Source organism: Eleutherodactylus coqui, chromosome 8, assembly GCF_035609145.1.
Source record: "Eleutherodactylus coqui strain aEleCoq1 chromosome 8, aEleCoq1.hap1, whole genome shotgun sequence".
NCBI classification, from domain to species: domain Eukaryota; kingdom Metazoa; phylum Chordata; class Amphibia; order Anura; family Eleutherodactylidae; genus Eleutherodactylus; species Eleutherodactylus coqui.
Genome location: NC_089844.1, coordinates 23,966,109 through 24,436,824, shown reverse-complemented (window position 1 = coordinate 24,436,824; position 470,716 = coordinate 23,966,109). Strand labels below are relative to the sequence as shown.

Below are 470,716 nucleotides of genomic sequence, written 5' to 3'. Positions count from 1 at the left end.
AGTGCTCGCACAAGCAAGAGGGACAAAACGGAGTCTGGGTGTTGGTTTTTAAGCTGTTTTCCAAGGAATGGGCAGTTCTCTAGGGGTTGGGTTTACAATAAGGGGCGGCTGCTGGTTTTTCTGCGAGTTTTTTTCCGTAACATATCCGCGCGTGATTTTTCACGCATCCGCACCTATCCGCAAGCACATTTAGGTACCATACGCGCGTGAAAATCCGCTAGCGAAATCCGGAACGCTCGTGTGCAGGCGGCCTAACGAGGAAAAACTATGTGTATCTGCATCGGGCAGCGCAGCCCTGTCTCATGAGCAGGGATACTTACTACTATACTATCGAGGACAAAGCCATATATCTGCATTGGGAAGCGCAGTCCAATCTCATTGACAGGGATACTTATCACTATACTAACGAGGCTAAAACTATTATGCATCCAGAAGCCTAGCCCAATCTCATTGGCAGGGATATTTGCCATTATAATAAGGATAAAACTTTGCATTAACCAGTATAGGAGAGTTTTTAGAAGTGTTTTTTTTTTTTTGTTTTGTTTGTTTTTGTACCCAGATAGCTTCCCATGTGGAAAATTGATATAAATATTATGTAAACAAAAGTATTGGGATAGCCAATTCTGTGCTGTCAGGCGAAGGGGATATGCAATATGGGTGTGTTTCTGTTAGTCAGGACTAAGGTCGTTGGTTATAGAGAAGTCCAGCCTCAACATCAATAGTTACATATATCCTAGACTGTGTTATCACCTACCCTGTGGCAATACCTGGGTACAGCGTGCTGTGTTGAGGCTTGGTTTGAGGAGCAGAATGTCTGCAAACTTCATTGCCAGCCTAAAGTCTGGATCTCCCATCAATCATCTTTGGATTACACAACATATCTGTGCGACCAACACACCCATCAGCCCCACATCACTATCTAAAGCTCTCTTCGAGGATTGGAGGCAAATCTCCCCACACATCTATGGGAATTTGGTGGAAAGTGGCTGAGGAAGGTTATTGTAGTCATTAAGGCCAAAGGTTAGCCCAACACTGGACTGAAAAATGTGAATAACATTGAATTTTATCACCTCCTATGTGCACTCAATACTTTTGTTAACGAAGTATACCTGTATAAACTGCAGAATGGATGATAGAAATTGATTAACCAGCCAGTAGCACTGTATGATAGTGAAGGTATCTGAAATGGAAACTGTTGGCACCCTTTGTGCATTGGAGATCATGAAGACAAGATGGGATTGCTGCGTGTAAGGCACTCAACTACCAAAAATAGCCTTTGATGTCCAGGATCCAGGGTCTCTGAACAGATGCACAAGGTACGTAGGTAATTGTGTGTGATAAGAGTTAAGTAACTTATTTTTTTACTTGTTCTTAAGTGTTTGTACAGGCAAGTGAAATGTGTACCTAACTTTCAGTTCATATCATTCCGGGGGGGCCTGCTAGTTCATCTAAATAGCTAAGCCAGCCCCTTTCACACTGATGGAGAGATAGAGGAGGGGGCTGGCTTAGTTATTAAAATGAGCCGAACAGCCAGGCCCTGCAAAATCATAATAGACCCAGAAGGGCAGATTTATGCCAGAAAACGCTTCTTCTTTGTTACATTTACTTTGTGGTGTTAGATGCTCTCAAAAACTTCAACTTTTCAAAAAAGGTTGTGTGATGAAAACTACCAAAAGTTTGCCAAAAGTTTTGGTGTAAACGAAGGCAACTAATGGGTTGTATAAACTTAGGTTGCTTCTATACAGGATGATTGGTGCAGAAGTGCTTGACAGTCGTCCAGCAATAATATCTCTCTGTGAATGAAGGTGGAGCACTCTGGAGATCCCCTCCTCCTGCCCCCTTCTGCAATAAACAGGCAGTCTTTCAAACATGAACAGCTTCCTCTTTACACAGGCTGATTTAGTCATTTGATATTTATGTCTGCAGAAACTGGACAAATGATCATTTGTCATTTAGTCACTGCAGGCATTTACATTGTTCAGATTCACGGGATTTTGCGAGAATCTGAACTATAAGTGTAAACAGGCCCTTTTAGAGGAGTCTTAAAATGTGATAAATTTAACATCCAACTGCAATGAATGTGTATTGTAACTCGTCTTATGACCCTTTTACATAAGACTACCTGTTGGGTGCAGATGCCCAACAGGTTGTCGGGGCGATTATTGTTCCTGTGCTTTTACATGGGAACGATCATCGCTGGTAAATGAAGGCAGAGGGACTACAGTAAGCAGGCAGTCATTCATAAATGAAGACTGTTTAAATGGGACGATCCATCGTTCAGTTTCTGCATGCAGAAACTGAACGATGAATGAAAAGTGGATGAGTTCTTGTTCGTTGTCCAGTTGGTGCATGCATTTACACTAAACAATAATCATTCAGATTCCCACTAGACTAGCTTGCACTGTCTAACTTTTAAACAGTATTAGTAAATGTGTGCAGAAGGTGCCGATACCGTGTGACTTGGTCTTCAAACCGGGTCAGAAGCTGAGGTTCAGATACTGCAAATTCAGGTAAGGATCTCTTCTGTGCACAATTCCTTTGAGTTTATATGGTTGCTTTTTTATATAGGTCTTTTGCCTATTTAATATGTTTCCCTCATCCCAAGCTAGGAGTTAATGCATTGAAAAAACTGGAATTGTATTCAGGGGAATGTGTATAGCCAACTGTCTTTGACACGAGGGATTTGGTAGCAGCAGACTTGGGTCACTGATGGACCTTTCACTTTTTCTCAGTAATACACATCTAAAGTCGCAGCTTAACCCCTTAGTAATGTCCCCATTGCTTTTTTACGTCCTAGCTAAGTGGGCTTTAATCCTCAGGGACGTAAAAACATGCTTCCTCTGAGGATTAAAGCCACGTCACACGATTGGCGCTGTCCGATAACGAAAAGTGGAAAATAAGTTTCAGCTCCCCCCATGAATTAGATCCACGAAGGCAGCTGAAACTACTTGCACGTCCTCCGCGATGTCCTGCGATGATCTGATCGGCAATGGACCTTCGGCCGTCTTCTGCACATGCGCGCTTAAGGAAAAATGGTGATGCATGCGCAGAAGACCAGATCTGCGTGTGGGAATTGAAATCTTGCTACTGAATATATTAAGGGGTGCAGTTTTTTTAAATGTATTAATTTGTGGGGGTCTCTATCATTCTGACACCTATTAGCACTTTACAATCTTGGCTTAGTGCAGGAAAACAAAGTGTTCCTCAAAATGTTAATAAGTAATGTTAAATTTGTACGCCTCCTAAATGGTAAAAAAAAACCTAAAGCTCTTTTCAAATGTGCATCCAGAATAAAGTAAACCGATGGAAATATAGATCTCATCAAAAATTCGTGCAGTATGTTTGGACATATTTGAGATATTGCAGTTGAAATGTGAAAAAATAATTTTTACAAAATGTTTCTAATTTGGGCGCTTTTAAGAAATATACACAATCTATTCTATCGGTCTATTTTTACTATCTAAATGAGGTACAATATGTAGTTAAAAAATATGCAAAACTTTTACGGAGTTATTCTATGTTAAAGTGACATGTCAGATTTCCAAAATTTGGCTCCATCACGAAGATGCAAACAGGCTTCACTCATTACAAAGGGGTTATCCAGGAAGGAGCCTCCGAGATGCACTGGGCTTGGAGCGGAAGTACCGCTCCAACCCCTGTGTAGCATATGACACTTAATTGCAAGTGGTGTCCGCTTCCTGGATAACCCCTTTAGTCTGCTGCTGTTGTGGTTTATGCTGCATATGATAGAAATATTTTGCTTGTGTGAAAGGTTCCTCAGTAGGTGATTGCACCCACCTCAATTGCTGATCTAGGGAATAAATCGTCAGCCTAACAGGACTTGGACATTTTCCAATCCCTCTGACCCAGTTTGAAACATTTAGAGACCCAATTTAACAAGCAAAAAGTGGGGCAAGGTGCCGCTGGCCAATTGAAATGGCTCACTTAAGCTACTGCTCCATGGCGCTGAGATTACTGCTGTGTGAACTGAATGTCTTTGTATGAAAAAGTGACCTTCAGAAATAAAAATCCTTGAAGTTATGGCCAATTGCAACTATCAACTGCAGAGAAAATTTCACAATCTTTGACTAGTTAGTATCGTCATAGAGCCACTGCCTTAGGGCTCATTCACACCATCTTGTGCAGTTTCAGCCCATGTTTTATATACGCAGCATTTTCACGTACCGAAACTGTGCATACTTCCTGCGTATTTGCACCTTTATTGCCTTTTTCACGCGTGCATAAAATACATTAAAGTGGAGGCGTGGCCTGGACCATGAGGAGCTGAGCCGCATGCCGCCGGAGCTCCGTCGTCCCTATTCCTAAAACCATCTAAAAAGCATCCAGACCCGAACACAACACAGCCCAAAGACCACAAATGGGCAAGAAGAAGAGGGGGACCAGCGTCCCAAGAAGCGGAGAAGATGATCTGGGCCCGCTGGACCGCTTCATCACGGCCGCGGGTGACCGCCGCAAGCTGCAGGAAGAGAAGACAGGGAAACGACCCCCCGCAGAACAGGCAGGAAAGAGAGGAGGGAGAAGACACCTGCCGGAGGACGGAGAAGACCCGGACCGGAGCGAATACTCGCCACCTGGACCGCCGGAGGGGGCGCCGCACACCAGCCCGCCGGCGGCCCGGCCGAACGAGATGGCGCCGGAAGAAAGCGCACGAGCGCGCCGACGATCCGGACCTCCAGACAGCACCAGCGGGAGAGCGGCAGCTAGTCCCGGCTCCCCACAGACGCAAGACAGCAGGTACTCACCGCAGCCGGGGAGCCGGAGACATCGGAGCAGCGGCGCAAGGAGGTCCCACCGGAAGTGCGGGTCCGTCCGCCATCTTGCCCGGCCGCAAAACCGGAAGTGAGGGGTAAACGGGACGCCGCATCGGAGGGAGCAGCGGGGAGAGGTGCCATAGCCGGGGAAGCGCCTGAAGAAGATCCAGGTACAGGAGGGGGGCATAATACACCCCCCCCATCCCCCAATATGAGCCAGCAGACACCCACTTCCATCAGGGGCACCGAGCCACCCATGAGGGGGTACGCAGAGGCCCTGAAACAGGCACATAAGCCCCAAGACTATCCACAAGATAGTGAAGAGGAGTGGGCAGCCTCCCCTGGACCCTCCCCTAGACCCCAGGGAAGCAGAGAGACAGAACATCCTAGAGACCCTGACTGGTGGACCCCCCCCACAGAGAACACATGAAGGGGCAATACCCAAAAGACAGGAGGGAAGAAAAGGAGTACCACAGCGCACATCCGCACCTCAATTGGGAGACAGCACCGTACGAGCAGGACACCACATAACCACGTCAACTAACTCTCCACAACAAGACAGGCTGAGAACAGAAAAACATCCCATAAGCAGAAACACACACCAACCCCAGGGCAAAACCGGCAATCAGACAAGATCAATGGAAGCTGACCCAGATGACTGGGACTGGAAAGAGCACCTCAGATCCATCCCAACCAAAGGTGACCTGGATAACATGTTTGCTCAGTTTGCCTCGTCCCAGAAATCTGCCCTAGAATCATTACAAAAAGAAATTCACCAGATGGGACAACGTCTTCTGGAAACGGAAGAGGCACAAGAACAAGTAGTCCAACGGATAGATGAACACCACGACATACTAAGTGAACACGCCAGCCAAATCGCTGAACTCGCGATGCAACTAGACGATATAGAGAATCGCCACAGGCGAAACAACTTGAGGATCAGGGGATTAGGAGAAGAAGTCGAGAACAAACATCTGGAGGCGTGGGCACAGGAATGCTTCGGCGACCTCCTGAACAGAACCCCGAACGATCCAATTGAAATAGATAGGATACATAGAGCGCTGGGCCCCAGATCAATAGACCCGGAAAGACCGAGAGACGTGATGTGTAGGATCCATTTCTATAAAGAAAAAGAAGAGATCTTACGCCAGATCAGATCCAAAGGCCCGATAAAATTCCAGGATAAAAACCTCCTGATACTGCCAGATCTCTCAAGAAGAACACTCCAACAACGTCGAGCATTAAAGCCTTTTACTGACAATACTAAAAGAAAAAGAAATCCCGTATAGATGGGGATACCCCTTTCAATTGATAGCGGGCACAGGGAACGAGACAGTCACATTTAGATCGCTGGGAGATCTACCCAAGTTCCTCACAGTGCTGAAACTCCCGATGGTCTCGCTACCGGAGTGGCAGAAAACAAGCGCCCCGACACCCACCCCCCCAAGGGGCCAATGGCAAGTAGTCAACCACAAGCGCAAACAGCCACATAAAGAAGACAGAACCCGTCCATCAAGAGAAAGCCCTAAATGAGATTGTCATGAATGGACAAGAGATTTCATCTAACCATGACTTCAGAGGGAAGACCCCAAAGAACTTACCAAACACAGACACAGACCTCAACAAGATTCCAGAGAACTTAACACAGAATCTTTGGACTGTAATGACAAACGAAAACCACTAAAGGAACTATTCAAATGGATACAAGAGGACTGGCTAATTACATATCCAAAAAGATATGCAGTCTCCTGGGAGGCTCATCCCAAGACCCCGGGCACTTAGGCCATCCTCTTGTACTCTATATCTCCCTATCATTTCTTGCATGTTCCACTCTCACCTAACAGTAGGCCTTCCAGGCTTCGCAGTCGAAGGACCCTATCTGTCTCCCTTTAACATAAGAAACTCCTTCTCCTTTCATTTATACTAATATGCATACATATACTTATTCACCCTTTTTAACTTGTCATATCCACTTACCCTTCTCAGCCCAATCTTAAACGGGTCTGGATGCCCATCATAATGTTTCATGATAAAAGTGGAGTGGGGAGGCGGGGCTCTTGGTCTCGGCCCACCCAGCCACCCCCCACTAGGGACCGCAGCATCACACTGCTGCATAGACGTTGTTCGTCTATAAGTGTTAGAATGTTCTCCACGACTACACGCAAAATTTATTGTAGTTTACTTATCACTGTTCACATGTGGATCCATGTTTTCCCCTTCCCCCCTCTCTACCCTCATGTGTTGTCCATACCCTCCCCAGCTCCAGGTTATGCCTTTAGGAATGATAAAGCACCAAGACACTCACCACACGCCAATGATACCCCCAACATGTCGCAATGGCCAACCTGACGATATGCTCCTTTAATGTAAAGGGCCTTAATTGCCCCAACAAACGCAACCAGGTACTATACAGGCTCCACAGGAAAGGGGTGATGATAGCGATGCTTCAAGAAACACACTTGCCACGAACTGGCATGCCGGACTGCAGCAGGAACAAATATTATTCTAAATGGTTCCACTCTACTCACCCTGAGAACAAAACCTGTGGGGCCTCTATAGCCTTCCATAAATCAATAGCCCCAGAGGTGCTGGCTCAAAAGTCGGACGAAGAAGGGCGGTACATATTCCTAAAAATACTCATGGCTAACAAAATTTTTACATTTGCCAATTTGTACTTTTCTAATCAGGGACAGGTGGGGTTCGCTTCCAGAGCTCTCCGGGAACTCGCAGAATTCGCAGAAGGAACACCGATCGTGCTAGGCGGTGATTTCAACATGTGCATGGAACCCCGACTAGACTCCTCCACGGGACGCTCAACGCTAACAAAAGCAGCTATTCGCAAGGTACAGAGGATACTTGTAAGTATGGACCTAATCGACCTATGGCGCATTCTCCACCCGGGTAAGCGTGACTACAGTTTTCACTCCATGGCACACAATTCATACAGCAGGATTGACTACGTATTTATATCACACGGTCTGCTCGACGGGGCCCCCAGGTGCTCCATGGACATATTCCTCTGGCCGGACCACTCCCCAGTATTTGCATCCTTGGGCCCGGGGGACACTGAGAGGGGGACCCATACCTGGAGGCTTAACGACAGTCTACTTAAAGACACGGCATGCGTACAGGATGTTAGAAAGACCATAGAAAATTTTAAAAAGGATCATGTATTTGACCCCACTAGCGCCCAAATTAAGTGGGAAACCCTAAAATGTGTGTTGAGAGGCGTTTTTATCTCACACAGCGCTAGGATTAAAAAAGACCACACCGCACGCCTCACTCAATTAATAAGGGAACTTAACGAAAAGGAAATCTCCAATAAAGCAGCCTCGTCCGCTGTCCTTCAAACAGAGATATCGGAACTCCGGAACAAAATCCTGGACATACTAGATAAAAGAGCCCTAAGCAATAGAGATAAATTGAAAGCCGGATATTATGAATACGGGGACAAGAGTGGTAGCTGGCTTGCCAGAGCATTACACCCAAAAACGGCCCACCCACACATACACTCCATTAACTCAGCGAGAGGAGGGAGGGTCCACGCTCCGCAAGAAATATTGGGAGAATTCAGATCATTTTACTCTAGACTATACAACATAAGCGAGGCGGGGGCGGGAACGGAGAGCCAACATACACGGGCGTTGTCAGAGTATCTGGACTCCCATGCCCCGGAGTCCCTCTCACAAGAGGAATCCGAGGGCATGGAAAAAGATTTCGAGCCAGAGGAACTCAAACGCGTACTCTCAGAAATTAAACCGGGGAAAAGCCCAGGCCCGGACGGGTACTCCCCGAGATTCTATAAGACTTGCGGAGACCTGATTTCAGATATGTTACTGAAAGCCTTCAACGAGGTCTCGGGGGGCTGCCCCTTCCCGTCCCAAGCCCTACAGGCACACATAGTCCTGATACCTAAGCCCGGGAAGGACCCCATGTCGTGCGGCAGTTACCGACCAATTTCTCTCATCAACTGTGACTTAAAAATCTTTTCAAAAATGATAGCAAACAGGCTAAACCCCGCAATTCCCCGAATTATCCACGGAGACCAGGTGGGCTTTGTCTTAGGGAGAGAAGCGAGAGACAACTCCATAAAGACCCTGGCCCTAATCGACCGGGCAAGAAAGAAAAGAACCCCTCTATGCCTCCTCTCCGTCGACGCTGAAAAAGCGTTCGACAGAATCAGTTGGCAATTTCTCGAAGCGACCCTCCGTAGGGTGGGACTCGGCACCAGAGCTTTAAATTAGATAATGGCCCTATATCATCGCCCCTCGGCACAGGTCAGGGTCAATGGTAAGTTGTCAACTCCATTCGAGGTTAGGAACGGCACACGACAGGGGTGTCCCCTGTCCCCCACATTATATATCATAGTTATGGAAGTACTAGCCAACGCAATTAGGAACAACCCGTCAATACGTGGAATACAGACTGGTAGAGAGGAACGCAAATTATCGCTTTACGCAGACGACCTCCTGTTATATGCCACTGAACCACACGTCAGCTTCCCCAATATTATGCAGGAGTTCGCTACGTTTGGCCAGTTCAGCAACTATAAGGTAAATGCTCAGAAGTCGGTAGTCCTAAATATTACCATCCCACAACAGGAAGTCAGCAATATGGCCGCAGCTTTCCCATTCCAATGGAGAAGCGATTCATTCAAGTATTTGGGAATTCATATCCCAACCGACCCAACCCAGCTGTTTGAGTTGAACTACAAACCGCTGCTACTGACCCTGAAAAAGGACATGGAGGGCTGGGCAAGAGGCTCGCTATCATGGTTTGGTAGGATGAGTGCGGTTAAGATGGATATCCTCCCTAGGATATTGTACATCTTTCAATCAGCACCGTGTAACCCCCCGAAAATCTTTTTCAACAGGCTAAGAAGTTTGATACTCCGATTCATATGGAAGGGAGGCTCCAAAAGACTCAGCCATAAAAGCCTATCCAAACCAAAAACAAAGGGAGGGGTGGGCCTACCTGACCTACATCTATACCACAAAGCCACGATCGGAACCCTAATACTAGACCTGCACCACCATGAATCAGATAAAATATGGGTACAAATCGAAAACGAGAATAATACCTTCTCACCAAAAGGAGCATTTTGGATCCCGAAGGGGGTCAATTGGGAGAGGGCAGAGGCATCGGGTCTGATGATCACCCTGCTGGGGGCATGGAAGGGGGGCTGCCAGACAACGGTTCCGGGTCCCCTAACCCCCTTAACTGGAAACCCACAAATTCCAGCAACAATGGGCACTCGTAGCCTGGGATTCCTGCCCAATGGAACGGAAGCTAGGATAGGGGAGATGGTGGACGCCCGGGGCATGCGAGACCTGGCGACTATACAGGGGACAGGAGGCATTCCCCCGGGCTCATGGATGCAATATTTGCAGGTTCGTAGCTATCTAGGAAAAGTGAGGCCGGAACGGGGGTGGAGCCTAAACCTTACCCCGTTTGAGGAACTATGCAGCAGAAGGGAGGCGCCCAAGCATACCGTGTCAATATTATATAGCCAGCTACTGGAGGAGAAGCTGGGTGGTCACACCCCCGGGTGGGTTGCCACATGGGAAGAGGTCCTGGGTAGATCCTTTCCCGGAGAGCTCTGGAGCAAAGCTTTCCAGCACACCCATAAGATGTCGGTGGCAAGTAGGCTGCAGGAGCTGAACTTTAAGATTTTGTCAAGATGGTACATGACACCAGAGAGGCTCCACGCCCTATTCCCATCGGCTTCAAATATGTGCTGGCGATGCCACAGAGAAGTGGGCTCGATGCTACATATATGGTGGGAGTGCCCCATGATCAGACCCATCTGGCGAGACATGAGAAAATTATACGAGAAAGTGTGCAGGGAATCACTGACCCTGACACCTGAGGTGGCACTTCTATCCTTCCCTCCACTAGGCGCCCACTCACTCAAAAAAGGCCTGCTGAAATATTTCATTATGGCCACGAGGCAAGTGATACCCAGATTCTGGAAAAAGGACACAGAAATCCCTAGATGCGCATGGGTTGGGGCCTTAGACGAGATCGAAAGATTAGAGAGAATAAGATCACAGGAAGACACAACCGGAGCCGAGAATTTCTACCGCACCTGGGCAGTCTGGATAGATGCACGTAACTCTCCTCTAATCACCAGGTGGCTACAAGACGGCAACTGTGAGTAGCCAACTCATACCTCGAGTAGTGGGACAACCAAAAGGCACTAACCTGGATCCCCCCCCTCGACACCCCCCCCTTCCCCGCCCACCCCGTATCTCATACCTCCCCTTGTCTGTCAACTATCAGAACATAACGCACATATTAACATATTGCTTTTCATAATGTTTTTCTTGTTTCTTCTTTATTAGTTGCAGCATTAAGCCGGTGATGTGTATATCACACCACTTTCATAATATGTTAAAGTAATGTTATATATGCAACATAAAACCAATAAAAATATGTTGGAAAAATACATTAAAGTCCCATTGATTTTCTCCTGCCTTCATGCAGAAATACGTGATGATTATGCATGCATCATGCATATTCACTGCATATTTATCATATCCCTTTGACTGGGCTCATCCGTACATGGTGTCTATGGAGCAGGAATAAAGGTTGATCATGCTCCATACAAGGCTGGATTCAGACTAACGTATATCGGCTGGGTTTTCACGCCCAGCCGATATACGTCGTCTCTCTCTGCAGGGGGGGGGAGCCTGGAAGAGCCAAAAGCAGTGCTCTGAGCTCCCGCCTCCTCTCTGCCTCCTCTCCGCCCCTCTGCACTAGTTGCAATGAAAAGAGGCGGAGCTAATTCTTGGCACTTAGCCCCGCCTCCTTTCAGTGCAACTAGTGCAGACGGGCGGAGAGGGGGTGGAGAGGAGGCAGTAAGGGGGCGGGAGCTTAGTTCCTGCTCCTGGCTCTTCCATCCCCCCACACAGATGAGGACACTGTATATCAGCTCAGCTTGAAAACCGAGCCGATATACGGTCGTCTGAATCCACCCTAAAGTTGATACTGGCTGGATTTGACAGCTGACACCTGACCACAACAGCTTTGATTCAAAACCCCAATGGGGACTAAAAGAAAATTGTAAAAATTAGTTAAAGGTTGAATTTTTTGAAAACTTTAAAATGGTAGTAAAAAAATTTGTAAAAAAATCCTTTTACCACAGTTATAATTAAAGAATCAAAACAAAATTTGGTATTACCCTCTGGTAACATATGGAGGTAAAAAAAATGCAGAATTGCACTTTTTTGGCTAGCCCATGTCATTGAAAAAGTGTAATAAAAAGCTATCAAAATAGTAACTTTAGAAACTGCAGGACATCTCTGGGGGAAAAAAAAGTCCTCAAACAACTATATTAGCTGAAAACAGTTATGGCAGTCAGAAAACGGCAACATAAAATAATTCAATTTCTTTTCCAAAGACATTTTACATTTTTAACCCCTTAAGGACCAGGTTGTTTTGTACCTTAAGGACCAGACACTTTTTAGGGATTTTACCCATGTGGCGATTTTACTGCTCCATTTTTTTTCCTTTAGCTACCAAAATTATTTTTGCTGCGTTTTTTTTCCCGTGACATATTGGACTATTTTTTTAATATCTTTTTCACTGACTTTTTTTTCCGTTTTTTAGTTTTATTGGGGGTAAAATGCTAAAAAAAATGATTTTTTTAACATTTATAGTTTTTTTAAAAATTATTTTTATATTTACACTAAAATAAAGTATGGAAATGGGTTCCTCTATTTATTTCGGACGTTTTGATATATAGTATGTATGGTTTTGGTTTACAGGGCGCATACGGCGACGGTTTTTGTTGGCGTCTGCTTTGTGTTATTCTCTTTCTTTTGTATGTATTGTTGTTTTATTCTGTTATTTTGTCTTACTGATGTATGTAATTGTGTTTTTTACTATCTGTGTCCCCCATGACGTCATATAAGACCTCTGGGGGACACTCACTTTTTTTTTTTTTTTTTAACTTTATTTGACATTTTCCCACTGTAGCTGGGCAGTCCATAGGACCCTCAGTTACAGGGGAAAGCAACCCCTGTGGTGACATTAGTCACCTGCAGAGCTGCCAGGGTCTAAGTCTGACCCTCCAGCTCTGCATAGCAGGGAATACCGGGAGGTCACATGACCCCCCCGAGGCTCCCGTAGTGAAAGAACTTCTTACTTTCACTTTGCCCCGACAGTGCTCATTGCACTGTCCATCGGGGAAGCAGAAGGCAGGAAGGGTTAAAAACCCCTCCTGCCTTCTGCTCCAGGGTATCAGCTGTCACTAACAGCTGATAACCGGTATCTGTCTCTGACTGATTGCAGAGCAGGAGACTTAGAGCACCGCCGTATTTTTACAATCGGTGGTCCTCAAAGCCCAGCACCAGCCGCCGTATATATACAGTGGCTGGTCCTTAATGGGTTAAAAAGTAGTACAGCAAAAAAATATATATATACATTTTGGTTTTATAGTAATTGTACAGACCTATAGAATAAAGATATGCAGTGTGTGTGGTAAAAACAACCTTCCCCCCTCCTTCCCCAAAGTTGGTGTTGCAGCCATTCTGAAGTCTTCACCTTGCTTTCAGGCCGGACCAGGCTTTAGCAGTGTCTCTACCTTTCTTGGAGCTGAGGGGTGTGGTGGTTGGATGAGTGATGTCAGTCCTCACCTGTTTCTGAGGGGCTCGGCTCCTATATAAGCCATGCTAGAAGTGACTTCAGTGCTGGTCAATTTTCAGTAGCTACCTGGACTGCCGCTGAGGAGCACAGCCTGCCACTGAGGAGCACAGCCTGCCACTGAGGAGCACAGCCTGCCACTGAGGAGCACAGCCTGCCACTGAGGAGCACAGCCTGCCACTGGAGCTCCTCCACTTTGCTGCTTCAGTTAAGTATCATTTGTGTTTATGGTGTTCTGTTCTCTTTTTTGTATCAGGGCTCCCTGGTAGGAAATTGTCAGTGGCCCAGGCATGAGTTGTGGGTCCACACGTGTCGGAAGCGATCGGCCCGCCGAGTAGGCAGGGCCCCCTCCCAGGATAGGGGTGGTCAGGGAAAGGATTTCCCTTACTTTGCACAGTTGTGCCTTTTCTTTTGTTTTTGAATATTGCACGTCCGATAAAGACGCAACAGATGTCATAATTCGTATTTGTTTTTTTTTCTATTTCACTCCACTTAGAAACTTTTAGAGGTTTTTCAGTACATTACATAGTCCCGTTTAAAAATATAACTCGTCCCACAAAAAAACAAGCCCTCAGATAGCAACGTCAATACATAAAAGGGAAACACAAAAATGGGGGGGGGGGGGGCGGGTTGTGTCATTTAGATGTTAATGGGTAATTGCAGTGCCTAATTTGGACCAAAATTAGACATGCTAACCCCTCCTCCCCTCTCACTCACAGAAAACATGGATGTCTGAATACTCCAATGCAAACCCAATGGGGTTTAACCACTTAATGGTGGCCAATCTGCCTATTTACTGATCTCACTACTAAGCTTTTAACCTGCATGTCTTTTTAAGGCAGTGGCTTAAAGGGGTTGTCCCGCCGCAAAATCAAAAACTTTTTTTCTACCTACCCCCACATTGTGCCCCGTTAAAAACAATCCCTTTGTTATTTAAAAAAAAAATCGCTTACCTGCATCCCCGTTCGGGCAGTTTCTTCTTTTCTTTTAAAGATGGCCACCGGTCCTTTCCCAATGATGCACCGCGGTTTTCTCCCATGGTGCACCGCAGGTCTTCTCACACGACCATAGGCATTTTACGTGCGTCCGCCAGTGCCGTAAAAAAGCCTGAATGGCGAAGGGCCCAGCGCATACACACAGACTGCAATGGGGCCTGGGAAGACATTCCCTCGCCGACTCAGCTCCTCTCCTTCCCTCTGGCAGTGGATGGAACTTAGCCCCCCCCCCCTCCAATTGCAAACAGCGGCAAGAGGCGGAGAGGAGAAAAGAAGGGAGGAGTTTAGCAGTAATGTTGCTAAACTCCCTCCCACCTCCCTTCTCTGGCAGCTAGCATAGGCCCCCATAGGAATCTATGTAGCTGGTGTGAAAGCACCCAGTTGGACGCTTCTACGCTGCGGAAATATGCCCCCTGTGGACTGATGCATTGTAAGCCAATGCATCAGAGGGGCAGTGTGTATCGGCCAGGCGTGTAAACCAAGCCGATATACGCCTGTGTGAATGAGCCCTTAGACTGTGGTGACGCAGAGGTAATTTTTCTTTAAACGTGTTTTTATTCTGCTAAAAATCTCTATAAACCTTGTATCAGTAATCGCGCTTATGCAGATAACGTTTTATGTAACTTTTACTGAATGGTGAACGCTGTAAAAACCATCAAAAATGGCAGAATTTCTATTGGCGTTTTCCATTGCAAGCAAAAAAAAATCCATACTATGTTATAAATGTGAAAGTAACTCCGTCTATTACCTTGTCATTGCTGAAGCGATTATGATGAAATTTGGCAGGGAGATGCTTGTATCTTGAGGAAGGACATAGGTGACGTTTTATCCCAAAAATGTATAGAGTTCTCTAGGCAGTGTGACGAGACAGACTTATTCGGTAATGCACAGGCGCTGAGGGGAGGGGGCTGCACATCATAAGCTATACCTACACAAGCGGGCAGACGGCATTGCCACACGTATGTAATTATTAAGCTAGCAGGGATACCCAGCATTTACCAGGATTAAAAATGGCAAGCATGGACGAATATTGTAGCAATGTAAGCTGTTCGTTTGGGACAAACAAACAATATCCCATAAAAGAGCAATCAAAGCACTAAATCGGACTGTGAAAGGTGTTGACGGCGGGCGATTATAGACGGACTCTACCTGTAATAAGTAGGGGCGCACCCATAGATGAAATAAATGCATGTTTAAAGGCGTCTACGTTATGGTAGCATGTAAAAAAAAGTCAGCCTAACTACAAATATGCGAGTCCAACTGCACAACGATACAGAATCCGGGCAATATGCAGCTGCTCTTTTGAAAATCGTCGAAGATCATATTGTTATGATTACTTTAAATAGTGAATTCTATAATGTTGTTCATAGTACAGAGGAACTGATTCGTCTTATTGTCAACTGCAACTTAGTATGGAGAATAAAGAATGGTCTTAAAGGACAATTTTGGCACCGACTAATGAAACTGTAGGACTGATGAATGAAAAAATTATTTCACAAGTCGAAGGAGAAATTGTAGTAGAGTATCTGTTGGGGGACAATGCTATGGACACTGAACAAGTCGCCTCGTACCCTAAAGACTAGAGTTCCTTAACTCTGGCATGTCAGGAGCGCCTTCCCATAAGCTGAGGATAAAGGTTGGTGTTCCAATCCTGTTAATACGTAATCTTGATGCAGCAAAGCTTTGCAACGGCACACAATTGCAAATTCCACACCTGGGGCAAAATATTGTTAGAGCCATTATTATGACTGGAATAGCAAAAGGAGAAAGGGTTTTTAATTCCACGCATTCCAATAATACCGACTGCTTTGCCTTTTCAATTCAAAAGGCTCCATTTCTCTCTTAGAAAAAAAAATTGCATTTGCGATGACGATCAATAAGGCTCAAGAGCAAACGCTTAAGGTAGCGGGTGTACGTTCAGAAAAAACATGTTTCTCATGGGCAACTGTATGTGGCAGCTCACCTGGTATACAGCCAACAAAACCTTTATATCCTAGCAAAAAATGACAAGATCAAAAACGTACAGACCGGTGCTGACAGCATATGGCTGTTATACTCCTTTCTCGATTTTTAACTTTTTACATTTCAATATGTACAGCAAAAACTTAGATTAGATTTTAAAAATATGCAAATTCCACGCGGACGAAGTTGCGGGTAACAAGCTGGTTGATAATAGAAGTTCTCCAACACATTATATGTACCCCAGACTGCTGCCATTAAAAAATACAACTTGTCCCCCAAAAAAGCCTGCATAAAGCTTTGTCAAGTTACAGTTCTTGGAATGCGACAATGTGTATGGCTTGTTCTTTAACCCCTTAAGGACATGGCCTTTTTTGGGCTTAAGGACGCAACGATTTTTGGCGGATTTCCATCTCCATTATTTAGAAGGCATAACCTTTTTGTTTCTGTAGTCGACGCGGACGTATAAGGGCGAACTGTAGTTTTTATTTGTGCCATTTGTTTGTATGATAGCAGGGAGAGAAGACACAAATTCTGCTATACATTTTATATATCATTAATTATGCAGCCTAAATTATACAATACATTTTTTTCCTGCGGGTCGGTATCTTGCATTCAAAGTTCTGTAATTTTTTTTTTCCGTGAATGTGGCTCTGTGAGGGCTTATTTTTTGCTAGACTAGCTGTAGTTTTTATTGGTACCATTAGCATTTTGTCTTTTTTTTTTTTTTTTTTTTTAATGCTTCTTGCCGTGCAGGATAAAAAGCATGTTCAATTTATTGTACACATTGTTATGGATATGATGATACCAAATATGTGGAGTTTTAATAAAAAAAAATGCTAATATGGGAAAAGGCACAAAAGAAGATTTGTTTAACTTTTTTTTTTTTTTTACTTTTTTCTCTTTACATTTTTGTCTTTTTGTGTCCCTGTAAGGGACTTGTACAATCACACCTATGAGCGCTATGATCATGCATTGCAGGACAGTCCTGCAATGCCTTATTGCTTGTTATAGTGACCATAGGCGATAGCAATGCAGGAAGCCTGTATCTGGCGTACTGTTGCCATGGCAACCCATCGGGCTTTCCGCAATTTCATTGTGAGAGTCTGATGACATCACAGAGGGAGTGCACTCCCTCTGTGAGCTCTTTACATGCTGCAATCTACATAGATCATGGCAGGGAAGTGGTTAACAGCGGGGCTTGCTGCTTCGATGCACCCCCACTGTTGCAGCAGGAGGTCGGCTATCAGTGACAGCCGGCTCCCACTGCCAGATAGCACAGGATCTTTCCTGATCTTGCGCTAGGCACAGAACATAAGTGTAGGTTCTGTTGCGTTAAGTACCCTTTTGCAGGACGTACATTTTATGTCCTGTGGCGGGAAGGGGTTAAAGCAAAAAAATAGACTAGTCACTAAGGAGTTAAGCTCTCCTTAATATACATGAAATACAGAGTTCAAATATGCTGTGTAAATGAGCCCTACACCAAGCCCAATTCCTTTGATTGGGCTTGGCGTATCTGCATCTGCTTAGTATTTCAAGCTTATGAGGTTTTTCAGGCAATCTTGGGATACACCGGGGTTGTACTCTGACCCCTGCATAGTGGCCAGCGTTCATAATTACAGGCGCAACTCTCATTGAAAAAAAATGGGAGCTCTGCTTATAATTGCAGACTGGGGTCCCACTGGTTTCAAAGAGAGCTGCCCCTATAATTACGAGCACAGGCCACTACACGGGTCAGAGCAGCAGCTTCCACTCCGATCCGCGATGCAGCCTAGCACTGGAACTGTTTGGGGCAGATTACTTGTAAAACCTTTTTCTCATGTGACTTGCCAAAAAGATGGAGCATGAGGTTCACCGTTGATTTCATTGATTAGACTTGCATCAGCTTGAGTCCCATAGAGATGAGTAATGTTAGGAATGTGTAGTATTGCAGTGTACTGTTCATTAGTGGCCTGATGGTTCCACAGAACAGCCTCTTCCTGTTTGACATCAGCAACACTTTTCTTTTTACCTGTAGATGAGAAGCGGCTCGTCACACGTTCTGTGCTTCAACTCTGCTCAAAATGGCAATTTGATGGTATTGAGCCGTAACTTAGAGAAGAACCTAATAGGCCAGAAAGCCTTTTAATTTAAAGTTGTAGATGTAATTTGATTTGCTTCTCCGAATTTTAGATGCATATTAAAAAGGAACTGCAGTACTTGTGATGGATGGCACACAGGGTTTTGTTGAGCTAGATTGTTAACCCTTAACTTGCATGCAGTATGATTCTTTTTTGATAGATTTTCTCTTAGAATGTGATTAACTTGGAAATTCCTGAGATTTATTTGACCAAGTTCCAATTTCCCAGATCATTGGGGTCTGTAAGTGCATGCTGCCTAAACCTCGTGGCAGCCAGTGGCCACAATCTCCAAAACAAGATCGTGCGGCTCTTGGCCCTCGTGGGTGGACGGGGTTGTGGTTGCGTTGCCCTTACTATAATGTTGGACTGCACCTTCAGGCTACATCCACATGGATGAATGCGATATCGGGCCGAGAAACTCAGCTTGCCAACATGCATTTTTCACATTGATGCAAGAGTTTTTCATTCATAAATGCCTCTTGTGGCTTCTGGGAAATTGCGATCCTCAGCTGCGTATTTCACACACATTAAGGCCTCATGTCCACGGGGAAAATCGGGCCCGCTACGGATTCTACATGGAGAATCTGCAGCGGGTCCCTCCTGCCCCGCGGACATGAGGGCTGCAAATAGGAATTTAAAAGAATTTACCCATCCGGAGCGGACCGGGAAGGTCTTCTCTTCCTCACGGCCGGATCTTCTTTTTTGGCCGGCTGATGAACTCGTCACGTCGCCGGCACGTCGCCGACGTGCTGCGCGCATGCGCCGGGCACATCCGCCGAGCCGAAGCAAGAAAGATCTGGCCGTGAGGAAGAGAAGACCTTCCCGGTCCGCTCCGGATGGGTAAATTATTTTAAATTCCTATTTTAGGTCTCCCGCGGATCCGGACGGCTTCCATAGGCTTCAATAGGAGCCCGCGGGAGACCCGCATGAAAATGGAGCATGGTCCAGATTTTTTCATGCTCCATTTTTTTTTAAATCCCTTTTATTGACCAATGGTGGTCAATGCATCCCTATGGGGTGCGGATCCGCGCGCGGGAGAAGAGTTAAAATCCGCTGCGGATTTTAATCCTTCTTTTGCCCGTGGACATGAGGCCTAAAGGATCGCAAGCGTTTCCTATTGACTTCAGTGGGAAACATCGTACAGTATGCAAGTGCTATGTGATGTATTTTAAGGTCCCGCTGGAAGCAAGGGAGGGAACACCGAAATACAGAACATGATCCGATTTTTCTTTTTTTTCCCCTCTTCTCACAGCATTGCTCATGCGAATAAGTCCATTCAAAAAAATGGAGTTTATATTCATGTCAGTTTTGCGCATCTCACAACACACACAATTTGAGCAAGAATCTTGCCTGTGTGAATGCAGCCTATGGCTAACTTCACACGCATGAATGCGGTATTGGACCATGCATCTTGTCCCATATCGCGCTCCCCACCATGTGAATTCCCCAAGGATACAAGGCATTTCATGCAAGAACAGCCTTGCATCACTTCACGGATGAAAGGAATCCGCCACCACAGTGGAGAATAACAGAGTTTCTCCCATTGAGAGACCTCGCATTGCTTGCACCTAGCGTGTGGTGCGATGATACTGCCTGCCCCATTGTAAACAATGGGCAGTGCGATGCCAGGGCTCACACAACATAGAACATGCAGTGATTTGTTTTCCACATAGCCTCACTGCAGTGCCATGGAGGAAAAACTTTGCTCATGTGTATGACCCCATTCAAAAGAAAGGGGATCATCTGTGCAAGATATGTGCGTATCAAAATGCACAAATCTTGTACGATCTTATCGCCCATGTGAAGCTGTCTGCGCAAGTTGATCTAAGGTCTACTTCAGTGAACATACTTTACTGCAGGTGTGCACTTATCAGTAGTAAAAACAGTACTCTAAGGGGCCACCCCAAAGAGTGTTTATTCATTGCTCAGATTGTCAGTTCTCACCAACTCAGATCTACGTGTATTTGGGGTTGTGGATTCATTTTCTAGTCAATTACCCCCCATCCCCCTGTCCCAAGCAGGAGGAATGGTACAACCTTAGATAATGCTTTACCAATGCATCATGGGATGGATTGAAAGTAAAAAAGCTCACTCTTGATGGTGGCTGATAAGTATCAGACAGGTGGCTGCACTGTAGGGAAGTGACAGGGGAGACCTACATAGTGTGATTGGCAATCAGGTGAAGGGGCGGGCATAGAAAAATTCTTTTGCTTGATTTAAAATCTATAATCTGGCTCTATAGTGGCTCACGGTCATCTGTACGGTATTACACTTAGAAAGTGCAGGACAGCCTATCCTGTAGAGGCCTTATCTAACACTAAGCAGGTAACCCAGGAGGGGTTAGTGTGCGAGTTGTTCATCCGCGTTTTGCAGCTGTGCCGCTCCCCATGTACTATTTTGCCTTCTTTATATGCTGTTGGGAATTGGGGTTTGTACCTTCCCTTGCACGCATCGGTGCAGCCTAGCAAATTACATTTGTGCGCATATCTGCATATCTTACTGTACTTTTTTGCTCGCAAGGCATGTTTTTTAAGACATGAGATACAACCACCCCCTCATTTAAAAGGCTATTTAGCCTAATAAGTTCAAGATGTGTTCTTTTTTCATTGTAATTGCGCATCTCTTTGCACATTTACGCCCCCCCCCCCCCCCCCAATAGGCTTCTATGCGCACAAAAGTAGAACATGTTTTTTTGAACACGCAAAAAAAGGAAATGTGAATTAACTCACTGAAATCAATGGATTATATTATTTGTGTATTGTGCTCTTATTCATGAGCGGCCGAGCTTACCCCTCCATCTCTCCTGACTTGTATCCCGTTACACAGGAAATTCAGAGAAGGGATGTCTTTAGCTCAGCAGCTGATCAATCAGCGTCACTCTGCTCAGCTGTACTGCATGCGGCGTGAGATAAATTTGGCAACTAATTGCGGAGGTAAAAGGGGTCATTAGGGAAAGAGAGGGCATTAGAAGTGATTGATTTTTCATACCTGAGGCTGATTGTCAGTTTGAGGCCACTTTCAGATGAGCGTTCTTTTTGCTCCTCATTAGGTCCGTGTTGAGGGGACCATAAAACGGAGCAAATCTAAATCTATGGGGTAATCACATGGCCATATTTTTTAGGCCATTTTTCAAAATTGCAGAAAGCTCTATTTTTTTTTTTTGTATAATTGCCTCCATGTTTGTATTCTTTTTGATTGAGCAAATGCCATCAGCCATTGTCCAATAGACAATAATAAAAACATGGAGGTGGATAAAAGTTATAAACTAATGGCACAGCTGTACTGGCTTTTGAAACACATCTAATACAAATTCCTATTATGGTCATGTTATCCTATATCTTTCTGGAGCTAGGCTTGAGGCTTCATTCATCCGGCCGGCCGGCTCACATGAAAATTGCGTGAACAAAAGGCAGCAGTGACCAAGTCACAGCTGCAACGCCACTTTTGTTGCCTGTTCAGATGGCCGAGGCTGTGGCGCATATACGCCGGCGTCTTGGGATACCGTCTTACAATGAGGGGGGTGGGTGGAAGCTTGGCAGAGCCAGTCTCTCCCTGTCTCCGCTCCAGCATATGGGAGCTGCCGGCAAGAGGATGGGACTTTAGCACACTAGCTTTCGTTCTGCCCACTCCAATTATAGACAGGATGCGAGGGGGAGAGAAGGGAGGGAGTTTTAGCAGTCACATTGCTAGATTCCCTACCTTCTCCGGCAGCTGCCATAGGCTCTTATAGGAGTCTATGGCAGCGGCTGCCATATTCCAGCCGAAGATGGTTCCAGAACTAGATTTTCTTGCTGACGTAAAAACATCAATCTGGATTGTGCACTGTATGTTCTATCTTTGCTGGACGGACATTTTAATGCATTGGGAATACGCCCATCTGAACTGATGCATTGGAATCCAATGCATCAGATGGGTAGTGTATATAAGTTGGCCGTGAAAACAGCAGCCGATATACGCTCTTGTGAAAGAACCCTAAGGCTGGTGTCACACGAGCGTAAGAGTATTTACACCACGTGTGTGCAATGGACATTGCATCTCCATACTTTATTGTACTTTTTTTGTGCGCAAAAAAACCCAGACCTCTCATTCACTATAGTGGGCAATTACATTGATTAGTTTGATATGTGCCTTTTCTATTTTCTTCTGCCGTTTCGAACGCACAGGAAAATAGAGTATGCTGCATATTTAATTGCGCAAACAAAACAATCGTTGGGTTCTATATACTCCAGATTGTCTGTACCAAATGCCGCGCAAATACAGTTGTGTGACCTGAGGCCTCTTTCACACGGGCGACAGCGATGTCGCAGCTGTGGTCCTGCGGTTTCTGTTCAATATCGTTGCATTTTCTCGCAGTGATATCACGACTTTGTAGCGCTCTTTTGCTGGGATTTTTGGAGGGGCTTGAAATATAATCCCTACCCCCGAAAATAGCCTGGCTGCATTTTAAAAAAACCTATCCATTACCTTACAGGCGCTGACTGCTTTGCAGCACTTCTCTGGCTTCAGGGAGCGCTGCATTGATTGGCTGAGCCACGGCACTTGAAAACCAATCAGAGCCAGTGCTTCCTGGAGGCGGGATTTATGAACCCCCTGATCAGGAAGCAGCGGCTAAAGGCGGCAAACAAGTGTGCCAGAGCCTTGGGAGAAGTGCAGCAGAATGAACAGGGTCTGTTAGGCAATTGATCTTGTTTTTGTTAAATGCATCTAGGGCTTCTTTTAGGGACAAACAGTAGGAATTCCGACTATAAAAGTTGCATCATACCGCATGAAAACTGCAAGTTTGTGTGATGCAACAGAAAAAAGGCTCTAGAAGGAAACCTGTGCTACAAAACATCGCAAATCACAGCAATATTCAGTATTCTGTGATTTTTTTATTTTTTTTTATTTTTTTATTTTTTTCTTCCTCACAATGTAGCAGCCTACAAAACATCACTCATGTAAAGGAACCCATTGAAAAGCAGGGGCTTCACATACATGCGATTTATAGTACTGTCGCATCACGAGAAAATCATGCGACTCTGTGAAAGAGCCCTAAGGGTGACATGTGGCGTGTTCCCTTTAAAAGATTACAAGTGCTCGTCCGTTCTGCACTTTCCTCCTTACTTGCACCTGTTTTCTAGTGCGCTTAATTTTGACAGATGGACGCCGGTGTACAGACATCAGTGCTCGGGTTTTCTACCCACTGGAAAACTTTACACATCAGATCTTGCATCAATTTCAATCAGACCCGGTAGCGATAGTGGGAGGAATATTTTAAAGCTATATTTACCTAGAAAAATTTGCAAGTTTCAGCACTTAATGCATTTGTAAAAACAAATCGTAACTTTATTCCATTTTATGCCAAGAATGGCAGTTTCTAAAAAAAGTAAACAAGACTTGGCAGGGCAGAGTGCGGCTCGGGTGGCACAGCGGATTCATATACTTTACATCAGTAAATGTGTATATGAAATCTACTCCAAATCAGAATTGGATTAGATTTCAGTTGCTGCTCCAGAGATGCCCCAGCTGCCCTGCTGTGGCCAAAAAAAAGTGGCACCTAAGACTCTACGCCTTCAATTACCCAATGTTGTCTACATGAGCAGCACTGACCATTCACAGCAGCACGGAGTGTCTAAGGCTAGTTTCACATGGGCGATCATAGGCAGAATCACATTTTCCTGTTTTTTTTTTTTTGTTTTTTTTTTATATTTTTTTTTTTTTGGAGTGTCAGCAATGCATTTTTTTTTAAGAATATCGTAATGCTGTAATTTTGCGTAATTTTTTTATTGCAAGAGTCAATAGGACTTTCTAGTGTTAAAATCCCATTGCATCGCAACAAAACGTTGTTATCCTGCGATGCGATAAAAAGGGGGTTCCTTTGGGAAACATGGGAGATTTTTTAAAAATTGCACAATGCAGAGAGATAGGACATGCTGTGATTTTTTTTTTTGTTCTCTCAACACTGTATCAGTGAAAACATCACAGATGGGAAGGGAACCATTGGAAAATGACGCGATTTTTATTGCCTGTGTGAAACCACCCCCAAGGATATCTTCACACAACAGTATTGTCCGTAGGATGCAATGTGCAGATTTTGTTGCCTTTTAGGGCTCCTACCCCCTTGCGTTTTTTTAACGCTGCGATATTGCTGCATTTTTTTTGTCAATAGGACTTTCTAATGTTAAAACCGCATCGTACAAAAATCACAAAGCACAAACTTTACTTGCGGTAGGTTTTTAACATTAGAAAGTCCCATTGACAATTGTGTAAAAGAAACGCAGCGATACTGCAGCGTTAAAAAAACGCGTGTGGGTGTGAGCCCTTAATCGGAAGACTGTTTTGTGGAATTTCTTGTATTTTTGTTCTGCAGACTTTAATTGCGGAATCACAACTCCTGTGTGTTAGAAATCCACAACAACAATCCCACAAGACGTCCTTAATTCTGCTGCATAAAGCTTTTCTGCTTCGGAATTTAACCTGTTACAGACCAAGCGCGGTAGAGGCTTTAATCCTGTCTCATAGCACATGTACGGTGCGGGAGTAAAGCTTCTGAACCTGCAATATAGCAGTTTGGGTCCTGGAGGAAAAGGCAGAAAGCATAAGTGTTACTTCCACTATTCGAACTAGCGATCACGTGACCGGGTGTCCCCTATCACAGCACCGCGGTAAGACTCTAGCAGACCCTGATCAGCTCTATTAGTGACTATTGTCACCATAGGGGATATTTTCTCTTATAGATGCACCAGCTACAGTGGGAAAGTGTTTTTTTTGTATTTCAATGTGAATGACCCCCAGAGGTCTTATATGATGTCATGGGGGACGTAGATGTAAAAAAATGGTTGCAAAAACAAGTTTAAAATTAGAGTAAAATTAAAAAGTGTGTGTGTATATATATATATATATGTGTGTGTGTGTGTGTGTGTGTGTGTGTGTATGTATATATGTATATATATTATTAATAATCTTTATTTGTATAGGACCAACATATTCCGCAGCGCTTAGATAGACGGGGAATACAGAAAGACAAAAGTACCAAAAATTACAGAACCACGGTTCCATAGTAATCAGTTGATGAAAACAATAGGAGTGAGGGTCCTGCTCCAACGAGCTTACATACTACAAGTAATGGGGGGATACAGAAGGTAAAGGGCTGGAGATGTGCACGGTATGGCGGGCTGGAGATGTGCACGGTATGGGGAGGGGGAGAGTGAGGGATGCTATACACATAGACAATGGTTAGACATTTAGCCGTGTGACGGCAGGATCAGTATGACTACAGGAGCGGTTTATGACGGCTAGCAGGGATTGCAGTCAGTAGGTCAGGGAGCATGTTATGCAGCATATAGAGGAGTTTGTTTAGAGAATGCGGTATGCCTCCCTGAAGAGGTGCATTTTTAGAGCACGCCTGAAGTTTTTCGAGTCCTGGATTGCCCGGGTATCATTTGGTAGTGCGTTCCAGAGGACCGGTGCTGCTCTGGAGAAGTCTTGGAAGCGGGAGTGAGAAGTTCGAATTAGAGGGGTGCGCAGTCTAGTTTTGCTTGCCGAGCGGAGGGCCCGGGCTGGTTGATGTATTGAGATGAGGGAGGCGATATAGGGGGGCGCTGCACTGTAGAGGGCTTTGTGGATTAAGGTAGTAAGTTTAAATTGAATTCTGTATTTAACGGGCAGCCAGTGCAGTGACCGGCACAGGGCAGAGGCGTCCGAGTAGCGGCTGGACAGGAAGATGAGCCTGGCTGCCGCATTCAGGATGGATTGGAGAGGGTAGAGTCTGGTGCAGGGGAGGCCGATCAGCAACGAGTTGCAATAATCGAGCCGTGAGTGGATGAGGGCAACAATAAGCGTGTTCAGCGTGTCTATGGTGAGAAAAGAGCGGATTCTTGCGATGTTCTTGAGGTGCAGCTGACATGTATGGGCGAGTGATTGGATGTAAGGGGTAAATGGGAGATCGGAGTCGAATATGACCCCAAGGCAGCGGGCATGCTGTTTGGGAGTTATGGTGGCGCCACACACTGAGATGGAGATGTCAGGATGAGGTTGGTTAGTGGAAGGAGAAAACACCAGTAGGTCAGTTTTAGAGAGGTTTAGTTTTAGGTAGAGAGAGGACATGGTGTTAGAGACAGCGGACAGACAGTCAGCGATGTTTTGAAGGAAAGGTGCAGAGATGTCACAGGAAAAGGTGTATAGCTGGGTGTCATCAGCGTACAGGTGGTATTGGAGGCCAAAACTCCTGATGGTTTGTCCAACGGGCTGTGTAGATAGAGAAAAGGAGGGGGCCAAGGACCGAGCCTTGGGGGACCCCAACAGCAAGGGGAAGAGAAGGAGACACTGAAAGAGCGGTCAGCTAGGTAGGAAGAGAACCTGGAGAGAGCAGTGTCCTTTAGGCCGATGGAGCGAAGCATACTGAGGGGGAGTTTGTGGTCAACAGTGTCAAATGCTGTGGAGAGATCGGGGAGGATCAGTAGGGAGTAATCGTCCCGCAACTTGGCTGTCAGTAGGTCGTTGGATACCCTTGTAAGGGCAGTTTCTGTCGAGTGTTGGGGTCGGAAGCCAGACTGTAGGGGGTCGAGGAGAGCGTTCTCTGATAGATAGCTTACAAGGCGGGAGTAAACTAGCCGTTCTAGTTGTTTGGATATGAAGGGGAGGTTTGAGATGGGTCGGTAATTGGCCACATCGGTCGCGTCAAGAGTCGGCTTTTCTAGCAGTGGGGATATGATGGTGTGTTTAAAAGAAGAGGGAAAGATGCCAGAGGTCAGAGAGAGGTTGAATATAGTGGTGAGATGGGGGATGACCACTGGGGAGAGGGATCGGAGGAGGTGTGAGGGGAGAGGGTCGCTAGCGCAGGTGTTGGGGGTGAGCAAAGAACAGCAATTTCGCGACTTCTTCCTCTGCTGTTGGTCTGAGTACAGACAGTGAGCAGGAGCTATATGCAGTGCTGACAAGACTAGGGTCAGGGCTAGTCTGGGATTGGGAAGTTATTTCTTGACGGATGTCATCAATTTTCTTTTTGAAGTAGGCAGCCAACTCAACAGCACTGAGATCTGTCACAGGGGGCTGCAGTTTAGGGCTGAGAAGGGAGTGAAAAGTATCCAAGAGCCGTTTAGGGTTGTGTGATAATGAGGAGACGAGAGAGGTGAAGTAGACTTGTTTGGCATGATGGAGGGCGAGGTTGTAGGTTAACATTTTATATATATATATATATATATATAATATAGTGTGTGTGTGTGTGTATATGGCCAACCACAACCGTCGCAGTATGCGCCCTGTAATCTAAGACTACAAATTATAAACTTATATATCAAAACGTCTAAAACAAAATGTGGAACCCATTCCTGTACTTCATTTTAGCATAAATATACTCCTTGTAAAAATAAACTAGTATAAATTTTAAAAAGCATTTTTTTTTGTTTTTTTTAGCCCCAATAAAACTAAAAAACAGAAAGTCCGTGTAAAAGATATAAAAAGTAAACCTGTATGTCACAAGAAAAAAAATGCAGCACAAATAATTTTGGTAGTTGAAGAACAAAAAACAGCAATAAAACCACCACATGGGTAAAATCCCTAAAAAAGAAAAAAAAAAAGTCTGGTCTTTTAGGATCAAAGCACCTTGATTCCTAAGGGGTTAATATTGCAGTTTTGAAATAATGAGGTGCAGATTTTAACAAGTACAGTATTCAAGCCTCATAGGGATAATATTGTGATGCAGAAATGTCCATGCGTCCCGTGTGAATGTCCCCGTAGACGACTAATGCGTACTAATACAGTGTGCAGCAGGTAGTCAGAAGTGGTGGCGCCATCCTTGTCCAGGTCACGGAATAGCGCGTAGTTTGAAGTGTAAAAAAAAAAGTTGTTACCTCATTCATGTGCAAGTAGGCTCCATAGTTGCGCATATGCCATGTGAATAGGCCTAAGTGATGGAATCTCCAGACAAAATCCCACAGCGTAGACACAATGCCGTGCAGGTTCTTCCTTCGGTACGTCCACAAGGGGTAGATTTACCATGGATTTTACATGTGGACCGTTCGCACAGAAAACCCACAGCATTTACAGTAGCAACAATGGGAATGAGATCTTCAAAATCTCCTTCTCACACTGCAAATCCGCCAAAAATCTGTGGAAATTGATGTGTGGAATTTAAATCCACAGCATGTCAATTAGATGCAGCAGATTTGTGGTGCCGATTCCACTATTTCAAATGAAGTGATAAGTTCCACATCAAGATCTGTATTCACCCCTTAGTGCCACATGGCTGGGAGGCGCTTAACGGAACAGGACATAAACATGTCCTGTGGATAAAGTGGGCTCACTTCTGACATCGATCCTCACTCTAAACCACTTACATGCTGGGATCAATGTACATCACGGCACATAAAGGCTTCACATAGGGAGTGTGCTCCCTCTGTGACATCATTGCCACTTTGGCATCTGGTTGCCATTACGTAGCAGACACATAGCAGTCCTTGCCTGCCATTGCATGATTGCTATTCTGAGTGATAATGCATTGCAGTACAGAAGTACTGCAATGCATTATTATAGTGCTCATAACTTTTATGGTTCAAGTCCCCTACAAGGACTTAAAAAATGGAAAAGCAAATACTTATATATGTACACATAAGTATGTGTGTGTATATATGTGTATATATATATATATATATATATATATATATATATGTATGTATATGTGTATGTATATATAATGTACTAGCTGATATACCTGGCTTCAACCGAGTTAATTTGGTACAGGTGTTTACCTGTTGTTCGCACTGAAAATTTTCATGAAGTCATGGTTACTTCACAGGAACCGAGGAATATATTATGTATACACATAGAGGAGCATTAGACTCTCCTCAGACTGCATGTACCGATGTCTCTGCAGAATGTGCCACCCTTCCCATCCTCACTTATTACCCTTAAAGGTAACACCACTTTTATTCAAATTTAACCCCAGACTGGAGGTTGCAGCCTCTTCCTTCTTAGCCTTAAAGGCTTTCTCCCTTACTGCAGTCCATGACCACTTCTTTATGTACTTTACAGTCTTTCAGTATATACACACAGAGGTCAGTTAGTGTTGTGCCAAATTTCATGCTTGTACAACACCAGAAAGTTATATAGGGGTGCACTTACTTTTACACTTAGCACTGAATAATCAAGTTGTGACCACTTCAATTTTCCTATTTAGGACCTAAAGAATGGTCGTGCCAAATCTCATGTTTGTACGACACCGGGAAGTGAGAGAATTAGTGGTCAGTCAGCCAGCCAGCCTCACAGAGCTCCAGCCACAGGAAATTAAAAAGGTTATAGGGTTTTGAGGGCAACAATGTTAAAAAAAAAATGCAAAAATAGGTATTTAATTTTGGTATTGTCGTAATTGTACCGATCCACTGAAAAAAAAAGTATCATGCTATTTATGCTGTATGATTACCACTGTAAAAAAAACAATGACAATAATCCTTATTTAAAGCGCTTACAATAGAGGAGGAACAGAAACAAAACCCCATTTACACGTAGTAATCAGCTGATGGAGACAGTAGGGATGAGGGTCCTGCTCTAACGAGCTTACATACTACAAGTAATGGGGTGATACAGAAGGTAAAGGGCTGGAGAGGTGCGCGGTATGGCGAGGTGGAGAGTGAGGCATGCTATACACATAGACAATGGTCAGACCGTATAGTGGCTGATCGGTATGACTGCAGGCGGCGGTTGATGGCAGGGATTGCAGGCTGTAGGGCATGAAGCATGTTATCAGGCGGAGTACAGAGGGTTTTGGTTTAGGGGATATGGTATGCCCCCCTGAAGAGGTGTGTTTTTACAGCAGGCCTGAAGTTGTGCGAGTCAGGGATTGCCTGGATAATTTTGGGTAGCGCATTCCAGAGGACCAGTGCTGCTCTGGAGAAGTCTTGGAGGGGGGAATGAGAGATTTGAATTAAAGGGGCGCTTTATCTGATTAAGTTGGCGGAGCGGAGGGTGCTGGCTGGGTGGTAGATTGAGATGAGGGAGGCAATGTTGGGCGGCGCAGTGGAGCGCTTTGTGGATGAGAGTAATGAGTTTGAATTGAATTCTGTATTTGATGGGACGCCAGTGCAGTTCAGGGTTGAGAAGGGAGTGATAAGTGTCAGTCATTTAGGGTTGTGAGATAGTCAGACTCAAAAAGCAAGCCCTCATATGGACAGAAATTTGAAAAGTTATAGCTTTTCAAAAGTCGAGATGAAAATTCCACAAAATTATTATGCCCTTTGGACCAAAATGGACCACATCACTGAGGGATTCAAATCCCCACCAAATAGTGCGGATCTGCTGTGGTCATCCTGTGCGTGGCCTTAATGTTTACATCTCGTGGAGCGCACGAGCCTCCAGATTATACAACACTAGTCAATTGGACATTAAGGACTGTGTTGAGTTGTTGATTTACTGCAGATACGGCATTAGAGACTTATTATGGCTGTGTCACCCCGGGGGTGCTTTATCTAAAAGTTCTCACCTAGCCACAGCATAGAGGATAACTTCCAGATTAATTGAGGGCAAACTGCTGTGCCCTCCACCAATTCCAAGAACATGCCTTCCACATGTCCTGAACGAAGGACTGCAGCAGTTGGACAGGCGCATGGTCTGCTCATTTCAATAGGACCGCTGGAGATGGAGTTCAAGGATTGTCCAGTGGTCCCATAGAAATGACTGGAGCAGCAGTACATATGTGTAATTGCTACTGCCTTCCATCAGGGCGCATTCACACGGGTGAGTGCGCAATTTTTCTGATAAACGTGGACCGATATTGCGCTTCTAAAATTGCGATTCTGGATGTGAGCATGATGCATTTTTGCTTTAAAACACATCACATCTATGTGCCTGCAATTTGTCCTTTTTACAATTTTTTTCACGCATGAATAGTCTCATGCAAATCAGACGGTATGCAAGAGCGATGCAACTTTTTGAATTTTTTGTAAACGATTACCTTGGAAATAATATGCGATTTTTCTCCCAAATCTCCCAAAAATAGGACATGCAGCGACTTTTCAATCTTGCCACACCGCTACGGAAGAAAAATCGCTTGTGAATAAACATATATTGAGAAAAATGTCATACTTCTCATACTGGCCAATCAAAGCTGCATACTGATACACATCAGTAGTCAGAGCAGCTGGTGTGGCCATATTTGTTTACCAGGCCCAGATGGACGCTTTAACTATGACATTATGCCCATGTACAGCTGTCGGTATGGCTGGAGCACTCAATGCGTCAGTCTTGCCACAATATGTTCCACGTGGATATTTTCCTGTTGCTTCCCTTTCAAAATAGTTCTTGCAGTTCTCACCCAGGCAGATGTTCAGAGTTCTCCAGCACTTTACTAGTCCTATTATCTCAGGTGGAGGCAAATCACTGCAGCTGCAGCAGCCGGGGGTTAATCCCGATTGTTTGGTCTTTCTATCTCCGTAATCAGAGAAACGGCTGGTAGCGAGTCTCAGGCAATTTCCCTGTAATTAGTGTTGAGACATCAGTGTTGGATGCAGCAATCAGCAGCCGTGCAGAGAACGGCGCCGCTCACCGTGCATGAAATCTCCCAATGTTTTCTTCCTGTCTTAGGATTAAACACCTTTTCTGCTTCACAAACAAAATGTCTCCAATCAAATCTGTCTAGTGTGCATCGGCTTCCGCTAGAAGTGTAAGGCCGTCTTCACACACACAGGATCTGCTGCGCAAGTTCCACGTTGTTTACAGTATAAGCCATGTGGAAATTTTTGAAAATCCCCTTCATCTGGTGCAGAGAATTTCATAGAATGCCAGGAGGAGGAGAACTCACCACCTCCCGTGGCAACCTGTTCCACACACTGATCCCCCTCACTGTCTAATATCTAATCTGTGCCTCCTCCATTTCAGTTTCATCCCATTGCTTCTAGTCTTTCCTTGTACAGATGAGAATAGGGCTGATCCCTCTGCACTTTGACAACCCTTCAGATATTTGTAGGCAGCTATTAAGTCTCCTCTCAGCCTTCTCTTCTGCAAGCTAAACATTCCCAGATCCTTTAACCGTTCCTCATAGGACATGGTTTGCAGACCACTCACCATCCTGGTAACTCTTCTCTGAACTTGCTCCAGTTTGTCTATGTCTTTTTAAAATTGGGGTGCCCAGAACTGGACACAGTATTCCAGATGAGGTCTGACTAAGGAAGAGTAGAGGGGATAATGACCTTACATAATCTAGACCAGGGGTCTCCAACTCCAGTCCTCAGGGACCACCAACAGGTCATTTTTTTCAAGATATCCTCTAGTAAGAACACCTATGGCAATGTTTGAGGCACCGACCATAATTACATCACCTGTGCAAGACTGAGGAAATCCTGAAAACATGACCTGTTGGCGGTCCCTGAGGACTGGAGTTGGGGAACACTGATCTAGACTCTATGCTTCTCTTAATACATCCCAGAATTGTGTTTGCCTTTTTGGCTGCTGCATCACATTGTTGACTCATGTTCAGTCTATGATCTATTAGTACACCTAAGTCTTTTTCAGATGTGCTGCTGCTTAGCCCAATTCCTCCCATTCTGTATGTGCTTTTTTTTCATTGTTATTGTCCAGAGGTAGGACCTTACATTTCTTTTTGGTAAATACCATTCTGTTAGTTGCTTCCCACTGTTCAATTTCCACAACACATTTACATCATTTGTATAAAACTCTGCAGATTTTGATTCCACAGCATGTCTATTTATGCTACTGCAGCCCTTGAGCAAGGATTGATTTCACTTGTAGAACAGCTGCAGAAAATGCAACCAAATCTATTTAGCTGCAGATCTTGTGGAATTACTGCAGGTTTTCCATTGCAGAATCCCCGCAGCTATTCCACGACGTGAGAAGGCGCCATACAGAGGTGACGGTGCAGCAGCAATGTGTGGAATAGGGTCAGTATTGTAAGGCTAGCTTCATTTGGACGATCACGTTTTTACTGCAAGAAAATCGTGTCTTTGTTCCCGTGAATTTTGAGCGTCGGTGATGCTTTTTCTTGAGACTAATCCCGCATCGCAGTTAAACGCATCACGTAAAACTCACAAGTTTTGTGTGTTGCAACAAAAAGGAGGCTCCATAGGGAAACATGGGCGATTTATAAATTGCAAAAATATAGAGCATGCCGCGATTTTTTTTAATGAGATTATCGCATGAGTGAAAACATCGCTAATGTGATGGAAACCATTGAAAATTATTGGTTTCATAATTCAGCTTTTTTACTCACTCACATTGCGTGAAAAGCGCACAATTTTTTTGCCCGTATGAAACCGGCCTAAGTATGGAAGATGAACTGTGCAGAATTGGAGATTTGTGTACGGATTTCTGTGAAGAACTGAGGATTGCATGTAAAGTCAGACCGTATTTATAGAATATGTACTATAATTTGTCCTACAGTCCCTCTTCTATGGGATCAGACCAGACAGGCAGCCCTAATTCCCCACGTACATCAGTGACACCCATGACTCGGTCACCGATTAGTCTGTCTCGAACCATTTTTGGCAGATACTAGGAGACGGGCAGCCAGAAAGATCGCCGTGACACTCTGCCTCCATTCAGTTAGCGATGATCGCTGGGACGGCTTTTCAGGGTTTAAGCACTCGACACTTGTTCTATGTAGAAGTACTGTTACTCTTGAGTTTTACCGCATAAGCCCATTTCCGTGGTAAATGTGCGAGGTTACGTTCACATGTGGAGGATTTGTCACGGAGATTTCGAAAACTTCTATACATGAGGATAAAGCTTTCTACAGAAGGTTGTGCAGTTTTACAAACCTATTTAAATGTATGGGGCAGTTTTTTGGGCACGTGCTCATTCCGTTTTTCAGGCACGCAAGAAGGTACCATTTATTTTTCATGCCTTTCTGTGCTGTAGAGTTCAGAACTTTTGGCGGTACACCTCTGGAGGTAGGTTATACTTGCAGATCAAGGCCTATTTCATGGCTTCATAGTTGCCATCCTTCTCTCTGGGGTGAGCTGTGAACACCACCAGGTATTACCCTCTGAGCAATGGGCTAGGTCCAGGGCTCAGAGGTAATCTGGTACTCCAGGTATTCCAGCTCTCCATCCTTCATCACAGGGAAGTGTTCTACTCGATCTAATTGGATAAATAGGCCAAAATAAGACATGCTGCTAATTTTCTCATGTGCGTAAAATGCAATGCAGATCAATGGGGTTTAAGCTCTCCGTAATCTGCTTGTAAAAACTGGCATGTGATGTACGCTTGTGTGAATGAGGCTGTATTGTCAAGGGTGGTTTTGTTGTGTTGTGAGATGCACAGAGATAGACCCCATTATTTGCCGTGGGTGTATTTATATGTGTGATTTTTCACAGTGATGCTGCAAGATGGAACAAGTTGCAGCATGCCCTTTTTAGGCAAAAGCCACATCCTACTTGCAGGGGTGATACTTTTTTTTTTACCATTGAGAGTAATAGAGCAACATGCAGTAGTCCTCCTCCTGGGTGTGATACTTGTATGTACAGCGATGTGATGTTTTTCTTGCACAACGCATTGCACTTGCAGAAAATATGTATGTTTGCATGTCTGATATCACGCTCACCCGTGTAACTGGAGCCTTATGCAAAAATACCCCACAGATTTCGAAAGGGCATTTCTATTTCAAAAATCTACTTTTTCCCGGCGTCATCCTGACGGCAGACATGGAGGTTGCACCTTGACCTCGTAGGGACAGGAAGCAAGAGACTTTAAAAGGCTCCTCCCGTCTCCCATTCACCAGTGCTTCCTGTCCCTACAGGGACATGCAAGAGGAGCTCCCTCCAGGGAGCTGCAGGATAACAACCGGGATTGACGGTCCACAGGGCCGCTTCCCCTCTCACCTTCCCAAGAGGAATCTTGCTGACAAGTGGGGATGACGGTCCACAGGGCTGCTTCCCCGTTTACCTCCCCTCCGGAGAGTCAGCGCAGTCCGGGAGCACGGCGGGCCACAGGTCTGACCGCCCGGGGTTCACCACCGCAGCGGTCGGAGCGGCGGACCAGAGGTCCTTGAGTCCCCTCCTTCCTCTTCCAGTTCGGAGTTGTTTTCAGCCGGGGAGAGCGGCGGGCCACAGGCTCAGATGCCTCTCTCCTCCAGGCATGCCGGCGCGGCGTCGGGGGGCGGAGCCAATGACGCGGCGTGACGCGGTGACGTCAGACGCCGTCAGCTGACCCGGAACAGCGGGATATTTGAAAATGGAGACCCCCCCGGCAAGCTTCCACTGACAGCACACCTTCAGAGAAGGATTCATCTGTCTAATCTGGTTCTGTCTGCGTTTCTGCATCATGACTACAAAGCAACCAGAGATGGAAGCCCTGCAAACTGTAAGTGTTACTTGTTGCAGGAATGTTATGCTCAGGGATTTACCATTGTGTGGGGGGTTTTTCCTTATGTGCATGCATGTATATTCTGCAGGACAGGGAATCCACTCGGTCTAAACAGGACCTAAAGGAAAAACACAGGAAAGGCGCTCTGTGTCTTTAAAAAAAAAAAAAAAAGCCGCTATGCCCCGATTGTACCTCCAAGATCCTTACAGATGAACAGGCCGCATTCAGGGAAGATATTAGATCCCTGGTTAGAGAGGAGGTCCGGGCATCAATTTCCAGTCTCCCCCCAGCTCAGCGGGAAGGAAGGGCCGCTAAAAGGGCGAGCCACATACCGCTAACGAGCTCAGAGTTTGAGCAATCCCTGCGCGACTTGTCAAATGGCGAACTCTTTGACCGTCCCCCTGACGCCAGGGATGAGAATAAAAAGTACTATTTCTCATCTGGGGACCTGGTTGACCCGATCAAAGCAGTCAGGGATACGATGAAGGTCGAGGATGTGGTTGAGCAAAGGTCCGTACAGGACGACATGTCCGGCGGGCTCAGACCAAGGAACCGCACAGTGTTTCCGGTTAATGATACCCTGAAGAAAGTAATCAGGGATGAGTGCGCTGTGCGGACAAACACCTCTATTTGTCCCGCGAATATAAAGAGGGACTCCGCTTTGCGGAGAAAGACGTGAGCATCTACGCGCGGTCCGGGAGCACGGCGGGCCACAGGTCTGACCGCCCAGGGTTCACCGTCGGAGCGGCGGACCAGAGGTCCTTGGGCCCCCTCCTTCCTCTGCCACAGCTCGGCGCAGTTGTTTTCAGCTGGGGAGAGCGGCGGGCCACAGGCTCAGATGCCTCTCTCCTCCAGGCATGCCGGCGCGGTCGCGCGCGGCATCGGGCACAGGTGGCCATAATGGCCAAAAAGACAGCCCTGCCATTCGAGGACTCCTCATCTTAAAGACCTGATGGACAGGGTTGACGCCTTGATGAAACGAGCCTGGCAAACAACGGCCTTTACGCTGAAGTCCAATATCGCAGCGACTTCTGTGGCGAGGTCGATGTTCCTCTGATTGGGGGAACTCGACGACCAGAGTAAACAGAAGGCCCCTAGAGATGCGTTACTGGAATGCATGCCTCTACTTAGATCAGCAACAGGCGGTCTGGCTGAAAACATGGAAAGCAGATATGGCTTCCAAAGGAAGGCCGTGTAACATCTCGGTTTCATGGCCAGCACATCTTTGGCGCGGACTTGGAGGAGATCCTAAAAAGAGCTACCGACAGGACCCACAGTTTCCCGGACCAAGCAAGAACGGGATTTCCCCACAAACCTCAGCCATCCTTCAAGCCATACCGAGTCAAAGGAAAGACGGGGTGCTGGTCCTACCCCAAAGGAGGCAGGAGTAAGACAAAAACAACCCCTTCCCCTGTAGGCAAGTACCAGATGGGGGGCAGACTATTGAGCTTTCCTGGCCCCCACGCAATCCCCCGCCCTGCAGGGTATCTTTAGAAATGAAATTTCTAAGGTGCTACAGATGGGGGCGGTAGTCCAGGTCCCCGCAGTAGAACAGGGCTTGGGGTTCTACCCACCCCTATTTCTGATCAAAAAAACCGAACAACAGTTTCAGATGATCCTTAATCTGAAGGGCCTGAACAGGTTGATTACCTACAAAAGGTTTAAGATGGAAACCATCAGGTCTGCAGTAACTCTGATCAAAAGAGGGGACTTTATGAGTACCGTCGATCTAAAGGACGCGTACTACCACGTCCCAGTCCTGTCGGAACATCACAAGTACCTGCGGTTTGCCATCAGGATGCGCAGCCGTGTACACCATTTTCAATTCCAGTGCCTACCCCTCGGAATTTCAACGGCACCCAGGATATTCTCTAAAATAGTGGCAGAGATGGTGGCGCATCTCCAGGTGGCAGGCATAAACATTGTCCCATACCTGGACGATTTCCTGGTAATGGCATCCGCGCCGAAGATCCTCAAAGAGGATACCAGCCGAATCATCTCCCTATGTCAGAGACTGGGGTGGATAGTTAACTTCCCTAAATCTAGTCTTCTCCCCGAGACGCGAAAGACCTTCTGGGGGTACAGATAGACTCAGCGTCTCAGATCTTGTCTTTGCCTCCACCCAGGCAGGAAAACCTCAGGCTGGCAGCACAGCAATGTGGCCAGAAGAAACAAAAAACGATTAGGGACGCAACGAGGCTCCTGGACCTCATGACCTCCTGTGTCGGCATTATTCCTTGGGCCCAGGCTCACCCAAGGACGCTACAGAGAGCCACCCTGGGCAACTGGGACGAGGCAACAACCTCTCTGGACCGCAGAATGCCCGTGTCATCAGCGGTCACAAGGTCCCTCCGCTGGTGGCGGTCAACTGGCAACCTAGAGGCCGAGTCCCCATGGGTGACAGAGCCCTTCATCTCCGTAGTCACCAACGCAAGCCAGCCTGGCTGGGGAGCGCAAGTGGGGCAGCGTTTGCTCCAGGGCAAATGGGGTCCGACATTGCGTGCCTAGACCTCACATTTCAGAGAGCTTAGGGCCATCTGGGAGCATGTTAAGATCTTCTCGAATAACGGGACCTCCGTTTCACTTATTCAGCACCAGGGAGGCACCAGAAACTTCCACCTGCTGAAATTAACAGCCTGGATTTTCCGATGGGCCGAGTCCACGGTACAGTCCCTGACAGCGGTCCATCTCAAAGGATCCCAGATCCTGACAGACGACTTTCTAAGTCAAAGAGGCCTAGACCCCAGGGAGTGGTCTCTGAATTGAGAGGAATTTCGTCTCATTACAGAAACCTGGGGCAGTCCACAGGTGGACCTGTTTGCGAGCAGCAAAAATTCAGAATGTCCCGCCTATTTTTCCCTAGATCCGAGGGACAAGTCCGAGGGGTTGGACGCCTTTTCCCATAGTTGGGATTTCAGTCTGGCGTACGCCTTCCCTCTTCCCCATACCCCTGATCCCGAGAGTTCTTCAGAAGGTCCAGCAGAGCAACATCACGCTGATCCTGATCACCCAACACTGGGGAAAAAGGGCATGGTTTCCGGTGCTCCTAAAGCTCGCCATCTCGGAGCCAATCCGCCTTCCATCCAGGAAGGACCTTCTAGCGCAGGGCCCAGTTCTGTGCCCCAACCTAGAGAGACTGAACCTCGCAGTGTGGATATTGAGGAACAGACGCTAAGACAAGGTCTGTCCTCCAGAGTTATCGCGACTCTACGCCAGTCCCGAAAACCTGTAACCTCAGCTACTTATAATAAGATCGGGAAAAAATTCTCCTCCTGGAGGGGGCTTGAGGTCTCCAATCCTGACACTTTGGTGGCGGAGATTTTGGACTTCCTCCAGATAAGAACCTGAGACCAGGAACCCTGGAAGTACAGGTAGCAGCGCTCTCAGCCATTCTAGACCAACCTTGGGCAGATCATAGACTGATCCGCAGGTTCATGAAAGCGGCAGAAAGAATGCGGTCAGTTAGCCGTAGTACAGTCCCGTCCCCCCCCCCCCCCCCATGGGACCTGAACCTAGTTCTCCAAAGCCTCTGCAAAGACCCCCTCAACCTATCGATCAGATTCCAATTAGGTTCCTCACGTTTAAAACTGTGTTCCTGGTAGCTATCACAGCAGCAAGGCACGGAAGCGAGCTCCAGGCCCTATCTTGTAAGATGTCTTACCTATTAAGCCAGGATGATAGGGTCATACAAAAAAAACAGACCCCCGTTTTTCTTCCAAAGGTAGCCTCAAAATTCCACAGACAGCAAGAAATTATTCTCCCATCCTTCTGTCAAAATCCCCAAAACGATAGGGAAAGAGACTACCATAGCCTGGATGGCCATTCTATGCTACCCAGAGCAGACATTATCCTTTTAGGAAGGCTGACTGTCTTTTGTTCAATTTCAGGGGCCAGGCAGAGGAAGAGCGGCTTCTAGGAGACCCATTAGCCACCGGATAAAATCCACCATCCAGCAGGCCTACTCGTCCTGCAACAGCGCTATCCCGGAAGGACTCAAGGCCCATTCTACCAGGGCAGTATCCTGCTCCTGGGCAGAGAGGGCTATGGCGACGCCGGACCAAATCTGTAAGGCAGCCACATGGTCCAACCTGCACACATTCGCAAAACATCACAGGCCGAATGCGGACCTCTCCTCTGATCTCTCTCTTTCGGGAGAAAGGTCCTGCAGGCAGTGGTCCCTCCCTAAAGAGTTAATCTGGTATACTCCATGTCTGCCGTCAGGATGACGCCGGGAAAAGGGAGTGAATTTCTTACCGAAAATTCCTTTTTCCCGAGTCATCCTGACGGCACGTATTTCCCTCCCAAAAGTTCACACGTTTATATTAACGTTTATGCGGGCACGAATCTGTAGCCCAGAGGCTCCTATGTTGGACATTTCCTTTTAGGTGGAAAATTTGTGCATATTATCTTGTGTTATGTCCGGGTAAGCTACCCTCTTATTGTTTATGTTCAAATAGAACTAACCATGTTATTTTTTTCGGAGCAAATAAATATCTTCCTTGGTTAACCACGACATGTCCATGTAAGTAAGTTAGAAGACACTGGTGAATGGGAGACGGGAGGAGCCTTTTAAAGTCTCTTGCTTCCTGTCCCTACGAGGTCAAGGTGCAACCTCCATGTCTGCCGTCAGGATGACTCGGGAAAAAGGAATTTTCGGTAAGAAATTCACTCCCTTTCCCTACCTTCTTCAGTGTGCCCAGTACTGTCTCTTCTTCAGGGAGCGCAAATTATTTTTGTCTTCTCTGTTGTCATTTTGGAGTATTTTGCAGCTTGGTTGTCGCCCCTGTGGGATCTGTAATGGAAGCCATATTGGTTCCCGTCTAGAATTGGAAAAGAAAACAATTGTCCCTTTCATAATGGGAATGCTTTTAAAACCATTATTGCGAAGCTGCTGGTCCATTACAGTTATGAAGAGTCCTGGAACGGCTGTTTTTACCGACTCTTCCGAATAATAATCCTCCGTCTCCTCAGACGGCGGCCCTGCTCTAAAAACACTTGTTAGTGGCTGTCTGAGCAGACAGAGGCTCTTCCCTGGTTAATGAGAGGTTTTTGACGTGGGTGCGCTGGGAGGCTTGGAGCGACGTACCGCTGCTCAGGTCTCCTGTACATGGTGTTCAGCTAGTATAATTACTGCGAGAGGCTCCCGGCGCTGTACGCATCGCAGAAGAATCGCCAATATCCTGTCCTCAAAAAACATCCCTGACTTTCCCTTCTCCCTCCTGATGTGATCTGACTCCCCCTTTGATATTTGATGTGTGGTAGAACAAGATCATCGGCCGTGATGAGAAAGGGGAATGAATAGTAATGACGATGTAACCTGTAATCATTAGTTGTAGATGCGGCGTAAAATTTTAAATGCTTTCTATAAAAATTAAAAAAAAAATTTTATAATTTTAATTTACATACACCAAAATAAATCAAGGCAAAAATGACATAGCGAGTCATACCATGGTTCGAGTAGCTGTAATTCGGCCTTCCATGTACCTTTGGGGTCATATGAAAACAGTTGTGGCATCTTTTGCTAGATTCTGTATGTAAGCGCTCCTGCACACTGGTGGGAGAGATATCAGTCTGTGATTCACGGCCCGATATCGTTCTCGCAATGCATATGGAACCCCTGGATGCGAGGAGTTTTCATGTGAAAACAGGCTCGCATTACTGTGGGGAATCCCTTCAACCCATTGCTTTCAATGGGGTGGCAGCAGCTGCGACCCCATTGAAAGCAATTGGAGAACATCATGATTTCCTGTCTTCGCTGTGACAACTGTGGTAGGGGATTTCTTCACCCCCATGGGGAGTCCCCTCATCACTGAACACCCTGCCGCTGCTCTCACAGTGTTCGGTGATGAGGAGACTCCCCACAGGGCTGAAGGAATCCCCTGCAACTGCTGTCACAGGAGAGACAGGAGATCGCAATGCTCTCCCATAGCTTCCAGAGGGGTCGGCGCTGCCTATTGACAGCAATGTGAAACCCCTGGATGAAGGAATCGCCTGCTGCAGCTGTCACAGTTGCAGCAGGGGATCGTGATCTTTTCCCATTGAAAACAATGGGTGATATCGCAGAAGTAAAGAGGCTGCGTTTTTTTTTCTTTTCTGTCTTTCCTTTCATGCAACATTGTAGATGTGAAAACATTGCAAATGAGAATGAAACCATTGAAATTCATTGGTTTCATAATCAAGCTTTTTCACTCACTATCGAAACACAAAAAATTTGCCCGGTTTTCTCGCCAGTGTGAAGCAGCTCTAAAGAGGTATTTTCCCTTCTCTAAGGGACCATTCAGATATGCAGCATTGGGCCGCAACAAAATCCATACGCTTCTGTCCGGTTTTTGATGTGGAATTGAAAATGGCTTAATTCTGCCAGCAATTCCACAACACAATCACACGGAGGGCTCCTTCACACTGCGAGCGCGATATTGCTGCAGTAAAATCGCCACGAAATGCATTTTCCAGAGAAATAATCTCGCATTGCTACCACCTACAATTTTCTCAGGCGATAGCCGGCACGAGGAGTTATTAATGTTAAAAACACATCGCAAGTTCAGGTGTGACAATGTGATAAGATGGAGGCTTCAAACGGAAGCATGGGTGAAAAAAAAAAAAAAAAAGCAACACAGAAATCTTGCAACATCGCAAATGGGAATGAAGCCATTAAAAAAGCCTTGGTTTCATAGTTTTGCGTTCTCGTACTCTCAAAAATCAGGTGATTTTTATCATAGGCCTTAGAGGTGTTTTGGTGCAGATTTCCGCAGCGCAGACTTTTTTGCATGTTGGAGCTAAATTTCAGCAGGTGTGAACAGTCCCTTATATAAGCCCCATGTGTGTCATAAAGCAATCTCTTGAAACGCATTACTGTCAAAGCTGAAAATGAGGACTTAAGAAAAAGTCTTGAAACATTTTAAGGAATCTTCAGGCTTTTAAAAATGCAGCCATTTTTAATTTTTCATTGAAACCTTCCAAAAGCCGTAACGTTATTTTTCCATCACTGTAGCCATACAAGGACTTAGTTTTTCAGCATGAGTTGTATCTAAATGGCAGCATCATCTGCACCGCATGTCCATTCCGCACGGATTCTCTCTGCACCGTGTGGATGAGATTTCGTTAAACCTGCTGCACATGGCTTGTTCCGTAAATGGAGTTTTTCTGAATCCATTCCCCTCTCATGCGGCTGCGCTCATAGGGTTTGTTCACACGGCAGATTTGCAGTAGAATTTTCTGCAGCAAATTCCACATTAAAAAACGGTGTCAAAATCCATACATTGACGATGCTGTAGTTTTTGGCACGGATCCGCACGCAGGTTTTGCCCTGGAACGGTCCATGTGCGAAATTCAGATGTCAAAACTCGCAGAAATCAAATTTTTTTGCTTCTGAATTCTGCATGCAGATTTTGCCCATTGCCAGTGTTAAATATTCGTCTGGCTCCGCACAAAATAAAAAACACGGCAGAAAGGAGCGGATTTTGACGCATATTTTTTTTTAGGCAGAATTTACTGTAGAAACTTCCACTGAGATTCCACTATCTGAACAGAACCGTAGGCGATGCCCGGACTGGGCGAATTTACTGCAGACGTTCCACAGCACAAAACTCGCATCAAAAACTCACATCTTAGATGCACAAACTGCAACTTTTGAAGGGGATGGAATGCGCTAAAAAAATCAGGCGCTATAATTGACTTGCTGCCGCTTTAAGTTCTGCAGCTTGAGAACGGGCTTCTCTCTGCTATTATAAATGCTGTGGGGTTTTCGTGCAGAGGGTCCACACAGGAAATGTGATACAAATCCGCCCCATGTGGACATACTCTACAGGCTCGGGAGTTGCATCCCTACAGCATTGCCAGGGCTATCACTTGTAGCAGGCTGAATGTCACCCGAGCGTGATGTTAACCAGTAGCAGTAGCAAGGAAAAGTCATCTTGTATAGAGCGCAAAATATTTCGGAATGTAGCGACACGAGCGACTTCTTTTCACATTTTTAATTGTGCAAAACTAATAAAACAAAAATATAGATTTTGTATCCATTAATGTAATTCTAGTGACCCCCATAATAATGTTATCATACTGCACAGTGAATGCTGCAAAAACAAAGCCCAAAAAATATTACTGTTGTGCTGTTTTGTTTTTTTTTCTTCATTTACCCCCAGCAAAAAAAAAAAAAAAGAAATTTAGAGGGAACCTCTCGCATCCCCACAGGGAAATGAAATCTGCAGCAATATTCACCAGCAAATTTTTAAAGGGTCACTCTGCAGCAATATTTTGTTTCTTTTTTGATTACGCTACAGCTTGCCTTTCAGTATATATAAATCACTAGTGTTACCTTGGTTAGTTGTTCCTTTCAATCCGGAGGTCCCCTCCTCAGTTGGTCATGTGGCCGGCTCAGATCTGCTTGGGGTTGTGTGTTCATTTTCTAGTCAGTTTCTCAGTTTGTGTGATGCTGTTACATGGAGCCTACCACAGAAATGGTTTAGAGGAGGACACAGGCACTCCTCTCACACACATGCTCACCTGTGAGAAATTAACCTATCGGGCGATGTTCCCATGGATGTTTTGTGCCCAAAACACCTCCCATCACTTCAGAGAAATAGCGCTCCTCCGGCGTGGCTTTTTTCAGTGGAAAACCTTGCGTCGCACCTCGCACACCGTGCAATGTCTTCCCGACCCCATCGAAAATAATGGACGAGACAGTACAAGCGAACACCCAAAGATAAGACATGCTGTGATTTCCCCGCACCCCCATGTATATGACCCCATTCAAAAGAATAGGATTCATATTCAAGCAATATTTGTGTGTGTCTCACAATACTTAAATCGCACGCGATTTTCTTGGCCATGTGAAAGCAGGCTTACTGATTAAGACACACAGGTATAATAGAGGAGATCATTGCTCATGATCCTCACTGTAGAATTATGCTTTGTAGCCTATTTATGTGAATATAGAATGTAATGATAGAGGCTGAAGCATTTCTGCCTGCTGGGAAACTAACTCACTCAGGTTGTGCTGATGTATCATGGGATTGACAGCACAAAGTAGTGAAAGTAACATCAAAATGGTGCCCAATAAACATCAAACATGGGGGCTGCATTGCTTGTAAGTGACTGCAATTTTCAGAGAAGACCTCCAGAATGTGACAGGCAATCAGGTGAGGGGGGCAGAGATGGAAAAATGTACTTTCACTGGAGTTGCCTTTTAAGCATACATGCATCTGCCGTAATAGTATGGTATAACATGGGAACTATGTGCGCCATACTATTGCATTAGGCAACCAGAACCCATTAGGGCCCCAAAATACCTTGCAAGTGATTTATGGGTCACAGATGTTTCACACTTCTCACAGCGGGCACTAGTAGCAGTACCTGTCAGACTGGATGGAATTGTCTACAGGACGCAATGCAGGTGCATATTTTGTCAAGCAGTGCGGATTGTGTTGTGTTTTTAACTGCAGAATACATTCTACGGAACGTCTTGTGTTCTTTTCTGCAGACTTTACTTGCATAATTGCATCTCCTGTATGTTAGAAATCTGCAAGAGCAATTGCGCAAGACGCCCTTAACCCTTTGCAATCCAATTTTGGATTCAGGGTTCCCTAGGAGGCTTTCTCTTTCTGCCATTATACAATTGCGCCATCTGCTGGCTAGAGCCAGTACTGCTGTATGGGACATGCTGGAGAGGCCCCCGATAAGAGTGGCTAGTAATATACCGCAAGAATACCCTGCTAGACGTTTTCAGAATGTCTTTAGACGTCAGACAGTGGATTGGAAAGGGTTAATCCTGCAGCAGAAGCTTTTCTGCAGTGGAATTGAATTTTGCGGTTTTGGAGTAAAGTCACATAACAAATGTGGAATATAAGCCCCATTGGGATAACATTGTGACGCAGGAAGGTATGCGCGGACTAATTCCGTCCCATGTGAAAGGTCCTTTAGTCATAGGCATAGCTCGGATTTTGGCAGAGCCATTTGTCCATCGCACCGGGCAGAAATCAGACATTGTTTCTACTCCAGATCTCTTCTTCAGCTGATAAATCACCACAATCTGTTCTCATCTTTTCTGTTCTGTTTTTTCTTAAACATTTCATTTATTTTTGAAGTCTCTTGTTTTTACATTGTACAATATATAAAAAATACAGAGTACCAAAAAAGGAATTCACAGTGTCTAAAGGCAGTGATTACAATCTGTCACATTATTCTAGAGTACCATGGCAAGTTCAATTGCATAGGAAGGTAATGAGCCTTCAGCACAGAGCCCACTAATTAACGGCAAGCTTTGCATAATGGGGCGAAGCCATCGGCATAGTAACGTCTGGGAGTAGAAAACCGCTTCCGATTTCCACTTTTTGTTCCCAAACTGCCCATTTCCCATCCAATCCTCGATGCAGATTCAGCTGCGGCGCAGACAATGGCCTGAAACTATGGCACAGTTTTTAAAAACATCAGCAACAAACCGTTCTATCCTTGCCCTGAAGAGCTCACAATCTAATCTGATTCAGGTTTTCAACAAAGAGAATGTTAAAGTGAACTTGAGCTGTAAGGCATCCAGGACCCGGCAGGCTGTGTAACAACTGTTGATGCTAATTGGGAGGTCGGTAGACCCGGCATCGCTCCGGCCTGGATCACGTTCATCTCTGGCGGACATGTACATCTTGGCTCAAAGGCCCAAATCCTAAGAACATGGCTACCCATGGCACACACTACAATTTATGCAAGTCTAATGAAGGGATTAAACCTGTGGAAGGTTGGATGCTGGAATCTTGGTTTGTATAAGGCATTTTCAGAGCTTATAACAAAAGTTACTTAATTTATCCACAAAAATGTAAAATTAGGTTTCTACAACTACAAATCTCAGCATGCCCCAGAATCCACAACTGCTGGAGAACAGACTACTTGTCTCTGGTGTAACAAACATGGCTAATGCGAATACAACATACAATGACTCTTCATTTTCAGGTTTGGCAGCCGATCACCGTCCTACTTGGTGCGATGGGAGAAATCTCCACCCCGGTCTAAAATTGAAATTTGTTGACATCAACTGCACCAAATGTAATAAGAGCTGCAGCCCTAATAAACCTGGTCTTACAGTCAATCAGATCTGTGGCTGTTAGGAGTTTTGCACCCTTTTCTGGCTTTAAACAACATGTTGGAGAAAGATGGGCGCGTGCCCACTCAAATTTTGACCCTTATCAAAACTGGCGACTGCACGAAGTTTTGCACAAACATGGCGGTTGCCGTAACTTTCCCTCTTCTTTAGGCTGTATTTACACAGGTGATTTTCAAGTGCGAGTTCTTTCGGATTACGAGATGGACAGAACTCGCCCGAGAAGAACCCATTACCTTCAGTGGGTTTATATACACAAGAGATTTTTCTCTCAGACTAAGATTTGGAGAAAAATAAAAATCGCTGCATGTCCTATTTTTTGGCGATTTTTTTTGTTCAAGCATCAACCTTTATGGCTGCAAAAAACCCAACGCATCACACTCACATGCCATGCAATTCACATGCAAGTGCGTTGGGTTTTCTTTTTTTGCCATTTTACCTATTGGAGCCACGTGATTTTTAAAAAAACTTTTTTTTCCCCACGTGCATGAAAAATGCATGTAGATTGATGCGAATCATGCATTTTAAGAGCCAAAATACATCGTATATTCAAGAGAATTGCAGAAAAAAAAGTGCAATTTAGGTCAGATTTTGCCTGATCTCCATGGCACTTGCCTGTGTAAATGCAGCCCTAGTAGTAAATAGTTTATATGAAGGATTGGATTCAGCACTGCAGATCCACAGCAAACTACGCTGCAATATAGTTGGATGCGGCTATGGAAACCCCCATCCCTAATATAGCGGAAATTCCAAAACGGATTGTTGTGGAAATACCTCAGGTTTCACATCTTTAATGGACATTGTGGAATCTGCAGCAAAACAGCCACGGATTTATGGGAAGATCGGCAGCGGATTGGGTGGTGACCTGCTGCTCGTGCGCCGCATGGATGAGAACAGCACGGCAAACAGTGTACATAGTTTATCAAATTGTTATGGTTTTAGCAATGTACTTTCCAGCAGCGTGGCAAATACAGGTGAAGCACGTAAAAACCATGTGCTTTATTTGTGCTTGATGTATGTGGAGAAGTGCATAGCTGTGAAATCTATGTCCGCTTTGTACTGCACCCCTCCTGGCGGCACATGGCAAACAGTTACAAGTATGGGCACTCAGAAATCATACAGATCCTATTTAGCGGGGTTCTCCAGAACTATGCTTGTGATGAAGTAAAAGAAACCTTTATTCTGTACAGCGCCCAGGGTGGGGATCCAACTATTCACATAGAAAAGCATCATTTTGGTATATATTTGTGAAATATTTGACCCAAACCTGAAAACTGCAAAAATGATGTCTAGACACCCTAGAAATGATATGCTGGTGCCCTATTCACCGGTGGTCATGCATGTGCCTTAGTTATAGGACTGTTATCTTGTATTAATTATAATCTGGAAAGCGCCTTTAGAAAGGGTTTCTTCCCACTTTTCCACTGATGAGCTGTCCTTTGGTAGTCCTCTGCTCGGGACCCTTGTCGATCAGCTGATCATCCGGCCCCGCTGTCCAGTGTGCAGGAGCAGAAGTCATCATCAGGGAAAGGTGACCAAGTGGGGCGCTAGAGGACAGCTCATAAGTTGAAAAAGGAGCAGAAAACCCCTTTAAGCCTTTAGTTGAGTCAGCTGAATAAACACGCATCACAGAATACCATTTTCCTCAGAACTTAGTGTTGAGGGATGTAAAAAAAAAAGAATCAAGCACAAATTAAGGAATTTATTTTTGGTTCATCCTTTTTATTTTAATAGATCTGGATCTTAAAGAGATTTCTTGAAATTTACTGTTGATGACCTGAGCTATCAGGAAACCATTAATAATTGATGGGTGGGGTCCACTGCTCAGGATCCCTGCTGATCATCTCATTCTTTGGTCCGCTCTCTGGCTCAGACCCCAATGCAGACTTCCGACTAAGTAAAATATCGCTGCCATTGATTTCAACCACAAATGGGATGTCTTGCTTGGCTACAGTGAGTCGGAGGATCAGACAATCAGCAGGGATCCTGATCACGGACTCCATGATCAACTACTGATGGCCTGTCTTGATAGGTCATCAATAGTAAATTCCTGGATACCCCTTTTAACATGATTTCATTACTAGTCAGTGATTTTAGTAACAGATGGGCTGTAAGAATCGATCCTTTCTATGAAGCTGGGGACTCTGAAAGGTAAATGCTGGATGTCTGTTCTAGAACTGCGTCGTTCATGTCCGTGTTAGATTAGGGTTTTGCATTCTTTTTTTAAGCTGAAATCAGGGGTAGAGGCAAAACAGAAAAGTTTTGGGGGGAGGAGAAAAGGATCGGGTAATGTAATGCAACATCCTGATCCTTCTTTTCCATGACCTCATCTGTCAAAAGTAAAGTTGAGCCGCTACCCTCCATATCAGAGTTGTCCGAACCTGCTGCTATTGGCAGGTTTAAATGACAAATCTAATGTGTATGCAGACCATAAGAATATGAGAGGAGGGCCATGTGGGATCAGTCCTGACCTAGCAGGATGGCGCAGTCCCCTCCTGCTTGCTGGTCTACCATATATGTATAGATTGTATTACTGTCAAAATATAATTCACTTTTGAGAGGTTTATTATGCAGCCATAGTGTAATATGGAGGGAGAGGAGATTAGAACAGCATGTTGGGTGGAGATGCCCAACAGGTCGTCCCAGTGATAATTGTTCCTCTGCTTTTGCACAGGAATGATCATCGCTAGTGAATGGAGGTGGAGCGGCCGGGGATCGTTCACAGTGAACAGGCAGTCGTTAAGTGATAACTGCTTGTTTACACAGCCGCTCCGTCATTCAGTTTTCTGCATGCAGAAACTGAATGAGAAGCGATCAAATTCTCATTCGTTGGGGCAGCATTTACACGAAATTATAAACATTCAGATTTTCCCTGGATGCAAGAATATGTTATGATTTATGTAAAAGTGCCCCATGTCCTGTTCTGAGCCGAGTACGATACAGACCGCCTAGTGGACGGCGCTGGTAATTCAGCATTACATCCTGGTCAGTGCGCTCCCACCACCTGGAAATTACGACCTGCGATAAGCGTGGAAAACCTTTTATATCCATTATTGAAGCTGTAAAATCTGCAAGAGGAAATTCTATTTATTTGATAGACATTTAACCCGATCTTCAGAAGTACAACGAGCCGCGGCTGATGTCCCCCCGATGCTCCTGTCTGCAGAAATTAAATTATCAGTCCCCTCCAAAAGGTTAGCAGCAATATTTGTGCTGCAGATTTAACGCTGGGTTATCTGTAACGGGCCGGTCGCCTCTCCATCGCGTCACACTGAGCTGTAAATATACAAAGTGACGGTTTGTTCACAGCTGGAAAATGTAATTTGTGTCTCTACAATTTCCTGAATTTAACCACATAAAATGGATTTGTCAAAGTCAGAAATTATTAGTATTCCGCAGGTCTAAGAGGAACGTATCGCTGTGCGGCTACAAGCCTCGCTGGGTGCAAAGCGTTCCCTAATATGGGGCTCTTTCACTGAACTCCAAGACTTTATTTTTATTTTTTACAAAGAAGTCTGTCATCTATTCTTTGCACTATAAGCCGAGTCTCCTGTATAATACTTGTGCGATGCCGAGTGGAATCCAAAGACACCTTTATTAGTACAGTGTGTGACTCCACCAACTAACCTGCCCCATATGTAAATTAGCGTTGGACCCTCTGATGGACGGTCCACCACTGACTTTGGTTCGGGCTCTCTCGCGCCCTAGTGTTTGACAAACTGCCCCTTTCCACCGTACTGGCCAAGAAGGATGCATAGCGCATGCGCCGTTGTCCGTGCCATGATGGTATACGGAACGTTTCTAGCTGGAGTCATTAAAGATGGAAAGGGCTATTTTTCAAATACCGGGGAGGTAAAGAGCTCGAACCAAAGACAGCAGCAGATCACCTATCCGAGGGTCCAATGCTAATTTCCATAAGGCACAGGATAACCAAAGGCTAATATCTGGACGGTGGAGATACGCTGGACAGGCATAAAGGTATATTAAATATCACACATTGTACAAAACATTGTTTATAGGCCCAAAAATAGGCGAGACACGTCCTTTACCACAAGTTAGTCTGCAAAATAAAAAAAAAGGTTTTCTAAGAATGCACAAAACAATTCAAAGATTAAAACTTTGCCTATTATGACCCAATAAGTAGGGGGGGGGTCTCCCCAGCCTCTATAAGGGGGGGGGGGTCTCCCCAGCCTCTATAAGGGGGGGGGGGTCTCCCCAGCCTCTATGGGGGGGGGGGGGGTCTCCCCAGCCTCTATAAGGGGGGGGGGGGTCTCCCCAGCCTCTATAAGGGGGGGGGGGTCTCCCCAGCCTCTATAAGGGGGGGGGTGTCTCCCCAGCCTCTATAAGGGGGGGGGTGTCTCCCCAGCCTCTATAAGGGGGGGGGTGTCTCCCCAGCCTCTATAAGGGGGGGGGGGTGTCTCCCCAGCCTCTATAAGGGGGGGGGGTGTCTCCCCAGCCTCTATAAGGGGGGGGGTGTCTCCCCAGCCTCTATAAGGGGGGGGGGTGTCTCCCCAGCCTCTATAAGGGGGGGGGGTGTCTCCCCAGCCTCTATAAGGAAGGGGGGGTGTCTCCCCAGCCTCTATAAGGGGGGGGGGGTCTCCCCAGCCTCTATAAGGGGGGGGGGTCTCCCCAGCCTCTATAAGGGGGGGGGTCTCCCCAGCCTCTATAAGGGGGGGGGGGGTCTCCCTATCTTTGATATTTATGGTATATATTGTTCATATGCATTAATGCCCAAAAGGCAGCAAAGCTCCTCCCTCCAATCAGATGCGCCAGCAGCTTCCAGTAAGGGCGCATTTTACATGGAACAATTCTGTTAAAGGAAATTCATTGGATTGTGCCAAACCGAACGATAATCTTTTAGTGTAAACTCTGCCGACAATGGAATGATAATTCGTTCATTCATTTTAAGCAGACATAAATATCACTGTTCAGTCATTCGGAATTCGTTACGTGTAAAGAGCGAGCAGTCGTTCACTGGCACAGTCCACTGAATGACCCACCATCGAGTGAACGAGCAAATGCTGAAAAAATGTAAACTATTATCTGTGTGTATAAACTGACTGCATTTTAACCCCCTAAGGACGCGGCACTTTTTTCGCTTTTCCAATTTTTGCTTTCTCCTCCCCACTTTCAAAACATTTTAACTTTTTTTCCCCCATTAATGTATCTGTGGGTTGTTTTTTGTGGGATGAGCTATATTTTTTCAATATTTAGGCTAAGGACATGGAATATCGTGCTCACCATCCATGTAAAATCTCCGAGGATGTAAGGTGTTTTCATGGCAAAACAGCTTCGGATCACTTTAGGGGTGCAGGGATATTGCGGGGTGATGGGAATCTTATGTGCTGAGGAGACGTTTCCATCATTGGTGACAGGCGCAGGTTATGGCGTTATGCGGTGCATCGGGCTACATTGTAAACACTGCTCATTACATAAGGTACATGACAAACCGTTCCATCGCTACTTCTTGCAGTCGACGGATGATGCGGGATTATTCTGATTAAGGAAAATTGGCTTTTACCTCATTCAGGCTTTTTTGCCTTCTTCTGGATCAACATTTGGGGGGGGGGTGGGGGTGGTGGATAGGCTGAACTGGATGGAGGTTGCTGCTTCAGCCTGTGTTACTATACTTATAGATGTGAGAATGCTGCATAAATAAGGTGAACCTGCAACCGGTCATCTTGTGTTTTCTATCGTGACGTTAAATACCATAAAAAGCAGAACAGGCACTGAATGGATTTGCATTGCAATCACTCTAAACTAAGGCGCAAACTAAACCGCACTTGAGCTACAGCCGCTCCGCTGCATTCTGTTATTTCCTTTCCACAAAACCTTCTAAACATCAATGCTGAAAAATAATATAAAAAGATCACTAAAATCTTCCCACGTACATCAGACAAATGCCGATACGACCCAACGGCAACTCTCCGAACTACTGGACAACTCTTCCAAAGGACATCGGTGCCCCCCATGTAAGCGGATGTAAGGTTTGCTATATCAATGCAGCATTACCAGCGGCCTTCATACTCGGATACTATGTGTAAAGCCGATATCTCATCAGTAACCCTTTTGCTGCCAGCCAGACTTCCAAAAACATCTGCTGGCAAGTGTCTGGCGTTTCCCATTTTCCGGATGGCGCGTACGTTGTGGAAGACCAGATGCTTTAGACATTCTTTGTCCGGTTATCTTTATATATAAAAAATCTAACAGTAAAAAAAAACAACATTCTCAATCCTAGAAACCGTGAAAAGAACAGAAGTTGGCTTAAACAAATCCATAGCGCTCAGCGAACAGTTTCTTTTTCTGTACATCAAAATGAGTTATTACATCCGAAAGTGCAGCCAACCAATCTGAGGGCTCCAACTGGTCCGGCGTTCACTTATTACTAAAACAGCCGCTTAGACTGGCCATCCGGTCTGCTCCCCCCGTCATCCACGCGACGGTTCCATGGGCATGAGAGGACCAAACCGAGGGAAACCAACCTACAATTCTGTTTGCTCTAATAAAACCCTGATTTAAAGGGGTTGTCTGCCCTTTTTTCCTCTGGATTGGTCATCAGTAGTTGATGGATGGGGGTCTACCATTTGGGACCCTCGTCCAGCAGCTGAACATCCAGGCCTGCTGTCCAGAGCAGTGGGCCAGGCATTACCACAAACAGACAGGGGAGGAAGTTCCATGGCTAGCTTCACTCCCGCTAAAAATCTATGGGAAAGCCGCGCTGCAACGGCAGTCCCTACTTCCATGCCGGTCATGACATCACATCCAGTCCCAACCGATAGAGAAGCAGGAACTGCTGTATCAGCACGTTTCTCCCATTGTTTTCATAGTGAAGTCAACACTTCCTTGCCTGTTCGCTGATGACGACATCTGGCCCACTACATTCGAGAGCAGGCCGGACAATCAGCTGATGGATGGGGGTCCTGATTGACGTACCCCTGTCCATCAACTACTGATGACCTATTCACTGGATAGGTCTGTGAAAAAATGGGCAGGCAACCCCTTTAAACTCTCTCTAGATCTACGTTACAAAGACATCAGAACAGAATAAAACCTGTCGTTGCACCTCTGCTTGTGAAAGCCTAAGTTCATAAACATCTCACAAAGCTTTTATAGGTCAGTTTAGGAATGGTCCGCTCTACAAGGACCTCATGGTGGACCGGGGAGCACCCGTAGACGTGATCAGCCTCGATGTTACTGGATCTATTATATAATCAACAAGAAAAATTCTGACACTTGTTAGAGGCTGTGAAGTCTATTAGGAAAGCGTTCCACTTCTAGTGACCTGAGAAGGTCATTTCGAAAAGTTCAGTTTTAATTAGCAGTGTGACTTTTGCAAAGGTTTGAGGCTGTTGCTACAATCCAGGAATTCTCGAAATACTGTCCAACAGGGATGGAGCAAGAGCCACGCCATGGTGATGTGCAGGAGTCGGGCATGCAAGCAACAAAGCCATTCAGTGTAACGTTATTTTCTTCGCTTATAGAAAAAAAAGAAGAAATCTCTCATAAGTGAACGTGTCAAACGCTTCCGCAAACCTCCGGGACATTTCCTTTTACAAAAAATATGTTCCAGGATCTCTACAGAAGCAACTTGTTCATCTTCAAGTAAACAGAAGCCTTGGACTTATACTCCTCTCCCGACCATGAAGATACAACTCTAGCCGTGTCCTAGGGGCGAACTCCGCTGCGACGTCCACAATGGTTCACAGAGAAGTATCAGTAGGTCCAGTCTGGAATTTACCCAACTCAAGTGATGAAAGAGAACGAGCTGAGCCAACGTTTATGGAGTAGGACAAGGGGGAAGGAGATGGAACCTCAGCGTGACGATGTGAATTCCATTCCGGGCCGGATCTCAGCTGTTGGTGAAAGTTCTGCCTGGAGAAGAATCTGGTCTGAAGTCGTATTTGCTTAGAGTACTCGGGTAGTACGTAGTTGTGTATACGTTTGTTTGCTGCAAAGGGTAAAAGTTGGTTCGGTCGTCCGGAAGCAAATTGTTCTTATTGAGTGTCTGCAAAATAAAAGGAGGACAAAAATTTAGAAACTGAAGTTGGACCTAAAAGTCCCCTCGTCGTCCTCCACCCCACGAGGGGCTTCTGCCCATTATCATGCATATAAATATCCTCTCTGCACCAAGTCTGAAATCTCATCTCATCGATGCAGAAGGAGGATGATAATGATGTAGCCTATCCTCCGCCAAGTCTGGAGGGAGCGGCGCACTCTCCGCAGGATTGTACCATCATGAGCGGCATAAACAGTAAGAATTAATAACTCAGTTGGGACCGTTTATCACATTCTGTCTGCTGTAAAACAATGCGCCGTTCATTAAACCTCCAAGAGGTCGGAGAGGCGGCTTCCTCCGATTCGTGGGTATTATTGTTCTATTCATCAATCTTGTGGATATTTGCTTTTTTTCAAAAAGCGTTTGAAAACAAATTTAATACGTAATTCGTCCGAATGTCGGTGAACTACATTCCCTTCTATAAATTGGCGCCATTCAGGGCAGCGAGAATGATCTGCACTTTCCATCTTGGGTTATTTTCTAGCTGGATGAAGGCGTTCTATGTTATTCGATTCGGGGTGTAATTTGATTGCCGCTTCAGATGCAGAAATGAAATTTTCCCTCGCACGAGATAAATTGGAAATTTCTATAATGTGTTCATTTTTCTATTTCGCTCCGTGCTCGCAGACCGGGCAGCGCAGGAGGCCGGCGCGGATGTGATGGGACATTATGTTTTATTTCAAGCTGATAACTAAGAAACTGCAGAATTCCAGAGAAAGATGAGTGGCGGGAGGCTGCGGACCCTCGTGCGGACCGGCTGCTGGGACAATGGCACATTTATTTGCGCTGCTGTTTTAATTGTTCGCTTTGGTTTCGGCATTCGTGAAGAGTCATCACAATTCAAAGGGGTTTCACCATGATTGAAAATTATCCACAGGATAAGGGATAATTTGCTGATTGCTGGGGTCTCAGAGCTGAGAGCCCCAGCAAACCTGCAGAAAGGGATTCCCGTGTCCAGTTCTGCCTACCCCTGTGGGGGTCAATTCTCCCCCTGCAGTGACGTTGGCATGACAGGAGCACTAGCCGATCACGCACGGTGAACGCTGCATTCATTTTAATGGGGCGGACAGAAACACCCAAATGTGCGCTGCTCAGCTATTTCCGCAGTTCCATTAAAAGTTAATGGAGCACTAATGTACTTGCGCAACCAGCACTCCATTCAGTCTCCTCACTGCAGGGGGTGCAGTAACCTCTCAGTGAGGAGGACGGGGGACACAGGACCCTCTTCTTGAAATTGGTGGTGGTCTCCTCAGTAAGACCCACACTGATCAACTAGTTACTTTGGAGAAGTTTCAGCTTAAAGCGTTGTACCACAATTGCAAGCAAAATATGTGGTGCCCAAAGATGGCGAAGAGAACTCAAAATGAACCAACCATCTGAGGGCTCACTGTGCCATGAAGACATAATACAGTGCACGGCAGCCATCATGGCCCAGAGTGCTGCTACTGTCCCCTCTGTGACAAACGTAATACTGACATGCCTAAAACCTAGTGAACGGATAGGCTGCGTTCTCAGTGATGTCACCGCTGCTCTCTATTGCATGGACAGGCTGCATTCTCAGTGATGTCACCCCTGCTCTCTAGTGCATGGACAGGCTGCATTCTCAGTGATGTCACCGCTGCTCTCTAGTGAATGGATAGGCTTCAGTCTCAGTTATTTCACCACTGCTCTCTAGTGAATGGATAGGCTTCAGTCTCAGTTATGTCACCGCTGCTCTCTAGTGAATGGATAGGCTTCAGTCTCAGTTATGTCACCGCTGCTCTCTAGTGAATGGATAGGCTTCAGTCTCAGTTATGTCACCGCTGCTCTCTAGTGAATGGATAGGCTTCAGTCTCAGTTATGTCACCGCTGCTCTCTAGTGAATGGATAGGCTTCAGTCTCAGTTATTTCACCACTGCTCTCTAGTGAATGGATAGGCTTCAGTCTCAGTTATGTCACCGCTGCTCTCTAGTGAATGGATAGGCTTCAGTCTCCGTTATGTCACCGCTGCTCTCTAGTGAATGGATAGGCTTCAGTCTCAGTTAGGTCACCGCTGCTCTCTAGTGAATGGATAGGCTGCATTCTCAGTGATGTCACTGCTGCTCTCTAGTGAATGGATAGGCTTCAGTCTCTGATGTCACCGCTGCTCTCTAGTGCATGGATAGGCTGCATTCTCAGTGATGTCACTGCTCTCTAGTGGATGGATAGGCTACAGTCTCCGTGATGTCACTGCTGCTCTTTAGTGAATGGTAAAGGCTGCCCTCTCAGGGATGTCATCGCTGCTCTTTAGTGAATGGTAAAGGCTGCCCTCTCAGGGATGTCATCGCTGCTCTCCAGTGAATGTAAAGGCTGCCCTCTCAGGGATGTCATCGCTGGTCTCTAGTGACACCCTGTGGTTATGTCAGTCTCCTGCACTATTGTCACCATAGTACAGCTACGGAAATCCATATATTATCTACTCAATGTTATCCAACAGGGAGGAAAAAAAGCATGTGGAAATCTTTTGGGGGTGGCATTTACCTGCTCTCCAGCTCCACTGGCACATCTCAAGGACTGGTGTCCCCGTTATTAGATGCGTCACCTCTGTCAGCTACAAGCAACAGTTCACAGTCACTGTACTGGCATTGAGTGCGCCGTGACATGAGAATGACACTTATGGGGGTGATGATGTGACAAGCGGGTTGCACAGTGAACTGCCAGGAACAAGCATGAAGATCCAGAGTAAAATCCAACAGTGCCCCCTACAGTGTTCACTTCAACACAGCTGACCAACTCCCTACCTCAAAGATGGGCGCCTGTAGCGGAGTGTGAACATGCGAGCAGTGACCGCAGCTGCACAGCCTCATACAAAGAGATCCTACTATAAGAGGATGGCTCACTATCACCCCAAGGCGAGTCACATGAACAATTTTTTTGCATGGACCATAAAAAAAAAAACAAAAAACGTCTGCATGTCGTATTCTCATCCGTTTTCGTCCGTGGAGATTGGACGCACTCGGTCGGGTGTCTTCGTGCTGTCTGATGAGAGCTGCGCCTACGCTTCCCAGGCGCATCTCACATAAGGTAGCGAACCCGACCTTAGCGGTCAGTGGGAAAACTTCAAGCTTGCGGGATATTTAAAAAAAATATAGATTGAGGCATCAAGATTTATAAAAATCACTAAAACGTCTTCGAAAAAATATTTTACATAAAAACTGATTAAACAATCGAACCTTTTCTGATGCCACATTCCCTTTAAAATGCCTGGATCCGTAAACGCCACAGAACCGCGACGCTTACATACCCGTCAATAATCCTCAATGCAATGTCACATTTACACGAGATCTCTGCGTATTATTACTGCCGAAGACTCATTTATTAACCTCCGGTCGCTGACTAGGGATGTCACAGCACTATAGTCTCACGCCGATTGGTCCTTTTCAGACCCTTTCATCATCCACCCTGCCAGGCCCGATACGGCAGCGTCCTCGCCCGGCCTGAATAGTCTGACCCCAAAAAACACACATTTCCAGGGATACAAATCTCGGGTGTCACAAGTAATAACCCCCATCAGGTTTTTAGGGATCAGTAGTCGCAGATGACACTGCGAATGACTTAGCAGTGTCGTGTGAACCTGGCAGTGCTCTGTGCTCTGAGGATCAGGATGTGCCATCATGGACATGCAAACAACGGACCCCAAGGTAACATGCAGCCATGCAAAATGTACAAATGCCAGGAAAGACATATAGGGCATGTTCATAGCCTGTCTAATACCCTGCTATGCCTCAGCATAGCACGGTATTAGATGAATAAAAAAGTATTATGCAAGTCCCCTAAGGGGACAAAAAATTTAAAAAAGTAAAAAAAAAAATTGTAAAAAAAACTAAGATAAACACCAAAACCTCACCCGTTCTCCCTTTACTTTGTAAAAAATAAAAAAATCAAATTACACCTGGTATCCCTGCATTCGTAATGACCCAGAGAAGGAAGATAGTACATTATTTAATCTGCAGGGTGCATGGCATTGGAAGAAAAATAATAATAAAACGTGGCAGAAATAGCTAATTAAGCCTACCTCAACATACAAAAAAACGGAATAGAACGCGATCAAAATGCTGCACGGATCAACAATTGGTACTGATAAAACGCACAAATCATTCTGCAAAATAAGAACCCCTACACAGCTCTGTTGCTAAAAAAAAATTAAGAAAAATAAAAATAAAAAACATGCCAGAATTACAGATTTTGTTAATCTTGCCCCTAGAAAAAATGGAATAAAAAGCGATCAAAATTTTACATGTTCCAAAAAATTAGATAAATGAAGACTGGAGTTCATCCCGCAATAAACACGGCCTTCTAGAACTCCGGCAATGGGAAATAACATTAATACGGCTTTTGGAATGTGGCGAAACCAAAGAAAACCTTTAAGAAAAAAAAATGTTTTAAATGTCCAAAAATAGCAAAACTTAGAAATACTGTATAAACTTGGTATCACCGGGATCGTGCGACTCATATAACGTTATCACACTATTTATTCTGCACGCTGAACGCCGTAAAATGAAATCCAAAAAACAAACGGCAGAATTTCTGTTTTCCCCCCCAATCTCCCGACAATTTTTTTTACAAAAGATATGCAATACATTATATATACCGTATTTTCCGGTGTATAAGACGACTCCTGGCTTTTTGTTTTATATGCCGTGAATACAGTGTGAAAAAAAAATAAATCAATACTTACCTCCGGCGGCGCTACTGCAGGCTGTCGCTCCCTCGTGCACACCAGGAGAGCATTGCTTTCTGCAAGCGAAGCTTGAATGCCCCGCCTCCAGAAAGCTAATGCTCTGATTGGCTAACTTAGTTTGGCGTTAGCTAATCAGAGCATTAGCTTTCTGGAGGCGGGGCACGCACAAGTGAGCGACAGCCTGCAGCTGCGCCGCGGGAGGTGAGTATTGATAATTTTTTTTTTGGGGGGGGGGGGGGGGGGGACAGCGCCTCATCTGTATACCCGGCGTACAAGACGACCCCTGACTGCAGAGCAGATTTTTCGGGGTTAAAAGGTAGTCGTATACGCCGGAAAAATATGGTACCCAAAAATGATGGCATTAAAAAATACAACTTGTCCTGCAAAAAACAAGCCCTCATACGGCCGTGTCAATGGAAAAACGAAAAAGTTCTGGCTCTTAGAACGCGACTGGAAAATTAGTTGAAATGAAATGATTGGGCCATTTAAAAAACAGAGAGGGAGAGGAAACCAGAGGCAGCAGAGATGATCTGTGATGCTCCCATATATCTCTCTGTCCCAGGGAAGGGGGTGACATGAAGTTTTGTTCATGCCATTAAACCCCACCAATCAGAAATCATATTTACTCTCTGATGGTCACATATGGGGTTTTCCGCAGAAAAGGAGTGAAAAGATGAAGACTTGCTCATTTAATCACTCCTCCATTGTTTAACCCAGCAGATGCCGCAGTCACTGCTGACCTTGGCATCTAAAATGTTTTTACAGAAAGAAAATGCAAAAACGTTTTCCCCATTACACATAAAATTTGGCTGATCCGTAACAACCCGTACTATAAAATATTACATTTATAAAGTATGAAAAATTCCATAAAAATAAAACTAAAAAGATGCCAAAATAGACAATTTCTGATCTTCTCACTTCTCCAAAAACAGGAATAAAATCTAATTAGAACGACTTCTGTACCTCGGCAGAGGTCGGGCAAGTATTGCTCTGTTTCCTATTTAACAGGTTGTACCAGGATTGCAAGTTATCGCCGTCCACAGGATAGCAGATAACTTGCTGACTGGAGACATCTCATCGCTGAGATGCCTGCTGATCTCTAGAATGGGACTCTCGTGACCCCTCTACCTGTTACTGCAGGGGTCGCTTCTTCCTCCACAGGGGCATCAGCATGAACGGAACATATGCGCGGTCAACGCTAAATTAATTTCAAGGGGGCTGGTAGAGACACCTGAGCGGGTGCCGTTTGGGTATCTCCACAGCCCCATTGAAAGTTAATGGAGTGGTGGTGATCTTACGCAACCGGCCTCCCATTCAGTCTCCTCCTCACTGTGGGGTGTGCAGTAATCTCAAGATTGGCGGGGGTCTCAGCAATCAGACCCTGGGGATAGGGGATAGCTTGCAATCTTGGGACAACCCCTTTAAAACAACTTGCTTCTTTCAGAATAGAAATCTCCGTTGGAGCAAAGAAACTTATTTCAAAAATCCACATCAGCCTCCGCCTGTGCGGTTCATTTTTCATCAGTAATTTGTGGTGAGGTTCAGATGTTGCCGCCATCTTGTTTCTGCCCGCTAGACTCCATTACTTCCAGCTCACTATGGATTAAGCTCCCTTCACCAGATTGAGAATAGCCAGTGCCGATAACAGCCTCCGAGGAGTTTAGCTTCACTGTCTAAAGAGGCTTCTTAAACAACAAGACTCCATAAAAATAAATCAAGGTGACCGAATCAATAGCTCTAACAGGAAGCGGCAGGGGTGATTTATTTCTGTGGCAGGTTAGCGAAACCAAACATTAATTCTTGTCATCTACTCCAGGAACGCAAGAGGAACTGGCATCTAAAGCCAAGTATCAACGGGATCTGAGTAAGGTTCCCCCTCCGACCTCATTCCCTCCGGCCAGACTAGAGCCCGAATTTCAGTTACACATGCTATAGTTATACTATATGGGAAGATGACGGGAAATGTAGGATATTCGAGCATTGTTAGATGCTTGAGGTGCGAGAGGCTTCACTGTTAAGTCCACAAGCAGCTAAAGGTACCTTTACACAAGAAGGCGAATGGCTCGAAAAATGAAATTTAAATAAATGTCATTCAGTGTAAACACGGCCTCCGACACGGCGACGAACCGTAAGTTGCTAGTTGTTTGTATCTGAACGACTTGTGAATGAATTTGCATGAAGATTCCCTCTATGAACAAGGTCTTGGCAAGCTAATGAACAGACATTGCTCTGCATAAAAGCACATGGTCAGTCACTCAAAAAAGTCGTTGAAGTCTTCGACTGACAATCTAAATGATAATGCTCCATGTAAAGGTATCTTACATGCAGATATGAAGTTATGACTTGATGTCCACAACATGCAGTTATTCGACATCTGTAGGATGCTTCAGCATGCTCCAACCACCTCTATGCACACATTCTCCAGGTCAACCCTTCCTTGAAGTCTCCATTCCCCAGCTCATCATACACCCGACTCATGCCCCATGACGTGCATCTCTCTTCTCCACCGAAGACTCCTACCTTGAACTCCATGGGAGTATATTTTTCATTTTTGGGAGTAGAGTTGCCCTTGTAGTGGAGATGGTTGGGGGTTGCAGGGTGAATTACGGTGGACTCCTGGGACTGTCGCTGGCACCGTTGGCAATAAACATAGATTACAAATGTAAGGAGGCTTGACCCAAAGAAACAAGACACACCCGTGGCTATCAGGTGGATAAGGCTGAAACCTGTCATGGGAAATACAAAGAAGTTGGTTAAAAAACTAACATGTAATCATTTGTTGGCTTGAAGGAGTGTTCCAGAAGGTTTATCTCTTGTACTATTGATGACCTGTCCTCAGGATAGCTCATTAATCCCTAAAGGACAGTTTTGTAGCTTAAGGACACTTTTTAGGGATTTTACCCATGTGGTGGTTTTACTACCCTATTTTTTTCCTTCAGCTGCCAAAACAATTTTTGCAGCGTTTTTTTTCTGTGACATATAGGCCTATTTTTTAATATCTTTTTCACTGACCTTTTTTCCATTTTTTAGTTTTATTGGGGGTAAAAAGCTAAAAAATGTTCTTTTGTAACATTTCTAGTTATTTTGTTTTATTTGTATATTTACACTAAAATAAAGTATGGGAACGGGTTCCTCATTTTGTTTTGATATATAAGTCACATGTTGACAGCTCCATCCTCATTGTGTTCAGAACTGGAAGTGTAATAGAAGGCGTAGTTGTCATTGAAATCAATGGTTGCTACGTCTTCTATTACACTTCCAACTCTGACATCATTGTGCACCAAACTGTCAACATCCGGCTCAAACCCAAAAAGTGTGAGGGCTGAAATCAGCTGATCGCCAATGGTCCTGAGCGACAGACCTCCGCCGATCAACTATTTATGATTTATCCTGAGGACACGTCATCAGTAATACAAGGGGTAACATTGCTGGAATACCTTTTCAATAATGTTCAGCAAATACCAAATCAACAGACAGTAAAACTTGATGCCGGCCCATCAGCCGTCATACCAAAGTTACAGAGGGTTTCTTACCTCCACACTCTTTGTTTTCGTCGATACTTGAAGCCGGAAGAATGACTGCAAATCAAAAGGAGAAACTGCTGTGAATGCACAAATACACAGTCTACAAGAAAGTGATGCCAAGGCAAATACACAGTCTACAAGAAAGTGATGCCAAGGCCAAGAGGATTATGGGGGGCATCAAAAGAGGTTATGGGGCACATGATGAGAACATTGTTCTTCCTCTTAACACGTCACTGGTCAGACCACACATGGAATATTGTGGACAGTTTTGGACATCGATACTCAAGGACATATCAGAGCTTGAGTGGTTACAAAGGCGGGCAACTAAAGTAATAAATGGAATGGGTGGACTACAATACCCAGAGAGGTGATCAACTGGGGTTATTTTGTTTAGACAAAAGCCTGCTGAGGGGCGACCTAATACCTATGTATAACATATCAAGGGTCAGAACAGAGATCTTTCCCATCATTAACTTATGCCCAGGACCGTAACAAGGGGGCGCTCTCTACGTCTAGAGAAAAGAAGGTTTCCACACACCACATAGAAGGGGGTTCTTTACTGTAAGAGCAGTGAGACTATGAAACTCTGCTTGAGGACGCGGTGATGGCAAACTCGATAAAAGAGTACAATAGGGGCCTGGTGTGTAATACTGCATGTTATATCACTGATTACTTCAGAGTGGTCAGTGATCCGGGGATTATTTCGATTGGCAGACTGGAGTCGGGAAGGAATTTTTCCCTTAAAATGAGGCAATTTGGGTTCTACCTCATTGAGGTTTTTTGCCTCCCTCTGGATCAAAATTGGGGGTTATTAGGCCAAACTGGGTGGACATTGTCTCTTTTCAGTCTGAGGCACTGTGACCCTATGAAGCATCAGGATGGCTGTTTCTTATATGATTAGTGATCAGAATGATACGGGGTCACCGGTGTCTTTAGTGCGAATACATTCAGTGATGGTGTCTGCGACATACCTGGAATTTCATTGTATATACAGTCTCTGAACTGCGTGCTATTCCCAATGCACTGTGTGGGTCCAGGATTGTGCATGTCGCAGTAACGGTTTCGATACTGTGTTCCATCTTCGTGGCACATGCTCCATTCTGACCACTCCGCCCAACCGCCTGCAGCAAGACAGCAACACATCATCAACTAACATGTGCAGTCACTTTGTATCTATCTGGACCTCGTAAAACAGATTATTTCCACTTACAATTATGTCCTCTCTACCTAGGAATCTCTAGCTATACAGCGGGACACAAATCTCTGCATGTGTTACTAAATACTAGAATATTCTGTAGCGATACAACTCAGGTTTTTCTTCTTTTACTTTGATCTGTCTCAGAGTAATGAGCCACCAGATCTGAGTCGACATTTGTTTAACATCTATTAAGTTACGCCTGTAATGTTTTGAGAGACATAAAATGTAACAGGATTCTGATTTTAGCCCTGGTGCCCCTCCTGCTCGATGTAGGGGGCATAGAAGCGCCAACATACATTGAATGACCCATTTATTAGAGCCCCTGCCCATTTCGCTATTGGAGCTTCCCTGTATGGGAATTATCTCTGTGCCCCATAAAATTAGGTGACAAGTTTTCCGCAGATCAGTCTCAGTGTGAATCCACATTAGATGGGAAAATCCAGCGATCTCAGCGACTTCCAATGAGGCCGGTCATCAGTGCTAGACTAGCCGGGGACGGGATTTCACTGCCAACCGCATGGGGTTTTCTCATGTAACTGTGTGGAGAATCAACGGAGAACGGCTCGATTCGAGAAAAAACATCCAAAGGGTGATTTTAAAGATGGAGTCAGACCTCATCTGGAATACTGTGTCCAGTTCGGGCACCCCACTTTAAAAAAGACATAGACAAACTAGAGCAAGTTCAAAGAAGAGTTACCAGGATGGTGAGCGGTCTGCAAATCATGTCCTATGAGGAACGATTAAAGGATCTGGGAATGTTTAGCTTGCAGGAAGAAGGCTGAGAGGAGACTTAATAGCTGAAGGACTGTCACAGTGCAGAGGGATCAGCCCTATTCTCATCAGCACAAGGAAAGACTAGAAACAATGGGATGAAACTGAGAGGGGGATCAATGAGTGGAACAGGTTGCCACGCGAGGTGGGGAGTTCTCCTTCAATGGAAGTCTTCAAACAATGCCTGCACAAATCTGTCTGAGATGATTTAGTGATCCTGCATTGAGCAGGTGGTTGGACCCGATGACCCTGGAGGTCCCTTCCAACTCTACCAGTCTAGGATTCTATGACAACTCACTGTTGAAAGGGGTCAGAGGAGGATGTCAGGAATCAATCAGATCAACAGGCACTGCAGAGTCAAGAGCAACTGGTGTTCCAACTAACATGTCCGATCTCATAATTCGTGGTCCTTTAGCACAGATGAGCTATAACAGAAGACGACCAGATCCAGCACCATTGTGTCTAAGAAAAACTGAAAGGCGAGACTCCAGGGGGCAAAAGGGCACAAAAATTGCACCACTGAGCAAAGTAAGAACATCACCTGCCAGATGGATTCCGATTTCTGTTACACTGTGCTGAGGGGAGGTCAGAATTTGGTACTGAAGACCAAAGGAGGTCCAGCATACTACTAGATGAGGGGGACACGGGACGGGGATGCAATAACGTTACCATTCCAAGTATCTACAGAGACTCCACCTGCTTCTCTGCAGACGCAAAGTAACTCAAATCCGAAAGAACGAACACGTAAGGGTTGGAGGCTGAGTAGTTTTGCAAGAAGGAAACCGTTCTCTGCATGGAAATGTCTCTTCCTTCCACTCGGAGTTCAGTTAGCACAGCGGGTCGTGCGGTGATCTCTGCCACATTAAGGTGCCTTTACACAAAGCAAGTATCGTTCAGTCACTCTGAAGAGTCTCTGAAGCCCACAAGTGACAATGATATGTTTGCCTTCACACAGAGCGCTGACTGTTCATTAGTAGTTTGCCGAGATGTCGCTCATACAGGGGATCTCCATGTAAATTTGTTCGCAAGTTGTTCAAATACGAACGGCTGAGACTCTACAGCAGACGAATTTTGATCAACCAAAACTATTTTTGGATAAGCTGAAAAAAAATGACTATTTATGGGTTTCCTTCAGCATCCATGAATGATTTAAAGGGAACCGGTTATGACCTTTGAGCCCCATGAACTAGTTAAACAGGCTCAGGACGCCCCTGCAGACCACTAGTCGAGAGGAGCATCTGATCGTCAAACAAGCAATAGCAGCTCAACCTGTTCCGTTGTCTGCCATCCAGAGACAGGGGGCGCCATCGTTACACCCCTGTGCCTGTCAGAACCATTTCCAGGCACTTGGCTGAAGGACATTTGGTCTCACGGCCTCGATTACATGTACGGCCCTCTGACACCCAATGTCACCTCCGTTCACAGTGATGTCGTGACTGAAGAAACTGGATGCTGTGGAGGGGAACTGGGTTGTCTTCAGAGATGAATCCAGGTTTAGTTTGGGTGCTGATGACGACGGCCATGTTCGTGTCTGGAGACCTCGGAGTGAGCGCCTCAATCCTGCCTTTGCTGTGGAGCGGCACACTGCTCCCTGCTGGTGTGATGGTCTAGGGGGCCTTCGCATACGACAGTCGGTGCCCCTAGTAGTGGTACGAGGGACAATGACAGCTCAGTGATATGTTCAGGACATCCTGAAGTCACGTGTGTTCCTCTCATGGTGGCTTCCAGCAGGATAATGCTCGGCCGCACACACAAGGGGGTCACAGGAGCCCCCACAACACTGTCACACTTCCATGGCCGCCCGGTCACCAGATTTATCACAAATAGAACATGTATGGGACCATCTGGGATGCCAACTGCCACAACCTACGAGTTTTCATGATCTAAAGGCTCAGTTACAGCAACTGTGGAGTGATATGCCACAGGATACCATACAGAACCTGTATGCCTCCATGCCCGCCCGTATCACATCTTGTATCCAAGCTAGAGGTGGTACAACAGGGTACTAGAGCCTCCATGCCCCCCATATCACATCTTGTATAAAAGCAAGAGGCGGTACAACAGGGTTCTAGAGCCTCCATGCCCCCCATATCACATCTTGTATCCAAGCTAGAGGAGGTACAACTGGGTACTAGAGCCTCCATGCCGACCTGTATCACATCTTGTATCCAAGCTAGAGGCGGTACAACAGGGTACTAGAGCCTCCATGCCTGCCTGTATCACATCTTGTATCCAAGCTAGAGGCAGTACAACAGGGTAGTAGAGCCCCCATTCCCGCCCATATCACATCTTGTATCCAAGCTAGAGGCAGTACAACAGGGTACTAGAGCCTCCATGCCTGCCCATATCACATCTTGTATAAAAGCAAGAGGCGGTACAACAGGGTTCTAGAGCCTCCATGCCCCCCATATCACATCTTGTATCCAAGCTAGAGGCAATACAACAGGGTACTAGAGCCTCCATGCCTGTCCATATCACATCTTGTATAAAAGCAAGAGGTGGTACAACAGGGTACTAGAGCCTCCATGCCCACCCGTATCACATCCTATTTCCAAGGTAGAGACGGTACAACAGGGTACTAGAGCCTCCATGCCACCCGTATTACATCTTATATCCAAGCTAGAGGTGGTACAACAGGGTACTAGAGCCTCCATGCCACCCGTATTACATCTTATATCCAAGCTAGAGGTGGTACAACAGGGTACTAGAGCCTCCCTACAAGGGGTCGGTTCTCCACAATAAATGACCCTTTTGCTCTGATATTACAATCACACACAGTTTCCTTTCTGACAACTTCTATGGGAGGGATGGGTTTTGACAATGAATGCATATAACAGAACAGCGCAGTAGACCCGCCATAAGTCTCTGCGCCCGCCAGACCTTTTGTGCCCTGGGAGCGGATTATAAAGTCACCTGACGCCGTCTCCTCAGATCCGTCAGGGTAGTCATTTATTCTCCCTCTCCGTGAGCTGCAGCTGAATCTGACTCAGATAAAATGTGACAGGAGCCCGGTCTGTTATTAGGCACTAATCAAACGCTGCAGTGTCGATCGGATGTGCCTTTCTGCACGAAGCTCAGGTTTACCTACACAACTTCACTCAACCCCCAGATACCGCATCAATTATTTATGGCGCAGCCGGCTGAGTTCCACACCGCTCCCATTGTGCTGCTCACAAATTATTTCACACAGCGGAGGATCAGCGAGGTCTTGATTCACTTCCAAACCAGCAGAATGTTTGCAAACCCAGTTCTCCTCGGTGGAGCAGCGTCCGTCCGTCCCGCAATATCCTGGCCGCGCTCCACGTTAAATAAATCCCTTTGTGTGTTTACTCAGCCCGTCTACGGAAATCAGCATCCAGGCAATTACCGCTGACATGAGCCGTATGCCGAGACGCATGTCGTCGGCGGTGACTCCGATTCCTGCACTTCCGCCGCCTCCCGCTCCTCATTAGAACTGGTTATATTCTTAGCTTCTTCCCAAAGAGGAATGCAAATGGATGCTAAATCCATCACTGCGGGGCCCTATGGTGGAGCGTAGAACGGGGGCCCACTGAAGAAATAACTGCAACTTACTGGATAGAGTTCTTAGTAATTAAATGCAAGAAGCGGAATGTGAGGTTCCAGGACCCCCGTGTTCATGAATGCCTTCCGGGGGTCGCCGCATTCTACTGCATGGCACCATAAAGTGCAATAAATCATCATTAGCGTTTACCTATTATTACGAGGCGTAATAAATGTCCCGTAATGTCTAACACGTGCGTCCGACTGTTCTCCCGTAATGACCGCTGGCCACAGAGTTTACAGTCTAAGGGCTGATTCACGCGGGAGTATGAAGTTTCGGTCCATGAAATACGTAGCATGAACCAAAAGTGCGCGCATTACTTTTTTGCGTGCGTCATTATTGAGTTTTTCATGCATGCAAGAAAACGCAATAGATTGCTCCTGGCTTCCGGCATGTATCAGATGTATTCGCTACATATTTACGCGATCCCATGGACCATAATGGGCAATTTCGGTCCACAAAGCGAACTAAAATAAGACATGCTGCGGTTTTTTTGCACGCACACGTCTCTATATCCCAATGCAAATCAACGAGTGTTAAGCTTTCCGTAACGCAGAGCGCAAATACGCCCATGTGAACGGGGCCTAAGGGCTCATTCACACGGGTGCATGCAGTTTCACAGACTGAGGCTGTGCATACCGTCTTTTTGGCGCACAAATTCATTCCTCGCAAAACGCAAAGCCCCATTGATTTCATGTGCTGCTACAATGAGGCCCAGAGCCTCACTCACACATGCGCAATACACAGAGCAGAAGTCCTATAGATTTGCATCGGGGTATTCAGAGGTGTTTTTTACGCACACACTTTATATATTATGACGTTTATGATTATCGCATACTGAAGAGTGTGATAACGGCACACGATAATCCGCTCTCCGTACCTTCACAGGGGTAAGTGTTACACAGTGCCTCTTCCGTGTGCAGACCGATGCAGATGTCGCCGCCGTTGGATGGGGCAGGGTTGGTGCAGGTACGTGTGCGCTGGTAATGGCCACCCCCACACGTGGCAGAACACTGCGTCCATGATGACCAGCAGGACCACGAACCCTTCACTGAAACATAACAAGGCAGCAAAGGTCAAAGCAGAGAATAAATAATCACCAGGTACTGCAGTAATTGCTCCGAGCAGAAAGTGAATCATCCAAAAAGCTGCCAAAAGAGAAAATGTAAACGTCAAACTCTGCACATAAAATGTACCGCGAGAAAGAAATATCACTGACAGATACAAGACTCTTCACCGTGTGGAAATGTCACCGTGTTATCAACCTGCTTATATAGTCTTACAGGCCAAGGAGAAGAGTACATTACTGTATATAAGAAACAGTATAACAGTTCTATTCTTGTACATAGGGGGCAGTATTATAGTAGTTCTATTCTTGTACATAGGGGCAGTATTATAGTAGTTCTATTCTTGTACATAGGGGCAGTATTATAGTAGTTCTATTCTTGTACATAGGGGGCAGTATTATAGTAGTTCTATTCTGGTACATAGGGGGCAGTATTATAGTAGTTCTATTCTTGTACATAGGGGCAGTATTATAGTAGTTCTATTCTTGTACATAGGGGCAGTATTATAGTAGTTCTATTCTTGTACATAGGGGGCAGTATTATAGTAGTTCTATTCTGGTACATAGGGGGCAGTATTATAGTAGTTCTATTCTTGTACATAGGGGCAGTATTATAGTAGTTCTATTCTTGTACATAGGGGGCAGTATTATAGTAGTTCTATTCTGGTACATAGGGGGCAGTATTATAGTAGTTCTATTCTGGTACATAGGGGGCAGTATTATAGTAGTTCTATTCTTGTACATAGGGGGCAGTATTATAGTAGTTCTATTCTTGTACATAGGGGGCAGTATTATAGTAGTTCTATTCTTGTACATAGGGGGCAGTATTATAGTAGTTCTATTCTTGTACATAGGGGGCAGTATTATAGTTATATTCTTGTACATAGGGGGCAGTATTATAGTTATATTCTTGTACACAGGGGGCAGTATTATAGTAGTTATATTCTTGTACACAGGGGGCAGTATTATAGTAGTTATATTCTTGTACACAGGGGGCAGTATTATAGTAGTTATATTCTTGTACACAGGGGGCAGTATTATAGTAGTTATATTCTTCTATATAGGGGGCAGTATTATAGTAGTTATATTCTTCTACATAGGGGGCAGTATTATAGTAGGTATGTTCTTGTACATAGGGGGTAGTATTATAGTAGTTATGTTCTTGTACATAGGAGCAGTATTATAGTAGTTATATTCTTGTACATAGAGGGCAGTATTATAGTAGTTCTATTCTTGTACATAGGGGGCAGTATTATAGTAGTTCTATTCTTGTACATAGGGGGCAGTATTATAGTAGTTATATTCTTGTACATAGGAGGCAGTATTGTAGTTATATTCTTGTACATAGGGAGCAGTATTATAGTAGTTATATTCTTGTACATAGGGGCAGTATTATAGTAGTTATATTCTTGTACATAGGGGGCAGTATTATAGTAGTTATATTCTTGTACATAGGGGGCAGTATTATAGTAGTTATATTCTTGTACATAGGGGGCAGTATTATAGTAGTTCTATTCTTGTACATAGGGATCAGTATTATAGTAGTATACTGTACAGTAACATAATATTAATCTTTATTTGTATAGCGCCAACATATTCCGCAGCGCTTACATAGACAGGGGGGAATACAGTAACACAAAAGTACAAAAATACCAGAACCACAGTTACAATAGTAATCAGTTGATGGAGACAGTAGGGGTGCGGGTCCTGCTCAAACGAGCTTACATACCACAAGTAATGGGGTGATACAGAAGGTAAAGGGGCTGGAGATGTGCGCGGTATGGCGAGGTGGAGAGTGAGGGATGCTATACACAGACAATGGTCAGACATTTAGCCGTGTGACTACAGGGGCGGTTTATGATGGCTAGCAGGTACTATTAGTCATTAGTACTTTTTGACACCGAAGTGATCACCTGATGACTTCATTTTTAGTGGTTGATTCAGAGAATATTGTGTCCGCTAGTAACCTTACGGTAGGTTCTTAAGGAGGAATTATCGGTGGAAATTTCAGTGTGAATTCCGCCTCTAAAAACCGTGTCACGTTTTCGCTGTGAATCCGCATGTCCAATTAGCCCAGTCGATTGGCAAAATCTGCACACAGAAAAGCTAATTTCGGTGAGTTTCTGCGTCAAAAAGAGATATAGGTCACTTCTTGATTTGGAAACACCATTTTTTGTGTCGAATTTCCACAGGCGCCTTCTGCTCAGGGCAAAATCCGTGTGCAGATCTGCTCCAAAAACCCGGGCAGAAAGCTGTGGATTTTGACTTGGTTTTAACAGGTGGAATTTGCTGTGGACCATCTGGCAGCGATCCCGCAGTGTGAACAGACCCGCCGTCCCTCCGACCAGAGGGTGATAATGGGGGCTCTGTGCGCGGTGCTGTAGATTATACCACGGCGCGCTTCACCGCTCGCTCATGCAGAGTTATTGAGATTTATAGAACATTATACACGTTTTATTTAACATAAACTATTTATAAACTTCTGTGTATAAAGAATTAACATAATCAAGTAACAGTGTTAATTAAATGCATCTCTCATGTCGGCCTGGTCATACATATTTAACAGGCGGCAGCCGCCACCACCGACGCAGCTAATGAACAAGCAGCAAAATGTCTTCTGCAAACAAACTTATGAACACAGTACTGAAGCAATCATATCGAAATTCCATACAAGTGTCCTCATGGACTCTGAAGCAGCCATCAGTTTGTTGGATTTGTTACAATGTATCAGTGCTGACAACTCTGCATCAGCTGAGCTCCGTTGTGTCATTTACGCTACTCTGATGGCTTTAAACCCTTGGCTGTGAGAAGTGGGAGGACAGGATAGGTTCAGTCTCTAGATATAGCCAAGGTGGTTCTTATTTGCTGACAGCAAGCAGAGATCATGAAAATGGCAAAGATTTGAAAGAGTCCCTTTAACTACTTCAGGACGGACAAACACATAAAAAATGTCCTGCGGTCACGAAGTGTGTATGGAGGCGAGTCACCTCCATGCCCAGTGGCTATCAGCTATTTCCGGACAGCCACCAGTAACTGTTTGGAACAGACTTGGCTCTGATCGCAACAGTTAACCGTTTACATGCTGCAGTAAAAGCTGACCACACTTCTCAACAGTCAGTGGGAATCCCCATCGGTACCCCCCTGCAGCACGATTCAATTGTGCTGATGGGCTAGCATGGCAGGCAATAGCCTACTGCGGGCTGCCGCACATACTGTAGATGCCTTTCAAGTCTGGAAAGGCAATTTTAAAAACCGCTATATACTGCAATACTCAAATACTGCAGTATACAGGAAAAAAATGGAAAGGGATCCAAAAGACCAAAAGATGTATACACGCCAAAATGGTATTAATAAAAACTACAGCTGACTCCGTAAAAAAAACAAAAAAAACAAAAAAAAAACACCACACACTCCAATTAATGGAAAAGGAAAAATAAGAGAATTTGCCGATGGAAAGCAAATTTTGTTTCAGTAAAAGCTTATTTACTTAAAATATAAAAACATAAAACTATATAAATTTGATTTCTATATTGTTCATATGTCATTTTACTACACCGTGAACGCTGAAAACTAAACTAAAATGGCCCTATTGTATTTTTTATTTCAATTTCTCCCCACTTTAAAAACTTTTAACAGTTTTTCCATACATTATCTAGTGTACAATAAATGGTACCATTAAAAAAACGTAACTCGTCCTGCACAACGCAAGCCCCCCTCCGCCATGGTCAATAGAGAACTTAAAGCATTATGGCTCTTGGATTGCAGGGATGAAAAAAAGAAAAAAAATCTCTGGCCCTTAAGTGGTTAATAAATGCTCCCCTCAGCTGATTGTGGACATGAACAAGATTTGTCCTTTTCCAGTATTTGCCGTGTTACCTCGTACAATTTGCGGTTGTGGATTTTTTGCAGATGGAGTGGGATTTATTGTAGGAAACACAATATTTTCGTAGCATGCAGGATTAGAGCGCCGTCCGCGAGCCGGCTGCCCTCGTATGCGATATATATTCTGGCCGCTGTGTAAATCCTCGGCCTCTGACCTCGCACCTCTCCTCTACAGACGTCTTGGTCCACGGCAGTGAAAACGCTGAGGCTGAATTACATCGGCATTAAATATCTCATCGCTGCGCTGATTTGTGGCTCATTTTTTAACAAAAAATAATAAAATCCGGAGATTTTGCGGCTTCGACAAGGTTTTCTAAGTGTTTGAAACTCTTCCAAAAGCCTGAAATGTGAGGCCGCGAATAAACACGTAAAAAAGCTTCTTTTCAGCAGGAAACATGGCCGTGATTTGGGGATTATAACAAACGACTGGGCGGAGCATAGGGACGGCAGCGAGAGACCCACCGCGCAGACAGTGTGACCCCAGGTGGAGCACGGTCTATGGATTAGAGGGAGAGACCAACACCCTGTGTCTACACAATACCATTCTACAATGCCCCCTTGTACCTTCACAATACCCCCCTACAATGCCCCCTTGTGCTTCCACAATGCTCCCTACAATGCCCCCCATGCTCCACTATGCCTCCCTACAATACCCTCCTGTGCCTCACCTCCACAATACCTCCCTACAATGTCCCCCTTTGCCTCCACAATACCCCCTACAATGCCCACCGTGCCTCCACAATACCCCCTTGTGCCTTCGCAATACTCCCTATAATGCCACCCTGTGCCTCCACAATACCCCCAACAATGCCCCCTATGCTCCACTACGCCTCCCTACCTCTGCCTCCACAATACCTCCCTACAATGCCCCCCTTTGCCTCCACAATACCCCTATAATACCCCTTATGCTCCACAATACCCTCCTACGCCTATACAATGCCTCCCCTACAATAGCATTCTACAATGCCCCTTTGTGCCTTCCCAATACCCCCTACAATGCCTCCCTTGCTCCACTATGCCTCCCTACAATACCCTCCTGTGCCTCCACAATACCTCTCTGCAATGCCCCCCTATGCCTTCACCATAACCCTACAATGCCGCCTATGCTCCACAATAACCCCCTACAATGCCCCCGTGTGCAAAAGAAATTTTTAAGAAAGCCCAAACATTGCCTCTTCTTTTTTTACCCATTGTCTCCTGCCATCCTGCGTAAAAACCGCAGCGCACCCGCATGTAACATCTGTGTACGATGCATTTACTTCTAATCCTCCCATAGACTTGCAGACAAAAATAGGAGACGACGAGATTATCTCTAAGTGACCACAAATTGACACAACAATTTCCTTTATTGGGTCTGAGTACTCTGCTGTCAGTCAGTGACAAATACGGAGGGCGCATGGACGGAAAAACACCTGTGCGAATGGGCCCTAAGAGTCCGAGAAAAGCTGAGCGAGAACCCCAGCAATAGCCGCAGTCGGCGAATGTGAGCAGTCACTGGTACTGGCGGACAGAAGAGGATGAAATGCAATGGCGGTTCAGTACCAAAGGGATAAAACTCCGTATATCAGCTCACCTAGAAAGTGCGCATAAGTACGTTTTACAAACTTTTGGTGCGGTTACACCTCCTGACCATCATAGAGGTTGGACGTTCTATTACAAATTGCACCTAACCTAAGTAAAGACTTTTCTTTCACCCTCTCCAGTAGGTGGCGCTCTTGCAATACCTCTATAATTGTCCGCAGCAATGTAGCAACATACGGAATAAAAATAGAAGCACCGTGCACATCCGATTGTGAGCTCTGCGGTCCAGGACTGTCCGCTCCTCGGCTTGAGGTCAGCGACATCCACAGTGTGACTGAAGACCGCGAGATGTGCGCAGTAAAAGTAAAGTAAACTTTAGCCCAAGCACCTGTATAAAGCCTCTTTATCGCCGGCGCTGGTGCCGTTTGTATCATTCATTACCGGACCCGGCGCAGTTTACGGGGGAATAAAGCCTAAGATTATGACGGCGAGAAAACAATTACCCAATAAAGCCGCCGCGCGCCGCAGAAAGCACCTTGTTGTTTTCAATTAAGACGTAATTGTGTTTTCCTCACGTGCGGTTCGAGTCTGACTCCTCGTAAAGATTATACTACCGGGACGATGGGAGGCGCCGCGACATAAAGCCGAGCCGGGAGAGTTTGTATCCACTAATGAGCAGAACGCAACCGCTGAGCGGCGACAGAGATCGATGTCATGTACAGAACGCTATTATGTCCCCGGAGATGGAGTTCAGCGAGCGCTTGTGTTACCACATCTGTCTGATACCTGACAGCGTCTTCGCATGCTGCTAAGTGATCCCAAGATTTGCAACGATTAACAGGGTTTTTCTTCCCCAGCTGCTTTCAAGGGGTTAAATGGGTTTTCCAGAATTCTGCTAAAAACAGCGCCACACATGTCCATAGGTTGTCCCTGGTACTGCAGCTCAGTCTTAAGGTGCTTTTACATGGGACGAGCAGTTAGGCGCAAGATGCCCAACAAGTCAATCTAGCGATAATCGCTCCTACGCTTCTAGACAGGACTGATTATCGCTAGTGAATGGCGGCAGAGTGGGTCGGGGATTGTTCCAGCCCACCCGCCTCCATTCTCGTTAATCAGGGCACAGTTCAGACTGCTTACACCGGCTGATTGGTCCGTGTATAAAGCACCTTAGTCACTTAACTGGAACTCGGCTGCAGTACCAGACAACCCATGGACATGTGTGAAGAGAGCAGCCATGTTTTTCAATTCTGGACAAACCCTTTAACATCAGGTGTAAAGTTAGAAGTTTACAAAAAATTAACAAACTATCTTGCAGGGGATGAAAAGCAGCGATTCGCTGTGCTGAAAGAACCCACACAAACGCACAACCCCATGACATGATACTTTAAAGGGGTAGGGACTATATTCAGGTGTAGAAATGTTCAAGGCTGTGTGAGAATACAAACACTGCCCCCGGTGGCCAAATGCAAAATAAACGATTGCTCCTCTGGCTCCTCACTGCAGTGTAATGGAGTGAAGGAGACGGACCAAGACTGACGATGCCAAGACTGACCAGCACCTTCCTCAGGACAGGTAGAGTATAGGGGTTCTCACCTGGGCAGGGCTGTGGGTTACAATCCTGGAACTCCGTGGCAGACCCCATGCAGGGTTGACCGCCGTTCCGAGGTTCTGGATTACTGCAAGTTCTTTTTCTAGAGCGAAATCCCATTTCACAGTCCCGGGAACAAGCAGACCACATTCCCCACGGAGTCCAGCCTCCGCTGATGATACGGGCCGGCGTCTTACCACTGCGCATCATGTCATCCACGAGAGCTGCGGGAAAATGCAACAAGGATGCCGATTATCATCATGGCAGCATTATATACTGTAATGCATCCTATTCTAGAACTACAACCCCCAGCAATCCTGGGCTTGGGACCTAAATCATCATATGTAAGAGGGGCTATTGATACAGATGAGGTTCAGAAGATACAACTGCTGCCTGTTTAAAGGGGTTTTCCAGGGACGTCAGGGCCAGAAGCATTATGGAAGGCATCAATAGGAGCGATGGCTTCCATTACACTTCTGGATCCGACACCATGTGGATATACGGCTCAGCGGCACTGACAGCGGATCAGCAGAGATCCTGAGCGGCGGACCCCCGTCCATTAAGTATTGAAGATCTATCCTGAGGATAAGTCATCAATAGTAATGAAAACTTCTACAGCTGAAATGTTATGTTTAATCTCTGCACCATTTTCAAGATCTCTGCTTGCTTGAATGTAATTTTTTTTTTTACATCCAGAAGCTGAAAACTTAAACATTTCTCACAGAGCTGACAGTTTGTTACAATGTATCCGTGTACAATCCTTTGTAAGGTAAACACATCAGCAGCACAAATCTGTCTCCTGCCCCAATAGTTTGTTACAAAGTATCAGTCTGGAGTCCGGGATGTTCAGCTAGACTGGCTACAATAGTAACAAACCCTCAGCTGCCCTGAGCAGGGGGTTGGACTATGATTCTATGAGCCGTGGAGGATAAGGCAAGGATGGGTATTTGTTGTATACAATGATTATTCCCATTCACGGATGAAAGCGGAAGTCTTGAAAATGGTGAGGAGCTTTATTTCCATCACACTGGATACGTTTTTTGTCTAGGCGCAGCTGACCCCCCTCCCCACGATAAATAACGTGTTGACACTTACAGTCTGTCTCACAGGCCGAGGAACCATCGTTGGGGCAGAATCGCGTCTCAGTTTTTTTCCTCCCGAATTGTAGCTCATGAGGGTCAGAGAGTTGAGCGCGACACGTGTAGCGGAACCTCTGCTCCTGCCGAGCGCCGCCTTGTGTGATATTAACAGTCATCCATGGCGTCCACGGAGTATTTCGGCGCACCTCAGGACACGGCTCCGAGTTACAGATCCTGAATTCCTGCAAAAAAAAATTTACATCTAGAGGATATTGGTGGGCACACTTCTTACCGACACCTTTACAGGGGCTCATGGAGAGCACGCTTCTTACCGACACCCATACTGGGGCTCACGGAGGGCACACTTCTTACTGACACCCATACTGGGGCTCACGGAGGGCACACTTCTTACTGACACCCATACCGGGGCTCACGGAGGGCACACTTCTTACTGACACCCATACTGGAAGCTCATGGAGGGCACGCTTCTTACTGACACCCATACCAGGGCTAATGGAGGGCACGTTTCTTACTGAAACCCATACCGGGGGTCATAGAGGGCACGTTTCTTTCTGACACCCATACCGGGCTCGTGGAGGGCACGTTTCTTTCTGACACCCATATCGGGCTCATAGGGGGCACACTTTTTACTGACACCCATATCGAGGATTCATGGTGGGCACGTGCTTCTTACCGACACCCATACCAGAGGCTCAAGGTGGGCACACTTCTTACCGACACCTATCCTAGGGCTCTTGGAGGGCATGCTTCTTACTGACACCTATAATGGAGCTCCTGGAGGGCATGCTTCTTACCGACACCTATACTGGGGCTCCTGGAGGGCATGCTTCTTACCGACACCTATACTGGGGCTCCTGGAGGGCATGCTTCTTACCGTCACCTATACTGGGGCTACTGAAGGGCATGCTTCTTACGGACACCTATACTGGGGTTCCTGGAGGGCATACTTCTTACTGACACCCATACCAGGGCTCATGGAGGGCACGTTTCTTTCTGACACCCATACCGGGTTCGTGGAGGGCACGTTTCTTTCTGACACCCATATCGGGCTCATAACGGGCACACTTTTTACTGACACCCATACCGAGGATTCATGGTGGGCACGTGCTTCTTACCGACACCCATACCGGGGGCTCACGGTGGGCACACTTCTTACTGACACCCAGACCGGGGCTCAAGGTGGACACACTTCTTACCGACAACTATCCCAGGGCTCTTGGAGGGCATGCTTCTTACTGACACCTATAATGGAGCTCCTGGAGGGCATGCTTCTTACCGACACCTATACTGGGGCTCCTGGAGGGCATGCTTCTTACGGACACCTATACTGGGGCTCCTGAAGGGCATGCTTCTTACGGACACCTATACTGGGGCTCCTGAAGGGCATACTTCTTACGGACACCTATACTGGGGCTCCTGAAGGGCATGCTTCTTACGGACACCTATACTGGGGCTCCTGAAGGGCATGCTTCTTACGGACACCTATACTGGGGCTCCTGGAGGGCATGCTTCTTACTGACACCTGTACCCAACAGTAATAAATTGATTCATTCCAATTTGCTATAATTTATTCTGCATGACTCTGTAGATCTACCAGATTTCATGAAATTCCACCAGTTACTTGTGGGTGGAGCACTTTCAGTTTCCACCAATGTATAATGAAAGTGTAAGTAGGATGAAGCGTGGAGCCGGGCGGTGTATTACCTGAGCACAGCCGGGGCACGTGTTCCCATTCTCACAGGTGCGCTGTCTGGAGTGAACACCCCCTCCACAGTCCGCGCTGCATTTGCTCCATGAGCCCCATGAAGACCAGAATATGGGGATTGGGCAGGGACTGTTCTCATTGCAGAACCTGAGAGAGGAGACAAGAAGGAGGTGAGACCAGAGACAGAGTATGCATCACAGCGCCAATCAGACGGAAAACTGCTGCATCACCTCTCAGCGCTAAACTGATGAAACACAAACCTGCTGCGTCACTGCACAGCGCGGAGTTAATGAAATCAAAAAAGTGCTGCATCACCCAGTACTAAACCGATCAGACAGAAACCTGGCGAATCACGGCACAGCGCTAAAGTAATCAGACGGAAAATTGCCACATCACAAGGCGCTAAACTAAACAGATGACAAACTGCCGAATCATCCCAAAGTGGTAAGCTAATCAGATGGAAAACCGCCGCATCATCCCAAAGTGGTAAGCTGATCAGATGGAAAACCGCCGCATCATCCCAAAGTGGTAAGCTAATCAGATGGAAAACTGCCACATCATCCCAGAGCGGTAAGCTGATCAGATGGAAAACTGCCACATCATCCCAGAGCAGTAAGCTGATCAGATGGAAAACTGCCACATCATCCCAGAGCGGTAAGCGGATGAGATGGAAAGCTGCCACATCATCCCAGAGCGGTAAGCTGATGAGATGGAAAACTGCCACATCATCCCAGAGCAGTAAGCTGATCAGATGGAAAACTGCCACATCATCCCAGAGCGGTAAGCGGATGAGATGGAAAACTGCCACATCATCCCAGAGCGGTAAGCGGATGAGATGGAAAGCTGCCACATCATCCCAGAGCGGTAAGCTGATCAGATGGAAAACTGCCACATCATCCCAGAGTGGTAAGCTGATCAGATGGAAAACTGCCACATCATCCCAGAGTGGTAAGCTGATCAGATGGAAAACTGACACATCATTGCAAAGCGCTAAAACGATCAGACAGAAAACTGCCGCATCAAAAAGCGCTAAACTAAAGAGATGAAACAGTTACATCACACCGCTAAACTAATACAACAGAAAATGGCTGCATCACCGCACAGCGCTAAGCCGATGTGAAAAAGTGCTGCATCACCCAGTGCTAAACTGATCGGACGAAAAACTCTCGCATCACTGCACAGCGCTAAACTGGTGAGATGGAAAACCGCACGGCGCAAAACTGATCAGAAGGAAAACTACCGCACAACGGATCATATGGAAATTTGTTGCATCACCGCACAGCTGGTCGAACGGAAAACTACCGCATCACCGCACCCCCTCCAACAGCAATATTATCACCACATTACAGTATGGCGCCCCTTGCAGGTGTAACAATATGTAACGGCCTGTTCTTAGCGAATCAGTAACCTCCATGGGCGCCAACAGGTAATCCAGACACCAATAAAAGCTTCATCATTACTCTGGGTTTCAATCCCTCACTGTTTTCAAGAACACTGCTTGCTGTTGGATGAGTACCATTATGTCTGCTTACAAAATACTAACCTGAGACCCCGGAACAGTTCTTGTTCAAATCGTTGAATTGTATAAAAAAGACAGTCGTTCTGTGTAAATAAGGCCAACGATTGAAGGATGAATGATAATTCATTGGCTTATCATTCGTTGTTCAGATTATACTGACATAAATCCCCGTTCGCCATTTGCCAGTCGTTCGGAGTAAAAGGCGGGCGGTCAGTCGTTTACAGACCATTCCCAGGTATTTCCAGACCCCCGACAGACCAACAATGGACTGAACCAGCGAGGACCAAAAATTAAATGGATTATCTGCGCGTGTGAATAGAAGACTATTAAAGCAAAGAACTTGTTCCAACAATCAACTGCGCGGTGGTAGAGGACCCCAATCCAGCTGTCACCATGTAGTAGAGTAGTCAGTCCCAGTCCTCACCGAAATACACAAAGTAGCACAGAAATCTGGTCCTGGCCGCCAGGATGACCCCCCAGCATGGGGACAAAGAAGGGGAGGAAATTGGCTGTTCTTCCCATTTCTCAGCCCGGTGTTGGCCGCCTTCAACCTCCATGACTGCAGTCCCCCTCCACGGCTGCTTTCCACCAAGTTCCCCTAGATGTGTGAGGGATTTGCCTCCGATTCTCGAGGAGCTTCAGATAGTGATGGGGGACGACGGGCGTGTTGGGCACACGGATACAGTGTTCTAGTTCGCCTGAAGACGCTCGATGGGATTGAGATCCGGACTTTGGGCGACAATGAAGTTTGCAGACGTTCTGCTCCTCACAAGCCTGAACCCTGCGTGCCGTATGACATGGCGCTCGGTGATGTTGTAGAGACACAGAGCTGTACCCAAGTATTGCCACAGGATAGGGGATGCCACATTGTCCGGATGTCTCTGTACCCATTGGTGGTGAGGGTGGTCTTTACTATAACCAGCGGTCCTCGTCCTTCTCAGCAGAACCCCCCACACCATAACAGAACCTCCTCCAAACCTCACTGCTGGGACGATGCAGCCGTGTAGTAACCGCCCTCCAGGTAACCGCCACACCCAAGTGCCGCCGTCCGATCGGAAGATGGTGTACCGTGATTCAGCTTCCACTCACTTACAGTCCGACGCTCCGAGCCCCATCGCAGGCGCTGCTGTGCAGTCACTGCTGTGATGTTGTGTGCAGCTACTCGTCCATGGTAACCCTTCACATGCTGTTCCCTATGGAGGGTTCTGGTACTAATGGATGTTACAATGACCTGTTAGACCCCCTGAGCGAGGGCAGACGATGTGTGTGGTGTCCTCACAGCTCCTACAGGGCTTCGTTGTCCCCGTTCTATCAGTTTACGAGGTTTCCCTTAACGTGGCGGCACCGCACACACCGAATGGTCTTCATCCCCCAATAACATGGCCAATAGTGCACTCTGGAAAGTCCAGAAGCTGCAATGTCCTGTACTGATTGGTTGGTAACATACCCCCCGCCAGACCCCATTGTCAGCTCTACACCTGGTGACATTCCCCACTGGACCCAGTTGTACACTCTATACCTGGTGACATCCCCCCACCAGACTTCGTTCTCAGCTCCACACCTGGTGACATTTCACCACCAGACTTCATTGTCAGCTCTACACGTAGTAAAATTCCACCCATCAGACCCTGTAATCATAAAATCCTAGAATGATAGAGTTGGAAGAGACTTCCAGGGTCATCGGGTCCAACCCCCTGCTCAATGCAGGATTTACTAAATCATCCCAGACAGATATTTGCCCAGCCTTTGTTTGAAGACTTCTATTGAAGGAGAACTCACCACCTCCCGTGGTAACCTGTTCCACTCATTGATCCCCCTCACTGTCTAATATCTAATCTGTGTCTCCTCCCTTTCACTTTCATCCCATTGCTTCTAGTCTTTCCTTGTACAGATGAGAATAGGGCTGATCCCTCTGCACTGCGACAGCCCTTCAGATATTTGTAGACAGCTATTAAGTCTCCTCTCAGCCTTCTCTTCTGCAAGCTAAACATCCCAGATCCTTTAACCGTTCCTCATAGAACATGATTTGCAGACCGCTCACCATCTTGGTAACTCTTCTCTGAACTTGTTCCAGTTTGTCTATGTCTTTTTTAAAGTGGGGTGTCCAGAACTGGCCACAGTATTCCAGATGAGGTCTGACTAAGGAAGAGTAGAGGGGGATAATGACCTCACGTGATGTAGACTCTATGCTTCTCCTAATACATCCCAGAATTGTTTTTGGCTTTTTGGCTGCTGCATCACATTGCTGACTCGTGTTCAGTCTATGATCTATTAGTACACCAAAGTCTTTTTGATATGGGCTGCTGCTTAGCCCAATTCCTCCCCTCCATTGCATTTTTCTTGCCCAGATGTAGGACTTTGCATTTTTCCTTGTTAAATACCATTCTGTTAGTTGCCGCCCACTGTTCAAGTTTATCTAGATCTTTTTGAATACTCTCGCTCTCTTCCCTAGTGTTCGCTTATCCCTCCTAGCTTTGTGTCGTGGGCAAATTTGATCAGTTTCCCATCAATTCCCTCCTCCAGATTCTTTATAAAAATGTTGACCAACACTGGGCCTAGAACAGAGCCTTGTGGTTCCCCACTTGATACCTTCTTCCACTTGGATGTGCAGCCATTTATGACCACTCTTTGAATATAATCACTCAGCCAGTTGTGAATCTACCCAACAGTTGCCTTGTCAATCCCAGATTCCGTCATTTTTTCAATAAGTATGGTATGAGATACTTTGTCAAATGCTGTACTTAAGTCAAGATATACTATATCCACTGCGTTTCCCTGATCAACCCAGTCGGTGATATGTCATAGGAGGAGATTAAATTTGTCTGACATGACTTGTTTAACCAGAGCCAGTATGGGTTTGTAACAATTACTCCATTCTCATCCAAGTACTTGCATACATGCTGTTTAATAATTTGTTCAAAGATCTTTCCCGGTATAGAAGTCAGGCTCACAGGCCTGTAGATTCCTGGATCCACCTTCTTCCCTTTTTTGAAGATAGGGACAACATTTGCCCTTTTCCAAAGTTGTGGGACTTCTCCTGTTCTCCAGGAATTTTCAAAGATTATGGCGCTGCTATCTTTAGTATCCTAGGATGTAATTCATCTGGACCTTGAGATTTTAATTCATTTAAGTCAGCTAAGTGTTCCCTCACCATCTCTCTGCTTATGGATAGCCTGCATTCTTTTATTCCTCCAATAGCACAGGGATGGTCAGTTTATGTTCCATCTACTTTCTGAGAGAAAACAGACAAAAAATAGGAATTTAAAAGTTCGACCTTCTCAACATCATGTTGTCAGCTTCACACCTGGTGACATCCCACTACCAGACCCAGTTGTCAGCTCTACACCTGGTGACATCCCCCAACCAGACCCAGTTGTCAGCTCTACACCTGGTGACATCCCACTACCAGACCCAGTTGTCAGCTTCACACCTGGTGACATCCCACCACCAGGCCCTGTTGCCAGCTCTACACCTGGTGACATCCCCCAACCAGATCCAGTTGTCAGCTCTACACTTGGTGACATCCCCCAACCAGACCCAGTTGTCAGCTCTACACCTGGTGACATCCCACTACCAGACCCAGTTGTCAGCTCTACACCTGGTGACATCCCACTACCAGACCCAGTTGTCAGCTCTACACCTGGTGACATCCCACTACCAGACCCAGTTGTCAGCTCTACACCTGGTGACATCCCACTACCAGACCCAGTTGTCAGCTTCACACCTGGTGACATCCCACCACCAGACCCCATTGTCAGCTTTACACCTGGTGACATCCCACCACCAGACCCTGTTGTCAGCTCTACACCTGGGGGCATTTGCTGGTTTCTGCATTGGGGTACGGTGTGCGATCCTTCCCTTTTTATACTTGATGCTGACACATCACTTGACAGCACAGGATTGGAGGGGAGCCAATACTTATGTACACTGAAACACCAACAAAACCATCACTTGAGTAGTCACGTCGGTAATTAAGCCGGAGGTAAGAAACTGCAAAATAAAGCCCAAGCTGGCCATTTAAGAAGCTCCTCTCCACCTGATGCTGGGGTGCATCCTCCCCTGACTACAGCAACATTCAGATCTGGGACCAGACCCCCTGTTATTCTCACCATTGCCCCCCCCCCCCCCCCTACAATGGGAAGGTGGGAATACTCTGCAGAAAATTATAAAAAAATGACAAATCCATCCATAAAAAGCGTTATTCACAGACGCGGCGGGAGTCGAGGACTGAACAACATTCAATTATCACCATCCAGATAACACTAACGCGGTGCGAGACGAAACCCGAAATAACTGAGTCATCAAGAAAGTAAAAAGTGCGGCCATTATCCGCTAATATAGAACGGCTCCAGGAGACGGTCTAATGAGAAAGGGCAGAGAGGAGGACGCCAGAGAGCAGCCAATTAGCACAATTAACAGAATATTGACGAACCCAACGCCCTTTCTGGTTTCTATATGAAATCCAGTAAAAGGTCAGACTGGCTGCGCCGCCCGCTCGGGGTTAAGCGCCCCGAAAATGTCTAATTAGGAGAATAGAATCAACAGCAGAAGCAAATTAATTGTGTCCATTACCAGATGTGAGGAGCCAGGAGCGGCGTTACAGCGTGACATTAGCATTTTATATCAATATTACATTACACCGCGCCAGCATCTTAATCACCGCCAGAGAGAGCGCGACACAAACCGCGTTACAGTGTCATAGTCACACACACCGATACATTGTAACAAAGGAGGAAGATAGGCCTGCAGGTTCATACATATCTGTAAGGATTCCACCAGCAGAATAGTGAGTGCAGCTCTGGAGTATAATACAGGATTTAACTCAGGATCAGTACAGGATAAGTAATGTATGTACACAGTGACTCCACCAGCAGAATAGTGAGTGCAGCTCTGGAGTATAATACAGGATGTAACTCGGGATCAGTACAGGATAAGTAATGTATGTACACAGTGACTCCACCAGCAGAATAGTGAGTGCAGCTCTGGAGTATAATACAGGATGTAACTCAGGATCAGTACAGGATAAGTAATGTATGTACACAGTGACTTCACCAGCAGAATAGTGAGTGCAGCTCTGGAGTATAACACAGGATGTAACTCAGGATCAGTACAGGATAAGTAATGTATGTACACAGTGACTCCACCAGCAGAATAGTGAATGCAGCTCTGGAGTATAATACAGGATGTAACTCGGGATCAGTACAGGATAAGTAATGTATGTACACAGTGACTTCACCAGCAGAATAGTGAGTGCAGCTCTGGAGTATAACACAGGATGTAACTCAGGATCAGTACAGGATAAGTAATGTATGTACACAGTGACTCCACCAGCAGAATAGTGAATGCAGCTCTGGAGTATAATACAGGATGTAACTCGGGATCAGTACAGGATAAGTAATGTATGTACACAGTGACTCCACCAGCAGAATAGTGAGTGCAGCTCTGGAGTATAATAAAGGATAAGTAATGTATGTACACATTGATTCCACCAACAGAATAGTGAGTGCAGCTCTGGAATATGATAAATATACACTAAAAGTTAAAAGGGAACTGGTGGCTCCCCAGAAATTAGCCCCGAAGGAGATTTCCTGCTCTTTTCCTGTACCACTGCTCCCGGACTGTTGATTAAATACTCTCCATCCATCGATCTGTTATTACAGGGGGATCATTAAAGAAATACAATATTAATGAAGTGCTTGTTTACTAAGATCCGAAGAGCAGATTTTATCTCGTTACAATAAGAAAACACAGTTAGATGGCGGTAATGATACAGTCTCTGCGCAGTTCGGAGAATACTGAATAATTAATGAGGCGGGCCGTTATCTGAATGGCTTCAGGAGCAACAAAGTGACAGACAATTATTTTAAATGTGCAGCTATCACTGGCATTAACCCTCCCGCTGCCAGAGTGGTGAGCTGGGGGTACAAGCTGCTTCAATATGAGGTTCTCACCGTTCCTCTCTGCTCTGTCCTACGCACACTCTCCCTCCAAACCGCGGAGCGGGGTTACTGCATGTCCGCTGCCGCACCTGGAAGCCGATCCCGCAGGTTGTGCTGCACTGCGCCCACGATGACCACGGAGTCCAACCGCCATTCCTGCAAGGAAAAAAAAAAACACTAAAATGTTAAAAAAAATGCTAAACAGGATACAGCTTCGGTTTCATGGTGACTCGGCTGTGATGATTCACGCGGCCAAAGATTGAAGATCTGTCATATTGCAATTTATTAGAACGCAATGTGGTTGATGCGCGACTCGCAAGGTGATGTAATTGCAACCTTCCGGTTGCAGAAAATCCAACCTTACTTGGCCCTTATCTAAAGCTTCAAATTAGTACAAATGGGAGCACGAGATCAATCACTTTGCCGCCATTGTGGCGTAGGCTATTTTAGCAGGTGGAGAAAATATTTTACTGGATTTTGGCCTCAGTTCTGTCATCTCAAGCTCACACATTATTCATGAGCAAGAGGGTCACATGATGGATCACAGAATCCGTAACACTAAAGCAGCGGTTCCCAAACTCTGCTCTGCGAGCGACAGTCAGGGGCTCCGACAGAGGGTCTCTGTGGAGGCGAACCTGTTGCACGCATGCCAACGGCTGCTCACCACTGTAGTGATAACTGGCAGGGTGTCGCAGCTCCCCTGCCGGTAACCATGCAGCGACGCTGGCCCCGCACACACTGACATCAGTGTGACCCCGTGATCCTCCTCCCCTGGGTTCTCTCTTCCTTAGTTCCGCAAGAGAGGACTCAGGGAGGAAATGTTCCAGGCTCACACACTTTTGTGTGCACCAGGATTAGCACCGAGAAGAGGAGGAGCAGTGCTGACTACAAGGAGGAGGTAAGTATATGGGTTGGGGAGGCTATTATTACTGTGGCTACTGTGGGGTTATTATTACAGCAGGGGTCGCCCATTACTATTGGGTCCGCAATAGAGGGTCTCCCATTACTACTGGGGCCACCGATATAGGGGTCACCCATTACTACTGGGGTCACCAATATAGGGGATGCTGTTACTACTGGGGCCACCCATATAGGGGGTCACTATTACTACTAGAGCCACCAATGACTAAAGTAAGGAGCGCCCAAGTGAAGCTCATGTATCGAGGGATTGACCAATACCTGTGCAGCTCACAAACTTTTCTCTAACTAGTTTTTCAAACTTTGCCAATCAGCAGAAGGAAGTCCTGCAGGATCTTTCATATGACACAGGAGTGGATAAATGCGCTGACCGCGCCAAATACAACGGACTCACTGAAACTTTTATCACTCCATGAATTATTTGTTACGAGGAGAAATCTTTCCTTCACTTTGAAAGTTTTATTTGGGAATTTTTATACAATTTTTCAGCTTTTTTCTGGAGTAACTTTAAGGATGTAGATGTGCTGTGGTGTGGGCGGAGCACAGGAGGCGAAGATGGGGGCGGAGCAAGGGAGGTGACGATTATAATGTGAGGGTATCCTAAAGAAATGCTCATAAATCAGGAGCTATAGTACAATAAACCTCAAGTATCAACTGTCCATAGGACAGAAGTGGCGCCAGTGCGTCAGATCTGTACATGGCTGTGTATATAAGGGGTACGGTCAGACCGGGACACGCATTGTGCCCTCAAAGAAAGTAAACCATATCTTTGAAGATGCCTCGTATGTGTCGCGTCCGGCGCTGCGCTCCTGAATAAAACGGAGATAATTTATTTATAAACGTGTGAATTTTTGTACAAGTATTAAAAAAAGGAAATGGCGCCATTAATGCAGCGGTAAAGTGATGGCGATGAAGACTGTCAGACAGCAGAGCTGCCGAGAGCCTCATTAACACTGAATTAGTATATTAGTGCAGAAAGCAAATGTGTAGATGTGACAGACCGCAAACAGCTCCGTGCAGAGAACAGGCGACGAGCGCTGCGCAGCGTTACATCGTAACAGACTCTGCGGCGGTTTATCGAAGTGGGCGGGCGGTGTCTCATCTGATGACCTCTGAACTGTTACAGGGTCAGATAGAAAACCAATAAGGTCATCAGTCGCGAACATTTATACGTTTTCCATCTGTTTCTAGTTAATACACAAGGAGTGGATGTAACACAGTAGGTTAGGCCAAAACCAGACACATGTCCCTTCAGTTCAGTCTACTGCACCCTAAATGTTGATCCAGAGGAAGGGGAAAAAAACAACGAGGTAGAAGACCATTTTTATCATTTAAAGGGAAAAAATTCCTTCCCGACTCCAATCAGAATACTCAGAAGGGTCAGTGATCCAGGAAATAATGAGTGATATAACATTTAATATTATTACACTCCACGCCCCTCTTGTACTCTTTTAGAGCGTTCGCCATCCCTACGTCCTCAGGAGAGAGTGCCATAGTCTCGCTGCTCTTACAGCAAAGATGTAGAGAGCGCCCCCTTGTTACAGTCCTGGGTATAAAAAAATGATGGGAGAGATCTCTGTACTGACCCCTGATCTATCTATACATAGTTATTAGAACACCCCCTTGTTACAGTCCTGGGTATAATAGATGATGGGAGAGATCTCTGTATAGTCCCCTGATATATTTATACATAGTTATTAGAGCGCCCCCTTGTTACAGTCCTGGGTATAATAGATGATGGGAGAGATCTCTGTATTGTCCCCAGATATATTATACATAGTTCTTAGAGCGCCCCCTTGTTACAGTCCTGGGTATAAATAGATGATGGGAGAGATCTCTGTACTGACCCCTGAAATATCTATACATAGTTATTAGAGCGCCCCCTTGTTACAGTCCTTGTATAATAGATGATGGCAGACATCTCTGTACTAACCCCTGATATATTATACATAGTTGTTAGGTCGCCCCTCAGCCAGCTTATTTTCTAAACTAAATAATCCCAATTCGATGACCTCTTTGGGTATTGTGGTCCATCCATTCCATTTATTACTTTGGTTACCCTCTTTGTCCCTCCTGATATGTCCTCCTTGAGTACCCGTGTCCAAAACGGTCCACAACATCCCATGTGTGGTCTGACCAGTGACTTGTAAAGAGGAAGAACAATGTTCACGTCATGTATCCCAAGACTTCTTGTGAGGCACCCCATGACGCTATTTGCCTTGGCAGCAGCTGCCTGACACTGGTTGCTCCAGTTAGGGCTCATGTCCACAGGCAGATCGGATTCCGCATACGGGAGCACGCGGCAGCACTAGAGCATGATGGAGGAGGGAGCGACCGCACTAGCGCATGGAGGGGGACAGCACTAGAGCATGGAGGAGAGGGGGGTCAGTACTAGAGCATGGAGGAGAGGGGGGTCAGTACTAGAGCATGGAGGAGAGGGGGGTCAGTACTAGAGCATGGAGGAGAGGGGGGTCAGTACTAGAGCATGGAGGAGAGGGGGGTCAGTACTAGAGCATGGAGGAGAGGGGGGTCAGTACTAGAGCATGGAGGAGAGGGGGGACAGTACTAGAGCATGGAGGAGAGGGGGGACAGTACTAGAGCATGGAGGAGAGGGGGGACAGTACTAGAGCATGGAGGAGAGGGGGGACAGTACTAGAGCATGGAGGAGAGGGGGGACAGTACTAGAGCATGGAGGAGAGGGGGGACAGTACTAGAGCATGGAGGAGAAGGGGGACAGTACTAGAGCATGGAGGAGAAGGGGGACAGTACTAGAGCATGGAGGAGAAGGGGGACAGTACTAGAGCATGGAGGAGAAGGGGGACAGTACTAGAGCATGGAGGAGAAGGGGGACAGTACTAGAGCATGGAGGAGAAGGGGGACAGTACTAGAGCATGGAGGAGAAGGGGGACAGTACTAGAGCATGGAGGAGAAGGGGGACAGTACTAGAGCATGGAGGAGGAGGGGGACAGTACTAGAGCATGGAGGAGGAGGGGGACAGTACTAGAGCATGGAGGAGGAGGGGGACAGTACTAGAGCATGGAGGAGGAGGGGGACAGTACTAGAGCATGGAGGAGGAGGGGGGCAGTACTAGAGCATGGAGGAGGAGGGGGGCAGTACTAGAGCATGGAGGAGGAGGGGGACAGTACTAGAGCATGGAGGAGGAGGGGGGCAGTACTAGAGCATGGAGGAGGAGGGGGACAGTACTAGAGCATGGAGGAGGAGGGGGACAGTACTAGAGCATGGAGGAGGAGGGGGACAGTACTAGAGCATGGAGGAGGAGGGGGACAGTACTAGAGCATGGAGGAGGAGGGGGACAGTACTAGAGCATGGAGGAGGAGGGGGACAGTACTAGAGCATGGAGGAGGAGGGGGACAGTACTAGAGCATGGAGGAGGAGGGGGACAGTACTAGAGCATGGAGGAGGAGGGGGACAGTACTAGAGCATGGAGGAGGAGGGGGACAGTACTAGAGCATGGAGGAGGAGGGGGACAGTACTAGAGCATGGAGGAGGAGGGGGACAGTACTAGAGCATGGAGGAGGAGGGGGACAGTACTAGAGCATGGAGGAGGAGGGGGACAGTACTAGAGCATGGAGGAGGAGGGGGACAGTACTAGAGCATGGAGGAGGAGGGGGACAGTACTAGAGCATGGAGGAGGAGGGGGACAGTACTAGAGCATGGAGGAGGAGGGGGACAGTACTAGAGCATGGAGGAGGAGGGGGACAGTACTAGAGCATGGAGGAGGAGGGGGACAGTACTAGAGCATGGAGGAGGAGGGGGACAGTACTAGAGCATGGAGGAGGAGGGGGCAGTACTAGAGCATGGAGGAGGGGGGGCAGTACTAGAGCATGGAGGAGGGGGGGGCAGTACTAGAGCATGGAGGGGGGGGCAGTACTAGAGCATGGAGGGGGGGGCAGTACTAGGGCATGGAGGAGGGGGGGGCAGTACTAGAGCATGGAGGAGGGGGGGGGAGGAGACAGTACTAGAGCATGGATGAGGGGGACAGCAACGGAGCATAGATGATGTGGAGTGCACAGAGTTATTCCAGTTATCAGGGTGCACATGTAACTCTCACCACTGCAGCTAGAGGGCGCACATTTCATATGAGAGAATATCCCAGAAAGCTGGCAGGCTTTAGATTAGTTTGTGCACATTTATCCTGCAGCCGTGCGGACGACGAGGGCGCAACATCCAGAGGAACATTGCATGTAGGTGGGAGGTGATCACCATCCCCCCAAGGCTGACACGAGTCTGGGGGTCCTTAGGTCTATTTATGTTGCTGCCAAGTTACATATGACCGCCGTTCGCCTCCTGCTGGGGGCAGATTTACCCCCCACCCCCCTTGGTATTACAAAGGGTCAAATCGACAGTTAAACCTGCGCAAGAAAGCTATGGACACCTGGGATCGCTCTGCAGCGCCGCCGCCCCGGCCGCGCAGTCTGTCCAGCACCAGGAATTTTAGTCGCTATAGACTAATTTGGCGCTATATAAGTAGTGCAATAGAAGGAATCCCGCATTATTCGCTCACGGACGGCTCTCAGCGCTCCTCTATGGACACGACTTAGATTGTAAGCTCATGTGCTCAAGTCAGATGTAGCATACGGAGATCACATGGCTCCGCACAGCTGTGGCTTGGAGTTGGGGTGCGGGGCATTCACCATGTCTCCTCTGAACCCCCAGCACCAGGTTCCTTGTCCGCAGCGGATTACAATTCGCCGTCTCCAGTAACGCGTCTGGCGCTCGCGGCTCGGAGGTGTCAGACGAGGCATGGAGAGAACCAGAAAAGAAAACCTCATTTCCTGAGCTGCAGCTTCTCCTAATCGGCTCCATATGGAAGTTCAGGTCGGTTTTTCTTGGCGGCGACTGATGTTTACATTCCAGCGCACTGCACCAGAACCTCAGCGGTGAGCAGTCAGGAGGTAGAAGTCACCACAACCACCGACCGCCCAAATATCTACAGACCTAACGGGGTCATGCCACGAGGAGACCCATTCAGGCTGGGTCAGGTGAGTACAGTCTACTGCTCCCTGTTATCAGCCACCACAGGCTGGGGAGAGGCAGCTGTAGGACAGGTGAGTACAGTCCACTGCTCCCTGTTATCAGCCATCACTGGTTAGGGAGAGTCAGCTGTAGGACAGGCGAGTACAGTCTACTGCTCCCTGTTATCAGCCATCACTGGTTAGGGAGAGTCAGCTGTAGGACAGGCGAGTACAGTCTACTGCTCCCTGTTATCAGCCCTCACAGGTTAGGGAGAGGCAGCTGTAGGACAGGTGAGTACAGTCTACTGCTCCCTGTTATCAGCCCTCACAGGTTAGGGAGAGGCAGCTGTAGGACAGGTGAGTACAGTCTACTGCTCCCTGTTATCAGCCCTCACAGGCTGAGGAGAGGCAGCTGTAAAACAGGTGAGTACAGTCTACTGCTCCCTGATATCAGCCATCACAGGTTAGGGAGAGGCAGCTGTAGGACAGGTAAGTACAGTCTACTGCTCCCTTTTATCAGCCATCATAGGTTAGAGAGAGGCAGCTGTAGGACAGGTGAGTACAGTCTACTGCTCTCTGTTATCAGCCATGACCGGTTAGGGAGAGGCGGCTATAGGACAGGTAAGTAAAGTATACTGCTGTTATCAGCCCTCACAGGTTAGGGAGAGATGGTGTAGGAGAATTAAATACAAGCTATTACTCCCTGGTACCAGCCATTCAATGCTGGGAGAGCTCAGCTACAGGGCAAGATTACAGTTTATTGCTCCCTGTTATCCGCCATCACAGGGCAGATGAATACAATGTACTGCTCTCGGTTATCAGCCATTGCAACATGGGAAAGGCCGACTGAAGGGCAGGCGAGTACAATCTATTGCTTTATGTTCTCAGCCATTGCGGTGAGGCTGACTGTAGGACAGGTAAATAGAAGCTATTACTCTCTTCAGTATCGGCCATTCTATGCTGGAAAGAGCCCAGCCATAGGGCAAATTATTACAGTCTATTGCTCCCTGTTATCAGTCATTCCAGGCTGAGAAGAGAAAATAAAGCATTCTATTGTTCTCTGTTATCAGCCATTTCAGCCTGCAGAGAGGATGCTCATAGAATAGGTGCCAACACACTCTATTGCTCACAGTTATCAGCCAATTCACAATGAGGAGAAGCTGAGAGTAATATTCTTGGATGTCATGAGTGACAGGAGATCTTTCAGAGACCCTCCAGTGTCATCTCCGTGGCGGTGTGTGATATCAGCCCCTCTCTTAGATGGGATGCGCAGCCCCCTGTGACTGGCGGGCAGCAGACACGCCATATACCCGGCAGGGGCTCCTCTCCGCTGGCTGTCTGTACAGATAGACGGTGTAAGCCGCGGCCCCGCGCCTGCTAATGAGAGGCTTATACTGAGCAAGGAATTCAACATGTCAAAGTCATCAGTAATCTCAGCTCCGGCGCCGCAGACGATCGGCCATCACTCCGCACAAATCCAATGCAAATAGAATAATGCCCTTCTCCAGAGTCACATCATGCCTGGAGAATGAATGCTGACACATCGCTTCTCGCCAGCCGCCAGCCTCATTCCTGATAGCAGCCTTTCAAAAGGCAAAGAAACGAGGCGAAAACAGAACGACTGCAAAACTTTAAAGCCGATAGACCCTCCGCCAAGACGACACGAAGCTGCTGGGCGCCGCATATAACGAGGGCTGCAATCAAGTCAAAGATGTGGGAGCGCAAAACTGAGTCCACCTCAGAGCAGTACTGAGCAGTCATGGTGTCTCCACCAGCAGAATAGTGAGTGCAGCTCTGGAGTATAATACAGGATGTAACTCAGGATCATACAGGATAAGTAATGTATGTACACAGTGACTCCACCAGCAGAATAGTGAGTGCAGCTCTGGAGTATAATACAGGATCAGTACAGGATAAGTAATGTATGTATACAGTGACTCCTCCAGCAGAATAGTGAGTGCAGCTCTGGAGTATAATACAGGATGTAACTCAGGATCAGTACAGGATAAGTAATGTATGTACACAGTGACTCCTCCAGCAGAATAGTGAGTGCAGCTCTGGAGTATAATACAGGATGTAACTCAGGATCATACAGGATAAGTAATGTATGTACACAGTGACTCCCCCAGCAGAGTAGTGAGTGCAGCTCTGGAGTATAATACAGGATCAGTACAGGATAAGTAATGTATGTACACAGTGACTCCACCAGCAGAATAGTGAGTGCAGCTCTGGAGTATAAAACATGTATAGTATCACTCAGGTGTTCATGCAGATTCATTCTATATGTATAATGGCGTTACGGGCGATGTCTATGCAGTAGTTTCCCGGAGATCATCCTGGGTATTCAGACAAATATTGTGGATGAACTATCTTGGTTCAAAATCCAATTAATGTGTGAAAAGCCTCCTTATGTATGAAGTCACGAATGTCTCTTCCACAGTATGGAACTATTCATTCACCAGAGCCCCGGACACTGGAGACTATTGCAGGAATACCTCGTCTTCATGATGAATGATCTCATCGTCTTGTACTTACCGAGAGCAGTTGGCTATCTCTATGCGGGACCCCTCACAGTCACGTCCCCCGCAGCGAGGAGCAGGATTATTACAGCTTCTGGAGCGGCACAGACATGTGGAGTCTCCATCGGAGTGCTGGCACGGTTGCCAGGCTGACCACGTTCCTAGTCCTCCATTAACAGTCAGATTGCGGACCTGGGAGATAGTAGTCAGAGTGTTAATAATCTAGCGGCTCTGGGAACCTGCAGGCGCGGCTGAATAGCACCCTAGAGCTGGACTGCAGACGCACGGCGCCGCGGTCCAGACCACATTGTATCAAGTGCGTCCCATACCGCGTGCTGCACCAGCATGAAAATAAGACACATAGAAATCCTCTCAGATGCTTCGTATATAAGCTCAACCTCCAGCTGGGAGCGTGAAAGCCGTGCTTTTTACACCAATAATCCCTTTTAACTTCAGTATTTCTCAGCAGCTACCTGCTGGCTGAACGTTATTAGCTGCACTTATGAACATTTTACACCGCAGCGCCTGAAGTGACTGCAGAACCACCTCGAAACGCGTCGTGATTAGGACGTTTGTCAAGCGGAATGTAAATGTAGAGACTTTATAGAGCAGATATATAATGGTCGGCTCAGTGACTCTACGCTGTCCCAGCCGTGTGGCTAAACACCCCGCCAGCCACAGAGGCTTGTCCCCATCAGGTAGGTAGTTCTTTTTGAGCGTTCGGGGGGAGGCTGTGCGAGATTCAAACACTTAAAGGGAAAAACAAGGCTGCTTACCTTCAGGAACTGCGCCACGCTTGTAGATTGGCTGAGTCTGGCATTCGAGGTCATAGAGCTGAGCTGCCATACCAGACCCATCCACTGACATGAGCGGCGCTGTGCCACGAAGACAGCAGCCTTTTTTAAATCTCATAGAACCCATTTAATATTATACGGCAATACTGGAAGACAGTCTTACGCGTTTCGAGTCACACAATGATACGTGTTGGAGCAGTTTTTAAGCAAATGCGTAAGAACGTGGTTTCTGATATCACTAATTAGTGAGGAAGGATCCCAGCTTGTACAGATGAGCGGTGGAGCGGATCTCTGGGCGACATTCACTTCTCTGATTGGACCGTATGGTTTCAATGTTCACCAATCAGAGAATAAGATTTCAGTTAGGCAACTCCCCTTTGGAGAACTGGGATGAAACATGTGACCTGTAGTCTCCGCCCCCCATTTGCTGCGCAGTAGGTGGCACTACCTCTGGAATAAAACATGTGACCTGCAGTTTCCGCCCCCCGCCACTGTGCAGTAGGTGGTGCTACCCCTGAAATGAAGTGTGTGACCTGTAATCTCCGCCCCCAGTCGCTACGCAGTAGGTGGCGCTACCTCTGGAATGAAGTGTGTGACCTGTAGTCCCCGCCCCCAGTCACTGTGCAGTAGGTGGCGCTGCCTCTTGAATGAAGCGTATGACCTGTAATCTTCGCCCCCCAGTCGCTGCGCAGTAGGTGGCGCTACCTCTGGAATGAAGCATGTGACCTGTAGTCTCCGCCCCAGTTGCTGCGCTGTGGGCAGTGCCCCCTCTACTCACCGGGCAGTCTGTGATGTTCTGGAACCACAGGCTCATGTTAGAGCTGTCCTCCAGGGTGGTGCAACGTTTCTTCTTACTATCCCAACCGCAGTAGGGATCTTTGGCGCCAAGACACGTCCTGAAGAGAGAGACATAAGACAGTGGAGTAACGGGTGGAGGGGTCGGGGATCTGTTTTATGATCATCACTTTTATTCTTCCTTCATTTTTTCTCTTATTCCCCACATTCTATTCTTATTCATTTCATTCATTTATGACTCTCACTCTTCAGTCATTAGCTCACATTTTTCATTCAGATTACTCTTTACTCATTCAGTAATTTTTTTCATAATCACAATGTTCATTCTTCGCTCTGTCACTATTACGCCTCATTCACATTACTTTCAATAGTCAAAGACTGAACAATTTACTCATTCATTTCCCCTGATTCATTGACTCCTGTTGCTTATTCTTCACACATTCACCCTCATTGATCATTCACTTATTCATACTCTGTTGTAGATCTTATTTACCATGTCATTCATTCCACCTTTTTTCATTCACTTATTCTGACCTCTTTCTCCTTGCATAATCTTACTGACTCATTCTTAACTCATTCATTTAATCTTATTTAATGTTCCCACACACTTCATTCACTTTCCTCCTCACTCTTTTTTACATTCGTTCTTCTGTCCTCATTCTTCTTCATTCATTCTCATTCATTTTCCATGCTTTATAGCAGAAGCTACAATCCTTAAGAATGAAAACAGAAAGGCAATAAAACGTGGATGAGACGAATCCATATGGGAAAGGGCGAGGAGAGGAGACAATGGTTCACTGTTTACACCATGTCTCACCTTCCTCCATCACTCGTGTGACCGGACACTCAATTAACGGCATGTCTAAAATATCAGCGCGAACTGGCGGGTGTCCTGAGCCCAAAGCAAAAGCCTTAACTAGAAGAACTACTACCCTCAGCCACCCATAGCTCTGGCGTCCTCATATATGGCCCCTCAGGCACCAGAGCCCGGGCGCACCCCTATAGTAAGACCCTCGACAGCATCTCCGGGTCCAGATCCAGTAAGATACAACCAGTATAAGGGTACGTTCACATGTAGCACAAATGGGGCGGAACTTCCACCATGGAAAAGCCGCACCAAAATAAGTAACTTTCTATGCCAAAAACCGCAGCAAAATCCGCAGAATTCACAGCTGAGCGGGTGCGATCTGCGGCGGGTCCGAGGCGAAAAACGTGAAAAAAAATCTGCATTAAATGAACGCTGCAGATTTTGATGCGGGATCTGCAACAGAAAGAGGCCACGTGTGAAGGGGAAAAGCCACAAGGCGGAATTCGCTGCGTAATCTTCTGCGTGAAGACCACCTCTGAAATCAGCTGCAACATTTGCATATTTCTGGTGTCTTTTTTGCCGCAGGTCTGCATGTGGATTTAGCGCGGTCAACGGACAAAACGCATATACGGAATTCTGATGTGGAAAATAGTGTTTCCGCGTCAAGAAGCGCCATGCCATGTCTCGATGCGAAGATGTATGCAGATTTTTCCCATGGAGTCTAAATCCACACTCGGATCTACGGCGAAAACCGCAGCAGAAAGACGCAGAATTTGTTGTGTTTTTTCACAGGCGCAATTCACACAGAAAATTCAGCTCTGAATTGCGCTGTGTGAACTTAACCTAAGAGTCATTTTCAGCGCTGCTACATGCAAACTGCCAGTACTATAGACGCGTAATTCACGGTTCCTTTGCGCCATTTTTTCCTCTATGGGGGGGAAGTGGTACGATGATTCTAAAACTAGAATATACACCGTGTCCTTATAACATCGTACATCTTCACGACGCAACGTGCACCATATTGGTCTTCATTCACGTCACTTATGGCGCCATTTTTACAAACGCCGCTCACATGTGACCATTTGTCCTCCGTTGACTGCACAGAGGGATCCAGCAGTGATTGCAGAAGACCCCTCTTCTTGGTCCACCCCTGACCTAACTGCTCAGTAATCCGCTGCGGTCACCATCACAATGGCGGCTTAATCAGCCGCGTATTAATAGATGCTAATTCTAGCGGGACGGGAGTCGCACGTTATCTCCCTCTCCAACGCCTCGAGCTCACGTTCAAAGGCAGCCTGACATTAAACACGGCCGTGAATACAAAGCGGTGACTCATCGGCGCACACTGCGTCGCTTGATGAGGATCTCCGAGGCCCGCACAACAAAGTGAGAAGACGAGACGCGAATAAACAGCCCCTGTAAATGGGGCATTATGGAGGCGCGCTCTCCGAAGCTCCGCCGCCCCAGAGATGCCCTTGGGCTTTCCGCTGTGAGTTTATCAGGCCAAATGTTACACAAAGCTTTCTCTGTTCGGGCGCCGCTGTCCGTCCGTCTGTCTACACAGTTTTCACAGGCAGCAGTAGACGGCGGCCGAGCTTGGACAGTGTTTTGTTAGAAAACTTCGAACAACGGCTCCTTTCAGAGCCGAAGTCCCCGAGCCCGGGCACAGAGGAAGCCGGGCAGGATATGATCCGGGCCCCTCGGGATCTGGGGCCATCTTACCTCCAAAAACGTGCGACCTGCGAAATTTCACCGATTCTACCCAACGTAAAAGCTTTAAAGTTCAGATGGAAAGATCGGTAGCAAAACCGCGGCCGCGCCACCCAGAATTAATCAGGGCCCAGAGGCTGAGCTGCGATGGCTGTAATTAGCATTAATGTCACCTATGGAACAAATGAGGTCAATTTAATGGCTGATTTGGGCCCCGGGGCACGGAAAGAGATAATGAGGTGTTTGATCTGAGCTGTCCAGGCACTGGAGGGGTTAATATCGCGTCTGCCGCAGACTTCTTGGCGGTAATAGGCCTGAATGGTGCCTAATCAGCGCAGTTTGAGTGGGGGCTTCGGGGGCCGTGGAGTGCGGCACTTTGCATCTACTTTGTCGTCCTGTTCTATCGTAATGTGATTTAGCTGAGTGCGGGGAAAAAAAATACTGCTGGTAAAGTGGCGCCATTTCTCAGGGTAAAGACTCTGCTTCAGATGTGATTGGGAAACGCACACAGAATGTCAAACACCGGAGGCCGGGAAAAACGAGCGCAAAGTGGCGCGTGAAGATGAGAGGAGCGGCGGCGGTGGCGCAGAGGAAAATAGGCAACTTCATTAAAAACAAAAAATTCCAGAGGCTTCTGCTGACAGAACGCGAGCGATGAATTATTAATCTACCGCAGAAAACACGGGCGGCCTGCAGGCCGCAGCAGGAGCAGCGCTTGTGGCCACTTTCTAGAGATTTAGACACTAAGATGACAGAGGGATGAGAACGAGACTGAAGAGATATGGATGAGACCCACGTGCCGCCGGTGCCATGAGGAGACGATACGTGGCGACAGGTGCTATATATGGGGGCAATTGGGGACTGGTATATAGAGGTTCAAGAGTGATGGAAGAGTAAGAGAGACTCGTCTATGGTGATGATATGAAGACTGGGATGGAATATAATGGCAGCCCGAAAGTGGGTGGTACCATAGTTGGTGGCGACTGGTATATGGTGGCACAAACTACGACTCATAGTGGATATGGCAGTATACGGTGACTAGTATATTGTGGTACAGTTTTGACTGGTACGGATATGGTGGTATACAGCAACTGGTATATGGTGGCTCAATAATGACAAATACTGGATATGGCGGTATACGGTGACTGGTGTCACACTTACTGTATGACTCATCTATGGGGGTATCATGAAGGGAGATACTCCAGATTGTGCTAGCCCAAAATAAGCTGGTATATGGTACACTGGTATTGTAGATAATGACCCAGTAGTAGTGGTATATAAATCGTCATTATGGTGGTATATGGAGTATGGTATCTAGTCTTACAGTTATGCCTGGTACTGCATATGGCGGCATTTGGAAACTAGTATCTAGTAGTACAGTTCTGACTGGTACTGCATATAGCAGTAAATGGAGCTGGTATATGGTGGTACAGTTATAACTGGTATTGGATATGGCGGTCTACAGTCACTGGTATGGGATATGGTGGCACAATTACTGTATGACTCAGCTACGCTGATGATCTGAAGACTGGTACTCTATATGGCACAATAGCAGCTGGTATATGGTACACTGGTATTGCAGGTGGTGCCCAGTAATGACTGGTATATAGCACTGATTATAGTGTAATATGGCGACTGGTATATGATTGTACAATTATGACTTGTCTATGGCGATATCATGAAGACTGGTAATATGTATGGCAGCCCAGTAGTGGCTGGTAGATGGTGCTCAGTAGACGGTTCGGTATGTGGTGGTCTGGTAGTGACTGGTATGTAGTACTAATTGGTAAAAGATATGGCAGCATATGACAACTGGTATATGGTTGTAGACTTATGTCTACTGTTTGCCGATACCATGAAGACTCGCACTGTATGTAATGCTGGCCCAATAGTGGCTGGTAGACTGGTAATGTACATAGTGACGCAATAGCAACTGGTACAAGATATAACTGGTATAGGTTGGCACAGCTATGTCTCGTGGTATCGTGAAGACTGGCACTATATAGTATGTCAGCTCAATAATGGCTGGTATATGGTGGTACACATACACTAGTACTGCATATGGTGGCCAGTAGTGACTGGTATATAGTAGTACTTGGTACTGGATATGGTGACTAGTATATGGCGGTACGTTAAGACTTGTTTATGGTGATATCATGAAGAACTGGCGCTGTAAATAATACTCGATAGACTGGTATTGTGGTGTCCCAGTAATGTCCAATACCAGAGATGGCCGAATGCAACGACTGATATATGGTGGTAGAGTTATGACTTGTCGATGGTGATATTATGGAGACTGGTACGGTATATAGCGGCTCAGTGGTAACTGGTGTATAACAATGGCTGGCATATGGCGATTCATAGCGGCAGTCCTGATTATTGGTATACACTGGTATGTTAAGGACAGATGGCATCACTGTGACTGGTACGGGACAACACTATGGCGACCTGTGCAGTATAAGGCGGCACCATAACATGCATAAAGAGGCGAACAGTATACACCAGAGAACTTTCGGTCACAGTCCGCGTTTGCCCTGTAACAGGTATTTAATAATAAAACTGAATTTTCGGAAGATGATGAAAGTATTAACCCCCCTCCTGTGGATCCAGGTGCTGCGGCCTCCTTGCCCCATCCAATAACGCACATAGATGTCGCCTGCAGCTGTACAGGAATTGTTGGCAGGCGGCAGGGAAGGAAATGTCTTCTACACCCTCACAGGTAATGTCGCCCCCGGCTCAGATGGAATTTCCAAAATTCCAGGGATGGTATGAAATCCATTTAAGGGCTTGAACATACGGAGCAAAAAATGGAGATCCGCACAGACAATGGGATTATTAAGCACTGCATGCTGGGAGCAATCGTTCCATTAGAGCTGGCACAGAGGCTGGCAAGGAGGCAGGTGAGCCAGGGGTGACGGGCATCACCATGCATTAGTACGACTATGGATACAGATATAAGGTAACAGTGCAGTAAATTAGCTATAACGATCCCCGTCCCTCCACTACAGGCCGATAACGAGTGCTGTAACCATAAATCATCCATGTAAACACCATAAATAATCAATGAACTTTTGGAACGTCCCTACATAAACAGTTCATGGTCCCAAAGTACTTGTAAATAGGAGAGCGGAACCGATAACATGCCCAACGAGACCCGCTCAGAGCGTTAATCAATAGGAAGCAAGCTTGGAAAATCCAACCCCGTAGATCTGCAGTTGCAAAACTATGGCTGCCGGCCAGAGACTGTCAGCATATGCTGAGGGTTGTAGTCTTGCAACAGTCGGAGAGAGCTGCAGGTTGAGGAGAAGGACCATAGATGTTCGATTAGATGAGGGCACGACTGCCAGGGTAGTGGCTGATACGAGCCTGAACACACCGGCCAATGCCACCCGGAAGAGAACTGTTGCTGGAAGATGAAAGGCACCGCAAGCAAGGGGTTAAAGGACAAGCGTGGCGGAGAAAAGGTCTGTGGTAAACGGAGATTATGGGGGAGAGGGGAGGAAAAGATCCAAGGATCAATGTAGGGGGCAATTACACTGAATGATCACTGCCTTAGGAACAACTGGCAGTGGCATCTTGTGATCAGTAACACGGTACCATGTGATGGCTGCGCCATGATCTGCTCCCAGATAATGCGCCAACCTCTTCTCTGCGCAGCAGAAGACAACATTTAGCGGTCATTGGTAAACATGGTGACTTGGACCACAGGCAGATTGTTGGTGCCAGTATTTCCTAAACAGTTCCACTTGTTGGCTGTTCCCAAACCGCGCTATCAAGAGTGTACCAAGACGGGTTAAACCAAGGTCAGATCACACAGTAGTAGGCCATGGTTGATCCTAGAGGACAGCCTTGGGTGGCACATCTGGTAAGTCAGCAATGACATGCTACGGTGGACCAACTGACCCAGTAGAACAACAGTGAACAACTTTCCACAATGACCATGCGGTGTACCTTGCGTCAACTGGGATTCAACAGCTGAAAACCAACAAGGATGCCCCTGATGACTGAGCCATCGCCAACAATGCCTTGTATGGGCCCAGGAAAGATGTCAATGGACCTTGGGCACGTGGCAGAAGGTTGTGGGGATTGACTATTCCCATTTCCTGCTGAACCATAAGGATACCTGGGTCCACACCTGGCACAAACAGCATGAAGCTGTATCCTATGGGTGCACCGTCCGGGTTTAGCAAGCCAGTGGTGGTGGGGTCATGCTCTGGGAAGATTCCTGGCATGGCCTAGGACTGTTAGTCATCATATTACAATCCTCGAATGGTGAACGTTACAGGGACCTATTAGCTGATCATCTGCACCCTTATCTTCAGGAAGCCTTCCCCGACCACAGTGCCATCTTCCAACAGGACAACGCTCTGTGTCATCGAGCTCAGGTCACTAGGGAGTGGTTGGAGGAACACGACCGTGAATTCACCACATTGGTCCCCAAACTCACCGGACTGTAACCCCATTGAGCACGTTTGCTGGAAAGGGCTGCGAAATCTGCTCCCAGTTGTCCACAAAATGTGCACCAACTGATGGAGCTGCTGCAGCGGGCATGGGGCGAGTGGAGTATGGAGGATGTTCGCCTCCTTACGGAATCTGAAGCCCAATATCTGAAAGCTACGATCACCCAAAAAGGTGGTCTGTTATTGAGCAGGTGTTCCTATAAAGCAGCGATCGTTCAGTGTATATTCAGGGGGCAAAGGCCCATTTAATGAAGGTTTTCAGACTGCTGCAGGGATAAGCGGCGCCGTTTCCAGTTTTAGCTATAGGTATGACTAACACTGGATCTAATGTGTGGGCGGCTGCACAGTGCTTCCAGGAGAAAACAAGGGGGTTCAGTCTTCACCGCTGACCCTGCCGGACTCTCGTAGGTCAGGATCCGTCTCGCTAGCAGGGTCACAGGTTACAGGGGAGGTCTTCACGGATGGAACATGAAGACCACTAGCGAGACCCGGTGATGTGACTGCACCCCGGAGGGCGGTGGTATAACACGGAGGGTCACACGGTGGCGACACAGAGGTGACAAGACTGCAGTCATGTTAATAAGAACAAATCTCCTCAAATGAGCCCAGGATGAATCTAGCAGCGAGGAGTCAGGGCAATCCTATTAGTGTCTAATCAGCTGCTAATTACCAGGCGCTCTCTCTGCACCACGAGCGCCGGGCTTCACCATTATACAACACTGTACACAGCCGGGGAGGGCAATGTCCAGGGATAATCCCATAACACCTCAAGGAGGGTCGGGGGCTCAGGATAAGGAGCTCACGTTGTAATAAAGGAACAGCAAAGAATGAGATTAATTAAAAGGAAACCGAAGCCGTCGCCAGAATTAAAGGGCCGGTAACCATAAAATAGTATGTCTAGATAGAAGGGGAGGGGTTGGCATCCGTCACGTTTCAGGGGTTTTCACCACTGGATTCCCTTAACGTTTTTGGTTTGCCAGCAGTAAGGCAATATTCACACAGTGTAGGTAAAATCAGGTTTTTGGTGCAATTATCACAAAACTGCAAGAAAATGCAATTTGGCCACATTGTGTGAATACACCCCAAGAATGAGGATAGCAAGCATTCCCTTGGTAAAATTAACCACAAATCACCCACTGAGAACACAAAGTCTATGACTGGCGGACACAGACTCGGGATCGGAGATCATAAATCGAAATATACACTATCCAACCAGAAGTAACCGGATGCCTGAGCAAGAATCAGATGTAGTATTTATTTGTATATCTGTTCTACTTAATAAGCCATGGAGAGTATCCGATGACATTGGGGCTAAAAGGAGTTCCACTTTCAACGACGGTGATACATTTCAGCTGGTATTTACCCCCATTCATCCTGCAAACGTCTGGCAAGTGCTCTCAAAGAAGATGATCAGCGCTGTTCATGTTTCCTAACCCGATGTTCCATTTCATCCCAGTGATGTTCAGTAGGTTCAGGTCGGGACTCTGTGCAGCCAGGCCGATCGTGGAACATACTAACAAATGTAAAAACAGCACTGGATTGTGACCAGGTGCGTTGCCTTGTGGGAAGTATGGCCGACCATTCCCAGAGTATTACCACATTGTCGTCTAGGTGCTCAAGGTCACCTCTGCGTTCATGGTTCTTGCCATTACAACCAACGGCAGAGACCATGCCAGGTAACACATCCCCAGACCATAACGGAACCTCCGCCATACATAACTGTTGGCACAACAGACTCAGGTGAAAGGCGTTCTCAGGATCCTCTACACCCGGGTACCTCCATCTGATGTGAAGTTTAAGTAGTGCGATTCGCCATTTTATAGAACGTTCTTCCATTACTGAGCTGTCCAATGACGACGCTCCTTGCACCATTGTAGACGGGCCGACGCATTATGCTTTGTGATAAACGGCTTGTTTGCAGCAGCATATCCAACAGTGTACAGTTCCCGTCTCCAACTATGGCTGACATCTCCAAGGGCCTCTTATGTGGCATGGATTAGGACACACAATATGCTAATAAGACACTACGCCTTTTACTGATGGGGGGGGGGGGTAGAAGTATGTTTGGTAGGATAGAGTAGCTACACTGATTTCTTGGCTAATGGAGGACTACAAGTGCCACCATTCTGCAGCCAGCACTTTCCCTAACCAGTAGGAATCTGGATTAGAGTTTCAGTAAAGGACCGTTTACACGCAAAGATAGTTTTTCAAAGGACTGAAAGTTTTTGCGATCCATTTACATAAAAAGTGTTAATGGCCATTAACTGAGAAATGCATGTGTTTGCTTATTCTCACAGTAGACGAATGATGGATTTTAAGGTGATCGCTCTTCTTGAGTAATTTGAACAAATTTTGAGCGATAATCGTTACGTGTAAATGGACCTTAAGGAAAGGGTCTTTCTGTAGTCACAATCCCCCGCAGGATCACAATGCTTTCTATTGTTGTGTCAAGCGTTTTTTTACTTCTTGCAGCGTATTTGGTGCGGATTTTGCTGCGTCCATAGAGGTCTATGAACAAAAAAGCGCCGTGGAAAAGACTGAAGAATGGACATGCTGCTTCGTCTAAAACCGCGCCGCAGTTGCATTTCCGCACTGCGGCTGTGTGGAAAGAAGATCCGTCCTGTGAGAACAGCTTTTTTCCAAAACTCATTTGCGCTGCATTGCACTGCAAAAGCAGCGGTTTTGCCGCAGTGCGGATATGCAACGGCAATCCGCGGCAAATCCGCACTGTGTGAACCCAGCCTAAGAGCAGACTGGTTGCTTTAAGAGGGGGATGTTGCTTGAAGTCATTGTCTTTTTCTGTTAACCACGGTTACCTCCAAGGAAACACGTGCCGTCAACATTGCTTTGCATCAAAAGACCTTCACAGGCAACGACATTGCTGCTTGTAATATTGCCCCTAAATCAACCATTTATTGTATCTTCAAGAACTTCCAGGAGTCGGGTTCAGTTGCTGTGAAGGCGGCTTCAGGGCACCCAGGAAAGTCCAGCAAGTGCCAAGAGGTCTCTAATCGGTTCAAGACCAGCGCAGCTCTCGCTTAGGAGTGGCAGCAGGCGGGCGTCTGTGCATCGGCAGGAAAAATGAGATGAAGGCTTTTGGATATGACCGGAGACGAGGAGGACAGAAAGCCAGCCACTTCTCTCCAAGAAAAACATCAGGGACAGACTGACAAACTGCAGGAAGTATGGGGATCGGACTACAGAGGACGGAGATGGATGGGTGGGGGGGATTTATCTTCTCTGATGAAGCCCCTTCAGAATGTTTGAGACATCTGGAAGAATAACTGTCCGAAGAAGAGAAGGTGAGCGCTGCTATCAGTCCTGTGTCATGCCAACAGTGAAGCATCCTGCGACCATTCATGGGTGAGGTTGCTTCTTATCCAAGGGAGTGGGTTCACTCGCAGCCTAAGACCACTGCCGCAAACAAAGAATGGGATCTAAACGTCCTTCAAGAGTCACTTCCCCCCAACCCATCCATCCCGGGGCCACTTCCCCCCCCAACCCATCCATCCCGGGGCCACTTCCCCCCCCCCCCCCCAACCCATCCATCCCGGGGCCACTTCCCCCCCCCCCCCAACCCATCCATCCCGGTGCCACTTCCCCCCCCCCAACCCATCCATCCCGGGGCCACTTCCCCCCCCCCCCCAACCCATCCATCCCGGTGCCACTTCCCCCCCCCCCCCAACCCATCCATCCCGGTGCCACTTCCCCCCCCCCAACCCATCCATCCCGGGGCCACTTCCCCCCCCCCAACCCATCCATCCCGGGGCCACTTCCCCCCCCCCCAACCCATCCATCCCGGGGCCACTTCCCCCCCCCCCCCCAACCCATCCATCCCGGGGCCACTTCCCCCCCCCCAACCCATCCATCCCGGGGCCACTTCCCCCCCCCCAACCCATCCATCCCGGGGCCACTTCCCCCCCCCCCCAACCCATCCATCCCGGGGCCACTTCCCCCCCCCCCAACCCATCCATCCCGGGGCCACTTCCCCCCCCCCCAACCCATCCATCCCGGGGCCACTTCCCCCCCCCCCCCAACCCATCCATCCCGGGGCCACTTCCCCCCCCCCCCAACCCATCCATCCCGGGGCCACTTCCCCCCCCCCCCAACCCATCCATCCCGGGGCCACTTCCCCCCCCCCAACCCATCCATCCCGGGGCCACTTCCCCCCCCCCCCCCAACCCATCCATCCCGGGGCCACTTCCCCCCCCCCAACCCATCCATCCCGGGGCCACTTCCCCCCCCCCCCCCAACCCATCCATCCCGGGGCCACTTCCCCCCCCCCCAACCCATCCATCCCGGGGCCACTTCCCCCCCCCCAACCCATCCATCCCGGGGCCACTTCCCCCCCCAACCCATCCATCCCGGGGCCACTTCCCCCCCCAACCCATCCATCCCGGGGCCACTTCCCCCCCCAACCCATCCATCCCGGGCCACTTCCCCCCAACCCATCCATCCCGGGGCCACTTCCCCCCAACCCATCCATCCCGGGGCCACTTCCCCCCAACCCATCCATCCCAGGGCCACTTCCCCCCAACCCATCCATCCATCCAGAGTCCACTTCCCCCAAGCATTCAGGAGCAATCTGGTGATGAACAAAGCTTTATCCAGAATGCTGGAGCATCAGGTCATGAGGCAAAAGTGATAACTAAGTGGCTTGGTGAACAAATCATCAGAATTTTGGGTCAATCACCAGGAAACTCCCCAGATCCTAATCCTATTGAGAATATGTAGTCAATCCTCAAAAAGCAGGCGGACAAACAAAAACAATGAAGTTGTGATAAATTTGTAGCACCAATTAGGATGAATGGGTTGTCATCAGCCAGGATTTGGCCCAGAAGCTGATATCCATCCTGCCGGGGCGAAGTGCAGAAGTCTTGGAAAAGAAGGATCAACACAGTAAATATGGAGTCTTTGCCTAAACTTTATGCATATCAATAAAGGTTTAAAAACTTCTGAAACGCTTATAATTGTACTTCAGTAACCATAGAAACATCTGACTAACAAACTGTGTGAAAAGCAAAATTTGTGTCAGTCTCAAAACTTTTGGTCATGACTGTATAATCGCCGATGGAGGTTTTTTTGTAGTAGTTGCCAAGACCCCCCCACAGGACCCTATAATTTACCTCGGCCCCTCTCCTGCCGCAGGTGGCTGATCCAGGACGACACAAACCCCCGGCACTGTCTGTGCCCATAAATACAGAGCGCAATCACCCAGCACAGCCCCAGCTCCGCAGCCCATTACCAGGGGTGACAAATAATGCAATCCAGGCGGAGGGGACGGCGTTCACTTAACCGGCCTGGTAATTGCTTTGTTCTCTGCTCAGCAGCACAAAGAGGAACATTACAGAGATATATAGAGCATTGGATTATATGGCGCCAGGTTCCACTGACTTCACATTCACCCTAAAATATTCCTAAGGCTGAGATATTAAATAGTCTCCGTGTTCCCAATTATCTCGCAGACCTGGATCGTCCTGGAACGAATTTCCTATTTTCATGACTAATTTGGGATTTGCAGCCAACGTTACATCATATGCGCTCAGTATAGCAGAGCCTTGGGTCAGGGAAAGAACGATGAACGTCCAGAAGATCCAACATGGCCTGACCTCTTGGTGTGTAATATAAAGATGTCATGTATATGGTCACCAGCAGAAAAATGTAAGGGACCCTTGGGGGAAGGGGATGGGATGGGGGGGGGGGGGGTTACAAACTTCTCAGAAGTCATGGTACGGCCACATCCATCAACGGCCTGGGATCCGGATCCCATTCCCACTCCCACGTACCCTACAATCACCTGGGGCTCAGGAATAGCTGCAAGCATTCAGGGCACGCCAAGACTTACAGACGGGCTGAAGAGCAAGGCTACGTTCACACAAGATCATCCACGTCAGATTTTTCCATATTGATTCCCCCTCAATATCTGCAGCTGAGCTGGGGATTTCTGATGCAGCTACGCACTTTTATGCTGGCGGATCTGCAAGTGGATTCAGCCCTTTTCAGCTGTTCACTCGTGCACGGAACTAATTTCTGAAGGAAGCAGACAGCTCCGTTCCCACTGCAGTGGTCAGGGTTGGTATTACGATCAAAATTCCTATTTCACATCAATGGTAACTTTGCCTGTAATACCAAGCCTGACCACTGCAGTGAAAACGGAGCTGTCTGCTTCCTGAAAAAAAAATCAGCTCAGTGCATGAGTGAAAACAATTCATGAAAGAGGGGTCTGTGCAGCTAATCTAATATTGCTGACCTATCCTGTGAATAATCTGTGTAAAAGAAAGAGAAAGCGACACAATATATCAAAAGGCGTACACCCAAAAAATGAAAAGAAAAAAAAGTACATAAATTTTATGAACAAACCACTCGAGTAAACACAAAAGCATTTAAAAACGGACGGACTCGTGCAATCAGGAAGGATATGACAAACCATCAACGATATGAATCCCCAAATATGAAACCGCAAATATCCGATAAACAAACAAATAGAAAAGGAATCAATATAATCTGATAAATAAAACCCAAAACACAATAAAATTAATATTTTAAGGAATGAAGTAGAAATGCCAACTAATAAAATAACTCATTAACAGAATCTGACATCCGATAATAACTAGAGCCAAAAATAAACCAAAAAGAAAAAACTGTACGGGGATCGAACCCCCAGAGGTATCGCTGCGCTCAGACCGCTTCCTCAGGGGTAACGGTAATATACAGTGTGCTAATGGCACTGACTGCCCTCAGCGGCATCTTGGTGGGCGGAAATGATGTAAGAAGCTAAAGAGACTCAGGAAGCCAATGTTTGGGGGAATTATTGTATGAAAATACGAATAATCAGAGGTCCGTGTAATAACGGCATTTACAATAGAATCCATATGTAACGATTGGTCGAAAGAAAAAGTGTGATTAAACCTATGCGCAGAAGGTTGTTTAATGCACCCCTACAGCAGTATGCAGTCCTAAGCTCTGAAGGGTTCAATCCCCGCTTGGTTCAGGTAGCCGGCTCAAGAATGACTCAGCAGCCTTCCATCCTCCTGAGGTCGGTAAAATGAGTACCCAGCTTGCTGGGGGGTAAAGATGACTAGGAAAGGCAATGGCAAACCACCCCGCAAAAACAGTCTGCCAAGAAAACATCACGATGTGACGTCACTCTAGGGGTCGGCCACGACTCGGTGCTTGCACCAGGGGACTTTACCTTACAGCACAAAACCCAAAGAAATATAACTGAGATATATGCAAAGGCAATATCTAAGAGAAGTACAAATGGTCAGGACATGTCTAAGATCTCCACCCAATCTATGAGAATCAAGGTCCAAAACCAAAGAGGAGAATGAAGATCGCCATATTTTGCTTGATGACATATGGGATATGTGGCGCACATCTTGGGTTCGACCAATCGTTACATGTGGATTCTACTGTAAATACCCTTATTACATGGAGACCCGTGTTCTATAGACCCCGTTGAATATTGGTATTTTCATGCGATATTGCTCATGTGACCTGAAATGTTTCTTGACATTTGCGTCTTTAGCTTCCCGGGACGGGGGTGAGGGCGCACTATATATTGGAGTGTTTGTATATTACGGCTACCCTGAGGAGGCCATCTGAGCGCAGCGATACCCGTGGGGACCCTATCCCTTCTATCATGTTTATTCTTGGCTCTCTGTATTATTACTTCTCCTCCCGGCAGCAGCCTGCGCCCTCATCACGGGGGCCGCTTCATTGGATGTTACCATTGGATATTCTGTTTCTAAACTCTTGTTATTCTTTCATTTGTACTTTATTCATTAAAATAGTAATTCTTGTATTTTGGGTTTATTATATGATTGTATTGCTTTTATTTACGGGATAGTTGCGGTTTTATATTTGGGGATTAGCCTTCATATTGTTCCGCTCTGTTGACAGCTTGCCATATTACTCCTGACCGCACCGCTCCGTCTGCCTGTATTGTGGGGGCACTTCTGGTTTTCTGTTCTTAAATGTTTTTAGGTTTGTGTTTTGTTCATAAAATGTATAACCGTTTTTTCATTTTTTGGGTGCGCCTTTTACTTATTGTGTCACTCTCTCTTTTCCGCAGATTGTCCCTCTGACAGAGTAGCACCGCCCCATTGTATATTGTGGCGTCCACTTTTTGTCAGTTTGGTTTACTATCTTGCCGATTGATCATCAATAGTTTACAGCTGGACAGCCCCTTTAAGGGAGTGTTCACATGGGCTAGACACACCAGATTTATCCAACATGGACAGTTTAACTCTTTCCAATCCACTGTCTGACGTCTGAAGACATTATGATTTAAGGCTGTACAGCTCCGATGTTGGAAGACGTCCGTCAGGGTTCTCTTACTGTATATTGCCAGCCTTTCTGCTGTCGGAGCCTATCCAACGTGTCACCTCATGCAGTACTGGCTTTAGCCAGCAGATAGCGTCGTTGTATAACAGCAGAAAAAGAGTAAGCCCCTTAGGAAAACCAGGATACGAATTTGGATTGTAAAGGGTTAAGCTGCGGCAGAACTCAATCTTGGAAGACCTGCGGTGGATTTTCATGCAGGTTCAGCCCCCGCCAATGAGGGAAATCCACGTGTAACTACCCAACGCTCGAACACACCAAGAGTTTACATGTCACATTTTTCACCCAACACAAAGTTTCAGAATCTGTATGTGGAACCATCGGCACCGCGTGAACTAGTCTGGATCTTCATAGCATTCAACAGAACGATAAAATGTTGCAGATTTCACTGTGAATTTGGGTGCGCAATTCGTGGCGAACTTCCATTGCGTCAAGACGCTTTCACACAGGCCGGAATTGGGCTGCAATACGCACGACAGCTGAATCTGCTTTGTAAAAATTTGCACCAAAACAATCATGTCTACATGTGGATTTTGATGCAGAATTGCAGGCATAATTGAAGGGGTTGTCCAGTTATAAAAGTATTGGTGGCCTATTACCACCCAGGCACCCCACTGATCAGCTGTTCGCCGGGCAGCGTGCTTGCACACTAAGCTGTTTTTTGTAGAAAGTAGATAGCTCCATTCCCACTGCAGTGGCCAGTGTTGGTAATACAATAAAAGTTTCCATTGCAGTCAAGGGCCTGCAATACCAAGCCTAGCCACTGCAGTGGGAACAGAGCCGTCTGCTTCCTGTATATTTTGTCACAGTGCATAAGCACACTGATCAGTGAACAGCTGATCAGTTCCACCTTTCTACTATTGCTGGCTTCTACTAAGGACAGGCCGACAATCGTTTACAACCGAACAGCCCCTTTAAGCAATTTTTTAATTCTGCATGGAGACATGTAGATTTTGGTGCAATATTTTCCATGTGTAGCAGCGAGCGTTGTGGCCAAATTCCGCCAGTGTGAAAGCGCCCTAATGGGGCGTGGATTTTATGGCGAGTCGAATCCGCGGCACCAAAAGACTGAAGACGGCTCAAGAAATTGCTCAAATGTGCGGTTCAAAAGGTCTGAAACGTGAAGGAGAAAACCGGGAGACATTTCTAACATTGTGTCGCGGTGTAAATGTCAGGAGTGTCGCGGGCTGGCGGTGATGTAGTAATAGCGGAGAATGGACACAGGCCGCTGATCAAGCGAGAACTCTTGTAAAGTGTGCGGCGGCGATCTGTAGTGGATCTTTATAATCCCGCTGAAGGCATAAAGGTGGTAATTTACAATCAGCTCTTATTTTTCTGTAATGAGTGTGCGGCGCTGGCGGGGAGGAGGGGAAGCGTTTTACGCAGATTCAGGTTTTAATTGCAGCATTTGAAGCACTCGCAGCAATTTTCATGTTCCTCTCAGCTCCAAATAAAATAATGACTTTAAAAGCTCCCAAGAGCCGAGTCGATCCGTAGTAACATACTCACTAGGGGGCGCTGCATGACTGAAGTACTAGGCAAAACTGAAGACCCCCGTGTCATCTGCACTATTAGGGTGTATTCGGATGGGGTGGTGAAGGTGCAGTTAAAACTGCATTAAGAATCCCCCCCAAATAAATAAATACCGCACTTGGCTTTGCAGCAGTGAAGACGCTACGGAGCCGCGCGTGATTACTCAGCTGCGGTCTTTGATGCGGTTTAAGGCGCAGATCGACCAATCCGAATACACCCAAAAAATAATCCAAGAAGAAGTGCATTTGGAACACTTTTTGCAATTTTTGCAGCTTTTACTTCAACGTGCGAGTTCCGCAATTGGTTGCAACTCGCGTGCAAAACTTGCAGCGTGAATGCACGCTTAAGGTAGAGACCGTGACCAGTGCCGTCACTGAACCTGGAATCCAATGATTTGGGAACACGCTAAGCATGTGTGTTATGTCTTCGTGTGTTCATGTATGTACAGTGGTGACATCCTAAGGCATTATCCGTTGCTCCGACACGCAGGTCATGGCATCCCCCCTCCGGTGACGTCTTAAGTGGCCCCCTTGTCCCCAGTGTGGCGGCCCATCCCGTTGGCGGTCGTACATTTCGGGCCGCGTTGCACCAACCAGACAGATTTCTCCTCTCCAAAAGATTGAAAGTATTCTAAGAATGAAGATGACGCTGCAGACTGTTCCCTGCAGGAGTTCAGCTCCGGGGTATAACAAGCCTGCCACGAGTGGGGTCTACATCGGCTCTGAAGAAGGAATCAAAGGAGACAAGGACCTGTAGACTCCAATTACTGCAATGAGTAGAGGAAAGGCCTCACCGGGGAGATGAGCGCTCTAATGAGAAGAGAACCCCGCTAGCAGAGGAGAGACGCTCTGTTCATGCCTCATTTATGCGCCTCCGTTCCCGTGTGTCAGTAGAAGGATCGGCACTATAGAGGGACAGGGAAAGTATTGGCGCCTTTTAACATTGCGGCCGGCTGTGAAGACTTCCGGAAGTGGGAATGAAAACAAGTGGGATCTCTAAGCAGATCAATTGGAGTATCTGACCTGAGCAAGGCCGGATGGGGGGCTATAGAGGCACTTGGAAAACACTCCGCAGGACCCTCCTCATTCATGGAATCGGGGAAACGGTGCAGAAAATATAGACGATTAATGCTGCCATACAGTGCAATACATAATGATACCATCATGAAATGCCGAAATAATGCTGCCATAAACGTAACACTGCCATACAATGCTATAGAGCCCAAATAACACTGTCATACAACGCAGTCAGAATACCATCAGCTACCAAATAACACCATACAATACCCATCACCAAACAGCTACTAAATGCTACCATCATACAGTGCCAGACATAATCCCACCATACAATGAAGATATACTACCGTACAGCCCCATATACTATCATACACATAATACTACTATACAGCTACTACTACCACCACCATAGTCTGCCAGACATAATACTGTCATACAGCGAAGATATGCTACTATACAGCTCCCATAAACTACCACTATACAGTTTAAACAGAATACCGCCATATAGCTCCAATATAATAACACACCACATATCATCACCAACATTGTGCTCAAACAATGGTGCCATACGCTGGAAATCAAACCGTGCCAGTGCCAGAATTATCAGGAGTCTACATGAGGTCATCTAGTTCCTCCCACGACTGGAGTTTGTGTCCTCTGGGCGCCGTCACGCACACCGAGCCGCGGCCTCCGCCGCAGCCGCGCACATATCACAACCACGTCACATAAAGAAAATTTTACGTAAAATAAAAATCATAAAACAGAAGTGCCCGACTGTCGATCTCCTCGGTTAGTCCCGCTGCTGCCGGGGACAATCACTTCCAGGAAGTTCTGGTTAAGACTCAGTGTATGAAACAGTTCCCCATGTATCCTCCTGACTGCAGCGACCAGAAGGGCCCCGGAGCCCTCATACATCTCACTGACAATGTAACAAGCTCTTGGATTCCATCACTGGGCTGCAGGTTACACTCAGGTCTCCCGCCGGGGGCTGGCGGCAGCGAGCTGGGTATCCGGGCTGGTATTTGTGGTCTGTGTACCTGGCACCCGCAGACTACCACACGCTCCCAGGCAGCGTTCACCATGGAAACAAAATCCCAACATTGTGGGTCGCAGCCAGAACCATTCTAGCACCGCTGCCAATGGCAGTTATTCAGCTCCAATGACGGGTAAATTACACTACAACATGTGCCAAGGGGCGAGGGCAGAAGTTCACGGGATGAGAGAGTCTTATGTACACACAGGAACACTGCAGCCGTGCCACACAGTACAAGATTACGCAGACGGGCACAACGTCCATACCCAGGGAGAGAGACAGTCTGCAAATAGACAGAGGGGGAGAGAGGAGCCGAGTGTCGACATACAGGCAGAGCGAGAGAGAGAGGGGCCGAGAGTCGACATACAGGCAGAGCTAGAGAGAGAGGGGCCGAGAGTCGACATACAGGCAGAGCGAGGGAGAGAGGGGCCGAGAGTCGACATACAGGCAGAGCTAGGGAGCGAGGGGCCGAGAATCGACATACAGGCAGAGCTAGGGAGCGAGGGGCCGAGAGTCGACATACAGGCAGAGCGCGAGAGAGAGGGGCCGAGAGTCGACATACAGGCAGAGCGCGAGAGAGAGGGGCCGAGAGTCGACATACAGGCAGAGCGCGAGAGAGAGGGGCCGAGAGTCGACATACAGGCAGAGCGAGAGAGAGGGGCCGAGAGTCGACATACAGGCAGAGCGAGAGAGAGAGGGGCCGAGAGTCGACATACAGGCAGAGCGAGAGAGAGAGGGGCCGAGAGTCGACATACAGGCAGAGCGAGAGAGAGAGGGGCCGAGAGTCGACATACAGGCAGAGCGAGAGAGAGAGGGGCCGAGAGTCGACATACAGGCAGAGCGAGAGAGAGAGGGGCCGAGAGTCGACATACAGGCAGAGCTAGAGAGAGAGGGGCCGAGAGTCGACATACAGGCAGAGCTAGGGAGAGAGGGGCCGAGAGTCGACATACAGGCAGAGCAAGAGAGAGCGAGGGGCCGAGAGTCGACATACAGGCAGAGCTAGAGAGAGAGGGGCCGAGAGTCGACATACAGGCAGAGCGAGAGACAGAGGGGCCGAGAGTCGACATACAGGCAGAGCTAGAGAGAGAGGGGCCGAGAGTCGACATACAGGCAGAGCTAGAGAGAGAGGGGCCGAGAGTCGACATACAGGCAGAGCTAGAGAGAGAGGGGCCGAGAGTCGACATACAGGCAGCGAGCGAGGGGCCGAGTGTCTACATACAGGCACTGAGAGAGAGGCCCCCTGCACACGAGTGTAAATTCCGCAGCGGGATTTCCCACAGAATTTCCGCCCGTGCCCGCTGCCATAGGATTGCATGCACACACGCAATCCTTTGCACACAGCCGCGATGTGTCAGCGTGAAAACACACGTAAAAAACAAATCGCGCCATATTCTATTTCGACCCGCACAGAAATGTCAGTAGTGACGGGCCGGCTCCACTCTGCGCATGCGCCGGCCGCCCCGGCAGCCGGCGCATAGCAGGAGACAGAAGATTCCGGGAGCGGGTGAGCCGCAGGCCTCTGCAGGGGTACGGGTCCGTCTGCAGGCGGCCAGAAGAGAGTCTACATAGAGGCAACATGATAATGTGTATTAGAGGGTAAACAGCAAATTAACTAAAGAGGATCGGGCGACACAGCTAATTAATTCTTACTTTGGGGTCTGGCAGTCAGAAAGTGGTAAAATGTCTCCAGAGCTGCATTCAGGATTCTGCTGGCTGCCAGCACTGACACACAACCCCTCTTAGCTATCGTATAATGTACAACGCAGAGAGTATTACACTACAAGTCCCACGATGCATCACAGCAGAGCATGTTCACTATGGCCAATTCACCAGAAGACCGGATGAACAAGATGAAAGTCATAATAGGATATGTGAGTGCAGCTCTGGATGTGACTAGAGTCGGCGTCTTTACTTCTGACTTTCGTGCCTCACTCACTTAAATCTACAGAAAGGAAATTGCTGCTTCAGAAAGAGGAATCATTTGTAGATGTGGAGCAGAAGACGTTGAGCGATGCTGTGAAGCCACTTAATGTCTGTTCCCCGTACGGCTGGATATTTAATAATACCCCATGCCCATTCACTGTGCCCTGACCGTGCCCTTGCCCTCTCACCCATGTCGGGCACTGGAAGAATCTCATTAATCAGAATTCCAACACTTGACAAAGATCGTTATCTGAGAACGGCGAGGTCTCAAGACGAGAAATGGATGTTCGCCTCTCAAAGTCATCATGGGCCATAATAACACGGTGGAGACACAAGAGGTGTCAAGCTGCAGCCAATCACAGCGCCTGCCGCTCGCCACCCGCCACTTATTACAACATCTAGGACCATTGCTCATCTGAGTATAAAACCATCAGAGACCGAAGATAAGAGAGACTTGAAAGAAAAGACGTGAAAAACCCCAGAAACCACATCTTTACCTAATGGCACAAAGAAGCAAATGATCGGATTTAACCTCTTCCATCCCTGACGGTAGAGAAAATCCAAAGACGAGGGGAAAACAAGACTCCTTATATGCAAGGACCATGTGCAGTCTCGCTTTCCAATGCAGGCTCAGCCTCCCGCGCAGTCACTGCCCTTGGGCGCAGGCTCAGCCTCCCGCGCAGTCACTGCCCTTGGGCGCAGGCTCAGCCTCCCGCGCAGTCACTGCCCTTGGGCGCAGGCTCAGCCTCCCGCGCAGTCACTGCCCTTGGGCGCAGGCTCAGCCTCCCGCGCAGTCACTGCCCTTGGGCGCAGGCTCAGCCTCCCGCGCAGTCACTGCCCTTGGGCGCAGGCTCAGCCTCCCGCGCAGTCACTGCCCCTGGGCGCAGGCTCAGCCTCCCGCGCAGTCACTGCCCCTGGGCGCAGGCTCAGCCTCCCGCGCAGTCACTGCCCCTGGGCGCAGGCTCAGCCTCCCGCGCAGTCACTGCCCCTGGGCGCAGGCTCAGCCTCCCGCGCAGTCACTGCCCCTGGGCGCAGGCTCAGCCTCCCGCGCAGTCACTGCCCCTGGGCGCAGGCTCAGCCTCCCGCGCAGTCACTGCCCCTGGGCGCAGGCTCAGCCTCCCGCGCAGTCACTGCCCCTGGGCGCAGGCTCAGCCTCCCGCGCAGTCACTGCCCCTGGGCGCAGGCTCAGCCTCCCGCGCAGTCACTGCCCCTGGGCGCAGGCTCAGCCTCCCGCGCAGTCATTGCCCCTGGGCGCAGGCTCAGCCTCCCGCGCAGTCACTGCCCCTGGGCGCAGGCTCAGCCTCCCGCGCAGTCACTGCCCCTGGGCGCAGGCTCAGCCTCCCGCGCAGTCACTGCCCCTGGGCGCAGGCTCAGCCTCCCGCGCAGTCACTGCCCCTGGGCGCAGGCTCAGCCTCCCGCGCAGTCACTGCCCCTGGGCGCAGGCTCAGCCTCCCGCGCAGTCACTGCCCCTGGGTGCAGGCTCAGCCTCCCGCGCAGTCACTGCCCCTGGGTGCAGGCTCAGCCTCCCGCGCAGTCACTGCCCCTGGGTCCAGTCGCCTCCTCCCGCGCAGTCACTGCCCCAGGGTCCAGTCGCCTCCTCCCGCGCAGTCACTGCCCCAGGGTCCAGTCGCCTCCTCCCGCGCAGTCACTGCCCCAGGGTCCAGTCGCCTCCTCCCGCGCAGTCACTGCCCCAGGGTCCAGTCGCCTCCTCCCGCGCAGTCACTGCCCCAGGGTCCAGTCGCCTCCTCCCGCGCAGTCACTGCCCCAGGGTCCAGTCGCCTCCTCCCGCGCAGTCACTGCCCCAGGGTCCAGTCGCCTCCTCCCGCGCAGTCACTGCCCCAGGGTCCAGTCGCCTCCTCCCGCGCAGTCACTGCCCCAGGGTCCAGTCGCCTCCTCCCGTGCAGTCACTGCCCCAGGGTCCAGTCGCCTCCTCCCGCGCAGTCACTGCCCCAGGGTCCAGTCACCCTCCTCCCGCGCAGTCACTGCCCCAGGGTCCAGTCGCCTCCTCCCGCGCAGTCACTGCCCCAGGGTCCAGTCGCCTCCTCCCGCGCAGTCACTGCCCCAGGGTCCAGTCGCCTCCTCCCGCGCAGTCACTGCCCCAGGGTCCAGTCGCCTCCTCCCGCGCAGTCACTGCCCCAGGGTCCAGTCGCCTCCTCCCGCGCAGTCACTGCCCCAGGGTCCAGTCGCCTCCTCCCGCGCAGTCACTGCCCCAGGGTCCAGTCGCCTCCTCCCGCGCAGTCACTGCCCCAGGGTCCAGTCGCCTCCTCCCGCGCAGTCACTGCCCCTGGGTCCAGTCGCCTCCTCCCGCGCAGTCACTGCCCCTGGGTCCAGTCGCCTCCTCCCGCGCAGTCACTGCCCCTGGGTCCAGTCGCCTCCTCCCGCGCAGTCACTGCCCCTGGGTCCAGTCGCCTCCTCCCGCGCAGTCACTGCCCCTGGGTCCAGTCGCCTCCTCCCGCGCAGTCACTGCCCCTGGGTCCAGTCGCCTCCTCCCGCGCAGTCACTGCCCCTGGGTCCAGTCGCCTCCTCCCGCGCAGTCACTGCCCCTGGGTCCAGTCGCCTCCTCCCGCGCAGTCACTGCCCCTGGGTCCAGTCGCCTCCTCCCGCGCAGTCACTGCCCCTGGGTCCAGTCGCCTCCTCCCGCGCAGTCACTGCCCCTGGGTCCAGTCGCCTCCTCCTGCGCAGTCACTGCCCCTGGGTGCAGTCGCCTCCTCCCGCGCAGTCACTGCCCCAGGGTCCAGTCGCCTCCTCCCGCGCAGTCACTGCCCCAGGGTCCAGTCGCCTCCTCCCGCGCAGTCACTGCCCCAGGGTCCAGTCGCCTCCTCCCGCGCAGTCACTGCCCCTGGGTGCAGTCACTGCCCCTGGGTCCAGTCTCCTCCTCCCGCGCAGTCACTGCCCCAGGGTCCAGTCGCCTCCTCCCGCGCAGTCACTGCCCCAGGGTCCAGTCGCCTCCTCCCGCGCAGTCACTGCCCCAGGGTCCAGTCGCCTCCTCCCGCGCAGTCACTGCCCCTGGGTGCAGTCTCATCCTCCCGCGCAGTCACTGCCCCTGGGTGCAGTCTCATCCTCCCGCGCAGTCACTGCCCTGGGTGCAGTCTCATCCTCCCGCGCAGTCACTGCCTTGGGTGCAGTCTCATCCTCCCGCGCAGTCACTGCCTTGGGTGCAGTCTCATCCTCCCGCGCAATCACTGCCCTTGGGTGCAGTCTCATCCTCCTGTTTAGTCTAGTCCCACCTACGTTGGGTTTTTGGGACAGGAAGCAGCAGTCAGTCAACAGTCTCCGCCACATTAACTCCTAAGGGGGTGTCACCCAGAAGCTCCTCCCCTGACCGTCAGCCACAGCGCCCCCCAATGCTTCATATAGTACTTGTGCCAATTCCTAGTAATCCAGTTCCCCAGTAGGGGGCAGTCCTGCACTACTTGCTGCCAGGACAAGCCAGGACTGGGCCCCTCTCTGCAAGGGCCCTACAGCAGCTGCCTGGTCTGCCTCTACGGTCCATTTGTTTTAGCTTCAGCATTTCCTATGGCAGTAATGGGTTAATCCTCCGGCACAATAAAGTAGACTGTAGTCACTCTCCAGCGCAGCATCGCTCGCCAGTCACAGCTATATAGCGGCGCCATCCTCTGCCAACTCCACCAGCGCCCCCTCCCCCCTGACAACTGCGCAGGTTGATAGACTGATGCGAAGAGCTTTGCATAAAGTGCTTCTCGTATAAGAGGCCATTTTATCACTTTAATGACACGAATGAAAACATCCAGAGACGGCGGGCACTCGACAAAACTGCGCCTATAAATCACGCCACGTCCGCTCCCTGCTGCTTGGGGACAAGTGCCAGGCCTGGCCAGGGATGGAAGCGCCAAAACCTCATAAAACAGGGCAGCGGTGGCTTTATATTCGCCATTAAACGTTTACAAGCGCGAGTCATGTACGTATAAATACAACGCGCGGCGCAAGGTCACCGGCGGCGGCTACCAGGACAATGGCCGACAAATCAGCACAACATTTACTAGGCGACACAATGACCCCCGTCACCCGGGCGAATACACCTGCAGGAAGAGTCCCCCGATACCCCCGTAATCTGTAACGACTCCCCACGGCGGTGATTTGTGCGTTCGCGCGTTTCGGAGAATCGTCAGATTTATGGAGGAAATTTACATATTTCTAAATGCAAAAAAAGAGAAACTTTTCACAGTAAATCTCCAGTGTCTGCGCCAAACTGCAACAGTCAGCAACACAGCGGCAGCACGGAGCGCCCGCCCCGGATAATGCAAGTTATTGTGCGCAGCGGGCATGAGTAATGACCACATGACAGGACTGGTCTGTGGCCGGTGTAATATAATACTGGGCATTCAGTGGGGGTCCTGACACTGTATGAGAGCACCAACCCATGATGCCTGTGGGTACACTGGGCACTGCCCACATATTACTTGGTCTCATTAGTGCCCAACTTCCTGCACATTACTCACCCCTATAAATTCATGTGTGGCCCATACACACCTTACAGGTTATATCAGTACTACAGCGTTATAAGAGGAGCTGCTGATATCAGTCACATGATATATGGGTTTCTGGAGGTCATATCAGTACTGGAGTGTTATAAGAGGAGCGGCTGATATCAGGTCTGTGGAGGATGCATCAGAGCTGGAGTGTTATAAGAGGAGCGGCTGATATCACATATATGATGTAACTGTCTCTGGAGGTTATATCAGTACTGGAGCGTTATAAAAGGAGCAGCAGATATCAGGTCTCCCCGGGGTATATATCAAAGCTACAGCATTTTAACAGGAGCTGCTGATATCACATATATGATGTAAATGTATTTGGAGGATATATCAGTACTGGAGTGTTATAAGAGGAGCAGCTGATATCAGTCACATATAGAAGGGTAGTAGCACCTGAAAAATGTGATATAAAGTGGTTGATAACAGGGAGCAGGAGATAGCATCCACCTGTCCTACAGCGAGCCTCTCCTCAGCCAGCTTATAACATGAGGGCACAATATGTAGGTAGCACATATGTTCGGCACATACATGGGGATGACGGTGTATATAATGCTGGGCAGAGGGATTGATTCATCCTGCCAGCACTCCCTCCAGTACCATGAGTGGGTAAAGCTGGCACTGAGCCTTACAGGGATTTGGCTGCTGACCCCTGCCTGCTCCTCCTGGCAGACCTCTCCACAGTCCTGTATATACAGAAACCGAGGACCAGGTGGGATGACGGAGCGCTCTTCAGAAATTGCTTCATCTTAATTGAAAATCAACCCTCAGGGGCAAAAACTAAAGCGGAGGATGCGCTCGGGTAATCTAACTCCGGGAAGCTTCAGCTCAGTCTGCAGCGATTAGAAACCCCTTTCTACTGAGTAAACATGTCAGCTCCGCCTGGCACAGGAGCCGCGCGTGGCGCAGCCAGGCAGATCTATCTCTTCCTCACTCCTGGCCGCTCTATATTTGGATTCCTTCACCGGTGATTATTAATAGAGACGTTCACTGACTTCTAGTTACCTGCGGCAGGAGGGGGGCACAACTAATGTTTGAGTGCGCCCCTGGTGGGTCTGATCTTCTCTTCTATGAAGGGGGGGGGGGGACAGGCCCAACGAGGTAGTAGTAGTGAGTACACGGGTAGTAATGTGATATGGAGGGATGATGGTGGGGTAGTAGTAGGGATAAGTGCAGAGTAGTGATGTGCAGCAGGATGATGGTGGGGTAGTAGTAGGGATAAGTGCAGAGTAGTGATGTGCAGCAGGATGATGGTGGGGTAGTAGTAGGGGTAAATGCAGAGTAGTGATGTGCAGCAGGATGATGGTGGGGTAGTAGTACTGATAAGTGCAGAGTAGTGATGTGCGGCAGGATGATGGTGGGGATAGTAGTACTGGTAAGTGCAGATTAGTTTTGTGCAGCAGGATGATGGTGGGGGTAGTAGTAGGGATAAGTGCAGAGTAGTGATGTGCAGCAGGATGATGGTGGGGTAGTAATAGGGATAAGTGCAGAGTAGTGATGTGCAGCAGGATGATGGTGGGGTAGTAGTAGGGGTAAGTGCAGAGTAGTGATGTGCGGCAGGATGATGGTGGGGTAGTAGTAGGGATAAGTGCAGAGTAGTGATGTGCAGCAGGATGATGGTGGGGTAGTAGTAGGGGTAAGTGCAGAGTAGTGATGTGCGGCAGGATGGTGGGGTAGTAGTAGGGGTAAGCACAGAGTAGTGATGTGCGGCAGGATGGTGGGGTAGTAGTAGGGGTAAGCGCAGAGTAGTGATGTGCGGCAGGATGGTGGGGTAGTAGTACTGGTAAGTGCAGAGTAGTGATGTGCAGCAGGATGATGGTGGGGTAGTAGTAGGGGTAAGCACAGAGTAGTGATGTGCAGCAGGATGATGGTGGGGTAGTAGTAGGGGTAAGCGCAGAGTAGTGATGTGCAGCAGAATGATGGTGGGGATAGTAGTACTGGTAAGTGCAGAGTAGTGATGTGCAGCAGGATGATGGTGGGGTAGTAGTATGGGTACGTGCAGAGTAGTGATGTGTAGCAGGATGATGGTGGGGTAGTAGTAGGGGTAAGTGCAGAGTAGTGATGTGCAGCAGGATGATGGTGGGGATAGTAGTACTGGTAAGCGCAGAGTAGTGATGTGCAGCAGAATGATGGTGGGGATAGTAGTACTGGTAAGTGCAGAGTAGTGATGTGCAGCAGGATGATGGTGGGATAGTAGTACTGGTAAGCGCAGAGTAGTGATGTGTAGCAGGATGATGGTGGGGTAGTAGTAGGGGTAAGTGCAGAGTAGTGATGTGTAGCAGGATGATGGTGGGGTAGTAGTAGGGGTAAGTGCAGAGTAGTGATGTGCAGCAGGATGATGGTGGGGATAGTAGTACTGGTAAGTGCAGAGTAGTGATGTGCAGCAGGATGATGGTGGGGATAGTAGTACTGGTAAGTGCAGAGTAGTGATGTGCAGCAGGATGATGGCGGGGTAGTAGTAGGGGTAAGCACAGAGTAGTGATGTGCAGCAGGATGATGGTGGGGATAGTAGTACTGGTAAGTGCAGAGTAGATGTGCAGCAGGATGATGGTGGGGTAGTAGTACTGGTAAGTGCAGAGTAGTGATGTGCAGCAGGATGATGGTGGGATAGTAGTACTGGTAAGCGCAGAGTAGTGATGTGCAGCAGGATGATGGTGGGGTAGTAGTAGGGGTAAGTGCAGAGTAGTGATGTGCAGCAGGATGATGGTGGGGTGGTAGTAGGGATAAGTGCTGAGTAGTGATGTGCAGCAGGATGATAATGGGGTAGTAGTAGGGGTACGTGCAGAGTAGTGATGTGCAGCAGGATGATGGTGGGGTAGTAGTAGGGATAAGTGCAGAGTAGTGATGTGCAGCAGGATGATGGTGGGGTATTAGTACGGGTACGTGCAGAGTAGTGATGTGCAGCAGGATGATGGTGGGGTAGTAGTAGGGATAAGTGCAGAGTAGTGATGTGCAGCAGGATGATGGTGGGGTAGTAGTACGGGTACGTGCAGAGTAGTGATGTGCAGCAGGATGATGGTGGGGTAGTAGTATGGGTACGTGCAGAGTAGTGATGTGCAGCAGGATGATGGTGGGGTAGTAGTAGGGGTAAGTGCAGAGTAGTGATGTGCAGCAGGATGATGGTGGGGTAGTAGTACGGGTACGTGCAGAGTAGTGATGTGCAGCAGGATGATGGTGGGGTAGTAGTAGGGATAAGTGCAGAGTAGTGATGTGCAGCAGGATGATGGTGGGGTAGTAGTACGGGTACGTGCAGAGTAGTGATGTGCAGCAGGATGATGGTGGGGTAGTAGTAGGGATAAGTGCAGAGTAGTGATGTGCAGCAGGATGATGGTGGGGTAGTAGTACGGGTACGTGCAGAGTAGTGATGTGCAGCAGGATGATGGGTAGTAGTAGTATGTTTAGGGCAGTGACATGAGGCTGTATCCCATTGCTTTATAAGCTCCCCAGGGCCCCCCTAGCTCGCGGTGTATAACCCACTCACACGGCTCTGCAGCCTCAGATTCGCGTATCGCAGCGTCCCGATTTCCCATGAATGGATTGCAGCCTCTCAGATGCAATAAATGATAATTTAAGCAGAATGTTCCTTTCATCTGCTGCGCGCCGCCTGCCAAGCACTGAGAAGTCTATTGTCTCGCTGACAGTCCAGCGTCTGGCCGAGGCGGCACGGTACTCTGCCCGCGCGGTTATATATTCCACTATAGAAATACCATGGCAGCTTGTCAGGAAGGCAAAATCAGAAGCTGCTCCGATCCCACAGCGCCCGTCAGTCAGAGAGGAGAGAATCCTGCACAATGTGCCAGTCATCATGAGGAGCGTCCGGCCCGCAGACCCTGAGCAGCGCTGTCATATAATAGAGATCAGCAGTAACAGGAGAGAATCCTGCACAATGTGCCAGTCATGGGGAGCATCCGGCCCGCAGACCCCTGAGTGCTGCCATATAACAGAGATCAGCGGTAAGAGGAGAGAATCCTGCACAATGTGCCAGTCATCATGAGGAACGTCCGGCCCGCAGACCCCTGAGCAGCACTGTCATATAACAGAGATCAGAAAGAGGAGAGAATCCTGCACAATGTACCAGTCATGAGAAGCGTCCGGCCCGCAGACCCCTGAGCAGCACTGTCATATAACCGAGATCAGTAGGGGGAGAGAATCCTGCACAATGTGCCAGTCATCATGAGGAACGTCCGGCCCGCAGACCCCTGAGCAGCGCTGTCATATAACAGAGATCAGCAGTAACAGGAGAGAATCCTGCACAATGTACCAGTCAATATGAGGAGCGTCCGGCCCGCAGACCCCTGAGCAGCGCTGTCATAACAGAGATCAGCGGTAAGAGGAGAGAATCCTGCACAATGTACCAGTCATGAGGTGCGTCCGTCCTGAAGACCCCTGAGCAGCGCTGCCATATAACTGAGATCAGTAAGAGGAGAGAATCCTGCACAATGTACCAATCATGAGGAGCGTCCGGCCCGCAGACCCCTGAGCATGACTGTCATATAACCGAGATCAGTAAGAGGAGAGAATCCTGCACAATGTACCAATCATGAGGAGCGTCCGGCCCGCAGACCCCTGAGCGCTGTCATATAACCGAGATCAGTAAGAGGAGAGAATCCTGCACAATGTACCAGTCATCATGAGGAGCGTCCGGCCCGCAGACCCCTGAGCAGGACTGTCATATAACAGAGATCAGTGGTAAGAGGAGAGAATCCTGCACAATGTACCAAACATGGGGAGCGTCCGGCCCGCAGACCCTGAGCAGTGCTGTCATATAACAGAGTTCAGTGGTCATTACCGGAGCGCAGTTTTCCAATGAGAAGTTCTGCATCTTCATAGAAGCCTTTCAACTCGTCACCGTTCTCAAGATCTCTGCTGGCTGTCAGTGAATGCTGGTAATGCTCAGAAGCTGTACGACTGACCTGAACGAATACGTCTCACCAGATTACATCAGCAGCAGCACAAATCTGCCTCCTGTTCTAATCATTTGTTACAATGTATCAGTGCAGATAATACTGTACTAAACCCTTAGCAAGAGGAGCGGGCAGAGGCAGACGGAGGGGGGTAAAGCTTCTGTGGACCCCCAGCAGCACCTCAATTCTCCACCATATTGTATTATATCACATGACGGGCAACCCCTCTGCATTACCCAACTACTGGGCATGTATCGGGCAGCTGGATACAATGATGTCCGCAGGCGACGGTGCATCCAGCGCTGACAGTGCAGGTATCAGACAGGCTGCCATACCCGCCGGCCCACCTGAGCCCGCCATCACACCTGCGCCCGTCAGCCCACCTGCGCCCGCAGTCCTATGCTGAATTAATAAGAAGCTTTTTTCCTGTGAAGTAGCTGAGAAATCCCGGCAGACAAAGTGTCTCCGCACAACGACCTGGCAGCGCCACAAACCGGCTCCGCAAATGGATTTTAGATTGCTGCAGAAAGGGCGATAAAATTCTGTGGAATGTGAGGAGACAAAGGAGGATTCATCAGCGGAGCCGCGCGGAGGTAAGCCACACCGCTAAGTGACAATTACCATGGTGACACTGATACTTTACTGGTGCTGAATGGATTCATCCCAGTGTGAGACTGATGTAGTATTAACCGCCGCGGCCCCCCGCATCACTGGATCACAGCATCGGTGACCTTATATCTAGATGTAGTGATATCATAGAACGGCGCCCTCCTGCAACCGGAGCAGAACTCCGATAAAGCAGCCAGTGCATCATCCGCATATCATAGACCGCAGTCACGACCTGATGCAGTCACGGCATTACTGTCACTCCTAACACCCCAGCCGTACTTAGTTGTGCCCAAGTGTAGAAGAACCGTCACAAAGCAGCCACACCGCCTCCTGTGGCAGGGAAACCATCAGCAATGGCCACACAGTAACAGGCTGACAGAGGAGAGATCTGCCAACATACAGAGATCACCACCGATACAAAACCCCTCAGAGCGCTTTCACCCCCGCCATCAGTCAGCTCACACTTACCCCTCGGTGCGGTACATGGTGCAGCGCTCCAGAGGAACCTTCAGGACGCCGGTGTTCAGTCCGACAAACAGAGAGCGGTTGCTGTGCAGGATCTGCAGGCTGAGGATCGGCTGCTGCTGGCCGCTTGGGAGAATGTGCATCTCTTCAAGGTAACAGCTTCGCAGGCTGCGGTTCGCCGTGGACAGCGCCTTGAGGATGGTGCCGCGTTCTGCAGAACCAACATGTGACACTCAGCACAGTGCGAGTCATGGGGGGGTCAGCAAGGAAACGGACCCATACATTTTAAAGCAGCCTGCAATCTGCAGGAATGCCGACGGCAGCCTGCAATCTGCAGGAATGCCGACGGCAGCCTGCAATCTGCAGGAATGCCGACGGCAGCCTGCAATCTGCAGGAATGCCGACGGCAGCCTGCAATCTGCAGGAATGCCGACGGCAGCCTGCAATCTGCAGGAATGCCGACGGCAGCCTGCAATCTGCAGGAATGCCGACGGCAGCCTGCAATCTGCAGGAATGCCGACGGCAGCCTGCAATCTGCAGGAATGCCGACGGCAGCCTGCAATCTGCAGGAATGCCGACGGCAGCCTGCAATCTGCAGGAATCCTGACGGCAGCCTGCAATCTGCAGGAATCCTGACGGCAGCCTGCAATCTGCAGGAATCCTGACGGCAGCCTGCAATCTGCAGGAATCCTGACGGCAGCCTGCAATCTGCAGGAATCCTGACGGCAGCCTGCAATCTGCAGGAATCCTGACGGCAGCCTGCAATCTGCAGGAATCCTGACGGCAGCCTGCAATCTGCAGGAATCCTGACCCATACCTTTGACAGCAGTCTGTGATCTGAATTTTCATTTAAAATGAGTCAGCGGTCACGTACCAGTCCCTATATACATGACGTGGTACAGCGTGTCCTTCCCCTGCACAATGTCCACCACCATCTTGGAGAAGCGCACGCTGTCCTGCGTCACCAGAGGATCCACGGACACCGGCTGCACTACGTCATTCATGAGGAAGAGGCGCTGAGCATCCTGCAGGCTCCGCTCCGTCAGGTTCTCGTTGGGGCTGTCGTCATTCAGAATACCGCACTACAAAAGATGGGATAGGCTTAGATACAGCAATCTAACAGACGGTGTCACACATCATAGGCTTAGATCAACAATGCAGCACAAGAGGCTCAACAGACAGTATCACACAAGACGGACTTAGATACAGCAGCTCGGCAGACAGTATCACACATGACAGACTTAGATACAGTGACTCAGCAGACCGTATCACACACGATAGGCTTAGATACAGCAGCTTGTCAGACAGTATCACGCATGATAGGCTTAGATATAGCAGCTTGGCAGACAGTATCACACACATGATAGGATTAGATACAGCGACTCAGCAGACCGTATCACACGATAGGATTAGATACAGCGACTCAGCAGACAGTATCACACATGATAGGATTAGATACATGCAGAATTGCCTAGTCTATTAAGTATCCAGAATTTATAATGGTATTAAGCTAAGCAGCAAGTCTCTTTGCTCCGCCCACTGCGCTCACCTGAAAGTTGGGGATGGGGTTGAGCGTTGGCAGCCAGGCGGACCTGGGATTCTCCTGGTATCGGAAGGGGCCGTTGAAGGCCTGAGTGATAGCGCTGAGGTTGAAGGCGCAGACCGCTGAGGCAGCAATGCTATTTCTGGAAGTAGAGAGATAATAAAATCCTAATCACGAGATATAATTCTGCTCCGTTATCAGTCATTGTGAAGCTGTGATGGCGAGCGCCACCCTGTAATAAGCAGCCGCTGCGCAGAAGCTGGCACACAGAGAACCAGTGCCTGGACCTGCAGACCACGCAATGAGCCCCGAAACATTCAAGGTCCTGAAAATACAGAACAAGACAAGCAGACATCTAATCCTGCCCCATCCTGCACACAGCTCAGAGCCTCACAGCAGCTCCTGCTGGTTCAGTGTCTGCACACGCCATGTAATGTAGCGCTTTATGGGAATTGCAGTGCACCATCGTGCAGAGTATGTCAACTACTCTGCAAGGCCTGATGGAGTAAGCGGCAGCCACAGGAATTCTGAGCGCAGCTCTGGATGTGACTGGAATATAAGACATGACGTAACTCAGCATCACCGCAAGAGGATTCTGAATATGCTGATATTGACTTTGCTTTACTTCTCTACAACCAGTAGAATTACGCGGCTTCGCACGGGTCTGTCATTTAACTGTTTGTTGTTTGCGTGCCGTTAAAAACTTAATCCGCTACGGATATGAAGCCAACATAAAAAACATAATAAAGTATGGTTCGCTCACGGCGAGTAACAGCAAACGACTGGGTTGTAATGTCCAGAAAATTGACGACTTGCCAGCGGTGTTCCGAAGAGATTGCAGTTAAAGGGGTCGTCCGGCTACTGGACCATCCCTCTTCAATAGGATCCCTCTATTAAAATATAGTGAACTTTAATTACCCCTCCGCGGTCGCCGGGATCCAGCGCTGCAGCCTCACTGTGGTCCCAGTGATTGATGTGACAGATGAGGTCACAGGAAATCAGGGGACCATTGCAGCCAATGAGAGGCTGCAACGTCACCGCATGATCTTGTGGCATTGGCTCTCATATCCTGCTGAGCCACATGCCGCAAGGCTTTCAGGAACATGACGCTACAGTTATCACCTGATTTCCTGTGACATCTGTCACAGCAATCACCGGGACCACAGCGGGGCTGCAGAGCGGAATCCTGGCGGTTGGAAGGAGCAACTATAGTTCACTATATTATTTTAACACAGGGGGTCTATTTTAACACAGGGGGTCTATTTTAACACAGGGGGTCCCATTGACGAGGGATGGCCCAGTAACCGGACGACCCCTTTAAAGTGACCCTCCAGTTTTAGCACAAAACTGTCTAAGGACAGAAGGAGTAGGGCGTATTTTACCTGCAGTTGCCCTTCACTGCCACCCCTCCGATCCACTAATTGTGGGACCTGTTAACAGCCATCCGAGATGGCTGCAGCAACTTTCTATCAACTGGACAGTTCTGATCACATGACCAACTCTGACCAATCACAGAGCAGATGTAGTGCCCAAGTAGTCTAACACTACCAATGCATTGTGGGTATTAGGTAGTCTGAACATTGTGTCAGCCGTCTAGGACAGCATAAAATGGAATCCAGAACTGGTAGATTGGATGGAAGGCAGAGAGTACAACTGATTTACGCAAGTCGAATTTGGCGCAGTTGTTGGCCGCCGATATTTCTTTGCGATTGGTCGAGCTGTTTGACAGTGCATGATGAACAGACAATGGAAGATATATATATATATATATATATTAAAAATATGACTGTGGGACGGACAGATGAGGAAGGACACGCGAGTCTGATGCCAGCAGCTTCTGCCCTGCACCCACCGACCTCGATATGTCACTGCAATTGGCACAAGTTAGATGCCAGCAGTAATGTTATGAGGCACAATGGTACCTGGCTCCTGAGCCGCGGCCAGCCTCCCGCCTCGGGATAAGTCAAGTGTTCCAAATCTGAACCTTGCAAAAAAAAAAAAAAACACCATCAAGATCCGCACAAGGGACCTGTCAGGAAACACTGCGGCGAAGTGTCGCGGTTCATGGCATTAGCACCGCAGGGACCGTCCGCCCGCAGTCACATGAGAAGCACAATTAGCTCCTGTTAAAACAGAGAACGCACAATTACTGCCGCCACGAGGATCCTTTATTCTCAAGCCTCGTGTCATTGGCTGGTAAAACCGCAACGGGGCAGCCGACCGTGCGGAACAAAGCTAATTGTAAAGACAAGTCACTTTATACAAAACTCAGGGAGGAGGATGACTGTCAGCTCTGAGGGGCTTCAGACCCACTCACAGAACCGTTAACACCTGCAACAACACCTAATGAAGTGTCACTCACCGCTAGACCATGTGACCGCGCCGCCGCTAGATGGAAACTGCATCAACGCAACACAAAAATACCAAGGATGAGCGGCTGATGTAGATGCAGACGGAGCGGCCGCCGCAGGCCTTGCGCACATGGTGGATTTAGCCACAGATCGGCCAATTCCTCATCAAATTTGCTAAATTGTCGCACTCATCTGCCGCGGTCTATTCCTCCTCGTTGCGAAATCTGCATCCTGTTTACAGTACAGATCAATCCCACTGAATGAGGCTAAAACCTGCGAGCGGATCAGTGGCAGCAGGGAGTCACAAATCCATTTGAGGCCACGTTCACACGGAGATCAGCGGCATTTTGCCATATTAATGAGAATTCGCGCCGCAGTTCATACGGCGCTTATTGGAAAAAGAAATGATACGTCTCGTTGTTTGGTCGCATGAAGATTTGCCCCTCTGGATGGCATTAAATCCACATGCAAATCTGCAGCAGAATAGAATATACCTAGTCGGAGAGGAAGCCGCTGCTCCAACCCATGCAGTGGCCGGCGCTTGTAACTGCAGGCTCTTATTAAAATTAATGTGACCCCAGCTAGCACTTACAAGCACAGCTACTATTGTGTTGGAACAGCGGCTTCGACCCCAGCGTATCCCAGGACTGACCGCCAGCGCATCCCAGCAATGACTGCCAGCGCTGCCTGCAAAACGCCTTTAAATCGCAGACTGAATCCCACAAAGTAGTGAAACTCTGGGAGAATGCTCCTTATAAGGGTGGTCCCAACAGACTCTCAGAGCTGCAGGTTGGTACAATGCACCAGGGCAGGTGATGCGCCGCGCCCACCGATGGAGCCATTTCTGTATGCTGCTGTTCATAGCCAACTCCCTACGCTGATGCAATGAAGCAAACCCTCAGCTGTGAGAAGCATTAGGCCTGGTTGGGTCTTGATGTAGCTCTTGGAAGCTGCAGATTCTTTTTGATAGAGAAATAAATATTTCAGTAGCCGACCTTGTCAGAGTGATCGTACAACCACTTCCACTGAGCTGGGCTACACCGCGACTTTGGATGTGTGACATCAAGTCTCCAAAAAGTCACATGACCCAAAGATGTACGTCATTGTTTTAGAACTGTGATTGGACTATTTAAAAAACACTCAAACCCAAATAGCAGAGAAGTCGCAGTCGCACGCACCTTGCATTACAGTCAGCAATCGCAACGCTGCATGTGGCTGCGACCAAAAGTTCAACAGTTTGGGATTTTTCGCAACTGTTGTGTCAGGGTGACGTTCGGGTGCAACCTGAGCCCACCGAAAATTACATGTAATTGCATTAACCCCTAATACTACAGAGCATAAGTCTGCCTCCAGTCTGGGGGAGCTGGGGGCACTTAATGCAACAGGATGTAAACTTACATCCTATGGATAGCATGGGCACAAAAGTGAGCCAGCGCCATCCCGTAGCAGAAGTCGGCTGTGACTGATGGCTGGCCTTCCGCTGTTAACCCCCAAAATGCCGCGATCAATGCACATCAGTAAAGGGGCCGGCCATGGCCTGTGATTGCTATTGCAAGCAATAATGCATTGCAGTATAAAAGTACTGCAGTGCATTATCATAGCAATTAAAGTTTTTCTAGTTTAAAATTTAAGGGGGAAAAAAAAAATAAAGGGTAAAAATATTTTTTAAAAACCACGCCTTTTTTGTGCACTATTTCTTGTTTGTATAAAATATACACAACATCCCACATATTTGGTATTATTGCATCCGTAACGACTTGTACAATAAATTGAACACTATTTATCCTGCACGGCAAAAAACATTAAAAAACCCTGAAAAAAGAAGATGCTTACGCTGTTCCGCCCGGAATTTCGCTGCGACAATTCTGCCTGCGGCCGCTAATCCCGTATTGAGCCGGCTATGTGGACGTGATTTGTCAAAAATCTTGTCCACACGGGACGGTCAATTCGTCGCGGCAAAGCCGGCAGAAGCCTGCGCTGCAGCACCGGCCTCAATGGAAAAGCGTGGGGTCTAGTAGCTCCGAAACCCGTGGCTAAGTGCCGCAGGTTTTAAAGCCGCGCTTTCTCGGCGGAAATCACACGGTTTTTCGCTGTGGCTAATCCGCGAGATTTCCGCCAGGAATACATCCCGTGTGACCCCAGCCTAAATGATACTACAGCTCGTCGAGCCCCCACAGAGCTCCGTCCATGGACAAACACATGAATGCGTCTGAAATTGTGTTTTGTTTCTCTGCTTTCCAAAAAATATATATATATATATATATATATTCTAAAGGTTTTACAATAACTACAAGCAACAAAACCGGCCGCAAAAGGTCAGGTCGGTGGAAAAATGGAAAAAAGTTACGGCTTTTAAAAAGTGGAGATGAAAATCCTAAAAAAAAAAAAATAAAAATAGCAGCGTGCTTTTGGTCAAAATAGGTCCTGTACTTAAAGGGTTAAGCAGCCATTCTCGGAAAGACCCCTTTAAGAGTTACACATAAAACAGAAGGAAACTGCTGTGATGATGTATGAGGTAACGGAGGTGCAGCCCCCCTATATATGCTCCGTCCCCCCCAGTCTACGGACGGACGCCGCTGTGTACCTACATGGCGTCGGGGCACGAAAACTATCACGGAGACTGTCTGTTGCCCATAGCAACCTATTACAGTGCAGGTTCATTTCTTTAAGGACTCTTGGAGAATGCGAGCTGCGCTGTGATCGGTTGCTATGGGCAACAGACAGTTGCTCTTGGAGACCGTCTCCAACAGGATTCTGCGGAAGCCATTAAAGATCAAGGAAAGTATTAATGCAACGCTCTGTTTCCCACAGCAACCAATCACAGCGTAGCTTTTATTTTCCAAGATCCCTATGAGAAATGAAAGCTGCGCTGTGATTGGTTGCTGTGGGCAGCAAAGACTGTTCCTCTAAGACGGTTTCATAAATCCGTCCCAGTATGTTTATTGGCTTGCGGGGGTTCCTATGACAACTGCCTCCGCTGCACTTTGTGTAAGCAGCAGCGGCCATATTTAAATCCCAGCGAGGCCAATTTCCAGCAGCGTAGACGTTCAGTACGAGACGCGCTGGTGGGGGCGCTACGTGCGGAGTTCTCAGTACTCACATTACTTTACCTTTTCGTTAAGATTCCCTCACATCAGCACTCGGCGCACGTCTCCATCTACAGCGGCCGACTCTCCCGACACATCCCATACTAATGTGCGGCATCTAATGAGCGCGCTGCTCCTCGTCGTAAACCTTAATACATCCATTACGGCCCCCAGCACAATCTGGAACACTTTCTAGTGCCGCTCAGAAAAAGTTTCCAGCTTCACAATCTCAGATTTACATTTAGATAACAGACAAGACGTTGGCGGGAGCAAAACCGCGCGAGGAGGGGGCTGAACGGCGAGAAACGGTCGGAAAAGAATCAGAGTCTTACCACCGACAGCCGGCGCGGGACCGCGTCCGCCGCATCACACCTGCTCAGTAATAAAGGACCGATCTCGGGGGGGCGGCAGTGGCGCAGATATCGCAAACGCTGCCATATGTGGCTGGACAACCGGATGGTATAAATTCCCTTTAGGACATCCTGGGACTTGTAGTCCCCCCAGCATTACTGATGTAACTCACACGTTGGTGGTGAAGACGCCGTAGATGAGGTCCTGCTCCTGGAGGAGGAAGGTGCTCTGCAGCTCGTTGTAGTAGAACGGGACCTCCCCGGAGCGCGAGCAGTTCAGTCTCGCCTTCATGAACGTCGTCCATGTATCTTCCAGTAAAAAGCGACCCCCAAAATCGTTCTTGCAGACTCTGGCCACACGCGAGTACACCGTCTTCCCGCAGTCGTGCTCCACTGCGTTTTCCCGAAAGAAGAAATACGTGAACAGACCGATGTCGTAGGCGGCGACAAAGTTGGGTTCTGCGTAAAAGGAAAGAAGAGGAATGATGAAGACGCAATGAGAGTCACTGACACACTGTAACGACTCGAATACAAAAACTATAGAACGTAAGCCCTCAACTTCACACATGTAGCAGAGCCAAGACTGTCGGATGAAGCCGAGTCCGCTGGATTAAGGCCCATTTACGTGGCGCAATTAATGGGCGTCCGAACGTCCCTCAGCCCGCTTATCAGGAGAGACACCGATCAGCCAACGAACAGGGGAACGCTCGCTTATCGGGGGATTGTCGGCTTTCATCGAGCACAAATGTTCACTAATCGACTGCCGATCTTCCAGAATGAACAAGCAGATGCCGGCCGTCGCAGGCGAACAATCACTCATCCACATAAGTTGATTCTCGCCCCGCGCAAAAGAAAATTAAATTAGCATTGATTGACATGTCGGCTGACGGTCGCTACATCGGGCCAAAAAGTCAGCCGATGTACAAGTACTTCTGTACATTCATGCTGTTACATAGGACTGCATGTGACATCTAATACATTATCTGTTCTCATGGAGTTATCACTATGTTATCTGTGGGGTTACATAGGACTGCAGGTGACACCTACTACATTATCTGTCTTCAGAGAGTTATCACTATATTGTCTCGGTGTTACATAGGACTGCTGGTGACATCTACTACATTATCTGTCTTCAGAGAGTTATCACTATATTGTCTGTGTTACATAGGACTGCTGGTGACACCTACTACATTATCTGTCCTCAGAGCGTTATCACTATGTTATCTGTGGGGTTACATAGGACTGCAGGTGACACCTACTACATTATCTGTCCTCAGAGTTATCACTATGTTATCTGTGGGGTTACATAGGACTGCAGGTGACACCTACTACATTATCTGTCTTCAGAGAGTTATCACTATATTGTCTCGGTGTTACATAGGACTGCTGGTGACATCTACTACATTATCTGTCCTCAGCATTCACTGTGTTATTCGTGGCGTTACATAGGATTGCATGTTACATCTTTTGTTTCCATACTGCATGGCTATACACTTCATCAAATATGTGTGTGTGTGTGCACTAAAGCTTATATGTCCAGTTGGATTATAACCACCAGAGGACTACAAGTCCCAGCATGCTTTAACCCCTTCAGTCCCTCCCAGGGACCACAGTCCTGTATCCAGTTGTGCAGGTCCTTACCATTCAGCCACTTGGAGTTGTACTGTGCGGTGCGGAGAGGCGGGATACTGCCCAGGCTGCGGTAGATGGCCGGGTCCCGACCGGAGAAGTCTATGACAGTGGCAGCGTACAGCTCGCCTCGGTCCGTGATGACGGCAGTGGAGTTGTGACGGGGATCATACGGGCAGCGGGCGACTCCATTTATCTTCTCAATTACTCTGCTGATGTTCCCAACCTGAAGTACAAAGTACAGAACTACAGAGACAACGAAGATGCAGCAAGGAAGGAGTTAAGCAGTTCTGAGGCGGCGCGGCCGTTTCTGACGAGCCTCCATGTTGGCTGTATTATCCCACTGAAGCAGATCTCTGATCATCAGTATATACCGCCTGTGAAGTCTTACATGAGAGCAGGCGCTGTGCATCCCCTTAAGGCCGGGGTGACCCTGTGATTAAAGGGGTTGTCTAGGCTTAGAAAAACATGGCTTTCTTCCAAACACAGCTCTACTCTAGGGTTCTGTGTGTACTGCAGCTCAGATCCATTGAGGCGAATGGGAGCCGAACTGCAATACCAGACTTAACCCACAGACAAGTGTGGCGCTATGTTTGGAGAAAAGCAGCCATGTTCTTCTAAAGCTGGACAAATGGCCTCTGGGGAGAGCGCTGCAGAATAAGCGGGTGCTATATAGATTGTGATTAAATATCTAGTACAAGTTGATGCAGATAAGATTCCAACAGGGGCGGCCATTGCGCCTGAGCTCCAATCAGTGGATTGCCACCAACAGAGGCAGATCGAGCCACTGCTTTGTGGCCCGGGGGCGAATGCTGCTCTTGTTCCACTTGCTCAAACTTTGTCCCCCGCTACATACATACTTGTACTGAGCACTCTGGCCAGCACCTATCATATGACTCCTCCCCCTTCTGCTGTCATAATGTAATGTGCAGGAGACTGGGGGAGGAGTCAGATGGTCCACTAAGCGCTCCGGCCAGCATCAGTGACTGAGTATGTGCTACAAGTCGTGGCTCGAAAAGTCTCCACGACAGCCTGGACCCAGATGGAGAACAGAAAGGAAAGTGGACCTTCCCAGAGACATCACCTGTTATCATTGGGAGGTAACTGCACTGTAATCACTATCACTGTGTAGAGCTAGAATCCGAATATCAAATGGTGACTGCGATATTTAGAAGTCTACTAGAGCTGAGCAGCAGCATTCAAGCCCGCTGTTTTATGAATGATGTCGAATATAACACATGTATATTTTTTTCTCTTTTAGGGAGGGCCAGGGGGCCAATCCTGAGTTTTGCTATGGAGCCCCTGCTCAGATTCACCCCCTTCCACCACTTCACCATCACTGCCGTCTTTGATTGACATGACATCCCTGGCTGCCCGCACATTGACCCGTTTGTGCCCCGGGGGTCAGCGCAGCGCGTTTGGGAAAACTATGAAAATAATCCAACATTTCCCCTCAGGACACGAAGGGTTTTAATTGGAATTATTAAGAGATTCTCTGTTCCATATAAAGAACTTGGGGGTCTCCGAGGGTCTCTCCTCCCTCCCTTATCACTCTGTTTATGGAACATGAAGCGTTGCTGAGACTCGCTGAGCAGCTAAATGGAAACACATGTGATGTATGAAATGCGCGGGCGCTCCATAGACTTTACCGGTCCCAGCGCAGAGGAGGCCTGACACGGCATACCCAGCAACGCCCCGATTGTGCTATGGCCGTCAGCACAGATAGTGTCACCCAGCTCTCCCAAACTTGTGAACGGCAAAGCCAAGGCGTGCTACCGTAGAAATCCACGTAGCAGCTGCTGCACGGCCAAGACGCAGCTGGGCTCCGACTCACGCAGCCAAAAGTTCTGCTGTCACGTAACTCGACGCGGCTAGTAAATGAATTGCACATGGGCTGATCATGGTTCACAATTAATGCAGTTATATTAGGGTGGGGCCCTGGGCTGCGCCGCCACTAATCGAGACCCTTCCCCGACAGAACTAGGAAGGGTCTGGGTGAGTCAGGTGACGTCACCTCACGAGGGCCGTAATGGGGCCACACTGGTAGTCACCCACCTTTCCAGATGCAACAAAGATCTCCCGATGACTCGTAGGTCGGGATGTGCGCAATATCTCCTCCAAACACATCACCTACCTGGCGGCTCGTGCACACCGGTGAGAAGGCGTTCGTCCCGCAGGTAAAGACCCTTTTCCCAGTCACGATCAGGACTCGAACGTAGTTCTGGCATTCCTCCTAAAAGAATGTGAGACGGGCGTGAAGACTAACGCAACAAGCGCAGTGCAACAGAACATCCGCGTCAGCGATCTCCTTGGTCACGGATCATCTGTTCCCACCCGATAGTCCGGAGTGTATAACTACATCATCCTGACCCGAGAAGCTCACAATCTAATCTCATACAAAGGTCAAACTCATTCTAAAGATTGTTACCTGTCCATTAGGCCGGGCTCACACGAATGATACGGAATCCAGCTGTGATCTCGGCCGCCGACCCCGCTATTTCTGTACTGCGGATGACCGCGGACGCTCGCCGTCAGTCATGTGCAGTACAGATTTTTTTCTAGATATCCATTTCCTGCGCAGTCACTAGGTGATGACACGGATACCTGCAGCCTATCCGCAATGTCAATTGCAGATGAGCTGCTGGTTGGACAGCCTCCGTTGACTTCAATGGAGGCTGTCCGCAGCAAAATAGAGTATGCTGCGATTTTTCCTCCGCTTGCGGAATACGCAATTCTTTTCGGCGAGCGAAGGAAAAATCAATTTCTACATACCTTTCAATGCATGCCATTTGCTGCGGATCCTCCGTGCAGTCGCCAACTGCAGATTCCGCAATACGAATCTGGTCTTGTGAGAACGGCCTTTGTTGTGGAGGTGAATACTATATATTGTTCTCTGTTATCAGCCATTTCAGTAAAGAGACTGACTAGTGTTTATCATTACAAGTGTATTAACCTCCCGGCCACCATTATCAATACTATCACAATGTGGAGAACTTCCTATACATGCTGCTGCTCTAGTTATAACGCTGCAGTACTGATATAACAGAAGCTTCTCTTATAATGCTCACACAATATGTTCCGCACTATAAAGGTTACTGGCCCTTTAAATCCTATTACACCCTTCTTCCTGGGAAATCACATTCTGTCACCATGTCTGTGCTGGCTATGGAGTAAGCTCCCTATAGACTTCATTACCACCTGCTACATGTGTGATTCATGATATGTAGTCATGTATGACCCCTTCCGCCCAAGTGTGTACTTGAGGATGGGTTGTAGCCTCCCCAATCCTCTGGTTTACAGACGTCTCAGGGATCGGTTTAGTGTCCCTGTAATTTCTCCGCTCGGGATCAGATGCGTTTACGCCTCGAGTAGCGCCGGGGACCATATATGGAGGAAGTGAGAGATGAAAGGACGACAGATACTACACAGGCCAGACGCAGTGAACCCCTATACACAGCTCCATCCTTGTGAAAACAATGTTCTGTAACATCTCTGTTTGCTGTCAGTGAACATTCTGAGGTTGGAAATCTGAACAAATCTCAGTCCTATCTTGGACTTCAGACAGATACATATCAACACCGATACGTTGTACCAATCTATCTGGATAGAAGAGAGATTTTTGCTGCTGACATCTTTACACTTAGAAGTGTGTGCATCTTTTGGTCTGATGTCAGGGGGGTCTGACAATACCACACCCATCTGACCGCTTCCATAATAATCAGCTACAGGCCAAAAGCCTGTAACTGATCCGTAGGATGACCAGGAAGTACTCACAGCACCGCCAGTAGCTCCGGCCTGACCGCCACTGGCTCTGACACTTCTCACTTTACATCCGTTGTGTGTATACAGGACCTGCAGTAACGCAAACGCAGTGGGGAGAGGTCAGAGCCTGTGATGGTCAGTGGCAGCCGGACCGGAGCTATGGAGGGAGGTAAAGTACTTCCTGCTGGAGTTGTTGCCTGGGGGCTGCTGTTACTACTGGGAGCCACTATAGCTTGTGATACAGCTGGGGGTCACTATTACTGGGACCAATGGGGCCACTATTAATGGTGGGACCACGGGGGGCCACTTTGACTACTGGGGATACAATTACCATAGGGGCCACTGAGAACAGACACGACTACTATTGTGTCCACTGTGGCTATCCAAGTCCACTTGAACTAAACCCTCCACGTCTTTAGCCAACCAGGGAAGTTTTATTTAGTATGAAGTATTTGTATCCTATTTTCTATTGTCTAAACCCGGCTGCCTCTTACAGTCCAAAAACTATGGGAGGTTTGGTTTGAATTCAGCCTCTGCATGTCAACAATAAATGTCATCATTAACTGACAGCAAGCAGAGATCTTAGGTAGAAACAAACACAAAGTCGCAGAGCTTCATACTAGATGAGCCCTTTAAATCTTTAAAGACGCAGGCGCAGAAGAGCCGGATTACAGATTGAAGGTTTTTCCTCATTAGGAGTCACATGACCGAGTTTTTGATACTATATCTCGGATTAGGGCTTCATTCCGAGAATGTTGGGGCGCAGTAAATTATGCCGATATCAGCTGCTTTCTCCCCATACGCTGTTCGGATTGGCGCGGGTGGGATTTATGTGGGGAAATGGCGCAGGTCCCACTCACCACATTAGCTTCTCGCTGCTGTTAAAGCCTCATTTAGAGCCAGTTATTCACGCTGACGATTCTTTACATTGCGCCCAGGAATAAACGCACGGCGTCCGCCTATAAAAGTCCTGAGACGCAGTTTGTTTCCCTCCCGGTAATTTTACTGTCACTGTGAGGAGCGTTACTCCGCCGCTCGCTTCCCTCTAATTCTTCTCAGTCTTTTTGTTTGCTTTCGGCTTTTTGCGCATGCAATGAAATATATTAAAAGGTCTTAAAATAGGCGGGAAGATCGGGCGCCGACACACCGGGCGAGGGGGGGAGGGGGTTATTAATATCGCTACTAAAAGCTTCTATTCACTCATCTCATATCATCTGTACACAGATCGTACCGTGCGCGGTAATGGATACGGATGACATCAGAGGACGCGGCAGAGACGAAGCGTGACTTCTTATAGCAGCAGGTACCATACGATCAATCTCTCTAGGGGGCGACACGCACAAATGTCCGGCGCCGCACTAATCAAGTTGTAAACGGCAGCTTTGGCGCGATGTAAATATCAGACAGGTCGCAGTCACGCAAACTTCAGTCCACTTTCATTGCAATGCGGATTAACTGCATCACCACCAGAGGGGGCAACCCAATGTGGGCAACGAAGTCGTACTCCGTGGGTATACCGCCATTTTGATTTACATATCGTGTTCGTGCTCCATATTTATATCATGATATGGAGCGCTTAAACCCAAATTCATTTGTTTTGGGGTAGTCGGACCAAAATAGAGCATTATAGTCAAGGATCGCGTAAATATGCAGAATTGTCAAAATATCTGCTTGCTTTCAGGGACTGGAAATGTTTTTGATTACATCCAGAAGCTGAACCTCTGATCTATTAGCTCTCACAGCTGAGGGTTTGTTACAATTATATACAGTGTACACAATATAAACAGCCTGCTCTCCAGACTGATACATTGTAACAACCAGGACAGGAGAGAGATGTGCTGAGGATGTCTTCACCTTAGAGGATTGTCTACTGGAACAAACCCCCAGCTGTGCGATTTAAACATGCTGGACTCCAGACAGATACGGGTCAACGGCACTGATACATTGTAACAAACTATAAAACCTGGAGAGAGATTTCTGCTGCTGCCTTATAGCTTCACGAGGTTTGTCTACACTGACACATTGTACACGTCTGAATGTTCCTATTAACTGACAGCAAGCAGAGATCTTGAAAACAGTAAGCAATTCAGATACAAGGGCCCACATTTACTAAACAGTTGGCATACATTGAACCAAAACAAGTCGCAAATCATAAAAAGTGCACCAAATTTGCAGAAAAAAAAAACCGCGGAGACTCTTCTCAACACTTACCAGTTTGAATTGCGTCAAGAAAAGTGGGCGTGGTCTTGAAGTATTAAAGGGACGCTGTTATGAGGCTCAGAGGTGAGGGAACAGGGAGTCAGGGAAGCGGTGTTTCCTACTTTCCGGGTTCCCCATTTGGGTGCTGTGTCCCGTTGAAATCAGTGTGCGCAGAGCGTGACTATAATCAGAAGGTTGTGCGTGCGCACGTTCACACCAATCTCCACGTAAGACCGCGTGCATAGAGGCTTCTGGAAACGGTCACGCTGTTCGCACGTGCTGATCTCTTGGGGGCACCATGCTGGAACAAAGGAGATGATGACTGACACACAGCTCCCAGGACACCCCTGTACCTTCACCTCTGAGCCCCAAAACTTACTTCATGGGGGTCCAGGATGATGACAGGTTTTATTTAGGAAAAAAAAGCCAGAAAATGGCGCATATTTTGGCACAAACGTAACTTCTTATTATCCGATTTCACTTAATTACTGATCATTCCACCTATTGTCCTGCTAAGGAGGGGCGACGACCACAAAACTACGTACTATACCATCAGCAGCCATATTGGCCGTCACCCTCACTAAATGCAGACACAACCCAGACATGGCTGAACCGAAAAGGTTTCGCCTTTTTACCGAGGAGGACGAGTCTATAGCTGGGATTAAGGCTGTAAGTACTTGTGCAAGATCAGTCCAAGAAACGCGGACCAATATCGCACATTAAACCGATGACTTCGCCTGCAAGTGCGAAAAGCCAATTACATCACAGTACATGCGACTTTTTAATGCACATTTTTTCGCATGCATGAAAAAAAAAAAAAAATCACACGTTGTTTCAATACGCAAATTTAAAAGTTGTGGCTCGCAACGCACAAAACTTGTGAGAATATTGGCTGAATACGACCATACTTGGATCGCTGGATCTGAATGTTGCGCTAAAGAAGCGGAATACAAGGATTGTGTCGTTACACGTTTTTTTTGCCTACCTAAAAATGCACTGAAAAGACAAAAGGGGCGTGGCTAAAAGACGATGGAAAATGGTCAGATCTGTAAAGTCATGCCTTACTGTTTGCAGCAGCACAGCGGTACAGAAGTCGGCCGCGAGGAAGAGAGACGCGTCTACCATGCCAAAGGACCTACAATAGTTTATCCTGGCACGTGCCTCAGCTCCATACATTTGCCCCAATTTGCGCCATTTTGCTGTCAGGTAAGATCATCGCCCCCGTTACCTGCAGGATTTTTCGCTCATCTTTACTTTCAACCACAGAGCAGAGAGAATTTATTTTTTATTGTATTCCTCGCCACATTCCTGAGAACGCGACAATTAAACGGTTCGCTGACGCCTAAACTGCAGTCAAGCAGAACAATTAATTAGCGCTCTGCCGCGCCATCTTCCACGATTCTAGACCTGTGGGTTTATAGATGGGAAGTAAGGCGGCTGTTTACAAGCCGATAGGAGGAGGAGATGAGCCGAGAGCAGATGGAAAGACGACCACCGCGAATCAGTGACGCACATGAACGTGACTCGGGCCGCGCAGAAAGGAACCATCATGACCCGAGGCGGATATACAGGGCATCCCCCAGAACATGACCGAAAACCTTAATTGTGCATCTGGTGTGATATCTTAGAATTGTACAAATGTAATGTGACCCCATCGTACCCCACTAGTAAAGCCCCCTAATACTGCTCCAGAGTACCCCACTAGTAATGACACCTCTAAAACTGCCCTGTGGTACCCCACTAGTAATGCCCCCCTAATACTGCCCTGTGGCACCCCACTAGTAATGCCCCCCTAATACTGTCCTGTGGTACCCCACTAGTAATGATAATGCTATTAAATACTAGCACCACTAGTAATGATGACTTTATACTGCTCTGGGGTAACCCATTAATAATGGGAACTCTTTAATACTGACCCCTCTGGTACCCCACTATTAACCCCTCTACTACTGACCCCTCTGGTACCCCACTATTAACCCCTCTACTACTGACCCCTCTGGTACCCCACTATTAACCCCTCTACTACTGACCCCTCTGGTACCCCACTATTAACCCCTCTACTACTGACCCCTCTGGTACCCCACTATTAACCCCTCTACTACTGACCCCTCTGGTACCCCACTATTAACCCCTCTACTACTGACCCCTCTGGTACCCCACTATTAACCCCTCTACTACTGACCCCTCTGGTACCCCACTATTAACCCCTCTACTACTGACCCCTCTGGTACCCCACTATTAACCCCTCTACTACTGACCCCTCTGGTACCCCACTATTAACCCCTCTACTACTGACCCCTCTGGTACCCCACTATTAACCCCTCTACTACTGACCCCTCTGGTACCCCACTATTAACCCCTCTACTACTGACCCCTCTGGTACCCCACTATTAACCCCTCTACTACTGACCCCTCTGGTACCCCACTATTAACCCCTCTACTACTGACCCCTCTGGTACCCCACTATTAACCCCTCTACTACTGACCCCTCTGGTACCCCACTATTACCCCTCTACTACTGACCCCTCTGGTACCCCACTATTAACCCCTCTACTACTGAAACCTCTGGTACCCACAAGACTTTAATCCTTCATTTGGAAGTGTGAATTCTGCACCAAAATCGGTTATATGTGAACATACCCTAAAAACTGACCCGACTAGTAACTCCTCTAATACGGACCACTGTGGTACCCCACCATAATCCGTTGTCTGATTCTGCACTGCTGGTGTGGATTTTGCCACAGATCTGCAGGAGACTTTAACCCTTCAGTCGAAAGCTGCTGTAGATCCACATAAATTTGGCGACATTCGCATCAAACTCCTTAATATGTGAATGTACCCTAAATACTGACCCCTGTGGTACCCATCCAGTAACCCCTCCAATACTGCCCCTGTAGTACCCATCCAGTAACCCCTCCAATACTGCCCCCTGTGGTACCCATCCAGTAACCCCTCCAATACTGCCCCTGTAGTACCCATCCAGTAACCCCTCCAATACTGCCCCCTGTGGTACCCATCCAGTAACCCCTCCAATACTTCCCCCTGTGGTCCCCATCCAGTAACCCCTCCAGTAATGACCCATGTTGTAGCTCACATACAACTCCTTTAATACTTCACTAGTAACTGTGCCCCCCAACAATACTGCCCCATGTGGTACCCCTCTAATAATGACCCCTGTGCTGTGGTACGCCACTAGAAGTTGTGATGAACCTCCAAGTGCTGCCCCTTGTGCTACCCAACTATTAACCCATTTAATTCTGCTCCTTGTGGTGCCCCACTAGTAACAGTGACCCCTCCTATACTGCCCCCTGTGGTAACCCAATTGCAGTAAGTACCATTAATAAACCCCTCTGCTTTCTATCCCAGAGCCCGTTACTTACCCACTTACACCCACTGACCTAGAGAGTTTCCTTTTGCCCCCCTTTTATAATATTGGCACCACATTTACTATTGACCACTAAACTACGTCTGTGGAATCCACAGGGCCATCCGGTATAGGAGCAGCACGTGTCGGGGTCACGAGACCCCCAACAGTTCATAACGCCCTCCATATAGACTAGAGTCAATGTATCCCGATGCATCAACTACAGATCACACACAGATAGAGCACGGTCACCGATTCAGGTTTAGGAAAGCTACATTCACCAATGTACTGTCCATCCTGATCCTCCTGGTTCACGAATATCATGACTATATCACAGTGCAGACTGACACAGAGGCGGAACAATGATGTTCTCTTGTACAATAATTAAGTCTCCAGCTACTTAGGCCCCAATGTGCAATTCTAACTCTCCCATCCCCTATTGCTCCCCCAAGACTGCTTATCCATCAGCAAAACTGCCACACTCAGGCGGAGAATCCACGTGGCGATGTTAGAGGACGCTGATTACATTGTATGCAGAAACGTGCAACCTGCTCCGCCTGGAGAATACCTGAGATCAACGATTTTACTGAGGAAAATGAGCGCTGTGATCGTCGCATACATAACTAGCGTCCGGAAATTAGTTACGTTTAACCCCTCCGCTGCTGGGGAAGCCATTCATTCTCCATTAGTTACCATTTTCAAAGTTGCAGACCCTCCAGAGAAATGGCGCAGCCTCCACCGCCTCCGGCTGTTTCTTTACTGCCTTATTTGCAGGTTGTAAGCATCCGGTATCCATCTTTGCCTGCTCAGAACGCTGCTCCCCCGGTGAACATACCGACCGCATTGTACAAATAAGATGTTAACAAGCGGAACCGCAGCTTTTACCTTCTTCTCCAATCAATTAGATTTCAGTTGCTCAACTGCTCTCAACAGCTGTCGCCATACCCCCCCCCCCCCCTCCATCCGCCATACGCAATGGGCCGTATGATCACAGCAGGAGGAGAACGTATGCTGTATGGCTATAAATTACCGCAAATACGCCCCATGTACAGAGAGGAGGCTTCCCCCTCCAGGGCTGCGCTCCGTGGCCTGGGGCAGACCCTCACGTCATGGCACTGATCTGAGAATACCATATCTACAGAGGCCATACACTCGGTACCAAAGCGCAAATGCAAATGACTATAAAAGTTCTACAACTTTATAATAGACTCTGCGTTTGAATTTGTCATCATTTTTAAAAGCTCTGCTTGCATTCTGGGAATTGGAACATTTATTATTTAGTGCAGCGCCACTACTGTCCACGGTCATGCCTGGTATTACCGCTCCGTTCCATACATCTGAATAGCTGACGCAGTACATGGCAAAGAATAAGGACCCATTCATACGGCTGTATATTAACCTTTTCCAATCCAATTTGTATCCTGGTTTTCCTAGGGGGCTTACTCTTTCTGCCATTATACAACAGCGCTATCTGCTGGCTAAAGCCAGTACTGCATGGGATGACACATTGTACAGGCCCCGACAGCAGAAAGGCTGGCAATATACAGTAAGAGAACCCCGACGGATGTCTTCCAACATTGAAGCTGTACAGCCTTAAATCATAATGTCTTCAGAGGTCAGACAGTGGATTGGAAAGGGTTAAGGGCATGTCCGCTCCATGCATTCCACGTACACAGCACGCACCCCTTACGACCAATCAATCGCTGCATGCCCCAATGTGTCCATTTTCCCGGATAAGAACAGCACATGTAGTGTGAAGCGCCATCAATATCAGCCGGTATGCGGACCGCGTCCTTGCGCAGTCCGATACGAGGTGCGCCACAGTTTCTCAGACAAAACTCGCAAACTGCTTTCTGAAGGCTTAATGCTGTACTGGAGGAAAAATATACATTTTTTCCTCCTGGTCCCTTTAAATAACGGCTCATCTGCTAAATTGTGGGAAAGATTAGGAGAAATGGTGCAGATTATAGGAATCATTGTGTCGCTCTCTGCGGCTAATCCATCACAATGCAGCGATAATCGCATCAAATACGGGAAATTTAGAACAGCACAATGCAGAATAAACGTTAACAAAGCATCACCGTGTAATTAAATGGCTGGCAGATCCGTCTCCCCTAACGCTGATCTATAGTACAGCATAGGGTGCAGGAGCTGCGATCAGGCACAAGGTGGCGCTCCAGAGCTCCTCCGACAGAAGGGGATCGATAGGTCAGCGCCCCCCACTCCTCCTCTCACTTCTCCTTTGTTTTAATCCAATAAAAGACCTGGTGGGAATCTGACAGAAGCCGAACGGCAGAAGATACCAACATAATACCGCTGATTTCTTAAAGGGGACGGACCTGTGTGAGTGGAGAGGAGGGACACATAACTACACCGGCTAACGGAATCCGAGAGCAGCAAGTGGACACTAAACAGGATGTCAGCCATGCGTCTGTCTGCACTGATACATTGTAGCAGACTGTCAGGACAGGAGAGAGATTTGTACTGATGCTATGTTCAGTTCATAGAAGATGGTTTGGCCTGATACAAAGTAACAAACACTCAGCTATGAGTCAAGTACACTATGTTGCCAAAATTATTGGCCCCCCAGCAGTCCTGTGCGGTAAGGTATAAAGGAGAGGATCACACATCGTATCCCAGAAACCATCAGATGTCCCCAGGTGTAGAGCTGAAAACGGGGTCTTGCGCTGGGATGTCACCAGGTGTAGAGCTGACAGCGGGGTCTGGCGGTGGGATGTCACCAGGTGTAGAGCTGACAACGGGGTCTGACAGGGAGGGGGGATGTCACCAGGTGTAGAGCTGACAACGGGGTCTGGCGGGGGGATGTCACCAGGTGTAGAGCTGACAACGGGGTCTGGCGGTGGGATGTCACCAGGTGTAAAGCTGACAACGGGGTCTGGCGGTGGGATGTCACCAGGTGTAGAGCTGACAACGGGGTCTGGTAGTGGGATGTCACCAGGTGTAGAGCTGACAACGGGGTCTGGCGGTGGGATGTCACCAGGTGTAGAGCTGACAACGGGGTCTGGCAGTGGGATGTCACCAGGTGTAGAGCTGACAACGGGGTCTGGCAGTGGGATGTCACCAGGTGTAGAGCTGACAACGGGGTCTGGCGGTGGGATGTCACCAGGTGTAGAGCTGACAATGGGGTCTGGCGGTGGGATGTCACCAGGTGTAGAGCTGACAACTGGATCTTGCGGGGGGATGTCACTATGTGTAGAGCTGACAACGGGGTCTGGCGGTGGGATGTCACCAGGTGTAGAGCTGACAACTGGATCTTGCGGGGGGATGTCACTATGTGTAGAGCTGACAATGAGGTCTGGTGGGGGGATGTCACCAGGTGTAGAGCTGACAATGAGGGTCTGCTGGTGGTGGGATGTCACCAACCAATAAGTAAGGGACATCACAGCTTCTGGACCTTCCAGAGCCCACTGTTAGCCATGTTATTGGGGGATGGATACCATCCGGTGTGTGCGGTGCCGCCACGTCCAGGGAGACCTCGTAAACTGACACAACGTGGACAATGAAGCCTTATAGGAGCTGTGAAGGCATTACACACCGTCTGCCCTCACTCAGGGGGTCTCACAGGCCATTGGGGCATCTATTAGTACCAGAACCCTCCATAAGGAACGGCATGTGAAGGGTTACCATGGATGAGCGGCGGCACATAACATCACAGCAGTGACTGCACAGCGGCGCCTGCGATGGGGCTCGGAGCGTCGGACTGTAAGTGAGTGGAAGCTGAATCACGGTACACCATCTTCTGATCGGACGGCGGCACTTGGGTGTGGCGGTGACCTGGAGGGAGGTTTCTACACGGCCGCATCGTCCCAGCAGTGAGGTTTGGAGGAGGTTCTGTTATGGTGTTGGGGGGGTTCTGCTGGGAAGGACGAGGACCATTGGTTATAGTGAAGACCACCCTCACCACCAACAGTAACAGAGACATCCGGCAATGTGGCATCCCCTACCCTGTGGCAATACTTGGGTACAGCTCTGTGTCTCTACAACGTCACCGAGCGCCATGTCATACGGCACGCAGGGTTCAGGCTTGTGAGGAGCAGAACGTCTGCAGACTTGATTGTCACTCAAAGTCCGGATCTCAATCCCATCGAGCGTCTACAGGCGAACTAGAAGGCCATATCTGTGCACCAAAACACGCCAGTCATCCCCCCATCACTATCTGAAGCTCCTCGAGGAATGACGAAAAATCCCTCACACATCTAGGGGAACTTTGTGGAAAGCGGCCGTGGAGGGGGACTGCAGTCATGGAGCCCGAAGGCGGCCAACACCGGGCTGAGAAATGGGAACATCCAATTTCCTCCCCTTCTATGTGCCCCGATGCGCCCGTCAGCACGGTGTGTGATTTCTGCAGAAGGGGGTAAATTACAATGCTTCCTGTCACTTGCAGCAAGCAGAGATCTTGAACATGCTGAGAAATTGAAACAAAGTAGAAAACAGGAAGACAGATGAATGAGACGAACAGTCAAAAGGCTGTATTGTTGCAGGACCTCAAGGTAGCAGCAGAGCTCATACACCGAGCCCCCCCCCCTCCCCCCTCCCCTGCCAGGAGCGTTCACCAGAGCAACGCCATTATTAAAGTGTTTTATGCAACAGTTGCTCTTGTCTGCAATTAAATCTCAGAACAAAGCCGAGGTGGCGGCTGTCCAGAAAGTGGCAGGAACAATGTCACACAGCCGAAAATTATATATCTCACCCAGCAGCTTCTGAGGACCCAAGTGATAAGCGGCGCTGAGGGGGTTGCACCTCCGAGCTGGAACGCATCCAAAACAGCTATAAACTCTTCTGCTGTTGCACAAAATGTAAATGCAATGCCCTGCAGACGCTGGGGTAATGCTCTGCAAGTTTAAGGTCAGTGCAACCTCCGATATCTGCAGCACTGTCACTGCTGACCTTGCTGCACAGTTGGGCGACGCAGTCTCTTATTCGGGCTGTTGCAATAAGTTAGTTAAACTGCAATGCGGGAGCATCAAGAGGGGCGACTGAAAAGACTGCCCCCTGGAAATAATCTTCACCTACCCACCGATATGCCAGACCCCATCGGGCACTGGTGAGTAGGTGCAGCTGCGGTCTCTGCCCTCCACAGTTATGCCCCATGGCAGCAGCTTGTGGCCACAATGTGCAGTTTAAAAGGGTTACCCAGCCTTGTAAAATTAATGGCTTATCCTCAGGACAGGCCATCAATATCTGATCAGCGGGGCTCCGGCGCTCAGGATCCCCGCCGATCAGCTGATTGAAGGGAGCCGCGGTGCTCATAGTGCCGAACACCTAATTATTAATACTGGCCGAGGAGTTCTGAGTATTACAGGCTCGTCCCATTGAAGTGAATTAGACAAGTGTGTAGGACGGCCGCCGCCAGTAATGCCGCGGTCTGCAATGTACGCACAAATCTGCTCAGATGTAGACAAAGAGGTCGCGGCGCTGCGCCTTTAATCAGTTGATCGGCGGGGATCACGAACGGCAGATCCCCACTGATCGCCTATCCTAAAGGATCAGTCAGCAATTTAACAAAGCTAGATAACCCCTTTCTGCCCCAGGGTACAAATGTACATCCTGGCTGGGAAGCAAGTCCCACGGGTGGGTGTAAACTTACGTCTTATGGAAGGTGCGAGCTCACAAACTGAACTCGCGCCATCTGCAGCGGGAGCTGGCTGTGACTGACAGCTGACCTCCATCTGCAACAGCGGGGATCAGCGAGGACACCGATTCCTGCTGTTAAAGGGCACTTGCACTTTTAGTCTACAGCGCTCGTGCTTAGTCAGCAGTTTTCTGTTTCTCCATCAGCAGCTGAAGACGGCCCCATAAAGCGCTATATAGGGCCTTCAGCTGCCGGAAAAAGGAGCATGAACGTGGCAGACTAAAAGTGCAGGTACTTTTTAACAGATCAATGTTGATCATGGCATGTAAATGGTTCACAGATGAAGGGCGCCCCCTCTGATTTCTTCGGCCATCTACCATGAAATCACGGAGGGCCAATCGGTTGCCATGGCAACCAGACGCCAGACAAAGGTGTTCAGGTCTGCCATGGCTTGTGATCGCTATGATTAGTGATAATGTATTGCAGAACAGAAGTAAATCAATGTATTGTCAGAGTGATCATAGCATCGCAGGTTCAAGTCCCCTACAGGGACATAAAAATGGACGTTAAAAAAGAATTATAGGAAAACTTTTTTTGCGCACTTTCCCCTCTTTTTCTTAAAAAAAAATAAAAATGAAAAAAAAATCCATGTTTGGTATCGCTGCATCTCTAACGACCCGTTTAATACACTGACCACACTTTTAATCCCACATGGCAAATGTTGTATATAAAAAAAAAAAAAAAGCTAAACAACCGAGGCAAATTGCTTTCACGGTTCATTTCGCAATGTAAGACGCAATACAAAAATGCCATATGAACCCCAAAATAACAAAAACTAGAGCTCATCATGTAAAAAACATTTGTTAACGGAAAAATAAAAAAAGTTATGGGACGTTAAACGCAGCAATGTTAAAAAAAAAAAAAAAACTTTCAAAAAGTTTTTTTTTAACACAAAAAACAAAAAGGATATTGTCGTAATCGTACCGACCCACAGAAATAATTTAACAGGTTATTCATGCTGCACGATTACTGCTATAATAGAACAAAAACACAAAAAACAGAATTCAGGTGTTTTTCTCCCTACAGAAAAAATAAAATAAAAACTTGCATGTACCATTAAAAACTACAGCCAGTCTCACAAAAAGCAAGCCTCCACACCTCCATGTCAACGGAAAACCAAAGTTATGGCTTTTGAAAAGTGCGGAAGAAAATCCCCCCAAAATTATGTCCATAGGTCCAAAATAGGGGGCGGAGCATGGCAAGGATTTAAGGAACACCATAGAGAAATCTGTCTATGAAGCTCCACCCCCTCTAAGCTCTCTAGAACTATGACACCATCTGTGGTGGACTGCTCCTTTAAGTGCAATATCTACAAAAATGCAATTTCCCAGTGCACTCTGGGAAAAAGGACAGCTATTGTCTGCTGCCTTTTTAGCATTATTCTCATTGTATAGTGAAACCAGAGGACAGTCACTGGGATGAAACTCCACCCACTGCGCTAGCGCTGTACACAGTACTACAAATGTATAGGGGGGCTCTTACCTCCGTCTTCCCTTTACTCTGACACGATCTGCGGGTGTCTTCATCAGAACTCCACTCTGCTGTCTGAAAGACACAAGTTACATAAGGAAGGGTTAGAATCTAATGGCCACCCTCCATTCTTTACACTGCAGGCTGCATCCATTGTACACAGCAGGATAGAAATACATTTTACATTATAATACATGACAATTAACAATATATCATTTATTCAAAGGATCATTTGATGTGCAAACATATCGTAGTGTAATACAGGAGCAGGTGATGATGGGAGGTGTAGTGCTAGGATTAGATACAGCAGACAATATCACACAACGAGATTAGATACAATGACAGCAGATTACATCATAGTAACATAGTATGATTGGCCGGAAAAAAAAAAAACATGCCTATCCAGTTCAGCCTATTACACCAACCCACCCTCCCCCGCCACCCCTTCCATGTTGATCCAGAGGAAGGCAAAAATAATAATAATAATAATAATAATAAGGGGGCAGAAACCAATTCCCCTCATTTAAAAAGGAAAAAAATCCTTTTCGACTCCAGTCAGGCAATCACAATAATCCCCAGATCACCAACCTTTCTGAAGTAATCAGTGATATAAAATAATATCGTAACACTCAAGAAAGGCGCCCATAATCCATCATCACCTCCTCAGACAGAGAGTTTGAGTCTCACTGCTCTTACAGTAAAGAAGCCCTTCAGAGATAATGGGATTAGATACAGCAGCTCAACACACAGCATCAATCCTGACACCATCCATGCTTCCTTTCTCCTATGGGGCGCTGCACTAGAACTGAACACTGGTCACTGGGTTCCCTCACATAATACATACGTTGTGACCCTCTACATCCAGCAGCCGTGACCACTCTGTGGGTAGTGACGTATTTGTGAAATACGCGACTATTTCTGTAACCGCTGTGGACCAGAGAAAGAAAACATCCGGGAGGCCTGGACCCCAACACTAGAATTTCACCCTGTAATGCTCATCCTTGGAAACGCTGCCCCACTCCGGCTGCGGCCGCAAGCCTTCGTTACTGACGGGGACTGAAACACGAAAATTAGTTGCATCCTACCAACTATACTAAATGATACGAGAGCGATAAAGAGAATAGAACTAGAGAGCGCGGGGCGTGCGGACAGCTCATCAATAGCTCATTGATTTTTTATTAGGCCACTCACACCCGCGGTTCGCCATCTTGGTGCGCATTAAGTGCGCATACATGCCAAGACACTGTATGGGGATTGGTGATATTGCATTATACCGCACTGAAGAGATGTGCATTCCGCAGGTAAACATGAGCCCGACCCAAGAATCACATCGCACTCACATATCAAGGTGATCGCAATGTGATTCTTTCTTCAATTTTGCTCATATAGGAAAGAACGGATGGTTCTTAAAGCAGAATCACCCAAAAAAGGACAATTTTTCTATCCCGCCGCATTGAGACGTCGCATGTAAACAGACGTATTTACTATAATGGGTTCCTTCCACTTGCAATTTTTTGTGTTTCTCACAATGTAAATCCATCTTAACAGTCAGGTCCTCAAACAATGTAACGGCATGCAGCTGAGATACATCAGGATCCTTGTTAGGGGGTGGATCCTCAGACCACGAACAGAAAAGAAAAGTTTCCAATGGTCACATGACATGCGAAGACGCCCTTCATTTCTACTTGAACGTAGCAACTCTTTCTGTCCAACTAATGGAGCCTATGACAAAACCCAATAGGATCAAAGATAAGTCGAAGGGGTCCGTAGGGCGCCAGTGGTATCCGGATCCAGCACAGGAAACTGTGAAGCAAGTTTTGACTCAAGCTGTAAGTTCTACATCTGCATGCTCTATATGAATATACATACCGCCCGGCCTAAGGCATGCCTACAAATCTGTCAGTGGCACTTTATATTAAATATGGTCCTTTCCCCTCCCTGGATTGTGACCCCTTGTTTGCGCTCTTCTAGACCGACTCTGCAGGTTAGGTCTTGCTCAGACAATCCATACAATCACCTGGCTACAGGGCGCTCTGACAGATGAGGGGCGGTGAGGGTCCGCAGGTAAGACGTGCTCCAGCCCGCCCGGGGACTGAAGACATTAGACGAGGTAATCTCATCACCCGACTGGTGACTCCTCAGCCAAAAACCACCTGCAGTCATCACAATTCTTACCAATACAAAAGAAAAAACGTACAATCATCATCTAGGAGGTAACAACAACTAATAGGATATGACTGTATGTGAAGAGTGATGTGGATCCAACCCGCACCTGGGAGTTATGTCCTACAAACAAGACAGAACATGAAGCACTCCAGGTGTGCCGAGACCCCAAACATCCCCCAACGACAGGAAGATACAAAGACTCAAATACTGCACAGTTAGCCAAATGAGCAAGAAAATAACCCCTATGCCAACACCCCCCCCCCCCATGTAGCAAAAAGACCCAAAACACTATTTAAATGCCTATGTATAATATAACCACTATAATATAGCTTCTATGTACAAAAACCCACCAGACTACCGTCCCCATGTACAAGAATACAACTACTAGACTACTGCCCCCTATGTTTAAACTAGAGACTGGGAGGTGGGGGGCAAAGAGAGTAATAGGGGGGAAGACGATGTAGACAGTAACCTGAAACCAAGTACTGGGAATGGGGGTCAAGCAAGGAGTGGGGTTAGTATAGTTAGAACTGACAGAACAGCTAATAGGACCATAAGTAGCATAATGAATATAAAGAACAACCACCGTATAAATTGTATGGCAACGAACGCAAGTAGTCTGATCAATAAAGTGGGTGAGCTTGAAGCAAGAATGTCTGATAAAAATTACAACATAGTAGGAATAACTGAAACATGGCTCGATGATCAGTGTAATTTGGCGTTGAATTTACAGGGTTACAACTAGAAACAGGGAGGGGCATGTCTGTATGATAAATCCTACTTAATGCTTAAAAACTTAGCCTAGCCAGAATATACAATGCTTTGTAACTATATCACCGTGTTATACCTGTAAAAAAAAATTGACTGCTATATTGTCTTATAGAATCAGAAAACTTTCAATAAAAACTATTAAAAAAAAATCCTACTTAATGCCGAGGCTATGAGAAGATATGTGTGCAGGAGATGAACAGGTGGAATCTCTGTGGGTAGAAATAGGGGGAGTGAAAAGTAGAAAAATCCTGGTAGGGGTTTTCTATAGGCCACCAAAGATAAAAGAAGAAAGTGAAAACTTAATAAAGCAAATAGAAGAGGCGTCAAACCGCAATGAAGTAACTATTATGGGAGGCTTTAATTAGCCAGACATAATATGGGAAGACTAAACCTGCCAATCTCACAAGGGTGATAAGTTCTTAAGAACAATTAAAGATAACTACCTTACAAAACTTGTGTGGGCGCCAACTAGAGGGAGGGCCACTCTGGACTTAATTACTAATAACTTTATTCATAATTATTATTGAATAACTAACAAACCGGACAGAATCATAGGGGTGCAGGTTGAGGGACACTTGGAAAATAGTTAAAATATAATTATTTTCTAGCGGTCATTCAATAGGAATTTATTAAAGCAAAATTTGATCAGCTTAGAACTAATTGGTGACATGAATTGGGACAACATCCTCAAAAATAATAGTACGGGCGACAAATGGGAGAAGTTTAAAAACATCCTAATTGCCTCATGTGTGCAGTTCATACCCTTTAAAAAGAAAATAACTACAAGTAGAAGGCAACCAATGTGGTTCAACAGGACTGTAGAGGGGGGGGGGGGCAATAAACGAAAAAAAAACACGTTTAAATTATTTAAACAAGAAGGCAGCGAAGTGCTAAAATCATAAAGGGAAAAAACAAATTGTGTACGTAAAAGATAACTACAAAGGAGAAGGTGCAGAGACTGCATAAACTATTTTTCAATTTAACAAATAATGCAGGAGAACCCTAGAAGACGATGAGGAGGTGTGTGTGTGGAGGGGGGGGGGGGGGGCGAAACTATAAGTAGTTTTTTCTCAAGTGTACTCACGAAGGAAAAAGAAATGTCACACAAGATGCAGGGGGAGAAAACAAACCCCCCACAAAATATCACCTGCCTAACACAGGAGGGAGTGTGGAGCTGGTTAAAAAAAGCCAGATCCCCGGACCCAGATGGAATACACTCAAGGATTCTAAAGGAACTGAGTGACGTGATTGACGGACCGCTATTTTTTTTATATGTAAGGACTATTAAGACCGGGGTTGTACCGCTGGATTGGCGTATTGCGGCTCCAATAGACAAAAAGGGGTCAAGAAGGGAACCTGGTAACTACAGGCCAGTAAGTCTCACTTCAGTAACTGGAAAAATATTCCAGGGGTTTCTGAGAGACGCCACCCTAGAATACCTCAAGGAAAACAACGGAATAACTCCTCACCAGCATGGGTTCATGAAGGGTTTATCATGTCAGACCAATCTGATCCGCTTCTACGATGAAGTAAGCTCTAAGCTGGACCTGGGAGAGTATATTGATCTCGTATATCAGGACTTCTCTAAAGCATTTGACACCGTGCCACATAATAGGCTGATATATAAAATGAGGCAGCTTGGTGTTTTAAAACACCAGAGCAATTATTACTATTTTTAATATATCTAAGATGTTCCTGTACCCGAGTTTTTAGGTTCCTACCAGTGCACCCGACATAGTAAAATGTTATATACATAATAGAATGTGTCAGGGGCAATATGAAATATGTCGGGTGCACTGGTAGGAACCTAAAAGTTTGGTTACAGGGTTAGATATATTAAAAATAGTAATAATCGCTCTGGTGTTGCAAAACACTTTATTGAAACACATAATCAGAAAACTGACACATTGATTTGTTATGGCACAGAGGTAGTTAAAAAAGGGAGAAAACTCAATGCAGATCATAACACACTAAGAGGGAAGCCCACTGGTGTTAAAATTGGGAACCAGATACCCTAAAGACCGTAATTTTAGTTCTAACTTGTTATATATTTACTAAGCAAATATAAAGACAAAAGTTTTGTTTTTTCCTATTGATTATGGAAATTAATTTTCTGAACTTCGTAAATATTATAACTATGTTGTACTATATATCTGAGTCAGGTTAGGGTGAACCCTCCCTCTTACACTATAGACTTACTGCAGTTGATATCATGTAAAGCCAATATCCGTATATTGCAGGTCTCAGATCCTTCAGCTGACACTTGTTTGTTTTAATGGTTTTTAACTCACTTGGATATTTCAGGAAGTGACGTGATTATCCAGATTAGGTGATCAAGACTCCAGACGGAGTTGAAACGCGTCCTGCTTCGTGTCTGTCTGTCTTCTATGCTGCACTTCGTCAAATAAAGGCTTCTGGATTTTATCCACTTTGACAATAGCAACGTCTTCAATTTACTTTATGGTGGTAATTAATGGTTCATACTCTGATTGGGCCACCGTCGCTAGTGGGGGCCACAGGGTTCAGTATTAGGCCCCATTCTGTTCAATATATTTATCAATGACCTGATAGAGGGGCTGCACAGTAGGATATCAATATCTGCAGACCATACGAAATTACAAGGTAATAATGTACAGCTGCAGAAGGACCGAGATAAGCTGGGGGCTTGGGGAGAAAAATGGCAAATGAAGGGCAATGTGGATAAATGGAAGGTTCTGCACATGGGCAGGAGAAACGGATGTCACCAATATACACTAAATGGGGTACTGCTAGGGAAAAGTGATATGGAAAAAGACCTAGGGGTACTAGTGGATTATAATTTAACTTGTCCTGCAGTTTCATCTCAGACAGCTATGTAGATGATGAGAGTTGTGGTGATTAGATGAACAGTTTTATCACCAGAGGCCCTATAAGTGGTTCCCCCCTTGGCCTATAAGAGGCCCTCGGAGGCTCCTTGTGTGTAGTGACCTCTTCTTTCGCTTGTAGAGCTTGTTGACCACTAGATGCCTCTACGACGCAAAGAGATTTCACCCCGTTACCAGAGTCTGAGAGGGGCGCATTATTGGGATGTGAGAAGCTAGATGGTTGTAATAATGAATTGTCCCCCACCAGGCCATTCCGACCAGACTGTTAGGAGGTGTTGGGACCAGTGGATGTGTGAGGGCACACTAGGTGACTGGGCTCAGGGCGCCCCCTACAGACCACCAGTAGAGAGGAGCGTCTGACCAGACTGTTAGGAGGTGTTGGGACCAGTGGATGTGTGAGGGCACACAAGGTGACCGGGCTCAGGACCCCCCGACAGACCACCAGTAGAGAGGAGCGTCTGACCAGACTGTTAGGGGTGTTGGGAGCGGTGGATGTGTGAGGGCACACAAGGTGACCGGGTTCGGGACACCCCCTACAGATCACCAGTAGACAGGTCTGTCTGATTTACAAGCAAGAGCACCTCCAAGTTTGTTGTCCACCATCGTTACACCCCAGTGTCTGTCATAATCATTTCCACGCTCTTGGCCGAAGGACATTTGGTCTCAAGGCGCCCATTACCTGTACGACACCCACCGTCATCTTAGTTTGCAGTGACGTCATGAACGACAAAGCTGGACGCTACAGAGTGGAAGCGGCATCTTCACCAGCCTATGAGTTTGCACGATCTAGAGGCTCAGTTACAGCAAATGTGGAGTTATATGCCGAAGGATACCATAAAGAAACTGTATGCCTCCATGGCCCCTGTATCACATCTTGTATCCAAGATAGAGGCGGTACAACAGGGTACTAGAGCCTCAATGCCCGCCTGTATCACATCTTGTATCCAAGCTAGAGGTGGTACAACGGGGTACTAGAGCCTCCATGCCCACCTGTATCACATCTTGTATCCAAGCTAGAAGCGGTACAGCAGGGTACTAGAGCCTCCATGCCTGCCCATATCACATCTTGTATCCAAGCTAGAGGCGGTACAACAGGGTACTAGAGCCTCCATGCCCACCTGTATCACATCTTGTATCCAAGCTAGAAGCGGTACAGCAGGGTACTAGAGCCTCCATGCCTGCCCATATCACATCTTGTATCCAAGCTAGAGGCGGTACAACAGGGTACTAGAGCCTCCCTACAAGGAGTCGGTTCTCCACAATATATCATCCTTTTGCTCTGATATTGTAATCTCTTGTATCAGCGTTATAATCACACAGAGGACGTTTCATTCCATCCAGCAACTTCTAGGGGAGGGATGGGTGCTGACAATGAGTATTATATACACAAACTCCTTCTAGGAGAGGGATTAGTTTTGGACAATGAGTGTAGAAGAACCTAACGACTATAATACTGCCGTCCTATATAACATCTCAGACAGGAGGGGATTACTCCCGGATCTGTATAATACGGTCGGGACGTGCAGGATGTGGCGGCGCAGCGCAGCGGTGACGAGTGGATGGTGATTTAGATAGAAAAAATCTGCGGATTTAATAAGGATTTGCAATCTGTATACATTATGGGACGTTCGAAGTAGAAGGCGCTCCTGTACTCAGTAGTTCGCCCCCCGTCGCCCCTGATCTGTGCTTCTACATTGACAGGGTCTGTGTGCACAGTATGGCGCTGAGGATTTGCTGTACTCCTCTGCGCTGCTCCGTCTGCACGTCAGGCCGCTGCTCTTCGGAGATCTATGGCGGACACGGCGGGGTCAGCGAGCACTTGAAACGCAAACTGAAGCCCTAGGATGAAACTGTAACAGTTGCAGCGAGTGTTGCATATGCGAGGGCCCCCGGGCCCGCCTGCACCCACAGCTGGCACTGCCCGTCAGCGCTCTTTGCCTTATTTCTGCCGTCTTTTCACTGACATCTTCGCTTTTGTGAATCATTTCAAAGGAGTCGCTAACAAAAGCACCAGTCAATTTATTGCGCTGCTCCCAGTATCTGTGGAGCGCGGCGAGCTCGCAGCATATTTATGAGACCGCCGTGCCGTCCCTTAATCTTCCTGGGCCAATTAGTAGCGGAGTCTATTATACAAACCCCCTCGGTGGCCTGTATGTTACGGATTATCCGGCGCTGCCACTTCTCTAAACACAGGAAAGCAGCTGGAAAATGAGTCGAGTAACAATCTGAGCACGCAGCGTCCAGCGCGGCGCATCCGCATCAAAGGATCCCACACAGGACGATCGATCACAACAACGGCGCGCATGGCCGCGAGCGCCAAGTCATTATCAGTGCATAAAGCTGCAGATATTGAAGCGGTCCTATGGCTTCATGCAAATGAAGTGTAATCACTGTATGATATAGATCTGCGGCGTTCCAATACACAATGGCGCATAGTTACTTAGACCGGCGTTTCAGATACCGATTAAGTAAGGTGAAGCGGCCATGAAGATTGCGCCAAAGCTGAAATCTGCTGGCGCAGGTTTCAGCTATAATATACTGCCATAGATTCTAATTAATTCGGACGGCCACCGCGCCACTACTCCCCCTTTTTGCCTAGCGTTAGCCATTTTTTTTGAAAATTAGCATAATTTGTGACCTTTGCACGGCAGAAACTTGGAACACTAATCTTATACGCATGTCCCTCTGTGTTTGAGTTTGTTACCATTTCCAAGATCTCTGCTTGCTCTCAGTGAATGCAGACCTGAGGCTGTATTTACATAGGCGCGTGTATGCCTGCAGGATACGATGTGAATGGAGTCAGGTAAAGTCAATGGATTCTTGCTGATCCCTGTATATATGCGTATGGACACTGCATGCTGATACACAAGGGGAAAAAAAAAAGTCGCAGCATGCTCTACTTTACCGCGTAATTATGTGCAAGCAGCCCCATTGATCTCTATGGGTGCGTGTGAATGCGCAGCGCTGACGCTGCCGGTTGCGCCGGCTGCTAGAAGACCTGCAATGAAGTGATAAAGAAGCATTGAGAACTTCTTGCGGATACGTGATCATACGCAGGGAAAAAGACTAAATACGCGAGGATTCATAGCGAATCACACGCAGCGTTTACGCACATGCCTGCGGGCATGAGGCCTTACATAGGCGATTTCCTCATGCGACTTCTGTCCGATGGCAATGTAGACGGAACCTGTACATAAAGCAGGGTTTATACAGACGAGCGATTTATTTCTTGGGCGGAGAGTCCAATAGAGAAAAATCACACCTCCTATTGGGCGATTGTGGATCAAGAATCGCCTATTGTTTCCTGTGGGTGCGTGAAAATAAAATCGCGTCAACAGCAACGCGTTTTTCTAGTAAAAAACATTGCAACCGCTTGTAAAATCATAGGTTTGAGAGTGCGATATCAGTGCGATTTTCGCGGGCCGATAGTCCCTCCCATATTTATACGAGGGGGGGGGGGATATCGGTATGAGAAAAATTGCTTCTTTGAATTTACCCAAATGAATGGGTTATTTTGCTGTGTGAATTCAGTTCGTCGCGGAATCGGACAGAACGCCTGGATGGGGCTGCGCACCGACGTCCGGAGAGCAACTGCAGTGAACGGCGGCGCACGGGATGCATCTGTGCAATCTGCGACATTGTAACGCAAATGTATTTTTTGCAATGCGCCCAAGTGTTACGCAGATTCACATGAACTAAAGGTTTAGTTTCGCAATAAAATGTAACTTTACAGATTCTCCAAAAACACATTTGTTTGCAAATAAGATAAGGTATGGGCGAATCATTAAGACGGAGGGGGAGGGGCGGGACGTACCTGCAGGAGGGAGACGTTGTAGAGACTGAGCCTGAAGAGGTGATTCCTGCAAGGGAAAGAAAAGAAGAACCTGATGAAGTACAAACATAAATACATTGTATCAGGATCATTTTGCAGTAAGGAGGACACTAATGTCACATGTGTTACACTCATGCCGTCACTTAAAAAAAATTAAAAAACCCACAATGTTGATCCAGAGGAAGGCAAGAATTCCTTCTCAACTCTAATCTGGCAATCGGAATAATCCCCCCCATCATCAACCCTTTAAAGTAATCATGTAATATTCTAATGCTCAAGACAGATGACAAGCAGGCCCCTCTTGAACTTTATCGAATTTGCCATCACCACATCCTCAGACAGAGTTCCATAGTCTCACTGCTCTTACAGTAAAGAACCCCCTTCTATGTTGGTGTAGAAATCTTCTTTACTCTAGATGTAGAGAGCGCCCCCTTGTTACATTCATGGATATAAACAGATCATGGCAGAGATCTCTGTATTGTCCCCTGATATATCTATACTTAGTTATTAGAGCGCCCCCTTGTTACAGTCCTGGGTATAAATAGTCTAGCAATTATTAGGACATTATAGTAGCAGTGTTTCTGGTGGCACATCACACTCATAGTAGCTCGATTACCACAAAAAACAAAACACAGCTTGGCTCCTCCCACATCTGGGACGTCACCACAGGTCATTTAGCCCACTGGATCTCTGTGGTGGTGGTGGGTCGGTGTCTTCTGCCAGGACTGCTGAATTTTGTCTTCTGATAATATAACGGCTTAGTTGTGTTATTTTTGGCCTTCCCTTCCAAGAGCCCTAACTGTGTTGTTCTTCTGTTGGTCAGACTGTGTTTTATATATGTTGTAGGACCTTCAATGGCGTCACCAGGGGGCGGAGCGATGACGTTACCAGGGGTGGAGCATCAGAAGCACTCACACACCTACAGAGAAGTGGTTGTTAGTAGTTTGATGATGGGAGAGATCTCTGTATTGTCCCCCCCGATATATCTATACATAGTCATTAGGTCGCTCCCGAGACGGCTTTTTTCTAAAGTGAATAACCCCAATTTTGATGACCTATCTGGGTATTGTAGTTCGCCCATTCCATTTATTACTTCAGTTGACAGACAGCCTTTGTCCCCACTGATATGTCCTCCTGTGCCCAAAACTGTCCAATATATTCCATGTGTTGTCTGACCAGTGACTTGTAAAGAGGGAGAACAATGTTCTTTCTCGTCATGTGCCCCTTGACCTCTTTTGATTCCCCCCTATAATCCTATTGGCCTTGGCAGCAGCTGCTTGACACTGGTTGCTCCGGTTAAGCTTACAGTCAACTAAAACCCACAAATCCTTTTCCATGTCGGTGTTCCCCGGTGGTTTCCCCTTTGGTGTGTAATGGTGACATGCATTCCCTCTGCCTGTGTGCATAGCCTTACATTTATAGGTGTTACACCTCATCTGCCACTTAAATGCCCCCAACTTATCCAGATCCACTTGTACCTGTAAATTGACATCTCATGTTAATTTCTTTACATAGTTTTGGGTCATCTGCAAATATTGATATTTTACTGTACAATCCTACCAGGACATTAATATATTAATAATAGGGCTCAAAACTGCCCGGTGGGACCCCACTAGTAACTGTGACCCTTCCAATACTGTGCCCGGTGGGACCCCACTAGTAACTGTGACCCTTCCAATACTGTGCCCTGTGGTACCCCACTAGTAACTGTGACCCTTCCAATACTGTGCCCTGTGGTACCCCACTAGTAACTGTGACCCTTCCAATACTGTGCCCTGTGGTACCCCACTAGTAACTGTGACCCTTCCAATACTGTGCCCTGTGGTACCCCACTAGTAACTGTGACCCTTCCAATACTGTGCCCTGTGGTACCCCACTAGTAACTGTGACCCTTCCAATACTGTGCCCTGTGGTACCCCACTAGTAACTGTGACCCTTCCAATACTGTGCCCTGTGGTACCCCACTAGTAACTGTGACCCTTCCACTACTGTGCCCTGTGGTACCCCACTAGTAACTGTGACCCTTCCAATACTGTGCCCTGTGGTACCCCACTAGTAACTGTGACCCTTCCAATACTGTGCCCTGTGGCACCCCACTAGTAACTGTGACCCTTCCAATACTGTGCCCTGTGGTACCCCACTAGTAACTGTGACCCTTCCAATACTGTGCCCTGTGGTACCCCACTAGTAACTGTGACCCTTCCAATACTGTGCCCTGTGGTACCCCACTAGTAACTGTGACCCTTCCAATACTGTGCCCTGTGGTACCCCACTAGTAACTGTGACTCCTCCAGTAGTGCCCCCTGTGGTACCCCACTAGTAGCAGTGATCCCTCCAGTACTGCCCCCTGTGGTACCTCACTAATAATGGCAACCCCTCCTATGCTGACCCCTGTGGTACCCCACTAGTAACTGTGACTCTTCCAATACTGTGCCCTGTGGTACCCCACTAGTAACAGTGACCACACCAGTACTGCCCCCTGTGGAACACCAGTAATAACAGCAACTTCTCCAATACTGCACCCTGTGTGGTACCCACTAGTAACAGTGACCCCTCCAGTACTGCCCCCTGTGGAACCCCACTAATTACGGCAACCCCTCCAATACTGCGCCCTGTGTGGTACCTACTAGTAACAGTGACTCCTCCAATACTGCCCCTTCTGGTACCCCACTAAAAAAAAAACAAAAAAACAGCAAGCCGTCCAATACTGCGCCCTGTAGTACCCACTACTAACAGTGACCCCCCCTCCAGTACTGCCCCCTCTGGTACCCAACTAACAGCAACCCATCCAATACTGCGCCCTGTGGTACCCACAAGTGACCCCTCCAGTACTGCCCCTTATGGTACCCCACTAATAACGGCAACCTCTCCAATACTGCCCCCTCTGGTACACTCAAGTAACAGTGACCACTCCAATAATGTTGCCTGTGATACCCCACTAATAATGGTGACCCCTTCAATACTGCCCCCTCTGGTACCCCACTAGTAACTGTGACCCCCCCCCCCCCCAATACTGTGCCCTGTGGTACCCCACTAATAATGGTGACCCTTCCAATACTAGTGTGTAGCACAGGGCACAGCAACAGCAACCCCTCCTGTACCGACTCCTGAGGTATCCCACTAGTAACAGTGACCCCTCCAATACTGCCCCCTGTGGTACCCCACTAGTAACCCAATCAGAGTATGTACCATTAATAACCCCCCACTTTCACACAGTCTCACAATGACCAAACGCTCTGAAACATTCAGGCCAGTGTCCTCATAATTAAATGATGTTGCTTGAATTTTTCAGACACATAAAACTATAAAAAATAAATAAAACCACAGAAGAAATAATAATAATCTTTATTTGTATAGCGCCAACGTATTCCGCAGCGCTTTAAAGCACGGGAGAACACAGACAATACAACAATTACAATGTGAGGTACAATCAGTTTGAAACAAATGTGGTGGAGGTGATACAGGAGGTGCAAGGGGGGGGGTGATACAGGAGGTGCAAGGGGGGGGTGATACAGGAGGTGCAAGGGGGGGGGGGGTGATACAGGAGGTGCAAGGGGGGGGGGGGGTATAGGGAACTCAGGCAGTAGACAGTAAAGTCGGCTGTGACATCCGTGACCACATTACTGTAACCATCACATATTACTTATACTATATTAGATCTCAAACTGCATATCAGACAACGGAAAAATAAATTATACACAGCGCCTTCCATAACTATTTACCCCCTCCCCCCCCCCCCCCCCGTGTTTTCCCGCGCTACAATTTGGAAAGGAAATGGATCGTAATTCAGACTTGATGTAACAGTCCGAGCGGTCACAGTGAAGTAGTGGGTGCATATGTATTCAGCCCCCTGGGTAGGAGGCCTTTAAATAAGGACAATCATTCATATAATCGTTTAAACAAAAGTGAACGCTAACCATTCAGTCTAAACGCGAGTCAACAACCGAACGACGAGCGATAACCATTCGCCTTTCAGTCATCGTTCATTCTAGGAGGCACGAAGATAATAGTTGGGGCGCTCTTGTCATTCGGCTAAACCAACGTCAGTCACTTATACAGCGAATGAGAAAGACTAAAGAGCAACAATATATCTAGCGGTCTAACCCGTCTGCGGAGCGAAGGACCGAACGGACGTCATTTACTCGTTCAAACGCTGAAGTGGCTCATCTGAAAAGGGCCCCAAACCTGGTCAAAGCAATTAAAGGGGTTTTCCAAGCAGCGCCCGCAGCCACTGTGCCAACCCCTGTGTAGTGGCCAACGCTCCTTATTGCAGGTTTCATTGCAATCAATGGGAACTGCGGTGCTCGTAATTGCAGACAGGGGGTCTATTGCTTTCAATGATTGCAGCACCTGCAATTACAAATGCCGGCCCCTCACTGGGATGAGGGCGGTGGCTTCCGCTCCAACCCTGATCCCAGCACTGAGCGCCCACGCTGCCTGGAAAGCCCCTTTAATATCTAAATTCACATTAGCTGAATGCAGTCCCACTTTGTGCAAAGTATCAGATGTAGCAGCACCATTCTAGGAGGAAGGTGACCAAATCTACAGCGCAGACTGTCGCCTGTAAGATGGGCTACGCTAAATGCGTAGTGCGGCCGCGGCCATTCTCTCTGAACAGCGGCCAAGCTACATGTGTTAGCGCTGCTATATCTGTGGATACACCTGTTCTGCAACATGAAAGCCAAGGAGCAAACTGGCCAGATACAAAGCTGCAAAAAAGTTAGGAACATCTAACAGAGCATCTATTATACAGACATGCCGAGGCGGAACGTGAAGCCTCTGGGCCCCTATACAAAACCTGTAACAGGGCCCCCAAATATAATGCTTTATTCATAGTACTGGGCTCACTATAAAGGAGAAAAGAGGCCTAATGGGCCCCCTAAGGCTCCTGGGCCCGGGTGCAACTGCATCCCCTATAGTTACGCCCCTGCCGACATGGAAGGAGAGGACGAGACACCATAACTCACAAACCGGGCAAGAAACAACAAGAACGCTGAAGGACCTCCAAAGATTAACAGTGGAGCCGAAAGGAACTGTATATAGGACACTATAAGCCGGACGCTATACAGAGGAGACGGAAGGTACTGTATATAGGACACTATAAGCCGGACACTATACAGAGGAGACGGAAGGTACTGTATAAAGGACACTATAGCCGTACGCTATACAGAGGAGACGGAAGGTACTGTATATAGGACACTAAGCCGTACGCTATACAGAGGAGACGGAAGGTACTGTATATAGGACACTATAAGCCGTACGCTATACAGAGGAGACGGAAGGTACTGTATATAGGACACTATAAGCCGGACGCTATACAGAGGAGACGGAAGGTACTGTATATAGGACACTATAAGCTGTACGCTATACAGAGGAGACGGAAGGTACTGTATATAGGACACTATAAGCCGTACGCTATACAGAGGAGACGGAAGGTACTGTATATAGGACACTATAAGCCGTACGCTATACAGAGGAGACGGAAGGTACTGTATATAGGACACTATAAGCCGTACGCTATACAGAGGAGACGGAAGGTACTCTATAAAGGACACTATAGCCGTACGCTATACAGAGGAGACGGAAGGTACTGTATATAGGACACTATAAGCCGTACGCTATACAGAGGAGACGGAAGGTACTGTATATAGGACTCTAAACCGTACGCTATACAGAGGAGACGGAAGGTACTGTATATAGGACTCTAAGCCGTACGCTATACAGAGGAGACGGAAGGTACTGTATATAGGACACTATAAGCCGTACGCTATACAGAGGAGACGGAAGGTACTGTATATAGGACACTATAAGCCGTACGCTATACAGAGGAGACGGAAGGTACTGTATATAGGACTCTAAGCCGTATGGTATACAGATGGGCCTTTTTGGAAGATTGGCAGAAAATAACCATTGCTTAAATAAAACACATTTAACTTTCGCATAACAGCAAGTGACCGACTTCGTGAATACATGGAAGGTTCTCTGTTCAGATGGGGATAGGGGTACTGCACTGCCAGTCAAACGTTTTAGGACAGCACAATTTTTCCAGTTTTTACTACTTCAGATGCCCCTCCAGCTAATATAACCACTTTACACAATTAAGTTATTCTTTCTACAACTGCATTCAGATATTAACCCAAACATTGTCGCAGAAGTTCCCACAAATGTGCTGCACTTGGAGGTCGCTTTCACTCTTCTCTCCAGTTCATCTCTAACAAGCTCAGTGGGGTTTGAGTCTGGAGACGGTGCCGGCCATTCCTTTCTTTGAAGCCTACAGGCTTCTTGTCTTCTTAATTGATTCTGACATAAGCTAGAGGTATCTTTTGGATCGTTGTCTGTAATACAAACCCCTGACCAACTAGGCAGAAAGAGTATTGCATGGTGTATCAAAGTGCTGTGGTAGCCCTTTTTTATGTGCCAGAGACCCTGTGCAAGTTGCCAACTCTGGATCCAGCAAACGAGCCCCGGACCATCACGCTTGACAGCCCATGTTTGACAGTTGGTGTCACACACTCCGGAACCAAGCTTTCACCTACTTAACGGCGTACAAAAACCCTGTGTGATCCACCCAAGATGTCACGCTTTGGTTCAGTCTATAAGACCTTCGTCCGCTCTTCAGTAGTCCACTGGCGTGCAGCTTGGCTTCGGCAAGTCTGTTTTTTATCCTGCACTCTTAGGCCGCCTGCAGACGGGCGGTTCAGATCTGGCTGCGAGGATTCTCGGCGTGGGACCCGACCCGAGCGCCTGCAGAGAGCGGCGCGTACTACCCGCACCCGTTTGCCAGGCAGCCTGCGCATGCGCAGACCGTAGCCGGCGGCCGGACAGTGACGTTTCTGTGCGGGGCTCTGCGAGCTCCGCACAGAAATACTGCATGCCGCGGTTTGTTTGCTGCGCGAGATTTCACGTGGACAGACCGCAGCCGTCTGCCTAGGATTGCGTTTGCTAACACAATCCTATGGCAGCTTCCGAGGGCGGAAATTCTGCGGGAAATCCCGCCGCGGAATTTCTGCCTGTCTGCAGGCGGCCTTAACAGTGGCTTTCTTACTGATCCTCCACCTGTCAGACTTTGCTTCACAGTTGAAACGGAAAATAATTTTTTGCTGTGCATGAAGATTTTTTGCTAGGAGGCGCCGATCACACAAACTGTTGACTCTCAAAAACTTGTCATCTGATTTTGTCCTGGCGTTTGGTCTGCCAGACCTCTTCCTGTCAGTTTCCTTCTTGGCTTTCATGTCAATTTCTCTGCAGGACAGACCTTCACTTCTAAGGGTTATAATTATTTGTCTTTGGTTAATTGTCTTTCTTCTCATTATGAAAGCAATCTGCTCTGTTCTGAAGAGCCCAGTCTGTTACAACACAAGTTATATAGAATCAGAGGGTTTGAAAGTAATCTACAAAAGTTAAGATACCCGTAAGAATAGTTGACATCCAATTTCAAACCATAAATTGCTTTCTGTGCTGTAGAGCAGCTGTCCTTGATGTGTTCCCTTAAAGCCCTTTGGTTGTAATGTCACAAAACAGACAGAACAAAGGGGTGACGGGGTGGAGACTTTCACAAGGCATTGTAAATAGGATGTTGCTATAAGCACAAGACAGCAGAAGTTCTGATCCGGTATCATTGTATTCCAGAACAATCTGTACTTTTGCGTCATTTGTGGCTTTATATCATATGTAAAATCAGTATATAAAGTGACTGTAACAGCATTGTGCCGTGACTATTGCTTCATGGCTTCAGTATACAGGGGAGATGATCGGACCACTGGGGTCCAGTAACATAATATCCCCATAGAAGGAACAAGATGAAGGACAACCCCACCCCGCCCTCACTGCCGCTACTGAGATGTATACAGACACCTATGATAAGTGAGGCCCAGTGTGCAACAGTAGGACCTGCCTCGTTACCCCTAGCAACCAATCACAGCGCAGCTTTCATTTGTTGCCATTGGCAACAAAGACAGTCTTCATGTATATATTATAATTGATTACATCATCTATGTATCTATCTATGCGAAAGCCCACACTGACTGACTCGCCACTAATTCTCCAAATACCCAGTGTCGTGCAAACGTGAAATTTGGCAAGAACATTCTTTAGGTCCTAAATAGGAAAAGCAAAGGGGTCAAAACTTGATTATTCAATGCTAAGTGCAAAAGTAAAGGCACCCCTATGTAATGTAACTTCTTAGTGTTGTACAAGTGTGAAATTTGGCACAACAATCTAACTGACCTCTGTGTGCATATACTGAAAGGATGTAAAGTACATAAGGAAGCAGCCATGGACTGCAGGGATAGAGCAAGTCTTTAAGGCGAAGAAAGGGCTGCAACCTCCAGTCTGGGGTTAAATTTGGATAAAAGGAGTTTAACCTTTAAGGGTAAAAAGTGAGGAGAGCAGGAGGGGTGGTACATTCTGCAGGAGGGACATCGGTACATGCAGCCTGATGAGAATCTAACACTCCTCTATGTGTATACATATTTTATTCCTTGGTTCCTCTGAAATAACCAGGACGTCATGCAAAAAAATACTCCGACTCCCAAAAGAAGTTGCCATTTTCTGCAAAACCCAGCATGCAGTTCCACCTCAGGCAGCTATACAAATGATAAGAGTGGTGATTAGATGAACGGTCTTGTCACCCGAGACCCTAAAAGTGGTTTCCCCCTTGGCCTCTAAGAGGCCCTCGGAGGCTCCTTCTGTGTAGTGACCTCTTCTTCCGCTTGTAGAGCTTGTTGGCCACTAGATGCCTCTACGACGCAGAGAAGAGATGTCACCCGCGTTACCAGAGTCTGAGAGGGGCGCATTATTGGGATGTGAGAAGCCGGATGGTCGTATCCATGAATTGTCCCCCACCGGCCGTTCTGACCAGACTGTTAGGAGGTGTTGGGACCAGTGGATGGGGGCACACAAGGCGACCGGGCTCAGGACCCCCTACAGACCACCAGTAGAGAGAAGCGTCTGACCAGACTGTTAGGAGGTGTTAGTACCAGTGGATGTGTGAGGACACACAAGGTGACCAGGCTCAGGATGCCCACTAAAGACCACCAGTAGAGAGGAGCGTCTGACCAGACTGTTGAAGAGGTGTTGGGACCAGTGGATGTGTGAGGGCACACAAGGTGACCGGGCTCAGGATGCCCCCTACAGACCACCAGTAGAGAGGAACGTCTGATGGTCCGACAAGCACAAGTAGCTCCAACTGTTTCATTGTCCACCATCCAGAGACAGGGGGCATCATCGTTACGCCCCGGTGTCTGTCAGAACCCTTTTAAGGCACTCAGCTAAAGGGTATTTGGTCTCACGGCCCCTATTACATATACGGTCTCTGACACCCACCGATGCCTCCATTTGCAGTGACCTTGTGAACAATGAAGCTGGACGCTGAAGAGGGGAACCGAGTTGTCTTTAACGAAGAATCCAGGTTTAGTTTGGGCGCTGACGACGGCCGTGTTCGTGCCTGAAGATCCCGGGGCGAGCGCTTCAAGCTGGCCTTTGCTGTGGAGGGGCACAATGCGCCCTGTTGGTGTGATGGTCTGTGGGGCGGGGGGGCATCGCATATGACAGTCACCCACACAGAGCAGCTAAACAAGTCATCCTCCTCTGCCAATATTGTAGATGACAGCAATAAACTGCTCCCAGGAGCCACCACCCAGCTTTCCTAGACTCCTGAGTAAATCTACCCTATTACAAAGTGATCTACCCCACCCCTGTACCTTCAACAATAAGTCAGTTCAGCCATTCAGGGCTCTGGGAGAGCTGGGTGACAGCCTGTGTGACGTGGTAACAGCGGCCATATTGGTCTCCACTCTGCTTTTCAGCTACAACCAAGATTGGAGGGTTTCGATATACTGAGCATCATTTCCTAATTTGGGGGAGGGAATGTAAATATCCACGCGGCTTCTAAGCTGAAGTTAGATCCCCTCCCCACCGTCAGGGCACTTGGGCGTCAAGAAGCGGAGCGGCTGCAGCCTGTTAACCGTGCGACTGATCATTCATTACGACGCAGCGTTTAACGCGATGTATAATAAAGCAGGAACAAGCCCCGTGGGACGAATATTTTACAGAGCAATTTCCAGGCTCTGATCTCCTCTCCTTGTGAGGTGCCGGCTTTTATCAGACTCGCGACTGAAGCCGCGACCGGGGAATCCGCTCAGTGCAAAAAAAGCTCAGCCCCGCGATCAATCATCGTAATTATCCGAGAGAGTATGAGGTCTAAAAGCGCGATTACATGTGGGGATTCTCGAATGCGTTTAGAACCCCAGTCAGCGGTCATCACTGATTTCTACGTGCGGTTTTTACAAATGCGTTTTTCCATCTTGCTGTGATGTCAGTGCGCCCCCTGCAGGGGGAGAGCTGCCGGCTGTCGTGGTTTGTGCTTCCTGTTCGGTCTCATATCTCGTATAGCTACGGAACACGTGAAGGCAGTCCAATTCATCCCAAACATCGAGAGCTGAAATTCTGGGTCGCAAAACGTTATGTGCGATTTGTGGTTCTGCGTTATCTCTACACAGTGAGCCGGCCCTCACCCGCTGCAGATTACCCCGCATCTCGTGAGGCGCAGCTCTCGGGTGTCTCTTGTGACTTGTCCTTAATCTCATAATCTTCACTTTGCTGAATCAGCTCAGTGTTCCCTGTGATATTGCATCCAGGCACAGAGAGGTACGAGCCGCGAGGTGCCCCCCGGCGCTGCTGCCATCTCAGGAACATGTTCTTCTCTGTTGCTTTGTCGATTTAAGGGATTTGGGGACCTTGTAATTAGCTCTGCTGTGAGAAAATACCCAATGGTGGCCTTGATTGTAGGCGGAGTCAAGTCTAAGATTAGCCGCGCCACTTTATTTTCGTATGCACTGTATACATAATGAGGGCGACACAAAGCAACCTCTAAAGGAGAATCTGGAGAGATGGAGATGTCTGTCAACTGCAGGCGCAATGGCTGTATTATCCGTGGCGGTACGTGGGACCCTAAACATATGTTCACAACGCGGATTCTGCATCTAAAACTGTGCGGAAATTGCAGCTAAACTGTGGATTGACCAGTCTGTTCTCTGCGGATCCACTCCCTATTAATGGCGTTCCCAATGTGCAATGCGCGTCACAATCTGACTTGCCGCTTCCTTAACATCCGGCTTGGAAGAAATTCACATAGTTTACGCTGCAGCGCAGATTCCCATTTCAAAGAGTGGGGCGCTTTACTAGCGTGGATTCCATGCAGAATCTGCGCAAGTTTCCTCCGTGTGAACATACCCTTAGGGCTCATTCACACGGACGGGAGCGCATTTCTGTCCATGAATATGCAGCGTATTCGCAGACCAAAAACCATCGATTAATTATTTCAGCCCTTCTGCAAGTTTTTTTGTGTAGGTAAATACACGGCATATCCACATGCACAAAGAAATATGGGGGAGGGCCCACTGATGCGCAAATGCACAGTGAATATACAGGTTTCCTGCATATTTGCGCCGGCCCATTCGCTTCTATGGCATATGTCGATGTATAATACACAACCAAAAATTACATGAAATATACGCACAATCAAAAAGTTCTATTCACGTGCATCACATGGGGTATATACGCCTGTATTTATGAGCCCCTAGGCTATAATGAGAGTGGGTGAGTCCAATTTTGGTTAGTGAATAACTGAAAGCTTTCCATGTTAGTGTATGCGAGTCTCACATCAGTTTTAGGACATACCCATGTGGCATACATTTTTCACGCTCATGAAGAAAAAAAAAAAAAAAAGTCAGGTGGCCCCATTGATGTACATTAAAATTCCCATATAAGTCAACGCGTACGTGAAAAACAGTACGTACTGCCATGTATACGCATTCAGTGTTCTTCAAGGGGTTGTCCGAGTTCTAGCTTATGAGTAAAACCCCTTCTAAATGCAGTAAGAATCTGAGTAATTGCCACTAAGCATAAAAAGCACCGACGGGACAACGAAAGAAAATTCATTGGCCGTTCAGTTTAGGCATACCTAAAAAACCGAATGACAAGTCAGCCCATGTAAAACATAAGTCGTTGATCTATTAACAACTGCCTGTTTACTACGAATGGAGGCGGCAAGAATGATCCGCGGCCGGCTCCGCGTCCATTCACTAAGCGATGATCGTTGCTGTATAAAAGCGAAGGTGCCATCATCGCTGGGACGACCTGCTGGGCATCTGGTCCCGACTGGTCATCACATGGAAAGGGGGCCTTAGATAACAAATTGGCATATACTCCTCTCCCCTCTCCAGGTCTCCCCTCTAACATCACACTTACAGGCGGCCCCAGCTGGGTTATGGGGCGACACAGACTCTACCGCCAACAGAGCTCAGCGCTGGATCGCTGAACTCTATTATTGGCTGCAGCGCCCGCGACGTCGCATAACCTGGGCAGGACTGCAGGCTGTTATTAAACAGACCAGCGGGCACCGGGGTGGGACACAGCAGGAGCGGGGAGAGGCCAGTATATGCAGATTTGTTGTGTTACTGCATGCAGAATAGGATTAACCAACAAGCTATAACTCAGACAACGGTTTTAGCGCACGCATTACTTAAATGGGTGAATTCAATATACTGCGATTATATTTTTTCGTGGACTGCAGGCGCACATTGGCCAAGTAGGTCCGATCTCCGCCTGAGTTGTGTCAGTTTCTAAGTCGGGCCGAACGCCGATATTAAAATCGTCCGTGTGAATAAGTGCTTATGGCACAGAACCCTTTCTATGACACACTCAGCTCTGCTTCATCTGTTCGCACACATGGACCGTTACCTGGCGCCTACGATGAGTTGGTTCCTGTTGACGTCAAGGGCGAGCTGGGAGAAATCCTGCACGTCACCGTAGGAGAAGTTGGACAACCAAGGCTTGAGCTCTAGAGGAAGAAAAGGAGGGAAATATGTAAATTTCAGCCATAATCCTACCTCCCCGGACGCACTAATTGTCACACAATGACGCCACTGATTATACGTTACTAATCCTGGGGAATAATTGATTTAACCCCATCAGTAGCGCCATGATATACGAGAAATAGTACATTATAACCAACCCCAAATATCATCATCACAGGCGGCTGATTAATAACGGAGCTGATCTCGAACATCTACAAGGGGTAAACACAAAACTGCTCACTGTTGAATGTTTGTTACAATGTATCCAGTCTGGGCAATACTCTGTGAGCTATACACAGCAGCAGAACAAATCTCCCTCCTGCCTTGATAGTTTGTTACAATGTATCAGAGCCGGTAACATCTAGGAGTCTGGAGCTCTGGCTGCTTAGATCACAGAGGATTGTCCAGCGTTGTAACAAACTCTCAGCTGTGAGAAGTACAATCAACCTAGTAGTTGTCGCTTTGCTGCAAAACTCGTCCTGCGGTTCCATCTCAGACAGATCTGTAAATGATGAGAGTTGTGGTGATTAGATGGACGGTCTTGTCACCCGAGACCCTAAAAGTAGTTCCCCCCTTGGCCTATAAGAGGCTCTCGGAGGCTCCTTGTGTGTAGTGGCCTCTCCTTCCGCTTGTAGAGCTTGTTGACCACTAGACGCCTCTACGACTCAGAAGAGATGTCACCCCGTTACCAGAGGGGGGCATATTATTGGGATGTGAGAACCCGGATGGTTGTATCCATGAATTGTCCCCACCGGCCGTTCTGACCAGACTGTTAGGAGGTGTTGGGACCAGTGGATGGGCGCACACAAGGTGACCAGGCTCAGGACGCCCCCTACAGACCACCAGTAGAGAGGAGTGTCTGACCAGACTGTTAGGGGATGTTGGGACCAGTGGATGGGCGCACACAAGGTGACCGGGCTCAGGACCCCCGACAGACCACCAGTAGAGAGGAGCATCTGATCATCCGACAAGCACCAGCAGCTCCAACTGTTTCATTGTCCGCCATCCAGAGACAGGGGGCGCCATCATTATACCCCGTGTCTGTCCGAACCATTTCCAGGTGCTTGGCTGATGGACATTTGGTCTCACCGCACCGATTGCTTGTATGGCTTCTGACACCCAAAGTCGCCCCCGTTTGCAGCGGTGGGTGTCAAAGGCCGTACACGTGAGACCATATGTCCTTCAGTTCCAACAGGCACAGGGGTCCCTAATGATGGTGCCACCTGGACTAGATGCTATAGAGCTAAATCAAGGTTTAGTTTGGGTGAGGACGTCGGCAGTGTTCGTGTCTGGAAACCTTTGCTGTGGAGTGACACACTGCCCCCTGCTGGTGTGATAGTCTGGGGGGCCATTGCATACAACAGTCGGTCAACTTTTACATGCAAGCCAGAGGCGGTAGAACAGGGTACTAGAGCCTCCATGACCACCCGTATAACATCATGTATCCAAGCTAGAGGCAGTACAACAGGGTACTAGAGCCTCCATGCTCGCCTGTATCACATCTTGTATCCAAGCTAGAGGCGGTAGAACAGGGTACTAGAGCCTCCATGACCACCCGTATAACATCATGTATCCAAGCTAGAGGCAGTACAACAGGGTACTAGAGCCTCCATGCCCGCCTGTATCACATCTTGTATCCAAGCTAGAGGCAATACAACAGGGTACTAGAGCCTCCATGCCCACCTGTATCACATCTTGTATCTAAGCTAGGGGCGGTACAGAGTACTTGAGCCTCCAAAGCCGCCCGGATGACATCTTGTATCCAATCTAGAGATGGTACAACAGGGTACTAGAGCCTCCATGCCCGCCTGTATCACATCTTGTAGCCAAACTAGAGGGAGCTATAATGTAATATATATTAGCAACTCCTGCTGCACGAGCCGTGATGTAATCTATCGGTAATCCCGCTGTAGGAGCTATAATGGTGCCTATATTGGCAATTACTCAGGTTTCTAAGAAATGGATGTAAGAGACAGAACTTCCAACATCATTGTATTGACGCCATATTTATTTATTTTTTATTTATTTAAAAAAAATTTTTTTTTGGGGGGGGGGGGGGTAGTGTTCAATAAAAAGTGGCACAGAGGGCGCTCCCTGACTGATCTTAACAGCCTTAATAACAGGAAAACAGCAGAACTCGGGTAAAGCATCTCTCCAGCTAGAGGGCGGCATGCTGGGACTTTTAGTGGCCAGGCTGCTATGGGGCCCTTGGCAGAGGTTCATCTCATCCTCATTGCTACAGAGCAGGACTGCCCTTCGCAGGGGAGCTACAGACCCTTCTGTCCTGGGACCATGAGGGTCCCTCTCTTGTGCAGTGCACTCTGGGTAATCTGGCCCCTGCCACTGGTGACGACAGGCCCAATCCCCGGTGTACGGCGCCGGCCTCTGTATGCCTGGATGATGAGCGGGCCGCACACATTGTGTATTCACAGCAGTCCGCTCGCTGCAGGAAGATGATCAGACGGAGGGGACAGCGCGCTCCGGCCGCCGGCTATTAAATGTAATATTTCTCAGGAATCACAGGAGTGGGAGCCGCAGTAAAGCGCCGGCTGGGAGAACCGGGCCGGAAAATCATCATCCTCTCCTGTTATACCAGCCGAGCGTTTAAAGGGACACACACCATAAAATACAGTGCATCACACAGGGGCGTACACAGAGGAGGGGACACACTGCAAAGATCCTAATGCTGCTCTCTACTACTTACCTCCCCATCCAGGGACCCCCAGCTGACCCTGAACAAGGCCTTTAAGCAGACTCCCCTCTTGTCTGCGTTACCGGAGTCCTGCAGGTTCTCGCCCTCCATATAGAGTGAAGGTGGGAACAACTCGGATTGGGCTCCAGGCGCCCCAAGGCATCTGCTAAGACTCTGCAGTGACACCAGTCTTGTGCTACAATTCTGTAAATATTCATATATATATATATATATATATATATATATATATATATATATATATATATATATATATATATATATATATATATATATATATATATATATATATATATACATACATACATACACACACACACACTAATCCTGCTGGTTGTTATCGGAAACAGTAAGCAAGCTGGTAGACCAACACATCGCCAATATGTCCTGTGCAGTCTGATGTAACAGCAATACCTCACAGAACGGAAACTGCCAGAGCAAACTCTGCAGAACAAGCAGAAAAGGCTGAGAGAGCTCAGCTCTGAAACAGCAGAATAGTGAGTGCAGCTCTGGAGTATAATACAGGATGTAAGTCAGGAGCAGTATAGGGTAAGTAATGTATGTACACAGTGACTACCAGCAGAATAGTGAGTGCTGCTCTGGAGTATAATACAGGATGTAACTCAGGATCAGTACAGGATAAGTAATGTAGGTACACAGTGACTCCACCAGCAGAATAGTGAGTGCAGCTCTGGAGTATAATACAGGATGTAACTCAGGATCAGTACAGGATAAGTAATGTATGTACACAGTGACTCCACCAGCAGAATAGTGAGTGCAGCTCTGGAGGATAATACAGGATGTAACTCAGGATAAGTAATGTATGTACACAGTGACTCCACCAGCAGAATAGTGAGTGCAGCTCTGCAGTATAATACAGGATGTAACTCTGCATCAGTACAGGATAAGTAATGTATGTACACAGTGACCTCACCAGCAGAATGGTGAGTGCAGCTCTGCAGTATAATACAGGATGTAACTCAGGATCAGTACAGGATAAGTAATGTATGTACACAGTGACTCCACCAGCAGAATAGTGAGTGCAGCTCTGGAGTATAATACATGATGTAACTCAGGATCAGTACAGGATAAGTAATGTATGTACACAGTGACTCCACCAGCAGAATAGTGAGTGCAGCTCTGCAGTATAATACAGGATGTAACTCAGGATTAGTACAGGATAAGTAATGTATGTACACAGTGACTCCACCAGCAGAATAGTGAGTGCAGCTCTGGAGTATAATACAGGATGTAACTCAGGATCAGTACAGGATAAGTAATGTATGTACACAGTGACTCCACCAGCAGAATAGTGAGTGCAGCTCTGGAGTATAATACAGGATGTACCTCCGGATCAGTACAGGATAAGTAATGTATGTACACAGCGACTCCACCAGCAGAATAGTGAGTGCAGCTCTGGAGTATAATACAGGATGTAACTCAGTACCAGCACTAGGCAGGTAATATAATGTTGAATTATGTTCATGAAATAGTGGCCACTAGGGAACTCCAAAGTCTACATGTGAAGCTTTCGCCTCAGGATAAGAGAACCATTCACTAGATCGCTCTTGGTTTGGAAACCGGGATCTGCGTTATCAAAGCTGAATTAGCGGGTACAACTGCACATTCAGGTGCCTAAACACGGACCCCCTTGCCCTCCAGGACTCTCTTCATGGAGTCTGGATTGCTTGGAGATGCATCATGTGACCTCTCAGCTCTACATCATGGTTCATCTTCCGGATAGATGTTAGATGTATTGAGAGATCATAGAAGGAAAACCTTCATGTGAATCCCTCCAAGTCCATTCTGGAGGTCTGAGCAGTCGGAGCGGTCAGGGAAATCACAAGACGCGATCCTCCATCTTGGAAGCAGTTTGTTAAATGTTTCATTGATGCAAAAGGCGGCGGAAGAATAATCAATGTTTAGATGCAGAAATCTCATTCCACTCAGTAACATCGCCAAAGGTGAAATCCCAGGCCGCCAATCCCTGCTAAGACGACCATAACCGCGGCCTCCATTGTGTCTGAGCCTCGCAGGCAGGGAGGCCCCAGCCGACCCATGATGGATGTGTAATATTTCACCAGTTCAAACCCGAGGAGCTGATGGGTGAAATGTCAAGAAAATAAATCATGAAGTATCACCAGGAGCCAGAAAACACATCAGCAGCCCTGTCAGCGGTTAACCCTTCGCCCGACGCTACAATAATGGAGCGACACAATATTTGCGGTTTGGGAGAAGATTGCACTAAACAGACACCTCACAATAGACAGTCGCCAAACTATCCTCAACCCAATATTTAGGACAAACTGGGGATGGCGACATCTGAGACGCCCCCGAAATCACAACAGCATCAAAATTCATAGAAAGTATCAATCACAGAGGAAACCAGCGAAAAACATTGGGAAATGGGTACAGCGCGAAAAATGACGGACTCAGCGATGGAAATGTGACGGAGCTGAAACCAGCACATTGTACAGCATTACCCTGCACCCCCAAGTGTGGGCATGTAAAACTCTGAGCCCCCCCAAGTGTCGGCATGTCAGACTCTGAGCCCCCCCAAGTGTCGGCATGTCAGACTCTGAGCCCCCCCAAGTGTCGGCATGTCAGACTCTGAGCCCCCCCAAGTGTCGGCATGTCAGACTCTGAGCCCCCCCAAGTGTCGGCATGTCAGACTCTGAGCCCCCCCAAGTGTCGGCATGTCAGACACTGAGCCCCCCCAAGTGTCGGCATGTCAGACTCTGAGCCCCCCCAAGTGTCGGCATGTCAGACTCTGAGCCCCCCCAAGTGTCGGCATCACACTGTCCTGAAAGTTCTGCAGCAAATCCGCCCCATGTGGCGATAGTGGTCCCCCCCCCCCCCCACTGCGGCCCCATGTCGCGGTAGTGGTCCCCCCCCCCCCACTGCGGCCCCATGTCGCGGTAGTAGTGGTCCCCCCCCCCACTGCGGCCCCATGTCGCGGTAGTAGTGCCCCCCCCCACTGCGGCCCCATGTCGCGGTAGTGGTGGTCCCCCCCCCCACTGCGGCCCCATGTCGCGGTAGTGGTGGTCCCCCCCCCACTGCGGCCCCATGTCGCGGTAGTGGTGGCCCCCCCCCCCCCACTGCGGCCCCATGTCGCGGTAGTGGTGGTCCCCCCCCCCCACTGCGGCCCCATGTCGCGGTAGTGGTGGTCCCCCCCCCCCACTGCGGCCCCATGTCGCGGTAGTGGTGGTCCCCCCCCCCACTGCGGCCCCATGTCGCGGTAGTGGTGGTCCCCCCCCCCTGCGGCCCCATGTCGCGGTAGTGGTGGTCCCCCCCCCCCCTGCGGCCCCATGTCGCGGTAGTGGTGGTCCCCCCCCCCCGCGGCCCCATGTCGCGGTAGTGGTGGTCCCCCCCCCCCCACTGCGGCCCCATGTCGCGGTAGTGGTGGTCCCCCCCCCCCCCCACTGCGGCCCCATGTCGCGGTAGTGGTGGTCCCCCCCCCCCCCACTGCGGCCCCATGTCGCGGTAGTGGTGGTCCCCCCCCCCCCCCACTGCGGCCCCATGTCGCGGTAGTGGTGGTCCCCCCCCCCCCCCACTGCGGCCCCATGTCGCGGTAGTGGTGGTCCCCCCTCCCCCCCACTGCGGCCCCATGTCGCGGTAGTGGTGGTCCCCCCCACTGCGGCCCCATGTCGCGGTAGTGGTGGTCCCCCCCACTGCGGCCCCATGTCGCGGTAGTGGTGGTCCCCCCCACTGCGGCCCCATGTCGCGGTAGTGGTGGTCCCCCCCACTGCGGCCCCATGTCGCGGTAGTGGTGGTCCCCCCCACTGCGGCCCCATGTCGCGGTAGTGGTGGTCCCCCCCACTGCGGCCCCATGTCGCGGTAGTGGTGGTCCCCCCCACTGCGGCCCCATGTCGCGGTAGTGGTGGTCCCCCCCACTGCGGCCCCATGTCGCGGTAGTGGTGGTCCCCCCCACTGCGGCCCCATGTCGCGGTAGTGGTGGTCCCCCCCACTGCGGCCCCATGTCGCGGTAGTGGTGGTCCCCCCCACTGCGGCCCCATGTCGCGGTAGTGGTGGTCCCCCCCACTGCGGCCCCATGTCGCGGTAGTGGTGGTCCCCCCCACTGCGGCCCCATGTCGCGGTAGTGGTGGTCCCCCCCACTGCGGCCCCATGTCGCGGTAGTGGTGGTCCCCCCCACTGCGGCCCCATGTCGCGGTAGTGGTGGTCCCCCCCACTGCGGCCCCATGTCGCGGTAGTGGTGGTCCCCCCCACTGCGGCCCCATGTCGCGGTAGTGGTGGTCCCCCCCACTGCGGCCCCATGTCGCGGTAGTGGTGGTCCCCCCCACTGCGGCCCCATGTCGCGGTAGTGGTGGTCCCCCCCACTGCGGCCCCATGTCGCGGTAGTGGTGGTCCCCCCCACTGCGGCCCCATGTCGCGGTAGTGGTGGTCCCCCCCACTGCGGCCCCATGTCGCGGTAGTGGTGGTCCCCCCCACTGCGGCCCCATGTCGCGGTAGTGGTGGTCCCCCCCACTGCGGCCCCATGTCGCGGTAGTGGTGGTCCCCCCCACTGCGGCCCCATGTCGCGGTAGTGGTGGTCCCCCCCACTGCGGCCCCATGTCGCGGTAGTGGTGGTCCCCCCCACTGCCGCTATGCTCTTCAGACGCAGGAATAGGTTTAGCAGTGCTGATTACAGTTGGGCTCCCTTGGAGTCTGGGGCCAGGGGCGATCACCCTCAGTATAAATCAGTCATTGGTCCACGCTCTACTCACTCCTGTAGCCGTGTCCAGACAGCCTGTAATGAGGAAATAAGCATGCAGGACCTATGGTCGGTATAGCAACGCAGATCACATGACTGGAGCTGGCGCATGTGATCCGCATTATAGGCTGTCCGGACACCGCTACAAGAGTGAGCACAGCGGGGGACCTAGACCCTCCGCCGGAGCTCAGGCCAATCACTCGGGGCTCCGCGGAGCACACTTTGGGAAACCCTGTTCTAATGAAAAGCATTTCAGACTTTATTATGTTGGTCGCTGAGGCCTCAGTCACGGGGCGCTGCTCATATGGGCCATTTCATTATTTTGGTGCAGTGATCTCTTTGCTTTACCTCTTGTACAGCAAAAATAGCGTAATACCGCGGAGGAAGATCCGTGTGATGACAAAAATTTCAGAGTCCGAAGGGGTCGCTCTTCTACTTCTGCATACAGAGATTTTCCCTAGAACTTAACTTCCCTCGTCATTATACTAGGTCAGATCATCTCCAGAGCTGCATTCACCATTCTGCAGTTACTTCATGTCTTAGGGCCCATTTAAACGACAGCTCTGAGCAATCATTTTGCATAAACTACTAAGTAGCTACTCAGCAGCTTATTTAAGTGCAAATGAAGCTTTATGCTGAATGCAGATAACAGCTGGAGGTCTGTTATCTGCATTCAGCTCCATTGTTCTCCAGCAGGATAGTAGCTGAAAGCATGTGATCAGCACTACCCACAGAGAACTCAGCGTGCGTCCTGATAAGCAGGAACCATGGTTTTTAAGCTGGCTTGAAGTCAGTGATGAACGAAAAGTGTGTGATGGGCGCACGTTTAGACGCAGCGATTAACGCTGAAAAGATGGCTTTAGAGCGAATTTTGAGTGATAATCCTTGAGTCTAAATGGGCCTTCAGTCTCCAATCACCTCCAGAGCTGCATGAACAGACATTGTTTATTTGCAGCAGCCAACATGTGACACCGAGCGAGGCGCTTTAATGGTGTCTGAATCTATTAGTCAGGCCTGTGCGACTATTACACGCCTGTAATCCTGAGACTTCGCTCCTGAGTGTCAGCCAATTAATCTGGTTTTAGTGTAATAAGAACGGAATAAGATTTAATTAAGGATAAGCCGCAAAAAACAAACTCAAACTGCTTCAGAATTACAAATCGTCCGCCCTACAAGAGCGGTGGGGGAGGGGAGAGGGGAGAGGGTGCAGAGCATCGCACCTCCCGGACTCCTCTATAGTCCAGTGCAGAGCGACGGAGGATGAGCGATGGTAGAGACTGTATGGTCTTCTGAGAGTGTATCACATGTATGAGGCTTAGATACACAGCTGAGCGGTCAGTATCACATATATGAGACAGATACAGCATTACACATGATAAGCTGCTGTATCTAAGACTATGTGTGATACAATCTGCTGTGCCATGTATCTAATCCTATCATGTGTGATACAGGCTGTTGAGCTGCTGTATCTAAGCGTAGCACTTGATAGGCTTAGATACAGTAGCTCAGCAGACATCATCACATATGATGGGATTTGATAAACTCAGCAGACAGTATCACACGAGAGGATTAGATACACAGCTAAAGCGGCAGTATCCCACATGAGAGGATTAGATACACCGCTCAGAAGACAATTTCACAGGACAGAGTGGCTTAGCAGACAGTATCACACAGGAGGGGCTTAGATACATTCATTCCACAATACACTTTTTGGGGGCAATGATGTAATGGTGTAAATTCCGTGCCCCTCCCCCTACAATGAAATGGTTAATGCCCCCTCCAGTATAGAGAGGACAAGTTTTGTAAATCCCTACAATCCAGAGGAGGACTTGTGATCCGCATCTCTCAGTTCTTCAGTGAAGTTCGGATACTTTGATCGGGACCTTTTATGTGGCGGCGCAGTCGTTACCGCGATCCGGGGGGCGATAAATCACTCGCACACTGAGAATAAGCAGAGCGGTATTTTAGGATGACTCAAAGTTCTTGGACACCTTCGGGCTAAAGCCGCTGATCTCTTGTGTTCAGCCTTACTGCGCCAGACTACAAAGTCCGCAGCGAGAAAACGACGAGATTAATATTCTGAGCGTCGGTCAGGCGGAAAAAAGGCCCGAAAATCTACCATCGAGAACGAGAGTCAGAGCGAACACAGGAGAGAAAAGAGCTGGAGAGGATGAGGGGTCACCGGGGTCTTAGAGTCAATCACCTAAGACCCCCCCCCCCAAATAAACACATACAGGGGTATAATACAGGTGGGATAGGCGATGACATCCCTCCGGGATAGCTGCTCTCCTCCCCGTCCCTTCTGCAGCCCGTACGGGGCAGCGGTACATGGTAATAGTGAGAAACCCGCCATACTGTGGCATCCAAAAGGGAGGCATCACCATTTATATAATGAGGCGCCATAGATGTCTTACAGCTCCGTACAGCTTGGAGGCCTTAGAGGTTTGTTACAAAGTATCCCCGATGGATAAACATCCTGGACCCCAGACTGATACATGTGAGGTCCCTTTAACACGGGACGAACTACTGGGCGCAAATGTCAAACAGGTCGTCCCAGCGATAAAAGCACAGGAAGGGTCATCGCTAGCGAATGGAGGCGGGAATCATTGTGGCCGCCCGCCTCCACTCACAGTAAACAGGCAGTCATAAACGATGACTTCCTCTTCACACAGCCGATCCGCCATTCAGCTTTTTGCATGCAGAAACTGGACGACAAACGAGAAGCACACGAATTCTTATTGGTCGTTCAGTCGCGGAAGGATTTATACTGAAGGCGAATCTGGACAATTCATCGGCCCGTGTAAAAGGACCCTTCCCAGTACTGACACACTGTAACAGACTGCCAGACGGCAGAGATCAGCGCTACTGACAAAAAGATGATGAACTGAAACACAAAAAGTTATCAAACTCTTTCCACCAGTTTTGTGGTATAAAAGTTGCACGTTTTAGTGGATGTAATATTTGGGACTTTCACCTTTTCTTGCCACTTTTTCAAAAGTGATGAGAAAACGGTGGAGCCTTCTGCCGCTCAGCCAATCTACGGAGTCACACCAGAAATTATAGTGGAAACCTACATCAGTTTGAGGCGCACGCCCGAGAATGGGAGGAGGCGTCTATATACGGGAGGGGTAAGGGGACGCAGCCGCAGATCCTGTTAGAGGAGCTCACAAAGCGCAATTCCTGCAGACCACACAGTACAATAAGAGCAGAAACAATTCACGGAGGAGAACAGCCATCCGCAGCGCTCTGTGCGTACAGCTGACAGATTCTCATCACGGATTTCATTCACTGCAAGGAGTGAAAAAGGCTCTGAAACCCTTAAAGTCCCATGTGGATTTACTCCGCAGTGCGAGATCCTACTCAGAGCGCGGATTTATACAGATGACCATTGGCCGAACAATCACTAGAAAGAGTGCATTCACGCAGTGGTCGATCAGTGTAAGCAAGGCCACCGGTGGGACGACCATCAATATTTCGTTTACTAGTCCTTTTGTGTCAGCTCACCCAAAAATAGTCACTGGTTTATCAGCAGTCGTGTAAAGTCACGGTCATTCATCTTTGAACCAATTTCTGTGCAGTTTCCCTACAAACGATCTGTTGGTAAACAACTAATGAACGCCAAGCGCTGCGTGAAAGCCGTCATTTGGGACTTTTCTGCGCTACTATTTTAACAATAGTTGCTCTGCAAAAAAGGTACCCAACGGGCGACTGCAGTATTAGTCACACTGGCAAACCTGCGTTTAAGCAAGAGTGCAGCATTTTGTGAGCAAAACTCCCTATAGATTTGAATACAATAAAAAAATTGCTTTGCTCCCAAAGAGAAAAATGGGTGATTCTTGGACAGAATTGCTCAAAAATTGGACCTGCTGCAATTTTTCTCTTGCATCACTTCATCTCGCAGCACTGAAGGAAAAAAAAAAAAATAAAAATTCGCACTGATGCGTTCGCCCATCTTATAGCAGGTTTGCACAGCCTGCATAGAAGGCCATATTATGTTATTTCTGGACAACCCTTGATATCAGAAAATTACCTATTATATAAATCACATTCTTGTATGAAACATTTTTTTAGAATCTTTGGGGATTTAGAAGTTTTCGGTCACAATCTATATTTTTTAAACAAATTCTAAAATCTTGCATTTTCCCACTGACCACAGAGCCTAAAGGTGCGTTTAGATGGAGCGGTAGCACTGTGCAACACGATGTATGTAACCGATAAGCAGATAGGCGGCTTACAGTAACTTCAGTGCTGAATTCATGTATGATCTCTTTTCTGCCACGTAAGGTTTTCCAATTATGGGGAATAATGTAATCCAGTTGCAGTTGTATTGTATTTTTTGGAAATCTGCCTCTACAATTAATCCCGTCGGCTCGCTGTTAACCTGCTTAATAAAAGTAACAAGTGATTGTGCAACTATTTCACATTCGCTGTTACACACCGCACTGACTGAACAGTATAAGGGTAGGTTTATGTAACATATAGGGTATGATTCCACGTGGTGGAAATGCTGCGGATCATCCACCAGTACGTTGTCATTAATGAACTGTGTATTACACGTCACTGGGTAGACTAAATTAAAGAATCAAACTCCTAAAACAAAAATACATGTTTAGTATCGCTGCGTTAATCTAGCAAAGTATTAGGTAAACGGGAATTTCTCATTAGGTGTAAAAGGAATATGTTGGTTCGTCACTTCCTGATCTCTAGATAAAGCTCAGCAGCAGTCGTCACACTGAAAGTCGTTTTCCAAGTGACTGGAGGAGAAGATCTTCCCGGCCGCACGCCTCCATTCACAGTAAACAGGAGTCGCTCATTGATTGGTCAGCTCCTGTTCACACTAGGCGAGAAGCCGCTCAGTCGTGGCCCTGAGCAGGAATAGAATGGCTAGCTACTTCTCGCAATAATCATTACTTCTCACTGTGATGGGCCATTTACAAAGAACACCTATATGTCGGTAACAGGATCCAGCGCTCACAGCTGGGACCATCTGCTCCCTCCTGCAGCGGTCACAGAGCACACCTAGAGCAGTCTCCTGTACAGGTCAGTGGACCCCCTCCTGCCCATTGTGTGAAGGCCCAAGGAGCTGCTGTAAGGCATGTCTTCTAAATGCTGTTAACTGTAGCCTACGATCCTGTACAGACAGAAGGAAAAAATCTACAGGCAGAAAATTGTTAAAATGTTTCTCTATCTGGCTTTAATTAGCAAAAAAAATGCTTGGTGATCCGGCCCTTTAAGACCGGGGGATGAAGGATCTGTCTTTTATAACGGCGCACAGTTTTGCAGGACACGTCGCTGTTATTTGCAAAAAAGGTATCAAAATGTTGCCCAATGCTGATAAATCTGCGGCACCTTTGAATCGGTCCAGAGATGTTTCTACAGTTTTTACCCCACTAGTATATAGGAAGCTTTGGGACCTTTCACACCGGACGGAACATTGCGCAGCAGCGTTGCAGAAGGTGCCCTCCTGCGAAATATCAGCACCAAATCCACACTGCTTTGGTGCGGAAGGGAAAATAGCCGTATTCTACATCAAAATCAGCAGTTAGCCACGCGGACTTCTGGGGCGGCATGCTACGCAACGCCATTGTGGAGTATTCCATCCCCTAAAGCCAGGTCCACATGGGGCTCATGTCCAGCGGAAAGTCCACAGAAAGCCAGCCTCCGAGCCTGCACCATTTGGCACGAGTTTTGAAGCAGGTTTTATCGTGAATTACTATGTGTATTTGACCCCCTCATTGAGAAGAGGTGAATCTGGCAGTGCAGTCCGCGATAAAACGGACATGCTCCAGAACGGAATTCTGCACCGCAGCCCATCTCCGCAGCTTGTGGATGAGATTTTCAAAATCTTGTCCACTTTGCTGCTAATGTAATCCGCCCGTGTGAGCGCCACCCTAAAGAGTCACATTTCATAATCTTCTGTCTGCGCAGCAAACCGCACCCTGCTTACTGCACTTGTGGGGCTCATTCACACGAGCGTATCTGTGCATCTTATACGCAGCAAACAAAACCCGTTGATTTGTGGGTTGGTTCACTTGAACGTATTTTTCACGCCATGTGCAGTTGCATGAAATAATATGCAGTATTTCACAAATCAATGTGTGTGCGTAAAGACACGCGAAATACGCAGGAAACCCATGTGCGTATTTATACATGAAATCAATTATGCATTCCTTTTTATGCAAGTAAAAAGAGCGGCGATAGGCAGAAAATACAAGATAGCGGCGTACTGCGGCCAGTGAACACGCTGTGCATGCATGGACCCAAACACACATACCCCGTGTGCATGCACCCTCATGTGATGCGCATGGCACTAATGGTGAGGATTTCTAGTGTTACTGGTTAAGGAGTAATTGCATTTTTTTCAAACTTTTAACAAGGCAGAACAACATACCAAAAGTTTTGATCAGTGGGGGTCGCACTGCGGAGACCCTCGCTGATCACTAGAGTGGGGGCTGCAGTGTTCGACTGTCTTTGTTGCTTGCTGGCCCTCACAGACACACCTATTTGTCCATCTTCAGGTGACAAGAGGAAAGGCAGCAGAGACCGCTAAAGGGGCACAGCACTTGGGTGGGCACTGCAGCCCCCCGGTTCTAGCGATCAGCTGAGGTTACAAAAAAAGTGCAAATGCATTGATAAGTGCGAGGAGAAGTTCATTACATAGTTGTTGCAGAACTTCTCATTACAGGAACGGATCCCATCCCCACATCACCATAAGCCAAAATGGTGCTGTGGGGACGTGACCGCTTCCCTTTAAACAGTGATTTAAAGGGGCTGTCCATGTAGTAGATAAGTTCCCCTTCAGGTTGTTCTGCTCCTGGACTGAAACAGATATCTTTTGGGACACCCGCCAGCAAATATGTAGCCCTCAGCAGCGCCACCACAGCAGAAGTCACGTATTACACCCTTGTAATTAAAATCAATGGTCCATACAAGTAATGCAAGGACGGGTCACGTCCTCCAGGGTCACAGATGCTCTCTGCAGTCTCTCAGTCCACTAACTCAGAAGAATTCATGTGCTTAAATATGGGTTTTCTACACCGGACCCTTAAAGGAGTGTTCGCATGGAATACATTTAATGGGATAGGGGATGCATTTTGAGTGCAGGCAGTCCGACCACTGGTCCCCCCTGGATCCAGAGAACAATGCACCCCGAATTCCCCATGTGAATGGCGCGGTGGTGCACATGCTCGACCTCTGCTCCATGCACTTCTATGGGACAGGTGGAGATTGATGGGCAAGGCCATGTCCCTCCATCCCACAGAAGTGCGTGGAGCCGCAGTCCAGCTTCGGCCCATCTGTGGTCTCCTACTCACCTGTACATGTCGGCCAGGTTCCTTTACCCTTTTTATCTTCATTTCTACATTGGTTTAGATCAATGTCTTGACACCTTCTAGTTGTTCCTATTCTCATTATCCTCCATAAACATTTGTATTTTATTATACATCATTTTTGCTTTGATTCCATGATAAGGTTTTAGATTAATAATTAAATTTAAACTCGGTTTCCCTCTTTTTTTCTAATTTTTATCAGCTTTTTCTTCTTCACTTTGAACCCTACCTTTCGCCATGAATTGCTTAGTCTGTATATTTTAACCAGACGGACTGATGAAGGGGGTTTTGCCCCGAAACGCATTTTTCCATGCTGCCACGCACGCTATTTAGTGAAGTTTAGCACTGCATCGCCTTCAATATTTTTTTCCACATTACCACCAGTTTTTAGTTTAATCCTCCCATTCAGTTCACAAAGGGCATTCCAAATGTGCCAGTCTCAGGACAGCCGGGGGTCCCAAAAGTTAGACCCCCAGTGATCTCAACACCACACATGTGGAGCAAATCGCTCCATAAACAATATTTTGTGGCTTTTTTTTCTAAGTAGACGGGCCCAGCATTAGGCCCACCCGCGGCCCATCAGATTTACTATCATTTAAACCAGAAACTGGCACAACTTCTAGTTGAGACATACATTGGCTCGTAGCTGGTGTTGGCTGCCCGATGCAACAACTGTACTAAGCGGCTTGCGCACATTAATACATTTATCGCACTTACGCCAGCACATAGATTAGTTAGAGCAGCGTATGAAATGCCGATCTAAGTAAATATGCCCCAATGTTTCTATTCACTGACAACATGCAGAGGTCTTAAAAACGATCAGGAATTGAAAAAGTCTTTTACAAAGTTGCAGGGCTTATAACACGGGAAGTTCAGGAGCCGGACCGACTTTTTTTTTTTTTCATTCTTACCCAAGTAGCCCACTATAACCTCGATAATATACCGATAATTACTGATATCATATAATAATTGTCCTGCCAATTATAGTAAAGCGCTGCTCAGTATACGGCTGACGTGGGAGCGTCCTGGTATAATGGATCCACTGCCGCAGCGGATGCAGGTTCTGCGGTTTTGGATTCATTTGCAACCAGATGTAAAGAGCAACCTGAAGATCATTTGTCATATTTCACACAGATCTGAATCGGGGGTCCGCAGACCCCATATAGTAAGTACAACATAGGCCAAGGTCTGCTCCAAAACCTCAGCTGCGAACAGCAAGCTAACAGCTCCGTCTGGAGTTCATGTGCTGCAGCAGAAGAACAAAGGATCCTGCAGCCTCCTGCGCAGCCACCAGTCACCGACCAGAAAGTCACAGGTCAGAAACACCATTGTCCTGATGTGGGGGGACACGGATGCACCCCGACAGGAAAGAACGTCCTCCTGTCCAGCAAACCTATCTGCTGCACAATCCAATTAATGTGAGTGCGATCCGCAGACGTTCCTCCTCTCCCCTGCTGTGCCCCTTAATATTAACAGCGTCGTCCATCTTCTCTAACTGCAGCCGCCGGCAGAGAACAAACCGCAATTGACGAATAATCTACACTGTTCACCCCGAGACTACAAAACAGCGAAGAGGAGACCAAGGACACCAACTCATGCAGAAGGGGGGTCCCGGACGCCAAAGCTAAGTCTGCAGCAAAGACCCCCCAACTATCACTTGTCATTTAATGACTGGTGTCTTATGTGGCAGAGGGGCGCAAAGTGGCATCAGGTCAGCATCCTGCACCCCAAGTGTTGCTAACATATACCCTAGGTGTCAATGGGACACTGCTAGGGGCCCCATCTCCCTCGAAATCCCTGGGACACTGCTGGCGGCCCCCATTCCCCCAGCCCCAACGTCCCTGGGGCACTGCTGGCGGCCCCCATTCCTCCCCCCCTCACCCCTCCCCCAGCTGAACGGAGAGCAAACCGGCACCATTAAAGCCAATGGGATCTGTTTGGCGCCGAAGCAGGAAAACTGAACACCCAAATACGAATGTGAACACAGCCCAACAACCCGTGATCCATCCTCTGAGCGCCCTGCGGGTCTCGATCCGGTCTCTGGTCGCTTTATGCTATTCAACCAGCCGTATAATCTTCTTATGGACTTTCCCGGCTGTAACGACATGACCGCGGTTCGCTGCGTGGGCGGCGACATTTTACTACAATATTTATTGTAATTGTACGTACGACTCTCAATGTGACTTCGTCCTCAGAACGCCGTCGTTAACTGCGTCGTTAGGGTTTGCAGTAAATAAAGATACATAGTTTCTATTTCCCATTAAGGCTTGATTGGCCTCAGTCGGGGCCGGAATATTAATGGCCACCGCTTCCCGTTTTGATGAATTCATTTGTAAATCGAGAGATCTCGGAGAACTCATCAAATTGATTAAATAAATTAGTTAGGCTAATAATCCGCATCGAAGCTTCATTTGCATAAATTCGGATCAGACAGCTCCATTTATTGTACTCGGCAGACATGCCGCCGTCATCTCCGACCGTATTAGAGAGTTAGGGGGATGAGATAATATGCGGAGTCTGCACAGGGGGGGACCATGGCGGGCGCCGACACCTCTGCGATTCCCTGACACATCCATTAACACTTCTACTAAACCCGACACAAACTCTGACTCCCTCCGAGCGCCGAGTCTCATTATCTTACCGGTTCAGTTTAGCTGTACTGCCTCACGTATATATTACATCCTACACTTCAATCACATCCAGAGCTGCATTCATTATACTGCTGGCTGCGGCTCGGTACTGGACAGACAAACAGTAACTGAGATGCCTCATTGCACATTCTGTACTATTCAGTGCTTGGTGGAAACTACATCTCCCACAATGCATCACAGTCAGATGGAGTTCGGTACAGACACAATCAGCAGGGAGCTGCAGGAAGATCTGAAAATATACAGAATTGTGGCTGCAGCTCTGGAGGTGAATAGAGTATATGGAATTATTTAACAGCAGAATTGTGATTGCAGCTCTTAAGGGACTGGAGTATAAAACGGGACGTTTAAAGATTGGTAAAAAGTAAAGCAAATTACGTGCAGAGACAATATGCACAAGTGTGTCTACGTCTACTAAGGGCACCGTTTGCCAAGAAACCCAACCACGTCCGGCGTTGGAAATGCCAAGCTTAGTAAATTTGCACGATTCGTTCTGTAATTGCTGGACTCACCCTGGAAGGAAAGGACGGGGTGCTCCCTCCGCAAGCACTGCTCGTCCATCTCTGGATAATCTGCGCGGACTTTGAGGGCTGTCAGGTGGAGCAGGAGAATAGAAACGGTTGGCAGCGGCAAGAGGAGCGCCCATAGCCTGGTCATGATGGTGGAACGCCACACGTCTATCGTCCAAGGGATACACCAGGGCGAGTCCTGGAAGAACAAGAGGAAACCACTGTAAGACAGAATTAGAAGAGGTAACAGTGTGACACCAAGCAATATACAGAACGTAACTGCAAGCGATACATGGACGCCGCAATGAGACACCCGCCAAGTGCCCAGACGGAGGGCGCAACGTCCCGCCAAGTGCCCAGACGGAGGGCGCAACGTCCCGCCAAGTGCCCAGACGGAGGGCGCAACGTCCCGCCAAGTGCCCAGACGGAGGGCGCAACGTCCCGCCAAGTGCCCAGACGGAGGGCGCAACGTCCCGCCAAGTGCCCAGACAGAGGGCGCAACGTCCCGCCAAGTGCCCAGACAAAGGGCGCAACGTCCCGCCAAGTGCCCAGACAGAGGGCGCAACGTCCCGCCAAGTGCCCAGACAGAGGGCGCAACGTCCCGCCAAGTGCCCAGACAGAGGGCGCAACGTCCCGCCAAGTGCCCAGACAGAGGGCGCAACGTCCCGCCAAGTGCCCAGACAGAGGGCGCAACGTCCCGCCAAGTGCCCATACAGAGGGCGCAACGTCCCGCCAAGTGCCCAGACGGAGGGCGCAACGTCCCGCCAAGTAATATACAAAACAAATATAACCTTAAGTAAAATACATAAACACGGTAACACCAAGCAACATAAGGAGCGAAACACACGGCACTAAATGCTACATTGAAGGCGCAGCGGCATACTGAGCAAATAATGTCCCATCAGGTAATATAAGGAGGAAATAAAACACCAAGCAATATACGGAGCTAAGAACCTGACGGCTAGGGATATACGGAGCAAACAACGCAACAGAGTCATAAGAAACGATGTAACAACCAGTGATATACGGAGCAAACAACGCAACAGGGTCATAAGAAACAATGTAACAACCAGTGATATACGGAGTAAACAGAACGCCGGGCAATATATGGAGCAAACACAATGTAAGACTTAGTGAGGATACAATGTAACACTTAGTGATATAGGGAGGATACAATGTAACGGACGTGCAGAGGGCGCCAATACTTTATCACAGAGAAGTACAAGAATTGGCAATGCAGAAGGATAAATACAAGTCAGTAATGTAGCGAGAGGACGGCGGGCTAACAATATATCACAAGCTTTAACAGCCTATCAGAAGTAACAAAGTAACACAGAGAAGATAGATGGAAAAGTGGAACTAAGATGCAACTAAGTAACAGCAAGGAAGAGGAGATAACGGAATGTGACAGACATGAGAGGTGAGAGAGTCACCTGGAGATGTGACAGACATGCTAATCCTCTGTATTAACCAGCTGCGACGAGAGATCTGGGACATCCACATCCAGAGCCGCCATTATGGTCAGGCCGCTGAGGGCTAAATACGGGTGCGGAAGCACCGTCCGCAGAGAAAAACAAACTACTAAAATAGAAAGTCTTCTAAACATAAAGAAACTGGGAATGTGAGGCGTTCCGCCCTGACTGCGGGAGCTGCGTGCGCCGGAGGTCACAACCTGATATTATCGTGCGGCCTGTTCCAGCAAGTCACAGGGGCCAATCAGAAGACACGAACAGACGGCCCTGCAATCTACTCCCATCTCTGGTGGGAATCTGTAACATTACATGACTACTACAGCAGGTATTGATCTGGGAAGTGACATCAGGGCCCAAAGAAGGGGTTACTGCGGGGCCAGGCTCCCCTGAGGGGTCAGAGTATTGTAGGGCAGTAACCACTCCAGCTCAGCCCCTGGGCCTCGCAGGAGTGATTGAACCGCCGCTCGGCGATCTGGATAACGGCAGGCGGGACTGAGCAACGCCAAGAGTTCATACAGCGGAATGTTACCGCAGTTGTAGGTGCGGATTTGGAATCTGCATCAAAACCCACAGCACAAAGTACACTTCAGATTTTGGTTTCACACCAAAATCTGCTACGTGTGAACGTACCCTTTAAGGGGATGTACCATGATGGTGGTCCCACATATGCTACGACTCCATATACTTCAAAGGGACTGCCGGAGATCGCACAAAGCCATTTACTGTGATCCGGCTGAAAAAGAACGGAGCGGTTTTGCACCCGCCGCTGCCCTTACATCAAGACACACCGGAGTCCTTCTTGATATTAGTGGGGATCCCAGCTGTTGGACTCCCCCCACCCCCCACAACATGAAAGTCATCCCCTATCCTGTGGGCAGTATACCTTTCCATCATGGTACAGCCCCTTTAACAGCTCGGTCTTCCAGGACATCCGAGTACTGGGGTTGATGTAGTAATTTTCGGGTGAGGGGGTAATTAGGATGCCACAGGTACGATTTGTAATCTCTTTACCTTTAAGGAAATCCGTGATTGGAAGTTAAGAGACTGAACTTCAGATAAGAGAATATAAATTGCTTCCGCTGGGCTCTTTATTTACCACTATATATCCGATCTCGCCGGCGGCCTCCTCGCTGGACCGCCGCCTGTTAGCGCCTCCTGCGCCGCAAATCAGATCTCTACGTTTTAAGGCCAATTAATCTGCTGTTCAGCTTCGAGCCTATCAATAAAGCCGCTGGCGGTAGAAATCCACCGAGTCCAATCCTGACCGGAATGTCGATGTGTTCCTCCGGACGCCGGCACTGCATAATATTGTATTCTGACCACACATACTGCTGGGCTGAGCTGCTGCAGCACATCGACCGCACATATTCCCAGGAAACCAAACTTCAAAGACTTTCTATGGTCAATTACAACTATGTAACCTGAAGGCACTCTCCAGGCCCGGGGGCCCAAAGGCAGAGGGAGGCCCGGGGGCCCAAAGGCAGAGGGAAAAAAATGAAAAGGGAGAAAGATGAATGAAAGACATATGAAACAAAGACAGAAGAGAAAGAAAGCAAAGAGCAAAAGCCAAAGGAAATAAAAAAAAAGGAGAAGAGAAAGGAAGTAAAACTGTAAAGAAGGAGGAGAAGGAAAAAGATGGGAAAAACTAAAAACGGAAGAGGACAAAAAGGATGAAGGCAGAAGAAAGACGAAAAAGGTGAAAGATAGAAAAGGATCTGAGCTTACGTCTTGTCTTATACTCCAGTCACATCCAAAGCTACATTCACATTTCAGCTAGCTGCTACACCTCCCACAATGCACCACAACATGGCGCATCTTTAGCAGATAAAGCAGCAATAGAGACGCAACGGAATATGAATAATAAGAAAAAGACCAGAAAGGAGGAAAAAAAACAGAACAGTGGCTGCGGCTCTGGTTGTGATCGAGTATAACGCGCCGCAACGCGCGATCATCTGAATGTGTGTAAAGTAACTCAACATTAGAAGATTGATAGCGGCTCACTGTAATGTGGCGCTCGGGCGCACTAAAAAGCAGGTGGCAGCGCTGCCCGCTGTTCCGTGCCTCTGACAGCAGGTCCCGCGTGGCAGCATCTGCTCTGCAGGGGACAATGAATTGTCTCAGGTGCCGCCACAGTCTCCAGATCACAGACCCGGCGTGCCGCTCTCCCAGGAGCCGCTGGGCGCACACCAGCTTTGTTGCAGAGGACATTTCTCACGTTAATAAGGACGAATTCCCAGCTCAGCACTAACATAATGTGGAGGGATCCCGGGGGGCTCAGGGGGCTCACATATCACCCACAATGCCGCAGGTCTGCCGCCATACAGCAACCATAAAACCGTGCCAGGGAGGAGCTGGCGATGACTGAGTGCCGCCATGGGTACAGGGTGTCAGGATGTCTGCATCATCATCATGGCTTAAGATAAAATGTATCTCTGTTTCACTAGAATCTATTCTGTAAAGGAGAAAACGCTGAAAGACGACTAGAGCGGAATACTACTACAGGAGGAAGAGTCCCCAACGCCGAGGAGCGCGATGGCGTAATCATTCGGCGCTCTGCCCAATAAGGGAAATATTGTTATATGCACAAGTATCCAGACCTGATCAATAACTTCAATCTAATCATAGAAAGCAGTCACTGTGCACATAAATTATTTATCCTGTATTATCCTCCAGAGCTGCACTCACTACTCTGCTGGTGGAGTCACTGTGGACATACATTACTTATCCTGTACTGATCCTGTGTTATACTCCAGAGCTGTACTCACTAATCTGCTGGTGGAGTCACTGTGTACATACATTCCTGTACTGCTCCTGAGTTACATCCTGTATTCTACTCCAGAGCTGCACTCACTATTCTGCAGGTAAAGTCACTGTGTACATACATTACTTATCCTGTACTGCTCCTGAGTTACATCCTGTATTATACTCCAGAGCTGCACTCACTATTCTGCTGGTGGAGTCACTGTGTACATACATTACTTATCCTGTACTGCTCCTGAGTTACATCCTGTATTATACTCCAGAGCTGTACTCACTATTCTGCTGGTGGAGTCACTGTGTACATACATTACTTATCCTGTACTGCTCCTGAGTTACATCCTGTATTATACTCCAGAGCTGCAGTCACTATTCCGCTGGTGGAGTCACTGTGTACATACATTACTTATCCTGTACTGACCCTGAGTTACATCCTGTATTATACTCCAGAGCTGCACTCACTATTCTGCTGGTGGAGTCACTGTGTACATACATTACTTATCCTGTACTGCCCCTGAGTTACATCCTGTATTATAATTATACCCCAGAGCTGCACTCACTATTCTGCTGGTTATTATTGGAAACAGTCAGTAAGCTTGTGGACAGACATCCCCCTAACAACTGAGTTGAGCTTCTATAACACAGGAGGATAGTCAGCTTTTCCTACATATGATGACTGTACGCTCCGCGGGGTAAACACTACATTTCCCGTGATGCACAACATTATGAATGCATGGGAAGATAGAAGCTTACTGATGTGATTCCGGGTCTCCACCGATACCGATAATGGAGATCACTGCTTATGGACACGGCTGTACAGGCGGCACCACACTATTACAAAAGCTAACTGAAAGAAAACCTGTGTTGCCCCTAGCAACCAATCACAGCGCAGCTTTCATTCCTTAGACCGCTGTGGTAAGATGAAAGCTGCGCTGTGATAGGTTGCTCGGGGCAACAAGGACGGTCTTCCTGTTAGTCAGCTCTGATAAGTGAGGCCCATTGTGGCATGTATAGACCTAAGCAGCCGCAGGGTGGGCTGTATGTGGCTGTCCGCCATGGTGTGTCCTCTGTGGTGATATAATCTAAGTGGTCCTCAGCTGTTATTCCTTGTACTGCTGAGGTAAAACCAACACTGCGCGATTATTGGTTGCTAGGGGCAACAGGGACAGATCCAGCTTCCATAAGACTGTGGCGCTGGCCTACTTCTCCATGGCCGCCTGATATCTTTCCGGAGAGTCCAGGTTGTGGCCAATATGGCCGCTATCATGGCTCCCACAAGGCTTATCACTCGGCTCTCCCGGACGTCTGAATGGCGATGAATGTGCTGAGGCAGCGACACATTCCCAACCAGCCCCTCATAACCGGACAGATTCCCGACTCAGGGGTCTGATAACCCCGGGGGCCACCGCTGTGACGGAGTCTATATAGGCTGTCATCCAACTTTCGATAAAATGAAAATAACACTCGTGCTGAAGGCGGCTCCACGCCGGACACTCCGTGGATTATTGCGCTTATTACTTTACGGGCAAAGTTGGCGAATGCCCTGCGAGGCGGTTAATACTGCGCAATCTCCTCAATGGCTACGAGGCTTTCATCTGTCGGAGACTCAGTAGAACACAGGTCACACCGTACGCGGCCCCGTAAACTCGCCGCGCGTCCTAAGAGCAGTCACGCACTTGTATTTAAATTCAGTGGCTTCAAGACCTCTGCTTGCTGTCATCGAGTGGGAACAAGGAGTTTTCTGGGACTATAGAATTGGTGGCCTATCTCCAGGATAGTTCATCAATAGTTGATCGGCCGGGGTCCGCCGCTCCGCATCCCTACTGATCATCTGACTGAAGCAGCTGCAGCGCTCGGACGACTAAAAACTATGTAGCAGTCTAAGCAAGAATGTTCCCATTCACTGTCAGCAAGCAGAGATAGAAACGTTCACAGTCTATTAGGAATCCATTGTAGCATTACTAATGTTCGTTTCCATTATACTTCCTGGACGTCTTACAGTTACATTTGTGTTGCTCCATATAGGAATTCCGGAGGACAATCGCAGCCAAGACGCCGCTCCCCCCGGCCGCCATTACCTCTTAACTGTGCAGTTTTTCACTTTTATTTCCCTGGAAGGCAAATGTCGATAAATGCGGATTTCTGCCTCTTTGTCTGACCGTCTCTATTAATCTATTCCTTCAATAAATACGAAGATGAAAGCGCCAGAAAATAGATAAATACCCGTCCGGCGCGATCTGAAGAGGCTCTAGATGATGCTAGACGTCAATATCTCTCTCGTCAAAGCGGCGAGGAGCGCAGCGCGCTGTGGGGTCTCAATAGAGGATCTATACTGAAGATAATTACCCAGAGTGACAGCTTCCAAATCAGAATAACCCTGACTGTCAGTCACCCGGCGGCAGCCATTCATGTGGAAGAACACGCCGCACCTGTACAGCGCAGGGAAAACATGCCCCACCGCAGAACAAAGACCCCAAGATGGAGTCAATTAGTGACAGCATAAAAAAAGGCAAACTCAGGTCTAAACAAGGATTTAATATCTTTTAAAGTACATTAATTGTCAGTGACGTCCCTCCCCTAGAAGTTACATACACTCACCGTCCGTGGACGTCCCTCCCCTAGAAGTTACATACACCCACCGTCCGTGGACGTCCCTCCCCTAGAAGTTACATACACCCACCGTCCGTGGACGTCCCTCCCCTGGAAGTTACATACACCCACCGTCCGTGGACGTCCCTCCCCTGGAAGTTACATACACCCACCGTCCGTGGACGTCCCTCCCCTGGAAGTTACATACACCCACCGTCCGTGGACGTCCCTCCCCTGGAAGTTACATACACTCACCGTCCGTGGACGTCCCTCCCCTGGAAGTTACATACACTCACCGTCCGTGGACGTCCCTCCCCTGGAAGTTACATACACTCACCGTCCGTGGACGTCCCTCCCCTGGAAGTTACATACACTCACCGTCCGTGGACGTCCCTCCCCTGGAAGTTACATACACTCACCGTCCGTGGACGTCCCTCCCCTGGAAGTTACATACACTCACCGTCCGTGGACGTCCCTCCCCTGGAAGTTACATACACTCACCGTCCGTGGACGTCCCTCCCCTGGAAGTTACATACACTCACCGTCCGTGGACGTCCCTCCCCTGGAAGTTACATACACTCACCGTCCGTGGACGTCCCTCCCCTGGAAGTTACATACACTCACCGTCCGTGGACGTCCCTCCCCTGGAAGTTACATACACTCACCGTCCGTGGACGTCCCTCCCCTGGAAGTTACATACACCCACCGTCCGTGGACGTCCCTCCCCTGGAAGTTACATACACCCACCGTCCGTGGACGTCCCTCCCCTGGAAGTTACATACACCCACCGTCCGTGGACGTCCCTCCCCTGGAAGTTACATACACCCACCGTCCGTGGACGTCCCTCCCCTGGAAGTTACATACACCCACCGTCCGTGGACGTCCCTCCCCTGGAAGTTACATACACTCACCGTCCGTGGACGTCCCTCCCCTAGAAGTGACATACACTCACCGTCCGTGGACGTCCCTCCCCTAGAAGTTTCATACACTCACCGTCCGTGATGTCCCTCCCCTAGAAGTTACATACACTCACCGTCCGTGATGTCCCTCCCCTAGAAGTTACATACACTCACCGTCCGTGATGTCCCTCCCCTAGAAGTTACATACACTCACCGTCCGTGATGTCCCTCCCCTAGAAGTTACATACACTCACCGTCCGTGATCTCCCTCCCCTAGAAGTTACATACACTCACCGTCCGTGATCTCCCTCCCCTAGAAGTTACATACACTCACCGTCCGTGATCTCCCTCCCCTAGAAGTTACATACACTCACCGTCCGTGATCTCCCTCCCCTAGAAGTTACATACACTCACCGTCCGTGATCTCCCTCCCCTAGAAGTTACATACACTCACCGTCCGTGATCTCCCTCCCCTAGAAGTTACATACACTCACCGTCCGTGATCTCCCTCCCCTAGAAGTTACATACACTCACCGTCCGTGATCTCCCTCCCCTAGAAGTTACATACACTCACTGTCCGTGATCTCCCTCCCCTAGAAGTTACATACACTCACTGTCCGTGATCTCCCTCCCCTAGAAGTTACATACACTCACTGTCCGTGATCTCCCTCCCCTAGAAGTTACATACACTCACTGTCCGTGATCTCCCTCCCCTAGAAGTTACATACACTCACTGTCCGTGATCTCCCTCCCCTAGAAGTTACATACACTCACTGTCCGTGATCTCCCTCCCCTAGAAGTTACATACACTCACTGTCCGTGATCTCCCTCCCCTAGAAGTTACATACACTCACTGTCCGTGATCTCCCTCCCCTAGAAGTTACATACACTCACTGTCCGTGATCTCCCTCCCCTAGAAGTTACATACACTCACTGTCCGTGATCTCCCTCCCCTAGAAGTTATACACTCACTGTCAGTGATCTCCCTCCCCTAGAAGTTACATACACTCACTGTCAGTGATCTCCCTCCCCTAGAAGTTACATACACTCACTGTCTGTGGACGTCCCTCCCCTAGAAGTTACATACACTCACTGTCCGTGATGTCCCTCCCCTAGAAGTTGTCAGATGGAAGGAAACTTTTTCTGTGCAATTGTGGCATTGTTATAAGTGATTACAGTATCAGAGCAAAAGGGTCATTTATAATGCAGAACGGACTTCTTGTAGGGAGGCTCTAGTACCCTGTTGTACCACCTCTAGCTTGGATACAATGTGTCATACAGGAGGCAGGGAGGCTCTAGTACCCTGTTGTACCACCTTTAGCTTGGATAAGAGATGTGATACAGGTGGGCATGGAGGCTCTAGTACCCTGTTGTACCGCCTCTAGCTTGGATACAAGATGTGATACAGGTGGCCATGGCGGCTCTAGTACCCTGTTGTACCACCTCTTGCTTTGATACAAGATGTGATACGGGTGGGCATTGAGGCTCTTGTACCCTGTTGTACTGCCTGTAGCTCGGATACAAGGTGTGATATGGGCAGGCATGGAGGCTCTAGTACCCTGTTGTACCGCCTCTAGCTTGGATACAAGATGTGATACAGGGGGGGCATGTTGGCTCTAGTACCCTGTTGTAATGCCTCTAGCTCAGATACAAGATGTGATACGGGGTTGGGGTGGGTGGGGGAATGGACGCTCTAGTACCCTGCTGGGCCGCCTCAAGCTTGGAAACAAGATGTGATACGGGGTGCATGGAGGCTATTGTACCATGTTGTAGCACCTCTAGCTTGGATACAAGATGAGATACAGGTGGGGATGGAGGCTCTAGTACCCTGTTGTACCGCCTCTAGCTTAGATACAAGATGTGATACGGGCAGGCATTGAGGCTCTAGTACCCTGTCGTACCCAATTTAGCTTGGATACAAGATCTGATACAGATGGGCACAGAGGCTCTAGTACCCTGTTGTACCACCTCTAGCTTGGATACAAAATGTGATACAGGTGGGCACGGAGGCTCTAGTACCCTGTTGTACCGCCTTGATGACTTTAAATTCTTTAAATTCACAGCTTGTCGGACTATGTTGAGAATTTTCACCCTTCAATGGGATTAATCCATGTGATTTTCCAACACGGAAGGCGCATAAATTTATTGTGAAAAACTGAACAACAGAAATGATGGCGCTCAGAGGATGGTGGCTGGAAATAGTTAGTTTTTTATGTTTTTATAACACTTTATTAGGTTTTTGAAATAGTACAAATTACAATAACCAAAAAGCAGACCTTTCCCAGCATATTGAAGGCGTGTGACGCTCAGTATCACTCTCGTACATCCTACCAGTCTCCATCATTGTATCACTGCATTAGACTACAGAGACTTGCAGGTGGATGCAGTTTCTATCAGGTCACTCCCGTTATGATCCCGTGCTGCCATGAAGTATTCATAAACGTAGACCAAGTAACCTTCTGGGCACCGAGGTCACCACCGGTCTGCCCTCCATATTATACATGAATATTCAGGTTTTAAATCAAAAATTTGCCTGTTATTGGTATGAAATTTGTATCCAGCCTCCATTAGCCCCCACTGCTCGTTCATTTTCTTCTCTCTTAGTCTACTCTCACCCCACTGGTTTGCGTCTTGTAGTTCGAGGTACCATGAGGCATCCTTTTAATGGCTTCATACATTCTACCATCTCTTGTGATGAAACATTTCTCAATGAACGCACATTGTCACTAAACCAACAGCCCCAGACCATGCCACGTAAAACATCCACGGACCATAACAGAACTGTTGGCATAACACGCTCAGGTGGAAGGCGTTCCCTATCATCCTCCACACCCAGAAGCAATGTGTCAATATGGAGTAGGGCGATTCGCCATTCTGTAGAACATTCTTCCATTACTCAACAGTCCAACGACTACATTCATGGCACCACTGTAGATGGGCTGATGCATGTTCCTTGAGAGAACACACCAGACGTTTGCAGGATGAATGGAGGGAAATACCAGTGCATCAGACGTTCGTAGAAGTATGCCACGGAGAATACCCGATGTCATTAGGGCCAAAGGAGCCCCACTAAGCATCATCATATATGATGTGAAATGATTACTACTTGATTCTTGCTCAGGGGTCCAGTTACTTTTATAAGAGTACGGGGAAGACTTTTGCAGGACAGATCCGTCTAGCTCCAAGGGTGCATTCATATGGATGAGCGCTTGTAAAATCACAACGTTCCCTGCGAGTGCGGCGCAATTGGCAAGAAAAGCGCATCACTAAACGTCCCTTTCACATCGTTTTTTTATGCATGGTAGGCATTTTCAATGGATGCTGCATGTGTAAATGGAAGGGGTGAAATCTGATGAGGTGTTGCGCATATCAGCAACGTGTAAACGCACCCCAACACCCGGTTACATATATGAGACCGCATCTAAACCGGTCTCCATTTACAGGGCCTGAATTATTGCACCAGCTTACTGCAATTCATTCTTTTATAGTTTTTTAACCCTCGCTCCTCTGGACTGGGGTAAGGGGTTTAGTGACGCTTCTTATAATCCCTTCGCTTTGTATGACTTGTTACACGGAAATCTAAAAATTACATTACTAACCATATAAACCGTGCCCATCATCCTTCTTCTGCACAGGGGTCGGTAGTGAATCAGTCCTGCAGGCGAGCGGATTGCATTAAGTGCGCCTGTCACCGGCACAGAGTAATGGCAGACAATCAATCCACAGCAAAGTATGAGCCGATCGATCCGCAGACTTGCCGGCCAATAGGAGGAAAAGGCTCAAATCCATTCAATAATTTCGTCAATTCCCCAGCAAATACATCAGATGTGTGTATCCAGTATAATCCAGAGCTGTGAGGGTCCCACTAATCAAGGATTGGCGAAACGTCAATATTAATTTGTGCAGCTTAATTAATTCATTACTACCTGTCCCCCATTAATATCACTACTCTGATGCAACTATGGCAAGATACTAAGTCAACATTGTAAATAGCCGTGATGGAAATCTTCTGTTTGCGGCTCCATGGATACAGACTACAAACAAATCCTGTGTAGTCTGTTACTCTTCATCCACCTCTAGATAGCAGGAAACACATGGCTACAAAATCACACTGTCTGTAACCATGGAGACGCATAGCTCTGCACAGGAGCGGAATAAATGTATCCTCCTTCTGTTTTGTGTAACACGCAATTTCTTAAGTGCACAAACACTGGAGCTTTGAGAAATAAGTGCAGAAATATACACCCCCTTTAACCGAAAAGCTTAGAACTCCAGATGATCACATTCACAAGCCTAAGCTCCACTAATTGGTGCATACAAAACAATTAGGATATCATACATAAAGTGTGTTACCCTACTACCCAAAATGCAAATCACCACTGCAGACACCGAACAAGAATGGAATGCTAGCAGATCGAAAGTCTGAGATTGCAGAATAGTGAGTGCAGCTCTGGAGTATAATACTGGATGTAACGCAGGATCAGTACAGGATGAGTAATGTATGTACACAGTGACTCCACCAGCAGAATAGTGAGTGCAGCTCTGGAGTATAATACAAGATATAACTCAGGATCAGTACAGGATAAGTAATGTATGTACACAGTGACTCCACCAGCAGAATAGTGAATACAGCTCTGGAGTATAATACAGGATGTAACTCAGAATCAGTACAGGATAAGTAATGTATGTACACAGTGACTCCACCAGCAGAATAGTGAGTGCAGCTCTGGAGTATAATACAGGATAAGTAATGTATGTACACAGTGACTCCACCGGCAGAATAGTGAGTGCAGCTCTGGAGTATAATACAGGATGTAACGCAGGATCAGTACAGGATGAGTAATGTATGTACACAGTGACTCCACCAGCAGAATAGTGAGTGCAGCTCTGGAGTATAATACAAGATATAACTCAGGATCAGTACAGGATAAGTAATGTATGTACACAGTGACTCCACCAGCAGAATAGTGAGTGCAGCTCTGGAGTATAATACAGGATGTAACGCAGGATCAGTACAGGATGAGTAATGTATGTACACAGTGACTCCACCAGCAGACTAGTGAGTGCAGCTCTGGAGTATAATACTGGATGTAACGCAGGATCAGTACAGGATAAGTAATGTATGTACACAGTGACTCCACCAGCAGAATAGTGAATACAGCTCTGGAGTATAATACAGGATGTAACTCAGAATCAGTACAGGATAAGTAATGTATGTACACAGTGACTCCACCAGCAGAATAGTGAGTGCAGCTCTGGAGTATAATACAGGATAAGTAATGTATGTACACAGTGACTCCACCAGCAGAATAGTGAGTGCAGCTCTGGAGTATAATGCAGGATGTAACTCAGGATCAGTACAGGATAAGTAATGTATGTACACAGTGACTCCACCAGCAGAATAGTGAGTGCAGCTCTGGAGTATAATACAAGATATAACTCTGGATCAGTACAGGATAAGTAATGTATGTACACAGTGACTCCACCAGCAGAATAGTGAGTGCAGCTCTGGAGTATAATACAGGTGTAACTCAGGATCAGTACAGGATAAGTAATGTATGTACACAGCGACTCCACCAGCAGAATAGTGAGTGCAGCTCTGGAGTATAATACAGGATAAGTAATTGTCAGGTTTCTGGAGACTTCAGCTGTGTGGATGGGGACACTCCCTTCCTTCCCCAATTATATTATTTGTCACTTTTCATTCCAGTTTATTGAGTAAAAGTAAAGAGGAAATTAATAAAATGTGATCGCAGTAAACAGTGAAATGCAAAAACAAACCAGTTCCAGTGAAGTGTTTCCAGCAGCCTCATCTGGTGAGCACTTGTCTGCGCTCCCCTCCCAGCATCCTCTGCGGCGGCGGTCTGGATTCTGCTCTATAAAACTCTCAAGCTTTTTTTTTAATGGATTCCATAAATTATAAAAGTTTGTGCCCCCCTCCCCCACCATCCTCTCCAGTGCAATATCCAATAAAGATCGAGCCAGAAAATCATTAGATAATGGGGAGATGATGGGGGGGGGGGGGGGGGGGGGCTTGTGGTTTAGAAGATAATTGTAATTAAATTCAAATCTTTCCACAAACACCTCCCCTCCCCCGACACCACCCACACTGCGATCCCGGGCCAGCGGATATGGAAAACGTACAGGAGGAACACGAGGAGGTTTTCATTAGTCTCTTTGGTGTGTATGATGCTTTTATTTATCTTATTGCTGCCTCATGTCATAAAAGCTTCTCTGTCTGCGTCCCCATGACAACTCTACCCGTATTTTGTCCAACCCAGCACCGTAGGAACCTGGCGAAAGGACATGCCTTATTCCATATATTTCCTTACAACAAAAAAAATGAAGAGCTAGATGCCAATTGGATGCTTTGAGTATCAAGGGTACCTTGACTTTCCAGGAAGTATTGTCATAGGGACAGGTCTACATTATTTCAACCTGATTAAAGGGGTTTATCCAGTTGTAATCTATTGAGGGCCTATTGGTGGGGTCTGTGCTAGGGATCCCACTTATCAACTGTACGCCAGGCTGGTAGGTTTTGTGCACTGAGCTGATTTCTGCAAGAAACAGCTCCGTTCCCAGTGCAGTGGTGAGGTTTGGTATTGCAGGCAACGTTTTCAATCACTTCAAAGACCGAAGTACTGTACAAAGCCTGGTCACTGCTTTAAGAACTACACTGGCCAGTCTTTGTGTTACAGGCAAAGTTCCTATTAAAGTGAAGGATCTGCAATACCAAGCCTGGCCACTGCAGTGGGAACAGAGCCGTCCGCTTCCTGTAGAAGTCAGCTTAGTGAACAGCTGATCAGTAGGAGTCCCCAGGAGCAAATCTCCACCGATCTATTGATGGCTTATCCTGAGGATAGCCCACCAATAGATTACCTACTTTGATACTACACTGACCATGGCATCTCATCAGTTACTGTGGGGAGGGCCCTTCCATTGTTCTCCCCACTCTCTTAACGTGACGGCAGGGTGATAATAGTTTGCCGTGGAGGCCCAGGGCTTTATGAAAGCTGCCGTGTATGGATGCCTAGTAAGCCCTGCATGCAATAAAGAAGTGATCATAAGATGGGATCCTTAAGATGGGTTTTCCACACGAATCGTATCGATGACCTATCCTCAATATAGGTCATCAATAGTTCATCATCTGGGGTCCGCTGTGCTTTTCAGCCGCTCGCCATCAGCGCCATACACGGGTTGTAGCGTTAGCAGATGGGTCCGACCCGTGTAGTGGCCGACACTTTTAATTGCAGGCGTAGCGCTCATTGATTTTAAGGACAGCTGCACCTGTAATTACAAGTGCCAGCCACTACACGGGTCAGCGCCATCTGCTTCCGCTCCAACCTTTGTATATTACGGTGCTGACAGCGGGCGACCATTTGGCTGATCAGTTGGGGTCCCAAGCAGTGGTAGGATAGATCATGAATAGTAATTGCGTGGAAAGTCCCTTTAAAGAGAAATAAACCCAAAAAATCTTAAATACAAACTTTTGTTAACTTAAGTTTTGGATTTAAAACTAAAAAAAAAAATCCCCATTTCCAATAAAAAAACCTAAATAATAAGAAGAATTAGTCTGGCCGTTTACGTAAAAGTCACTCCATCTCCCCAAAAAAAACTGAAAAAAAAAGTCCCCTCAGCTCCACTGACTGAAAAGTGAAAACTCTTGGAAGGTGGGGGCGAAAAAATGAAAATAGGTAAAAAAAAAACAACTGCTGTATAAAGGGTTAAATCCAGAGAGGACAACGCGAAATGCTATGATTTTTGGGGTCACGTTCGTTGCGATTTACATTTTGCGCCGATCAGCGGCGCCCTGTGACCCGGGAACGAGCGTCTCTTAAATAATGCAGAGCCGAAGATGCCAGGAAAAGCACTTTGTAAATAACAATAAATAAATGCGGTATGATGCCGGAGCGCGGCGTCCCCGTGCAGCGCCGCAGCATAAATCTTTCACCTCAATCTGCTTTCAACTACTTTTGCGCAGAACACAAATGCCGAGCGGTGGCGGTCATTCGCTGCACAGAAATGAATTATTCAGATCTGTAGTAGATTACCGTAATAATACGCCGAGAACGGACAGCGGACTGAACAACGGATCGCGGTGACCCGGACGCACATTTAAAGGCGCAGAACACAATAGGCCGGTCACGAGGCCTTGGCCCCTGCGTACAGAACCTGCCAGAGCGGGCATCGCAGAGTTAAATGGGTTGATTGACAGTTAATTGTGAAAATGTTAATTTTATGCGGCGTCATTCGTTTATCGGCAATACAATAAAATTACCGCCACATTAAAGCTGAAAACAACCCCAGGGTAAAACAAAGATAATTATGTTATTCATTACAAGCCAGACGAGAACGCCGGCGGCAGTGGAAGCGGCAGCGCGCCGTCTGATCTCATTCATCCTCAGCCAACAATTCATGAGCCTGTGTGAAAGCAAGGCCACATGTGATCCGGGCCCTTTAACGCCTCCTGACCCCGAGTCGCCCGGGGCGAGGGGAGGGGCTTATTGTACCTTTTACGTACGCAGCAATTATCATTCAGACGGGCTCAGAAAAGTCGTGGAAGCGAATGAACGACAGTCGTGGGTTTACTTTTACACGGCGCTGACTGTTCGTTAGTTTGGCGCAATGTCGCACCCGCAGGAGGATCTCCATGGAAATTGGTTCGCAAGTCGTTCAAATACCAATGAATGCGGCCATTTTTTTTTGTAAGCTGTAGAGTAACGACAGGCGACTTATCATTCGTCACCCTGTTGGCGGCCGCGTTTACACTGAACGCCCATCGTTTTCATTTTTAAATTCGCTCCATCGAGGGCTCATTCGGCCAATACTTGTACCGTGGTAAAGGGAATCTACAGCTTTTATTTCTCATAGTGCTCTTAAAATATGCAAGCTGCGCTGTGATTGGTTGAGCAACAGTTTCATAAATCCATCCCATTATCTAAAGTGGAACAATGAAGGTTTCTACTCAGCAAGCAGAGCTCTTGAAAAGTACAGGAAACTGATACAGAATAATGATTTACTGAAATCGGAATATTTACTTTTAGGATCACATCATTTTAAAATGCTCACCGCTCCGAGAGGTCCGAGGTCTGATGAATGAATCCTTAGGTCCAGCTCTATATTTTTTCTACCAAGATGCATCATTTCAAGCCGCCATCTTTTCTACCCCGGCGACAGCTTAGTTGTCACGACAGGTAGATGCAGGAGGACGGCGTCCGACACCGATGTACCACCCAACCTCTGCATAATGAGGAGTGACAACTCTTGTGTTACATACACAGCGCTGCAAGAGGTTGTTAGGATGGACCTTTTTTACCCCAAGCCACTCCGTGAACCGCCACAGTACCAAAACCCTCCATATGCCCCCCTCAGTCATAATATCCCCGCATGCCCCCCCCCTCAGTCATAATATCCCCGCATGCCCCCCCTCAGTCATAATATCCCCGCATGCCCCCCCCCCTCAGTCATAATATCCCCGCATGCCCCCCCCTCAGTCATAATATCCCCACATGCCCCCCCCTCAGTCATAATATCCCCACATGCCCCCCCCTCAGTCATAATATCCCCGCATGCCCGACCCCTCAGTCATAATATCCCCACATGCCCCCCCTCAATCATAATATCCCCGCATGCCCCCCCTCAGTCATAATATCCCCGCATGCCTCCCCTCAGTCATAATATCCCCGCATGCCTCCCCTCAGTCATAATATCCCCACATGCCCCCCCTCAGTCATAATATCCCCGCATGCCCCCCCCTCAGTCATAATATCCCCGCATGCCCCCCCCTCAGTCATAATATCCCCGCATGACCCCCCCTCAGTCATAATATCCCCGCATGACCCCCCCTCAGTCATAATATCCCCGCATGCCCCCCCCTCAGTCATAATATCCCCGCATGCCCCCCCCAGTCATAATATCCCCACATGCCCCCCCCCCTCAGTCATAATATCCCAGCATGCCCCCCCCTCAGTCATAATATCCCCGCACGCCCCCCTTCAGTCATAATGTCCCACCTCACTTATAATGCCACCGCATGCCTCCCCTTACATATAATGCCCCCTCACTAATAGTGCCCCACTCAAAGCCTCCCTCTTTGCAGTAAAATACACCGCCTATGCGCACCTTTCACTTCCTCGCGGCTCCCGTCGCCCGCTTACCTGGTAGTGCGTCACTGCTGCCGATCCCCAGCCTCAGCGTTGGTATAGCGAAGTCCAGTGATTGGTTGCAGCAATCATTAGCCAGATGGCACATGGCGGCACTGCCCAGAAGTAACCAGAAAGGTGGGAGAGCGCAAGAGAAGCTAACTTCCCCCTGCAAAACGCGTCTCCCGCCTTCTGGGACGCGGGACCGCCCCACTGAACCCAGGACGGTTGGTAGCCATGCAGGAAAATGCTTCATGGAGAGAAGAGCGACCGTATATTGGGGGGGGGGGGGGGGGGAGAATTTGGTTTGGAGTTTCGCTGTAAATACGAATCCAGATAAAAGTGGAACTAAGGACGGCTTACAGGACGCACAATGGCTTCCACCCCCCCACCCGCGGAATCATTGCCGAGGCGCCAGGAGACGAGCCCATAACTTCTACAACACTTTACGGCCAGGTTTATTCTCGCGCTCGCGAGGCCGTAAATTCTTATTAGATTTGATTTCTTTTTCATTTTTGCAAACACATTAAAGCAAATGATGCACAAAAAGCTGCGACTCAGTCCTCGCCGTACGGAGAGCCTCAAGATCAGGGAACTCAAGGAGCGGGCTGGACGGAAACAATAAGACGTTAGGAGAAAGAAAATACAGAACCTCTGAAGATTTGTCAGCGGCGGTGGGGTGGGGGTGGGGCATAATCTGAGATTACGGATCACACATGGCGTCGCTTCAAACCGATCTGCCAATATGAAACAGCCATCTGATGGAAGGCGCAGAGACTCCCAATATCCCATACCAGGCCGAGCGACTGCGGCCAACGGCAGAAGACCAATTGTACGTGACGTTACACCTGGAATCCGCTTCTCCTTAGCGCTCCATATGAATGGGATTGCTCCCTGTTATCTGCCATTTCAGGCTGGGGAGAGGCTGACAGTAGTGACCGGAAGTGTAGAATCTTCCCGGCCCCCAATAATCCTCACTTCATACCATATATCTCCAGGGCCTTGTATATGTGACTGATATCAGCCTCTCCTCTTATAACGCTCCAGTACTGATATAACCTCCAGAGACATTTACATCATATATGTGTAACGCTCCAGCACTGATCTCTTCCATAGAGCTTTACATCATACATGTGATATCAGCGGCTCATCTTATAGCACTCCAGTAATGATATATCCTCCAGAGACATTTATATAACGTGTGACTGATATCAGCCACTCTTATAACACTCCAGTACTGGTATACGGGTACTGTACGGTGCATGTGAAACCTCTACATCCTTCCGTGCGAGCAGACACCTACGTGAAGCTTCCGCCATTGGCGCAGTCTATACCAAGACCCCGGAACCATCATAAGACAACTATATGGGAGGATAACCCCCAGCGGGCACAGGAGGCCTCTCAGATATACACCAAGGCGGTTTCCCTTTAACTTGTTCATCCTTCTACCTGACAGCGGAGAACCATTTTCGGTGCGCGCAGAGCGCCGTTTCCACCGCAGCCCCATCCTGCAGGTAATGACATTTCCCTTGCAGAACCGGGTGACATTTAACCAAAACTCAAAGCTGAGGGAAAGTTCAGCCGCGGCTTCTGCCGAGAACGAGCGAAATCCAACAAGTAAATTCCACACACTAAGGTTCAGCGCTCGGCGCTCTAATCCCGTCCGGGTTTTAGAAGAGAACCCATGGAAAAAAAAATAAAAAGTTCGCACCCCCTGATGTGTGACGGGCAAACATTACGGTGACTGCAGCGGCGGCTCGGCGGGGGATTAAACGCATCCTTTCTGCAAACAACCAGATGCAAAGTTCAGCAAAGCTTTTACCTTCTGTACGCTGCGCCGCGCTCACCCAGCTCTGCTGCACGGCCCCGAGGGATCCAGTCCCTTGTGTAACCCCCGGAGAAGCCTCCATAATCTGCAGGGATCAGGACAAAAAGAATTCAAATTCCCAACGTCTGACAATCGCTTAACCCCCTAGATGCTGGGGCGCTCCGCAGAGCATTGTGAGAGACGCGTTTCGCTGGCCCGGAGGCGACCGCGGAGGGTTAAGAGCGGACAGGTCTCACAAGCCGCGGCCATTATTTTCAGTGTCATGTGTATTCACACACAAGAATGGGGCCAGCGGCCTTCATTAACTCACTCTGCATAATTTCCCTCACTGCCCGGACCGCTAATGCCTGGGATACTGGCAGCAGATTATGGGGGCACAAGGGAAGGGGCTGCGAGGGGGGCACAGACGCTATTTTGTGTGATGCCCCGGGGGGGACAGAGTAATTTGTAGAATTTTATTTATGCTCTATATAAATCACAGCAGATGAAGCCTCAGCCCAGCGGAGACCCCGACCGTTGTCCATCACCCTTGGGTGGTCAATCTAGAAGCGGGTGGCAATTAGATCAACCATGCTTTAATTTCATGGCCATCACCATCAATTACTCCTACAACAGGAAGACCTTTTACATGCCTGTACAAAGTGTGTATACAGGGAGCTCCCCCTAGTGGTGATGTATAAATATTTATACACGAAGCACCAGTCTTATTTGTCTACACAAGGAGCTGCCCCCTTGTGGCGGCTGTATATAAAGCTGTATACAAGGAGCTGCCCCCTTGTGGCGGCTGTATATAAAGCTGTATACAAGGAGCTCCCCCCTCGTGGCGGCTGTATATAAAGCTGTATACAAGGAGCTCCCCCCTTGTGGCGGCTGTATATAAAGCTGTATACAAGGAGCTGCCCCCTTATGGTGGCTGTATATAAAGCTGTATACAAGGAGCTGCCCCCTTATGGTGGCTGTATATAAAGCTGTATACAAGGAGCTGCCCCCTTATGGTGGCTGTATATAAAGCTGTATACAAGGAGCCCCCCCCCCCCAGTGGTGGCTGTATATAAAGCTGTATACAAGGAGCTGCCCCCTTATATTGACTGTATATAAAGCTGTATACAAGGTGCTGTATAAATCTGTATAGAGAGCTCCCTCTAGTGGTGGCTGATCAGATCAAGATTTTGAGATTTCTCTCTAGAGCTTTATGAAGGGAAATGGGATTTAATCAGGAAACCTTGAGACAATTTAACCCTCCAGTTCATACACACTGAGGGTTCGCTGTTCGGCTGTATTTTTGGCAAAAGCGCAAGTGCCGGATCCCATTGACTATAATGGGTTCCACCTGGCTGACGTTCTGCACTGGCATTTTCCCGGATGAAATGGCACAGCAAGCACAGCTAAGGAGCTGCCAGCACAGATGTGAACGCAGCCCTACTCCGAGTGGTATGGACAGCGACAAAGTCCCTGAAGCCTGAGCCGTCGCCCCACTCCAGCGCTGCGGTAGATGAGTGATGCTGTACTCCTCGGATGAGTCTGGCGCCGCGGCAGAAGAGCAGGATGCTGGAACGTTCCGTCCTCGGCTGAAGGAACTTTTTGTGGCAGTGAAGACACATCCGGCGACTCTGGGGAGTGAACGCCTCATGGAAGCGCAGGGAGGACAGATGCAATGCAGCGCCGTCCCATCAAACGCATCAATTTTCCCAGCTACAAAGCGCTGTGAGCGGAGCGCCGGCGCCTCCACACCTGACAGCTCCTCTCCGAGGCTTTGATGATTTGCCTTTATCTGTAGAAACATCTTCATAAGTCAAAACATGCGGAAAAAGAAGCCGCCTGAAAAGGTCTTCATGAACCTCCCGATCGATCCGCCACTCTCCTGGATCCATGTAAATAAGGCCTAATCAAGAATCATTGTACCTAATAAATGCTTCCAAGTCTTCTCCAGCTTTCAAGATCTCAGCTTACTGTCAGCATATGGAACCATTTTTGCTTATACCCAGTCTGAAAACCTGTGTTGATCTAATCCTGCTCACATGACCGGCCTTAACTGCATGTGACCCGTGCAGTCGCACAGGGGCCAGGCCACCAGCTTGTAGAGGGGGATGTAGACCGGGTGCGATCGCCCTCCTTATGTCCGCCTCAGCAGATGATACATTTCTTCGTTTAGCAGCGTTTTGTGGAGCTACATAAATCTTCCTTCGCCTGGCTCCTCCACTCTGCTGTTCTGAGGCACCGACATTAGCCCATTGGTGCCTGTACAACACAATCGCTTGGTGCTGGTGCTGTATTTCTGCACCAGCTTGGTGCTGGTGCTGTATTTCTGCACCAGCTTGGTGCTGGTGCTGTATTTCTCCATCAGCTTGGTGCTGGTGCTGTATTTCTCCATCAGCTTGGTGCTGGAGCTGTATTTCTCCATCAGCTTGGTGCTGGTGCGGTATTTCTCCATCAGCTTGGTGCTGTATTTCTCCATCAGCTTGGTGCTGGTGCTGTATTTCTCCATCAGCTTGGTGCTGGAGCTGTATTTCTCCATCAGCTTGGTGCTGGAGCTGTATTTCTCCATCAGCTTGGTGCTGGAGCTGTATTTCTCCATCAGCTTGGTGCTGGAGCTGTATTTCTCCATCAGCTTGGTGCTGGAGCTGTATTTCTCCATCAGCTTGGTGCTGGTGCTGTATTTCTCCATCAGCTTGGTGCTGGTGCTGTATTTCTCCATCAGCTTGGTGCTGGTGCTGTATTTATTCACTTGAGCCGTTTTAATGTGGATATGCTTTACGCACAAAAAGAATACAGTCAGACCAGATATCAATGCAATATCATTTTTTTTCTGATGGGAGCGCCAAACAAAAATTCTGCACAGGGTGCCATCTAACTTAGGACGGGCACTAATTGCTCGTACATAAGGGGAGGGCAGCGGCTTAGCTATAGGGTCCATAAAAACGCCCATTGGCAAGTGAGAACCCTAGAACAGATATTGCATTAGGTTCATGTTACACCGGTGAGGGTTTGTTAGTTAGTTTTCTATAGTCTACACAACCCTCTGAGGTAAACATCGTGGACTGATACAGGTTACCTGCACTGATACATTGTAACAAACTATCAGGACAGGAGAGAGATTTGCACTGTTGATGTGTTTACCTCAGTCTAGACAGGGCGCACGTTTAACAACCCCTCACCAAGAGTTAGTCTGCATGGGTTTAAAGATTCTGGATAGAAACAGAAATGTTTCATTGACTGACAGCAAGCAGAGATATTGAAGTAAAACTTTTCAAAGATTCCACTTCATTTATCATTTAATATCCCGGTAAGCCTCCATGGTCCATTGCTGGCTGCAGAGCTAATCAGCGGTTAAATAGAAGAGTTCATCGTTTGGCGCCCCGGAGCCGCCCGCGTCTGTTCCTGGGTTATAAAGCGCGCCTCTTAATGCTGGATTTGTCCATTGTCCTTTCCCCGAGGTTCCATCGAACCTGTAATGTGCTACTTCCAGAAGACAAATGAATCCCTGCACTGTGCCCAGGAGACGCATCCTTCTTCCACGCGACGCCCCATATGTCACCCCGAGCCGCTGCCCAGCGCTCCGCACAATATGCCCAGATTTTTTTTCTGCAAAAACTAGTGAAATTAGCCTTTATATCCTTCACGGCCAAAGAAAGGTCAGAGAAGCCATCATCATCCGGTGACAAGAAGCGGCCATTACCGCCGAGTAATGTACCATCATCCAGCCGGCTCAGTACACCGATAATATGTTCTCAGGACAAAGCCAAAATCTAAGCGCTCGGCTGTCCTCCATGTTGAATGCTACGACAGCAAGCACAGATATTAAGGAGTGAAATCAAAGTATTACAAATTTGCTGAACTTTCCATTATAAGAGGAGGACATTTACAGGCATTTGTGGCCAACGACATCCGAGCCTCATCAGTATCTCCTCTTTATACTGCATTACAGCAGAAGTGAACAGCAACCCCTGAGGCTCTCCTCCACTTCTACTGGAATCATGCCTGGCCTTAGCAACATGTTACCCGGCCACCAGCTTGTACTGAAGTTAGTACTCTTATATGCTAGCAGCTTGGCGCCGGGGCCGCCTTCATTCACAGAGCTTGGCGCCGGGGCCGCCTTCATTCACAGAGCTGTGGGTACGTGGCCGCCTTCATTCACAGAGCTGTGGGTACGTGACCGCCTTCATTCACAGAGCTGTGGGTACGTGGCCGCCTTCATTCACAGAGCTGTGGGTACGTGGCCGCCTTCATTCACAGAGCTGTGGGTACGTGGCCGCCTTCATTCACAGAGCTGTGGGTACGTGGCTGCCTTCATTCACAGAGCTGTGGGTACGTGGCTATCTTGCCACTTTCTGAGATGCAGAATACAGCCAGACTGCTTATTAGTGCAATACATTTTTTTTTCTTATGCTGGGGGAGAGATGCCAAAACATTTCCACTCAGGATGCCAACTAACCTAAGGCCAGCACTGATTCGAATGTGACTTTTTCGGGGACTCACCCAATCTGCTGTGGACTAACCTGGTGACATTTGAGTGCTGGGGACACACTAAGATGTACACATTCTGTAGACGGAGGCCACAAAGTTACAGTTCATCAGACTGTAAGATCAATGTCAGTCAGGTGCACTGCGAGCGGCTCTAAATTTTCTAAATTCGTTATAAAATATAAATTGATGTAGGAACTTGTGTTTTTCTGTATTTCTCCAGCAATAAAAGGGTTACTTTTCCTACAAAAAAAAGTTTGATCTATGAGGATCCAACTACTGGGAGCCCTTTGAATTGAGAAAATGGGGGCAGCTGAGCACACTCAGCTATTCCGGGGACTCAATTGTTGCACCCCAACAAATCATCCTTTTGTGGAACGTCTACCTCACGTAACCGCGTCATTAATGGGAAAGAACAGAGCACAGACACAAAGTGCACCCTTATAACGGACAGCAATGTAAGGGGGCGCTATTTCCCATGATTCAAGTGATGGAGAGAACTGTGAATATCTTTTTGCATTTGCCCATGTGCACAGGACCCAACAGGCCGTCGTGACAGTCATGGGAAGGGTCAGCGGCACTGTTCATTCTCAGTCTGTAGCTTGGGTGATATGCTGTATCCATCGCTTACTGTTGGGGAAGGGGGGGGGATGTTACAGTTTTGGGTAGTCCTGAGAGTCTGTACCTTGTGCGATGTATCCGCCATTCATCGGGTTGGAGTGTGGGGGATCTTATAATCAAGTTCCCAGGCTGTAGTTTGGCCAATGTATCCACCACTCGCCCAGTAGGGGGCATGTTATGGTTTTAGTTAGTCCCAAGAGTCGTTAGCTGGTGTGATGTATCAGTTGCTTGTCAGGTTGGGGGCATGTTACAGTTTGGGTTAGTCATCAGAGCCTGTATGGGGTGAAGTATCTATTGCTCGATGGGTTGGGGGGGGGGGGGGGGCATGTTACAGTTTGGGTTAGCCCTGTTTGAAGCTGGGGGGCGATATAAGTTGTTTGTGATCATTTCAGACTTTTAATATAGCGCAGTCTGGTCTCCGTTATTCCTACGGCCCTGATGATAATCCGTTGAGCGTCTGTCCTCTAAAGGCCTCGAGATTCACCATCTGCCACTCATCTTTCTATTCGCTCATTTCCAGAGACGTTCGCTCTGCTGTCAGGGCTGCGGCTGTAATAAGATCGTTATCATTCCGCACGTCGCTCATTCTCCCCTAAAACTTCAGGCCTTGACTTTACTTTCTGCTAATTAAAGATATCAAATGTCAGAGGAATCTCCCCAACGGAGGGATTCATCATCCCGGAGCACGAAAGAGGCGAAATCAGGACGCTACAATCAGAGGCGGGGAGTAGATGAGCCCCTTCCTCCCCTCCGGTGCGGACCTTCACCAATCACATAGCGCCCAGCTCCATTAGGCCTCATACAGATGTACAGCGGCGCGCAGAGTCCATAAGGCTGCGGATTATGCCATGTCGGCCCATAGATTTCAGCGTGCCTGAGGCTCACCGATTCTAACCACCTTCAGCAGGAAGCTCCTTCCTGTCCTCATAGCTGGTACAATGTATCAGTGCAGGAAACATGTACCAATCTGGAGGCCAAAATGTTCATCTCACAGAGGATTGGATACATTGTAACAAAAACCAGCTCTAACTTCTCAGATCCACTCTCACACATGCTTTGTACCGCTCTTTGACTGCTGCAGAAATCGCAGTCTAACGCTTCCACTGATCTCAATGGGGCCGCGTAGACGTGCCCTCAAATTCAGCACTTTCTAGCTACACGATTTTCGAGCGCTTTCTGCTCTATTTTGCCACAATTAATGCACCTCATCACCCATCAGAATGACGGGGTGCGTTAAAATCCACTGTCGAAGGCAGTAACCAAAAACGTGTGAGTGGCCCAAGGGTTTAACTGTCAGCAAGCAGAGATCTTGAAAAGGTTTAGAAATTACAGCACAAAAAGGGGGAAATATTTCATGACGGTGTGCTGCGATGCGCTAAAGCGAAAAACCTAATTTAATAAAACGCAACATTTCAGGACAATATTCTGCCTCGAGACCGGAGGATCGGGAGGGGGGGGGGGGGGGTTACCTGCAGCAGTCGTCCTGTGCCATCCCTCCGATTTGCCAGTTCCAAGCCCTGGTTTCAGCCGTCCAAAAAGGACCACTGCGTTCTCCAGACTTCCTAATCCCCAGGGTCCTTTAAGATGAGCCAATTCTCACTTGGACGAGCGAGTGACGTCACCGCTAACTCGTTCGCACTCATGCAGCCCGTTTATACAGGCAGATGCATCGTTGGCTCGTCCTAACGAGAATCGTTCAGTCGCTGTATAAGTGGCAGACGGACTGAACGAGCGCCGCAAAGACCAAGCGCTAAGGGAACGAGCCAACAATGGTTTTTATGCCTGTATACAATGAACAGCGAGCAAAAAGCGAACGATCCTCATTCGTCGTTCAGCCGTCGGCTCACCTTTAGACCAATCGATTACCGTTCACTTTCGCTTGTTTGAACACCTTTTGAACGATAATCGTGCCAACTACAAGCACCCCAAGATGATTAATGTCCCATTTAGACGGGATGAGTAGTCTCTGTATGAGCGCTGACGTCAGAGCGTTTAGACACAGACTTTGCCGCTGGCTCTCAGGCTTCTCAATCAACGTTTCCCATTCTATGTGAAGCGCTGAGCGGGGAGCGTTTACACGTAATGAGAAGCCCGCGATCCAGAGATGTCTTTTACGCTGAAAGTCAGCGCTAATGAGAAGTGAACAAATAGTAAACGATTATTTTCAGCATTTACACGGCCCGATTATCGCTCAATTTCGTTCGATCAAAAGAATTTTGAGTGATGATCATCTGTGTAAATGGTCCATAATGCACTACACTTGCTCTATGATTGGCCAGAGATGCTCATGTGATAACTAGTCGGAGAGCAGTGCGCAGTCTGCATTAGATAGGTGGAGAATTGTTGCAGCCATCTTGGATGTCCAAAAACAGGGCCCACATTGGGGGAGCGGCAGAGAAAAACAACTGCCAGTGATATACCCTTCTGCCCTGAGACAAAATTTGTCCCAAAACCGGAGGGCTGATCTAAGAGATGTGTGCCTTGTAAGAAATTAGGTGCACCTCTGGCAGCCCTGCACACCAGACAGACAATAAGGGGGCCCGTAGAATTTATTTTTCTCCATATGTTAATACTTAGTGGGGCTCCTTTGGCCGTAATGACATCAATACACTTCAGCTGGCATTTCCCTCCATTCATCCTGCAAATGTCTGAAATGTCTGGCAAGTTCTTTCAAAGATGAGCAGCGCTGTTCATATTTCCTGCCCAATATTTCATTTCATCCCAAAGATGTTCAGTGGGGTTCAGGTCGGACTCTGTGCAAACGGTCCAATCGTGGAACATCCATATCCTCAAGCCAAAGTAAAACCATGTTGGATGTGTGACGAGGCGCGTTGTCTTGTTGGAAGTATGGCCGACCATTCCTAGAAGCAAATTATAGTATAGAATGTCAGGGTCCCCTCTGTTTTCATGGTTCTTGCCACTACAACCAACGGACTAAGACCATGCCACGTAACACATCCCCAGACCATAACAGAACCTCCGCCATACAGAACTGTTGGCACAGTACACTCAGGTGAAAGGTGTTCCCTGGGCTCCTCCACACCCAGGTACCTCCATCTGATCTGAAGATGGAGCAGCGCGAGTCGTCACTCCATAGAACTTTCTTCCATTGCTCATCTGTCCAATGACGACGCTCCTTGCACCACTGTAGATGAACCAATGCATCTTCTCTGAGAGAACTCGCCACACATTTGCATGATGAATGGAGGGAAATACCAGCTGAAATGTATCAGACATTAGTAGAAAGTACACCATGGAGATTATCTGTTGTCATTAGGGCCAAAGGAGCCCCACAAAGTATTAACACATGGAAATGGTATTTTTCATTCTGGCGCAGGTGTCCCATTACTTTTGGTAGGATCGTGTAGCACCAGTCCTGTGCGCCCCCTGACGTCACCGTTACAATCCGATTTCTACAATGTAGCGACTTATCTATAAAACAACTATTTTCAGACTGTACTCTGCGATTTCACCATACAGGTGTCACATGACTACTAGACTCCGCCCTAGGTAACACAGGTGTAGAAAACAAATCCAATAAAATTAACTAATTAGGAAAAAAAACAATTAGCCAGGAATACGACGATCACAGCGAGAATTATCGTTCTGTTTTAATTTCCTGCAAAACGCTAAAAATAAAGTAAACTGCAAATAAACAATTGGAAGCGTAAATCACGGTTACCAAACGCCGCAAAGTAACGATTTATTTAGATGATTTCTGATCCGTGATCTGATAAGGCGGCGAGCGTCTCGGTAACACAAGGTGATGCCTACAAGCAGCAGCAGATTAGCCGTGCGCAGTCGTCCCGCCGCGTCCTCAGAGATAGATAGAGATCTCAGCAGACAGATGTGTCCCCCGGAGCCGATAGGAGCCCGGACAGGTGAGGCGGCTGCCGGCTGACTAATAGCCGAGCGTGTCTTACAGCAAACGACATTAATCCCCAGCTAGTGACAGATAACCTCGCTGCAAATCCATCAGCCCCGGGTCAGTGGCGAGGTTCTGCCGCGCTGCGCCGCGTAATTGAAACCTTAAAGCCACTTTCCAGCTGTGAAGTCGTCTCCGATACAGAGGCCGTCATTACTCTATGCGACACACGTCCCAAGTGTCTTCACACGGCGCTCGGAGGACACCGCCATACTGTAGGTGAGCGAGCGACCCCCTATGATCAGTCAAGACCGCTGCGCTTAACACCCGCTGGGATCAAACGCTAATCCGCAGGAAGGAGAAATCCAGTGTTAACATAGTAATCATCACACAACTATTACATAAAGCAGAACTCCTACCTGGCATCTGATAATCCAGAAAGTCTGCTGATTAGGCACAAAACAATCGAGAAAAGCTCAACCCGGTCCACAGCACTCCAGAAAATCTGCTAATCTGGCAGATAATGCTGAAAAGCTCTTAATTATCACGCGATAAATCCAAAAAGTCTGAGGATCTGACATTTAATAATCCAGAAACGTTTAATTTCCGGTAGTTGAAGACTAAACAGAAAGTGCAATGTGGTGGCAGCAGATTCAGTGGTCGCACTACACTTTGGGCTCTGTCACTTTTCGAGGACAGTTTCACAGTTCGATAATGCAAAATATTTGACAATCTGCTGCTCCTGGCCTGACACACCATAGCTAATACTGCTGGATACTATAGCGCCTGTAAGAATGTAAAGCCACAGGTGCCCTGTAGGTGGCAGCAGTGGTATGCTCCAGTTTGTACTATTCTAGGGCAGAATTGGTATATACTCTACTCCGTGTGATCGTAGTTAGACGTTTCTCTTCAGTAGTGACCAGCGACGAGTCCGTAAAAGTACGTCGTCTATGAATCTCTCACATTGTAACTTGAAGGGTTAATAATCCTCCTAGGATTCCATGTCCAATGCGTACTAACTTGGAATCGGCGTGTCCGACAAACGAAGAAGCTGACCATCCGCTGTTCCGTTTGTAGTCAGACATAAGAGGATTTATCCGGCCGCAGCGCACCTGCTATTGGCAATTAAAAAGAAGAATGTGACAGGAGTCGGCGGTTGGGCTGAACGCCGGCACGATGCGATAGACAATCACTCATGTACGGAAAAAAGGAAGAATCAAGAGATTAGAGAGGAAGAAAACATGGCAGACAGGACGGAGAAGTACAAAGAGGCCATTCGCTGCAGGGCTCTCTTTTAAGTAACAGGACAAACTTATTTCTGTACGTTTTTTTGCAGCAATTTTTGGAATCGCAACAAGATACCGGATTTTCGGAAAAAGCGCAGCAAAACGTCAAACAGGACTCGCGAAAATACACTCTAAGGGCTCCTAAAACTGCAGCATGCGCTAACAGACCAAAGTCGCCCATGAAATTCAATGGGAGCATGAAGAAAGCAGCAAACACGGAGTTACAGGGGAGTGCGCTTCATTGTTACACTTTTTGCGACAGGAACACGCAGAATAATAGGTCCGTTTTTTCATTGACCGAAATGGCATACGCCCGTGTGAAGAAGCCCTAAGAAGGTCATCTAAAATGCCGGACTCAGATCACATATGGCTGGTTCGCCCCCTTTACATCCGGATGGTGACCTAATACATTCAGCTCTATTTGGAACACATGAATGTCATCCGGCGCCCAGAACCTCGCAGTCGCCTGACATTTACGGCATATGTGCCTTCACAGCTGAGACGTTGGCAGCGCTGCGGACCTCAGTACGATGAGCTACGCTATAGACGAGACGGGCAGTTGTGGAATTTTTCAACTGTAGCTTTGAAGCGGCGCCAGGAGTTTTTCTCATCCATTTGCGCCAATTATCATATATTCAAAGGCAATTAAAGAGAGAACAATAACAAACAATCGATAAATGGGGAAGGGGTCATGTGAGAGGTGGGAGCACGCCGCGGAGACAGAACGCTGCCGCCAAACTGCAGTGCTTAAAACCCCAAGCCCAAAACCCAAATTACACAATAAGGCGACCTGCAGGTTCTGCTACTTTGTAGTACACCAAGGGTGGATTTACTGAGACCGGCTGGTCTTAACCCCTTAGTGACAGCCAATACGCCTTTTTATGGACCTCACTAAGAGGCTTTTAAATTGCACATACTTTTTTTTTTTTTTTTTTTTTTAAGACTACTGACAGCGAGGCTCCTGCTCTAATCTCCAGATGTGGAGAAACCTCAGATCCTGGCAGTTTAACCCCTTATCTGCCACAATCAATAGTAACTGCAGCATGTAAGCAAATGACAGGCGGAGGGGATCCTTCTGTCCCCCATCAGCACCCCAAAGTGTGATCACAACGTACCAATGGGTTACCATGGCAGCCGGAAGCCTGACAAAGGCCTCAGTGTCTGCCATGTGACTCCCCTGCCTCCGGAAGAGTCTAATAGGCTGCTGTAGAATGCACTACATAAGTAATGCAGTGTATTATACTAACGATCAAACTACCGCAAATTCAAGTCCCCTTAAGGGACTAAAATAACAAAACATTAAAAAAGTATTCAATAAAAAGTTTAATTTGAAGGGGAAAAAAAAGTAAAAAAAAACAAAACATTGTTTCCCACAAAACCCTTTTTTAAGCCACCTGCACATGAATGGGTTGGATTCCGCATGCAGGAACCTACAGCCTAATCAGACTCTGTGCCCGGCCGGCGTCCGCACTTACCCGTCACTTGTCTACTTTCTCTGTACTGCAGATCATCCGCACGCCTCACTGTTGGACATACGCAGTACAGTTTTTTGTTTTTTTTTTTGTTTTTTTTTTAACTCCTTGCTTTTCCTGCGCCGTCGATAGGTGATGACGCGGGTACGTGCGCCCTATCCGCAATGTCAATTGCTGAGCTGCAGGTGGAAGTCTTCCACTGACTTTTTCGTGCGAAATACGCACAAAAACAGAACATGCTGCAATTTTTTACTCCACGAGCAGAAATCGTAATTGATTTCCATTCATGTGCAGGAAGAATTGCTTTTCCATAGCATGGTACGAACAGTATTCGCTGCAGATCCGCGACACGGATGCCGACTGTGGATTCTGTAACAGCTACTACATCAGGACCAGTTAGATGCAACCATTCACTGGCAGCAAGCAAGGATACTGAAAACAGTGAGGAAACCAATAAACGCTGTCTATTTCCAAGTTGTAGAACTTCTCATTCAGCAGTGTTTACAGGCTACGGAGTAGTTTACTTACGAGGACGAGATTCCAAACACATGTCCAAGCACATGAAAATGGAACCTATTACTTTAAATGGGTTTATTTACAGATGCGATTTTTCTCACTGCGATGCCATGAGATGGAGAAATTGCAGTATATCCTATTTGTGAGTGTCATGCGACTACGCTGCGATTTTTAAATTCTTCCTGTTGAAACATAGAACTTTCAAGCATGTGTGGAAGGGGGGGGGGGGGGGGGGACGCATGTACCGCGCTGCAATGTGATTTTCTCACAAAAAAACATTGCACTTACAGGGAAAATCTCGGGTTTCAGAGTGTAGTATATGTCCAAGTTTCTCAGACTGATATCACAATCACCCATGTAAATGAAGCCTCACTTCTTAAAAAGTGTCTTTGTTAAAAACTTCCTGGTGTAGAGTCTGTGCAACAGCCTTCACATAGCTAGCTGCCCTGAATTACTACTCGTCCACGTTCTTCTCCCTTCTCTCAGTGTTTGAGATAGGGAAGAGGTTGTACATGGCAGCTCAATATGTGGAGATGAAGTAAAAACATCCAGGTCATCAGGATGGGCAGATCACACAGGTTGTAAAAAGGAATAAAAGTACAATGGGAAGAGCAAACAGAGTAATTTTAGTATAGAAAGAAGAACACAAAACAGGAGAATCACACACTCCTCAGCATAATATCATTGGCTGGAGAAGGAGAAATCAGTCCAGAAATGAAGTTGTACTGATACATCAGTGCGACTGATGGCAGCAGCATCCTGGGAGCAGTTTTTAGGGGGTCTGAGAACGAATAAAGGAATGAAGATTAAAGTCACCAAAAATATATGGAGAATCAATTCATTCCATTTCAGAGGTGTCTATAGACTTTAATTTACCGATCAGGTTTTAAAGGGCCAGTCCTATATTTAATTACTCATTGTTTTCACATCCAGGAGGCTGAAACACCATCCAAACGTAATCCTGTTCTCACAGCTGAGTGTTTGTTGCAATGTATTAGTGCAGGTAATCAGGAGAGAATTCAACAGGACTATTTTTTCTTCACTTCCCTCTGTGATATAAGGTCTGGGAAGGTTCTGGTCCTCATTGAGGAGATTCCACTGGCGCAATGCTCCCTGGGAAAACAGTTTGTCAGTGACCTAGGTCACGCATTTCTTTCGAGGACATTGGCTCACACTGCACTCCACTGTTCTCCTGCCACCTGTACTCAACTACACTTTCCCCGACACCTGCGGTACTCCTCTCTGCCACTCAAATCCGCAATACTCAGCTTTGCCCAGGCACCAAACTGTCCCGTACTCTGACCTGGACGCCGTTTTGCCCCATGCTCCAACCCATCCAGCGTAAAGCCCCGTACTACAATTTGCCCAGTATCAGTATTGCCCTGTACTTTGACCCAACTACTGTATTGTCCGATACTTGAATTGACCTGGTCACCATACTGCCCCAAACGCCAGCCCGGCTGCCGTATTGCAACTTAACCTCACCCAATGACTGTACTGCCCTTTGCCCGGCCACGGCATTGTCCTGTACACAAACTTCGCGCCTGTATTGCCCTGAACTCCACTCTGCCCAGTAGAAGTATTGCCCTATACCTTAACCCAACTACCGTACTGTGCCGTACTCCACTTCGTCTGACCACCATATTGCTCTGTACCCTGACCCAACAACTGTATTGCGCCATATTGCCCCGTACTTGGATCTGGCCACCATACTGCCCTTTACTCGGCCGTATTGTCCAGTTCTCCGACCCGGCTGCCATATCGCCGTGTACTCAGACCATGGCACCTGTATTTCCCCTTCTATGCCCTTCGTCCCGCAGCTCAGACCCCTCATGCCCTCTCGCAGGCATTTGTCTCCTGTCTGTAATAATTCCATCCGAATTCCTTTTGCCCCCAAACTAGAGATAAATCACGTTATGACAGAGCCGCTATTTTTAGGATAATTGCACATTCATCAAAACCCACACGAAGCATCAGCAGCGTTTTATAGCGATCTTAAAATGATGCCGTTAATGAGGAAAAATGTATTCTGGATGTGCAACTCTGCAGCTCGCAGAAACGATGAAAAACCGCTCCTGAGTGCCGCCGCCGCCTCCACCTGGGAATCAGCGCGACGGAAAATGTACAATAACCGAATAATCCACAGTCTACCTGAAGCTCCCCAGACATACGCGCCACGAATAGAGAAGCGAGCCCCAAATTAGTCTAGAAGTTACCTGGAACACTCTCACGTATCAGACGCCGCGCTCGCACTATCTATAGGGGCCGTCACCCAGCTTCCCACAGAGTGCCCTACACATCTGCAGTAAGAAAAGTTATTTTCTCCTCTATGACTATACATCCAGGAACCAGGCAGATCAGGATGATCTGAGATCCCAGACTCAAGGCAGATGGACCTGCGACCTAAAAGGCAAGGAACGTGAAGATAAAAACCTTATCTATTCGGCTTTTCACGCTGGATCTGCGACAGAGGCTCCGCGCACAGATGTGAATACGGCCTTAGATATCGAGGTAAGGTGATTTCACAATCTGCTGCAACACCAAGGAAGGGAAGAAATGTTAGCCTGGACATCCTGCCAGCCCTCCCGATAACATGGAGACATGAGATAAGAGCGCGGCCCACCCAACATCTCCAGAATATGACTCCTCCGCCTCTAATGCTCTGCATATCAAAAATCACATTTAAGCAGCAATTACTTGCAGGCAGAAGCAGGCGACGGGCACAGCGGGAGGCCGCTCTACAGGGGACGGCAGCCACACACCATACCCCTTCATCTGGAAATGAGTATCTGCAGGACTTCACAACCTGCTGCCACCCACAAGTCTCCATGTACAAGGCACCTGCTCCCGGCATGTGTCTGTCAGCCTAGAGTACATCGGGACATCTAGAAGGGGTTAAAATTCAATGTTGTTCCCATTTCTCAGCCCGGTGTTGGCCGCCTATGGTCTCAATGACAGGGCAGTTGTGTGTCCCCCCCCCCCCCCCCCCCGCCGCCCAAGGCCGCTTGCCATCAGATTCCGCTAGATGTGTGAGGGATTTGCCCGTTCCTCGAGGAGCTTCAGATAGTGATGGGGGGGGGAATGACGGGCGTGTTGGGCGCACGGATACGGCGTTCTAGTTCACCTGAAGACGCTCGATGGGATTGAGATCAGGACTTTGGGAGGCAATGAAGTCTGCAGACGTTCTGCTCCTCACAAGCCTGAACCTTGCGTGCCGTATGACATGGCGCTCGGTGATGTTGTAGAGACACGGAGCTGTACCCAAGTATTGCCACAGGGTAGGGGATGCCACATTGCCGGATGTCTCTGTACCTGTTGGTGGTGAGGGTAGTCTTCACTATAACCAATGGTCCTCGTCCTTCCCAGCAGAACCCCCCCAACACCATAACAGAACCTCCTCCAAACCTCACTGCTGGGACGATGCAGCCGCGTAGAAACTACCCTCCAGGTAACCACCACACCCAAGTGCCGCCATCTGATCGGAAGATGGTGTACCGTGATTCAGCTTCCACTCACTTACAGTCCAACATTCCGAGCCCCATCGCAGGCGCCGCTGTGCAGTCACTGCTGGGATGTTGTGTGCCGCCGCTCATCCATGGTAACCCTTCACATGCCGTTCCCTATGGAGGGTTCTGTTACTAATAGATGCCCCAATGACCTGTGAGACCCCCTGAGCGAGGGCAGATGATGTGTGTGATGTCTTCACAGCTCCTACAAGGCTTAGTTGTCCACATTCTGTCAGTTTACGAGGTCCCCCTGAACGTGGCGGCACCGCACACACCGGATGGCCTCCATCCCCCAATAACATGGCCAACAGTGGACTCTGGTCCAGAAGTTGTGATGTCCCTTACCGATTGGTTGGTGACATCCCCCCACCAGCAGACCCCCGCTGTCAGCTCTACACCTGGGGAAATCTGATGGTTTCTGGGATATGATGTGTGATCCTCTCCTTTATACCTAATGTTCACACATCACCTGACCACACAGGACTGCTGGGGGGGGGGGGGGGGGGGGCAATACTTCTGTCGGCATAGTGTCCATATGAACCAGAAGGATCAGGATGAGCAGAGCTCCCAGATAGTGTATGGCTGTGGAGCATGGGAGGATATTATCATTACAAATAAGCCATGACTGAGGGGGTTTCTGAGAGGGTCTTTCATTTGTGCAGCATTAACCTATGAACTCCAATACATACATTTACATGTTAACCGTTATTCTGGAAGATATCCGGATTGCAAAATGTCCAACAGTGATGGCAGGGACATAGGGCACTCTCAGGGGTGCACGGCCCCCAATATCCTCCAGCGCAGTCTATAGTGTATTATGCAGGAAGCCACCGCACACAATGTGCTGAGAACCTCAATTAAACCGCGCACGCCTTACTGAGCAGCCAATTATAATGGAAATAAAAAGGGAGAGCGCGGCAGAATGCTCAGGGTCGGCGCTGGCTAATATTTACATGCAATCACTCGGCTTTTATGAAGTTCTGCAGAACCAATTTGTCTCATTAACCTGCAAAATATAAACGAGAAGGCGAGAATCTGCCGCCGCGTAATTCTAAATCTGGAAGAACAGGACGTTTCTCGAGGAGCACAAAATAAGAGCGAGACTAAACAAAATCCATAATCCATGGGACAGGAAGAGGGGCTAATAAACAGAACCAACGTATTAATAAGAAAATGGGAAGTCGGCCGCTCCCACGCCGAGACCCAGGCGGCGCGGGTAGTCGGCCGCTCCCACGCCGAGACCCAGGCGGCGCGGGTAGTCGGCCGCTCCCACCCCGAGACCCAGGCGGCGCGGGTAGTCGGCCGCTCCCACCCCGAGACCCAGGCGGCGCGGGTAGTCGGCCGCTCCCACCCCGAGACCCAGGCGGCGCGGGTAGTCGGCCGCTCCCACCCCGAGACCCAGGCGGCGCGGGTAGTCGGCCGCTCACAATAATGGAAGCAGTAAGTCAGTCATGACTGCTGATTGAGAGAAGCAGGGAAGAACGTGGCTTCAGTTGCCAGAATCCTTGTCACCGGCAGATGACGGCGTCTTACTCACAGATGCGTCTTGAATTTAAAATCTTCAAAGCTTTAAAGGGTACCTCTTCCTGTAGCCCCCGCCTTGTCGATTATTGCTGTCAGATTAACCATTGCACTCCCACAGGACGACCATTACGCTCTGGATCTCTCAGGAGCAAATGAGCCTGGTATTTTTAGAAAAGCAATCTGAGCCAGAACCCTGAGAGGTGTCATTCCATCATCCGCTCCTGCCCCGCACGGAGTCAAGAGGCTCCAAATAGCCGCCTCACCGTCCTTATTAACCCTTCTCTAACTGCAGGTGTCAGTGAGATCTCAGAAGCCCCAAGTCTATGAATGGAAGTTCTTCCTTACCTTTCTGACTTATGAGATCTCCTGAAATAAGTGACGCAAGACAACCAGCTTGGGAGGAAAAATAAAACACTTGTGTCCCAACAGAATAATGCAAAATTTCCTTTTCAAAGCTGGTAATCTGGTGCCATTTATATTGAAATATCTTGAACCAGGCAGGAAGGTATGGAAGAACACATCTCTACTGATATTAATATCTGCTGCAGTCATTCCCCCAATGATATTATGTACAACAGACCTGCCGCCATCGCCCCCTCACCCTGCCCGAAAATACTTCTATCAATGGCCCCCATACAGTAATTGTCTGAGCCCAGGACGGTCTTGTAAAGTTAAATCACTGTAATATTAAAGCTCTGCAACTTTATAACAGGCCTTTATTTTTGCATTTTAGCCCTTGATTATTTCAACGTCTCTGCTTAAAGTTAGTGAATAGAACTATTAATTTCTTATAATTAACGCCTCCCAGCTAAGTATGTGTGACTGCACCATTAGCAGACACATATTTACATGACGAACAATACATACGTTATGTGTGATTGCGATGTGCACAGAACTCGAGCGCTGTACATTAAAAACAGGAGAATGCCAAGGTTATAGGGCCGTGGCTCGTGGGAGAAGGCTAAGGTTCTAGGTTAGGGTTGGGGTTCTAGGAGAATGTTAAGGTTGTAGGGCTGGGTTTGTAGGAGAAGGTTAAGGTTGTAGAATAGGGTTGGGGTTGTAGTAAAAGGTTAAAGTTAGGGTTCTAGGAGAAGGTTAAAGTTGTTGGTAAGGGTTGGGGTTCTAGGAGAAGGTTGTAGGGTTGGGTTGGGTTTGTAGGAGAAAGTTAAGGTTGTAGGATAGGGTTGGGGTTGTAGAAGAAGGTTAAGGTTGTAGGGTTGAGTTGGGGTTGTAGGAGAAGGTTATGGTTGTAGGGTAGGGGTGGGGTTTTAGGAGAAGGTTAAGGTTCTCGGAGAAGGTTGTAGGGTACGGGTTGGAGGAGAAGGTTAAGGCAGTAGGGTTGGGGTTCTGGGAGAAGGTTAATGCCCAAGGAGAAGGTAAAGTACGGGTTGTAGGAGACGGTTAAGGTTGTAGGGTAGGGTTGGGGTTCCAGGAGAAGTTTATGGTTGTAGGGTAGGAGTTCTAGGAGAAGGTCAAGGTAGTAGAAGGTTAAGGCTGTAGGGTAGGGTAGGGGTTCTAGGAGAAGGTTAAGGTTGTAGGGTAGGGGTTCTAGGAGAAGGTTAAGGTTGTAGGGTAGGGGTTCTAGGAGAAGGTTAAGGTTGTAGGGTAGGGGTTCTAGGAGAAGGTTAAGGTTGTAGGGTAGGGGTTCTAGGAGAAGGTTAAGGTTGTAGGGTAGGGGTTCTAGGAGAAGGTTAAGGTTGTAGGGTAGGGGTTCTAGGAGAAGGTTAAGGTTGTAGGGTAGGGGTTCTAGGAGAAGGTTAAGGTTGTAGGGTAGGGTTGGGGTTCTAGGGGAAGGTTATGGTTGTAGGTTAGAGTTGGGGTTCTGGGAGAAGGTTATGGTTGTAGGTTAGAGTTGGGGTTCTGGGAGAAGGTTATGGTTGTAGGGTAGGGTTTCTGGGAGAATGTTAAGGCTGTAAAGTACGGGTTGTAGGAGTAGGTCAAGGTTGTAGTTTAGGCTTCTAGGAGAGGGTAAAGGTTGCAGGAGAAGGTAAAGGTTGAAGGAGAAGGTTGTAGGGTACGGGTTGGAGGAGAAGGTTAAGGCAGTAGGGTTGGGGTTCTGGGAGCAGGTTAATGCCCAAGGAGAAGGTAAAGTACGGGTTGTAGGAGAAGGTTAAGGTTGTAGGGTAGGAGTTCTAGGAGAAGGTCAAGGTAGTAGAAGGTTAAGGCTGTAGGGTAGGGGTTCTAGGAGAAGGTTAAGGCTGTAGGGTAGCGGTTCTAGGAGAAGGTTAAGGCTGTAGGGTAGGGGTTCTAGGAGAAGGTTATGGTTGTAGGGTAGAGTTTCTGGGAGAATGTTAAGGCTGTAAAGTACGGGTTGGGGTTCTAGGAGAAGGTTAAGGCTGTAGGGTAGGGGTTCTAGGAGAAGGTTAAGGCTGTAGGGTAGGGGTTCTAGGAGAAGGTTAAGGCTGTAGGGTAGGGGTTCTAGGAGAAGGTTAAGGCTGTAGGGTAGGGGTTCTAGGAGAAGGTTAAGGCTGTAGGGTAGGGTTAGGGTTCTAGGGGAAGGTTAAGGTTGTAGGTTAGAGTTGGGGTTTTGGGAGAAGGTTATGGTTGTAGGGTAGGGTTTCTGGGAGAATGTTAAGGCTGTAAAGTACGGGTTGCAGGGGAAGGTTAAGGTTGCAGGGGAAGGTTAAGGTTGCAGGGTAGGGTTGTGGTTTGTAAAATTTGGGTTGCAGAAGACCGTTCTAGATTAGGATTAGAGTTGTAGAGTAAGGTGAGAGTTGCAGGTTGAGTTTTGAGCTAGCAATATGGTTGTAGAGAAGTTACAGTTGTAAGTTAGGGCTAAACAGGTTATTCTATCCATAGGAGAGATGATAAAAATATGATTAGTGGGGAGGTACCACCACTGTGACCCGACCAATTCTGAAAATGGGGATCCAGTGGTTCCCTCTTCTCATCACTGGGGCAAGGCTTGTCACGTTTTAAAGCCGCTGAACCCACCTGTAGCAATAATCATGCATGTGTGGTGTCACTCCATTCATTTTAATGGGACTGACAAAAAAAAAGGCACAAGACAAGCATTCGGCTATGCCAGTCAGTCCCACTGAAGATGATTGGAACAGCAGCACGTATGCACGACAGTTCTCACTGCGGGGGGTGCATTGAACCAATAGTGAGGAGGAAAGGGGCATATGGGACCTCCATCGAAGAGTTGTATGCTCAGGGTTGGCTGGTAAAGTAGGTTTAGGCTTGTGGAATATACCTCAAAGTATTGGAAACACACTCAACACAGATGATTGGTCTCAGATCTGGGAATCAACTAATAAATGCGACCGCAGTATACTGAGGTTAACCTCCTTTAAAAGCATTACTTTGCTGCTTCCTAGTTCCTACCAGAATAACCCATGCTGTATCAGGATACCCCTCAGATTGCTTTTGTGGCTGTCAAATCTCGAGTTGACATGATACACATTTGGTGGTCTTGTCCGAGTCAAATGAATCTGAAGAAGAGTTATTGCATAATTTAAAAAAAAACAAAAACAAAAAACACACAAATATCCCTCCAGAATCAAGAAGTTTGATCTTCCTTTTTCTTAGCAACTAAACAGACAATTGCCCAGTCTTGGAAGAAGGCCTCCTTGGACTTTTCAAGAACTTAAAAAGGCGATTAAGCTGCTATTTAATAAACGAAAAACTGACCTCAATAATTCCTTAAAAGTCACGAGGCATCTGAGGGCCCGGACACAATACCTACCCTTCACAAAACAGAATTAATTTCCCTGTAAACTGCTGCATTAGTAAAGCTGACACTCCTTTGTACATTGCGACTCCCCCCTCCTCCTCCACCTATCTCTCCTTATTAATTGAAGGTGCTTCTAAAGTAAAGTCAAGGTTGTAGGTTGAGTTGCACAACACAGTAAAGTTCTGGTTGTAGGCTAGAGGTAGGGCTGTAGGTTAGGGTTAATGTTGCAGAGTAAAGATAGGGTTGTATGCTCAGATGGTAAAGTAGGGTATGGGCTTGTGTAGCTTAGGGTTGTAGAATACAGTTATAGAGTTGAGTAATAGTTGTAGGGGAGGTAAGGGCAGTAGGTTGGGTTGCGGATTACAGCTGCAGTTGTAGGTTAGGATTAGTGTTGCATGGTAGGGTTAGGGTGGTCATGTAGGTTTAGGGTTGTGGAAGATACTTCTAGAGTAACATTAGGGTTGTAGGTTGGGGTGGTAGAATACTACACTTCTAGGAGTACAGTTAAGATTGTTAGCCGTAGGTTAGGGTTGTATGCTTGGGTAGTGAAGTAGGCTGCTTTTTCCCACAACTGGTCAGGCACGAATGCCTGACAGGACGGAGCAGAGATGATTGTTCCTGTGGATTTACACAGGAACAATCCTTGCTAGCCAATGGAGGTGGAGCTGGCTGGGGGATCATTCTGGCCTACCTGGCTCCATTGACAGTATACTGGCAGCAGCTCATAGTTGGACTGCCCGTTTACACGAGCCGATCCATCAATCGTTTATGTATGCAGAAACTGAACGATAATTTATCATTCGTCGTTTAGTCGTGCATGCACTTAGATTGAACGATAAACTTTCAGATTTTCGCTGATCGCGGGAATCGGAATGATTTTTCGGCCCGTGTAAAAGGGTTCTTAGAGTTATAAGGTACATATGGGGTTGTAGAATACACTTCTGGAGTCGGTTGGATTGGTTTATATGCTAGCATTATGGCTGTAGGGTTAGAACTGTAAGTTAGGGTTAGTCAGGTTAGGGCTGTAGAGTAAGGCTGTACATCAGGGTTCTAGGTTCGAGCCAAATGATCAACATTCAGTCCTCGTTCTAACCAGCACCTTGTGCACATAAAGTGAATATCACCGCCATATCACATATCGGAAGCCTCTGGCAGATTCTCGGACGTTATAAAAGACACAGGAAACATTTCATTTTTTAATGAACTTCATCATTTATTATAATGGGTTCCATCACCGCAGGCCAAAAGACAACTTCCAGAAATTGATTGGAAATTAATTTCCTTTGTGTACGATAGGAAATGTATTATTTTTACATTTATATCATCATAACGGCCACGTTACAAGACTGCCACGTAACGATATTTTTAGGTTTCATTTACAGGAAAGACACCAGGTGAGGGGAGAAAAAAAAAACTATAGAAACAAACTGTTAGATAAAGAGGGTGAAAGAGTCTTTAAAAAGTAACACAAAACAAAAATAAGGGGAGTCTCAAAAGTATGGAAACACCATTGAAAACTGCTCGGCAGGTGGTGAAGCAACTTTGCATACAAGCTCTGGGGAAAGGAGGAAACCTGCCAGGCCATGTCACCACATGTAGTGTCCTGCAGCGACTGAGACACGAGGCTCACGCTGAGGAGCTGGCAGGGTAGAGATGGCACTTGTCATGGTGGCCTCTACCAGACTCCTCCCCGGAGGGACGCACGCAACCTTGACCAAGGCAACGCTAGACCTCATCCAGGCAACGCTGGGACAGCGTTTACCTGTATATAGTGAGGTGTAGTGGACTGTAGAATTTGCCACTCGTGACGCCATGGTTCTTTCACACCATTGATTCTCCGGCAGTAGACATAATAGAGTCCACATACGGTTATGCTTAAATACCTCAAATCACTGGGAACGGGCAGTGACTGGAACTTTACACGCCAGTGCAGCAATGAGAGGCAAGGTCAGGGAGGAGACACAGGATGACACCGGACCTACAGGTAAGGCCCGTAATCTGTAAGGTTCTGCTCCTGGAAAGGGAACATTCTACTGACACTCACTTGTACTCTGTAGCGTGAACACTGCACAACGGACTCTTCTCTTCTCTCACTCCCTACAGATGGTTCCTGGAATTGGGGACCACAGGATACCTCTCTTCTGCTTCCATCCCTTCACCACATGAGGGTTAAAAGATACCCCTATGTGGTCTGCACTCCACTCACTACTGTTGAAGCAGACAGACCATCATACTTAACTCTCAGTCACTTATATTTATACCATTCAATCATCACGTGACAAGACACAATTGGTTACAATTTCCAGACATATCCCAGCCACTTTCAGACCTTAACCTCTTACATGCTGCAGCTGTGCAATACACAACTGAAGACAAGACACTTTGCACAGTGCAACCACAGTAAAAGACATGACAATTATGGAGGGGCGAGATTATGACTTCGGACCACTAAACCACATGATGGCCATTTTGAAAGTCATCATCTTGGATTTAACTAATTTTTCCAATGGGGAGGTAGGTGTGTCATATGTCAAACTAATAAACTTATGGAGAATTTCACCAGAACAGGGTGTTTTATGTTCACATCGCTTTATTTGTTATGTTAACACAATGATTTTTATTCATTATAGGCAATGTGAATAATGACGTTATTCAAAGAGAAGGTGTTGAGATTGGCCTTATGTCAGGTGAACAAAGCACACGTCACCACCGCCGATTTCAATCAACCTCACCCAACCAGACCTCCCATTACCCACAGTGTAGTTGCCAAACTTCTCTCCAAAGTCCAACAAACAGGCTCAGTCAGTGGTAAACCAAAATCTGGATGACCAAAAACACTTAGTGATGAAGCATCAACAACCGCTGTGCTGGCCTTATTCAGTGAGAGCCCACAACGCAGCAATCGTCATCAGTCTCAAGAATGTGAGGTTAACCGGCGCCTCCATACAGCGAATTCAGTCTACACACAAATGGCTTTGTTACAAATTGTAGATGCTGCAACACCTGATATAAGAATGACCTCAACACGCTCTGCTCTAGATAACACCATCAGCCACATGACCTATAATGAAGAAAATTACTGTGTTAACATTAGAACTAATAAAGTTATGTTAACATGAAACACGCTAGTATTTCATACCCATTAGAAAAATTTGAGTTGAATCCAATATGGCGGTATTCAAAATGGCCGTCATGTTGGTGACACAGCCTGACCGTTTTCCTACTTCCCCCAAAGCTTGTCTATAAAAAGATTGGATCGCTATTAACTAAAGCATTATTTTATTTTATATGAGCGTTTACACACTTTTAAAAACACCCAGTATAAAAATAAAAAAAAATAAAAAAAAAAGAATGTAAAAAAGAATATAGAAGAAAATGCAATAAAAAAAGAAAAAGAAAAAAAAAAAAAAGATATAAGGGTGTAAATAAAAAGATAGTCAGTTAATATGCAAATACAATAAAGGCATAAAATAAAGAAACTAAAAAAAATTCAAAATTCTATAAAAAATATACCTAAGAAATGCTAAAAGTCAAAACAAAAAATACAAAATTACATAAAAAGTAACAAAATACATTAACTTCCACCCGAGTTCACAATCTAAGAAGCGCTGCATCCTCTATGGCTACTTTAACCTGGAGCGACGCGTAATATTAGAAAACTGCGCAACCTTTCTTTCTTTACCTTTGTCCCATGTACCAAGAAGAGTCGAGGAGACCTGCTCCCGATCCCCGTTCTCACCCCCCCCCCCCCAAAGTGATGTCATCCTTCAGGAATCTTCGTGCAGCTGGTTGCTTCTGAAAAGAGCACATCACAGATCGAAAAGACCCGGCCTTGTACATTCAGCGCGCGTCTCCGCTCTGCACACAAACATTTATCTTCTGCCTAATTTCATTATTTTTTGTGTTTTTTCACCCTTTTTGTGTTTTTTTTTCTATTCTTACTGTGAGAACAAAACCCAAAGTGCAGCGACGAACAATCCTGAGAAGAAATGAAGCAAAACGGGAAAAAAATAAGAAAGGAACCCTTGGCGTTTACCAAGTTTTGTGTGCGCACCATGGGCCGGGGTGATATGGGAAGGGGGGAGGGGGTCCGGTATTTGCCCGCCACTGCTGCCCCACTTTCTCAGGCAGCCATATCAATGCACAAAAGCAGAAGAATGGAAGTGATTAGGAGGTTGTAACGAGTCTTCGCTCTGGTGCAGCTTTACTGCGGTTTATTATTTTGTCTCCAGAATCTTTAGAAGGGACCGAGACAAAGGATGTGGATATACAAACCATATGCCGCCCCCACCGCCTATAGATGAAAGCCCACACAATATCCTCACAAGTGATGATAATAAACTACAGTGCATTATACCTATATAATGGGCCGGTTCGGACAGCGTGGCCCTGATGGTAATACACTGCAGACTCCGCCGCTCGCTTTGATGTGTATGAAGCCTTCTTTAAGGTGTCACAGAAATCCTTGGTGACCTGTAATTTCCTTATGATTTCCAGAAGGTGATCCGTCGCTATTGATGTATTACACCGTCCCGGGAGCCGCCTGCGAGCAGCTGGTGTCGTTCTTATGTGATAAACGTCTTCTATATTGAATGCAACCTGCAAACCATACCCCGCCGCGTCTTTTGTTCAATCAGCATTCTCAGGATCGCTTCGCAATTGTCAGACATTATGAACGATCGGAAGTTTGGGCGGACCTCAAAAGATTTGCATCCCCATTTGTGGAACTCTTAAACCGGGTTGTGGCCAGTGGATCCCGAAAATCGCGCCATTAAAAAAAACAACAAAAAAAACATCGGACCGTGTGAGAGTGGCCTAATCGATACTAGTTCTACACAGTGATAGTGATTACAGTGCGGTTACCTCCAGTGATCACAGGTGACATCTTCTCTTACATCTCGTCAGTTTTTGTTTCCCTGGGCCAATAGTGTCATGAACCAGTCTTTCAGCTGCGATTCCTCCTTAACCTGCCAGTACCCCCCCATGAACGTTTCAGTACCCCCATAGTACTAGAACCTCATTATATGCCCCACAAAGTAAAAGTTCCCCCAAAATGCCCAAAACTAGGAAGCTTGGAGCTGAAGAGGTGAAAGATGAGAAACCCATCCGAGTGCAGAGAGCTCCACAGACAAGTCAAGTAGTTACACCTAGGGTGAAGTCAGATGGCGCATGAAGGTTCGTTTCATGAAGTGAGTGGAGTTTTTCATGCCCGGAATGGTGCGCATTTACTGCATATTTGGACCCGTATATTTTTTGGCACGCACATATTTACTTCTATTATTAAAGTATGTGAAAAAAAAGCCAGATTGTCGAATAGATTTCTCGTGCGCAAATATGATTGTGAAACTGGAGGGTCACATGACAGTGTAAGAAACTAAAAAATAAATACAAGATACCACCATTTTTAGGTGATTTCGTGCTTCCCGCAGTCAGAGGAGTAAAACCGACACAACAACTTTATTTCGTGGTTCAGTACGATTACAGCGACGCCAAACTTATAGATTTTTATTATGTTTTACCACACGGTACATCAAAGCGCTTCTTCTTGCTGCACTCCGACAGACGTGACGCTCCGATTTCTCCGGTGGCGCGGTTGTGTGCGGGCTCGCGTTCATCCCCAGAGCGAGCAGCAGCTTTTAATCATATTTTTTCTTGCGTAGGACTTTGTTCATTCGTTTTTAATAACTTTTTATTCATTTTCCAAATTAAGAAATAAAAACAAATCAAGTCGTCTTGAATCATCTATGATAAACTGGACATGATGGAAATGAGAAGGTTCGTCCGTTTACTGGATGCAGCCGTTTGTACAGTGTTTGTTGCGGGCTGATAAATCAGATTCTTGCATCCGGCGGGATGATTAGCGCTCGGTGTAATTACATGCAACGACTAAACGACCGAGGAGAATGCGTTCAATTCTCGTTCACCTTTCAGTTTTCTGCAGCCCGTGTAAACAGGCAGTCACTCATTTATGAGCAACTGCCTGTTTACTATGGATGGACGGGAACGATCCCAGAACTCTCCGCCTCCATTCACTGATTGATGCCAAATTAAATTCCAGGAACGATCGCTGGGACGACCCATCTGGCATCTGCGCCCCGCAGGATGTCCCGCGTGAAAGGGCCTTTGGGTAAAACAGACAGATACACCAAAAATATGAACACCAAATTTAAGCAAACCAAACAGTGAAGAGTAATGAGACTAAAACGCCCCAAAAATGAACAGAGGTGACAAAACCACTACAATTTTAGCACTGTGCATTTTTTTTCTTAGGGCATTCACCGTGCGGGATAAATATTTTATTACTTCAGGCTTTTTTTTTGACTGCAGGGATAGCGATTGTTTTAACTTTTTCTATTGTTTCGATTTTAAATGATAAAAAAAAGGGAAAAGGGCAGTTCATGAATTTTTGGTTTCCATACTTTAACTTGTTTTTACAGTTTGTTTTTTTTAGTCCCCAAGTAGGACTTGAACTTACAATGTTTTTGATCACTCCTATAATGCACTGCAGAACTTCTGTATTGTAGGGTATCGGTCGGGCACTTGCACAGTATATTGGAACTACCACCATGGCAGGCTTGGGAGCCTTCACTAGGCCTATGGATGCAACAGCCATGAGATGGTACCGGCGACTGCGCTTCGGGAGATCAAGGAGTCTCCATACTGTGTCAAACCATTTAAAATGTCGTGATGAGCGCTAATCTCCCATCCAGCCATCTCTGTAATCCCGGCCATTGCCGGTGGGTATCAACTGTTTTACAGAATATGTCGTGAGTAGAGATGGGAAGGCTTGGGAGGGGGGGGGGAAGGGGATGGAAAAATTGGAAGGGGGTTGCCACTCAGGAGGGTAACTGTGGCCATATTGGTGGTCACTCAGCTTTCCCAACGGCAGATATCACATCTTATACAAGTTTTCACCAAGTTATGGGGCGACAGGGTATTGTGGGCACAAGTTACGGAATAAGGGCGGTCTGCAGTCTTAAAAGTTTGTAAATGAAACGGAAGGAAACGGAAACACTTCTATTTTTTTTGAAAAGCCATTAAAAAAAAAAAATCCCTTTTATTACTTTAGGCTTTTTTGAGTGCGGCGATACCAACTGTGGTAACTTCTCTGTTCTACTTCCGTTTTTCTGCTCCAAAAACGGAAAAGGAGGAAAATCACCTACGCTGCTGTGAATGAGCCCTAATGGTCAGACCTGCAATCGGGGTACAGCTCATACGGAAATGTAAATCCGGCCACAGTGCCGGACACCCAGCTTTCCCAGGAGCGAATATAAGCAACATCTGCAGAACAGATGGGAGGACTAAATGTTGGACTAAGACAACAATGGAGCCTCCCGGCGGGCGCGGCGCCCTCAGACATGCCCTCTTTCATACACGGCTTTTACGTTTTTTTGTTTTTTTCCGGCAATGAAATCTGCTGCGAGCGCCGGACAGAGGCTTTCCCGAAAGACGCCATAAATCTCGCCGCTGCAGTCAGACTCTGAAAGGCAACAGCTTCAATTTATAACGTCAATTTGTTGCAAATGATATTTTATGGGTGTTCTCCACGTGCCGCCGAGAGTCGGAAACTAAATTAAAACGTATTACGGCGTCCAGCTATTGGCAAAACAATCCTGCCGGGCCGTGTAGCAGGTTTAATGCAGCTTGTAGAGCAATTTATCCGCTTCCCCCGCAACCCTCATGCCGAGTCCAAAACTTCCAACGTCTCAGATACAAAACAAGAAACACTTGTGCGGCGCCGGACGCGGCTAACGAGATTACTCTGCAGCAACGGATGGACGGGGGAGAAAATACAGAAAGCTACAGGATCCGAATATCCAGAACGGACAAAATATTACCGTTATTATACAGAATCCCCTCCCACCACACGATATCTAGGTTCACCGAGTTCTTATATACAGGCGGCCACAGAGAAGTAGCCGTCTGATAGAAAATCTGTGTTGCCCCTAGCAACCAATCACAGTGCAGCTTTCATTCCTTAGACTGCTGAGGTAAGATGAAAGCTGCGCTCTGATTGGTTGCTCGGGGCAACAAGGACGGTCTTCCTGTTAGTCAGCTCTGATAAGTGAGGCCCATTGTGGCATGTATAAGCCGTAGGGTGGGCTGTATCTGGCTGTCCGCCATTGCGTGCCCTCTGTGGTGATATAATGTAAGTAAGTGGTCCTCAGCTGTCACTCCTTGTACTGCTGAGGTAAGATGAGCGCTGTACTGTGATTGGTTGCTAGGGGCAATACAGCTTTTCTTTTAGACCGCTTCCATAAGTGTGTCGCCATTCTCAACCAATCACAGTTCAGCTTTCATTTTACCTCAGCAGTATAAGAAATAAGAGCTGCGCTGTGATTGGTTGCTAGGGGCAACAAGGACAGATTATCTTTTATTCTGCTTTCGTTGCCAGGATCAGAGGCGATCTATGCTGTAACCCACCCTGTAGTTCACCCATCAATCACAAGGCCTGCAGCCAAATCTGCACCCCTGACTCGTTTTATGTATGCAGCACGGATGTCGAGGGGGAGAGGTCAGTGGTCAGAGAATCAGAATAGACCACTGCTGCCGGTCAGGAGCTGCAGACGGGGCGAGTAGAATGGCCGGCCAGAGGCCAATAGAGGGGTCGCTATCACTACTGGGGCCACTATGGGATTAGGTCACAATTAATGAGGTCCCTATTACTACTGGGGTCACTTACTATACAGTCCAACAATTACAATCGGCCCTTTAAAGGCAACCCCAAGGCTGATGTGGCCCTCCATGAACATGAGTTGGGGACGGTTCCTCATCTACGGTCCTCAATGCCAAGTCTACCTGGGTGTACAAGGGGAACGCAGCATAACTAAGGCTCCTTTTACACGCAGCGATAAGTCGTTCGCACACGCCAAAAATGGCAGAGTTTGGTGTGCAGCCCGTTTATATAGGCAGATAAATCGTTAGCAAGTACATTCACTATAGCGTTCACACGTCGTTCAGATCTACTGTACCAGCGAAGGTGAAGGACTGAACCATCGCTGTTCACACACGAAGACAAGAAAACTGGCGATTTTTCTGCTTGTGTTAAGTCCACGTCGTTCAATCTCCGTCCATGTTTACAGTGGACAATTATCGGTCAGGTTCGTAAGACCCAACGATTTTTGACCAGGACAATCAGTCTGTGTAAAAGAGCCCCCAAAAAGATTTATCATTTTGAAATCTGGGAAAGCTGGGTGACAACCCGTGTAGGAACTGTAATGGAGGCATCATGGTTGTCAGCAGGCTTCTCGGGAGCAGACAGTGGCATCAATGCTATGCATTACACTGCAGCTTTCACACCAAGTGACATCACAGGCCTGCCAGGTGACATCACCTCAAGAGGACGACCCCTGCTTATGTGTACTATAGAAATACACTAAGCGGCCCCTATATAAAAGCCCTTGGCCCTCTCACAATCAGTGGCTATGTGTATGGTAATTCCCCCTGTGACCCCAAAGTGTGACATAAAGTCACGTGACAAGTTCTCAATGGATCAGCTTCTATGTGAATCCACATTAGATGGGAAAATCCAGTGATCTGAGTGGCTTCAAATGAGGCCGGGTCATCAGTGCTGGACTAGCCGGGGCCAGGATGTCACTGCCAACCCTGGGTGGTGGGGTTTCTTGTGCAGCGGTGTGGAGAATATACCAGGAATGGCGTGATCGAGGAAAAACATGGAGCTAAAGGGGATCCTGTGGATGGAAACAACTGGTCACCGAAAGGGGTCAGAGGAGGTGGTCAGGAAACGTTCTGGCCAACGGGCGCTGCACAGTCAGGAGCAAAACACTATTGTTCCAACTAACATTTCCTAACACACAACTCGCCATTCCTTAGCACTGACGGGCTATAACAGCAGACCACCAGCTCCAGCGCCATTGTGTCTAAGAAAACGAGGCGAGACTCCAGGGGGCAAAAGAGAGCAAAACTTGTATCCCTGAAAAGTGGAACAACATCCACTGGTCAGATGGATCCAAATCAAATGTCTGCTGTACCATGCCGATGGGAGGTCAGAATTTGGTGCAAGCTACATTAAATCGATGACCCCTTCCTGTCAGCTGGTCAGAACATGTCAGACCTCCATTTAATCTGTGGCAGTTACAAGAAGCTTCCTGTCCACAGGGGCCGCTATTCCTGCCGAAGGATTCCATTACCCAGTGGGATCTACGCCACGATGAGCTACTGCAGTTCTGAAGGCCAAAGAAGTCCAACGCGCTACCAGATGGGGTCTCTAATAAAGTGACCAGTGCATAGGGATGTCACAGTTGGGGGGGGACTAATACTTTTGAGCCTTCTCTGATAGCCAGAGCATTGCAATGACTCCTCTTGCACCGGTTGTGGAGGGTCCAGATTTAGAGAAGTGCTACCCAGATGTTTAATACGAGGCTCTTAGCCAATCTGCGGAGCCGCTAGGTTTATTGTAATCAGCTTCTATGGTTTAGGCTCCAAGTGCCATCATCACCGGCAGGGTTGGACATTATGCTACAAAGCTATAACTGGTGCTTTGTTACAGTCTGCTTAACAATGTAACACCAGAGATATGAAGTTTGCAGAAGCCTCCCACAGTCCTACTCAGCATATGCGGCCCCCCCAGACCGGCAATAACGAATAAAGCGTGGAGACAATTTACATGGCGATGCGGCTCTTCGCGGACATAGCGGGCGGTGAAGTGATGGCCGTCCTGCCCGCTCTCCCCGCATCAGCCGCTGCAATGTTAATTTTCCTAATATCATTTGTCTTATTTATTGCTTCAATTATAGAGATAATCCCAGAAATACAATTCCATGATAATCCGGCGCCATTTCCATAGTAATTGATCTTTTATTTATTACACAAGAGAAGCGTTCTGTGAGCAGCGCTATTATTTCAGATTGCTTCTTTAATAGCAGCATTAAGTAAAGCCCCCGGTATTACACATAATCAGAACGTCTTCGAGGTGCGGCAATGAAATCTGAGCCGCTAGCAGACCGCCGTGCAAAAAGAATAAAATTGGATTACATGAAGGACGCGGTAGGACAGGGCCAACCTAACCCCAGCCGAGGCAGCCTGGGAGGTCACCGGTACGCCATTCCTGCACTGTATGATAAGATATGGAAGAGCGAGCGCTGTACACCAATACTTGAGCTGCGACACATACAGATACAGGATCGAAGCAGCCATTTACTTATTTATAACGCCCCCTATAGGTCTTCTAACTCAATCCAATATGGCAGATTAAAGGGGAAATCCTCTTCCAGTTATTGTCAGACAGGTCATAAATAAGCAAATGAGAATCAAACGACCCCCCCCCTAGCCACAGAAGCTTACACTCCATCAGGCGGAGGCATGCATCACTGAGATATATCTGCCACCATACAGCACAGGGACAGAGCCCGCCAAAACAGGCGCCTCCACTAAAGAGTCAATATAAGTCTGCAATTTATTCATCAAGGCCGAAACATACCGACTCCACCCAAGTGGTGCCAGGAGCTGGTTTTACAAAAACTCAAACCCCATGGCCCAGCCCCATATGATACCCAACATCGCCAGCCATGTGGCCAGACCCATCATCCATTCTTTCCTAACACTCACCTATTACCTCCTTTAATACCCACTGTTGCCCTTCTTAGGGAGCACATGGATCACCTATTGCTCTCTGTTGGCATCTTTACCTCCTGGCCACACTTTACAGTTCATTAATTCAATAGGAACACTGCCAGTTTTGGCCAAACACAAAAAGCTATTGTAGCAAAGAACCCGAGTCCAAGAGGGCACAACGCCAGCGCCACCATCATTTTAACAGTTTAGTGTCTGACTTCTATACAGACAGATACCTGGGGATCTACCCAGCTATATCTATGTGCGACCCATCTGGACGCACAGGGTGCCAGTCCCCAGCTTGTAAGGGGGCACCAGGAAGATGTAAGATGGGGGCAATTGCTCCCCTTAGGTCTGCCCAGCTAGATTTTCTTCTTCCTCCTTGTGGAACTACATGAATCCTCCTCTCGGCTTGGTTTCCTCTCCTCTTATGTTCCAAGAGGACACTGAGCTGGATTCTGGGGTACAATTTTAGGTACAGAGGAGTTCGGTTCTGGTACTGTATTTAGGATATGAGCTTAGGGCTTTATTTATATATACGGAGCTTGGTTCTAGTCTTGTATTTCTATTGTGAGATTGCCTCTGGTGCTGCATTTAGGTTGTAAGCCTGGTACTGTATTTATGTAGCGAGATTGGTCTTCCACTGACTGTACTTATGAATTTGGTTCTGGTCCTAAATGTTATAAGCTTGGCTTTGGTACTGAACTTGTGTACTGAGCTTGCTTGGTTCTGTGGCTTTATTTATGTACTGAGCTTGGTTCAGGTACTGTATTTATGTTGTGAGCCTGGTTCTCATGCAATATGATATAAGCTTGGTTCTGGAGCCGTATTGATGTACAGAGATTGGTTCTGGCCCTGTATCTATGTATTGAGCTTGGTTCTGGTGCTGTATTTAACCACTGAGCTGTTCTGGTGTGGGCCTGCTGCCATCTTTGCTTTTATCATGTGCAGTGTGCCATTACATTTGAGGGACAGTGCCGGATATCCAGATCTATGGCCCCATAAGAAACCTTAGGAATGGAGACATTTAGCATTAGGTGGATCCGCCTCCTCATTCATCATTATCGTTCTTTGCATAAAGATGGATACACAAAAAACGAATCTCATTCCCCACCGCTAAAGTCTGTAGCACTTCCATAAACCACAGGACAGACAACGTGCTTCCTTACACGGATGCCTGCCAGCAAGGTCCAATCAGCCATTGCAGCCCCTTTGTTTGGGACCCCCTTACCCATGATGCACCGCAGAGATAGGTGACCCACCCCGTCCTTCAACGCTCCCCGTGTTTCACATGCCAAAGAATTGCCAATGAGGCCCCAATTTGCAGGACAATGGGCCACGTTGTTGCAGAGGATCCCTGGTCCCTAATGCACCATGCAGGGTCTATAGAGAAACTTCATAATGTGTCTCAGATAATTATTCCAAGCAGCAGTCACAGGGGGCGGTGAAGGAGCCGCTGCGCCCCGCTTCATTAACTCTTTCCCGCGTCGCTCTCTATTGTAATGTTTGTAAATATACATTAAAGTGTGTCAATTGCTGCATCGTTCCGAGTGGACGGAATGCAAATGAAAAAGATGGAAATGTGTCATTTACTTTCTGCCCGGACTATGAAGTGTCGCATGATGTTATTAGATTCACGCCATTAACTTATACTGTGCAGGGAGCCTATTCTAGGGATCGGAGGCGGGGGGTGGGGCAAAGTCATCTACAGTCACTGTCCAAAAAATCAAGGAGTTAGCGGAATGGAATGAAACTTTCTCTGTGTGATTGTAATGTTGGTATAAGTGATTACAATATCAGATCCTTTATGGTGGAGAACGGACCCTTGTAGGGAGGCTCCAGTACCCTGTTGTACCGCCTCTAGCTTGGATACAAGATGTGATGCGGCCAGGCATGGAGGCTCTAGTACCCTGTTGTACCGTCTCTAGCTTGGATACAAGATGTGATACAGGCGGGCATGGAGGCTCTAGTACCCTGTTGTACTGCCTCTAGCTTGGATACAAGATGTGATACGGCCGGGCATGGAGGCTCCAGTACCCTGTTGTATCCAAGCTACAGGCGGTACAAGATGTGATACAGGCGGGCATGGAGGCTCCAGTACCCTGTTGTACCGCCTCTAGCTTGGATACAAGATCCAATACAGGATGGGAGAGGGGCACATGGAGGCTCTAATACCCTGCAGACAATGGAGACTACAGTGGGTATTAAGGACAGTACACATAATTGATGCCATGAGACCAAATGCCCTTCAGCCAGGTGCCTGGAAATGGTTCTAACAGGCACAGGGGTGTAACGATGGCGCCCCCTGTCTCTGGATGGCAGACAACAAAACGTTTGGAGCTTCTGGTGCTTGTCAGACGATTAGTTGCTCCTCTCTACTGGTGGTCTGTCGGGGGTCCTGAGCCCGGTCACCTTGTGTGCCCTCACATATCCACTGGTCCCAACATCTCCTAACAGCCAGGTCAGACGCTCTTCTCTACTGGTGGTCTGTCTGCGTCCTGAGCCCGGTCACCTTGTGTGCCCCCATCCACTGGTCCCAACACCTCCTAACAGTCTGGTCAGAACGGCCGGTGGCGGACAATTCATGGATACGACCATCTGGCTTCTCACATCCCAATAATGCGCCCGTCTCAGACTCTGGTAACGGGGTGAAATCTCTTCTCTGCGTCGTAGAGGCATCTAGTGGCCAACAAGCTCTACAAGCGGAAGAGGTCACTACACACAAGGAGCCTCCGAGAGCCTCTTATAGGCCAAGGGGGGAACCACTATTAGGGCCTCCGGTGACAAGACCGTTCATCTAATCACCACAACTCTCATCATCTACAGATCTGTCTGAGATGGAACCGCAGGACGAGTTCTAAAGCAAAGTGTTTTTGACAAGGCGTGTACAGGATGCTGTACATAGCTGTAACCGCAAGCAATCGTTCATATAAATAAAGCTTTGTCATAATAAAAAGTTCTGCAGCTTTCTAATAAACTTTGTTTCAATACTTTGGATATAAACAAGTATGTTCTTCAATGACAGCAAACTGAGCTCTTGAAAATAACAAAGGCTGAAAACTCATCCTGACCCAACCCTGCATATCTAATGAACTTGTTACAATGTATCGGAGCAGAGAATCCTATCTGAGGTCTCCACACAGCGGTCCTGGCCTCCAGGCTGATGGCTCTTGGGGCTCGTTCACATCGGGGTTGGGGCTTTTTATCCCTGTTCCATTTTTGGAGCAGAGAAACGGAATTACAACTGAAATAGGTGTTTCAACTTTTTCCCATTGATTTCTATTAGGTTTCCAAAAAAAAAAAAAACAACACCCAGAAAGCTTTGTTTGCTTCTATTCTGTTTCCGCGTCTTTAATGGAATAGCGCAGTCCGCAGTGCCATTTGTTCCACATGGAACAGAAACATATTTAAAGTTTTCCGGTTATATTCCCTGCTGTGGTCCCTCCGATCCGCTGATTCTGGGCTCCGTTTTCAGGATGGACGCTGCAAGTCGTGTATTTGTAGTATTAAACTACCAACTTGTTGTACCTTCTCTCTGATTGGCCGTTGCTGCTCATATGATCAGCACTGTCTAATCAAGGACCCGAGTACAGCGTGCATTAGGTAGTTAGAAGATTTTGGCGGCTATATTATAATGGAGTCCAGAACTGGCAAACTAAGGGATCACCGCATAGAAAACCAACAGCAGGTAATATAACTGCCCCCCTCTGGTCCCAGGAACGGAGGGTCACTTTAAAAGGTTTGTGAAGAACTTTGGTTTTTTTTTCTATTAATGACCCGTCGGCTGGGTCTGCTGCTTGGGGGGTCGCTGCTGCCGCCATCACTGCTGATCTTAGCCCAGGTAGGTATTACATTGACTTTAAATGGGAGCTGTGTCTGCAGTACCAACCCAGGCCACTATGCTGTGGTCAGCTTGATCTGGTTCCTGTGCAGTCTGTAGTGACAGCAGCACCAGGAATCCGCTGACCTGTGGGGATCCGGAGAGGAGGACTCCACCAATCAGCTCTTGATGACATAAATAGCGGAAAAGAAAGTTCAACCTTTTTACGTTTTTCCAATTTCTACAGAGAAGTGCAACCTCATTACAATAGAGCCAACATGGCGATATGCGATAATCTGTAACACCCCCTCCACCTCCAATTCTATACCTGTGAACACGTGCCGACCACAGTGACATACAGCAGTCATGTATCCACATTATATCCTCGTAATGACTACGCACTGCAGCTTTAATATGTCCAACAGCAAAGCTATTGGGTGCCATATCATGGTCATGTGACTTGTGGCCACAATAGACACACACACACACACACACACACACACACACACACGGTTTTCCAGTCCTAAATTTGTTGATGGTCTATCCTTAGATTAGGTCTTCAATAGTACGGTAGATTGGTGGGGTCTATTGCCCAGGAGCTTCACAGATCAGCGTGCATGATTTCAGCTCCGTTCCCACTCCAGTGGCCAGGCTTGGTATTGCAGGCAAAGTTTCCATTTATTTTAATGGGAACATGGCATGCAAAACCAAGCCTGGCCACTACAGTAAAGAACGGAGCTGTCTTCTTTCTGCAGAATTCAGTTCAGTACATGAATGCAAACAACTTATTGGACAGACCCCAGCCAATCTACCATTGATGACCTATTCTGCAGATAGGTCATCAATAGTTTACAAACGGAAAACCCCTAAATGACTTCCCTAATTCTAATCTTTAGTTTTATCAGCTCCTTGGAAAGTTAAGGATCCAGTACCAGTAATCTGCAGCTAATCACCAACCCTATATGACCCTGCTGATAACCAAAGACATGCGACAACAGTAAGACAATCTCCTGCAGCAAGATCGGAGGTGGAATCACCCAAATGTCTATATACACCCAGTGCACAGATGTTAGCGCTCTGCAATGTAACGAGACCGACAGGCTGAAGAGATAATCAGAGGAGTTTCGATCTGCCCATCACAGGCACAAGTCTTCACACCCTCTACTTCCAGTCACCAAATGTATGATCAAGTCTATAAAACCTCCTAAAGCCACAGAGCTGACAATCACTTCACAATTCATCATCTGTCACAATGTAATACAATTACTATAAAAAGGTAGATAAGTAACAATGTAACAGAATACGGAGTGCAAAAGGAAGCGCAGAGTCAGCAACGTACCAGCACAGCATCACCGGGCGCTCATCCTCACTGCCAGGGCCGCCAGAAACCCACAGGAACCTGAGGAGACAGAAGAACAGAGTCATCAGATCTCAGCACAGACCCAGATTCATTATTAAATATCCCAGCCAGCGCACGAAGCCCCGATTATACCAGCTGCACACATGTACCCATATACAAGAAATGCCCAGGTTCTATCAGAATGGTCCACATCACTATATACTGGAGATATATAACTTATACCAGAGATAGATATAGATACACACACACACAAAATGCCCAGGTTATATCAGAATGGTCCATATCACTATATACTGGAGATGTATAACTTATTCCAGCAGTACATATATAATTATATACAGAAGATACCCAGGTTATACCAGCATGCTCCATATTACTATTGATATATAAGAGATGTATAACTTAAACCAGCAGTAAAAACACAATTATATACAGAAGATACCCAGGTTATATCAGAATGATCCATATCGCTATATACTGAAGATGTATAACTTATACCAGAGATAGGCACACACACAAATACCCAGATTATATCAGAATGATCCATATCACTATATACTGAAGATGTATAACTTATACCAGAGATATAGAGATATACACACACACAATGCCCAGGTTATATCAGAATGGTCCATATTACTATTTATATATAAGAGATGTATAACTTAAACCAGCAGTAAAACACAATTATATACAGAAGATACCCAGGTTTTATCAGAATGGTCCATATCACTATATACTGGAGATGTATAACTTATACCAGAGATAGGTGTGTACACACACACACACACACACACACACCCCAGGTTATACCAGCATGCTCCATATCACTGCATACAGGAGATACCCAGGCTATACCAGCATGCTCCATATCACTGCATATAGGAGATACCCAGGCTATACCAGCATGCTCCATATCACTGCATATAGGAGATACCCAGGTTATACCAGCATGCTCCATATTAGAGGAGATCCTGATGGAACGCGGTACATAACAGATGAACGTTCTCCCTTCACTACGTGAACACTCAGCACTGATTCTTGGATTTTCCGCTGGTTTCTTCCACGGATTAGTTCCCACGATCCCCGGCTGTTTACTTTGGGTCAGTCTGTCAGATTCTGGGAAGTTGACACTTTCAGTTGGACAATTCCCTATAGAGAACGCTCGTCCAACAATCCCACAGTTTGCTGCAGAGTTTAGAGGAGGTTAGCAGATCTGATTCAGGCGGTGTATACACGGTGAATTCCGCGTGCATGTATTGTGCGCTGCGAGACGCAAGGAAATACTCATTTCTAACTCTCTCGCAGTGATGCCCTGAGACCATAAAGACCGCAGCAGCTTCTATTTTCTGTTATTTTACACAAACCGTGTCCATAATTTATTACAGGCGAGTTAAGAATCGCATCATAGAAACGTCACAATTATACAAGTGCGATATTGGTCGGAGTTCCTCGCTCGCCTGTAAGTACAATAGTGATGAGCGAGCATGCTCAGTTAAGGAAATTACTCGAGCGAGCAGCGGCATTTTTGAGTAACTGCCTGCTCGTCCCTAAAGATTCCGGGGGGCGGCGGGAGATCTCCCTCTCCCACACACCGCTTCACCTCGCCGCCCCCCGAATCTTTACGGACAAGCAGGCAGTTACTCAAAAATGCCGATGCTCGCTCGAGTAATTTCCTAAACTGAGCATGCTCGCTCATCTCCAAAGTACAGCCATCAGTCAGGGCCGGGAATCATATACAAAGTATCAACTATGAAGTGTGACTCGAGTGGTCCTCTGTTCATCCTGAACTGCCTGGTTCATGACCTGATCTGCTGCTCTACAGGGAAGCCTAAATGAGGGGGATCTGGATGGAATTGTGTATTCAGGGTCTGTGGAAAGCTGAGGGACACCCCAATCTATACAGTAGAGCAACTCACTGGCCGCCGGCTCCGGTCTACGCATGCGCCAGCTGCCAGGCAGCCGGCACATGAAAGATCTGGAGCTGCGGGGCGCGGGTGAGTACGCGCTGCTCTCTGCAGGCGCTCGGGTCGGGTCCCGCGGCGAGAATTCTCGCTGCCTGATCCGACCCGGCCATCTGCAGGCGGCATAAGGAAGATGAAACAATATTTCTGCAGCGCCACCTACTGGATGGCAGCATTCCTTCAAATCAATAGAGGACTTAACCTAGTCTTAAAACAATGATTGGGAATAGCAGCCCTTCTGGGAGCTCTCCTTGGGGAGAGACGATGCCCACTCACCCCCCAGGTGCCTACACCCCCCGGGTGCTCATCTTGGCTGGTATTGGTTTAAGTGCAGAAGGACATTATAAGGCTGGGTTCACACACGGCGGATTTGCCGGGGAAATACTATCTGGAAATTCACTGCGGCAAATCCACCTGCAGCCGCTAATCCCGGGAGCTCAAGTCTCATCCACTCCGGACGGCGAATCCATCACGGCAAAGCCAGCGCAAATTCGCCGGACGCAGCAGGTCCACTTTTTTATTTCGCAGACGTGCTCTCCTCTTTGGGAGCGGGCAGGCCGCTTCAAAACCCGTGGCCAAGTGCTGCGGGTTTTGAAGCAGCGCTTTTGACCAGCGGAAAGCTCACGTTTTTTCGCTGCGGCCAAACCATGAGATTTCCGCCGGGATTCCAGCGTGTGAGAACCCAGCCTGAGGACTTGCTTCTCCGGAGTGCAAAGTGAAGCAACGGCAATAAATAGAGAAAGTATGTACTACAAGGCTCACTACCAGGAGCTGTGTGCAGTGACCCAAAGTCTGTCATTTTTGGGGGGGCTTATGGCTCCCCCTCCTGTCAAGCAGGGAGCAGGAGCCAGTGATACTATAAATGCAGAAACTTTAGATACCCTGCAGGACACTGGGGATCTCCCATGAGGTGATGTCATTGTGGATACAGTGATGTCATCGCTGGTTTGCACAATGGTCTCCAGCTGCATCTTCTAATTGTACAACATATTAATCTGAATGAATCGTCTTCTTAAAGTTAGTCTCCGCAGCAACATCACATCGGCTCCTGACCACAGAGCTGACAATCTAATCTCCCCATTCCTGATTGCTGATTACTGAGAAGTCATTCAACTAATGAGAATGCAAAAACGGAAAATCCGCGTCGCAGTGCCGGCTAATGCCAGCTTTGCTGTGACGGATTGGCTGTTCTGTGTGGATGCGATTTTTGACAAGTCGCATCCACATAGCTGGCTAATCCCGGGATTAGTGGCTGCAGGCGGATTTGCGTCAGCGAAATTCTGCACGGAAGTTCCGTGGCATATCTGCCCTGTGTGAATCCATGCTGCATCCGCACGGACTACAAAAAAAATCTCGCTACAAAACATCGCTCATGTGAAAGAACCCACGGGCTTCACATTGTAGCCTGTATGGATGCAGCCTTAAACCCGCAATGTTGTCTGCGAGTACAATGCCCATTACGAGAAAAACGCATCATTTCGCAGTCTACGCAATTTCCACTTTCACCTGTATGACTGTTGCATATGGCTTTAATAGGAAAGCTTTAAAACCGCACTCCTATAGAACTTACATTTCCATGTTCCACAGGAATCTCAGAAAACCAGAACATGCTGTAATCTCCGCATCCCACGGCATCACAGCCTGAACTAGCAAAAATGTCGCCATCCCAAGTACCAGCTTCCCGGCACCTGCCCGTCACAATGAGACACCAGGGCGATGCCCCTAACAGGTGGCCGCCATCACATGTCCACTTCTGACGAGATCATGGACTGGTGCTGCAGGGAGTATAACTCTCCTGGTTCATGAATGCAATGCTACCACTATAGTGAAGACTGACACACGAGGGGCAGCAGCGTACACGCATGTGGCTCCAGGATGACAAGCTGTCACACACATATCTGGCACCACTTATCTCCTGGGGTTACAAGAGGTTTGGGCAGGAGAAATCAGGATGCCATACCCCACAGATATGACTGTTGGCGGATCCAGGGGCAACTGAGTGGGTTATGATATAGAAGTCGCCATCGCTACGAATTCCCTTCCCCGTCACGAGACGTTACGCCAAAAAGAGCGGTACATAAGCGGAGATAAATCACAGCAGACGAAGGACGGCTGACCGCAGATGGTCATAATAATGAGACAGCAGGGAGCGGTAGAGTCACCCTGGAGGGGCTCATCCACCGATCTGCGCAGCGTCCTCCGGATATAGCAGTGACCTCAGCTCTAACTGCGCCATTTACTGCACGCACAATATGGCTGGTACTCGACCGGCGGTAACTTTTATCGGAGTGGTTTATAGGACGTCATTCGCACGCGTTATTTATGGTGACACACTGTTCATGTCCCCGATGAACGCACATCTGCTGCGCGCCGCGGCGACGCCGGGAGGAATAACGATCCCGGATAAATGCGGAACTTCTGATTAACAAGGTTTTTATGTTATCTGACGAAGCCTCGGGCAGAGAATTAGCGCAGAAAATCAAACTGTTTGTTTTCCTCAATACTCGGAGACGATTGATTTGAGAGCTGTCGAGGGTTAACTCTTCATGTGCTGCGCGGATACAGAAAACTCAGCCGCCCAGAAGAGGAGCCATTATGAAAGAAAGAAATACTCTGCAGGGCCGGGCGGTACATAGAGCTTAAGCAACCTCAGCAACTTACGATATATGATATAAAAGGTCTCTAGAGGTTATATCTGTACTGGAGCGTTATAAGAGGAGCGGCGGATATCACATATAACCTCCAGAGAGCTTTATATCATATACGTGATATCAGCCGCTCCTCTCATAATGCTCCAGGGATCTAACCTCTAGAGACATTTCTATCATATATCAGTACTGGAGCGTTATATGAGGAGCTGCTGATATCACGTATATGATATAAATGTCTCTGGGGGTTATATGTGATATCAGCTGCTCCTCTTGTAACGCTCCAGTACTGATATAACCTCCAGAGATACTTGCATCATATACGTGATATCAGCCACTCCCCTTATAACGCACCAGTACTGATATATGATATAAATGTCTCTAGGAGGTTATATCTGTACTGGAGCGTTATAAGAAGAGCAGCTGATATCACATATAACCTCCAGAGACATTTATATCATATACGTGATATCAGCCGCTCCTCATACCGCTCCAGTACTGATATAACCTCTAGAGACATTTATATCATATATCGGTACTGGAGCGTTATAAGAGGACCGGCTGATATCTGACATATACAGAAGGTTCTCAGCAAGGGAGATCTGATATCTAGTAGTGATCTTGGGGGGGGGGGGGGGTTACACTTTCTGCCAATCTTCAGACTGAATAGACATGGCTGATAATGGAGAGCAGTAGCTTGTATTCATATAGGGAAGCCACAGATGGCAGGTGCAGAGCTGCATTATAATTTCTGAGGTCCAGAAGGTGAGGTCGTCCTTTACCCTCGGCTAGTTTATAGGGAACACATTTTACTGTCCCATGAACCAGGGCGTACCGCGCCATCGCTCTCCGGCGGACGAGTCACACGTGGAAGCCTTGTGGGGACCGTAAAGATTTTACATCTCATGTACAATCCAAGTCCGTCCTAATTAGCAGCCGCCAACCCCAGGGAGAGATTATCCCATCACAAAGCTACGACCTTGTAAGACTAGAGAGGAGATCGGAGCCCCCCACAGCGCAGCGGGACCCCCATATTCAATCTGGATAGAAGTGGCTCGAGGCCTTAGTCACAGGACGATAGTCTCGGAAAACCAGCCGCCAGTAAGGGCACCATATTGTAAATGCCCCAAACTAACTATGGGGGGGGGGGGGGGGGGGGCAGAAGCTAAACATACTGCTGTCTTATTGGGTCCCTTTATAACATAAAAAGACAATAATAGGGGGGAGGGGGGGGGGAGGGGCTACAAACTTTGCACCGGGTCCAGAGCTCCGTGTGGTCTCTACGTCGCTTCCACTTCTTTAAATTATCGTAAGAGCATATGGCGGTCATGCCAGAGAAGAGCATGGATCACATGGCTTCTAATACCCATGTAGTTGGCACAGCTCTCCCGCTTACTATTGGCATAACGCATCTACAAAATCCAATGTCAGTAATTACCATAGAATACAATAAAAACCCAGCCAACCTCCGCAGCATGGCCAGCAGTGGCTAGGCAAGACCTTTGTGATCACGCAGAGTGCCAGCCAGCTGCTTGCAGGGGGGTAACCAGGCCGAGGTGGGCTGCAGGAGAAGACCCCCTTAGGTCCGCCGGCCAGATAATAGTCGTGTGACAGCATTTTGTGGAGGGACACGATTCCTCCTCCTCCTCCCCATTCTGATGTTTCAAGGAACCAATGTCAGCCCACCGATGCTCCTGTAAAACTATTTCTTGGGTCTGGTGCCGTATCCATGAACTGAGCTTGGGTCTGGTGCCGTATCCATGAACTGAGCTTGGGTCTGGTGCCGTATCCATGAACTGAGCTTGGGTCTGGTGCCGTATCCATGAACTGAGCTTGGGTCTGCTATGTTATCCACGTACTGATCTTTGTTGGTACTCTGAGTTATAAGCTTGGTTCTGGTATTGTATCCATGTATGGACAGTGCTTCTGATGCTGTATTTATGCCATCAGCTTGGTTCTAGTTCTATATTTCGTCACCAAGCTGATCTGGTGTGGGTATGTTGCCATCTTGGTGCTTATGCACAAGTTTAACATATGCAGACCGCCCATCAGCGCAAAATATATATCTTTTTTTTTTCTTATGACGGAAGGAATGGGGCAAAACACATTCCACTGAGGGTGCCATCTAACCGAGGATCGGCACCGCGGCCCATTATAGTACTCTGAAGGGGCAGCAGTTAAATCATTGAAGTTATAGAACCATACCCCCCTGTCCTCCCGACAGGCGACAGTCCCCAGAGCCATTCATGGCAGGTCCTGGAAGAATATGGGGATACTGCATTAAAAAAAAAAAAAAAAAAATCAACCTAACAATATTTAAAGGGGAACGCCACCCAAATATTCCTCCGTCTATTTCTCAGGTTTGGAGAAGGGAGGGGGGAGTTCTTTGTTCTTGCGCAGATTTCCCATATGTTGCAGATTCCTGTTGACTTCTCCCTGGAAGGGTTAAAGCTCTTGTTTTCTCTTCGTTTTCTTCTTCGCCTTCTCTTGTTTGCGCTGCCCAATAGACTGAGCAGTAACTACACGTGAGGTAAGTCCCCGGGAGAGGAAGGTTCAGATTTAAATTACTAAATTCACTGAAAGGAGAAATTACCTCGGTGCATTGGGAGCGCAGGCTTTGTTTTCTAAAAATATTACGAGAAGCCGGGGCGCGGATTAATTCTATAAAGACTGGAAGAATCTGATAGATCCGACCCCCCGGCCGTCAGAGGCCGCTCTTCATCCCCGCTCTTTGTAAAGATCAAACACCTGCGGGCGCAGCTCAGATTCTGTGCCGGAGGATGAAAGTCTCATCACTACATTGTGGAAAGCAGCAGCAACTCGTGCGCAGACAGCCCCCCCAACACAAGCCGTGCGGGCACGTCTGCGCCAAGATCCCGATCACAAGGGTTAAGTGCGAGCGTGAAGACGGACGCTGAACCAGAAGCACACGGAGGCCTGGCTCACATGGCGGAATTAGGCGTGGAGTCTGACATATTGGCATCCTATTCATTTGATTGGGCATCTGCAGGATAGTTTAATATGCACATACATTACTTATCCTGTATAATCCTCCAGAGCTGCACTCACTATTCTGCTGCTGGTGGGGTCACTGTGTACATACATTACTTATCCTGTACTGATCCCGAGTTATAATCTGTATTATACTGCAGAGCTGCACTCACTATTCTGCTGGTGGAGTCACTGTGTACATACATTACTTATCTTGTACTGATACTGTGTTATACTTCAGAGCTGCACTCACTGTTCTGCTGGTGGAGTCACTGTGTACATACATTACTTATCCTGTACTGATCCTGAGTTACATCCTGTATTATACTCCAGAGCTGCACTCACTATTCTGCTGGTGGAGTCACTGTGTACATACATTACTTATCCTGTACTGATCCTGAGTTACATCCTGTATTATACTCCAGAGCTGCACTCACTATTCTGCTGGTGGAGTCACTGTGTACATACATTACTTATCCTGTACTGATCCTGAGTTACATCCTGTATTATACCCCAGAGCTGCACTCACTATTCTGCTGGTGGAGTCACTGTGTACATACATTACTTATCCTGTACTGATCCTGAGTTATAATCTGTATTATACCCCAGAGCTGCACTCACTATTCTGCTGGTGGAGTCACTGTGTACATACATTACTTATCCTGTACTGATCCCGAGTTATAATCTGTATTATACCCCAGAGCTGCACTCACTATTCTGCTGGTGGAGTCACTGTGTACATACACTACTGATGTGTTACATACTGACCCTCTGGAAGTTGTGGGGTACCAGTGTAATAATGAGTTGAGGGTCCCTTTAAATCCAGTGTTTGCCATTCTTTGATTCTGGTTTTCTGAAGATTCTCCATAAATCACTTTTTAATTTCCTTCATTAACAATCAGCAGACGCGGCAGAACAGCGGTTATCGTGCGCTAATCGCGGTGGCTCGTCTCCGCTCATTGTTGAGGAGTCAGCGGGGGAGTCTTTGTTGCTGCGGCAGCTCCTCAAACACCTCTAGTAAGTTACCTGCTGTTCCTGCTGGATGACTTCCGGCAATCAAGACGTTCTGAACGACGGGACAAAAACAACAACAAAACTGATCAAGAAATCCGTCATCCTGATACTTGTGGGGGGGGGGGGGGGGGGGGGGCTCCGAGACACGACTAGATTCTAGGAGCGCTGTCAGACTTGTGGATCACTGCAGCAACAAGACAATCAGATGACCGCTACTAAACTGATCAGCTCCCGATTCAGCTCCCTGAATAGAATGCAAGAAGTGCAGTAAGGCGTGGCACACAAGGTTACAGCTTGCTGAGTGAATGTTGCTCTAACAGAACAGCGCCGCGTTCCTCTAGGCTCATCTACAAATAACTAGACAAGGGAAAAAAAGCAAATGGGTAAAATAAAACGCTTCAATGACTCCAACAAAAGCAAAAAGCTGCGCAATTTCCATCACCTCCGCTTCTTCTATAATAATTTTCCAGCGCGCCGCCAAGTGTTCTGTAATCAGACAATATTCCTCAGCGGGTCTCTTGTTCTGGCAGCGCGATTCATGTACACCGAGTCCAGAACAACTCACCCTGCAGCCACTTAAAGGGAAAGTCCACCGGCACGAGCCTCCTGCCAGGGCAGAGCTGGACTGTAGCAGCAGCAGCAGAAGGAGCCACTGCCACTCTGTTCCCATCATACACCGCGCACTTCACTGGTCATGGCAGCCCCATATAGCAGTTTTCAGTAGGGTATTACATGAGTATTGTGGGATGGCCATTGTCACAGTGTTTGGCAGTACTACGACGTTTGCATGGTGGCGCTCTCTACGCACCGTATGACGGAACTAGGAGTTTGGGATCACCAAGTACTGGAAGGCGTTCTTTTTTTGAATGCTTTCGTTGAAAGTATTTGGGCACCGGGTGGCAATATTATTTAAGTAGTTTGTACATTTTATATTTTATCTGCTCTATAGACCAGCATTACATGGGCACTATATAGGAGTATGATGGCTCCGTATAACAGTATTACAGTACAGCCACACCGTGCCATACGACTCCGTACAGCAGTATTTCATGGCACTGTGAGGTAGCGTTTCGACTCCATATAGCGGTATTCCATGCAACAGCATGACAACCTTACGACTTTCTATAGCAGTATTTCACGCGACAGCGTGGCAGCCTTACGACTCCATATAGCGGTATTTCATGCGACAGCGTGGCAGCCTTACGACTCCATATAGCGGTATTTCATGCGACAGCGTGGCAGCCTTACGACTCCATATAGCGGTATTTTATGCGACAGCGTGGCAGCCTTACGACTCCATATAGCGGTATTTCACGCGACAGCATTACAACTCCATATAGCAGCATTATATGACACAATAGCAGTATGATTGCTCCATACAGTGGTATTATATGGCACTACAAGGCAGTATGATGGCTCCATATAGCAGTTGCCACTGTAAGGTAGTATTATAACTCTATATAACTGCATTATATGGCAGTATTATGGCAGTGTATGGCGGTATTAGGCACAGTGTGGCAGTATTACTCAAACACTATTCTATAATACAGTAAGATGTAACACTCAGATCCAACAAGATGAAATCTAAATTCTGATTTCGGTCTTTTGATACAAGGTCTTTCCGGGTCATTAATCTTCATCGAGTAGTAACGATGTGTTAGCAATCGGACGAGTGGCGTGATGAATCTTCACCGGCTGCTCTCCTGAAGCGGCTCGTTATTGCAGTGCGTCAGTAGAGGATGAAGCACCCGAGCGCTCGGCCCGCTAACGATTCATCGCTTTGCGTTTTGAACCCTCCGTTCTTTGGGGACAGTTGGGTGCAGATTGTTACATTAATGGCCGAGCGATTCATATGAACAATCAGATCCGCAAGATCAGCGCCAGGAGCCGACCGCGCCATATTAACAGGATGCAGAACTGAGTGGCCGGGGAGGAGATATGATACACCATACAACATATGAGAACATCCTGCGCACACAGCGTACCGATACGATCCACGGCTCCAGGAACAGATGGGCGACCGTGGGACACTGCGACTCCTCCATACTCTGCCTGGCAAAGGACGCCAGTACAGCGCTACAAAACAAGTGATGGAAGCGCTGAATATTATTCTCCTATGAGGAAAATAACCTCTTAAAGGGCCAGAAACCACATTCTGGAGCCTGTACTAGAGAGCGTTATAAGAGGCGCGGCTGATACCAGTCACTGGAGGTTATATTAGTACTGGAGCATTCTAAGGAGAGCGGCTAATATCACATATATGATATAAAATATTTCCGGAGGTTATATATCAGTGCTGGAGCATTACACATATATGATGGAAATGTCTGTGGAGGATATACTAGAGCACTATACGAGGAGCGTATATAAAGGTTTAGATATATGTGACATGAAGTAGGGATTGTGGAGAGGGAGGTTTCTACACTTCCTTTCACTTATCCCACCGAGCTCAGGAATGCTATCTTTTTTCCTTAGGGAGAGTACCTAGTAGGTGAGTGAGGAGACTTATAAGGCCATTCATGCTCCTCTGGGTAATATGCAAATAAGGGAGAGGTTACAATTACTTACAGGAGCATGAACGGCCTTATAAGTCTCCTCAATCACTTTCTAGGTGCTCTGCCTAAGGAAAGATAGCGTTCCTGACCCACATCACAGGCCTCTCGCTAACCAACCCACAAACCTATGAAACATGAATGAGGTGCAAACACCCCGAAACAGCTGTCTGTACATGGAGTCTGGCTTTGCTTTCAATTCCCGGTCATTGTTACAAGGCTTGTATAAAGAGTCTAACATTGACTTGCAGGAATGCTGCCTTCCAATAGGTGGCGCTGCAGAGGTATTGTTCCATCTCCCTTATTTGTTTATCCCACTGATGAACACTACAGTCTGCCTCTCCCAGCCTGACATGGCTGATAACAGGGAGCAATAGATTGTATTCACTTGCACAGAAAATGCAGCTGCGGAGTCCCTTAGGAACATGTTGATCACTTGATCCTTTATAGATTTCTGGGTTCCCGATCATTTTGTCATTGATAGTATTTCTCGCCGTCTGTCGCGAACACGTTTGGGCTGCGGCCATTTAAAGTCGCCTCCATATTGGCCCAACTATTTTACTTTTAACTCTTTGGATGAACCCAACGACCGATCAGGCAACCGATTGGCTACAGGATTCCTGATCGCTTGTCATCCTTCCCGGATTGGGATTACGCATCGAGTTCCTGCATTCGTGATTCAATCGCAGCCGTGACGCGGTGTTCTTCACAGTGGACAGGGCACATGGTGCGGATCTGTTGCCCGCCTCTTACAGATAACGTGGCACAGACTTCGGCGAGACCATTGTGTTAACACTCCAGCCCGTCATTCACCAAACAATTGGAGATTGCTTTGTCGCCATCTTGTAACGATTTGGCCACACCCATGCTGTACCATTTCACTGATATGGCGAACATCATGGATTGTCTTCACCTGCCTGATGCCGCGGTACCTGCGGCACGATGTGGAGATGGGTGGAACCAGGGGGGGGGGGGGGGGTTGCGGGGGATTAGAGCCTCGTCTCTTGTATGAGTGACCATCATCCATCGGCACGCGGGACAATAACTCAACACCAGACAAAAAACACACACACAAATTCCAGGCAGTAAATGAAGAATGAGCCCAACATCCGCCGCGCCCGCTGTGACCCAATAAAACCGATTATCCCAGTCATTCTGGTCAACGCCATTATTAGCCGCTCCCCTGATTAGCTGCCATTGACCTTCTCCGTGCTGGAAGATGGTGCGTAATAATCCATGATGAGAGCATAATGAGACCCTGGCAGTGATACGCCGCCCAGCAAGGGTTAAATCAGTGATGAGGTCTGTCATCCATGCTGCGCCATTCATCTAAACCACATTCTTATTTACAGGGGCGGCCTGGCCCACTAACGGGCGGCGACCAGAGGCAAAGTAAAAAAAACAAAACACAAATCCACGAATCCCCAACACCGGTAATGACATCACAAGACCCGGTTACCGCCATTAGGGGGGGGGGGTCATCGCTTATCACGATATGGATGCAACGCACATACCTAAAGAGCCAAGAGACGGGGGAGAAAAAAATTCCCCCAAAAAGCGAAGTGTAGAAAAAAAAAAAAAAAAAAAAAGAAAAATGAAAAAGCCGAGACACGATCTGTATCAGTGCGTTCGCGACGATCAAAACAATGAAAATATGAAAATACGTTGAATGGCTTCCATTAACTTCAAGCTGTCCGTGCGCGAACCGCAGTCAAATGGCGTATGCTGCGATTTTTCATCCGCAAGCGGAAACCGCAGTTGGTTTCCGCTCGTGTGCCTCAAGTTCTTTTTCCTTAGCATGCTAAGGGGGAGAAAAAAAGAAAATTAAAATGTGTACCGCACGTGTGCGACAGCGAGCCGCCGGTCCGTTCACAGGACAGATCCTCCAGCGGCAGAACAAAAGTATTATAAAGGACGTTATATGGACCCCAGAGTGCAGCTCATGCGGCCGTCAGACTAACTGGCTCTTGTGATGCAACAACGCAAATCTCTTGGTTCTAAGGCACAAAATAGGCTGGTCACTGAAGGGTTAAGCCTTCTGTTTGCTGTCAGTGAATGAGAGGACTGTTCATAGCGGGTCCCAGTCCAGTCTAAGCAGACAACGCTCTGTGATACAATGTTACAAACTGCCAGCTGTACGCTGGACGCAACTGTAACAAACCCTCCGCAGGATCAGCTCTCTAGGGGCTCAATTCACATCAAGCACTTCTTCCCGTTCTCAGTCCAGAAAAGGGAAATAGTTCTGTCCGTGAAGAACCCCGTTGATTTCAGTGGAGGAGATCTCTTCCGTTCAGTGCAGTCTGCGTCAGTTCCATTATAGCCAGCAGCGCCATTTCTTCCATTAAAAAAAAAAAAAAAAAACCGAAAAAAATGACTTGTTTCATGCGCAGACAGATTAACGGATGCGGCAAACTGATGAGAAACGGAAGCAGAATATTAAAAAAGAAACACTTTGGATACATTTGCACTTGGGGAATTGATGTGGATTTTCGGCTGTGAAAAATCCACACATTTTGGGGAGGGTCCGCCGCAGACCGCGCTCCTTCAGGCCGCTCTCAGGCGCACTTTTCAGCCTGGACAACGCTCCCATTGATTTCAATGGGGCCTCGCAGACCTGCGCTTTAACGTGGCGTTTTTAGCGCCGCAATTTTCAAGTGCTGTCTGCTCTATTTTGTCCCGTTTTTGTGCTTTATAAACGCATGATGGGCGCGTTAAAAACCGCTGTCAGATGCATTAACTTGTGTCCGAAAACGGCAATAAAATCGTGACGTCTTGCCGTCATGTGGGAGTGGCCTCAGCTTAAAGGGCAAAATCTGCAGATCCACAGCAGGATCTGCAGCAAATGGACGGGCTCCACATGAAGGCGCCCCTGGGGCACGGAGATACGGGACGGATTTACTATGGGTGGTCTGAAAGAAGGCTTCAAACCCCCCAAACTGTGTTGTGTCGTCTCCCCCCTCCCCCACCATTAAGAGGAGATTCTGCAACGAATAAGTTACGAAATTTAACACGCTGAGGATTTAAATTCTGCACCGAATGTCGAGATTTTAAAAAAGTCATCTACCCCGCTGCTCCTGTAAGGCTGGGGTCACACGGGGCGGAAATCTCACGGAACTACCGCAGCGAAAAACCGCACGATTTTCGCAGGATAAGCGCAGCCGCGGGTTTTAAATGCTGTGAAGGGTCCGCAGATCGGCCCGTGTGGACATGACTTCATCACTTCTCATCTGTTTGCTTCTGGCTACATTCACAGGCGAGCGCAAGATCGGACCTGCTTGCTAATGTGCGACTCTCACAGAAAGAAAAAAAACGCATCTCATGAAAGGATAAAAAAAAAAAAATTTTAAAAGTGATTTTTTTGCCCCCAAGGTCCCCTAGGGAACAAGCGATCCCTCCCGCAGAAATGCCCAAAAATAAAAACAGGGGGAAAAATCCGTTGGGTGAAGAAATCTATTCAGAAGAATGCTGCAAAATCCGTATTACTTAACGAAATCTGCAACTCCCTTACATCTAACCAAAGCCCCCTCAGCCCTGCCAGTCTGGATCAGTCTAAACTGCAGATCCCGAATGTTATTCATGAAGCAGGAGGCTCAGGATGAACAATCCGCACCCCGCCAGAAAAGAAGAATAGTCGTCACCATTGGAGTGTCAGTAAAGTTCACCGAAGAGAGCGGAGGCATTGGACGCTTTGTAGTCTGTCCCACAATCTGAGGGTTTGTTACAATGTGTCGGTGTAGGAAAACTCTAAATCCAGGAAACTGAAAAGGTTGGTGCTGCAGCTCACCGGCTCACGGGGTTATTCACACGGCGCATCGGTTTTTGCCACAATTTTTCAAAATTGCAGCAAATTTTGCTGCATTCTCAAAAAAAAAAAATAGCAAAAAAACCATAAAGTAATGTGAATAAACCCGTACACTGCGACAGCACCACAGCTGAGAGAAGAGTTGGGCGATCTTCAGGCTGAATGTTAATTAATCCGCCATCACACGGGATTTGCTGCAGGAATTTTGGCGCATTTAAGCCACGATCACACGGGCAGATTTGTTGTGGATTCTCAGCGCAGACGAAGACCCTGCAGCGCTTACAGCGGCGCGGATGCGACATCTCATCCAGGCGCTGCAGGAATATTACGCGCAAAGCCCACCCCGCCCCCCCATCAACTTTGCAAATGAGAAAATCATTGGTTTCAGAATTCTGCGTTTTTACTCGCTCTCGCATAGCATGAAAATTGCGCTATTTTATGGCCCGTGTGACACCACCCTTAGGAACAGGTTTGGCCACAGCAGATTTCCAGCAGGTTTTCCGTGTATGAGGCCGCCCTTATTGTTAATGTTCACTGACAGCAAGCAGAGATCTTGAAAACAGCAATAGTTCCAGGTTTGATTTAGGACCAGAGGTACCGATTCTCACGAGTTCGGCGCTGACCTGTCGACCGCAGGAATGACGTGCAACCGCGGCCTCATTTACACGACCAAAATCAGCATCTGAAAAAACCAACGGTGATTTTAACGACAATCGGCGCGGTTGGTACGGATTTCTGATGTGAATCCTCATTTAATCACGCCACGAATCCGCGTGCGGACCGCCCTTCATCGATGCAAAAATTCCACGTCAAAAATACACGTGTTCATTTTTTCCCCTCGCGGCATGAAATGCAAGTCCACGCCACATGAGCCGCGGCACGGATTCCTATAGTATGCGAATTGCCATGTAACTCGCGCCACAAACGCTCCGTGTGAATGCGGCCTCAGTGCTCTCGCCCTCCTCTGTGCCCAGCCAGGCAGAGACGTCTTGGCGTCCATGAGACGAGGGCGCTGCCAACTGCAGATAAATCAGCGGCTTCTGCTTTTATTAACTCCTTGTGAAGTAACGCAGCGCCGGCGCCGCTGACTGGCACCGCGGCAAAGGGTTAAGAGGCTGGCGATGAACTTCGCCGGAGTTGTTTTTCGCCTTATTACTTAGTCTCCACATGACAGCCCTCACATTTCATCAGCTGTTAGTGCGTCGGTAAATCACGGTAATGGTTCTCGTCACGGACGTCCACCATCTCTCCGCCGCCGCCAGTAACGCAGGATGTTTGTGACGGGATGGAAGTGGTTTCAATGATTTGCGCACTTTCTATTTTCTATGTGACACATCCCTTCCTGCTGACGCCAGGAGATGGCTCTCATTTACTGACGCACGAAAGGTCCAGCTTAATTGACTTCTGACTTTGGCGCTGCAGATCATAAATATTTCATTTCTGTGTACACAGAGCAGGACGGAGATGACTGGTCCAGCGCCGCCGCCATACTGGGTGGCTCTGCGGTGCAGAGAGGTTCCGGGGCAGCATAAATATGCAGCAGCAGTGGGCACCACAGAGATCGCACGCCGGGAAGAACCGGCACGTTTAGGGTGGGGCTACACGGCGACTTTAGTCACATGACATGCGAATCCAGGCATCACATTACAATATCGTGTCTAATGACTGTTAATGGATCGCGTGGCGACAAAATATTACCCAAGTGACAGTCACAAGAAATGCAAAGCTGTGGGGAGTTTTGGACACAAGTTGCATGTGACTCATCCTAGACCGCAATGCGAGTCACAGCCGCTCCGTGCGAATGCCGTCATATTCAGGAGACAGAAGTCACACAGAAAAAAAAAAATTGCATAGTTTCCGTCACGCAAGCGAATTTTTTCTTCACTGGGCCCAATAGTCCGTATTTCTGGCCGTTTACTTGTTTTTCACTAGCGTGACAAAAAGCCACACATCTGATGCAAATTGCACGCTATCGCAAAAACGGATCAAACGCTTACGGCGCCTTCACACCGGCGAGAAAAATGGGCATTTTTTGAGCAATGCAAAAATGAGCGAAAATGTAGAATTACGAAACGAATGATTTTCTATGGTTTATTCCCATTTGCGATGCAGTGAGAAAAAAATATATATAATAAATGTCCAATATCCTGCGTTTTATCTCCCGCGGAGCCGCCTTTTTATCGCAGCACGAACGCGTGAGGAGTTTTTAACATAAAATGTTAAGCACGTTAATTCTCAGGGGAAAAGCATCGTTAATGCTCAAAAATAGCAGGGGGAAAAAAAAAAACAAAAAAAAACTGATTTTGCCGTGGTTTTTTTGTGGCTAGATCACGATCGCCAATGTGAGGGAGCCCTTGGGCCGGATTCACATGGGAGAGATTTGCGCACTGCGAAGCGCACGAATACGAACCGCATTCTTTAGAGTAGGGTCACACAGAGGAACGATTACTCCCCGCATCACATCGCGATGTACTATCTTCGGGCGCTCCCTCGCATTGCATATTGTCTGCAGTGGGGCTGGGGGCAGCACCGCGAGTGCGATGTGCTGTCTCCCCACTGAAAACAATGGCTGACACTCGTCAGTCCTCCGCCGCGGCTGACAGATACTTCCCCAAAGTGATGTTGGCGTGATATACAGCCCGATCTTGCACTTATACGAGTGCCAATCTTACGCATCGTGAGATGCACAAAACTCGCTGGAATACGAACTCCATTCTCGTGAATACAGTCACACGAGCCTTTTTTTTTTTTTACCGTCGATGCGAGGTAAAATTAAAAAAAAAATAATTTTTTTCTTCAATAGGAAAATGTAAAAAAGTCGCATCAGACTCGTGTTCGTGCCGCGTCTTACCCACAGCAAACAGGCGCAGTTTCTGTGATCTTGCAAAATAAAAAAAAGTGACACGCTGCAGTTTTTGCGGCTCGCGCTTGTAACTAGACCTATTGAAAACAACAGGTTCTATCTCCATACTTGTTTTGTGCGCCTCGCAATACACGCAACTCACACGGGGAAAATCACCGGGGAAATAAGCCGTAAAATCATTATTCAGACGGAGTGCGAGTCACACTCGAGATTTTCGGGTGCAACTTGCAACCGACGGCCCACAGACGTGCGCGGCGCCATCCCTGCAGCAGGGGACATTCAATGTCCGATTTTGGTCTGTGAATACGTTTTTTTCCCCAACGCAGCGGTATTTTTTTATTTAGGACAGCGGATTCGCTCATGCAACAAGCCTAAATGGCTATAATACGTGGACAGGAGAGTTGGCCGTCTGATTGGCCCCCCGGGAGTCCATAATACGGACCAAAATAAGATACGTTGCACTTTTTTCTACGCCGAGTACCCCAATACAAGTCAATGCAGCCCGACGCGTTCACACAGCAGACTTGTGGGGCTAAAAAAAAGATAATCTGCGGCAAAATCTGCTTGTATAAAACGGGTTGTTTTTTCTTCTTTTAGGCGCAGTTTTGCATTCAACACATTTTGATTTCCTATTGTTTTCTATGGCTAAAAGTGATGCGGAAAATGAACAAGCGAGCGACGCGTTATTTGTGTTTCGTCCCATGATTCGTATTTTAAATACCCAGGGGGAAAAAAAAAAAACACTGTTAAATCGGGGTCACCGTTCCCCATTACAAATTAATGGGATGCATATTGTAAAGCGAAATACACCATGTGAACATAAAACAGGAACGCGGCCGTCGCCAGCGCCCAAACTAGACCTGGAGTCATCGCTGAGACAACCCGGTTCCCCTCCGCAGCGTACAGTTTAATCGTTCACAACACCATTGCAAACGGAGGTGACGGTGGGTGTCAGAGGCCGTACATGTAGTGGGGGCCGTGAGACCAAATGACCTTCAGCCAAGTGCCTGGAAATGGCTCAGACAGACACAGGGGTGTAAGGATGGCGCCCCCAGTCTCTGGATGGTGGACAACAGAACAGTTGGAGCTGCTGGTGCTTGTCAGACGATCAGACGCTCCTCTCTACTGGTGGTCTGTAGGGGGCGTCCTGAGCCTGGTTACCTTGTGTGCCCCAATCCACTGGTCCCAACACCTCCTAACAGTCTGGTCAGATGCTCCTCTCTACTGGTGGTCTGTTGGGGGTCCTGAGCCCGGTCACCTTGTGTGCCCTCACACATCCACCGGTCCCAACACCTCCTCACAGTCTGGTCAGACGATCCTCTCTACTGGTGGTCTGTTGGGGGTCCTGAGCCCGGTCACCTTGTGTGCCCCCATCCACTGGTCCCAGCACCTCCTAACAGTCTGGTCAGACACTCCTCTCTACTGGTGGTCTGTAGGGGGCGTCCTGAGCCCGGTCACCTTGTGTGCCCTCATATATCCACTGGTCCCAACACCCCCTAACAGTCTGGTCAGACGCTCCTCTCTACTGGCGGTCTGTAGGGGGCGTCCTGAGCCTGGTCACCTTGTGTGCCCCCATCCACTGGTCCCAGCACCTCCTAACAGTCTGGTCAGACACTCCTCTCTACTGGTGGTCTGTAGGGGGCGTCCTGAGCCCGGTCACCTTGTGTGCCCTCATATATCCACTGGTCCCAACACCCCCTAACAGTCTGGTCAGACGCTCCTCTCTACTGGCGGTCTGTAGGGGGCGTCCTGAGCCTGGTCACCTTGTGTGCCCCCATCCACTGGTCCCAACACCCCCTAACAGTCTGGTCAGAACGGCCGGTGGGGGACAATTCATTATTACAACCATCCAGCTTCCCACATCCCAATAATGCGCCCCTCTCAGACTCTGGTAACGGGGTGAAATCTCTTCTCTGCGTCGTAGAGGCGTCTAGTGGTCAAAAAGCTCTACAAGTGGAAGAAGAGGTCACTACACACAAGGAGCCTCCGAGAGCCTCTTATAGGCCAAGGGGGGTGACCACTATTAGGGCCTCCGGTGACAAGACCGTCCATCTAATCACCACAACTCCCATCATCCACAGATCTGCCTGAGATGGAACCGCAGGACGGGTACGGCCCCAAGAAGGAGTTGGCGATGTTTCCTCACAGAGCAATTAGCAGGTCAGCGCGAGGAGTGCAGCTCTGATACTGAACGCAGCTTCTCAGAATCTTCTCCAGTTTATTACAAGGAGAGACAAAAGCTCCGGATTTATCAAAGGGAACTCCCTGCTGATCTCCATCGCACGTCTCCGCTCTGATATTGCGGCTCTCGCTTCGTGTTCCACATCTGCTGCACTCGTACAGAACAATGCATAATACATAAAAGGGCAGCAGCGTCCCCGACGAGTGCGCCGGGCGCTGTACGAACACGCTCATAGGAAACGCAGCCCAGCAGGTACGCTAGGCCACTCACACATGCCACTTTTTACTGCGATTGGCATGGCATCCAAGCGCCACGCTAACCGCAGTACAACGCTATTATTTGGGGCCTCGCAGACATGCCCTCAAACGTGGCATTAAAACCACCCTAACTTTCAAGCACCGTCTGTTCTATTTTTGCGCGTTCTGACGCCCCTCATCACAATGCATTCAGAAACGCTGCTCAAAATCACGGTAAAATTCCACAGTTTTGAGCCGCGTTTTCTGTGTGAGCAGCCCAACACCGATCTATAGGGTCACATGACTCAACAATTACTTATCGGATCCTATCGTAGCCCCCGTTACATGCACAATGGGGGGGAACGAGCAAATGAGAAAAGATATCCGACAGAACAGGAATCAAAGGTTTTAAGCTTTCAGACGTCACACTTGTCACAGCTGGGGGTTTGTAACAATGTATGCAGTGTGGACAATCCTGTGATGTCTGGAGTCCAGACCGATACATTGTAACAAACTATCAGGACAGGAGAGATTTGTGCTGCTGATCTATTTCCATCAGAGGATTGTCTGCACTGATACCTTGTAACAAACCCTCAGCTGTGAGCAAAAATAACGCGAATCTAAATAACTCGGGCGCCAATCAAATTAGGTTCATGCTGCCCGTATTACGCATGTTGTGTGGAACGATAATACGCCCGTGTGAACGAGTCCCAAGTTGCATCCCCTTCTGGAAGTTTAGTTAACCAATATGGCTGCCAGCGCAGCGCTCCGAGTTTTTACCTCTTTCTGCCGCAGCTGCAGTTACCCCAAGGGGTTATGTAAAGTTACCAAATGATATCCCCTCCACAGGAACCCTCGCCGATCCCGGGAGCGGGGGTCTGGCCAGTCGCCGAGTAAGCAGAAGTCGCGCAAGCGTGTCACCGCGCTATTCGCTTCAGCCACCGCTTCGGATATTACCAGATTCCAGCGCAGTGATCTATCGCATCCATCTTCGTATACTGCGGACGGTAACTAAAGACGCAGCACACTACGCTATTAATGTAGCGCGGCTATGCAATTTGCGAAGCCAATACGGCAGTGGCTGCGCATATTGTATAACTCCTTGAATGATCATTCAGGATGTTAATCAGATGCGGCGCGCGCCAAACTCTTTGGTACGCTGCATTGCATCCCTTGCAGGAGAATTCTAGAACTAACTTGCAACTTTGGCGAAAGTACGAAAGTTACAGCTTTTTGGGGATTAACAGGCATTTTCTTCTCAAAAAAGTGGGCAGGGCTTAGCATAAAGGGGCATGACTATTCCAACGCGCCAGACTTACGCCTGTACTTGGCGTACATTACAGCTGAAACCTTTACCGACTTGTAGCTGGTGTGGGTTTCACTCTGATATACGGAGGTGCCGCCAAATGCGACAAATATGTCTACAGGCTGGCACTACCCAATACGTCTGTAGCGCCTTTCTACCGGCACAAAGTTTGCCTAGAGTGGACTAGGATGCGCCAATCTTGGTAAATATACCCCTGGGAGTCGCGGTGACATCATTACGAAGACCGCGTTATACGAGCGCGGAGACCTATTGTACCTTTGTTCTACACAATGGTCGCATTATACAGCTGCGGCGACACATCACGTTTATCGTTCCGCGCTGCGGCCGTTTCCTAGCTGGATGCGATTAATGCGAGGTTAGTGGCTTATCACAGAACGTTTCCTTTTCTGGCACCGACACGTTGAGGACAATCACTCACGAATCATGGGTTTTGGCCGCAGCCGCAACGCTCGAATTGTTAACTCGCCGATGACTCGTGGAAGGGAAAAATATAATAGAAGGTGGATCCGCGGGAGAGGCGCGTTCATGGGAGTCACTCAGAATGGCGCTGTGCAGCTCTGGGTGATCGGAAATTCAGTATAAGAATGATGTAATGGCAGATTATGACTGCAGCTCTGGAGGTGACTGGAGTATAAAATTTGACCTAAACTTTGTGGATGCAGCTCTGGAGGTGACTGGAGTATAGAACTTGACCTAAACCTTGTGGATGCAGCTCTGGAGGCGACTGGAGCGTTCATGTGTTTAATTCATACAACAGCGTCAAAACCCACGTAATGCGCGATGATGCCGCCACAGCTCCCCGCTCATTTCCGGTCGTTCTGGCAGGTTTTCAATGACAAGGTCTGAACAAACGCAATTTTGGTCCATGCTTCTCGTAACAGCGGCGACATTTAAATCCGTGTTTTACGATTCTCCCCAAAATCCGCAGAGCTAGTAAATAAATAAATAACACGCCGTATATTTCGTTTCGATTTCCTGCGTCTCGCTAAAACGTATATATATTTTTGAAAGACTGCGGTAATGGGTGATAAATAAGATGGCAGCAGATAAATGGCGAATGTGTTTTCCCAGCTCCGGCAGCGCTCACCGCGCTGGAAATTAAGTGTCTTTTCAATAAATTGTACACAAGTCTGCGCAGCGCTGGTCCTATAACCACATCTGTACACAGAACGCACCCTTCACGTAACCTCTGCCGGCTGATTAATGGCTGCTGGCGAGCGCGCTGCAATCTGATGCCAGAACTACAGAATCCCAAGTTTTTCACAAGTCCCGGGGGCCAAAACATGCACATAAAAATGCCTCTCCGAAGCGGGGAGAGAAATATGCAAGCTTGCAAGCTACGCCGTATATTTTAGTTTTACACGTTCCTGAATTTCACTCGCCACGATTAACCGTTATGTTCTGCGAATGAGACGGAATCCGCTAATGAGCCATTATGGGACTGGCCGTGGACAGCGAGGGGTTAACGGGGTAGAGGAGGCCAAAGCCAAAATAGCAGGAAGCTTTTCGCAACACGTACGTCCCATGTTCTGGCCGCAGCACCGCAGAGGAGAAGAACAGGCGTGTGTGTGGTAACCCCCGGCAACCGTATTAACACGGGAATGACGGACGTGCGAATGGCGCAGAAGGTGAACTGCCGATGCAACATCTGAACGAGAAATGGAACAAATCACCGATCTGTAATCATATCTCCAGGGACAGCCGCCTGCCGAGCCCACGTATCTAATCCCGTCACGTGCGGTACTGCCTGGCGAGCGCGCGTATCTCATCCTGTCACGTGCGGTACTGCCTGGCGAGCGCGCGTATCTCATCCCGTCACGTGCGGTACTGCCTGGCGAGCCCGCCTATCTAATCCCGTCACGTGCGGTACTGCCTGGCGAGCCCGCCTATCTAATCCCGTCACGTGCGGTACTGCCTGGCGAGCCCGCCTATCTAATCCCGTCACGTGCGGTACTGCCTGGCGAGCCCGCCTATCTAATCCCGTCACGTGCGGTACTGCCTGGCGAGCCCGCGTATCTAATCCCGTCACGTGCGGTACTGCCTGGCGAGCCCGCGTATCTAATCCCGTCACGTGCGGTACTGCCTGGCGAGCCCGCCTATCTAATCCCGTCACGTGTGATACTGCCTGGCGAGCCCGCCTATCTAATCCCGTCACGTGCCGGACTGCCTGGCGAGCCCGCGTATCTAATCCCGTCACGTGCCAGGCTGCCTGGCGAGCCCGCGTATCTAATCCCGTCACGTGCGATACTGCCTGGCGAGCCCGCGTATCTAATCCAGTCACGTGCGATACTGCCTGGCGAGCCCGCGTATCTAATCCAGTCACGTGCGATACTGCCTGGCGAGCCCGCGTATCTAATCCAGTCATGTGCGATACTGCCTGGCGAGCCCGCGTATCTAATCCAGTCACGTGCGATACTGCCTGGCGAGCCCGCCTATCTAATCCCGCCACGTGCAATACTGCCTGGCGAGCCCGCGTATCTAATCCAGACATGTGCGATACCGCCTGCCGAGCCTGCGTATATAATCCATTCATGTGTGATACTGCCTGTGGAGGCTCTTTATCCATCATGTCCTGAGCACCTGTATCTAATCCGGTCGTGTGTGATACTACTTGTGGAGGCTCTTTATCCATCATGTCCTGAGCACCTGTATCTAATCCAGTCACGTGCGGTACTGCCTGGCGAGCCCGCGTATCTAATCCCGTCACGTGCGGTACTGCCTGGTGAGCCCGCGTATCTAATCCAGACATGTGCGATATCGCCTGCCGAGCCTGCATATATAATCCATTCATGTGTGATACTGCCTGTGGAGGCTCTTTATCCCATCATGTCCTGAGCACCTGTATCTAATCCGGTCATGTGTGATACTACTTGTGGAGGCTCTTTATCCATCATGTCCTGAGCACCTGTATCTAATCCGGTCATGTGTGATACTACTTGTGGAGGCTCTTTATCCATCATGTCCTGAGCGCCTGTATCTAATCCATCCATGTGTATCTAATCCATCCCCTGTGTGTTTCTGCCTGTGCATGTCTGACGACAGTCTGTGCGGTCCATCCTCTGTACAGATAACAGGACGCGCGGACGTCGGCTGCTCACAGGGTCGGATACCGCTACAGGCTCCAGAAAATGCAGCTTTCACAGCAGCTTTCCTTATTTTGTATGGCTTTTGAAAAATAAGAGGTCTCCTCCAGAGCTGCACTCTCAATTCTGCTGATTATTTAGACAATTCAGTCTTGTAACTTAAAGGGTCTGTCCGGGACTTTGGCCATTGATGGTCTATCCTCCGGAGAGGTTATCAATAGTTGATTGGCAGAGATTGGACAATCTGGATTCTCACTGACCAACTGATTCCCAGTCACGACTGGAACCAGGTAGCGCTGTCCATATTGCAGTGGCATGGCTTAGTACTGCAGGCACTGAATTCAGTGGGAGCTGTGCCTGTAGTACCAACCCAGCCCACTGCAATGTTGACAGCGCTTCCCGCTTCTGGCAGCCTTTGGTTTGGCGATCAGCTGACCGACCAGGATCCTGAACGCCTATCTGGTCCAATCCTACCAAAGAGTGACTATAGGACAAAGATCCAACTAGTGTTGTGTGCAGACCTGTGCAAACTAATATCAGTGCTGTGGCCCCTTCAGCTTCAGGCCCGGTGGGGGCCACAGAAGTCAAACCCAAAGCAATAGTATATTTGAGTGCCACGCCATTATGAGATCACTTTGGAAGAAATACTCAACCCTCTATATTATGGAGGGGGGGGGGGGGGTTGCGATAGTCTGGGAGAGGCAGAAGGTTCTAGTACTCGGACCTCGAGCGCTACATTGTGGCAGACATTTCCTGACTCTGCTTTATCTGCAGCCACCTGTCATTGAGCAGACAGATCAGCTGACCACTGTAACAGCGGCAGCCTTGGATTTGGCGTGTGAAGTGTGTAAAGGTGGCGTTCCCCTTTAAGGTTCAGCATGAAGAGCCTGCGGAGGCGGCCAGCAGAGCAGATGATCGGTCCGCAGGAGCTCGGATGGACATATGGATGCACTTGTTCTCGCCTACAAGCGGCGTCTCCTACATCGCAATTCTGCAGCTCGCGAGCCAGATTTACACATTAAGCTGACGGACGGCGCTCACAGCGCAAAACACCTTGTGGTCAAATCACCAGAAAGGTAACCTGAAGGATCGTTATCTCATCATCCGATGCAGACCAGGCAGAGGGCGACAAGACGTGACCGCCCTTACCAGCGCGCTCATCAGTGCCGCACACGTTCCTCCATATTACACAATACAGAACAAAGGAGGCGGAGCCAGAGGATTATATGTGCGATAGGGGAGCCACAGATCCAGAACGGGAGCGCAATCATCACTTTAATGGGACGAAGAGTCAATTCACTGACAGGGAGCGGGCGCCAATCACTGGATACGAAGCGTCAGTCAGTGTTAGCTTTTTTTTTTTTTTCCAGGAGAGACGATTATCGTTTGAGCGAGCGGATGATGTCACCGCTAGTTCGTTCGCACCCGGGCAGCCCGTTTAGACAGGCAGATACATCGTCAGCTCGTTCCAATGAGGAATCCTTCAGTCACTGTATGAGTTAATGAGAACGACTGAACGCGCGCCATTTAAACCGAGCGATGCGTTAACGAGCCAACGCGTAAAATGAACAAACGAAAAGTGAGCGATTATCGTTTGTCGCTGGATCGCATTTAGATTGAGCGATCATCATCCCGTCTGCGAGCTCCATAACTCGCACGCACGCCTTTCCTGCTGCAGTTTAGCCTGGCTGCGTGATCCACCCTCACTCCGGGGGGCGAGCGCCGCTCACAGGGGCCACTCTAGTGTCCATATTTTTGCAGACTGAATAAGGGCGGCTCACAGACCTGTAAATTAAGGGCTCATTCACACAAGGGCGAAGGCGGTCCGCGAAAAACGGACTGATAAGAGTGCGTGTATATGTTGCATCCATTTCTGTTGCGTTCCATTAACCCCTTGTTTCCAGTAGGTTCATTTACAGAGGCGATGTCCCACTTGCACCCATAGTGCGGGCAAAGGCTCATTTAGACAACCATTATCGCTCAAGATTCACTCAAAAGCCGTCTCTTGAGCGATAATCGTTGCGTGTAAACGTGCGCATTTTTCGTTATCTATTCTTTCATCATTGTCTTTTAGTCCATCATTCGGCAGTTCGCTTTTCGTTTGCGGGAGCGAACATTCAGCCAGCTAAAGACACAGCGATTGGCTGTTGGGAGGATAACGCTTTGATTGTAACACACCCACCTAGTGCTCACCCATCGGCCGTGTCGCTGTGACGCACCCTGAAAGCAGCAACCAAGACCATTGAGAAATCAATTCGCCATTTTAAACGCACGTGCGACGGTCTCAAAGATGATTTTTATTTAGGCTCGCGCAATGACAAGTGCCGTCGTTTGTATCACCTCGGGGTTTTTTTTCCATATAATTTTGCCAATTCCTTCACCTGTACGCAAACGCTACACCGCGGTAATCTAACCACTGAAACGCGCGGCCGCTACGGCCATTTTCCAAAGATTTTCATTTCCTATGTGCGTCACACACGCTCACTGCATATTCGCACCATAGACTTCAACGGGCAAAAAGTAGGAGGTGCGGAGATTTTTTTTTAATGCACGTGAAAAAAATAAATAAAATACGTCTTACACCAATGCAAATCAATGGGGTTTAAGCTCTCCGCATTACATATGGAACGCAAATCTACCCGAGTGCATGAGGCCTAAGAATGTGCCATCGGTCCAACCGGGATGCCGCATCTCAGCAGCACAGAGGAATAAGCAGAAAACTGCAACAGTGTAACAAAAAGTTACCAACATGACAGCCGGTTCCAACTCTACAGCGGGGGAGGGTTCAGGTTCGTCCTTTCAGCTTCATAATCCCAGTGATGTGAAATCACGCCATCGTGTCTGAGTTTTGCGCACTGCGACTCCTTTAGCAAACAGAACATATCTGAGGATTCCGACCATGTCCCCTGCAGAGAACACACGCCTCATGCGTGTCGGCCGTGCGCGTCGCCCCCTCTTCTCTGGCGCTACTTTTGCACTATTTATACACGTGTTTAACCATCGCCAAGTTCCACTGTCTAAAAATAGCGCTGACAAGAGCGAGGCGGCTCGGATTACAGCGTGACCCCGGCGAGCGGATGAATCCAGGGCGGTATCCAGATGTGTGTCAGCAAAACAGCACTGGGGCCCCTCTGTAGGGAGAGTGCGGCCCCCCGTGTTCTGTGGGCCCGGGGTCTCCGACACCCCTCTAATCTTTAGATGAAAGTATCTGGTTCTGGGAAGGCTGAGTGCCGCCGACAACCAGTATGTACAAGATTACTGCTCCATCCGGTTGTCACCCAGCCCTGCAGACCATATTCTGTAAGGGTACTCCAGAGTGGGCAGGAACCGCTGTGGGCAATGGCGATATTGGTTGTCAGAGACCATACTGGTTGTCAATAAATCAGATATCAAAGACTAATCTGTAGTCATGGACTTTACTTGATGGCCGAACTGGTTGTCAGGAAGTGTAATCCGCTGTCATGAACCATACCGGTTGTCAGGGATTGTAAGCGGCTTTCATGAACTTTACTAGTTGTGATGGATTATTCTGGTTGCCATATTTGTTGTCAGGAAGTGTATCGGTGGTCAGAGACCATAGTGGTTGTCAGGGCCCGTATCTGTAATCAGGAAACCTAGTGGTTGTCAGGGATGGTTTCAGTTGTGATGGACTACTGGTTGTTGGGGGCCACATTGGTCGTCATGGACCATGCTGGTTGTCGACAATTGGATCAGTTGCTATGGGCCATACTATCAGTTGGGGGCCATACTGGTTGTCAGGAATTGGATCAGTTGCTATGGGCCATACTATCAGTTGAGGGCCATACTGGTTGTCAGGAATTGGATCAGTTGCTATGGGGCCAAACTGGTTGCCAGGGACTATCGGTTGTCATGAGCCATATTGGTTGCTTGTGGCCAGATTAGCTGTCAGGAACGGCATCTGCTATCATGGACATTACCGGCTGTTGGGGCCATATTGGTTGTCAGAGGACTCTGGTTGTCATCCAGCTCTCCCAGAAACTGCTGAGCAGAACATGACAGAAGACGACGAGCGGATATTTAAGGGGACTTCAGCAGCTTTTCCTGGGTTCCCCCCGATGGTGGCTCCTCCGGGGGAGGTGGGGGGGGGGGGGCACGGTCCGAGCCCAGGGTCCTCCACTGGAGATGCTGGGAGTTCTGCTCCGTGAATGGCCGTCGGCTGTAATGTGTTGTGACAGCTCTCCTGGAACGGAGAAGGGCTGATTCAGAGCTGAATAAATAACTTCTCTCTGGCCGCGATTCTGCTGAGAGCTCGCCACATTCCAGCGCGCTGCCAAGAATACAGCGCCACCGCGCTCCCAGGCCGCTCAGGCCCTTTGTGCATGAGAAACAGGAAATTTCACTGGACTTTTTGTCCTGAAAAGGCCTTGAAATGCAGCGTGATTGGGCGCCCGGCGCTCCCCATGTACCCCGAGACCACGGGGGGCAGCGGCGCTGAATGGACAGAAACTTACAAAGGGAGTGCGAATGAGAGCGACCCAACATCTAGCACTCAGACGCTTAACAAGTGGTGGATAGCTACCCCATATATCCCCTAGGGGGCCGCAGCTCCAGACCGCGGCGCGCGCCCTCCACCAGCAGCGGCCGCCGCGGCGCGCGCCCTCCACCAGCAGCGGCCGCCGCGGCGCGAGTGTTTGTCAAACAAAACAAATCTCCAAAATTGATAGTCAATAATCCCAGCGTGGATAAGCTCCACCCACATGCCAACTTTTATTTCTTGAATTAAGAGTTTTGTAGATTCCGCCCTCGCCGCGCCATTAATATTCAGAGGCAGAATGAAGACGCAGATCAGTCTGCTGACAGATGACAATGTCCAGGAGAAGAGGTTTGAGCCGTGTCGCCGTCCTGTGAAGCCACGAGCGCTGAATGTTATCGCGGCCGCCTGCGCCTCCGATGAATAGAGCGGCTTCCTGCTTTTATCTCCTTGATTTCAGAGCAGAATCTCCCCCTCAAGTCTCTCCGCGCCGACGTCTCCGGAAAACGACAATCAGCTTCACTGACAACGCTGCTTCACCTGCCAGAGGACGATGGCACTGCGGACGGCTAGTACCCCTCTCCCTCCGCACCCACCTGGAGCACGGCGTACAGATTCCGTGCGGCGGCCGCGTCTAATTGATCCATTAAGAATAATCCATCACCAGCTTTATTCATTACAAAAAATCTGCCGCAACAGTAAACATAATATATTCAGCAGGAATTAAACGGGCGCCGCGGCGAACCGGCGACACTGAGTGCTCACGCATTTTACAGTTAATTTTTAAATTGCTTTACCAGTTAGGGAGGAAAAAAAAACACAACATGCGAGACGGGAAGATGGATGCCGCGCCGCCCCTACTTCATTACAGCTGCAGATTAAATGCAATTTAAAACAAGCTGGTAAATGGCAATAACGGGCCGGGGGAGCAGGTGAAGGCGATATGTCACAGACCGCGGAGCTGGCGCTCATCTGGAGGGGGGGGGGGGGGGAATAGGGTGATACGTCACAGGCCGCGGAGCTGCCGCTCATCCGGGAGGTGGGGGAGGCGATATGTCATAGGCCGCAGAGCTGGCGCTCATCTGAGAGGTGGGGGAGGCGATATGTCACAGGCCGCGGAGCTGGCGCTCATCTGGGAGGGGGCGAAGGCGATATGTCACAGACCGCAGAGCTGGCGCTCATCTGGGAGGGGGCGAAGGCGATATGTCACAGGCCGCGGAGCTGCCGCTCATCTGAGAGGTGGGGGAGGCGATATGTCACAGGCCGCGGAGCTGGCGCTCATCTGGGAGGGGTGAAGGCGATATGTCACAGACCGCAGAGCTGGCGCTCATCCGGGAGGTGGGGGAGGGGATATGTCATGGGCCGCAGAGCTGGCGCTCATCTAGGAGGGGTGAAGGCGATATGTCACAGACCGCAGAGCTGGCGCTCATCTGGGAGGGAGCGAAGGCGATATGTCACAGGCCGCGGAGCTGCCGCTCATCTGAGAGGTGGGGGAGGCGATATGTCACAGGCCGCGGAGCTGGCGCTCATCTGGGAGGGGTGAAGGCGATATGTCACAGACCGCAGAGCTGGCGCTCATCCGGGAGGTGGGGGAGGGGATATGTCATAGGCCGCAGAGCTGGCGCTCATCTAGGAGGGGTGAAGGCGATATGTCACAGGCTGCGGAGCTGGCGCTCATCTGGAGGGGGGGGGGGGGGGGAATAGGGTGATACGTCACAGGCCGCGGAGCTGCCGCTCATCCGGGAGGTGATATGTCATAGGCCGCAGAGCTGGCGCTCAACTGGGAGGGGTGAAGGCGATGTGTCACAGGCCGCGGAGCTGGCGCTCATCTGGGAGGGGGAGGAGATATGTCACAGGCCGCGGAGCTGGCGCTCATCTGGATGGGGGAGGCGACGCCTCACAGGCAGCGGAGCTGGCGCTCATCTGGGAGGGGGCAATGTGCCACAGGCCGCGGAGCAGGCGCTCATCTGGGAGGGGGCAATGTGCCACAGGCCGCGGAGCAGGCGCTCATCTGGGAGGGGGCGATATGTCACAGACCGCGGAGCAGCTGCTCATCTGGGAGGGGGCGATATGTCACAGACCGCGGAGCAGGATCTTACAGGAGGGGGCAAATTGCCACAGGCCATGGAGCAGGCACTCATAGCGAGGGGGCGGTATTTCACTGGCAGCAGAGATGGCACTTTGAGGGTGTAGGGGGGACAATATCACTGGTATCTTAGAGAGGTTGGAAGCACCAAATCCATGCCAGAGATATACAATAATATTCTACTGTCTGCAGCCACCACTAGAGGGAGCAGCCTACCTACAGATTTATTCAGCCTCCAATGGGCGAGCTCTCTTTATACAGCCATCACTAAGAAAAGCTCAAGGTACATAGAAATATAGAGCCACCACTAGGGGGCTATATACAGCCAACATTAGGTGAAACCCTCTGTCTACAACTATATGCAGCCACCCCTAGGGGGAGCTCCCCGTATCCAGATAGCTGCAGCCACCCCTAGGGGGAGCTCCCCGTATCCAGATAGCTGCAGCCACCTTTAGAGGGAGTTCGCAACTATTGAGGTCTATAAAAAGAGACTGCCGGAAGTCAAAATGTCATGGAGTAAAATTTCATCTCCGTGTCTGACAATGACTCTTCTCACTAAGCTGCTAGTCGTTCTTTGCGGCTCCTGCTGAATATCTTGTCTATCAATTTGCCCCGTCTCCCTAATTTGCACATCTGACTTCCTATATAATACGGACCCTCGCACTTCCTCCTTGCCAGAGTATAACATTTGCTGCCTCTAGTCTAGCTTGTTGCTTCTACACTGCTGCTGATCCGTGTACAGTTATGCTCTTCAGACACACTTACCTCCTGCTTTATAGCCATCGTTGGGGCAGTTGATACAAGTGGTTGAAAAGGATCAGCGGATTGCACTGCTCAGCCTCATTACAGTAAGGAGGGCCTGATTGGTTCGCCTCTCTATAAATAGTGTTTGTTTCTGCAGTGCAGTGTGGTTGATAGCTGTGACGACATTAAGATTTCTTACTACCTGCTCTAATTCAATCTTGCTTAGTCGTTCCAGTCAGTGTCCTCCTCCTTGGTCCTCTAGTCCAGCCTTGCCTAATTTCTCCAGTTAGTGTCTTAGAGCCCCTTTATACAGGCCGATAACTCATTTAGATTCTTGCATCCAGCTGAAATCTGAACTATTTGTTCAGTGTAAGTGCATGGCCCAAATAAACAACGAATGAGAATTCATTTGCTTTTCATTCGTCGTTCAGTTTCTGCAAGCAGAAAACCAAATGGATTGACCGATGTAAACAGGCAGTCGTTCCCTTATGGACTGCCTGTTTATTATAAATGGAGGTGGGTGGAACAGAACAATCCCCGCCCACTGCACCGCCATTCGCTGAGCAATGCTCGTTCATAGAAGGGTCCTGACTAATTTTTTTCTTTATTCTAGTCAGTGGTTTATCTAATCTTTGCTTGTTTGTTTCTACCTTCCTTGAGTCATTCCAGTATTTGCTTCTTTAGCTTCTTGTCTGGGTCTTCGTGCCATTCTGATCTCAGGGATTGTGTTTTAGACAGGGTCAAGTATAGAGATAACTTAGAGCTGTTTAGGGACAGTGGGATCTGAAGTTGAGGGACAGTGTCAGTAAGAGATTAGGAACAGCATTTATCTGTAATTTCTGTCTTCTACTATCTGCTCCCGTCTCTACTGCCAGGTTCATTATATTCATCAGTTAGCATCACCCTCTCCCTAGTTGTGTGTGTTTTCACCATGTTACGCGCTTTCTATCTACATTTCCTGCAAGGTCCACTTGTTACACTATTCAGGTCTACTCTAAGTTGAGTCACTGAGTATCCGTGACAGGTGACTGGTGAAGATATAGCAGAGTTCTGCTGTTTAGCATCCAGTCAGCGTGGTTACAGTTCTGTAACTGGACTGTTAACTACACCAGTTACCATTATCATCCAGTTCGTCCCAGCCCCTGGACTCGCCAAAAATCATAACGCACGAGAAGTGCATTGAAAAAGCGAAGAGCCATTTTCATCCATAGGCTTCTGTCTCTAGTGGTCATCTAACATCTCTGGGCCACTGCAGAGAAGCACTGAATGAACATTCCCCTTCACTGACAGCAAGCAGTCTACTAGAGCAGCAGAGAACTAGATTTTCTTCCCTGTACACCGGCCCTTTAAACTCCAAGAGTCAATTATAACCAAAATCTAAGCCGGATGAAATCTTATAATGTACAGGTGCCACTTCTACCCGACGCTCCCTTGAGGGCCCAGCGTAGAGGAGCAGGATGGGGCTCATTGTTCTTCTCTCGTCTTTCATGCCAGTCATGTCTGAACGTAGCGGAGCATGGCAGCACACAAGAGGTTCAACAAGGAGCCCCCTGGAATCCGGCGAGCTCGCTCTGCCCGCAGCTTAATGGCTTTCTGCGGCAGGAGACCCACCATAAGTGATTTCGCTGGCAGCTTAGCCCGTCTGTACGAGGCAGCAGCAGCTTGCCTGGCACAATGCGACTGGCGCAGCGCACAATCCCAGAGATGACAGATGAAGCCAGCAAATTACTAACTCCACCAACCTGTACCGTTATTACGCAGGCTGTGGAGCGCGCTGACTGTCAAGTCACCTCAATCATCCGGAAACTGGAGGCGACATTCATATAAAAAAAAACAGAGACTGGCGCTGAAGACTCACGACTCTTTCATAGTAAGCCAGGGACTCTTAACGGTCATAACGTGCTGCGATCACACGCGATACGTGAACAGTGTTTGTTCGTTGGCACTATGGGGGGGGGGGTAGGGGAGCAACCCCTGAGATACCATCCTTCATAATGACCCCCTATTTTAAAACACCCCGTACCACCAAGCTATTATATACAGGGACCCTGCGTTGGGTTCACATTGGGCCAATCAGGCGCAAAAATTACCATTAACCACCCCTACAGAATACACGGACATGTAGAAGATGCACGCAGGTCACTTCTTCACGGTTACGGTTTTTCCATTGATGCCAAGGGGAAAATAATCTTTACAAAAAGTGCCAGGGTAGGAAGAAACTGGGGCAAAAACAGGCAGCAAAATCATAAATACCAAGCGTCCTGGAAAACCAGCGCAATCCAGAGATGCCATGCTTCTAGCTCAGCAGGTATATGGCTAGCAGTGAGGACACCAACGTGGGCAATGTGACATACTGGGGCATCAAGCCTGGCACCATAGTTGATGGGAAGCTATATGGCAGACAATGGATCACTATAGATTAATGGAAAGCAGAATGGTGGATAATGCGGGCACTCTGTGGCTTGCACTGTAGTCTATGGGAAGCAATATGGCCAATGATGGAAGGATACTGAAGATGATGCTACTGGGTTACTGAAGCTTGCTGTAACTCAGAGGCAATATGGCTGGACAATGGGCCATTCTGATTGGCACTGGGGTACTGCAACTGGCACTGTAACTTATGGGGAGTATCAGTGCCGAAAGCGGAGGTATATTGACTAGCACCGAAATGCTGCCGCTGGCACTAACGTATGGGAGCAACATGGCTGAGGATAGGCATCCTGACTGGTACTGGAATACCACGGCTGGCACTAGCTTATCGAAAGCAACATGGCTGACAATGGGGCATTCTGACTGGCCCAGGGACTGGCAACGTAGCTTATAAGAAATATGGCTGACAATGGGTATACTGACTGGCACTGGGGTACTGTGGGTGGTACTAACTTATAGGAAGCAACAGTTGACAATGGGGCATTCTGACTGGCACTGGAAAAAAAAAATATATAAAACCAGCAGTGAGCGAGTTACAATATAACCAGCGCAGGAAAACGGCAAAGACAGTGCTTGCGCCAGCTGTGATGTCCGTGACAAGCTGTTGTTCTCCGTTATCAGCAGGAAACCTAGAAAATAAAAGGCGTCGAGAAACCAATCTGTACGAAGTGCTTCACCGCGCTTCCGATTCACCGAAGCCGCTGGCAAATCTATAATACAAAGACTTGTTCTGATTTTACGATATTTACTTCTCTTCGGCCGAAGAAATCATGGAGGCGGCGAAAACTGGTGGGCAGAAAATGACCGAGAAGAGCAGAGTAAACACGCTGCGCGCCATGTCCACACCGCCAGATGTACCTTTATTATTAGAGGACGTCTTATGTTATCTCTTATCTGCGCCGAAGCCACCAGCCGAGACATTCACCGTTTACTCAAGATTTCTGAACGTCGGCGCCATCTGTGCCCGGTGGCATGGAACAGATTTATACACGGACAAAGAGGAGGCGCCGCGCAAGCTAAACGACAGGAAGATTCTCAGCAGTTCCACACAATAGGAACCAGAGCTTACAACAATGGCGAGCGTGTAATCACATATCACCCGATATCAGCGATGGCCGCCATGACAGTGCCCACACAAAGGGCTGTCTGTATCGCCAGCCGCGGTAGAAGGGTCCGAGGGAGCTTTAGAATCTACAATACTTTATCCATTGCGGTCTATGGAGGTCGTTACATTTCGCTCCTCTGCCGTGTGTCAGTCTTCACTGTATTCCTGGCATTCCCTTCATGAACTAGGAAAGGAGAACTCCACCCAGATGGTCCACAAAATGACAAGATGCCACATCGAGAAGAATTGAGGGAAGAATGTTGGGGGGGGGGGGGGGGGAATTGGGGGTGGTATGGCTTTATTTTTCCAGGTTGAGCCCAGAATCATCCTGTTATTCGTTTTGGGTGGAGACGACCCCTCGGCCCTTTCAGTTTCCAGGACGGTAATACATTTTCCGTAAAGAATCCCTCCGAGTGGACAAAACAACGTGTTCTTTTTTGGAGGCCAAAAAAACAAGAGCGGGGTCAACGTGCAGAAGAGGAAACTGCCGTGACGCAGGACCCGGAGCCGTCACTTAAGTGCCAGGCTGCGTCATCAGCGCAGTGGGTGGAGTCTGATCAGGCAACATTCACCATCAGTACAAGTCTCCAGCCTGACATCTTACTGATGGTTTCCAGCTTGTCAGCACCTGGGATGTGACTCTACAAGAGGAAACGACCTCTGGGCTCAGGCAGCAAGCAGATGAGGGCAGCAACGCGCCAAATCCGATAATCTACCACCAGGGGGTCACTAATGCGGAAACGTCAGATCTACACGAGGACATCTGGAGTATTAACCCTGTACCTGCTGGGGCAGGCCTCATCACTAAGTTTAAAGCCCAACAGTTATATTCTAATAGAAGACTCTGGTACAGAATTTGCGCCAAATTCAACTCACAATACGCGTCCCAGGTCATTCGAGTGCAACACCGCACCGCAGTCTTCACAGGGTGAATTTTTCCACAGTGGAGTTCAAATCCATGCTACAGGACTTCCAGATGCGGTTTCCGCGTGGAATCTTAATCGTGAATTCGGCGTGCGGATTTCTGCCGTGGCTTTTAGAGGCGGAATCCATATAAAAAATTTTTTAAAAAGCCATGTTGAACCATCTGAACATACCGCTTTAAGGGATGATTTACAGGGATGATTTTCTCATGCGAGTTCCTTGTATTGCGGGACGCACGGAAAAAGAACGCATTTTAAATGAGTCTATTCACATGCGTGATTTTTGAGAGACGTGGACTGCGGCACGCCCTATTCTTCTACAGAAAGCTGAAAACTCGCCCACTGGGCAAGAAAAAAAAAAAAAGAAAGCTTGCATCGCACTTATTTCCACACGATCCGTGCGGGTGCGATTTTAATTTTTTTTCTCTATCGAAACCTTCACACATTGAGTGAAAACTCCCAAGTACCGCGATGCGATTTTCTCTCAGACCGCATCGCACTTGCAGTGGAAATCGCGGGTTTAAGAGTATGATATCAATCCGAGCTTCTCTGCACAAATGCGGCCTGACACGTTCCCCTTTACTCATCTTGTACTAACCTCGAACCACATCACGTCTAATCCTCTAGTCACATCCAGAGCTGCACACTAGACAATAAGCCAGCAGGTGACACGCGGTGCTGCAACTAGTTAGCAGAAAAGTAACAGAACACAGCTCCGGAGGTGACTGGAGTAGAACGCTGGCCACGCAGTCACATCCGTTAACTGTCATTCTTAAAAAATAGATACATTGTATCGAAAAGCCTGTGAATCCGGCAGCGCTGTGCAAGAATCTCCCGGCAGTGATTAACCCCTCCAGTGCCAGGCTGCGGTGAGTAGCGAGTTATTAGAGGTTTTGCGCCTGTGAGTTTTGGCGAATGTTACAACCACAAGGCGCTGGGAGTGAAGGGCTGGATCAGTCGGCAGGTCCCAGCTGAGCGGTTTCTGGAACGGCGGCGGCGCTGAGTGATTCTGGCAGCGCTCGCTCCTGCAGCTGCAAAATTACATTATCCGACTGAGATATTCAACAATTTGCTTCATTCCAAAGTTCATCTTCTCCTTCCACTCCCTCCTGAAAACATCGCGCCACGTGCTGCCAGATGACGAGGGCGAAAAGCACAACGCTAAATTATGGAAGTTTTTAAAAATATGGAAAAAAAAAAAAAAGATTAAAATGCAGTAATCCGACCGTGCGATCGCTCCGAAAATAATCCGCAACAGAAGTGAAATCACTGTATAGGAGATCGGAAGCGTTCAGGACCCGCCACAGATCACGGCCTCAGCATCAACCTTACAGGTACCCATCAGCTCTGTGAATAGAATGACAGAACTACAGTGAAGACTGACACATGGGCAAAGCAGAGATTTAATGTGACTATCCTAGCGCATACCACAATGGCGGTCGTTAACGGATAATGGATGATAACCGCCAATATAGCCTGGCATTTGCTTATTAAAAAAGGACTTCACGCAAGGTACGCCCGCATGAGAGATGCCCAATGCCAATGAAGCAGCTAATTACAGAATCTGCGCCACAAGCCAGGGGAAGGGTTTACGTGGCACTCAGTGCCCGATGCAGCGGCGCCCGCTCCCGTACACTCCGTTCATGGCCATGCATTATACAGCGCTCACCACCGGCTCTGAGCGTCACACAATTAATAACTCAGCCGACAGCGAGAGACAATTCCAATTTAGCAGCGTCCTGCGACGGCGGCGGCGGGCGTCACCATGCAGATCTCTGCCATTCAGCAATCTCGTTATGATTAAACCCTCTGGTCACCTCGTTTAATGTCCTCCTCTCCGCGGAGTCACCTTCAACCGAGTCGTGGAGAGATTTATAAAGTGAGCGCCGCGTCCGGAGAACTTCAAGATCTCTCCCAGATCGGGGAAGAACTCTGCAGAGAGAAGCGGCACGGAGGGAACGCCATGGGGGAAGCGGACAAGGAGCCCAGGTTGGACCCATCTCCCTTCTTGGTGTCCCAACGAGGGCAGCCGCATCCTTCTCTACATGTGACGAGTCCTTCGGGGCCGGAGGGGGTCCTCAGGAATCAGCACCTAGGGGGACCCCATTACTGTGATAGGACAATGGGGCCCCCAAATAGTCATTTATAGTCCTAATGACACTCAGCAAACCAAACACCGCAGGGGCATATGGCTTTAACAGCACTGCAGGGCCCCAAGGCGTGAAGGGGCCACAACGGAGATGAAGGATAAAACCCCCACTAGGGGGCGCTCCTCGTGTACGGTTCATACAGCTAGAACCAAGATCAGTGGAGCTGTATACAAGTACTGTGCCCCCCTCCATATACAGACCTCATAGAACAGCTGTTCTCCCTCATATACACACAGGTACCATATAGGAACTGTGCCCCCACCCCATATACAGGTACCATATAGCAACTACCCCCCCCCCCAATATATATTGGCAATGAACAACTATGCCCCCTGTGTATAGATAATATATCACAACTATGCTCCTGTATATAGGTACCATATAGAAACTAAGGCACATACACAAGTAACATATGGCAACGGTGCCTCTTCATATACAACTACAACATAGCAACTCGATTCCCTTATAGGGGGACCCTATAGTAACGGTGTCCCTCAAACAGCTACCATATAGATAAGGCAACAGCGAACTATGTCCCTCCCCCCACCCCCATATACTGGTACCATGTAACAACTACCCCCCACCATATACAGGCAATGAACAAGGACTGTACCCCCTGTATATAGGTACCACATAGCAACTGTGCTCCCCCGTACTGGTACTGTATAGCAATGGCGCTTCCTTTAACAGACGTGCCCTTTAGCGACTTGGATTCCATATACAGGTAACGTATAACTACTGTGTCTCCCATATACGAGTAACATATAGCAACAATTCCCCCCCATACACTGGACAAACGGGGAATTTACTGAGGATTTAGCGCTATTTTTGTCGCATGTCATATGTGAGTGGGGGTACAGTGGGGAGCGGGGTGGTCTTCAGCAGACCGACATGTTTACTAATTACTTATGCCAAAAATTGGTGCAAACCACACAAATCTACTCATCGCAACAATCAGTTGTAGTTTTTGGTGCACGGTCAGCCAAAAATGCGCCAAATTTATTATGAGGTGTGTAACAATAAATGTATCACAAAGAAGAAGGGATTTAGAGCGGAGTATCAAACGCCGGCGTTAATAAATCCCCCCGCAGGATTTGCTTCCCGGATGCCGCGGTGGAGCAGACGCGTTACATACGTGCAGCGCCGGGCTGAGATTTCTCATCTCTAAGAACAAAACAGACTTGAGAGTTTTAATTATACACCTGGAGAGAACACAGGCAATTACCGCGAGGACGAGATCCGCAAGCGCATCCGAATGAATCTCACACATCGGCTGCTTGGTCGCTCAATTCCCTGTAAAATCTCCACATTCTGCGCCGGGTCCATTACCATAACTCACAGCGAGCACAGCCGAGGCGGCGGCCGCCGTAACAGAGCAAGATGGGAGGGCAGCATGAGCCGGAGGGGGGCCGAGGACTGACAGAGCGAGGGGACAGGGACTGAGGAGAGTCGGGGGACTGATGACAGACGAAGGGGCCGCGGGAACAGGGGGGACCGAGGATGTTAACCAAAGGCACAGGAACCGAAGAGATTGGGGGGACAACAACTAGGAGAACTGAAGAACTGAGAACATGGGGACCAAGAAGACGGAAGCCCAAGGGTCCGAGGGGACAGAAAGTGAACAAATTAGATAAAAAGGGGCAATGGGAGCTAAAAAGGACTGAGGGGACGGGAATCAAACAAAGTAGGGAAACTGAGGGGACAGGGACTGAGAATGTGAACCAAAGTAACAATGACCAAGAAGACTAAAGACGAGCACCAAAAGGTGTCAAGTAATCTAGAGGAACTCAAGACACAAACCGAGGAGATGGGAACCAAAAAAATGAAGGGACTATGGTGAGAGGAACCAAGAGGGACTGAGGGGACGGGGACTAAGGAGGTCAACCAAAGATACATGAACTGGGACTGTGGGGATGGGGACTAAACAAACTATGGAAACTGAGGAGATAGAGGACGGGAATCAAGAAGACGGAAACCAAACGGACTAGAGGAACAGTTCCAAACAAACTAAGGGAACTGTGTGGACAGGAAGCAAAAGAGTAAGGGGACAGGGAACTAACAAAGTAGGAAACTGGGGGGGACGCAAACTGTGGGAACAGAGGACACGAACCAAAAAGACAGACTGAAGAAACTGAGGATGGAGACCGAAGGGACCACATAAACAAGAGGAATTGAAGAGACAGAGGAAAGGGGAACCAAACAAACTCGATCACATATACCAAACCCATCGGGCTGAATCCGGCCCGCCAACTTACTGTACATGGCCTGGCGGCCGTACAACAAACTCAACAGGCATTCTACTCACCCCACCAGCAGCTCCGGTCCAGTCCAGTGGTGGCAGTGTAGAGTTATAAGATCGCTGACTTACCTCCCCTACCCCAACATCTGCGTGCACCGTCCCATATGCAGCAGAGGTCCCAAGGTAAGAGGTCGGTGGTCACAATCCCAGCAGCGGCCACGGACGGCGTGAGTAGAGTGCCCGTAGGGATGCTGCCTGGCCAGAGGCTAATAGGGATGGGAGTGGGGGGAGCTGTTGCTATTACTACTGGGGCCACTATGGGGTCAACGGGATCTATTCACCGTAACACGCTGCACAAACACGCGTGTGAACGAGCCCTTAATATAGTCTTACAATTACAATTGGCCCTCTGAAGGCAACCGTAAGGCCGACGTGGCTCTCAGTGAAAGTTGGTTTAACACCCCCGAACGAGGGGACGGACACCGAGGAGGCAGGGACCGAACAAACTAGGGGGGCTGAAGGGATGGGGACCAAGCAGAGAGAGTGGGGACGGGGCCAAAACTGGACAGAACTAGGGAAATGAAGAGACCAAACAAGTTAGTGGAACTATGGGGGCAGGAACCAGAAGAGACAGACTGAGGGGATGGAACAAAGTGGAGTAACTGAAGGGAGTGAGGGGCTGAGGACGGGGAACTGCGGGGAGGGGACCAGGAAGACCGAGGAGACCTGTTATACATGGATCCAATGTAACGCCGAACTACACGAGAACACGTCACATTGTACAGCTACAGAAACCCCCCTCCCCGCGGCCCTTCTTGTAGACCCCCCACCCCGCCTGCAGACCCTTCTCACAGACAACCACCCCCCCCCCCAGTACCTCTCATACACCCCGACTCCCTCCCATACATCCCACTCTGCCTCCTTCTCAGACCCCCCCCCCAATCCCTCTCTCATACACCCTACCCTGCTTCCTCACACCCCCAACAATCCCCCTCATACACCCCCCCCCCTCCATCCCTCTCACATACCCCACCCTGCCTCCTCACAGCTCCACCACCCCGACTCCCTCCTATACATCCCACCCTGCCTCCTTCTCAGACCCCCAGATCCCTCTCATACACCCCACCCTGCCTTCTTTTTGCAGACACCCCTGTCTCACCCCCGACTCCCTCTCATACACCCCACCTTGCCTCCTTCTCACAGACTCCCCTTATCCCTCTTATACATCCCATCCTGCCTCCTCACAGCCCCCGACTCCATCCCATATATCCCACCTTGCCTCGTTCTCAGACCTGCACGATCCCTCATGCTCCCCACCCTGCCGCCTACTCACAGACCCCCCACCCCAATCCCACTCATACACCCCACCCTGCCTCCTCACAGCCCCACCATCCCTCTCATACACCCCACCTCCTTCACAGACCCCCTGCCTCCCTCTCCTACACCCCACCCTGCCTCCTCCTCACAGACCCCCGATTCCTCTCATACACCCCCTTGCCTCCTCACAGCCCCCCCATCCCCTTCTCACAGACCCCCCACCGACTTCCTCTCCTACCCCCCACCCTGCCTCCTTCTCACAGACCCCCCGTGGATGAGATTCGGCATCTGCTGCAGGACAACATTTCATCATCACAAAATTACACAAATCTAACGAGTAAACACAGGCGGCCGAGGAAGCAGATGTTCAGCTCTCCGCAGCGAGATTCGCAGCGCATCCGGGCCAAGCGCAGAAACATACTGGCGCCACAGTGTAGAGCGCAGCGCGGCTCCAGGATATCACAGGTTAAATCTCCAGATATACTCTTCTTGTACCGATCCAGAGTTTCCTCTTGTCTTATACTCCAGTCACATCCAGAGCTGCATTCAGTTTTGCTGTAACATAGCATCTTATACGGAAAAGTTCCGCAACTAATAGACTTTGCCTACTTTCACTCTCAAAATGTAACTCTCAAAAGGCCTCCGTTTGCTGTCAGTGAATGGCAACTTGTTTATATTTACAGACTGCAAACCCTGCCCAGACCCAATGCTGCTCACAGCTGAGGGTTTGTTACAGTGTATTAGTAGAGACAATCCTTTTAGCAACACAAATCTCTCTCCTGTCTTGGCTGAACTAAAGTAGGGCTAATCCACATGTAGATCCGCCGGCCAATCTGTGGCAGAAGTCCGACTCTCCGCTTTGGGTTTCTGCCGCGGCGTCACTCCTTCGGAGCGCCGCCTGCCGGGATTCTTGTACCTTAACCATTACCGTCCACACAACCCATAAAACCGAGAGACTAGGCAGACGTCCCCTCGCGGTACGAAGTCACAAATTCACCGCAGCTGGACAGAGATAACGATGTGGCATCAATCACTTCTTCTAATTAAGATATTATGGATTAGCAGACGGTATAGCACCGGACTCCATGGTCTTTGCTGTATACAGACATTCTGTCCATTTCGTATGGCAGACTCTTTTGCCTTTAAAGCACATACCATAAGCAGTTACCCTGTAGGACTACAACTCCCAGCAAGACCTGGCAGCCCATTACAGGAATACTTCATCCCTTACATGTCAGTCCTCTATATGCCATATAATAGCAGCTCTACAATTCTCATCTCCGTCCCGCTGACTGGTGCTGCCCCCTATTGTCCATCTGAACATCGAGACTTACAATCAAATACTTAAGACAAAGGCTCTTTGCAGGGCAGAAGACGGATCGTTCTATAGCGCCGGTTTACTCCATAGCGCCGTACAACCGGATGATGAATGCACAAAGTAAAAACAAATATTAACAACTACAGACAATGACATCAGGGAGGACCGAAGAGCTGACGATTTAAACCCTGATCACATGATCGAGCCGGATCCCTGAGACATGTATGTTTTATGTGGCAGATTAGGAGTCTCAAGACATAAACCTGCCATCCCAAGTCTGCAAGACACGGCTACGGTATATGCTGGCCCCATAGAGACCTACAAGAGGTGACAGTATACATCCTATATGTGTGGACAGATTAATCCCACTGGGGCTCCGCTGCAGGCGTTAGACCCCCCCAGGACCCCAACACGGTCCAGAATGAGCAGAGCCGTAAGTATACAGGAATGTCATTCCAATGTAAGGAACAACCACGTGTATCCAAGGAATAAACACACGAGCGGCTGCGCTGGATGACAAATCCCTTTCCCAGGTGGGCACAGCGAGCCCTTTGTTCTGTGTGCAGCTATTGATGGGACCACCTCAGTGCAGCCCGCTCTCCCTCCATCCCCCTGTATTGTGACTGAGGGCAGCCAGGAACAAAAGGCACCTACCTGGGATTAGAGTCTCCCCTCACTTCCACCCCGTGCAGAACCCTCCATCCCTGCCCGGCGCAACACAAGCAATGTTTACACATCAGTGCCCCCCAATGCAGCCCACACCAGCCGCTGGCAAACACAAAGACCAATACAGAACACAGAGAGCAGTCATAAAAGCGGTAACACAATGCACCAGCCAATAAGCCCTCCAACCCTTATAAGGAGCACACCGGCCAGAGGTATACAGGACACCGAATATCAGCAGCACCGGCCAATAACCCCTCCGGACCCTACAGGGAGCGCAGTCCAGGGGTGGGATACACAGGAATAAGGTGCTGAACACCGGCTGGAGGTACACAGCAGGTAAAAAGGACACTTATTAAAGGGGCGTCCTGCAGCATCAGCCTGGCACCCCAATACTTACCCCGCAGTGCAAGTTACATATAGACTGAAAGTGCAAATTCCGCACATTTATGCCCCATGTCTAGCAATCCGAGATGGGTATAGTGGTCTCAGATGGGTCCCAATCCCAAGAAGAACGCAGCCGCGGGCAGACTGCTCATCCAGAGCCCCCGGGCAATAACTGTGTGCATGAATGTCCCGGGCTGGAGGATAATTATATGTGTACGGATAGATCTATAAATGTGACACCTGGTATATCAGGTCATAGAATACAATGTATCACATAATATATACATATGATGTAAATAGTATACAATGTCATATAAACAACTACATAATATACAGATACACTGCTATATACATAAATACCTATAAATATGTGCATAACAAATAGAGCCAGCCAGATATGGAAATACCCAGAGATATACACACACCATATAATATACGCTACTATATAAATACCTATATAGACATAACATATAATACACATAATAGATACAGCTAGATATCTAAATCCACAGATATAATATATACAAGACTACTATAGAAACCTATAACATACACCGCTACAAATACCTATACACAACATATATATGCTTAACAGATAACTAGATACCCTGGATATATATACACACACACACACACACCACTACAGTATAAACATTAGTATACTCTAATATGTATACACCTATAAATACACATGATATACATAGCTAGATACCTAAATCCCCAGATATAATATGCACACAACTGCAATACCCTATAAACACATAATATACACTACTGTACCATATCCATAGCTGCCCGAATATAATATACATATAACGCGTCACATACAGGTATACAGATCTGCGATTCTATATGTCCTTGCTAAAACTTGTCCCATACAGAATTTAAATCCAACAAGCTCCAGGAGGGAAGAGGTTAATGCCCCCCTAATGTCCACCACCAGCCTCACAAGGCAGAAGACCCGACCCGGAGCAGCCCGGGGAGACTCCCAGCAGACACACCATCACTCCCATCTTCTCTAAGGCTCAAGTAACAAGTGATGAGTCTCCCCCAGTCCTGGCACTGAGGGGTTAAGCCCGGCTCTCTGGCAGGGCACCCCAAGAACACAGGGCACCCGGATTTGTTTAGGCAGAAGCAGCAGAAAGGTCACGGGGTTGTGAATTTTTTGGTGGTATCAGGAGCAATTAACCCCATCCTCCCTGGTGCCAACATAATCGCACTGATGGTGAATAACGCTCGGATCATCATGTGCGACTATTCCTGATCCTGGGCAGCCCCTTCGTATAATATATTGCGAGCTCCTGAGACCAGGGTGCTGCATTATTAACTCATCACAAAACTCCGGAGGAAATGGAGAAACTTTTTTTTGTAATTACATTTCAGGTGAAGTGGAGAAATTTGTTTCCCCGAGATGCTGAGGGTGATTGGGGGGCCGGGATGTGGGGGGCTCAGGGAGGGGGTGCGGGGTTTTTGTCCAGTCTCCTCCGTTTTCCCTTTTTGATGTTCAGGGAGACGTGATGTGAAGGTTAATGACACAACCCCCAATCACAAAGACACCAATTACCATGTGAAATAAACCCTCACATGCGCTGGATGCCAGGCCAGTTACCCAAACAGTGGGCACCAACCTGATCTCTGCCCAGCATATCTGCACCTACAGTACCTACCCTATAAACCTTGTGTCTGCCCTGCCCCTGCAAGTATCTCATGAACAACCATAAGACAGAGGGCACCTACCTCTGCCCTGGTTACCATGGCAGCAATTACCCTCCAAGTACCCACTGAGAAACATACAGAGGGCACCTGCCCAGCTCTACCCACAACCCATTAGAGTCTGCAACCTCACCAACCTGCCCAGCAATTCTGCACCGACCCTGTAAACGATGCAAGCGCCCGGCAAGTACCTAAGGAACCACCATAAAAGAAGGGTCTCCAACCGGACTGCTGCCAGCAAACATGCACCTACCTACCCCATAAACCCTGCCCCCTCAATGCCCTACAAGTATCTCATGAACAATTATAAAAGACGGGTCACAAACCTGTGCCCAGGGTTCCCTGGCAAAAATTACTCCCTAAATAGAGCTCTTCCCACCGCGCATCTCAGTCTGCACCCTAACCAACCTCTTCAGTGCCCACAAGTTAAAAGCTGCCCACAAGCAACAAGACATTTCATCAGAATATACAGATAAAGCAACAGCCCCGGGCATCACCTGTGCCCAGTACTAAAGCAGACAAGTACCCACCTCTGCCAGGATACAGTTCCACAGAGAGAAAGCACAGATACCTTACCCCTGGCATCAACTGTGCCAAGTGCCTACAACTAGCCCTCACCAAGAAGAAACCAATGCCCATCACAGGTGCCCACCTCCCACTAATTACATGATGGGCACAGTACACACACATGCAGGGCATTAACCCTTGGCTCATACAATAGGATGTTAAAGGTAAGAAGAAGCCCCCTGTTCTGCAGGTGCCACCTCTCTGCCACCAGTACCCCTCACCCTAAATATAACAATGCAGAGGAATTAGATGGCGAGTGAAGATGAGAGGATTACTGGGGGGCTTCCAGGGTGGATGATGGGGGTGATCACTGGGTGGGGCACACAGGGGGCATCAGATTAACCCAGGTAGATGTGAGAGAATGCACACAGTTGGAGGGGCTGTAGTGCAGCAGGGGACAATTAGCGGGTCATCATGGCACAGTGCAGACTGGTTTTCTAAGGAAGCACCGTGCATGTAGTCCTGCGCCCGGGCAGTGCCCAGCTGAGGGGCAGAGCTGGAGTTTGGGCAGAGCAGAGGAGATGCATCAAGCGGGGAGTGCGGTCTCTGCAGCGGGCAGGGGGCACTCACCGTGCAACGGGGGGCTGCAGCTGGCATCAGTCTGGGGTCCTGGGCAGTCCTCGGGGGGCGCAGCCTGGAGCCGGGGGCGCACGGTCCGCGCAGCATGGAGCTCACAGAGCACTGAGCGATGGGGGCGGGGTCTGCGCTGACGTCATCTAATGCATGCAGCAAGGGGCGGGGCAGGGGGCTCAGGATCGGGGCTCCGGCTGAAGCTTGTCACCAAGGGGTTAATGCACGCTAGTCAGAGGCGGGATGTTCTGCAGGTTTAAACTAAAGGGTTAATGTTCTGCACTGCACAAATGTGCTGCAGGCTGAATGCGAGATGCTCTGCAAGTCCTGCAGTTTGTCGTCTGGGCCGCATCCCGGCACTTCTGGGACTTCTCTCGTGTACTTGGGTGAGAGAAGCCGTGCAAACACCGGGAGCTCTGCAGCGGGTGAGATGATCTGCAGAATGTGCTGCAGCACGGGGACAAACAGTGGAAAAGATGAATGGAAGCTGCGCAATGTTCTGCAACTACGGAGCGGGCTTGCAACAAGCAGGGAGAATGCTCTGCGGTGGAAAAGTATAATGCTCTGCAATATAAAGGAACAGTGCTCTGCAATATGGAAGGTTGTAATGCAATATGCAGAGAGTCTGCAATGCAAAAAGATAATGCTCTGCAATGTAAAAAGATAATGCTCTGCAATGTAAAAGTAAAATGTTCTGCAATATAAAGGGTTAATGCTCTGCAATGCAAAAAGATAATGCTCTGCAATGCAAAAAGATAATGCTCTGCAATGTAAAAAGATAATGCTCTGCAATGTAAAAGTAAAATGTTCTGCAATATAAAGGGTTAATGCTCTGCAATGCAAAATGATTATGGTCTACGATGCAAAGGGTTAATGCTCTGCAATATGAAGGGTTCCTCTGCAGTGTAAAGAGATAAGGCCCTGTAATGTAGAGTCATAGACTGGTAGAGTTGGAAGGGACGTCCAGGGTCATCGGGTCCGACCCCCTGCTCAGTGCAGGATCACTAAATCATCCCAGATAGATGTCTGTCCAGCCTTTGTTTGTTGACTTCTATTGGAGGAGAACTCCCCACCTCCCGTGGTAACCTGTTCCACTCATTGATCCACTCACTGTCTAATATCTAATCTGTGTCTCCTCCCTTTCAGTTTCATCCCATTGCTTCTAGTCTTTCCTTGTGCAGATGAGAATAGGGCTGATCCCTCTGCACTGTGACCGCCCTTCAGATATTTGTGGACCGCTATTAAGTCTCATCTCAGCCTTCTCTTCTGCTAAACATTCCCAGATCCTTTAACCGTTCCTCATACGACATGATTTGCAGACCGATCACCATCTTGGTAACTCTTCTTTGAACTTTCTCCAGTTTGTCTATGTCTTTTTTAAAGTGGGGTGCCCAGAAATGGACCCAATATTCCAGATGAGGTCTGACTAAGAAAGAGCAGAGGGGGATAATGACCTAATGTGATCTAGACTCTATGCTTCTCTTAATACATCCCAGAATTGTGTTTGCCTTTTTAGCTGCTGCATCACACTGTTGACTCACGTTCAGTTTATGATCTATTACTATACCCAAGTCCTTTTCACATGTGCTGCTGCTTAGCTCAATTCCTCCCATTCTGTATGTGCTTTTTCATTTTTCTTGCCCAGATGTAGGACTTTGCATTTCTCCTTGTTAAATACCATTCTGTTAGTGGCCGCCCACTGTTCCAGCTTTTCTAGATCTTTTTGAATCCTCTCCCTCTCTTCCCTGTTGTTCGCTATCCCTCTTAGCTTTGTGTTGTCGGCAAATTTGATCAGTTTCCCATCAATTCCCTCCTCCAGATCATTTATAAAAATATTAACCAACACTGGGCCCAGGACAGAGCCTTGTGGTTCCCCACTTGATACATTCTTCCATTTGGATGTGCAGCCCTTTATGACCACTCTTTGAGTACGATCACTCAGCCAGTTGTGAATCCACCTAACAGCTGCCTTGCCAATCCCAGATTTGGTCATTTTTTCAATGTAATTGGATAATGCTGTATGTGATTGTTCTCAGTAAGAGAAGCCAAGTAATCGTATAGATATGATGCCTTTTAATGGCTAACAAAAATACATAGTGTTATAGCGAGTTTTCAAACCTACTTCTTCAGGCTTTATGCAATAGGTCCGAAGATCTATTTGGACTAATGCTCTATAATGTAAAAGCAACCAATCCCACCACAGCCTTTGCCATAAGCTGAAACCCACGGCTTGGTTCCCTTAAAAAGTAACTTTTATTGATATGTAATAAAATAGTAGCAATGAAGTAAAAGTATCAGAGTCCCAATGTAGTACGAGTGAATGTAACACAACAGACAAAACGGGTCTAAGAGAAACAATATCCTGCTTTGCTGATTATGCACAAATATCAGGATCCCGACTAACACTTGCTGTGAATGGTGCGCGCTACCATTCAGTAATACGCTGCTATGTGCTAAAGATTTGGCAAGTGATTAGATCCCTGCATGAACTGCCAGCATGTGTGAGAAATGCTGCCAGATAAACTAAGTCTGAGATGAGCTTCAGCAGGATAAACTACATGAGGCGCTCTGCTAAAGGGCTATAGCTCCTATACCCCTGATGACGCCAGCGTTCTGCTCAAACATGTTGGGGGAGCTGGTCTGTTAGCACAGATCCTCATGTAGTTTATCCTGCTGAGGCCGCCTGCACATGGCCAGATTTGCATTGCGGAATCCGGAGCGGGCGTCTGCCTCCAGATTCTGCAGCAAATACTTTCCATAGCACGCTATGGAAAAGCGTATTTTCCTGCCCACGAGCGGAAATCAATTGCGGGGGAAAAAATGGCAGCATGCTCTATTTGAAGGCGGATTCCATGTGGACGGCTTCCATTGAAGCAATGAAAGCTGTCCGACCCGCAGCCCTTCCACAATTATCATTGCGGAAAGGTCGCAGGATCCAAGTCATTGCCTAGCAACGGCGCAGCATAATCTGTACTGCGCATGTGCGATGGCCGGCACATGTGCAGTACAGATAAAGAAGACTGCAGACAGGTAAACGGGAGTCACCGGCCAGACATAGGGTCAGATTTAGCTGCGGGAACCCGCATGTGGAATCCAACCCGTCCATGTGCAGGCGGTCCAATGCCCACGGCCACATTTGCAATGCGGGATCCGGAGTGAGCGTTCGCCTACGGATTCCGCAGCAAATACTTCACATAGGACATGCAAGGAAAACAGTTTTCCATGGAGATGAGCGGAAATCAACTGCAATTTTCCGCTTGCGGGGGAAAATCGCAGCATGTCCTATTCTAGTGCGAGACTTGCGCAGGCTCACATGGACGGCTTCCATTGCAGTTAATGAATGTCGTCCCGCCAACGCGACTGTCTGCATTGCGCACGTGCGGCGGCGCGCCAGCCAGCACATCCGCAGGGCAGAGGTGAAGACAACTGACAGGTACGTGGGGGTCACTGCCGGGGCACAGGGTCTGATTCCGCTGCGAGATTTTGCAGAATCTGACCCGGCCGTGTGCAGGTGGCCTAAAGCTCTTCTCAGAGTTAGTTTATCTGGCAGTATTTATCACACATGCTGGCAGGTCATGCAGGGATCTAATCACTTGCCAAATCTTTAGTACATAGCAGTGTATTGCTGCATGGTAGTGCGCACCAGCTGCAGCAAGTGTTAGTCGGAATCCTGATATTTGTGCATAATCAGCGAGGCAGGATATTGTTTCTTGCATTACCGTCACTCGCACCACATTGAGACTCTGATATTTTTAATTCATTGCTACTATAATATATTTTTTTATTACATATCAATAAAAGTTACTTTTTAAGGGGACCTAACTGAGGGTTTCAGCTTATGGCAAAGGCTGTGGTGGGTTTGGTTACATTTTAACCCTAGTGGGCTCTTGAGCCTTCAAAGCTTTCATCCCCACTATAATGTAAAAGGACAATAATCTGCAACATAAAAGAATAATGCTCTGCAGAAGGAATGCTATGCAGGCTACTTCGCACTGCGTCCACAGGTGATGCCGGAAGCTCTGCACACTATAGCCTGATATGTTCTGCTCCAGGGCTCTGGGTGATCTGAGGTTGGGGGCTCAGGGGTCTGCAAACACTACAGAATGTACTGCCATGTAAGTGCTCTGGCCTCCCAGCACTGACAGCCTGACATCCCTTTTCTAAAGCCTCCCAGGGGTTCCATGGTATTAGTGTATCTTGACGCCACCAGAATTACAGGTGGAGCCAAGATGCAAGGACTTTGACAGGGGGTTGCCGCCCCCTGTTCATGATTGGCAGTCCTGCATTCTCCCCGTCCTCGCCCTCACAGGTCCTGTAGCCACCGCCGACCGCCCGGTGTTGAGGACGGTGAGAGACGGCGGTGGGGACTTATGAGCGCTGCTGCGCTGGGGACGACGCCGTCCCTTAGGAGTTGGTGGCGCTTCCATGCGAAGGAGAGGTGACCACTGGCTCTCACCAGTGGACTGCCGAAGTTGACAGTGCTACTGTGGGCCGGACCGCTGAACGCTGCTGTGAAGTTCACGGCACTGCTGTGGGGCGCAGCGGTGAGAGGCTCCGGTCTGAATTTCACAGCGATGCTATGCCGGTGGCCGGCGGCGGTTGTCACTTCCGAGCCACGGATCGTTGAGCGCTGCCAAGCGCCGGGGGCGGCTGTATGGGGGAGGGCCATGTATATTCTCCTTTGCACTTCCAGGATTCCCGCGGCTCCGCTATACTTACACCGTTGGCAGAAGCAGGAGGTCTCACGGCGAGGAAGGATCGGCAGGGACAGTCACAGCGCCCCGCTACAAGCCAGCGGAGGTGACAATGGTGCCAGCAGCAAAAGCTGTGAAGGCCAGCCAGAAAAAGGGGCGCCAGGGGCTGTGACAGCGGGGCTGCTAGGATGCCGAATACAGTCACTGCGGGACCAGAAGCAGGACCTGTGAGCCTGAGAAAAGGGGACAGTGCCATGCAGCCAATCACAACAGGGGGCGGCAACCCCAAGTCAAACACCTTGTATCTTGGCTCCACCTGTACTTCCGGTGGCATCAAGATACACTAATACCGGGTTCAATTCCCGCTGCTGTACTGTCGGTGTGTCAGTCCTCACTGCAGTTCTGTAAGGTCCGGTTCACATCTGCATCCATACTTACACTTTTCTGTGATAGGAACAGCCACTTAACGGACACCAAGGTGCCTGACGGAAGCCATTGACTATAAACCCCTTACGTCTCTGCAGCAGGTGTTTGTGGATGCGGCGTACAATATGGTCCGGCGTGCGACAGAGTGGCCTAGCTTTTCGGACATTGTGTAACCTTTGGCGCTCTGAAGGGACAGTTATTTCGGCGGCCCACGTTTGATCTATTATTAGTCCCTTTGAACATTCATGGTTGTCTGCAGGAACGGCGCACAATGCTGTCCATTGTCACCAACATCAACCAAGAGTCTGCGCCCGTCCGAGAATTCTCTGTAGGACGCGTCCAGGATTCCTGTGTGCATCCTTGGCATTCCACGTTTGCCCACACCGCTGAACCCCAGAATTTCCTCCGCCAGGATCCCTCCGTGCTATGACTTCTTATCTGACCTTATAGTTTACCCGCAGGTCACAACCAATGACAGCGATTGCACAAGTTGTCATTGTTTATTCCGTAATGATGTAGCTTACTGAAAATCTCTCCTGCTCACACAGCTGAGGGTTTGGCACAATGTGTCAGTGAATACAATTCTCTAAGACGTAAACAGCAGCACAAATCTCCGTCCACGATTCCTGACTGAAAGTTCTAACCTGCACTGATACATTGTAACGAGAGGAAACATTTCCATATGAACACAGGAAGAACAGACAAGCTCCAAGTAGAGGGTCCGGCGCTCGGAAATAGAGCGACGACCGTGAATCACAGTGGTGGTTGTTCTCCAGCGCCGCTGCGCGGACTCACTTCTTGTATTCTGGATGCTGTAAGGGATGATTGTCTCCCACCAGAATTCCTCTCATTCCAGTATCAGCACCTACGTAGTCCAACATTTCAGGGATCAGCAAAGTGCCGAATCCCCGAGGATGATGAGAGCTCTGCGGACTCCACAACAACGCCGATAATGCAGAATATTTCCACCACGGGGTCCGTCAGGAAACACGTTATTGGCAAATAATCCCCAAAGATATTCCGTAAAAGTGAGCGATGCCCGGAGGGGCCGGATCATACGGAAAACATCCAACATGTGCAGCGCCTTAAAGGAGCAGCCGCCTCATTCACCAACACCTCAGCTCATGAACGGCGAGGGTGGGAGAAGCGAACAGCCTGGTATGGGGTCAGCTCCAGATCCCCTGCTGTTCGCAGCCCCACAAGCTTCAACCTCAAACTACGGAACAAAAGAAATAATAAAGTCCAACAACAAAGTGCGAAACGAGACGAGAAAACGTTTGAGTCTCTTCAATGCATCTCAAGTTTATCGATCGGAACATGATTGATCCGTGGACACAGCAAGTAACCAGAATGCTGCTGGCTACGTGACCAATCAACCACCGAACGTTCCCCGCCGGTATGTGAAAGCCTAAATCCAGCCCAATATCATACTCGGAGGGTTCCAGGAAGCTCAGATACAAGGAGCTGTTTGTAGAGCTGCTGACCGTGATGGCGTCAGTCATTTCCTGTCCCCAGCAGCACAGGCGGTTACAGCACCCTCCTGTGAGGGATTTGGGGTGTCCACCTGAATTTTTTAGGGTTTTAGTGGAGGTTCACATTGTAGAGTAGTTCTGTCACATCATGTTAGGGTTCGTTCACTTCGCCATTTATGAATTCCGTTTTTTTGTTCCGTTATGGGAGTAGAAATCTGAATCCCTGGCAACAACGGATCCATGCTGTGATGGAACCAAATAGTGCCCAGCGCACCCCATTGACTTTAACCCTTTCCGATCCAATTTGTATTCTGGTTCTCCTAGGGGACTTACTCTTTTTCTGCTGTTATACAACAGCGCTATCTGCTGGCTAAAGCCAGTACTGCATGAGGTGACACATTGGCTAGGCTCCGTCAGCAGAGAGGCTGGCAATATACAGTAAGAGAAGCCCGACGGACGTCTTACAACATCGGAGCTGCACAGCCCTAAATCACAATGTCTTTAGACGTCAGACAGTGGATTGGAAAGGGTTAATAGGGTCCGCCTGGCTTCTGCTCGGCCCTCCAGCATTTTCTCGGATAAAATAGCGCAGAATATCCTGGATTTTGACGGAATTCAGCGACAGAGGCTCAGAATGGAACTTCAGACGCAGATGTGAATGAGCCCTAATAACCGCTCGTTACCATTCATGAAAGACTCATCACAGATTTACTTAGACTGGCATTTCATACTCCGGTCTAAATACGCGTGTGACCGTGTAAGTGCGCTAAATGTATCACAACATGTAATTTCATCTAGTGACTGGTGCTTGGAATTGCACGCGCAGCTCTCATTAAAGTCATCTCCGACCCGAGTGTTCCTCGAGACTAAAAGCAGGCGCTGCTTGGAAAACCCCTTTAAGAAGCAGTCGTAATGCCTTTTTGTCACATCTGGTGGCACCGCCGTGTGCCGGACTGAAGAGCTGACGGAGCGATCAGCTGTTCACAAAGCGGAATCCGACGTGCATTTTTCTGCATGAGTCCCGCCTCTAAAACCGCAGCAGACATCCACGGGTAAGCCGCATATTGCTGCTGTGGATCTGCACATGGATTTAGTCCTGTTAATGCGTATAATTAAAGTGCGCAATTTTCAATATGACTCAGCGCAGATCTGTGTGAAGAGCTCACATGTCACTTCTTCATGAGGAATTGCGTCAGAAATTCCGCGCACAGATTTTGCCCATTCCGTGCGCAAATCCACCATAAAATTCACAGCTTTTCTGTTTTTAGAGGCTGAAAAATATCCACTTTGGGTTCCGCCGTGTGAACGTACCCTAAGCCCCACCCAGTTCTTAGACAATGCTACAGCCCGACGCAAACCTTCAAAATGTCACAAATTTGGAATTTGCGCCGAAATTGCAACTTTTATACAAGCGCAAATAGGATGATCCCGATCTATCTAAAATGAAAAATATCCTGCAAAGACTTAAGGGACTTTCACATGAGACGAAATTACGCTGCACGGCGCAGCCAAATCCGCAACTGCGAAATTCCGCATGAAAATCCGCAGGTCTGATTGATGCCGAACTGCAGGCAGGTTTTCAGCCATTTTCAATTCCGCATCAAAATGTGCAGGTAGCATGCAGACCTTTATGGGGAACGTATCACGGCTCGCGGTGCGTCATGCGGCCTATTCTGCGCCTGTGTGAAAGGTCGCTGAGGCTGATTTGCAGCAGATTTCACCCCTTCAGTTTGAATTCAATTAAAATGCTGACATCTGCAGCGAATCAGCAGCATGTTAACGCACTCTTAAAACCGTTTTCTGTGTACAGCTGCTAGGCGGCGTTATGTGTCTCCATGGTAACCAACCCTTTGTTGGAATTCGGCATTTTTGTAGGGTAAAAATCGTTTCCTTCCTTCCCGCTAAGTGGATGAGAAACACAAAACCCGCATGTTCCCTGTGAAGTTCTAGCCGGTGACATCATCACGCTCACGGTGGCGCCGCCTGTTGCGTCGCTCGCATCCCAAGGACGCGGCACTGATAGTCATCCCCCAGGTGCTGCTGCTCTTCTGTGGACTTTGATATCAGCTCCGGGGAGATTAGATAATATTTGTTTACTTATGAGCGACTTCGCTGCCAAAACCGCCGTCTCCTCGCTCCGTGTTTAAACTATTTCTCCGCATTGACCCTGCTAATGGAAATGAGATCTTTAATTAATGAAAACACTAATTGCACGCTGATGCAAATTGTGCAGCAAACACGAGTGATGTGCTCTGCGGCGCTGACGGACGCTGAGCGATGGGAATGGCGCGTGTGCGTCTCTCTCCTATTAGAATATAGTAGAATTCAAAATCCGAATGTCGATTTTTACTTAGTAGAGGTTGTCCGGTGGTCGTAATGGTTGTGCCACAGACTGGCACAGGCATAAAATAGGAAACGGAGCTGGACTCACCCATTCTGTGCCCCCACCATTCCGGGTCAGGGCCGCTTTAGTTCCCTCCAGCCCGCACATATATCCAGGTAGGGGGGTCGCATTCCGTCTAAACTAGCTAAAACTGGGGCTGACCACTGGTGTCAAAGTTGGTACCAGGTGATTGGCAGCAGCTGGCACGAGCCTAGACGGAATAGGTGGGCTTCAATGGAACCTGAGTATCCGAAAGCATGGAGAAGCCGAAGACTGGAATGGTGGGGTCACGAACAGGAGATACCCGGAGTCATTGGGGTGGATGTAGCACCGCTGAGGAACGCATTGTACGCCGGCCTAAGTGAAGACTGCGCTGGAGTGAGCGGCACCCAGCTTACAAAGAGGCGTTCAGACTATCGGTTCGCGTTAAAGAAGTCAAGTCTGCACAGATCCATTGACAGCGATGCGTCCGCGTGCAGTCAGTTCCTAACACACATTAGCGAGTTTTCTCGCACGATTTTTCGCATGCGCTATTATTATCCGTTTTATAGACAAGACTCTCCCATTTAAGTCGATGGGGATAAATACCGGACGGCGCAGGATGCCATCTGCATGCAGTCTGCGCGCTGTCCGGTTTTTAATAGATTTTTTTTTTTAATATACAGAAAGAAGAATTGGGCTTGTTTCCGTTTTTCTGCAGATAATCGCGGCCGTATAACGGGACAAAACAAAACCACTAATTTCCATAGGAGTTCAGTGGATCAGGATTTCTCAGCCGTGAATACTACGGCCGCCATAAGGTAGTACCTACCCTTCTTCCCCGCACGTAGTGAATACATAGTGTGGGAAATATCGGGCAGCACTTATCTCCCTGCGGCTATTCTCAAACTCTGCGCCAGAGTCGGCGAAGAGGATAGAATTCCCCTAGTTCAGGTGCAGCTGCGCTCCATACCGCCGAGCGTAGTTGCGCCTACGGCAGTGTTTAAGCCCGGATATGAAAAATGGATGACATACTCAAGTAAAAAACGGACAGACAGCCGGGGGGCGGAGCTATGGTAGGATGAAAAAAACATCTGCATTTTTTGCGGAAGCAACACGAACAACTTTGTATCAACTTTGTATAGGGTTGTGTGCCTTTGCGGAAGATTCTCTTACTGCCTATAGTCCTGTCCATGGAGGCCGAGTGTGGGCCGACAATCCCACGTATGTCCCAGGGGTCTACTGTACAGCGGGACTGATCACAGGCAGATCCGCAATATATAGTAGCCGAATACTTCATTGATCCTCTCACCTGAAACGCTGCCTGATTGGTTGTTTGATTGGAGTTTCCGGGCCTTTTTTCTACGCGGTACGGAGTTGTCCGTAGGACGCCGCGCAGATGCAAATTTCATCAGTTAGTGCATTTTATTCCACAGACTTTAATTGCGGAGTTCCATCTCTTGTATGTTAGAAATCCGCTACAACAATCCGTAAGACGGCCTTAATTCTGCAGCAGAAAGCGTTCCCGTTGCGGAATTTAATCTGGTAATTGCGAAGTAAAGTCGCGCGGGTGTCATCAGATGCAGAATTCAAGCCTCGTAGGGATAACATTGTGACGCAGTAATGTCTGCCCCTCCTAATTCCGTCCCGTGTGAAAGGTCCCATTCTCTTCCAGAACATCTGTTTATCGTCTGCCTTTTCCATAAGCCTTGTGATGGCAGAGAGCGCCACCTAGTGGACCGAACAGTAATACTAGTAAAACCTACTATGTATCTTATGTCCAGTGCTATATAGTGTACACTGACCTGCCAAAAGTCATGGGAGAGGTCAGTCCCAAGTAATATCACGCAGGACAACTCTGGTCCAGAGAAGTGCAACAACTGGATGTGGTACAACTACACAAGTTGACGGAAGACGTCTGGAGGGATGCGGAGCCGTCTGGATGCCCCCCACAGCTCTGGGGTATTTGTAGCACATCTCATGGTCTGGGCTCATGTTGGCCGCACCATTCATAGGAACTCGCCAGAATGCTCCTTATGCCAATTCTTGACACCTTGGGTTGATGGCGCAGTGCATTATCACGGTGGAAGTGCTGGAGCGTTATAAGAGCAGCGGCACATATATCACATATGTGATGTAAATATCTCTGAAGGTTATATCAGTACTGGAGCGTTATAAGAGGAGTGGCTGCGGATATCACATATATGATGTTAATGTCTCTAAAGGTTATATCAGTACTGGAGCGTTATAAGAGGAGCTGCGGATATCACATATATGATGTAAATGTCTCTAAAGGTTATATCAGTACTGGAGCGTTATAAGAGGAGCTGTGGATATCAGTCACACATGATATAAATATCTCTGGAGATTATATCAGTACTGGAACGTTATAAGAGGAGCAGCTGATATCATATATAGGTTTTAAATGTCTGGATGTTACATCAATGCTGGAACATTACAAGAGGAGCTGATATCAGTCACATATGATGTTAATGTCTCTGGAGATTATATCAGTTCTGGAGCATTATAAGAGGGGCTGCTGATATCTCATATATGATGTAAATATGCTGAGCGCATATATGGTGTAAATGTCATTAAAAGAAGAGAGGCTGTTATCAGTCACATATGATATAAATGTTGGGCTTTGGGATATAAATGAAGGCTATATCAGTACTGGAGCATTATAAGAGGAGCCACTGCTATAATTCACATATATGATGTAAAGGCCTTTGGAAGATATATCAGTACTGGAGCGTTATAAGAGGAGCGGCTCATATTAGTCACATATGATGTAAATGTCGCTGTAGGATATAGCATTACTGGAGCATTATAAGAGAAGCCGCTGATATTAGTCATATATAGAAGGTTCTGAGCACTGGAGATATGTGATATAAAGTAGTGAACATGGGGTGCCAGGAGATTTCTACACTTCTTGTCACTCATCCCTTTGATAACCACTATGGTCCGCCTCTCTCCAGCCTGTGATGGCGGATAACAGGGAACAACAGCTAGACAGGGCAGACTGCAGGTGTAGTGTATTATTCGGGTGAGATCCTCGCGGGAGGTAATATAATATACCAGCGCTGCCCTCGGCCGCCTCAATCATCTGCACAGCGAAGACCTGAGAATTATTCTGAAGAGAATTCACAGTTTTTAATGCAGAAGGCGACAGAAATCCATTTTCGGAGGAGTCGGAGGAATCTGGGCTTTGGTTAATGGAGAATCCATTATCCCCGGAAAACTGTTTGCAGATCGGGGAATTTAGTTCTCGTCACGTTAAATCTTCTCCATTAATTATTGCAAAATTTCATAAGAAGAAATAAATTAACCCTTCGTGGCTGCAGATATTTCTCTGCTACAAGTTGATAACAAGCGTTACGGAGCCCCCATTGTGGTTAATAGGCAGAGATGAGCTGAGTGATCCCACACAATGGGGGATATCTACTTACACCGCCGTCTCACACTCCACTTGTAAAATGTGCGCCAGCGTAAGGACGACCAATGTATAACGAGGCGCAAACCTCTCAACATACTTACATATCTGGTGACACCACCGTGCGTCAGAGTGACATGTACACCAAATACATACATGCATCCAAGCTAGAGGGGGTACAACAGGGTACAAGAGCCTCCATGCCCCCCGTATTACATCTTGTATCCAAGCTAGAGGCGGTACAACAGGGTACTAGAGCCTCCATGACCATCTGTATCACATCTTGTATCCAAGCTAGAGGCGGTACAGCAGGGTACTAGAGCCTCCATGCCCCCCCGTATTACATCTTGTATCCAAGCTAGAGGCGGTACAACAGGGTACTAGAGCCTCCATGCCCCCCTGTATCACATCTTGTATCCAAGCTAGAGGCGGTACAACAGGGTACTAGAGCCTCCATGCCTGCCCGTATCACATCTTGTATCCAAGCTAGAGGCGGTACAACAGGGTACTAGAGCCTCCATGCCCGCCTGTATCACATCTTGTATCCAAGCTAGAGGTGGTACAACAGGGTACTAGAGCCTTCATGCCTGCCTGTATCACATCTTGTATCCAAGCTAGAGGCGGTACAACAGGGTACTAGAGCCTCCATGCCTGCCTGTATCACATCTTGGATCCAAGCTAGAGGCGGTACAACAGGGTACAAGAGCCTCCATGCCCCCCGTATCACATCTTGTATCCAAGCTAGAGGCGGTACAACAGGGTACTAGAGCCTCCATGCCTGCCCGTATCACATCTTGTATCCAAGCTAGAGGCGGTACAACAGGGTACTAGAGCCTCCATGCCCGCCTGTATCACATCTTGTATCCAAGCTAGAGGTGGTACAACAGGGTACTAGAGCCTTCATGCCTGCCTGTATCACATCTTGTATCCAAGCTAGAGGCGGTACAACAGGGTACTAGAGCCTCCATGCCTGCCTGTATCACATCTTGGATCCAAGCTAGAGACGGTACAACATGGTACTAGAGCCTCCATGCCCGCCTGTATCACATCTTGTATCCAAGCTAGAGGTGGTACAACAGGGTACTAGAGCCTCCATGCCCCCCTGTATCACATCTTGTATCCAAGCTAGAGGCAGTACAACAGGGTACTAGAGCCTCCATGCCTGCCCGTATCACATCTTGTATCCAAGCTAGAGGCGGTACAACAGGGTACTAGAGCCTCCATGCCCGCCTGTATCACATCTTGTATCCAAGCTAGAGGTGGTACAACAGGGTACAAGAGCCTCCATGCCCCCCGTATTACATCTTGTATCCAAGCTAGAGGCGGTACAACAGGGTACTAGAGCCTCCATGCCCCCCTGTATCACATCTTGTATCCAAGCTAGAGGCGGTACAACAGGGTACTAGAGTCTCCATACCCGCCCGTATCACATCTCGTATACAAGCTAGAGGCGGTACAACAGGGTGCTAGAGCCTCCATGCCTGCCTGTATCACATCTCGTATACAAGCTAGAGGTGGTACAACAGGGTACTAGAGCCTCCATGCCTGCCTGTATCACATCTCGTATACAAGCTAGAGGTGGTACAGCAGGGTACTAGAGTCTCCATGCCCGCCTGTATCACATCTCGTATACAAGCTAGAGGTGGTACAACAGGGTACGCTAATCGGCGGTACATCTCCCCCTGTGAAAACCGAGCTGTGTCGGCAGTCCAGGGTAAAGAACAATCATTATTACGATCGTTGATAAGCTGACTCTCAGGCCATGTAAAATGAACCGACTATCACCTGATATGTGCTTTGATTGGTGCTTGTTAGCTTGGACTGAAAACTCAGCCAATCTAAAAGGACCACGAGTCGTATTTTAAAGCCAATCTCCGCACAAATAGTTCTCAATTCATGAATGTTCCTGTTCCTTCATTCTGATCAGTAGTAATCTTGGTTGAACAGCAGTTTGTGCCCCAGAGCTGCTCTTCCTACTGTAATTAGGGACAGAAAGCTGCACCAATTGTCAGCCATTTGTGAGGCTATGGGCAACTTTCTTTGGTCATTTGAGGGAGTGCTGATAACTAATGTTGAGCAATTAATGCAATATTTGGGTTGGGAATACCCAATTTTCTAAAATTTTATGTGAACTGAATTGATTTAGTGAAATCCATGGGAGTACAAAGTCGACTTCACTAACGTGTGTGCCCTGTTTTCCATGAATCTGGCTCAGCTGCTAGCACTCTTGCCTTTCACTGTTGAGGTCCTGGGTTCAAATCTCATCGAGAATAACATCTGCATAGACTTTGGAAAACTCCATCCAAGTGTCGCCCGTAGTCAGAATTAAACCTACAACTACATATTTCTCTTCCTGTGTTTGGAGAATTGGAGCTCCTAACACAGGAAGAGAGATATGATGTCATAGGCATCACGGAAACTTGGTGGGATGATACACATGATTGGAATACAAGGCTTGAAGGATACAACGTATTTATAAGAAACAGACCTAATAAAAGGGGAGGAGGTGTTGTGTTGTATGTTAGGAAAACCTTTATCTCCACAGAGAGAACAACAGAAAGGACACCATTGTAGGCATTTACTATAGGCCGCCTGGACAAGCAGAAGATATGGAGGAACTCTTTCTACATCAGATGGCCAAGCTCTCCAAAAAGCATGACACTGTGATCGTAGGAGATTTTACCCATCCAGACATTCGTTGGGAATCTCTCAGGCAAAAGTAATGGATCCAACCAATTCTTATCCGCTCTTGCTGACAACTTTATCTTCCAAAAGGTAGAAGCGAAAACAAGGGGATCTGCTATTATGGACCTAATTCTTACCAACAGGGAGGGAATGGTTGAGGAAGTAAGGGTGGCTGGGACCTTAGGAGGCAGTGATCATGATATCATTGGATCTAGAATAAAAAGGGGAGGAAGACCTGAGAAGACTCAGACCTCAAGGTTGGATTTCAGGAAGGCAGATTTTAATGAACTCAGAAAGAGGAAGAATCCAATGGCGGGATGTTCATAAGGACAGAAATGTCCAAGAAGGTTGGGAAATATTGGGAAATGAGATTCTCAAAGCACAATTGTTAACAATCTCTAAAAGAAGGAAGAATGGGAAGCATTTAAAGAGACCAGGATGGATGAACAAAGAACTTACACACATGTTAAAAAGGAAGAAAAACATGTTTATCAAATGGAAAGAGGGGGTGTTACGTCTTCTCTGCGCACTAAAGTGCCATGCCTCCGTATAGATGCAGGATTGTGTCCATTTAAAACTGCAAACACTCAGCATTTGCACTGACAAATTACACCTCTCCAGGTAAGGGCTCACATCCACTTGCGTTTTTTAACGTTGCGATATCGCTGCCTTTTTTTTTTTTAAATGCGATTGTCAATGGGACTTTGTAGTGTTAAAAACTCATCACAAGTTGGTTCTTTACAATTTTTGTGCGATGCGTTTTTAACATTAGAAAGTCCCATTGACAATCGCGTGAAAAAAACGTGAAAGAAAAACGCAAGTGTGCAGGAGCCCTAAAGTTGGAAGGACCCCTGTCCCTTACGAATCAGAAAACGTGGGGCACCCCTGCCTAAAATCAGGGTAATTGTCCCGATAAGGGCAGCACCACTGTTTTCATCTGGTGACCTGGCTATCCCTGACTAGGAGCCTGGAGAGATGCACTAAACATACATGGTTGGACACAACACTGTTCACACACACTATACATAGAACAGGACAGTTCACCACTCATGTCCGGCAACCTGCACAAACAGAACATGGCGCTGTTCACACCAACACACATGGTTGTGCATACAACATATAACAGGAAACCCACCCAGAGGTCACATGCAAACAGATAGTAACCATAGCTAGTCTAAGTGTCCTCACTCCACGAGGAAAGAGAGTCAGCGACCGTGCTGAGATACAGGGAACAGTGCCAGGCATCTCCTACCTGACACACACATAAGACATCAGACGTCTGGAGGCCGCACCTGCCAGGGTACAAGGAGAAACCTGCGGGCTCATACACCCCAGAAACCACAAGGAGGGGAGGGACAGCAGGTGTCCAGACCGTCTTGAGGGAAGGAGAAAGACACACTACAAACAAGCATGCAAACACCAGCTCTGAGTGGAATAAACATGCTTACAGGATGAAAAATGGTGAATTGGTTAAGAATGATGTTGAGAAGTCCGAACTTTTGAATTCCTATTTTGTATCTTTTTTCTCTTAGAAAGTAGATGTAACATCAACTGATCTTCCCTGTGCTATTGGGGGAATAAAAGAATGCAGGCTATCTATAAGCAGAGAGATGGTGAGGGAACACATAGCTAACTTACATGAATTCAAGTCTCAAGGTCCAGATGAATTACATCCTAGGATACTAAAGGAAGCAGCGGAGATAATTGTTGAACCACTCGCCATAATCTTTGAAAATTCCTGGAGAACAGGAGAAGTCCCAGAAGATTGGAAAGGGGCAAATGTTGTCCCTATCTTCAAAAAAGGGAAGTTGGTGGATACAGGAAACTACCGGCCTGTGAGCCTGACTTCTATACTGGCAAAGATCTTTAAACAAATTATTAAACCGCATGTATGCAAGTACTTGGATAAAAATGGAGTAATTAACCAGAGACAGCATGGGTTTGTAACTAACAAGTCATGCCAGACTAATCTAATTTCCTTATATGACAGAATCACTAACTGGGTTGATCAGGGAAATGCAGTGGATATAGTTTATCTTGGTTTTAGTAAAGCATTTGACAAAAGATCACATACCATACTTATTGAAAAACTGAACAAATATGGGATTAACAAGGCAACTGTTAGGTGGATTCACAACTGGCTGAGTGATCGTACTCAAAGAGTGGTCATAAATGTCTGCACATTCAAATGGAAGGATGTATCAAGTGGGGAACCACAAGGCTCTGTCCTAGGCCCAGTGTTGTTCATCATTTTTATAAATGGAGGAGGGAATTGATGAGAATCTGATCAAATTTGCCAACTACACAAAGCTAAGAGGGATAGCGAACACTGAGGGCTCCAACCCACTTGCGTTTTTTTCACGCGTTATATTTTGTTTTTTTATGCTATATTGCTGCTTTTTTTTCACGCGATTGTCAATGGGACTTTCTAATGTTAAAAACGCACCAACTTGCAAAGCGTTTTTAACATTAGAAAGTCCCATTGACAATCACGTGAAAAAAAGGCAAGCTATAACGCGTGAAAAAAAGACAAGCTATAACGCGTGAAAAAAACGCAAGTGGGTTGGAGCCCTCAGGAAGAGAGGAAGAGTATTCAAAAAGATCTGGAAATCTTGCACCGTGGGCGGCAACTAACAGAATGGTATTTAACAAGGAGAAATGTAAAGTCCTCTATATGGGAAACAGAAGTGAAAAAAGCACATACAGAATGGGAGGAATTGTGCTAAACAGCAGCACATGTGAAAAAGACTTGGGTATAGTAATAGATCATAGACTGAACACGAGTCAACAATGTGATGCAGCAGTCAAAAAGGCAAACACAATTTTGGCTTGCAAAAAAGAAGGCTGAGATGAAACTTAATGGCTGCCTACAAATATCTGAAGGGCTGTCACTGTGCAGGGGGATCAGCCCTATTCTTATCTACACAAGGAAGGACTAGAAGCAATGGAATGAAACTGGAAGGGGGGGAGACACAGATTAGATATTAGACAGTGAGGGGGATCAATGAGTGGAAAAAGGTTACGACAGGAGGTGGTGAGTTTTCCTTCAATGAAAGTGTTCAAACAAAGACTGGACAAATATCTGTCTGGGATGATTGAATGAATCCTGCCCTGAGCAGGGGGTTGGACCCGGTGACCCTGGAGGTCCCTTTCAACTCTAGTCCCCTTTGATCCAAGCCATCGAGATAGAATTCCTTTGGTTAGGCGATAAACAAGGCATCAGCTGCTGCAACTGGATCAGAAATGGAGGTAAATTTGGTTCCTTTGAGGTGTTTCTGGATGCTGCGTCCTTTATACTAGGAGGAATCGAGGTGATTGCTGGATTTTGGATTCATTCCAGGAGGCTCTGCATCCTATTACTCTGTCTATATCGCTCAGTAACTATTTACCTACTGAATGTGTGCTGCTGTACAACTTTATTGAGGTGTTTCTTCAAATGAGAAAACAGATGATAGTCCGAGGTGCCAAATCAGGTGTTAGGGTTGTGCTTGCTGGGATCTGCTGTATCACATAGGTTTCTAGCAGCACAGTCCCACAGGTATGAAATGATTGGGCGGGCTGGGTGTGGTGTTCTCCTGCTAGCCAATCACCACTGGTCTGGTTGCAGTTATATATCCTCTGCTTGAAAAAGACTTAGATTAAGTCGAAACGTCGCCATTTTATGGAGCAATAAAACCCTTTTTTTACAATCTCTACACCGTTGATGCTGCCGCCTCCTTAGATATGCATTATGTTGGTATGCATTTGTTCCAGGTGGTGCTCAGAATGTGGTGTCTTTGCATGCAGTTGTTGGAACGAGTTCCCCCGTATTCCTTGAAGATAGTTTGGACACCTGCTGCTCCTCCCCTCCTGGCGTTCTGTGGTGGTGTATCCAGTAGTGTATGGTACGGTGACTGCACAGGTGCATTTCACTCGCAGGTTTCTCCCCTTGGCAGGTGCGGCCTCCAAACGTCCAATGTTCTTGTGCGTGTTGCAGGCTGGTGATGCCGGCCATGGTGTTCCTTGTATGCCAGATTGGTGATGCCTGGCATCCCTTCCCCTTGTACAGTGGGTGTGTGGTGGCTCCATACAGTTGTGGTTGTATTGGTAGCATGCATGACTTCTGAGTGGTGTTCATATAGTATGTTGGTATGTGGTGTTATGCATAATGTCATGGTTTATGTCTGTCCATGCTGTGGCGAGGTGCGCCCAGCAGATGTAATATAAGGACCAGTGTACTACTGTTTTGCACCAGACCGCTGTGATATGTACCGGTGTGTATTCCCTTTCCCTAGCTGACTAGGGAGAATTGCCATGTTTTCCCCTCTGGACTGGTGCACCTTTCCTTGCAGGCTACTGTGACTGAGGCCGGTTCTGTAAGGCGCAGTGGTGCTGTTTTCGGGTGCCCTATTTGTTACTCTCTCCCATTTTGCTATCATTGCCTTGGTGTCAGGACTTTTATAAATAAATCCTGTACACGTGTGCGGTTTGGAGGAGTTGCATAATTTTTAAGGGTAGGTACTATCAGGATTGTGCTGGCTGGGATCTGTTGTATCACATAGGTTTCTAGCAGCACAGCCCCACAGGTATGGAATGATTGGGCAGGCTGGGTGTGGTGTTATGCTAGCCAATCACCACCGGTCTGGTTGCAGTTAAATATCCGCCCTCTGCAAGAGGAAGCTGGTTTCTCGTCACTCTAGGGTTCGTGGTTTTGCATGCCTGTACATGTGTTCTGTGGATTGTGTGAACAGGGGCTAGTCCAGTGATTGTGCAGGTGGCTAGACATTAGTTGTGGATAGCCCTGTTTTGTGCATATGGTGTGAACAGTGTCATGTTCTGTATGTCTGTGCAGGTGGCTAGACATTAGGTGTGAACAGTCCTGTTCTATGTGGTTGTGTGTCTGGCATGCTAACCCAAGTGTCTTGCTGTGTGCCGGACTGTTCTAGTTCCGTGTATTAACCCTTGAGGGACAGTCAGGATTGAGGTTCCAGCACAGGGCCGCCTTTATCAAGGTGATCAGCCTTGCTTATTAGGTAGGGTCCTGCCATTCTCCCTGCAGCTTGGGGTCAGTTGTCTTGCTAGTGTAGGGACGCACAAAACAACAAGGAGCCTTGATCGCAGCTTGCGGGCTTAAGTATTTTGACTAATATACGAACCAATGCTCATACTTTTATAGCTATAGCATCTGCTTATGTGCACAGGTATGCATGGTGAGTCTGTGTCATCAGTCGGATCCTGTTTGTGTCCAGGGTCACATTCGTGTGGGCCCCAATGTTTGTTTGTCCACACGAACGTAACATCAGGCGAAAGAGGCTGATCCAACACCTTGAAGCCTCGGTCAGCCAGTTTACTCTGGGTGATCGTCATAGTGTGGGACGACGCATTTTTGTATAAGAACATGACACCTTGGATCAAAGTTAAGCACCTTTTACACTTTAGTTTATTTGATTTATTCAGACGTGTTGTGCAATACACAGTTGTGATCGTAGACCCCTTTGAAAGGTTGTCCATTAGCAGTATCCCATCTTTATCCCAGAAGACAGAGAGACACCTTGGATGAGAACTTTTGCCCTCTGTACTTCTTTGGACGCAGGGAACCACTGTGTCTCCATTCTTTTGATTGCTCTTGTTATTCCAGATCATATAAAATTCCACGTCTCATCGATCAACACAATTCAAGACAAGAAAGTATCAGAATCCTGGGGAATTCGGCAGAAAGCTAGCACTCAGGCACACTACTGATATTTTAGGACCCACGCGGTGGACGCCTTCATGTCCAGATGATCGTGAATTATGGACTCAATTCCTTTTCTGGAAATACACAGAGCTTTGACTATTGTCTACCAGAATCCTAAAGTCATACCCCTTGTCAGTGCTTGAACCTATGACCTCTTGCATTCCAGAAGATAGCCTTGTCCGCTAGGCTATCAGGACTTGGACAGTTCCCTTGCTGAAACCTAGCTTTGTTCTGTATTTCCCAGTTACCTAGTTTCTGCCTCCTGGTCCTGACCCCGCCTTTGTTCCTGATTGCACTTCCTATATAAGCCTAGCCCTGCCACTCCGTGATTATTGGGCTCCCAGCCTGTAATCGAGCTCCATTGCTGCCCCGTCCTCTGTACTACACCCGTGACCACCTGCTAACGACCTGGTTTCCTCCCGATTACTCTCCAGTCTGGCTCGGTTACTACACCTGGCGCTACAACTCTACAACATTCTGCCGCTTCCAACTCCTCTCAGTGCTCCTAACATACTAATAGTGCCTCCCTTTGCAATCCCCACATCGTTATAATACCTGCCTCTGCAATCCCCATACAATTATAGTACTTCTCTGTACAACCCCATACACCATTACGGTGTGCCAATCTGTGATCCACACAAAGTTACACCCCCCCACCCCCACAGTTACAATGCACCATTTCTTGTCCTCTGCAGTTATAGTGCGCCCCTCCATGCCCCCCACAGTTACAGTGCACCCCTCTGTGACTCCTGTGCAGTTACAGTGTTTTCAGTGCCCTGGCCCTTTCCGTAACTCACACTCCAGTCCCTATTTAAACTCAGTGACTCTACAGTGCTGCTGCGGCCTGAGGGGCCGACTCCTCCACCCAGTCTCCTATTCTCAGTGCAGGATAAGCTGGGAAGGAGTTGGCCACTCAGGCAGCAGCAGCGTGACTTTAAAAAAGTCACTCTGGGTTTAGATAGGGCCCGGAGTGCAAGTTGCATAGAAGGACTGGAGCAATGGGGTTTGAGGAGGGGTGGTATGTCAGTGATGACAGCTGTCACAGTGCCACGTGGGCTTTGGGCCTCCCTAGCTTTGGGGCCCGGTCGCAACTGCAACCCCTTTGACCCCTATAGATACACCGCTGTGCAAGCAGCAAATTATTTTGGATAGTGTCAACATCTTGGGGCATATTTACTTAGAACGGCGTTTCCTACACCGGTCTAAGTAAATTTTGCGCTGACATAAGTGCAACAAATTTATTAAGAGGTTCAAGCCTTAATACATTTGTCACAGCTGACAGCACCTCTGTGCGCCAGACTGAAACCTACGCCAGCTGCAAGCTGGCGTGGGTATTCAGCTATAACTTACGCCTATTTTTGACATCATTTATAATAAAGGTGAGGGGCCGAGAACACATGGCAGCATTAGGTATTACATAGAAGTGTTTGGGTTTGAACATTGGCATCTGCATTGCTCGTCGTCGCCTATTTTATATAACATGGACCTCGTATGTACAAGCAGCATTAAAATTTGTCAAATAGGGTTAAACTATGATGGTCGGGGGGTAATTACCACTAAAGCCCCTGACACAAGAAAAAGGGCAGATCTTAGGCAGTCAGTCCTGCAACGTCCATTAAAATGTGCAGGGAAAGAGTTAAGAATGCGAGGGGGACCAGACCCCGCCGCAACGGCAGCAAACTGCAGGTTTTATGGAGCAGAGTTTGAATCCAAATCCTGAATATGTAAATAATGTCGGCTTGTAAATCGTCCTCTCTTCCTTTGCAGTAAAATTAAACCCTGCCAGCATTTCATCACAGCAACGAAAATCATTCTAAATGGCAGATTTTTTTAAGTGTTTTCCATATTCATGATCTCACATCTCACTAAAATGTGGAGGAGTCATTTAAAAATATCAAAAAAGGACAAATTTGTTTGCATATCTGCTGGGGAGGCCTGAAATCCACATTTCAATGAGAAGACAAGGATCCAGGGTGTAAAGGGAAGGACCTGAGCAGCGATGGGGGGGATTAATCAGCGGGCAGCTTTTGATGCCACCTTTCAGATTTTTTTCCCATCTTCAGTTTACAGAGCGACAATTTTGTCAAATATTGCAAAAGATAAATTAGTGGCATCTTAAAATGCGAGATGTGGATTCACTTTGCACGCCATCCGGCTACTGGAGTCGGAGTGTGGCATTTCATGAATGAGTCTGAATCCTGGACAAACAGCAAGTCACACCCAGTTTTCTAGACATTTTTACAGAATGGAGGGAGGGGCGTTACATCTGTTCTTTTTGGTGCAAATCAACAGTAAATTGTTGAATGTCATTTCTGCAAAAAGAGGCGGAACTTACAGCAGAATTCTGCCACAACCCCAGTAATAAATGTGCCCTAATGTATATGACTGGAAGGCAATAGGATGGAAAGAAGCAGCTGGAGAAGACACTTGCGAGATATAGAAAAGAGATAAGACAGGAAAGCTATAGAACAGATAGGATAGGTGAGGAGCTGTATAGAATAGACGGGACAGGTGAGGAGCTGTATAGAATAGACAGGACAGGTGAGAAGCTGTATAGAACAGATAGGACAGGTAAGAAGCTGTATAGAAAACACAGGATAGGTGAAGAGATGTATGGGACAGACAGGACAGATGATAAGCTGTATAGAATAGACAGGACAGGTGAGGAGCTGTATAGAATAGACAGGACAGGTGAGGAGCTGAACAGAATAGATAGGACAGGTGAGGAGCTGTATAGAAAAGACAGGATAGGTGAGGAGCTGTATAGAATAGAAAGGACGTGTGGAGCTGAATTGAATAGAAAGGACATGTGAGGAGCTGTATTAAAATAGAATGGACAGGTTAGTTGCTGTATAAAATAGACAGGACATGTGTGGAGCTGTATAGAATAGACAGGACAGGTGAGGAGCTGTATAGAAAAGACAGGACAGGTAAGGAGCTGCATAGAATAGACAGGACAGGTAAGGAGCTGCATAGAATAGACAGGACAGGTGAGTTGCGGTATAGAATAGACAGCACAGGTGAGGAGCTGTATAGAATAAACAGCACAGGTGAGGAGCTGTATAGAATAGACAGGACAGGTGAGGGGCTGTATAAAATAGACAGGACAGGTGAGGAGTTGTATAGAATAGAAAGGACAGGTGAGAAGCTGTATAGAATAGAAAGGACAGGTGAGAAGCTGTATAGAATAGAAAGGACATGTGTGGAGCTGTATAGATTATAAAGGACATGTGAGGAGCTGTATAGAATAGACAGGACAGGTGAGTTGCTGTATAGAATAGATAGGACCGGTGAGTTGCTGTACAGCATTGACAGGACATGCGAGGAGCTGTATAGAATAGAAAGGACAGGTGAGTTGCGGTATAGAAAAGACAGGACAGGTGAGGAGCTGTATAGAATAGACAGGACAGGTGAGTTGCGGTATAGAATAGACAGGACAGGTGAGGAGCTGTATAGAATAGACAGGACAGGTGAGGGGCTGTATAGAATAGAAAGGACAGGTGAGAAGCTGTATAGAATAGAAAGGACATGTGAGGAGCTGTATAGAATAGACAGGACAGGTGAGGAGCTGTATAGAACAGACAGGACAGGTGAGGAGCTGTATAGAAAAGACAGGATAGATGAGGAGCTGTATAGAATAGAAAGGACAGGTGTGGAGCTGTATTGAATAGAAAGGACATGTGAGGAGCTGCATTAAAATAGAATGGACAGGTGAGTTGCTGTATAGAATAGACAGGACATGTGTGGAGCTGTATAGAATAGAAAGGACAGGTGAGTTGCTATATAGAATAGACAGGACAGGTAAGTTGCTGTATAGAATAGACAGGACAGGTGAGTTGCTGTATAGAATAGATAGGACCGGTGAGTTGCTGTACAGCATTGACAGGACATGCGAGGAGCTGTATAGAATAGACAGGACAGGTGAGGAGCTGTATAGAATAGACAGGACAGATGAGAAGCTGTACAGAATTGACCGGACAGGTGAGGAGCTGTATAGAATAGACAGGACAGGTGAGGAGCTGTATAGCATTGACAGGAGAGGTGAGAAGCTGTATAGGATAGACAGGAAAGGTGAGGAGCTGTATAGAATAGAAAGGACAGGTGAGTTGCTGTACAGCATTGACAGCACATGTGAGGAGCTGTATAGAATAGAAAGGACAGGTGAGTTGCTGTATAGAATAGACAGGACAGGTGAGTTGCTGTACAGCATTGACAGGACAGGTAAGGAGCTGTATAGAATAGAAAGGACATGTGAGGAGCTGTATAGAATAGAAAGGACAGGTGAGGAGCTGTATAGAATAGAAAGGACAGGTGAGGAGCTGTATAGAATAGACAGGACAGGTGAGGAGCTGTATAGAATAGACAGGACAGGTGAGGAGCTGAATAGAATAGACAAGACAGGTGAGGAGCTGTATAGAATAGAAAGGGCATGTGAGGAGCTGTATAGAATAGACAAGACAGGTGAGGAGCTGTATAGAATAGAAAGGACAGGTGAGGAGCTGTGTAGAATAGAAAGGACATGTGAGTTGCTATATAAAATAGACAGGACAGGTGAGTTGCTGTACAGCATTGAGAGGACAGGTAAGGAGCTGTATAGAATAGAAAGGACAGGTGAGTTGCTGTATAGAATAGACAGGACATTTGTGTTGCTGTACAGCATTTACAGGACACGTGTGTTGCTGTGCAGCATAGACAGGACAAGTGAGGAGCTGTATAGAATAGACAGGACAGGTGAGGAGCTGTATAGAAAAGATAGGGCAGGTGAGGAGCTGTGTAGAATAAACAGGACAGGTGAGGAGCTGTATAGAATAGAAAGGACAGGTGAGTTGCTGTATAGAATAGACAGGACAGGTAAGGAGCTGTTCAGAATAGACAGGACAGGTGAGGAGCTGTAAAGAATGAAAAGGACAGGTAAGGAGCTGTTCAGAAAAGAAAGGGCAGGTGAGGAGCTGTTCAGAAAAGAAAGGGCAGGTGAGGAGCTGTACAGAATAGACAGGACAGCTGAGGAGCTATACAAAATAAATAGGACAAGTAATGAGCTGTTCAGAAAAGAAAGGGCAGGTGAGGAGCTGTACAGAATAGAAAGGGCAGGTGAGGAGCTGTACAGAATAGACAGGACAGGAGCTGTACAAAATAAAAAGGAGCGGTGAGGAGCTGTTCAGAAAAGAAAGGGCAGGTGAGGAGCTGTACAGAATAGACAGGACAGGTGAGGAGCTGTACAGAATAGAAAGGACAGGTGAGGAGCTGTACAGAATAGAAAGGACAGGTGAGGAGCTGTGCAGAATAGACAGGACAGGAGCTGTACAAAATAAAAAGGACCGGTGAGGAGCTGTTCAGAAAAGAAAGGGCAGATGAGGAGCTGTACAGAATAGACAGGACAGGTGAGGAGCTGTACAGAATGAAAAGGACAGGTGAGGAGCTGTACAGAAAAGAAAGGGCAGGTGAGGAGCTGTTCTGAAAATAAAGGGCAGGTGAGGAGCTGTACAGAATAGACAGGACAGGTGAGGAGCTGTATAGAATAGACAGGACAGGTGAGGAGCTGTATAGAATAGATAGGGCAGGTGAGGAGCTGTGTAGAATAAACAGGACAGGTGAGGAGCTGTATAGAATAGATAGGGCAGGTGAGGAGCTGTGTAGAATAAACAGGACAGGTGAGGAGCTGTATAGAATAGAAAGGACAGGTGAGTTGCTGTATAGAATAGACAGGACAGGTTAGGAGCTGTTCAGAATAGACAGGACAGGTGAGGAGCTGTAAAGAATAAAAAGGACAGGTGAGGAGCTGTTCAGAAAAGAAAGGGCAGGTGAGGAGCTGTTCAGAAAAGAAAGGGCAGGTGAGGAGCTGTACAGAATAGAAAGGGCAGGTGAGGAGCTGTACAGAATAGAAAGGACAGGTGAGGAGCTGTACAGAATAGACAGGACAGGAGCTGTACAAAATAAAAAGGAGCGGTGAGGAGCTGTTCAGAAAAGAAAGGGCAGGTGAGGAGCTGTACAGAATAAAAAGGACAGGTGAGGAGCTGTACAGAATAAAAAGGGCAGGTGAGGAGCTGTACAGAATAGAAAGGACAGGTGAGGAGCTGTACAGAATAGAAAGGGCAGGTGAGGAGCTGTACAGAATAGAAAGGACAGGTGAGGAGCTGTACAGAATAGACAGGACAGGAGCTGTACAGAATAGACAGGACAGGAGCTGTACAAAATAAAAAGGAGCGGTGAGGAGCTGTTCAGAAAAGAAAGGGCAGGTGAGGAGCTGTACAGAATAGACAGGACAGGTGAGGAGCTGTACAAAATAAATAGGACAAGTAATGAGCTGTTCAGAAAAGAAAGGGCAGGTGAGGAGCTGCACAGAATAGAAAGGGCAGGTGAGGAGCTGTACAGAATAGAAAGGACAGGTGAGGAGCTGTACAGAATAGACAGGACAGGAGCTGTACAGAATAGACAGGACAGGAGCTGTACAAAATAAAAAGGAGCGGTGAGGAGCTGTTCAGAAAAGAAAGGGCAGGTGAGGAGCTGTACAGAATAGACAGGACAGGTGAGGAGCTGTACAGAATAAAAAGGACAGGTGAGGAGCTGTTCAGAAAAGAAAGGGCAGGTGAGGAGCTGTACAGAATAGAAAGGACAGGTGAGGAGCTGTACAGAATACAAAGGACAGGTGAGGAGCTGTACAGAATAGAAAGGACAGGTGAGGAGCTGTACAGAATAGACAGGACAGGAGCTGTACAAAATAAAAAGGACCGGTGAGGAGCTGTTCAGAAAAGAAAGGGCAGGTGAGGAGCTGTACAGAATAGACAGGACAGGTGAGGAGCTGTACAGAATGAAAAGGACAGGTGAGGAGCTGTTCAGAAAATAAAGGGCAGGTGAGGAGCTGTTCAGAAAATAAAGGGCAGGTGAGGAGCTGTTCAGAAAATAAAGGGCAGGTGAGGAGCTGTACAGAATAGACAGGACAGGTGAGGAGCTGTATAGAATAGACAGGACAGGTGAGGAGCTGTATAGAATAGATAGGGCAGGTGAGGAGCTGTGTAGAATAAACAGGAGAGGTGAGGAGCTGTATAGAATAGATAGGGCAGGTGAGGAGCTGTGTAGAATAAACAGGACAGGTGAGGAGCTGTATAGAATAGAAAGGACAGGTGAGTTGCTGTATAGAATAGACAGGACAGGTAAGGAGCTGTTCAGAATAGACAGGACAGGTGAGGAGCTGTAAAGAATAAAAAGGACAGGTGAGGAGCTGTTCAGAAAAGAAAGGGCAGGTGAGGAGCTGTACAGAATAGACAGGACACCTGAGGAGCTGTACAAAATAAATAGGACAAGTAATGAGCTGTTCAGAAAAGAAAGGGCAGGTGAGGAGCTGTACAGAATAGAAAGGACAGGTGAGGAGCTGTACAGAATAGAAAGGGCAGGTGAGGAGCTGTACAGAATAGAAAGGACAGGTGAGGAGCTGTACAGAATAGACAGGACAGGAGCTGTACAAAATAAAAAGGAGCGGTGAGGAGCTGTTCAGAAAAGAAAGGGCAGGTGAGGAGCTGTACAGAATAGAAAGGGCAGGTGAGGAGCTGTACAGAATAGAAAGGACAGGTGAGGAGCTATACAGAATAGACAGGACAGGAGCTGTACAAAATAAAAAGGAGCGGTGAGGAGCTGTTCAGAAAAGAAAGGGCAGGTGAGGAGCTGTACAGAATAGACAGGACAGGTGAGGAGCTGTACAGAATAAAAAGGACAGGTGAGGAGCTGTTCAGAAAAGAAAGGGCAGGTGAGGAGCTGTACAGAATAGAAAGGACAGGTGAGGAGCTGTACAGAATAGAAAGGACAGGTGAGGAGCTGTACAGAATAGAAAGGACAGGTGAGGAGCTGTACAGAATAGACAGGACAGGAGCTGTACAAAATAAAAAGGACCGGTGAGGAGCTGTTCAGAAAAGAAAGGGCAGGTGAGGAGCTGTACAGAATAGACAGGACAGGTGAGGAGCTGTACAGAATGAAAAGGACAGGTGAGGAGCTGTTCAGAAAATAAAGGGCAGGTGAGGAGCTGTTCAGAAAATAAAGGGCAGGTGAGGAGCTGTTCAGAAAATAAAGGGCAGGTGAGGAGCTGTACAGAATAGACAGGACAGGTGAGGAGCTGTATAGAATAGACAGGACAGGTGAGGAGCTGTATAGAATAGATAGGGCAGGTGAGGAGCTGTGTAGAATAAACAGGACAGGTGAGGAGCTGTATAGAATAGATAGGGCAGGTGAGGAGCTGTGTAGAATAAACAGGACAGGTGAGGAGCTGTATAGAATAGAAAGGACAGGTGAGTTGCTGTATAGAATAGACAGGACAGGTAAGGAGCTGTTCAGAATAGACAGGACAGGTGAGGAGCTGTAAAGAATAAAAAGGACAGGTGAGGAGCTGTTCAGAAAAGAAAGGGCAGGTGAGGAGCTGTACAGAATAGACAGGACACCTGAGGAGCTGTACAAAATAAATAGGACAAGTAATGAGCTGTTCAGAAAAGAAAGGGCAGGTGAGGAGCTGTACAGAATAGAAAGGACAGGTGAGGAGCTGTACAGAATAGAAAGGACAGGTGAGGAGCTGTACAGAATAGAAAGGGCAGGTGAGGAGCTGTACAGAATAGAAAGGACAGGTGAGGAGCTGTGTACAGAATAGACAGGACAGGAGCTGTACAAAATAAAAAGGAGCGGTGAGGAGCTGTTCAGAAAAGAAAGGGCAGGTGAGGAGCTGTACAGAATAGACAGGACAGGTGAGGAGCTGTACAGAATAGAAAGGACAAGTGAGGAGCTGTACAGAATAGACAGGACAGGAGCTGTACAAAATAAAAAGGACCGGTGAGGAGCTGTTCAGAAAAGAAAGGGCAGGTGAGGAGCTGTACAGAATAGACAGGAAAGGTGAGGAGCTGTACAGAATGAAAAAGACAGGTGAGGAGCTGTTCAGAAAAGAAAGGGCAGGTGAGGAGCTGTACAGAATAGACAGGACAGCTGAGGAGTTGTATAGAATAGACAGGATAGGTGAGGAGCTATATAGAATTGATAGGACAGGTGAGGAGCTGTATAGAATAGAAAGGACATGTGAGGATCTATAGGGGGCAATATGTCACGAGGAGCGGTGTCTCGGCCGTTGTGGTGGATATTACAGATAACACGCCCCCTCCTCTCATGCTATATTATCTGTTATCTTCTTTTTCTTTGACCCTCTTTCCTTAGTATAATTGAACTTACTAAGAAGACTCTACAGCTCTTATCTTCCATCTTCTGCTCCAGGATCGGAATACTAAATACAGAAATCAATATGTCATACTCAACAATAATAAAGAGCGCTAAGTGCGGCGTAATCCCCAAATATTAGTTGACCCCTCCATTTCTTCCCCTAGTGTGCTATCATCATGTCAGACTATCAGGAGATGAACAGAGAGAGTTATACAATTAATCACATCCCGCTGTTGCTGTGTGCGTTCACTGATCCCTTCTTTATTACAGAAAAAGTTTGCGCAACCGCGGAGACATCGGAAGATTCCAGTGTAGAGTGTGTTATATAAAGGAGCTGCCCAATCGTACATCATGGAGGCTTCATCAGCCTGCAGTGAAAAGGTCTACAACTTTCTAATAAACTGTTCACCATTTTCAAGATGTCTGCTTGCTGTCAGTGAATACAAACACTCTTGATCACCTAAAGGGTGATGTACCTGAATATTCCGAAACACACAGCGGAATATTCAGCCACTGAAATACGCACCAAAATCTGTGCGTCTAACGTGCAGATTTTGACATGGATTTGTGGCAGAATTTACCATTTTCAATTCTGCCCCAAAATCCGCACATCAGGCTTGTGGATTTTAGGGTTTCTTCAGATGACCGTGATTTTGTCCTTTTTGCTCCTATGACAATCACGGCTGCAAAATAGGATGTTTTTAATGGTTTTGTTTTCACTAGTGGGATTCTCGCACGTTAATACTGCGCACCAGAAAAGATGGGTCCTGCCTTATCTTTCTCGCACGTAGAAAAACTTGTTGCGAGAAAGAAAGGACAAGTCTAATCTTCCCACTTTAAAAAAAAATTTTTACATGCAATAGCACAGAGTCTGAATAGTCAACTAAAAAACACTGGTTCATGCGTTAATACACTCCGTAGCGGCAAGCGTATTAGCGCATGTACCCGTCTGTTTAGGCCCTCAGTGTGGATTTCTCAGTGCAGCTCATTCTGCTGCATGTTGTCGAATATTCCGGTACCTGTGAAAGCACAAGAAGCAAAAAAACAGTTTGGGGTAAATGTATCAGTCTAGACAATCCTCCATGAGCTACACACAGCAGCTACAATAGCTGGATGACAGAAATGTCCAAGAAGGTTGGGAAATATTGTGAAATGAGATTCTCAAAGCACAATCGTTACCAATCCATAAAAGAAGGAAGAATGGGAAGCATTTAAAGAGACCAGGATGGATGAACACAGAACTTGCAGACATGTTAAATAGAAAGAAAAATATGTTTATCATATGGAAGGGGGGGGGGGATATCTAATGAAGAATATAATGTGGTCTGCAGAAACTGTAGGGCAAATGTCAGAAAAGCTAAAGCTGATAATGAATTGAGGCTTGCAACAGAGGCCAAAAGCAATAAAAAGGATTTGGGGGTATGTCAAAAGCAAAAGAAAAGTCAAAGATGCTATTGGATCCTTACAAGATGAAAATGGTGAATTGGCTAAGAATGATGTTGAGAAGGCCGAACTTTTAAATTCCTATTTTGTATCTTTTTTCTCAGAAAGTAAATGTAACATCAGCTGATCTTCCCTGTGCTATTGGGGGAATAAAAGAATGCAGGCTATCTGTAAGCAGAGATGGTGAGAATGGAGAAGGGTAAATGTTGTCCCTATCTTCAAAAAGGTAAAGAAGGTGGACCCAGGAAACTACAGGCCTGTGAGCCTGACTTCTATACCGGGAAAGATCTGTGAACAAATTTAAACCGCATATATTCAAACCTTGAAACAGCTGTCTGCGTATAGATTCTGGCTTGGTTTTAAATTCCCAATCATTTCTCTACAGACCTGTATAAGCAAGCATTGATTTGAAGGAATGCTGCCATCCAATAGGTGGCACTGCAGAGGTATTGTTCCATCTGCCTTATTTGCACAGTACTTTGATGAGAATGAAGTAATTAACCAGAGCCAGCATGGGTTTGTAACAAACAAGTAATGCCAGATGAATCTAATTTCCTTCTGTGACAGAATCCCCGACCAGGTTGATCAGGGAAATGTAGTAGATATAGTGTATCTTTCTTATTGAAAAAATGACCAAATATGGGATTGACAAGGCAACTGTTAGGCCTTTCTCACACAAGCATTCAGAAATTGCAGCTCGAAATCGCAGCATTTTTACCACAATTTTGAGGTGCATTTTTGAACACATGGTACAGTGTTTGACATTGCTTTTTAACGCACTCCCTCATTGTGATGATTGATGAGATATGTTAAAAAGCGCTAAAATGCACAAAAATAAAACAACTCTCAAAAAGCACAATGTTAGAAACACCGTGTTCAAGCACGTCTGCCAGGCCCCATTGAAATCAATGGTGGCGTTGTACCACAGTTAGTACTGTGCTCGGGATGCCATGCTAATCATGGTAAAAAGTGGCGTGTGAGTAGCTTTAGATGGATTCACAACTGGCTGAGTGATTGTACTCCAAGAGTGGTCATAAATGTCTCAAGTGGGGTACCACAAGGCTCTGTCCTAGGCCCAGTGTTCAACATTTTTTATAAATGATCTAGATGAGGAAATTGAGGGGCAACTGATCAATTTTCCTGATGACACAAAGATAAGAGAGATAGCTAACAATAGAGAAGAGAGAGAGGATTCAAAAAGAGCTAGACAAACTTGGGAGGCGACTAACAATGGCATTTACCAAGGAGAAATGCCAAGTCCTACATCTGGGCAAAGAAAATGAAAAAAGTACATACAGAATGGGAGGAATTGGGCTAAGAAGCAGAACATATGAAAAACACTTGAATATACTAATAGTTTACAGACTGAACATGAGTCAACAATGTGATGCAGCAGCCAAAAAGGCAAATAGAATTCTGGGATGTATTAAGAGAAGCACAGAGTCTAGATCATGTGAGGTCATTATCCCCCTCTACTCTTCCCTAGTCAGACCTCATCTGTAATACTGTGTCCAGTTCTGGACACCCCACTTTAAAAAAGTCACAGACAAACTGGAGCAAGTTCAGAGAAGAGTTACCAAGATGGTGAGCGGTCTGCAAATCATGTCCTATGAGGAACGGTTAAAGGATCTGGGAATGTTTAGCTTGCAGAAGAGAAGGCTGAGAGGAGACTTAATAGCTGTCTACAAATATCTGAAGGGCTGTCACAGTGCAGAGGGATCAGCCCTATTCTCATTTACACAAAGAAAGACTAGAAGCAATGGGATGAAACTGAAAGAAAGGAGACACAAATTAGATATTAGACAATGAGGGTGATCAATGAGTGGAACAGGAGGTGGTGAGTTCTCCCCCAATGGAAGTTTTCAAACAAAGGCTGGACAAATATCTGTCTGGGATGATTTAGAACCCGATGACCCTGGAGGGCCTCTCATATCCATCTCTCTCTCTCAAGGGAACATTTACCCTACAATTCTATGACTTATTTTGATATATGTGATGTAATTTGCACCATTTTTTTCTAATTTCTTGCATCCTGTGGAACTACTGATAAATTGCAGGTGACGGGAACACAACCATAGACATGTATTAGGGAATGACAGCTCTGGGATACTTTTTTTTAAAGGAACGTTTATTGGGCATTGTATACATTACAATACAAAAAGAGCATAATGGGAGATTCAGCAGTAATATTTCACAGTGAGGAATATTTTTGTCAATCCCTTAAAGTTTATAAAACCCTCCTATTTTGATTAAAATTTAAAAATACAAAATTTAAAATACAAACTTTACCCGCACCACGATTGCCTGTTCAGCAGGCATTCAATCTTCATGCAAGTCTTAAAAAGTCAAGAAGAGAAGGAAAAAAAACCTTAACTTTCCCTAGAGGAATCATTCAGACACATCTGATGCAGTGCTCTGGCGTTCAATCCACCGTTCCCATAAATTTGGCAGGGCGACCTCTAACCATGTATGTCAATTTATATAGGGGGTATCAGGTTGTGCTCCTGGGATCTGCTGTTCTATAGGGTTCCAGAAGCACACCTTCACAGGTGAGGGATAATTGAGCTGGCTGGGTGTGGAGTTGCTCCTTCCAGCCTATCCCCACGGGTCTGCTGCACATATACACCAGCCCCTCTGCAAGAGGAAGCTGGTATGCCTTCATTATAGAGTTTGTGGTCCTGCATGCCTGTATATGTGTTAGGTGTGTCTTGCATGCTAGCCCTAGTGTTTTGGAGTGTGAACTGTGTCATGTGCTGCTGGATCATGTATCATCTCTAGGCTAGTGTGGCCCATAGGTTCCAGCGCAGGGCCGCCTTTATCGAGGCGATCGCTCTGCTCGAAGGCAGTGTTCTGGTTCATGTTGTCTTGTTAGAGTAGGGACCTTTGAAGCTGGGCTCGCGGCCTAAGTTATTGGCCAATGTACGAACTAATCGCTTGCTTTTATATTGAGCTTTACCATCTGCTTTAGTGTGCGAGGTTGAGTGGTAAGTGAGTTTGTCATTGGCATTGGCTTTTGTCTGTACTTGTCCTGGTTCCGTGTACCACCTATTCAGGGAGAGCCAAGGCCGAGGTTCCAGTGTGGGGCCGCCTTTATTGAGGCGATCACTCCACTTGTAGGTAGGGCCTAGTCATCTTCCCTGCAGCACAGGGTCAGTTTCCCTTAACCTGTGTCCTCGGGTCACGTACGTGTGGGCCCGGTGCTTAGTTGCCCACACGAACGTAACAGAGGGGTGACGCTATTTATCTCACGCAGCTAGGCAGCTCTAGTGGGGTATTTAGGGTGCTTCCAGTTGAGTATTAAAGGGGTTGTCCCGCGCCGAAACGGGTTTTTTTTTTTTCAACCCCCCCCCCCCCCCCCCCGTTCGGCGCGAGACAACCCCGATGCAGGGACGTACAGAAAGCTTACCGGAGCGCTTACCTTAATCCCCGCGCTCCGGTGACTTCTATACTTACCTGTGAAGATGGCCGCCGGAATCCTCTTCCTCCGTGGACCGCAGCTCTTCTGTGCGGTCCATTGCCGATTCCAGCCTCCTGATTGGCTGGAATCGGCACGTGACGGGGCGGAGCTACACGGAGCCTGCATTCTGCACGAGCGGCTCCATTGAAGAGAGCAGAAGACCAGGACTGCGCAAGCGCGGCTAATTTGGCCATCGGAGGGCGAAAATTAGTCGGCACCATGGAGACGAGGACGCCAGCAACGGAGCAGGTAAGTAAAAAACTTTTTATAACTTCTGTATGGCTCATAATTAATGCACAATGTATATTACAAAGTGCATTATTATGGTCATACAGAAGTGTATAGACCCACTTGCTGCCGCGGGACAACCCCTTTAATACTTCTTTACTGCATCAATTGGGATGTCCTCTATGAGGCCAAAGAAGCAGATTTTAGGGTGTAGGATATGCAGGCTTCCCAATTTTGTTTCCATAAATTTAAGAATCTCTCGCCAGTAAGTCTGTAAGACATGGCAATTCCAGAACATATGCATGACTGTACCCGCATCCATCAGGCATCTTGGGCAGACTGGGACACTTACTGCTACACTGCAGGTTAATTAGTTAATAAAGCAAACCCCAGATCCCAGCGGGCTATACAAAATCTGCAGTATTATAAGGCCCCCTCTACCATTGGCCACTTATAATACTTGGATGCTCTTGTGTGGCAGAGAGGTCTATGGGCCCCACATACACCAGGGCCCTGGTGTTACCCTGGCAGCCTTCTAGCTACACCTCTGCCTCTAGTAATAAAGTGGTTACCCAGAATCCTCTGTGCTCCTGTTATCTCCGACACGGAATATATAAAACGTCTCTCCACAAGAAGAGACTTTTGCGTCTTCTGTAGAAAAGGATTTTTTCTTAGTTTCTTCCAGACAGAGAACAACTTGATAAGAGATATCAGATGAAGGTTATCAGCGGCGAGCATTGTGGGCCGCGACCGAGGACGGAGCGAAACATTTTGTGTGTTCTGTTTATCTCTGTATTATGAGCGTCTGGAAGGAGATGAGACAAGAAACAACTGCAGATGTAATGATGTGCGGCAGGGAAGGCGGCCGTGTCCGGGAGCGGCGGGAGGAGGACAAGGACGTCATGTGCTAACAGGCCCTTATAATATACTAGGGAGCCAATATGCTGCAAAACCAAGGGGTGTAAGGCGAACACTAAGCAACTAATTCTATGGGCCCCTATTAGGTAGTAAACTAATGTTTCAAGGGGCCCCTATGGTCCATTAAGGATTTCTTCACACATTGCAGATTAGAAAATCTGCAGCGAATCTGCAGCCGCAAAACTGCATTAAATAGTGCAGTTTTCCGTGCATGTTCATCATGGATTTCACCCACTTAGGCCGCATGCACACGGACGTTTTTGCATTGTGGAATCCGGAGGGGGTTGCCGCATCCGGATTCCGCGGCAAATACCGCCCATAGTATGCTATGGAAAAGTGATTTTTCATGCACAGAAGCGGAAACCAATTGAGATTCCGCTCATTCAAGAGCAACTACGCTCCATGACGCTTTCTGTACGGGGATTAGGAAGTTTTGCAATAGGGACTCTGTGTTTCGGCTCCTGCAGATGAGCGTTTTTGCACACATTTTCGCGAAATCGCTTGTTCAAACCGCAGACACTAGAACCCATTTCATGGGTGTATGCGCAATTGTACAATGAAAGGCGTATTTTACAGTCCTTTTTGCTCCTATTAAGTCTAATGACTTCTTTTCTAGTGGAATTGCGCAACGCATTGAGCATCTCCTTGCGTATTGCGTGCATTTATGCATCAGCATAGACTTCTATGGGGATCTTTGGTACGTGTTTTGCATGAAATGCGCACGCAAAATGCGAGAATGTATACAGAAATGTTACGCACACAAATATGCCGATGTGAAGGAGGTCGTAAAACCCCATCCAGTAGAATCCTCGTAGTGTAAATGCTTTCCACCCCACGTGACCACAGCCTGAGGGCTCATTCACACGAGGGCCATTTTGACGCTGAGTAGATGTGTACAAAAAAAAAAATATCGCATCTAAAAGAGCGAATGGTTTCCTATGGGTCCTTTCAGATGAACGATTTTTTTTTGACGCACCTAAAAAAATCATGCGTTAAAAGATAGGACATAGGCGCGTTTTTTTGACGTCGAGATTTCAAAAGAATGGGTTTTGTATTCGTGCGATATTTGAGCATCTTGCAACGCACAAGTCTCACGCAATTTTCTTGCCAGTGTAAAGCCGGCCTAGGCTAGCATGATATCATGCTGTGAAACGCAGCCCAATATCGATGTGCGATTTACCAGCGGATGGGAGGCGTTTTTCTCTCTAATTTGCATCCCATCCCTGCAGTAAAATAGCGATCCTCCGGGATGGGAAATCTCGGATCGCACTCATGCGCACATCGCACACCGTGCAATCTGTTTTCCTATCCCATTGAAAACAATGCATTCCGATGAACACGAAAATATCGGACATGCCGCGAATATTCGCTCAGAATTCTTTTCAAATGAATGGGGGTCATATTCATGCGAAATTTTTTTTTTGCAAAGCCGTGTAAAGCGGCTTGAGGGCTTATTCAGACAACTGCATTTACGCAAGTATTTCGCTACGTAAAAAAATCATTCAGACGACCAGTTTTGGGTTTTTTTGCCTGACAAAAAGTTTGAAGGTCCAATAAGAAAACATTTCAAGGGTTCTCGATGGTCCAAATACAGGGGCCCCTAGGATGCACTGGAATAAGGTTTCAAGGGGCCCTATTCACACAAGCAAGTTTAACGTTGGAATTCTGTTGAAGGGCTCGTTCATTCAGCCGTATTTGCGTACGTTTTTTCGCATGTACAATTTGCCCACACAATACACAGAGAATAGAATCAATTGATTTCAACGGCTTCATTCTCAGGAACGACTTTTTTCTCTGCATTTTGTGCATGCGCAAAAAAATAGCACTGGCTCTATCTTTCTGCGTATTGCGCACAAGGTTAATATGCTGCGCAAAACCGTGGAGAGAAGAATACATCTGGCCCTCAGCCTAAATAGCCTTTTAAACAACAGAACGGGCATGTCGTGCGTGTGAACTGGTCCTGCATGCGCAAAAGTATAGTATTAGGGCTTTTTCACTGCTATGGAGCGCAGTTGTGCATGAACTGGGTCCATTTTTCCTTCAGACCATTCAAGCTGCGCTATTGGGGACGCAAGTTTAAAAAAAAAAACGGAAAGATTGGTCCTGCCCTATCTTTCGCGCACGTAGTATAAACTGCAAGAATACCAATAGTAAAAACAAAATCATTAAAATGGTTTTATTTCGTCCCGTTACGCGGCCCATCTGTTTACGCCCTTATACGCCGATACGCGTGCAAATCTACTTCATCCAACCCCGTTCACTGCACTGAAGTGCAATTGCGCATACAGTCTAGTGAAGCCACCCTAAGTTGGCAACTGACAGAACGCGGATGCAGTCATTTGCTCGCGCAATTTCATGGATCAGTGGTCCGTATTAAAAAAAATAAAAACATCGCAGCATGTCCTAGTTTGGTGCGTCTTCACCAAAATAGCACTAGAAAGTCAATGGGAGCATGAAAAAAACGGAATGCACTCTCATATCATGTGCGCTGCTTTTTTTGGACGCCCTCATCGACTTCAATGGACACTTTAAATGACATTTGGGACACTTTTTTTCCTTTTTCTTTTGGAGGCGCCTGAAAAACGGATGACACGCAGATGATATTAGCACATTAAAAAAACCGCAAAAAAACTATTTTTAAGGTATATTTACTTGTCATATTTTGATAGACTTTTAGCGCCTGCGGGACATGGTCATTTGCGCGCGGCGGACTATTACATCCCAGTTTAAATGGCTAATGAGTTCCAGATGTGTTTTCCCGCCAGCGGCATTGTGTAGTGTATTACACATCTTCGTGCGTATTGTGCACACATTTGCGCACTTCCCATAAACCTCTATGGGGACCCTTGGTGCGCACAAAAGTGGAGCACGATGCGCGCTTTTTTGCACACAGAAAATGCTCGCAAAAAATATGGAAATGTGTACGAATAGTGGCTTTTATTCTCTGCATATGTGTACATTTTGCGTGCACAAATACGCCCATGTGAATAAGCCCTAAAGAAAAACGCTCAACGGGCCCCTAAAGGAACGCAAGGCGAATGTTTTAGGGGCCCAGCATTAGATTCGCACGCACTTGGATGTCACCTTCTGCAGATTCTTGTTTTTCGTCTGCTCTCGGCTCAGACATTAATGTGATGATTCTGGATTTTCGTGGCGGCGCGTTGACCGGATAAATGTTCATTTCTGAGCACAATTAGCTGTTATGTTAATTTGCGTGAACTTGCAGGTTCCTTTACATCATCTTGCTGGATCAATCACAGACGCTTTTAGGTTTTAAGAGGCCCCAGGAGAAAACTGGTCAGCGCCCCCCTTCCCCCGCCGTATATTAATGCGTTGGCAATGTCAGCCTCGCCGCCGCGCGTAATGACCTGAAAATACTTTGTTTATCCTAAATAACACGGTCTTGTTTGCTGTCACTATTAACCTCGTAATCGCTGGAGTCTTGTAGCACCGCAAATCCGACCCATAATCCGCACTTGTACTGATAATTAGCGTTGCTATGGTGACAAAATAATGATTTACGACTGATGGAAATGGCTTGTAATTGGGGGGGGGGGGGGCGGACATTTTATTGGATATATTTCAAAATATCTTAGGGGTCATTATTAGGATTCTGACGTGATGGAAAATATCAGTCATGGATGTCGCTGTGAATCTACAGGGCAGCCATGGAGGAGTAGGCCGGCGCCACAGTTTTATGGAAACGGTGTGTAAGAAGATCTGTCCGTAGCAACCAATCACAGCGCAGCTTTCTTTTTACCTCAGTGAGGACCACAGAGGTCCATTTACGCAATATCGCCAGAGGACACAAAATGGCGGACAGCCACATACAGCCCACCCTGCGGCTCTTTAGGTCTATACATGCCACAATGGGCCTCACTTATCAGTGCTGACTAGCAGGAAGACTGTCCTTGTTGCCCCTAGCAACCAATCACAATGCAGCTTTCATCTTACCTAAGCAGTCTAAGGAATGAAAGCTGCGCTGTGATTAGTTGCTAGGGGCAACACAGGTTTTCTTTCAGACAGCTTTCATAAGGCCTCATGTCCACAGGCTGGTGGGATTCTGTGCGGGGAATCCCACACGGAATCCAGCTCTGCCTGCGGCCAGTGAGCCCTGCGTACCTGAGCTTTCCTGACGGCGGCACCCGCGCGGATCCCTTCACTTTCGGGTGCACTGCACACGGTCCTCACGGCTCGCCATCAGACATGCGCAGTACAGTTTTTTATTTTTAAATCTCCTGCTTTCCTGCGGATCTGCGGCATGTCAGCTGCGGGTGCGCCGCTGAGTGGAGGGCTTCCATTGACTTTAATGGAAGCCGTCCATGTGGGATCTGCAGCAAAATGGAGCATGCTGCGCTTTGTAACTTGGACCAAAAGGTCCGCAAAACAAATCTGCATGCTTTAATTAATTTGCAAATGCTAATGATTCCCTACGGGCAGCTGGATTTGCGGGTGCCCCATGCGGATTCCATGAATCAAACCCGCCCGTGGATATTTGGCCTCAGAGTGTGGTGCCAGCCTGACTTTCTGTGGCCGCCCTGTATATTACATGTGGTGAGTATATATGGACGGGAGATACATAGAGGCGAGAGCAGGGGCATAGCTATAGGGGGTGCAGGGGTAGCACTGGCTACCAGGCCCTAGACCCTTAGGGGGCCCAAAAGCCCCTCCATCACATAAGAAGACACCAGTATTATAAACAGCATATAGTAGGGTAGGGGGCTCTGATACAGATTTTGCACCAGGGCCCAAGAGCTTCTAGTTACGCCTCTGGACGAGGGGTATACAGGGACGGGAGATATATAGGAACTGGAAGTAGAAAGAGACAGAGGGTATATACGGACGGGAGATATAAAAAGACTGGGGGTATACATGGATAGGAGGTAGATAGAGATTTGGGGTATATATGGACGGGAGGTACATAGACACGAAGGGTATACAGGAACTGGGGGTATATATGGACGAGAGGTACATAGAGACAAGGGGTATACAGGAACTGGGGGTATATATGGACGGGAGGTCCATAGAGACAAGGGATATACAGGAACTGGGGGTACATAGAGACTTAGGATATATATGGATGGGAGGTACATAGAGACAAGGGGTATACAGGAACTGGGGGTATATATGGACGGGAGGTCCATAGAGACGAGGGGTATACAGGAACTGGGGGTATATGTGGACGAGAGGTACATAGAGACAAAGGGTATACAGGAACTGGGGGTATATATGGACAGAAGGTACATAGAGACGAGGGGTATACAGGAACTGGGGGTATATATGGATAAGAGGTACATAGAGACAAGGGGTATACAGGAACTGGGATATATATGGAAGGAAGATACAAAGAGAAGAGGGGTATACAGGAACTGGGGGTATATATGGACAAGAGGTACATAGAAAACGAGGAGTATACAGGAACTGGGGGTATATATGGACGAGAGGTACATAGAGACTTGGGGTATATATGGACAGGAGGTACATAGAGACGAGGGGTATACAGTAACTGGGGGTATATATGGACGGGAGGTACATAGAGACAAGGGGTATACAGGAACTGGGGGTATATATGGTAGGGAGGTACATAGAGACGAGGGGTATACAGGAACTGGAGATATATTAAGAAGGTAGGTTTCAAGAGACGCGAGGTATACAGAAACAAGAAGTATAGAGAGACAGGAGGTGTACAGAAACAAGAAGAATACAGAGACGGGAGGTATACAGAAACAAGAAGTATACAGAGATGGGAGGTATACAGAAACAAGAAGTATACAGAGATGGGAGGTATACAGAGACTGGAGGTATACAGAAACAAGAAGTATACAGAGATGGGAGGTATACAGAAACAAGAAGTATACAGAGATGGGAGGTATACAGAAACAAGAAGTATATAGAAACAGGAGGTATACAGAAACAAGAAGTATACAGAAGCAGGAGGTATACAGAAACAAGAAGTATACAGAAACAAGAGGTATACAGAAACAAGAGGTATACAGAAACAAGAGGTATACAGAAACAAGAGGTATACAGAAACAAGAAGTATACAGAAACAAGAAGTATGCAGAGACGGGAGGTATACAGAAACAAGAAGTATACAGAGACAGGAGGTATACAGAAACAAGAAGTATATAGAGACGGGAGGTATACAGAAACAAGAAGTATACAGAGACGGGAGGTATACAGAAACAAGAAGTATACAGAGACGGGACGTATACAGAAACAAGAAGTATACAGAGACGGGAGGTATAGAGAAACAAGAAGTATACAGAGACGGGAGGTATAGAGAAACAAGAAGTATACAGAGACGGGAGGTATACAGAGCGGGAGGAATACAGAAACAAGAAGTATACAGAGACGGGAGGTATACAGAAACAAGAAGTATACAGAGACGGGAGGTATACAGAAACAAGAAGTATACAGAGACGGGACGTATACAGAAACAAGAAGTATACAGAGACGGGAGGTATACAGAAACAAGAAGTATACAGAGACGGGAGGTATACAGAAACAAGACGTATATAGAGACAGGAGGTATACAGAAACAAGAAGTATATAGAGACAGGAGGTATACAGAAACAAGACGTATATAGAGACAGGAGGTATACAGAAACAAGAAGTATATAGAGACGGGAGGTATACAGAAACAAGAAGTATATAGAGACAGGAGGTATACAGAATATAGGAAAGATGCTACTCGTCCCTCTTTTTAATCCACTTCTAGTTTTGGCAACGAAAACTATATTAAAAAATGCATCAAAGCCCGAGCTGTAAAACCTCCATCACGATGAATCATAGACTGAAGTGTGAGTACATAAACACTCAGGGCGGGTCACGCTGGCGATCGCGTTTTTGGCGTGAGAAAATCACTGCAAATTCGTGTCTTTATTTCCCGCGATTTTAGAGCGTTAGCGCTGATTTATCTCGCAAAAACATTGCTGCTGCTTGCGATTTTCTCGCACGATTTTTTAGCGCCACAGTCCATACGACTTTCTAATGTTAAAAACACATCGCATGAAAATCGCAAGTTTGGGCTTTGTGATGCGATAAAACGGAGACTCCATAGGGAAACATGGGAGGTAGAAAAAGCAAAACGCAGAAACATGCAGCAGGCCGTGATTTTTTTTCACGCAACATCGCATGAGTGAAAACATCGCAAATGTGAAGGAAATCACTGAAAATCATTGGTTTCATAATTCTGCGTTTTCACTCACTCTCATTTCACTCCAAAAACGTATGATTGAGAAAGAGCCCTTGGGGCTTCTTCACATGACCGTATTTACACATGAATTTGCATACGTTAAATAAACATGGGCAACACGTAGAAGATAATCAATGGGTTCGTTCTCAAAAGCGTATCTTGCGTGCGCGTTTCGTCTAATCGAACACATCTGGACCTCATGAGACTAAATAACCTTCAAGGCCGCCTGCCTGTCGGTATATTTGCATTGCGGAATCATGAGCGGGCTTTTGCCTCTGGATTCTGCAGCAAATACCGCCCATAGCACGCTATAAAAAAGCGCTATTTCCTGAACACGAGCGGAAATCAATTGCAATTTTGTGCTTGCAGAGGAAAAATCGCAGCTTGCTCTATTTTAGGCCGGTTTCACATGGGCGACAAAAATCGCAAGACTTTCTCGCGATGCGACAGTACTACAAATCCCATGTATGTGAAGCCCCTGCTTTATTATGGGTTTCCTCACATTAGCGATGTTTTGTAAGCTGCTACATTGCCAGACAAAAAAATTGCGGGTGGCTAAATATTGCTGCGATTTGCAATGTTTTGTAGCCATGTTTGCCAATAGAGCCTTTCTTTCTGCATCGCATGAAAACGCGGTTTTCGTGCGGTGCGATGCAACTTTTACAGTAGGAAGTCCTCCTGTTTGTCCCTAAAATAAACCCTAGCTGCATTAAACAACACAATACTCCACCTACCAGCCGTTGTCTGCTCCACCGTACTTGTTTGAAGTCTTCTATCAGCGCTTCCTGGATTGGAGGTTCAAAAACCCCACCTCTAGTAAGCACTGGCTCTGATTGGTTCTCGAGCGCCACGGCTCGGCCAATCAGAGCCAGCGCTCAATGAACCAATCACCACTGTGATTACTTTGAGCGCTTGCTCTGATTGGCCGAGCCAAGGCGCTCGAGAACCAATCAGAGCCAGTGCTTCCTGGAGGCGGGGTTTTTCAAAGCTCGAGCAGGAATCGTTGCCTAAAGACTGGTGTGTTTCATGTGAACTGGCCCTGCGTGCGCATGAAGTACAGCACAAGACGCAGGTACACATTCAACCTCATCAAACCTGGTTCACTGTGCAAATACATTCAGCTAAGTTGTGCGCAAATATGCATGCAGTCGTCTGAACCCACCCTTAGGGCTTAAACAGACGACCGTGAATTTGTCCTGTTTTGTGGGTGAGATTTTCAAGGGGACGAAACCATTTATTTTAATGGTTTCGTTTTTGACTAGCGGGATTCTGCCGCGATAATGCTACGTGCGAGAAACAACAGGGCAAAACCTATCTTCCTTCTTTTTTTTTTTAACCGCGCGCAATAGCGCAAAATTTAAACTGTTAAAAACCAATAAGGATTTTGACTGGTTCGTGCACTAATATGCTGTATAGCGGCGAGCGTATTCGCGCATGCGTCTGTCTGTTTTAGCCCTACGCTCGCATCTATGGAGCATTCTGGCGCATGAACATTTTTTTGCATTTTTTTTCTGGGAGTATTTAAACTCCGCGCTATCTCGCGCAATTTTGAATAAAACAACGGGAAGATAGATCCTGCCGTATTTTTCCCGCTCAAAGTATTAACCACTTTCTTTTGTCACCCGTACTATTACCGGACGAGAATCTAATGAAAACGAAACCACTGAAATCAATCGTTTTGTTTCATCCCATTATGCAGGCGTGATAATCATGGCCGTAAAACGGGACCCCGTTGCCCCCCCAAAAAATTGGTTGTCTGAATGAACCCATTGAAATCCAATGCTTCACATGATCACGTTTTCTGTGCAATTTTTTTTTTATGTGGCAAAATTCCTGCGTAAATACAGTCGCCTGAATAAGCCTTTAGCCTGATTATTGCCCTCTTCAATCATTGTTCTTACGCAAATACGCTCCGTTGCATCTAGCGCTTTTGCTCACACGTTCTGTTGAAGCCCTAATAGTGCCACGTATAACGTAGGGTGCTTCCACGGTGATTGGACTACTTTACCTTTCTTTGTTCGACTTTTTGCAATAAAAATTCCTGTGAATGAGCCCCTTCCTTCAGGGCGACTTCAGACGGACGTATTTGCGCTTTTTTTTTGCAAGCCTTCCATGGGTTCATTCTCATTGCCTTCTTTGCAGGCGCATTTCTCACATACACCCGCCCACATGTATATACATTCACACACACACACACACACACAAGCACCAGCTCACATGTATATACTCGCACATATTCCGTCCTTGTTGGTGATGGATTACACTCCCCAGTCGATGTGTGTTGAACAGACATGACATTTCCTTGCTTGTATCCTCCAGGGTGCAGGGGGGGGGGGGGAAGGCGAAGGTTTCACAGCTTTCCAAGTTTATTTAATTGTGGCTCACACACTCCCCCAGGCTGCGCACAAGTATCTGCGATCATGGAGAGAGTCAGGCCATCAGTATACGCTCCGCTGCGCAGCTCTAATCATGGCTCCTACCTGCGAGTAGTCGGTCTGCACTAAACCATGCAGTGTACAAGTGACTGAGCACAGGAGCTTACAATTCACACAAGGTTACGCCACAAGAGCCGATCTTTCCCCATTAGGCTACATTCACACGGGGCAGTTCGGTTGCAAAACCATAAAGCAGGTCCTATTTTTTGGACGCGAACAAAACACATTAGTGAGAATTAACCCATTGACATCCATTGGTTCTATTCTCTGCGCGAGTTCCGCTTCCATGGAAGTCATCAGGCTGGACCAACATCTGTCTGGGATGATTTAGTGATCCTGCACTGAGCAGGGGGTTGGACCCGATGACCCTGGAGGTCCTTCCAACTCTACCAGTCTATGATTCTATGAAGTCTGAAATCTACATCAGCTAAGAGCCAGTTTAGATTTCTGCTATATTTTATGCAAGTTTGCTGTAAATTATAGTATATCTGATGGCCCAGCAAGGACCATCCCCTTTTTCTTAAGCCCGTCCACATGTAGAAAACTGATGAGCAAAGAAGGTCAAAAAGTCGTATACTATGCCGCAAATATGGCATGCCCTATTATTTGCGCCTTTTGTATGTTAGAAATCTGACAGAGTTAATAAATTCCCACCCTTGTGAGTGGTGTTTCATGCATTGGTTTAAGTATAATTTGCATTGGCGTGAAGCGCAAGAAGTGTATTGAGAGGCACAACCCTCTTAACAATACTAGTGTAGTATGTCTCCACTGGAAGTATGGATTGGCCAAACTCAGCTACAGGTCACGCCCAAAGCTGCCCAAAGCTCCCAATTGGCTCCAGCACACACACCTTTACAGATTTTCGAGGTCTGAGCTGAGCACTCGAACAAACAGCCACGTCAACCTTCGAGCTCCTGAGCGGCCACCATGCCCACTTTCTATGCTAGACGGTCGGGAGCTCATAGGTGGCCATGGTTGTAGCCTTGGGGCTGATCGCTCATCAGTTCAGCTCGGACCTCGGGAATCTGTGAAGGGGTGTGTGCGGGAGCCAAACAGGAGCTTTTGGCAGCTTTAAGCGTGACCCGGGCGTTACCTGTAGCTGAGCCCGGCTGACCCATACTTCCGGTGGAGATATACTGCACTAATACCACTCTTAACACTTTTGTCGCATTCTGGGGACTGACCACGCGTAAAATCTGAACTGTATGCCAATAACGAGTTGCCATAGAATTCAACTATAATTTATGCCAGCTTCTGGGATAAATCAAGGTAAGTGTGACAGGCTGTGAGCGCCTGACCCCTAACACTAAGTCCCGCCCACTTTAAAAATTTTCACGGATGGCCTGAACCTTCACTAAGTTGTAATTTTTGGCATTCGAATCAAAATTACAACTTTTCTACGCAACAATTCTGGACCTTTGTGTTTCAACTCCTGACCATTTTTAAGATCTCTGCTTGCTGCCAGTGGCAGATAACATACTAGTTTAAAGAGCTTGTACCAAGATTACAAGATAGCCCCTGTTTGCAGGATATCCACAGGGGGGATAACTTGCTTATCGGTGGGGGTCTCAGTGCTGAGACCCCTGCCGATGTCGAGAATCCAACTCCCGTGTCCCCCTCTGCCTGTCACTGTGTGGGTTGCTCCTTTCCCCGCAATGATATCATATTGAATGCAGGGCTAGCCAAGCACGCACAGTCAGCGCGCCATTCATTTCAATGGGTCTGACGGAAATACCCGAGCGGGTAGCACATGGCTATCTCCAAAGTCTCTTTGAAAGTGAATGGACTGTCAGTGAGCTTGCTCCACCAGCACTTCATTCAGTCTCCTCATCGCTGCGGGTGGTGCAGTAATCCCCAAAGTGAGGAAGATGGGGGGACACGGGACCCCTCTTTTTGAGATCGGTAGAGGAGTCTCACCGATGAGACCTATCCTGTATGTTAGAGATAACTGGAAATCTTACAACCCTTTTAAGCCCAGAGGATTACAATCCATACGGATATAGATACAACTGTAACAAACCCTCAGCTGTCAGTAATTGGTCTGTACAAGTTTTCAAACAAAAAATGCTACTAACAGCAAGCAGAGGTCTTGCAAACTGTAAAACTGAAACACAAAGGGATAGATGTATGGACATTGTAGCAGCCAGGATCTTGTAATAAAACTGATGCTGAGAATGGCGCAGACACCATGAGCCACAGAATATATCACAATGTAGCAAATGGTTAATATCTGTATCACATCACTTCCAGCGCCGCCTTTCTACGTGATTTTCATCTCCTCGCCTTGACCTTTTGCCTTGTCACGACTGGCAATAGATAATTTCCTTCATCCATCGTGGAAATATGGACGTGTTTATCCGGCTCCCTGATAATTGCACAAAGAGGATCCGCCTGGATGCCGCTGCTTGTACTGAGCTGGAAATCTGCATATCGCACCTGGAGAGGAAGAACTTCTCCCCTTCGCTGAGCCGCAGCTTTAAAGATCTTCAGACGAGTAATTAACATACGCTCAGCTCTGGAAGAGACAAAAGCCCTTCCTACAAAATCCAAAATATGCTCAAAGCCCCATCAAAGTGCTTCTAACCCAATGTCACCTGAAAGAGACAGCAATCAACCCAAAGTGACATGCCAGAATAGAGATATTAATTCAGAACGTCACCTCTGATCACATTACAGGTTATACATAGAGAGGGGCTCCATAAACACCAGAGTCACTGTGTACATACAATACTTATCCTGTATTATACTCCGGAGCTGTACTCACTATTCTGCTGGTGGAGTCACTGTGTACATACATTACTTATCCTATACTGATCCTGAGTTACATCCTATATTATACTCCAGAGCTGTACTCACTATTCTGCTGGTAGGATCACTGTGTACATACATTACTTATCCTATACTGATCCTGAGTTACATCCTGTATTATACTCCAGAGCTGCACTCACTATTCTGCTGGTGAAGTCACTGTGTACATACATTACTTATCCTGTACTGATCCTGAGTTACATCCTGTATTATACTCCAGAGCTGTACTCACTATTCTGCTGGTAGGATCACTGTGTACATACATTACTGATCCTGTATTATACTCCAGAGCTACACTCGCTAGTCTGTTGGTGGAGTCACTGTGTATATATATTTCTTATCATGTACTGATGCTGAGTTACATCCTGTAGATCTTTTATTATAAAAGTATAAAACATAACAATAAAAGCAAACTGTAACAATAGTAAATAATAATAATACAACCGTATACAGAGATAAGGCCCTTCACCCCGAGTCCATGGTCCACAAACAAAAGAAACCCCATGTCTGGACTCCCCTCCCCCCTGCCGCTCACTCGCACACACACTCAAAACAAAACACAATATACTTAAAAGAAGAGCATCCAGCTATCCAGAAGAGAAAACTAAAACTAAAACTACAGGTCCAGCCGTACCGCACTGAAACCCCATCATAAACAAAATTAGGCAATAACGTAAACATAACATATATATATATATATATATATATATATATATATATATATATATATATATATATATATATATATATATATACCAATAATTAACTAAATATGAAAATAAAGACCAAGCCAACCGGCATACAAAAATAACTAAAGAAATAGTTTTTCAAAAATTTTTTTTTTTTTTGGGTCCCCAGTGCAGCTCGGGGGCCATGCCTGCTCCATCAGTCCGTGCCCAGAGTTCTAAAGTTCAGGACGTGCCAAGCCACACCAGGGTTTTTGTTTTTTTTTAATATATATAAACTGTACAACACTCTGCCTGCCGCAGCCTGGGGGCCATGCCCGCTCCACCAGTCCGTGCCCAGAGTTCAATGTTCGGGACGTGCCAGGCTACGGCTCAAGGCGTGAAACCACTCCCCCCCAACCCCCCACCCAACCTAACTACCACCCAGAACGTGAATATATACATATAAAACATACAATAACCAATATACATGACATACACGATATATATTAACATAACCCGAAAGCCTAAGGTCGGCTCACCTGCAGCCCTACTTCACTCTATTTTGCCCAAATCAAAACAAAAAGCTTTATGGTGCACTCACAGCCCCCCACCGGGATTGGAGGTGATAAGTCGGGCACAGATATCTTAATGTACTATCCCTTGCATTTTCTCCCTATTCTTTCCCTAATTTGCCCTAGACTGTCCTTAGTCTGCCCCTCAGTCTGACCCTTCATGGAAACCTGTCCCTGCCCTATCCCTCCTCTCTCCCTATCCTGTCCCTATTCTCTCCCTACTCTGCCCCTAGAAAATTAAGAAAAACAAACTGTCCCTAACGAAATACAAGCCCTCTCCATAGGAGAGAAGCTTTAGATGTGCCCAGCCTCTCATACTCCAAAGAACGCACCTTCACCAGGTCACCCAGGATGTTCCTACATACCGTATCCACGGGGAGGACTTTCAGCTCCGTCGAGATTAAACACCGTGCACTCCAGATGTGGAACCTGACCACTAGGCTAACTAGAAATAAAGTGCAGCGGTCCCTGCCACCAAGGCCTCTGAACGCTCCATAAGCACACTCCGCATAGGAGAGGTGTGCCAGCTGACGCCAGCCTATGGAGACCCCTACCCGTTGGTATACCTCTGTATTAAAGGGGCACTGAAGCAGGAAATGCTCCATGCTTTCCAGCACGTCGCTGCACTCCTGACGGGGGCAACCCCTGTCAATCAGAGGCCTGCTCTTCAAGTTACCCCTTACATACAGTCTCCCGTGAAAGCAGCGCCAAGCCAAGTCCCAAAACTTCAAGGGGACCCGGGTTGAATTCAGTAAATGTAACCCTCCCTCCAGGTCCCGACTTGGGCAGTCCTTGAGCGCCAGGGGCTTCTGGAAATGGGTCAACAGGACTCTTTCGTCGAGGAGCCTCCTCGTCAGAGTCCTGATCTCCCACATCCCCAGACCCCACCGGCGTATCACCTTCAGAACCAAGGTAGCGTAAGCCGGGAGATGTCCGTGCTGCGTGCGAAGGTCCTTCACTCGCCCTCCTGTCTCCCATTCCTGGAAGAAGGGCCGAAACCATCCCCTGCAGGAGTAGACCCACGGAGGAGCCCTCTCTTGCCAGAGGTTGCCTATGTTGATCTTAAAAAAAGTGTTTACAAGAAACACCACGGGGTTGACCATAGACAACCCCCCTAGTCTCCTCGTGCGGTATGTAACATCTCTCCTGATCAGGTTTAACCTATTCCCCCACAACATTAGGAAGAACAGGTTGTAGACCCGAGTCCAGAGAGGTTCTGGCAAAATGCATACGCTGCCCAGGTAAATGAATAACGGGAGCAGGTATGTTTTGATCAGGCTAATTCTTTCCCGAAGGGTCAGAGACCAACCCTTCCACTGATTTACCTTGTGAGTTGCACCATCCAGCCTGTCCACCCAATTTTGCATGGGGTAATCCCCCTGGCCGAATTTGATGCCAAGTACTTTTGCTGAAGTTTGGGGCACCGGAAGGGTGTCCGGGAGAGCAAACGTAGGATCCCCCCTTCCTAACCAGAGACTTTCACACTTATCCCAGTTGACCATAGACCCGGAAGCTTCCGAGTAGCGGTCCACCTCCGACACCACAAACTCCGCCTCCTCTCTCGAGGACACGAAGAGCGTGACATCATCGGCGTATGCCACTGCCCTCAGGGTAGCCTCCGGCCCCGCCCGGTCCATCCCGACCCCTGCTATAGGTCCACAATCAACCCTCCTAAGGAAGGGATCTATCGCAAACGCATACAACAGGGGACTTAGAGGACAGCCCTGACGGACGCCGGACCCCACCTCAAAAGGGCGGCCGGGCCAACCGTTCACCAGCGGGAAAGTCTCAGCCCCTGCATACAATGTTCGCAGCCAATCAACAAACCCCACTGGCAGGCCATATCTCAGAAGGACGGACCAGAGGTACTCGTGATTAACCCGATCAAACGCTTTGGCCTGATCCAAGGACAGCAGGTACCCCTCCCAGTGACCAGCCCTACCCTGCTCCACTGCCTCCCGGACACCGAGAACAGCGCTAAAGGTGCTACGGCCTGGAACAGAGCAATGCTGCGCCCCCGAGAGGAGCCGGGGTGCAAACTTGACCAGCCGATTAAACAGCACTTTTGCCAGAACCTTCCTGTCCGTATTGAGAAGCGCTATGGGACGCCAGTTCTCAATACGGCTCGAGTCTTTACCTTTTGACAGAATGATCAAGGCCGACCTCCTCATTGACTTTGGCAGAGTGCCCGAGGAAAGACACTCATTTAATACCTCCGTCAAGAGGGGACTCAAGAGGTCCTTGAAGGTCTTATAATACTCAGATGTTAATCCATCCGGACCTGGCGACTTTTTGGGCCGGAGCCCATCAATCGCCAGTCTAACTTCCTCTTCTCTGATCTCTTCTGTCAAAACGCCAAGAGAGGTGTCTACCCCTGGCCCAGGGACAGTTTCAGCCAGGAAAGCCGACATCACTTCCGAATCTAGATCCCTCTTTCCCAAGAGTTGCGAGTAGTAGGATCTGACGACCTCCAGAATCCCTGATCTGGATCGATTCAGGGACCCCGTACTGTCAATCAGTCCAGTGACCACTTTACTATTCACTGACATCCTACAGTTTCTGTAAGGGTCGGGCGAGCGGTACTTCCCGAAATCCCTCTCAAAAACCAAGGATGCGTGTCTGTCATACTGGCACGTCTTGAGTAAAGATTTCACTCTGGAGATCTCCTCGCGGCTACCTCCAGTCGAAACGAGATGTTCGAGTTTCCTCATCAGGCCATTGTACAGGCGGTACCTGTCCAGGCATCTGAGGTTGGAGAGCTCACGGAAGAACCTCGCCGCCCTCCTCTTGAACATCTCCCACCACTCTGACTTACTGCTACAGAGATCCAGTAATGGTACCTGGCTCTGCAGAAAATCCTCAAAGGACTGTCTTATCTCTGCTTCCTCCAGGAGTGATGAATTCAGTCTCCACAAACCTCTACCCATCCGGGGGGTCTCTGCAACATTCAGAGAAAACAAAATCAGACAGTGGTCGGAGAATTCCACCTCAACAACGGACACTGGTGAAGAGATGGCTTCCTCCTTCAAATAAAACCTGTCTATTCTAGACCTGCTCTGACCTCTATAATAGGTGAACCCCTCGTGGCCTGGGGTGTGCCGGATGTGGACATCCACCAGACGAGCCTCGCTAGCTACACTATTAAGTGCGACGCCATCAAAAGTCAACCGCCTGTCTCCAGAGCCTCCCCTATCGCGGGCTCTTGTGACTGTATTAAAGTCACCTCCAAAGACAACTTGGCGGCTGGTAAAAAGGTAGGGCTTGATCCTCATAAAGAGACTCTTCCTGTCCTTTTTTGACTGGGGACCATAGATGTTTACAAGTCTCAATTCTTGTCCCTTCATGAGGACATCTAAGATCAGGCACCTTCCCATTTCTAATTCAATTACTCGTCGGCATTCGACCGCTGCGGTAAAAAGGACCGCCACTCCGCTATACGGCTCGGCCGCAAGAGACCAGTAGGAAGGGCCTGACCTCCACTCCCTTTTTGCCTTATGTATGGCTGCCAAATCAGACAGCCTGGTCTCCTGCAAAAATAAAATGTCGGCTTCAACGCGGCCGAGAAAATCAAAGGCCGCAAATCTAGCCGTATCTGACTTAATGCTGGCAACGTTAATTGATGCCAGAGTCAGCGGAGTGGGTGCCGCCATCATGAGTGATTAAATTAGATGGCTTTCTTCCTCACACCCGCTTCTTCGGGGTCAGAGGAAAGCCCCTTGCTTCTTTTTTTGGACACAGATGTGTCCATAGCAGGGGATCCCCCGACCCCATCGTCCTTGTTTCCAGGCTCCAGAGTAGCCCCCTCCCCGGAAGGAACTAGGCCTCCACGAGGAGGAGACTCAGTGCCCCCTGTTGACCCTTTCTTTGCCCCAGGCACCTTGCCCTTCGCTTCCCCCTCAGAGGAGGAAGAGATGTCTTGAAGGGCCCGGTACCTATTGGAGAGTCCAACTGGAGACGAGCAGGCTTCTCCTTCCAGTACTTGGCCAGGGGTGGGAGAAGATCTTGAATCCCCCTTCGCTTTCTCCTAGTGGCACCTAGCTTACGCCGTTTCTCTAACCACCTCTTTCCTTCCTCATCCACACTCTCATAGTGGGAGGAATCTGAAGAGTTGGTCTTTCCCTCCTCCCTCTGGATCCTCCTGTCCTCTTCATCCACTTCGCTGTCCCTCAAAGCCTCAGCCGCGAGATTTGCTTCAGGAACAGGGGCCACCATTGATCCACCTGCTGTGGGCGCTCCTGTCAGCTCCCTGCTCCGTCTGCGCTTGTCCTGACGCCTCTGCTCAGCAGGCGTCTTTTGCCGGTTCTTCCCTGGCTCCTGAGCTCCTCCACCTCTGCTAGTCCCCTCACCCCCAGAGGCCGCACCATGGCCCCCATCCGTAGGTGCTGAGACCGCATTGGCAAAGGAGCGTGGACAGCGACTGAATGGGTGACCAAGGTCACCACACAGGTTACACCTAATCTCTGCACAGGAGGCGGCTAGATCACCCACACCCCCACACAGAGCGCACTTCAAGGTCTTACAAGCGGCGCTCAAGTGTGAGGGGTCGCCGCACCTGTGGCAGAGCTTCGGCTGCCCCTGGTAAAAGGCCAAGATACGATCCCTGCCGAGGAAGGCTGCAGAAGGTATGTGTGCCACTGAGTTTCCTGAACGCTTCAGCTTGACCATGAATGTCCAGGCCCCGGACCAGATGCCGTGCTCATCCCGGTTCTTTCTGGGCATGTCTGTCACCTCTCCATATCGACCGAGCCACGTCATAATATCAAAACAAGAAAGTGACTCGTTACGAGTCAAAACGGTCACCTTCTTGACTTCGTTCTGGCGAGACACCACCTGGATGGCAAAGTCTCGCCAGCCGGGCTCGTTTTTCATCAGCTCGTAATTCCCCCAGAAGAGTTCTAGACCCTCTGGGCGAACGAAACTGATGTCAAACTCAGACGTGCCGAAGGGATGGATCAGGGCAAAGATGTCAACCGCCCTGAAGCCCATCTTCAGTAGAAGCTCCACTACCCTCGCCCTCGGGGGGCATGTATCATTGCCTCTCCAGCGAAGACGGACCACATTCCTACGACCTGCGTCCTGCCCGGGTGTTGGTAGGGACCATACGGTCTCCCCCCTTTGCTCTCGGAAGGCCCCTAAGCCGTGTCTCTCTGTCCAAAGAGATAGGTTCACCTCTCTTCCTCCAACTGTGATTGAACTCTCCCCCTTCCGTAGAGCCCCCAGAAGGCGCTGTTGCAATACGCCCTCTCTAGAGCCTGGAGACAAGGAGGACCCTTCCCCTCCAGCGGCGACACTGGCATAACTCCTACCAGCTGTCGTCGCCGCTGGAGGGGCGACTGGAACCTGTGATGTGCCCTGACCATCCCTAGAACCTGTGCCTATATTTACAGTAGGTGCCCCTGTGCCGGGAACAGTAGCTGCAGCCCGTGCCTCCGAGTGCGTCGGAGCATCAGACACACGGGCCGCACCAGACATATCCACACCTTTCATACCAAGACCTTTCATACCAAGACCCTCTGGACCAGACTTGGGGTTAGAAGCAGGGTTTGTTTTTGCCTTGGTAGACCTTGGGGGTGGCACTGCTGCCCCATCTTGCGTAGCTGCAACCACCGTAATGACCCCCCCCCCCCCCCCCATGGTCAGCACTCTGCATTCCGGCGCTTTTAGCTTTTTTATTTTTGCCTTTTTCTTTACTTTTGCCAGCAGCCTCCACATCACTGGGTGCCTGGGACCTAGACTGGGACCTAGACTGAGGGACCCCTGCAGACCGACCTGTCGCACGGGGGACCCCCGATCCCGACCCCGCAGCACCCTCCGCATCACTGGCCTTACTGGCGCTGGCAGTTCTACCACTGCCATAATCCTTTGCCACCTTGCCTTGTCCTGTGCTGGCCGCCCTGCTGGCTGTTTCTGTCACTGCACTAACTGAAACAGGGACAGAGGACCTGGCCAGTTTAACTCCTTTATCCCTGTTCCCATGTTCAAAACCCACTGCAGAGTCAGAAACCGGGGTTCTCAGGGTGGGGGTGCCCTGATCCGACTTTGCAGCCAAACCAGCGCCCCCCGTCACATACACAAATTTCTCCTGCACCAAATTCTTTTTTTTCCCTTTTTTTTGTCTTGATCTTGACATCCTCTTCTGGTAAATCATCACCAAACTTAAGGCCGCTCATATTGGGGGGGGGATTCCAACAGCCTTATCTGCTGCATTATTAAAGCGCCCCCATCGCTTTTATCTTCCTCTGGATCTGAATCCCCGGAGGTTAGAGGCAGCGCATCCTGCTCCGGCCGGAGGCTGCTGGTGGTTGTAGTGCCACTCTGGGTCTGCTCTCCTGAGCAGACAGGCTGCTCCCTCAGGCTATCCTCAAAGGCATCCTCGTCAGTACAGTCACCACCGCTGTCTCCATCGCTGGAGTGATCAGCCTTCTTGTGACCACTGTGTCCTGACGCCATTTTGGAAAATCTATCACCGTTAAGTAACTTTTCCCTAAAGGGACCACTTTGCTCTAGAATCCTGTCCCTCTCCTCCTTGCAGCTCTGTATGCAATCTTTACAGTCCTGTATAGTCTTGCTTATTACATCTTTCTTGCCTTTAGCAGCGGTCTGGTCCTTTAGCGACCTGGCCGACCGCAGCTTCTCCTTCTGCAGGAGGATTTCTCTCCCCGCACGCTCATAGTCCGCCATGCTGGTGGCCAGACGGGAGGCCAGCTCTACCACCGACTCCCCTTTCCTGCGATCACTCCACTGCGGCTTACCTCCTTTGCTGAGCGTTTGGCTGCGAGTTTGACTGCGGGTCATCATTTCGCTTCCGGCGCTGTCAGATGCGGCTGTACCAACCTGCTGGGCCATGTCACTCCGCCTGCGACCCGGACCCTCTCTGTTCGCAGCTTTACTAGCTGCTCCGGCTTTCCTGGTTGTTGCTGCTGAAACCACGTATGCCGCCAGCGCCGCTGATGGTGTTGTCGCTGCCTTCTCAGCATTCCCCCCCTCCGACCGAAGCCGGGGGGGGGGGGGGGGGGGGGAATTGCGTGACTCCATAGAACAAGAAGCCCAGATGAGTGCACGGATCCTGGGATCCAAAACAGGCTTCCAGCTGGGACTGCAGCCACACCCTGGTTCTCTGAGGAGCTCCAACAAACCACACCTTACTCCAGAGATGCACTCACTATTCTGCTGGTGGAGTCACTGTGTACATACATTACTTATCCTGTACTGATCCTGAGTTACATCTTGTATTATACTCCAGAGCTACGCTCACTATTCTGCTGGTGGAGTCACTGTGTACATACATTACTTATCCTGTACTGCTCCTGAGTTACATCCTGTATTATACTCCTGAGCTGCACTCACTATTCTGCTGGTGGAGTCACTGTGTACATACATTACTTATCCTGTACTGCTCCTGAGTTACATCCTGTATTATACTCCAGAGCTGCACTCACTATTCTGCTGGTGGAGTCACTGTATACATACATTACTTATCCTGTACTGATCCTGAGTTACATCCTGTATTATACTCCAGAGCTGCACCCACTATTCTGCTGGTGGAGTCACTGTATACATACATTACTTATCCTGTACTGAACCAGAATTACATCCTGTATTATACTCCAGAGCTGCACTCACCATTCTGCTGCTGGAGTCACTGTGTACATACATTACTTATCCTCTACTGATCCTGAGTTACATCCTGTATTATACTCCAGAGCCGCACTCACTATTCTGCTGGTGGAGTCACTGTGTACATACATTACTTATCCTGTACTGATCCTGAGTTACATCCTGTATTATACTCCAGAGCTGCACTCCCTATTCTGCTGCTGGAGTCACTGTGTACATACATTACTTATCCTCTACTGCTCCTGAGTTACATCCTGTATTATACTCCAGAGCTGCACTCACTATTCTGCTGGTGGAGTCACTGTGTACATACATTACTTATCCTGTACTGATCCTGAGTTACATCCTGTATTATACTGCAGAGCTGCACTCACTATTCTGCTGGAGGAGCCACTGTGTACATACATTACTTATCCTGTACTGATCCTGAGTTACATCCTGTATTATACTCCAGAGCTGCACTCACTATTCTGCTGGTGGAGTCACTGTGTACATACATTACTTCTCCTGAGTTGCATTCTGCATGTTGGCTCCTTCACACAGCATATGTGCAATCACGCCCACCTCAGCGCAACATATTGGTGCCGTGGACAACATTTTTGCGCACGTATCAGCTTATTTTACTTGACCAGGGTATGGCCGACTCACCCAGTATTAAATAAATCCATACCTCTTTTTTCGTTAATAAATCTCCGAACCACTTCTTAATTGGAATATTTTGGCCACAGCAGCCTTTATTAAACATACACAAAATAAACACCGTATCCATTAAACTATACGGGGAAGGAGGCCCTTGGAGTCCCATCCAATATAATAATAATAATAATAATAATAATACTAAGGGTCTGGCGTATAATAATCCATGAAACAAAACTGTACCTGGCTTCCAACCGTCACCCGGCTCGGATGCCCAAAAACCCCCTCTGGGAGGCAATCAACATATAAAATTGTAGGCCACCCGGGACCCCTTCCCTGGCCTGCTACCACCGCGCCAGACCCAACCAAAACCATTAGGGTGATAATCACTCCAGGTGAGGCCGTCCCCACCGTAACTCCTTCCACCCAATATAAACTGCCTCCAAGGACCCCCCCCCCCGCCTGCCACAGCCAGCTGCCATGACGTGGTAAATACCTATAAATTATATAATCAACAGCTTCACTCATATCTTCTCATAAATATACTACCCGCCTAAACCAGTTAATATATATTCACTTATTCAAAAGAAAAATATTTTTTTTTTTTTTTTTTTTTTTTTTATATATAAATATATTCTTCAACCTATCCACCAAAAATCGGGAGGGTGGGTGGGCTCTGAAACGTTCAAAAGATGGCGCTCCCGCCCAAAATGCCCCTTTTTATAACTAACCCCCCCCCCCCCCCCCTGCAATTTCCCCCCCCCCCCCCTCTTTTCTCACTAACCAATCCCTTTAAACTGCTTCCTAACAATCACTCCCCTCACCTTTACAGTTAACCCTATCCTAACTTTCTTGTTCCCGGCAAACCCTGTCATGCAGGGCCTACACGTATATGCCCCTCGCGGCACGTTCCGGCCCTTTTCTGTACTGCTTGTTCATCTGCGCAGGCAAACACACTGGCCATTTAGTCCAATGGGGTCCGGATGTTTTCTCTTTCCAGCGGACCTCTATGGGGATCCTTGGTACACCAATGCGCACAAAAGTGGAGCGGGCTGCGTTTTTTTCTGCACGACCGAAAAGTACAGTAAAAGTAGGCTTATGTAACAAACTCCTTGCAATCAATGCTTTCTATTCACTCCGCTGTGAAGGTGCCCGTATACTGCATCTCCCCCTGTCTCATCAGTCTTGGGGTCAGTACCATCGCTGATCCCCTTCTACACCCGCAGCTGCGTAGGACGGTCAGCAGAACTTCAGGCCGCACTTCCTCCTCATTCATTTGTCCTCTGTTCCTTAAGAACATAAATTAAAATGATCCTATAAATAAGCGACTTGTCTGGAAGGAGCAATTTATGGGCGAGTTGATAAGATCAGCGCGGTGCTGCCACTCCCGCCCGCAGATTCGCGTCCACATCTCATGAAGCAGCATTGACACCCAGTGGCAGCTCAGCAGAACAAACCATGTTAGAGCGAAGCTCCTCCGCACAGGCCGCATCACCGGCAATGCCCTAAGGCCAGTCGCAGACGACCGGATTTGAATTGCGGAATCCGCGATCGTCACCTGCGTGGACATTCCGCAGTATTCTGCACGCATTGAAAGAATAGAACATCCGCATGTCTGCTCATATGACGGGATAGTGATTGCGATGTCCGCGAGTGGATTTTAAATCGCAGCGTGTTCTAATTTTATGCGGAATTCCGACCCGCAGCCCATCCACGATGGACAGAGCAGGTACCCGCGTAATTGCCTAGGGACGGCGCGGGAAAAACGGATATTTAAAAAATAATCAGTTATCCCCATTCGCACGTTTTCATAGGTCGAACTTTGGTGGATACTAAGGGTCCTTTTACAGGGGGCGATCTTCAGCGATGACCACTCAATGAATGGAGGCGGAGCGGGACGGAGATCGCTTCCGCCTGCTTCTATTTACAGCGAACAGGCAGTGGTTCATAGATGAGTCGCTGCCTGTTTATGCGGACCGATCGTCGCTGGATCATTATGCCTGCAGAAACTGAACGAACGATAGGAGAACGGATTGTCGTTTGTCCGACATTAACACTGAGTGATTATCACTTAGATTCCCATGATCCGTGTAAAAGGGCCCTAAGGCCTCCCGCAGACGAGCGTAGGTGTATATACGCTCGCGAGTGTGTGACGGGATGGTGTCTTGGGTGTGCAAATGTACACAAAAATAGAGCATGTCGCATATATTTTCACACGCATTTGAGGGAAACCATTGAAATCAGTGGGTTCCATGGTCTGCGGTTTGCGTGAGCGATTTACTGCGTGTGAAAATGCGTGCACAAACGCTCGTCTGCAGGAGCCCTCAGCGACAAATCTGAACCGCAGTCCATTAATAAAAGGATGCCATTACGCACCCAAAGATCTACATAGAGCCAATAAGATGATCTGAACTGACTACTGCATCTTCGGCCGGCGGCACACCAATGGGTCGAATTCTGCATGCGGGAGCGCGCAGCAGAGTCTGACCCTGTGCCCGGCATACCTGTATTTATCTGTACTGCCATCGGACATCCGCGGTACAGATTTTTTCAAAAATTGCTTCTTTTCTCGCACCATTGCTAGGCGATGATGCGAAATATGCAACGTTTCCGCAATGTGAATTGCAGAAGGGCCGCGGGTCAATCGGCTTCCATTGACTTCAATAAAGAACGCCTTCCGCGTGGAATCCGCGCAAAAATAGAAGATGCTGCAAATGTTTTCCCACGAGCTGAAATCTTAATCGCTGTCTGCTTGTGTGAGTGGACAAGCGAATGTTCTAGTCTTGCTATTGGATGCGGAATGCCTCATATCGTCCACATGGGTGACGATCGTGGATTCCGCAGTCTAAATCCGCACGTGAGCAGTCGGCCTTACTGACTGTTTCCAGTTGGCAAAAAGGTTGTTATCGGAACACTTTGAAACGGAACAGAAAAATAATTGCAAAGTCCCAGAAAGGCAAGGAAGATACAAAGGACACGAAATGGAGCGCCGCTCTGAAGGAACGCATGATGACAAAATGGATTTTCCCACAGATTTCGGTTTATTCCGCGCCAAAATCCGCATCCACTTGTTTTCAATGGGTATCTGCTCTGCACTGTCGGTTGTACGGCGCTAATTTTTTCACCGCTGATTTTGAAATCTGCGTTGCGGAAAAAATGTGATTTGTCACTTATTCCACGGCAAATCCGTGTTTCAAAATAGTACATTTGCATAAAAAATCTGAAGTTAAACGTGCGGATTTCTGATGTTAGATTGTTTCTGACATAGATTTATACCACGCGAACATATAAACCGTATTGGTCCGCATCAGTGACCGCAGCACGGTTTTTCCTCCGTTCCTCCTATGAAGGCTTGTAGAATCCCCGTAGAATCTGGCGCGCCGGACGAGAAGCGCTTCCGCTGCAGATAAAACCACAAGCCGCCATCTTTCTCCCATATAGAGAGGAAAGTTGTTATTTAAAGGGGAATCCACACTAAACTGTCTCCTGTCAAAAGGCGTTATCAGTGGGGTCTGTGAGCGCGGACCCCTGCTGATTCCCAAACTGAAGGCGCCCTGCCGAGCGCGCCAAACCCCTCCGGCATTGTCAGAGATTCCAGTCACAATTCTCACGCTTCCGCTCTGTTGATCTCACTGTGACAAGTCTGAAGATGATTTTGTCTGTATTTTCCCTTTACAGGGCAACTGCGCCCCCCCCCCCCTAAAATAAAGCAGCAGTAAATACCGACCCCCGCGCCCCCGCGTCCTAGTCTGCTACATGGGCGCCAGGAGCTGGTGCCAACCACTAACGACTGACATCCAGCTTTCCTCGGGTCCTGTGTCACCTATAGCTCTACAATGTTATAAAGAAGAACATAATCCCTTCTGCTCATATGTCAGTCTTCACTACACTACTAGCATTCTATTCATCTTATCATTACCAGTGATAGAGCCCTGAGTGCATAGAATGTAGGGACTCACATCAGTCCCCAGGAGCTCAGTCACACACCAAGTCCAGTTACATAGGAACATAATTGGATCTTTCCACAACTTGTATGATGGGAAACCCGCGGAGCATGGAATGCTCTACACAGTCCCCACCGCGGAATACCTGAGCCAGATCTGTGAGCTCTTGGGGTCAGGGATGATGAAAATGATACATTGTGTGAGATGGGTAGATTGCATTTTGAGCTCTTTGGGTCAGGGATGATGGGAGTAATTAGATTGTGAGCTCCTGGGGTCAGGGATGATGGGAGTGATAGATTATGTGCTATAGGGAGATTAGACTGTGATCTCCTGGAATCAGCAATGATGCGAGTGATACATTGTGTGAGATAGGGAGATTGGATTGTGAGCTCCTGGGGTCAGGGATGATGGGAGTGATACACTGTGTGATAGATTGTGAGCTCCTGGGGTCAGGGATGATGGGAGTGATAGATTATGTGCTATAGGGAGATTAGACTGTGATCTCCTGGAATCAGCAATGATGCGAGTGATACATTGTGTGAGATAGGGAGATTGGATTGTGAGCTCCTGGGATCAGGGATGTTGGGAGTGATACATTGTGTGTGATAGGGAGATTGGATTGTGAGCTCTTGGGGACAGGAATGATGGGAGTGATACACTGTGTGAGATAGAGAGATAGATTGTGAGCTCCTGGGGTCAGGGATGATGGGAGTGATACATTGTGTGTTATAGGGAGATTAGACTGTGAGCTCCTGGAGTCAGGGATGATGGGAGTGATACATTGTGTGTTATAGGGAGATTAGATTGTGAGCTTCTGGGGTCAGGGATGATGAAAGTGATGCATTGTATGTGATAGGGAGATTAGATTGTGAGCTCCTGGGGTGTCAGGGATGATGGGAGGGATACATTGTGTGAGATAGGGAGATTGGATTGTGAGCTCCTGGGATCAGGGATGTTGGGAGTGATACATTGTGTGTGATAGGGAGATTGGATTGTGAGCTCTTGGGGACAGGAATGATGGGAGTGATACACTGTGTGAGATAGAGAGATAGATTGTGAGCTCCTGGGGTCAGGGATGATGGGAGTGATACATTGTGTGTTATAGGGAGATTAGACTGTGAGCTCCTGGAGTCAGGGATGTTGGGAGTGATACATTGTGTGTGATAGGGAGATTGGATTGTGAGCTCTTGGGGACAGGAATGATGGGAGTGATACACTGTGTGAGATAGAGAGATAGATTGTGAGCTCCTGGGGTCAGGGATGATGGGAGTGATACATTGTGTGTTATAGGGAGATTAGACTGTGAGCTCCTGGAGTCAGGGATGATGGGAGTGATACATTGTGTGTTATAGGGAGATTAGATTGTGAGCTTCTGGGGTCAGGGATGATGAAAGTGATGCATTGTATGTGATAGGGAGATTAGATTGTGAGCTCCTGGGGTGTCAGGGATGATGGGAGTGATACATTGTGTGATATGGAGATTAGATTGTGAGCTTCTGGGGTCAGGGATGATGAAAGTGATACATTGTATGTGATAGGGAGATTAGATTGTGAGCTCCTGGGGTGTCAGGGATGATGGGAGTGATACATTGTGTGATAGGGAGATTAGATTGTGAGCTCCTGGGGTCAGGGATGATGAAAGTGATGCATTGTATGTGATAGGGAGATTAGATTGTGAGCTCCTGGGGTGTCAGGGATGATGGGAGTGATACATTGTGTGTTATAGGGAGATTAGATTGTGAGCTCCTAGGGTCAGGGATGTTGGGAGTGATACATTGTGTGATAGGGAGATTGGATTGTGAGCTCTTGGGGCAGGGATGATGAAAGTGATGCATTGTATGTGATAGGGAGATTAGATTGTGAGCTCCTGGGGTGTCAGGGATGATGGGAGTGATACATTGTGTGATAGGGAGATTAGATTGTGAGCTTCTGGGGTCAGGGATGATGGGAGTGATACACTGTGTAAGATAGGGAGATTGTGTGTTAGGCTACCTACATACAGGCAAGTGACCCTCGGGCCGAGATTGCGCTCTTGAACGTGCGATTTACCCACAAATGCGGGGTAAACACCTCACATCTGTGAAATTCCTCCTGCAAAAGTTTCACGGTTGATAGAGGATCAGAAGTTTTTCCCATTAATTCAACAGAGATACAACATGCTGCGATATTTTCCCAGATTGTGATGCGACTCGCAATGCTCAAATCTCATGCAAGTTTCTCGGCCGTGTGAAACCGGCCTAATAGGGAGGTTATTGTGAGCTCCTGGCGTCAGGGATGATGGGAGTGATCCTCCCTACTATGTACCTACTATACAATGGTCTCCCACCCCAGGACGGCGCCCCTCACTGTCAGCTGTTGCACTGTAAATATTTGTAGTCGCACAGCAGTGTTCAGTATAGACCCTACATGTTATCCTCCCGGGTGCCCCCCCCCCCCCCCCCATATAATAGTCTCCTCTAGTAGGAAGGGGGTCCATGAGGAGGGGGCTGTTACTATGGGAACAACAGACAAAGTTGTGGGTGGAGGGGCAGTTCTGTGCTTCTTTATCTCCTCTCATGGGCCCCAAAATAACTAGAGGCGGGTGGTCCCAGGTGGTCCTGCTCCGCCAGATGTGAGGGCGTAAGAGGCTGCGGCATTAGAAGACATACGACATGGGGGAAGGGTCATGTTTGCAATTTGAATACGTTGGGGTTAAATATAAATATAAATAAGTATATATATATATATAATGGGGGGGTTGTACATTACATGTGTACTGAGGATCCCTCTTTTATATTGATGAGGAGGGAGGCCTATAAAATCAGGGCATATATATACATATATATTTGGGAGGGGGATATATAATACTAGCTGATATACCCGGCTTCGCCCGAGTTAATTTGGTACTGGTGTTCACACGGAAAATCTTATAACGTCATGGTTACTTTAGAGATACTGGAAAAACATATGTTCACCATTTTGCATAGTTCTCTGTGTTACCCAGAAAACACCACGTGGAGGTAACCATGCGACGTTTCCTTTATATAAAATGACATCAGGAAGTGAGAGAATTAGATTCCATACGTAAAATGTGGGCGCTAATTCTTTTGCGCTTAGAATTGAATAATGGAGTTGGGACCCATTAGCTTTTCCTATTTATGACATAATCAATGCTCGTGCCAAATTTCCCGTTTCTATGACACCGGAAAGTGAGAAAATTATATTCCGTACGTAAAATTTGGACGCTAATTCTTTTGCGCATAGAATTGAATAATCGAGTTGGGACCCATTAGCTTTTCCTATTTATGACATAATCAATGCTCGTGCCAAGTTTTAAGTTTCTATTACATTGGGAAGTGAGAGATTTAGATTATGTACGTTAAATTTCGACGCCAATTCTTTTGCACTAGAATTGAATAATCGAGTTGGGACCCAATTACTTTTCCTATTTTGGAGATAATCTATGCTCGTGCCAAAATTCATGTTTCTACGACATCGGGAAGTTGGAGAACTTTTGGCGAGTCAGTCAGTGAGTGAGTGAGTCAGTGAGGGCTTTCAGCTTTATACATATAGATAAGTAAAGGGTGTGGTACATTACACTTGTGGTGATTAGATGGACGGTCTTGTCACCGGAGGCCCTAATAGTGGTTCCCCCCTTTGGCCTATAAGAGGCTCTCGGAGGCTCCTTGTGTGTAGTGACCTCTTCTTCCACTTGTAGAGCTTGTTGGCCACTAGATGCCTCTACGACGCAGAGAAGAGATTTCATCCCGTTACCAGAGTCTGAGAGGGGCGCATTATTGGGATGTGAGAAGCCGGATGGTCGTATTGATGAATTATCCTCCACTGGTGGTTCTGACCAGACTGTTAGGGGGTGATGGGACCAGTGGATGGGGGCACACAAGGTGACCGGGCTCAGGACGTCCCCCTACAGACCACCAGTATAGAGGAGCGTCTGACCAGACTGTTAGGGGGTGTTGGGACCAGTGGATATGTGAGGGCACACAAGGCGACTGGGCTCAGGCCGCCCCCTACAGACCACCAGTAGAGAGGAGCGTCTGACCAGACTGTTAGCGGGTGTTGGGACCAGTGGATGGGGGCACACAAGGTGACCGGGCTCAGGACACCCCCTACAGACCACCAGTAGAGAGGAGCGTCTGACCAGACTGTTAGGGGGTGTTGGAACCAGTGGATGTGTGAGGGCACACAAGGTGACCGGGCTCAGGACGCCCCCTACAGACCACCAGTAGAGAGGAGCGTCTGACCAGAATGTTAGGGGTTGTTGGGACCAGTGGATGTGTGAGGGCACACAAGGTGACCGGGCTCAGGACGCCCCCTACAGACCACCAGTAGAGAGGAGCGTCTGACCAGACTGTTAGGGGGTGTTGGGACCAGTGGATGTGTGAGGGCACACAAGGTGACCGGGCTCAGGACGCCCCCTACAGACCACCAGTAGAGAGGAGCGTCTGACCAGACTGTTAGGGGGTGTTGGGACCAGTGGATGTGTGAGGGCACACAAGGTGACCGGGCTCAGGACGCCCCCTACAGACCACCAGTAGAGAGGAGCGTCTGACCAGACTGTTAGGGGGTGTTGGGACCAGTGGATGTGTGAGGGCACACAAGGTGACCGGGCTCAGGACCCCCGACAGACCACCAGTAGAGAGGAGCTTCTGCTCGTCTGACAAGCACCAGCAGCTCCAACTGTTACATAGTCCGCCATCCAGAGACTGGGGACGCCATCGTTACACCCCTGTGTCTGTCGGAATCATTTCCAGGAGCTGAAGGACATTTGGTCTCCCAGCCCCCACTACATGTACGGTCTCTGACCCCCACCGTCGCCTCTGTTTGCAGTGATGTCATGAACAATGAAACTGGACGCTACAGAAGAGAACTGCGTTATGTTCAGTAGTGAATCCAGGTTTAGTTTGGGCACTGACGACGGCCGGGTTCGTGTCTGGAGATCTCGGGGTGATCGTCTCAATCCTACCTTTGCTGTGGAGCGGCACACTGCCCCCTGCTGGTGTGATGGTTTGGGGGGCCATCGCATACGACAGTCGGCCCCACTAGTAGCGTTACGAGGGACAATGACAGCTCAGTGATATGTTCAGGACGTCCTGCAGCCACATGTGTTCCTCTCATGGTGGCTTCCAGCAGGATAATGCCCGGCCGCACACACAAGGGGCTCACAGGAGCCCCCACAGCATTGTCACACTTCTGTGGCCGCCCAGTCACCAGATGTATCACCAATAGAACATGTAGGGGAGCTTTAGTAGAAAGAAAGCCCGCCTTCATAGGTATGGAAAAAATCTTTAGCCTTTATTAATAATCAGTATCACAGCATAATAAAAACTTGGAACGCGTTTCGGTCAGCGTCCGACCTTGTTCACCCTGACCGAAACGTGTTCCAAGTTTTTATTATGCTGTGATACTGATTATTGATAAAGGCTAAAGTTTTTTTCCATACCTATGAAGGCGGGCTTTCTTTCTACTAAAATTCCTATTGGATATCGTGAAGGACTACAGGAACTGCCTAGGATGGATACATAGCCGAGCCACAGGGATCAGGTGTATGCAGGAAAGAGGGTGAGCGCTTGTTTGTTCCACGTATGGGAGCATCTGGATGCCAACTTCCACAGAATACGAGTTTACACGATCTAGAGGCTCATTTACAGCAAATGTGGAGTGATATGCTGCAGGATACCATATAGAACCGGTATGCCTCCATGCCCGCCCGTATCCCATCTTGTATCCAAGCTAGAGGCAGTACAACAGGGTACCAGAGCCTCCATGCCCCCCGTATCACATCTTGTATCTAAGATAGAGGCGGTACAACAGGGTAGTAGAGCCTCCATGCCCGCCTGTATCACATCTTGTATCAAAGCTACAGGTGGTACAACAGGGTACTGGAGCCTCCATGCTCCCGTATTACATCTTGTATCCAAGCTAGGGGTGGTACAACTGGGTACTAGAGCCTCCATGCCCCCCGTATCACATCTTGTATCTAAGATAGAGGTGGTAAAACAGGGTACTAGAGCCTCCATGCTCCCATATTACATCTTGTATCCAAGCTAGAGGTGGTACAACAGTGTACTAAAGCCTCCATGCCCTCCGTATCACATCTTGTATCCAAGCTAGAGGTGGTACAACAGGGTACTAGAGCCTCCATGTCCTCCGTATCACATCTTGTATCCAAGCTAGAGGCGGTACAACAGGGTACTAGAGCCACCATGCCCCTCGTATCACATCTTGTATCCAAGCTAGAGGCGGTACAACAGGGTACCACTGTCTTAATGCCCACCCATATCATATCTTGTATCCAAGCTAGAGGTGGTACAACAGGGTACTAGAGCCTCCATGACCACCTGTATCACATCTTTTATCCAAGCTAGAGGTGATACAACAGGGTACTAGAGCCTCCATGCCCACCTGTATCACATCGTGTATCCAAGCTAGAGGTGGTACAACAGGGTACTAGAGCCTCCATGCCCACCTGTATCACATCTTGTATCCAAGCTAGAGGTGGTACATCAGGGTACTAGAGCCTCCCTACAAGCGGTCGGTTCTCCACAATAAACGACCTTTTTGCTCTGATATGTAATCTCTTATATCAGCGTTATAATCACACAGAGGAAGTTTCATCCATCCGACAACTTCTAGGGGAGGGATGGGTGCTGACAAGGAGTGTATACATCTATATAATGAGCGGGTGGGTATATATATTGGTGGTCTATATATATATAGTTATTGAGGTATATATAAGTGGGTAGTTGCACATTACTCTTGCAGTTAGATCCCTCCATGATTCGGGGGGGGGCATTTATGAGGGAGGGGCTACATTAGAGCGAGGTGATTTGGCTCCATTACTGTGGGGTACTTAACCTTGAGTCCGAGCCCAAGGAGACTTCCACAAACACTTCGCCGCTTCTTTCATTTTTACACTTTGCTGATTTGGACAAAACAAGATTTTATGAAAACTAAAGGTATAATGGCAGCGCGAGATACGGGGGTTACCGGCGTGAGCGGAATATATTATCCCTCCGCAAGGTTTTATCTGCAAGATAGAGGAGGAAAGTGAAATTAATAATTGACACATGACAGATAGCGGGATGCGAGCGCTCGCTTACCTCGCACTACATTATCCACGTAGCCTGCGCTCATTAACCACTTGTCTGCCAGGCGTTATATACTGGAATGTGTATAACCATCCCATCATACAACATGGGATTAGATACACAGCTCAGACAGTATCACACAAAATGGGATTAGATACACAGCTCAGACAGTATCACACAAAATGGGATTAGATACACAGCTCAGACAGTATCACACAAAATGGGATTAGATACACAGCTCAGACAGTATCATACAAAATGGGATTAGATACACAGCTCAGACAGTATCACATAAAATGGAATTAGATACACAGCTCAGACAGTATCACACAAGATGGGATTAGATACACAGCTCAGACAGTATCACACAAAATGGGATTAGATACACAGCTCAAACAGTATCACACAAAATGGTATTAGATACACAGCTCAAACAGTTTCACACAAAATGGGATTAGATGCACAGCTCAGACATTATCACACAAAATGGGATTAGATACACAGCTCAGACAGTATCACACAAAATGGGATTAGATACACAGTTCAGACAGTTTCACACAAAATGGGATTAGATACACAACTCAGACAGTATCACACAAAATGGGATTAGATACACAGCTCAGACAGTTTCACACAAAATGGGATTAGATGCACAGCTCAGACATTATCACACAAAATGGGATTAGATACACAGCTCAGACAGTATCACACAAATGGGATTAGATACACAGCTCAGACAGTATCACACAAAATGGGATTAGATACACAGCTCAGACAGTATCACACAAAATGGGATTAGATACACAGCTCAGACAGTATCACACAAAATGGGATTAGATACACAGCTCAGACAGTATCATACAAAATGGGATTAGATACACAGCTCAGACAGTATCACATAAGATGGAATTAGATACACAGCTCAGACAGTATCACACAAGATGGGATTAGATACACAGCTCAGACAGTATCACACAAAATGGGATTAGATACACAGCTCAGACAGTATCACACAAAATGGTATTAGATACACAGCTCAAACAGTTTCACACAAAATGGGATTAGATACACAGCTCAGACAGTATCACACAAAATGGGATTAGATACACAGCTCAGACAGTTTCACACAAAATGGGATTAGATGCACAGCTCAGACATTATCACACAAAATGGGATTAGATACACAGCTCAGACAGTATCACACAAAATGGGATTAGATACACAGCTCAGACAGTATCACACAAGATGGGATTAGATACACAATCAGACAGTTTCACACAAAATAGGATTAGATGCATAGCCCAGACAGTTTCACACAAAATGGGATTAGATACACAGCTCAAACAGTATCACACAATATGGAATTAGATACAGAGCTCAGACAGTATCACACAAAATGGGATTAGATACACAGCTCAGACAGTATCACACAAAATGGGATTAGATACACAGCTCAGACAGTATCACACAAGATGGGATTAGATACACAGCTCAGACAGTATCACACAAAATGGGATTAGATACACAGCTCAGACAGTATCACACAAAATGGGATTAGATACACAGCTCAGACAGTATCACACAAGATGGGATTAGATACACAGCTCAGGCAGTATCACACATGATAGGCTTAGATACACAGCTCAGACAGTATCACACAAAATGGGATTAGATACACAGCTCAGGCAGTATCACACAAGATGGAATTAGATACACAGCTCAGACAGTATCACACAAGATGGGATTAGATACACAGCTCAGGCAGTATCACACAAAATGGGATTAGATACACAGCTCAGACAGTATCACACAAAATGGGATTAGATACACAGCTCAGACAGTATCACACAAGATAGGATTAGATACACAGATCAGACAGTATCACACAAAATGGGATTAGATACAGAGTTCAGACAGTATCACATATGGTAGGATTAGATACACAGTTTAGCAGACAGTATCACACATGATAGGATTAGATACACTCCCCAGACAGTATCACAGGTGGTAGAATTAGATACAGCAGCTCCTTGTGATGAGTCTGGAGAAACCGCTTGTATATCAGTTGTTGATCTGTATAACGGCCCCCCCACACTGGCCATTACTTTATCTTTGCGATGAAATTGAAACTTTTTTACCGCAATGTTTGAACATCAGCGCTGCTTTTTCTCGCAAAAACATGGCTGCCACTGTCGGTTTTTGAGCGCGTTTATTTGCTGCGATTTTTTTTTCTAGCGCTAAAGTCAATAGGACTTTCTAATGTTAAAACCGCAGGCTTCATGGGGAAACATGGGGGATAAAAAACGCGAAGCGCAGAAAAATAGGGCATGCCGCGATTTTTTTTTATCGCAACATCGCAAATGTGAAGGAAACCATTGAAAAACATTGGTTTCATGCTTCTGCATTTTCACTCTCACATTGCGTTAAAATTGCGCGATTTTATCGCCAGTGTGAAGGCGCCCCAACGTGTTCTTGTTTGATTGTTTTTGCAAACAGCTGGTTTATATATTTGGCCAATAGACCTAGTTTATGATGGGGGGGGGGGGGGGCATCCATTGCAACTGGATATACACTGATGTGATTGGTCACATGCGGGCACGCTCACGCAGGACGGGTTTGCTGCACAATGTCCGCAGCAGATACTCTGCAGCCGATCCACAGCTGACAGTCTGCATCCAACGCCGCACTATTTTATTCCCCCCTCATATACATTTACTATATGAAGCTAATCCCCGTATACGTGGTACTCCCTATAGGCGACAATAATCGCACCGTTCTTACTTTCTTGTTTGCTATGTCCGCCGCCCACGCGGTTTGTATATCGCTGTAGGACAGTCCAATGGGCGGTTCCATAGCTAAAGCCATCCGGTCTCTCTAAACCCTCCATACTTGCTAACACACTCCTACCCTGGTGGTTGACGTCTCCATGCATCTGTGCCAGTGCCGCACCTCTGGCTTCAGCGTATGTCTGTGATGTCATTGAGGTTATGTGGGGAGACGAGTGATGTCATTGTTCCTGCGCCAAAGATGGAAGTGCAGCACAGACGCCCATTGGAGGGATTCACAGCAAACTGGATCCCTTGTGGGAAGCAGCGACAGTCCAATTTTCGAGATTAAAAGCATGTAGGAAAGGAAGTTACGATCACTGTCATCCAGGGGTGTAACTATGTGGGGTGCAGAGGTAGCACTCGTTACGGGGCCCAGGAGTGTTAGGGGGCCCAAAGGCCCCCCTGTTACATATGAGGATACCGGCATTATAAATGGCACGTGGTAGAGAGGAAAAGCTGTTACAGATTTCGCATCAGGGCCCACGGGCTCCTAGTTACGCCTCTGCTGTCATCTGTAGTTAGTACAGCACATGCTGGGATTAGCTTCATATAGGAAATACAGGGGACAGGTTTCATTTAAAGGGATTGTCCAGTTGGAAACCATTGATGGCCTATACTTAGGATAGGTAGTTAATAGGAGATTGTCAAGGGTCCACTGCCTGGGACTCCAGGCGATCAGCTCTAATAGCGCCTTTGTGCTCATTCACTGAGCTGATTTTTGCATTAAGCAGACAGCTCTGCTTACACTACAGTGGCCAGGCTCGGTATTGCAGACCCTTTAATTTAATGAAAACATTTCTTGTAATACCAACACTGGCCACTGCAGTGAGAACGAAGCTGTCTGCTTCCCGCACAAATCAGCTCAGAGCATGAGCACAAAAGCCCAGCTTACAACTGATTAGTGGGGGGGGGGGGGTCCCAGGTAGCAGACCCTTGCTTATCTGCTATTGCTGACTATCCATAGTTTACAAGTGGACAAACCCTTGAAGCCTTTAGGGCACACAATGTAATAGGAATCCTCAGTATACTTTTCTCCAGAGTGATTACTTTCTAGTCTGCTCTTCATTCTCCTCAATCTCTTCTGATAGAAGCCATTTAATATCATATACTTTATGTCCCTTTTCCTGAACGGGCCGCACTCAGTCTCCTGTCTACCTTTATTCTCCTTTTCAATCTCATGTTTTTCTCTGTGCCAATGTCCTTGTGTTGGTTTATATGTGCTTCACTAGTTACACTGAGCTCAATCATAGATGTATATACAGCTAAATTCCTTGTGTTTGGCTGTACATCTCTGTATACATGGAGCTCCCTCTAGTAGTGATTGTATATATAGCTTTATACACAGAGTTCTCATTAGTGGTGGCTGTATACATATCTGTATACAGGAAGCTCCACCCAGTGGTGGCTGTATTTATTTGTATACAAGTAGTTCCCTCTAGTGGTGGCTGCATATATTTGTATACAAGGCACTCTCCCTAGTGGTGACTGTGTATACCTATATGTATGGAGCTCTCCTTAGTGGTGGCTGTATATATCTGAATACATGGAGCTCCCTCTAGTGGTGGCTGTATACAAATCTGTATATAGGAAGCTTCACCTAGAAGTGGCTGTATATATTTGTATACAAGTAGCTCTCCCTAGTGGTGGCTGTGTATATTTGTATACACGGAACTCCTCCTAGTGGTGGCTCTATATATTTGTATACAGGGAGCTCCCCCTAGTGGTTGCTGTGTATATCTATATGTAGGGAGCTCCCTCTAGGGGTGGCTGTATATATAGCTGTATACACAAAGTTCCCACTAGTGGTGGCTGTATACAAATCTGTATACAGGAAGCTCCACCTAGAAGTGTCTGTATAAATTGTATACAAGTAGCTCCCCCTTCTGATGGCTGTGTATATTTGTATACAGGGAACTCCCCCTAGTTGAGGCTGTATATATCTGTATGTAGGGAGCTCCCTCTAGTGGCGGCTGTACATCTCTGTATACATGGAGCTCCCTCTAGTAGTGGCTGTATATATAGCTGTATACACAAGGTTCCCACTAGTGGTGGCTGTATACATATCTGTATACAGGAAGCTCCACCTAGAGGTGGCTGTATACATTTTTGCATAAGTAGCTCCCTCTCGTGATGGCTGTGTATATCTGTATGTAGGGAGCTCCCTTTAGTGGTGGCTGTATATATTTGTATATATGGAGCTCCCCTTAGTGGTGGCTGTATATATTTTTACACAAGGAGCACCCCCTAGTGGTGGCTATATATATTTGTATACATGGAGCTCCTTCTAATGGTGGCTTTATATATTTATATACAAGGAGCTCCCCCTAGTGGTGACTGAATAAGCATCCTATTACACAGAACGATTTTCGTTAAAAAAACAAACATTGAACCATGTGAATTTGAGCAATAATTGTTCAATGTAAACAAACCCACAAATAATTAGTTTGAGGTTCATTTTATGCGGGCATGAAAATCAAAGTTCAGTCATTCACAAGTTGTTATGTGTAAAAAGCGATTGGCCAGCGGTCCCATTCACTGGTACAGTGTCCTGAATGAACGAATGATGAAAACATGTAAACAATTATCTACTTGTGTAAACTGACTGCATTCTATAGAAGCAAACGGCTCTCATCATTCAATTGTTCAAACAATTTCTTGCTCCATGTAAAAGGACCCTAAATCTGAACATAGAGATCTCTCTAGTGGTGACTGCTTAATCTGTACACAGAGAGCTCCCCCTATTGGTGGCTGTATAATCTGTACACAGAGAGTTTCCATAGTGGTGGCTGTATAATCTGTACACAGGGGGCTCCCCCTCGTGCTGGCTGTAATATCTGTACACAGAGAGCTCCCCCTAGTGGTGGCTGTATAATCCGTACACAGAGAGCTCCCTAAAGCGATGGCTGTATAATCTTTACACAGAGAGCTCCCCCTAGTGCTGGCTGTATAAATCTGTATGCAGTAAACTGGTGTTCTGACAGGGAGCCACCTAAAGCCGGGCTCACATGAGTGTGTGACATAACACTTTGTGTATAACGCAGCATTATACCACCATCTGAGCTGGCATATCGCCAAGTATGACAGCACTTCTTTACTGCCCTTGATAGCGAATCTCACATATGCCGTCATGCCTAGTCTGACTTTCTTTTTTTTAATTTCCTGCTCTGATGCTTAGCTACGCTGTATATAAATGCCGCACATATCATATGAAATGTAATTGTGTATGTACAGCATTTATTACGCCCCATAGAGAACAATAAGGCTCTATCACACATAATATGCGGTAAATAGAACATGCTGCGAACTTTATTACGTGTGTATTATACACAATGTATATACCCAAGTGTGAATTGATCAATGAAAATCAATGTACGTTCATCGACTCCATTCACCATGGATTACACTATAAAATTACGCTGGTGTGAGCCCGCCCTAAGACTGTCTTCACAATGGCGAAAATTTTGGGTGAGTTCTTTCCATGTCCAGAACGGGCGGAAGTCATTCATTTGAATAGGTTCATTAACAACGAGCAATTCTTCATTCGGACCGGTGGTCTGTGTTTGAGAAATCGCTGCGTCCTATTTTTTGCGAGTCTCGCGCGAGCATAGAACGTGTATTGTGTGCGGTCCTGCATATCGCTCAGCCCACGGACGGAGTTTCCATGTTCTCTGCGATGCAAGTTACGCTCGAGAAACTGGGCTGTGTGAATATGGCCAAACTCTGTCCAACTTCTTAGATGCTGCGGTTGCTATGAATGCGGCATCTAAGGGTTTCAAATGATCAGTGCTCGATGTTATGGGTCTCTGGTCAGTGCCCGATGCCGAAGGGTGAGGGTACGAGCCTAGGAATAGGGAGAGCAGTGATTTCAGCACTGCCATCCTCAGAAGAGGCCCCTTACATGGCTGCTATAAAAACGTGGAATAGCAGTCGGAAAATCTGATAAAATATGCATCTGTTTACAAAAACACTCCAGCGGTTTTACAAAGTGTTGCACTATGTGGTTCTCTGCTGCCACGTGTGAACCTGAATGTGGCTGCCAGACAGAAAGAGTCACTAATGCACCCCTCCGAAACAAAACTCTCCCTCCATAGGTGACCAGAAGCTGCAGCCGCCTCCTCCCTGTCCGCTACTTACCGTATTGATTTTTTGGGTGACAACTTCCAGAGATCATGGAGACCTGACACCGGCCATACACATTAGATAACGCTCGACCTCTTGTCATCTCTCTTCTGCCACCCCACATACACATGCCGAGCAAAGTAAGCTGCAGGTAGACATCTCAGGAGGTGGCTTATCTCCCTGACAACAGGATGATCGGACATGTTGAAATCTAACAGCCTGCCTATCTGCTTCTTCCACCAGCTAATTTGCATACATCACTGAACAAGCGCTGTGATTGGCTGACACTGTAGCTTTATGGTTAGTGTGGCACTACCCACAAGGAGCTTCATTATGGGCATCTCGATGTAGCCGTAGGTCCGGGTCTAGGGTAATAGCTCCAAATTGGCATTAGAACACAGTGCGGCCGGTGGTGCTGGAGCTGAACCCCAGGGGTGTAACAACTTACGGGGCCTGAAAACTGACAGCATTATCGGAAAGGAGCCGATGAAGCTCATCTGCCCAGTCCAGGACCCAAGGAATCCCAGAAGCCGATGTACACCAACCTGCTGCTGCTGGTGGACAACCTTCTATCACCGTCCATTCTACTGGTCACACTGGATCCCGGAGCGATGGGACGTACACAGTATGTATCCCATCCCTGCCAGAGCAATGATGTGTGCATCTATGGGAATCTAGAACAACGGCTGGAAAGAGGGATTCTCCATCACAGTGGGATCTTAAGACGTGGTTTGGTTCTGTTCACTCATTGCGGTGTTAACCCATATGTGTCAGGTTTTTATACGCTGTGTAGATGTGGTCAAGGTGGGATCTGAACCCACAAACCCAGCGCTGTGCTGACCCCTAAGCTAAACTGCCTGCCCCCAGCATTGCGGGCTGGGCATATATGTGCCGGGCCAGTGCCATCTAAACGGACGCACAAACGTTAGATGTGTGCCTGTTCACGTTTTTATGGCGCCGGTTGGCACACGTAAAAACGCCTACGGACGAGTGAAAGAGCCCTTAGAGAAATACTATTTCTAGCTTGAAAACCCATTGCTATGAAGTTAATGGCGGCGGAATCCCCCTCCCCATTACGTTGGATGGTTCACACAATCATCCCTTATGGACAAGTCCTATACCAGCAGAGGGGCTCTCCTAGTCAGTTCCAGAAAACACGGAGCTCTTGGCTGGATGCACATGCCACACCGCACACCAACTAACGGGTAACCACCCCTTGGGAGAACTTGACTCTTTTTCTTGATTTTTACATGCCAGTAAGTGTAAACTTACATTTACCGACTGCGACGGTAACAAGAGGGCATCCGCTACGTCTAGAGGCAAGCAGGTTTCATCGCCAACACAGAAAGGGGTTCTTTACTGTAAGAGCAGTGAGACTGTGGAACTCTCTGCCTGAGGACGTGGGGATGGCAAAATCCATAGAGGAGTTTAACAGGGACTATTACAGGACATAGACATTAAATAACTAGCGGGGTTGTGGATCCGGCTCTTGGAGTTGGGTAAGAAGTTTCCAAATGTTGATGCAGGGATTATTCTGAAGGAACGTTTCCCCCAGGATGGGGTAAATTGGCTTCTGCCTCACTGCCTTCCTCTCGATCAACAGGCTGAGGGCTTATTCACACGTCCGTACATCAGCCGGGTTTTCACGCCCGGCCGATATATGGTGTCCCTTTCTCCTCTACTTGCAATGAGAGTGGGCGGGATGAGGCAGGACTTAGCCCCACCCCCATCCCGCCCTCCCATGGCAAACAGTGCCGAGGGGCGGAGAGGGGGCGGGAGCTCAGTGCACTCCTCCCAGCCCAGCCTGCCTCCTCCACATGCAGAAAGGGACACCGTATATTGGCCGGGCGTGAAAACCCGGCCGATATACGGTTGTGTGAATAAGCCCCCAACTGGATGGAAATTAGTCTTTTTTCAACCTTGCATACTTTGTTATTATGACCTTTTCCCAAATCAGAACACGTCTCTCGCCGTGAAAAGTGTCGAAGCGCGTCAGGCGTCATTCCCACGGGCGTATTCAATTGTGGTCCATGAAAACGCACCGCTAAGTCTGTGTTGCCTCTGTATTCACTATGTTTTTTACTTGCGCAAAAGAAAAAAAATTCAAGACGTTCCACCTGATGTCCCTTCCCCGTCTCCAGCCTGCAGCGGTGTATCTGCTACGTTTTTACGCACGTGATCCCAAAGAATTTAATTTCCGCAGTGAGATAACGCCCCCCCAACTCTTTTTTTTTGTGCGCATCACATAAACCCGCAGAAAGGGCCGAAAAATGCTAAAAAATGCGCTTTTCAGTCATGTAAATATGCAGCATGATTACGCAAATGAAACCCACATGCGTCCGTGTGAATGAGCCCCTATACCCAATGCTCAGATCCCCTTCGCCTGACAGCACAGAACTGTGAAAAGGTAAATGTTATTTATGAAGGGGTTTCCAGGCAGCGCCGGGTTACTGCGGGGTTGGAGCGGAAGCCGCAGGTCAGCCCCGATGTAGCGGCCAGCGCTCGTCATCGCAGGTCTGCCCCCGTGTAGCGGACGGCGCTCGTCATCGCAGGTCTGCCCCTGTGTAGCGGCCGGAGCTCGTCATCGCAGGTCTGTCCCCGTGTAGCGGACGGCGCTCGTCATCGCAGGTCTGTCCCCCTGTAGCGGACGGCACTCGTCATCGCAGGTCTGCCCCCGTGTAGCGGACGGCGCTCGTCATCGCAGGTCTGCCCCGTGTAGCGGACGGCGCTTGTTATCGCAGGTCTGCCCCGTGTAGCGGACGGCGCTTGTTATCGCAGGTCTGCCCCGTGTAGCGGACGGCACTCGTAATCGCAGGTCTGCCCCCATGTAGCGGACGGCACTCGTCATCGCTGGTCTGCCCCCGTGTAGCGGCCGGCGCACGTCATCGCAGGTCTGCCCCCGTGTAGTGGATGGGGCTCGTCATCGCAGGTCTGCCCCCGTGTAGCGGACGGCACTCGTCATCGCAGGTCTGCCCCCGCGTAGTGGATGGGGCTCGTCATCGCAGGTCTGCCCCCGTGTAGCGGATGGCACTCGTCATCGCAGGTCTGCCCTGGTGTACTGGACGGCGCTCGTCATCGCAGGTCTGCCCCCACGTAGCGGACGGCGCTCGTCATCGCAGGTCAGCCCCCGTGTAGTGGACAGCGCTTGTCATCGCAGGTCTGCCCCCATGTAGCGGACGGCACTCGTCATCGCAGGTCTGCCCCGGTGTAGTGGACGGCGCTCGTCATCGCAGGTCAGCCCCCGTGTAGTGGACAGCGCTTGTCATCGCAGGTCTGCCCCCATGTAGCGGACGGCACTCGTCATCGCAGGTCTGCCCCGGTGTAGTGGACGGCGCTCGTCATCGCAGGTCAGCCCCCGTGTAGTGGACAGCGCTTGTCATCGCAGGTCTGCCCCCATGTAGCGGACGGCACTCGTCATCGCAGGTCTGCCCCGGTGTAGTGGACGGCGCTCGTCATCGTAGGTCTGCCCCGGTGTAGTGGACGGCGCTCGTCATCGCAGGTCTGCCCCGATGTAGTGGACGGCGCTCGTCATCGCAGGTGCAGCTCTCGTTTAAATTAATGGAACCCCAGCCTGTAATGGCGAAGCCCCCTTCACCATTCTTGCGGTCGGATGGTCCGTCTTACAATCAGAAGAATTCAAACTTTAAAACTTGATAATTTTTCAAAATTTTCAATCATTTTGTATTTTTTGATGGCGACCAAAATGTAACGTTATATAAAGTACAACATGTGATGAGCGGCGGCCTCAGACCCAGAGGAGGAGGGAAGGGATTCCGAGGTTTAACCTCATGAAGCGACATCAGGACTTAGGGCCATCAGGAAGGCGAAACCGGCGAGAAGGGGTTAAAACACGGCGACTCTTACCACATTATCGCGGTTTTGCATTAGCCCTTACACGCCCATCCTACATACTGCGGGCCGCCATTCGCCGCACTCGGGGGACGCACGTTGGATTCTATGCCGTGTGGTGTGTGGCGTTACGTGTGAAGCGATCTCGTTACATTTTAACCAACTCTTCCAAGACAGAATTGTGATATTAGGTGAGAAAATCCTATTCTGTGACACAACATGATGAGACGTCTGGGCGGCGGAACTACAAGTCCCAGAAAACCCCGCGAACCCCAGCAGGTGGAGCACACAGGGCCGGTAGCCGCACGCAGGGGAACACCCAGGGAAATGGTAGCTACACGCAGGGGGATCGGTAGCCGCACGAAGGGGGGGGGGAAATCGGTAGCCGCACGCAGGGGGGGGGGGGGGGAGATCAGTAGCCTCATTGGGGGGGGGGGGGGGAAATCGGTAGCCGCACGCAAAGGGGGGGGGGCGGTAGCCACACGCGGAGGGGGATCGGTGGCCGCACGCGGGGGGGGGGGGGGGGGGGGGGAAATCGGTGGCCGCACGCAGGGGGGGGGATTGGTAGCCGCACGCAGGAGGGGGGGGATCAGTAGCCGCACGCAGGGGGGGGGGTCGGTAGACGCACGCAGGGGGGATCGGTCACCGCACGCAGAGGGGGGTGGATCGGTCGCCGCACGCAGGGGGGGGGGGATCAGTAGCCGCACGCAGGGGGGGGTCGGTAGACGCACGCAGGGGGGATCGGTCGCCGCACGCAGAGGGGGAATCGGTCGCCGCACGCAGGGGGGGATCGGTCGCCGCACGCAGGGGGGGATCGGTCGCCGCACGCAGGGGGGGATCGGTCGCCGCACGCAGGGGGGATCGGTAGCCGCACGCAGGGGGGATCGGTAGCCGCACGCAGGGGGAGCGGTAGCCGCACGCAGGGGGGATCGGTAGCCGCACGCAGGGGGGATCGGTAGCCGCACGCAGGGGGGATCGGTCGCCGCACGCAGAGGGGGAATCGGTCGCCGCACGCAGGGGGGGATCGGTCGCCGCACGCAGGGGGGGATCGGTCGCCGCACGCAGGGGGGGATCGGTCGCCGCACGCAGGGGGGATCGGTCGCCGCACGCAGGGGGAGCGGTAGCCGCACGCAGGGGGGATCGGTAGCCGCACGCAGGGGGGATCGGTAGCCGCACGCAGGGGGGATCGGTAGCCGCACGCAGGGGGGATCGGTAGCCGCACGCAGGGGGGATCGGTAGCCGCACGCAGGGGGGATCGGTAGCCGCACGCAGGGGAACACACAGGGGAACGGTAGCCGCACGCAGGGATCTTGTAGCCGCAGCAGGGACCCATAGCCACATAAAGGGATCTTGCAGCCGCACACAGAGGTCTTGTAGCCGCAGGCAGGTGCCTCTTTATCACCTGTCATGGGAGCCATCAGCTGCTCGATAAACTACACTTCCCGGCATACCCCGCTCCCGCCTTGTGCGCCTGCGCGGCCAGACGTGGCAGCCGTGTGATGGCTCCTGCCGGGCTCTGCTGGGGGAAGAGGGGACCGAGGGGAAGAATAATGCTGCTGCACGTCCTGGTGAGTAACGGGGCCCCGGGGGCCACAGACACTGCGGGGACACTGCCTGTGCGACAGCAAAGAACCCGAAAACTTATGTACAAGGACTTCCCTATATACAGACTGGACCAAACTCTATACGGAGACCCCCTATATACAGACCGCACCCCCAACTCTAAACGGAGACCCCCTATATACAGACCGCTCCCCCAACTCCATACACAGACCCCCTATATACAGACCGCACTACTAACTCTATACAGAGACCCCCTATATACAGACCGCACTATAACTCCATACAGAGACCCCCTATATACAGACTGCACCCCCAACTCCATACATAGACCCCCTATATACAGACCGCACTACTAACTCCATACAGAGACCCCCTATATACAGACTGCACCCCCAACTCCATACATAGACCCCCTATATACAGACTGCACTCCCAACTCCATACACAGACCCCCTATATACAGACCGCACTACTAACTCTATACGGAAACCCCCTATATACAGACCGCACCCCCAACTCCATAGATAGACCCCCTATATACAGACTGCACCCCCAACTCCATAGATAGACCCCCTATATACAGACCGCACTCCCAACTCCATACATAGACCCCCTATATACAGACCGCACTACTAACTCTATACAGAGACCCCCTATATACAGACCGCACTACTAACTCTATACAGAGACCCCCTATATACAGACCGCACTACTAACTCTATACAGAGACCCCCTATATACAGACCGCACTACTAACTCCATACACAGACCCCCTATATACAGACCGCACTACTAACTCTATACATAGACCCCCTATATACAGACCGCACTACTAACTCTATACAGAGACCCCCTATATACAGACCGCACTACTAACTCTATACAGAGACCCCCTATATACAGACCGCACTACTAACTCCATACACAGACCCCCTATATACAGACCGCACTACTAACTCTATACAGACCGCACTCTCAACTCCATACATAGACCCCCTATATACAGACCGCACTACTAACTCTATACATAGACCCCCTATATACAGACCGCACTACTAACTCTATACATAGACCCCCTATATACAGACCGCACCCCAGCGCTATATAGTAACTTAATATTCCGAGCTGTTTTTGTGTGGTGCGGTCTCCAGTGTCAGGGTGATGGGTGCCCCCCGAAATAAGCTGTGACCTCCCTCAGAGATCCTCGCACAGTGGGGACAGCGTTGGGATCCCGTACGTTACTGAGGTCGTCACCCCTTTGTAGAGAGATGCACCCCGATGTACATGGTGCTGCCAGCGGTGTGTCCTCCTATCCCCTCTGCCACCAGCCTGACCCTGGTGTGTGCCCTGGGTATGTGGTGCCCTCTGCCACCAGCCTGACCCTGGTAAGTGCCCAGTGTGTGTGGTGCCCCCCCTGCAGTGCGCTTACTCCTATTCCTTCTGCCTGACCCTGGTATGTGCCCGGTGTGTGTGGTGCCCCCCCTGCAGTGCACTTCCTTCTATCCCCTATGCCACCAGCCTGACCCTGGTATATGCTCTGGGTATGTGGTGCCCCCTGCCATGTGCCTGACCCTAGAATGTGCCTGGAGCAGCTGGGGCAGATTTTCCTGTCTGCGGGCTGGGCACACCATGTGGTGGTTCATGTATGTCTTCCAGCACATGCCCTTCTTTATCACACAGGCACTGCTTGCCATATGTTACCTGCACCATCCGCAGAGCGGGTGCGATGGTCTGCAGACAGTTTCAACAATTGTTTTTGGTTTTTTTTATAATTGTGTGCAAACAACTGGCTGTCCACAGGCCCCGCCCACAACGCCATCGTACCCTCCTCCATGTCAAAAAGACCTTTACCTGAAGACACCCCCCCACCCCCACTGCCTCCGAATGCCGATCCCTTCACCCCTCAGAACCGCTCACGATTTCATCACCAAATTGGTCACCGTGCTCAGATCTGTCACTTCGAGGAGCGTCCGGCTCAGTGCCGCCATACTGCGAGACGTTCTGTGACTTCATAATAAATTTGCTTCAAGATCTCTGCTTGCTGTCAGTGAATGCTCTCACAGGCATCACTTATATTCCTTACGCAGTTGCGATCACATTAGAATGTCGGAATTGCGTAATACGCCAGCTAAAAAAAAGAAAGCAGCATGCCATATTTTGCCACATATATGTATGAGATGCCGCCCGCTGTTCTCAATGGGCACGTATAGACACAATTGCATTGCATTGTATATGGGCGGCGTGTATGCGCACTGTTGCTTCACGGGGGAAATAAGAGACCCCCGCCTATTAGATTCTGAATGTAAAAAGAGAGGATTAAAAAAGGGTCATTCACTGATGGCAAGCAGAGATCTTGGAACCCTTTTTTTCTCGCTCTTTCTACATTCATACCAGCAACAGCTGAAGGTTTGTTACAATTGTGTGCTCTCTAGACAATCCTCTGTGAGGTAAAGCAATGGCCTCACGTCCACGGGCGGTTCGGATACTGCATGCAGGAGCCCGCAGCGGAATCAGACGCTGCCCGCGGTTGAGTACCCTGCCTACCCGTCCGGGTCTTCTTTTTTTTCTGTACTGTGGATGAGTGTGGTAGCGTTGGCAGGGACGCCGGCGCACGGTAGAGGTTTTTTTCAAACTCCTGTTTTCCCACGGAATCCGCAGCCCATCCGCTATGTCAGTCGTGGACGGGCCGCGGATCGGACGGCTACCATTAACTTCAATGGAAGCCATCCATGCAGGAACCGCAGAGAAATGGAGCATGCCCCAGATTTCCGCACCCAAAGGTCCACAAAACAAATCCGCATGCTGTAATTCGGGTGCGGGCGCCCATGCTTACCTATGTGGATTCTGCAATTCAGATCCGCCCGTGGACATTGGGCCTATGAGGAGCACAGATCTCTCTTGGCCTAGTAGTTGTTACAATGTATCAGTGCAGATAACCCGTATCCGCCTGGAGTCCAATATGTTTACAGGCATCTGAGAGTTTGTTACAGATTGTAAACATGGTGGACTCCGAACCGATACATGTTATCTGCACTGATACACTGTAACAAACTGCCAGGGGAAAGCTGCACATCTGGGTGAGAATCTCGTGCGTCGCAGCACACGTTGTCAAGCGTGATATCAGGACGAGTTTCGCACCCCGATACCGCGCCTCGCCCGTGTGAATTTAGCCTGAGGGAGATTTGTGCTGCTGATGTGTTTATCTTGCACTCTGATACATTGTAACAAACCCTCAGCTGTCTGAGCTAAACACCCCGGGCCTCAGACTGACCCAATGTACAAAGTGCAGGTAGCTTGTATCAGTTGTTTAGTTCCGACATCTGGGGGTTTGTTACAATGTATCCAGTCCTTTGTGAAGTATGAGGTCAGACTGGCTTCCTAATCTCCGGATGTAAAGAAGATTGTTCCCTTTCACTGACAGCAAGCAGAGGTCTTGCATGTAGTGAGGAATTGAACATTTTATACCAGGGTAAAGCTTTATATGTGGAGGAGCGGCTGAGTCTTTTGCAAGGAGCTTCGCTGATCACTAGATTACACGTGCAGCGGACCCTCGTATATCTGTTTAGGCCTCATTCGCGCGTTCAGGATTTGCTTTGGCGCGGACTCTGCGTCCCATGCGGTGGGTCCGGAGTTGGCACGCACCTGATTTGCCTGGGATTTTCCACAGCTAAAAAGAAAATCTGCAATAACTCGGCGAGGTGTGAATGCGGACGGCGGGCGCTGCGAGGAGTTGTCTGTTATCACTTCGTTCTGATGGCTCTCCAGGAATTGCCAGTTTGGCGCCTTTCCTTTTCTTGGAGGTTATTCTTGGGTTTTCTCCGGATGACTCTTCCTGGCTGCAGGAAATGTCTCGCTTCCGCCCGCTCTCTCTGATGTCTTGTCGTACAGCTGACGCTTTATCGTAGACCAGAAGTCACAGCCAGTGGCACAGACCCCTCGGCCACCGCGGCGCAGTCAGGAAGTCCCAGGCTGCCTGTTGATGACTTGGAGGAAATTCTCCAGCATTTCTACGGGATCCTCGTGTTGTTTGCCAAGTCCAATACATAGTGCGGGTCACCTCCTGATAGAAGAAGCAAATAGCGTTCTGGTACTGATCTCTTGTACTCCAGTCACATCCAGAGCTGCAAGCACAATGCAGTTACTTTATGCTTTATTCTCCTTTCACACCCGGAGCTGCATGCCCATTTTTCCTATGTCATATACAAAAATCGCATCCAGAGCTGCTGGCAAAATATCATTACATCATGTCTTATACACCAGTCACATCCAGAGCTGCAGGCACAATGCTGTTGCATCGCACCACACGCACCAATTACACCTAGAGCTGCAGCTATGTGACTCATCATGTATCAGTCCGGACTAGTTAGTTCAGAGGATTGTCTGGGCTGGATGCAACTGTAACAAGCCATCAGTTGTGAGAAGTGTTGGGTCAAAACAGGTTTTCACACTTTGATTATAAACAGCCATGTTCTCCTTTTCTGACAGCAAGCAGAGCTATTGAAAAAGGTGAATTAAAACCTAAACTCTCGGACAAAGTTTTCATAACTTTTCCCTGTACTTTTTCCATAAATTTGGGGACGCTCCGATGGGCGCACAGAAGTGGTGAGTGTTCATCTCCTGGCAGCTGACACCGATGCCCGGGGCGCTGTAGGCTTTAGCGTCACTGTCTTATGGTTGGCAGCGGTGCCCGCTATTGTTATCAGTCCCCTTCACTGATGACTGGAGGATTCTAGATTGTGGAATGGATATATTGCATTTTGACCCGTGAAAAGGCATCTGCAGATAGCGGCCCGCACTGAGGCGCCATTGTCGCATCAGACGCTCCTCTGGTTACGCCATATCGAGTGATGACCAGGATTGTGTGGGACGGCTGCCAGAGCGCTGTGATGTAGGTTATTGGACAGATGGGTAGAGCCGGGGTCTACCATCTTGGGACAGGAGACTGCCTGGCACTCTGTATGCCCGCTGCCTGCTGGTATTATGCAGCAGTGGTGAATTGTTTTGTATTACTCATCTGGCAGAGGAGCTGGTGCCAGCCAAGGAAAATAGGTGGTTAATTCAGAGTTGCGGTGCCAGACTAGCCGGGGCCAGGATTTCACTGCCAACCGCGTGGGGTTTCTCGTGTAACGGTGTGCAGAGTATACCGAGAATGGCGTGATCGCGGAAAATATCCAACGGAAGGGGATCATGTGGATGGAAGCAACCCGTCACCGAGAGGGGTCAGAGGAGGATGTCAGGAATATTTTTGACCAGCAGTTGCTGTACAGTTACTGAATACAACGCTGGCGCGCTAACTAACTTGTCTGAACGCACAACTCGCCGTTCCTCCGCATGGATGGGCTATAACAGCAGAATACCAGTTCTAGCGCCATTGTGTCAAGCAGAAAGGCGAGACTACGGCGGGCAAAAGAGCGCAAAAATTGTATAATTGAGCAGCAGAAAAACATCTCCTGGTCAGATGGGTCCAGATTTCTGTTGCCCTGTGCTGATGGGAGTCAGAATCTGGTGCAAGCAGCATGAATCGATGACCCCTTCCTGTCAGCTGGTCAGAACATGTCAGCACCTCCAACTAATCTCAAGCAGCTTCCTGTCCGCAGGGGCCGATATTCCTGCAGAACGATGTCATCACCAGTGGAATCCACATCACGATGAACTGCTGCGGTTTTCAAGGCCAGTTCATCGTGGCCAAGGTCCAACATGCTACTAGATGGAGTCTCTAATAAAGTGGCCGGTCGCTGTATGCAGAGTGCAGCAGGGGAGCCCTGTGCCCCAGAGCTGACAATCCGCGACGGTCAGCGCGACCCAGCGCAGCGGCTGCAGGACGAGCGGGGACAATCTGATTTCTGGCTTCGCTGTGACTTTATCTCGCTGAGTAAACCGTCGTAAACAAATATTGATTTTGGATTCTACCTGGAACAGGAATTACAAAACCGCAACAGCGACAAACTCATGTTTGACGATCGGAGCGGCTCATTAAGATCCGGGATTACTTCCCTGGGCTGTCTATAGGTGGAAGCTGCGCCCTTTATGTGCTCAGTAGGCGGAGGTCTATAATGTCAGCCAAACCAAGTTATATTCTGATTAGATTGTGAGCTCTTGTGCCAGCAGCACGCAGGGTACTGCCACGTTTGTCCTGTGAGCTGCCACCTTTGTTACTGGTATGTCTTTTACAGCAAGCTCAGCCGTGGCCCCTTTGCAGCAATGTGTGGCCCCCTAGAGCACCCAATGAGCACAGTCTCATATACAATCTATAGGGAGCACCGACATGTTCTCATCTTGTATATAAAGCTTCATCATCCTGTAATGAAAAGTCCTGCAACTTTCTGATACTTTGTTTCAACTCTTCACTTTCTTCAATATCTCTGCTTGCTGTCAGAGAAATGAAAAGATTCTATGCGGGCAACCAAAGGCTAAGATCTCAACGCCTCACCCCGATCAGGTTGTGTTTTACACAAACTATTTCCTGACGCAAGTTCTTTCTGATTGGGATGGAATTTGCACTGGAAAGTAACCTATTGATTGCAAGGGGTTAATCTTTTATGAGCATTTTTGCTACTTTGGGTTTTTTCCTACTTGCACCAAGAGCATGAGATTGAAAAATTTCCGCATGTTCTAGTTTTGGCCTATTGCACTGCGGGAATCGCCCATAATTCCTATGGGGTCAAGAAGAAGGCGTTTCATTTGCACATGAGGTCACATTTACGCGGCCAATAGCGAGCTGCGCTCAACTCTTGGGTGCAGCTTGCGTTGCGCAGCTCATCGACATTCCGGACACGAGAGCGGATAAACGCCCCTGTAAATCAGCCATTGGAAACAGTTCATACATTTCACAAGTTCTCTGCGTTGCGCGAACGCGCACAGTTCGTGCGATTTTTATTTTTTTCCTCCTCCTGCGAGAGGGATGCGTTTTGGACTGCAGTTACGCAGACGAGTTTCACTGCGCTTTGCAGGATGAACAGGAATGGCACGAAAAAAGAACCCATTGTTTTTGGATTTGATTTGAATCAATTGCGCGAGATAGAAAGATCGCGGCGGGTCTTATTTTTCGGCGATTCTGTTCAAGAATCTTCCATTATCTCCTATAGGTGCTGAAAAAATGACGTTGCGCTCGCGTGCCGAATCATTTACATACAAGCGCGATGAGGTGTGTTTATTTTTTTAGCATTTGTAACTCTTGGACTAACATACGGGGTTTTTCCTTTGACACACGTGAAAATCGCTTTACACGGATGTTGCGTTTATTCTCGCAAAACACATCGCAATCACAAAAAAAATGCAAGCTTGCACTGCGATGCGGGGAAAGAATCGCTGATGTAAAAGCAGCCTGATGGCGGAACAACTGTCCCCTGTGCTGGACTGGTGGCTGTTGCCTGTACACTGTAACAAAGTGCAGATGTGAGAAGTTTTGAGTTTCCAGCTTCCACATGTAGACTTTGGATATTCCTGTTTCCTGAGAATGGAGAGAGACGGAAGTAAAAGGCTTATTAGAAAGTTGCAGAACTTGTCACGGTGACGTCACATGATGTATGCGGGGCGGCTCCTTCCCATGTGGTGTGTCCGCACCTGATTGGCTCTCTCTTACTGGCGGGTCGGACACTTGGCACCTCTAGTGCTGGATGGCGAAATCCCTTCTCTTATCAGCAACGCCCAGGAGTTCTTGCCTGAGAGCCAATTGTATTATACTAGTACTACCACTAGTGGCACTACCGCATCTACTATTTACTGGTACCACCATCACTCCTACAACTCATGGCACTATCACATCTACTACTATTATTACCACTCCTGCTACAACCAGTGGCACTACCACATCTACTACTATTATTACTACCACTCCTACTACAACTAGTGGCACTACCACAGCTACTACTATTATTACTACCACTCCTACTACAACTAGTGGCACTACTACAGCTACTACTATTATTACTACCACTCCTACTACAACCAGTGGCACTATCACATCTACTACTATTATTACTACCACTCCTACTACAACTAGTGGCACTACTACAGCTACTACTATTATTACTACCACTCCTACTACAACCAGTGGCACTATCACATCTACTACTATTATTACTACCACTCCTACTACAACCAGTGGCACTATCACATCTACTACTATTATTACCACCACTCCTACTACAACTAGTGGCACTATCACATCTACTACTATTAATACTACCACTCCTACTACAACCAGTGGCACTATCACATCTACTACTATTATTACCACCACTCCTACTACAACCAGTGGCACTACCACAGCTACTACTATTATTGCTACCACTCCTACTACAACTAGTGGCACTACCACAGCTACTACTATTATTACTACCACTCCTACTACAACTAGTGGCACTACCACAGCTACTACTATTATTACTACCACTCCTACTACAACCAGTGGCACTACTACAGCTACTACTATTATTACTACCACTCCTACTACAACCAGTGGCACTATCACATCTACTACTATTATTACTACCACTCCTACTACAACTAGTGGCACTACTACAGCTACTACTATTATTACCACCACTCCTACTACAACTAGTGGCACTACCACATCTACTACTATTACTACCACTCCTACTACAACCAGTGGCACTACTACAGCTACTACTATTATTACTACCACTCCTACTACAACCAGTGGCACTATCACATCTACTACTATTATTACCACCACTCCTACTACAACTAGTGGCACTACCACATCTACTACTATTACTACCACTCCTACTACAACCAGTGGCACTATCACATCTACTACTATTATTACCACCACTCCTACTACAACCAGTGGCACTATCACATCTACTACTATTATTACCACCACTCCTACTACAACTAGTGGCACTACCACAGCTACTACTATTATTACTATCACTCCTACTACAACTAGTGGCACTACCACAGCTACTACTATTATTACTACCACTCCTACTACAACCAGTGGCACTATCACATCTACTACTATTATTACCACCACTCCTACTACAACCAGTGGCACTATCACATCTACTACTATTATTACCACCACTCCTACTACAACTAGTGGCACTACCACTCCTACTACAACTAGTGGCACTATCACATATGCTACTATTATTACTACCACTCCTACTACAACCAGTGGCACTACTACAGCTACTACTATTATTACTACCACTCCTACTACAACCAGTGGCACTACTACAGCTACTACTATTATTACTACCACTCCTACTACAACCAGTGGCACTACTACAGCTACTACTATTACTACCACTCCTACTACAACTAGTGGCACTACTACAGCTACTACTATTACTACCACTCCTACTACAACTAGTGGCACTACCACAGCTACTACTATTACTACCACTCCTACTACAACTAGTGGCACTACCACATCTACTACTATTACTACCACTCCTACTACAACCAGTGGCACTACTACAGCTACTACTATTATTACTACCACTCCTACTACAACCAGTGGCACTACCACAGCTACTACTATTATTACTACCACTCCTACTACAACCAGTGGCACTATCACATCTACTACTATTATTACTACCACTCCTACTACAATCAGTGGCACTATCACATCTACTACTATTATTACTACCACTCCTGCTACAACTAGTGGCACTACCACATCTACTACTATTACTTGTACCACTCCTGCTACAACCAGTGGCACTACCACATCTACTACTATTATTACTACCACTCCTACTACAACTAGTGGCACTACCACATATACTACTATTATTACTACCACTCCTACTACAACTAGTGGCACTACCACATCTACTATTTACTGGTACCACCATCACTCCTACAACTCATGGCACTACCACCATCTACTACTATTATTACTAGTACCACTCCTGCTACAACCAGTGGCACTACCACATCTACTACTATTAATAGTACCACTACAACTAATGGCACTACCATATCTACTATTATTACTGGTACCACCACTACTACAAGTGGCACTACCACAGCTACTACTATTAGCACCACCAATATTACTAGTACTGCTACCATTACTCTACTACTAGTACTACAACTACTGGCGCTATTACATCTACTGCTACAAATACTACAGCTGCTTCTACTACCGCCATTATTACTACATCTACAAATACTACTGCCACTAGAACTATTACCTCCAGAGACCTTTACATGTGACTGATATCAGCCGTTCCTCTTATAACGCTGCAGCCCTGATATAATCTCCGGGTTGGGGGGTTCGCATCCTTTGTTTGGCAAGTTTTTAGATTCACATTAAGGATCGTGTATTTTACTTTTGTGAACATTTATGTATTGAGACTTTTCTTGCGCCTCGAGTCGTGAGCCAATCGTATAGCCATACGTGTCTTGTGCCGGCTGTGATGTAGTAAAAGTGCGGTCATGGATAATTGGCAGCGCCGCCCCCCTATTTACTTACATGATATCCGGGTTGTTGGCAGGGACCTCGCTGTCTGCAGATACAATATCAGCCATTCATCACCCATCAATGTTATGTCGGTACGACAATCATTCGCTTCCATCATGGACTCCTTATCAACTAATAATTCTGTGCACCCCAGTTCATGAATAAAATGCTAGACATTCGGTGAAGACTGACACTGTAGTAGAAAAGGAACATGGGGTTATACCATGACAATGAAGGTTTGCTCATGGTCCGTGGAAAGCTGGTTGAGGCCTGTAATGGTCGCCATTAGTGATTTCCACCCACTGATGAGCTACAACTAGGATCCCGTGTGGTCTGAGGTTACCAGATAATCTTTGGCAACCATGGTGTCTGCATTACGTTGCAACTTGTCGCCTTGCGTTATCGCTCCTGTAGATTATGCTTGCTTCTTATGTAACTGGCCGCGGCGTCTCATGAACTTCCGTTTTTTTTTCTTACAGATTGTCTTACCGTCCGTCCTCCTGGCGCTGAAAATCTCTCCGCTCATCGAAAAAATTAGTGACCACAAGGACTTCAAGAAGCTGCTGCGCACCCGCAATAACGTGCTGGTCCTCTACTCCACGTCAGGTGAGCTCACGGGGGGGATTACTAGGAGGCACGGGGACGGGCTGAAGGTGCGCAAATCTGAATGGCAAGTGTCGGGACTGAGAAAACTGGAGACATTTTAACCCTTGCAAAGCCTGATTGGATATTTAAAGTCAACCAACTGCTTCATTTGTTTGTTTTTAGCTCTATAGGGCTGGGTTCACACCGGACAGATTTGCCGCGGAAATTCAGATCTCCTACACAGAAACCCCATAAACTTGTCTGCCAGCAGCCACCACTAGGGGGAGCTCCCTGTATACAGATTTATATATACAGCCACCACTAGAGGGAGCTCCATGTATTCTGATTTATAGCACCACCACTAGGGGTAGCTCCCTGTATGCATTCCTTGTTGTCCAGATCTCACCACTAGGGGGAGCTCCCTGTATACAGCTATATACAGCCACAACTAGGAGGAGCTCACTGAATACAGATATATACAGCCACGACTAGGGGGAGCACGCAGTAGACAGCTTTATATATTCACCACTGGGGGAGCTCCCAGTGTATACAGATATATACAGTCACCACTGGGTGGAGCTACATTTGTATATTTTGACCTTCAGTAATACCTCTGTATGCAGTGAGCGCCACCTTGTGGCATTTTAAGACACTTCAATTGCAACATTTAGGTTCTGGGAAGTAGCAGTGACTACAGGGAGCGCAGTTCTTGGCCCTGCTTGCCGTTCGCGCTCTCGTCAATTTGTAACACGGCAGATACTTGTTGACATTGTTTGTTTTTTAGCCAAAGCTGCAGAGCGTCAGCTGAAACTGCTATCGGATGTGGCGCAGGATGTGCGGGGCCGAGCGACCGTATCCTGGATTGACTGCGGGTACGATGACCTTTTTTTATCCGGTTTTGGGTCTGGGCAATATCAATCACTAACCTCCCAAACGTTCTTGGACTACAACTCCAAGCATGCAGAACGCGCCAGACACATTAAGGGCCTCTTCGGTAGTGAGCCGTCCTTACAGGGGGTGACTGATTGCTGCCCGTTGCTCAGGCTTTCTGTGCCGGTCTCAGGTAGTTAACATCGTTGTCTTATACTCAGGTCGCATCCAGAGCTGCATTCACACTTCAATCTGCAAGACAAAATGTTTTTTGTTGATTGATTAGATAAACTTCCATAATGAGACCGAATGATAACGGGAGAACCTGCAGACAGGAGCCCGGCATCTTGGATGCAGCTCTGGGTGTAATTGGAGTATGACATGAAATCCGTATAAATAGAAGTAGATTCTCTTTAACACTGACAGCAGCTCTGGGTGTGACTGAGGACTGCAGTCATGAGATGTTTTAGGTGGCGAACCTATGGCACGCGTGCCAGAGGCGGTACGCAGAGCCCTCCCTACTGGCACTGCCACCGACCGCTCACCACTTTAGTGAATACTGGCAGGTGCCGCGGCTCCCCTGCCGGCATTCACTCAGCTGCGCTGCTAGTGGCACTGATCCCGGCGCACACTGTGACATCAGTGTGCATCCAGGATCCTCCTCCCCTGACGTCTCCTCTTAGGTTCCGCGAGAGCAGGGGGAGGAGGTGTCTGGCAGCACACTTACGTCACAGTGTGCATCGGGATCAGCACCAAGCAGCAGAGCTTTCACGAGTTGGAGGGGGTAAGTATGTGGGTCTCGGAGGGTGAGGGAGGAGGAAAGCAGTCAAAATGTGCACCCTGTCTATTTTGAAGCGGCCCTGTCCTTTTTAGAATGACGGGGGTAAAATCATACGTCGTGATAAGCCCCGCCCCCTGACGTGTTGGCACTTTGCTATAAATAAGTGGGTTTTGGGTTGCAGTTTGGGCACTCGGTCTCTAAAAGGTTCGCCATCACTGCTTTGGGATATTCACTGGCCGTTAAGGTTTCCTATGTAAAAAAAAAAATGTTTTTTCTTTTTAGTGACTCGGAGAGCAGAAAACTGTGTAAGAAGATGAAGGTGGACCCCAGCTCCAAGACGGGGGGAGCGGAGCTGCTGCACTACAAGTCCGTACATCGCCGTCCGCGCTCACATCTCATGATATTGTTTCTGCTGTATAATAAGTGATCTTGGAGACACTGCCTCCCTCTTGCTGGGACGCCTCCCTCTTGCTGGGACGCCTCCCTCTTGCTGGGACGCCTCCCTCTTGCTGGGACGCCTCCCTCTTGCTGGGACGCCTCCCTCTTGCTGGGACGCCTCCCTCTTGCTGGGACGCCTCCCTCTTGCTGGGACGCCTCCCTCTTGCTGGGACGCCTCCCTCTTGCTGGGACGCCTCCCTCTTGCTGGGACGCCTCCCTCTTGCTGGGACGCCTCCCTCTTGCTGGGACGCCTCCCTCTTGCTCCCGAACCTCCATTCATTGGTTACGGCTCAAAATACTGCAAAAAATGGCGCTACATGCAGAACTTTTTCTGCTGGTAAAATGGCGGGCAGCTGAGCAGAAACCGAATGGACCCCATTATAGTTAAAGGGGTCCTTACAGCGCTGTTCATTTCCGTCATAAGTCAGACCCATTCAGCCAGGGAATCCTGTTCCCCTAACATAGCCGGAAAACGTAACACCCGACGCAGATGTGAAAAAAGCCTTATTGTGATCCTTCCTCTAATTGAGACCCCTCCCTTCTATTATGGCTCCTCCCCCTCCCTCTGGTTGAGGCTCCTTCCCTCCAGTTTCTGGCTTCTCACTGTTATTTAGTTTTCGTATATAGTTAGTTTATAACCTTCTTTCCTTGCTGTAATGTTGGGTATTGACTCTCTATATACTGACTTCCTGCTGAGATGATCCACAGCAGCCATTCTAAACAAGTGGAGCTGCAGTGTAAAGCATGGGGGGCACTCTAGAATTTACATTCACACTAACTGCTTTCTCTTGCAGGGATGGAACGTTTCATACAGAGTACAACAGAGCGGCCACATATAAGGTGAATGTCTCATGGATGTGTTATATGTGTTCCTTAGACTGGGTTAAGCAAAATGCTGGATTATCAGATATGGCGAACCATTGGATGCCTCCTCACACTGGTTTTCTCGTCTTCTCTTTTCAGTCTATGGTGGCTTTTCTGAAAGACCCAGAGGGGGCGCCGCTGTGGGAGGAGAATCCTGAGGCCAAAGACATAGTCCATATCGATAGTGAGAAGGATTTCCGGAAGCTCGTAAAGAAGGAAGATCGCCCTCTGCTGGTGATGTTTTACGCCCCGTGTGAGTGACGTTTCTGAGCTGCTTTTCTGCTGTCCCCCGTGTGCGCGGCGCAGATCGCTGTGTAGCCTCAGCCGCGCCTCGTACCTCCGTGGTCAGGGGATTAAACCGTTGACTACTTGTGTGTGGCTCTGTAATCGGTGCCGCTCCTTGTTCGTGGCGCTGTGGAGCTTATCTGCGCAATTTATAAAGATCAGCCTAAAATTCCTCATCGCTCTCCAATTATCCCACCACTCCTGCCTGTAACCCTATAACTCGTTCCGTCATCTCCTGCGTCGCCCCGATGCCTGCCGAGCATCACCGAAACCCAGGCCCCCTCTTTGGACTGCTCCCAATACTATATCCCTCCATGTAGTACTCGGCTTCCCTCCGTGGTCTTCATCACTGCGCTCTGCCTCACCCTCCGCTACTCAGCCTTTCCTTTGGTTCGCTCGGCTCTGCCCAGACCCCATGGAATCATCTGTTTCCTGTTTCCATCATCCTCCTCTTCACTCTCCTCCCCTGTGCTGCAGTATACGGCGCCCATCATCCTACTCTTCACTCTCCTCCCCTGTGCTGCAGTATACGGCGCCCATCATCCTCCTCTTCACTCTCCTCCCCTGTGCTGCAGTATACGGCGCCCATCATCCTCCTCTTCGCTCTCCTCCCCTGTGCTGCAGTATACGGCGCCCATCATCCTCCTCTTCACTCTCCTCCCCTGTGCTGCAGTATACGGCGCCCATCATCCTCCTCTTCACTTTCCTCCCCTGTGCTGCAGTATACGGCACCCATCATCCTCCTCTTCTCTCCTCTCCTGTGCTGCAGTATACGGCGCCCATCATCCTCCTCTTCGCTCTCCTCCCCTGTGCTGCAGTATATGGCGCCCATCATCCTCCTCTTCGCTCTCCTCCCCTGTGCTGCAGTATACAGCGCCCATCATCCTCCTCTTCACTCTCCTCCCCTGTGCTGCAGTATACGGCGCCCATCATCCTCTTCTTCGCTCTCCTCCCCTGTACTGCAGTATACGGCGCCCATCATCCTCCTCTTCACTCTCCTCCCGTGTACGGCAGTATACGGCGCCCATCATCCTCCTCTTCTCTCCTCTCCTGTGCTGCAGTATACGGCGCCCATCATCCTCCTCTTTACTCTCCTCCCCTGTGCTGCAGTATACGGCGCCCATCATCCTCCTCTTCACTTTCCTCCCCTGTGCTGCAGTATACGGCACCCATCATCCTCCTCTTCTCTCCTCTCCTGTGCTGCAGTATACGGCGCCCATCATCCTCCTCTTCGCTCTCCTCCCCTGTGCTGCAGTATATGGCGCCCATCATCCTCCTCTTCACTCTCGTCCCCTGTGCTGCAGTATACGGCGCCCATCATCCTCCTCTTTACTCTCCTCCCCTGTGCTGCAGTATACGGCGCCCATCATCCTCCTCTTCACTTTCCTCCCCTGTGCTGCAGTATACGGCACCCATCATCCTCCTCTTCTCTCCTCTCCTGTGCTGCAGTATACGGCGCCCATCATCCTCCTCTTCGCTCTCCTCCCCTGTGCTGCAGTATATGGCGCCCATCATCCTCCTCTTCGCTCTCCTCCCCTGTGCTGCAGTATACAGCGCCCATCATCCTCCTCTTCACTCTCCTCCCCTGTGCTGCAGTATACGGCGCCCATCATCCTCTTCTTCGCTCTCCTCCCCTGTACTGCAGTATACGGCGCCCATCATCCTCCTCTTCACTCTCCTCCCGTGTACTGCAGTATACGGCGCCCATCATCCTCTTCTTCGCTCTCCTCCCCTGTGCTGCAGTATACGGCGCCCATCATCCTCTTCTTCGCTCTCCTCCCCTGTGCTGCAGTATACGGCACCCGTTGTCCTCTCCTCACTTTTTTCTGCACTCCAGTGTACTTCACCTGTCCTCATTACTCACCTATTCCTGCGCTCCAATATATGACGCCTGTCCTCATCTTCTTTAATTCACTCTCTTCCCCTGCGCTCCAGTAAGCGACACCCGTCCCCCTCTCCTTCATTCTCCTCACCCTGTTCTCCAGTATACTCTGCCCGTCGTCCTCTTCTTCACTTTCCTCACTCTGCAGTCATATATACAGCACTTCTCCTGCTTTCCACTATCCTCCCCTCCCCTGCGTTGCCCTATGGTATATTGCACTTATCCCACCTCTAATTCACTCTCCTCCCCTGCACTGCACACCAGTATACGGCACCCGTCGTCCTCTTTTCTCTCCTCCCCTCTGCTGCACTCCAGTATACAGCACCCATCCTCCTCTTTTCTCTCCTCCCCTGCTCTACATTCCAGTATACGGCACCCATCCTCCTCTTCGCTCTCCTCCCCTGCTCTACATTCCTGTATACTGCACCCGTCGTCCTTCTCTCTCTCCTCCTCTGCACTGCACTCCAGTATACGGCACCCGTCGTCCTCTTTTCTCTCCTCCCCTCTGCTGCACTCCAGTATACGGCACCCATCCTCCTCTTTGCTCTCCTCCCCTGCTCTACATTCCTGTATACTGCACCCGTCGTCCTTCTCTCTCTCCTCCTCTGCGCTGCACTCCAGTATATGGCACCCATCCTTTTCTTCGTTCTCCTCTTCTGTGCTGCAGTCAAGTATATGGCATCCATCCTCCTCTTCGCTCTCCTTCCCTGCACTGTAATATACAGCACCCTATCGTCCTATTCGCTTTTCTCCCCTTCACTCCAGTATACGGCACCCATCCTCCTCTTCGCTCTCCTCCCCTGCGCTGCACTCCTGTATACGGCACCCACCCTCCTCTGCGCTCCCCTACGCTGCACTACAGTATACGGCACCCGTCGTCCTTTTCTCTCTCCTCCCCTCTGTTGCACTCCAGTATACGGCACCCATCCTCCTCTTCGCTCTCCTCCCCTGCGCTGCACTCCTGTATACGGCACCCACCCTCCTCTGCGCTCCCCTACGCTGCACTACAGTATACGGCACCCGTCGTCCTTTTCTCTCTCCTCCCCTCTGTTGCACTCCAGTATACGGCACCCATCCTCCTCTTCGCTCTCCTCCCCTGCGCTGCACTCCTGTATACGGCACCCACCCTCCTCTGCGCTCCCCTACGCTGCACTACAGTATACGGCACCCGTCGTCCTTTTCTCTCTCCTCCCCTCTGTTGCACTCCAGTATACGGCACCCATCCTCCTCTTCGCTCTCCTCCCCTGCGCTGCACTCCTGTATACGGCACCCACCCTCCTCTGCGCTCCCCTACGCTGCACTACAGTATACGGCACCCGTCGTCCTTTTCTCTCTCCTCCCCTCTGTTGCACTCCAGTATATGGCACCTGCCCTCCTTTGCGCTCCCCTGCTCTGCACTCCAGTATACAGCACCCGCCCTCCTCTGCGCTGCACTCGAGTATACGGCACCCGTTGTCCCCTTCTCTCTCCTCCCCTGCGCTGCACTCCAGTATACAACACCCGCTCTCCTCTTCTCTCTCCTCCACTGCGCTGCACACCAGTATACGGCACCCGTCGTCCTCTTCGCTCTCCTGCCCTGCGCTGCACTCCAGTTTACGGCACCCGCCCTCCTCTTCGCTCTCCTGCCCTGCGCTGCACTCCAGTATACGGCACCCGTCGTCCTCTTCGCTCTCCTCCCCTGCGCTGCATTCCAGTATACAGCACCCCTCGTCCTCTTCGCTCTCCTCCCCTGCGCTGCACTCCAGTTTACAGCACCCGTCGTCCTCTTCGCTCTCCTCCCCTGCGCTGCACTCCAGTATACGGCACCCGTCGTCCTCTTCGCTCTCCTCCCCTGCGCTGCACACCAGTATACGGCACCCGCCCTCCTCTTCGCTCTCCTCCCCTGCGCTGCACTCCAGTTTACGGCACCCATTCTCTTCTACATTTTCTATCCGTTCTCATGCTGTTCTTCTTGGCATTCTTCACCCTTCTTACTTCTTCTCATCTGCAGGGTGCGGGGTGTGTAAGCGGTTGATGCCAGCGTACCAACAGGCGGCCACAGAACTGAAGGGCAGCTATGTGAGTAATGTCCAGTACTGACCGGTGAGATAGAATGATGTCTGATACCCCTCCCCCACCCGCTGCGCTATACATATAGAGGTCTATAACCAGGCTTCTACCAGCTCTCGGCAGCTCACCGGACATTGATGTCCTCTGACAGGTGCGGAGGAGCCGGTGCGAACCGTCGCTGCCAGTCAGCCCTCCACCCACATCAGTAATAATTCTATTTCACCAACGTGACAGGCAAATCGTGTCGTCCCGCCATCCCTGCCATAAGTAGCGAGATTTTTTATGTGGGGGAGGGGGGGCACTTGTGTATAACTACAGGTTCCAGCATGCTCTGTAACAAGACTATAGCGAGATAAGGGGCCTGCGCCTAGAACAGGAGTATTTAATCCAGGACTTGGCCAGTGAACTCATTCAAAATATCTGTTTGCTGTCAGTGAATAGGAGCATTGTCCTTTACTCCCGGTCCAGAACTGAAGAGTAATTTTAATTGATGCTGTCTTTAGCTCTGAGGGTTGCCTGAACCTGATACATTGTACCAAACACCCAGTTGTGTGAGCAGAACGAAGTTACAGCTTTCAGCCTCTGAATGTCAACCCTGAATGTTTTTCATTGACTGTAAGCAGAGATAATGAAGTCTATACAATGATGTTGCATAAACCCACGCCAGCCCTTTAAATCCTGACTTTAACTTCTTATTGAGGACAGATAAGACATGTGAGGTTTGAGGGTCTTTATCATCTTCTTCCTCCCGCAGGTCTTAGCCGGCCTGAATGTCTTTCCTCCAGAGTTTGAGAGACTAAAGGAAGAATACAATGTGAAGGGTTACCCCACCGTGCTCTATTTTGAGTGAGTATTCCTAGGGTCTGGTCATTCACTGATGAAACAGGCCCTTTGCCATTGGGGGCAGCGGCCTGCGCCCTGGTCAGCCCCCTGCCCCTGTGAAGGTAGCAGCCTGCGCCCCGGTGGGCTCCCTGTCCTGAGGGGGGGTAGCAGCCTGCGCCCCGGTGGGCTCCCTGTCCTGAGGGAGGGTAGCAGCCTGCGCCTTGGTGGGTTTCCTGTCCTGTGGGAGGGTTGCGGCCTGCACCCCCGCCGGCTCCTTGTCCTTGTGGTAGTTGGCTGCGCCCTGGTTGGCTCCCTGCCCTTGGGGAGGTAGCAGCCTGTGCTCCGATGGGTTCCCTCTCCTGGGGGTGGTTGGCTGTGCACTGTTCGCCCCCCCCCCCCCCCCCCCCCCCCCCCCCCCCCCCGGCATTGGGGGTACCGGCCTGCATCCTGGTTGGGCAGGGCCCTTGGGAAGGTAGCTGCCTGCGCCCCGGCGGGCTCCCTGCCCCAGGTGGGGTAGCGGCATGAGCCCCGCTTCTTTTTCATAATTTTTTTTTCTTTGTAGGAAAGGAAAGTACAAGTTCAATTTTGAGAAGTATGGCGCTACGGCCAAAGACATCGTGGACTGGCTGAATAAGTAAGTACAATTACATGATTGGTGCCTGCTGGGAGTAGTAGTGCTTAGTGCTCACATAATTAGACTGCATGGCTGCACCCTATGCAGGTGCTGAGATCCTCCCTACGAAAACCGCACCAGTTCTTGGGGTATGTTACCACAGGGGATTTTTGTTGTCGACTTTGCCACGGAATCCGCATCAGTTCTGCCGCAACTGAATCCGCATAGTATAGCGCTCTACAGGAATCCGCGGCGCACACTTCAAATCCGCATAAATAGAAACATGCCGTTTCTTGATGCAGATTCTGCAGTGTTTCCGCATCGGAAATTCCGCAGGCAGATTTATCCATTGAAAAGGGTTGAATCTGTGTGCAGATCCGTGGCCCTACACCTGCTTATCCGGTGGAGAAATGCGCAGCGCGGCGGCGGAGGTCTGCAGTGTTTTTTTTAGAAGGGGAATCCACATGAAAAAATCTGTGTTGGATTCTGTTATATGAAGGTTCCCTTAAGGGGCTCGCATCAGTACCATAAACTGAAGGAATGGGGAGTCCGGGGAGCGGTACCCTATTTCAGCGCTGTGTCTCTGCTAAGTTGGCACACGCCAGCAGCTTGACTCTTCTGCGCCTGCATCACCCGTTCATCTCTATGGCAGCTGTGCATGCAAAAAGTCAAGCTACTGGCATGCAGCAACTTTGCACCCACAGAGCACTGGAGCGCCCAATGAGTATGAAACGCAGCTCCCCGTTCCTCACCTTTTGAGCTCCTTATCATCTATGGGACTCAAAGGTGATGACCGTGCCCCTTTTTAAAGGGGTTGCACCACAATTACAAGTTATTCCCTATCCAATTGTGGAACACCGCCTTTAAGGTTGCCCGTTTCTGAAGAGGAACAGGCATAGATAGTGTGCCCGGGTGAAGCTGATCAGCCCTGGACAGGCTGTACATTGCTGCCTGGCAGGTGCCGTTGGGGTTTCGCTGTATTTCCCGCCTCTTACCACTCCGTGGTTTGTGGTTTCCTGGCAGTGACTGATAGAAGTCGGTTACATAACTATAGACGCTGCCGAGCGCTAACCACGCTTGGTCTGCCATCAAACCGCACTCAGCACTGATCTTCCATCTGCTGGCCACAAATACAATCCAAGCTGCGCCAGGGATATAAAGTCAGACATATGCTTCCTGGATCCGGCTCTTGGCGCCGCTCATCATGGTGCTGCAGGGTACGGGGATCACACGACCCATCACCGCCAGTGCTGGCACAGAAAACAAGAGTCATAAAGTTGGTGCCACATCTGGCACGTCTGGGGAACTTGCAGAACGGAAGTTATAGTCTTCTAGTTTGGGATGCCAGTGATGCCCGTCTGCACCCGATTAACCCATGTGGTTCTGCTTTTGTTCTTTCAGCCCTCAAGCTCCAGCACCTGAAGAGCCTGAAGTACCGTGGGCCGAGCAGGAGAGCGCCGTCCATCACCTGACTGAAGCCGACTTTGACCCCTTCATCCAGGACAACCCATCTGTGCTCGTCATGTTCTATGCCCCGTGTATGTCTATTGCATTTCATTCCATTCTCTGTGTGCTTCAGTTGGCATCCCGCTTCCCCAGACTCCTGATTGGCAGGTGGCTGCAGTGGAGCTGGTGTGGGTATGGCTTGCCCCCATTAATGAGTCTTTTGTGGTAATATGTCATTCTGGGAAAGCTGGGTTGGAACCCAGTGTAGCATGCTGGGGGACGGACATTGCTGGAGGAGATGACAACTGTCACATTCACGTTGCATTGTGTAGAAGTGATGTCCGGTTATCTGACGATGGCCCAGTGAGGGGGCCGAAGTGTTACACCTTGGAGTTGCTCTACCGGGCATGTTTTAAAGTGGTTTTCTGGGCAAACCTTATTGATGTGTAATAACCCCTTGAGTTCAGTTGGGAGTGACGCCAACTAGGGGCACTTCCACTCCCATCCCCTATGACGCACGTCTGGCCTGCTGCATTGACAGTGGGACGGGCGATCAGCTCATTGCTAGGGATCCTAAGTGATGGATCCCTGGCAATAAGCTATTGATGGTCTATCCTAAGGAATCCTGGAAGGGTCCAGTAAATGTTAACAGTGTTAGCGGAGACTAACAGCAGCGGTGGGGCCGGAAGCCCATGTGCCGATGAGGGCACGGCTAGCGGGGACACTTGACAGAAGCAGTAGGGTGGCGATCGGCGCCTAGACAATGACAGCGGCGGCTTTGGAAAGGAAGATGTGAGCGCTGTTGTGGGCGTCACCTCGCCCTCCACTCCAAATCAACCCGGCCAACCCATTTGTCTACCCATTCTTCCGGTGGAGACAAGATGCACCAGTACCCTCCACAGTAACATAGTGAGTGCAGCTCTGGCGTATAACTCAGAATCCGTGCAGATTAAGCAATATATATATACAGTGCCTTAATACTTCTGACAACTGAGGAGCTGTTAAAATGTATCAGTGCAAAACAATTCTGAGAAGATACACATAGTAGCGCACATCTCTCCTCTTTCCTGATACTTTGTTGCAATGTATCAGTCTGAACTCCATTTTTTTTGGCTCATGGAGGATTGTGCAGCCCCTCAGCTGTGAGTAGTATGCAGTCTGCATCTGGACATAGGTAACATTGTTTCCATTCGCTGACAACAAGCAGATGTTGTAGATGATAAATCGTTGAAGCTCCGTGTTGCTAGGAGCCACAGAACTTTTCTTTAACCTTGTGCTTTTCGTGTACATGACGCTGGCGAGCTCTTGTCGTGTACGCCTGTGTGAGGCTGAGACTCCGCCGTGCCGCTTAGATTTGTTCCCGTGCAGAGAAATAGACTGAAATGACATTAGTGAAGCGGCTGCCGCTCCGGCTGCGGGATTATAGAAGTCGCCGCGGAACAATAATTTTGTATTCTTCATCCGTGTTTAATTCCACGTGCCGCACGGCCGCTCTCCCACCTCCGGCGGCTTCAGAAAGCTCTTCTAATTATGTGACATATAGCGTCCCAGCGAGCGCAGTGTGCGTGCTGGATGGAATTATTGCGCCAGTCCCAGAGGGGGGTTGGGTTTGTTGTGGCGCCCTCTTGGCTCTGTGCCAGTCTGCTGCTACGTTCTGTGTGATGAGAGATTTGGTGTAAGGTGAAGCTGCAGATTCAGTGACCCCACCAGTCGGGGACCCTGACCTACATGAGACTGTCACAAACACTCAGCTGTGTCCTCCTGTAATCCCTTCTGTCAGCGCGTCTCGCTACTTTCTCCCCATCCGACGAAGACTCCACTATTTAAGACGTTTATACCGCGCTTATTGCATATACAGACTTAAACCGTATCAAAGCATTGCTGATCTAATCCTGGGAAAGCTGGGTCACAACTACCAACGTGGTGGCCAATTGCATCGCACGGGGATGGGAGCCACATTCACCCAGCTTTCCTAAGACTCTGTAGACGTCTGCTGGGATAATGGAAAACGTATCCCTCGCTGCATTGGAGAAATGGATGGAGCGACTGATTTAACCGCCATGTTGGTTGTCGGTGGCCATGTTGGTTGTCGGTGGCCATGTTGGTTGTCGCCTGATTTTTCCTTAAAGCTGATATAACAAAGGCTTTGTAGAATTTCTCGCTGCTGGATAGGACGACTGCAGGACTTGTCATTTCTTGTGATCATTCCGCTTTAGGGGGGCTGGTCTAAGACCTGGACTCTGGTGATCACCGTGTTTTCTTTGTCTCTTGCAGGGTGCGGACATTGCAAGAAAATGAAGCCGGATTATGAAAACGCAGCAGAAGTCCTGCGCGAGGAAGGTGTAAGTACGCGGATCGCTTCATACCTAGGAAGCTATTTGTAGTCCTGCTTGACCGGTCTGTGTCCCTTTGAAAATTGTTGTGCTGCAATGGTCAGGATGGACGGGAGGCCGGCCCTGCGGTAACGATGCGTAAAATACAATGTTACCTGTGCCTAACCACCGGGACTTCACGAGCAGAATAGTGAGTGCAGCTCTGGAGTATAATACAGGATATAACTCAGGATCAGTACAGGATAAGTAATGTATATGCACAGTGACTCCACCAGCAGAATAGGAAGTGCAGCTCTGTGGTATAATACAGGATGTAACTCAGGATCAGAACAGGATAAGTAATGTATGTACACAGTGACTCCACCAGCAGAATAGTGAGTGCAGCTCTGGAGTATAATACAGGATGTAACTCAGGATCAGTACAGGATAAGTAATTTATGTATACAGTGACTCCACCAGCAGAATAGTGAGTGCAGCCGTGGAGTATAATACAGGATGTAACTTCCGATCATTACAGGATAAGTAATGTATGTACACAATGACTCCACCAGCAGAATAGTGAGTGCAGCTCTGGAGTATAATACAGGATAAGTAATGTATGTACACAGTGATTCCACCAGCAGAATAGTGAGTGCAGCTCTGGCGTATAATACAGGATAAGTAATGTATGTATACAGTGACTCCACCAGCAGAATAGTGAGTGCAGCTCTGGAGTATAATACAGGATATAACTCAGGATCAGTACAGGATAAGTAATGTATATGCACAGTGACTCCACCAGCAGAATAGGAAGTGCAGCTCTGTGGTATAATACAGGATGTAACTCAGGATCAGTACAGGATAAGTAATGTATGTACACAGTGACTCCACCAGCAGAATAGTGAGTGCAGCTCTGGAGTATAATACAGGATAAGTAATGTATGTACACAGTGATTCCACCAGCAGAATAGTGAGTGCAGCTCTGGCGTATAATACAGGATAACTAATGTATGTACACAGTGACTCCACCAGCAGAATAGTGAGTGCAGCTCTGGAGTATAATACAGGATATAACTCAGGATCAGTACAGGATAAGTAATGTATATGCACAGTGACTCCACCAGCAGAATAGGAAGTGCAGCTCTGTGGTATAATACAGGATGTAACTCAGGATCAGTACAGGATAAGTAATGTATGTACACAGTGACTCCACCAGCAGAATAGTGAGTGCAGCTCTGGAGTATAATACAGGATGTAACTTCCGATCATTACAGGATAAGTAATGTATGTACGCAGTGACTCAACTTTCGCTGTAGATTAATTATGTAAAAAGCTGATTGTACGCTTTGAGAAAGTTAACCAGTGTGGTTCTTGTATTCCGGGCCCGACATAATTGCCCCTGTGCATTCTCTCGCTGTCATGTGAAGCGGCTTAAACACTTGATGGTATTTTATTATTCTTCGGATTCTCTAATTTATGGATTGTTTTACTGATACAATTCTAATGCTCAGACTAATGAGAATAAAACACGTCGTCTTGCTGAGATCCTCAAGGAGTTGGAGAGGAGCTCAGGCTGATTGCTAATTCACTTGCTTTGCCAAATCTCCAGCGCTGAGAACATTACGGGAACAGCCTGAGAGTCTTGTTTATTAGAAGTGTTTACCATTAGGATTAATTAAACTTGTCATGTTTAGAGAAAACAGGGAGGCGCGAGCCGCTCTATCCGAGCGCAGCAGAAGAGAGGTTTGGGGGTCATTCTGGCAAGAAGTATTTCTGCATTAATCACTTAAATTGTAATAAAAGGTTTTGCTCATTTATGAGATCAGTGCACATTACATCCTCCACCGCGCTCGCTCCATCTACAGAGGACCTCCTCATCTGCGGACGGCCCAGCCTGGGGAGCCGTTAATGAGCGTACTGTACACGGATCTGAAGTCTCAGTCCTCCAGAGGCCCTAACCTGTGTTGGGCCGGGCACATACGGGCAGACTGGATTCCGCATGCGGGATCCCAGCCGGTCAGCCTGCGTACCTACTGTTTCTGTATTGTGGCTGGTCATGGCAGCTCGCCGGCAATCATGTGCAGTAGTTTTTCTTTTTTCTTTTTTTTTTTTCTTTTTGTAATTCCTGCGCCATCGTTAAGCAATGTCGCGGGTACCCACAGCCCATACGCAATTTAATTGCATTTGAGCTGCAGGTTGGATGGCCTCCATTGACTACTCTTTCGCTTGCGGAATACATAATTCATATTTTCGATGCCACATTTTGCTGCGGATCGTGAAATCTGCAAATGCAATCTGCCCATGTGAGCCCAGCCTTAGCCCCTCCAACTCCGCCAAAGACTCAGCTTATTGATGCCCTGCTGCACCCCCCAAAGGATCAGTTTGACAGGGGGCAGCATGCAATGGTCCGGCCTCCCTCCCCTCCCAGGGTCAGCCTGTCATTGTTCCACCACCATAACGACCCGTCCGCTCCGCATGCGTTGTATGGTTGGCAAGAACTTGCTTTCTGCGAAGCTAATTCTGTTAGAACTCTTACTCTGTGCGGCTCCTTCCAGCAGCTTCGCGGTGTGGCGACTCGTAGTATGGCATAGTAACACCCGACTCCATAATGGCAGTCAGAATAATCCCTGGATCAACATTTGTAGTTCCTACCTGACTCCAAGATGCGGATCAACAACCCCGCTGGTTATTTAATGTCTGTGTCCCGTAATATCATAGCGCTCTAGAAAGACGTCCCGTCCCCTCTTACCACGGCACACCCTCCACCTCCTCCCTCTGTTTATGGCCATGACTTTCCTGATACTGTTTCATCTTATATAGACTTTGATACTTTGTTGCAGGTTCTCTTGTTGGCGATTAATAACTTTCGGTTCGCAGTCTCTCCCTCGCCGTTGACCCTTCTTCTTTGCTCTTTCAGGGCCCTGGTGCCTTGGCGGCCATAGATGCCACTGTGCACAGATCGCTGGCTGAGAGGTTCCACGTTTCCGGTTTCCCGACCTTGAAGTACTTTGAGGATGGCGAGGAGAAGTACACTGTGCCGCACCTGCGCACCGAGCAGAAGATCCTGGAGTTCATGCACAGGTAGGTGGAGGAGTCGCGCCGCCGTCCGCTGTAGGTGGTCAGTGTGACGCTGTACATCACATAGAGTTGTGTTTGTCGTAGCCCCGAAGCCCCGCCGCCTCCAGAACCGGCATGGGAAGACAAGCCATCGAGCGTGCTGCACCTCCTGGGGGACGACTTCAGAGAGACGCTGAAGAAGAAGAAGCACGCGCTCGTCATGTTCTACGCACCCTGTAAGATCGCTCACTTTCCTCTTTCTGTTGTATAAAGGGTTACAGAAAATGACCTGACCCTGTGTGTTGGGCGGCGGGCGTCCTCGTGGCGGCAGAGGAGGTCCTTCTCCAGTCAGTCACCAGCTCTTACGGGGTTAAATTGTGCGCATTCACCTTATAATGAAAAATTTGGGTGATTTGTAATAGACTTTGGGTCCCGATTATCAGGACAAGTATTTCTGCACAAGTCCTAATATAAACTGTGACGTGAGATGCGCCAGAGTTCTTAAGACACGCCCCTCAATAAACTTGGCGCATTCTACTGCCGTCTTTGCACCAGAAATCAAACAAACGCCAGCGATGAGCTGCTCTGTAGATGTGCGCCATCATTTATACCAGTTTCCAGCATTCATTATAGCCCATTTGTCAATCTGCTTGAGGACAAGCCTCACCCACTAAGCCCCGCCCACTAAAAATTTGCACATTTTGGTGTAAAAACTTAAACTTGACCATTTTTGCAACTTTTTTTCCCCCAGCACCAGAAGAGGTGATAAATTGTTTCAAGGACTTCATTTTCAGGCCCTCTGCTTACTGTCAGTGAATAGGAACATACATTTTCAGTCATTGAGCTGAACACTTGTCCCTGCAGAGATGCTTGTCACAGCTGAGGGTTTGTTACATTGTATCCAGTCTGGCCAGTTGTAAACCGGTTTATTCACACCAGCAATCTGTCTGAGAATGAAACTGTCAGAATTTGGACCCGTTAAAGTCTATGAGGGAGATTGATCTGTTTGTCTGTTTTGTTTTTCCGTGTGAAAGTCATAACATTTGGCCCCGAGGCCGGCGTGCGCAAACATTTTGTGGGTTTTTTGGTAGGCACGCAAAAACTGGCATAAATTATACCAGAAATCCACTCCAGCTTCTAACTGGCATAGATTTTTCTAGCTCATCGTGTGCTGATATGAGTATGAAACATCCGTTTTGATAAAACTCCCCTAATGTGTGTGCTGATATGTGCGAGATTTTTGAGACGAATCGCCCATTCAAGTCAATCTGCACGTTTTAGGAAAAAAAAAAAACTGGAAAAACAGAATTCACAACTTTTTCTTTTTTTCTTTATTTTTTTAATGTACCCATTGACTTCAATAGGTGTTTTAAATCCGGTCAGAAGGGCCGCTTTTTAAAAAAATTTTTATCCCCTTGAGTGGCACGCCCGGAAATTTTCCGGGAGGAGCTCCACTGCTCATAGTGACATAGCCCGGAAGATTTCCGGGCTATGTATCACTATGGGAGCTGCAGAGCACAATGCCACAAGCTGTGACAGTGTGCTCTGCCTGCACAGACCCACAGAGAACAAAGCAAGGGCTTTGAAAAACCAGCAGAAGATATTGCCGACATGTCGGCAATGTCCTGCTTTGTTTACAGGTTGCCATAGAGACCATCGGCTTGTCAGAAGCAAGCCGATGGTCTCTGTGGCAGGGAGAGCTGGTTGTTAGCTGTCAGAGGACAGCTAGGTACCAGCTCTTACAGCAGAGATCAGAGAAAACCTCCGATCTCTGCTGTGTTAACCCTTTACATGCTGCAGTCTATGTGACTGCAGCATGTAAAGGGCTGTCACTGCAGCATGTAAAGGGCTGTCACCATCGGACCCCCGGAATGTGATCAGGGGGTCCTGATGGGTCCCTGTGGAAGTCCCCTAAAGGGACAAAAAAAAAAAAGGTAAAAAATAATAAAAACACTTGTCTCCCTTTACTTTGTAAAAAATCAAAAATACAATCCCACATGTGGTATCCATGCGTCGTAATGACCCAGAGAAGGAAGTTAATACATTATTTAACCCCTTAATGACATGGCCCCTTTTTTTCTTTTTTCCCCATTTCTTTTTTTCCTCCCCCCCTGTTTAAAAAATCACAACTTGTCCCGCAAAAAACAAGCCCTTATATGGCCATGTCAATGGAAAAATGAAAAAGTTATGGCTCTTGAGACGCAACTGCAAAATTAGTTGAAATTCAATGATTAGACCATTTTAAAAAACCTGCCCTGGTGGGCACGACGGGGTGGTAGGAAACCTGCCACTCAAGGGGTTAATGGGCATGAAAACCGGATGACGCGTGTTAAAGCAAAATCTAATGTAAAGCGCACAAACACTTGCAGTGAACTCAGTCAGTTTGTCACTGACCAAAACTGCACCCGGCCGTGTGAATATTCCCAAAGCGCGTGTTTACACGCAAATATTGGCACGTCATCCGCACCACAATCTGCTTACGATACGTCTGTCGGTTTAGTTTGAATGGGTAATCCACATCGCTGTTTTTGGGAAGTCAATTTTTTAAAAAAAAATTCCGGTCGCTGCTTAAGGTGGATTCAAGTTAGGAATTGCGCACATGGGTTTTGCTCACTCATCAGGGCTAAATCCGCGGCATAATGAAGGGCAGATGTGTGCGGTAATGCAGGACTTGGCTGTGTGGATTTCTGCCACGGTTTAGATGTGAAGTCCGCATGGAAATGTGCAGCAGTAATGCCGCCGTGTGAATACGCACTGATACATTGTAGCAAACCTCAGGACAGCAGAGAGAGATCTGCTGCCTTACCGATGAAGCCCTCATGCCTAGAAAATGTGCTGCACGCTGCAGCTTTGGATGTGTACGGAGTAGAAGATCAGTCCAAGATGCTGTAAATTATATATTAGATGTACAATGATGAAAACTCAACCCAAACGTGAGCCTGACGATCCCCGCAGTGGTATCAACAACGCTGTATTCTCTGGTGTCATCCCAGATCTAGTGAGATCTTGTAAAGGGGCATTTACACTGCAAAGATGATCGCTTTTGAGCGATTATTTTGCATAAACTACTACTTGCTACTAATGACTACTAGTACCATGTTTCCCCGAAAATAAGACACACATTAATTTTTGCCTCAAAAGGGGCACAGTGTCTTATTTTTTGGGGGGTGTCTTATACTTGCCCAGCCGCCGGCGTCTGTGTCCCTCGCGCTGGTCCCCACACTGCAGTTCTCAGCGCTAACAGGATTCTCTTCTGGTGACGGGGCTTTGAATACCCCGCGTCTGGTAAGCGCTGTGATTGGATCGAACACCAGCCACTGAATGGCTGTGAATAATCGAGCGCCGGCTTTGATTGGCTGGCGCTCGATCCAATCACAGCGCTCTCTTACCTGAGGCGGGGTATTCAAAGCCCCGTCACCAGAAGAGAATCCTGCGAGGGACACGGACGCGGGTGGCTAGGTGAGTATTGCTGTGTTTTTTTGTTTTTTTTATAGGGGTAGGGCTTATCAGGGTAGAACGGACTTTTGGGGAAAACGGTAGTAGCGTCTGAGCCTCCGGGAGCTGTATTCAGGGAACAGACCACCGGCTGTTCCCTGATTACATTCCCTTTGATTTGCTGGGGTGGCTGACCAGGTGAGACAATGCAATCAGCTGTTATCAGCTCTCCCCGGGCAGAGCACAGCGTGCGGTCCTGGTTATCAGCTGTTCTGCTCAAAGATGGTTTTCAAGCCGAACTGATGACCGTCGTTCGGCAGAAAACTGAAAGATGGGCACATTTCCACGCAACGATTACCGTTCAAAAGACATTTACAAGGCAAGATGACCGCTCAAAATTTGCTTAAACCGTTTTGAGCGTTCACTTTGCAGATGTGTGTAAATAAAGGCTCACGATGTACACAGAAGACAAGCGGGGCCACTTGTGTTCTGTATACAGCTGTTGTCTTCTCTGAGCACTCAGCTGGTATACAGCTGAGCGCTCCGAGTGCGGTATGCAGAACACAACTGGAGCGCTGTCTTCTGCATACTCCTGCTATGTTCCCGCAGCGCTCAGCTGGTATACAGCTGAGTGCTCTGAGTGGGGTATACAGAAGACAGCTGGACCGCTTGTCTTCATACTCCTGTTCTCCGATGGGGTTACCAGCTGAAGCAATAGTATCAGCGGTATCCCGCTGAGAACTCAGCGCGCGGCACTGATGAGGCTCATTGTTCTCTTTCGGCATGCTGAAAGAAAACGATGAACGACTCGTTAACGAGAACTCCATGATGTCCGTGCGTTAGACCCAACGATTCTCGCTCAAAAGACGGCTTTGAGCGATTTTTAAGCAAGAATCGTTGGGTGTAAATGGGCCTTTAGCCGTATCCGGTGAGCCGCGGTGTCTGCGGCTGTAAGTTCTATACTTTCTTTCCCCATCGTTCCCCCAATGCGATCCGTGATTCTCTATAATCGCCGTGGCGCAATAAATTCGCCGGAATTACAGCGGTTCACTCGTCGTATCGTGTAGCGTTTGCTTTATTTCTTTGTGGATTTGCATTTGGCCTGATAAGGACTGAACAAACAGAATCCCGAATACATTTCCGTCTGCCGGAGGCTTCACATAAGGAGATTATCTACCCCAAGCAAAGCGGAGAACATGACGACTGTGCTGATCTGAGCCCGCCGCCTCCTGGAAGCGCCGCTGCATGCCGGCTTTTATAATCAAATTGCGCCTTTTGTGACAAATACTAAGCTGATATGTAATTATGTTATTTAGACACCGCAGGAACATTAACCTGTTATTATACCGAGCCGGCGGGTTAACACATACCGACTGATAAGAATTAATGAAATATCAATTCTTCAATGTTTTTGACATCTCTGCTTGCTGTCAGTGAATGGGAGGCTTTGTTCACAGCTTCCTTTAAGGAAAGGCACAATGCTATGACAGATTCGTCGCACGGCGGACATCATTGGTGCCTGAGAGACTCTGCTGGCTTCTATTGTTTCACCTGGCACAACGCACCTCGTCTCTGCGTGCAGGGATGGTTACGGTTTAGGTAAGATGCATAGGGGCTCATTCACACGGGCGTATTTGCGGTCCGTTATAGGCTATATTTACTCAGGCGAGTGCGTTATCAGTCCAAGATTGAGCTTGTAAATTGAGATTATCTGCTCTGATACATTGTAACAAATGTTCTGCTGTGTAAACAAGCCTCAGCATATACCGTAAATAGAAATGTTTCCATACACTGACAGCAAGCAGAGTTTGAGAATGCTGAAGAATGGCCTGATGGCTTGCATTTCCATCCAACTCCCTTCAGGATCAGCGGCTGCCCCCCTCACGTTCCTCCTCCTTATCTATGCACGGAGTTCAGGTTGTGTTCCCACCAGCAGGGGGCGCCGCCCGGTGTGTGAGCTCAGTGCAGCTTCCAGATCTAGTTTCTGTTTGATGTGAAGACATCTGTGTTGCTTCCTCTACAGATTGTAAATGCAGCCTTAAAACTCGTCTGATCCCTGATACAGGGGATTATGGGATTTGTAACCGGCCGCAGTGTCCTGAATGAGAATTGGGTTAACACTTAATGATGTCAGCCGGGGCTGGCGCTGCTTGTGATCTGCCGTTGAGGATAAAGAGATGGAAACGAGGAACCCTGGCGGAATAATCCGATATTTAAAGGGCTCGTCCAATATTAGAAATTGCTGATACATATATATTTTATATTTTTGAGATAATTTTCAAGATCTATTCCTGTTGCGCACATAGAAGGGGCTTCCCGGTTGTAAACTCTTAATGGCCTGTCGGCAGGGATCTGCTGCCTGACTTGGCATTGCATTCAAACATCCTATTCCCTTCAACAGAAACTTGGCATGTAATACCATGTCTGGCCACTGCAGTGTGGTTGGAGCTGTCTGCTTCCTGCAGAAATCAACTCCAATCAGTAGCACACCAGCGCATAGCATATCGCTGGGGGTTCTGCACAGCAGACCCCCACAGATCTGCTGTTGGTCTATACTAAGCATAGGCCATCACTGGGCTATAACGGGGCAGCCTCTTGAACCCCTTAATGACGAGGCCAATTTTGGTACTAACGATGCAACCATTTGGGGGGGGGTGGGGGGGGATTTCTATTTTTCAAAAGCCATAATTGTTTACAATTTTTCTCTAAACCTGGCCGGATGGGGTCTTAATTTTTTGTGCTGCGAGCTGTAGATTTTGTTGGTACAGTTTTTGGGGTATATATAATGTGTTGTATAATTTCTATTAAAAAAAACATTTTAGCGGGGAGTAAGGGGGAAAAAAAAACTTTTTTTTTTCTTTGTCTTACATGCAAAAAAAACTTTTTTTTTTTTCTACAAGTTGATGAGATTACAACAATACAAAACTTCATCTTCTTATAGACTTCCCCACTTTTGCACAATAGAAAACCTTTTTAGGCTTGAAATGCCAAAAAAAACGCACTTAAATTTTTTTTCCTTCCATGGATGGTGCGATTACGTTGCGGCAGGCTGATGACGTCACAGAAGGAACACCCTCCCTTACATGAACCCTTTTACATGCAGCAATCACCATTGATTGCTGCATGTAAGGGGTTAACAGCAGGCATCGCTGTTGCAGCAGGAGGCCAACTGCCAGTCACAGCCGGCTCCCGCTGCAGATGGTGTAGGCTCAGCTTTTAAGCCCGTACCATCAATAAGATGTTTATTTCCATTTACTGGAACCTCTTCCCAGCCAGAACACAAACTTGGGTCCTGTGCAAGGAAGGGGTTAAAAGCCTAAAAGCAATTACGTTCCTAGTCCTGCTCACAGTGACCCTCAATTCAGGAGCTTAAAATTGTTCTTTGAGTTCGTACTTGAAGGAGATGATCACCTACGCTTTAATTTCCTGAGATCTTGCTCCTTGGCTGTTGTTTAGCTTATTCCTGGTAGGACAGATCTGTGGTCTGTGACTACAGTGTATACAGGAGTCTGTGTAGTCTGAGACACGCCTCCTGACTCATTATTGATTCAGGAGACACACCCCTTCCTAACCATTGGTTCTAGGAGACACGCCTCCTGCCTTGTCATTGGTTCAGGTTGCAGAGGAGGCAGATGAGGTGTGTCGCAGACTACTTGAGATTAAGAACTGTAGCTGAACTATAATGGCAGATCTACATTCATGTTGTGTAGCGAGTCCATCAGCTGTATGAACAGTAGTAGGTTAGAGCATGTTTACAGCTAGCAGAGTTCTTGATACTAGTAAGGACTTGAAAGCTATAGAGAAAACTCCCTAAGATCAGTGGTTTTTATACCAGTCTTAAAGGGGTTGTCCAGCTGTAAACTATTAATGGCCTAACCTGAGGATAGGCCATTAAGTCAATCAACAAGGGTCCTTCACTTGAGACCCCTACTGATCACCGGCTCGGTACACTGAGCTGATTTCTGTAGGAAGCGGATAGCTCCGTTCCCACTGCAGTGGCCAGGATTGGTATTACGAGCCATGTTCCCATTCATTTCAATGCCTGCAGTCAAAACGGAGTTGTTTGCTTCCTGCAGATATCGCTTCAGTGCACAAGTGCACCAGGCCAGTGAACAGGTGATCAGTGGGGGTCCTGGGTGACCATGCTGATCTACTATCAATGACCTATCCTGAAGACTGGCCATCAATAGTTACAACTAGACATCCCCTTTAAATTGCAGTATGTTGCAGTCAAGTGCACCAAATGTACGAAGGGGGTTGTCTGACGACTGGTGTTACTGGTCACACTGGGAATTGGTCCAGCAGCCTATGGCACCTGGCTATCTGTGACAGTCCCATTGTAGGGAGTGCAGTGGAAATGTGTTTGCCCAACTGGACTCTCTGCGCAACTGATAAAACTTCTCGTTAAGCGAACGCTTTTAGAGCGATGCGCTTCTTAATAAGTTTGGCGCATCTTTGCCTCTACATGTGCCAGAAAAGAAATATACTGTATACTTGTTATGAGTCGGCCAATAACTGCGCGCTATAACTTACGGTTTCTGGAACAATTATTGTAAATGTGCGAAGCTTCTTGTAAAACTGGCGCACTCCGTTTTTACTGTTTAACACCATGAGAGGGGATGTAAGTGTTTGACAAAGTCTGTTAGAAAGTTACAGAATATACTCCTTGTCAGCACCCATCCCCCCACAGAAGTTGTCGGAGGGAATGAAACTTTCACTGTGATTATAATATCAGAGTAAAAGGACCATTTATTGTGGAGAACCGACCCCTTATAGGGAGGCTCTAGTACCCTGTTGTACCGCCTCTAGCTTGGATACAAGGTGTGATACGGGGCATGGAGGCTCTAGTACCCTGTTGTACCGCCTCTAGCTTGGATACAAGATGTGATACGGGTGGGCATGGAGGCTCTAGTACTCTGTTGTATCCCCTCTAGCTTGGATACAAGATGTGATACGGGTGGGCATGGAGGCTCTAGTACCCTGTTGTACCGCCTCTAGCTTGGATACAAGATGTGATACAGGCAGGCATGGAGGCTCTAGTACCCTGTTGTACCGCCTCTAGCTTGGATACAAGATGTGATACAGGCGGGCATGGAGGCTCTAGTACCCTGTTGTACCGCCTCTAGCTTGGATACAAGATGTGATACAGGCGGGCATGGAGGCTCTAGTACCCTGTTGTATCCCCTCTAGCTTGGATACAAGATGTGATACAGGCGGGCATGGAGGCTCTAGTACCCTGTTGTATCCCCTCTAGCTTGGATACAAGATGTGATACGAGCGGGCATGGAGGCTCTAGTATCCTGTTGTACCGCCTCTAGCTTGGATACAAGATGTGATACAGGGGGCATGGAGGCTCTAGTACCCATTTCTACCACCTCTAGCTTGGATACAAGATGTGATACAGGTGGGCATGGAGGCTCTAGTACCCTGTTGTACCGCCTCTAGCTTGGATACAAGATGTGATACGGGTGGGCATGGAGGCTCTAGTACCCTGTTGTACCGCCTCTAGCTTCGATACAAGATGTGATACAAGCGGGCATGGAGGCTCTAGTGAGACCAAATGTCCTTCAGCCAATCGTTTGGAAATTGTTCCAAACGTGTGTAACAATGGCGCCCCCTGTCTCAGGATGACGGACAATGAAACCATTATAGCTACTGGTGTTTGTCGAACGATCAGACGCTCCTCTCTACTGGTGGTCTGTAGGGGGGGTCCTGAGCCTGGTCACCTTGTGTGCCCCCATCCACTGGTCCCAACACCTCCTAACAGTCTGGTCAGAACGGCCGGTGGGGGACAATTCATCGATACGACCATCCAGCTCCTCACACCCCAATAATGCGCCCCCCTCTGGTAACGGGTGACATCTCTTCTCGGTGTCGTAGAGACGTCTAGTGGCCAACAAGCTCTACAAGCGGAAGAAGAGGTCACTACACACAAGGAGCCTCCGAGAGCCTCTTATAGGCCAAGGGGGGAACCATCTGTGAATGGAGGAGATAGTGTTGCACCTGCACATATGCTGGAATATTCCGTAAGGAAAACATCCGCGCCAAAGTCCATCTTTAATATCTTGATCTTGTTGTTGATTTGCAGTAGAGTCGCTGTGGTTTTGCCGTGGCGACTCCGTTATTGCGACTCCGTATCAAATTCCAGATGTCCGGCGTGCGTTTTGGCGCAGATGATTTCAGCACGGAATACTTTGGCGCACGTGAAAGCCTCCTTAGTGACAACATTGGTGCAGCCGCAGGCTCTCGGTCTACGATGGAGGAGCCCCCACCCTGATGTGCGGAGGACAGCAGGCAGCGCTTGGCGGGGGCTCCCCACAAATTTCCAGCTCGTCTCCCGGCTTCCCTTTTGTTTTCTCAGCTCTGAATGAATTGCGCTCGAGCATTCGCGTTTCCTCTAGTAATTAACGTCCTTTTTGTTTCCTTATGGCACATACAGAAGTTTATTAACCCCGCGTTGCCCCTCTCATTACATAAACTTCATGTACAATAACCAAGCGGCTCGGATTCCCCTTTGTTCCCTGATATCTCTCCAATTAGCGTCCGCGCCGGCCGTTCATCGCAGTGCTGCCAGCAGCGTAATTAGAGTTAATTGTTTGTGACACAAAGGCTGCGGCGCCGGCCGTTTATTGTGGCAGCTTCTAATTTGTCACCGTGCCGTATCCGCGGCATCTGCTGGAGTGGCCCCGGCCGCTGTCTGATGAGTCGCAGTCCGGTTTTCACCCTCGTTGCACGATTTGCGGGACGGGACAAATGTGTTTTCATTACCGTCTGTCAGAAGCGATCAGGAAGGAGATCGTCAGATCAGTGAAGCAAACGTGATTATCGAAGGCAGAGAACAGGTGGATCGTGGGAAAGACGCCTGGAATGATGATTGGTGGGAGAAGCGGGCGCCCGAATCTGCCAGATTTTCGGAATTTTTCTGGATACGTTGTGAACATTTAAAAAGTGAATTTACATAGCGCTATTAACCCCTTAGTGGCGGCCAATACTCCTTTTTACTGACCTGAACTTTAAACCTGCACCTATATCTTTAAGGCGGTGGCTTGGCTTGACTGACAGCCAGGCTCCTGCTCTAATAGCCAGTAGTGGAGGAACATCAGATCCTGGCAGTTTAACCCCTTACATGCCACAATCAATAGCAGTATGTAAGCAGATGACAGGGAAAAGGAGCTCCTTCTGTCACCCATTGGCACCCCGCAGTGCGATTGCAAAGTACCAATGGGTTCCTATGATGGCCAGAAGCCTCCGTGTCTGTCATGTAACTCATTTATTACACCCTCCGGCAGAGTCTAATAGGCTGCTGTCATAGGCCTAATAGAATGCAGTATATAAATAATGCAGTGTATTATCCTAGTGATTGAACAATCGCATCTTCAAGTCCCCGTCAGGGACCGGAAAACAATGGTGGGGTTTCCCATCGCCCACCCAAAAAAAACAAGAATGTAATAAAAGTTCTGCAACATGTTATATGGACCAGTAAAATATACAGCTTGTCCCCAAAATCCCAAGCCCTCGTCCAGCTGTCCGTTATGGCTCTTGCTGTGGGTGGGTGATGAAGGGGTCGGCTGCGCCCCTACTCACCCCTTAAGTATCGCTTACATTTTATTACAGTTTCTCTTTTATTTTGATGCCCAGATAATCCCTTTAATTCAGATACAGTAAAGCAAAAAATGTATCAAAATGCAGCCTGCAGTGTAAAGCATGGAGGTTTTCATTCTTGGCAGGTCTATGTCCAGCATCCTGAATACACAAATCTTTCAGCATGTAATAAAGTGCATACATTAGTATCTATCGTACAGACCAGCGGAGGAAGTGTAATATATAGGTATAGGCTTAGAGTCACTGGCTGCAGACATGACCACCATAATGCAAACCTCCATTCTTTACACTGCAGGCTACCCCAGAGAAGTAGAAGTAAGATCTATATTGGTGATCTCTTATTTTTAGTAGTCTGTAGAGGCCTTCTTTGGTGCTTTGAGCCGCTGTGTAACCGTCTCCTCCTTTTTCAGGGTGTCCTCACTGCAAAAACGCAGTTCCTGATTTTACTACAGCAGCGCTTGAATTCAAGGAAGATCGCAAGGTGAGTGTGGCGCGGTGAGTGTGGCGCGGTGAGTGTGGCGCGGTGAGTGTGCCGGCGTTCATGTTGGCGTCTGACATTTCTCCTTTCATGAAGAGTCCTTTTATAATCTACAAGATTTCTTGCTGTCAGTGAATGGACTGCAGCTGAAAACCTGCCTAAACTACTGTAGTTGCAGCAGTATAAGAGCTGCAGGTCTGGCCGGCGGTTTGTCCGGCCTCTCCGTTTACTGATGCCTTATTGTAAGCCTTAGACTGGGAATTGCCGCAGAATGTCCGTGCAGAATGTGCGCACGGCAATTCCGCCCGCGGCTCCTAATCCCGGGATTCGCCAGCACAGTGGACGAGATTTAGCAAAAAACCTTGTCCACGTGCTTCGGCCAAGCCGTGGGGAAACGGACATGTGGCGCGGAGGGGCCTCCCTCCTCTCTATTGCGAGAGATGGCCGCAGCGGAAATGCAGGTGGCGAAGCCACTCCCAAAACCTGCAGGTATTGAAGCTTCGCTTATCCCGCAGAAATCTCGCGTTTTTTTCGGTGCGGTCCTCCTGCAAGATTTCTGTCCCGTGTGATCCCAGCCTTAGGTTTGTGCGGCCTCTGGAGGTAAACGAGAACGATTCTATTCACTGACAGCAAGCTGAGATCTGGAATAGTGAAGGGTGAAAGAGAGAAGGTCTGTTACACAGATGCAGAACTACTCTTCATACTTCAGACAGGTCCATTAGGCCGCCGTAGACCCCGCAGTGAACAGTGATGACATTACCAAGGCATGCTGGGAGTTGTAGTTCCACAAACCGTCGGAGATCAAGGATTTCATTAGATGAGATCTACTTTGCGGACGCATTGGTTATTATTGGTATTCGCCGCCAGTCGCATCAGATGAGCTGGTGGTACAATAATATTTCCCATGGGGTTCGGGCGCGGACGTCGCCGCTCGTCTCTGCTATTCGGAGATTAGTCAGAAATAATTCACTTTTCCAATTTTCCTCGTCTGACAAGAACTGAATGGAAATAAAAGGCAAACATGCCGGTATTTATAGACGGCATTAATATCCGCGCCTGTTCCCCGCCGGCTGCACGCGGCGCGCATCCCATCTCAGACTTCATTTCCCTCGGTAAATAAGTGCATCACAATCGTGTTTTCTCAGACTTTCATCCTAATTCGATCAGGTTTTGTTTTACGAGGCCGTACCGCTACTGCCTGTCGGGCGGCTGAGCCGCCGTCTCGCTTTACCCGCCAACACGTTCTTAAAGGGATTGTTTGTGTCCAACTTGCTGAGTTTTAACTGCAATACTCACTGAACGCCCCTTTTATTAGAGGCCGGGTCGTCGTTGCTAGCCGGGGCCGGGATGTCACGGACAGCCACGTGTGGAGAGTATACGGAGAATGGCGCGATCAAGGATAAACCTCCAGTAAGAGGGGAACCTGTGGATGGAAACTGTTTCGTAAAGGGGTCAGAGGAGGATGTCAGGAATAGTTCTAACCAACAATCAGGAGCTCCAGCTAACGTGTCTGAACGCACAACTCGCCGTTCCTTAACACGGATGGACTATAATAGCGGACTACTAGTTCCCGCGCCATCGTGTCTCAGAGAAACAGGAAGGCGAGACTCCAGCGGGCAAAAGAGCACAAAAATTATATTGCTGAGCAGCGGGAAAACCTCTCCTGGTCAGATGGATACAGATGTGTTGCCCTGTGCTGATGGGAGGTTAGAATTTGGTGCAAGCAGTATGAATTGATGACCCCTTCCTGTCAGCTGGTCAGCACATGTCAGCTTCCTGTCCGCAGGGGCCGATATTCCTGTAGATCTATTTCATCACCTTGTGGAATCTACACCATGGCGAATGGCTGCAATTCTGAAGGCCCAGGGAGTCCAATGCGCTACTATATGGGGGGGCGCTATTAAAGGGGCCATGCTGTGTGTGTGCGTGCATGTATATAATCTTCCCCAATAATAAACTTTTAGATGAAAATGCTAATTAGGGCGGAGCTTCGCTGCAGCAGGTGAAATGGCAACATTGTATTGAATCTGATTCACTCCTGATACATTGTCACGCATAAGCCAGCATAAAGCGGTGCAGCCGCCCCGGACTGCCTGCATGTGTCTTCCTAAAGTGCCGCAGGGACCGCTAGCACTCCCCGATGTCCAGACCTGTGATCCACAGCAGCGCACTGAGATGACTCTGCACCCAATGCCTCAGGACGTACAGTTAATGTCGGGGTTCACATGGAGCACAGTCAGGAGGCGATCCCACTCCATGCAATGTGGGTGCTGGCTGTCATTGACATCTAATGTGTGAATGCTGATCACGGCTGTTAACCCTTTTAAATGCCCCAATCCGTATTCTGGGATCCTGAATGCCCCCACTATAAGATCACGAGGTGCTGCTCTGTTGCCATGGCAGCCTGGGGTTTTCTGAAGGCCCCCCAAGGCTACCACGGCTGATTGCATGGTTTGATAAGCTGCCTGTCAGAACCTGCTATAATGTAAGACCCAGGGTATTGCGTGATACTGTGTGAACCATCATACTGTCTCCAATCCCCCATAGGGCGTAAAAAAGAAAAATGTAAGAAACGAGTTTTAAAAAGTTTTAATTATTTAGGAAAAATATAAAGGTATCAAATATTAAAGTGTCTCCCTGTTTATAATGGAAAAGACATTTGGTATCGCTGCGTCTGTGAAAGTCCCATCTGTCAAAGTAACTTTTTACTTCTCCCGCACGGCGGCGAACCTCTGTTTTTTGTTTTTTTTTAAATGGAGGGGGTTGAACTCGCACCATTGGGGTGGGGGGAGGTGGGGGGGGGGGGTAACTAGGCGGCTGACATGTTGCTTTATCTCCCAGATTGCTTACGCTGCTGTTGACTGCACCAAAGAGAAGAACCAGGAGCTGTGCAAGCAGGAAGGGGTGGAGGGCTTCCCAACCTTCGTCTACTTCAACTACGGGAAGTTCATTGAGAAGTATAACGGGGAACGCTCGGTGAGTGCTGCCGTCTACGGGGGCCGGCCGCGGACAGGAGCGCAGCTTCATTAACTTCGTTTTCTTTCTGTGATGCAGGAGTCTGCGTTTATTTCGTTTATACGATCGCTCAGAGAGAAGGACCAGGTGAAGCTCGGGAAGAAGAAGGAAGAACTGTGATCTTAAAGGCTCCCAGCCTCCAGGGCCAAGATGATCTGTCCCACTGCACCCAATAAATCCAGTGCTCTGTAGGAAGGCCCTTCACCTTAAATAAGCCACTGCACTGCAGCAAGGCCCAGCATCCCCAATAATCCACTGCATTGTAGGAAGGCCCTGTACCTCAAATATACTGCACTGTAGGAAAGGCCCGCACCCCCCAATAATCCGATGCACTGTAGGAAGTCCCTGCATCCCCAATATCCAGTGCACTGCAGGAAGGCCCTGCACCTCCAGTATCCAGTGCACTGCAGGAAGGCCCTGCACCCCCAATAATCCACTGCACTGCAGGAAGGCCCTGCACCCCCAATAATCCACTGCACTGCAGGAAGGCCCTGCACCCCCAATAATCCACTGCACTGCAGGAAGGCCCTGCACCCCCAATAATCCACTGCACTGTAGAAGAGGCCTGCATCCCCCAATATCCAGTGCACTGCAGGAAGGCCCTGCACCCCCAAATATCCAGTGCACTTCAGGAAGACCCTGCACCCCTAATATCCAGTGCACTGCAGGAAGGCCCTGCACCCCCAATATCCAGTGCACTGTATGAATATTCCCCTACACCCATATGCACTGTGTAAAGCCTACAGCAGTGCTCTGTATGAAAACCCCCATACTCCATTTCTACAACGCATTGTATGAAGAGCCTCTGACATATAATCTACAGTGCACTATAATAATCCCCACTTAACTTCTAAGAAGAACCTGATTTTCCTCCTCTTCAGCCAGACACGTGTTCTCTCTATGAAGACCCCATATACCTGCTCACTAGGCCTTAGTAGGGGTCCAGCAGTACATTACTAATATCTGCAGCTTCCAGGACCACCACCACCATCGTGCACTCAGACTGTTCTCCAGGCTTCTAGGACCTTGGCTACGGGTCTGACTGTAAATGGATCTGTGGAGCCCCAAACCTCCGAGTTGCACCCGCTGAGCTCACAGTAATGAAGCAATCGACCCCCTTTTAGAAGACTCCACGTTCCTTAGAAGGGCAGAATCTGAACTTTCTGGATCTCTAGTGATGAATGGACGGCCAGAGCTGCGGTAGGGGGCTGAGCCTTAAAGGCGCCTCCGCTGTATACACCCTGCATACGATGGAGACCCCCTTTAAGTTTAACTCTGGCTTCCCCCGTTTATCAGGAGGGTGGGTGCTATACTTGACCCAATGGCTCAGGGTGCTCAATAATTACCCATAATACTCTGAACCTGTCACTTTCTGGCACCCTGCTCCGCTCACAGCCAATGAGAATAATGGGAATTTACGCTTCCGTTCTCGGGCGCGATCTCCCCCGTATTTGGATCTTGACAATCTGAACGCAAGAATTATTTCTTACTGCCATAGAAACCCATAACCAATCACTGACGGGGATGAAGAATGATCGGCCGTGTCTACAGCGAACCACCCCGGACAGCACTTATATTAGTAGTATGTCATTTATTACGTCGGCAGCCGCCGCTGCGCACTTAAGGAACGCGCGTTCCTAATCAGCTTACTTTAAGACATTTGCCATCAAATCAGATGTGATCCAATGATACCAAGTAAGTGGCCCCTCAGGAGCCAAGCAGGAGGCCAAAATGAAAGGTTGAATGGGCTCTGGCAGAGGGTTCTTCAAAAAACAGCACCACACCTGTCCACAGGTTGTGTCTGGTATTGCAGCTTAACTCCATTGAATAGGCCCGAGCTGCAATACCTGATACAACCTGTGGACAAGTGTGGTGCTTTTCTTTGGAAAATAGCAGCCATGTTTTTTTTTTTTTTTTCGCTGTACAATCCCTTTTAAGAAATGTAAAATGGCCTCTCCGGGTGCCCTTTCCCTTTAAGGGAGGATGGAGTCGAGGCTTATGGCACCCCAACATTCCTCCAAGGTTAAAGGGGTTGTGCAGGACTTTATGCATTTTTCTATTGATGACCTATAGGTAGAATAGGCCATCAGTAGATAAGTGGCGGAGGGCCGCACCTCGGGATCCCAGCCGATCTGTACTGCAGCAGCTGCATTGGTATTGCATAGAGTTCAGTAGGAGCTGCGCCTGCAATATCAATCCAGGCCACTAAGAGTACGGATGGCGTATCCTGAGGGGCGGACCCCCACCGATCCTCTATTGATGATCTGGCCTGAGGTTAGGTCCCTAGGAAAAAAAATGCCCAAAGTCATGGACAACCTCGTGTAACTTGATGGGCTGGCCTGGCGATCGCTTGTGCGCTGCAACCTCATGACTTCCGAGCTGCCAGCAAGGTGGGATTTAATCACATACGGCATTTTATATGCAGATTCCTGGGTGGCAGGACGGGCTACAGCTGGGGGGGACGGGGGGTCTTAGCCCAACTGTGGGGAAATATAGGGGCCGTGTCTGTGGGTAAAAGCTGAAGTGTTTGTCTGGGGTTGCCCATTAAAGCGGTTGTACCAGGATCACAAGTTATCCCCCCTCCATAGGATAGGGGATAATTTAGTGATCGGTGGGGGGTGCTTCACTGAGACGCTTGCCGCTCTTGAGAATTGAGGTCTCGTGTCCCCCTCTGTCACTGTGGTGTCGCTCCCCCCCCCGCAGTGAATGGAGTGCTGGCGACCATTCGTGGTTGGTGCTCCATTCATTTCAATGGGGCTGATGGAAATTCCCGAATACTTGCCACTTGATTATCTTCGCAGTCCCATTGAAAATGAATGGGGCGGAAACGTGTGACCATTGCCCCACTCAGTTGCCCCCTCACTACAAGGGGTGCTGTAAGCCACAGTGAAGAGGAGGTGCTTCCCAGGATCAGTGGGGGTCTCGGCGGTGAGACCCCCACTGATCAGCAAGTTATTCCCTATCCTGCGGTTAGGGGGTAACTAGTAATTCTGGTACAACCCGTTTTGTTCGTTACCGTAAATATGATTCATAGCAGAAGTGCCCTCCATCTGTCAGAGAATATCGGGGTTAACCCTTCATGTGCACTCGTTACCCTTCAGGAAGGTTTTCTTCTTCTTTTCTTTGCAGCCTCCATTTGCCCGTTTTCTGCTAATGCCCCGAGATTATTGTGCCGTTCTAGAGACTATAGGGTTGTGCTCCGACATTCCCATGATACTGTGATGACTATGCCAAAAAGTTGAGATTATTTTCTGTTCTGTAATTGTGCCCCCTACACCCCGCACCCTCGGCTATGTTGTGGGCTGAACTGGCATTCGTCACCTTGTTGCCGATCTCTCCACCAGGGACTACGGACATCACTGAGGCACGAAGCGGGCGATTCTAAGGTACCTTTACGTGAGGTGACTGAATTATTGCTGGAAACGGCAAATTTGGGCGATAATCTCGTGGCCACCGACGGCGCTGAACGAGAAATCATTCACTTAGTTTTTACCAGAACTAAAGACTAAACGGGAGCGACTCCTATGTAGTGTGAATGGAGGCGGGACGCCGGAATGATCCCCGACTGCTCCGTCTCCATTCAGTTCAACGACTATTGCGCATGTATAAAGCTCAGCCGCGATAGTTGGGCACTAGTCCGTAGGATGGCTGTCAGGTGCTTACGTGCCCGTCAGTCATCCTGTGTAAAGGTACCTTAAGGTGACGCTGTCCAACACGCACTGCCATCATTGGGTGGCTTCCGCTGGGTCCCAGTGCCACCATAGTGCAACTCAACGCGTCTCCTTGTGCCCAGGATGGCGTTTTGTAGCCCTCAGTGAAATCAGCGGTTCCTGTTGAACGGATCGGCCGCCTTCGTGCCTTATTCAGGTCCGTGACTCCTGAAGAATAGACGTCGCGTTTCACGAATATCAGTTTGGCCTGGAGACGCGCTTCACCTCACTAAGGATCTTGAGCTTGAACTTACATTCCACACAGGATTCCTATAGCCTAAGCCATGGAGTAGCCGGCATCGCCCCGACGCTTTACGGAGGGCAGCCAAGAGGGTTCTTCGGGTTGCGTGCATAGACTTTTTGCGCTCTTTCTTGCGGCTTCCAGACGCTTTATAGGTTTAGTTGGGAGGAGGCCAACGTCGCTTCACTCAGGGACAAGATTTCACACAACGGCGGCAATTGTACGATCGTCACCAGAGCGTTTTACTCGACAGCCAGAGTATGTTCAGACTTAAGCATGTGAAACACAAAAAAAAGCCAAAAAAGGAGATTTTTTTTTTTTTAATTTAATTTTTTTTGGTTCTCTTTATTTTCTCTATGCCAAGATGGTGAGAGGGGGGGGGAGGGGGAGACGTTTTATGGACGCACAGCAACGGTTTCCTCCCATGTATTGCTACATGTTTCATACTGTATAATGGAGTAAATGCGACATATTTTTGATACAAAGAGAAGAAATAAACTCGGAATTTGTTTACATTCTCCCCCGCTGAGGAGAACGCCGCGTCGCCCCCATTTGTCTGCAGATTCTGGTGCTTTTCCTCGGTAGGTCCAGGCTCTGACCGCGTCACGTGTGTTCTGATCATCCGTCATTATTCGCATTCTGTGTTAAATCTGTGATTTTGTTTCATCTCGGAATTAAAAAATTATTTTACAGATAAATCTTTTTGAGTCTCGTGTTTCCTCTTGGAGCTTACCTCCCTCCTGATTGTCACAATGTTGCTGGGGTCCAGTTTGTACGCTGAAGGGCCCCTTTATTACTGCCCCGGCGCTTTCACGATTTGCGCTTCCCTGTATGGAAATCCCCCTCCCCCGTGACCCGGGAGCATAAAATCCAGCGAGGGCGTCATCGGCGCTAGACCAGCCAGAGCCGGGATTTCACTGCCAACCACGGGGTTTTCTCATAATTGTACAGAGAGTATACAAAGAATGGCGTGTTCGAGGAAAACCTCCAAGGAAAGGGGATCCTGTGGATGGAAACCACTTGTCACCAAAAGGGGTCAAAGGAGGATGTCAGGAATTGACCCGACAAACAGGCGCTGCAGAGTCAAGAGCAGCCAAATACAACACTGGCGCTGCAAATTAACATATACCAACACACGACTCGCCGTTCCTTAGCACGGAGGAGCTACAACAGCAGACCGGTCCATTGAATCCAGATTTGTTGCACCACAATGATGGGAGGTCAGAATTTGGCGCAAGCAGCATGAATCGCTGACCCCTTCCTGTCTGCTAGTCAGAACATGTCAGCACCTCCATTTCATCTGCAGCAACTACAAGAAGCTTCCTGTCCGCAGGGGCCGATATTCCTGCAGATCGATTTAATCACCCAGTGGAATCTACACCACAACGCAGACCTTTGCAGGATAGGTTATCGATAGTTGATTTGCAGGGATCCTCTGCTTAAGATCCCCGGTTACCAGCTGATCCTCTATCATATCAGTGTAGTTGGGCCAGACGTGGTCATCGGTGGTCGGGGGCCAGAAGTGTAATAAGGGCTTTGCTTCCATTTAAACTAATGGGAGCGATGCCTCTCTGTTAGACATCTGTCCTCTCATTGTAGTGCAGCGCTCCCACTGATCTCAATAGGAGTGAGGCACTCTAGTCCAGTGTTTTCCAACTCCAGGTCTCATGGACCCCCAACAGGTCATGTTTTCAGGATCTCCTATGGTAAGAACACCTGTGGCAATGTCTGAAAACATGACCTGTTGGGGGTCCATGAGACCTGGAGTTGGGAAACACTGAATTAGTCCACGTCTAGCCTTGACCACTGATGATATCAGGCAATGCTGCATGAACAGCGGCCAGGAGCATTAGCTGGTCATTGGCCATCTTGACCGTCGGATTCCCAGCAATCAACTATTGAGGAACTAGGGGGTATGTCATTAATAGTAAACCGGAATACCCCTTTAAATGGGCTGGACCAAGACTAACTTTTATTACCTTTCCACAGGTCAGATAACTCATCAGGTCCTAAGAATGGGAGCCCCCTGTCCCCCTCAGTGGCTCCCTGCAACGAGGAGGAGGGAATGGCATTCAGGTGCTGCTCCATTGTCGGTGGGGCTGCCGGAGATAGAGGAGTGCTTGGACTCTGCTATTTTGTCCATTTTCCCGGTCGTCATCCCGACGGCCCCATTACATATGGAGGTTGCCCTCTGACCTCGGTAGGGACAGGAAGAGCCCTTAAAACACCTCCCTTTCCACCATTTCTTCAGTGTCTTCCTGTCCCTACGGTGGCCAGATGCAAGCTTCGGGGGGTTACTTACAAAGGGCACGCCGTGCCGAAAATCCCCTGGAGGGAAGAGGTCGAGGTGGCAAACCGCGGAGTCCCCGCATCCCCAGCCTGCGCCGCCACGGAGCCGTCAGTCGCCGAGCAGTGCAGGCCTCCATGTGCGGGTCAGCTCCTTCTGGCCGCCGCCGCTGTAATCGGGTAGCTCCTCCTGGCGGCATCCTCGGTCCATGGGGCGCATACGGGTGATGTCATCCGGCTCGGTGACGTCACGTGCACGACGTAGGGGGCCTAGCTACCGTTGCAGACCTGGAAATGGTGCCAAATTTAAACCTGCTTCACTGACCGGCTCTGCTCCTGCATTACCCTGCAAGATGCCAGAAAGTGCTCCAGCATGTCTGCACACAACAGCTCAGCACGGGAAGGAGAGGCAGATACCCTACAAACCGTGAGTGGCTATATGCCCAAAAAGAATATGCAAACTTGTCACTGTGATTGTTTGAATGCATATACACTACCGTTCAAAAGTTTGGGGTCACCCAAACAATTTTGTGTTTTCCATGAAAAGTCACACTTATTCACCACCATGAGTTGTGAAATGAATAGAAAATAGAGTCAAGACATTGACGAGGTTAGAAATAATGATTTGTATTTGAAATAACATTGTTTTTACATCAAACTTTGCTTTCGTCAAAGAATCCTCCTTTTGCAGCAATTACAGCATTGCACACCTTTGACATTCTAGCTGTTAATTTGTTGAGGTAAGCTTGTGAAATTGCACCCCACGCTTCTAGAAGCATCTCCCACAAGTTGGATTGGTTGGATGGGCACTTCTGGCGTACCATACGGTCAAGCTGCTTCCACAACAGCTCAATGGGGTTCAGATCTGGTGACTGCGCTGGCCACTCCATTACCGATAGAATACCATCTGCCTGCTTCTGCTGTAAATAGTTCTTGCACAATTTGGAGGTGTGTTTAGGGTCATTGTCCTGTTGTAGGATGAAATTGGTTCCAATCAAGCGCTGTCCACTGGGTATGGCATGGCGTTGCAAAATGGAGTGATAGCCTTCCTTATTCAGAATCCCTTTTACCCTGTACAAATCTCCCACCTTACCAGCACCAAAGCAACCCCAGACCATCACATTACCTCCACCATGCTTAACAGATGGCGTCAGGCATTCTTCCAGCATCTTTTCATTTGTTCTGCGTCTCACAAACGTTCTTCTTTGTGATCCAAACACCTCAAACTTGGATTCATCCGTCCACAACACTTTTTTCCAGTCTTCCTCTGTCCAATGTCTGTGTTCTTTTGCCCATCTTAATCTTTTTCTTTTATTGGCCAGTCTCAGATATGGCTTTTTCTTTGCCACTCTGCCCTGAAGCCCAAAATCCAGCAGCCGCCTCTTCACTGTAGATGTTGGCACTGGTGTTTTGCGGGTACTATTTAATGAAGATGCCAGTTGGGTACCTGTGAGGCGTCTGTTTCTCAAACTAGAGACTCTAATGTGCTTATCTTCTTGCTTAGTTGTGCAACGCGGCCTCCCACTTCTTTTTCTACTCTGGTTAGAGCCTGTTTGTGCTGTCCTCTGAAGGGAGTAGTACACACCGTTGTAGGAAATCTTCAATTTCTTAGCAATTTCTCGCATGGAATAGCCTTCATTTCTAAGAACAAGAATAGACTGTCGAGTTTCAGATGAAAGTTCTCTTTTTCTGGCCATTTTGAGCGTTTAATTGACCCCACAAATGTGATGCTCCAGAAACTCAATCTGCTCACAGGAAGGTCAGTTTTGTAGCTTCTGTAACGAGCTAGACTGTTTTCAGATGTGTGAACATGATTGCACAAGGGTTTTCTAATCATCAATTAGCCTTCTGAGCCAATGAGCAAACACATTGTACCATTAGAACACTGGAGTGATAGTTGCTGGAAATGGGCCTCTATTCACCTTTGTAGATTTTGCACAAAAAAACAGGCATTTGCAGCTAGAATAGTCATTTACCACATTAGCAATGTATAGAGTGCATTTGTTTAAAGTTAGGATTAGTTTAAAGTTATCTTCATTGAAAAGTACAGTGCTTTTTCTTCAAAAATAAGGACATTTCAATGTGACCCCAAACTTTTGAACGGTAGTGTATGTTCCCTTTTTCTGCTTTTCCCCCATTCTTTGCATGGGTTAGACCGATAAGGAAGGTCCGAAGAAAGCGGACCCTAGGAAAAAATCTAGAAAATGTGTAATAAAAGATTAGAAGATTAACTACAAAAAGTCTCTATGTGAAGAGTGCAGTGGGAAAATCCTAGCGGAGGAAAGGGCGGCGTTTAAAACGAATATTCGGTGCATGATTAAGGAGGAATTGTAGGCCTCTATAGCGTCCTTTTCTCACCCTCAGCCTTGACCATCAAGACCCCCTAAGAGGTCAAGGCAGGCAGAATTGGCGAGTTCCATCTCCGGGGAGTACCTGGAACCCCTACTAGAAGACCCGCTACCATGAGCCGAGGATGAGAAGAAATAATATTTCTCCTCAGACGACATGGGACATCTCATCAAAGCGGTGAGGAAAACCATGTTGACTGAAGATCGTTTGTCCAGAACTGTACAGGATGAGATGTTCGGGGTGCTTCGGTCAAGGAGGAAAACTATTATCCCGATTAACCAAACCCTGCAACAAGTCATCTCGGATGAATGGCAGGAACCAGAGAAGAGGCTATCTGTCTCAAAAGAAATTAAAAACCGGTTGGCGTTCGCTCCAGAAGATGTCCGTATATATAGGGAGACCCCAAAAGTCGACATGCAGATCGCCAAGGTGGCCAAGAAAACCCTGCTGCCCTTTGAGGATGCGTCTCAGCTCTCTGAACCTTTTGGACAAGAAAGTCGGCAGACTGATGAAAAAGGCACGGGCTATTGAAGCCAACATTGCAGCGGCATCAGTAGCCAGATCTGTGGTCCTGTGGCTGAACCGGATGGACACATCGATTAACCCCTTAAGGACACGGCCTATTATCGACTTAAAGATGCAACGATTTTTGGCGGATTTTCATCTCCATTTTTCAAAAGCCATAACTTTTTTATTTTTCCGTTGACGCCGCCGTATAAGGGCTTTTTTTTTTTTTTTTTTGCGTGGCGAACTGTAGGTTTTATCGGCATCATTTTTGGGTACATAGACTATATTGTAAAACTTTTATTTTTTTTTATGATGGAAGGGAGAGAAGACGCATCAATTCTGCCATAGATTTAATTAATTTTTTTTACAGCGTTAATCATGCAGCATAAATGACACTACATTTTTTCTGCGGGTCGGTACAAAACAACGATACCAAAATTCTTATATTTTTTTTTAGGTTTTTCCACTTTTTTGCAATAAAAACCCTTTTTTTTGGAATTTATTTTTTTTTCCTATATCGCTGCATTCAAAGTCCTGTAACTTTTTTATTTTACTATGTACAGAGCTCTATGAGGCCTTATTTTTTTTGCGAGACAAGTTGTAGTTTTTATTGGTACCATTTTGGGGAATATACGGCTTTTTTGATCACTTTTATTGCATTTTTTGGGAGGCAAAATGCTAAAAATTAGCATTTTGCCTCTGTTTTTTTAGCATTTTTTTACGCTTCTTGCCGTGCAAAATAAAAAGTGTTCAACTTTTCGCATCAATACCAAATATGTGCCATTTAAATTTTTTTTTAACTTAGATTGCGGCAGGGTAGGGGTTAACAGCGGGGGGCGCATCTCCGATGCACCCCCGCTGCTGCAGCTGGAGGCCGGCTATCACGGACAGCCGGTTCCCACGAGGGATAGCACGAGATCAGCCATGATCTCGCGCTATTCCTATGACATAAGGGTACGTCATTTTGCGGAAAGAACCACCCTGCCATGACGTACCCTTATGTCATGGGGCGGGAAGGGGTTAAAGAGCAGGCTTCTAGGGAAGAGTTAGCCAGCTGCCTTCCCCTCCTAAAGATGGCTACTGTTTTTTAGCGGACGCGTCAGCAGAATCTGTTAAATACGGTGCAAAGACCACAGTTCTCAGTAACACCGCAAGACGAGCATTATGGCTAAAATCATGGTCAGCAGACGTGACATCCAAAAACAAACTACACAATCCCATTCCAAGGAGAATATATGTTCGGGCCTGTCCTGGATAAAGTCCTCGAAAGCGGGAGACAAAAACAAGATCCTTCCAGATAGAAGATCATATAAGAAGCCATCCTTTCCAAGGAGGACGCGGCAGCCACCTGCAGAAACTAAAGGGAAAACGGGAAGATGGTCGTACCCCAAAGGAGGTCGGGGTTACTAAATCCAGCCTATTTCTGACCAAACGGGGTAGACTATCACGATATTTGGACCAGTGGCGGGGGGGGGGGGGGGTAACTTCCAACCCCTGAGTACTACAGATTATCGAGACAGGGTATCAAATTAAATTTAACTCCCTACCCCCTAAGAGATTTTTCTTAATCTCTCCAGGGTCCCGCAAGAACAGAAAAATCTGGTAAAGGGCATCCAGGAACCTAAAGACCTTGGAGTCATCATGCAGGTTCCCAAACACGAAAGGGGTGAGGGATTCTATTCTCCCCTTTTCTTGATCAAAAAACCAAACGGCTCTATGAGAACCATCTTTAATCTTAAAGCTTTAAACAAGGTTATGTCCCAGAAGAAGTTTAAAACGGAAACTGTTCGGTCCATCGTACCTCTAATAGATCCTGACAGCGTCCTGTGCACCATAGACCTTAAAGACGCGTACTACCACGTCCCAATAGCCGCAGCTCATTACAAACACCTGAGGTTTGCTCTGCAAGTAGGTGATGTAGTCTATCACTACCAATTTATGGCTCTACCTTTCGTTATCTCTATTGCCCCTAGAGTCTTCATGAAGATAGTGATAGAAATGATAGCCTACTTTAGGAGAAATCAAATTCTCATCTTTCCTGACCTGGACGATTTCCTGGTAGTATCAAAGACAACAGAGACCATACGCGCAGACTTGTTCGTAGTCCTGTCCACCTTGGACGACTTGGGGTGGATAATAAACAGAAGTCAGATCTGATCCCAGGTACGCAGAAGACATATCTAGGGGTACTCCTAGATTCCTGCACCCAGGAATCGCGCCTCCAACCGTCCAAGAATAAGGATCTTATCCAATCAGTCTCATCCCTATGCCAAGCCACGACAGTGTCCATCAGAGGTGCAATGAAAGTGCTGGGCCTGCTAACAGCCTGTATACAAATAATCCCATGGCTGCAAGCCTATACCCAACAGCTGCAACGGTTCATCCTTGCCCAGTGGGACAAACAGCAGGTCTCCCTAGATAAGGTGAGCCTGTCCATCCAGGTTAACAGTCCCTGCGCTGGTGGACTTCCCAGAGTAACCCGAGCAAGGGTACCCCCTGCTCACGAGAACCCTCTATATCCGTCAGGACAGATGAAAGCAGGACCGGGTGGGGAGCACAAGTAGCAGACCTGACCTTTCGGGAAACCTGGGACTCCCGAATGCATATTAGCCTCTTACTCCCCACTTCTACACGAGCCAACCTAAACAACCAATCACCGTGAATCAGACAACTCAAATAACCAATCGCCATGAATCAGGCAACCTACATAACTAATCACCGGGAATGAGTAAATCCAAACAACCAATCAGGTTGCGAATGGTGTGCATTTGGGGAGTATTATAGATATATGCCTTCGGAATAGCCGCACGCTTATCCAACTATAGGACACTAAGGGCAACATGGTAGACCGTCTGTGTGGCAGAACCCCACCTTAAAGGAAGGTATGTCAAAATCCTGACTGATAATATGACAGCCTTATCGTTTGTTTGTCACCAGGAGGGAACACGACGCCTCCAACAGTTGGCGACAAGGATACTACGCTGGGCGGAATCCACGGTGCTATCCCTCTCAGCAATCCACCTGAAGGGATCCACAAATGTCATCACAGATTTCCTCAGCAGGCAAAGTGTCCTTCCAGGAGAATGGTGTCTGAACCAACAAGCCTTCGATCTACTAACACGCCAGTGGGGGCAACCGCAGATTGATCTGTTTGCCACAAGGGCAAATACAAAATGCCAGGATTTTTATTCCCTCAATCCAAGGGACAATCCCTGCGGGGTAGACGCCCTGTCCCAAAACTGGGACATGGACTTGGCTTATGCTTTTCCCCCCTTCCCACTGATCCCATACATCCTCAAAAAGGTTCAGGTCAGCGAGCAGCTGTAATCCTAGTCGCCCCCATGTGGGAAAAGAGACCCTGGTACCCCCTATTGAAGTCCCAAGCAATCCAGGGTCCACTTCAACTGCCAACCAAGCAAGATCTCCTTTTCCAGGGTCCGCTAATGTACTCGGGAGTCGAAAAACTGAAACTAGCAGCCTGGTTGCTGAAGGCATAATGCTTAGGGGGAAAGGGCGCTCTCAAAAAATAATCACCTTGAGTAAAAGCCTTAAACCTGTAACCACAGCCATTTATAATAAAGTGTGGAAGAAGTTCTCTGAGTACTGTAACTTAGATCCGAGTGAAGTTCCGAGTATAGATAAACCTATAATCTTGGAATTTCTGCAGGCGGGCCTGGAAAAGGGTTTAAGCCCAAGAACTCTTAAAGGTACAGGTGGCAGCATTAGGATCCTATTTGGATTTCCCAACAGACAGACTTCAGCCCTTCATTTGGGAAACCTTTCCTACATGGGACCTAAATTTAGTCCTAAATAGTTTTTGTAAGCCACCTTTCGAACCCCTCTCCCAACTCCCCATAAGGTTCCTTACACTAAAAGTTTCTCTCCTAGTCGCCATAACCTCGGCACGGAGAGTGGGAGAGCCTTATGTTGTGTCGAACCACATATTGTACTACAAGATGATAGAATCGCCTTTAATCTAGATCCTGCTTTCCTTTCAAAAGTCGTGTCTGAATTCCACAGAGAGCAGGCAATCACCCTACCCTCTTTTTGCCAAAACTCTTGTAATGACAGAGCGAGAGAATTCCATAGTTTACACGTTAGGAGGGCCGTTCTAACATATCTAGAGGCTACCCATTCCTTTCGGAAGCATAATAACCTGTTTGTCCAATTTCAGGGGCCGGTCAAAGGAAAGATGGCATCTAAGAGTACCATTGCAGGATGGATCAGGATGGCCATCCAGGAGGCATACAAAGCCCAGGGTCTCGATACTCCAGGAAATATCAAAGCCCACTCTGCACAATCCCTCTTCTCCTCATGGGCAGAGAAAGCCCAGGCCTCCGCCAAGCTAATCTGTAAAGCGTCGACCTGGTCCAGTCTGCATACATTTAAACACTACAGGGTTAACGTACAGTCTGAAAAGGCCTGAGATATGGACGGAAAGTCCTCCAGGCAGTAGTCCCACCCTAAGTTATCTATAATTTTGTATTACTCCATATGGAATGGGGCCGTCGGGATGACGATCGGGAAATGTACGGATTACTTACCGGTAGTCCTTTTTCCGGGAGTCATCACGACGGCCCATAGTTCCCTCCCTTAGAATATTTATTTATGTTCTTTGCCAATGTAAAATGTGACCAAATAAAGGAAAAACTTTGATTCAGTAAACATTGTCCACCGTAATAATGTGAAAGTCACTGAGAAAATGGTGGAAAGGGAGGTGCTTTAAGGGCTCTTCCTGTCCCCACCGAGGTCAGAGGGCAACCTCCATGTGTAATGGGGCCGTCGTGATGACTCCCGGAAAAAGAACTACAGGTAAGTAATCGGTACATTTTAATTCCCTCAATGGAATGAACCTCAGTGTGTGGAATTTTTGCATAAGTGGAGAATATGAAAGGTCTGAAGGAGGTCAAGAGGAATATTCTCTTCACAATCATTGCTTTTTGCTTTTTTTTTTTTTTTTTTTTAACTTCATAAAAATTCTGAAATTGATTTGTAAGAATTCTGCCATCCAATAGGTGGTGCTGCAAAGGTATTGTTCCATCTCTTTTCATGTGCAGCTTTAAAGGAGAGCGAACGCATCATAAAACTGTCACATTACTGAGCTCAGTGGACTGATTAAGTATTTATCTCTCTGCTCAGCTTGTCTGGTATTGTTTTAAGTTCTAAGTGCAAATCGGTCTCAAATTTCTGTGTGTGAACATTTGTATTTAGATCAAGAGGCAGAGTCGTCTCTGCATTTGAGTGTGTGTGTGTGTGTGTGTGTGTGTGTGTATGTATATGTATATTTTATTTTTTTTATATATATATTTTTTTATATACATATTAATATTGTGTGTGTGTGTGCGCCCCATCCAAATCAGTTTTATTTAGCCTGATGAAGGGTCTATAGTAGATCCGAAAGCTCGCTGTAACATCATGCATTCTTGTTAGCCATGGTTTCATATCTACAAGATTAATTGTTTTTTCTTGCAGAGAACAATAATGCTGTCAGTCCTGTTGAAATGAATGGAGCAGTGGTGTGCATGTGGGACCTCCACTCCACTCAGTCTGACATCACTACAGGTGAGTATACAAGCACAGGTGCAACTGGGCAATTAGCGCTATTACACAGGCAATAATGGCGCTTGTGCATTTACGAAGTATAAGGCTGGGTTCACACACAGCAGAAATTCCTTCCAGAATTTTGCCGCGGCAAATCTGCCTGCGGACGCTAATCCCGGGGTTAGCCAACCATGTGAACGGGATTTCTCAGCTATGTGCTGCGGGTTTTGAAGCAACGCTTTTCCCAGCAGAAATCTCACTTTTTTTGCTGCGGCCAAACCGCGAGATTTCCGCTGGGATTCCAGCGTGTGTGAACCCAGCCTCAGACCTAAACAACGAGGGACGGCACTAATATTACCGCTGAGTAGTGCATCAGTGTTGGTAACTACCCAACTGGTGATAGAAGTTTTGCGGGGTGATGTCCAGGCTTTTCTATCCGGGGCCGCTCCGTCTTCTGCTTCTGAATTAGTAACATTCTAGATGATATTGGAGTGTGTCACGTGGTGGGGATTTCTGGATTATAGATGCCAGATAAAGGGAATCTTGCTGTAGGTGTTATTTTCTATAATAAAATCTGTGGATGACGTCCATTATAGGATACAGCAGGAACGCCAGCGCCCGTGTATGGAAGCCAGGGTTAGGGGACTTGTAGTGATGAGCTGGTGCCGGCACACATGGATCAGCGGGTGCCGGCACACATGGATCAGCGGGTGCCGACACACATGGATCAGCGGGTGCCGACACACATGGATCAGCGGGTGCCGACACACATGGATCAGCGGGTGCCGACACACATGGATCAGCGGGTGCCGACACACATGGATCAGCGGGTGCCGACACACATGGATCAGCGGGTGCCGACACACATGGATCAGCGGGTGCCGACACACATGGATCAGCGGGTGCCGACACACATGGATCAGCGGGTGCCGACACACATGGATCAGCGGGTGCCGACACACATGGATCAGCGGGTGCAGCGCTTGTAAGCTCCTGCGGTGGAGGAAGGCTCGGTATACGGTGTCCCGCCAACCAGTAATCACATCAGGAGGTCGATGACGAGATGGTCTTGTACACGGACGGTAAGCACATAGCATTTGTTGTAAGGCCCCAAGCATTCAGGCGTATTCTCTGCCTGTATTACGCCCATATTTTAATGGACATAATATGAACCGCTCAGCACCATTGATTCGTATTGGTATATTCAGCTTGCTCCATTTCAGTCCATATCACAAAAACAGCCCACTAAAGTCAATGGGAGGGGACGTCAATTGAGTCGCCTTACTTTTTTTTTCTTCTTTTGCACACAGTGAATACGGATGCAACATGGACTTTTAAAAAAGCTAATTAACACTGAAACCACAGATACAGATGCTGTAAAAATGGTACAATTTTCATAGACTAGAATTGCCTTACGCCCTTTGATACGTTTCATGTGTTCTGGGTTGTGAAAAATTTGCCTGGCCTGTTTTTTCTTAAAGTATGGAGGGGCTAAGAGCTTAGTGGTCAGTGCAGCGCTGGGTTTGTGCGTCCGTTTAGATGGCACTGGCCCGGCACATATATGCCCAGCCCGCAATGCTGGGGGCAGGCAGTTTAGCTTAGGGGTCAGCGCAGCGCTGGGTTTGTGCGTTCAGATCCCACCTTGACCACATCTACACAGCGTATAAAAACCTGACACATATGGGTTAAGACCGCAATGAGTGAACAGAACCAAACCACGTCTTTTAAGATTCCACTGAGATGGAGAATCCCTCTTTCCAGCCGTTGTTCTAGATTCCCATAGATGCACACATCATTGCTCTGGCAGGGATGGGATACATACTGTGTATGTCCCATCGCTCCGGGATCCAGTGTGACCAGTAGAATGGACGGTGATAGAAGGTTGTCCACCAGCAGAAGGTTGGTGTACATCGGCTTCTGGGATTCCTTGGGTCCTGGACTGGGCAGATGAGCTGTCATCGGCTCCTTTCCGATAATGCTTTTAGTTTTCAGGCCCCGTAAGTTATTACACCCCTGGGGTTCAGTTCCAGCACCACCGGCCACACTGTGTTCTTATGCCAACTTGGAGCCTTTACCCTAGACCCGGGCCTATGGCTGCTTTGAGATGCCCATAATGAAGCTCCTTGTGGGTGGTGCCACACTAACCATAAAGCTACAGTGTCAGCCAATCACAGCGCTTGCTCAGTGATGTATGCAAATGAGCTGGTGGAATAAGCAGATTGGCAGGTGACGAAAAAAACTTTTTCCAATGGAAATTCCTCTCAGTTGTCTCTTTCAGGGTTTTTAGCACGAGGGGCTAATATTTTGGCAGCAATTTTCCATTTTCTTGTGATAAGAAAATGCATGCGTCTCCCTGAGGACAAAGACTGCGGTTGGCGGCATGTAAATAGTGCTCAGGTGTGCTCCGACAGCCATGATTGGGTAGTCCTATGGGTCGACCATCACAACGGTATGAGGGTGCAGGAGTGGAGCTGTGATGCCCGATCAGCCTCACCTGGCCTCACCCATATCCACCTACCTCCTTTAGAGGCTAAGAGCCTGGTGGGCAGCGCAGCACTGGGGTTGTGGGTACAAATTCCACCGCAGCAACATCTACACAATGTATATGGCCTGTAATGATTGTCTCTCGTCTTCTATATACAAACTACTAGGTTGAATGCACGTCTATGGGATTGTCAGTAGACGGCATGTGTGGTAGGGAAACTGCAGAGTGTCTTCTATAGAGATGTTGGGGCTGATAAGGATCGGGCTGTCGGATTTCGATAGGCAGAATCATGGCTGATCTGAGGGCCGCAGAGAGGTGCCGTAACTGATAAAGTGCACATGGTACCCTTATCTTTCAAAAATCAGTAACACTCCGCATGTAATACTAGAAACTGTACAATATCTTATTATGAGACAGTCATCCTGTATTCCCCACTAAGCCCTGGGGGTCCGACTCCTTCACACCTAAATACATGCATTATACGGACAGCATCCACCCCATTGATTTGCCTTGGGTTATTCAGATGTGTGTTGTATTTTGGCCTATAGTATCGGACAAAAATGACCCATTAAAGCCTGTAGGATCATTTTAAACACCGCAAATACACAATTGCGGGCATATTCACTGTGTTTTATGCATGTTGGCAGGAGACAAGGGGTTAAACAATAGTGGCGTCAATTCTTGTGCGTGGTTATTGGTTATATTATATTATAATATATTATATTCTTTGGTTACATATAATGTAGTGAATAACATTTTATTAATTTTTTGAGGGAGAAAAAGCTCAATTCTGCCATTTGTGGTTTTATTTTTAATTCTTTATTTAAACCTTTTTTAAGTATCTAACAAGAGATTCCTCACGGGGAGACAACATTGAAACACATAGGCCCCCTGCATACAGGTGGAAATGCTGCAGTGGGATTTCCACCCGTGCCCCTCTTATACTCCTCTATGGATTTTGCCATCACCACGTCCTCAGGCAGAGAGTTCCACAGTCTCACTGCTCTTACAGTAAAGAACCCCTTTATTGCCCTTCATTTGCCATTTTGCTACCCAAGCCCCAGCTTATCTCAGTCCGTTTGTAGCCGTACATTGTTGTATTGTCTTATATAATTTTGTGTCATCTGCAAATATTGATATTTTGCTGTGCAGCCCCTCTATAAGGTCTTTGATAAATATATTGAACAGAGTGGGGGCTAATACTGAACCCTGTGGCCCCCCCACTAGTGACTGTGGCCCAATCAGAGTACGAACCATTTATTACCCCCCTCTGCTTTCTATCTCTGAGCCAGTTCTTTACCCAGATACACACGTTTTCACCCAATCCGAGCTGTCTCATTTTATATATCAGCCTATTATGTGGCACGGTGTCAAACGCTTTAGAGATGTCCAACTATACGAGATCAATAGACTGTCCCAGGTCCAGCCTAGAGCTTACTTCATCGTAGAAACTGATCAGATTGGTCTGACATGATAAACCCTTCATGAACCCATGCTGGTGAGGAGTTATTCCGTTGTTCTCCTTGAGGTATTCTAGGATGGCATCTCTCAGAAACTCCTCCAATATTTTTCCTCTTATTTAAAGTCAGACTTACCGGCCTGTAGTTACCAGGCTCACTTTAGGACCCCTTTTGGAGCCACATTGGCAATACGCCAATCCAGTGGTACAACCCCGGTCTTGACAGTATCCATAAATATAAGAAATAGCAATCTAGCTATCACATGACTTACTTCCCTTAGTATCCTTGGGTGTATTCCATCTGGGTCTGGCGATTTATCGATTTGTAATCCTCTTTATCCGGTTCTGCATTTCCTCCTGTGTTAGGCATGTAATATGTAGTGGTTCGTTCTTTTCCCCTTCATCCCGTGTGACATTTCTTTCTCATGTGTGAATACACTTGAAAAGAAACTGTTTAGGAAGCAGCGGATCTCCATAGGAAGTAACGGGTGATATTTGCTGCGGATTTCGCGGTGCAAACGCCAACCATGGATTCCGCAGCCAATATCCGTTTGTGTGCAGGAGGCCGAAAGCCTCTTGATATCTGCTTGCAATAGAAGATTTATGTGTAAACTCAAATATTCTGTTGGCCTGCGCGGTGGAGAAGGTGCGAGCGCGCTCACATGTGATGTAGGGGTTGTAGTCCTGCGGCTGCGAGGTCAGCAGAGAGGAGACCAGTGATAATGACCGACGACGGGCCCCGGCCAGACATGGACTGTCACACACCAGAAGCGGTCTACAGCAGCCTCTCGCTGGCGGAAGGGATCCCAAATACTGTGCTATCTGGGTTCTCCACGAGCCCCGGGGGTCCGATGCCCCCCGCAGGTTTGTTTTATTTTAATTGTGGAGCAAAAATATCGGCTAGTTGGTACAATTACAAAAGTACCAAAATTATATATATATATTTTTTTAGGTTTTTCCAGAATAAAAAGCCTCTTTTTGGAAAATTTATATATATTTTTTGTATCGCTGTGCTCAAAGCCCCATGCCTTTTTTTATTTTGCCATGGCCGGAGCTCTGTGAGATCTTCTTTTTTTGTGGTTTTGTAGTTTTTATTGTTTCCATTTTGGGATACATATGGCTTTTTAAAAAAATCACTTTTAGGCCTCGTGCAGACGGGGTAAATTAAATTTAAATTACATTTTTTACACTTTTTATGTCCCTGTAGGAGACCTGAACCTCCGATGCTATAATAATACATTGAAGTACTTCTGTACTGCAATGCATTACAGCTATTATTAGCGATCATAGGCCATGGCAACCCCTTAACTGCTTAACACTCTCTGAACACGCTTACATACTGTGGTGGGAAGCGATTAAAGGGGTTGTCCGGGGTTTTAAAAAAAAAAACAACAAAAAACATGGCTGCATTCTTCCAAACGCAGCGCCACCCTTGTCCATGGATTATGGCCAATATTGCAGCTAAGCTTCATTGATGTAAATGGGAACTGATCTGCAAAACCAGACACAACCCACGGACAGGGGTGGCGCTGCGTTTGGAAGAAAGCAGCCATGTTTTTCTAACCCTGGACAACCCCTTTAACCCCTTCCCGCTCCATGACGTAACGGTACGTCATTGGAGGCGAGTACTTCGGGCAAAATGACTGACCTCGCGTTATCCCGCAGCGGGAGCCGGCTATCAGTCACAGCCGGCGTCCCACTGCAACAGCGGGGGGGGGCATCGGAGATGCGCCCCCTGCTGTTAACCCCTTCCCTGCCGCAATCTAAGTAGATCGCGGCAGGGAAAGGGTTCTAAGAGGGAGCGCACTTCCTCTGTGTCTCCGGCCGGCTCTCGCGATGTCATCGCGAGAGCCCGGCCTGTCACCATGGCAACAAGACGCCAGACACTGGCGTCCTGTATTGGTACCAATTAAAACAACAGCTCGTCTCGCAAAAAGTAAGCCCTTATAGAGCTCCGAACATAGAAAATAAAAAAGTTACAGGACTTTGCTGCTATAGAGAAAAAAAGATTTCCAAAAAAAAGGGGTTTTTATTGCAAAAAAGTGTAAAAACCTAAAAAAAATAAGAATTTTGGTATCGTTGTAACCGTACCGACCCGTAGAAAAAATTTAGTGTGTCATTTATGCTGCATGATTAACGCTGTAAAAAAATAAAAAATAAAACTATGGCAGAATTGATGCGTTTTCTCTCCGTTATTGTTAGCGCAAAATTCGCTATCTCGATATACTGTGCGTTTCCAAATTAAGATAATATGTGTACAGGCCTGGAGAGCCTTTCAAAGACCACACGGCCTACATCATGTGTTCCCAAAAAGAGTCTGTCTTTATTCTGCGCGCGTTGAAACTTAAATAAGTTTCCACCCAGGAAGTATACAGTTACAATTATTTAGCGTGCTGATTGGTTCTTCTAAGAGGGAGGTATTTGTGAGGTAGCTTGTGGTGTCATCCATCTGGGAGGAACTTCAGTGAGCACGCTCAGTTCATTCTTGAATATGTCCTCGTGAGAAGAACATCCTGTGTTTCTCCTCTCTGCTGTCCAAGAACACCTAAAAAGGTTTGGCCAGTTAGAACTGGTTTTACCAGTTCTTGGGACAATAGGCACTGCTCCTTAAATTCTTGTGGAAGGGGGGGGGGGTGATGTTTCTTCCCTTAGAGGTTTAAACCATTATTGACAAAATACAGTATATTCACAGTTGACAAAAATACAGAAAATACATATAGGATATCTCCCACAATTCCCTCCTTTGTTGTGCGTATTTTCATTCTCCTGGATGGTTTTTCCTTCCTATTTGTGTTCTCGGGCCTTTCCCTACCGCCTACAGGGGACCCTAGCTGTCACCTTCCTTATCCCTGCCTACTGCTGGGTGATATCCAGGATAAGGAAAATACCTCACAACACGTTACAGTTTCCCAACGGTATTCTAGGTAGATGGCTCCTGAAAGATTGATCTTTATTTCACGTTTTCTGCATAAGCCACCTTGTTCATAGTTTAAATGACATACAACATGTTGAATGTGACTGGCTTTCCAAATGTGATCTCAGGTTATATTGTTTGTTACATGTTAACATTGGTCTGATTACACAATATGGCTGAAACATTGGTACACTTACTGCTACCTTATTGTATCTGTTAACATTTTTGTACTATTTTATACACTAAAACTTGCTTAGTCATACCCAAGCTTTGTAAACCAAGATGTTATCAGTCTGAGACCCCCACCATCTGAAGGAGCCAGTTTCATTGATCAAAGGTTCAGAATCAACAACTCAATTCCCTAGACAATGCTGATGGTATCACAGGATTAACAAGACAATAGATTCGTGGCCATACAATGTATATGGACAGAGCTCAAACAAACCTATACAAATGGAACTGTAGTTAATGAAGTTAGCATTGTTCTGTCACATTTCACAGTTACATCAAAGCTTCCTACACCAAACAGGGTTGAAGGCCACATGAATGTTCATAGCTATTCGTATGTAAGATACAAAATGGAGAATAAAAGAAAATACAAAATGGAGGATGAAGGACAAAATGGAGGGCTACAAATAGGCAATTATATTTGCACCACAACGCAATATTCCTAGATTTGTCATAATCCTCTTCATCAGTAGTTATGTATTTACCACATCCCTTATGAGGAAGAAGAGAAATGACAGCCCAATGACCGCAGGGGTCCTACATATAACAAAGGATTATGGGCCACATTTGTCTCCTTCCTTGATAATCTTTATTCAATGTCTGACATGAACCCAAATTAGCTTTTTTCAAGTTTCACTGTGATCGTAGTGGTTAACAGCACTTGAAAGAATTCTTTGCATTTTGATCTGGAAACACGGAGAATACACATTTATGAGTGACAGATGATATAACTCCTGATGTAAGGCACTCACATGGGAGGTGAGACCCTCCTTTTTGGCCTGGAATAAGCGTAGGCCTATTACAGCAGCATTACCAAACAAAACCTTCAGAGGGCCTCAACTTAGTCTTATATTTAGGCGTGGTTCTAACCAAGTAGATGACTAATAAAATGTTTACCTTTATTATTTACTATGACTTCTGGTGTACCTAAATATTCAAAATTACTTTCATAAAACATATTTTTAGGTCATATTTTTGGCGTGTTAAAAATTATTATTTTTTTTATTTTTATTTTTTCAATCAAGCCATGCCTCCAAATAACATGAAAAGAGGTCTATGCAAACCAACAACTCTAAACACCTACCTGTGGTAGCTGTATGCTATCATCCTGCAGTCACTGATACAGATAGTCTGGCTCGCACCGAGAAGGTACCTTGACCAATTGGCCTGGATTGTAACGGGCGCATATTATGCATCCCTGTACAAACCCTATTGCAGCAGTGTTGAACCCTGGGGTAAGCCAAGCAGAAGACACCATACCACACATTACCTCCTTGGATGAATGGGTTAGCTCAGGGATCAGATGTGACATCATGGAGTACAGCGTGCAGGGGAGGCACAGGCATTTACCTTTCTGCCAGACCCCAGTAGCATTCCGTTCGCTTTTCCACTCCTCCTTTTTCTTCTTTTGAGGCCTGTTCCTGTAATTCAAGCAACAGAGAAATATCTACACCTATTTCAGGTGCAAGCAGGTTACCAGCCGTTACCTCATTCTATGGAAGTCAGGCTGCTGCGGTGCCTGCTCTCTGGTTCTTTCCAGCCTCAGTGGTTGTCTCTGTGGCATAAGCCTGGACTCTGATGATAAGTCACCTGTGCGGAAAGAGCTAAAACCTTGTAGAACAAAAGACACTGCTTCTGCGTTCTGGATTGGCTTACTCGAGGACCCCATGAAACTTCCACTGTGCCCCATAAGATGTGAAATCGTGTACGATTCCCAATGTGTACCTTAAGTCGGTGCAGACACAAACAGCCTTACCTGCAGCCAGCTTACATATTTCAGTGAGCGCCATCACCTCTATTTCCTGAGTAACTGAGTCTCTCAGGAGGGAAAGAGTGGTTTTTGTATAATTACCTCTTTCTGTCGGTTACCACTGCATAGCCTGTTTTACTTGTCCATTTCACCGATATTTGGAATCATCTATGGGTAAAACTCAAGATTTACATTAATCATGGCAGTTACAACATTATTGTTAGGACATCCAGTTTTCTGTTTTCATTAATCTTCCGACAATCATTATCATGTGCCTGCTATTTAATGTCATGGTCTGCACCTGCTGCCCCTCCTCTCAACCTTCTGAATTCAGTAAAAGACATGAAACGGCATTTGGAACTATACCCCACTGGATTGGAATATGTGAGGGTGCTAGCAGGGCAGTCTCATACATAGATAGTCTGGAAGCTGAAAGATGTTTATTTTGCACTCTATACAGTATTTTATTACCCCTTGAGGGAGCATCACGTTAAGGGGCCCCACACCATCTCCGGTACCTGCACTAAAACATACTGCAAACAGGAGAGGAAATATTGTTATTACAATCTGCAACCATGACAACTGCACCAATGATGGTTAACTACTGGTTTACTAAGGGACTAGTATCCCTGATACCATTTGGGATATACTCAAATTCTGTCATTAAAAATGTACTTATTTTTCAAATGTAACTATCTTCATGTTAAATACTGTTGTTAATTGAAAATGAGATACACTCTAAAATAGAACTTTTGTTATTAATTTGACTAAAGTACTTATCAGGTGTTTCAAGTACACAATTCTCTCATTTTAGTATCTTAATTGAATAATATTCAAATTAACACGACTCAATATTTTTAAATTCTCCACATACTCAAAGAACCTATATATATATATATAAATATACTGTGGTAATCCTGGGCTATTATCTCACACAACTACCCTCAGAAATAAATTAGATGCCCCTCCTTTGGCCACCTACATTTGTTCAAGTGAGAGACTTAACATGGAGTCTAAGAGTGACCTTCCCTCTATACATTACCACAATATACATATATATACCAACATCCACTTAAAATGGAGACATGCTTCTCTCCTAGGCTGGTCTGTGTGGAGGGTGGAGCAAGACCTCTTCCTATTGTTCTTCCCTCCCATCTCCTTACATCACCTAGCTCCACCCCCTGTGGTCTGGCTCAGCGTTTGGTCTTTCTTGCCTCATTTCATTTCTAGCCTCCGAACAGTATATACCATATAACACAATCTAACTCTCATACGGGCCCTTCATTTATACACACAAATTCACACTCACTGGGGTTTTCACTCGTACACAGACTGATATGTATCTCATATGAAGTAGAAACTGGGATTGTATTTACTGTTCATAGAACTTCCCATATTGAACAAAGTATATAGTTATAAGAAAAACTCTTATGTACCGCGGTTTTTACATATTTTGTTCAGAATAGGCTATCCAATGACAAACATAATACAACTTATGCCCATTTCCACCCACATACTTATATTCACCACTCCAGATAGCAGCCATTATCACCGTTCATTGTTAAACCTTCTACCTTTCCTTAACTCATTGACTTGCTTTTTCCTTCACCCATTTTTGTGTGTCCAGTTATGTTTACAAACATCATCTCACCGAATTTGCTTGCGAGTCATATTTACGATTTTTCCCACAACTCACAACACAGGTCTGGCTTATCTTTTAATAAGCACTTACAATTTCACCCCTGCCCATCTTGTTGTAATTGGAAAAATCCTTAATTAATTGAGATTCTCTACTCCAGCACCTCATGGCACAGATCTGCACTTTTGGCACCACATTGTGGAACCTCAACAGTCCGTTTGGCCTGCCATAATCGGAGCAGAATCTCTGGCTAGCCCACATCTTTACTCCAAGCCCAAATTCCCTTGAGTTGATGTATGCAGACATGGCAAATGCAAGCATGCCATGTGCACCCCTCCCCCCACATAACAAAGGGAGACCTCTTCAGCCACATGTTGCACAATGGAAACTCTGACCGCATGGACACTCTACTGTTTTTAACCCTTGAGCTAACTTTGCTTATATCAACTTTCCTTTTTGCTTTTCTTTTAACAAGTTATACTGCACTTTCTTTGTTCCTTATTAACCTGCACAGTCTGTTCACACCATTTACTTCTACAGAGAATATATAAACCCCCATAGCTCACACCTTCTTTCACTCAGGACATTTTCTTTACAGACAACATAAAAACAACACAGTATATCTATTTCATAGTTCTTTAGATACAGACTTATCATATTTCAACTCACCCGGCCTGGGGCGGATCATAGCAGAGAGGGAGAGATGGGACAGGTACAAGAATAACTTATTACCTTGTTTGAGCTCATTATCTGTCCGTCTCTGCTTCGAAGTCCCCTTGTGTCCGGATAACGATGAAATATCTTCATATCTCTGTATCTTCATTATCTCAGCAGTGCCTCCAAATTTGTTAGCGCAAAATTCGCTATCTCGATATACTGTGCGTTTCCAAATTAAGATAATATGTGTACAGGCCTGGAGAGCCTTTCAAAGACCACACGGCCTACATCATGTGTTCCCAAAAAGAGTCTGTCTTTATTCTGCGCGCGTTGAAACTTAAATAAGTTTCCACCCAGGAAGTATACAGTTACAATTATTTAGCGTGCTGATTGGTTCTTCTAAGAGGGAGGTATTTGTGAGGTAGCTTGTGGTGTCATCCATCTGGGAGGAACTTCAGTGAGCACGCTCAGTTCATTCTTGAATATGTCCTCGTGAGAAGAACATCCTGTGTTTCTCCTCTCTGCTGTCCAAGAACACCTAAAAAGGTTTGGCCAGTTAGAACTGGTTTTACCAGTTCTTGGGACAATAGGCACTGCTCCTTAAATTCTTGTGGAAGGGGGGGGGGGGTGATGTTTCTTCCCTTAGAGGTTTAAACCATTATTGACAAAATACAGTATATTCACAGTTGACAAAAATACAGAAAATACATATAGGATATCTCCCACATTATAAAAAAAATAATAAAAGTTTTACGATATAGTCTATGTACCCAAAAGTGGCACCGATAAAAACCTACAGCTCGCCACGCAAAAAACAAGCCCTTATACGGCCGCGTCCACGGAAAAATAAAAAAGTTATGGCTTTTGAAAAATGGAGATGGAAAAATACCAAAAATCGCTTGGTCCTCAACGCCAAAATAGGCCGTGTCATTAAGGGGTTAAAGGAAGCATATTAGTATATCCGATTATATTGCATAAAAATCACAATTCCATAAAACTTCATAGAATTTGACAATAAAAGGATCAAACAGTTTACGAAAAACAGTACATTTTCTAGCTTGACATGTTCAAATATGTTAAGTTCACAGGTGGCCCTATTAGAAGACAGCTGCAATGTAAAGCATGGAGGAGAGACTCCTGCATCCTGATATAACGGCATAATAGAAGCATCTAGACTCTTCACTATTAAATATCTCACTTTACGGCTCCTCTGTCTCAGGCTGCCGTAAAGCACCTCCCAGCATCCGACAGCCAGGTAGGAATCCGATCACGTGAGCAAAGCACGGGTCACGTGTCTAATGCCCGGAAGCACCGTGCAGACGCCGTCACCATGGTGACCGCTGTCTCCGCTCCCGGCATGCAGCGCGCTGGACACGTCACAGAAGAGGTAGAGAGAGGCCTGAAGAAGCGGAGTCGGAGCGGCGGCTGAAACCGGAGGAACCGGGAGGGGGACGGTAAGAAGAGGAGAAGGAGCTGATGCAGCATTGCCGCTAGTGTCAACTCATGTCAGGAGCCATGACAGCTGGTGTACACAGAGGGGAGCCCCCTCTTCTCCATCACCCACCACACAGAGTGGAGCCCCTCTCCCCGTCACCCACTGCACCTAGGGGATCCTCCCCCCCCCCCCCCCCCCCCCCCAGTCATCCACTGCACAGAGGGGTTCCACCCATTCCCTCCCCTGGTCACCCCCAACACAGATGGGGTCACCCACGGCAGAGAGGGGTCCCCCCACCCCCGACACCCACGGCACAAAGGGATCCCCTCTGCTGACACCCACGGCACAGAGGGGTCACCCACAGCACGGAGGGGTGTCGTCCCCCCACCCCCGACACCCACGGCACAAAGGGGGTCACCCACAGCACGGAGGGGTCCCCCCCCCGACACCCACGGCACGGAGGGGTCCCCCCCCCATCACCCATGGCACGGAGGGGTCCCCCCCCCATCACCCATGGCACGGAGGGGTCACCCACGGCACAGAGGGGTCCCCCCCCCCCGTCACCCACGGCACAGAGAGGTCACCCACGGCACAGAGGGGTCCCCCCCCCCCCGTCACCCACGGCACAGAGGGGTCCCCCGTCACCCACGGCACAGAGGGGTGTCGTGTCCCCCCCCCCCCCCCCCCCGACACCCACGGCAGAGAGGGGTCCCCCCACCCCCGACACCCACGGCAGAGAGGGGTCCCCCCACCCCCGACACCCACGGCACAGAGGGGTCCCCCCACCCCCGACACCCACGGCACAGAGGGGTCACCCCCCCCCCCCGTCACCCACGGCACAGAGGGGTCCCCCCCGCCCCCGTCACCCACGGCACAGAGGGGTCCCCCACCCCACCCCCCGTCACCCACGGCACAGAGGGGTGTCGTGTCCCCCCCCCCCCCCCCGACACCCACGGCAGAGAGGGGTCCCCCCACCCCCGACACCCACGGCACAGAGGGGTCACCCACAGCACGGAGGGGTGTGTGTGTGTGTGTCCCCCCCCCCCCCCCCCCGACACCCACGGCACAGAGGGGTCACCCACAGCACGGAGGGGTGTGTGTGTGTGTCCCCCCCCCCCCCCCCGACACCCACGGCACAGAGGGGTGTCGTGTCCCCCCCCCCCCTGACACCCACGGTAGAGAGGGGTCCCCCCACCCCCCGACACCCACGGCACAGAGGGGTCACCCACAGCACGGAGGGGGGTGTGTGTGTGTGTGTCGTCGTCCCCCCCCACCCCCCGACACCCACGGCACGGAGGGGTCACCCACGGCACAGAGGGGCCCACCCCCCCCCGTCACCCACGGCACAGAGGGGTCCCCCCCCCCCGTCACCCACGGCACAGAGGGGTCCCCCCCCCCCGTCACCCACGGCACAGAGGGGTCCCCCCCCCCCCCGTCACCCACGGCACAGAGGGGTCCCCCCCCCCCCCCCCCCGTCACCCACGGCACAGAGGGGTCCCCCCCCCCCCGTCACCCACGGCACAGAGGGGTCCCCCCCGCCCCCGTCACCCACGGCACAGAGGGGTCCCCCCTCCCCCCCCCGTCACCCACGGCACAGAGGGGTCCCCCCCCCCCGTCACCCACGGCACAGAGGGGTCCCGTCCCCCCCCGTCACCCACGGCACAGAGGGGTCCCCCCCCCCCCGTCACCCACGGCACAGAGGGGTCCCCCCCCCCCCCCGTCACCCACGGCACAGAGGGGTCCCCCCCCGTCACCCACGGCACAGAGGGGTCCCCCCCCCGACACCCACGGCACAGAGGGGTCCCCCCCCCGTCACCCACGGCACAGAGTATTGTGTCCATCCCCCCCCCCCCCCCCGCGGCACAGAGGGGTCCCCCCCCGTCACCCACGGCACAGAGGGGTGTCCCCCCCCCCCCCCCCCGGTCACCCACGGCACAGAGTATTGTGTCCATCCCCCCCCCCCCCCGTCACCCACGGCACAGAGGGGTCCCCCCCCGTCACCCACGGCACAGAGGGGTCCCCCGTCCCCCCCGTCCCCCGCCATGCACAGAGGGGAGCTCTACCGCACAGACAGGATCCTCCCCGTCCCCCGCCGCGCACAGAGGGGAGCCCCACCGCACAGACAGGATCCCACCCGCCGCGCACAGAGGGGAGCCCCCGTCCCCCGCCGCCCATGGTACATAGGGAAGCCGCCTTTTCCCATCCTCCGTCATGCACGGCACAGAGTTACCCCCCATCATACTTTCCTTTTTCCCCCCATATAGAAGAGGGTGCCAACCCTGTGCCGGTCATGGAGGGAAGATGCTGATTCTCCACTGCCCACAGAGGGGCGCCATTTGGCATACTGCGAATAGGATAGTTTGAGTCGTGTAGGATGGGTGAGGTGGTCTTGGTACGTGACTGGTGGCCGCAGGGGTGATTATAGTCGCCATCCGACTCATTAGGCGCTTTATACGTAGATCTGTCCTGGTGATTATGGCTGCGCTTCCTCCTAATGGCCGACCAGGACAAGTAATCTCTGATGTTCCCGGAGCGCTCATCACAGTCCGGGCACGCCGCCGCGCTCCTTGGGTAGAAGCAATCTGTTCTTCTCCAGCTGGGGTGCAGCAGGGCATGCTGGGAGCTGTAGTACCACAGCTGCTGGAGGGACACAGATGGTAGCGCCGCGAGGTCTCTGCTTTATAAATATTATAATGGCGCCTGCGCCCCCCCCCCCCTCCCCCTCTGTCTGCTCCACCGCAAGAATATACAAAAGACATTACAGGTTGTGCACAATCCCATCATCGGAGCTTCTCCGCAAAATGTTCATCTCCGGCCGAAGAGAGCCCCAGTAAATAATTCACAGTGTGTCTGGATGTGAAGAAGAATGTTCACTTTCACTGACAGCAAGCAGAGATCTAGAAACTGGGAAGGAATTGAAGCACAAAGTGTCTTAGAAATTTGCTGAACTTTGTACACTGATGCGAACGCTTCCTACAAGGCCGCACATACATGGCTGATAGAAACGGGCAGGACGCACAGAATTTGCGCAGTTTGTTTACACGGGGGGGGGGGGTTACCTCTCACACCGATGGTGCGAGATAGAAAGACTGAAGCGGGTCCTATTTTCGTGCGACTCTCGTACAATAACTGTGACGGGGGGGGGGGGGGGGATCCTTCTGTGGGATGCGAGTTGCGCCCAGCATCTTGGTTACAATTCGCTGTCGCCTGTGTACATACGGCCGGGCGGTGCGTTCAGACGGGCGAGGGCAATATCAGTCCAAGAGTACCCCATTGCTGCCCCTGCGATTATTCCCTCTGGCAGAAGCATCTCACATGTATAGGCGGGCGCGATACGAGTTTATCAGCTCCCATAAGAATGTGCGATTCTTCAATAGAAGCCCCCAAGTGTAGGACCCCCAAATATAGCGGGCGCAGGAATCGTGTCATACCGATACAACCTGCGTCCGTGCCGGTAACACTCCGCCTCCTCGGCGGCCGCGGCTCAGCACCGTTCTTGCTTTATGTTCTCCTCCCCGCTGCCTTCTACCTGAGGCCGATCTCCGAACATCTGCCGCATCCTCGCTCCGTCAGTCACCCGCTCGCCGCCCGGGGCGTCCGCGCTCAGCTTTTTGGCGTCTTTTCCAGGATTTCGCGCTGTTGGTTTTTCTCGCTTTCCGCAGTTCATTAATTTGTGCTCTATTGAAGAGTTTGAGTTATTAATGGCGCCCTTAATGGAAACGCCGACAAGACGGCGGTCTATTTCCATGAGATAAAATCCCGGAGTTTGTATCTGCAGCCAACATGGCAGAGCATAAAAGGGCCATTTACTGCGCGCATATTTCATCTTTACTGGAGAGTAATAACGCCGCCGCCAATCCATCACCGAACATCCGAGGGGGGGGCCTACCTGCAAGCGGTGATCGGGAAGACAGTGAGGTCTCTACACTTCTGTCAGCCTCTCCCCAGCCTGAAAGGGCTGATAACAGGGAGCAATAGATTGCATTCACCTGTCCTGCAGTCGGCCTTCCTTCTGGTCTGAAATGGCTGATAACAGGGATTAATAGATTGTACTGTCCTGTCCTGCAGTCTGCCTTCCTTCTGGCCTGAAATGGCTGATAACAGGGAGCAATAGATTGCATTCACCTGTTCTACAGTCGGCCTCCCTCTGACCTAAACTGGCTGATAACAGGGAGTAATAGATTATACTCTCCTGTCCTGCAGTCGGCTTCTCCCCATCCTGGAATGGCTGGTAAGAAGACACAGATCCCATGTTAGTTGCAGCCCCACAGAGCACAGCTTTTCATGCCCCTAGGGGGCGCTGCCAGACGGGGCAGGTTCTGTCAGCTGCAGTATGAGGGAACGAGTGCTGCTCTTGGGCACACTCTAGTTTCTGATATTGACATACAGCTGTGACATCCAGGCATCACCGAGACGCCTCCCGATCACAGAGAGCGCACCTGCGGCAGAGACATCTGCGGTCCGCTCGCTGCCAAGTCTCGTCCTTTCTTCTCCGCTGTCCCCGCCGGGGATCAGCGAGGAGCTGCGCTCTGTTACCTTGTATTAATTAGAACCGTTCTATCTGCAGATCTCGCCGGGGAGCCGGCCGTTATAACGGATGGGCGTCGCGGGGTTCAGTATATATCATAGGAGACAAACTCACGGGCCAGGGTGCCAAAGTCCAGCGCGGCCCCCATTACTCTCCATGGCTGTCCGGGACTTGACGCTGCATCGCTGGATCTCTAAAGGGGTCTGTTGATGCAGTTCTAGCTACCGCAGGCAATGCTGTGGTTGTCAAAGTTTAGGGGCATGAGCCCCAAGGCCAGATATGTTGCACCCCCACCCCCTACACCTCCCCACTGCCCCCTTCCTTTCCAAAAATGAAGCTATAGAGGAGACATCATATCCCCCCTATGACTATTATAATGCAGCGGGCCCATATACTGTAGCCAGATCCTAGCCGCACACAGTGGTAGTGATTACAGTGCCGTTACCTCCAGTGGTCTCGTGTCATGTCTCCACTTTCTGTTATTTCTTTATCTAGCCCAGACCACCATGTAGATTTCTTCCAGCCACGATTCATCTTTGCACATACCCCCCCGCTCGGCCACTATCTCCAATGCCCCTCTCAGTGCCCCATACATTACTGGTACTCCCTTTGTATCCCATAAAGTAAGTGCCCCCAAACAGTAATATTTCCTGCACAGTGCCCGCTACACAAAATATTGCCTGCTTTGAGCCCCACAGTAAGAGTGCCACCCTTCTTTTTAAGCCCCCCAGAGTAATAATTCCCCTCTGTGCCAACACATTCTAAAAGGGCTCATCCGTGTACCCACATCCTAATAGGACCTCCTTTGTGTCTCCACATCCTGATGGCCCCCCTCAGCGCAGCCACAATTTCATAGGGCCCCACAATCCCTAAACTACGTTGATCGCTGGGTTAACTTCTTGACTTTATACAGGCTGCCCCCTGACAGGTCACATGTCACGTATAGCGGGTCCGGACTCCTCCCTCATCTGCTGGCTGTCTGGTGCTCATACAATACTCTGACTGCCAGGAGCCCGAGGGAGGAGTCTGGCCCTGCTATACACGACATGTGACCTGTCAGGGGGGCAGCCTGAGTAAAGCCAGGAAGTAAGCTTAACCCAGCGATCACCGTAGTTTTGGAAGTGGGGGGGGGGTCCGGTGTTGGGTGCCCTGACTGCTATTGTGGTGAGGGATGCCTTTGGTGCTCCTGGCTTAGGGCCTCGGATGCAATGACGACAGCTGTGACCCCTATAGCTACGCCACTAGTTGGAGACTTGTGTTCATCCTGAGCCTCCTGATTCATGTAAAGTACCTCCTCCACAAGCAGAGCAGATGGGTCTACATAGCAGTCCTCACCATTCAGGCCGTGGTGGTCACCCCGTATCTGTTACCCATGATGCCCCTGTCTCGGACCTATGTGGTCAGCTGGTGAGGAGAGCAGTGATGTTGTGTCATATGACCCTATTAGTGACCAATCCAGTGACAGCCATAAGACGTGTATTATACTGTGGCCGCAGTCATGTGACCGTGCGCCATTCTGTGATCCATAACTATGTGCTCTCTGTCCCTCCAGATCCTAAACGCTGTTGGAAATGTCCGTCATCCTATTTGCCTCTGTGGTTCGGGCGAGAGATGGACTCCCGCTATCTGCCTCCACTGACCACGAGCAGAACATGTCCGTACAGGAGACCAAGAAATACGTGAAAGTGCTGTCCCGAAAACTGGAGCAGCTCCCGGACCGCTGCACCATGCGGAGGGGCCCGCACCATATCAAGTGAGTAGTCGACTGCGGGGGCAACAAGTGCTGCTCCTACCCGGGGCCACAAAAGGGTCAGAACCTTCCCCCTCGCCTTGTAAGAACTACAGTCATCAGCATGATGTGTGGTGTCTGTGGCGATCAGCTGGGAACCTGGCAGTAAGTCCTCATTGTCCCTGCAGCACCTCCGCAGGGGACATCAAGCATTACACCGTGTCCATTCACATCAGTGGAATCATACAGGATGAGTCCTCTATGTAACTGTTCTTCACTGTGGATGAAAGATGAGCGTCGAGGACCCCTCACTGTTAAAGGGGTTATCCACTAATTATCTATCTAAAGGATGAAGATGAATGTCAGTTGGGGTGCAGCTGCTGGGGACCCCCAGCGATCCTGACGTCTGTGAACCCCAAGTTCTTGTGAATAGAGCAGCGCTGCGCATCTGTGACCGCCACGAAGGAAGATTGCCGAGCGCATCAATCTTCCTCTTCCCCGTAGTGGTGATCACACATGTGCAGTGCTGCTCCAGTCACATGTGCGCAGATGTTAAGATCACCCAGCGGTCAGGCGTTTATCAGAAACCCCTTTAATGATCCGCTACAGTACTCAGTAGAGATGGAAAGACCTGGAAAAAAGTTTTGTTTTCTTATGTTCTATAGTGTGAAAACAACTTTTATGACTTGGTTAAAGTCTCATCGAGAACAGGGGTCATGTGCCCGCCCCCCTCACTGCTGCCCACTGCAGGAGTCGTGCATGCGCTGCGCCGTGCCATTCATTCTCAGTGGGACTGTTGAAGATAGCCGAGCGCCTATCGAAATGAACGTGACGTCACCTGCCTGAGAAGAGGCTGCTGGGGGTCCTGGGCCGGGGACCCCCACCCATCTGATGATGACCTGTCATCCTGCGCACAAGTCACCAATATCTGAAAGTCCTTTTCCCCCGGGTGACTGTCCCTCTTGTGATTTCAGACGGCAGCGATCACCACTCAGTGACTGGAGGCGGCCCACCCAACTCCACAGTAAGCGGGCCGTCATTCACAGATGAGTGATTCTGTTTGCGCGGCCGACAGTTGTTTGATTTTTCTGCCCTTATAAACCGAACCATGAACAATAAATTGCCATTCGTCATTCGGTTGCCGGCAGCGTTCACACCAAACGATATCGTGGACATTTTCACAATCCAGTATGGATGTGAAGAATAATCGCTCAGCCTGAGGCTTCGGCACACGGACTTTATAAAAGTCTACCTAAAATTATTGGGCGCAACTCGCATCGGACGACACATGGACATCCCAGCCGCCTGCTCTCCGGGAGCGCGGGACGCCTCACGTCGTTCTCGTACGAGTAAGAAATGAAAAAGCCTCAGTAAGCAGAAATCGCGAGGATTTGAGCATTGTTATCGTTCCGGTCCTGCGATTCTAGACAGACCCCGGTAAGGTCACACTGTATTTGAGCCGGCCGTATATACGTAGGACCTACTAAAAGGACACCCATTTGGCTTCTGTCGGGTGACTGGGGTTCTATAGATGCGGTTGATGTATACGCTTCACCGGCACATGCGGCAAATATATGCGGCAAACACAGTGTGATTGCATTGGTGGTTGCATGAAACCGCACATGTAGGGGATGTACATTTTGGGTGTAGTGTCCCTTTAAGGCTTTGGCATCGGAGCCCTCCTGCAGCGGCAGCATCAGTGCGAGCGTCATCCCATTGTGAGACCTGACATTGTGACAAGGACGCCGGGACGTCAGAGCAGATGGTGCGATGACATTATTGATAACCACGTCTGAGGATCAGCAAATACACGGAGAGGACCTGATCTGTCACAGGAGGGTGGTGGCGACCTCACACGACTCCGCAAACCCTTCACCCCCAGTCACCGCACATCACCCATCATAGGATAGCAGCGGGGGCCTCATATGGTGCTGCACCCCTTCACCCCTGGTCACTGCTTATCACCCATCATAGGATGGCAGCGGGGGCCTCATATGGTGCTGCACCCCTTCACCCCTGGTCACTGCTTATCACCCATCATAGGATGGCAGCGGGGGCCTCATATGGTGCTGCACCCCTTCACCCGTGGTCACTGCTTATCACCCATCATAGGATGGCAGCGGGGGCCTCATATGGCTCCACACCCCTTCACCCCCAGTCACTGCACATCACCCATCATAGGATGGCAACGGTGGCCTCATATGGCTCCACACCCCTTCACGCCCAGTCACTGCACATCACTCATCATAGGATGGCAACAGTGGCCTCATATGGCTCCACACCCCTTCACGCCCAGTCACTGCACATCACCCATCATAGGATGGCAACGGTGGCCTCATATGGTGCCACACCCCTTCACCCCCAGTCACCGCACATCACCCATCATAGGATGGCAGCGGGGGCCTCATATGGCTCCACACCCCTTCACACCCAGTCACTGCACATCACCCATCATAGGATGGCAACAGTGGCCTCATATGGCTCCACACCCCTTCACGCCCAGTCACTGCACATCACCCATCATAGGATGGCAACGGTGGCCTCATATGGTGCCACACCCCTTCACCCCCAGTCACCACACATCACCCATCATAGGATGGCAGCGGTGGCCTCGTATGGTGCTGCACCCCTTCACCCCCAGTCACCGCACATCACCCATCATAGGATGACAGTGGGGGCTTCATATGGTGCTGCACCCCTTCATGCCTGATCACCGCACATCACCCATCATAGGATGGCAGTGGGGGGCCTCATGGCGCTGCACCCCTTCACCCCATGTCACCGCACGTCACCCATCATAGGAAGGCAGCAGGGGGCCTCACATGACTCCACACCCCTTCACCCCATGTCACCGCACATCACCCATCATAGGATGGCAGTTCTGAATCCATCAGGGCTTTCCCCATCTGCTGGTAGTCCGTAGTCCGGGGTGTGCGGGTGGCTAAAGTCGCCTGCGGCCGTCCGTGTTGACAGCCTTGTGTCGTTGCAGCTTCATCAGCTCCCTGGGCGTCAGCTACGTGATGCTGTGTGCGGACAGCTACCCCAGCGTCCTCGCCTTCTGCTTCCTGGACGAGCTGCAGAAGGAGTTCATCACGACCTACCAGATGGTTCACATCAACTCCGCCATCCGGCCGTACTCCTTCATAGAGTTCGGTGAGTGTCCGTAATCCTCTGCGACGGCCGCTGCGCCGCATGTTCAGCGACTTCACACGTAGCGGCCATTGTGTCCACAGTCCGGCGGCGGATGATCACAGCGCTTCCATCCTGAGCATTCAGCGCGTTCGACTGCAGCTGACCGCCGCGGTAATCATCACGGCTCGTCTTCCTTCTCGTTAAGTGGCTTCTAATCTCTGGCGGGTTTTTTTTATCGCGGCTTTCTTTTCTTGATTGCTGTTTAATTAATTTCAGCTTTGCTCTCCTCCTCACATCCTGCCTGATAAACGGCGGGTGAAGAGCCGCTTCCACATCATGGTGCAGATTCCCTCGTTCTCCCACCGTCTGCAGTTATTTTGTGCTCCAGTTACATCCAGAGCTGCGCACTTTTAGAGCTGCGGTTGTATCCTGCTGCGTTGCGTCTTGGAAGACGTATTTTTTGCTTTACCAAACCCAACGGACGCTCATGTAGAAGCGCGGTCAGGATGAACACCATTCATTGTAACGCAAAAATACCAGAAAATCAGTGTAACGACATTAACCCCTTAGTGACCGGCCTACTTTGTGACTTCTAAGACCAAGCGGTTTTCATTGTCGCATTGCAAGAGCCGTAACCCACTTCAGGCTTCTGGTTGCCATGGGAACCCATTGGTACCTTGCAATCATAGTGCGGGTGCCGATAGGTGAAAGAAAGAGCCCCCTCCATCCTCTGCTTACATGCTGCAGTTGCTATTGATTATGGCATGTAAGGGGTTAAACCGCCAGGATGTGAGGTTTCTCCACTCTTGGCTGTTAGAGCAGGAGCCCGGCTGTCCGTAGTCAGCCAAACCACCACCTTAAAAGGATGTATGCGGTTTAAAGGCAACTAACGAGGTCAGTAAAAATGCGTATTGTGGTCACTAAGGAGTTAATGAACTGCAGAGGTGTGACCGCAGCTCTGGATGTGACCGGAGTATAAAAAAATGATGTAACACAAGATCAATACGAGATAAGTAAACTTTACCGTACTGAACGTTTTATACGAAGATTTAGTGACTTCCAATCCTGAGCCTCGCTGTATATATTTTGCGCTCTCCGGCCGTTAATCACGTTTCCGCATCTTTCTCGCAGCCATATATTTACCCTCCGGTTTATTAACGATTCTGCAGTGGAGATAAAATGTTTGTGAGCTGACACCTTCTAAGACGTATGGCGGCGCGCGTAAGAGGTGCGATGAATAGAGAGCAGGTAACAAGCCGCTGCACATTATGGCGGATGCTGCAGGAGATGGCGGTATGATAAATGGCGTGCAGCATGGGGGTGGGTCCAGCTGCTGCACAGACGTCACCCCTGAGGAGTTTACTCTGCTCCCACAGATAACTTCATCCAGAAGACGAAGCAGAGATTCAACAACCCGCGGTCACTGACCACCAAGGTGAACCTCGCCGACATGCAGACCGAAATCCGGCTGCGGCCTCCCTACCAGATTTCACTGCAGGAGCTCGGCCTGGAGAACGGGATCAACCACCGCAAAGACCCAGCCTACAAGGGGATCGGTAAGGAGCGAGTACAAAGGGGATGAGCAATGAAGGGCAGCTTGAAGGAAACTTCTGGCAGAAATCGAAAATGCCGCTCTTGTTCTGAGTCTTGGCACCTCGCAGCGCTGACACCTTTCCAGTTGGCCACTGGCCTAGGACAGGTGTGACTGTCCAGGCACTGTGGTCACGACAAGAAATAGCTCCCTCCGCTGGTTGGTGGACGCATCGCTCATGTGACCAAGACTTAAAGCAGAAGCTGAACGTTGTTTTTGCCCAGGCGTTCCCTTTAAAGGGCATCTGTCGGCACATTTTCACACTTTGTTCTCCGTGCGCCAAACCTACCTGCAAAAGGAAGACTTCTACTTTTCTCGTGCCGTATGCTAATATCAAGCTGGAACCCCGTGTAACTCCCCCAACACCGCCCCTCTCTCAGCAAGTGACTTGGTGGTATTCACGTCATCACAGCGGTGGCCAAAGTCTCTCACATGCGCGGCGGTGTACGAGATCAGCGCATGCGCGGTAGGAATGGGTGACGTGGCTCATAACAGGGACAATTGTACTGCCATGTGCCGATCTCGGACATCACGGCGCACGCCAGAGACTTTGGCCACCGCTATGATGACTCGGAGAAAATCTCTACGTTGCTTGTGGAGAGACGGGCGGTGTTGGGGGAGTCACACAGGGTTCCAGACACGGTCCGGCCCACCCAGAATGATCGCTTGTTATAAGCATATGGCGCGGGAAGAATAAAAGTCTGCATCTTGCAGCATGTTTGGCGCACGGAGTTATTTTTGCAATTCACGTTTCATCTGTGTTTAAACAGTGCAGGATTACGGTGTGGAAATGGGGTGACCGCTTCCCTTTAAACTGGTGACTTCCCGGGGGGTCCGGCTGCTGCTTATCTCCCCTCAGTAGAAATAACCTATTTGGCGTTGTGCGTCCACGGGCGCAATGTACTCAGGTGAGGTTGGAGGTACAAGTCCTGCGTAGTAAGAAGCTGTCCTCCTTGGTCCTTTTACATGGGGCGATTTGCTTCGGTAGATGAGGGCCGATCAAGATTAGCGCTAGTGAACCCCGCCATTATTTGGGCCAGTGCAGACTCTGTAGGACGAATCACTCCCCGTATCGTGAATCCTTGGTGTCGCCAGCGCATCATTTCTCTGCAGCTGATTTTGTGTGTGTGTGTGTATAATATATATATGTTACACACACGTGTTTTGGGTTTTCTCTCTCGCAGTGATTGTTGCGAGATGGAAAAATTGCAGCTTGACCTATGTTCGTGCGAGTATTGGACAAGAATAGTATGTGCTGTGCGATGCGACTTGCGTCCGAGAATCTCGAGCGTGACTCATTATCACACCTGTACATACGGCCGTAGTCTGTACCGATGTCAGGGGGGCGAGATTTGAGTCTCTGCTGGATCGGGGGGGGGGGGGACTACTTCTGCGGAGACTATTTACTATGATTTGGTTTACAAGAGAAGCTGCTAGCGAGGCGCCGCCGTACCGTAAATCATCGCACACATTATAGTCATGTGGATCTTTCCTGCCTGTCAGGCGTTCAAATTGGTGATTCGCTCCCGGTGTGTGAATGCAGCGATCATTCACATGTGCTTATTGATCCAGCACTCAGGCCCCGGAGCCGCGCCATGGAGCGCTCAGGTGATGAATCTCATGTCCCTTCCTCCCCCTGCTGGCCCGTGCCGCCACCACCGCAGCTCCTTAACCCCTTGGTTAGATATGTGCTAGTGCAGGGAGGTAAACCAAGAGGCTTCTCGTGCCCGGCCCTTTAACTGACTGCTGTCCCTCTCCCCCTATTAGCTCCTCACCAGCGGCTGGAACCATTGACCCTGGCCGGGATCATCTCCTGTCTGCTCAGTCTGCTGTGTGCCGGACTCAATCTCATCCGAGGATTCCACTCAGTCGAGAGTCTTCTGCAGGTACTGTACCTGGGGGGCCGCAGACAAAGGGGCTCTGGTACGTGTGCTGACGGGGGGGTTCCATAAGATGCCACACTCTGCATAGTAATCGGTGTAATGTAGTCCTTATGGCTACGCCAAAATTGTGCTTTTTTTTTTTTTTTTTCTTGCCACATTTGGAAGAAAATATTACATAAAAAGCAATCAAAAAGTTGTCTGCGCCTCACAGGGGTGCCGATATAAACTACAGGCCTCCCCACAAAGCACAAGGCCTCCCACAGCGCCATCAGTGGGAAATTAAAAATACGGTGTCGCTGAAGATACAAACCATCCTGCAGAAAAAAGGGTCCTTGTGCCGATCTGTCGCCGGGGAAGAAAAGATGTGGGTAAAAAGTTGGGCCCGAGTTTGTCAGGTGTAACTCTGATTGGACGGCACATGGACACCCCGTCTGTGTTCTGTCCGATGGACATCACCCACCAACAGGTACTATTTTTGTCCCATCCTTCGGTCTGAAAATCGAACAGAAATCTCGTCGGTGGCGTGTACCCTGAAGCGGGAAGAAAAAAACTAAAAATGGCCTTGTGCTCAAGGGGTTAAAAATCCTGCTCTGGGAATCCCCTCCCGGTCCGGATTGTGTGTCCTCCAGAATTACATCATGTGACCCTCAGGAATCACACTGGCGTATGTCGCCCGCGTATTATATGCGTAGTACATAGTGCTAAAAGCCCATTGATTTATTTTGCGCCGCTCGCACCTACGTATTTTTTTCACATCCCTCATGCGCACAGGAAAAGAACGCGGCGTGACCAACTTTGCCGCATATTACGCCCTGTAATATAGGCTCTATACACAGCTCATACACGTATACATGTGTATTTTCCAGGAAATGCGTATTTTACGTGGGACACGCACGGCCATGTGCACGAGCCTTAACCCCATAATGACTCCTATATAACGTTCTTACGCGGCTGCATGGTGGGTTGTACCGCTGCCACTTGGGTACTTGGTCATCAGAGGCAGAGAAGGCAGAAATGTTTATCCACCCGTTCTGCCTTCTCAATCCCTGTATACGCAGCACTTGGTGAGCTCCATGCAGACTGGAGCGGCGCTGCCCCTAGTGGTCTTCGTGATCACTGTGACCGCGGTCTGCACATAACTAGAGTATATAGACCCTCCTACGTGCCCCGTGGTTAATACAGCCAGGCGCTGCGGACGGGTAATTGTAATAATGACCGTTTGTTGCGGGGATGGGATTCTCAGTCCATAGAAAAGAAATTAACCCCTTAACACCAGACTGTGCGGTTACGCCCCGGGTGTGTGGGGTTTATATGGAGCAAGATTGTGAGCCAATGCCGCGCAATACAAGGCTGGTGCCAGCGGTCTGTGATGGCAAACGCCCGCTACAGCCACAATCGGCATTCAGACCTATTGCTGCTGTTAGCCCTTTAAATGCTGCTGTCAATTCTGACAACGGCATTTAAATTCCCCAATCAATGTTCAGGGGTCCCGAATGTCCTCCCCCGCTCCCCCATGATGAGATAACAGGGTGCCGTTCCATTGCTATGGCAGCTGGGGGCCATTCTGAAGGCCCCCAAGGCCATCCTTAGGGTGAACGCGTATGAAGGTGTACCTGTGATATGGTTTGATGGACTGCCTGTCCAAATGGGGTATAATGTAATACTGTGGTATGACATTATACTGTGTGATCGCAAGTTCAAGTCCCTTATGGGGGCTGGAAAAAAAATGCAAAAATAAGTTTTTTATTTAATTACAAATATAAAAGTAAAAGTTTAAAAAAAAAAAAAACAACAAAAACCCCTTTTCCCATATTGGTAATAAAAACGTATTTGATGTCGCTGCATCCATAAAAGTCATCATCAGAAAACAAATAACCGCAAGAACTGCTTTTTTGGGGTCACCCCGACTCCAAGAGAATTTTTTTTATGAAAAGTAATAAAGTCGCATGAACTCCAGCCAAAAAAAACGCCTAACCCCCCCCCCCCCCCCAACTACGTTGACAGAAAGTGGCAGAATTGTGTTTTTCTTTTCACTCCACTCAGGAATGTCTTTGTCCTTCAGTTCATGAGATCGTATCTCTGATCAGTACGACCACCAATTGACACGTTTGGGCCAAGAATTGACCTTTAGTCTGACTCTGACGACCGTCCCATCATCGGTGCTCGTCTCCCCTGTAGTCGGGGTCCACAGACAGGCCGATGTACGCGAGAAATCCATCATGTCCCCCAAATATCATCTTCAGCCTCCTGGAGGAAGAACCGGCGCCTGTCGTAGTGAAGGGGTTAAATCACCTATACATGATAACCGCCCTGAAGTCGCTCACATGGGCGCTTGGGGCCTGCGTAGTTTACATGCGTGATACGCAGCGCACACAGCAAATACGCATGTAACACATATATTGAATCCCCATAACCCGCGTTGGTCTGTATTACGCGCCAAAATAGGACGTGCTGTGGTTTTCCTGAACGCAGGTGTGAGTGGCCCAATAGAAATCAACGGGCTCTTAGCACCGCGTGTTACACGGGACACGTCCGCTCATGGGTGTAAGCCGTAAGGCAGAGCGCGGTGTTACAGCCCGGGAGAGCAGCTGCACCTGGCGGCAGCTTGAGCGCGCCGGAGGCTTGTAATGAGACGATTAAACGAGCTGCAGTTGTGGCAATTACCAGCACTGGAGGTCATTAGCCAGCGGGCGGCGCTCCGTCCCACGCTGCGCCCTTCACACCATTATACACGCTCCTCTTCCTATGTAAATCTTCCCCAATAAACAGACCTGAGATCTGCTATAACGCTGCCACAGCGCCCCCTGGTGGACAGTGAGAAGATTGCAGGCAGACAATGTGCTCTGGATGTCGGGGGCCAGAAACATGCGGCTCCGCTGCGGATTGCGGATAACGTCCCGCAGACTTCTTACTGTGGTGCTCCGCTGCTGCAGCTCGTTCCTTTTATCGCTCGCTGTTGGTTCTCGGTTCTCCCGCAGATTCTCAGGAAATTCTCATTATTTAGGTTTTCTTTTTGCTATAAAACAGCCCAAACTGAGTGCAGTCTGGAGTAATACTCCCATCATCTCCCACCTGCTGACATACATGTGAGTGACACACTGTGCGTAAGGGAGATTAGATTGTGAGCTCTTGGGGTCAGGGATGCAGGGAGTGACTACAGACTGTAGAGCCGTGCTGCATGTGTTGTGGTGGAGGAGGGTACTGCTGTGTATGATGGGGTACTGCTGTGTATGATGGGGTACTGCTGTGTATGATGGGGTACTGCTGTGTATGATGGGGTACTGCTGTGTATGATGGGGTACTGCTGTGTATGATGACTTCTCTCTGATCACTGATGGTGACTTGTTGTCCTACAGAATGAGGATGACGTCAGCTGTATCATTGCCTTCTTCCTTGGGACCACTGCCTGCCTCTACCAGGTAACAGCGCTGACTACGACCCGCATCACCTCTCTGGTCCCAGATGAGCCGCTCTAATGATGTGCTAGGAATCTGTTAGATTTCCCATGAGGGATCCATTGATTTTAGTACAGAACCCCAAACCTCAGGCTTTCCTTTCCCAGCCATAAAGTTATAGAATAAAATTCTGTCTGTCTGCAGAGACCACCAGGGGGCGCTCACTGTAATTGAGTATATACAGCCACTGCTAGGTGAAAGCTCACTACACCGATATATAGGGCCACCACTAGGGGGGAAGCTCCCTATATACAGATGTATAGAGCCACCACTAGGGGGAGCTCACTGTATATAGATATGTACAGCCACCACTAGGGGGAGCTCACTGTATACAGATATACACAGCCACCACTAGGGGGAAGCTCCCTGTATACAGATATACACAGCCACCACTAGGGGGAAGCTCCCTGTATACAGATGTATAGAGCCACCACTAGGGGGAAGCTCCCTGTATACAGATGTATAGAGCCACCACTAGGGGGGGGAGCTCCCAATATACAGATGTATAGAGCCACCACTAGAGGGAGCTCACTGTATGCAGATATACACAGCCACCACTAGGGGGCGCTCCCTGTATACAGATATGTATAGAACCACCACTAGGGGGCGCTCCCTGTATACAGATATGTATAGAACCACCACTAGGGGGCGCTCCCTGTATACAGATGTATAGAGCCACCACTAGGGGGGGGAGCTCCCAATATACAGATGTATAGAGCCACCACTAGAGGGAGCTCACTGTATGCAGATATACACAGCCACCACTAGGGGGCGCTCCCTGTATACAGATATGTATAGAACCACCACTAGGGGGCGCTCCCTGTATACAGATATGTATAGAACCACCACTAGGGGGCGCTCCCTGTATACAGATATGTATAGAACCACCACTAGGGGGCGCTCCCTGTATACAGATATGTATAGAACCACCACTAGGGGGCGCTCCCTGTATACAGATATGTATAGAACCACCACTAGGGGGCGCTCCCTGTATACAGATATGTATAGAACCACCACTAGGGGGAGCTCCCTGTATACAGGCACTGAGGCGGCTGTGTTTTCTTGCAGTGCTACTTGTTTGCGTACGGCACCAGCTGGAGGAACACAAAGTCATTCCTGTCGTTCGGCCTGATCTGCCTGTCTAATATGTACCTGCATGAACTGCGCAACGCGTGGCAGCTCTTCTTCCACGTCACCGTCGGAGCGTTCGCGACTCTCCAGATACGACTCCGGCAGCCGCAGAGTAAATCTCCTGATTACAACGTCTGACTCTGGCCACGCCCACCGCGCCGCTGGAGGAAGCGGCTGCTTTCCTTAATATTTGCCTCTTTGTTATTTTCTTTTGCAGTTGACGGCGACCGTTTCTTGGTGCCTCACGTCCGGTCGCAGCGCCGCGCTGCATACGATTATGTTTGTTTTATTGCCTTTGTAAGGCAGTTTTATTCTGTTTCTAACAAATAAAACGTTTCTGTACAAATCTCGTCCGATGGTGGAAACCGATGCGAACGGAGAGCGCCGGACCCGAGGAGACGCGATCCTCACCAGGCTCATATTTAAGTATCCCCTATGGGAGTGTAAGAAATAAATCACCAAAGCAGATTCAGTGACAGCAAGCAGAGGTTTTGAAAATGTTGAAGCGTGCGCCAGAATTTTGGCAGCAAAACGTTGCAGTTCTGTTGCCGAGGTTTCGCCCCAAGACTTAAAAATGTTGCGCTTGAACTTGAATATATCCGTACTTCTGCCCCAGTGATTCTAAGGCCGCTCTCACAATGAAATATAAGCCCTAGCTACATGTTTAAAGTCCTCCAGCAGAGCTTCCTGGTCAGGAGTTTGAAAAACTCCGCCTCCAGAAAGTGCTGTCTGTGATTGGCTGAGCCACGAATGGCTATGATTTGTTTTTTGAGTGCTGGCTCTGATTGGCCAGTTTTTGGAGGAGAGAAACTGAAATAGCGGGTCTGTGTTATTCCACATTGATTTCAGTGGGGTTTCCATTCCTTAGCTTTTAACCTCCGATCCGTTCTTTTCCATTATATCGGAGAGACGGAAACCCTGAACCGACCCCAACGCTGGTCTGGGAGCGGCCTGTGGCGAGTTCACACAAACAGATTTGCGCACAATAATAGAACGTATTGATTCCAATGAGTTCACATAAGCGTATTTGGCTGCGCAATATTGTCACGAAAAGGCGTCCGCAGCGTGGCGTCCATTCCTGCACATCTGCACAGCGAAGGAAACCATCTTGACCTCATTAAACTAATATTTCGGGGACTGAGAGCGTCAGCGCGGCTTTTTTTTTGTTCACGCAATTGTGCAGAATTGTGTGCGCAAAAAGTACCGTACAAATGCTGCTGCACACGCAATGCAGAAGACGCGCTGCAAATACGCTTGTGTGACTCCGCCTACATTCTCACAAGGGGCGAGAGAGAAACGTGGCAACTTCGATTTTTCACACAGGTACTTTATGCAAAGATTGCAAGTGCGTCCGCTGACTTCAGCGAGACGAATCGCACGGCGGGGACGTAATTGTGGTTTACATTTTTTTCCCAGGATCCCAAAGAAAACTGTGAGCAGTTCCCTCCGCGGCGCCAAACGATACCTCCTGCGAGAAAAACCGCTGGTGAATAATTGTATCCAACATAATGGGGTTCATATATTTATACATCTGGTGTGAACGAACCCCGACACTCAGCGACTCTTCAGACTTGTTGCTTACCTCATGGTGATCAGTATCTCCCATCCTCTCCCTGGTAGTTTAGTCTCTGTGGTGCATTGTGGGAGATGGTAGCCCAACGCACGCATCGAAGGACCTGCAGCGCTGCGTGTTAAAACCGCAACAGTCTGATAATCTGCCATTCTACCAGTGCAGCGCGTACAATCAGCACCCCCCCCCCCCCTCTCTGTGATTGCAACTCTGATATAAGAGATCACAATATCCGAGCAGGAGGGTCTTTATTATGCAAAAATGACTTTTGTATGGAAGCTCTAGTACCCTGTTGTACCACCTCTAGCTTGGATACAAGATGTGATACAGGTGGGCATGGAGGCTCTAGTACCCTGTTGTACCACCTCTAGCTTGGATACAAGATGTGATACGGGTGGGCATGGAGGCTCTAGTACCCTGTTGTACCGCCTCTAGCTTGGATACAAGATGTGATATGGGCGGGCATGGAGGCTCTAGTACCCTGTTGTACCACCTCTAGCTTGGATACAACATGTGATACGGGTGGGCATGGAGGCTCTAGTACCCTGTTGTACCACCTCCAGCTTAGATACAAGATGTGATACGGGGGGGCATGGAGGCTCTAGTACCGTGTTGTACCACCTCCAGCTTAGATACAAGATGTGATACGGGGGGGGGCATGGAGGCTCTAGTACCCTGTTGTACCACCTCCAGCTTGGATACAAGATGTGATACGGGCGGGCATGGAGGCATACAGGTTCTGAATGGTATCCTGCGGCATATCACTCCACATTTGCTGTAACTGAGCATCCTGATCGTACAGACTCTTAGGCCTCATGTCCACTGGCTAATTATATTTACAAAATCTGCGCGGGTGTCCCGCACACGTGATCCGCGCCCACAGGGATGCATGGGACACCCGCAGGTAAGTAAAGACCTGAGGATGTCATCCCCCCCGCGCAGATCGTACATGTGGGAAATGACCCGCAGCATGCTCCATTTTCTGCAGGTTTCCCACACAAATGGCTCCTTCAAGCTTCTATTGAGGCCTATGGAAGCCGTCCGTATCCCCGGCACACCCACAGCTTAATTTTTGCTCTGCCGCAGGAAAGCAGAGATTCAAAAAAAGAGTGCACGGCACACTGCCAGCGTGCCAAGCACATCTGCCAGGCAGAAGGAAAGAAGATCCGGCCGCGACGGACGGTAACCCGCAGCGTCCAGACAGTTGAGTATTATCGGCAAGTTTTAGGCCTCATGTCCGCGGGAAAGGAGGGACGTGCCGCGGGATTCTGCATGGAGAATGCGCGCGGGCCCGAATTTCCTAGTGGACATGAGGCCTTAAACTGTGGCAGCTGGTGTCCCAGATGGTCCCCTACATGTTCTATTTGTAATATATCTGGCCACCGGGCAGCCGTGGAAGTGTGACAATGCTGTGGGGGCTCCTGTGACCCCCTTGTGTGTGCGGCCGGGCATTATCCTGCTGGAAGCTGCCATGAGAGGAACACATGTGGCTGCTTGTGGGTTTCAGTCTCCATTATTTTGCACAGGTGAGTAATTGGGGAGGCGTTCCCCAATCAGGGTGATAAATGTGGAACTTCCTGTGTCCATTCCAAACAGAGGAGAAGCAGAAGTACTACAGACCAGAGCTATGTAAAGCAAACACAAGCAGGTATAAAGGGTACGGTCCTAAGGGTGGGACTTGGGATTAGTGGATTCGGGGGACTTTGGAGAAGTCACTTGCATTTATTGACTGTTTATTTGAGTTTTTGCATATACTACTTTCATCTAATGTACCTGTGTGATCCCCATATAGAATGAGCTCCATGATTAACGATGCCGTCCGGTGTACGTCTTGTGCCGTGCGTGCCGTCGGGTGTACGTCTTGTGCCGTGCATGCCGTCCGGTGTGCGTCTTGGGCCGTGCGTGCCGTCCTTGACCAGCCGGCTGCATACTGCTGGACGAGATGTGAGCGGGTTGCACATTTGGAAGCCCGGATCCTGGATCTAAAGGCGCAGCTTGTAACACTGAGATCCACTAGCAATATAGAAAGGCGTTTGCTGCCCACTGAGGCGGCCCTCGCTGGGGTAGATGTGGGGGTGGATGGTAGTTCAGGAGAGCAGGATGAGCAGGCAGCTAGCTGTGTGACAGGAGGAGGGATAGAGGGAAGAGATCCAGGGGGGCTAGTCCTGAACTGACACACCCCAACAAGTTTGAGGGGGATGCCATTACAGGGTTAGCACTGCTACAGCACGCCCTCTGACCTCTAGGGGGATGTCAGCTCCAAAATGAAGGGGAGTGCAGGGCAGGCATGTAGTGTCTTAGGCTGCGGTCCCACATACAGGTACTGGCTTGCAGGTGAGACTCCACTCTAATAGCGGCATGATCTTGCCGACCATATTGGCGGACGCTTAGCAAAAGCCTGTACCTGTATGTGGGAACACCGCCTTAGACTACCAACGCATGCTATGCACAGTAGTCCTAGAAGCAGTTCGGCCATCTTTCTTTCTCTAGGCCCAAGGGTCGCTATACAGGGGTTATCTGGTTGTAAACTATTTATGTCCTGTCCTAAGAATAAAGGTCCATTTACACCAGCCGATTATCGCTAAAAAATTGCTAATCGGTGCGTCTAAATGTGCGCCCATCGTGCGCTTTTCGGGCACTGTTAGCTGATCGTTAAATTCAGTCCAACCTAAAAATCGTCATTCAGCCGTATCAGTAGTTCTCCACAGGGAGGGCTGATAGCATTGTTTACCCCTGGAGAACAAAGGATCTGAGCCCTTGGGCTGTTAACTGCATTAAGGCTTCATTTGCACACTTAATTGCTACTAAGTAGCTGAGTAGCTACTTAATACTTTATGCAAAATGATCGCTCAAAGCTATCACTGAAACTGTTGTTTGAGTGATCAACTGATGGTGTACATGGGCCTTTAGTCTTCCATAGTAAATTGGCGGGGGTGCGTTGTCCAGGCCCTGTGCCATTCAGCTGTTCGCCAGGCCGGTGCCCTTTGTGTGCTGAACTGAATTACGCAGGAAGCAGTCAGCTCCATTCTTACTGTAGTGGTGGGGCTTGGTATTGCAGACATTGAAATGAATGGGAACTTTGCCTGCAATACCATGCCTGGCCACTGCAGTAAGAATGGAGCCGTCTGTTTCCTGCAGAAATCAGCTCTGTACAGAAGCATGCCAGCCTGGCAAACAGCTTATTGGCAGGGGGTCCCAGGCAACAGTCCCCTGCCAATCTAGTATAAATAACTTATCCTGAGGATAGCCCATCAGTAGTTTACAACCGGACAACCCCTTTAATAATTGCAATAGTCCAGATGAAAACTGCAAACATTATAGCCACAGGCAGCCAACCTCC

At 48.3% G+C, this 470,716-nt stretch overlaps 3 protein-coding genes and 1 long non-coding RNA gene across 8 annotated transcripts; 3 read left to right on the top strand and 1 right to left on the bottom strand.

Annotated features, from left to right (window-relative positions):
• Positions 1 to 53,037: 53,037 nt before the first annotated feature.
• SEMA5B (semaphorin 5B) lies at positions 53,038 to 298,931 on the bottom strand. Of its 5 annotated transcripts, none has more exons than XM_066575322.1 (23): positions 298,834 to 298,931; positions 251,447 to 251,506; positions 194,103 to 194,298; positions 176,078 to 176,177; positions 163,319 to 163,364; positions 153,716 to 153,778; positions 139,390 to 139,488; positions 137,268 to 137,481; positions 135,800 to 136,085; positions 129,846 to 129,981; positions 129,171 to 129,378; positions 128,300 to 128,507; positions 96,983 to 97,100; positions 95,427 to 95,602; positions 87,010 to 87,153; positions 79,539 to 79,686; positions 77,830 to 78,055; positions 76,740 to 76,958; positions 69,558 to 69,728; positions 64,118 to 64,267; positions 63,156 to 63,200; positions 62,143 to 62,348; positions 53,038 to 54,872 (listed from the first exon to the last, which is right to left on the bottom strand). In XM_066575322.1, exons 3-23 carry the CDS (start codon positions 194,245 to 194,247, stop codon positions 54,717 to 54,719), a joined length of 3,264 nt encoding a protein of 1,087 aa, XP_066431419.1. In that variant the 5' UTR covers positions 194,248 to 194,298; positions 251,447 to 251,506; positions 298,834 to 298,931; the 3' UTR covers positions 53,038 to 54,716. The 5 variants fall into 5 exon arrangements, with proteins under 5 accessions (XP_066431419.1, XP_066431422.1, XP_066431420.1 ...); XM_066575325.1 differs by lacking the exon at positions 298,834 to 298,931 and adding an exon at positions 296,863 to 296,900; XM_066575323.1 differs by lacking the exon at positions 298,834 to 298,931 and adding an exon at positions 278,879 to 278,981.
• LOC136576218 (uncharacterized) lies at positions 141,093 to 159,044 on the top strand. The gene is made up of 3 exons (XR_010786317.1): positions 141,093 to 141,186; positions 142,242 to 142,320; positions 158,945 to 159,044. It is a non-coding gene; the product is annotated as an uncharacterized lncRNA (long non-coding RNA).
• Positions 298,932 to 380,036: 81,105 nt separating the features above from the next.
• On the top strand, positions 380,037 to 425,805 carry PDIA5 (protein disulfide isomerase family A member 5). Its single transcript, XM_066575321.1, has 16 exons — positions 380,037 to 380,183; positions 391,102 to 391,228; positions 391,992 to 392,079; positions 393,141 to 393,224; positions 394,091 to 394,136; positions 394,260 to 394,413; positions 398,318 to 398,385; positions 399,131 to 399,222; positions 399,761 to 399,832; positions 401,213 to 401,349; positions 403,532 to 403,599; positions 406,487 to 406,650; positions 406,732 to 406,862; positions 418,074 to 418,144; positions 420,983 to 421,117; positions 421,196 to 425,805. The coding sequence occupies exons 1-16, from the start codon at positions 380,115 to 380,117 to the stop codon at positions 421,274 to 421,276; spliced, it is 1,587 nt and encodes a 528-aa protein (XP_066431418.1). The 5' UTR covers positions 380,037 to 380,114; the 3' UTR covers positions 421,277 to 425,805.
• A 22,435-nt stretch (positions 425,806 to 448,240) lies between these two features.
• Positions 448,241 to 466,152, top strand: SEC22A (SEC22 homolog A, vesicle trafficking protein). The gene is made up of 7 exons (XM_066575320.1): positions 448,241 to 448,376; positions 454,438 to 454,638; positions 457,604 to 457,767; positions 459,123 to 459,302; positions 461,105 to 461,223; positions 464,577 to 464,639; positions 465,744 to 466,152. The coding sequence occupies exons 2-7, from the start codon at positions 454,457 to 454,459 to the stop codon at positions 465,942 to 465,944; spliced, it is 909 nt and encodes a 302-aa protein (XP_066431417.1). The 5' UTR covers positions 448,241 to 448,376; positions 454,438 to 454,456; the 3' UTR covers positions 465,945 to 466,152.
• Positions 466,153 to 470,716: the final 4,564 nt, after the last annotated feature.

Coding starts and splice junctions, on each gene's coding strand:
- SEMA5B (XM_066575322.1), bottom strand. CDS start 194,247: ATGACCAGGCTATGGGCGCTCCTCTTGCCGCTGCCAACCGTTTCTATT. Junction 163,365..176,077: donor CAACTCATCGTAGGCGCCAG/GTAACGGTCCAT, acceptor TTTCCCTTGCAG/GAATCACCTCTTCAGGCTCA. Junction 54,873..62,142: donor ATACTCCCATGGAGTTCAAG/GTAGGAGTCTTC, acceptor TTTATTTTGCAG/ACACTCAATAAGAACAATTT.
- PDIA5 (XM_066575321.1), top strand. CDS start 380,115: ATGGCTCCTGCCGGGCTCTGCTGGGGGAAGAGGGGACCGAGGGGAAGA. Junction 398,386..399,130: donor CAGAACTGAAGGGCAGCTAT/GTGAGTAATGTC, acceptor TTCCTCCCGCAG/GTCTTAGCCGGCCTGAATGT. Junction 399,833..401,212: donor ATCGTGGACTGGCTGAATAA/GTAAGTACAATT, acceptor TTGTTCTTTCAG/CCCTCAAGCTCCAGCACCTG.
- SEC22A (XM_066575320.1), top strand. CDS start 454,457: ATGTCCGTCATCCTATTTGCCTCTGTGGTTCGGGCGAGAGATGGACTC. Junction 457,768..459,122: donor GTACTCCTTCATAGAGTTCG/GTGAGTGTCCGT, acceptor CTGCTCCCACAG/ATAACTTCATCCAGAAGACG. Junction 461,224..464,576: donor CAGTCGAGAGTCTTCTGCAG/GTACTGTACCTG, acceptor GTTGTCCTACAG/AATGAGGATGACGTCAGCTG.